At 39.7% G+C, this 557652-nt stretch overlaps 4 protein-coding genes, 1 long non-coding RNA gene and 2 other non-coding genes across 19 annotated transcripts; 5 read left to right on the forward strand and 2 right to left on the reverse strand.

Annotated features, from left to right (window-relative positions):
- Positions 1–32768: 32768 nt before the first annotated feature.
- On the forward strand, positions 32769–277435 carry GHR (growth hormone receptor). 6 transcript variants are annotated; one of them, XM_069492797.1, is made up of 11 exons: positions 32769–33169; positions 58693–58837; positions 144557–144637; positions 208332–208397; positions 255703–255832; positions 261903–262075; positions 267109–267287; positions 269822–269987; positions 272021–272111; positions 274020–274089; positions 274419–277435. In XM_069492797.1, the coding sequence occupies exons 2-11, from the start codon at positions 58705–58707 to the stop codon at positions 275388–275390; spliced, it is 2061 nt and encodes a 686-aa protein (XP_069348898.1). In that variant the 5' UTR covers positions 32769–33169; positions 58693–58704; the 3' UTR covers positions 275391–277435. The 6 variants fall into 6 exon arrangements, with proteins under 6 accessions (XP_069348898.1, XP_069348899.1, XP_069348903.1 ...); XM_069492798.1 differs by having other exon boundaries at positions 58696–58837; XM_069492802.1 differs by lacking the exon at positions 58693–58837 and adding an exon at positions 89458–89589.
- A 22911-nt stretch (positions 277436–300346) lies between these two features.
- CCDC152 (coiled-coil domain containing 152) lies at positions 300347–326841 on the forward strand. The gene is made up of 8 exons (XM_069492668.1): positions 300347–300433; positions 303068–303173; positions 310980–311048; positions 314066–314130; positions 316034–316136; positions 324113–324240; positions 326058–326141; positions 326441–326841. The coding sequence occupies exons 1-8, from the start codon at positions 300347–300349 to the stop codon at positions 326561–326563; spliced, it is 765 nt and encodes a 254-aa protein (XP_069348769.1). The 3' UTR covers positions 326564–326841.
- Positions 326842–327543: 702 nt separating this feature from the next.
- Positions 327544–337224, reverse strand: SELENOP (selenoprotein P). 2 transcript variants are annotated; one of them, XM_069492666.1, is made up of 5 exons: positions 337155–337224; positions 333956–334171; positions 332784–332996; positions 330490–330607; positions 327544–328139 (listed from the first exon to the last, which is right to left on the reverse strand). In XM_069492666.1, the coding sequence occupies exons 2-5, from the start codon at positions 334156–334158 to the stop codon at positions 327573–327575; spliced, it is 1101 nt and encodes a 366-aa protein (XP_069348767.1). In that variant the 5' UTR covers positions 334159–334171; positions 337155–337224; the 3' UTR covers positions 327544–327572. The 2 variants fall into 2 exon arrangements, with proteins under 2 accessions (XP_069348767.1, XP_069348768.1); XM_069492667.1 differs by having other exon boundaries at positions 337159–337177.
- A 79069-nt stretch (positions 337225–416293) lies between these two features.
- LOC138398477 (U6 spliceosomal RNA) lies at positions 416294–416400 on the reverse strand. The gene has a single exon (XR_011235968.1). It is a non-coding gene; the product is annotated as a U6 spliceosomal RNA (small nuclear RNA).
- A 10870-nt stretch (positions 416401–427270) lies between these two features.
- On the forward strand, positions 427271–427374 carry LOC138398554 (small nucleolar RNA U13). The gene has a single exon (XR_011236028.1). It is a non-coding gene; the product is annotated as a small nucleolar RNA U13 (small nucleolar RNA).
- A 32683-nt stretch (positions 427375–460057) lies between these two features.
- LOC138398261 (uncharacterized) lies at positions 460058–464533 on the forward strand. The gene is made up of 3 exons (XR_011235942.1): positions 460058–460649; positions 461233–461344; positions 464309–464533. It is a non-coding gene; the product is annotated as an uncharacterized lncRNA (long non-coding RNA).
- Positions 464534–486654: 22121 nt separating this feature from the next.
- Positions 486655–522028, forward strand: ZNF131 (zinc finger protein 131). Of its 7 annotated transcripts, none has more exons than XM_069492865.1 (8): positions 486655–487272; positions 488329–488430; positions 494747–494830; positions 499388–499532; positions 509778–510138; positions 510241–510463; positions 519360–519490; positions 520160–522028. In XM_069492865.1, exons 4-8 carry the CDS (start codon positions 499399–499401, stop codon positions 520844–520846), a joined length of 1536 nt encoding a protein of 511 aa, XP_069348966.1. In that variant the 5' UTR covers positions 486655–487272; positions 488329–488430; positions 494747–494830; positions 499388–499398; the 3' UTR covers positions 520847–522028. The 7 variants fall into 7 exon arrangements, with proteins under 7 accessions (XP_069348966.1, XP_069348965.1, XP_069348963.1 ...); XM_069492864.1 differs by lacking the exon at positions 494747–494830 and having other exon boundaries at positions 486655–486915; positions 487134–487272; XM_069492862.1 differs by lacking the exon at positions 494747–494830 and having other exon boundaries at positions 486655–486915; positions 487134–487272; positions 509778–510463.
- The last annotated feature ends 35624 nt before the right edge of the window (positions 522029–557652 follow it).

Raw genomic sequence — 557652 nt, forward strand, 5'->3', positions numbered from 1 at the left:
GAGACGGGGTCTCGCTCTTGCTCAGGCTGGTCTCGAACTCCTGAGCTCAAACAATCTGCCCACCTTGGCCTCCCAGAGTGCTAGGATTAGAGGCATGAGCCACCACACCTGGCCTATTCTTCTTTTTGTAGTTCCTTAAGATGTGACATTAGGTTGTTAATTTGTGATCTTTCTGTCTTTTTGCATTTAAGGCTATGAACTTTTCCCTTAGCACACCTTGATACCAAAGCTGGGAAATGACACAACAAAAAAAGAAAACTGCAGACCAATATCCCTTATGAACATAGATGCAAAAACCTTCAGAAAAATACTAGCAAACCAAATTCAACATCACACCAAAAAGATAATTCACCATGATCAAGTGGGTTTCATCCCAGGAATGCAAAGGTGGTTCAACATACAAAAATCAATAAATGTGATTCACCACAAAACAGAAGCAAAAACAGAGACCATATAGTCATCTCAATAAATGCAGAAAAAGCATTCAACAAAATCCAGCACCCTTTCATGACAAAACCCCTTAATAAACTAGGTACAGAGGAAACATACCTCAAAATTATAAAAGCCATATATGACAAACCCACAGCTTACATCATATGGAATGGGGAAAAGTTAAAAACATTCCCCTTTAGAACCAGAACAAGACAAGGATGCCCACTGTCCTCACTTCTATTCAAAATAGTACTAGAAGTCCTACCCAGAGCAATCATGCAAGAGAAAGAAATAAAGGGTATTCATAATGGGAACAAGGAGGTCAAACTATTCCTTTATGCTGACAATATGATCTTGTATTTAGAAAATCCTAAAGACTCTACCAAAAGACTCCTAGAATTGATAAATAAATTCAGCAAAATATCAGGTTACAAAATCAATGTACACAAATCAATAGCATTTCTATATACTAATAAAAGTCAAACTGAGAGTAAAATCAAGGACTCAGTACCATTTACAATACTACAAAGAAAATACGTACTTAGGAATACACATAAGCAAGGAGGTAAAATATCTCTAGAAGGAGAACTACAAAAGACTTATGAAAGAAATCACAGATGACACAAATAAATGGAAAGATATTCCCTGCTCATGGATTGGTAGAATCAACATTGTTAAAATGTCCATACTACCCAAAGTGATTTACAGATTCATTGCAATTCCCACCAAAATATCCATGTCTTATTTCACAGACCTGGAAAAAAAATAACCCTAAGCTTCATTTGGAACCAAAAGAGAGCCCAAATAGCCAAAGCAATCTTACTCAAAAAGAACAAATCTGGAGGCATCATATTACCTGATTTCAAATTTTACTACAAAGCTGTAGTGACCAAACAGCATGGTACTGGTATAAAAGTAGAGACATATACAAATGAAACAGAGTAGAGAATCCAGAAAAAAAAAAAAAAAAAATGGATAGCTACAACCAACTGATCTTTGACAAAGCAGACAAAAACATGCACTGGGAAAAGTACACGCTGATTTTTATGTGGTTTACAATTTATTTCCTGGCTCACACATGTTTCACTTAGATTTTGGTTATATGAACTACAACTAATTTTTGTAACAATATAAGCTGGGACCATGATGAGTTTTAATATGCTTACTTTCCACATTATGCTTTTGGGTAGAAGGCACTGTCCCCAAATTGGTTTAAGTCTCCCACAGTTCTTATGGGAAAACATATGCATTTGGGGATTACTGTCAAGCCTCCTAGAATTGGGACTCTTCTAGAATAAAATGAAGAACAAAATCCTTTAGAGAAGGCAACAGGCCCATCATGAACTGAGAGAACCAGGAATTGGTGCCTTGTCTTAGGGCAAAGCAGAAGAGGTAGGAGTTTTAGTTCCCCATTAAACCTGAAGTAGGTTTAAATGAGTTAGAAGAAACTATTGAGCATCAAGGGTGCCATGAGATAAAGAGAGTGACTGCTACATTTTACCATGTAGAGGCCTTGAAAGCATAACTCTGAGCTTTCCACTCACTCGCTCACTGATTTGGCACCAAGCTCATAACTAACTCTACAATCGGGCCTGTACTTTGAAGGGTATGAAAGAAATATAAGAGAAGGCCTTATTCTCCAAGGACCTTGGAAACTCACCATCTACTTTCTTCATGGCCTGCCACCATATAGTGATAAAGAACAGACTTGGTGAGAAGATGCAACCTCTCTAAAATAAAAGCCTAGTTAATGGTAAGTAGAGGCCATATCATTATACATTTTTAAACTGGAATATGCATGAAAAGTAAGATAAGTTCGTGCTACTTAGGATGGTGGATATGGCAGGGATAAAGGAAGTGAAGAAATACAGACAGAGCATTCAATTGCTGACAGTGTTTCTGAAGGTACATGAACCAAAAGGGCCCTCATGGTTTACTTTACAGGAGACTGAAAGTGAGGCAGGCAAAATTTTCTAACACTAAACAGGCAACGGGGGAATTCTTTGAGTGTTTCAAATGTATTTTCAGTTGCTTGAGTTGTAGATTGGAACAAAAGGTAACAGAGAGAAGGATCTTTCAGCTGCGAACAGCTAATGGGAAAGGAGAGAATCAGGGACATGCATCCTCAGAGTGTTATTTCAGAACTTCGAAATAGAACATGGGTCATCCAAGCCTGACGAAACCCGGGTAACCAAAATGGGCAGAGATTTAAAGAAGTAGTAAAAAAAATCGTGGATGAAAGCCAGCAGAAGCCAAGATCAAGAACTGAGTTCATGACAGAGCTTCATAAATGGGTAATTTCCCTGTTCTGAGTAACAATAATGGTTAAAACAGAAAAACTATTCTAAGAGTTTTGAAGTTTCTAAGAGAAGTAAACTTTCTCATATGCCTATAGTAATCTATGTTTTTCAAAGTGCATTCACAACCCTCTCCCTCATTTCATTCTTACAACTACAGTAAGGTGTGTATTACCCATGCTTTATAGTTAAGGAAGTTGAAGCTCATGGAGGCCAAGGAGCTTATACAGCATCACACAACTAGTTAGGAGCAGAACAGGGTGTCAAATCTCTTACCCTCTCTCCGGTACTCTTTCTAGTGTATTGTGCTACATCTACCAAACTGAATCATCATCTACAAGCCCATTTTTGCATTCTGAGAAAATGTCTAAAAATGTCCTGCAAGATGCATATGGTCGGTCAGGCTCCTTCTCACTCTGCATCAAATACCCCTGTACCACTGTCTCAGCCATAGTCACACAGGTCTCCTCTCAGTCGCATGTATTGGACTTGCCACAGTGCTTAGCACATGGTATTTCTTCTGCCTAGAAAATAGATCCCCTGCTTTTTCCTCCTAGTTCATGTGGATTCTTCTTTCAGCATAAGTGTAACTTTCCTCAAGGAAGGCTTCCCTGAACTCCAAGCTGCCTTACATCTCTCTATTATATTATAATCTCTTTATGTGCTGCTGCATAGCATAACGTAGTTTCATTTTCTTCATTTAGATCATGTCTTTCTTATTAGTCTGAAAGATCCATGAAGGCAGGGCAGTGTCTGCTTTGACCACTGTCATATCTCTCTAGCTAGTCCAATGCCCAGCTCATAGTAACTGTTCATGAAATAGTTGTTGATTAAGGGAATGACTGCTGGGATTTGTTTTTCATGTGGAAATCATTAACTTTCTGAAATAATTTATTCATGTTGAGTGTTATGTCCCCGTGCATGGCAATCACCTGGTATGCTCGTTAATCTGGATCACAATTCCCAGAGATTTGGCCTTGGTTTGTATCGAGTGGAGCCCAGAAATCTTCATTTTTACATTGAGCCTCTCAAGTGTTTCAGCTATAGGTAGTTCACAGACCATACTTGGAGAAACACCGCCAAGGTAAAGATGTTTTCAAAGAAAATGAGTAGAAAACTGTTCTATCCTCTGGCTATATCCAAATTAAAGACAATTTATAGTAGGCATAAAGCATGGGTATATGTAAAGAGATAGGTACAGAAACATATAGAGGATACATAGAGATAGAGAGAGAGAGATGGAGATAGATATATAGAGAGAGATAAAGATAAATGGTCAAGATCTAAAAGGATTCAGGACAGCTCTAAAAAAATGATGCAGGAAAATCATGAATTATAACGTAGTGTATCTTCATTATCTCCTCAGTTTAACTTGGTTTTAGTGGAACTGCATGTATATATCTGCTTGTATATGGTTTGAATATGTCTTCTTTCTCTTAGTGAAACACAAATAGCCAGGGAAATGTGGTGAAAATTGACAAAAGGTGAGTTTTTCTGGGAGCAGTTCCAATTTAAAGGCTATATAGTGTCTTCATAGGCCAGATGATCTTAAAAATAACACCAACTATATCAACAAAAATCCTATTTTTGTAGCTGAAATAACAGAAAAAACTTAACAATTGCCTGTGGAAAAAGCGGAGGTAGCATTCAAATGTAGTTAGCTCCTGGATATTTTTATAAAGATTGCTGAAATACCTTATTCCTGTTACCAGTAGCTTGACCTTGAGGTACTTATCCAACCTTTACATCCCTACCCAGCTGGTCAAGGCCCTGGTTTCTATTTCTCCCTGTAGGTTCTCTGAGTTAGTTTCTATGCAAACACTCTTTGATTCATGAATGCCAAAGATAAAGAGATTAGAATCCTATAAAACAATCATTCTCCACTTGTCTCCCACCTCCAAGAAATCTTTTTCTATGACACACATTTTCAACTGATGTTAATCCTCCTAGGGTCATTCACAAAAAGACTAAAGAGATTTTAATAACAAATTAATTAAATAAGTATGTAAGTTTTCTCATGCATTTTCAAAGTCTGACAGAAGACCTACTTAGGATTCACTCAGCAGAAACCCATAGGCTCTCTATTTCCAAGAGGTAATTTATTACCATTAACATTTTTAGCAAAGTTACCTTACGTGCTGTTTTGAGCGAGGCATCTTCTCCTAGAGAGTTTATGAAGGAGATCCCACTCGCTGTCACATACTTTTAGAACACTGGTGAGGCACAAAATGCCTCAAAGTGAAAAGATTCATATTTGATCAAGTTGGCATGATTACTTCATACAAATCCATCCCAGGTTTGTTTCTGAAGCTGTTTCAAGCTGATTTCCCAGTCACTGTTCTTTGTCAGCCCCACTATAATATCTCTACCCCTTTCCCATAGTCAACAGCCATAGAATAAGTTCCACGGCTGCACTTACAATTTTTAGAAAGTGGAAATTGCTGAGTGAATGTGTCCCTCAACAATCCTCACTTAAAGAATTTGTTAGTAAGAACGTGGTAGGACAGATACCTTCAGTACCAAAGTGTCTGTCAAGGTACGAGGAAACTCCTTCCACATAAATGTTGATCAATTAGTACCAATTTGATGGTGAGTACCTGTGGTGCTTGTTTTTCCATTCCTGTGATACTTCACTTAGTAGAATGGGCTCCAGCTCCATCCAGGATAACAGTAAAGTTTATATTCAATCTCATGTGTAAGAAGTTTGATTTTATAGGAAAATTTTCTCAAGAAAACAAAAGACACTTAAATATTTTATTTAAAATAAATGAATAAGTGAATGATAAAATTTGTACAAGAAAAAGACATTAAAGTTTGGCAACTTATTTTTATGTGATAAACTACATAAAATATTCAGTTTTTATAAGGTGACATTTATCTTAGATTCTTTCCAAAAGTGAAAATTATAGCAAGTGAAGAACAAAAAAAAATTGAAAATCATTAATAATTTCTGCTACCAGCATTCTCTTGTTCACTATTTCCCTAACTATCCAATGATTATACCATGGTGTGTATCCTTGTGAACATTTCTCCATCTTCATCAAAATGCATATATATGTAATATATACTATTCCCAACTTGGTCTTTTTTCACTTAAACATGTACCTATCCTGCCAGATCAATAGATGTAGATATGAACCCTTTTTAATAGCTGCATTGTGTTCCATAGTATTAATGTATCATAATTTACCACCCAGTTCAGTTTTTGATGAGGATTCAGGTGGCCTCCTGAATATATACAAAGAATTTTAATATAAATTCTTTGTATATATTCAGGAGGACATGCCTGGAGTTCTGACTTGGGGAGATAGGCGGTACATGGGCAACGTATGTAACCTGAATTTTTGTACCCCCATAATAAGCTGAAATAAAAAAAAAAAAAGATAGAATTTTGTTGAAGAACCAGTTGTATAAATAGGAAAACCATTCTTTTCATCTAATAAGATCCTGTTTGCTGGTGGCTCCATATCTAGAATCTTTATTTAGTCCCACTGATTAATTTGCTTTTGAGAGGCTGCACAATATATTGATCAAAGGCATGTTTGAACCCAGGCTCTACTATGTATTGGCTATGTGACCTTGGACAAGCTTCTCTGACTTCAGTTTATTCATTGTGAAATGGAAATAATAATAGTATCTCTCTCACAGAATTGTTTAAGAATTAAATGAGTTAATGTTAATAAAGTATTTAGAGCAGTGTCTATAACATACGAATTACATATGGTTTTGATAAACACATGAAAACAAATTCCAAAGATATGATGTCCTACTTCTGTTATATTAAATAGTAAATTTTTAATATCTGATAACACTAAATTCCTTTACCAACACTACATATTTTGAATTGTCTTGGCTATTCTTAAGCAATTATGCTTCTATATGTACTTTAAAATAATTTTTCTAATCTATTGGAATTCTGATTGGAATTGTCTTAAAATATCATATTAATTTTTAAAGGATTGCTATTTTATGATATTAAATCTTCTACCCAGGAACACAGGTTTTGCTTCCTTTACTCAAGTCTTATTTTATGTTTCAAAAGTCTATTTTATAATTTTCTTCACAAAAGTTCTATTGCTTTCTTGCTAATTTTATTCCTATGCATATTATAATTTGGGGGATATTTGTGAATAAGGCTACTTTTCATTTCTATGTGTTTTCAACATTTTATTTATTTTGAAGTAAACGATATATACCCATGGCTCGAAATTCAAAATGCACTCAGAGGTATACAGTTAAAGTCTTTCTCCAGTGCCTTTCCCTAGTTTTCTTTCTCTTACAGTTTTTAAAAGATTCTTTTGCAATTTTAAAACTGAATAGGTTTGATCTCCATATTATAGAAATAAATTGCATACATGGTGCTAATGATATATAGTTTCCAATCTACTTTCATTTAATTACATCTGGATTTCAACATAGCCATCATCTTTTGTGGTTCAATTTGTTTCTCTAAGTCACTGAAAACATTTGTTACTTAATGCAGGATGTTTTCATAAACTTATCTGATCTTGGTAAGTAAACAATATCTCTTTGAGGAGTAAACACCAGCCTTAAAATGTCATTATAAAATGTCATTCAATGGTGGGTACTAAGAACATAAGATAAATAAGCGATCTTTACATCAACATCTATAATGGCTTTAGTGAAATAACACTCCTGTTACACATTCTAAGTAAGCAGTGTCATGCCAGAAGAATGCTGTTTTGGGTTCCTACCTCTACAACTCTCTTCTATACATAGATGGGACTGGTTGACCCCAAATACACAGAAACAACGCTTCTGCATCTCGGGGCCATTCCTGGTCTGAGGTTGGAGGTTGTGTGCATTGCAGCCCCAAAGCTCCCTCTTCCCTCTAGCAAAAGTGTCCTTCCCTACCTTTCCTAGCTCAGTTAATGCCTGCACCATCCACCAGTCCCCCAGCTGGTAATCACTAGTAAGGGAAGTCCAGCTCACAGTGAGCCCAGAACCAATAGAGACCAACCAAGCACTGAGCTTCCTTCTTTGTGGTGAGGGAGGCAAGGTGCAGCAATTTGGCTTCTATTTTGTGTGGAATATCGCAGCATGCATTTAAGCATGGATGCCTAAGATCTTCACTGAATGGCAGGTACCTGGATCTTCGTAAAGTTTATATTCCACCCTCTGCAAGGTGTGTATCTTGTCAAGCCTTCCAGCATATTAGTCACCTCTTGCTGTCTTGCCCAATTAGCATGATGTCAGATAGAGCGGATTTGTGTGATGTTCTGTGGTATGTACAGCCCGTTCCAACCACTTCCGACCATATTACGACAGAGAGCAGAAGAGTTAACAGAGCCCTGAGGCACAACTGTGAATGAATATTGCTGTCCGTTCCACATGAATGCAACTGGTTTCTGATCCTCTCTCCTGATTCAGGTAGAAAAGAATGCATTTTCCACATGAATGATTGGATATTATGTACCTGAGGCCTTATTAATCTGTTCTAGTAGCAATAGCCTCATTGCCACACAAGCACCGTGCTGCACTGGGGCTATTCCTTGATTAAACTGCAGTAGTCTTCATCCAGCTTCCTCTGAGGCCAGACTGGCAAACCGACTGGAAATATAATAGGATAGGGATCCCATCCCTGGATCGTTTAAGTTTTTAATGAAAGCAACTCATCTCTGCTATCTCCCCCAAGTGTCATGTTGGTTTTGATTTACTTTTTCAACCAGTGACAGGAACAGTTTTACTTTCTACTCGGCCCTCTCCACTCTGTTGGCTCATGCTGTATAGGACAAGGACCAATCTGTGTGCATGGTGAGAGGCTGGGGCAGTGGAAGAGTGTAACTCCAATGCCAAGTATAACAACTACAATTATATGTCCAGGAACTGGGGAAATAATCATAGTGGGCTTTCTGGGAGTTGACTGTTAACCAGAATTCCAGAATTCCTTTTTTTATTGCTGTTTTTGCATATAGTAGGCAGTGCCATTGGTTGTCCCTCTGCTATGCCTCCGGAATGGCATGCTCTGTCTACCATCTCTGCAACTCCCTGCCTGTCAAGCCCTCTTAGCTGCCTCTACCACATTGCCAGTATTATGATAATTTTAGCTACCTGGCTCTTAATCAGTTTTGTGCTGCCATTTGTTCTCTTTGGACCCTGTTTAAAACACCCTTTATCACCCAAAACACATAAAGATTACAGCCATATTTTCTTCTAATTGCAGATTGAAAACTTGCTAGTTCTTATTTTCGATGTAAAACTCATTTGTGTTTATGTTGGGAGGTAGAAATACAATTTTGTTGTTTAATGTGTCCAAGGTTCTATTAATATATCTAATTTTTGTCAGTTTCCAGATTTTAAGTGGGTATTCTTTCTACTACCTGAGTTATTATCTTGAAATTAGTACACCACATGGGCACTCTGCAGGAGAGAATGGGTAGGAATATTTTAGATGCATTTTGCCTCATTTGGGGACTCCTTAAATATATGGCAAATTGTGGGTTTGCAGACAAAGAAATGGGTAAATGGGCTTTAGAATGTATTTATTGGCAAAACAACTTTTAAATGATCTGTTAAATGGATATTTGGCTAAAATTTTAATAGAACTAATAGTATTCAACTGTCATACTTCTTGAACTGATTTATAAATGTGAAATTCAAAATTACATTCATTTGATTTTAAATCAGTTCTTTTAGATTTGATTTCAGTGCATAATAATAAACTATGTCAAATAGAATATGTTCAAAATATTAAACCAGTTAGTGTAAACAAAATTAAAAGGCGGGTTTCCAGGTAAGATAATACCTTGAGCTTGGCAGCCTATCTTTGTTTATCAATTAGGAATTCGGCTGCAAATGAAAGGAAACCCCAGTGAAACTGCCTTGAGTCAACAGAGACCTTAACTGGCTCATATACCTGAAAAGTCTAGAGAGTAGAACTGCAGCATGTCAGGGCTGAGATGAAAGTGCCCAGCTTCCAGTTTGAGGTTTTGCCATTGACAATGCCAAGTCCACTCTGAGCCTCTCCCCTCAGCAATGCAAGCAGCATTGATGTAGCACCTCTAGCACCCTGTCCTGCCAGGTGCAGATCTCATGGGAGAAGGCAAGGACTTCTTCCCAGAAGGTACAGCAAAAATTTTGCTGCCTCACTTATTGGTCCTGAAGCAGATGAACTGAGATTTGCAAAAATTTTCTTCCCAGGGGGAGGATGGTTTATAGTTAAAACAAAAAGGTGATTGGATGCAAGTCCCCCGAAACAACAGATGTTCACTGTGCTCCCTCATGCTCAGATTCCGATTCAAATAACCGTCTCATATGACCATAGAGAAAAATACCACTTATCCCTGGAAACTGGAAAGCAGTCATAGTCCCAAGTCAGAATATTTGAGGGATATCTCTGTATACTGTGTAGATGTGAACAGACTGAAAGAAGAAACCACCCCATAGCTTGTTTGGGAATGGAATAACAGAAAGCCTGGCAGAAACCAGTGCTGTCTTTTCTTTTTCTAAATCAGAGTGAAGAATGGAGGAGAAGCAGGAAATTAGCCCATAAGAACCCCTCCATAGTCTTGGGAAGCATAATAGGTTCTAGAACCACAGAAAGTACGAGGCCCACAGCACTTACACCCTGATTTACTCTCTCTGTGGGCCACCATGACTGATGAGGAATGTAGACACCACTGAGCTGGGCTCTTAAGAAAGGAACCTTTTCAGGCAAAGAATGGAGATCCCGCTTTGGCTAACTCCCTGGACACCAAAACAATGACAGAAAACTAATTCCTTATGTAGGTAAAGTTTCCTATCACTACTTCATTTGGCTCTGTCTCTTCCTCCCCACTCCACACTTCTGGATTTCTCAACTAGTGATTAGTTACAATAGTCTCAATTTTTCCTCTTGTTTCTTTCTCTGGACCCTAAAAAAATGAACAGAGATTCACATGATTATCTGAAAGAATCCACTTTAACACCCAACTCTGACAATCATAGACCTCTTTTTACAAGAATGAGAAAAGAGTTTTGTTTTTTTAAAAACCTTTGGACGTGTTAAATAACAAATGTATTAAAAAGAAAAGTTTTTCTAAGGAATCAGCAGATGACCACCATTCCTCATAAAACAAATTTACTACAAGAAAGGAAAGCATAGCATATTCTCTATTATGTGGTATCAAGATTCAATAAAACATTGTCTTCATGGATTAAGAATAGGAAATCAAAATAATAATGTGGAGACTAGGAAAGATTTCATGGAAATGACTATATGACTCCTGAATTTAAAATTGCAAAGAAGGCAATGAAAAGCAGATTGGACAGATGCTATAGATTCCAAACGCCAAACTTGAGATCAATCTAATCATTTATTTTTTTTCCATATCGGCACCCAAACAACTATGGAAAATGAAATTGTATAAACAGTTACACTTTAAATTGATGATTTAAAAACTTCAATGGGCACTCAATATCCTCTAACAATCCAAGCACATGTTCCAAGTTAATGAGCTTTCTCACTAGTTGATCTATTTTATGCCTTTGCTTACAACATTCTACATTAGCAAGAATCATGCTAAAATCAATGCAGAACAGGAAATGAGGGTGGCAGTGTCTAATCTGATTCTGAAGTTTGAGAGTCAGGCACATCCTATTTGTAAGGAATTGTGATTATTTAAGAACAAAATAAAAATATTATTTTTATATTTTAAAAACATCCTCCATCTTTTCCTTAGTGAATAATCTCACCTCATGTTTACTAAGAATATTATGAGCATCAGTTTAGAAACTCCATCATACTCTCACCACCAAAATCTGTCTGCATTCTTATTCATCCTTTCTTTCTCTTTTCTTTTTATAGTGGAAGACATGTCCCTTCCCCTGTCAAAGATCAATCAATCCCTCAATCCTTCCACCTCTGTCCTGCCTTCTATCCCATCTAATCAAATCAAGGACTTGACTTCTACAAATTTCTCCTTTATCTCCTGCATAATTAACTTTGTTTTTCTTTTGTATTATTCCCATATGCCCAACCATGTACTTTATTTCCTTTGATTTTAAAAGAATAACTAAATGAGAGGCTTCATTTTACCAGTTTCCACACCATTTTTCTGATTTTCATAGCAAAACATTTCAAAAGAGTTGCTTACACTCATTTTCTCCAGTTCTTCACCAAATATTCATGTTTCGTCCTATCTTATCTGTCCTAACTTCTCCACTGCCACTGTTAAAAAGTCTACATATTGCAAAGCCCGGTGGATACTTTCTTTCTTCTTCTTCCTTGACCTCTCAACTGAACTTGATATAGTTGGTCATTTTTCTCCTTCATGAAATCTTTCCATTCTCAACTTTATTACATTATATTCTCCTGATTTTTTTCTTATCATGCTGACTATTCTTTATTCATCTCCTTAACTGTCAACTTCTCTACCTGACCTCTTCATGCTGAATTTCTTCAGGGATTGAACTTGTGCCATTTTTGCCTTCTTTATCTGCATTCTTTCTTTGGATTTTTTCTTGCTTTAAACATCATTTGTGGGCTAACAATGCTCAAATTATACTTCCAGAACTTCTCTGATGTTCTGCATCACACGCAAAAAAACTATCTCTTAACATCTCCAATGACTTATTGGCTTGTTTCATAGCTGTTTCACCCCGTCTTTTCTAACTCTGTAAATGGTTCCATTTGTTTAAGCAAGAGACTGTAAAGTCATTGTTTTTTCTTCACCCTCACATCCAATAAGTCAGCAAATCTGATCAAGAAAAATCTATTGCTACCATCCTAGTTCACACCATATCTTTTGCACTGATAGTTGCAATAGCCCACTAACTACACTGCTCATTTTCTCGTTTTGCCTTTCTACAACCATTCACCCTTTGTAAGGCATTCATAACAATCCTTTAAAATCATCTATCTCTCCCTGCTAACAACCTTTCAAATAGCTTCCCACTGCACTTTAAGTCCTTGTCTTCTTCATACTCATTTCATGCTATGACTGTCCTTTGTCACTGTACTCCAGTGGTGCTGGACTCTTTTTCAGTCCTAGAACACCCAAAGCTCTTTGCTTCGCAGTGCTCTCTGCCTGGAACACACCTTCTCCATATAGCTGGTTCTTGTTCATTGTTCAGCTTAAGTGTTACTTCCAGAGAGGAGGCTTCCTTGTCTATGCTCTCTACGTAGCCTCCTGAGGATATTCTGTATCACAACACACCATTAATTGACTCATATCAAATATCATAAATTGTAATTATTTATATATTGTTTATATTAGTTTTTTTTTTTTCTGTTAGCCATGGGAAAGGTGCCACCCAACAGAAACTGTGACATTTTGGTACAGAAATGCACCCCCCCCACCCCAAACAAGGCTTGGCAGGAAAGAACCAGGATGAGTAAACACCCCAACCTCACTCCTCATCACCTCTTATCTCTTTCTGCTTCCTTTTGACAAGAAGCAGAGGGTAAAAGAAGCTGGGTTATGTAGTCCATAGAGGTCAGCATCCTGGGAGACATTGCAGGACAGTAAGGGACTGAGAATGTATCTGAGAGGCAAAGGGAGACTGCACAGCATACAGACTGAAGATAGAACGAAATAAGTTTAATGGGAATTCAAGAAGAAAAGTATATTGAAGAAAGGCTGTGATCAAAGAAGCAAGATGAAAATGAAATCTTTCCTGAACTGTAGAAAGATTTGAGTCCACAAATCAAAGACACTCATCAAAGAACAGAAATACAAAGGCTTTGAATATATACTCTCTAGATGCCAGCCCTTGAAACATTACTCGAAGATTTACTAAAGCTATCCAAGAAATGAAACTAAATAAAGAACTAAAGAAAGAGGAAAATAAATGAACTGGAAGTAAGCAATAAAACTAATAAACCAGAGATTCTTAAAATTTTAGGTATTTTTAAATGTTTAGAAAATCCAATGCAAATATTAAAAATAAGCATAAGAATCTTATAAAACAGCTTCTCAATTTCAATCGTAGATGATGTTAATTAAACTGGGAAATAGAGAAAAGAATAGAAGACCAAAAATTTTTTTTACCTGGGTATCAAAAAAATGATTTTATTCCTGGCATTCATAATTACTGGAAAAGATATAATTGTTCTAATAAAACTGATAGTACCAAATAGCTGTATCTTAAAAAGTTAAGAAAACATAATCAAATATCAGAGTACATAAAAAATAAACACTAAGAAATATTTTTTTATATTTATTTTTATTTCATCTTATTATGGGGGATACAGAATTTCAGGTTACATACGTTGCCCATGTACTGCCTGTTCCCACAAGTCAAATCTCCAGGCGTGTCTGTTCCCCAGACAGTGCGCGTTGCACCCATCATGTAGGTATATATCCATCCCGTCCCCACCCCCCCTCCCCGAGTCACCACTTTCAAGCGTGACCATTCCCCAAACGGTGCGCAATGCACTCATTATGTAGGCATACACCCATCCCCTCCCCCCACCCCCACCTCAGTCTGATATCCGATTGGTATCGATCCCAGATGTGTATTTAGGTGATGATCAGGGAAACCAATTTTCTGGTGAGTACATGTGATGCTTGTTTTTCCATTCTTGGGATACTTCACTTAATATAATGGGTTCCAACTCTCACCAGGAGAACCATAGAGATGTCGTATCTTCGTTATTTCTTATAGCTGAGTAATATTCCATGGTATACATATACCACAGTTTACTAATCCAATCATGTATTGATGGGCATTTGGGTTGTTTCCACATCTTTGCAATTGTGAATTGTGCTGCTATAAACATTCGGGTACAGGTGTCTTTGTTATAGAATGACCTTTTTTCCTTTGGGTATATGCCCAATAATGGGATTGCTGGATCAAATGGTAGGTCTACTTGAATCTGTTTAAGATATCTCCATAATGCTTTCCACAGGGGTTGCACTAGTTTGCAGTCCCACCAGCAGTGTATGAGTGTTCCTGTCTCTTCACATCCACGCCAACATGTGTTGTTTTGGGATTTTTTGATAAAGGCCATCACAGCAACAACAAAAATAAATGAATGGGACATGATTAAATTAAAAAGCTTCTGCACAACCAAAGAAACAGTCACGAGAATAAACAGATCACCTACAGAATGGGAAAAAATTTTTGCATACTACACATCAGATAAAGGTCTGATAACAAGAATCTATTTAGAACTCGGGAAAATCAGCAAGAAAAAATCAAACAACCCTATCAAAAAGTGGGCAAATGACATGAATAGAAATTTCTCAAAAGAAGATATAAGAATGGCTAACAAACGTGAAAAAATGCTCAACATTCCTAATCATCAGGGAAATGCAAATCAAAACCACAATGAGATATCACTAAGAAATATTAATGCATAAAGATATAGTAAATGCACATTAATGCATAAAGACTTAATAAATATAACTGGATTGACATCCTTTATTGAAAAACAAAGACTAACATATTTATCAAATTTCATCTCCATCATCTTAATTTACAAAGATAGGTTAAATGTGTGACTTATAAAGGTATAAGTAAAAAATATATTTTCAGGTAAGTGTAAACAAGCAAACAAAAAACAAGATGACCATTTTATTTTTAGAAACAAATTAGGATACAAGCTCAAAAGCATTGGACTAAGTGGGGAAATGTCAGCACTTTACATAAATTCAAGATGTAATTCCTAAGAAGATATTATTATCATGAAACTTTGTAGAACAAATATCAGGACATTGACATATTTATAAATAAGTAATTGCCAAAAAGAAGTCCTTGAAAAAATACAATTTTAATGGAAGACTTTAACACATCACTCTTAAATAGAAAAATTACGTAAGGGCATAGTAGATTAGAATAATAAAATTACTAAAGATGTTCCATAAGTTAGACTAAATACTGTATCTTAAGAACCCGTATTAGAATAAAATTATCATTTACTAGTCCAAAAAATGAATTTACAACATTAATGCTAGCCAGCTTAAATGTGTTCAGTATCACTTCTGGTCAGCTGCTACACCAAGTGGCTTTTTTTTTTTTGGTTTTTTTTTTTGCATGTATCATCTCTTTTTTTTTTTTTTTTTGAGACAGAGTCTCTCTCTATTTCCCAGGCTAGAGTGAGTGCCGTGGCGTCAGCCTAGCTCACAGCAACCTCAAACTCCTGAGCTCAAGGGATCCTCCTGTCTCAGCCTCCCAAGTAGCTGGGACTACAGGCATGCACCACCATGCCTGGCTAATTTTTTCTATATATATTTTTAGCTGTCCATATATAATTTCTTTCTATTTTTAGTAGAGATGGGGTCTCGCTCTTGCTCAGGCTGGTCTCGAACTCCTGAGCTCAAACGATCCGCCCACCTTGGCCTCCCAGAGTGCTAGGATTACAGGCGTGAGCCATCGCGCCCGGCCTGTATCATCTCTTTTAATCCTTACAATAACACAATGAGATAGACATTACTGAACACACTTAAAGGTGCAAAACTAAAGCTTAAAGAAGTTATGTAACTTATCCAAGACAATCACTGGTGTAGTGAAGGAGACAGAATTCTAACTCTAGCTGTGTCACTTCAGATCTATGCTCTTAATCCCTTTAATATACTCTATCACAGAACAACTAATTGTAAATAGGAGAAGCTGAACATGATGCTGAGCACAATTCACTAAAATTAGAATGAATCAATAAGAGAAAATTTAAAAATGTTCTTAACTTGTATTTGGGTGAAAAAAGAAAACCCAAACAAATTATGTTGAAAATACTATATGCAAATAATATACAAGAAGCCCCCAAAGCACTTAAGGGTGCATTTATAGATTTAAATTATTATATTCTTAAAAGCAAGAGAATGAAAATAAATGGATTATGTATTGAATTCCAGAATTCAGGAGAAGGAAGAGGGGAAGCTGAAGGGGAATACAACAAGCACACCTACAGAAAGCAAGAACAAAAGTAAAAATAATAAATTGGAAAATAGGTTTTTTTAAGAGAGAATAGATATATAAATGTGATCTCTATAAACACACACACATACACACTGAAACAAAATTTTCATGAAACAAAGTGTAAATTTACTGTGTGATGCACTCTGATGTTTTCAGCTTCTTTAACAGCTTTGTCAGAGTATAAGTGATAAATAATAAATTTCACATATTTAAAATGTACAATTTGATATGTTTTGACATATGTAGACATCCATGGAGACATCAACACAATCAATATAATTAAAATACCCACACACTGAACAGTTTCCTCATACTCCTTTGTAATCCCTTCCTCTCCCCTCTTCTTCCTCCCCCATCCACAGAAAAATACTAATCTGCTTTCTGTCACTATAGATTAGTTTTCATTTTTAGATTTTTTTTAAATACATAATCATAAAGCATTCACTTTTTTGTTTGGCTTCTTTCACTAAGTGTAATCATTCTGAGATTTATCCATGTGGTTGCATGTGTCAATGGTTTATTCTTTTTTATTGCTGAGTAGTATTCCATTGCATGGATATACCAGATTTGTTCATTCACTCACATGTTGATGGGTATTTGGGTTGTTTCCAGTCTGAGAATATTATAAATAATGCTATTCTACTTGATTTTATATTTTTAATCTGGCCCTGATTGTTTTAAACTGATGACACAGACACTAATGAGATCTGGCCTGGAGATGGAACCCATAAGACTGGATGAAATCGTTGAAAGAGTGGCCACCATGGTAGGAGAAAAAACATTTGAGTGGGGAGTTCTTGGAGCCACTTGATAACAAAGGAGTTTCATGCATACAATACTTGTGAGCACCATGTGACACACAGAATAGGATCTATTAGGGAAAATCTTACAAACCAAGAAGTAACAAAGCACATGTGATGGCCTGAGCTCTCATTTCCACAGACAATACTTCAGGAGAAGACCACCACCCCTATAATGCTCTAGTATGTATAGAGATAGGGGGGAACAGCTAGATTACTAGGTGACAATGGAAGCTTTCTCCTTAAGGAAGTGACTGTCTTGGAAAGTCAGAGCTGAAGCACCGCAGCTGGCATCTGCTAGTTCTTTTGTTGAGCTAATTCAGTCTTGATTAACTACCAAAAGAGAAGAAATGAGGCCCCAGAACTATCTAAAGGTCTCTCCTTGCCTAATGAAAAAGCAATATCAAGGATTTGAGAATGATCAATTATTTCAAATGATGCTGATAGATCAAGTAACATGAGAACTGAGAATTGACATTGGATTTAGCAACAGGGGGATCATTGACCACGTAGACAAAGCCAGTTTTCCTGGGGTGCTGGAGGAAGTGCCTGAGTAAAATGAAATTAAGAGCAGATGGAGAGGAGGAATTGGAAATAGTGTAAGGAACTCTTGCAAAGATTTTTGCTGCCAAAGGCAGAGAAAAAAATGGGTGATATAGCTGGCAGGGGAAATGCGATCAAGAACAGTTTTTCTTCTTAATATAAAAAACATGACAATGCATCTGTCTGCTGATGGGAATGATTCAGAAGAGAGCAAAAAGGAGCAAGGGCAGAGAGCAGTGTCCGAGTGAGACAACACGGGATCTTGTGCACAAGAAGGGAGTACACAAAGTGTTCCTTTAATAGGAGCAGGAAAGTTGATCTATCAAAACAGGTTTGAAGATAAATTGCATGTGGACAGACACTGAAGGTGGAGTAGACATCATGGTGGTAGTAAACGGTGGGTCTATGGGAGCTCTCCTTTGATTACCTGAGTCCTCTTAGTGAGCTAAGAAGCAAGGTCAGCAGCTGAAAGTGAGGATGGAAAGGAGGTGTTAGACGTATGAAGGAAGATAAGAGGTATGGAATAATCATCTGAAATTATATGCTTTTTGTATATAATTTGCAAGTCATTCTCAATAGGCTCACACTGGGAGTACAGTAGCATTAGTCAGAAAATTAAACAGCTAAAAACTTAAGCATTATTCACTTAGAAAAAATACAGGCATGCCTGAACTCATTTCTCTTGCAAAGCCCAAATCATGACAGTTTTCTTCTATGACTTAACATTGAGATGTTGAGTTACAACATGTTTGCTGTATTTGCCTTTCATTACAGCATTTCACATTGACTATTGAGAACTATAAGCCAATTTCCTTTTAGACTCTTGACATTTTGCTATTAGTTACTATTTAATAAGAGCCATATCAGATGTGTTGACACCTCCAGGGAAGGGGTGGGGATCTGTGTCTCTATAAAGAGAAACTCCTCTTTAGCTTGTTTCTTCCATTTCCTTTTGTTAATTCTTTGTTTCAACTAGGAGGAAAAATTTAGGCCCCTCTGCTTCATTTTGGTGACAGTGTATCAAAGGAGACCATCTACCTTAACTGAGATACAGCTCAGTGTTCTCTTACATTTGCCAAGTTAAAATCTGGGTTACCTCCCTTCATGCAAAAAACAAAAGGAAACTATAGTTTCAGGTCTGTCTTGATGCATCCATAAAAGGAAGGAGCAATTTTTTCTCTGTTCCTGAAGGACATGAAAGTACCACAATCCCAGCTGCCATTGTGAAAAAAATTGGAATGACAGACTAAGCTTTAAAGAATTATTTCATTTTCAACATTCAATATGTTTTTAATAAGATGCTAGATTTGATTTTAAAAGAAATATTAAAAATTCAATACAGGTCCACTGGGCAATAGGTCTGGCCTGAACTTGCAGTGGATGATAAAATGGGAATAACAGATGGGGAGGGAATACAGGAGAAGAAGAGCAATTTTATAAACTAAATCCTGGGCTTAGTATTTTTTAGGATTCTCTGTGCTTTGACTAGTTAAATATTGTTTTCACTTTCTAGTACCCTAATTGTTTATCTAATAATAAGTAGAGGATGCACAGGTTATTCAACAGCCATCTGTTATAGCCAAAACTTCCAGAAAACCCACCTAAGTCTTCCTGTAGTCTACGTCTGTGGAAGTACATGTATAAAACTGAAGAGAATCCTGAGGAGGAAATGATACGATTGTGTCCAGTGCCCTCTGTCCCACACAATAATACTCTGCCCACGTGGCATCAGTTTGCTAATACCAACATGACATTGCCTACATTTTATATGGAAATTGTGTTTTTCCAGAGCAAGATAAATTTGAGATGCCAATCATTTAAAGAGGCAAAACAATTTATATCATACTACACATAGGAAACTTTCTATTTGGATTATTCATTGATTTTTGAACAATTTTGAAGTCGTCACTGAAAGATCCAAATGGACTTTCTCTCAGACATTATATAACTTGCTAGTGTTATCAGACTAGAAACTTTAGGATGAGTGCAAGTAAAGAAATGTATTAATACCTATCAAGGACCTATCACCCCAAATACTTTCACTTGAATTAGAATTTATAGTAAGGAACACTAATTAAAACTTTGTAGAATATATGGCTTTTTAAAATGTTTGGGTGAATTCAGTTACATATATATAAAACTTATAGTGACTCATTAATTTTAAATGATGATGTTTGTTTTGAGATTTATTCATGGTGTTAAACACACTCTCCAACAGGAGCACAAGACACCCATTCATCAAACTTATAAACAACATTTTTCTTTTCTTGACATGTACACTCTATTTTAAGGCAGAAGGAGAAATAGAAACTTAGGAGAGTTTCAGAAGACTTGGCACATCCAATCGGCATGTGCAGAGGCTTGCACCCTACATTGCATATAATTTTTTTTCAAGTTATGTTTTGGTAGTTTAACCAGATTGGCTACAGAGTAAAGGCATGTTAGAGTAGGAAGGAACCGTAGAGAGGATCTAGGGCTCTAGGCCAACCCACCTACTTCTTTTATGAATAAAGAAATTTTCCCGGAGAAGTTAAAGGACTTTACCAGAGTTACATTAATGTGTAGCATGACCTCTGTCTTCCATTGTATAGGACTTCGGGAAAGATATACCATGTGTGTATAAAGCACAGACTCGAGGGCAGAACACTCCACATGACAATCCCTACTAAATTGATAGGTATGCAAGTCACTCAACTTCTCTAAAACCTGGCTTCTATAGCCTAAATCAGAGATAAATAGCATACCACATGGGGTTGTAATAGGAATTATGCAAAGTAATCAATATAATAGGTCATGGTACATAGCAAATATAAAATAACACAGGAAAGGTATAAATCTACTATGCTAAAATGGTATGATAATATGGAGTGAAATAGTCTGCTATAGATAGCTTAAAATTAGATTTAAATGGAGTTTTATCAAGAAATTCTTCAGAGTGCTTAAATTATATTCATGACTCTCATTAGTTGCACAGGGTTTAATATTGAATACCGGGCACTTGTGCACACAAAGTGCTTATGCTAAACCAAACCATTTTGAAGGAGGTGAAAAAGTGGATGATTCCAGGCACCCATTTGCAAGGCAAATAAACATAATATAGATTCATACATACCTCACTGAAAAGTTGAAGTAAACTTGTCGTCTTGATTTATCTTTTTGCATTAATTGAATCTGAATCTGGTCACATTAAAAATCATATTTAAACATCCTTTTGAATAGATTATCATTTTAAACACAGATAAAATGTAAGAAAAATCCTATATTGTACTCTTTTCCTTTAAAATTTGATGGATTCAGTTTGATTTCTACATGTAAGGACGTGGAACCTGAACATCAAACATATTTTTGCAAAGTATAACCAATGAGATGCCAACCAAGAGTTACGGCCAACTGGCATCGAAGCAACTCTTTTTGGCTGCTAGGTGAATTGTACTTGGATCAGGAGAAAGCCGAGGCCCTGATTCTCTCAGAGGATTCTAAACAGCAAGTAGTTCCATTGTTCAGATAAGGGGCCCCTTACTCAAGGCCTCCTTGTAAATAAATAATCTGAAACACGTCCTGACAGCAATGACTCTTGTTGGAGCAAGTTTTTAAGCAGTGTTTAAAAGTTCTTCCAAAAATGGCTTTAATGTTAAAGGAATTGCAAGTTGGTGTCTACCTAATTCAAATGCTGTACCATTTCAAGTCCCCTGAGAAACAGATGCCAAGATGGAATGAGATGTTTGAAGGATTTATCAGAGAAGATACCTGTGAAGGATAAAGGGGAGAGGGAACAAGGGTAGCCAAGGAGAGCCTCACACAGGCCGCAGGTTTAGCACTTGTGTAAGGAGAGAAGGAAGGATGGTTGTGTAGGAAGAGCCTGAGACTGTACTGTGGCTCTATGTCTCAATGACATCAACAGAGAGCCCTAGAGCAATTGTCCTTTAGAAGAGTCCAATGTCAGATAGAAATGACCCAACTCCAGTAGCCAGTCACTTGCCGGGAGCAGCCTGCAGAAAGTGTGGCCTCGGCAAGAACGTTATGGCAGATCCAAAGGTGTGGCCACTGGAAACTGTGAGCCAACACCAGTGCTCACAGAAAGTTCTCTTGAAGGGAGATGGGAGCAATGAACCTTCATAGCTACCACAGATGCCGTCCTAAAATGATACCCACATAGGTTCTCTAATCAGGCTCCTTAGAAATACAAGAGGGTTAGGTAAGAATGATTGGAACAGTTATATGCAGCTTACTGTATGTAGTATTACATATAATGAATTATATGCAATAGCTGGGGCTCAGATATTAATTTCCAGCTCCTGTAAAATGAGTTGGTAAAACCACTGACCCTGCATGGCTTAAATACTGGGATTGCTCCTGCTGTGATAAGTACAGATTTCCTTCTTAGCTATTTGTGGCCCAGGTTCTTTTTGTTCACTTCATCTGAGTTTCATGCAGTTCTAGGGTGAAATGGATTTTCCATCAAATAATTGATCATATTAATAATAATTTTACAAAAATTCTCAGTTTCAACTGCCCACATCTTATTTCATGAATACCGTCTCCATACACTATTTCAGTAACTTGATGGCCCTTCTTTATTTCAAAGAATTTAAAGATGATTCTTCTTCCTTCCTTGACAATGATGATTCTATGAGAATGATGACTTCTCATAAAAGATCCTGTACAAATGACATGAATAGAAACTTCTTGAAAGAAGATATAAGAATGGCTAACAAACATATGAAAAAATGCTCAACATCCCTAATCATCAGAGAAATGCAAATCAAAACCACAATGAGATATCACTTAACCCCAGTGAGAATGGCCTTTATCAAAAAAACCCAAAACAACACATGTTGGCATGGGTGTGGAGAGACAGGAACACTAATACACTGCTGGTGGGACTGCAAACTAGTGCAACCCCTGTGGAAAGCATTATGGAGGTATTTTAAACAGATTCAAGTAGACCTGCCATTTGACACAGCAATCCCATTACTGGGCATATACCCAAAGGAAAAAAGGTCATTCTGTAACAAAGACACATGTACCCGAATGTTTATAGCAGCACAATTCACAATAGCAAAGATGTGGAAACAACCCAAATGCCCATCAATACATGATTGGATTAGTAAACTGTGGTATATGTATACCATGGAATATTACTCAGCTATAAGGAATGATGAAGATATGACATCTCTATGGTTCTCCTGGAGAGAGTTGGAACCCATTATATTAAGTGAAGTATCCCAAGAATGGAAAAACAAGCATCACATGTACTCACCAGAAAATTGGTTTCCCTGAACATCACCTAAATACAAATCTGGGAATGACACCAATTGGACATCAGACTGAGGTGGGGGGTGGGGGAGGGGATGGGGGTATGCCTACACAATGAGTGCATTGCGCACCGTTTGGGGAGTGGTAACACTTGGTGCTGACTCGGGAAAGGGGGGGTGGGGAAAAAAAATATGAAACTGTTGTTTTTAACTTGCATTGTTCACTTAATAATTTATCATGAATATTTCCCATATTATTTCATATCATTGTACAAGAAATAATAAAAAAAAAAAAAGAAAAAAAAACCCAAAACAACACATGTTGGCGTGGGTGTGGAGAGACAGGAACACTCATACACTGCTGGTGGGACTGCAAACTAGTGCAACCCCTGTGGGAAAGCATTATGGAGGTATCTTAAACAGATTCAAGTAGACCTGCCATTTGACCCAGCAATCCCATTACTGGGCATATACCCAAAGGAAAAAAGGTTATTCTGTAACAAAGACACATGTACCCGAATGTTTATAGCAGCACAATTCACAATAGCAAAGATGTGGAAACAACCCAAATGCCCATCAATACATGATTGGATTAGTAAGCTGTGGTATATGTATACCATGGAATATTACTCAGCTATAAGGAATGATGAAGATACGACATCTCTATGGTTCTCCTGGAGAGAATTGGAACCCATTATATTAAGTGAAGTATCTCAAGAATGGAAAAACAAGCATCACATGTACTCACCAGAAAATTGGTTTCCCTGATCATCACCTAAATACACATCTGGGAACGACACCAATTGGATGTCAGACTGAGGTGGGGGGCGGGGGAGGGGATGGGGTATGCCTACACAATGAGTGCATTGCGCACCGTTTGGGGAGTGGTAACACTTGAAGGTGCTGACTCGGGAAGGGGGGGGGTGGGGAAGGGAGGGATATATACCTACATGATGGGTGCAATGCGCACGACCTGGGGAACAGACATGCCTGGAGCTCTGGCTTGGGGGTAAAGGCAGTACAGGAGCAACGTATGTAACCTGAAATTCTGTATCCCCCATAACAAGATGAAATTAAAAAAAAAAAAAAAAAAGATCCTGTAGAGTTCTGCTGTTTCTGAGCTGCCCCTGTTCTTCTACACAGAGAAGATATGGTGGAGGGATAGCGGGGAAGGTTTTATGTCCCTAGATTTCAGGAGGAAAAGTACCTTTAAAGTTTGAGTCTGAGAAGGAACAAACTATAGTCCATTGCGCTTCTGTACAACACTGCTAAATCTCTCACTGCACCTGCCCAGGGGTGTTACTATCATTTCATAACTATTAATGTAAATGATACTACCACCATCCCCAGACTTGCTGACCAGCCAGCCTTCCGTCTGACATATCCAGAACTCACATTTTGAAAGGAATCATTTCAAGATTCCTTTGGAATAATGAAATACTTCATACTTAGAGAATTCAAGAAGAAAAGCTATTATATATTCTTTGAAATTCATTAAAGAGCAATAATTGTAGAGCTTTCCTTGGTAAATTTTGTACCTAGATGAATTTACAAAGTACAGGTTGCCTCTTGAGCTAAACTTTTTACCATGATGGCATAATCTAACCTTAAGCTAGAATGTGCCAAGAATTCTGACAACTCCTCCACAGGAAAAAATGCCTTTGGTTACAAGATTTCTCCTTGACTTATGCTGAGATAATACTCTGCCAAGCATAGAGATAGGGTACTAGCACTCATAAAAAAATGAAAGAAATTAATCTATAGTGGGAGTTGGAATAGTGACCAGCATTATTCTACTTCGCACCTTTCCTTTCCCCAAAGTACGTGAATCAGTTGGGTCTATATGAACCTTAGAAAAGCCTTGTGGGGATTTTTAACACAACTACCATTCTCTCTGACCCCTTTTTTATTTAATCATATTAGGACATCTCAAGAAAGTTGGATTAATAATGATGCCAAATTGTAATGCAAACAATTCTTATTGAAAGAAAAGCTCTTTCATTCTTTGCTTTGTGTGCTAACAAAGGTTATCTTTCGGCCTCAGATTGTCAAAGGTTTATCACAGCTCTTGGCCACACTTCCTTTTGCAAACAGGTGTAGAAAAATAACCTCTAAAGCAGGCAACCAATTACTTCTTTTATTTATTTATTTATTTATTTATTTTACAAGGCTCTCAACTATTTGTTTCTTTTTTTTTTTTTTTTGAGACAGAGTCTCACTCTGTTGCCCAGGCTAGAGTGAGTGCCGTGGCATCAGCCTAGCTCACAGCAACCTCAAACTCCTGAGCTCGAGCGATCCTCCTGTCTCAGCCTCCCGAGTAGCTGGGACTACAGGCATGCACCACCATGCCCAGCTAATTTTTTCTATATATATTTTTAGCTGTCCATACAATTTCTTTCTATTTTTAGTAGAGATGGGGTCTCGCTCTTGCTCAGGCTGGTCTCGAACTCCTGAGCTCAAACGATCTGCCCACCTCGGCCTCCCAGAGTGCTAGGATTACAGGCGTGAGCCACCGCGCCCGGCCAACTATTTGTTTCTTAAACCAAAACAGATGTATTACTTTCATCTTTATAAAATCATTGCTTTAAAAAAAATTATAGAAGTTGTCCTTGTCATTGAAAAAAATCTAATAAAGCTATATAAGGAGTGAACTTATACAGTTTTACATACTCATTGGAAAAAAATTCAAAGAGTACACCAAGCTACGTAAAATAAAGAGTGAACATTCACCTTTTTCCACTTCCTCCTTCCCCCATTTCCATTCCCTAGGTCTAACCTGATCCTTTGCCATGCATTTTTATAAAAGTTGGTTCATACTTTAGCTATTTTTCTGCAATTATTTTTTATTTTTATTAATATTTTATTTAATATTTTATTTAATAACACATCTCTGACAGCAGCCCATATCAGTGAATACTTATCTATCTAATTCTTCTAATAGTTGTATAACACTCTTTTCTATGAACTTTTTATTTCAGTTATTTATATTAAGGAGCTTTTAAGTTGTCATCAGTTTTTTTCTACCATTAAAGCTGGAAAAAAATATCTTTGTCCCTGTGTCTTGGAACTCAGATAAACGTTACTCTAGGATGATCCGAAAAGTGGAAATGATAAGTCAAAGGATATGCAGAATTGAAATTATGATATATACTGCCGAATTGCCTTTTACAAATGTTACTAACCATGCATTCCCCATCATCATGTGGGAATCTTCCTTTCACCATGTGGTTGTCATCACTGGATGTTATCCATCTTATTGACGTGTTAGTTTCCCATTTAGAAATCTCTGAAAACATTAATACCTTCAGAGATACATTGTCAAACATGGAAATGTGATTTCATTTATTTCAACATTCTAAAATTCAGCAAGATTTTGATGTATATTTTATATAACAAAAACTAAGAGGTGGAAAAGTGACTACACTAAGTCGACTATGCACCAGTAGCTTTCTAGCTGGTGGTCTCCAGATTGGTAGGAATTCAAGCAGTTATAAGTAGTGATTTCAAAGCTACTTTTAAGATTATGGTCTTTTCAACATTTCAACACTGGGTTTGCTGAGGTGCAAATAGCACAGACTTGGAAGCCGGTTAGAACTGGAATCAAATCTCTGCTGTCATTCTTAATGGGTGAACTCTCTGAGCCTCGTTTCCTCAAATGAAAGGTGATGGTGCTTTGCTCTCCCACAGTAGAGTTAAATATGTAAACAGCTGGGATAAGCAAACGGATAAATGTAACTCTATGAAAATTAAACATTTCTATATAAAAACAATATTCCATTTTAAATAGTCAAAAGACAATGAATGTGGGATCACTTTTAAATTGCCTTCCTTCATATAATTTAGCAAAATTTTGTGAGTTTAACTGTAGATACTCAACTATAAAAGTAGAATTTCTGAGTAAAAGATATATGCATTTAAAAGTTTATAAATATGCCAAACTGTCCTGAAAATAGATTTTACCTATTTATATTTTCAATTGACATGGAATAAGAGTGTCTTTGTCCCTATACACTGACTAATATTGTACATTATTAACATGTTTTTCCCTCAATCTGATAGATTAAAAAAGTTTTCTTATTGTTTTGATTTACATTTATTTAACAGTGAATGAATTTGAATATCTTTTCATATATTTATAATAATTTATTTTTATTTTTCTGTGGGTTTGCTGTTCTTAACTATCTTTGAAATGTCTACTTCTCTATTGGGCTGTCTTTTTTATAAATCAGTTTTTAAGATCTCCTTTTATGTTAATTAAATTTTTCCCTGTTTTCTCTGTTGCAAATTGGTCATTCTATATTCTTTTGTTTTTGATTTTTTTTACCATAGAGATATATTGTGTTTAATTTAAAAGAAAATTCTAAAATATATGTAAACATGGAATATATATAAACATATATGACAAATCTACATCTATATATGATATCTATATATGATATCTATACATGATCTAATGCAAAGTATAAGTTACCCATAATAAAGCCATGTAGGAAATCTAAAACACCAAATTCCTTCCCACTGAGTGAAACTAAGTTAATATTATCTCATGGTGATCATCAGCCTAATGTTGTAATAAATAGATGGATTAATAAAAATAGGAATGTAAATAAACTTAATATTTGCCATATAATCTCTTTTAAAACATGTAATTCTTGGAGGAAAACAAAAATGAAACAACTACTTTGTTCATAAAAATGTATATAACCACTTACTTCATCCCTGTGAATGTACAACGGCTGTAATAAATGAATTTGTCGCTCATCTCAAATATTTAAATTTCAACAAGACTATTCTACAAACCAAGCCTTGACCAGCAAAAGGGATTTTAAGATTTTTTAAAAAAATTCTCAGAAAGATAAATTTAGGGTGGAGCAACATGAGGGATAGTGGGAAATTTCATCAGGGAAACTTTGATGACCCTGATTCTCACCACAAGAAATTGAGCTCCTGATTCTACCTGTCCTATATGGCCACTTTCAATAATGTAAACTTATTAATTCTGCTTATTTCTACACATTTATTTTCAGAGACTGATATAAAGGGTTAAAAAAACAGACTCTAAATTGTGTTTTTATAGTTTTCAATTTGGAATCAACATTCATCATGCATAAAGCATGCAAGTACCGTTAAATCTGTTTATTAACTCTTTTGTGAGTCATAAAAGTAAGTGAAGCAGTTGATATATTTCTAGTTAACTTAATAAACCCCCAGATAAGGCAGGTCAACCTTAGGTCAACCTTTTACTTCATGTAATCCTAGGAAAACTGGGGATTGTAAATAAATCCAGACATCCTGCTCATTTTAGTTCTTGTTTATCTGGATGCATTTTGCTCAAACCCTGAAATTTGTAGTTCTACAGACTCCTTAAGATTTTCATGTACTATGAATCCCTTAAATATTTAAATACTAAATTCTCAAAGTTAGATATTATTAAGTGGAAAATCACACAAAAATAACTTTTGAACCAAAACTTTCTGTGGTTACCATGAAGAAAGTACTTTATGTTTCCTGAAATTAGACTTCACCAGTGGCTTTGAATTTAAAAAGAAGACAAAGGTGAGTGTGAGATTGAGATTGCCTCTCATTTCTGGCAGCATTTTTCCACTCAGGAATCTCCACAAGAATTTTTAGAGGGAGAGAGGGCCCCTCGATTTCATCATATACATCACTGCCTCATCGTCCATCCTGCCGTCTTCAGTTCCTGTAAGATGAACCTGAGGAACAATTTCTGGTATGTATTGGTTTCAGAAGAACGTGCACTTCTAAATAACTGCTTGGCTTCCACCTTATGAGCAATGTCCATCTTGCAAAGGATCATGTTTGCTTATTTGTTGTAGTCATCAAGAAGCTCAGAGCCACACTGGTAGCCCACTTGTAGCAAATGAACAAGACATTATGTTACACACCACAGGAGCTAACTCTCCCAGCAGGTTATCTTAGTTTCATATCCTACTTTCCTTTCATTTCCATTTTCTCATCTGTTTTATTTATTTTATCTTTTTGGCCAACATAAATTTCCAGAAGCCACTTCAACTCCTCAGAAAGAGGCTAGAGAAACATGAAATCGATAAAGTAAATAAGTAATAAAATAGATAATAGGGATATAAACAGATTAAAAACCTCTGACATCATATGTTGGTTTCAAAAAGTTACCAAAGCTGACAGAAGCAAAATGTTATGCATCAACCACTTTGTTTAGCTTTTGGGGCTAATGATCTGACCTAGATATCTGCACTTGGATATATATAATCTTAATTATGTTCTAATTGTTTCTATTGTTTTAAAATGCAGTTTATATTTTTAGCCAAGCTCTAGTGTAGATGTGTAAAAGAGTAAGGGAAGTGTAGGCTATAATAAGGTAAAATAGGTCAGTCAGGATAGGACTCACTAACAAGATAATATCTGAGCAAAGACTTCAATGAAATAGGGGAAGAAGCAAATGGGTATCTGGGAAGAGTATCTAAGACAGAGGGAAGAGAAAGTACAAAGGCTCTAAGTTAAGAGTCTGTCTGGCTTATTCAAGAAATAGCAAGGAGGCCAGTGTGCCTAGAGCAGAATGGGTGACCAAGTGATAGAGTCGTAGGAGACAAGGTGGGAAAACAGAGGTACACAACTCATGTAGGGTCTCATGGACCATTCTGAATTTTACTCTGATTTAAATGGGGAAATACAGGGTAGTTTTGAGCAGAGGAATGTCATGATATCACTTAGTTTAGAAAAAAATCCCTATGGCATTTAGACTAGACATTGGGTTGGTGGTGTTGGGGGTTGGGAGGTGGGGGGGTCGTTGAAACAAGGAGACCAGGTGAGTTGAAAGACTATTGTAGTGATCCAGTTGAGAAATTCTGGGGGTTCAGACCAGGTATTTCTTGACCCCTCCATAAAGTGGACAGATAGAGAAGAGGCAAGGATGACTTCAAAGGTTGGTGGCCTGAGTAACTAGCAGGAAGTAGTTGCCATCTACTGAGATGGAGATGTCGCCAATGGTAAGTGGTGCATGTTTGGGGAGAAAAAGCCAGACTTTAGACATGGACACGTTGGGTTTCAGAGGTCTGTTAGACATCCAAGTGGAGATGCTCAGTCTGGAGCTCTATGAAGAGATTTGGATTTGAGATACAAATTTGGGAGATATGAATTTTCATTCAATTTGATTAAACATTTATTCAGTATCCTACCATTTGCTGGACACTGACCTGGACATTGCAGGTACAAATATTAAGAATATATAATTCTCAGAATCTCATAGTAAAGAGGGAAAGCAGATATATAGACAAAAACTGCAATATTGAATAAAAGAACATGCAGGCCTGTAAAGTTACAAACATAAGGAAATTAATTAATTAATTCCACTCCTGGGAAGAGTCAGGAAGAGCTTCAGAGAAGAACTAAAGGATTGACTGGAACTTGAAGGTTAAGGAAGATTTCTCTGGGGGGACAAAATAGGATATTCCAGGCAGAGGGGAAGCCATGAGTAATGCAGTGTCGCCCTTCACGGAGTAAATGTGCTCTGACATGTCTTAACTTGCAATAAATTAGTCAGATCAATACCTGACACATTTTTCCCCAAAATTTGGAAAACATAAAGAGGCATCTACTACTGTTAATATATATGGTCATATATGAGATTGAGGGACCTTTATTCATGGGGTTTAAAAATAAAGGCTGCTCTGCATGTAAGCTTATATCTAGTTCCATAACATTAACCAGTGTCTCTTCCTGTGATTTCTCTGCACGATGACCTTTCCATCAAAGGTGGAGCGGCCAGCTGCCAGAGTGGTCTACTCTCACACCACACAGAATGGAAGCTACAGCTGAACTCAGAGAAAAAATAAGTCAGTTCTTCTTTTTCTAAGCATGGTCCTGAAATCATCTCAGAGCATAAAAAATTGAACTTAGAAGATCTTTTAAAAGTCCATCTGGCACCTCCTAGATCAAGATTTTCTGGGCTCCAGAGAAAGGGTAAAGATGAGAAGGCACAAAAAGGATATAAAGGGAGAGGGTGGTGGTGCCAGAATCTGAGGAGCCAACTTGGAAGGTCATCTCAGACAGGACTAGAGTCAGCATTTGAGGCCTGCCTGGTCTCCACTCCCGCCAGGACTGCCCTTTCAGCCAGCTTGGCATGTACGGCCTACTCAGCAGGAGTTTTGCCTGACTATGCCCTAACCTTTTACTTTCCCAAGTTTCTCTATGTGGGTATCTCCCCTTTTAAAACACCAGTAAGCATGCCTACTGCTCCAGCAAAGTGGGAATCCTAGAAATCAATGGGTTGGGGAAAAGTCTTAGGGAAAGAATGCCTCCTCATACTTAGGTTGGATAGAACAGACCAGTTCAAGATCAATTACCATCCCACCCCCTACTCCAGGGTGGGACTGTGATAAAACATACCCTTTCCAGAATCTTTCCTTCTTCATTCATTCTAGGTATCTTTGCTTGGAACAGTGAGGGTGTTAAGCCACAGCTGTGCCTCTGAAAGCATTCTAAAGAAGAGTTTTCCACTTATTTGATTCCTTTGAACGTAGGGGTGTCTAAGTTGGTATCTGCTTCCCCAAAATCTTTGGTCCTGTGTTTCTTCCCAAATCTTGGCCCCCACTTACTACTTCAATGCTCTGTGGATCTTTTATTCTAATGCTAGAAGCTTGGCTCCTTAAGGTTGCTGTTTTACCATTTGTCTCCGGATGTAAACTTGGCTTTGTGTCTACTAGCTCTATAAAAAAAAAAGTCTTTTAATAAACTGAAGCTGTTAGAATCTTATACATAAGTGATATTACAACTGCCTGACAGTAGAAAGTAAGTAGAGAAAATATCCGCATGAATGCCTGCTTCTTTAGATCTGAGACAACCTGGAGCTGGACTTTAGAACTCATTTGTTAGAAAAACAGGTGGTGACTAGAAGTTTGATGAGTTACAAAAAAGATATAATTATGCACAACTTTAACTTTCTACAGCACTACAGCACAGCTTGTCTCACTTTATTTTCCCAAGAGTGGAATGAGGAGGGCAGGACCCATATTTGACAGATGAACTGTGTCCAGTTAGAGGCAGTTAAAACCCTTCCTTTGCTCACACAAAAGTCTGCTCTCCCTGCAGCTCTGTCCTCTGGCTTCTATACATACTTCTCTGCTAACCTGCTGTGTGCCCTTAGTAAATTACTTATCTCTCTGTCTCTGTTTTCTAACCTCTGCAATAAGGTTCAGAAGGATAGTTTTAACTATCTTTTTACTGTGCCCCAGTGAGTAGGAATTTGGAAATTGGTTGCTGGTAGAGAGGTAATATGTAGTTGGCTAAACACGCTTTGCAAGTTATCTTGCTGGTTCTTCTTCCCATTCAACTTTTCTGTGAGTGTCCCCTGGAATGTGTTGAACGCAGCTACACTCTTGTAGGTCCTGCCTTCTTTTTAGGAACAGGAGCGGATGGAGAGGAAGTAAGTGTCCTGCAAGTACCAATATTTTCCTCTAGGAGGAGCCGCTCAGCCCAGATGAGAGTGACACGCACCAACTCCAACTGCTCACAAGGAAAGCTTCATCCCGGCTCCTCGGAATGCGTGGTCCGGGCGGCGCTCAGCCTCTCTGCAGCGGGTATCAAACTGGCCTCCCTGAACTCCCGCTTCTCCTCGCTTCGGCAGCCCGGATCTGGGGGGCTGCGGGCCAGGCCCGGCGTGACCCCTGGTGAACAGCGGCTGCCTTTTCCCACCCCTCCCCTCCTATCCTCCCTTCCCGTTTCACCCCGCCCCTTCCCTCCTCCCCAAGCCTGACAGCCCGCAAGCTGCCAAGCAGGGCGCAGCCATGGGAAGAGGAGGCGGTCTGGGGAGCCGCGGCGGTGGCGGCAGCGGCGGCTGCTACGGCGGAGGTGGCGGCGGTTGCTGCTGCTGAGTCCGGGCGGCGGCGGGGACCCCGGGCTGGGGCCACGCGGGCCGAAGGCCCCGCGCCATCGGCCCCAGCACGGACGCGAACCCGCGTTCTCTCTCCAGAGGCGAGGCTCGGAGGTACTGGAGCTGGCTTCGGGAATCGGGCTCTTACTTTCCCCCTGTTGGGCCAGGGGACCTGAGAGTGGACCCTGGGACGCCAGTTGTTTATGAAAATGGGGGGAGGGGGATCTGTCTTATGTATTTACATGGATAATTTTTTCCGGGTGACTTGGGGGTTGGCTGTGCTCCTCTCCTCCTAGCGAAGAAGTTGTTTTCTGTTGGTGGGTTGTTGTAACCCGATCTGCACTGTAGACGTGAGAGAGAGAGAGTGTGTGTACGTGTGTGTCTGTGTGTGTGTGTGTCGCGCGCGCGTGCGGCTGGAAGTTGGTGGGGGGCGGCAGGGAGTTGGGGGCGACAGGCGAACCATCCCACGCTGGCGCCTGCTCCAGCCCGTGTGTGCGGTGCGTGGAAGGGTTTACTCCGAAGACAATTTTGTTAAAGTCGTAAAAAGTTTTGCTAGTCTGTTTCTGTTTGACATCATCAGCCGGGCTGGGGCAGGAACTGCTGAGGCTGCCGCTGCTGAGCCAGGAGAGGTCCCAGGCAGAGTGTCTGGGAGAGACCCGCGAGGTCCGGCTGTGCGCGTCTACAGGGCGTTCTCCTCCCCAAAGCGCGGCCTTTTGCGTGTTTCTGCGGGCTGTAGCCGCGCATTGGCACCAGCGGATCTGGGATCAATAGGGTCACAACCACTAGTCCCTATGAACTGGAGTAGATGAAAACTGTGGCAAGCCGACCCCATCCAGCCTCAGACACACTTGAGATTATGAAATCAACCAGGCTCAAAGTTTTGACAGCACTGCCCGAGGCATGAGGGCTGCGCGTGAGTGGGGTAGCCGCATGTCTGGGGAGGGGGCGCTGGCAGCGCAGAGGGTGCGAGCAGGGTCACCCCCTTGTGGGTGCGTGGGGAAGCCTATTTGGGGCGAGTGCTGTATTTATAGCCCAAGGGGGACTGCTGCCGGGACCTGGATGCGGGGGTTCGTGGCCTGGCGCGGGCTGTGTGTAGTGCATGGGTGTACGTGTGAGCTGTGTGTGCGCGCGCGTGTGTGCGCCTGGGGAGGCGTGTCGGCGCCTGAGCCAGTAGGGTGTGCAGGGGGGGAAGGAAGAGGCCATAGAGGTGCCGCCCGCCTGTTTGTGCCGCCAGGAGACCTTGGAAGGGACAGAGAAAGGTAACCGGAGGCCAGAGGGTTGGGCAGTTACAGAAGTTCCTGCACAGGATTAAGTACTATGGGCTTTAAAATAACTAAACCCGTTATCTTGTAGAGCCTGAGAGCTGGAAGTGGAGGTTTCTAGAGCTCTCAGGAGAACTGCATTTGAGTGGTCTCTAGGAGATGTGTACATGTGTGGGTACAGAACCTCGGAACCGGCAGGTTGGAGCTGTGAATTGGAGATTTCCAGGGTGCTGCTGTCCACTGTAGTTTAGGGGCTGGCTGGTCTCAGAGGTGTTTACCTTTAGACTCCCTGGGGTGTGTGCCTGAGAAGACACTTTCTCACAGACATGGGATGTTGTGGCAGCCTTGGCAACTGGTATTCCAGGCTTGTTTCCACCTGGATCACCCTAGATGTCCCTTTTTCTGGGATGCCCCTGTAAGTTGGAGGTGACAGCTATTGAAACGTTTCCAGAAACTAAAATGCTGGATCCAAACAAAATAAAATGATACAGCAGACAGGGTTGTTGGTTCCATTTACTCTGATTGAGAGTTCTGTTTTCTTTTGAAAAAAGCAAAACTCATTGTTCCCAGATTAGATTTCAAGGGATCTCCAGTTATTTACAGTTTCCCTTCGGATGGACCTTTGGATAGAGCTGGAAGGATATGTTTTAGAGTAGAGACTCTTGGAAAACAGCATTTGTAGCTGCATTAAAAAGCTTGTCCCATCCCTCCTCTCCTTGCACCCTTGTAAATTTTTTTGTTTCACATTAGTCTAAGGAAAAGCGGTGAGTCAACATTCAGCTTTTTTTTTTGTGGAGTAAATATATCACAGTGAAATTATAGTTTTGGTCTCCTGAATGCCATGGGAAGCCAACACTTAATGGGCAAAGGTGTGAAATAAAAATCCATAAATGCAATGACAAAGTGATGACATGAGTGCATTTTTTTTTAAACTGAGCATAACTTTGTCTCACAAATATTTGTTCTAGCCAGAGTTTGGGGCTGTGTTTTTGATTATTCATTTTTTAAACAGCAGACTCCACATCATAAACCACTTTAAAATGGATACTAGAGACCTTCTCTATGCTGTCTCTGGCGCTTGTGTTAACAAGATGTTTACAGTGCTTGGTAACCTATGGGATTGTCATACTGAGTATCTTGTTAGCTCAGGACATAATGTTTATAGCATAATGTAATAAATGGAGCCACAGTTGCAGCCTGTTTCTGCCAAGGGCCTGAAGCACCCCAGCATGAAAACAAATCTTGAAGTTGATTCAACTTGGTGGGCCTTTTTGACTATCAGCTGATAAGCATTGTTAATGTATAGATAAACGTGAGGGATACAGTGAGAATATGGGACAGCAAATTGTTTAGCTTAGAAAAAAATTATGGCTTATGTTTTTTAATCTGCTAACCTGAAGATTAAGCTTCTTTGATTATTCCACCAGTTAGTTACACAATTATGGGGACTTGGTTTGCTTTTAAAGAACAAATATTTTTTAAATGTCAATAATGAAAATAATTTCTATTTCTTAGTGTACTCACATGTGTCCATATAAGCCAATGCCTTTTCTTCTTTAAAAAAGAACCCTGTAATTTCTGGTAATGATTTAAATAATGTCAGCATTCAAATCACCTAATTACCTTTTGAATCTGGAATTGATAAGAACCAAAGTTTGGTAAGACCAGAGTTATCCCTCAGGCAATTGTGTAAATAAGACAGTACAGGATGTCTCTTTGACAAGTGATTTTTTTTAAAACCTGGAACAGATATAACTTAAATAGCATGCCCAATAAAATGGCTGCTTAGGACGATAACCTTTGGGGTGGGGAACCTGCAGCCTCAAGGCCACATGTGTCCCTACAGACCCCCAAGTACGGCTCCTTGCCTGAATCTAAACTTCACAGAACAAATCCATTTATTAAAAGAATTTGTTCTGTAAAATTTGGATTCAGTCAAAAGGCCTCACTCAAGGATCCAGAAGGCCACACGTGGCCCCAAGACTTGGAACAAATATGTTGGGAATCTCACTTTCTTGCTGGCCAGTCCATTCTAGAAGGGATTCATTTCTATCTTGTACTGAATCAACATTTTCTTCCATTTATTTGCCTACACTTCAGTTGCTAGAGCTGAACACAATGAATCTAATCTCTCTTCCCTTTCAGTACTATACTTGAAAACAAATGTTATGCTCTTTCTTCCTGAATTCTTTTTTGCCTATACTTGGAGCTGTTCTTCACCCACTATGGGGTTCTACCCTCCTCTACCCTGAACAATATGCCCTAGATTCTACATTCTCTCCATTCTTCTTAATGTATGTCTAAAACAAAGATTTAGAATTCTGAGTACTGGACATTCTATATCTATTAAGACAGTTTAATATTCATGAGCTTCTTTAGCCATCTCATTACACTGTTGACTAATTTCAAACCTATAAACAAGAAAACAACTTGTTCTTTCCAGATTATTAATCATTTATAGTCAAAGCATTATGATAATAGCTTTAAAACATTTTCTCATGCCTGAACTTACTATAAATCTATGAAAAGTATAACACTGTGCAGGTAAATAATATTCTGTGTGCAATACAGATAGCTTCTTAATTTCTCCCTATCAAGAAACACCAACCAAAAAATACCAGGTGTAGAATATTCTGTTGAAGCTACATGTTATAGACAGCTAGGGACTATATTATATTTTTTACATAGACCTTATTGTGTCTACTTCCATGAGCATGAGTCAGTATTAGCAATCAGGCATTTATTGAAGGCTTGTTCTGCCCAAGACCCAGAGGGTATGCTATCTGACTCTAAGTGAAGTGAAAATTCATCAAACAGAAATGTTTCCTTGGACAACTGGGATATAAGATGAACATATAGGACATGACTAAGTCAATAATCTACTTTTTCTCAGGAGGTAAATGGCTTGCCAATGCCACAGAGAAGTATAAAGTGCTCATGCCCCATAAGTAGATATATTGTGGCATCAGTATGAACTGAGGACCCCATGTCCTGTTGTGTGTTTGGATAGGAGTTGGACAAAGGCTCGGTTACTCCTGACTTATAAAGTCCTAGCTGCCTCTGCCTCAGAGGAAGGCAGCCCAGCTGGCTTATACCAGGGAAAGGGTGTGGCTCAAAGGTAAGCACTTTGGGGCCCATTGACCTGCATTTTGAATCTGAGCTTTGCCACCTACATGCAAATTAGCTCCTCTGAGACTTACATTTTTCCTGTGTGAAAATTATAATGCCTACCTCCTAGAGCTGAGGCATTTCCACAGAAGCTCTGTAGCATTTACGGTCTGAACTGTGTATTGGGCACCTACCTGGTAAGATTGATTTCTCTTTTACGTATCTGTCTTGGGCTTCCCAGGCAAATTAGGAGTTCCCCCCTGACACCAGCTGAGAATCTGCTGCAGCCATATTTTCCTGCAAGAAGCATTAATGGTAGATGATGATGACAGTGTTGCTTTTTGAGCAAGTCTGATTGTGAAACAAATGATCAGTCTTCCTTGGTGGGGAGCAGAGGGGAGAAAACCAACTGGTGATATAAACTGACACCTGGGCCTATCAGAAGACCCTACTTGGTACAGATACCTTTGGTCAGACAAGGGGACAATGACAGTCTTGTGCTCTTAGATGAAATTGTCCATGCTATCCCCCTCTTGGGGGTGTGTGTGTGTGTGTGTGTGTGCCTATGTGCTTATGTGTGTGTTTGCAATGAAATAACTCACTTCATCCCTTTGCATTATGATGTTCATTCATATACATTTGCTTCTATGTTAGAATGATGTAATATGAAATAATACTAAACTAGGTATCAGGAAACCTGGGTGCCCTCCAAGCTCTGCCTCTAATGGGCTTTGTATTTTTTTGCAAACTAACCTTCCCAGATTCATATTTCTTACATGTTAAAAACAAACAAAAAAGAGAAGTAAACAAGTTGACCTCTTAGGATATTTTTCAGGGCTATGGTTTGAATCATTTAATTATCAAATTTCTCTCTTCTTTTGAATGTAAGTATCAAGAAAGTGCCTATTTTATTCCCTCACCCTTAATTTTTCAATTAAATAAAACAGATAAAAATTTTATCACGACTATGCTTCCAGCTTCCATTCTAAAACAATACAGCTCATCATGATCTGATGCAGAAATTCTTTCTGAAGCAGTTTTCTTTTCTTTTGTGTTGCTTTTGCTTTGTGGTAAAGAAAATTCAGTGATCAGTAGCAATTTCTTAAAAGAAGGATGACAGAATCATTGTTTAGTCTCAACTTTTCTTTAGTGCTTCTCCCTACTTTTTAATATAGGCAAATAAAGCCTTAGGTCAGGCACTAATTTTACTTAGTAATGATTCATAAGAAGGCTGTGATTTTGTCAGAAATTGCTGGGCTGTGTGTTTTTAATTAGCATCTAAACTTACCTTCAAATACTCCATTCCAAAATTAGCAGATAATTTCTTCTACAGAGCCCTTAAAACTTCCAGATGTGTTTACTGCTTTGATTAGGGCTTGCTTCGTTTGTTATTGACTAGACTTCAGCCAGTTTTCTTTAGACTAATATCATTATAATCCCAATGAATTAAATTTCTCAGATTGTGAATTTTGTTTAAACATAAACAAGTCTATCTCCACTGGCTAGATTTCTAAGTGAAACTGTATCCTACGGAAGAAGCTCTCTTCACAGAGATCCAGCACAGGTGGTGGAGAAGACCCTAGTAAAGCCCTCATTCAGCATTAGAACACATGAATTTTTGCAAATTGAACAGGTACCAATTTTATGTACTTCTCTGTGGTGGACAACCTGCTGTGCTAGGCATTTGCTATAGAAACTCCTTAATTGTTTCCTCAGTTGTTTATGAAATGAAGCATTTAAAGTAGCCTATTAAAAACTCTTAAAAGAAGCATCCCCTCTGTTTCTTTAGTATACAGTATGTTAGACATATGATAAAGTTATTGGTCCAAAGAAAACTCCTTCTTTTCTTGATTTAAAGAATGTACTTTATTTTATTAAGCGTGATACCTGTCTTTGCTACTTTTGAGTTGCCATATCAACAACAGTAAAGCATGACTATTGTAAAACAGAGTCATAGATAGTTCTTTCCCTGTGCTTATTGAAACAAAAGATGCATAATTGATGCAGTAAATGCTTATCTTGAATTTGATGATGGCTGGTGAGAAATATCAGTCAGACTTACAATTTTGTTTGCCATTGGTCAGGAAGGCAGGCCTTGTGCTTGATCAGTATGATGGCTAATCCTAATTCATCCTATCAGCTGCTTCTCTGAACATCTTCAAGCTATGTGATTGTTACCAGAACACCTCAGTTTGGCTGGGCAAAGTGAAGAATAATCTGGCCAAGCATATGTGAATGATATTTGAAAAGGGCCCCTAAGAGAGGGCTTCTTTAATGGCTTCTTGCCCTAGGGGTAGAAGAAGATACCAGAATCCCTGGGCAAGATATAATAGATAAAGATACCATTTTTTTAATTTTCAGTTTTTTAAATTTTTAATTATTATGGGTATATAGTAGTTGTATATATTTAGGGTACAATGATGTTTTGATACAGGAATACAATGTGAATTAAATCAGGGTAATTGGGGTATCCATCACCTCAAGCATTTATCATTTCTTTGTGTTAGGAACATTCCAATTCTACACTTTTAGTTATTTTAAAATATACCCTAACTTATTGTTGATTATAGTCACCTTGTTGTGCTATCAAATGTTGTTCATTCTATCAAACTATCTAACTATATTTTTGTACCCATTCACTATCCCCATTTTATACCCCCTGCCTCGGGTACCCTTCTCTGCCTCTGGTAACCATCATTCTACTCTCTGTCTCCATGAGATCAATTGTTTTTAATATTTAGCTCCCACACATGAGTGAGAAAATGCGAGATTTGTCTTTCTGTGCTTGGCTTATTTCACTTAACAATTGTTTCCAGTTCCATCCATGATGTTGCTAATAGCAGGATTTCATTCTTTTTTAAGGCTATATAGTATTCCATCAAAGACACCATTTTTATACCTAGCATGTTAGAAAGATTAAAGAAAGAGAGGCCAGAATGAAAGAGAATAACTTCTTTTATATAGCAATGTAGCATTTTACTTCCCTTGGAGACATTGGCAAAACAATGCTTGCTTGTCATAGAATAGGTGTTCAGTTTACAGAGGGTCTTAGTTTGTAGTAAAACATAGAGAGAAATTGTAGTGTTGACAAGAAATATGTGGAGAATTTGTAGGCAAAGGTACGTGGGTAGGATCAGGTGGTAACTAGGATCTAAGCTCACAATGCAAATTTGCTATTATTCTTAGATTAGTGATGGCACCCAGACTTGATGACCAACTTTCCTAGGTGGATCCTGTTCAGTGCCTTGGAAATATTTAGAACGTTTTAATATTTGAAGCAAGATGTATACATGTTTCAAATTTTAATCTAGGACTCAGTAGGACATGTCTACTTTGCCAGGTCTTAGTATACCCCTCAGCATGGAGCATGATGTCTATCACTTTAATTCTCTTTGCTGTTGTCCTATATAGTTTTTTAATTTATTTTTTCAGTGCATGTAGAGTATAGGGGAGTTAATTGTATCATCTGAAAAGTACTTTGAGAAGTACTTGGGAAAAGATGCTGAATAAAATAGTGTTTTTCATTAGCCTACAGGATGTAACTTTGGCCAAGCTAGTGGTGTTTTTGGTATTACTGTGAAAAATCAAAGGAAGATCATGTATTTATTGATCCATTAGTATGTTCCCAGGAATGTGCTAGGTACTGGGGAATATAAAAATAGTGTAAGACATGACCCTTGACTTTGGGACCCAGCATTCAAGCTAGAAAGGCAACACTATCAATGTATGTGGTGTGATTATGTAAAAGTTGATAACTACACAATTTAATGAAAAGTTCTATTACAGACTGTAAATGCTACATTTATTTAGAGAAAAGGGAAATCTGGACTGAAGGATTTGGGGAGAGGCCTTAATGGGTAAAGTGGCTCCTGACTCAGGCCTTAAGATATAGTAATTTTTTTTTTTTTTTTTTTTTTTTGATAGGTAGAAAGGGTTGGAGAGATGTCATGTGGGGAGGTTGGGAACCAGGGATCAGGAGGCGTATCTGGAGCTCACTGGGGTTACTGGTAACAAGAAGCAGGCAGGGCACATTGGGCTGTGGATTTGTTATCCATTGAAAGCGCTTCCCATTGCTTACTATGGATGCTGCATATAGGCCCATCCCTTGGTTAGGACTATTGAGTGGCCGCCCTGAACCCAGTGCTTGCTGGATGGTAGTGGCTGCTGCGTGGGACTTCTGCATACTTCTCTTTTCTGAACTACATTATGTAAATTCAATTTTAAAACTTCTTTCTTTAATAGTATTCCAAGAGGCCTGTTAAAGATGCCAACAATATGACTTCCTGTCAAGCATATGATCTTAAATGGGCCTTAGAACGGTAGAGTTGGCCTGAGATTCCTTCCTCCACTGTCACTTCCCTGCCACGTACTTACTAATACTCACAGTCCTGGCCCAACAGAGCCATAGGGCCTCATAGTACTTGAGATCATCCTCCAGTGACTCTCAGCTAAAGCACTGCGTGTCTGCTAGGTAGTGCACAGGGGGATTTGGAAATAGGGTTGTAAGGACTGAAGAGTTATAGGCTTTCAGTACTCAGAGTAGGGATGCTAAATTTCTGTAATGCCAGGGGCACTCCTATACAAGAAAGAATGATGCCTTCTCAAATGCCGGCAGATCTCTACTGACAACTTTTGAGTCTACTCACTTTATTTATAGGCGAGGAAATGAGAGTCCCTGAGAAGTGACAAGACTTCTGTCTAAGATTAAACTTCACAGTGTCAGTGACAGATTTATGATTCAGTTCTTTTAGCTTTCTTTCAAGGACTCTTTCTGCTATACCACAATCCCTCCTATTAACATGGAATAAAACCATAGAATAGCATGGAATAGCATGTTGTTTACCTATCATTGATATGGGAGGATGACAATTATCTGTGCCAACTATCTGAGTGGGTGGATTGTGAATTGAGACAACTGACACTTGACCAGCAGTTCTTTGCACTGGGAACATTGTTGCACAGATTTGCACATGAGTTAGGATTGGCCTGTTAAGGTGTCAAGCACTGTGAAAGCCTACAGGTAGACTGGCATTCTGGAAAGGGCATGGAATCGCACAAATCTGGCTTGTCCAACTGGATTTGAAACTAGCTCTGCCTGACTTTATTTACTATTTTATGATAGCAAGTTAAACTCTCTGAGCTTTATCTGCAAAACGGGGGTGGTGATTCTTATTTCACAACACTGTTGTAGTTTCAATGAGTTGAAGCAGTACCTGGCACATACTGGACACTGTAGAGACAGAGAATTCCCTGTGGCACTCTTTTGAGAGGCCCTGAGAGTAAAGACTTAAAACCTCCCCTCATAAAAGATACTAACCAATTGCTGGGTTTTTTCCCTCTGACTTTCCCCAATCAACCAAATTAGGACTTTAATGAGTCCCTGAAGTTTTGTTTGAACTCTTGAAATTGCCCTCCAGAAGAGTAGTGCTGGCCAGATATTAGTTTCTTGTGACTTCTCTGTCAATGTACCTAGATTGCTGTCATAGAGTAAAAATAGAAGGTATATCCAAATGGTTATTGGTGGTTCATGAAATTTGGATTTTAATGTCAATGCTATTAATAGAAACCATTCCTGGATGTAGATGTTTCTGAGAGAGATTTCCAACTGCAGTGATGGAAGATCCTCCTTAGGTGAGGTGATACTTTTGATATGTTAGGGGATAGCTGAAAGTTGGCCAGTGGAGGGATGGGGGCTGTGGTCAGAGACCTTTCTGGGTAAAGAACAGCCTATGATGATATACTGTAAGTATGAGAACCTACAGAAATGCACAAAGAAGCCTAACAGTGTTTTAGACCTTGACTTTGAAGACATACACAGACATCAACACACAGGTGCATGATTTCCCATTTTTGGAGCACTTCAACATTGCCTATCTTTGTTAAAGGATAACTCTCTAAAAAGGTAAAATTGTGACTCTCCTGAAGATATAAAATGAACAGATGTAAAATAATACATATATTGATTAATGAGGGGACCTGAAAAGATGTTGTTACTGTTTCTAAGGAGAACTCAAAGAACCACAAATGTATGTACAAGAAAGGAATGTTGAAATGAACTTGCCATATCTAATTTATACACAGGGTAATAATCAATTACATTCCAGTGGACACAAATGATTTGCATTTGTATGGACAAACATTATTTTCATGGCTCATTTCTACAAGTTAACTTCTAACTCCTCAGAGCTGTAAAATAACGCAAAAACAGAGACTCCAATCCCCTATAGGATCACCTAATTCCTGGTGGCCTCAGCACTCCATTGAAAGGATATTCAGTAATATCCTTTGCTCACTTCAGTCTTAAGGTGTTCCTTACACTCTCTTGATTTCACTGGCCACGATTCCTGTTTGAACTCCTAATTTGCTGATGAAAATTTGGTGAGATGGGATTCCTAAAACCTTGAGAATTGTATATATATTCTAGATATATGCTTAACTTTAAAAACTTTTTTTTTGAGACAGTCTCACTCTGTTACCCTGGCTAGAGTGCAGTGGCATCATCATAGCTCACTGCAACCTCAAACTCCTGGGCTCAAGCCATCCTCCTGCCTCTGCCTCCCAAGTAGCTGGGTGTGTTGCCATGCCTGGCTAATGTTTTCTATTTTTAGGACAGATGGGGTCGTGTTTATATTTTATTTATTTATTTATTTTTTTAGAGACAGGGTCTCGTTCTTGCTCAGGCTAGTCTCCAACTCCTGAGCTCAAGTGATCCTCCCACCTTAGCCTCCCAGAGTGCTAGGATTACAGGTGTGAGCCACCACTGCGCCAAGACTAAAAACTTTTGATTATGGGAAATTTTAAGCGTATACAAACCAAAGAAAATAGTATTTTGAGCCCCCAGGTACCTATCACTAAGCTTCAACAGTCATCAATATTTTGCTAATCTTTTTTCATCTCTCTACTCTGCCTCTGAGTATTTTATAGCAAATCCACAAACATTTTTTCATTTGTAAATGTAAATACTTTAGTAAGCATATATAACAAGCCCCCAACTTTTAAATAACCATGGTCTATAATTTATGGGCACAGAGATAATAATTTATGAGAGGATATTATACTCTTCAGGCCTAACTTTGTTTATAAAAAGTATGCATGTTATGATGGGGAGAGAGTTTCTACAAAGTAAAATCAATGTATACAGATCTTCACAAGATTGGCTCTTTCTCGTCATTCAGGCCTCAGCTCAAATGTCACTTTCTCAGAAAGGACTTCTCTGACCCCTGTCTAGAGTAAGCTTTCCCCAGCTAGCTCATGCTATCATGTGACCCTGTTTTATTTTCTTGACAGCAGTTATCACTATCTAATATTATCTTGTTTATTAATTTGTTTTTCTGGGGTTTTCTTTATCCAGCTTCACAACAGGGATATGTAGAGATCTCTTCTGTCTTGTTCACTCTATATTCTATAGAAAATGCTTAATAAGTTTTAGTGAATGAATGAAGGTATTTTAGTGGTCAACAGGGGGTTTTGTCAGCATTCTTTCAAACACGTATTTCCCTTCAACATATCCAAAAATGTTTGGCTTTCTTGTGTCAATTTCTAATGTATTCATAATTTGATTAGTTTCCCTCATGGTATGGAGTGAAGAGTTCTTTTTAGGGACCAAAGATAATCCCGGACAGGACAGCTATAAATATCTGCCTGTAGATGACCTTGAACTGGTAACATTCAGTAGCTACTTCAGTCCATTAGCCAATTTGGTGTGTGATAGGAGCAATGTCTTGGTTTGGATTTCTTCCAGAAGTGCAGACCAGGCCAGGGTTCAGGTAACAGGAGTTTATCTGGGAAATTGAAATAAGGAAAGTAAAAGAGCCAGTAAGGGCCACAATATGAAGGAAGTTACTGCTTTTGGTAACCAGAGTTTAATTTTTCTAGAGAGACTTGAGAAGCCTGGGCAAAACACAAATCTCAGAGTCATCTCACCCAAGGCTGAAAGACTTTGAATATTTACCCACAACTCCCATTAGCCATTAATTCCTAGGCACTGATGCTGAGCAGAGACAAGCAGTCTCCAGGTGCTAGAAAAACCATCAAAGAAATGCAGGTGCTGGCAGTTAGAAATTCGGCAGTGTGACGAAGTAGAGGGGAAGGGATATGGTTGGAAAGGGACAGGTAACTTGCATTGGATAATACAGAATGATTTTTTTAAATAAACTTTTTATTTGGAACTAATTTCAGATTTACAGAAAAGTTGCAAAGATTATACAGAATTCCTGTGTATCCCTCACCTAGTTTCTCCTGAAGTTCACATTGATAATCATGGTATATTTGTCAAAACTAAGAAATCAACATTAATATGATACTATTAACTAAACTTCAAACTTTACTCATTATTTCCCCAGTGTTTCCATTAATGTCCTTTTTTGTGTTTCGGGATTCAATCCAGACTACCACATTGCATTTAATTTTGCAATTTGAAATACTGTGTATATGCTTTTTTATTTGGGCCCGCCCACATGATAAACTAATTGGTCTTTGCAACTAGATAGTAAGTTCTTTAAGGGACAATATAGTATGTTGCATGCAACATCATTTTGGACACAGAGTGTGTTCTCAAAAATAATTAAATATATTAAAACAACAAGAAGAACAAAACCATATTCAGTGCACATATGTGTAACTGAGCCTCCATCAGTAAGCTACGAGGTACTCATAACAGTGGGATGACTTGGAAGAAATTTGACTTTGAACATGTGCCCTGACCGTCAATGAGAAGCAGGACTCCCTAAATTATACATGAACTGAGTCCCTACAATGTGCCTAGCATTGTATGTGTGTATTACGTTTATTCCTACTAGCTGCCAGGCACATAGCCTTGAGTAACGTAGACAGCTGAGGGAAGGAGACTCAGGGAAGTTGTTGCTTGCCCAGGGACTCACAGTTATTAAGTAAAAAAGCTGAGATGAAAACATTTATTTTTCTGGCTTCAGAGCCTACACTGTCAATACCACACTCAGTTATTCTCATACTTCTCCACTTGCCAAACCCCTATCCTTGGTGTCTTTTTGCTAGGGATGCAGTATTTGAAACTTCTATATTATCAAACTGCAGCAGACATGGATACATGGTCTGCTTCTTAGTGAGCTGGATTTAGTGTCAACCTTGTATTTGTGGATTATTTTTCAAACTTACCAAACATTTGTAAAACCTATTATCTTTTAAGTATGTAGGTATCCCACATAAGTTGACCACAAAGCTTTTCAGAAAGTCATCCACACTCCAATTATAAATAAAGTTTCGATACAGGCACGAAAAGCAAGCATCTCCAAAAGCAGGATATTGATGTTATATAATAATTCAAAGTATTTTATTATTTTTAATGTGTCTGAGTTTTGGATAGTTGACCTCCATTTCTCAGTCTTTCCATAGTTACTGTTTTCTTTTTTTTTTTTTTTTTAATGTTACATGAGAGATGTGGAATAGTCAATGAAATCTTTGACTAATCTTTATATTTTCAGTGGCCCAGCTGAAAATTACCCTTGGCTGCTTTGGAACTCTGGGCATGAATTTCAGAAGTAGAACTTCTTGTAAATTATTTGAGCTTTGACTCTGGGAAGATAAACAACATGACTATGTAGGCTGACCAATGCAGAAATTCCTCTAACTTGTAATTCTAAATTCAGAAAAGAATGGGCTTTAAGGTTTTTTGTTTATTTTTGCTTTGATTACAAGTTGTTAGAAGCCTAGAGTTAGTATCTAATAACACAGTCCATGAAGAACACAAATTATTGGCTCAGAATGAGATCTAATTTCTAAGATACAAGCGGACAATCATGTAAAAATGGGCTTTTCTTCTTATAAGGAATAAGCAGGCATTGACTAAAAGGTAATCCCTTTAGATTTGAATATTTAGAGCATTGCACATTTTAAAAAGAAAAAAATCATTACCTTTTAGGACATATATATGAAACCATTTCTTTTTGCTTATATGGCTAAATTAAGTTGGCATGGTTGTAAACCATGACCTTTGATCCTTTGTATGAGTAATTACAGGCGCAATCTGTGAATGAAGATTTGCAAACTGTGTTCCACCAAGCCCCCTCAGAGGCCCTGGGGTGCACAGAGGACAGAGCCAGGCTGGCTGTCCTGTAGGCCTCCAGCCCTGCAAAGCTGCACTGTCATCTGTTTTATACACAGTGCTTCTGAGAAAATTTAAGTTGAAGAAACAGCCTCTCCTTAAAAAAAAATAAAAAAGCAAACAAAAGTATCTATACCTGCTATATATCTTTTATATAGCCTGTTTTTCTGACTGCCTCTTTTTAGAAATTCTTCTGATTTCTAGAGGAAAGATCACATTAGTTTTTGTATGTCTAGATTCAGACTTATTTTTGTAACTGCTAGATTGTAAACTCTTATGCGACAAATAACTGTGTTTTCTCTACTTAATGGCTGCTCAATAAATAGTTTGCTTCAGCGATTACTACTGTGTTGGCAACATTAATTAAGTGCTTACTATGGTCAGGGCCTATACCAAATCCTTTTGGATATTATATTATTTAAAACCACACAAACCCCCATGATCCACCTAACTGTGCATTTGGTGAAACTATGATGTAGGGAGGTTAAATAATTTGTGCAAGGATCCACAGCTGGTAAATAGCACAGTCAAGATTCAAACCCAGATCTTCCTGATTCCAAATGTATCTAACTTCCATGCTTCTAACCACTGCCTATGTGATTGTTCTTTTATATTCTTCCCTTGAAGAAGTGTAGTGTGTGCTGAACTGGTGTGACTTATTTCTAGCGAATGGAATTCAGTGGAAGTGAAGCTGGGCAACTTTGGAGACTAGTTCTCATTCAAAGGCACTGTGGCTTCTGTCTTGGTTGCTCTGTCCTATTGGATCATTCACTCCAGGGGAAACCAGCTGCCATGTTTTGAGTTGCTCTATGGAGAGGCTCATGGAAAGAAACTAAGGAAGTCCCAATGAGCAGTGTTGGATGAAGAGCTGGGGCCCTCAGACCAATAGCCAGAGTGAAACTGAAGCCTCATGACTGTAGCCACCATGAGAGTAAGCTTGGAGGTGAAGCCTTCAGCCCCAGTGGAGCCTCGAGACGACTACAATCCTCTCCTAGCAGCTTGACTGCAACCTTATGAAAGATCATGAACCAGAACCACCCAGCTAAGCTGCTTCTAGGCCCCTCCGCTAGACTGTCAAATAGTAAATATTTGTTGTTTTAAACTGCCAAGTTTTGGGTTAATTTACTATATAGCAATAGATAAGTAAATGCAGCCTAACACTGCCTTGGTCATTTTTTAAAAAAGAAGTTATTTTAATTTTACTAAATCTTACATTTTAAAACATTGATATATAAAGGAGAAAGTTTCCAAAAAAAATTACTGCCAAATTTAAGTAGTAAAATATTAATGCCCAATTAACATAATAGTTATAATTACTTCTCTAGGATTTGTGATTTTTGTAAGTCAAAGGAAAACTGCTCAGAAAAAAATCCGTGATTTCCAAAAGAAGGGATATTAATAATAATGATATTACTGAAGATAGCATTTTGAACTTTTCAAAATACTCATGGGAAAACTCAGGAAGTAATGTTTGGTAAATTATCACTCATAATTTTAAATTGTCAGGGTCATGCTTGCACTTTCCATGATTTAAGGAGGTATATAAAGTGAAGTTGAATTTTAACCTCTTCCCTAGTGATTTTACTCAGCTTTTCAAAGGGGGTCCTGAAAGCTCAGAGGTCAAGTCATTTCTTGTTTTGCTCTGGCTGACAAATTGCATTAACTCTGCTTTATGGCCATTTGCTGTTTAATAAGTGACTTGGACTTTGATTAATATCTTTAGAGCTTAAACTCAAGAGTTTGTATAAAACTTTGGGATGTAGTACTATAACCTTACCTAAAGATGGACATTAAAACATGGAAGGAGATATGTTAGTATTATTTTGGGTATATGTCTAGATTCTGTAGCATCTTAAGTTCTTACAGTAGATTCTTGTTGATATGCCCTTTATGAATGTGATTTTTTTCTTATGTTTACGAATTGATTTAAGTTAGTTAAGGAATCCATTTATGAAGTGGTTATGGCTAGTTCTTGCTTAGTATTCAGAGTAACCGTAACCATGAAGTAGAAATGCTGGTTTTCCTTGCCCAAGTTGGAGAACACAGATCAAATCCTCCAAGTCATTCCCTGTCAACAATTTTTCCTCCATACAACTTACACCCAGAGTTCTCAAAACCACTTTTTATACTGAAGTGGACTTGAAGTATTTGTTTGACTTTGATTCATGGGATTGTGCTGCAAGGAAAGATAAAGATGGATACTGACAGCCTGAATATAAAAATCCATCGTTACCATCATTGTCATTTATTAATGCATTTCTTCATTAACTTGTACATACTCTCATTGATTCAATAAATATTTATTGAACATTTACACCTTGCCCAGCAGAGCAGTGAACTAGGTGCTGGAATACTCTAATAAGCAACCTAGCAATAGCCTCTGCTCTACTGGATTTCATGGTCTAGAATGGAGACAGAAATGAACCAGGTATAATTAAAAACTGTTTCAGGTAATGTGAAATAAAAGTATAAGGGAACCTGATACAGGCTGGAATTTGGTGGTTGGGGAAGGTTTTCAAAAAAAAGGAACATTTGAGATCTAAATGAGAGGGAGAAGGATACAGGAAGATACCCAGTATTGCTGAGAACTGAAAACAGTCAATGTGGCCAGAGCTCAGAAAGCGAGAAGGAGCATGATCTAATAAGAGGCCAGAGAAGTAAGCGGGGACTAGACTATATCTTATATGGTGTTACAGGCTCTGTTATAGCCTTTATTTCTCTTAAGAGCAGTAGGAAACCATTGAAAGATTTGAAACAGGGGAGTGACATGATTAGGTCTGCATTTTAAGGAAGTCATCTAGGTCTATTATGAAGAATGGATGAAGGAGGGTGGAAAGAGATATTCAGGTAGATGAATTGTCAGTCTGTTGTAGGCCAGAGGTATTGTAAGCTTGGACCAAGGAGGTGGTTAAAAATCAAGAGACGTTAATAGATTTACAATGTATTTTTGAAGAGAACTGGACTTAGTGCTGACTTGGATAGGACTGGATGAGGGATATCGTGGATAACTCGCAGGTATTGAGCTTCTTCCACTGATGGGAAACACTAGAGGGAGACCAGATACAGGTTGGGGGAAAGTAGGGGATTGTGGCTTAGTTTGGAGACATTTTGAATTGGAGGCCTTTTAAAGACATCCTTAAGGAGACATGGTACAATCTTGGGTCCTGAATCAGAAGAGATATCTGGAGATAAAAATTTGGAAGTGGGTGGTTTACACACAGTATTGAAGCCAACAAAGTTAAATGATGCCACATACAGAGTGCAAATGAAGTGAAGCATAGGTTTGAGCCATGAGGAACTCCAACATTTAAAAGGCAGGTGGAGAAGTTGACAAATAAGAGTAGGAAATGTGGACATGTGGTATTTCGGAAGCCAGGGAAAAAGTGGTATCTCAGAAACCAAGGAAAGAGAATAATTTAAGATGTTGGTGCAGGGTAAAGTAAGAAGTTTCTGTAAATGTCCCTTTGGATTAGTAAAATTGATGACTTGAAGGACTTTCAGGAGAGTGGTTTTGTGTAGTGATGAAGGCATAGGCCAGAGTGAAGTGTCACAGGGAATGAGTGAGAAGTGAAGAAAGAGAGAGAATGGGTAGAGATAACTCAAGACATGTCGTCATGGGAAACAAAAGGATAGAGATTTAACTAGAGGAAGAAACAGAGTTAAAGGAAGGGTTTTTAGAGGTGGGAGGCTTGAGCATTTAAAGGTTGATGGGAAAGACCAATGGGAAGGATGAGGGGTGGCTTGAAGAGAGACAGAGGATGGATAAATAATTGGGTAGGATTCCTGAGACGATAGAAGGGGTTTGATCCAGAGCACAGTGGGGGGCAGGGAATTAATTGGCCTTGAAGAGGAGAGAGAATCCCTACCTCTGTCCTAAGAGAGAGGCCAGAGGGGATGTGTGCAGATGGAGTGTGTTCCATATGGTAGAGGCAAGTTAAAGGAGTATCTATTTGATGTCTTCTATTTGCTTTGGAAAGTAGTTGAGTCACATACCGAGAGAGAAAGGGGCTGGCATACTGGGAAGGAAAGGGGATAATTTCAGATGTTTGAGAAGGACAGAAAAAGCTTGACTATGAAAGGGGGTGACTTAGTAAAACTTAGTAGGATTGCTGTCATTGCTAGAAGGCTCAGTTGAGGTTGATCATCACAAATTCATGGTGGTACTGCTGTTGAAAGTATTATAAAGCATATGATCCTTTTTGCAGGTGTTCGGCAGTTTACCAGGCACAGGGAAAGTGTTGTAATCTAGGCTTAAGATTTTGTCAGAGAGGTATGGTGAAGAGATGGCAAATGAGTTTAGGATCTTGGCATGGCCAAGAGAGCTATTGAAGTGATGAAACAGGATTCTAAGCTGGTTAAGGAGGAACAGGAGACAGGAAGGGGAGAGAGTGTAGGGATTTTTGTGAAGGTTAGACGATGTTTGTAGTTAGAGTAGTTGATTAAACAAGATAGAAGAATGGAAGTCAGTGATCAGCATAGGATGCTGTACTCTAGACCAATTAAATCTGAATCTCTGGATGTAGGGCTCATGTAAGCTTCTCAGGGGATTCCAGTGTTTTTTTTTTTTTTTAATAAAAAAACAGAATATGTTGATATGGTTGTTATTAAGAATGTGATGAAAAAAGGTACTGGCAGTGTGAAATCAAGATGAAGACCCAAATAGAGAAAGAGTCCTTTTAAAACAAAACAAAAACCAAAAAAGCAAAATAGAAACTACACATTTCTTCTTCACAAATCAAAGGCATAGGCTTTGCCCCTTGTTCATCCTCCTTGACATTAGAAGTCCAAAAGGAAGAAGTAAAGATTTTTTGGGGGAAATGGTACAATTAAGGACCAAATACCTAGGGACCAAGATGTTTTGGGATTTGGCTAATGAAAACAGGGATTAGAAGGATGGTGAGTTTGTTCACTACTATTTTTTGGAAAGACAATGCTCTTGGCTCACTTGGCTTGGTCAGGGGTTTTGTCAGCCTGGCTACAGAGACCTGAATGTAGTGCCTGGGTCTCCTAAAGGGGACTGATTGGCCCTCCTTTAGCCATAATCCTTGGACTTGGTGACTACCTCATGGCTCATTTGTCTTAGAATGGTGTTGGGCCTAGTTGAAATTTTATTCATTGAAATTACATATGAATATCCATTAATACATTACCTGGAATTCAGTGACAAGGATCATCACTGCCAGGTTTTCCAATTAAGAAAACTTACCTCAATTCTTTCCACATTAAATAAAAGACCATGCTACAGTTAATTTCTGGCTAAGTGGAATGTTTTTAAAATGTGTAGGGCTTTCTTTATCTGTAAAGAAAGCCTAGCAAAGTTAGGCATCTCCCCATTGCCCTTGTCTGTCATCCCCTAAACTTAATGGCAAGAGCATTTCCAGAGAAGATTCAGGTAGACATGGATCAGACTGTGAAAACACTGGCGTGTTCTACCAGTGTATTAGGGTTCCCAGAGTAAAAGAACCAATAGGATATGTGTGTGTATATCTATATGTGTATAAAGAGATTTACTTTAAGGAACTGGCTCACACAATTATGGGGACTGGCAAATTCAAAATTTGCAGAGTGGGCTGGCAGGTTGGAGACCCAGAGAAGAACCCATGCTGTAGGTCAAGTCCAAGGTTACTGCAGAATTCCCCTTACTGAGGGAGGTCAGTCTTTTGTTCTACTCAGGCCTTCAACTGATTGGAGGGCAATCTGCTTTACTTAGAGTCCACCATTTTTAATGTTAATCTCATTCAAAACACCCTCACAAAAATATCCAGAGTAATGGTTGACCACATATCTGGGTACCACGGCCCAGCCAAGTTGACATATAAAATTAACCATCACACCAAGGAAGGTATAGAACTATCTTTTCTAGATGAACACTATCTTCTCTGGATTAAATGACAACAGCAAAAATACTCAGTCCATTTCATCATTTTTTGAGTGCTTAATATATGTAAGGTGCTAAGCAGAATATAGAAATTATACTACAAGCTTTGTTTTCTTTGGGGATCATGAGCAGTTTTTCAGAATACATGTGTGTGTATATATAGGCATTCTCTTATAACACTTAGAATAGTTACGTATGCATAAAAGACACACAGAATGCCCAGTGCCAATGACAAGAGACTCCATAATGATGTGCTTGAAGCTAAAGCTTTGTCTAGCAAGAAGCCAAAAGCAGTTAATAGTTTTTCATTTGATAGCAGCTATAACCATTAACCAGAAGACTCACCACTGTTTTCAACTTGCACACCTGGGTTGGAGCAGAAGCAACACCTTCAGCAGCCTCTATTTATCTCCTTTTAATTTCATCTCACCACTGCCAAGTTAACCTTAAATAACTATCATTTTGACTATTCACTCAGAAATCATCTTAATGCCTATGGATTAATATTTAGATTCCTGAGCATGGTATTCATAGCCCTGTTATATCACCACAACCTATCTTTCCATCTGTATTTTCTGTTAAGCATCAAACAAGAGAAGCTACAGTCTGTCAAGTGGGGCACAGAAGAACAGGAGGACGACATTGTTAGGGCTCTATGACCCACACTGAACTGCTCCTTTGCTCTCAATATATTCCATTTGTTTCTGCCAAAAAACTTTTGTTTGTGTTGTTCCCTCCAGCTGACTTTTCTCTCTCTCATTTTTGCATTCTCTTGTTCTACTTATCTTTCAACGCTGAGCTCAAATGCCACAATGTCAAATTCCATAATATCTGATCCTTCCCTTTCCTGTGCTCCCTTTCTAGATGCAAGTTTCTCTTCATTTTCCATAGCACTTCATTGGCATGTTTATTAAGACTCTCATGCTTTCTCTCATGGAAGTTTCTTATATGCATTTTCTTACTGTATGTGGCCTGAATTCAGGATCTATGTCTAGCCTCCCCCGTAGCCTTACTTCAGTACCTTGCAGATGATGAGCCCACTATGAGCACTTGTTGAGAAAGTCAAAGTACATTTTTCAAATTAGAAAGGACCTAATATGCAAAGCCTCATTATGATTTTTTTAATTTCATCAAAGAGCTATAAATGAAATTTTTTGCACATTCTATATAATACTTAGCCATGTGCTGGACAATGGGCCTATAGTGGATATTCATTAATTAGTAATGATGGATTTATTTTGTATTTGGAAAAAATTTTTGATGCTTTTAGATTGAAGGAGAATTAGTTTGATGATACAAGTTTCAAAAGACAATGTTATTGCTAATGCACACTATAAGGGAATTAGGGTATCCTTTAAAGTCCAGGAAATAGAAAAATGAATCAATCATGAGTCAGATTCACTGATGGAATTGTGCTACTATCAAGCTCTAAAGTATTAATGGTGATGTTGTTAGAAAATATCCCACTCTGAGAGCATCCAAGCTAGCTTTATACACTAAAAGAACAGACCGAGATGTTCTTCTACTAGGAAAAGGACTTGGTCGTCCTGATTTGCGTCACAACTCATAAATATCAAGAGAGACTGTCCATAATACTGTCTTCTGATTTGAAAAATGTACTTTGATCAATATTTCCTTATATGTAATGTACTATGCTGAATAAGGACAGTTTCACCTAATAAGCTCAGTGTGCTTGGAGAAGCAAGCAAATTTTTGTTTGTTGGTTTGTTTTAATGTATTTTAAAGTCCTTACCTCTTGGTGATAGCTCTTTGCATACTGAAGCTCCCCAAAATATCACTGTCCGTCCCAGTAGCTGGACAAGAGAGACTCATAATAGGGCAGTCGAAGCCAAAGCATTGATAACAGCTACAAATACTTGTAGGCTTACTGTGGGTAGAAGCTGTAGTTGCCAGGGGAGGAAGAACTACCCAGGAAACCCATCTTTGTCTTCTTATCTACACAGGTGGGAGCAGCAGCAGCTGTTTGAACTCAGCAAACCTGTGTTCCCTATTGAGTGCCTGCATGAGTCAGACACCAGGGATAAGATGAAGACCAGATATGGGCTTTGGGAGCACACAGTTTAGAGGCATAAAATTGTGCTAATAATGTAACTCCCTGGGAGGCAGGAGAGACGGAGGCAGCAAAAACACTATACCTGGAGGAGTCATGAAGTTATCAGGCGGAAAGAAAGAGAAAGGGTGTTCTTAAAAGAGATAGCCCATAAACCTGGAGATATAACAGAGTATGGTGTGTTAGGGAAATGGTAATGGTTTGAAGTGGCTAGACGAGAAGAAGTTTGGGGGTACATAAAGGGAAATGAGGCTGGAAAAGTAGGCAGGATTCATGATTATGTTGTATCAGGGATCTTGAACATTTTCTGGGGACCAGTGGAGAAATGCCACCAGAATTTATGTCAATAAATCACCAAATCAGATTTGTTATTTTAGAAAGACAACTTATACTGTGAAGGAGAGAGATGCTTGGATTGCAGTGATTGACAGTTAGGGTGGAGGTGTATTTTTTAATAATAAATTTAATGAGCAATAACTTTTATACAATGAGTAGGATCTCTCAAACATCTTCATATAATGAAAGGAAGCCTACTGTTTATCACCAAATCTTTTGAGATGTAAGTATTACTATAACACAACACTATATTCCATTTTTGAGGATAGTCGTCACTATAGTGTATGAAGAGGAATACTTAAAGTGCAGACAGGCAAGTGAATACAGCAGTTCTCTGTCACATGCAGTCAAGAAACCAGACAGGATATTTAAGCTGTGGCTGTTGATATTGGCAAGGGTTCAGCTCTAGGGAAAATAAATACCCTGAGTTAGTGTTGGTGATGAGATTGACACGAATAGAGTTGTCTTTTTGTTTTTGTGCTGTTGCAAGGGAAGGAAGCTTTAAACCTACTGATAGGGGTTCTTGTGAACAGCAAGTCTGCTGTCTCTCCACTTACTATTTATGGCTTTGTCAACAGTAATCTAAGTAATCCTTCCCCACAGATGATATTATCATTTGTTTCTTCTGAATTGGTTCTATTCACTGACATTCCTCTGTATGAAGTTGATTTTTGAGCTTTCTTGGACCTGCATTCCTAATTTATATGGGAATAGAACTTTGAAAAGTTCATAAAGTCATTCATTAACCAAGTTAACTGATTGACTGAGGTGCTGGGGACGTACACTGGTGAGGGAAGGATGATGCATCCTTTGCCTTCCTGGGGTTTACAGTTCAGTGGAAATGGTGCATGGCAGTCACTAGATTTAGGGGGGAAACCCTATAGCATAAAAAACGGACACTTCTGCCAGGTAAATATTTTACAAACTATGTATAGTAAAGCCCAAACTCTAGTTTATTGGTAAAAAAGAGTAGCATTGATATTAGAGTTTTGCTATTGGCATGTTGGGATAAGAAGTCAGAAGACTTGCATCTGTGTTCTGCTTCTCCTGCCAGCTGTAGGTTGTCTTAATCTCTGGGCCACAGGTTCCTCATCTACGGTGTTAATAGGTTAGAGCAGATTAGTGATCTTCAACCCTGGCTGCATATTAGAATCATCTTACTTTTGACTAATTAAATGAGAATTTCCACTAGGGGAGGAGGCAGGCAAAGATTTTTTCAAAGCTCCCAGGTGATTTTATTTATTTTTATTTTTTGAAGGCAGGGCTTAAAATCACTGGACTAGATCAGAGGTTTCAACTGGAAATCTATAGGTGAGTCTTTTTCTGCACATGGGTACGGTGCTTAAATGTTTTTTAAATTCATTGCCAACATCAAAAAAATATTTCCAGCTTCTCTTGAAAAATGGAAAGCTTGGGCAACAGTTGAGCTTATCTTTCTTAGTGGTAAAAATTCAACAAGGTAAACCAGTCTCCGCCTGGCACACTTCATTCATTCCTGTTACCTTCCTGGCTCTTGAAGGCATTGTCATTTAGAAACTAAACTAGATGATCTTTAAAGTCTCATATTACTTGAATTTCTTATTTCCAAAGCCAGAAGAGTGATGGTAAACAAACTACATCTTTATCTGTAAGTTAGTTGTTATATGAAATCAAAGGGAACTTAATCTTTGAAGATGGAAAAATCCCAGGGCTCAGTGGAAGGGGAACCCCGTCTCATTAAGAGCAGAACCCCACTTGTGTAAAGGACACCTGCCTGGGGTTAAGAGGGAGGAGGAGGGAGGAAGAGGATTTAATTCATTTTCTGGGGATTTTTTAATGAAGCTTCCCTGCTTCAATCTTTCCTGTTTGGGAGCTGGATCATTAGTTGGGATGCGATTGGCTTTCCCTGGGGAGCAAAGAGGCAATTATTAGAGGTTTTGCTCACTTGTTCCTGTGATTTGCTGGGGGAAGGCTCTGAGGTTCTTGCCCTCCTTCAGCTTCCCTGTGGCGTCTATCTTTTGTGGCTTCTTGCTTGTCCACCCAAAAGCAAGCACCGGGTTAGGGAGGTCTGATGCGTGTGGTTTCTTGGGAGCTGCCTGGCATTGGATCTAAGTGGGTATGTTTAAATTAATAGGATTTTACTTGTTACAAGTTGAAAATATGTAGGACCTCTTACCCAAATGAATAATCCTTTGTGCCTTGCTCTATTAAAGATACTACACTATCAACATTGTGATACATGTTATATATGATGGCAATAATAAAAATAATATTGAGCACTTTATGTGCCAGCAGTGTTGCAGGTGATTTATATAATATCTAATTTATTCCTCACAACTAACCTATAAAGTAAGTGTTGTTGTTATTCCTGTTTTTTAGGTGAGGAACATAGAGGCTCAAAGCAGTTATTTGATTTCCCCTATTTCAAAGTTAAAGGATATGAGATCTATTAACCTGTATAACCAGACCTCTGTTAGCCATTTTTGGTAAATTCAAATGCATATTGATTTTGACAAAGACAAAGCACACTGTTGTATTAAATATTAATTTTTTCCTAGTCCTTCCAAGTACTTACTGGATATATTGCTGTTGTCTTTTGATGTTGTTTACACATGGTAGATTACTGAATTCCATGTAACATCCAAAATCTTGAATTTATCTGAGTTTATTGCCATTTTACCCCCACCCTTAAAATAAATAACAAAATGACGTTGATAAACCAGGAAAACTACTTAGTAGCCACATTGTGACACAGAATACAAAATGGACATTCTTTTGCTTAGAGACAACTATCCATGGAGATTTTTCCATTTTAGAGATTTAATCCCACCAAAGGTTTTTAGATTGATTGGATGATGAGATTTTTTTTTTTCTGTGTCTGAAACCTAGGCTGAGAGTTGATTTCATTCTTCTACTTGTTCCCAGCAGTCTCCCTCCATGCTGTCTTGCACTAACTGCTACCAAGCTCTTTTCAATGCTGATGGACAACATGATGGATTCATTTCTCTTGTGAAGCCATTTCTACTCTTCATTGCTGAGAAGGTGCTTATCTGTGTGCTCAGCCTGTTCAGTAAGTTCGCACATAAAATGAATCCCCCTTGTATTGCCCATGAAAACTTGTCAGTAAAAGATTTGTTGGGCACAGGAGGAAAGTGGGGGGGCAATATCTCATGTCTGCCAAGAAGTTTAAATTACGAGTTCATTCATTGTTTTGTGTGTGGTTTCAAGCTTGTCATAATTATCTACTGATTTTTTAAAAATAGCTGCGTTTAAATAAGTAAAAAACTGAAAACAGGGATCCACTCTCTTTTGAGGTTCCAGTTTCTGTGCAAATGTGTGTATACATGTGTGTATATTCATATACATATCTAGATATGTGTATATATAATATAAATTTATATATCGGTGGTGTGTATGCATACTTACCATAACACTGTGCATAATTCATGTGGCAAATTCAGAAATGGCAACAGTAACAAAAAGGCCAGGAATTTTAATCTTCTCCACTAAATACTTCCGCTGCCCAAGAAACTTATTTGCCCTTCACATTGTGTAATAAAATAAACATTTATTTTAAAGCAGCCTGCTCAGACCTCTTTGTCTGTCACATATAAAACCAATATTTTTTAACTCTTAGAGCAGTGGTTCCCAACCTTTTTGGCACCAGGGACCGGTTTCATGGAAGACAATTTTTTCATGGACGGGGGCTGGGACGGGGGCAGGGTGGAGCTCAGGCAGTGATGCAAGGCCCAGTTCCTAACAGGTGACGGACCTGCCCAGGGGTTGGGGACCACAGTCTTAGAGTTATCTCTGTTCATCCTTAGAGCAATCTTATGAAGATAGTGAAGAATAAACGTTGAGATCTATAATCTCCACTACTCTATTTAAAGATTTATTAAAAAAAGAAGTTTAAAGGTTTATATTTTTAAAATTAGTATTTTATGCAGTTATAGTATATATAGAATATGGTATTTTATAAATGTGTAAGCATATTTATATTTTTTAAATTTATTTTAGGGTTTTATGTTGACTTCAGGATAATTTTATGTCTTTTAATGGTTACTTATTAATACACATTTTAGCTCTTATTTGTTTAAACTCAGTTAATGAAAATTTCTGCTTAAAGAAGAGGGTTTTGCTTCCAACATCTTCGTGTTTAACTTGAAAGAAAATGATGCTAAACTCAAGAAGCTATACAAATCACACCCCAAATACCTGCTTTCTGGCACTAATAAATTAGTCTTTTGATTGTGTCCAACATAGTAATGAATTATCTGATTGTTTAAACTCCATTCCAAAGGCTGAATGCCAGTTGTTGTTACCTATGTTTCAGTCACAGGTTTTTACTAAACTTTGCTCCCTGATGTGAAACACAAAATGGGAATTCCCAGTGTAGTTGTGAAAAATTTCAGTCAGTTTCATATATTAAGAGTCTGCAAGCAACGTGAAGATAGTTAACTGAAAAAATTGAGAGATTAATGAGAATGACGCTAGCACAATGCAATGAATGGCTATTTTTTTGTGTTTGCTAGTTGGGCTAGAGATTTGAAAAATAAGTCCCATTGTCTTAACCCACTAATGACAGTGTTCTAGCTTTTGAAGTTCAAACTCCTATACCTCTCACTTTGAGGGAGACAGCATGAGAAGTAGATCCAGCTTGGATTTCTGAGACCATGGCTCAAATCTTGGCTCTTATCATTTTCTAGCCACATGTTATGGCCTGAATGTTTGTGTATCCACCAAATTCATAGCTGGAAGTCCTAACCCCCAATGTGACTGTATTTGGGATTAGGGCTTGTAAGAAGGTGATCAGGGTTAAATCAGGTCATAAGGGTGGTACCCTAGTCCTATGGGGCTGGTGCCCTTATAAGAAGAGGAAGAAACACCAGAGTTCCCTCTGTCTGCAAGATGAGATCATAGTGGGAAGTGTCCATTTGCAAGCCTAGAACAGAGACCTCACTAGGAACTGAAGTGGCCAACACCTTGATCTTGGACTTCCCAGCCTCCAGAACTGTGAGAAATAAATTTCTGTTGTTCAAGTCACCCAGCCTGTGATATTTTGTTATGGCAGCCCAAGGAGACTAATGTAAGCAGTTTATTTGAATTTATTAAATATGTAAGTAAGTTACTTAAAATTTCAAATCCTGGTTCTGCCTTTACTAGCTATTATTAATACTTTTACAAGCACAGTACTTTTTCTTCAACTTGTGAAATGCTTTTTTTGTGACTTTTAAAAGAAATTGCTGATGTACTTTGCTTATCATAGTGCTGACCCATAGTAGGCACTTAAAGTTAGTTTGTTTCCAGGAAGTTTGGACTGGATCTTAATTATGCAAATGGTTTGCCTTTGGCAGTGCTTATTCCTTCCTGCAAAGGGGTCACCTCACATGCAGTAATTTTTTTATTTTACATTTACATTTTTATCTGCAGGGTGTTAAATCTGCATTCACCATTGATCAACCCAAAAGCAATAAAGAGCATTTCCTAATAATGAATAGTTGATAGATTAATAGATTAATAGGGAATCTGCAAGACAGAAAATTTTAGTAATGAAGACTATGTTACTGATTTTCATTTGCGTGCCTGTTGGTAACGAAATAGTTATCTGTCATTGTTAATCAATGAAGACCAACTGACATAATTAGGGCTCTGGTGTGTTTTCTTCAAATGGCCTTCTAGAAATTTATCTGGTATCATTTGAGAGCCACAAAAAGGCTCCCGTGTTCCTACATGTATCTTTAGGTCCTCAGCAGCCCATCATCTCACCATTAATCATGCTTTGCTGCTGAGAAATTGTAGACTCCGTAAATCTCTGAATATCTGGGATATGCTTGCATTCCTAGGATGGACATTTTCCTCCTTTGCCAATAAGGAAAAAGAAGAGACAGAGAAGCCCTAGGGAGTGAAGGCAGGTCCTGACCAAGGAGGAAACACAGATGTCCTTTGTAACTGGAGAGGGAGGGAAGAGGAAGGCTGGCTATATTTTACACCACCCCACCCCTGTATGTTTACCACAGTAGATGAGAGTGACCTTTACCAAAACTGAAACTTCATTATTTCCTTCATTAATTCATTATCTGCATATAATTCTTCAGTTGCTCCTTAGTGCTCTTAGAATAAATCCTTATCATTTTCCCCCAAGAGCTCTAAGGTCCAGTACCAGTCTGTCTTTTTCCAGCTTTGTATTACAATTCTCCTTTTTGGCAGTGGCCACATTTATCCTCTTTCAGGACCCCAATTCACCATTTGCTCCCCATTGTGACCCCCTTACATCATGACCGTCAGCCCAATTGTCATTCTGTAGGGAGGGCTTCCCTGACCACCCCAGCCTGGGTTTTATTCCCCTATCCTGTGGTTTTATATAACACCATGAGTGTCTCCTTTGAGGCAGTCACTGCTGGGAGAATTCTATGTTTATCTACACATGTTGTATTCATGTTTGTCTTCCTCCCACTAGTCTGTCCACACCCTGAAGGTGGGACCATGTGTGTTTTGCTCCCTACTTTACTCCAGCATGGAAGGTCTCTTAATGTTTATGGACAGGGACGTTAAAAGGGGGAAAGAATTGCATGATCCAGGGAGACTGAGTCCTGAGCATCTAACCTTAGGGAAGCCAGCTGCTAGCAGGAGAGACTGTTGGGGACTAGTTGAGAAGAATGGAAAAACACAGGAAATGAGCATAACCTTCTTCAAGATTCTGCCTCTTGGAGACCGCTTCCGAGTCACACATTCCTGAGAGGTTACGGATGTGCTCCCTCTAGTGTGCGAGTCTCCTGTCCTGTCCTCTGGTACCCAGAGTACCCAGGGGCCAAACTGCCCCATAAGAAGCAAATTCTCATGAAACTGTTTAGGGCCAGATTTTGGAAATAGGGTCTTAAAAATGAGCATCAAATCTAATGCTCACATTTCCAAGCCAAATCAACAGTGCATGAGTTTAACAATGAAAGTGGAAATTACCCGTTTTAGGGCTTATTTGATTTGTTGTTTTTCTTTTGTCCACCTGATTCGAGTCATAGCTCTGTTTCTGTCATTAGATTGGTTTTCTTGTTTCTCAACTCAGTGTCTCTGTGAGTCACAGATAATTAATTTTTCATCATGGCCGCGGGAATCATGAAGTCACTCCTTATTAAAATGAAGCTAAGTGAAATTTAATAGTTCTTGTTTAGGATTTGTTTTTTTACTTTCCTACCCAGAAAAAGATGAAAGGGGGGGAAGGTTTAGCTTTTAATAATTTCCTTAATTCAGATATAGATTTAAACCACCTGTCATAATATATAAACAAACTATTTTTTCCCCCACAGAAGGTCTGTTTTCAAATAGATAATGAGATTATCCAAATAATTGACTTATGTAAGTATAAGGTTACAGCCCCTCATTATTGAAAGCAATTTTCTTCCTTAGTCTCTGGTTTATTGTGGTTCTGAGACTGAGTACTTTGCTTTAGGTATTTGACAACAAAATGTATGTGTGTGTGTGTGTTTGTACGGGGATGTATGTGTATGTGTGGGAGATCCTTGAGTTCAGAAATTATAATATTAAGTTGTAATGTCAGCAACTCCTATTGCATAGTTTTATATTGGGGATATAGATATGCATTAAAATGCATTACTGAAATGGAAAACCAGGATGTGTTAAAGACAAATGTGATACTTATATTAAGATCTGAATGGGAATTAGCATTCAACTAATTTAAACTTTTGAAAAACAAAAAAGTGCTAGAAAATAATTAATGATAACTTAGTTTCAGTATTACACTGATAAATATTTCAAGAACAAGTTACCAAAATGGGGGGAAATTTATGATTTTAAGGCTCATACTGTAATTCCTAAAAGATTATAATATTTATTTAACCTTTTCTTTATTTAATTTAGAATAAGATTACTGTCATCTCTCTAAAGCATTTAGGTAATAATGTTTCATTTGCTTTTCCATTAAAAATTACTAAGACAAATAAGGAGTCCTGGTGAATGAGATATAATTTAATAAACAGGTAATTTTTAGTAGAATACTAATCAAGCCTTGCTACAAATGTATATTGAGAGAGAAGCAGAATAGACAAACTTAATGATTTAGTCAATGATACAACTTCAGGGAAAATGTTTTTATGCCTTATTGGCCATATCTTTTAATACTTGCATTGGAAATAAAATTACATCCCAAGATTATGAGGATTGTGGAATTTTATAATTGGATATTTAAGTCCTAAATTGATTAGCAGCAATATAAACATAGAAACAGATTTTAGGTTAAAGCTGAGAATGATTTTTTTTTCTAAAATCTTCATGTAGATGACAATAGGAAAATCAGATGTGTTCCTGGAAAATTTTCAAATGGGATAGTCAGTCATCTTTTTGGAAATATGAAATAAAGGGGAGAGGTGGAGGCTGGACCACAAACCTCTTCAGAGACATTTCTGCCTTTAGCTATGATTCACATATTTTATCATCATAGAATTTTTAAGTTGATTTTACCAAAAAAAGAAAGAAAGTGTTTACAGCCACATAACTTGATTCATCCAGAGCTGGTACTAGATACTAGGTCTTCAGTTTGCTTTCATTGTCTGCTACCTGCTTCTGACTGGTCCTTGGAGCTCCTCAATAATTTTCATGGGGATGTGTTTTTTTTTCCTTTATTTTTTATTTGTATACATTCATGATATACAAGTGTAATTTTGCTACATTGATATTACTATATTGCATGGTGGTAAAGTCAGGGCCTTCAGTGCATCCATCTTTGGAGCAATGCACGTTGAACACCAAGCACCTCGCCTCATCCATCCCCTCCCACCCCCCTCGCCCCTCCACGTCTCCATTGTCCATCATTCCATACTGTGTTTTCAAGGGGATGTGTTTATTATCTATGACATGCAGTTACCGCTCTCAGTGCCAAGGATGTAATGGTGAATGGGAGCTTCCTTTTGACTCAAAAATTAGTTTTCTTTCTTTATGTTTTAATTGAAAGTGTCTTTTTGCTTTATCTGCAGTGTAGAGTTGTAAGTTTATTTCTTTTTACTTTTAAATTTTTAGAGAATTGGCAGTGGGGCCATGTCATCAGAAACACCCACATGCAAAGCTCAGAGGCACAGTGTGAATGAGATCTCTGGAAGGTGGTAGATGATAGGAAGGAAAGAGAGTGGACCTAGTCAAAAGAAAAGAGAGAAAAAAGAGGCACATGTGGAGCAGTAGGAGGGTCATGAATCCATCCTGCAGGTGTGAGCTGAGGGGGTCAAAGAAGGAAAAGAACTAGGGAAGTGTCAGCCATGTCAGTTCTGTTAAGTATATGAAGCAGTAGAAGAGGTTGAAGTAGGCAGAGCTTTATTCTAGAGTTTTGGGCCAAGCTAATATTCTAAATTATGGAAGGTTATGTGTGTGCATGCACTCATGCTTGTACACACACATAGAATGCACTTACGAATGTCTATCATTATGAGTGTCTTCTGTCTTCTCTACTCCAAATAAAGGAAGGGAATCTGACTTTCTTTCCAGATTAGAGGAAACTAGGCCATTGTAACCCAAATGAATGAACTAAACTGACAGACATGATACACTAGAATATATTTATTCAGGGGAAAATAATGAAGAAATGAAACAGGAAGAGATTCTCCTTCAAGGAAAAATTTGCCAACTGAGCAACTCTGTGAACATCCTGAAGACAGAGAATGATCACTCTGCAAAGTGCTGGGGGGGCTGGTGCTATGTGACACAGAGCCTGGCTCCTTGTCATCTACGTAATCTCTTATGAAAAGCAGTGGGATAGTTGGTTAGTAATAAGCCTCTGAATCAAGAGGAAAAGCAGCACAGCTGGGCCCAGAGGCTGCCGTCAAATTGGCAAAGCCAGAATGCTCAATTTGGACAGAAAGAGTTTGATTTTCTTACATGGAATGTGATGATTTTAAAGAACAGATTTTTTAAAAATATGTCTGTAAATGTCAGGCAAGGTAAATTTCAAAATGAATTTCTAAAGTCTCTAAACTGGAATTATATTTAATTATGACTTTATGACACATTGAAAGGTAGTTCCAGATAACATTATTCTATTAATAGAAAGAAGCTTCTCTTGTTCGGGGAAAGAGATACAGTTTGGGAACTTGAGACAAGACAGTTATTGTTTATTTTATTACTTACTGGTAGCAAACTGCATTCTCTCACTCTTCACTGGGAAAGGTAGGCCCTGGGAACTTATGATAGCCTTATGGGAAGTGAGAAAAGAAGGTAATCACTTCTTATATTTGTATAGGCTATAAACAGTTGATAAAGGAGGCAGTATAGTGGTGGGGTGGATCACACACATTGGGATAGAAGAGACAGGATAATTATTCCCACTTTACAGATAAGGAGATCCAGGCCTCATCCTTCTCACTTCTAGTATATTCCACTGTGATAGACCAATCCATTATTTGTTTCAGCCTGTACTGGAGGAGATGTCAGAAGACCCCTCCCCCCACCCCCAAAAAATGGTGGTAGGGGAAAAGCCTGCCTTCTCCTTGCTGTTGCTCCTGCCCACCTTTGCCTGTGCCAACCGTGTCCAAGCCCTTCGTCTTAGACCTTCATGAGACCTTCCCCTCTGGCCAGTACTCAGGCATCTTCCCAGAACTCTGATTCCCCTGACAATAGGACCAGCCAGTCTGGCAGACACTGGGCAGTGCCTAGAGGAGAGCAGACTCCTCAGACCCAGAGACCCAGGACATTCTTGGACTCAATTCCTGTGGTATCTGTATCACCCAGACAACTGGGAAATGGAGCTGCTTGTACCAGCGAGAAGCATAAGCTATGTTTGAGTTCTCAAGCTTGGACTTTACCTGGGCTGTTTCTTTATTTTCTAGCCGTTTACTGATATTTACAGTGTATGAGTTTTTTTTCTGGAAAGTTCCCAGGGGACAAATACTCATTTTTGTCTTTTCAGAAAACCATTCCAAGAGTTACCCAGTCACAATAACCTAACAGTCTGACCTCCTAAATGGGGATGATGGTGGGGAGGAGCGTGTGTGTGTGTGTGTGTGTGTGTGTGTGTGTGTGTGTATGTCTGTATCGCCATACAATTATTTGCTTAAAATCATGTCTTGCAATTATTAACTGCTCTCTCTTCCTTTCTTTCATCTATCAGAAGAATATTTCAATTAGCCAAAGGTGATAATCCAAATTCATATTTGTATTCCCAAAAGATTTCCTCCAAAATGTTGGTGGATTGTTCTATTTATAACATTAGGAGAATGCAGATGTTCTATTGCTATGTCCAGTGCTGCTTCATTCAAATGAATTTTGACTTTTGGTCATTCAGAAGGTCATCAGGGCCTTCTTGATGATTAACACTAATCACCATGAACTCCTTCCAGATATAAATTTTCCAGAGCAAAATTCTGAACTTGCAGACTAGTTTGCCACAGCCCCCAGCTCTAGGCTGAAAGATCTTGCTTTCTATGAGGTCCGTTGTGAAATAGAGATGTTCCCCTCGGGCATCTGGCTGTAGATAGTGCTCAGGTGTTTCTTACTCAGCTGAAGGAATACCGAATTCCACTCGAATCTAAATTTAGAGTAAAAGATACCGCTCAGAGAGCTGCTTCTGTGACTGCATTGCCTTCCTACTTGCTTTGCCTTCTTTCCCCATAACCCCGCATTCTTAAGGAGTTTGTTAATTTATAGCTTTTGTGACCTGGCTGTAATTATTTTGAAAAAAAATTCATTGCACTGACCCTTTGGAATAAGTGCAATGAGACAGTCTTGGGCATCAAAGAAATGCTGAACTCCAGCAGACCCTGCCTGGGAGTGTGTGTGTGTGTGTGTGTGTGTGTGTGTGGAGAAGCCGACAGCAAGGTAGCAGGTCCTCAGAATTTTCTTATTTGTGAGGGTACAAGTCACTATTTACACTATGGTAAACTGCCTGCAAACATCTGAGTGCCTTCTGTTCCTACCTTCAACTGGGCCAGTGCTGAGCTCTGGAACAGCCTGCACTTCGATGTTTTTCTGAGGAAGTGTGATTTTCCTTTTCCCTCAGATTCCTGGTGCCTGGTGTAGCACTTTTTTGATTTGCTGCTGTTCTCGCAATAGGTCAACTGGCTCTCATAGTCCTTAGCATTTCAGGTAAATATTTCCAACAGTTGTGACTGGAAAGAATCCAAATCAATTCAAGGCATTTGCATCCATTCTATGTTCAAGGTGCTATATTTTGAGTGATTTGTCCTTTGGTTAGTAACTTTTAAAAATATGTGAATCAGAAGGAGAGACTACTGTTTGAGGAACTAATGGAAAATCAAGCAGTTTTTGAAATACTAAGAGATCACTTATGATGTAAGGAGTGTGATCAAAGATCTTCCTTCCTACCCAAACATTATGCTGTCAGAACATGTAGAAAGAACATTTGAGAGCCTAGTGGTTAACACACATGCAAAAGTCAGACTGTCTAGTTCAAATTCCAGCTCCATCACTTGCTACTTGTAGGACCTTGGGCAAGTTAGTTAACCCTTCTGTGCCTCAGTCTGGTATGTATTTATGTATTTATTTATTTAATTTCAGAATATCATGGAGGTACAAATGCTTTGGTTACATATATTGCCTTTGCACTGCCCAGTCGGAGCTAAAAGTGTGCTCAACCCCCAGGCATTGCACACTGTACCCATTAGGTATGAATTTACCCATCCCCTCCTCCCTGCTCCCACCTGCCCGACACACTATGAATGTTACTTCCATATGTGCACATGAGTGTTGATCAATTAGTACCAATTTAATGGTGAGTACATGTGGTGCTTGTTTTTCCATTCTTGTGATACTTCACTTTGAAGAGTAGGCTCCAGCTCCATCCAGGATAATAAAAGAGGTGTTAATTTACCATTGTTTCTTGTGACTAAGTAGTACTCCATGGTATACATATACCACATTTTATTAATCCACTCATGTATTGATGGACACTGGAGTTGTTTCCACATCTTTGCAATTGTGAATTGTGCTGCTATGAACAACTGAGTGCAGATCTCTTTTTTATAGAATGTCTTTTTTCTCCTTTGGGTAAATACCCAGTAGTGAAATTGCTCAAAGAACTCAAAGTAGAACTACCATGTGATCCAGCAATTCCAGTCTGGTTTTCTTGAGGTTTAAATGAATTCATATTTGTTAAGTGCCTAGAATTGTGCCTGGTCCATAACAAGTACTACATGTCTTTGTTTAAATAATACACAAAATGTTCGCATTGTTGTTCAGGTGGAAAAATAAGGGTCTTGAGAAGCTTTGGAGGTTTTCTAAAGTTACAAAATTGTTTAATGGCAGAGACAAAAATATTATGACTGCCCAGAACCCTCATGGATAACTACAGTTCTTAAGGGTGATATAGGTAAAGAAATACTTTCATGAAAAACAGTCAACATTATTAAAGGGAGGATGGAAGAGGGGGAACCATTTATTTATCTAGTGGCCTAGTCAGTAAGTAACTATTTAATGCCTACTATTGGCCTTGGCCCTATACTAAAGTTGTGTAGACAATGATAAAAGAAATTTATAGAACATTTACTTAACCAGAGTTAGATGAGATGTCTTTTTTGAGGGCAGATGACCACTCCATTGAGGACCCTGTAGTCTTCAATTACAGGAGGACTTTGACATATAGTGTGGTACTTGTAGACGTTAGGCAGAATTTGAAGATGAGTTTGCTGACGTTAGGCTGACAAACTCTGCAACAGGTCAGTGGGGGATTATTATAGGATTCCATCCTTTAAACATCTACTAGAAGATGATCAGTTTAAGATGCTTTACTTGTGTAGATGATATTCTCTGCTTAGAGAATCTGGCTTAGAGAATGTTCTGGTTTTAAATGTAATTGGTCATGAGCTTAATTTAAGCCAAGCATTTGGCACAGTTGCCCCCAAAAGTTAACTCAGTTGTGCATTATTTAAATGCTATTGCCCCAAAAAGAAGTGTACCATACAAATATTCATAGTTAGACCACATATAAGTTAATGGCTTCAAGTCTAAAGATGAGATGTTTTAAGAGGGATGTTGACAAATTAGAGAACATTTATAAGCAGTTGCCAGAATAGTGAAAGGGCAAGAAATCATGCCAAACAGTAGAAAGAGAATCAGATGCCTAAGTGCAGCACAGTATTTAGCCCATAAGAATTTGAAGAGTTTTCACTGGTGGAGTAAAAAGAGTTATTCTTGGCTGCTTTCAGCTTAGGAGTGGTGCATGAGGGACTAAGGCCTGCAAGTGGGCAAATATATGGAAGAATTTCTAAATATTAGAATCAATGCCTAAAAAAACCACCTGCCCTGTAAGGGGAGGAGCTCCTTGCGAGTGGATGTGCTCAGGTGAGGACAGCTGAACCAGCTTCTGAGCTCTGGGGATTGGAGTCCTGCTGGATGGGAGGTGCAGCCAGATTGCCCCAGAGGTTCCTTGTTTTCTAAGATTGTTACTAAGTGATTTCATGACTTGGATGTCATCTCCAGTCTGCTTCTATGCTGGTTGCTCTAAAAAATGTTAAAAATCAGTGTATTACTTAAGCTTGGGTGAATTGCTATGACAGCATGATTTTTGCCACATTAGCAGTTGAGTCCAAGAATGAAACTGCTGTTTCTAAGTGGAAAAGGTATGAATGGCTCAAAGATAATATTTTTTCTCTATAGATAGAAAGAATTTGCATTCTGGGTCTGTGCTGGATATATAGTAGAACATCATCAAAATTTAGCCTAATTGGGTAAATTTGTGGTAGAGTGCAGTGCAAACAGGGCCCTTCTTCTGAATGTGGAGGTGAAGTGCCTGATTCAGGGTGGCGGTGTGCTCTATCTGCTGTCGAATGAGTGGTCAGAATTGGACTTTTATAAGACACCTTTGGTGAGAGACATTACAAATAGCCCCAGAAGCACGCTGAGGTCTTTGGCCAGTTATTTCTGAACGAAGCATATCTGTGTATCTTTCTGACCTGAGTCTGAAACCATGATGCAAGACACTGTTTGAACTTAAAAAAAAATTGAAAGGGAACTTAGAAGTGGATTTTGATCACTAAGAACATGAAGAGGAACATTTTGATAACGTGCACTCCACAAAAAAGGATGCCTAGACAAGACGATCAAAGAGGAATGGGTATTTTTTTCTGAGGAGTGAAATCTGTATTTTTAGGAACTATTTTATAATTTTCTACAGCATTTTTTCCTTTATTTACTCGTGATTTTTAACTAGTTAATAATTTTCTATAATATATTTTTCTTTCTTTGGCCTTAATTTTTAACTATGTCTCCTGTGAGAATTTAAGGCTTCCTGTGAGTGAAGGGGAACTAGTGAAGGGAGTTAGATTTATCTTTGGGCTGGAATTTCCCTCTGGGTTTGGCTGTGATGATGGCAGTGGAGATTTGGGGTGAGTGAAGAGGCAGGTTTGTTGTGAAGCTATAGAAGCTGAAGGCTCAGGACCCCTCATTTGCAGAGGCCCCTTCCAAAGTCCTGGGAGAGACCCTAGCAATGTATTGTCACGGTCATTTTCTTTTTGTGAAAACTTCAAAGCATAATGTGTTTCAACCATTGCAATTCAACTTTCCCTCCTTTCTGCTTCCCCTTCTGGTGGGCAGTATAAAAGTGGTCTTGGGCATTTTGTATTTGTCATCATGTATGTTTTTCTCTTAAAAAGGAGTCCCCTAAATTGCGTAAGTTTTAGCCCTTGAAAACATGGATTTTCCCCTGGCTATAGGAGTGGAATGTGTAACAAATCAGAGACTGCCTGTGTAGCAGAGTCAGCCAAATGTCAGAGTCAGAAATCCAAATGGTAGGATGGGGTGAATGAGAGTGAATTGTGATCCATATTTCTACCAGCCTTTTTTTTTTTTTTTTTTTTTTTTTGAGACAGAGTCTCGCTTTGTTGCCCAGGCTAGAGTGAGTGCTATGGCATTAGCCTAGCTCACAGCAACCTCAAACTCCTGGGCTTAAGTGATCCTCCTGCCTCAGCCACCCAAATAGCTGGGACTACAGGCATGAGCCACCATGCCCGGCTAATTTTTTTCTATATATGTTTTTAGTTGGCCAGATAATTTCTTTCTATTTTTAGTAGAGACAGGGTCTCGCCCTTGCTCAGGCTGGTCTCGAACTCCTGACCTCGAGCGATCCACGCGCCTGGGCCTCCCAGAGTGCTAGGATTACAGGCGTGAGCCACCACGCCCGGCCTCTACCAGCCTTTGACAGGGAGAAAATTGGGCTTTCTTTTTTCTCTTTAAGGTCTATTTTAAATAAGAATACCCTGCAAAGGGTTTCCTATACTGAGAAAATACATCACATGAAATAATTTTTAAAGTCATGAATTCTTAAAAATAATGCAAATTGATGGTGAATCAAATTGTGAAAATCATGATGAGAAACTGCTAACTGAAGAGAGAAATTATTTGAGAACTATTCTCCTTTTCCCCTGCTACTCTACATAATTATTGTGCCTTTTCCTAAAGTTCCCTTCTGGGAGAGAAATAGTGGCCAACAGAAATTCAACAGAAATTTGAGGCCTTTAAGGCAATTTACATGCTGTTTGACGGTGTTACTATCTCTAATAGTCTATCAGTAAAACCTTGGTAGGGATGGTCTGTCTGTTCTGTCTTCTACTCCATGTCTTCTCACACTTGTGGTTCTTACTGACATTCACACTTACTCTCTTTTTAGTTGTCAGCAGCTTGCAAATGAGAAATCTGCCCAAGGAGCCTGGACTTGGTGAATAAAGGTTCCTTTCAGCCCCATCTGTGAGTTTATGATTCTATGAGATCTTAAAGATATATTTTATTTGGACATGTAAAAACAACAAGAACTAATGTATTTCTTCACAGTGTCCAAAAATGAATGTTTTATTGATATTTATAATTATTATTGAGGAAAGGGGAAATCATACATGATATCAAGTATTTCCAGAATGATACCTAGTTAACATATTAGGGGAAGGAATCACATCTAAAAGTGATGTCCATTTAATGAGGCCAAGTTATGTAGCAAGAGCTGGGAAAAACTTATAAAGGGAACTCTTATTTCTAAAATAGTGTCATTAACATAAAAACAGGTTGCCAGGGGAAAGAGTAGCTATATGATCAATTTGCCCAGATCTGAATTCTCAAAAATCAAACACTGTCATTCTGTTAAAGTGATGTCAGAGAAAGGAACCTTCACAAGGTTTAAAAACCCACAATTGTAATGTGCTAAGCTGTGTTCCAGGGGTAGGATTGGACTCAGATTTTTATTTTGTGTTTAGAACCAGACAACTGTTGCCTCTGTGCACAGCACAAAGTAGGTGTTTAATAATGCTTGTTGGCCAGCACATGGATGGATCATGTTGATAAGTGTACATCCTAAACACTTTGCCTTGAGGAGATGGTTTCCTTTTCAGAGTTTTCATACATCCTTAAAAAGCCCAGAAAAGACATCTTTATGGATAAGCATGTGACTCATTACATGTGAACTTAGAACCCAGCAAAATGCTGTTCTTTGGACTAAATTTTCAAGGCTCTTGTGTGTGGCAAACAACTCATTAAAAATATGACTCATAATTTACCTTCAATAGGATCACAGGTGCTGTCCACCATTAGGATGCTCTTTAAATCTGTTAGTTGGGAAGGTTTCCAGACATTGTAAAAAGTGACTGATCAGAAATAAACATTTTCCAGAAGAGGGAAGTATGAAATTGTGATTGATCAGCCTGCTGCTTAGTCCTGGAAATGTGAAATCAGATCAAAATGAAAAAAGATGCTTTCTTTGCAATCTCTTCTGGAAATACAGAGCCTGCTGCTCTTTTGTCTTAAGTGTAACCAAGCTGCCCAGAGGAGAGCCCAGAACTGCTTTTAAATTCAAGAAGACAACTGCTTTCTGCTCACTCAGGTCCTCTGAGGCATGACCCAAGACAGGAAAAGGATTCTTAGCAGGGGCTGTTTGCCAGAGATTCACTATATGAATTTTACTATGAGAATAAAAAGTTGACCCCCTTTTAAAAGGTTAATTAAAAGTTGATAGCAGTGTGTTCTTCCTGTCCTGTGCTGGAATCAATTTAAATTCTGGCCTCTGAGCAGCCGTATTTTTCAAAGAGGCAAGCAACCCTCTGCCAAGTGGCCCCAGAAATACCCAAAATCCCCATGTCAGGAGCATGGACTGTGGAAGGGATGGACACTCCTTTTGGAAATTATACCCTTAATTCTTTTACTTTACAGCCAGCCAGGAAGAATTCTGAGAAAGGCTTTTACCTAAAGTTCAATACTTTCGAACTAGGTATTGAAAAATGAAAAAAACAGTTCTCACACTGGGTTGGTTCCGCTATCAAATTTGCCCATTATTTTCAGGGTGCTGAACATTGTTTGAAAAATCGATCTTCGAGTTAAATGAGACTTTGTCCCTTCTCCATGGTCTCGCCAGGCTATTTCCATTCCCTAAGCTTACTCTGCACTTTTTTACTCTCTAGTTTTATGGTCTTCCATCTGTTGAATTTTCTGTCACTCTTCCTGGTCTAGCTCTACTGTGCCTTCATTTATGAAGACTTCCTTGTTTTCCTTTTTTAGAATTAATTGCTAATTCCTTACTGTTCTCTAAGCATCAATACCCCCCTCAGAGCCTTCATCATAATATGCTTTGTGTTGTGGTTGTTTATGTACTTATTTGTTTTTACCCCCACCCTTGTTACTTGGATAAGTGAATGCTGGATCCAACTTTACTGATGAGAAAAATGAGCTCTGAAATTTAATAACTTGAACATGATGACTTTGTTCCAGGGTATTTTCTCCTCTAGTCTTCTTAAATCTTCTTTTCTTAAGTTGATTTATTCTATACATGAGCAGTCCCTAAGTTGTAATCAAACTGTCATTCTAGGATCATAATCAGCTATGTATGTAAATCAGAATGCAGTTTTAGGTGGACTCCTTATTACTGTGCACAGAAATTAGAAGCCAACTCACAAGAAGACTTTTAATTCAGAAAGATATGTTAACTAACTTCACATGAGTGCTAGCCTGTCCTCAGTTACCTCCATCCTACATTCCTCCTGTCAGCTGTTCTAAATGCCTACTCCTGAAGTCCAGACCCGCCCCTCTTGCTCTCAACAGATGATCTGGTTTACTGCTTTAACTGAGAAGATTCAGATTAGTAGTTCTCAAACTTTAACAAGTATAAAAGTCATATAGAGAGCTTGTTATAGTAGTTTCCTGGCCTTCCCCAGGAATTCTGATTCAGTGGGCTCATGAATTTGCTGTTCTAATGAGCTGCCACATGATGCTACTGCAGCTGGTCAGAGGACCACACTTGGAGAGCCACTGATTTAGGCCATCCTATGTGATAGGATGTCTTGTCCAATACAAAGCCTCTCTGGATGTTTATCCTTCCTCTCCTTCTGTGAGCCAGACTTCACAGAAGGGTTGTTCTCATCTCAGGCTGAACGCTTTCACCGCAAGTTTTTATCCCGTCTCATTTCATCTGTTTCGGGACCTTGCTTCAGTCCCTCTCTCTCTTTGTGTTTTTATATCACCCACTCTATTTCCTTTATTTCTTCCCTACTTGTCAATAAGACTGCTCCTTTCTCGACTGTACTGTTTGAGATACATCTAACGACTGTAAACAAAATTATTTTCTATGAAAATTCTTGACAATTTCAGATTCAACTCAGTTGGCTAGGAAGCTCCTGGAATTTGGGAACTGGCTTGTAGACAGCAAAATTAAGAAGCCAAGTTTAACTTTTTTTTATGGAGGTGGATGGAGGAGACCAATGAGACACCACATTACATTTCTGTAGTCTAATAAGAGATGGTTCCTCTAGGTATTTAAATAGCATACCTGGCTCATGGCCCTGAGTCGGTGGTTCCCCTGTGAGGCATTGCGGTATCATGGACATCTCAGGCAAAGGCACTCCAGCCTTTGTAGTCAAGCAGCTGGAGGTAGGAGTGGGGAGGACTAGTGTACTTTGAAACATTTCACAAAGAGCTACTTTGTATTCTAATGATTATTCTCCTTACTTAAACACTTTGCTGCCTAAGGATGCTTTGTCCTTCAATAATCACTTATACTTTTCATCTGTGTTCATATCACTTCATTAGTCTTGATTACTTATACTCAGTCATAATCTTACCTAGTCATACTTACGTGGCTTATTCCTACCTGTATTCTTGTTCCCTCCTTTCCCCTCCTCTCCCCTCCCCTCCCCTCCTTTCCTGACAGAGTCCTCACTCTGTTGCCAAGGTTGGAGTGTAGTGTGGCATCATAGCCCAATGCAGCCTCAAACTCCTAGGCTCAGGCAATCCTCCTGCCCCAGCCTGAGCAGCTAAGACTACAGGCACACGCCACCAAGCCCGGCTAAGTTTTTTAAAAAGTTTTTTGTGGAGATGGAGTCTTGCTATGTTTCTCAGGCTGGTCTTGAACTCCTTGCCTCAAGCGATCCTCCTGCCTTGGCCTGTCAAAGTGCTGAGATTACAGGCATAAGCCACTATACCTAGCTCCTACCTGTAGTCTTAATAGTATTTTCTATGTCTGACAACTTGTTAGCATTCCTGACTATGTTTTTTTTAACTTAAGCCTTGGCAAACAGGTTTTGGCAGAGAAAAGCCCTATCTTTTGTGATAATTTTGGACATTTAATTCCCTTCTGTCTCAATTTCCAAATTTGCTAATAAAGATTATGCCTAGCTGCCACTGTAGAATTAAAATGAATAGCAATCATGAAATACAATACCAGACAAAAACCATTACAATGGACTAAGTTGAGAAATTGCTACACATCAACCCAGGCGACCTACCATAATGTCAGATTCATAGATGCCATTTCTCTAGACAATGGGCCATATTTGTCCCTCATTCTTCCTTTCTTCCGTGATGTTTGCCAAAAGTACATTTTAACTAAGAGGCAAATACCATTTGTCCTCTGCTGTGGGAGAACCCTAGTGAGAGAGTTATTTATTTCATCCATCATCTTGTAGATAGAATTGTATTTAAAATACTAATAAAGTTTATTGCCTCTATATCTTTACAACCCTCCAAATAAAGCTTACACTGTTGATGGTATTTATCAGTGGCTGCGAACACTTGCAAATGATGAAACTCTTCTGTCAACATTTAACTTAAAACTCTTTCTGGCTTATCTTGGCCACAATGGGAACTGAGGACAGCTGCTTACCTTCTTTGATGCTACAGCCCTTAAGGTGATTTTACTCCTGTCTCCCAGTGCCCAACATCTGGTGGCACACCCGCCTATCCATGGTGCCTGCTTCTGGCTCTTTTTTCTTTTCTTCAAGCTTAGTTAGCCTGGTTTTATTTGCTTTCTTTAAAAAAGTATCTGAAACCTTTATGAACTCTAATTATAGTACTAAACTCTAAAGTAATAATATCACATTTATCAAAACACTGTGCTAAGTTTATATATTTTTTATTTAACCCACATGATGATTTTGTAAGTTAGAGATTTTCATTCCCATTTTATAGTTGGGAAAACTGAAGTTCAGGAAATAATAAAATTGTCCAAGTCACCTCATTAGTAAATGACTTATTGGAATTTGAAACCAGACCCCTGCAACTCTAAAGCCTACCTTTTTAACCACTATGCACACAATTACTATTAATATATTCTTATTTGCTCTCTAACATTCAACACCTTATTCACATTTCATCTGCTCTCTATTGTGATTTCTCAATTTTTTTTACATGACAAAGTTTCAGTGTATGGTGTTTTGAGCTCTCTAGCATATATATTAACATAGAAGACCCACCAAATATTTCTTATTTTGTATAATAGGAATTATTTTGTCTACATATTTTATCTTCCTTTCTAATGTAAGTTTGTGGAGGGCAGAAACTATGAGTTGCTCATTAGGGACTCCCCATTGAGCCAAGCACATATACACTTGATCCAGTGTCATCATCACCATCTGCATTGTCACAACTAACATTGGGTAGTGCTTGCCATGTGCCAAACATTTGCATGGATTATTTCATTTGCTCTTCACAATAATCGTATAAAGTAGATTATATTGTTATCCCCAAGATTAAGAAACTTGTGCAAGTTCATCAAGTTACTACATGATACAGTTTCATTCTACCCAGTACCAATCTATCCACACATCTAGCCACACATTTAACTACGCCACGTTTCTCAGTGGAATCTAGAGTTCCACCTGCTTCTTGCTCCTTCTGTTCTTCACCATCTGTCTTCTCTGCTTCCTCATCCTGTTTCTCTACTTCTCATTTCCTGCCCTGTACACACCTGCTCAATCTTCAGTCTTCTCTGCCTTCCCCTCCCTTTCTCAGCTTTGTTCTCTTTCTAGCCTATGCTGCCTCCCCGTTCTCCTCTTATCTCATTCCTACTAGTCTTTTTTTCTTTAATTTATTTTTTACTTCTTTCCTATTTCTTTTTAAAAAATAGCTTTTAGTTTGATAATGGACTCTCTAACTCTCTTGGCAACATCTGATCATAACCATAATAAAATGATAATTTGCTAGGTGAAAACAGAAGTAGAATATAGAATTGAAATAAAGAAGAATTCCTTTACTTTTTCTGCTAGAAACATAAATAAGGAGTGATAACATCTTGATCTTAATAATTTCTAAGTAACTAAGTAGAGAACTTATTTCTTCTCTCCTAACCTCTTTAAAACACACATGTACACACACACACAAACTTGTCTTATGCATTGATTGTCATTTCTGAGCATCATATTTTTGGCAATGCAATAACTGCAAAACAATTTTTTAAGTTATTCATACAGAGGAATTGATAGGCTCATCATTTTGCCTCCTTTTATTCTATTGTGTAGAGATTTGCTTTAGAATTCACTGCATATTGATATGAATTATCACTGGAGTTTCATCAGTCTGGATTCTGGACTTGGGCATTTTGCTAATTATTTTTTCTTTGCTCCATATCCAGGAATTATAGCCATTCGTCTTCATAAATAAGACTTGAAATAGGGCAAAGTCATAAAATAAATATTTGAAAGCAGTGTTGGATATATCCAGCTGAATAAACTGCCCTTTGTATTTAGCTTTGAACTCTAAACCTCATATAAATACCCTCCTTTTTTTTTCCTAAAGAAGACAAGAGAAAAAACCAATTACAGTAGATTCTAAAGGAAAATACAGCAAGAACATTTTGGTAAGAGATATTGCCACATCGAGGGCTATAAAAACGGGGCAAGTAATTGTACCTGACCAGTAGAACTTGGAAGAGGAAATGTGAAGTGAACATCTTAGCTTATGGAATGCTGTGGATAGGTTTTGATTACTGAGATGTTCACAGCTTCAGCATTTACTCACTGAAATACTGGAATGGCTCATACCCCTGTGGCTTCTACCTTATTTCTTTCAGACGGATCAGGTTGTGTGCTGCCTGAGACCCCATTGACCCTTAGTAATGGTATTACCACATTCTGGTACACATTATTGTGCATAGAAGGATTGCACTAATCTCTCAAAATTGTACAAACCATGATTATAGCCCTGGTGTAGAAATCTGAGCCATCCTGGCAGAGCCATGCTGTACAGTCGAGTCCACCTGATTATATTTGCATTTGTGACAGCTGGGCTGGCCTTTATTGGCATATGCCTCTTTGCTGTACCCAGGGCTTTGAATGCAAAATGAAAGATCAGCACGATATGATTAGGGCACCAATGCTCCATAGATGCAGCTGCCCAAGCAAACAGTGTCTGAGCCTTAACCTGGCCCCCACTATCCTGCCTGGTCTTTCTGGACTGAAGTTCCTATGACATACTTTTTCCAAAAAAAAAAAAAAAATTTACAAATTTTTTCTTTTTAAAAAAAAATAATAAAAGACTATCTCCCATCTCCTACCAAAAGTGATATGGTAGTATCCATTGTACCGTATCTTATGACTGCACAGTCACAAGCATGTTTGCTGAAACACACCTCTGGACTGTAAAACACAGATATATCGTAGCCTATAACCTAGAGGCCAGTTTGATGTTATAAATAGAAAGCCATTTTTTCTGTGTTTTTAGTTTTCAAAAAAGTCAGCTACTGAAGGGAAAGTGAAGATTTTAATTTTGAAGTAAGCCTGGCACTTAAAGAGAAACACATAAATCTTATTTGGAAAAAAAAAATGGAAGTTCCATTTTGGACTCTGCAAATGACAGTGTCAGCTGTTGTCATATTATTTCTAACATCCACTGAGGATTAATTCCAGGCCCAGCAAGTCCACTGGAAGAGCAGAAAGAGCTGGGGAAGCAAACACTGGTGCTTAGATTCTGACAGTGTGAAATTAGGCAGGAGACCTGCGGAATTGGATATCTAGTCAACACTGGATTATCATGCCTGAGGATCATTCACTTTGTGGATTATCTGCAGATATTTTAATCCTGAACTTTCTTTCTTCTGCCTCTTGGCCCTCTTCCTCTGTAGAGGTGTCCTCAGAAAATGCAATTGCATTTGAATGTAAACTTTGCCATTAATAATCAAATTCAAGTAGTCATAGTGTATGTACAAGCTGAAGACACAGAAGGGTGTAAGACACAGGCCTGATTTTAAAAGAGTTTACTTTCACTACAGAGGCAACGTAGCATAACAAACACATGGGTTTTCGAGGCAAATGAACCTGGATTCAAATCCTGGTTCTACTAAAGTATGGCCTTGGGCCCATCACTCAAATTTTCTGAGGCTCAGTTTTCTTTACTATGAAGTGTAGATACTAATACCATGCTATAGAGTTCTGCTGAGAATGAAAAATGTTTATAGGATACTTATACCGCCTACAAGGTAGCTATTTTTTCTAGAACAGACATACCTTATTGTATATGTTCTATGAGGTAGACTATGGAAAATACTAAGTGAAGGGTACAGTCAGTGAATTCCCCAGGCCCTCAGGGAGGAAGGCAGCATGGGTGAGGGGTCTGCTATCCAAGGGGTGTGCTGGAGCTCAGGCAAGACATGTGAGTGGGCCTTCACTAACCAGGCAGAGGAAGAGGACATTCCGGGAGCAGGTGTGGGGCCCTCCAAGGCATGAAGACAGGAATGCATGTGGCATATTCAAGATCGGGAAGTTTTAGATGAGCCTGAATATGGAGACCTTGAACAGCAAGCAGACTGAGGAATTCATGGAAGAATGACTATTAGCTGGAGTAAAAGAAAAATCCCAAGACCTCTTTTCTCTCTCACTTCGCTTCTTGTCCACATGATGTGCAGACAATTCTGGCTTTTCCTTATACTCTGTTTCTGTGAGCAATTTTAAGAAAGCAAAACTGCAAAAAGAGATTACTTTTGTGTCTGCATTTGTATAGCCACTGTGAAGCCTGTAGTTTTGTCCTTCATACTACTAGATCATGACCCTGTAATCATCTGGCAAAGGGCTGATTGCATTTATAAGACCAGCAAATTCATATAGTGGATGGAGGAGGGAAAACAGTTAGTAGCTAATATTGAGGAATGGGAAGATTAGAATAGAGAAAAGTAAAATACAGTGGCATAAATAAAAAGTAAAGCGAAATATGTAGAAAGGACTGCTTGTGATTCAACTTATAGCCGTATAGAAATTTTTATTAATGGAGCAATGTATCTGATGTATGTTGTTAAAAATTAACTGGGGTCTGTGTCCATTGCTGGTCCTTTCTGAGAATGCACATTCATGAAGATGCTGAAGGGTGTTTTTCTATAGGCAGCTGGTAGTTTTCTGCTGTAGGAAGAAGTAGTTGAAGTGAACCCAGGGAAATGCCACTGTGAATAGGGCTGTGGTTCTACTCAATCTAAGGTTATGTTTATACGTGGAGGAAAGAGTGATTTTTAAACATAATTAACTAATGGTAGATAATGAACTAATACTAACAAACATTGATTGTAATTCAGATTTCCTTTTTGTTGCTGATTTAGAAAAAAATCTTTGGAGAAATATATTTGGAATGGTTAAATATTATTTTAGGGAGCACATTTTGGTATCACAGCTTAATGAAACTCCTGAAAGAAAGCTTTAAAAATGGGGCAACCTGAAAAAACATTTTATGTGCATTCAAATTCAAGATAAGGGAAGCCAAAGCTCCGTTAAGAGTATTGAGAGGAATTTGGCAAACAATAGGCAAAAATTGACTTAAAATGCAGATAAAGGGTGGAGGCATCAAAGAATGTAAGAAATAGTTTAGATTACCACAAATAAAGTAATGGAATGTGTAACAGAAAATCAGAATTCATACTGTCAGGAAAAAAATCCTATTATTGTGTAAAAACTCCATTATTTGGTACATTTAAGATAAAATGAAAATGATGTTTTCAAAGGATTAGGCCTCCCAGTGGATGAGTGATTGGGGCGTTTCCTGGTTTCAGTGATTCTGTAGGCAGAAAACAGTTTTTGCTGCCAAGTGTGTCAGTGGAGGTTGGGAGATAGAGGGCTTACTGTGTTAAATGAAGTCTGTTGCTTAGAATAAAGCTAGCTTTCATGTAGAATAGAGAAAGAATTTGGTATATCGTATTACCAAGAAAACTGCTTTGTTAGGAGTAGATTTTTAAAAATGTAATTATCAAGTATTTCTTTAAAATTACATTTTCAGGCTCTGGTTTGAAAAAAAAAAGGAAACCTCATTCCAGAGAGAATTCTATGCCTAAAAATTATTTCCAGTAGTTATTAGGTAGATAAGATACATAGTTTCAGATGTATATACACGCACACATATACATATATACATATAAAATATATATATATATAAAAAACTTTCTAAAAGGACTATGGTATCCAATAATAAATGATTTTGTGCAGGTATCTAACACATAATTAGAAGGATCATGCATTATGTGTTTCTTGTTAATGAGATCCATATATAGTAATAGCAGAAAAGAAAGTATATTTTAATGCTTATAAATTTACAGCAAAAGGAATATTTCAAAAAGCACCACTTTTATATATTTATGTATATATATATATATATATATATATACCTAATTAGGAGTTTTACACGCAGTTTATACATGTAGTAGGCTTGAAATATTTCTTCCAGCTCTCATTTATCAAGACATAATGTAATAACAGTTAAATACAACAGGAGTAGATAAGCTTCTTTTATCTTGCCTGCACTACAGTCATGCTGCAAATCCTCCATCATGGTTATCCTGGTTTTTTGGCTGAAGTAGGTCTAACAGTCTAGAGGTCAACTAAAAGGCTTACATAATCAACATAGGGAAGCAATTTCAGAGATTGACATTGAGCTCTTGGAGGGCAAAAAATTAATCTTAAAAGTTTCTTGGGAATATCCCTCACTGTGGCAGAGAATATGTGCTCTAATGGATGCTCAGTAAATGCTTGAGAGAATGTAAGTCCCACAGGGCAGCATATGCTTAATTCTACCTGGCCAACCTCACCGTAAACCCTATAGCTGAGATATCTTAGGAGCTCAAAAGGAACAACAGGAATTGAAGGGAACACTAGCACCCAGATTTGATGTTAAGGTCCTCTGGCTGACATAATACTTCCCTTCCTGTTGCAACTGTTGGCAGCCATACCTTGGCTGACTGGAAGTTGTAGGGTGGTCATTTTCAGGGGGAAGGAACAGGTCATAAGTTCTGGCCTCCCCATTTTCCTTCTTGCTGGGTAGAAGTAACATACCTTAAGAAATAATGGAGTCTTATTCAAACTCCTAATATTCAGAAACCAACCCTCACTATTCAGAACACGGTAAAAAAAAAATTTCTCCTTGTGCCCTCTTTGGTCTAAAATTCCTCAAGTATGCTCAAGCAGGGATGGGTATATGAAAGTGGCAGTATCCAGGAGATACACCGTCTACGTAACTAATACTAGAAATAAAACATGATATACTCCTAAGCACTTAGCACACTCTCTTCTGGGAATTTGCTATGAAGCAGCCACAGACATCCCTGTGTACCTTCAAGCACAAGCTAGCAAAAATGGGAGGATAAGAAAGAAAGTATACTGCCTTAGATACAACTTCTATATAGCAAACTTATCATTAGCCAGATTAATAACATCCTCACCTGGAACTTAAAAGTTCAGTAGAAAGTCTTCTTGAAATATCAGATGTTTATTTCTGTTCTTGTCCTTTATGGATGAGTGAACTGCACTGAAAGTATTCACTGGCACTATAAAAATAGGTTAGTTCTTTTTGGTGAGGTGCTTGGCTATCAGAGCCAAAGATGTAAGTGGTTGGAATTAAATTTCTGATGTAGCATCCCCCTTAGATAAGTGATGGAAGCTCCTACATCTTAGTGTTTCTGTTTCTGAATATCTGCTATATCACTGAGGCAGCATGCCAGAATCTACATTTTATTATTTCACTAAGGGACACAGCTGCTAATTGCCCAACTCCTTTTTCCTTGAGGGGGGTAGATTACATTTATAAGATGTAGATATTGCTTGAGGGTACTAGTTGCTTTTATAGGCAAGCAAGAAAGAGAGCAGCAAATAATAGCTAGAAGGAAGGTGTGCCACACCCCTTTCATGTCACTGCATCTATATAATAAGTACTCATAGAGTATTCTAGGCACCATGCATATACTGGGAGATGTGTATACAGAAAAGAGATACAGCAATGGATTTCTTTGAGAGTGACATGGTATAGCTGAAGAACGAATATAAATTTTCTTCCCCATACCCTAGAGACTTATGAATTATTTATTAGCTATTTTTTTCCAATAGGATTATAATCATTTTACCTTTGCTTGCCAGCTTAGTGGATTATTAATATTGGTTGCTGTATTTATTTACACATTTTCCTTATGTATGTTATTCATCCTGTATTAGTGCATCTCCACCCTCAGTCACCATTCCTTTTTTTCCTTTTGTTTGGCCTTTCATCACTGCCCTATTATCATGTGATCAGAAAAAAATGCACTGGCCTCAGAATTAGCCCAACAGAGACATATGGGGTAGTAGGTTCATCTGGGTTGGATAGAGAGCTTTTTGTGCAGATAATTGAAGCTTGCATGCTTCCATTTTCAAGAAGAAACATTTGCAGTAGAGGAAGCATGAAAGCTGTGGCCGTAGTGGTCTAGTGGAGCTGAGCTCAGGAATCTCAGAGGTAGTCAGTTTTATATGTCTCCATTATGCAGGAGATTATGTTGAACGTTTCCTCCCTTGCTACAGATTAGTTTGGGGGCCATCATCAAAAGCTTGCCTGAAGATCAAGTCAAACTTATCTGTGCTTGCCTTCTCTGTATACATAGATCCATCTTTGATAGCAACTCTGTCTGCTAAGTCACCAGTAATTCTATTAATTCTGTCAAGTGGTACTGAGCTTTTGTGAACACCCCTCTTTTGTTTAAAAAAGAAAGGAGAAGAAGAAGAAAATCAAAGCTCTTTGCATCTGCCTGGCTGTGATTTAGCCCTTGGTGAAGAGTATTACAAATTGAGATGGTGCCAGGCTGTGCCTATGATTCATCTCTTCTCTTATCAAGACCAGTTTAAGGCAACACAGTTGAAAACCTCTCTACTTTGTGAACAGACACTTTGTGTCAGAAGGAAAGGCATAATCGCAATAATTATTAGTCTAAGTGGAGAGAATGTGTTCTTCTTGATTAGTGAACAATCGCTGCAATTCAAGGTCAAAAGTTTTGTCAACTAATTCAATATACCAGGCTTCTTCATTATTTCCAGTGAGTTCTTCTTTCTATGGAAGGTGAGTTAGCAAATTGGACCAATTATTTTCTTAAAATCTTTTTGCAGAGCTAATGATAAAACACGAGAAAGTTTAAGCCCTCTCTTATGTGCATCGATATAGAGGTGCAGATCTGGAGCTATGCTTGATCTTGGAATACCAAAGGGAAATCCAGGCATTGCATTGTGGCAGCCTGATTTCTGGAATTTGGACATTACTTGTCCTGTAAACTTTGTGTCAGGTATGCCTTGTGCAACAGAATACTTACTGCACCTGTTGAAGGACAGGTTGCCCTCAGGACAATTGGCTCCCATAGATGGTTGAATATCATGTCCTGACAAAAAAAAAACATTTACTCTCATCTATAATTTATCCTCTTAGTTGAAACATTGATCCCAGCGTGGGGCATATTACTTTTCATATCCATTTTATTCAGTATGGTCACTTCATGTTTTTACTAATTTTATTGCATTTCTTTGTCTTGTAAAACCCCAGGGCTCTGTGGCTCAATGACAAAGTTTCAAAGAAGCTTTCATTAGGCTAGAACTGAGCTATCTATTGGGCTTAATGTTGTCAGGACAGCTGTCAGGGGCATAGATCTTTAGTTTTATCACTTAGATTATGGATAATCCTAAGAATTTTAATCCAAATCCTTTGATTTACAGGCAAAACAGTTGAGGTCCACAGTGGTTAAGTGAGCATCTAAGGTTACTCAGCTGATCAACTGTGGGGCTGGGACTGAAAGCTAGGTCTCTTGGGACAGTGCTTTGAACATGACACTATAGGGTCTGTCACTCTGTCGTGTGTATAGATGTCCAATATTTCCCTCCAATCCTGAGACCTATGGGTGTGATATTGTTTTCCCTCAGACTTGCTACCCTGAGCAAACCCCCGTGGTTGTCAGTAGGACGGTGACATATTGGCCAGGGGATTGGGGACGGTTATGCTCCATTGCTGCGAGAGTACTTTGGTGCCATCCACCCCACAGGGGAAAGTAAGCTGCAGGTGATCCGAGCATTTCCAAGGCTTATCTTTTAGGAACAAGAACAATTTATTCCCACACTTACAGTGAAAGAGACTACGCATATGCATACAGACAAATTACTAAAAAAATCTAGAACCTCCTCCTTGCCTGAAATCTTATTTTTAAACCCTAGCATGTTTTTCCTTATAAACTTTAATAAGGCTCTCATTATATAAAAATTTCAGCATACACGAAAGTTGGCAGAATAGTGTAATGAACCCTCACATTCCTGTTACTCTACTTCAATGGTTATCAACTCCAGTCAATCTTGTATCATCTCTGCCCCAAACAGTTTTTCCCTTCCTATATTATTTTGAAGCAAATCCCAGACATCCTTTCATTTCATTCATTAGTATATCAGTATAAATCTCTGAAAGGTAAACATTTTAAAAGTATATTTATAATACCATGTACTATAGTGAAAAAAATTAACAATAATTCTTTAAATCGTTGAATATTCAGATACTATTCAAATTACAATTGTCTCATAAATGTCATAATTTGTTTAAATAATTTGAATCAGGCTCCCAATAATATCTACATATTACAATTTGTTATAAGTCTTATAATTCCCTTTTAATCTATATATTCAAAGTCTCTCTCTTTCTCTTCCTCCTTCCCTCCCTCTCTCTCTTTCCAATTTATTTGTCAAAAAAAACTGAGTTCGTTGTCCTAGAGAGTTTTCTGTAGTCTGGATTTTACAGATTGCTTCCCCATGGTATCCTTTAACATATGATTTTTTTCCCTATTTGTTGATGCATTCCCTATTTGTTTTTCTAGACTTGCCCCATGTCTGATCCTATGTAAGTTATTTGCAACAGATGAATACTTTGCATATGGGAAGGGAGGAAAGCAAAGCAGTGACACCAATGCCAAGTACCCTTGGGGGCCAGGAATGAGGGGCCTCTGATATTTGGAGGGTGTCTGTATTGGCCTTATGTTCTGCTGTGGCCCCAAGTTCTTACCTCTTATCTGCCTCTTGTCCTACTTTTGTGCTTAAAGAGTTAAAGGCTGAAATTCTTATCAATTTCCCATTCATTCCTAGCAGTTACCATGGCCTTTGCATGGAATCCCTATGCTGTGGTCCACAGAGTGTTTTATTCACTGGAACTTATTTATCTTAACCTTTTTATGAAGTCAGGTTGCTTTCTCTGCCCTTCCTTGCTTATCACAGTTTGCATTAATCTTGGAACATTTGAGTCTTTGGCTGTACATGATAAGTACGGTTTCTAATGTTGTAGGAATGCCTCTCTCATTTCATTCCTCTCTCTCTGTGGGTTTTAACTTCAAGCCCTTTGGTTCGTTTCATGATAGTGATTATTGGTGTGAGAGTATTGTCTATTACCAAATGTTTGGTTTCACATAGTTCCAAGGTCTTTTAAAGCAAGGATTGCCAGCCTGCAAACCACCTGTTTTTGTAAAAGTGACTGAATTGGAACACAGCCACACCCATTCCTTTACATGTCATCTGTGGCTCCTTTCTCACTACAAGAGAACTTGTGGACCACAAAACCTAGAATATTTACTATCTAGCCCTTTTCAGAAAAAGTTTGCTGATCTCTGCTTTAAAAAGAAGAAGGTTATCAGATTTATGCAATGCCAAAGAACTGCTGGCTAGAAAAGAGACATTGTGGAGTTCTATAATTTTATAAAAAAGTGGGAAACACTGGAAAATAGTCACCTGTTCACAGGTGATTTGCATGCATATAGATATCAAAATAATGTGTTTAATTGTAGGTTGGGGAAGGAATGGTGGGCCTTTTCTCTGTGTTAGTGTCTCTAGGCCCTGAAGTCATACAATGGATTACTTTCCTTCTTTGTTTTTCCATTTGCAAGTACTTCCTGATGGTTGCTTTATCTCAGATATTCTTAGGTTCCTTACTGAGCAAGGCCACACCTTCTCTCTGCCTTAGCCTGGCATGGCCCAACCTGCTACTTACCTTGGATTCCTGCTGCTCACCTTAAAGGGAATCTGTTTCATATGCCTAGGGCCTTGTTTGCTCAGTATAGGTCTGTGCCAGTTGACACCAAGTCAAAAAGCACTTTAGACAGAAGCCTGCTTTGAAAGTGCTAGCTATTATAGTAGCAAGTAAGTCTGGTTTAATTTCCCCTTGAGTTTGGAGAACTGATTGGAAGGATAAAAGGTACAAAAGTGTGATTTATTTGTTAATTGGATTGATATCAGTCATTATGAGGCAATTTCACACACATTATGTCATTTAGATCTCCATACAAACCTGGCAAGGGAAGTAATATCATACTTTAGGAAACTGAGACTCAAGAGAAATTAAATTTCAAAGTTTATAAGCATTTCAGTCTCATATGCATGTCATGAGCTTCTTCAAGCTTTCTGCTCCATAATCCTTATGGTGTTGGCCTCTTCCCCATGCTCACAAAATGGCTGCAAGACATCCTGGCATTGTTTCCACGCAAGAAGTTACAGGGTAAAGGGAAAAAGGTAAACAGAGAAGCCAGCCACGTTTGTTTTCTTTCCTAGATGTCCTATTTGGTGACTTCAACTTATATCTCATTAGTCAGCATGATAAGATCTTCCCTTTCTGCAAGGGAACCTGGAGAATATAGAATTTTATTTGTTTGTTTTAAGCTAGGCACATTGCCACCCCCATAAAAGTGTGTTCTATAGGTACAGAATCAGGGGAGAATTATTATTAAATGGTAAACTTACAGTATCTGTTTCAAGAGGTAATTCTGGTACATGGAAAGATTGACAGTCTCTGGTCTAAATTCTTACAGATTTCTCTTGCCATCATTTCAGATGAACTTTATAGAATAAAGGTCATTGTTCCTCTCTAATCTCCTGGGTATGAGACACAGAGCCAACAGATGGAATGATTTCCTTCTGGCTTCCATGGTTAAACAAAGCACATGCCAGTGAAGAGCGGCATCTGCCACAAGTCCTCAGCCAAACATGGGGAAGGGTGATGATGCTCTAAGTCTTTTAGTTATGTCTTGGCAGCAGGTGTCTGTGTAGCCTGGGGCAGCAATCCCTTTGGTAAGGGCATGAGGAGGCCACTTGAAACTACTGGATCTCATCAGCTTGGCAGAGACAAATGTAACATATACTGGAGCTCTAGCTGGGTAGGAAAGTGTCTGGCACCCACCAGTTGACTGTGGTTCTGTCAACAGTAACTTTTATTTTCCAGTTCACCATTCCCTGTGGCTCTTCATTGATGTCCAACAAGCTCCAGGCCTGGGTGATGCCTGCTGTGGTGTAAGGAGAAGGGAACAGTGATGCCTCCAAAATGTAAACACTCATGCCTGCAGTTTTCACATTGGTAAGGGAAGTGTTCTAAGGGGAACAGTTATCAAATGCCTGAGTCCTTGCCCATACCTGGCTACCCACAGAGCAAACTTGTTTTTTTGTTTTCTGCTCCCGGCATAGAGCCACAAGAGAACAGTGTGTCCTAAAAAGCAAGAATTTCAGCCTGCAAAGGAAAACAGAATCCACCCTGCTTGGTCACCTGAGGGAGTCAATTGGCTCAGGAGTGCTGGATTTGCTTTCTGTTGCTCTGCAAAAGTGGCTAAAACTTAGTTGAAGCACCATGACTGAACCCTTTCTTGAGTTGTATAAGGGAGGGGATTTTAAAAATGCAATGCCAGAAGTATAATCTAGTACAGAGGTCACAAACTCAGAAAGCCTATAGTGTCTTGGCAGCTCACATTAATGTGTGAAACAAGCCAGTTGTACACAGGCAAGCACATGTCCCTTCTAGAGAAATTGATGCCACACAGGAATGCTGGTTCTAATCTCCTCCCTTCCTTCCCTTCTCTTCCCTTCCCTTTCCATAGAAGCCAGAAGTTTGAAATTTTCTGTGAATAACCCAATTTGTTAGTGTTGACAACTAGGGATGGCAGTAACTAATCTGGCCGCTTTGCCCAAATTAGGTAATGGCACCCCTTCCTTCTTGCTAGCCCCATAGCTGTGAAAGTCAAGTGTGGACTGGATTTCAGCCTTTACTCCCCCTCAGCTGAGCTTCTGTGCCAGACATAAGCTCCCCAACTGTAGACAGTGGCCCCAGGAGTTATCAGTGTTATATGAGCCAAATAAAACATATCTGTGGGCCACTCTCGACCCACAGGCTATCAATTTGCAGCCTCTGTGGTTGTGGTTAAAACAAAGCTCTGGAGTCAGATCATTTGACTTCACATATGGGTTCTGCCCTTTAGGCAAATGACTCAGTATTTCTTTGCCTTAGCCTCCTCTGTCTGTAAAATGGACATAAATACTTGAACCTACCTCATAGAGTTGTTATGAGGAAATTAAAATTAAATAATGCCTGAAAAACACTTAGCCATATAGAGTGTGGTGCATAGTCAGCACTTAATAACTGTTAGATAATATCAAAATCATGCGAAGAACTGATTTTGTACACTCTTCAGCCCATCTCTGCAAGTCAAGTTTTGTTAGAGAATTCACGGCGTGCGAAATGGGTGAAAGAGTGCATGTCGGACCTTCATGATTACTTTGTACTTCTAGGGGAAAGGCTTATATCTCTGTCTCTGATGACTGTGAAGACACAGAGCTCAAAATAGTAAGCATTGCTTACCAGATGGCCTGCTAAGGCCGCAAGAACCTCGGTGAAGTAAACACTTTGCTTGAACCACTGTTTGTTTCCCTGCATAAAGCCCTTGCATAGGTTGACAGCTGACATCCATAACAATGACATGTTAAAACCATTAAGAAAATATTAAATTAAATTTAGTATCATCCGTTGCAAAAGACAAAGATGTATGCAGTACATTTGAGAATAATTTACAATTAAAACAATGAAAAGGTGTCAAAGTTTAAAGTGGCAAGTTTTCAGTTATTTGAGTTGATCCTCTACACTGGCTCATTCTCTGAGAGGTGGGCTGCAGAGAGCTGATGCTCCATCTTTAAAAACTGTCACAGTTGTTTGCATCCACAATGTATCAGGCTTTGTGTAAAAAATTCATTCCTAGCACTGAGACTACTAGGAAAAAGGTCAATGACTCAGTACTCACCATAATGAAATCTGTGGTTGGCTGCAAGGATTTCGGTTGAAATGAGACTAAATCTAGCAGTGTTGCTCTGATAGGTCCAATCATACTTAAGTGTTCAATAATGTTTTATAATGAAGTGGCAACCTACCAGACTTACTCTAAAACATTTCCTAGACGTCTAGAGAACAGTTTGTTTAGTTTCACCTGCATTTAAATTAGCTTTTTTCTTACTTCATTATGGTCTAAGTGTCCCATAAACACTCATTAAGCTCTAAAGGAATACGAAGGAGTGTTCATGAGACTGGAAAAGACAAAGATTGCCTCCAAAACTCTTGTTCTTGTTTGTTTAACATAGGCTTGGCCAGGGTACCATCAGTCTAAAGCTTCTTTCTCTATACCAAGTTTTCTCATTTGTGGCACTATTGGTATTTTGGGCCAGATAATTCTTTCTTCTGAGGGCTTCCCTATGCATTGTAAGGCATTTAGCAGCATCTCTGGTCTCTACCCACTAGATGCCAGTAAAATCCCTCCCCTTCCCCTCACAACCAAAAATGTCTCCAGACATTGCTATAATGCTGCCTGAGGAGAGAATCTTCCTGGTTGAGAATCACTGTTCTAGACTAAGAAGAGCAGATGGATTTGTAAAGACAGAAGTTTTTGTTTGTTTGTTTGTTTCCAGAGGCAGGAAGTGCCCTAGAGATAGAAAAGTTTTGAAAATAAGTTCATCCACAAAATATACTACCAAAATGCTTAGAGAAAGATCCTGTAATCGCTGTATTTGGCAAATAGGTGTTTTTGCTAAGCCTCACAGCAGCTGGTATATGTGTCACATTAATTGTGATCAAATAAACCAGCCTATCCATACCCTCTAAAGTATTTGTCCAGACTTCTTTCAAACAGAGTATTGCTTGTCCATGGCACGCGGATATAAAAACTCAGCTGGTAGGAGACAGGAATTTATAAAGCAGAGAGAGACCTCATTTTATGTTCACTTCTCTTGTTTTAAAGGATGAGATAGAGAGGTTCAGAGAATAAAGTGTGCAACACAAATTGCTATGGTAAACCTCAGTGATTCAGACCCTAGCCTGGGATTTTCAACCATATAGACACAGAACAAGTAATTATTATCGAGTAAAATGTTTAAAATTATGTTCTTATGACAATTTTCAAGGTTTTAGGAATAAGTAAGATAAAACAGACAAAATAAAAATTGTTTTTCTAAATGAAGGCTCAAAAAATTAAGTCCACAATCAATGTGCCTTCTCCTTTAGGATCCAGAAACTTACATTTGTTTGCTCTTCGTAAACATGATTGCATAATATCAACCAATTGCGAATGTTAGATTTCCATTAATTTGCCTAATTATACTTATAAATTATGCCTGCTAAATAAATTATAATTGGAACTTGGAAGGAATAATGATCTCTAATTGATTTGTCCTTAAATCAGATAAATATTCTCTCTCTCTTTCTACTTCCATGCAATATTATCGCCACTCAGTTAATAATCACAAATTAAGGTGATGTGACCAAATTTATCCCATTGGCATGGGATGCCCATCCCTGTATCCAAATTTCTTTTGTTAATTGGAAAACACCACTAATTGTACATTTTAAAATTGAGATGTCTTAAATGTATCTATATATATATATAGATATAGATATATAGTGTTCATATTTTTTTCCATGTGGTTAGTTCTTGATCTAAAGGAGAATGAGTAAAGCAGGAAAATTAATCAGGTTCAGACAGTATTCAGCTTGGAGATGAGAACATGACTGAAAGAAAGGAACAACATGTTCCACTGGTATGCATAAGTTTTGATTACAAGGTGTACTCTTGCTGCTTGGTATGGTGCCTCAGGCTGTCTAACTTTAGTTGGTGATTACCAAGGTCTCTGAGACACAACTCTCCAGGGTCACATATGGAGCTAACTTTTCTCCTGCTGTGTTCCACATCTCTCCCTGTGCTCAATCTTCTGAGCAATACAAGGAAAGCTTCCTACTGTGGCATGGTATAAAGATTGGTTAAAGATTTGAAGAAATGCCTTCTGTTTGGGATTTAGAGGATGATCTCATTCAGAAATGGGTATAGTGTCAAAATATGGAATGTGCTAGTAAAATAAGCACACAATTCATTTAAAAAAAAACTTATCAGGGGGTGGGGCTGCAATTCATTCTAGATTTTAAGGTGACAAATGGTTTAAAGAGATGTGATAGTTTTATCTAAAATCTGGTAGACTATACTGTCACCTTTTGGCAGTGATGTGAAATGAAGAATCTCATTGAAGACTGTTGGCACATTTAACAAATATTTATTGAGAGCCTGATATGAGCTAGTTACTATCATAAGTGGTAGAGAGTCCACAATGAACAAAACAGGCCTTTACAATACTTCAGGAAGGGAGACCATCAATAAACAAATATATGTTATGTCATATAGAGATAATGCTACGGGGAAAAACAAAATGGGGTGAAGGGATAGGTGGAATAGGATTGGACCAAGGAGTTAGTCAGGGAATGCCTCTCCAATAAGATGACATTTTATCATAGAACTGAAGGAAATAAAAGGGAGAGTCTTATGAATATCTGGGGAAGACCTCAGAAACTGTTATAAAAATTCCAATAGGAAATTGATTAGGACTCAGAACAGTGAGCCTGTGTGCGCTTAGAATGAAAGGGCGTGGGGTAAAAGACAAGGGGGAACTTTGGGAAAGCGTTAAGCATACATTACAGGGATACACTGAGCTAATGACTGCCATAGCACTGATTGGACAGACCATAACATTGGATTATGGGTCTGCAAATCTCTTACATGGTTAAATGTGAGACCCCTAGTCCTAGTTACACAGTCTTTTGTTCTGGCTGAGTTATAATGAACATGGTATTGTCTTTCAGAATTATTTTCCAGAGCTTAACTAACTCAGAAAGCAGTAGTTTTTATGCATTGCCCAGCTTGAATGATGTTGTTAACTTGGGTTGGGAAGTGATATAACCAGATTGTGACTCACTATAGGCCCTGGCCCAAGTCACCAAATCTTATGCACAATTTTTAATGGGAAGAGAGCTTGCTGTGCCAGGTAGGAGGGAAGAAATGGGGACAGTTTCAAGGAAGACATGCAGAAGAGTTGAGTATAGGTAAAAATCCCCTGTCTCCTGGCTTCACATCCCTCATAGAAGCCTTCTACTCTAGTCTTCAGTATGAGCAATATGTTCTTCTAAAGGAGTAAAATCTTTTCCAGGCTAAGGCAAGAGTGATGAAGACCTCAATCATAGCACCTTCCCAGGAGAGTCTTTTTGGAAATTCTTACTTTATATTCTGGATTTCTTCATTATCTCAAGAGAGGCTTCTTTCTCTTTAAATGTGAAAAGAAGAAAGGCATCCGCTAGCCCTACTATCCCAGGGCTAAGAGTTGCTCCAGATTTTTGAATGCATAACCTTAAACCTGGTCACATGTACCAGTTGGAAGTGGTTCCCTCGTTCTCAAGGACAGTCAGGTTTCACCTCCCTGCCTCTCAGGCTTGCCCTGCCTTGGGAGTTGTAAAGCATGCATGTTGGGAGCTGTTGACTATTAGAAAAAGCAGTACTGGCTGAGGACTAGCAGAGAATATGCTCGAATTCTACTTCTTAGAGTCCGAGCCCAGTCCTTGGACTGCTGAATCAAGAAGCATCGAAGTACTTCCTCAAAAGGGGTGGCATCCAGTAACAAGTCATTACTTGAGCAATTTTGTGCACAGTTTGCTTGCTTGAGTGTTTATGGTTTTTTGCTTTTCCAAGTCATTTTTTTTCTAACAAATGCTATCTATCATACATTCAGTAAACATTTTTGAGCATCTACACAATACCTAGCCATGTGTCATGCATGTTCAAAAGAAGTAGGTAACATTGTCCTTTCACTTGTGGAATTAATAGTTTTGTTAAAAAGATAAAACTTCCAGCAGTAAAACAATCCAAGAAAGAGCAAGTGCAAAGCCAAGCAGGATGCACTAACTCAATGGAAAAAGTGCAGGCTTTGGAATCAGGTAGCGCTGGATTTAAATCAGAGCTGTGACTCTAACCAAGAGTGTGCCTTTGTGAAATTCACTTAATCCTGTGTGGGCCTCAGCTTCCTTTTCTGTAAAATGGGATAATAATAGTTATTACAGTGTCATATTGGATTGCTGTGATGACTCAATAATTTTATATATGAAGCAATTAATATAATGCATGGCACATAGTAAGCACTAATTATTATTATTCATTTGACAAATAATTAGGATATCTGGATTTTAGTTTTGATTCTGTAATTATTTAGCTTTGATAAGTCACTTAACTTTGACACCATCCATGTAGATCACCTGTAAAGTAAAGGGAACAGATGCTTTACAATATATTTTGCCTCCCAAATTCCATGGTATTTTGAACCAAAGATTTATTGAGTAAAAGCCTCAGTGTATTCTTCTCCTTCTTAAGATTAATATTAATGCCAATAATAAAACAGCCACATTTATCAAGGATTTGCTCTGGAGCCAAGAGCCATGATGGACTCTTTTTTTTTTTTTTTTTTTTTTTTTTGAGACAGAATCTCACTCTGTTGCCCAGGCTAGAGTGAGTGCCGTGGCGTCAGCCTAGCTCACAGCAACCTCAAACTCCTGAGCTCAAGCGATCCTCCTGTCTCAGCCTCCCGAGTAGCCGGGACTACAGGCATGCGCCACCATGCCCGGCTAATTTTTTCTATATATATTTTTAGCTGTCCATATAATTTCTTTCTATTTTTAGTAGAGGTGGGGTCTCGCTCTTGCTCAGGCTGGTCTCGAACTCCTGAGCTCAAATGATCCGCCCACCTCGGCCTCCCAGAGTGCTAGGATTACAGGCGTGAGCCACCGCGCCCGGCCATGATGGACTCTTGATATTGTTTGTTATTTACTCCATAAGGCATACTCTATGAGATGGATAAACTTACCCTATTTCCTAGATTCTAAGCCATATTTTATCCAGTTTAACATTTCTGAAATCAGAATGTATTATATAATTAATAGGTATACTTAATGTGGTATATTTTTCTTTCTGAAAGCCATCTCTAAGTGAGAGGGGGGCATCTTTTAATTGATGATATCTTTGAAGCAAGGGAAATGAATATTTTTTCATATATTTCAGATGATAAAATTGAAGCATAGAGAGGTTAATTTACATGCTCAAGATAAATAAATTTACAAAGGCAAATCTAGGACTTGAACTGAGATTTTTCCCATTTCACAATTTCTCACTCTACCATACTTTTTGGGAGCAAAAAGTTTCTAACATGTAGTTCTTTGTTCCCTTCATTTTCCATAGCAAAATATTTTTGATTTATTGCTAGATTGAACTGTGGATTGCCTATTTATAGATTTTAACAGGAATATATTTTTAATCTCTCTACTCAGACATTATAGACTAGGTATGCTGTATATGAAGATATATAGTGGCCTCAATTTAATGTCAATATTTGTTTGATGTTGATATCACTGGTGACATTGGTCAATCTTATCCTTAAGATAAGAGCCCATTGGACTCATAGATCTCCTGTGGAAATCTCACTTTGATTTTACACTTGGGTAATAACAGATTTTTCCCTAGACTTTCAGGCAAGTCTGGGTCCTTACAAGAAAACAGGGATGTGGTGATTAACAGTTGATTATTAAGCAAATTCACTGAAAATTAACAGCAATATTCTTTGACCTCAGTCTTTATAGCCAAACTGCTAATCTTGGGTAAATATAAGATTATATTACTAATCTATTGACTTTTAGCACAAATGAGCTGTCAAATGGGCCAGTTGTTACTGTTGGAAACATATGAAAGTACATTAAAATTCTCATTTCCTGTGCGTTTCTTTCTGACATGGAATCTTAGGGCCTTTTGTTAGGCTGGGAGAAACTCCCAAACAATCTAATGACTAGAAAATTATTGTCTATGATATCAAATCAGCTCTGTTGTCAAAATGATTACAGTTTCAGGGTCACAGTTAATAGAAAAATATTTCAACAGAGGTGACCATTAGTCTTTGTAAGTGTCCTTTGATTCAGGAAGTGAAACTTTTATTGAAAAAAGGTATTTGCAGAACTGGTTCCTTGTTAAGTCTTTCTGAAGTTCTAAAGTTAAGGATCCTGTCTCTGCTTTTATCAAGACATATATGTTACCATATTCACCCAGACTGAATGAATGAATGCATGAGCATGTTATATATGCTTGGTATTTGCCTTTCCTTCCTCTGCTGTTCCTCTGGACTAACAGCTTCAGTATTGAAGACAGTTGTGAAATTACGTGTGGTGGAATTTGAAATGGTGTGCATCAGTCAGGATCCTGGCAAGAACCAGAATCTAACTCAGAATTTTCAAGAGACTTTAATAAAGGGAAATGTACAAACGTGTGGGTGGGATTAAAGTCACTAGCGAGGACTTGAGGCACTTGGACCCTACGCGCCCTGGGAAGCTGTTATCACCCCTGGTCCTAGAACTGTGGTGGGAGAAAATGGTGTTATTCTAGTCCTGGGAGAGCAGGAGCCAAGGAGGAGGGGCCACACGGCAGAAGCTTGAGTCCTGTAGTGAGTTAGGCTCTGCTAGAGCACAGGCACATGGAAAGATGTCCCTCTCTCTCAACCATCTAATCTCCATTGTTCAAACCCAGTAGGAAGCAGCTAGCAAGTGAGCCTGGAGGGTCAGCCCACAGCAGTCAGCCTCTCATGCCTCCACTCAAAGCCTTCCGGTTTCTTCTTATTTCACGGTGGCCTATGAGGCTCACTGTGATCTGGCTCTCTGTAATCCTTGACTTCACTTGGGCAGAACTTTCTGCTCTAACACTATATATGTGTACTGTGTATACAGTAAAATTTTTGCTCTGTAAGATGAACTTGAAAAATAATAAGGCTTATGGGAAAATTAGGATTGGAGCAGACTACTCATACCTTATAAAACTTAAAAAACTATGGCACTAACCAAAGCAATATTGGATACCTTGGAGATAATAGGGCAGACAGGCAGCTCAGACTGACTGGAAGCTAATCAAGAAATATTAAAAATGGACAAAAGCAGGAGCATGTAGAAGCTGGCTGGAGAGCTGAGAGCTGAGACAATGTAGGTGAATAGAGCTCTGAGCCAGTGGGGCTGCCACTAAGGTGGTCTTATGGGGAAGTGTAACCTGCCTTGAGTAGAGAGGTGTGTCATGTTCGGGGAGGCACATTTCTGGGGGAGACAGCTCTGAGTGCAGGTGCTCATTTAAATTCTCTTCAACAGAGTTGAAATCAGTCCAGCCTATGCAGCAGCCAACCTGAGGGGTTTTTCTTTTCCTGCTGAGGTTATTATTATTCTACTCCTGCTATTCTAGCTCCTCTTGCCTAAGAAAAATCATGTTTCCATGTTATTCCAACATCGTCCCACTATTTACTAATAGCAGATGAGCTAATTGCTGTTGCAGAAACACATGCTGTAATAGAACAGACTGTGCTCCTCACTTAACTGTCAGCTTTGCTATTTCCCATATGTCAGGCAAGCACCTACCTTGAGACTTTTGCCCTTGCTCTTTTCCCTACCTGGAGGGCTCTCTCTCTAGAATTCCTCATGTGTTTCTTCATCTCTTTCAGATCTTTATTCAAAAATTTCCTTTATAGTTTCAGCTTCTCTAACCAGCCCATTTAAAAAAAACAACATCCTCACTCCAAACCCCTGCACATTCCCTACTTCACGCCATCATTTATTTTTCTCTGTAGTATTAGGTTATTACGTATGAAATGACCCATTTTCTTAAGTAATAAGTTTGATAGTTGATATCTCTGACATTTCACTTTGACACTTCTTGTTTTATTTTTATTGTGAAGATACATCCTCAGTCTTTCAAACACACACGGCCTGGCTTGTGATTATGTTTCAAATATTTTTTTTTTAGAACAATTTTTGTGAAGCCATGGATAAGTTGAAAATTCGTGTTATTTTTGAATATGAGTTCCGTTGTGGAACCAATGCAGTGCAGAGAGCTCAAAATATCAACAAAGTGTTTGGGGAGGATGTGACTAATAAACACAAAGTACATTGATGGTTTGAGAGGTTCCATTCTTGTGATTTTAATCTTGAAAATGAGCCATGTGGGCGAACTGAGACCAAGATGGATAATGATGAGCTGAAAGCTGTACTGGAAGCAAATCTATCTCAACCTACACGTGAATTAGCAGCAAGGTTTGTCGTCACTATTTCAACAATATTGGACCATTCGAAACAAATTGGCATGTAAAGAAGTGGGATAGATGGGTACCTCATGAATTAAATGAGTGTCAGAAGAGGAATTGTCTCAAAGCTTGCCTTTCTTCACTGTCATGACATAAAGGCGAATCATTTCTACACTGTATTGTTTTGTGTGATGAAAAATGGATTCTTTTGACAATTGCAAGCATCCAGCACAATGGTAGGTTACAGCTGAAGTGCTGAAACACAGTCCAAAACCAAATATTCATCAAAAAAAGCTAATGGTGTCTGTTTGGTGGTCCAGCGCTGGTATTATCCACTACAGCTTCATGAAACCTGGTCAATCGCTTACTGTGGATGTCTACTGCAACCAGTTGCATGAAATGATGAGGATGCTCGCAATTAAGCAGCTGAGATTGGTCAATACAGACAGGCCAATCCTCTTGCAGGACAACACTTGACTACATGTTGCGCAAACAACGCTGCTCAAACTACTGAGGCTGGACTTCAAAACTCTCTGTCATCCACTGTCATTCACCAGATCTCGCACCAACTACCCCTTCTTCCAGGCTTTGGACCACTTATTGAAAGGAAAAATATTCAATTCTCAACAAACTGTGAAAAACACAATTTCATTGCCACTCACTCTCCAGGCTTCTTTGCTGCTAGCATAAAGAAGCTACTGTTAAGATGGAAAAAGTGTGTCAATAGTTTAGGTGCATACTTTGATTAATTGTACTGCTTCTTGTTTGAGATATAATAAACTACACTTTTGATTCAAAATCGAACATTTCACATTTAATGACCTAAAATACTTATCATCTGATATACCATATATTACTAATTTCTTGGCTGACCTACATCCATGAGTATGTAAGAAAAGGCTCGTGGGTTTTTTGATTTGTTTTGTTTCTTTGTTTTTCTCTGTTATATCTTCAGTGCCTGGAAAAAGGTCCAGCATGTACAGGGCATTACTAAACGTTGAATGAATGCATGAAACCTAAACTTCATTAGAATTTATCTGAATTTCCTTTTTATTGGAGGATAGTCCATCTTTCCTTCATTTCTTTTTTAATTTTGTTTATATGTTTGTGCATGTGTGAGAGAGAGACAGGAGAGGGTGCCTTTTATCAAATGTGCTTTCATATCTTCCTTGGTATGTATCAGACTTTCAGGGTGTTTAATACCTACCACACTGTCTCTGGGACATGTAAAGTCTTGATATCTCAGCAATATAATATAAAGGGCTGGCCTGGAAAAAAATTGTAATACAGGCTGAGCATATCTTTTTGTACTCTACTCTCATCATAATCATCCCGTGCTCCCATTCTAGGAATCCAAGCTCTCATACTGACAATTAAAACTTAAGTCCACAGGCTTTCCAGATAGATCCTGTGCTCTAGCTGCTAGTGGCTTGCCATAAAATCAATATTTGATGGGAATTTGAATACATAGCCTCTTCACCCACTACACATTGTCTGTGTATGGCCAAAAAATAAGTCATTCTAATACTACACAGTGATGGTCACAGTGTGGGTTTGTTCTGATGTTATAAAGGGACAGGGAGGTGGTAAAAAAAAACTCCCTCTGGTGCCAGGCAAGTCTTCACAAGGGCAGTGATGAGAGCAGCATAGGGCAGTGGGCCTCAGGGGTTCTTGAGACAGAGAATGGAGGGAGGGATCCAAGAATCCACATATTCAAAGGCACGGAAAAGTATAGATTCCTCATATGTTCAGGGAATGGTGACTCATTAAGCATGAAGCACGAGGTATGGTGTAGGGTAGGCTGAAGAGAAAGGTTGATGCAACTAAGGAGCTATCAGAGGTTTTTGGTGATATGGCCATACTGGTCTTCCCACTCCTCCCCTCTCCCAATCTCTGCCTTTTCAAAACTGTCCACTGTGACCCTATGTGACCAAGAGAGCATGCCCTGTCTCTAGTTCTTAGATAAGGACCTGACATATAGAAAAAGCTATTTATTTCATAAGCATGAACAAACTATTGATGCTTATTTCTGCATTTTCTTACAAAAGGAAATTCAGAACACAGCAAAACTTAAACACTGTATTTAAATTTTTTAGGGCCCTGCCCTTGACTAGCAGACTTCCCATTGGAAACCAGCTTTACATACTATTACTTGATGGCAGCAATGGCATGAGTAGACCCTCAGTAACATTTTTTGACTTGAATTAAAAGCTTTGACCCATTCTCTTTCTCCTTCTGAGGTCTCAGGTCCTTTCTACCAGGTTTGATTCATTGTGTAATTTTTGGTAGTATCATGTCCCACTTGCCCCTGGAAATAATTTTGAACACCCTGAGGTTTTTCCTTTGATATCCTGAGTGTATGGCTGTGGGAGAAAAATAAATTTTTTAACAGATCAGGGAAATAAGGTTGAATTAGAGAGATTCTTAGTGAAGTGTATGATGAAAACAATATCCTGCTGTAAGCTGAATCTCAGCTCTGCCACTGATAGGTTGTGTATTGTCAGCACTTTACTTCACATTTCTGGATCTCAGTTGACTAACACAGCAAAGTTTCTATAATCAAATGACTACCAGAGCTGTGGTGCTTTAACTCAAAGAAATGTACCTCTTTGGTGGAATTTAAGTTGTGTAGGGGCAGTTATTTGGGAGAAAAGTGCCCTCTTACCCTCTTCAATCATATTCCCTAGGGCCATAATAAGAAATTTGCAGCTTCTTGCTCAGAATCCAAATGACATGGTGGATTATCCAGCCTCTAGTGTTCCCCACCCCCCCATAGTGAGGCCAGTTATCTTTGGCCACTTCACAGCTCATTAACAGCCCAACTAGAGGCCGGGGAGAGGAAATAGATGAGATGAAGCTTAAATATGTCACATTGGTTATTTCTTAGCAGCTCTGATAAAAGGCTTAGCAGGATGAGGTTAGAACTAGATTAAAGAGGTTTGGGGATTATCTGCAACTTTAGCTCATGTATGTTACCTTCCTCCATTCCCCTCCTCTGTCCCTATTTCTAGGGATTAAGCATGAGTTGATGGCAACCACTAATGAGGTCAATATAAAAAATCTTTACTATCCTGAAGGTCTTTGAAGAAATGATTTTATTATTTACTGGAAAAGAAAAATATAACTTACTTCATCCAGAATTTATTTTTCTTAGTCAAAATTATCAACTTCTTCAACCAGAAATGGTCTTGACAAATGGCTAAATGAAAACATTTGCTGAAGCCACGGGGTACATCTTACACATATGTTTTAGGTTCTGCATGGGCTGCCTACAAGTGGCTTCTAGGTGCAAGTCCCCAGACCAGATTTGTCCTGTAAATCTCCCCATAAGCAAGGTCATCTCTTTGGATTGGCAGATGCAGGAAGTCCACCTTGGGAAGATAAATTCATACTCTATCCCTTGGTGGGATCTTTAGCCTTGCTACTCTCTTGCAACCAGGCTTCTCTTCTCTCTAATTAGAATTTATAACCCCCAAGAAGCAAGTTTTATCTGTATCTATTCAAATTCAGCTATCTATGACCATAGACATAAATGGTTGTAGATGTAAGGAAAAAGAGACTATTCCAAGATATTGGGATACCCTAAGACCAAGTGGAGAATTCACCAGAACTAGCTAGGTGCTGGGTTTGAGAAATGGAGATGGAAGATTAGGGCAGGGCCTAAGTAAGATGGGAGGCTAAGACAGTGACTAGCTGGGAATCTCTGATAAGGGAATGCCCAGGCCTGTCTCTGGAACTCTGCCATGGTGGGGACATGGGTACAGGTTTGTGGTCATTGCAGAATGTGAGGGGAGGATGGAAAGGAAAGATTGTGTAAGGGTCAGAGGAAGGTCCCTGGGTCCATTTGATAAAGGCACTATGCATGTAAGGTGTCCTGTGTTTAGTCTTTCACATCTAAAGACAATTGGACCTTTAAGGACTGATCAGACACTGCATTTCACTGGGAGTTTGTGACATCTCAGATGAGGGAGAACAATGGGAGACAGGTGACAGTGACATCTAAGATCTTAAAGCAAACAGTCTCATGAAAGGTGGCCAGGAGAGGGCAGTCACCTTTTATCAAGAGCACAGACTGAAACTGCCAAGAGTACTTAGACCACAAGATTACAAAGCATGATGCAGGCTTAGCTAAAATGCAGTATTCTAAGCACAGTAGGCTCTTAATATATGTTTGCTAAATATACCTTAGCTGCTGCTTTTTCCCAGATCTCATCAGAGTTCCATAGAGACCTTGAGCCTGGTCTCCTACAGAAAACCAAAGAATGACCCTAAAATACAATGATTACAAACCCAGAAAGCAGTTCTGCCTTACTGGTAACTGCAGAGTTTTCTTTTTCTTGTAGTTTATTTTGGCATGGGCTAGTGTCTCTTTCATGCAGACAGCTACTGTTTACAATTGCTGTTATCATGTTTTTCTTTCTTCATCTTCTGGTATACTCTGTTCCTGTTGTTAAATATGGTCACTTTACCAGTGGAATCAGCTTTTTAAGCTGCTACATTTTCTTTTTCCATGGGATGGGATTAATGTTATTAGCCTCTGAGTCATCTAAGTAGCATTGGCTTCTATGCACCAGGGAGTTGTTCAGAGGAAGGAAGAGTGATGGTGGACGCAGGCTGAGGGCTAACCTCATGATTCCATGCATTTGGTGGTAAGCCTTAATTGAGATCCCAGTTTCATTCTGTTGGATTTAGTCTGTGACCTGCTGGAACTCAGTCTTGAATTAACACAGGGTGGATATAAAAACAGTAAGCCAAGAAGTTTGCACTTCTCTCTACTATAGCTGTTTATTTAGCTGGAGAAAATTTAGTGGGTGGTCCAACCTTCATAACCAGAAAGAACAGAGTACAGTTGTAAAGGCTTCAGTGAAAAGAGGGCAGTAGCAACCATTTCATTTCTCTGGTTTTATCACAGCCTATAAATTCATTTATTAGGTATGTTGATCTTGTAGGAGCTAGTATTTTAGCTTTTGCTCCATAAAGTTGTTTAATTTAAATCTAAGAACTAAACCCACTGAAAGCTTTTCCTGATCCATGAAATGAATAACAGTAATAAATGTTAATAGAAACAAATATTTTATTTGGTTTATTTTTGGAGGAGGCACAGAGAATGACTGGGATATAATTGGTTGGATTTTTGTTGTTTACTTTTTCTTTACTCTTTTGGGTCATTATAATTTCTAATCAGTATTTGTTCCTGACTTTTGTCAGCGTGCTCTCACATGGAAGAGGTAAAAGTCCCAAAGCTGGTACAATCAACATATAAAACCTTAATAAATTGCCCCATTAATTAGCTACCTTGATAAACACCATTAAAGGAGTTTAGTGAAGTGAGAGTTTGTTAGATTGTTCTCAAGCATAACAGAGATCAACATTAACTTCTTAGGTGTCACTGCCACTTTCCTACTTAATGATGGTTCATCTTTATTATAAGCACTTAAGCCAAAAATCACACTGGAGGCAGCATGGCACAGTGACTGAGGAGTCAGATGGGCTGATTGGATCCTTGGCTCAGCTACTTCCCTGCTGCGTGACCTTGGGCTTCAGGGTTCCCTTTTGCAACATGACATGATTGCAGAGCTTCTTCATTGGGTTGTATATGGCTCAAATGAGGCAATACTTGAAAAGAGCTTAGAGCAATATCTGACCACAGAGGGAAAGTAGGGGAGAGACAATGGAGGAAAGAGAGGAAGGAAGGCAAGGGGGTGGGGGGTGGAGAGAAAGTTCAAGAAGGAAAGTGGAAGAATCCCAAATGTAAAATGGCAAATTTTTAGTTTTTCTTGAGAAGATATGTGCAGGCATGCTCACGTGGCTTTGGAAAGCCTTGGAGCTCATCAGCAAAAGGATTGGAACTTACAGAGTGTGTGACTTATGTCGGGCCAGTTGCCTGGTGTCCTTGTGGTCACATTGATCCCTGTTAGCACTATCAGAAGATTTTTATGGACAGCTGGTTGGGACAAACTTTGAAACCTGATTGTTTGCATTTGGTTGCCAGAATGTGTAATTATTTACTGGTGTTCCCTAAGGATATCAGTGTAGCTTTTGGGGGGGTGAAAAAGGATTAAGTTTAATATTTGGAGGCATCTTTCTCAGTCTGTCTACCCTGGTGTTTTTTATAGCACTTAGTTTGGCCTCTAGAAGCTGAACCTACTGGTTAACTCATTAGGCATTTATTATTTTTAAACCCATTTCTCAAAGCAAAAAAAAAAACAAAAAAAAAACACCCTTTATCATGTCAGAGATCTTTCCTCCAAGAATGACAATAACTGTGAGTTTAATGCCAACGGACTAATTGAAGGGTTGAAAAAATAAATTTTGGAAGGACAGTAATAATGTAAAAATTTTCTTTGGATGGAAGTTTCCTTTTTAAAACTTGAACTGAACTTTATCAAAATGGTAACTGAACTTTGAAATAAAACTAAACTACTAGGTTTGACACAGACAGGGTGAGCATTGTAGAGGGGAAGGGCATGCCTCTAAACCTCACTTGGGTCAGGCAAAGACATAAAATGTAACCAGAAGATATTTGCACTTCAGTGTTTATCGCAGTATTATTCACAATGGCTAAAACGTGGAATCAGCTTAAGTGTTTATCAAGGGAGGAATGAATAAAAAAGGTGTGGTGTATGTACACAATGAAATATTATTTAGCTATGAAAAAGAAGGAAATTTTGTCATTTGCAGAAACATGGATGGATCTGGAGGACATTATTTTAAGTGAAATAAACCAGGTACAGAAAGACAAAAAAAAAAACAAACAAACAAACAAAAAACAACTAAACTGCTGGGGTAGAAGCTCCAAGAGGGCAAGGATGTGTCTGTGTTGTTTATGAATATAACCTTTGGGCCTGAATCAGTACCCAGCCCATAGTAGGTGCTCAATAAATGCCACATAAATGAGTACATATTTAAGTTAGGGTGGCGGTCCCTTGGAATAATAAGTCAAAGGGGAATAAGCATGCACATGTAAACCAAAACATTAGTCCACATGCTTGAAATGTAATCACTTTCTTATGGTCAGGACCTATGTCTTCTGCTTCAATTAAAGAAGAAAATTGTGATGTAAAGGAAAACATAAAGTGAAATATTTTTTATTCATGTGCTTTGTCATCTGCAATAAGTTTAAAATAAAAATTTCCTAAATCCCATTTTATTGAAATCATCATGAGTTTCTTAAGTAGTATTGTTTGTTCAGACTTAAAGTGAAGTTAGGTGGCCTGTCACTCATAGTGGACATTTGTTTTGCATTATTAAAACAGCATGTCTTCTGGGCGCTGTCATGTACTATAAAAGCTTGCCTGTTTTCTCTTGAAGCCGTGCCCTGTCTATTGCCATTGTAGGGTTTAAGGACCAAATGAGGTCTTATTCCCTTGCTGATATTCTCTTGACCATGTTAGAGTATGTTATGTCCATTCATACAAGTATCTGGCTCAGTTCTCTCAGTTCTCTGGTCTTCTCATGTTAAATTGTTATCCACCAACTTGAAGTTTAGACATAAAAAAGAATGGCATAATCCTCTTCCTTCACTCCCCCTCTTCCCTTTCTTTCCTTAAAATTTTCCTCTTGAATTAATGATACTAATAATAAAATTATATATTATTATGTTATAGTATATATTAATAACAACAGTTATTAATAGCATTAATCATTGTGTGTAGACAGACACACATATACAGAGGAAGAGAAAGAGATTGGTTGGTGGGCAAGTTGGCTGGCTACTATATTAATGTCCAAACTTCTTATTAAAAGAGTTATTGTGTGTGTGTGTGTCTGTGGTGTTGCCACTTGTTTGTTCCTTTTGCAACTCAAATAACACGATCTTCTTGGAATGTAGGGGAAACATATGCTTAGGAAACAGAGCCTCCTTTTTTCTTTTTGGTATGGAAGACATATGCAAAAAGAATAAAGGAACTTATTTTCTCTAGCCAGGACTCTGTAAAAGAGAGCACTGCTAGAGAGAAAGGCTTAAAGAGAAGTAAAAGTTTATGGCACTTTCTCCTGGCAGAGTTGACCTCGTCTTCATCAGCTTTTCCCCTGCCTCAGACAGGCACTTCTGGAATGACCAAAGCAGAGTGCCCAGCTTCCCTGTTCAGAGTTAGCTAGCCTTTGGATCACCGTTTCCCTTTGCCTCCATATGAGTGGAATATTGCATGACCATTTCTGACTTCTCGTGCCATAAGCACACTCAGCCTAGATGAATAAATCCTAGTTGAAGAGGGCAGGGAGTTTGGGCAATCAACAAGGAACGAAGTTGATATCTGATCTGCCCCTTGGAGAAATGTGGCAAAGAGAAAAAGAATGACTCGTGGGGACTCTGAAAATATAAACACAAACAAAAATTAAAGCTGAAGAATCCACTTGAAGTAGGAAAAAACTGTTGAACTCTCTTTTGGTCATGTGACTTTTTCTTGGCATTCAAGGAGACAGGAGGCTCTTGTGGTCTAATCTGGAAAGAGTCACTAACTCGCTGTGTCACCTTGGCAAATTGGTTGATCTCCCTGTGCTGGGGTGTTCAGTCCAGCTGCTGGATGGGATGACAGCAAGACCTCACTGAAACCAGATGCTGCCTCTCTGAAAAGCTTTCAGCAATAAATAATATCGTATATACTTTGTTCCTGGCAGCAAATACTGAACTATTATAACCCCCTGTTTTCACTTGCTTCTAAATTTCTGGAAATTTCTCCTTTGGGCTTGAATTTTTCCATGCTTGTCTTCAGCCCAAAACTTTTTGGAAAGTTTGACCAAAATTTCACTTAGCTGTTTTTCCTGAGTTATGGGAGAATAAGGGGAATGCATTATTTTTCAGTTCATTAAGTAAATTCCAATTTTTTTCTGTTATACTTCAGAAAAATAGCTGAGCTGCCACATTTCAAGTGTTTAGGACTAGTAAAAGAATCATGGCACGGTAAAGGATATTGGCAGATGACAAATTTAGGTCTCTGAGTACATTTTTCTATCCATAAATATGACCACACATAAAAAATTCTAGTCTAGTTTTACAGATGGTCAAAGAGGAAGATTCTACGTATTCTCTCAGTAAGCCATCCCCTGTTAGCAAGAGGGAACTGCAGCTGCCATCAGTTGTTACCTTTCTTGACCACTTGCTCTGCGGCTATAGGTATCAGTCCTAAAAAAGATGTCATGGGTATGTGCTGGCACAGACCACATTTTGAGTAAAGCTGACCATTTCTTTCAGGCAGCCTTCGTGTGTGATGACTTCAGTCACATCTGTTGACCCACTGAAATGGAGCCTGCAAGCTCCATTAAGGGCAGGGTCCATGTCTGTTTACTCTTCCTTGTATCTACAGTGCTTAGCACAGCACCAAGCATATAGTGGGAACTCATTGTTGAATGAATGTAATGACTGTGGGCACAATTGTTCTTGGTGGAATTTGTTCATAGATTTGTTCACTCAGACATGCATGCATGCGTTCAATTAGCATCATTGAATATCTACTTTATGCTAGGTATTGGTAGAAATGCTAACAATCTGTCTTTGCTTTGGCAGGTAGTATAGAAGTTCTAGAGGATTTATTACTTTCACACATCAAAACAAAACAATTATACTATTTGAATACAATTAGTATATGCATAATTGGAATGTAAGGCTAATAAAGCCAACGTCAATCCCAGGGAATTTAACATTTTCTGAGCATCTGTTAGGTGTCAGGCCCTCACATATAAGTTAACAGTGGCGAGATGAATACTGAAAATATCTATTATAATTAAAGATGGAATATAATAGTCAGGTGAGAGTTAAAAGCAGGGGGATATTTTTGGACCACAAGATACCTTATGATCTTGTGCAAATCTCCTGAACAATCAGGAAAAGCTTTATGGTATTAGCTTTGTTGTCAGAGGTCCCATGAGGATAGGCAGTTATGATTTCTTTCAACGCCATACTCCTTAACCATGAACTCTCTTGCCATGCACTCTTTCTGTGCCTTCAACCTTGAGAAACTGGTCAAATCCCCTTGTACTGGAAAATAAACTGGAATGAAGCACAAGCTCTTGATATCAAGATTATTAGGGTCATTATTGTGTGCATAAGATCCCAAGACTTTTTGATGCTTTTTTGCAAACATGGGTGTTTTTTGTCCACAGATTTCCTTGTTTTACCCCAAATTTCAAGAATATGTTACAGTGGCATAAGTGTGTGCAATCAAAGATGATTGGATTGAGGATGATTGGCTCACTGAGCTCCAGCCACACTGACTCTCCTTCTGTTCTCTAACCCACAAAACTATCCCACTGTCTTGGAATTCTTTACCCTCAGAATTTGGCACAGCAAGTTCTTTCCTGTCATTCAGATCTTAGCTCAGCTGAAAGGACTTCTCTGACCCCCAGTTACATATGAATCACCCTTACCCAGTCTTGTTGGTCTCCATTATTCTCTATCACATCACCCTGCTGTGCTTGCTTTATAGCATTTATCCCATCTGATAGTTTCCTTTTCACTTTTTTTTAACTTTGTATTGTCCAAATGTCAATTCCATGATAGGAAAACCTTTACCACTGGTCTTGAATACTCTGGAAAGTGCATGGCATATGATAGAAGCTCAAAAATGGTTATCAAATGATGAGTTGAATGCATGAATGGTGAATGGCAAGAGGCTGAGGGAACCAGACAAGAGTCCTTGCCTGAAGAAAACCTCTTGCAAGAATCACCAGCTGTTCTTGAAAATGCCTTTGCTTTGGATTCAGCCCAAACCTTCTTCTACCTGTTTGTGTTGTGTGAAGATTTGCCTCCCGTGTACAGCAATGGGCACTAACAACACACATATTCAAACTTTTCAGATTAAATGATGGCGTCTGAGTTATAGGCTTCCTTTGGTCTGTACTACAAAGCTATAATCACTGAGGCCAGTGTCTTTTTCAGGATTTAATCTATATTTCTTATTCAAGGCCATTCAGGTACCCAGTGCACTGGTTTTCAGATATAATTTAGATGTTTTCTACAGGTTCGTAAAACTATTTATATTGTAGTTCTCCTCTGAAACGTTTCCAACACATATTAAAAGGCTTTACAGTTTCTCTTGCTAATGATTTTCATCTGCCAAAGAACTTGTCTACTTAAAAAGCAGATCACTGAAGACACTCTTGGCACTTATTTTTCATATTACGTTGGCTTATTTTGTTTTAATTTTTTTTTTTTTTTTTTTTTTTTTTTGCTTTGCCAGGAAAACTATTTATGAAGAGAGAAAATTGAGTTCTCGTTTTAGAAGCGAGGATGTTACTTGGGTTGAGAGTTGTAGTTATAAAAAGTGTGTTTATCTAGTCCTTAACTATATAAAAATGGATCAAATAGCCAATTTTTGGAAATAGTTTGGGGTGAAAGGTTTTAGCATGTTCATATATTCTCTTAACTATTTTAAAATAATTTTGAAAAGCTTATTTGCATTCCCCAAATTAAAGATTTTGGCCAGCAGGAATGGCTAAAGTCTTGGTTTTACTTAGCTTGACGTTTTGAGTATAATTAACTTATAAGCAGGATTTTATGATGAGGGAACATAGATGGGACCTTTGTACAAAGTTCTTGAGCCAAAATAAACACTCCATTGTTCCATAGTTTTTTATTACGCATAGGAAAACATCTCTATCTTTGTTCTATTAAAGGGACACAGATTATCAGACTTATAAGAAATGACCAGTGGTTGATTGAGCCACTTTGTGTGGAAAGGGTTCTTGTGTTGACTGCCAAATGTCTGTCAACACACGAAAAAAAACATTATCAAAAAAAATGTTCTCATCTATTATGTAAGAAATTTATGCCTGTTAGTACATACCAGAAAAAATGTTACAGGCAGTTTCCGTTTTTAGCAGTCTGTCAAAATATCTTGATCAAAGACATTTTTCTATTTAAGGGTTAAAAGTGACTGGATAAATACAGATCAACTCAGTTTTAATGGATTGGTCTTGTATCATTTCATCACTTTTTCTCGCTGGCAACAATATTAGCAATGATCAACATATATTTGGCAGTAAAACTGATATATTCTTTTTATCTTCATACAATATTTTTGCTAAAATATGGAGGTATATCTTATACCTCTAATCTTGATATGACAGATTAAAAATTCCACACCACCATTCCCAGCTAATCCTAAAAAAGAGTCTGATATCTAGTCATCACTGTTCTCTGCTATCAAGATATGTTGCTCTTGAGGTTGCTGGGTGGGCAACTTTTCTCACTCCCAAGGTTATTTCTCTAGTTTTAAGAAAGAGTCTGAAAACCAAAGATCATCCACCTTGTGGTGAGTTGGTTGGCTATGCTTCTATTCAAGTAAGGCCTCATACTCTGGAGGAAGGAAAGCAACATTTTTATGAGGGCCTATAATTTTCTAGGCATTATGCAAGATAATAGAGGAGACAAAAATGAAGTCTTGCCTCTGAAGTCTTAGATCTATTTCCCTTTGGGAGTTGAAGAATGAGAAGACAGAGCTTTTCAGATGGAAAACAGGAAGCCTGGTGAGGACTATGTGGCAATACTCCCTATAATGAACAAAGACATAAATCTACTCTTGTATATGATTACAACAAAACCTTTTCACAGATTAGTGTCTTTCAAAACAGTAGTATCTGTTTAGAAAGCAGATTATGTGGAACAACTCAATTGAGTTTCATTGCACTGAGATTCATTCTGGATGGCCCAGCTGTGGAATTAGGAGCAATATCTAATAATGCTGCAGATAACAGTCAGCTGATAAATACCCGTAAGCCATATAAAAGTACACCTCATTTTATTGCTCTCTGCTTTATTGTGCTTTTCAGATACTGCATTTTTTACACATTGAAGGTTTGTGTCAATCCTGCATCAAGTGAGGCTATTGGTGCCATTTTTTCAATAGCATGTGCTCATTTCCTATCTCTGTGTCACATTTGGTAATTCTTGCCATGTTTCAAACTTTTTCATTATTATTATATCTGTGATATTATATATGGTGATCTGCGATCAGTGATCTTTGGTGCTACAATTACAATTGTTTTGAAGCACTAAGAACCATGCCCACATAAGACGGCAAACTTAAGCGATAAATGTTGTGTGTTCTGAGTGCTCCACTGACCAGCCGTACTCCTCCTTCTCTCTCCCTCTTCTCAGGCCTCCCTATTCCCTGAGACACAACAATATCGAAACTAGGCCAGTTAATAATGCTACAATGGCCTCTATGGGTTCAAATGAAGGGAAGAGTTGCACGTCTCTCACTTTAAATGGAAAGATAGACATTATTAAGCTTAGTGAGGAAGGCATGGCAAAAGCTGAGATAGACTGAGAGCTAGGCCTCTTGTGACAAACAGCTAAGTTGTGAATGCAAACGAAAAGTTCTTGAAGAAAATTTAAAAGTACTACTCCAAGCTGGACGTGGTGGTTCACGCCTGCAATCCTAGCACTCTGGGAGGCTGAGGCAGGCAGATCGTTTGAGCTCAGGAGTTCGAGATCAGCCTGAGCAGGAGCGAGACCCCTGTCTCTACTAAAAAAAAAAAAAAAAATAGAAAGAAATTAGCTGGACAACTAAAAGTATGTAGAAAAAAATTAGCCAGGCGTGCCTGTAGTCCCAGCTATTCAGGAGGCTGAGGCAGGAAGATTGCTTGAGCCCAGGAGTTTGAGGTTGCTGTGAAGTAGGCTGACACCATGACACTCTAGCCCAGGCAACAGAGCGTGACTCTGTTTCAAAAAAAAAAAAAAACTACTACTCCAGTGAAAACATGAATAAGAAAGCAAAACAGCCTTATTACTTATATGGAGAAAGTTTGAGTGGTCTGAATAGAAGATCAAATCAGCCACAAAATTCCCTTAAGCAAAAGCCTAATCCAGAGCAAGGCCCTAACTCTCTTCCATTCTATGAATGTTGAGAGAGGTGAGGAAGTTGCAGAAGAAAAGTTTGAAGCTAGCAGAGGTTGGTTCACGAGGTTCAAAGAGAGAAGCCAGCTCCAGAACATAAAAGTACAAGGTAAAGTAGCGACTGATGATGTAGAAGCTACAGCAAGTTATCCAGAAGATCTAGCTAAGATAATTGGTAAAGGTGGCTACTCTAAACAACAGATACTCAGTGTAAGCAAAACAGCCTTATATTGATAGAAGATGTCATCTAGGTAGAGAGGAGAAGTCAATGCCTGACTTTAAAGCTTCAAAAGACAGGCTGATTTCTTATTAGGGGATAATGCAGCTGGTGACTTTAAGTTAAAGCCAATGTTCATTTACCATTCTGAAAATCCTAGGGCTGGCCCTTAAGAATTACATTAAATGCACTGTTTACCTGTGCTATAGAAATGGAACAACAAAGCCTAGATGACAGTACATCTGTTTACAGTATGGTTTACTAAATATTTTAAGCTTACTCTTTACCTACTGGTCAGGAGAAAAAAAGATTCCCTTCACAATATTACTACTCATTTACAATGCAACTGGTCACCAAAGAGCTGTGATGTAGGTATATAAGGGAGATTAATGTTTTCATGTGTGCTAACAAAACATCCATTCTGTAGCACATGAATCCAGGAGTAATTTTGATGTTCAAGTCATATTGCTTAAGAAACATTTTATAAAGCTATAATGGCCGTGGATTCCTTTGATTCCTTTGATGGATCTGGAAAAAGTAAATTGAAAACCTTATGGAAAGGATTCACCATTCTAGATGCCATTAAGAATGCCTGTGATTCGTGGGTGGTGGAGTGTCAAAATATCAACATTGACAGGATTTTGGAAGCAGTTGATTCCAACCCTCATGGGTGACTTTGAGAGGTTCAAGACTTCCGTGGAAAAAGTAACTGCAGATGTGGTAGAAATAGCAAGAGAACTACAATTAGAAGTAGAGCCTGAAGATGTGACTGAATTGTGCAATCTGACGATAAAATTGGAATCAATAAGGAATTGCTTCTTTCGGATGAGCAAAAAAAGTGATGTCTTGAGATGAAATCCACTCCCAGTGAAGTTGCTATGAACATTGTTGGAATGACAGTACAGGATTTAGAATATTACATAAACTTAGTTCATAAAGTAGCAGAAAGAGTAAAATGCTATCAGAAAACATCACATGCTATAGAGACGTCATTCATGAAAGGAAGAGTTAGTTGATGTGGCAAACTTCATTGTTGTCTTATTTTAAGAAATGGCCTCAGCCAACCCATCCTTTAGCAACCACCATGCTGATCAGTCAGCAGCCATCAACATTGAGGCAAGACTCTCCACCAATAAGAAGATGATTTACTGAAGGTTTAGATGATGATTAGTATTTCCTTAGCAACAAAATATTTTTAAATTAAGGTATGTACATTGTGTGGGTTTTTTGTCCCCTATCATGGATAGAGCTTAACTCTTCATCTCTGCTTGGTTGAGGCTTCATTGGTTTTCATATCTAAAATAGAAATATTCTGCTTGTCTAAGGCAGGTTCATGTAGTACCTTTACTCCTGTCATTCTTTCCAACTGTGAAATACAGGATCTATGATTTTTAGTATTCCATTATCACCTTTGAGAGACTCTTCATTCTTTCCTGACTTTATTATATTGGCCCGATCTTCTTCACTTGAAATAAGTTAAATGTAGAATTAGCACTAAAAAGAAATAGAGTGAATTTTTCCAGAATGGGAATAGGAGCTGAAAGGGAGTGGTTTAGAAATGAATCACTTTTCTTTTTTTCGCTTTTGCAAAATTTTTTTTCCAGCTTTATTGAGCTATAATTGGCAAATAAAAGTTGTATATATTCAAGGTGTACAACATGATGATTTGATATATGTAGACATTATAATGACCATCACAATCAAATTAACACATCCTTCACCAGATAGTTATTGTGTGTGTGTGTGTGTGTGTGTGTGTGTGTTGTAAGGAATTTGAATCATTTTTGAACACTGGCTAAAAGACGATTAAATTAATATTCTGAGGAAAAAGGAAAATTGTTGTGTGGCTATTTTGTTTCAGAAGCATTAACTGGCAAAATCCAAGCCTCATGAGGAAAACCCAGTCAAATATTCATGATTGAACGAGATCCCTTATCTCTGAAATTGTTGTCATTCAAAAAAAATGTCAACCCTCTCTTACAGAATAATTCATGTTACCAGTTAATTAAAGTAGCAGTTTGAGCCATGGTTGTATCTCAGAATGGCAATTATGGTGTTCTTACATAATCTGTCTAGTTTGCCTTTTTGTTCTGAAGTAGGGATCATGTTAGAACCCAAAGAATAGAAAGCCTTTATCCTTTTGGGGGAAAAAGCTACAGGAATTTGTATAATAAATTTTCTCGATACTGATGCAACTCATTTGAGGCTGTGGAAATTACTATTAGTGCTGAGTTTCTTATTAACATTCAAGGTATGCCAGTTTTGCACAAGTTTGTCTTATTCCGAGATAGATTATTGGCACAAACTAAGGCACCTATTCTCTTGGTTTTTCTTCTCTTTCAATGAGAATATCTGCTAAATAAAGTGTTTCTAGATAAGCAGTTGAAGCTGCTCTGCTGGACTCTTTGCAAAATGTTTGTGGAGGATATTACTATGTGACATGCAGAATAAATATACAAGGAAAATGTTCCTGCATACATTGAAATATAAATGGATGCCTATTTTAGAATAATATATTATCTCTTAAAAGCAAAATAATTTGTAAAGTCACTGATTCTGTTTCTAAGGATTTCTCAGCAGGGGTCTCTGAATTAATTCTCAGTGATTACCACATGTTATGGTTACCACATAGCAGAAAAAGAAAATTACTTATGGATTTTCTCATGATATTTTCTGCAACCATTTGAGACAGTGAGTGTGGCCTTCCTGGCACGTTGTACTTAGGAACTCAGTTGACCGCAGATGTGTGCAGTTCACCCTCAATTTCTATGTCCTTTACAGGGATTCTGCCTTGTGCTGCCTTTTGTGGTTATTTTATTGTTATTTTGATGTTTCTCAACCAGCTGAATCACATTGTATAAATAGTATATGAAATATGTTGTGTTTCTTGTTTTAACGGATATTTGCTAGCAGTTTTCACAATGGGCCATTTGAGTAAAATGAACTAAACTTTTCTTTTTTTTTTTCTTTCACGACACACAAGTATATTTATTACCCTCCACCCCATTGTAAAGCTGCTGTAGAACCATGTTTATAATGTATTTTGAACTGTGAGGTGCAGAGGTTTTGTCATCAGTTTAAGGCAAGCACAGCACATGCTCCCTCACTTTCGCTCTAAGATCTACCACAGTCACAGCTTTTAGGCTGTGGTGGAAGCACAGCTAATCAAATCTTGGTTGGACCTTACTATTACTTTTATTATAATCTCGCTACCTTGGTTATTACCTCACTTCTCTTGCTTTTATTTATTTATTTTTCGGAATATTACAGGGGTACAAACACTTTGGTTACCTATTAATGTATTGCCTGTGCCCCACCCAAGTCAGAGCTACAGCATGCCAATCCCCCAGACAGTGCGCACTGCACCCATTAGGTGTCAATATACCCATCCCCTCCTCCCACCTCCCACCTTCCCGACACCCGATGAATGTTACTACCATATGTGCACATACGTGTTGATCGATCACTACCAATTTAATAGTGAGTACATGTGGTGCTTGTTTTTCCATTCTTGTGATACTTCACTTAGGAAAATGGGCTCCAGTTGATCCAGGATAACACAAGAGATATTAGTTCACCACTGTTTTTTTGTGGCTGAATAGTACTCCATGGTATACATATGCCACATTTTATTAATCTACTCAAGTATTGATGGGCACTTGCATTGTTTCCACATCTTTACAATTGTGAATTGTGCTGCTATAAATATTTAAATGCAGATGTCTTTTTTATAGAATCTCTTTTTTTCCTTTGGGTAGATGCCCCGTAATGGGATTGCTGGATCAAATGGTATCTCCATTTTACTTTCCATAGAGGTTGTACTAGTTTGCAGTCCCACCGGCAGTGTATGAGTGTTCTTATCTCTCCGCATTCATGCCAGCATTTGTTGTTTTGGGACTTTTTGATAAAAGCCATTCTCACTGGAGTTAAGTGATATCTCATCGTGGTTTTGATTTGCATTTCCCTGATGATTAGCGATGTTGAGCATTTTTTTTATATGTTTGTTGGCTATTAGTCTGTCTTCTTTTGAAAAGATTCTGTTCATGCTCTTTAACTATTTTTTAATGGGGTTGTTTGACTTTTTCTTGCTGATTTTCCTGAGTTCTATATAGATTCTGGTTATCAGCCCTTTATTGGATGTGTAGCATGCGATATTTTCTCCCATTCTGTAGGTTGTCTGTTTGCTGTCGTGACAGTTTCCTTGGCTGTGCAGAAGCTTTTTAATTTGATCAGGTCCCATTTATTTATTTTTGTTGTTGCTGTGATTGCCTTTGGGGTCTTCCTCATAAATTCTTTACCGAGGCCAATCTCTGTAAGAGTTTTTCCAACATTTTCTTCTAGAATTCTTATAGTTTCATGCCTTAGGCTTAAATCTGTTATCCACCGTGAGTTGATTTTTGTGAGAGGTGAGAGGTGTGGATCCTGTTTCAGTCTTCTACATGTGGCTATCTAATTTTCTCACCACCATTTATTGAATAAGAATTCTTTTCCCCAGTGTATGATTTTGTCTGCTTTGTCAAAGATCAGATGGCTATATGAGGATGATTTTATATCTGGGTTCTCTGTTCTGTTCCATTGGTCTATGTCCTGTTCTTGTGCCAGTTTCATGCTGTTTTGGTTTACTATAGCCTTAGAGTATAACTTGAAGTCTGATAAATTGATGCCTCCCAATTTGTTCTTTTTGGTTAAGGTTGCTTTTGCTGTACAGGGTCTTCTCTGGTTCCATATGAAGCATAGAATTATTTTTTCTAGATCTGCAAAAAATAATATTGGTATTTTAATAGAGATTGCATTGAATTTGTAGATCACTTTGGGTAGAACTAAACTTTTCATAGCTATTTGTTGTGATTTGTGGTGACTAAACATGACTCCTTAGCCAAGCTTACCAAGGTCTTGGTCTATTTGTGACTGCCAGGGGGAGAGAGATTGTGAACTATTTGTTAATCTTTCATCCCTAAATCAGAATTTTTCACTGGAGTACTTGAGCACTTGAACTACTATGCTTCTTGTAGGCTAGTGAGAAAAACAGCTTTTTTTTTGCCCATTAATCAGACTCTGCTGACACCAGACCTCTGGGAAGCCTTATGACAAGATCCAGCCTGTGGAATATCACATATGATTTGCTTTTCTTCTTGGAAGGGACATTCTGTGGCTTTTCTCTGGAATCTATGAAGAAAATGTTCCTCAGCCTAGAAACTGGGATTGAGAAAGCTCCTTTTCCTGGTCATACAGTGATAAATCTTGTGAGGGTCAACTGTTGACCCATGAGGGTGGGCTGGGTGGATACAGGGTTGGTTGAGAGTCATGGATTCAGTGACTGGAACTCTCCTGAGTAACTGTTCTAGCCCAGCCCTCTTAGGATTGTCACAGGGATATATGTCCTATATATGGAAAGTCATCAGAACCTCTCTTTATCTTTCTGTGTAATTTTTTATGTACTTGCTATTTTTGACTCTGGGCCAGGGTATAGATTTAGAGCTCTTTTACTTACTTTGTTTTATATTGTTATTTTTTTAATGTACAAAGGGTGCTGCAATAAATATCTATGCACCTATACCCAAATGAATATATTGAATGTAAATAAACATTTTTCCTATATGTACTTCTTAGCTGTTCTTTGTGAAGAAACAAATTATACAGATAAATTTGAAGGCTCCTGTTTTACCTTCCCCAGTCTCACTCTGCCACCCAGAGTGTTGGTATTTGTGCAGTCCTGTTTTATACTTTTTAAATTTTTACTACATATATGAGACATGCTTATTTCATGCATAAAACATAAATTATTTCTAGATTTTAAAATGTACATAGTTTTTACTGTAAGTATGGAATGTATTCTGGAAATTGCTACTTTTATTACCAAATATTTTGGTTTCAGAATTTATACTTGTTGTTATACATCCCTAGTTCGGTTTTTAAAAAATTGCTGTATACTACTCCATTTTATAAAAATACCACAGTTTATTCGTCTGTTCCCATATGACTGGAATTTGAATTGATTCAATTTTTAATCATAATAAATGATGCTGAAATAAATATCTTTATACACTTCCCTTAGGACATGTGATAGAGTTCTTCTGGCATATATATCAGCGTTCGTGCTGTGTCTCAGGATGTGTGCAATTCCATGTCTGTTAGATATTGCCAAATTGCTCTCCAAAGCACCTATGCCAATTTCCACTCCTACCAGCAATGTATGAGAACCTTGTTTCCCAGGTCATTGCCAACACTTGATTATTATCAGATTTAAATATTTGCCAATTGATGGATGGTGAATCACTATCTCATTGTGTTAATTTTTGTTACCCTAATGATCTATAAAATTGGGCATAATTTTTATAGGGCCATTTGAATTTCCTCCTATCTGAATTATCTATTTCTACTCTGTCTATTCTTCTATAGTGTGTTCTCCTCTTTATTAATTTATAGAAATATGTGTATGATCCTAAAATATATATCCTAATGTGTATATTTATATTTCTCATGTATGTATAACTAATTCTTTGTTGAAAAATTTGTCTCCCCATCTGCTGATTCCATTTTAATTTTCTACATGACATCTTTTAATACAAATAGTTTTAAATGTTTTAATTTTTTTATTTTAAATTATGGCTACATAATGGTTGTACCTCCTTATGGGGTACATGTGATATTTTCATATAAGCACACAGTGTGTAATGATCAAATCAGGGTCATTGGGATACCATCACCTCAACCAGCTATCTTTTTTTGTGTTAGAAATATTCCAATCCCACTCTTTTCGTTATTTTAGAATATACAATAAATTAGCTAAAGTCACCCTATTGTGCTACCAAACACTAGATCTTATTTCTTTTATCTAACTGTATTTTTGTACCCATTAACCATCCATTCTTTATCCTCCCTCTCCTTTACCATTCCCAGCCTCTGGTAACCATCATTCTACTCCCTGTCTCCATGAGATCAATTGTTTTAATGTTTAGCTCCCACATATGAGTGAGAACATGAGAGATTTGTCTTTCTGTGCTCTAAATTATTTTAATATACACCTGAACATTTTATCTCGAATTTATAGAGCTCTAATTAATCTGGAGTTTATTTATATGTAGGGTGCAAAACATGGATCTAACTTTTTTTCTTTATATGATAAACTAGTTGTCTCAACACCATTTACTAAGTATCACAGTCTTTGTCTAATGCCTCCTCTGTTGTATACTAAGATCCCATATATGCTTTGGTCTTTGCTAGAATTTTTTATTTTTCTTCTGTTGATCTCAACTTTCCTATCCCTACAAGGTACCTACCATATTGTGCAAGCACTGTACCTTTATACTAAGCATTTTTATCTTGTACTGCATAATAGTGAGAATGCTTCAAAAGTTTCACTTTAAGTATGCTGTTAGATACTGTATAGGTATTGGTTGACATATTTTTGTCAGATTAAGAAAATTGCCCTGTATTTCTAGTTTATTAAGAGAGTTTATCGTAAGTAACTACAAAATTATAAATAATGGTTTTTTTTGCATGTTAGGATAACCATTTGATTGTCTCCTTTATATTAATGCCATAGATTATATTGATAGGTCTTTCTGATATCAATCTATCCTTATATTCTTAGTCTAAATCTTACTTGAATGGGATGTGTTACTATATTTTATTTCTCTCTTTTTTTAGAATGTCCTAAAGCATATTTTGGTAGATTTGCTTTTTATAGGTGTTGGTCTAAAGTAATTACTTTTTAGAAATGTTTCTTTGAGAAGCTAAAAATGCAAAGGTTTTTATTTCATCTTATATCAAATATTGTATTTATCTAGGAGTAAGGATTCTTCATTTTCTACCTGTTGAGAATGAAAACATTCACAGAACACAAGCCTAAATCATTTCTGTTCCTGTTTCTAAATTATGGGAGGCCTATCACCTTTCTAAGAGATATGATCAGCCTCAACTTCTCTCCCTCCCCCTTCCTAGGCTCTATGGTGGGGTATGTCCTCCCCAGTCCTCCCTATTATGGATGCCCCCACCAGCTGTTTTTTAAAGCAGCAGAAGGCTGCCTGTGTTTGCCCCAGGTTCTTATGCATGCCCCAGTCATGCTACTCACTCTCACATCAACCAACATCAGTGTTCCCACTTTACAGGCATTATCTATTCTTCTCTCAAACAAAGCAGAAAATCTAGCACATCTTAATTATCCTTTGAGACAGTCTGTACTATTTTCCTTGTTTTTATGACCTAGAACTTATTTTCATCTTTTTCTAATCAATAGGAAATGTGGTCCAGGTTGTTTTTTATGAGCAACGTTTAGTTGCATTAGCCATCATGTTTCACTTTTTTTAAATCACTATTTATTTACTTATCTAATAAATACTTATTGCATGCCTTCTCTTGGCCTTCTATTGGTTGTTGATGCTTGGAAATACAGCAGGGAACATAATAGACAAAGTCTCTGGACTCATAGTTGACAATCTAGTAAGAAGAGAGAGACAAAAAACATGTAAACAAGTAAATATATAATATATCAAATAAAGATAATTGCTTCAGAGAAAAAAATGAAGTAGTGTAAGGATTGTTATTTATCTAGGTCATCAGCAAAAAGCTCACAAATAAGGTGACATTTGAATTCATACTCGAAAGAAATCTGAGGGAAAAGTATCCTATGCAGAGGGGACAGCATGTACTGTTTAGGGTCTTCAAGGAACATCAAAGAGGCCAATGTTGGAGCAGAATGAGCAAGAAGACTGCAGTGGTAAATGGAGGCAGAGATGGTGGGGAGGGGAAATCAGATAAGACTTTCAGAGCACTGTAAGTACTTTGTCATTTACTATAAGTGAGATGGGATGCCATGCCAGAGTCCAGAACAAATAAGTGGCATGTTCTTGTTTTGGTGAGATCAATTTGGGACTTAGAAATAAGCAGATATGTTAATTCAGAAACTATTATAATTATCCAGATAAGAAATGTTGATGGCTTGGATGAGGGAAATAAAGATGGAGATGATAAGAAGTGATCACATTCTGGATATAATTTGAAGGTGTGTCTAAGAGGATTAGTTGATAGAGTATTAGTTACCAGATATGAGTGAAAGAATAGAGGAAAGGCCTGAGAGTCTGAAAAGGTGAAGATGATGTTTACTGAAATGGCCAACACTGTAGAATGAACAGGTTAGGAGGGTAAAATCAAAAGTTTATTTACAGATCTATACGTTTGAGATGCCTATCAAACATGCAAAGGAATTATTAAATAGTCAATTGGATATATGAGCCCGTAGTTCAAGGAAGAGGTCTGGATTGAAGTTGCAATTTGGACAACAGCATCATATATTTGGTATTGATGTCATGATTCTGAATGCGATCACCCAGGGAATAAGTATAGAAGATAAGAGAGGAGAATAATTCCTGGGGATATTTCAATGATAAGTGTTTGGGAAAATGAAGAGGACACAGTGAAGTAGACCAAGATGAAGTACCCAGTGAAGTGAGACAATCCATGGACAATGATGTCCAAGATAGAAAATTAAGATAGTGTGTCAGGCCGGGCGCGGTGGCTCACGCCTGTAATCCTAGCACTCTGGGAGGCCAAGGTGGGCGGATCGTTTGAGCTCAGGAGTTCGAGACCAGCCTGAGCAAGAGCGAGACCCCATCTCTACTAAAAATAGAAAGACATTATATGGACAGCTAAAAATATATATAGAAAAAATTAGCCAGGCATGGTGGTGCATGCCGGTAGTCCCAACTACTCGGGAGGCTGAGACAGGAGGATCGCTTGAGCCCAGGAGTTTGAGGTTGCTGTGAGCTAGGCTGACGCCACGGAACTCACTCTAGCCTGGGCAACAAAGTGAGACTCTGTCTCAAAAAAAAAAAAAAAAAAAAAAAAGATAGTGTGTCAAAGACGGGGAAGTGCTCCACTGTGGCAAATGTTATTGATAGGTCAAATAAAGTGATTAAGAATTCTCCAACAGATTTAGCAATGTGGAGGTCATTGGTTACCAAGGCAAAAGCTACTCCATTGGAATTAAAGCATGGTTTGGATGGGTTTAAGAAATTGGGCAAAGGGGAATTGGTGATAAGGGTATAAGACAATCTCTTCAAGAAGTTTTGACTTAGAGGGGAGCAGAAAAGTGGGTGAGTAACTTCAGGGGCAATAACTGAAATAGGAAATAGGTGAGGTTTTTTTTTTTCTTTTTCTAAAAGAGAAATTTTAGCACATATTTAAGATGATTCTTGTCTTCTTGCAAAAACAACTTCTTTAAGTATAATTTGAATGAAAGAATTTAGGTAGTGAACTGTCTTAGTTTCCGTGTATATGCAAGTGCTTGCTTGCATGCACACACACACATGCAGAGTCTTTAGCAATAATTTAGTTGGGTATCAAATTCTGAACTGATGGTTATTTCTTGAATACTTTAAAGGTTTCATTTGTCTTCTGGCATCTGTTTTTGCTAAAGAAAAATCTTCTACCAGTTCATTTGACTTTACTAGTAGGTAATCTGCCTCTTATTTAAAGTAATTTTTAAGATTTTTCTGTATCCTGATATCATATGATAGATCTTTTCATTATATTGCTCAGTGATTATTGTGGACTTTTAATCTGAAAATTCAACCTATTCTTTAATTTTGTAAAATTATCAGTAATCTTTTCCAAAACTAATTCTTTGCAGTTGAATTGAGTAGTCTCCTTTGGAACTCTCATCCTATGTATACTGGAGCTTCTCAATCTGCTATCCATGACTTATAACTACTTTCACATTTTTCAGTATTAGTGTCTTAATTTTAAAAAAAAAATAAGTAAATAAACCTGCCATTGCAGTGTTTGGCACAGAGGAAGAAGATCAAAGTATAAACTTGTAGTGCCACGTTGGCCCGCAATTCTGGCATTGGATATTTTTTAAAGTTACTCTTAAGGTTAATATACCTTATCTGGCAGTTGGTCTCAAAATCAAGTGAAGGATAAAAGCTTAAAGGTATTGTGATGTCAGCCTGGCAATATCAAGCTGATTAAAATGCTCTTTCCCATTTTCTCTTCCTGCTGAACCCTCATCCCTAGAGAATAATGAGGAAGCTTTCCTTTAAAAGGTATGTATAAAATAGAAGAAAGAAAAAAGACAGGAACTCTAAGAAGGGAATCTAGCCAAAGTAGAAGGACACATATAAGTAATTCACAGTAAATGTTTCAAAGAAAATTCAGCCTCACTGATTCTCAAATATAAATTAAAACAATGGCAGATTATTTTTATTAATTAAATTGGCAATGATAAGAGAAAAAGAAAAATTTCACTAACAATTTTAACAGTGAAATTGAAGTTCTCTGCTTGTCTGAGTCTAAATTAGGACAATTTGAAAGCAATTGGGTGATATCTATGAAAAAAATCTCATAAATGTTCCACCGTTTCATGCAGCAACATTGCTTCTGAGAATCAGCCATTAAGCAATAAATGGAAATACAGGCCAAATTCTCTCCCCGCTAAGAAATGTTTATGGTAACATTATTTATAGTAATGAAAAACTAGAGACAGTCTGTATCAATGAACTACAAACTTTTTTGACTGCCACCCATATTGAGAAAATATTGGGTCTGCATAATAGCCCAATAGACACACACACATCAAAAAGTTTCACATAAAGAAACCATCCAATCTATTCCGATTCATTTAAACAAGCCAATAAAACAAAGCGGGCTTTGATCCACTAAATTGATCCCACAACCTAAGCATAGATTGTGACTTATAGTTTGAAAAGCACTGACCTGAGTAGCCAGTAACAGGCATATGATAGCATATTAATTAATACAAACGTTAAATTTTATGCTTTTGATTTTGTTTTTATTTTGAGACGGTCAGAGGAATATGATGCTCCTCAAGCCAGCAAGGAAAAGAATGTTTCCAGCTAACTCCATACAACAGGGATTGACTGTAACAATCCCAGATCTCTGCTGTGGTGCCCAGCCATTCTCATGTATCTCTCAATTCTTTGTTGATTCATATGAAATCAGCCTGGCTCAACTAATATTATCTGGTTAGCAATTCTTTGTTGATTCAAATGAAATCAACCTGGCTCAGCTAATATTAACTGATTAGATTGAAAATGAAGTCCTGACACCAAAGGCTGATCAATAGGTAATGGTTGAAATCAGATGTCAGGTGATCCAGACAGATTCTATCTGCTTGGAGAAATTGCAAGGGAGAGGAAAGCAAGATCAAGGACATCACAAAAGAATCTATGAAGGACCAATAAGGCATTGAGAGAGAGATACTTGAGAAAAGCTACATTTCCTAGAAAAAGTAGCAATATAATTAGCAGGTACTTAAGAGACTCTAATGTTAAATGGGGAAAAATAAAAAACAATAAAAGAGACAACTTTTTATATGGAGTCTGTTTTCAATTTTCTTTAGAAATTTTGTTAGAAAGAGACAGAAAAGGAATCCAGGATTTATTTTATACTATATTAGGACCTACCAAATTTCTACATAAGCAAATATTATCTGTTTATAATCAAAAGAAAATAGTCAAAATTGACTCTGTGGAAATGATTTCTCACAAACAATCATCATCTACCCTTACTCTTGATTTAGCGCATCTTCTTGATATAAATATGAAGTGTCTGTGAATAAAATTTTGTTTGAAGCAGAAAGCCTTATGTTTGTCCTACACACATCATCTTAGAGTATATTGTTCAGCCTAAAATTGGTTTGTGGAGGGTACAGTTACAAAACCCTGGAAAGATATAGTTCATGCTCCTTTTCCCAAGGTCCTTCACTTTCCTACTCTCTTAGTATAACCATTATTTTTTTATTTAAAAAAGCTGCTGATAAGTTGATGTTTTGGAATTTGGTTTCAAGTAAGGTAGGGCAGATTATCACCTATTTTTGTTAGACCAAAATAATATTTCTATCTGATAAGGATATGCCTTTATATATTTCTTGATAATTCCCAAATAAAACTATTCACAATTTCGAACAGTTCCAAATCCTTCTGGTTTCAGCACACTAGTAGGATTCATAGCTCTCTTAGATAAGGAAGCCATATCTCGTAAAGCTCATGAACAAGCCATATCAAAATGTCATGTGTTTAGGTACATTTTTTTCTTTATAGGTATCAAGGGTAAAATCTCAGCTTATGTTTTTACACAAGTCTTGTGTGATTACTCTTTCCCATAACTCTTTCAACTGGGTGTGAAAAATTAGGAAGAAAAAAATTCTCTTTCAAGGATAAACCAGAAAGATTTAGGCTGGCTAGTCACAAAACCGCTGGCTACTTGGTCCTTAACCTGTGTATAAACCCTCATTGTTAGGGATCCAACTTCATCGTGAGTCCCAGAAATGTTTCACAGGTCTAGGTAGCCCTCATCCATGTGTTGGTGACCCAGTCCATTGACATCCAAGCCAGCAGGAATGAAGAAGGGGAGGTGGAGGGAATGCTCATTTCCTTGAAGGATGTGGATGCCACTTCCACTCAGGTCCTGCTCACCACAATGCAGTCATGTGACCACAGTTATCTGCAAGGTTGGCTGGGAAATGTTGTCTTTCTATTACTAACTGAAAGTGGAGAGAGTGAATATTGGAGGCAACTAATAAATATTAGTTAGGTTGGGGTTAGGGTTAGGGTTAACTAGTAGATTGTGATATCAGTAAACTAGTAAATATTAGTTAGCCCACATCATTGATTGTGGCATTAATCCTATGAACAAGGAAAGACATTTAAATGTTTTATTCAGAAGGATATCATGTTGGTAGTTGCGTTTCACAGCACGTGTGTGTGTGTGTGTGTGTGAGAGAGAGAGAGAGAGAAAAAGAGAGAGAATGGATTGGAGAGAGCCTGTCTGGGTGTTGGGAAGCCATTCCTCAAGTCCAACTGAGAAATGCTGGCTGAGACTTGGGTGATAGCAGTAGAAAGGATAGGGGATGATGAAGTGGACTCAAATGATACTGAAGATATAACATTGCCAGATGAAATAGAGGCAAGGAGGTAAAGAAAACGTCTAGTTAACTCCTAGATTTCTGATTGATGCTACAAACTCTAGAGATGAGGTATTTGTAGAACCCTGAGTTTAGTTTTGGAAATGTGCTTTAGAGGCATCTGTCAGGTAAGTGGTTTCTACACATTCAAAATATGATTTCAAAACAAATTAACCACCAATTTACAATCAGTGAAATTCTCCAATCCAGTCATTGTTAATTAAACCATTTAAATGAATTTTTCCCTCTGAGGGGTTTTTAACTTAAAGGGGTTTGGAAGTATTACATGTCACAGAATGGTTTATTGCATGTAAACACAGGAAAGCTAGCTAGGCAGAAGAATATTGAAACCAGCAAAAGGCCCAGCTAATTCTGGCAGCAGTCATAAATCATGAACAATCTTCTTGTGTTGATAGTGTGGAAAGGAATATTGGTCACACACAGGAATATGAGTCACAGCATCTTGCATGTATGGCAACTCAGACCACACTCAGTGTTGGGTATCATCATGATTGTTCTAACCATGTGAGCAGCTACAAGAACTATGACACAGCTCCTGAGCTAGAAAGCAGTCCTTTTGTTGTTGTTGTTGCTCATGTATGTACTTCACTAAATGTTTTGTATTTTGTACCTTTTGGTTGTGATCTTTTTTCCTAAGAGATACCTACTTCCCTCTATTAGAAGGTAATTAAAAAGCAATGAAAACTGCATTTTCTAAGTGCTGTGTCCTTCTGCCCAATTGACCAAAATATCCTTAGTTGGTTAGGACTTTGGTGGGTTGGGATGAGGGGACTAAGTAATTAATATGCAAGACATACTAAGGGTTTTCTAGTCAACTACTTTATACTACTGATTCTATGGTCAAATGTTTATGATAAAATTAAGGATGCCAGGACTTCCAGTGGGCACACTGTTCTGGAATTCATTCATTCATTTGTTCCTTCATTTAAAAGATATTTCATGTGCTGCACTCTGGGCACTTGGGATACATAAATATCCAGAGAACACAACAGATAATCGCTTCCGTTTTTGCTCTTGCCCCCCTTAGAGAAGGGGTAGGATTAGAGTCAGATACTCTATCACTCTCTTCAACCGCTCCAGACCTTAGCCTTTGTGCTCAGCCCTCTTCTCAGCTGATCTGGCTACCTTCATTGCAATAGGCCTCATGAGGCTCCAGCCCAGGCCTGGCCCTCACTTCCACAGGTAGAGCCCAGAGACGTCCTGGGCAAAGGTCGGGGGATTTGCATGTGAGGCAATGGTCTGGTGTGATTTAATTTATTCTTCTGGTACCAGATCTGTATGTGTGTGTGAGAGAAAGAGACAGAGAGATAAAGAGAAAGAAAGAGGGGTGGGGAGAGAGAGACAGAGAGAGAGAGAGAATGATTGATTTTTTGGGAAGCGGGGGAGATTTTGCAAAGGTTTATATATCAAAGCAGCAAGATCAAGAAGTTAGAGACTAAGACATGTCAAGCAGTAACCAAGAAGCTTCTTTGGGATTCTACTTTCGACCCCACTTTTTCTGCCAGATTTTAACCCAATCAGTATAATATGATCTTCTTGCATACATGACTAAATGAAAAAAGAAATTAAAAAGGTTCTTGTTATAAAGCCTGAAGGAAACAATACGAAAATTCAGCCTCTATTTCAGGAATACCTACCGGACTATAGGTTAGTATTCCATTATGGCTTTTTTTTTGTCTACTTGCTTTTACATTTTTTAGATGTAAATTTCCCACATGGCTTAGGCAAGATGTTTTTCTTTCTCCTCCTACCCCATTCTTCCCACTTCTGGTGTAATTTTTCTTTGCTCGCTCTTTCCTCTCCTTCTCGGCCTTCTTCCTTTCTATTCTAAGCAAAACTTCTTTTTCTTGTGCTGGACTTTTTAAAATACTCTTGTTAAGCAAAGAAAGCCTTTGATTGCCTTCCTCCTTGTCTGATCACCATTGAGGTATAATTTGGGTTTCCAAAGTTTGTTCTCTGAGGGAAGGGCCAGTCTTCTGAGCATTTGAGGAGCAGGTACGTTTTGAGAAAGTCGACGGAGATTATAATTTGCACTCAGGAAACACTTAAAGGTTTTAATTCTGTTGCATGTCTTATGTTTCAACAGTTAGTTTACATTTGGAAAAGTATTGTAAAGAAGAAGTGCCACCACAATTGCATGTTTGTTTTGCATCTTCTTCAGTCTGCAGGATGGTGAGCACTTTGAAGGAAAAGAAAATAAGGCTTTTGTCTTTTTATGCTTCTAGCCATACCTCTTTGCTGATTAACTTACTGATGTGGGTTTCTTACTTCATGCCTAATTAAAACCCATCCCATCATGCCTGACGTGATGGGAAACACCACTTATTCTATCTCACTATAAAACACTCAGGTGAAATTTCAACAGAAAGACATTCTCCCACCTCATCTAAACACCTGTTTTAAAACAGTGTCCAGGGATCCCTGTTCATTTCTTCAACAATTCATTTAAAACTGGAACTGCTAGGTAGTAGGGAGTACAAAGATGACCCCCCAGGAGAGAGAGGAAAAAAAATCATTGATTCCTTCTAGTACTGTTAATATAATAGAGGGTTGTCACGGCTATTATAGAAGCCGAGAGGAGAGGCATCTAACTTCACCTATGGCAAGTTGGGGGGTGTTGCTAAGATGCTTCTAAGTTGAAGTGTCCTCAAGGGAATGAGTAGCAAAAATAAACGAAATAGGAAGAGCACCAAAGGCAGAGGGCCCAGAGATGTGAAGAGCCTGGAATCCTCTGAGAAGATATCTCTGTGGACAAAGGAAAGGGGAGGTTTGGGGAAATGGTGGAAAATGGGAACGGAAAGGTAGAAAAAGGCTGAATCAGATCACACAGGGCTGATGTCCCTTTCTAAGAGTTTATCATTTGCTCTGGGCGGGGGGTTGTTGAAACAGAGACTGGAGATCTGCAGTTTTAAAAAAGCACTGTGGTGTCAGTGTGGAGAACAGAGTTTTGCAAGGTTCTTAACCAGGATTATTTTGGGGAAGGCCCATTCGGTTCAGATGTGAGGGCTGGTTGTGAGTAAACTCCTTTCCTGAATTACTCTAGGGCTCTTGTCCTGCATCAAAGAAGGTGGCAAGGGGAACTCAGCTCCTGTTTGGTGGGGTGGGTGAGCGGCCAGCCAGTGGGGGCAGGTCAGAAGAGCCGGGCCATGGTAACTCTGTGCCCGCACTTGTCATTTCTTTGTACTGACTGCCTAATGATAAATGATGTTACGTGTGACAGTACATACGAGCTTGGGGGTAAGTGCATATTTTTTTGCTCCTTGAAACGCTTCTTTAAAGTAGTCAGTAACAGGTTGAAGACAACATGGGGTACTGAAAAGGCCCGTTGGACTGGGGATGGGAGGCCTGGCGCTGCTCTCAGCTTGGCTGTCACCAGCTGCAGCAGCTTAGACGCATCCTTCTCCTGTCCGGGCTTCCCCTCATCTGTAAGCTAAGACCTTTAGACTAAAGTGTATTTAGGGAACCATCCAGCTCCCGGCTTCCGTAATTGTGACTCTGCCTCCCCATAGGTCCCCCAGGGCCCTGTCATCACTAACCTTGGGCTTCTCACCATTCTTATTAATGGAAATACTAGTGAAGCCATTTATCTCCAAACCAGTTGTATCTTAAGGAATCTAACCTAGTGAGCATGGGAAATGATTTTCAAAGAAAAAAATCGTGATTGATGTTCTGTCCTGATAGAAAAGGAAAACAGCCACTTCACACATCTTCTAAATTCCTCTGCTTCTTCCTTTTTTTCCTCTTGACCTTTTTTGCCTGTGTCTCCTGCAAAAGTAGAGAGGAGTTTGGATGGAGAGTTCAAGGGGACTTCGAGTCAGGCACCGATGGGGAGGCTGAACTGTGGGAAGCCAAGTCCTGCCGTTGAGGTGGAGCCAAGGCAGAATTTCGATGTATAACTTTGACCTTCCATACCTTTCTGGGATTCTCTTGTACTAGCAGGTTATGTTCTGGCTGCCCAAAGTTCAGCCCTAGGCCCAACCTCTGACCCCATCTTTTCTCTTTTACTGGAACACAATTATCTTAAAGATCCAGAAACTACAACTAGATGATATTGTTGAGGTGGGGAGAGCGGTTTAGTGGTTCTGGCCTACATTATACCACTGACACCTTCCCCCGCCACCAGCACACATACATGCAACACACATCTGTTCACTCATCACATACAGCAAGGCACTCTGGGAGTAAGGACAGAGTGGGGATGATAAGTTGATGGAATGGGTCTGTACCTTGTCCTGAGGAAATTTCTAGTCAGCAACACAGGCACTAAGAACTCATCTGTTCCACACACAGAGGTTCGTCACCTTGTGACTTACATGTTGTGGCATGTTTTATAGTAAAGGTTAAAAAGAAATCTGTGTAGACACAGAGGAGTGAACAATTAAGTCTCTGGGCAGTATAGAAGGCTTCATGGAGGTGGTGATGTTTGAAAGTGATTTCAAAGGGTAGGTAGATTTTTGATTTGTCTGGTAGCAGCCTTGAAAGCAGAGGAAGATAGACCACGAAGGAGTCAGGAGGCTGTTGGAAGTCTGGAGAGGAGGTGAGGCAGTGGGGCTGGGATGGGAGGAGAAGGTGCTGCATTCCAGAGAGAATGCTGAGGTAGAATTGCCTCCTTATGGTGATAAGTTAAATGTGAGAAGAGATGGTGTAACCAGGTATCTAGCTCAGGTAAGCGGGTGAACCCCGATCTCATTAAGCAAGATAGGAAATGAACATGCTTATTCATTAGGTTGGGATTAAAGGCGGGTAGGAAACGCTGACTTCGATTTGGATGGGAGTTATTTTAGATGCCTATCAGCATCCAGTTGTATTATTTCCCTGTGTCTGAGGCACCTACCCTTTGATTCTTTGGCATTTAGATGATGCTACATGTAAGCTTCCCCCTGGAGATTTTCTATAGGTTTCCTTCCTCATGTGAGTAAAGTTTTAACTGGTAACATGATCACGAGTGGTTGAAATAAAATTTTATTCAAATCAGTTTTCAGTGAGGGGAAGATGAATGTTTTCTTACTGTTTACAAGATGTGAAAACTGATTTCACTTAAGCAGATTGTAACAAAAAAGTGTTTGCCTGTTCCTTTGACTTCCTGGTGAGCAGACAGTCTCTGTGAATCAATAGTGGTTTAGGGTTTGGCTCAGCCTGCTGGTTTTAATCCTCCTCTGCCAGCTGACTGATTTAGGAGAAACATGCCAGGTCATTAAATTACAATTTCCTAAGTTATGCTGTGGTGGTCCCATAGGAGAGTAAACATAAGCCTCCTGGGAATTGAACTTTTAATTCAGGAGGACTGAAAACAAACTTTCCAGTGTAAGATTTGTGAGGACGTGTTACAAAGAATGGCCTTACCCTTCCATACCACCTTTCCCTCCATAAATACATGTGCCTTGTCCTCATCTTTCCCCTACCATAGTCTGTTTTAGATTTTGACCTTGGTTTTGATTTACTTTCCCATTGACATACTGCCTGCTTTTTAATTTCCTCGTTTGACCTTAGATTCAGATGAAAATCAAGGCTAGAAAACTGATGGAGACAGGATCTTCCAGCCTTTCTCACTTTCCCTGGGACCATCTCATGTTGATTTACATGTTCAAAAAATAAATTGCATCAGTTGACCCAGAGGTGATCAGACTCTAGGGGCCTGATTTATACTAGCCAAACTCAAGAGATGGGCCAATACACCAGCATGCCAATACATTTGTTTATTCTCCATTGCACTGTCAAGCAATTTCATTTCAGCTGTATTAGTTTTCCAGAAAGACAGTGAACCCAGAAAACAAGAATCAGATCATTTGACAACTGGAGATTTGGAATAGATGGGACTGAATGATCTTAAGGGAGCTCATCATCAACCCATGAGAGATTATTGCACCTGTCTCCGTATTGGGATATTCTTGTTAGCTGGTCAAAGCACCCTTGGCCCCAGGTAGTTGCAAGAGACAAAGACATAAATTATTTACTATCTAATTATTTTTAACATTCATCTGCATTAATTGATGGAACTAGATTATCTCTCAAGTCTCCCCTGGATCCAAATTGCTATGCACTGCTGAAAAGCTCCTCCTTATATGGACATGTTTCAGTGGTAATTGGGTTATTATCATCCTGATTAGGAAGTCAACCTTGGGCTCAATAATGGACTTTTAGAGACTGTATTAATTTTCTATTGCTTCCATAACACATTATCACAAATTCAGTGGCTTAAAACAACACCCATTTATTATCTCACAGTTCTGTATGTGAGAAGTCTGGGCAAACTGTGATTCAGCTGGGTTCTCTGCTTAGAGTTCACAAGGCTGAAATCAGTGTTGTTAGGACTACATTACCTTCTGGAGCCGCTGGGGATGAATTTGCTTCCAAGCTCATTCCAGTTGTTTCCATGAATTCAGTCCCTTGCCGTGGTTGGATTGTGTTCCCCGTTTGCTTGCTGGCTGTCAGCTCGGAGCCAGTTTTTGCTCTTAGAGGGTGTCTGCATTGTATCTCATACTTGCTCTATGGTCCCCTCCAGCAAGGGTGGATCAAGTTCCTCTCAAGTTTCTAAACTCTCTGACTTTCCTTTCTCATGGACTGACTTCCTCTTCTTAGCTTACAGGCTCTATCTGAATGACTACCTGAGCTCACCCGGATAATCCAAGATAATCTTCCTATTTTAAAGTCAGTTGATTAGTCACCTTGATTACATCTGCAAAGTCCCTTCACAGCAGTCCCTAGGTTAGTGTTTGATTCAATTACCAGGGAGATGGTAATCTTGGGGAAACCTCTTTAGCATCTTGCCTACCCAATTTAATCAGTGACACTTTGAAATAATGTCATTACTTATGTGATCATGTCTGTGGCTGACTAAATTTCATCTATACACACTTATTCTTTTAATTTTGCCATTTAATAGGATAATATTTTCTAATCTTATTTTCATATTTTAGTATTTCAACCATTTGACAGAGATTGTCATCTGTTGCAAAAAAGCACATTTATTGGTTGGTTGAATGGGGGAGACTGATATTTCTTTTCTCTCCCTCCACTCAGGTCAGGAAAACTCCTTGGGGCAGATGAGCTCTATTGTCACAGAAGTTACAGCACATTTGGTTTGCATTAGGCCAATGATTCTCAATTCTAGCTATACTTTAGAATCATATAAGAAAAATTTTAAAGTATCAATACTCACCCCACTCTAGAGATCCTGATTTATCTATGGTAAAGCCAGGACATTGTTTTTTAAATTCCCTGGTTGATTCTTGGCTGAGAACTATTGATAGGCTCCAAACATTCTATTTTGGAGATAAGGAGGCAGAGGTTGAGGATGATAAATGACTCACTGAAAGCCTCATAACCAGTGACAGATCTGGTGCTAGAGTTCCAAGTTCTGTGCCACAAACAAAAAGTTTATGGTTTAATTGTATGTAGAGTTCGGTGCTCAGTGATTATGTACAAAGGAAGTGTTGAGAAGATCTGGAACATCATGTCTTCTTGCTTTAGTATCAAGCCTGTTTCTTTCTAGGACTTTGAGAAACTATTAGACTTTGCAAAATAACTGTTTAAAGGTCTCTTCTCAGCAGCTTGGACCGCACTGTGAGTAATAATAAACACAGACATATCCGTAATAGCCAAGGAGCTGACCGCATGGACCTCCACAACCTTTCAGTGCGGTAGCCACTAGCCACATGTAGCTACTGAACATGTGAAATGGGGCTAGTCCCAATCGAGATGTGCTGTGAATGTAAAATACGCACCATATTCAGAGACTCAGTTTGAAAAAAAAGTGCAAGATATCTCATTAATACTTTTTACATTGATTACATTATGGAATGATATTAATAATATCTGGGATATATTGAGTTAGATAAAATATATTATTAAAATCAATTTTGTCCATTTCTTTACTTTTTTTAATGTGGTTCCTAGAAAATTTAAAATACAACATATATGGCTGGCATTTGTGGCTGACATTATATTTCTGTTAACACTGTTCTAGAGAGCACTTTTATTAAAGCTATTAACAATAAATGGTCCATGTCCAAGCTGTTACACCTCCTGTGATCTTGAAGAGTGAAGTGGTACATTGTAAACTTCCTGTAGATGAGACATGACATTGATCCGCCCTGTGTTTGCCATCTATCTGGCAGCCAGTCAGTCTGGCCAAATAGACTTCTTTCTATTTTTACGTATAGGCTTAAAGGAGGCAGGGTGATGCCCCCATGTCATGGAGAAAGCACACCGCATAACTCTTAAGTAATGTACCCGAAAGTAGAACAGGTGCTCTTGGAGTGTCTAAGGCACAGAGATGAATATTATATCCCTTGAGCAATAAAATAACAGTTCTTGAAGAAACTACTATGTCAGCATTTGTGAATTATCACAGTCCTTGACAGGCCCTGTGCACTGGAAATATTATGATATCTACCTGTGTTCATAATTTAAATCCAGATTTTACCCTTTCTCTTTTTCTTGCTCTCTGTAGCATTTCCTGATTCACTGCTATGCTGATCATGTGTTTAGTCTGCCTGCTTTACCGTTTAAGGAGCGTGGGAAAGCAAAGGCAGGCCTTGGAGACATCAAGTTCCAAACTCTACCCAGAAATATTCTGTCTTTGGGAACCTGGAACATTTGCTTAACCTCCCAAAGCTCCTCTAAACTTCCATGTTCTCATTTGTAACATGAGGCTCTCTCCTGCAGGGTCTGTGTGAAGGCTGAGTGAAATAACAAGATGCCCGGCACACTTATTCATTGGGCAGATTGGTGGACATCCACTCTGTGGCAAGCCCAAGGCTAATTGTTAGGAATACAGTACTGAGTGAGGCACAGCCACTACCTCCTTTTAGCTCACAGCTAAAAGAAGAGAAAGACAAGGAGCCTGGTAGCATTAGGACATGGGCAGCCCTCAATGAATGGCAGCTATTAATTATACCACACAACTCCAGATTCAGCTTATCACAAAATTATGGAAGAGTGTTCAAGTGAGGAAGTTGAGCCCGCGGTGATTAAGTGACTGCCACAGTCACCAAGTCAGGCAATGTTGGGCTGGCTCCAGGGCATGGGATTGCTGACTCCTCGTCTACTAATGCTTTTCCCAGGAGATCACATTGCCTCACTCTTGGTTTCCCAACTTGTTTACCTTAAAAGAACAACTTTACCATGTTGGACTTGATAAAAGGAAAGAAGAGTTTCTTTTAATTTTTGCTGTGTATGTTATCAGGGGATGCTAGTAACTGTCTTTAAAAACCTGCATTTCTATTACATTAACTCTGAAGGAGGCAGAAAGTACATTTCTTGAAGATATAAAAAGCAATGAGTACACTATGACTTATATTAATCATTTTTAGATTATCTCATCAAGATAATGAATTTTTTTGTTTGAAGAATTCATTCTATGAGAACTTGTCTCCCATAGCTTATTCATTTCCTCTTAGATTGGGTGAAACAAAGAAAATTTCCATCTTAGAGTCTGAAAAAAATTCTAACATCTTCAAATTTGTTTAAAGAATGGTCTCCAACTTCTGTATGATCTATCATAGTAATAAAAAATCAGACTTTAAGAGAGAAAGAAAGCAGAACGTCAGTAGAGGTTTTTCCAAATTCTGTTTTGGAAAAAAAAGGACTTGGTAGGAACAATGGTGTAAAGTAGGGTATAAGAAGGAACATACTGTTCAAATCTGTTCAAAGAAGCACTCATGCAGTTGATTTTCTCTTCCATGTAAGAATCACCCCTGCATGGTGAACCCACAAATGAACCCGGTGAATCAGGCTGGGTGAGTTGACAACCATCCACAGGGATAGCTACTGTAGAGAGGTATTGCAAAGTGCTGAATGCGTCCTAGTGAACTTACAAAGAATGCCCCATGCATCAAGGAAGTTCCACTCTGAGCAGAATAACCATGCATACCAAGGCAGGAGCAGCATCAAGCATTTGATTACTGAAATGTCCCTTCTTCTTTCACTCCTCCATAAAGGAAGAGATACAGAAACTCAGGTTCCTGGAACCTAGCTGCCTTGTCTGAGTTCTCTCAAAAAGGATTCTAGCTTCAAGCCAAGCCTCTTATAATTGGAATTCATGTACCCAATTTCCAGTTCTAGAAATCCATGATTCACAAAACAAATGATCTGGACCCAGTATCAATAGCATAGAATTTTTTACAGCACATGAGGTAGTGATTTGGGGGGACTCAGCCCCTAAAGTATTGTCCACACAATTGGGCCTTCATATAGATGGTGTGCAGTTGCATGTAAACTTCAGCATAAATGGGCAGCATTCCTGCCTTGTTCTGACATACACACTTTATGTCTTGATGGTCCTACCTCTTCCCTGGACCTTCATGTGATGTAAGTGCTTGATTTAGAAATGGGGTCTTACATATTGTGGCTGCCAAGAGCACATTTGCTGATTGCTTCACCACCTGCCTAGACTTCCATTTCATGATATATAAATCAGGGCTCCACTCCCAGTGTACCCCATGGGAACATTATAAAACACGGTCTATTTGTTCCCACTATTAGAAAGACTCTAATAATTGTAATTACTAGCCCTTATTGGGTACATGCAGAGGGAATGCCAAATGCTTTGAATAATTGTCTTATCTAATCCTAATCTTTCTGTAAAAAGGGGGAAAATATTATCGTATCCATATTAGAAAAGAGTAAACTGAGGTTTGGTAAAGCCAGGATTTGCTTTTTATTTCTTGTAGAGATAAGGTCTCACTATGTTGCCCAGGCTGGTCTTGAACTCCTGGACTCAAGTGATCCTCCTACCTTGGCCTCCCAAAGCACTGGGATTACAGGTGTGAGCCACCATGCCCACCCGAGGATTTGAACTGACCCCTCTCTGACTTCAAAGCACATTCTCTTAATCTCTAAGCTCTCCCCTCTCCGTAAATGAAGATCAGCGGTAGCATCTGTGGTAGAGGCTGATGTCAATGTCTGTAGACCTAGGAAAGTATCTATTAATGATTATTAACTAAATGTGATTAGGTGACAGTAGAACAGATGTCATCAAATGAAATCAAGTGTCCAGGGTTCATTTGGCAGCACTGTCTCTTACATTTTGTATCAATGTTAGCAGATTGCTTAATCTTTGTACCTGTTACCTCACATGGAACCTAGATAGCATCATTGGCTTCCCCAGCCAGCGGTGCGCTGAGTCCAGCTCATACTGGCTTGAATACACGTTCAGCGAGTTCACATTGGTAACTTAAAATCAGCCTTGGCAGAGGGACTACTTATACCACAGAAGCTGGCAAATGCTACAAATCATGGCCCTTTTTATTTTTCTTCCAGAGAGACAGGCTAAACATATGCCAGTGTGTCACTTTCTGTGTCTCAAAGAGAGATGTAATGTGAATAATCACATTTCTGAAGGTAAACAAATGCACACTGCACATTCTAAAAAAACCTTCTACAAATAAAATCATACCTAAGTCACCTAGGTCTTCAGTGACTCTTCTGTCCCCATCGTTCAGCATTTGGGAGGCCCTCTTAAAACATAACCATAATGATTTTATGTGTCATTAAAAATAAAAGACTTTATTTGTTTATTTTTGTTACAAAAGCAAATATGCCCACTGTAACAGTTGAATGTTTTTGAGTGCAAGTAAAAACATACAAACTGTCAAATGTCTATCTATACCAGTGCTGCAAACGGAAATATAGTGCAAGCACATATGTAATTTAAAATTTTCAACGACAGTCATGTACTGCACAACGCTGTTTTGGTCAATAGCAGACCGCATATATGACATTGGTCCCGTAAGATTATAATATCATATTTTACTGTACCTTTCCTATGTTTAGATACACAGATACTTACCATCATGTCATAGTTGCCTCCAGTACTCAGTACAGTAACATGCTGTACTGGTTTGTAGCCTACAAGCAATGGGCCATACCACATAGTGTAAGTGTATAACAGGCTATATCATCTAGGTTTGTGTAAGTACATGCTGTGATGTTCACACAATCATAAAATTGCCTATGACCAATCTTCAACCTGTGTATATTTTACACTTACCACACATCTCAATTTAGATGCTAAATTTTCATTAGAAATAACTTGATCTGTATTTAGGTTTCATAAAATATAAAGATGAAAAAGTGGATTACATATGTAACCTGTTTTGAATATATTTAAATACATAATTAAAATATTTAATGCTTACTTAATTCTTCAGTGCCATTAGCCACATTTCAAATACTTGATAGCCACAAGTAACTGACTGAATTGGTCAGCATGGATTCATACCATATATGCTTGTTTTTTCAGAAATGGAGACCTACTATGTCTACAACACCCAAAGATCTTTTTTCCTCCAGCACACCTTACACATTTAAAATTCCCATCCTGTATTTCCCACTGGATCCCTGAGAGGAGAGAAATCTCAGCAAAAGTACTTACGTCAAAAATGTCTGTGAGCTTTTCCTTCCTCACTAATAGCAAGGAAATAAATTGACCTAAGGCATTTGGGATCTGACCAATTTTTAAATGATCACCACCATAACAAGTAGATAATAACCTGAACTCTGAATGCAAGCTGTTCAAATAAATGCCTAGCGATAATTTGAATGGGTAATTTCAACTACCCTTTTGGATTAGCCTCTTCCTTTTTCTGTGCTGAGTTCTTAGAAAAGCTTTACCAGGGGATCAATGAGACTCAGTTTTGCAGTATTTCATTAGTAATTACCACTGGCATTTACTCCTCTCACATATTAATATGCTAACATCACACTTCTAAGGATGCTTTGACCAAAAGTATTTCCTTTTAAATACTTGATACAAATTAGAAAGTGTGGGTGATTTTAGGTGATGATTCATTTGATTCTGCCAAATTACAAACTAAATATGAGCATGTTTTCCCTATATGGCTTTATAAACTTTCAAATGATTTTTGATAAAGATAGTGATATTTTTGATAAAGATATCACAAAATAGTCTGGTCTTCTCATTAAATTCACCTGATATTCCTCATTTCTATATAGCTATCTCTCACATCCAGTAATAAACTCTCTTCTCTCTCAGTCTTTGATCTTTCACCTTCATCTTCCCACTAACATTTCTGATTTTTCCAGAAGTCTTATAATGGCCTTGGACATCAGTATCCAAAGCAGTCATGTGATCTTCTCCTCCCCCTAAACAACTCAGATCCCAAACTCCTGATTTCTGTTAATAGCACTATCTTTCATCCACACATGTACTCAGTTGTTTGTGACAGACATGTCTTTCTCTAATGTCTCCTGTATTTAGTCATCACCAAATCTTACTATTGCTCAATAAAATTAAGAAGGCATGAAGGGCAGCACTAAGGAAAATTCACATTTGCACAAAACCTCCAGTGACTTTCTGATTAATTAGTTGAAAATGCTGTTTCACTGTGGTCCTACCTTGCCAATCTAATTTTATCCCTCTTTATTCATAATTCGGAACCTCGTCTATTCACTGAATAGACATCAGAATATTACCCTAAGCAGACTCAGAATTCATGCCATACCCAGAACATTCACATTACACTTTTACCCATACGAGTTTGCCACAACCCTTCTCACTTTTCCTTACCCCTCACAATCTTATCTGTCATTTAGTTATAAATTTTAGGCCCCTCAATTAGGCAGTTGATATTCCTCTTATCTGACATTTCAGTTTTAGGTATGCCCCTTCTTTTCGCAGTTTCGTGTGCTTGTATTGCCTAAGTCTTGAAGCCGAGAACCATGATTTTGATTGCCTTTTTCATCAGTCCCCCTAGGGCCTTGCACAGTGCTAGCAGGAGCTAGTAGTTCAACAAATACTTGCTAATTTTCAATTAAAGAGAATTTGAACCAATTGCTTTCTTTGCCTAGAGTTGGTTGTAACATGTTGGAAAAAATATCATATCTAATCATCTCTTCTCCTGTGTTTATGGACTATTTTATAACCAAGGGATAAGTCAGTATATCACAGGCCTAATTATGTAATTTGGAGACTTCCTCTGCTGGACAGTCTACAGATTTAAAACTCATGCCAGTTGGATTACACTGGTTTTCACCTAGCTCTTTCTTAAGAAAGGGGGTGGGAAAAGACAAAATACCTCAGGCGTTGAGGATGGGAATGGTGTGAGTTCCATTATGCAAGAATAGAAGCCCATTTTTTTTTTTTTTTTTTTGCCCCCTGCTGAAAATCTTGCCATGAGGCTATAGGCAAAGAATGCTTTAATATCATAAGAAATTTAGAGAGGGACTTTCCCTAGGAAAATATTGCAAACTATAAAAACCCAATAAGCTAAGGTGAAATTTGATAGATTCCCCTGAACAACGCTGCCTCTTCTTAGTTAACTAGCAGGGTCTCTTATGACAGCACTTTGGATGGACTCCTGTAATTCTGGGTTAATGGATCTGTATGATGAGTTTAGGTACCTGGGAGTAAAGGGCTTGGGGAAGGGGAAAAAGGGGCTTTCTCTTCCTCACATCTGGCACGTGATTGATAGATTACATTAAAGTTCCAAACTGTGTGTGTCGGCACTCTGTCCTCTCTTAGGGACATTTTATCTCAGCTAGAACCTAATAAAAAAAAGGATCCTGTCAACTAGAAGCTGCCACATGAGCTCTGTAAGGCTGATGTGGGCAGCTTACAATCAGGTCAGATGGAATGTTTGTTGGCCTGGCTCATGTGATAGCACTAGAAAGAGTTCTCCAGGGGAATGCAGAGGGGCTACTTGTGGAGTCATTCCTACTGAGCCAGCATCAGTGGAAGGAAGAGGGAGAGTTAGATTCTAATAAAGCAATTAGCTCATAATGAATTCAACCACATTTCTCTGTCTTCCTCCTGGCTCCCAGTCAAGATGGTGGAGTCGGGTCCCTGTGCAGTGCTCGAGGCAGCAGTGAACTGTGTTCATCTCCTATTTGGGAGAATGGCTGCTTTAAACACCTCCTTTTCTGCTATAGGAGTGTGCAAATTTCTGTTTAATTATGCTTTGGGCATTCTGGTTTGTTTGTTTTGTTTTGTAAGATAAAACATGTTCTATGGAGATATGTTTGGCTTGTAAAGGAATTATAATAATTGCAGTTCCTTATTTGGGAGAAGTGAAGTTTATTTACCAGCCGGCAGCTTTCAAAAGTTTGGAGATTCGAGAGGGGGTCATCTACTATTCATCTGAAGCAAAGGTCACTTGTTTCTGGCATCTGCTAGGTCCCTTTAGATGTTTGAAGAGATGACTTCCAAACCAGAGAAAGCATGCTTCTGAGACATGCAAACTGTTCGTTTCCTTACTCAGTTGGGAAGCAAAAAAGGCTGCCTGGGAACTGGGGATTCACAGTTACAACCTGATATCAGGACAGAAGGTGCCAGTGGAGCCTCTTTCTCTGACACTAAGTGTCTTGGGGGATGGCTAGCAAAATTAACACTATATACAGCTCCAGTCTCTCAGTGCTTTCCCCATTAAAAAAAAAAAAATCAAAACAAAATGTGCAGTTACAAACAGGGTGGCACTTTCAGCCTATATTTGTTTTTAGCCTTTTAATATATTTCTGCCAGAGGCTTCCACCTGATTACATAGCCTGTTCACCTAGGAGTAAAGGACACAGGGAGAGATGCTCCATGGTTCACATTTGCAAAGTAGACGAGGATGATGCAAGGCCACCAGCCCAGGGCCTTCCAGGTTAGGAATGAAAAACATAGATGTCGTAATAACCATGACACCCATTTGTCTGAAATCTCACAGTTGACAAAGTGTGTTCATCTGCACTTTCACACTTGATCCTATCGAGGACTCTATGAGGCAACGTATGAGGGGGACGCCTCGTGCATGTGGGTGTGCACATGAGTATTTAGATGTAGGAAGACATTCAGTTCATGTAAAGATGTGTTTTCTTAAGAATTTTTTAAAAACATAAAGTTATATGGAACAACAACAATAAAAAAATAGGTCGTTCGCTGTCTAGAAGTGAAAGTATAGAACATCAGACATTTTATTTCTATTAGGAATTACACAGCCATGGCCAGAGGACCATGCCTGTAGGCCCATGAAAACAAACATTCTTGTTCATCATTTCAGCCTTATTAGAGATACCAAGTAGGGCTATTTCATTATGGTCATGTTTACACAGAAATAAAAATGAGGCCAATAGAGGCCCTAGTGGAGCTGCTGGTGTAAGGATCAGGTAGGCCTGAGTGACCTGTAAACAATTTTATGGAAATGTTGCAGCTAAGCTGTAAAGCAGTTGGCATGGGTTGTCAGATGCAGCCACTGTTCTACAAAAGGCACTGTGCTGAGTTCATTTTCAAGCAGCCCAAACTTGTCTCTAGAGATCCTGGGCATGGACACTCTGATATATTTTATCCAGAAAAGCTTATTTCCTTCCTCTAGATAACGGTGTGTGCTGACTGAGGCTTGTTTACCCACGCCCTTGTTTGTTAGACTGAAGGTCTCCAGATGTGGCCACACTTGGGCTTCCAAATGGCTAGCAAGGCCACGAACGGGTCCCTCTTGGTGTCTGAGGTGTTCACATTTGCTGGGTCTTTCAATACCCACATTTCTAATAAACCTAAAAACCCACAAGGACACAGCGTGTCTTAGGGAGGACACCTAAACACAGTTTTCTTTTGCTTCTCAACTTCTTCCTGCTTCTCTTCTAGATAAACTCTTCAGCATGGCTTATTAACACAGTGTTTTGAGTGTTAATTGATCTCTTTTATTCACTGGGAAACAGACTTAAGAAATGTCACTATTACAGTGGATTGCTCTGTTTTTCCTTTCATAGTCTGTCCAGTTCAAGGTCCCATGCTTGGTGATACTGCTGACAAGATTTTCTATTTCCAGATTAAATTAAAGTAAACCACATTGGCCCTGTTATTGAAGCAGTGTGTGGGGGTCACGGGCTGTGAGGTGGTTCCATGGCTGTGGGCCACGATGTGAAAATCTCTAGTGTTCATGTGATTTCCTGAGGCGAGCACCCGCAGAAAGTAAAATGTATTATAACCTGCTGTTTCTGTTCATGAAAGGTGTGACAATATGACTCTAGGGCAATGAAAGACTTACTAGGATTCCTTCTGAAATTGACACGTCAGCTCATTCGTGGTTTAAGCAGCCTTTAAACAGCATTTCATGATAATTGTCTGCTTTTAATTGCTTGGCTTCACCTTACTCTCTTTGTGATTGCAGGTCCTTCAGGTATGGATCTCTGGCAGCTGCTGTTGACCTTGGCACTGGCAGGCTCAAATGATGCTTTTTCTGGGAGTGAGGGTGAGTTCTGCTTTCCCATTCCCACCCCCAGTGTTTTGCAACAACACTGAACTTTGTTATATCCAAGTTTTTGGGATGAGCCATTTAAAAGATGTAAGTTTTAAGTGGCAGCAAATAAGTAGACAAGCAAAACTTGCCTTAGCTTTTAAAATCATAAACTAGGAGGGCTTTTCTGTGGATCTTTTAGGAGGAATACAGTAGTCTGCTTTGGCATCTGATGTTTTCATATCAAAAATTAATGTTACAAATCATGCTGAGGACATTTATGTTGACAACAAGCCAGGTCTCTGGCCCTCAGGCTCTGGGAGAGATATTGAAATTGCGCTGAAGGGTTATTAACCTACTGTTCGCTCAGCTCATCTGTGACTAAGGATATCATAGTCTATTTCCAGAGCTCAGAATTTAGGCTTGTTACTCATATTCTCTGAGGAGTAAATTGCAGGTTTCAAATGAATTTTACCTCTCGCTGGCTGGATGATTGATTACTTTCTGGCTAGTTTGAAGGAAGAGACACCTGGAATGGTTGAATGACGTACCCAGAAATCATGAGCTTCCTTGGCCATCTCTGTAATCCTCCCTCCTTTTTTAACACCCTTCTCCTGGTAGAGAAATCTCAGTATAAACTGTGTTTCATAGCAGACATCACTGAAACAAGGAAGAGTAATGAAAGGGAAAAGGAAGAAGGATTTTTCTGTCCAGAAAGAAAACTGTGCTCATTAAGGGGTAGGAGGCTTTTTAAAGATCTTCCTGAGTACTTGATATTTTTCCTTGCCTGGGCTTCAACAGAGGAGAGAAACAATATATTTCTTTCATGTTATGACATTGAATTCAGTTGTTGCTTTAAGAGTGGCCAACTCCCCTTCTCACCACCCTACTCATGTTGGAAAACAACAGTTTAACAGCCGACTTAGCGCCTTAAGATGTCCTCCCTGACCTTCTAGCCAAAAATAAATCTGTAGCAGTGAGCTGCTGAGGGTGACCACAGTAACTTAGAAAATGAGAAGGGTAAAATGCGTGATTTTATTTTTTAAAGCAATTTAAAAATATTTATAGAAAATAAATCATAATTGTTTGAAATATGTGTGGGTCTCTCTGGTGTTATAATGTCAACACTATGCAAGTCAAACACGGAGAGAATTGCAGGCTCCATTTCAGCAGCTTTTCCCATGGCTGGTTTTAGACCCTGGTTCTGAGCCAAAGAATTACAGCTGAGATCCTCTGCTGTTCCAAAGTCATGGTAGTTTAATCTCTTCTTTCTTCATTAAGGTGACTTTCACTCCACTGGGCAAGATGTGAGGAATTTAAAAATTCTGTGAAATGAAAAGTATGGCATAGGAAATCTTTAAAGAAAATTAAAAATGCATCTCCAGCTGAGAGAATAGATCTCAAATTACATTTTAGACCTAGAGAATCTGCAAGAGCATCTATTTCAGCTGCTTCAGCATTTTAATAAACCTTTGACTTCATAAGGAGCGTGGAGAAAAAACATCATTAGCTGGTTTTAATGTTTACTTTTTGTTTTACTTTTTAATAGTTTAGTTTGATTTTTTTGGTATGTTTGTTTGGGGAGAGCAGAACATAATAAAATGCAATGGTTCATAGTAAACACAAATCACATATCCTGCCAGTACTTACACATAGGAAGTAATTTAGCAAAGGAAAAACATTTTTTTCCTCCGTTTTTTTCTTGTTGAGCTGGCAAAAATTCCTCTTTCCAAATATGTACATACTCCAGAATACTTCCTTAAAATGGCCTTGGGATTAAGGACGGGGCATGATGTTTACATAAGAAGGTATAGGTGAGCATGTGTGTACGTGCTTGTCTCAGGGTGTGTGTGTATGTTTGTGTTTGTGTATTTGCTAGTTCTTGGCACTTATCTAAGGGGTTCAGCCAAAGTTAGCACATGATATGACATGGGTCCATCTCAGATGACATTTATGGGCTGTGTGTTTCTTTTTCTGCCAGGTCTAGATTGTAGCCAAATCATTTTATTTTTATTTTCTCTCCAATTGTATAAGGCAGACTAAATAACAGGTGAAGAATTTTTAAAAACAGATAACTACTGTAGTTTTACAAACCATTTACTTGAATTCAGTTTGATCAGTGAAAGATGTATGTATGTATACCAAGCACTGCTTGGTAAGTCATCACGGAAGCGTCACTTGGAGAAAAGTCACTCAAGAGCTGGTAGAAGATGACAGATCTGTATGCCTGGGGAAAGTTGTCATTTGAGCAGGGTTTTTCTTGCTTGGGCAAATGAGCAATTAGAAATATACTAGCCCTGAGAGGATTTTTTTAATTAAATCTAATTGCCCTGTGGGAAATTTAATGAGAACTAAATATTGAAAAGTGCCATCATGTTAGCTGAAGTGTTGTAAAAGATGTTCTCTCTCTATCTCTCATCCTTAATGTGAGGCTCTATATCTGCTCTTCAAAGCAGGTTACGTAGTCTCAGGGAGAATTTCTTACCAAAATCAGGAATGATCAACAATGCATCATTTTCAAATGGCTTCACATGTGTGTCCTATCAACTGGTTGCATCAAATTGCTGCTGCTGGAATGATATTGCTAATGAGAAATGGGCATGGAGATCTGATGGATCTAAGTATTCTTCCAAGCAGTTCCTACTATAAATTAGGTCATTTATCTCTACTATTTAAATGAGTCCACACCTGAGCATCCCCTTTGACCTCAGTACCCTAAGGTGGAAGTAGACTAGCTCCTGTCCTAAAGACATTCAGTTTAGCTGTGACATGAAGAACTTCCAGAAATTAATGAAAGACTATACAGCTGTAAGGTCTAGATTGTGTGATGAAGTCAAATGGTCAAGATGCTCTGAAAAAGAATAGATCAAAGTGGGCTAGAATAGTTAATTCAACAAAGTCAATGTACAGATTTTCCTTAAGAGCTTTCTGTTTTGAATGCTTGAACCTAGGGTTATGAGGAATACAATGATTCTTCCCTCAAGGAATTTGTCATGAGTTAAGAGATCAGGTATATACGCCAAGAATTACAAATCAGGCAGGGTATATTAACTGTCAAAATGGGAGGGTAGGGTAACCTTGGCTGTAGTGAATTAAAGAAGCTTCATGGAGGAGGCTGACATTACTTCAGTCGGTACTAGAATGCTGGGTTAAGATTTTCAAGGGCTGAGAAGAACAGAAAGGTATTACCACAACAGCCAATGTGATAGAGCAACAACATAAACAGAAGTGCACAGGTATAGATATGAAGTGTCCCTGGAGAATAGTTGATTCAGTTACTGAGTTTATACTATAGACAGGGCACGGTGCTAGGAAATGAATGGTTCTATTCCCTGCATTTAACATTCAACAAATATTTCTTGGGCACTTGATGGAATGCATAGGATTAATTTGGCCAGAGTGTGTGGTGCATGGAAACTATCTTTGTAATCATTCCCTTTGGAAATAAATTTAGGCCAATAGATTTGAGTCAAATTATAGAAGGCCTAGAGATGGACAAGGCTTCATGGAGAAAGCAAGACTTGGTGGGCCCTGAAGACTGGATAGTATTTGGAGAGGAAGAAAAGAGAGAGGAAGTGTATGCCATATCCAGCAAGTAATAGTCCTCCAAATTGTGGGCCAGTCAAAAGCACTAACTACATGATAGAATATTATTTGTGTATATGTGTAATATATATATATATTTATATATAATATTTATGTATATTAATTATAATTACATATGTATATTTTTATGTGTTGTACTTAATAGTATGTGTGTGTGTATAAATATATGTACACACACATACAGGCTTGCAGGCAAACACATAACTGGCATTTTATCACTCTAAAGATAAATTCTGCAAATTCTATACCCCTCAAGGTAAGAAACTTATATTGGAAATCAGATGTCATGTCATAAGGAAACCAGGATCCCCAAAATACTGTTTTCTGTATATCTTTGAATGTTTTTCATAAACCTATGCAAACTGACACAAGACTTATTTGAAAGAAAATACACTTCTGTTCTCATTGTTAACAGATAGGAAATAATGACACAGTGGAAGGAACATTTTAATTTTTGTGATAAACCCTATTCCACTATAATGGAAGTTCCACAAAGCCCTGAGAGGTTGCCAAGACATATCGGATATATTTCAAACAAGTTTTAGAGTCACGGTTGCAGTTGGTGAACAGAAAAGGGTGTACCTTGTTAAGTGTGTTCAAGAATGAACAATTCAGGGCCTTCCATTCACACTGGAAGTGAGGTGAAAAGGCACAGAGCTTTAGATTGCGGCTGTCTTGACCAACATCCAGAGGCAAGAAGAAAGTGTATGGTCTGGTCTAGTGCCGTGGCCTGAGTCCATGTACATCAGCAATCGTATGCCACCGTGTCCTCCTGGTATCATGAACAGGCTTTGACATTGGATTCAGCAAGTCACGGCAGGTCACAGTAGGCCAGGTTAATCTAGATTGTACTAGTGGAAGATGGGAGCATAGACCTTTGCAGAAATTGACACAAAACAGTCTTTCAGCAAGTTTTTATGGATTCAAAGAGGAGTTTTAAATTTATATTCCTGCCTTTAAGGAACTCATAGTCTATAGAAGAGAATAAGAGAAGTAAATCATAATTTCATTGTGATTCTCTTAGATGTTATTAAAGGGTTTTAAAGTAGGTAATAATCCTGTTAGATTTTAACTTTGGAAATAATACTAGTAAGAGGAAAAAGTGAATTTGAGAGAGATGAGGAAAGTGATGGTAATAGGTCAGGAGAGAGATAATGTGTGTTGGAGGTGATAAAAATAGATGGATCACAGAGAGAGAGATTGAGGAGATGGAATCACCAGTACTTGGAGTACAATTAACCTGTGGCTTTTTGGCTTTGGGAACTGTCAGTGCCTTCTTGCTCCATCCATTTCGAAGTCTCCACATTTTTAGTTAATATTATCAACATCGGCAATGACTCACTTTTAATGCAGTGCAGTCCTGGAACACAGCTCAGCCTATTAGCAGCAAAGTGGTGCTTGCACAGAGCAGCTCTGTGGGAGAGGAGACATGCTGAGGCTGGGTGACAGCAGTGTCTAGGCCACCTTACTTTTGTACAGTTTCCCCAAACTCCTCTTGCCTGTGCCTAGCCTGGGTCCCACGGCTATGTGCTCAGCTCTGCAGTATAGCTGTGGTAAGGCTCAGGCTGCTGTGTGGTGAGTTGCTGTGCTCTCAATTCCCTCTGCACTGGAGTCTCTAGACGTTTATGACTATATCCCCAGACCTTGAAAAACTCTCAAATATTTTATCATTGCTAGAGTATGTACTTACCTCAATAAAATTTACATAGGATGAGTTGAGAGCAGCAAAGCTATGTGCTGATCAGAATCTGGGAGGTTGGTTAAGCTTCCAAAGTAGCTGAGTGACTTAGCCCTACAGAGAAGCTGGCATTGTGAGTGATTAGGTTCACACCTCAGCTAATAAGTAAATTGAAGGACTGGAACCACCCAAGAATAGTCCAAACCTTGAATGTTAAATTCTCACATGCCAAAGGTAAACTGTGTTTCTAGTCTTCTACCTTAGATCCCAACTCTTACAGGACAAGAGCCAGTCCTGGTTTGCAGAATGTCTCCATACCACTTTGGTTTTCAGTAGTCTGAACGGGGGCTCCTGCTATGGGGTAGACAGGAATGAGGTTGACGTAATGTATTTTGGTGTGTGATGCTGGCAAAGAATACCTGTTAATGGACATACCTGGTTGTCTACCTCTGGCTAGAGTCTAACGCACGTTCAACCATGCAGAAGTCCATGTTGGCTTGGACTAGCCCATCCAGCCTCTGCCTGAGATCATTTTCCATAACAAGGGGTTCAGGGTTGCTCTGCCACCCAGCACATTTTCCCTAGGAAAGCCCTGTCAGAAGAACCTGCAATTAGTGGTTTTTGTCCTCACTGTGCATTGAAGTCACTGGGTTATTTTCCCAGAGCCAGTTCAGTTTAAACTTTAACCTTAAACTGTATATGAATTTTGGGCATCTCAGAGCCATCAACAAAGACACCTTTTGAGACTAGCCTCAGCTCCTTGCCACTGCTTGTGCACACTGCTGTGCACCTAGCTTATCATCAGGCATAGTCACCAGCAGCCACAACCCAAAGGACCACCCTCATCTTTCCTGATCATCAGGCATTGTGATCTCATTTTCGTTTTTCTAGCAATACTCACATGGGTTTTTAAATGCCATCAATAGTGTCATCTTCAAATCCAAAGCAAACTTCCTTCTCATCTGTAGTTAGCAGCATAACGTCAGGGATGATGTATAACATAAACACACTTTGAAATCTGATGCACTTGATCATGCAAAGCGAGTATTCCTTAGTGCCCTGACTGGTGACTGTGGGACAGACCAGGATGTCCTGGGGCATGGAGCACTTTTGCAGCCTCAGCTGCAAATCAGTTTTCTCTCATCTCTAGTTCACAAGATGAATCTACAATATTTCATCAGATACATCTATCAAGAATTTCTGTTTCTGTTTATATAACAACTCAACTGGCCTTAAGCCTCAAAATTAAGTGTCTTCATTACATTTCCACAGCAGGATTGCAGGTACTAGAGCATGGTGATCATGTCCCAACCATGGGGGAAATGGTTCAGGATGTTTTTATAGAAGCTCTCACCAAAAGGCAGGGCACAAGGGATAGGTGGAGAGGGGTGTTTGTGTGGTGGGGTGGTATTTGTTGTGTATCTCTCTTTTAAATGAAGTTGTAATGACATCTGTGTTTTGAGTGTATGACAAGTCTGGATTGAGCTTAAAATAAATGCAATTTAATTGGTTTTGAATGACTGACAAAATGGCCACTGCATGCCCTGTGTACTCAAGTATTATGGATTTAAAACTCCCTAGACATTAAAATCCATGAAGGGTGCTTTGCTTATCCCTGATCCCTATCCTTTAGCATGCTGATGAGGATCTTCCTGTATTTGTTGGGTGAATAAATGAATCAGTAGCTAAATCCTGAACTTGGGCTTCCCCAATCCTCTCCCACAATTGCCACTGATGCTCTCTGTCTTCAGTCCTGAGCAGGACAGGGGTTGAATTAATATGCACAACTGTAGAAGCTAGGATTTGTGGGCTTTCTCTGGGGATGGAATGATTTCATTTTCCTGCTTATATACTCCAGATGTCACTAGGACCTTCTGCCCTAAACACTAATGCCTAGGAGCCTGGTGCCCTTCCTTAGTCTTGCCAACTTTTTTCTCCGGGACTGAACTCTGTACTCCACGCCCCAGCCACTGGCCAACATTCTGCATTAAATGGACTAATCAGTCAGCACCATCCCCCGACACCACCTTTATCTCTACCCTACCTACCTGATTAAGTCTCCTCAAATATTGACAGACATAATGAGGACTGCAGATCCCAAATCCAAATTTTCATTGCCCCTTTGGACATTGAACTTTAGATTGCAAAAACCTTGATTAGGGATCCTATGAATAGCTGAGTCAATTTTTTTTAACTCCATCCCTTAAATATCAGAGTTTTCTAATTTTCCAATGAGAGTTCATCTTGAAATATGAAACTCTCAAGGTTAAAAGTCATTGTTATATTGATAAAATCCTTAACTTCTTAATCTCTGAATGTTTTTTTTTTTTTTTTTTTTGTTGTTGTTGAGACAGAGTCTCACTTTGTTGCCCAGGCTAGAGTGAGTGCCGTGGCGTCAGCTTAGCTCACAGCAACCTCAGACTCCTCGGCTTAAGCGATCCTACTGCCTCAGCCTCCCGAGTAGCTGGGACTACAGGCATGCGCCACCATGCCCGGCTAATTTTTTCTATATATATTTTTAGTTGTCCATATAATGTCTTTCTATTTTTAGTAGAGACGGGGTCTCGCTCAGGCTGGTCTCGAACTCCTGACCTTGAGCGATCCACCCGCCTCGGCCTCCCAGAGTGCTAGGATTACAGGCGTGAGCCACCGCGCCCGGCCTAAATGTTTTTAAAAATGGTATTTTGTATATCCTTTAATTTTTTAGCAAAACCTTGCAAATTTATGGAAGGAGAAATAATAATTGACTTCTCAATAGCCACGTGCTATGTGTAAGAATTAATAGATTCACCTTAGTGGAGACTTAATTGATGATGTTTACTGCACTATATTTTGGGGAGCCTTGGCTTCCCCAAAAATGAGAGGTTGTTTTTTAGGAAAGGACCATTTTGTGGCTGCCTAACATTTAGGACATATCATTCCTTCTTCTCTACCTGCCACTGACACACTGCTTCTTTGGTTGAAGCAAGAGGAGCCATACTTTTCTTAACAGTATCTATTGGGGAAAGGATGTGTTGTAAGAAGGCAGAGGAATCAGGTAACAGGGGAAAGGTAGTCAGTTGAAGAGCCCTGCCCTGTGTCCAGGCCCAGGGTGGCCAGATCAGCTTGCGAGGAGTAGAATGCAGCGAAGTACCTGAGGTACCATGCTCAGACCACCCTGGCTGCGTGGACAAACTGGTATACCAAGGTGCCCAACTTTCTTCATTAGCCAGGCCAGCACCATACTCTGAATGTTTGCTCTGAACTTCATGAGCGTGGTTGACTAGCCTTTCTCCCCCTGTACAGCTATCATTAAGCCTGAATGGCTTCTGGGAATGTCCTTACCGAGGAATTGAAGGAAGTAGATTAACTTATGTAGATTCTCTGGCTGTATTTGTTTGTCAAACTGATGTGTATACTAGAGCCATTATGGGTATGAAAGGCAAAAGCATAACTACTTTCCAGTATGACCTGGCTGTCTTGTCTTATTTCCAGTATACGGTTGCCAGAAGCCAGTATTCTTAGGTCTAAAAACTTACTTTAAGAGAAAAAAAATAGAAGAATATTAAGCACTTTAACATGAGATATATTTATAATGAAACTATCCCCTGTTAATTTTGGGGGGTGATTTCTACAACATGTTGGTTGGAAGTGGGTTCTATTAACCCAAAGGCCTTTGATGTTGGGGAAGGTCACTGATGCCTTACAGCAGAGGGGAAAGGGGAAAGACTGAAATTCCAGGCTGGAATGAGGAGACTGTGACACTGCTGAGCCCACAGCTGACATTCAGTAAGTACTGTGTAAATAACTGATTGATTTCTGAAGTTGGTTGATGGGAGCTCAGTTTGATTTGCCTAAGGTTATGCATCAAGTCCCTCTGGTGCTGTGATCCTGCCCTCCACTATCCCTTCCCTGGGGCGGCAGCAGTCAGTCAGAGGCTTATCCTGCCAGAGGATAACGGGAGCGGAGGGGGGGCTCCCTGGGAGAAGAGGCTGGTCCTCAGAGAACCTGCAGAGATCCTGGAGGAATCGGAGCAGTGAGAGGCAGGCTCCATGCCAGTCACATCTGATTCCTGTTTCCTTCTCTGCTGTGGTCAGGAGAAGTTTAGATGAGGGACTTCAGAGCAGTTATCTTGAACTTTGTCAGAACTGGTTTGGAATCCCATTTATGAACTGTGTGATAGGTTGAGTTCCCCAGAAGTCAAGATGCTGAGACAAGGATTCATATGAAAGTGAATTATTAGAAAATGTTCCTGGGAGAAACTGACAGGAGAGTAGGGCAATGAGACAGGAAGAGTGAAGAAACTAACCAAAGGTGTGATATCAAGTACTATCCAATGGTGGTGTGGGTGGGTGGAGGTGGGTATCCGACTCTGTCCCCTCCGGAAGCGGTGTTTGAGCTGACCACATCATCCACAGTTGGTGGTCAAGAGCTGACCCCAGGAGGATGTAATTTCCTGGACACTGTGAGCTCTCCAAGAACAGGTAAAGCTGGTTCCAGCAGCTGGAGGGCAGCTAACACACAGGCAGAGGTGCTTGGTGTTGGGGGTGAAAGCTCAGGGAAACCCTGTGTGCACAAAAATAGCAAAGGGGTCTGCATCAGCAAAACACAGCACCTGTTGTGATGACTCTGCTAGTTTCTTACATTCTCTGAGCCAAGTTTCCTCATCTGAAGTGGGAGGAAAGACCTAAGTAAAGCACCTGTTGAGATTACACAGGAAAAGCACAAAAGTATTCAATAACTGGTAACTATTATTCGCCTCAAGTTGAGTTTCTGCAAATTCCAGGCCTAAGTAAACATACAAACTAAACAGACATGTAGAATTTTATTTGTAACAACATATTCCTAAAAGAAGCAGTTTGTTTGAACAAGGAAATTTTGGAAGCTAAGGTTAATTTTAGTAATGACTACGGTAAACTGCCTTGGAGACATTTCTAATGTTTAAAATGTTGTCAGCGATAGAACTAAGACATGATAGCATAAACGTTTATAAAATGGGATACTGTTCTATATTTATAGTTTTAACAATGAATGTTTAGAGGATGGGTTTAATGCAACCTTGCTGCTCTAGTTCTTGTGCTTCTAATAAAATTAAATCTGATTAATACAGCAAGTGGGTCTGTGGCGAGTTGACTCTGATGCTGGATGTGATACTGGGCGAGTGGATTCAATTCAGTGTGCTTTCGTGGCATGGCAGACACAACGCCAAGAGCGAGGCATGGTTTCCCACTTGGTCACCAGGTGGGCTGGGGCTGTGGAGAGACAGAATTAAAACTAACTCATTGCAATGATAGCAACATTTGAGTTAAAAATTCCTGGTTAATATTATTCTGGATTCAGTTCTAAGTATTTTATATCATGTTACCTCAGTTCATCTGCACAGCAACACGATGGGGAAGATTCCATTATTAACCTGTTTTAGATAAGGACACCGAGAGTAATTTAGTAACTAGTCTGCATAGCTAGTGAATGCCAAAAGTGTGGGTTCAACCCAGGCCATCTGACCCCAGAGTGTGCACTAAACCGCCTCTCATGTACTGGGGTGTGACAGGTACCGTGGAACAGAATAAGTGTGTACCAGAAACAAAGTTGAGTGGGCCAGGCAGGAGGTGGGGCTGGGGAGGTAAATAGGGTCAGGCTTGGATGTACCTTATGTACCTTAACGACTGTGCTAGGGAGCTTGCTTAGGACGGAGGCCAGTCAGAGCTGTGGCTGTTCATTACTGGACTAACACGTGAACGTGGACAGGGGCAGGCACTTCCCAAGAGATAAAAGTCAGGAGAACTTGGATTTTGATATTTAGGGACTCTAGATTAAACTTTTGCCCAGAAATAATTGTGTTATAACAGATACCAATTAAAATATGTTTGGTTGCTTTAAAACAGGATTCTCATGATAGCTAACTAACTAGAGTATTCACTTCTATAGGAACTTAAAACTGATGTCTGGAAGTTGCATTTGGTTTACTTCATCAGCCTAGCTAAAGAATTATGTCCAAAGGACAGGCGGTGGTTCCATGAACTATAAATCCTCGAAGATCCAGATTCATTAAGTTTAATATAGTACTTAGACTTTCAGTGTTAACCCTCATTATTTTGTCTATAATATGAATATTATATGACATTACATTAATTATTGATATATTACTTATAATAATATTTATATTATATAAAATGTATATTTTTAAAGAGAAACTTAAAGAGGTGTGGCTAATTTTGTAAAAGCAAATAGGCATCTATTTCTGATGCTAAGTCAGGAGCCAACGTTCTGTTTAGATAGCATGTAAAATAATATCATAGATCAAGTGTAGCTTTGGGGAATCAAATATATGTAAGTATGAATTTTAGCTCTATCAGTTTTGACCCTTTGATTCTGAGAATATTATTTTGCTTCTCAGTAGTCCCATCTCTATCTTTTTAAAAAATTGACAAATAAAAATTTTATATATTTATGATACATGATGTGATGTTTTGATACATGTATACATTGTGGAATGATCAAATCAAACTAATTAACATATCCATCACTTTATATACTTCAATTTCTTTTTGTGGTGAGATTACTTAAAATCTACCTCAGTTAATCTGTCATGGGATTAAGAAAACAAATAAACAGAAAATAAAAATCTTGCAGCAATTTTCAAATATATAATTATACATTATTATTGACTGTACTCACTCTACTATATAATACATCTCAAGAATTTATTCCTCCTTCTAAATGAATTCTTGTACTCTTTGACTAACATCTCCCCATTGCCTCCCCACCCCAGCCCCTGGTAACCACCGTTCTACTCTCTGCTTCTGTGAGTTTGACATTTTTAGATTCCACATATGAGAGAGATCGTGCAGTGTTTGTCTTTCTGTGCCTGGATTATTTCACTCAGCATGATGTCTCCCAGGTTCATCCATGTTGTTGCAAATGACAGGATTTCTTTCTTTCTTAAGGGCAAATAGTATTCCATTGTGTGTATATACCACATTTTCTTTATCCATTCATCCTTGCTCAGAAAGCCATCCATGAGAATTAAATGAGATAGCATGTAAAGTAGCTGGCATAGTTACTGGTAAAAGGTTTTCAGGAAAGGCTAATCTATTCTTTATATGTCTTCTCATCAAGAGGGAAGGACAAGGATAATGAGGTTGCTGTGTTGAGGAACTACTATATGCCAGTTACAATTATCCCAGAGTAAAATGAGTTTCTCCGTCAGGCTGGGCTAGGATGAAGATTTGGGTGTGCAGAGCTGACCTGCCAGGGCACTCTAGTGTCCCATCCTTGCCCCAACACAGCTTCTACACAGTGTGTAATAATTTTTTTGACTTTACACAGTGGGTTTCCATGGAATGTTTCATTTAAACAAATAATTCAGCAATTTAAAAAGAGACAGAAAGCTGATGGACAAGATAATGCCTAAGGTTCCTTTCTTCTCCTTGGTCTGTGCATTCCTGTATTCTTGGAATTGATATTCACTGGGACACACAAGTTACTGCTGGAGATTGGGTCTTAAAAAGATCCAAATGTCTTTCTCTACTACAGCGAGTGAGGGAATCTTTTGTATAAGTAACAGAAAGATATTCATTTGTGACAAGCAAAAAGGATTTCTGGCAACTTCTTTATAGTTCTCTACATGACTGCAGTACCATCACTTCATGCTTCCTTCCTCACTCATGGATGGTTTTCTCAAAGGCAAAATATAGAATTAACTTGCTAGTATTTTGACTCTGCAGTTTCTTTTAAACAGCTGATATTTTAATCCACCTAGTCCTCTCTTGCTGCACTTACAAATTTTCTAACTCAGCTCAGACAGTGAATTCATTTTCCCTGAAATGCATGGAAGTACCCATCTGTTAGCTACACCCAAGTGCCTTTTCTAAAGGAACAGGGTTGGCAAACCAAGCATTCACCCTGGGTCAGCAATGAGGAGTCAAACCATGAACTTGCAATTTTCATGTTTTTTGGTTAGTTTGTACGTTTCTGAGGAAGATGACTCAACTGCAAGAAGTAGTGTTATATGGTACACTAAGTAATTTCTTATAGGATATACTTAATCAGAAGAATATTTTTGAACAGGAACTCATAGAACATACAATTACAAGAGTTTCCAAAGATCAAGGGCTCGATGAGAATTTCTTACCTTTGGCACTATTGACATTTTAGGCCAGATGATTTTTCTGTGGTGGGAGACATCTTGTACATTCAGCATGTCTAGCAGCATTTGTGACCTAGAGGTACCTACTAAATACCAGTAGCCCCCCCTCTTCCCTAGTTGTAACAACTAAAATGATTTCAGACATTGTTGTGTCCCCTGAGTGTCAAATGGTCTCTGTTTGAGAACCACTGGTCTCTATGCAGAAATGGTTGCCTAGTGAACTAACAGTCTCCAGGATTGTTGTGGGGATCAAATTAGATAAACATGGTTAAGTGCTTTTAAAGGTAAAACAAGTATTTATACATATAGTTAAAGTATACCTCTTTTCTTTTCACTGGTTAATTTGTTCATTCATTGATCTAACATTTTTGGAGCCAGGTACTGGATATCTATAAATAAATTAACTTTGAGGGACTCAAAGGTTTGCCAAGTAAACAAAGAGGTTAGAAGAAAAAGAAGAGATCATATTAGATGTGCTAACATGTATATAACATGTGTATATATATTGTATATAACATGCACAAAATGTTCTTTCTCAAGAAAGGAAAAGCTGCCTGTGAACCAAATCATACGAAACCAACTGGACCCTACAGCTAAAGCTCTGTGATAGGAATTACCAATTGACTAATTGTGACTAATGCCCTTTTACACAATGCCATATATTCATGCAGTTTTGTCAAAAGTACTTAAGGTGCATGCTGACAGTCAGTATTCAGCACAGATTAAGGTATTATTGTTTTTCAGGGCCACAGTTAAAGTGATGTCATATCTGAATGAGCAACTTAAGAATTGAAGTTGTCATAGACTGCTATTATTTTACCCTGTCGTTTTTCATACTTTAATGATAGCAAACAATCAAACAAATATAATAATAAAAAAAGCAAAAAGTCCAACCCAGATTTCCCTAAGTATCAGAGACATTAGGGAATAACACTAGGTCAAAGCAGAAGCTCAGTCCTGAGTATATTCTTCAAGTGGATTCAAAAAAAAAACATTCAGAGCATCATGAACACTGAACACCTGTTATAAACGCTATCTGATATTGTTTATATTGACATAAATAATTCTGCCTAAGTAATTACCTGCTAGTACCAAGGAGATTGGTTTGACCATCACTAAACTACCAGAATTTCCAAACTTTGTTCCAGGTTGTTCTACATTAAATATTCATTAGCAAGGAAATTTTACATAAAAGCTGGAGTGCTTAATGGAGCCACATTTAAATTAAAGGCTACAGCACTTTCCCCTTTAAATCTCCTCTACAGTTTGACCTATTCCACGTTCCAGGGATACTCATAGGTTGAATAGAACAAGAGTTATCAGCTTTAGCATGTGCTTCTCTAATGGTTATGAGTCACATTTGTTTTGGAAGATCACCCTTAAAGCCTGTCACTCATGCTTGTTTATGAGGAATGCAACAACTTAAACATCAGTTAACAAATCCCCATGAATGCACAGTCACATTTGAGTGCTTCCAACAAATGCTTCCTGTCATTTCTCCCTTGACAGCCTCGGGAATTACAGGCTGGTAAAGCAACTGGGAAGAGTTGCTTCAATACATGCCATGAGCATGTATTAAAGGGAGCACAGGAGAGTATGGTAACTGCAAAGCCAGTTGTTGAAATTAATGTAATTGGTGTGAGATTAAATTTCATCAGTCTTAAGACCTGCTTTTTACCACCAGAGAAATCAATCTGCCATATTTAAGATGACATTAATATGTAACATTCTACATCCTGAACTGTCACATGCCTTTAAAATAATGCCATGCTGGGTTTTTTTTTTAATCATTACAAGTGAAACAAACAGTTACAGATGGACCTATGGGTACATTGAGGCTTTTTGTGAAAATTTCCTGAACATTTTTTTAATCTCAATTTAATTATAATATGAAAAACAAACATAGCATATATGGACATAGACATGTATCAATAATGGCCTTTATTTGGCAGCTTACTATGAAATCTGTATTATGATTTTGTAAATGACCAACTCATTGGACATATTCATGTCTCATCACTGGATCGACCTGGTCATCTTTAGCTTTCCTTGCCTGAAATAAAGATTCTTTTTATAAAGTTACCAGGAATTAATTCCTACAACAAATGTTTATTAAGCACCTACTGTGTGCCAGGTACTACTCTAGTTGCTTCCAATGACTCAATGAACAAAGGAGGTAAAAATCCCTGCTGTCTTGGAGTGTTCATTAGCAGGATATGTGTGTTTGTGGGTTGGAGAGGGCAGACAGTGATATAGACAATGGGTTATAAAAACAACAAATAATTAAATTATCTAATGCTTGAAAGGGTGGAAAGAGCCATGAAAAAGTACCCCATTTATTCTTCATCTGAGTGTACCTAAAAGTTGATCTTGAATATATTATATGAATCTCCTTGGTTTTAAATGTTAGAAACTAATCAAAAATAATATGAAGCTATCTGCACAGCCAAAGAAACACTCACGAGAATAAACAGACCACCTACAGAATGGGAAAAAATATTTGCATACTACACATCAGATAAAGGACTGATAACAAGAATCTATTTAGAACTCAGGAAAATCAGCATGAAAAAATCAAACAACCCTATCAAAAAGTGGGCAAATGACATGAATAGAAACTTCTCAAAAAAAGATATAAGAATGGCTAACAAACATACGAAAAAATGCTCAACATCCCTAATCATCAGAGAAATGCAAATCAAAACCACAATGAGATATCACTTAACCCCAGTGAGAATGGCCTTTATCAAAAAAACCCAAAACAACACATGTTGGCATGGATGTGGAGAGACAGGAACACTCATACACTGCTGTTGGGACTGCAAACTAGTGCAAACCTTGTGGAAAGCATTATGGAGGTATCTTAAACAGATTCAAGTAGACCTGCCATTCAATCCAGCAATCCCATTATTGGGCATATACCCAAAGGAAAAAAGGTCATTCTGTAACAAAGACATACGTACCCGAATGTTTATAGCAGCACAATTCACAATAGCAAAGATGTGGAAACAACCCAAATGCCCATCAATACATGATTGGATTAGTAAGCTGTGGTATATGTATACCATGGAATATTACTCAGCTATAAGAAATAATGAAGATACGACATCTCTATGGTTCTCCTGGAGAGAGTTGGAACCCATTATATTAAGTGAAGTATCCCAAGAATGGAAAAACAAGCATCACATGTACTCACCAGAAAATTGGTTTCCCTGAACATCACCTAAATACACATCTGGGAACGACACCAATCGGATATCAGACTGAGGTGGGGGTGGGGGAGGGGATGGGTGTATGCCTACACAATGAGTGCATTGCGCACCGTTTGGGGAATGGTCACGCTTGAAGGTGCTGACTCGGGAAGGGGGGGTGGGGAAGGGAGGGATATATACCTACATGATGGGTGCAACGCGCCCTATCTGGGGATCAGACACGCCTGGAGCTCTGACTTGGGGGGAAAGGCGGTACATGGACAACGTAGGTAACCTGCAATTCTGTATCCCCCATAACAATAAGATGAAATAAAAAAAAATAATAATATGAAGCTAAACTAAATGTCTTTGTGGTCTCTCTGGCTAGAAGCATCAGAACCAAACCTCTGTTGAACGATGTGGACACCCAAGCCCAGAGGGCTATATGACTTACCCAAGATTTGAAGCAGTTATTGGCAGTAGCAGGAGCAAAGCCTCCTTCTCTGATGTGCTTTCCTCTGTAGGTTACCCTTTCACAGCAAGCGGCTTAGTTGTGGGATCTATTTGAGAGTCTGTTTTGAAACATTGCAAAATAGGAAATTTCTGCTCCTTCCCTCACTGCAGAGTGTTCATCAGCAGAAAGACTTTGAGGTATATAAATTAGGTTGACCCTTATGAAATCACTCAGCTTTCTCTTGTGGCAGAAGTGTGGTCCCTGACTCATGCATCCTCATTCTTCTTTCTCACTCGCAAAGTACCATCGAGTATTTTCCTACTGCTTCCTGGAGCACCAGAAGCAAGATCAGGATGGGTCTATTGCTCTTGCCAGCACAGCTTTCTCTGCATTATTCCTGTCCCCATTCCTGTTCTGCACATAACTTGGACTTGGCCATTGTTCTTAGAGCTCCACTAAATTGTTTGAACAGGGTAAGAACAGAATTGAAGCGGCACTGCATGCTGATATAGAGGAATAAAGTGCAGTCAAAAGTCATGACTTCTGTACTCACCAGGGTAAGGCAACCTTGCTGAAACTTGGTTTCCCCAGCTGTTAATGGAGGTTTAAAATCTTCCTGGTTACATGCTTGTGAGGATTAAAAGGTTGAAAAAGATGTGTCTGTCATAGCATTCTGAAAATTGTAAATTACAGCCCACACTGTAGAAATTTCAGTTACTTCTACCCCTTTTTTCTCTGAAGACAAGTTGATAGAGGAATAGACAAGTTTACCATTATTCTGAAGGTCACTTTAAGCATATATATGTTAGTAAGGTTAGTCTTCAGCTGGAAGGGACCTCATAGGTCCTGTATGGTACCTACCGTGACTATTCCTTAGACTAAGCTAGGAGGTTTTTTCTAAAAAATAGAAATTCTCAAGTCCCCTACTTAGAGATTCTGATGCAGAAGATATGGAGTAATTCCTTGGTGTTTGTCTCTGTGTTAGGTATGTTTGTTTGTTTGAGGAAAACTCTAAACATGAGTCTGATGATTAGCTGGTTTGGGAAACCTTGCTCCAGCTTCCTAGTGATGAACTCTTTCTCTCCTCCTATCCTTGGCTTCACTTAGAAATGGAACCCACTAATTACTCAAACTCTCACCTTTTCCACTCAGCCAACTTGCCCCTTGCACCCCCATCACTTTGCACTCTACCTTGACAACTGCTACAGCCAAGCATCCATAGGAATCCATTTTGACATCCTCTCCTTTCCACCTGCTGCCCTCTAGTGGAGGTGCTGACAAGCAGCAAAATATTTAACCTGGAACAACAGGGGAGTGAGCGCCCAGTCTGAGCGGGCTGCCTCACACAGGTCAGGGCAGGTCTCTGCTGAGATGTCCAGGGACCACAGCTATGCCAGGAATCATTAGGGTGGCCTCAAGCTGTTTGGACACTATTTGCACAAAGTTACATTTAGAGCAGAGCTTTATAAAGATCCTGGCATCTATTCATGGGCTTTTTCCAGATTTCAGAAATTTACCTGGAAAAAAAATCACCCTTCGGATATTTTTGCTTCTTTGTCCCTCCTTTCTTCTGTCATTGACCCAAATTCTACCTCTTGCAAAAGAAGGTAGTTCTTCCCTACCTCCAATATTTTGGATTTTACAAATCTTGCAAAAATAATGTGTGTGCATATATATTCCTTACAGTTTAATATATATAATATATATATAACATATATGCATATATATATATATATTCCTTACGGTTTACAGTAAGGATTTACAGAAGCTTCCAGGCACCAGGTGAAAGGTACTGACATGAACTGAGCCTGGACAGTGTAAAGGGTACTTAGTTGATATGTTCTCCTTGGATCCCTCCAAGGCTCTTTGAGGTCCTGTAGAAGTCCTCTTTTTCCCAGGAGGCACTGAAGTTTAACAGAGTTTAAGAAGATTGTGGTATGTCACAACAGTAGAAAAGCTAGCACTAGAACAGTTCCAGCTGATGGAAACCCTTGCGTCTTTCTTTAATGTGCTTTAGTGATTGCTTAGTTGTCTTCTTAGTAATAAGGAAATAATAACTTTGATGGTAAATGATAATAAGTCTCATGGCACTATATTAAAAGTAAAATCATTCATCTTTTCTTTTAATGAGCGTTCAAAAATAAGTATGTCTCTGCACAATCCCCAATTCCTCCTTTAATACTCTTGCATCCAGAATTGTTTAGCAGAGGAACTTGGTCAGGGGTAAGTTTGAGTAGGAGGTAAAGAGAGCAAAAGCCTCAACTGATGCAGAGTTGAGGCTGGATTTCACAGGATAGATGTCATATACTCCTGAAAGCTTGGAGAAACTAAATAGATACCTATATTAACCAAGAGAGCAGAACTCCTAGTTCAAACACTGACGCAAAGTATGTGTGTGTCCATCCTTCACAGGATCTTGCATGATTACTGACCAGCTTGAGTTTACCCTTTTTGTATGGTGGCTTTTCATAGTCTTCTTTATCCTTGATTAGTGATTTTTATTGGTATTTTTTTCGTTAAGAAGCATAAACAATGTGAGATTTTATTTGGTTGTTTTTTTGTTTTTTTACCATTGCATGCCATTATTATTACTGGCATACTCTCATACAACCTATGTAAGTTTTTAACTAGAATGTATATACACACACACACAGCCACATAACTGCCTTCTTTTTCTGTGAAGATACAAAATACAGTGCTTTGTGGATAGGAGAATTTTCTTTGAGTCTCAAACCAACCCTTTACTGTCTGCATGACTGGTAGAGTGTGGAAAGAGTAATACTTAGTATATGGATTTCAGCTCCCTGTCCTCCTGACATTTTTAAACTTTGTTGCTTTGGCCAGGTAAATAAACTCCTACAGGCCTCAGTTGGGCCTGTAAAACCAGGATTATATTACCTAAGTGCCTCAACTGAGCAGGCTCGTCCAAAGGATTTGTTAAGGACCTCTCCAACTCTGTAAGCTGTACCTTGATTTACACAAGCTGAAGCCTCTGAATGGTTAGATGAAATCATGTTAATTAAAATTAAATAGCTATTGGTTTAGTCTGTTTTTCCACTGCTTGCATGAATGATGCTTTACCTCCCTTTCCGATAGGTGCTCAGCTCAGCGGATTCCTTCAATTCAGTTTTCTCTCTTGTGGTTTTTCTGGTTCATAAATAGCCTATAAGCAAATATTGTCATAGTTAAAGGAATCCTAGAATAATCCCTTTATAAAACAAATATGCCTACGTAAATAATGACTTCTTGCTTTATTTTGTTTTTGTGTGTGTGCATTAGAGTTTAGGGTATATTTAGAGATTATGGTATAGGGCATATCTGACTGGGTAGCTGAAGGCTGAGCCCCGGGTAGTCAGTCATTATCCAATCCTCATGCCTGGAATATTCCATACAACCTCCTATGTTTCATTCCTACAGCTAAGCACTGATGAGCTTGCAGGGTATCAGAAGTATAGCTATACACCTTTTGCTGTATCCTTTTTTAGTTTGTTACTGTTATCCTAGCTTCCTTGTTTTAAGGAAAAAATTTTAAAAAAAAAAAAAAAAAAAAAGCTTTATCTTCCAAATTTTAACCCCTTGAAGTTTCAGGATGCCAAGGAATAGCTTTAATTTTTGGTGAATAAAATACTCAATAAATGTACAATGGTAATGCCTATAGCAAACTTGGGGGGCGGGGGCGGGAAGAGCTAGCAAAGTTGAGAGAGAAGGCGATCTAGGCTAGCATTGCTGACCTGACAAATAGCATGGGTGCTGGCTAGCACAGGGGCAATACAGTAGAGTATGGTAAAGAGAACAGACTGGATTGGAATCCTGCTCTACCAGGATTAGTTATGTTACCTCAAAGACATTATTTCACTTCTCTGTGCCTCAGTTGCCTCATCTGTAAAAAGAGATAATTATAGTGCCTAACGCACAGGGTTGTTGTAAGAATTAAATGAGTCAATAAATTTAAAGAACTTTTCATACATGCTCAATAAATGTAAGCTATGATTATTATAAAACTAAAGAAAGATAACTCAGACGGCATGCAGTTTGGTGGAATTCAGATATATTTTTCTTTCCTCCTCCTACTCTGCCTTCTCTGACCCCACTTTGCTTTCCTCCCAATCCACCCCGACTTCTCTTTTTCTCCTCCCAACTTAAGAATTGTCCATGAAAGTGTTTAGAAGAAAAGAAGAGGTGCATACTTTCAAGGGTGCCAAGCTTTTTGATAGTCAAGTACGCTTTTCCGCTAAAGTGACTGTATCCAACAGTAATGGGCTTTATGGCAAGAGAAAGCCTATTTCTGAAGTAATATGTTTTAACATTTTAATGACTCAATCTCTTTGTATGTGTAATTCTTTTGGAAGATGGAAATTGGCTCAGTGATAAGATAGGACAGTTGGACTCGGGGATCCATGCATGTTATGGGGGTGTCATGTATGCTTTCAGGAGAGAAGTGTACTCTGCCAAGTCCACTGTCTTACCTCATCAGTCTTTGGTCCTAGTTGCTGCGTTTTGTACAGGTGACACGTATGAAAGCAAAATGGAAGCCAAAATCCAAAAGCAGGGTGATCCCTCAGGCCTTCAGTGCTTTGAGGTGTCTTTCTAGGCTTTCTCCCTGGGCTTGTCCTCCCTACCAAGGCCCCACTAACCTCAAAGGGCTATTCTTGCCAGGCCATGAAGTACATCCAAGCCAGAGGGCTGGGACTACAGCCAAAGCTGAATGAAGGTGCAGAATGCAGGACTAAAAAAAGCCCGAGCACGTGGCGCTGGGTATAGCAGATAAATTTGTTGGAGAAATGGTTTATAAATAACATGGATAGGGTAAGGAGTAGAGGATCAAAATATTGAGTTGTTGCAAGTTGTCTGATACTTGAGATCAGTCTCACCATTTCTAATACAGAACCCCAAAGTAATACACACTGAAAAAAAATGTGCTCCCTGAATAAAATTAACTACAGGTGGCCTTATTTTTTCTTATCAAGACATTTGTAAATTTGGCAGTAAGCATTTTCAAACAGGATCTCTTTTATGTGGAATCAATTGAAAAACGTGCGTCTATATTTCAGGACAAACAAATGAACAAAAGCAAAACAAAGGCAAGAAAGAAACCCCATGAAGGCATTATGCTTTTCTGAGGATGGTCTAAGGCTAGGATGATGCAGAAACTGGAATATTTAGGAATCTTATTGAAATAGTTTACTGCTCCTCCAAACAACACATCCATTGCAGAGGGATGGATGAGCTAGAGACAGACAGAAGGAATAAAGAAAACAAGAGATTGGTAACTTGGGACATTTTCTTTTCCTTTTCCCTTTCCGTTGTTGCTTTTGTTTTGTTTTTCCCTTGTCAAAGCCAGAAGGGATGAATTTTGGTCCCGAACTCCCAAGACCAGAGCTTCAGGGAAAGGCACCAAGAGCCTGGAAGCTATGATCTTATCACTGGTCTAAACTCCTCCTCCTTCCTTCCTGGGAGCCCTGTACAAACACAACTGCCTGATCTTCCTATTTAGTGGCAAAGGTTTTGCTCCCTTCTTTTTCATATGGGAATATGAACTTTGGGGGACTTTTGCTGTTCTTTCTGTTAAAAAAACAGAAACTTAACTTGTTCCTCTCACAAACCCTTTCCTTGGCACAGGGAGACCACAAATGAGCTAAGGAAGAAGATGAGAAGCTTAGACAAAAGGGACCTGGAGACGAACCATGTTCCCTGACCATCATTGCCTCTTCACTACCCCACCCCAGCCTCCACACTTCCACCATGCCTTGTGGTCACATGCCTGCCCCCTACTCTGAGTTACCCTTCTCCCAGGCAGGGTGACCCATCCACTAAGGGCCACACTTCTGATAAGTGAATAAACTTGTCATTTCCCTTGCCAGACATCTGTCTTTGCCAGAGAGGGCTAATTCAGGGAGAGTAAAATTTCCAGTGTTAAATTGTGTGTTATCTAAAATTGTGATAATTTTCTTTCTGCTTCAAATCTCTTCTTCAGAATAAAATTGTCCTTAAGTCAGATCATACCGAGGCAGCTTCTGCAGGTGTCAGGAAACTTCTGTGATAGCATTGGCCAGCTGTAGGGAAGACAGTAGGGGTTGGTGATAAGAAGTGCCCTGTATTTTTGCAGAATTTCGAATTAAACTTGGGATTTTGTATTTTCTCTAAATTAAATTATATTTTGTTCATTCTAGCCTGTTGGTTGAATCTAATGAAATCTTTTAGACTGGAAATTCTGCTCTTTTTTCCTCCATAACAGAATTACCAGTTATCCTTCATCTGCTGATCTGTTAAACCCATAAGCATGTATTTTTTTTTTATCTTCTACCAAAGCCTTTATAATAAAACCAAATTCAAAACTTTACAACCTACCCTTGAAGGTTATGCACGAGGCTGTTCTTATTGGGTCATTTGTTTAACCATTAATAAATTCACATATCTTAATAATTATTCAGTCTAAAATAACATATTTTACTCACAACATATCGTGAGAAACTACATCATCTGCTTTACTGAAATTGAGAAACATTAAATGAACTACATTGCCCTAAACCACAGTCCAATAATCCTTTCATGAAAGGAAAGGAAGTATATCTCCTACAATGATTTGTTCTTAGTGAGGCCATGTTGTCCCTAAATGACCTGTTGTTTCCATTCTAAGTACACAGAAACAATCTAACAATTCATTCTAAAATACTTCTGAGGATTCAGGCCAAGGGTATAGTTTTAAGACTTCACCTTTATAACCTATTCAAACATTCGGATGCCTCCTATCTTCTGTCCTCTAAAAATCCTCAGAAATAACCAGTAGTTTATTGGTCCATTTATGCTTTCAGTATCTGGGACAAAACTCATCTGATCTTGAACATTTGAATTTTTGTTAGCTTTGAAAATATGCTCTATTGTCCTATTGGCTTTAGACTTCTGTTTTCTTACCTACATTCATTCTACATTCTCCAGTCTTCTTGTTATTGCTCCTCACTGAGAATAAGCAAATTCTTTAAGAGTTTCCCTTTGCTTTCCCTTCTTCTCTGAGTTGAATCTTTTTTATTGTTTTCATAGTATTTTAGAGTTTTGTGAGATGAGACAAAATTTATCTGAGCTTGTAGCTTTACCTTTTACATGGAAAAACTTGAAACTATTGATTATTGTGTAGTCTTTTTAAAAAGTAGTCTATAGAATATATGTATGTGATGTTGTGTCTCTTTTTTTTTTCAGTATTAACTTGATCTCTGTCTTTCAGTGCATCCCAAATATTTAAAAGGTCATTTGTGCAACATATAAGAGGACTGAGAGGCATACATGAAGTTTAATTTAAGGTGGAGGTGATTTTTTTGAGTCGAGTTATTATGCTTGGAATAAGTACCACATCTTAAAGTTACAATCTAGGTATAGCAAATCATCAGATGTGTTACCATCACTTGGAAAGACCCAGTGAAGCCAAGACCATTAAGTTCAGGTGGAGAGGGATGGTGGTGAGAAATTCATAGCCACAGAGGGCCAGATGGGGGTGAAAACACTTGTGAATGGCTCTGAGACCCTGGGAGTCAGCCAGAGGTCATGGGAAGCTGGAGAAGAGAAAAGTAACATTAATTATTTCATTCATTCATAAATGTTTATTGAAAGCATGCTGCCCACTGGCATCATCCCAGCTTCACTGAGAAGGAAGAGGGAGACACAAAATGGGAAGGTGAGAATCATTGAGAAACACTCACTCCCCCCTCAATTACGGCTGGTCCAGTCCATACATGAGGATATGCTTTTCTATCCTGAACACACTCCGAGCACTTGCTCAAAACCAGAAGCTATAGACAACTTCTACTTTCAAATATAAAGTTTCAAGATAATAATTACTAAAAAGAAAGATTCCAGAGCAGTGTGTCTGTAACCATTTAGAGTCTCAAAATTTAGAAAGGAAGGAGAGATGTTTCTGTGGGGGAAAGTTTTTAAAACTAGTTTTCGACTTGGCCACTAGCCATGATGTTTTTAGTTTTCTTCTTTCCATTGCTTATTGGCTTTTAGCGTGGGGAGGACTGCGGTGCTGGCAGCGTGATAGAGATGGGAATCAAGAAAATGGAAACACATTCAATATTCAAGAGCTACTGTTCCTCTGAAAGCAACCACAGATCATCCGGTTTTGCCACATACTCGGATGGCACACCAACTGCAGATGTTAAAGAGTCTTGCTGTATTGCAACCAATCATCCCTGAGTTTTTGCTACTTAAACTCTCCTGTGAGACATGTGACTGTAGACCAGCCTCAAAAAGAGATAATTTTGATATTAAGAAGCAGTGATACTCAGCACAATAAATACATGTTCATTGACATTCTGTCGGGCGACTTAGAATGGATCTGCGGCTCAGAAACGCGGTGTGTGTGCCTAGACCTGGCGAGGCTATTTGCAAAGCGTACAGAGGTGAAATGACTCCCTGCCTTCCCTATTGGATTTCTTTATAGAGCTGTGTGTGTGTGCATGTGTTTCAGGGAACACAGTTGATTTCCCTGATGTAAGCCTAGGAACTTGTTTTTTAGTTCAGCACAGTAAAAATCTGAGCAGAAGAGAACTCCCTGTCGGCCACCCACCTCACAGTCTGTGAAAGGAACTCTGTGTAGAAGCATTCCACATTAGGCAAACGTACACTTCTGCAATCAAAATGAAAAACACTTGGGCTGAATTGTTTACCGTTCTTCTAGCTTCCAGCCCTGATTGAAAAGAATGCAGGGAACCCTGCAAGTTTAAGCGGTTTTGGCAGTGCAGGAAACAGCTGTGACATTGTCAAGGTTTGTCTGTAGGAGCTGTGCAGGCCGCTGACAGCACTGACAATGCCCAGAAACAGGGCGGACGCTTTCCACATTCGGTCATCAAAGGGGTGGCAGTGGTGGTGAGGTTCCTGAAGTGAACTTTTGACCCCGTCTGAGGCAACTGGTTCTCAGGGATCTTGTTCTGTCATTCCCCAGACTGGTTTTCTCTTACAACCAGTGGGCAGGATCTTTGGTTTTAAAACTGTTTCACTTTTATTAAAAGTTAGCTGTTCGTACAGTTGCAACTACAAGGGATGGAAGGAGAGGAATGAGAGCTGGTATTTCCCACTGCCCCACAGGGGTGGGGAAATTGTGTCAAGGACTGTTCCGCTAAAGCTTCGATGTGCCATCCAGGGACATTCATGCAGTTGGCAAGGTTGTTCTCAGCATCTTCGGGCCTCCACAGCTCTCTCTCTCTGAGGTTTCTCCTTCTCTGTCTCCAGGCCCTCCCGTTCCTGCCCAGCTCAGCTCTCCCAGTGTCCAGCAGGGCACCCCCCTGCAGCTCCCTCACCAGGCCTGGCCCTCCCCAGACGGGCTCCAGACCTTGGCCTTTCGCTTCCACCTCAAAACCTATCTGTGCCTTAAACCCATGGTCCACACAGAAAGAACTGGGTGCACTAATTTATGCTGAGTTTTAACTAGTTGAGTATTCTGAATGTGACAACTCCCTCAGGGGCATGTGCATTGGAATAGAGGAGCATTATTCACCAAATGAATAAATCTCTAATGATAAAATGTCTATTCTCCTGTACCATCTGGGAGGTATGGAAAAGTGGGGGAACAGAGAGACTGTTTCCTGAGCCCCTCAGGTCATTCCCTATGGATGAACTTCTAATCTAGCTCCCTATGTTTTCTTTTTAAAAGTGTAAAAGTCAGTTACTATGTCTTAGAAAATACTGGTCTTCACACCTTTGCCTAAATTGCATTAAAATCAGTGAAAATAAAAAAAGAAGCATTTAATTGGCTGCCATTTTATTTCAAGTTGTTAAAGTGAGTCACTGGTTGAACTGAAGATACCCCTTGACATCCTTACCTATAGATTTATAAAATTCAGAAAACTCCTGTTAACCAAATAATATGAAATAATGCCAGGTGGATGAATTGAAAAAAAGAGATTGCTTAGTCTGGTTAATTAGAGAGGGTTAGTTGCCCTTTAGATGTCAACAATCAAAGGGAAATGATTTCTGAGATTCTCCATAAAGACCAAGCAGTTTCCCAATGGAAAACCTGGCCTCTACCCTCAAAGTTCTATTAATATTATAAGTTTGTACTTTAGAAGCAATAAACAATGGGGACATCATCCTTAAGAAAATTGTAGTTAATTATGCAAGTATATTTATTGTTACCAAATAATAGATAATCAATATTGGACTTAAATTTTCAGCTGTGTAATTTTATGTTACCATTTTCTTGGTTGCAAATCCTTTTGTCAGTTACCATATCTCATAGATCTACATAGCATCTAATTAAAGTGGAAAGTAGGCAATTAGTAAATACTTGTGTAATGAGTAGATATAATTTTGTTTTTGTTTCATTTTGCTTTCTATGTTTTCCTTAGGATGTGGGATACTAAGCCAAAGGAAGCTATTTCGTAGAAGTTCTTATGTATAAATACTGATGTCAGAGTCTCTATTTTTGCATAAATAAATAAACACATTTACCTGATTTGGTGAGCATTTACAGAATCCCGCCTATATATTCACCTCCCCCCACCTCCTGAGATGAGCACTGGGCAGCTGAAGTATGAGGCACTGTTCCTGCTGTCTTCCTTCCCTAGTTGGACCCGAGACCTTCCATTGGTGGAGCTGCCTCCTCGGGAAGCGCACCTGTGCTGCTGAGGGTGTCTGAAGGCAGTGCACTGGAATGTGAAGCCTGGAACTAGAATGAACAGTCAGGTCCTGAGGGATCATACACACTTTCCACTTGTGGGGCAATCCCCTTAGCTGGAAATAGGTGGTGATTTCCAAACCCAGCCTCTTCTTTTAAGTTGAGTAAGCTGGTAAGTATTCTTAAAGCTCTGGAATAGTGATGGATCTTCCTAATTGGGAATCCAGCTGCTGGTTTCTGAAGCAGAGTCTTAAAGTTAAAAGACAAAAAGGGAACAGGACAATAAATAGAAGCTTAGAACCAGGGGTCATTTATCTAGTCCAATTTCCCATCCAGCCACCACCCAAAGTTGTACCTGAATCATTCTTAGAATATTAAAAGAAATCCATTGCAGTCCCCAAACTACTTGTTTCTATTTGGAAACCTTTGCTATCAGAATTTTTCTGTATGTCTTATCTAAATAACTCTTCATGAATTTTGTCAATATTTTGTCAGCATTGTGCTCGTGAAAATATCTCATATCTATGTGTATTCTATCACTTTAGCTTGCTCGACTTCTAGAACAGAAATTCCCAAACTTTCCAAATGTGACCCCTGTTAGCATCAACTTCTGTAGCCCTCATAGTTCCTTGTACCTTTATTTAGTGTGCCTTCATTTACTGAGGTATCAGACAATGTGTACTTGATGATAACATAGATTCCTGGATCCAAATAATTCTGCTTCCCATGGTCACTGTCACGCTGATGCAGGTTGATGTAGTCCTTAGTTTGGGAAACAGTTTTGGCTTAAATAATCCCAAACCTTTCCATCACTTTTGAAGCTCTTGTCTTCATGCTTTTCTTTCATCTTCCTTAAAATGTGAAGATTACATTGGCTCTATTATTAAAATAATGTCATTATCAGTGCTATGTTTAAAGCTGACTTTTTTGTTTCCTAGCCACTGATATAGCAGTGCCAACTGTGGACTTTCTTTAGAATGATCACTTTAACAATAATAGGTCCTTAGAACACAAGTACTGTAACTTCTAAAACACTTTTCTATACTTACTTGGTAACCTACACAAAACAGCAATTCCCAGACTTTTTTGGGTCTCAGGGCCCCTTTATATATTTTTACAAATTACTAAAACATGAAGGAGGTTTTGTTGATGTGGGTTTTAATTATTGGTATGTATTGTCTTAGATATAAAAACAGAAATTTTTAAAACAACATATCCCATTAGCTGTCAGAGTGATGATATCATCACATGTCATGTAGCCTCTGGAAAACTCCATGATATGCTCATGAAATACAAGAAATAAAGAGACACATAGTAGTTTGATAGTATAATAATAGTTTGACTTTGTGAACCCATCAACATAAAACATATTCATGACATACTCCCTAATATCTAGAAACCTACAATCTATGGCCCAAAGTAAATACTAGTAAGTGATGCTAATTTCTGGCTCAACAGTGCTTCCTGCAATAATACTAAAAAGTGTGGATTTAGATAGAGGCTGGGATGTATTCATTAACCACCTGATTTTCCTTCATCTCTTACTACTTACCCTGGTGAATGCCTCTGCTCATTTGAATTTTATAAGAAGGAACCCTAAGAAATATTTTACCATAATCTTAGCAATGGTGTAGAGCACACTGCTCTGTTTTATAATGATCCGTGGGCAAAACGGTATAATGATATGTGGGAGAAATGCCTAAAGCCATAGTAAAAACCCTGTTTCTCCTCAGAATCTGGTATGTTTTTATCTTATGTCCACTATAAATCTTACAAGTGCATTCTGGTCTGCTTTGGCCAGCAGGAAGACAAAAGCTGAAAGTTCAACTTGAATTTATTTATTCTTCAAAGCCCAATGTCTTTATTTCTATATGAAATTTTCCCTGGCGTTATCTTATTTCTCGGATCTTATTTTTCCTTTGCTCTACTTTATTTTTCTTAATATGTTCTACTGTGTATTTAATTTCCAGTGAGAGTGAATGAATAAGTGAGAAAGACAGATACATGATCCAGTTGAGGACTGCTGGAGTACCCAGGGTGGAGCAGACCAGGCAGGGGAGCTGTATAAGGTTTCATTAATGAAATGGGACTTAAGTGGAGATTAGGAGGGAAAGGAAGTAAGTCTCTGGAGATGCGCGTGTTGTATGTGAGAGACTGGCTGTAACAAAGTTGCAGCTGTGGAGTGAGCGAGTGATGTCCCGAGTATAGTAAGGAGATCTGTCTGCCTGTGGTACTGGAGCCGATTGCCTCATTATGTTTTTATTTGATTGAAGAGGCAGCTAAGGATAGAAGCTCTAGAAAAGTGGAGTAACAGTTTCCTATTAAGGAAAGATTCTCGCTTCAATTTCTAAATTTCTAATTTCTAAAATAAATTAGAAAGGAGAAAATTTAAAGTCTGAGAGGCCAATTAGGAGAAAGTCCTGGTGGTATACATAGAAACAGGCCTATCAACACAAGCAGGTGAGAGTATAAAGAAGAATCAGTGAATTGCGGTCATTTTTTTCCTCTCTGTTTCAAATTAAAATTAATTCTGTATAACATCTATTTATTGGCTGCCCACCAGCTCTGCCTTATTTATTGTGTATAGAGCCTAGCACAGTATATAGCACAGAGTAGGTGCTTCATGTGTTGAATGAATGCAATGGGTCCCTACCTGCAAAGGAAATGAAGAGAGACAGGTAAGTAAAGAAAATGAAATATGTGTGTATATAAATTGCTTTGAGAATGTTTTCTAAACAAAGATAATAGCCGAGTAACACTCACAGCAGGATGGCTGAAGCAGTCACTGGGGAGACCCATGGAAACCGGGCAGAAGCCTGTGTGCACTGCTCAGCCGTTCATTCCCCAGGGCAGTGCATGAACAGTCTTATGGTCCCGGGGCCTTGGACTGTGGGATTTTTAAATTACCTGATAACGGAAGTATTGGCTCCTCCCCTGGTGTGATCAGGGGCCAGGATACAATAAAAATATGATATGTTGGAACTTTGGTGCCAACCTAATCCTGCCAGTTTAGTGTTTGTGGTTGCAGGTAGCACCAGCTCCTGTCCTATCATGATCAGGAGGCTGGGGTTCAAGGCTTCAGATCGAACAGAATTGATTGCCTTAAGGGTTGGGTTAGAACTCTTATATGGCAGGAAGCCAGTTCCTTTTTCGTAGACTCCAACTTGTAGGGAGATCAGTTTTGAGCAAAGTAGTCCTTCACTCAGCTGACAAGCCTAACTGAGAGGGTATGCTCTAAGCATCACACCCCACTCTGCTGGTAACCTGTTCTACTTCAACCTGTAAGCCCGGTGAGGCTGGCCAGTGACATCACTACAGGACACAGTGGAGGATGGGTAGGAGTGTCTGGGTGACCACCAGGGTGCACATTATGCTCACTCAAGGCTGACTGGCAAGGACCGTCTGCAGTGGTGTGCTTATAAAGATTTAACAAGGTCTGGGGAAATGGAAGGCACTGATTTGTAGCATTTTGCTGGTTTCTGTGGTGTAAATACTCCCACAATGACCAATTTCAAGTTACCAATGTGACAAAAAGTAGAGTTTGGAAGAGAGGCACAGAAGTCCACCATTATGTAGTATTTTCACCATACAAATACAGTAGAAATAAATAACTTCAAGAACATAAATAATAATTAAGTGTAGTAAAATGACTATGACGTGATAGATTTTGGGTATTTTATCACATTTGTTTTTAATATAATTTAATTTTAAGTTGTTATAATTTAATTTTTAATAAAGGCTATGTTTAATAACTGGCTTACAGAATTCCTGAGAATTCAACAACCAATTCCCCCAAGCTGGTAAGAGCTGGCTCCAACACACCACTAGGTAAGAACAGCCTAGAAAAAGTTCTTTGTTCTTCCAAGAAAGGTACCAAGACAGGCATCTATGGTTCCAGTGCCAGCGTTGAGGAAAGACTAGCTAGGTCCTGCAGCATTGCTTCTAAGTCTCTTTCAACGGCCAGGGAAATTGTCAGCCTGAAGGCAGAATGAGTTGTCTTGAATGGCTTGCTTAGCTTTAGGTCCCAGTATCCATGGTTGACAATCAGCTTCATTCATAGGTTCTGGATGGTGCAACTCCATGTGACCAGGAGGCTGGGAGGCACTGAGAGCAGAGTTATGGTGTCAAGAGACCCTGAAATGACTACCAGCTCTCTCCTGCCATATCCATTACTAAGACAGAAATCCAGACATACTACTGAGGATTCCACCACCTACCATGCTGTTTTGATTACCATACTATTTTGATAGCTGTGTGATATAATTTGAAATCAGGAGGTATGATACCTTCAACTTTGTTCTTTCTCAAGATTGCTTTGCCTATTCAGAATCTTTTGTGGTCCCATAAGGATTTTAGAATTTTTTTTCCCTATTTCTGTGAAAAAAATGCCATTGGAATTTGATAGGGGTTGCACTGAATCTGTGTATAAACATGGATAGTATGGACATATCAACAATATTAATTCCTCCAGTTCATAAACATGGAATGTCTTCCAATCTATTTTTTATATACATTCTTCAACTTCTTCATCAATGTTTTATAGTTTTCAGTGTACAGACCTTTCACCCCCTTGGTTAAATTTATTTCAGGAATAAATTTATTCTTAAATTTTATTCTTTTTGCTATCATAAGTGGGATTGTTTTCTTGATTTCTTTTTTTGGATAGACCATTATTGGTGTAAAGAAATATATCTGGTTTTTGTAAATTGATTTTGTATCCTTCAACTTTACTAAATTTATTTATTAGTTCTGATAGGTTTTTTGTGGCATCTTTGGTACTTCCTACATATAAGATCTTGCCATCTGCAAACAGTGATAATTTTATTTCCTTCTTTCCAATTAGGATGCCTTTTATTTCTTCTTCTTGTCTAATTGCCCTTGCTAGAACACCAGTACTACATTGAATAGAAGTGGTGAGAATGGGTATTCTCACCTTGTACCAGATATTAGGGAAAAGCCCATTGATTACGATGTTAGCCATACGCTTTTTATAAATAGCCTGTATTGTGTTGAAGAAGTTTACTTCTGTACCTATTTTTAAAAATTTTTTTAATCATGAATGGATGTTGAACTTTGTCAAATGCTTTTTTCTGCATGTATTGAGTGATCATGTTGTTTTTATCTTTCATAGTATTAATATGCTAGATTACATTGCTTTATTTACATATGTTAAACCAAACTTGCATCCCAGGGATAAACCTCACTGAGTCATAGTGTATATTCTTTTTGATGTGTTGTTGAATTTGATTTGCTAGTATTTTATTGAGGATTTTTGCATTTATGTTTATCATAATTATTGGCCTATAGTTTTCTTTTTTTATTGTATATTTGTCTGACTTTGATATCAGGATGATACCAGCCTCATATAATGAGTTTGGAAGTATTCTCCCTACTTCTGTTTGTGGAAGAATTTTAGAAGGATTGGTATTAATTCTTCTTTGAATATTTGTACAGTTTAGCATGAAGATATCTGGTATTAGGCTTTTCTTTTGGGGGAGGTTTTTGATTGCTGACAGAATATCCCTTATCTGAAATTCTTCGGACCAGAAGTGCTTCAAATTTGGGGTTTTTGGTGTTTGTTTTTTGTTTGTTTGTTTGTTTGTTTGTTTTTTGAACTTTGTAATATTTGCATTATACTTACAGGTTTCCCAAATCCAAAATTTTGAAATCCAAAATGTTTCAATGAACACTTATTTCCTTTAAGCATCATGCCATGCTTAAAAAGTTTCAAATTTTGGGCTTAAGATTTTTGCATTAGAGGTACTAAACCTGTACTTCAATCTTATTTGTTATTGGTCTGTGCAGGCTTTTTATTTCTTCATGATTCAGTCTTGTTAGGATGGATGTTTCTAGGAATATATCCATTTCTTCTAGGTTATCTACTTTGTTGGCCTATAGTAGTTCATAATAGTCTCTTATGATTCTTTTTATTTCTGAAGCATATATGTAATATCTACTCTTTAGTTTCTGATTTTGAGTCTTTTCTTATTTTTTTCTTAGCTTATCTAAGGGTTTGTTGACTTTATATTTTCTAAAAACCAATTCCTAGTTTTGTTGATTTTTTTCTATACTTCTTCTATTCAATATTTGGTTTATTTCTGCTCTAATCTTAATTATTCCCTTCCTTTAGCTAACTTTGGGTTTAGTTTGTTATTCTTTTTCTAGTGCCTTGAGGTATAAAGTTTTGTGATCTTTCTTCTTTTTTAATGTGGACATTTAAAGCTATAAATTTCACTCTTAGTATTGCCTTTTCTTCATCCCAAAGTTTTGATAATTGTGTTTTCTTTTTTCTTTACCTCAAGATACTTTGTAAATTCCCTTTTGATTTCTTCTTTCAGCCATGGTTGTTGAAGAGTCTGTTGTTTAGTTTCCATGTATTTGTGAATTTTCCCATTTTATTAGTGTTAATGCTTTCTAGTTTTATTTTTTTGTGGTCAGAAAAGATACTTCATATGTTTCTGATTTTCTTCAATTTGTTAAAATTTGTTTTGTAACCTAACATGTGATCTGTCCCAGAGAATGTTCCATGTGCACTTGAGAAGAATATGAATTCTTCTGCTATTGGGTAAAAAGTTCTGTATATGTCTGTTAGGTCCAGATTTGGATCATAACCGCAAAAGACACAATCCTGAATGCCATAATCCAAAATGTTGAAATTCCAAAAAATCAAAATCCCTAACATCTAAAAGTCTGAAAATCACAATCACAGGATAGTTGCATCACGTTAGATGGAGCTATTACCTTGTTATTGCCTTTATTTGGAAATTAAGTATGCTTTAAGGGGTGCATATGGGTACCAAATTGACAAGGGGTGGAATTGGGAACATAATTTTAGGTATAAAATTGACTGGATTAAGGAATGCCTACAAATCTGGTAAAGCATTATTTTGGATATGTCTGTGAGGATGTTACCAGAGGAGATTGATGCGTAAGTCCCAGTGGATTAGATGCAGATCTGCCCTCAGTGGTGGCAGGCACCATCAAATCAGCTGGGGGCTCAGAGGGAACAAATATAGAAGGCAAACTGGTCTCTGTCTGAGAGCTGGGACAGACTTCCTCTGCTGCTTTGGACATCAGAACTCCAGGATCTCCAGCCTTTGGAGTCCAGGACTTACACCAGTGGCCCTCTAGGTCCTGAGGCTTTTGACCTCAGACTGAGAGTGATACTATCAGCTTCCCTGATTGTGAGGTGTCCAGGCTTGGACAGCCATGCTACTAGCAACCAGAGTCTCCAGCTTGCAGATAGCCTGTTGTGAGACTTCTCAGCCACCATAATCACATGAGCCAATTCCCCTAATAAACCCCCCTCATATATCTATATGCATATCCTATGGGTTCTATCTCTCTGGAAAACCCTGACTGATATAGATTTCGTGTTGGGGAAGTCCAATATCATTCCTTCATACTGCATTCCTTTCTACACAAGGGGAGAGATGTGTGAAATTGTTCTGTCACAGAAAGGCTGTGATAAGCCAACTGTGCAAGGAGGCTTCGTGGCGAAAGATAAAGTTTAAAAGCTAATTATTATTGGTGCTGTGAAAGCAGAAAATTGCTTAATTGCAACAGCCAAGCAATAACCAGACTTTCAAATGGACAGCAGATACATGCAAAATTTGTAGACCACAACCACTCTCCAAATACAAGTACAGCGAGTGTTTGGAAGAGCATGGAAGAGAAAATTCAGGTGAAAAATGCAAGAAACCTCCCCTACCAAATTATTCAATCATGTATGATTTCTGCCTCTTCACACATAGTGCCACGCTTACCTTCCAAAACTGCCCTTCTTCAGAGAATGAAGAGTTTGAGCTCAGTAACTGTCTGAACCAGACACTGGCTGATATTGAGGTCCCTCGAGTGTTACAAAACATATTACATGGTGACCTATTCTGGATCAGGGATTTGACTGTCGGAAAAGATAGACTTCTTATATTTACTACTAAATCTAACATAGAAATACTAGCACATGCTTCACTTTAGCTAATGGATGAGACTTTCAAAATTATCCCCACTATTTTTTATCAGCTATATACAATTAATGCCCCTGTTGGATTAAAAAATTCTAGAACTTATTTCACTTATTTATGTATGAGTGACTGGAAAAAAATGAAACACTTTATAAGCACTTATTGGAAGATTTGGTGGACTTTGCAGAAGAAAATCAATTTCAATTGAATCCCCAAATCATAATGAAAGATTTGGAATTAGGTGCAATCAAGGCTTCTAAAAGTAAATTTCAAGGTCTTACCAATAAAGTTTGTCTTTTCCATTCAACCTGATGCATTTCGTGGAAAATTCAGATGAGTAGATTGGCCATGCCATACGGCAATAACAAAAACTTCAGTTTTAACATGCGTCATTGTCTGCATTGGCATCTCTTCCAGCCGATGAAATTCCAGGAGCTTTTAATGAATTAAAGCCACATTTGCATGAAGAAGCCAACAAAGTTACTGACTGGTTGGTTCAAAAACAATTATGTCTATGGTAGGATGAGAAAACGCTTATGCAACACTGTTGCTGTTCGATCAGTATTGTTTCTGCCCAATTTGTGGTCTGTATATGAGTGCAAGCAAAATGGATTTCTGCATGCCCGAAACAACATAGAAGCATGGCACAGAAGATGGGAAAATTTAATAGGGAATGCTTATGTTGGTGTGTAGCAAATCATAGAAAAATTTCAAGAAGATCAGTGCCACGTAGAAAATAAATGTGAATGTATTCTCTGAAGAGAGCCATACACTAAAAGAAAACAAAAAAACAGATACTCATTTGGATGCAAGACTTCAAAATATAGTTGAGTGAAAATTGTGAAAGTCTGCGAGCTCTTATGGACTAACTCCATGCAATTGCCTGTAATCTATTGCTGTAATACACTTTTTCATATGTTGAGGTTTTTTTAGTAATTATCTTTTTTTCTTTCTTTTTCTTGTCTTAGGTTTTTCCCTCACTATTTTAAATTGTCAGCATTATTTTTTACAATTTTCTATGCTTTGTATTTCTTCTTCACATTATTTCCAATATTGGAGGTATAAATTGTGTAAAGACTTAGCGAGTTCTAATTTGTTTCATGCATTTTTTTTTGCAAATTTGACTCCACAGAGGTACATTATCACAACATTGTCTTTGTCAGCATTGTGCGTGTACATAAAAGTGTTGAATCTTCCTCAATAAATGAAAAGATGTTCATTTTGTACATCTGCATTTCTGAAAGATAAAATTTCTTGAGGTCTTGGCTCTTTGGATGACTGCATATGCGTTGGTGACCCACGGTGGTTTTTGAAAGATCTTGTCAAAAGGCTTAGGTTGTCTTTCGTGGTATTTCAGATGACTGCAGTCATAAAACTGGGTGTACATAATTACCAATTATATTGATATGCACTTACACATTTTGCATTTTGACCTATTTCTTTATAAATACAATTAATTTGCTCATAACTGTTATACCTGTGCAGCTATCATTAGTATGCCTGAGTGTTTATGCTTGCAAAAATATGTATTGTCTATTTTATTGTGTAATGTGGTCTGTAAAGTGTTCTGTCATGTTTTTATGTTTTCTTCCTTTTGAAAATGTAAATAAATATGTTTAAAATATTTTTTAAATTTTTTTCACACTTGTATTTTCCAGATTTTGGTATTTCAGGATTTCAACATTTAGGATGATAGCATCCAGGATTGTCTCTTTCAGGATTATGATTGACTCCCATTAGGTCCATTTGATCTATGGTGGTGTTCAAATGTACTGTTTCTTTATTGATTTTCAGTCTGGATGTTCTATCCATTATTGGAAGTGGGGTATTCATGTCTCATACTATTATGTATTGCTGTCAATTTCTCCTTTTATATCTGTTAATATTTGTTTTATATACTTAGGTGCTCTGATGTTGTTGTGTGTGTATATACATATTTACAGTTGTTATATTAAATATTTACTGTTGAAGTGAGCCTTTTATCATTTTGTAATGACCTTTGTTTCTGGAGCCAGTAGTATACTTATACTACTTTGTCTGATATAAGTATAGCCACTCCTGCTTTCATTTGGTTACCACTTGCATGGAATATCTTTTTCCATTCCTTCATTCTTAGTTTATATATGTCCTGAAATCTAAAGTGAGTTTCTTGTAGAAAGCATACAGTTGGATCTGTGTTTTTCACCCACTCAGCCACTCTGTGTCTTTTTGGGTGGAGTTTAGTCTATTTACATTTTAAATAATTATTGATAGGGATAGATTTAATATTGCCATTTTCTTAACTGTTCTCTGTTTGTGTTAGAGTTTTTTCCTCTCTTCTTATCTTTTGTGTTCTATTGGTTTTTTGTATTGATAGGTTTTGATTCCTTTCTCTTTTTCTTTTGTGTAACTTCTGTAAGTATTTTCTTTATTGTTACCAAGGGGCTTACATAAAATATCTTGTAATTAGAACTGTCTGTTTCACACTGATAACAACTTCACCTGCTTATAAGCACTCACCGCTTTTATCTCTCCTCCATTATGTGCTGTGTCCCAATTGACGTCTCTTTATGTCATGTATCCATTAATATGAATTAGCTATAGCTGTTTTAATACTTTTGTCTTTTAATTTTATAGTGGAATTAGAATAGATTTACCCACCACTGTTATAGTAATACACTATTCTGTTTTTGTCTACGTATTTATTTTTACCAGTGAGTTCCCTACTATGATGCTGTCTTGTTGCTCTTTAGCATCTTTCTGTTTCAACTTGAACTCCCTTTGACATTTCTTGGAAGGCAGGACTAGAGGTGATAAACTCCCTCAGCTTTTTTTTTTTTTTTTTTTTTTTTTGTCTAGTCAATTCTTTATCTCCCCTTTATTTTTGAAATATAGATTTGCTGGGTATGGTATGCTTGGTTGACAACATCTATTTTTTTCTTTCAGCACTTTGAGTATATCATCCAATTCCTTTCAGGCCTGCAAGGTTTCTGCTGATAAATTCACTGATAATCTTATGGATTTTCCCTTATAAGTAACAAGTCACTTTTTTCTTGCTGCTTTCAAAATGTCTTTTTTTAATATAATTTCATTGTAATGTGTCTCAGTGTAGGTCTCTTTGGATTCATCTTATTTGATGTTTCTTTGGCTTCCTGGATCTGTTTCTTTCCTTCCCCAGATTTGGGAAATTTCTAGCCATCATTTCTTTCTTGCCTTTCTCTCTCTATTCTTGTTTTATAACTTCCAGTATATATTGGGTCACGGTCACTTGATGGTATTCTATAAATCCCTTAAGCTATCATAATTATTTTTCATTATGTTTTCTTTTTGCTCTGATTGAGTGATTTTCAAATAACTTGTTTTTGAGTTTGCTCATCCTTTCTTCTCTTTGATCTGGTCTTCTGTTGAATCCATCCTCTCCCATACTATAACAAAAAACAATACAGAAGACTTCTATGACCAAATGTGTATGAAGGGGGCTTCTGACACCCACCAAGGAAGTAATCCATTCTGCAGCAGATGCCAATTTGATGTCCTGTAATTCAATTCTGATACCATCTACCTGGAGATAGTGTCAGATTCTGCAGACTGAAGGTTCAGTCCCCAAGCCGTCCTTCTCTACCTTCTGATGTCAATCACAAGCCCCAGGTTATTTTGTGTGTGCTTGTGACCAGCCAGGTATAAATTGGGGTTCCCACAACCCCCCTCATGGGTTTGATTAATTTGTCAGAGTGGCTCACAGAACTCAGGGAAACATATTTACTGGTTTATTACAAGGATATTTTAAAGGATATAAATAAACAGCCAGATGAAGATATACAGAGGATGATATCTGGAAGGGTCTCCAGCACAGGAGCTTCTGTCTCTCTGGAGTTGGGGTACATCACCTTCCTGGCATGAGTATGTGTTCAGCTATGTCTGAAGCTCTCCAAACCCTACCCTCTTGGACCTTTTATAGAGACTTCATTGGAAAGTCATTATTGACAACCATGTAGAAATATGATTGGACAAAAAGGATACTTTTTTATATTTTCTTTCTCTTTGTGGAAATATCACTAGTAGACTGAATGGGGAAACCCAGCAGGGCCTGACTGTTTAGATTCTTCTTTGCCTCTCGGTGCAGGATTCCTTTCACCAGGGTTTTTCTTTTGAAATGAGTGCCTTAGGACCCATAATCAGACAAGGTAGGTCAGTGAGTTTCTTATGGCCAGAGATAGGGGAAGATTAGAGTATATTTTTAGTTTCTATAGCTTGCCTTGGGGAGAAAAAGGAGCAAGTGAAAGGAGGGCAAGAGAAAGTCAGAGAAAAAGAGAGTTTCTGTTTTCTGAGGCCTAAATCACCCCAACTTTATAAAAAAAAAAAAAAAAAAAAAAGACTGTAACAAAGGGCCAAAGGAGGTATGAGCCAGGATCTATGGATAAGTCAGAGAAAAAGAGAGTTTCTGTTTTCTGAGGCCTAAATCACCCCAACTTTATAAAAAAAAAAAAAAAAAAAAAAAAAAAGACTGTAACAAAGGGCCAAAGGAGGTATGAGCCAGGATCTATGGATAAAAACCAATATATCATAATATCACATCCCTCTATTAAACTTTTTTGTTCATTTATCATATCCTTTAGCTCTATGATTTGTTTGGTACTTTTTTGTATTTTCTTTCTCTTTGTTGAAATATCACTTCATTCATGTATTACAGTGAGGATCTTTATGACTGTTATTTTGAATTCTTTTTTGGATAAATCACTTACCTTCATTTCATCAGGGTCAGTGTCTTTACATTTATCTTGTTTTCTTTGGAATACATTTTTCTGTTTGTTTGGTTTTTTTTTTTTTTCATTTTTCTTTACTATTTGTATTATTTTCTGTGCATTAGATAAAACAGCCATCTCTCCCAGTCTTGTCAGACTGGTTTTGTGTACCAATCACAGGATATAACCCTGTCCCTCAAGAAGCAGCTAGGAAGTTGGGGTGCTAGGTGTGGGTCCATTTCCTTCTCTTCTCAAGGATAAACTGGGAGGTGGAGTTTATCCCTCCACTCACTCTGCAATAAGCCAGGGAGCATATCTGTGGCAAATGCTTGCACTCGCTTTCAGACTGTGCACTCTTTGAAACCATTACTTTGCTCTTTATTGCTCCCAAGGGTGCAAATGACAAGTCTCATCAGTTCTCAGAAATAAGTGAGTTAGCTAGAGGCTTTGTTCTGTTTCTGAAGTGAGCCAACAGGAGGATCTGCAGGAAGTGCCCACATCCTTCAGGCTCCCAGAGGACTACTAATTGTCTGCTCTGTCAGCTCCTAGATTTAGGCTAATTAAAAGCCTGACCCATGGGCAGCAACTGAGAAAGTCAGGATATGAGGTATACAGTCAAACTCTGTCCGGGGAGAAATGGGGAGCTGGGTGTTTTTGCCTCATCACTCTGTACAGAGCTAGGGGAATTAGCTGGTAGCAGTACTCTCATATCCGTTTAAAAGCATCTCTTTGTTCTCTGTGGTCCTGGGGGACTCATGAATGCCACGCCCCATCAGCTCTCAGAGCCAGGTGATTTAGGAGCCAGTCCCTTGGATGGGAGCTTAAAAGTTGGGATACTCAATGAGTGGACAAACTCCTTCAGGAGAGAGATTGAACACTTGGTTTAATCATTGGAGTGAGCCAGAGGGAAAGATGTACCTATAAAAAGACTCTGTTTATAATCTAATCAGGAAGAAAAAATTGATGCATTTAAAATAAGAGCAAAATAACAAGGCAACATAATCAGTAGCTCAATGTCGTGGTAGTATGTATTATAAATGATGATAGAAGACGGGCTAAACAGGACTAGTCGGGAAGACTGCATGGAAGAGAAGGAACTTAATTTGGGGGTAGAAGGGGCTGAGATTTGGAAAGACAAAAGGGAGAAGAGCCATTTCAGTGTGGTAACAATAATAGAGGTACAGGGCATGTATAAATGTGAGACTAGGAGAAGTTTAATGTTAGTTAGATCTTACTGATAGTTTTCTCCTAAGAATTCTGAGTGTTGAAAATATCTAATACCTCAATCCACTTTCAAAGATTTCCTGGCAAAGTGAGGGAGACAAATATCTTTATTGTTTTACAAATAAGGTTACTGACTTTCTCAATTACAATTTGGGCTGATTCTAATTACCGACTGGCAACCTAGAAGAGTCAAAACAGTTAGGAGTTAGGTCAGAAGGTGGAAATCCTGTATCGTCTGTCAGTGTGAGTATAAGAAAGTCACTTAATCTTCTTGAGCCTTGATTTTCTCAACCAGGAATGGAAAGTGGAGTCATATCTATCTTATACTGGGTTATTATGCTATTAAATTATATTAGTAAATGTGAAAATTCTTTCTAAACTATATAACAATACAAATTTTCATTGGTACTTTTGTTACCCTCTTCACTAGACCACACTTCTATAAGTAATTTAAAAATAAAAAAGAATGGAGAACCCATTCTGATGTCATGGATTTAGATTCTTTCCTAGTAAAAGGATAATTTTTTTCAGCCATGTTTTTTACATTTCAAGTAGCAACCATCAGATTGCCACGACATTTATTTAGTAATCCCTAACTAGTTTTTTTTTTTAATGAAATAGCATAGAAATGTAAGGTGTATATTGTACTTTTAGTATAGAAGATTATATCACTCATAGTAAATATAAGTGTTGTTCGGTGACACACAGAGACATAAGTGATATACATATTGATCAAAATGAAAAATGTGTTTCTTTTGTGGATTGTTGTCAAAAGATTGAAAGCCACTTGTTAATAGTATAGTATTTCAAATGCAAAACACTCATTCCTTATTTTTGAACCCTCAAATTAAACTAAGCACAAAAGATAAATTTCAGAGAAAAGTTACGTTATACAAAGAATGAAATTATGATGAAATAGGTTATGCTATCAATTGGTATTGTAGAATCAAAAAAAAAGGCAAATTTGTGAGGAAATCCATTTTATCAGTCTGGGTTCAGGGAAGAAAGAGATAGCATATGCAAAGGTTTTAGCTGGGAAGAGCATACTGATGTATCTATTTACACGGGGGTTCATAGCATTAATAAAACCAACCAAGGGTGGTGAAGAACCCAGACCTAGCAATAGATGAAAGCTTTATTGCCCCCAGGCCTGAAAGGGCGCAATGTTCTAGGTCCCAAATGGGACTCTGAGCAGTGAGAGAGAAGCCACATGACCAGAGCCATCATGGTAGAACACAGTCTCTTCAGGAAACAGGGAGAGGAACAGAGAGGGCAGGTGCCAGTGGCTCCCAGTGGCTGAACCCAGTAGAAGGCCAAGAGCCTGGAAGCCTGGGTGATGCTGTCTAAAGAGATCAACCTCCTAGAGCACGGAGCAGGGGAGAGGAGGGTGAAAAATGGATATGGGGCAGCAAATAGGGAGTAACCAGCAACCTATGACATGAATTATCATTTTCCATGTCAGACGATGGCATATATTAATAGCCCTTCCACAATTTTCTAACTGTTAAAGTGCTCTCCTTTGCTTAAGTCAGCTTATGAGCATATCCCCCACTGTGCTTAAAGCGAAAACATGAGTGAATTCTTTCTATAACTTGTCAAACGATTTAGTAAATACTTGGTTGAAGAAATAGCTTAAAATACAGATTAAATTATTTTTTAAGCGACATATAAATAGTTATGATACACCTGCTTTCGCAGTTTGGGTTTAACAGGAAGCAGATTCTTTTTTTTTTTTTTTTTTTTTAATTTATTTTTTTTTTTTATTTAATTTTACAGAATCAAAGAGTCTAACAGTATATCTTGTTAGATACAGTATGTCCTCATAATGTATACATTATTTCTTGTACAATGATATGAAATAATATGGGAAATATTCATGATAAATTATTAAGTGAACAGTGCAAGTTAAAAACAATAGTTTCATATTTTTTTCCCCACCCCCCCTTTCCCGAGTCAGCACCTTCAAGTCTTACCACTCCCTAAACGGTGCGCAATGCACTCATTGTGTAGGCATACCCCCATCCCCTCCCCCACCCCCCACCTCAGTCTGATGTCCAATTGGTGTCGTAGGAAGCAGATTCTAAGATGAAATTTTGTGGGCAGGGTGGTTATTAAGGATCAACACCTGTGGAGAGGAGCTCTGGAGCTAGAATGTTCCTTCAAGTTGCCACCATCACCCACCTTCTTGGCTCATATAGCTTTTGTATTCCACATCAGTCTGCCATTGGATATTAGATATAGCCTGCCCCAGGAAGGAGGGTGACCTTAGATAAGTGATACAATCCTTGAAGGGCTTGGATTTGGGCAGAGCCTCAGAGTCTATCATACTTTCCTTCCTTTGACATTCTTTTCTTTAAAATATAGGGATCTATATTAGTTAGAAATTCTTTTTGGTGTCAGTAACAAAGTATCCCATTCCTGTTTGTGTAAAAATAAATTTAAAAAGTTAAGTGGTCTCAGGTTTAGTTAGGCCACATAAGGATATTGTCAAGACCTTAGGGTCTTTCCAGATTTCTTTTCCACCCCTGGTCAGCTATGTGGCTTCATAGTTGTTACTACATCATGGCCAGATGGTAGCCGAAACTCCAGACAGCACATACATGTTCCAGGCATGAAGATGAGAGAGAGAGTGGCATTAGTGAGCAATTCTTTTGCACCTGTGCATCTTGTAAGCCATCTAAAGGTTGCCATAGTCCTCAGCGAACTTTCACTTAAGTCTATTTAGTCAAAACTCTGTCACGTGCTACCTCCAGTTGCAAAGAATGTTAGAAGGGTAAGCATCTGGAAAGGTGAATGAGTTACCTTAGCTGGCTTAGGCTAATCCCACTCTAGCCCTCGGTGGAGTACTTTGGTTCTCAGCTGTTGGGTAGCCAACCAATGATATCTGCCCATAGGAACTTCTTAGAAGATCCAGAGGTAAAGAACAGAATGTCCTGATTGTTTTCATGAGCACAACAGGTTCTAGATTACAGATTCAAAGAAGGAAATCAATTAGTAAGGTAAAAGAATACAAAACTAGATTCATTTTTGTTTTTTTATGAGTAAAGTCATCTTTTGCTTTCTCACAATTAATCTTGAAAAAGATATTTGAAATCTCAACTTCCTTTTTTATAATTAAAAACAAATTTACTCTGTCATTTCATACAGTGCTCAAGAGGGAAAAATAATGGTTCAGTGACTAAGAAAAACCTTGGAAGATGAAGTGGACTTAGTGACTGTCACTAAAATGCAAACAGCTTTAAGTAGCAAATCTGGAGGCATGAAGGGCTCTTGACAGCTGAGGCTCTCAGGAAGGCCCTTGAATGACAGGAAGCATGATTTCATAATAGTGTGATGGGAGTCACTCTTGTTTTTTTACTCATGTGTCATAGAAGGGGAAGGAAACGTCTAAAGGAAGACCAGCCAAACATCACAAAAGTATAAAGGAAATGTAAAGATAGCGTGTTCGAGGAGTGAGAGACAATGTCCTGGGTGCTGAGACTAGCCATGTTCTTCCAGCTGCTGCCTCCTCCTTGGTAAGCACACCATTGGCAATGAAGCTAACCTGAGTCTGAACCCCTCTAAGTCCTTGAGACTCTCTTTTTATTGCAAACTTGCCAGCCTCTTTACCCAGTACGTGTACTCTACTCTTAGAAGAAGAAACAAAGCTAAGTGGCTCCTTAGCTCATGATACAGTGTTTTCTGATCTCTCTAGCAGCCAGCTGGTGGCTGACTAGGTGAAATCATATTTCTCAAGATGCTGTGATTCTGGGGATGCATGGTTTAGCTGCTGTGTTACCCATGTTTTCTGAGATGCAGACCTGACCCCTCTGAGGGAGAAAAGAAAAAATGGAAGGAATGAGAAAAGGGAGGGAGAGCAGAAAGGAATAAAGGAAAGAGGCAGGGAGGAGGGAAAGTCTTAGACAGCAGTGCAGGGCCAAGAAAGTTTTGGAAAGGCTAATGGGGAGTCTTCAAACCAAAGTCGCTTGACAGAGTATCCCCAGTCTCCCAGGAATGGACCTGCCGTAGTGTCCTTGTCATGCTGTCACTGTCTGGGTGGATTTCAGAGCACAACAGCTAAGGGCATATGCCAGTTACACTCTCTACCATAGGAGATTGGAGAGATGCATTTTCATCTACCACCATTTGCCCCTAAACCCTTCCTGGAGTGACAGGTTGTGCTGGCAGAATTTGGAGGTATTGTCCTATATTCCAGATGAAGAAATGCATTGATGAAGTCCCTTCATTAACTATCAGAGTCATTTTTCTACATCTTGACTATGATGTAATTTAACCTCTCAAGGAACTTTCAAAGCTTTCTCCTTGCCTTTATATATGTGATCTTTTATACCTCAGGTTTTCTGTGACAGTCCTGTTACAGATAATCTCACTGGCCCATGAGTACAATGTGTCTAAATTTATGGTTGAAAAAAATATGGCTATTTCATCTAAATTTTAAAAGTCCAAATTTCCTTAACCTGGAGTCCAGAGTACCCCATAATCTAGTCCCAACCCCTCTCTCTATCCTTAATTACCACTTCCCTTTACTCTATATTTCAACTTATTTGAAATATTTGGTCTTTGCATATGACTCTTGCTTATCCACCGCTACCTCTTTGTTCATACTGTTCTCTTGAACTAAGATGCATTAGTCAACAGACATTTACTCTGCCCTCCCTATAGGCCAAGCCCTATACTTAGAACTGGATATATGTTAGGGAACAAAATAAACATGGTTTCTGTCCTTTTATAATTTTGAATCCAGTAGAGGAGCGATAGACAATAAACAGGTCAATGGACAAGGTCATGCTTATAAATCATGTGAGAGTCTCAAATGTAAAAGAACAAGGTTTCCTGACCAAGAATTAGAGATTAGAGGAAGGTTCTATTTTAGATAGAGTGGTGAAGGAAGAAATAGCATTTCAGCCTGGAACTTGAATGATGAAGGGAATGTATTAATGGTTACATAAGAGCTTAAGCTCTGCTGATACCAATTCCATCATCTTCAAGATATTGCCATGATCATCACAAAACCTTTCCTGACTGCTCCTTCATCAGATTCTCAACCATTTTTATTTTTAGCCTTTTGTTATCTCCATCTCGTATATCACATGAACTATTGTAGGTCACACTGTATTTATGTGTTTGTGTCCTGTCAGACTATAAGATTTTGGAAGGTTAGTTCCATGTCTGATTTATGTGTTTTTCTTTTATCAGACTGTAAGATTTTGGAAGGTTAGACCCATGTCTGATTTATGTGTTTTTCTTTTGTCAGACTATAAGATTTTGGAAGGTTAGATTCATGTCTGATTTATCTCTGTATCTGGCGTAATATTTAGGATAACACTGTCTGGGCACATCCAACAAATTCTTGTTGAATGAATGAACAGTGTTCTACTAGTTGCAAGTTTGCGCTTTCTGACATTTGTCTGAATTATAGAAGGCAATGAAGACCACAAAATAGTTGAAAAATACCATTTACATAGCTAGAGAGTTCTGAACTTCAACAAGAAGTCTATAGCAGACAAGATCATCTCTGTTGAGAGAATGAGCTGTAGATTTGTTCAGGATAGGATTTTGTAAATTTATCATTTACTTGAAAATCCATTATTGTATACAACAACAAGTTTTAGGAAGAAAACTGGGCCAAATAGTAAATCAGTTACTATTTTGAATTTGCTTTTCCGTAGGTAGTTACCTACTGACTTCTAGAATTGAACTGCTGTTTCAATATACCAAACTATTAATAGCATGCAACCTCACATGACAAATAGGTAGCCCCTTGGCTTACAGATTGACTTATAGCAATATAGACATTGATTTTTACAGTTTGTATAATTATTTGTCATTTCTTTCTCTTAGTATTATGTTCTCAGAAACAAAGAGTATAAACAAAGGGAAAGAACATGATGTATTTTTGATAGGCTAAAATCTTCATTTCAATGTTTATTTGGAGCAACATTTTTACTTAAAATGGGCCTTTCCCTTCTCTCCTGGAAGGTGCAGAGTAAGAACTCTGTACCTTCTAGGAGAGATTTCCATGTGACTCCAAGGCCTTCACCCTCACAAATGGTGGTGTCTTCTGCCCCTGGTCAGAAATTCTCAGCCTACCAGCATGCAAAGTACCCCTAAGTCTCTCCTACTATCTGCATAAATTTGAGATCTAGACCTCCTGCAAATCAAGCCTCACTTACAAACTGCAGGGAATAATTTCCAAATTGCTCTTCCAAAGGAAAAATTATCTTCTTTTTTAGGTATTTCAGATAGAGCTGTTTCAAATTTAAAATACATGCATAATATTATATCTGACTATGCCCCCTTGACATTTATCTTCCCCTAACACCTACCTAGCCACTCTAGCCAGTCTCCAGAGACCATTTCAAATTCCACTTTATCTGTGTAGCCTTCCCAGGCTGTTCCAACTTTTAGCAATCCCAACTACATCACTGACCTAGTTTGTAACTCAGTGGACAATGTTTTTGGAAGGCCCTCTAGTAAGACTTTGTTATTCTAAGTCATCCCTGCTATTGTTGCTTCACAGTTTATGTATTGCTATCTGGCCTCTCCAGTTAAGCTATAATCTACCTGGGGTTTTATACTTTTACTTTTAATTCTCACAACCCTTGCCTCTTATATTGCTTAATCTATGTTTGATGACTGATTGGACACATAATAGCCACTTGATGAATGTTCTTAAGAAATGGACAAACCAAGTACTTTCCTTGGTAGTGCTCTATACAAGGCATCCCTATATAGTGTAAAGAACATCATTTCAAAAACAGGAAAAATCACTTGTAGATTATGTTTCAGGGATTTGACTTTGACATTATCTTGAAGACATAAATGAGCCTTAAATCGGCTATTTGAAAATAGATAAAAGTGGGAATGAATGTATGAATGCATGAGTGAATGATATGCCTAAATGCCATGACATGTGAAAGTGATACAAAATGTTAACCTAATCTATTTTTTTTCTCTGATTAATCACCACTGAGGATGGGGAGTGAGGAAGAACTGGCGTGTTTGTAGTGGGCAAATATGCCTGATCCTTGGCCTGTTAGAGTTAGGAACGTTAGGAGAAAGGATTATCTGGTTGGAAAATAATCTAGAATCGCAAAGTGCAAATGAGTGAGTCAAGTGTAAATTTTAAAGACCAAATAGAATTTTTGCAAGTCTAATGACTTTTGAAAACTACTTGTACCCTGACTAAAGGGACATTTTCTTGCTGTCTGTAATAAGCAGTCTGTAAGCCATGTTTGGGATCTGGACCAAATGCTTGCCTTTTATTTCTCAAATTACGGTTTAGCAATCCTAGCTCAGAAGTTTGTCCACACACAATTTAGTAAAATTAGCAGCATAAATTTAGAATCAGAGTGTAACTAGGCTTCATTCCCTCCAGAAGTAAAATGTGAACTTTATTCCCATTGGAAGTCTATTTATTTCTTAATCCCAGATGTTGTGACAGTTTTCATCCAAATGTTACAGAACAGAAAGAAGCCCCCTTTTAAAGCCTAATGTTCATTATTCATCTGGAAAGTTTTTCAGGGTCCATAAGAAATGCTGGGATTATGCTTTTGTGTTTTAGAAGTAGAAAAGTAAAAAGGGAGGAAAACCACCTAGGGAAGTGCTTCTCAAACTTTAAGGTATACATTAATTAACTGGGAAACTCGCAGATTCTGATTCTGAAGGTCTGGGGTGAGGCCTGAGAATTTTGCATTTCTAACAAGCTTCCAGGTGATACTGATGCTGCTGGCCCACAGACCATATACTACTTTGAGTAGCAAGTTCTATAAGACCTAGAGAGCATTTTTTGCATGAAGCACAAATTACTGCTCCACTCTAAATTACAATTCCAAGGAAATAATCACTTTAAAAAAGTGCCTTTCCAACACATCTGAGTCATTTAGCATGAATGGAAGGTGAACATTAGTCATTTAGCATTTCAAATGGGCAGGAATATTTATTGATGCATGGATTTGTGTTTTGTTTCTGCCAAGTCTTTTCATTCTCTTGGCTCCATGGTGTTTGCAAATCTGGAAAAGGACTTTTCTTTCAAGCTTTGTTTACAAATAGTAGGAAAAAGGTGAGCATCTTTGGAGTTACGGAAAGTTGAGACCCAAGGAGAAGGAAAGAGAAAGTTTGACGATTTTTAAAATCTTTATCTCTGTGTAAGATCTCCAGAGACCCTCCCTTGACCCAAGATAGGAAATAGTGCCATAGTTATGGCTGAAATTGAGTATCCCACCAATCTGGTAAGAGTTAGGGAGGTTGAGAGTCAGACTGAAATCAAATTTATAGAAGTACAATAATGTAACATTTTTTTGCACCCTGGTGACATACAGAAAATCCATACTTGCTTCACAGGAAATTTAAATATGGGCACTTTACAAGGGTATGCCTTTAAATTTTTAAAGATTCACAGCCAAAAAAAAAAAAAAAGCTGAAGAGAAAATAATGATATTTTTGCCCACCTTTACCAGTAACTTTATACTTTCATGTTTTCTTCTTACTACTTACAGAAGCTCTGTTTTCATGTTAGTAATTACAGAAACTTTCAGAAGTGTGCCACTCTTGAGCACCAACTAATTTTAGCCCTTAGGAGCCTCTGGTGGCATCTGGTCTTTTAGTTTTGCTCCCTGACTACACTGTAACCTCTAAGCCCAAGGATCTTTTCAACTAATTTTCCTTAGTCCTAACCTAGCAAAGAGCTGGGCATTTGGAAATGCTCACTATAAATGTGTTGACTGAAATGATCATATAGAATCAGCTTGTCATCACAATATTTTTCATTATCAAGAAATGGATTTAAGACATTTTCAAACAGTGTGGATATATCATCTACTTACTTTTATACATGCCCAGTTTATGAATAGTAAGTAGATAGTGTGGTTACGCTTAAGACACAGAGAAGATTACCCTCAAAGACTGTATTCTAATAGTAGGAATTTGAAAAATAAACATATACTTAGTGGATTTTAATTAAAGAAAATTTTGTGACTATAAATTTTAATATTTCTAAAATATGTTTGCCAATCTATTTTAAGAAAATGTCTACAGAAGGAAAACAATGTAAATTTATCTCTGAGAAGTTTTAGATAGATTCTAATTATTGGAAATAAGTATTACACATAGTCTTCATTCTAATGTGACTTCTAGAACTTCTTTGGAAATGGCAGTGTCCTGTAACACTGTGTACTGCTTGTTTATAGCTCACGTTTTCCTGCTTGGAGAGTTCATATTAATGATAGTACCTGGGTATAAATAGTTTTCATGCCATCTTCCTCCTCACCAGTCTTTTTTTTTTTTTTTAAGAAAAATCACTGATGGGAAACTTTAGTGCCCAGTTCAAGGGAGGAGGGGTAAAATGTCAGCAACTGTCAGGAGGGAGCCAATTGCCAGGGAAGGATTTTTGTGAAGGGGGGCTGTTCTCCAAGGAGTCAGAGATTTTGCTTGGGGAGAGAGGGATGGAATCTTCAGGCAGAAGAGGATAAAGAGCAAAAGGTTAAGGACAGAAGAGAGGACACAGGTGGATGATGGCAAGGGTACTGTCTTGTCTGAGGCATGTATTTTTATTAGCAAGTGGTGGGAAAGAAGTCGGAGAGGTAAAACAGTGCCTTCTGAAGGAACACTTTGAAGGAAGAATTTGGACTTACTCCAGCAAGTGCAAGTCCATTTGCATCCATAAGCAGAAGTGTGGCAGAATGAAATGGTATTTCAGGAAGAGTAATCCAGCAGGAGTACAAAGCATGGACTGGAATCCCCTCACAGGGCAGAGATAACAGAAGGCTTTGGAGTAAGTTATGGGTGAGCACATGAAGCTCCATGAGGGAAGCATTAAGTAGGAAAGAGGAAGGGATGAGTCTAAGAAACACTGAAGGCAAAGAAAGAGCCAATTGTATGTTCTGACAACTAGTATGGAAAAGAGGAATCATAGACAGTTCAAAAAAGTTTGAGAGTCCAAGAAAACAGTGATGATGTTAATGCTGGGAACAGGGAAAAGACATTAACTATTTTTAGATTGGCATCTCTTTGTATTCAAAGATTCTGCTTGTTTTAACAGCCTTTTATGCCCAGATGAGCAAATTAGCAACCACTCATTGGTGCTAATTTTAAGGAATTATTACAGAGTCTCCAGAAAAGTGTTGAAAGGTGCGTCCTTAGAATGCATAGCCTACAGCTTTGAAGTCTATTGTAGATAAGCTAACAAGCAGAAAGTAGGGAAGGGCCCCATTATTACAGGGCCAAGGGCTTCATTCATGTATTTACCCATTCAACCAATATTTATGAATGCTTACCTTATACCAGATTCTTGCTTTTTCAGGCCTTACATTCTAGTGAGGAGAAGATAGGAAAATGACATAAATACAAATAAATGACAAAAGAGCTCAAAATAAGGATAAGTAACAACTGTGGAGAAAATAAAACACGGTGATATCCTGGAAGTGACTGAGTTGCTTCTTTCAGATTTTTTGGTCAGACAGAGTATCTCTGGGAAGCTACCATTTAAGCTGAGGCTTAAGCCAATCACACGAAGATCATTCAGGTATTAGGAGTAGCAAGAGCTGAGACTGCATGAGTTTGAGACGTTAAGGGCTGGGGCATAATGGTAAGAAGATATTGGCACAAGAGGTAAGAGAGGTAAGTAAGCAGGGACCACCCTTGGAGTGCATCAGTACAGGAACAAGTAACAAGAAGCATAATCAAACTGACTTAAATGATAAGAAAACTAAGTCATTCATGTAATGAGAAAACCAGAGATGGAACAGGCATTAGGACTGACTAAATCCAGTGGCTCCAAATTCACTTCCCAAAAGTTTTCTTGTCTTTGCCCTCTTAGGTATATCAGCTTCATTTTTAGGGTTGAGGTGAAATAGATGAAGCAGGGAGAATATTTCATCCTTTAGGGTTTTTGAAATTATTTTTAATTTTCTAGATGCCCCCAGCTAGATTTCCCATGGGCCACATCCTCTTTCTTGAACTAATCTCTTCGGGGTATTCTCCATCCAGTTATACCAGCTCTTAGAATTGGACATTGGGTCAGCTTCTCTTGGGGGAAGAATGGCTACTGAACAAAATGAAGATTCTCTTATGAAGGAGGAAGGGGAAAAGGCAATTTGGGTAGGCAGTCAGTCATGTTTACTACATGGGAGATCTTGTTGGCCATGGTAAGGAGTTTGGACTTTAGTCTGATTACGTGGGAAGCACTGGAGAATTTTAGACAGTAAAATTTTAGACATGATCTTGTTTATGCTTTAAAAAGGTTTAATGTTTTGGTAGTTAGTTTAAGGAAGACAAAAGTAGAAGTGAAAAGACCAGTTAGGGGGCTATTTAATAGTCCAGGCAAAAGGTGCTGGCAGTTTGGGCTATAATACTTGCAGAAGGGGATGGAGACAAGTGAATGGTCATTCCCTTAAAACGAAACTAAGCAATTCAAATATTCTAATATAGGACAAGGGGATAATAGTAGACAAGACTCATTTGGGATCTAAATGTTCAAACATATTATTTTGGTTGCTCTTCAATTGTACTAGCTACTGCTAGGAAGTTCATTTATATATTTATATACAAACACACACACATACACACACATATGTCCATATGTATATCTCATTGGCTATGTAGTCTAAACTTGATTTATATGCAGTCTCAGATCTTCTTTTGCCTCATCTACCCAAAGATGTCTTTGTCAGATTTTTTAACTTACATCCACCAGAAAGTAGAGCAAGGCAGAAGTTGTGTGGGAGTCCTGTCATCCCCATCCCCCGCTCACCTCCTGGCCTCAGCACAATAAAGACTCTGTTCAGAACTTGGCTAGCTGCTGCTTTTCCCACATTCGATCAGGGAATGCTTAAAGCCATACAGTGTCCATGTCCTGCCAAAAAGCCTATGGGCAGGGTTCCCCTGCGGGCTAACACAAAGACACACTGTGCAAAGCATCTATGGCCAGAGCAGTGGCCATGTATGGGTAATCAATAAGGCTTTTGACTTTTTTCTGTATATCGTCATTACATTAAACACAATGCAAGCAAGGAAACAAAATTTATATTCTAGACTTTAAGGCATTGCCTGCCCTATAGCTAAGATGAAATGTAGCTACTTTTCAATTTGAACATATTCCTTCCAGAAAAAATGTGATACGACGTTTTTTTTTCATGCCTGGCATAATTTTCCACTTTAAATGATGTTGTGTGATTTGACTGACCGTTGTGACTCAATTTTAATTATTCCTTTTGAAAACACCAACTAAAGTTAAGTTCAGATTTAAGGTTCGTCACCCATATAGGATGCTTCACATTGGAGCCAAGAACTACATAAAACACAACAAAAAGGGCAAATTTTAAAAAAGTAAACATCAGGTACCTTACTGCCAAGGGACATGTCTATGGTGAATAAATATGTCTTATCCATCTTCATTCAGTTTTTTGTAGAGCTTCCATTTTCTACTGCAAAATAGTTTTTGGAACTGGTTCCATGCTGGCCACAAAGCAGAGTTTCAACAATGCCTTTCCAAAATTGGCCTTCATAAAATGAATCTAAAATATTTGAGTCAAGCATTTGAGGGGAGATGCATCAAAATTTTCTGTTTTACCGCATACAGATGTGACAAATATATCTGTCAAATGTATGCACCTTTCCACTAAGACTCTTTGTGAACTAATGATAGGTAAATAATATCTGACAGATATTAATTAAAAAGTGAGGTCATTGGAACAAAAGATCAGATAGTCATCCTGTTACAGACATTTATTGAGGGCCTACTATGTGCACAGTTGGAAAGAATAAAATGTGGTTCCTACTTTCAGTGAACTTTTAATTTAATTGAGGGGGCATGAACATAAATGCCTAAAAAGTAAATAATGTAAGATACAGCATGAGATATAAGTAACTATCAGATGAGTGAGTGCCATTTTAATAAATACCATTAATTCATAAGTGATCATAATTAGAAGCACTTATTCTGTTCCAGGCATTCTGCTAAGCACTTTATATACATTATTTAATTTTTAAAATTACTATCTCCACTCTATAGAGGGGAATTTCCTCTGATCTTCTCCACATTCTGGAGAGAGCAAGGAAAATGATATAAGGTATGTAAAGACCTAACGTCAGAAACGTGCCAGATGGTGAGCAGACACATTGGTTTGGGGCTAAGGATTCATTTAGGGGAATAAAGAGAAATGAACCCAAGGGCCTGTGTTAGTCTGTTCACCACCATATCCCAGTGTCTAGCATAGTGCGTGTATGTAATAGGTGCTCAATAAATATTCCTTGAACAAGCAAATAGCCCTCTAGTCTGTGTCTATGACCCAGACCAAATACCTTGGGATAAAGGTAATTAATGAATTAAAACCACACACCACGTAGCCTCAAGACCCTGACCCAATACCTCCCAATTCCCAACTATTACAGTAAAGTATGGAAGTGGAATAGAGACACTGTAATGGGTCAGGTCTGGCAGCAATAGCAGCTCCAATTCATTGGCTCTATTTTACACAATCTGACATGGTGAGCAGCCCACAGTTCCTTCCTCTGGCTGCAAGGCCCTGCAAGTTTGGCTGTCTCTGGTACCTCTGCAACCTCAAATTCTTCTACTTTCCCTCACTCCCTCTGCTCCTGACACACAGTCCGCCTTGCTACTTCTTAAACCCATCTGAGCATCTGAGGGCCTGTATTCTGTTTACTTTTTTTTTTTTTTTTTTTTTGAGACAGAGTCTCCTCCCGGGCCCCAGGCAGAGTGCAGTGGTGTCATCACAGCTCACTACAACCTCAAACTCCTGGGCTCAAGCGATCCTCCTGTCTCAGCCTCCTGAGTAGCTGGGACTACAGTTTGTGCACTACAATGCCTGGATAATTTTTTTCCATTTTTGGTAGAGATGGTGTCTTGCTCTTGCTCAGACTGGTCTTGAACTCCTGACCTCAAGTGATCCTCCTGCTTCTCAGAGTGCTAGGATTACAGGCATGAGCCACCACACCTGGCCTAGGGCCTGTATTTTTTATTCCTTTTGTCTGGAATGTTATTCCACAAAGTATCTGTGTAGTTCATTGCCACACTACTTTCAGGTCTATACTAGCCACTTTCCCCACACCTTACTACTCTACCCTGCTACTTGGCATTATATTACAATATCTATTTATTTATCTGCTTACACAGACACACACCAGAACATGGGTCCAGGATGGCAGAATTCTAGGTACTATCTTCACCATTATATCCCCAGTAAGTGGCATGGTGCCTGGTACGTTATAGTGCTCACACACAAGAATTCTAACTCAGGGTTACTTTCTCTAGCTCTGAAATACCTACTTCCTAAGGCACCTGGAATTGGTTCAAGAAATGTTGGATGGAAATTGATGAGTGGAGCCTGGAAATAAGAGGCAGAGTGGCAGGAGCCCAGACCAACCTGTTTATGAAAGATACCTTTGCTCAGAGATGGAAAACACACATTCAAACCTCTGCCAAAGTATATTCTTTCTTAGGACTCCCTGACATGCTGTGCTGCTGAAATGCCACCCAGTCTGAACAAGAAGATCCATGAATTTGCCAAAATAACCAACTCCTGGGACTTAAGAGTCACTACTACCAGTCTCAGCCTAGTAAATAAGCAACAAATGCCACATATCTCAGTATCAAAAGACCAGCTTGCTGCTGTGTGCAAAGCCAGGCAAATGCATCCATCCAGGTGACAGAAAGGGAGTAGAGGAAATTAAACAACCTTATATTCATTATTTCTTTCCCTCACCAAACACTAGCAAGGGACTACATACCATGAAATATGCTGACTTTGCCTCAAATTCCAGTGTCCATGGTCCCAGGAGGATACTTATTGTAGGATCTGAAGATACACTTTAGAATCTTCTTTTTGCAAATGGAGACTTCAGAGACACCAATTAACTGGTAAATTTAAAATAACGGTATAAGTCATAATGCCTCACTACTTTTCTTGAAAGTGAGATATTCAGTAATTTTACAAATAGGTATTGAGCACTCACTATATTTAAGGAACTGTTTAATGCCATGGTGGATTGAAAGAAGAATGAGGCATAATCTTTGCCTTCAAACTTCAAGTTATCATTCTTTGGACAAGTTAGATAACTAAGGTACTAGACAGGGAATAATAAGTGCTATAGTCCAAATATTGTTTTAAAAAAGTGTTGTGGGCCGGGCGCGGTGGCTCACGCCTATAATCCTAGCACTCTGGGAGGCCGAGGCGGGTGGATCGCTCAAGGTCAGGAGTTGGAGACCAGCCTGAGCAAGAGCGAGACCCCGTCTCTACTAAAAATAGAAAGAAATTATCTGGCCAACTAAAAGATATATATATAGAAAAAGTTAGCCAGGCATGGTGGCACATGCCTGTAGTCCCAGCTACTCTGGAGGCTGAGGCAGAAGGATTGCTTAAGCCCAGGAGTTTGAGGTTGCTGTGAGCTAGGCTGACGCCACGGCACTCACTCTAACCAGGGCAACAAAGAGAGACTCTGTCACAAAAAAAAAAAAAAAAAAAAAAAAAAGTGTTGTGGAAGCCCAAGGAATGAAGAGGTGTATTCTAAATGGGAGAAATACAAATTGCTTCATGAAGGAGAAGACACCCAAACTGGCCTTGCAAGGTAGGTAGAATTTTCAAAGGATCAGATGCTAGACAGCCTTTATTTGTAGCATTTGCCAATGTTTATGGTGTAAATATTCCCACCATGGCTGATTTCAAGCTAGTGATGTGATGCCACTGAACACAGGCCTCCAGCACTTCATCTATGAGTCACCCTCTGAGCTTTAATTTGGTTTTAATTTTATTTAATTACATTAAATCCAGACTGATTTGTCTGTTGTTTTTAATGAGTGAATTCACAGGTCCCAAAAGCATCTAAGACAGCATTATAAAGGAAGAAACACTCTGTCCTTCTCCCCACACCTCAGTCTGACCTTCTAATATTCTCTCGTCTGTCCTTCCCATCTCAGTCAGATGCTCCTGACTGGCCTACCCAGGATTGATCTTGGCCTAGTGCCAACCTGTGATTCTCTTTGTTCCTTTTAGCATTGCTGTGATTAATCTGGGCTCCTTGTATCATGTGGGAGAGAGGACTGTCTCACTGCTCATGGCCTGGTGTTGATACTCCTGCTGTTCTCCATAATGAAAAGCAGCTCTGAGTGGCTAGCTGGGCAGGATGTTTCACAGCTGTCACAGCAGTAGGAAGGGAAAGCCGGAATTGCAGGGAAGTTTTGCAGAAGGAAGCTGCAGGCCAGCCGAGACCCAGCATTCATTTGAAACACTCCTCTGAGTACTCTTTGTAAAAACACCACCTCCTGGGTGCTCTCCAAAAGGCACTGCACCTCTACCTGGCCCTGTCATGCAAAGGGCTACATTTGAAAAGCCAGGCACTAGTATCCATCTGTAATTGCAAGCAGATGTCTGGGTACATGTGTAAGCTTGTGTCAGAAGGATGTCTGTAAAAAACTCAACCAAGCAGAGCACTGATGGACAAGAAAGGAATATGAGAAGCTTGACGTTATTAGGAAACTTCCACATTTGTCCCTGTAAGCCAGAAAAGGGACTTGTGAGAAAAGAAGGTCTTTATGATCTCTCATTCCACATTAATTCTTGTTACCTCAACTTCCAGCTACTCTCAAAATACATTTACAGCAAATTATGGCTCCCGCAGATTTATTTAAGCATGTGCTTCTTTTCACGACACTGGTTTCTCTTCCAAATTCATTATATTTTGACTGCAAAGCAGCCTTTTTAGCATTAAAAAGTGTTTGAAGCCACCAGCACCATTTCAGGGATCCTTTTTCTCTTTGTTTAAATTCTCTATCTCACGTAATATGCTGTATGATTTACTGTTCAAGTATAAAAGAAACTCACTCCCTTGTGGAGATGTGGGGAGGTAATATTGTTTATTGGAAAGGCTCAGAGATTTCCTGTTCAGATTATAGTCTTCTTTAGAGCTGCCAAGAGTTATATCATGTATAATATACAGCTCAGGAGAAACTATGGCTGGGAATATGATTAATTCAATGAGCCACAAAAGAAAGGAAATTCCAGCTTAGAACTGCCTCCGCACTTGGGCCCAGTGGACTTTGTGACCGAGAAGACAGATGTAGCCTGAGGACCTGCTGGGTGATACCACGGGCAGCACAGATCTTACCTGGTTCCTTGAGAATTGACCCCAGAAGGGTATTTCTGCCCAAAGCCTCAGCTTTGCAGAATATCTGCAACATTTCAAAAACTCAATCAGTATGTGCTTTATCAAGTGCCTCCTAATGAGAACCAGCTGTGAGCACATAGTGGGGAAGCCCTAGAAGTGGAGCCCTGCAGAAGATACACTGACTCTGACCAGAGCAAGGAAGTACAGTGAAGAGTTTCCCATCTTGTCTTCTTGCTGTGAGAATCACCTGGCAGGGAGGAAGATGGGAAGACAAGGTAAACATACAGATTCCCAGGACCTTGCCAACATGCACATTGACCAGGGCCCTAGAGTTTAAGACTCTGTAGATCTGGGTCAGGGTCTTGGACTCTGTACATTTAATTGGTGCTGCAGATATCTTAATGATCAGGCAAGTTTGGGAAACAGGTGGGGTGGGGTCAGAATCTGGCTCCAGTTCAATTTGGGCTTTACCATGTGATTGCTGGGTAGCCTCAGACAAGTTACTTACCTTCTCTGGGCCTCAGATCCCTCATGCATAAAATATAGTAATAACCCATTTCAGAGAGTTGTTGTGAAGGTAAAGTGGGAAAACCCATAAAATGTGCTTAGCCCATTCAGAGGCAGCAGGATGGTCTGGGGCGCAGCATCCATGCGGCCAGACCATGAGCTTGAGTTTGAGCCATATTGCAAGGGCAGATCGGAGAAAGATAAGGATTCAAACTAAATACTCTTTGGTGACGGAATGACAGAAAGGAAGGACAGGAAGACAAAGGGGGGTCTGGAAAGAGCTTCAGAGGTTGAGATCTGAGCAGGGAAAATTTCTGGAGTGTGGTCGAAGATAAATAGACTTCAAAAAGATAAGAAAAGCAAACTTGAGATTTCCAAGGGGAGACACCATTTTCTAAGAATAAACTATTTTATTTGATTTCCTTTTAATCCAAATGCCAAAGTTTAAAGCATTTTTAATTCATCTTCATCTGCCTCATTTATTTAGCAGACTTTATTATTCTATTATAGTATACCCGTGCTCATACTAGAGCTTACAGAGATGAAAGCAGCAATACCCTCCCCAGGGAACTTACTGTGTACCACTGGGCTCAGGCAAATAAACGATTACAGCAAGGAAGAGTATGAGCGGTACCCTGGGCTGCTAGGTGGAGAGCAATTGTGCAGCCTGAGGGAGAAAGGAAAACCTCTCAGAGGAAGTCTTGAAATAAAGATTCTATGACAGTTACAACACTGTCATTATCATTATCATAATCATAAGCTAACAGTAATAACAATGGCTAACATTACCCAATGGTTTGTGCAGATGCCGTGAGTGACCCTTTACACGCATTATCTCCTGTCTTTGGATAGAGTGGTTGCTGCGTGCAGTACTGTTTCACTTCCTTGTGTTTGCACTGTCTATTCAGGGTTGGTTTGTTTTTGTTTTGTTTGTTTGTTTTTTTGAGACAGCTCTGTTGCCCGGCCTAGAGTGCCGTGGCATCAGCCTACCTCACAGCAACCTCAAACTCCTGAGCTCTAAGTGATCCTCCTGCCTCAGCCTCCTGAGTAGGTGGGAATACCGGCGCCCGCCACTGCGCCCGGCTAATTTTTTTTTCTATTTTTAGTAGAGACGGGGTCTTGCTCTTGCTCAGACTGGTCTCGAACTCCTGATCTCGAGCAATCCTCCCGCCTCGGCCTCCCAGAGTGCTAGGATTACAGGCGTGAGCCACCACGCCCAGCCTCGGGGTTGGTTCTAATGCCATTGCTGCACAACTGGTGAATTACGACACTTGCCAGAACATCGATTCTCCCATTCTTGCTCCTTTAATAATACAGTAGAGACAGAAGTAAATTCCCATCCCTTACTCCACTGATACCACATCACCAGAGTCCCTTAGAGAAAGTACCCGCTGCCTACATACAGCCTGCACAGGGAAGACCTGAATAGTGCTGGTCTTGAAGTGGTTTATGACAACATCCTAGTCTTTCTACGTGAAAAGCCCTAAGCACACAAAGTCTAATGTAAAAGCGTTGTTAAATTCTCCATGGGAAAAGATGTGCCCCTGCTGTCAAGGTAGCGGCTAACAATAACAATGACAATAAAATAACAATGATATTTACTAATCACTATATCATAGACTAAATTATTCGCACATACTGATTTTAACCTTATATGTGTAGATGCTATTACCATTCCCATTTGCCAGACAGAGAAACCCAGGTCTAGATACATGCTTCAGTTGGGAAGTTGAGTACAAAGTTGGGGGTAAGTAGGGAGGATTAGGTTACAGTTCTAGTTTTGGCAAACCCACCATAAGAAGCTCCACCTCAGAGAATGACAAATCAGTAGTTCCCCAGTGTTTACAGAATCAAAATTAAGTTCTCTGGCAAGATTGTCCCCAATAGGTACCTACTTATCCCCCAACACGACACATCCCCCGCTCAGGTGTGCCCCACACACTCCCAGCAGATCACAGATCTTTCCGTACCCAGGCTGTGTCTTACCTCTGTGCTTTTCTGCAGTTGTTCCCTTGGCCTCAAATGCACTTTCCCTTCCTCTTCATTACCTGTTTGTCCCAAATTTAGCATCTGTCTTAAGGAGTCACCTTCCCCAGGAAGCTTGTCCAGACTTGTTAAGGGCCCCACCATTGTCCCTCCAGAGCTCAACGACTTCCTACCTAGAAGAGTGTGGGCTCACTGAGGCCAGGGGCTGCAGCTAGTTCATTTTCAACCCCAGCATTTAAAAGCCCTACAGAGGTATTTATTGATTTGTTGGGAATAGTTAACAAAAGGGATCCCTGCAGAGCCTGAGACCACAGTTTGTGATGGTTTCATTAATTTTTGTTGTGATTCAGCGTTGTGATTCATTGCTTATTGTCTTCCTTTGTTTTTCCCTTACTGCTTAGCACTGCTAGACACTAGGTACATGGCTCTGACAGGAATTAAGATTGATGACTGAGCGTGACACCTCCATTTGCTAAGACACCACAGTTTTGTTCCTCATGCTTTACTTTTGTAATCAGCACCCGCTCGGCACTGACATAAATCTGTTGTCTTTCCATGAGGCTGCCATTTGTTCCTTTTATGTTTTGATTCATCAGATATTATTGAGAGTGTTAGCTGACTAAGGCTTTTTGCTTTGTGAAAATGTCACCAAATGTACCATGAAGGGGAGGGCACCAGATGTCTGTTTGCAAAGAGAGCAACATCCTGGTTGTGAAGAGTTGAGGGTGGCCAGAGCTTCCCAAACATTTCCGGGCCTGAGGTTTGTCTGTACACTCTTCTTGGGGTCTCATAACTGACACCCACATTCCATTTCAGCCATGATTCTGGAAGAATTTGTCAACTTTACTGCTGATCTGAGGCCTGGAAACTGTTGTTTATTAGTTTTCTCAGATTCAAGCTGAAAATTGAGACAAACTTGCTGGATAATTTTGACCAAAATAACACGTTTGTGTGCTACCCCATGATTAACTTATTTTTTAAACAACTTTATATTGAGGTATGATTGACATATTAAAGAGCTGTACATAGTTAATCTATATAACTTCATGAGTTTGGAGATACATATACATCTGTAAAATCATCACCACAATCTTGCCATAAACCTCTTACCACCCCCAAGAGTTTCCTTCCACTCTCTTTATTTATTATTATTTTAAACTTAATTTTCCTCTTCCTTTGAGCTATCAGAACTTTCTCAAGTAGTGCATAGTTGTCAGTGGAACAAGTCATTCACAGTTGGAAGTTTTATAAACTTTCTGAACCTTGATCAAAAGTCATGTTTTAGTGCTCAACTTAGAGCAAGAGGTAATGAAGAGGTGGGTGTTCTCTGATTTGTAGCAAGGACCAGTGAAGGCGGTGGGATTGTTCAAGGTAAGAATGATAGGTACTAAGAGAGACTTAGGGTATCAAGGCAGCAAGTGTACTTGAGGGGAATGTTATAAAATGCAGTTTTGCTTTCTGGTAACCTTAAAATCAACGTGTAATACATTATAAATTCTAGGAAAATGTTTGCTTTTTGTCATAATTCTTCATTGCATATGAGAGTAAATGATCTACAGATGAAGATAATAATAAAAATTTAGAGACAGAATAAAAAGAAACAGATCATACAATTTAAAATATTGTATGACTGTTCAAAATATTGATTCACCAAAGCACCCAGCCAATAGACAACTCATTAGCATACAAAAAGACACTTACTGCTGTGGAGATATCAAGGGTTTTAGGAATTTATCAGGAAACAGGGACAAGACCAAATACATATTTCATAATATCACAAGTAGCTTCCCTGGCTTTGGTTTGTTGTGGGCCTGGACCACACTGACGCTCTAAGAAAAACCCAGTGGTAATATAATCTGATGTGGGGAATCCACCCTTCTCCACCAAGCCCAGATAATAGTTGCATACTTTTTGTAGCTGAGATGCTTGCAAAGCAACCCAGTGTAATAGTTCAAGGTGGACTGGCAACTACATTGATTATTTTCCATCCTTTCCTAGTTTTAATGCAACCTATTACTAATGTCAGTCGAATTACAGCTGCTTTTATAAGAGATGAATTTTTGCCCATCGTACATCGTAAAGTTCTGTGTCTCTGTTGTCCAACTTTCACTTCCCCTCATTCCTTCCCCACTCCCAGGATAGCTCACATGTTTGTTTCTAAAAATATGCTTTTTTAACTGAACTGTTTTTCATACTATTTTTAAAGAAGAATTTATAGTCCTCCTTGTTTTCACAAGTAAGATTCAAGTTTGTACTCAAAATGATAAAAGAGGGCATTTTCTTGTTTTTAAATTGTTTCCTACTGAGTCTAGGCTTGAGACCAGACATGACTAAGACCAGGTTTTCATTTGCTCTGATTTTTATGAGTTTTCTTTAGAACGTAGGTGCAATTTCAATTCAAAATAGGGGGATTATTGTGAGGAGGAAGGTCATACTTTATCATTTGAAAATGATGCCATAACAGTGTCACATCAGATGGTTTTTTTGACAGGGATGACTGATGGTTTCCTTTTCTTTCTGTTCCAGCCACAACAGCTCTCCTTGGCAGAGAATCCCAGAGTCTGCAAAGAGTTAATCCAGCCCTAGGGACAAGTAAGAATTTCAGTCCTTTTGCTTCCTTCATCGATATATTCCATGCATAATTAAGCTACTATTCTTTCTATATTTTATTTTAGATATTGGTAACTGGAAGAGTGACTGAATTAAAATTTTATAGGCAAGCAGAACATATTTTTTCAGGATTTATTTTTCAACTTCTCTGCAAGGCTGTTTCTTTTGCTTATGCTTGGAGATCAAGCAAGGCCAATTTAATGAAGGAGGTAAAAAAGAGTAAATGATTCATCATGGATCAACAATTATTTACTGAATTTAAGAAAATATCCTCTTTATACAAATTCTATTTTAAATTATTATTATTATTTTGAAATATTTATCTAGTGATTCCATTGGTAAAAGGTTAAACTTGTCTCTCCCACCAAATTGCCTTATGCTTCAAAATTCTGCCTTTGTGGAAGCTATCTCTTCTTTTTAAAATGACTTTATACATCCCCCTGTGGTCCTTTGACAATCTCCTCTTTACCCACAAGACTGAAATCAAACATGAGTTCTGTGGGGAAGCTTCTGCAAGTTCTCTAGGCCCGAATAGTTTTTCTGCCTTCCGTGTTTTCATGAAACATTGTCTGTCACTCCATGATAGGATCTACCTCCTGACATTTTAGTATGTGTTAGCGCTGAGCATAGAGCTCACTGGATTGTGTGGGTTGCATGAATTAATTAATTATATTGAACTTTAAGGCAAAGCCCACATTTTATTCTTCTTCTAAATCCCTCACATCACTTGAAAAATCCTTATCACATAGTAGGTGCCTGTTTAATTAAATTCTAGGTATACATTTTTTTTTCATCAGTAGAAGTATATGTTAGAGTCCACATTATGCAATAAAGGAAGGAAGACAGTGGACCTAATTGAGTTTAAATTATTGCTATTTTTATTGGTAATTTAGGTGTCATGAAACCATAATTTGGATCTTATGACTAAATTGCAGAGTAGACTTCTAATGTGAGATTTCCTCAGAGGTGGCCAAAAAGGAGAGTTGACACTGTTTTCAACAAATGTCGTCCACTTGTCAGTTGTGCCGGACCACTAACCCTGTACACCGCTCCTGTTTGGGAAGAATCTGACATGTTAATCTGCTCCCTGATTATCACAAGGGTTGTAAAAGAGGTGGCTGTTTAGTTATGTTTGGGTTGTCCCAGCCAGTGTATTCCAAAGCCTTCCTTCACTCAACAGACATGTGACCTATCCCGTTATTACTTTCTGTAAGATGAGAAAGAATCCATGAAGGATGTGTTACTAATGGTGCGTGCTTCATGTTGGAACCATCCTTCACAAGCAAACATAAAACGCTGCCCTCAGTTTTCCCCCAAAGTGGCACTATGATTTCTTCAAGCCATTTCCTTTGTTAAATCACAGGGTCTGAGGAGCCTACACATTATGCCTTGTTGAAATACAGCCTATAGGTATGGAGGAGGTGTTGAATGACTTCCTACCCGTCAATACCAGTCATTTGGCCTATGTTGCTTCCCTGTCTTTGCGATAAGTAAGAAGACTAGCTCCTTATCATTCATAGGTGGTAAATCACATTGACACTGACCTCCCCTATCCTTCCAGCTTCTCTGTATCAAAAGTCTCCTGCTCTCTGTCCCAGGCACAGTTGGCTGTAGTATCCCATGTCAGTGGATGTGTCTGTATCAGTGGGCACCTGCCACAGTGCATGTGCTTGAACACGTGGCTGCCTTTATCATCGCAAGTATCTCATCCAGCCGTGACAGACCCAAGTGCTCACATCACCTCACTGTGTCACTGTGTACATTGTGTCAACAGAAAAGAACCCAAACTCTGTAAAATAAAGAGGTTTATTCTGAGCTGAACATGTGTGACCGTGGCCCAGAGAGCCATGCCCAAGAAGCCTTGAGCAAGTGGTCCCGTTGTGGTTGGGTTACAGTTTGGTTTTACACACTTTAGAAAGACGGGAATTACATGTAAAGTCACAAATCAATACATGCAAAGAGTACATTGGTTTGGCCAGAAAAGGCAGGACATCTCAAAGTGGGGCGGGGTTATAGGTGGTTTTAAAAATTCTTTGATTTGCGATTGGTTAAAGAAATGAAGCTTTGTCTAAAGGCTTGGAATGTTTTAAGATAAGAAACTTAAAAGGCTTGTTAATCAGAGATATATACTGAGACTCAAGAGATCTGTGAAGTAAATTGATGACCTGCAGGTGTGGTTTAATCTGTGTTTTACATGGCCTTAGGCCTGTTAATGATTTTGTATCTTATTGTTACAGAGAATAATTCCAAAAAGCATAACTAGGTGTTTCTGACCTCCCTTCTCCTCATGGCTGTCACCTCAGCTTTAAGGTTTTTCTAGCGTCCCTTGGCTAAGAGGGGGTCTATTCACTTGGCTTGGGGGCTTAAGATTTTATTTCAGTTTACAATTGTCACTGTATCACAAATACACAACTCTCTGCTGAATACCCAACATTTGTCTCTGTACCTTAAGGGAGAAAAAGTATGATATTATCCTAACATCAAGGAGCTCACATTACAGAGATAATTGTACATGCAAAACTAGTGTTCAACGTGTCCTGAGAACACATAATTATAATTTACACATTTCCTATGGATACTTTACTGAATGGTCAGATTCAAAACAAAACCTCATGAAAGAGAAATAAAATAAAAACCCTCTCAGGACAAGTTCTAGCCAGAATTGACTAAACAGAAATGAAATAAATGCCACCACCCTGAAATAAATGCCACCACCCTCTCCAGGCCACTTTTACTTTATGCTTGGCCTATTGCAATAACCTTGTAGTAACTGCCTCCCTCCTCTCTCCTTCCACCCTGCCCCATCTCTTCTTCCTCAGATCCATCTTCCTGTGCCATTAATAATGTTCTCATGCTCTGAGTAACACTAAATATCCTTAGTTCTCTCTCCACTACCTAAACGTTAAACTGTAAACCTTTCCCAAGATGCTGAAAGCGCACCCCAGCTTGTAAGTCTGGACTAGGTACCATTTCCCAGGCACGCTGTGCTTTCCCTCCTCTGGGATGTTGCTCCTGTCATCAAATCTTCCAGAACTAGCCTCCTTCCACCCCACCCTGCATTCTATAAATGCAAATCCTGCTCATACATTAAGGTTCAGTCAGAACACTGATACCCTTGGCCTGAAGCAATTTCTCCCTTCTCCATGCTTGTCTATGGGAGAGGTCATGATATTTCGTGACTTGTATATTTGTCTGCTAGGACTGCTACCACAAAGTACCACAGACTGGGTGTCGTACACAACAGAAAGTTATTTGCTCAGGGTTCTAGAGACTGGAAGTCTGAGATCAAGGGACTGGCAGTGTTGGTTTCTTCCGAAGCTTCTCTCCTTCGCTTGTAGATGGCCATCTTCTCCCTGCATCCTCACATGGTCTTCCCTCTCTACCTGTCTGTATCCTAATCTCTTCTTCTTGTGAGGACCACGAGTCATATTGGATTAAGAATTACCCTAATGACTTCATTTTACTTAATGATGTCTTCCAAGACCCTTTCTCCAAATAAAGTCACCTTTTGAGGTACTGGGGATCAGGACTTCAGCATATAAATTTTGGGAAAGATACAATTCAGCCCATAACACCATTCTTTTTTTTTTTTTATTTCAGAGTATTGTGGGGGCGCCAACATTTTGGTTACATAAATTGCTTTTGTACTGTTTGAGTCAAAGTTATCAGTGTGCCCATCCTCCAGATAGTGTGCATTGTACCTGTCAGGTCATAACACCACTCTGAAGGAATATATGACATGCTGCTTTGGAGTCTAATTATTTGCCTATATCTCTCATCACTGCATCTGGATTATGAACAGCTGTGTCTTATTCACAGTTGCATATAATTCACAGTACCTAAAATGATACCTTGAGCATAGTAAATAATAAATTATATTGCAAATAAATGAATTAAATGAAAACATCCTTACTATCTCCCTGGTTACCTATCCTTCTCCATACTTAGCAATTCCCACCAGCACCCTTTGTTGTCGTGGGGCCTCTCGTCTGGCTGCGACCTTTCATAGAGGATCAGATTTCCCCACCTGTGTTGATTACACATTATCACCTTAAGTGTTCCACTGCTGAAAGGCCTCATAGGAATCAAATGATTTCTACTCACAGGACAGCTTTATCACAGGCAAAGAATACAGTATGGCAACAGAAGGCGGATGCATGTTGACCAGGGTCTCAATATCTCCAGTCCAGGCCTTTTTGTCTTCTCGTTGCTGGGTCACACAGGATGCACTTTGTCTCCAGATCTGAAACCACTACCCAGGTGCCTGCCAAGCACCTCGGTACCAGGAATCCTAAAGTCTTCCCATGGTGGGGTCTCCCATAGTGAGCTGGTCATGTGGACACAGTATAACTGTGTGGCCAGCCTTAACCATCAGACCTCCAGCCCCCAGGTTTTACCAAAATAAGTGCAAGTCATAAATCCAATTATATTACTAAACAATGTTGAGAGACTGATACATTCTGTTCTGAGACAACTCACAGATCCATGACAACAGAACATGATTTATCTTTAGTTAAATATCATTGGCCAAGCATCAGTAGCTCTGAGAGAAGTATGCAGTCAAACCAGACAAGCTAAAATTTACCCATGCTATGCACCACCTAAGGAATCACCCCTTGCTGTAATCTCTTCCTTCTCTTGTTTACCAAAAATTATCTGTCCCATTTTCTAAGCCTTCAGGGTTTTGCTGTGCTGGTGAAATGGCCTAATCCATGTGAATGGGGGTGTTGGTGTTAATGGGAGTGTGCTAACGCACCTTCCACAGAGTAGATTCTTAAGAAACATTTTCTGGAAAGGAAGAGCTGTTTTTGGTTAGTAACCCCATGAGGATCTTTCAGTTCACACACGTGATAGCAGCACACTCCACTGGTGCAGAGGCCAGCTCAGGGTAAACATGAGCAAAAACACATACTTAGGATAAGCAGGATGTTGAGAGAGTTTTCAGTTTAAAGAGATACACAGATATCTTTGTTATATTTTAAAGAAGTAATGCTATAAATTTACCACAAAGAAGACTGCTTTTTGTTTCTGAGGAGAGGAATAAAGGAGGGTTATAATCTTCTAGAGAAAAACAAAACATTTTTAGTACCCCCGAACAAGGCAGACACCGCAGCTACAGTGCTATGGTTCCATGTTCTTTGTTTTTCACAATAATTTTATTTCTCTGTCATGATTGGTTTTTGACAGAGGATTTGGTGAACATTTGGACCAAAAGCAACAGAAGGGGGGATACCTGTTGACCAGGGTCTCGATGTCTCAAGTACAAGCCTTTTTGTCTCCCCACTGCTGGGTCACACGGGATGCACTTTGTCTCCAGATCTGAAACCACTCCCCACGTGCCTGCCAAGCACTTGGTACCAGGGAGCCTAAAGGTTTTATGAAACATATTGAGAGAGAAGTTTTTAGATGATTGCGCATCTTTCCGAGGGGGGATTTTTTTCCTCTCATTTTTAAGTCATTATTTATTACCGAATTTTTCACATATTACTATAAAAGAATAAATTTTGTGATCAATAGCATTTCTACCTCAAAATAAAATGAATAGCCACCTGGAGCAAATTTCATTGACTGCCCTTTGGATCATAAATTAGTCTAATATTTTATGAAAACAGGCACCTGAACATAAACATGAATGACTGTGGTCAGAGTTAACTTGTGAAAGGATTACAAAACGTTACCATATTAGATGGGTACAACAAATGAATTGCTTAAATTTTAGAGGTTCACAAACAACTTCCTTCACAGTTGTGAATTCCTTTCACTTTTCAATAAAAGTACATTTTCGAGACAAAAAAAATTAATATAGTGAACTTCATCTTGCTTGTGCATGTCCTTATACATTCTTAGCTGGACTCCCATCCTAGCTTCCTAATTTTCTTCCTACCTCCTATTCTTTTCTATTCCAAACTACCCTATTTTTTCCTTCTAGGTTAAATCTTCCTGCCTACCTCCGATCCAGCAATTCCTCTTCCCAGTCATGTTCAGTAGCTCCCAAGCTGTTTTCTAAATTACAAATGAACTTATCTCGCAGGTATTCAAGAAATTCTACAACCTGGATCTTATACATTTTTCTAGCCTTATCTCAGTTATCTCCTATTTACTCTCATTATATCGTTCATATTGACCTCTTCACCAAAAATTCCATCCTCTTTCCTCTCAGTCTGAAACAGTCCTTCATGGATATTATCCTTTAAGACATGTTTCAAAGAGCACTTTATCCACAAAGCCTTTCCCAGTTCCAAGAGGATGAATGTTTCCTCGTTGGAATCTCTGTAGCCTTTTTATTCTCCCTCTCAAGGAGAGACAGTGTAGCACAGTGGTTTAAGAACTTAGCCTCTGGAGCAAGAGAGCTTTACTTTACGTCTCAATTCTACTGCTTACCTCCTGCGTGATCGTAACTAAGTGTCATAATTTCTTTATGTCTTGGAGTTTTTTGAATCTTTAAGATAGAGATGCTAATCATACCTACCTCATAAGGTTGTTGTAAGAATTACAAGTGTTGATATATTTAAAGTAGTTAGAATGGTATCTGGCCCCATGGTAAGTTTACACGGTGTTTATTGTATTCTCTCATGGCTCTTATTTTATTCCAACATTTATATTAGTTTGAACCCTGTGAAATTGCCCATACTCAACTCTGTTTTGGACCATAAAATCATTATGAGATTTGGTTCAACCTAATGTAGACTGTTGTGTGCATGCTGTCCCCTACCCCTTAGTAAACTGTACTATCTATAAGGATAGAGATTTTATCTTATACATCCTTGTATCCTTCAGTACTTGCTAAGTACCTGGCACATGCTGAGTGTTTAATGAATAGTTGTTGAATTTTTCACATGGACAAAAGAATGCAAGAAAATAGAAACCTGGCTCTCCCCAGTATCTTAAGTATTCTTTGGCTACCATGGAGTCTCCTCCAAGCCCCTTCATAAATGACAAGGGGAAGGATGAAAACATACAGGAGGAGAAATTTCTATTGTCTATATTGCTGATTATAAATACAGTCTTTCCTAAAAGCCTTCCACAGAACTTTAGCTTCAGGTTACAGAACTAATATCATGGTCTGATCTTGGGGTATGGCACAGGACACCTCTGCGATATCACTGGTATCCTGTTGGCCCTTCAGCTGCCAAGGGAACAGTGAGTAGTCCTGCTCCTGCCTGTGGCCCGTCACTGTCTCCATAAGAGCTTTATCACCCTCTCTGCTTTTAGCATTCTTTTTCATCAGATATTTGCAACCTCACAGGCTTATAAGCACGTCATAAGGGAAGTGCAGCCTTGCAGAGATGGTGTCTTAGAGTGAATGTGCAGCCTTTATTTGTTACAAAGAACTTGAGCTTTGGACATGCATTAGAGTGCAGCACTAACAGCGGGTTCTGACACTGAAGCTGACGCTGCATTCTTGACAGTCTACTCGTTTATAAACAATTCAGTAAATGATTCAGTAAGTAAACATAGATTCTTGTGATCCCTTTTAAGGAAACTGTTTGTGTTGCCTGTCTGTTGCACCCAAACTAGTGGTAAGCCTTTCCTGACTCACAACACTAATCTCTAGATAACACCAAGCGTCCTAGGGATACTTTGTATCCCCCTTCCTTGCTTCACTGAAATAGAAGGAAGGCAGGTAAAACTATGCACTTTATATAAGAAATAGAGATACAGAAAGAACAGCTTACTTAAGTCTCTTAACAGACCAAAAAGTAAAGAAGATTTTGTCAGAGAAATGTGTTATGTCTGTCAATAGGTAAACAAAATAAAGCATAGATGATGCATATATATTGATAATTCAAACAGCAATATTTAGTTATCTCAAAATATGGACTTTGCAATGACTTTTTTCCAGCCTGAAATACCCAGATAATGACTACCATTAGTTTCATGCATGTTAGTACTTTATTATACACTGCCTTGCTTTAACATCTAATTGTTGGAGGATTCTGTGTAAGGTAAATATGAGGACTTAACTTTTTTATCCTTCAACTCCAAGCAATTTGCTGAGCCATGACGATGACCAGTGGTAAGTAGATACTTACTGTTTAGTGGACAAGAGACCTGTTCCTCTCTATGATAGTATCAGGCCACTGGTAGTGAAACTTCTGGAGTGGAGGTTCTTTCTGGCTGTAAGCATATATCAAGGTCTTCTATTTCTTTTGGAACCCAAACAATAAGAAAATAGTTAGAAATCTGCTTGTGGGCATAGGCCTTTAAAAGCCTTGATCTTCAAAATGAGCAACAATTTGTTTAGAAGCCTGAGAAGGATAATAAAGTGTCTCCCTAAAAATTCCAGTGTGCTTGTGTGTACTGTATATTTCTCTACCAAAGCATAACACACATTTTTCAAGGATGAAATCTAAGACAAACAATCTTTCACCCTGGGTGACCCCAGTGGGTGGTGAATACTTTTTAGTGGCTCTAGCAAGTTAAAGCATCTGACAGTTGGTTGTGACCTTTGAGTTTTTCTAGCTTGCAGCCTGCTGATTTGCTGCTTAGTTCTACAGCTTCAAAACTAACTCTAATGGCTACAGGAGCCTCTCACCAGGAGAGGACACCTGAATCTGTCATTCCAAAAAGGCCCTTGGTTCACACCAGCTCCTACTTACGGTGAACAGTGTTTTCAGATAATGTACACTCATGTGCACTGAGGAAAAAATCTTGAATTTATTATGTAGGTGTGCCCTGATTATAATACAAATTAATCTATATACTGAGAAAACAGACTGTATATCACATTTATAAAGATTTATGGCCTTAACAAAGAGTTCAAGCATAGGTACCATTAAATCGTAGTTCAAGTAATAGTGTGCCTCATGGCAAATACATGCAATATGAGATAATATATATTTAAACTAAAAATAATGCAAGGAGTAATTATTTACTAAATAAATATTTATTTATATTTATATTTATATATATATTTATATTTATATTCTATCACTTAGAAAAGAGGTTATCCAACTTTCAAAGGGCTTTTAAAAATATGGTATGATTTATAGGAAATTTATTTGCATATAATTTATAATATATGGTATAAAATAAGCTACTTCTGTGTTTTTTTTAATTTAGGTCAACAAATATTTAAACTAGGGGTTGGCAAAGTGTCCCTGAGACCAAATGCTTGTTTTTGCAAGTAAAGTTTTATTGGAACACAGCCATGCCTATTTGTTTCAGATTGATGATGGCTGCTTTGTGGGTACAATGGCAAAGTTGAGTAGCTAGAACACAGACAACCAGTCCACAAGCCTAAAATATTTACTATCTGGCACTGTAAAAAAAAGTATGCTATACCCTGTTCTAAACCAAAAAATGATTATTTCTATGATATAGTATTTCAAGAAACTAATCATCAAGTTTGTACTGGTTGCCATCTTTTAGTCTCCTGTAGCAAATTATTTGAAATTTGGTAACTGGCATTAAAGAGAATTTAGGATCCACTTTAAAGTTTACTTCATAGTTAGCTCTTTTGAAATAAACTACAGTCGTACATCGCTTAACAACAGGGATACATTTTTTTTTTTTTTTTTTTGTTGAGACAGAGTCTCACTTTGTTGCCCAGGCTAGAGTGAGTGCCGTGGCGTCAGCCTAGCTCACAGCAACCTCAGACTCCTGGGCTTAAGCGATCCTACTGCCTCAGCCTCCCGAGTAGCTGGGACTACAGGCATGCGCCACCATGCCCGGCTAATTTTTTCTATATAGATTTTTAGTTGTCCATATAATGTCTTTCTATTTTTAGTAGAGACGAGGTCTCGCTCAGGCTGGTCTCGAACTCCTGACCTTGAGCGATCCACCCGCCTCGGCCTTCCAGAGTGCTAGGATTACAGGCGTGAGCCACCGCGCCCGGCCTGGGATACATTTTGAGAAACGTGTCATTAAGCAATTTTGTTATCCTGAAAACATGTGTACTTACAGAAACCTGTACGGTTCAGCCTACTACACACCTAGGTTATATGATATAGCTTATTGCTCCTGAGCTAACCTGTGTATCATATTACTGTACTGAATATGGTAGGCAATTGTAACAAAATGATACGTATTTGTACATATAAACATACAAAAGGTACAGTAAAAATATGGTATTATATTCTTATGGGATTACCATTACATATGGAGTCCATCATTGACCAAAGCATCATTATGTGACACATGACTGTAGTTGAAAAGTTTAAGTTACATATGTGGCTTGCACTATATTTCTACTTACAGCATTGGTATATATGTTTTATGGCTTGTATGTTTGTACTTGTATTCATAAACATTAAACTGTTACACTGAGCATATTTGCTTTTATAACAAAAATAAACAAAATAAAAATTTTTATTTCTAATGACAAAAAATCGTTATGGTTATGTTTTAAGAGGTAGTCTGTCATTAACCAAAACATCATTATGCAGCACATAACTGTGTATTATAAAGTAAGGATTAACTGAATGGATATATACATTCATTATTATTAAAGATACTCCATCAAATGAAGGTGGAACACCTTTAAATCCTCGGTGATGGATATAATGGGCAATTATTTGCAACTGGATTGTCTGAGACATGTCATCATAGTTGCGTATTTATTTCATGAAGGATCAGTGCAACATACAGCTCTAGTTTGAGGGCAGACTTGATTTTGAAGGTTTGTAGCTCTTTAATAAACTGACTAGTAACGCTGAATTCATGCTCAAGAATAGACCAAAGACTCTACCTTTAGGAAACTGTGCACTATAAAAGACTCATAGACCTGAAACCTCACAGCATAACAGATATAGTTTCAAAGGCCATTCATGAGTCCTTCAAGTATTCTCAAGTGTCATTCATGTCTTCACGGCTGCAGGTTATCTGTTAATTTTTCATATGTCATGGAAAAGCAGCCTCGAGCTTTTCTATTTTCTCTCGTAATGTTCCTTAATAAATAGAATTTTAAAACCCAGAATTTGAATTATTATGAAAGCAAATATTTACAGCCATCCCATCTGTGCTCTGCGTTGTCAGCACATATGGTTTTGTGCACCTGCCACCGTGAAGCTCTGCCAGGCATACCCCACACGAGTCCTCAGAGAAATGGAAAAATGCCTGATCCCATCTACGGTGACAGAAGATTTTCTTTCTGTGAGTTCCAAAAACTTTTAAAGTTGTGCATCTTTTGCACTGAACCAGCCACAAGTGGCTTGTGTACTCATGGTATCTTCCTTTCCAGAATGCAAGTTCTGTGAAGGCAGGGACTGAGTCTTCCTTATCTTTAGATGCTTTCCTCCTCTCCTCTTAATTTGGCCATGGCCTTACACAAAATGTAAGCTTAATAATATTGTTAAATAAGTATCATACTGAATTCCAGGAATAAACTGAGAGCAAAGGGAGAAGGGAAGTGGAGGGAGAGGTGTTAACATAGATTTCATGGTGTTTGAATTTGGCATTTTTTTCCCCAACACTAAGACTGACACAGATAGGTAATATAACTGTTTCCTCAAATTTGAGAGCAGTAGATGCATTTCCTATTCTGCCATTTTTCTATCTAATGTAGGAAAACCAAACAAGGTCCTACAAAAGTCTTGGAGGTGTTTGTTCTTATCAGGCAGTGGCGGTTGTGATAAACTCTGCTATTGGTTTCAGTCGGTCCTGCAGGCTGTGTGATTGAGTACTTTGGGGCTCAAGGAGTTGGGTACCATGAGTTATCTAGTATGTATGCACTGAGCATACTGCTAATATGCCACAAACTTCAATTTATCCATCTATAAATAGAGATACCAACATCTGTCTCAAAGGGTCATTGTGAGGAGCAGATGGGTATATAGAAAAGTTCCTGGCACAAAGTAGGTATGGAATAAATGTTAGAAATGTTATTATTTTTACTACTGCTGCTGCTACTATTTCTACTACTCCTACTGTTACTATTACTATCACTACTCCTGAAACAATAGTACAAACAATTGCCTGGGTCATGGAATGCACCCTGTCTACCCCTTCACCCCACTCACCAAAGTTTATCTCCTATTTAAGTTCATTTATATTTTCCTGAGGGGACAAGAAAGATCTTGCATCTAGTGTAGCATATTTCATATTTGAATACTATATTTTTCAAGTTAGTGAAATTCTCACAGACCCCATAGAATGCCTCTACAGACCAATTTGAAAAATTTGATTTAAAAAATAAATGTTTAATGTAATGTGTATGTCTATTAATTGCCATTTATCTTTTTAAAAAATAGAAAACGTATTTTTATAGCCCAAAGACCCTCGTTTGAGAAACCCTGCTTTCATGTCTGCTATTAGTACCTTAGTCTGGGTGACAGATGGACTAGCTTGTCCTTTTACAGGTGGAGAAGCAGGGAAGGGCTGAGAGGCTCACCAGACTCCAGAGAGCCAGAGCAAGAGCCAGGCCCGTGGTAGGAGGCCATGCAAGGCACCCAGACAGAGAGGTGGTGCAGAAAAAGAAGAGGTATCCTGGAACTTGGCTTAATGGCTTCCAAGACTTCCCTTGGGGCTGCCCTTGGACAAGATCAGGTAAAATGTTTAGAGTGCTTGGCACCCAGTGGATTTGTATTCCCTTCCCTTGCTCCTTCCTCTAGTAGCCTGTCCTTAGATGTAAAAAAAATGAGGCTGTAGAAATAGCTAAAAGCTATTCCATTAAAACAGACATTTTCAACTTTTCCAAAGGGCAGCTTCACCCCTTACTGGACTAAGCTCAGTCCAAAGCTACTTTCTCTGAGCCTTTAAAGCATTTACTGCCTGGATGAATCATTTGTCAATAATCACATACTGGTGTATTGGTAGGGTTCTTTTATACGTGTACATTTATAAGCCCCTAGAGTCTCTAACTTAAAATTTGTTTTTGCTTCAGAAGTTCAGGTATGAGGAGGCTTTGTGGATCGATTTTAACAACAGCAGTAAATAACATATTAGGTGGTGTTTAGGTGCCAGGCTGGCCCAGGGCAGCCTGCTTGGCTCATGCTGCAGGTGAACTGCGACTGGCTGGTAGAGTCAGATCCGGAGCTATCTGGTGCCTAAGGGGAAGGAATATTTCCCACACGGTCTCATCCCACCCTCACTATCCTTTCCCTCCGGCTCTCCCTACATTCTACCCTACATACCCTGCCTTTCCTGGGCGCAAGGCCAGCTGGGCAAAAATTTTAAATTAAGAGAAATTTGTCTCTGGTACCTCCTCAAAACATTAGTTTTTAACTGACTAAACTTTGTTAAACTATGCGTAAATAACTCCCTAGGGTATAGTCAGCCTCAGTGTGAGAAAATGTCAAACCAGAAAACCAGAGTAATATACACCAATTCCTTTCTGCCCTGCAAACCTCTGCTTGTTGAGGAATTTATAAGAGCAGATGCCTTACTTATTAGTCTTTAGTTATTGACAGGACTATGGAGACCTCCCGGGCTTCTCTCGGAGAAACCAAAAGACTGAGAGGGAAAAGTACATCAAAAAGAAACCCAGGGAGGCTAGGCTGCTGAAAAGAGAACAATTAGGAAAATAAATCAAATGTTTTCAGATTAATAGAATCCAGGGATGAACGAAGCAGCCTTTTCAGGCCCCTGATATAAAAAAAGGAAACTGAGTCCAGAAGGATTATAAATGGATTAGGAGGAGAAGTCGTAGAAGACTAAGATTCCCCAGATCATCAATGAAAGGAAACTTGGCCTTGTTCAGGCTGCAAAATGAGAATTCTTTTCAAGTAATATCTGTATGATTAATTTGACAAATGGTGATTTCTGTCTCTCCTCTTTGAGCCTACAATTATCTCCTTCTGCTGCATGACCTTAACCATCACCACTACTTATAGTAAGTAACTAGTTCTTATGTACCTTTTAACAGATAAACCCAAAAATATATTCTTCGAAACTTCTTCTTATTTAAAAAATAAAAAAGGAATCTATAGATAAAGGTCATGGGACTTTTTTGGTGAGTCCAGAGCCACAGCAAGAGCCTAAAATCCTAGCGTGTTGTCAATATAGACAAGTGGCCAACCCTTAAACCCCCAAGATCCGAAAGCGGTGGTTCTTGGTGGGTGCACCCATCAGAATCATCTGTGGGCCGGGCGCGGTGGCTCACGCCTGTAATCCTAGCACTCTGGGAGGCCGAGGTGGGCGGATCGTTTGAGCTCAGGAGTTCGAGACCAGCCTGAGCAAGAGCGAGACCCCATCTCTACTAAAAATAGAAAGAAATTATATGGACAGCTAAAAATATATATAGAAAAAAAATTAGCCGGGCATGGTGGTGCATGCCTGTAGTCCCAGCTACTCGGGAGGCTGAGACAGGAGGATCGCTTGAGCTCAGGAGTTTGAGGTTGCTGTGAGCTAGGCTGACGCCACGGCACTCACTCTAGCCCGGGCAACAGAGTGAGACTCTGTCTCAAAAAAAAAAAAAAAAAAAAAAAGAATCATCTGTGGATACAGTATTTTCATTAAATATTCATGCCAGACCTCTACCTCTGATGTACTGAATTGATCTTTACTGATGGAGCTCAGGCACATTGCGTTTGTTTCCCAGGGAAGCTATGCCAAATTACCACAAATTTGGTGGCTTAACAACAGAAATTTATTCTGTCACAGTTCTGGAGGCCAGAAATCTAAAATCAAGGTGTCATTAGGGTTGGTTCCTTCTGGAGGCTCTGAGGGAAAATCTGCTCCATGCCTCTCTCCTAGGTTCTGGTGACTGCCGGCAATCTTTATTGTTCTTTGGGTTGTAGACACATTGCACCCTCCGTCTTTAGCACAGCATTTCTCCAGTGCTCAGGAAATGCTGGGACATGCAAAGCTATTGCAGAACTTGTCAGAGGCGCTAATCTGTTTGTGTGCATTATGAATATCTAAGAGAACAGAAAAAACCACAACACTTCCTGGAAATAGTTGACCAGGGAACTTCTTTTTAAGGTATTACCTATTACTACCTCAGTGGACACTAGTGTCCAAAGGAGGACAAGCTACTGGTGGTTGTAGCACTGCCCCAGCTACATTCAGTGGTGTGGGCATGGCATGGGTCAGGCATGTGAGTCTACCACAGTGTCCAAGTATTTAGCATGTGAATGTCTATACTGATCTCTCCCTGGGTATGAGCCCACCCTTCGTTAAAAGTCCACAGTGGTTTCCCTAGGGGATTTGAATATGTGAATGGACTTTTAGATGTCATCTAGTCTCCAATCTTGCCTTCAGCTGTTCTTATAGAGAGATCCTGGTAAAATATTATCATGATAGAGTGGAGAAAATGGGAACAGAAGGGGAAATATGGCCAAGATAACACAATTTGTTTTTTTCTTGAAAACAGCCCAGAATGTTTGAAAAAGGAGAAACAACTTCACAATTCTATAATTCCACTCCCACAAAAATGACATCAGAACATGATTCACCCATAAGTTCACAATGATACTTAAAAAAAAAACAAGGTCACTTTTGGAGGTTACTAGGGCATCTCCCTATTCTAAACATTGATACATCAAGGGAAATAAGCAATTGCCTTGAATTTTTGCATGAATTGTATTTCAGCATAACTGAAGAGTTGGTGAAAATAAATTGAATTATTTGTGTTTTTTTTAAATAAACATATTCTAGTTAATAAATGCAGAAGAAATGGTAGGATTGGAAAAATCACCACTCTATAACTCCTGATGACATAATGGGTTTAGGCCAGATGATCAGTGAATGATAAAATATACTCTCTTCTGCATGAAACAGGCTGACAACACTTTTGTACCCAGATCAATCTTATCACATGATATTATGTGTCTCCTGATATAGGAGCTCACAGCACCACCCATCCTTGTTGTATTCTTTCCAGGAGAATTGAACTGAATCAAATTAAACCTGTATGTCTAACTTCCAGTTTAAAGGAGGAAATAACAGGTATAGAGAAACATTCTAAATGACCCTTTAAGAATGCAGTAAACTAAAAGAAATTATCTGGTTTCTTCAACAACAAAATTATGTAATAAAAAGAAGAAGGAAGGAGCATAATGGATTTAAACAGACTTAAAAGATATCATGTGGAACTTGGTTGCATCCTGATTCAAATGAATGAACTGTCAAGAGATGTTTTTTCAAATATTTTTGGAAATTTGAGCACAGACTGTGTCTTTGATGATATTCAGGAATTATTACTAATTTCTTAGATATGATATTAGAGTGATTTTTTAAAATGAGACAATTCTTAGCTTTTAGGGATATTTAATATACCTAGATAGTTATGGGTAAAATAATATGATTTTTTTAAAAAGATAGGGGAAGTCTCCAAAACAGGATTGGTAAAGTGTTGATAATTATTGAAGTTTAATGATGAGCATATAGGAGTTCATTAAACCATGCTCCCTATTTTTATGTTTATTTGCAAATTCATTAATAAAAATAGGGTTATCCCTCATAAACAAATGGTTTCAACTCCCAACCCCAAGTAAACACAATTCACCTTTTCAGCGGAACCCACAAAATTAGCCTTACCAGAGTTCTATCACAGAAGAGTTAAGAAAAGCCCTTGTCTGAAAACATTAGTTTAGAGAATTACTGTGGGAAAACCAGAAAATGTTTGCGTTCTAGCTAACTAGACGTTGAATGAATTGTATAAAAGTTTGTGGTCCTGAAGGATTGATGTTGGAAGACATACTTGTTTTCAAGTGGCAAGGAAAAATAAATGACTTAGCTAGAATTTACAAGTATGGCTCTAGGTCATACCTGAGCTCAACTTGAACTGAAGATCTCATTGCTGCTGATTTCTGGCACGCTGGTATCTGTTTGCAAACAAACTCTGTTGGTTTAAGCTATTTCTTAAACTGAAATCACATCATAGCAAACACTGCTGTGTCCAACAGAGATTCCAGGACTCTGTGGCCATGGAACATTTACATTCTTCCCCCTTGGATTAGCCTTTCATCACTCCTGAAACAAACAAAAATGGAAAGATAACCAATAGGCTTTGATTTAATCACAAACCAAAAAGAAAGAGAGGAGAGAACCAGTCAGTTGCAGTTCTCTAAATACAGGTTTTTGTTTGTTTCTGCCTTCTAACCACTTACCCCTGAAGCTATAACTTTCAAGCTTGTGTTTGCAGGCCCATGGAGAACCTTTGAAATGTGCCCACCTCACCCTTGTCCATGCCACTCTGTCTGCTTTCTCTCCACTCACAAATGCCCCACTGTCCCAGGTTGGAGGCTTAGAGGCTGAGAGCATTATGGGTAGCATAGTTGTTCAAGCTCACATAAGATGAAATCTAAATAATAGCCAAAAAGAATAGAATTTCATTTCAAAGACTATTCAGCTCCTTAGTGTTGCTGACTGATTTCTGAAAGCCCTAAGTTCAGCTCTTGTATATCTCAGAACCAAAGAAAGTAATCATTTGCACCATATGCATCCACTTGTTGGCCTAAGCTATGAGAAAATTGGTTCAATAACTTGGCCTACTGTGAAAAGAAAAAAGGAAAAACATGCACTCTTAAAAATAATTCCTAAAATATAGCCAGAAGGCATGTGCCTAGATATGGCTCATCTCCCACCAAATCATACTTTATGATTTCTCATAACATTATTTTCTGTTCCTCCTGCACCTAAGGTTCCATGGAGCAGGGAAAGTTGAAGAATGGTAAAGTTTTACTAAACATTTTAGACCAAAGGCTTTGCTTTGGGGAAGCAGGGCAGAGGTGCACTGGAAATGAAGTGTCTATCTTTGCTCCTCGTAATGTCATAAGGCTGACAGGTGATTTCATAGCTGATTGCAAATGAACCCAGTGAACTGAACCCCAACATGTTTCACTCATTCTCCACTGTTCTCCTTTCCAGGCACAGTTTATGCCTACATATCAAAAAAATGGTGGGTCTCAGTTGATGGGCTGACTAAGCGATGTTTTGGCACACAAGTTAATATGGGTGAGTGTACCTCACTCATAATAAAAGTAAAAGGTTTCTTTTTATTCACCCAGGTAAATAAGCAAAAGACAGGTCTAAAATACATTAGAATTAAGTTCCATGAGAACAGAAACTTCTGCTTTGTTCGTCGCCATGTACGAGGGACCTAAAATGGTGCCTGGCCCACAGGGAGTATGAATAAAATGTCTTAAGGGAATAGTTCTACAGAATAGACATTCTCTGTGCTTGAAAGAATAAAGATCCTAAAGCTTAGAGCTGAGACAGAAAATACTGCTATGCTGTCAACCCTGCAAACTGACTTGAGGTGCTTGGTGATGTCCTGCAACAAGGCAAAGCAAGTGAGGGCATCCCTGAGACCCAAAGTCACCACCACAGGCTAGCCTCCATTACCTCGCCCACTCTAGATTTTCAAATTAGGAGTCATTGTGGGACCAGACTGGGAATTGTGTCTTGCATACTTCCTCATATTAGGGTTTGGGGTTTTAGGGTTTTATTTTCTTTTTTAGCTTCTTGGTATCTGAAATTGTTGTTCACAGAAGCAGATTAAGACAATGACTCTTCCATTATCATGCATTTCTGTTACCAACAGAGGAGGTAAATGAATCACTTAAAATGAAACAATTTCATCCACTTTAGTACACTGTAAACATAGCCTTTGCTTTGACTATAATTATAGTATGTGGGTGATGCTGCTGAGAAAATGGTATAATTATAACATTATGGTTGAGAACTGTCTGAGTAGAAACACTGAGCTGTACTGTGCAAAGTTTAAGATGGGATTATGGGTTCCTTTTCAATATGAATAAGGCTGATTAGCCAATTGTAACTGAGAGATTTGTAGTATGATAATAATAATATAATAAAATCAATGCCAAAGTAAAAATGTAGGAAAAATCTGATGCCTTTATTTAATTTTCATATGCTCCTAGGAGTCTTATAGACAAGTCTAATGTAGAGTAGAAAAGCTTAGCAACTTAAAGGAAGCATGAATGAAATCACAACAAGATGGCTTAGAAAAATCAACACTGTATTTTGATTTTCCCCTCATCCCTCTTGGCAAAAGGACCTTACATAGGTATATCAAATGCCTATTTTAAAGGGTTTTTTCCCCCTGAAAATGACTTTCTTTCCTCTTTAACAGACTAGTCCGGTGGTTCTAGTTTTTACGCTACCATAAGTTATAGTGTTTTATATCTTCATTGGGGTGTTGGTGACACTGCACATTTGTCAAATCATCCAAATATAAATATAAATATAAATGTGCATTTTTTCGTGTGTCTAAGACTTATCTCAATTTTTTTTTTATTTTTTAAAGACTGGAGATTTTCAGCACCAAGAAATATAAAGTAAAAAGAGCATAGTCAGAAAACCTGGCCTAGAGTACTTTCTCTAGGTGCTTAAACATTATGTACTTCTTGAAGCCTGTATTTTTAAATTTTCAGAATGGGAATATTTATATTTACACCCTCACCTTTACGTGGATCAGGTGTGAAGATAATGTGCAATTTCCTTACAAGTGTTCCAGCAATCTGTAGATCATAGGGTTCTGAGGTTTACTCCTGGAGGAGAGGAAATTGTGAGTTGCTCCAAACAGGGTAGCAGGGAATTACTGTCACATACTCAGGCATTTGAGTTATTTTCTGGGGTGAGGGGGACATGGCCAGCAGTGCAAGGGGGTGTATGTATGTGTTTATGTACAGCATATGTTTTGGAGGATGAAAGGGAGGGCAAATAATTTGTCTTCCTGAATTCATCTCTAATCCTATATTTTCCTAGAGCCTTGGTCCTCTCTTTACCCCAAGCCTCAAAACAGAGACTCCTTACTCTCCTTTGTTAATATCAGAAATCTGGAATTCCACTTATCCTTGTCTTATGCTCCTCTCTTGTTCTGTTCTAAATATATAATAACAACCATAATAGTAGTAGTACTAGTATTAAGAGGACAACGAAGAGGAGGAGGAGAAATAGAAATAGAAATATTTAATAGAAATGGAAATAGAAACAATAGAAAGCGTCTTGTGTCTGACTGGCACTTATATGGCAACTGCCTGCAGATTTGGGTTGTTTCTGACTTTACTTATTTTACAGCAACCTCAGCAAACTGTGACAACCTGCAACACTTTTAGCCCTTAAGATCCTGTCTCTTAAACCTGATTGGTATTTCTTGTTTCTTGAACAGTAATGATAGTCTTTTCTATCTGAGAGGTTCAAAAAGCACAGCTGATTTTCCTAACATTTCCCTCAAGTGAAAGGGGTATGTGAAGAATGAAACTCAAAGGAGGAGCCATCTCAGAAGCCTAACTGGGGCACTCAGACTTTGCACCAGACACAGACTTGGCTTCGGTTCCAACACTGCTACCTGCTAGCTGTGGGATTTTGGACAAGACACTTAACCACGGAGGCTTTAGCTGCTCATCTGTAAATAAGTATAAACACTACCTTCTTTATAAGCTTGCATAAAAATTTCCCCCAAGCATGATGTTAGTTTCCTTCCTTTTTCTGTTCAGCTTTGAAAATATGTGGTGTAGTAAATCATTAACATCTCATTAACATAAGGGAAAGCTATATAAATATGCCAAACCCAAAATCTGAGATTCTTTAGAATATTTTTTAAAAGAGATACTAATTTGGAATTTTATAAATGGAATATGGAGAATTTATAAAATAATAATAATGATTAATTTAAAATTAATAAACAAAACAAATCTGGGAAAAAAATAAACTGAAGATAAATATTCAGCAAAAAAGAAATTATGAAAGTAATAAGGTACAAGACACTTGATATTGACAAAGCAATATAGAATACATAAAGCCATAACATCTGGTTCCTTTTGGATGGCCCTTGGCCACAGACATCTGGAAAATTGTCATCTAGTCCGTGGGCCTTATTTCCCATTCTGGATTGGCAGTGTCCTTGCACACAAAAATAAATAAACAAACAAAACAGCCAGAATAACTAAGCAGGAGATGAAAAGATTTATCAGAACTGTTCAAACAGGGCCAGGCACAGTGGCTCACTACTGTAATCCCAGTGCTTTGAGAGGCTGAGGCAGGAGAACTGCTTGAGGCCAGGAATTCAAGACCAGCCTGGGCAAAGTAGTCTCTAAAAATTTTTAAAAGTAAAAAAATTAACCAGGCATAGTGGCACATGCCTGTAGTCCCAGCTACCCAGGAGGCTGAGCCAGAAGGATTGCTTGAACCCAGGAGTTTGAAATTGCAGTGAGCTATGATGGTGTCATTGCACTCCAGTGAACCTGAGCAATGGAGCAACACTCTGTCTTTAAAAAACACAAAAACAAAAACAAAACACTAGTTAAAATCTTAAAAGCATGCTTTCCTGGACGTAGAGTGGGGTAATTTCTACAAACATTTTGAAAATAAAGTAGCCCGAAATAAGGATTTGGTTTGACTGCTTAAAAACATGGTGACAAATTAAGAAAACTGAAAATTCTGTTTACTTTGGTGGTAAGCCAGTCATCCAGAGGAGAAACCAGAGTTCCTTCCATTAAGAAATATAGATTTCAGCTGAAAGAAAAAACTACAAGTAGGTTATAACCTTCAACCTACCACTGAATTGGGAGTATTTATTGAACACCAGTATAAATATAAAATTATCTTAAGTGACCAAAGGAGTGGACAGGGAGGGGGCCAAGGGTTGGAAAGAAAGAAGATATGACCCCCTGATCTGAAGTTCTTACAATCATTGAGGGCTCTTTGTCCCCATTTTCCTTAGACCATGATGTTATTCAAAGTCATATAAGAGGGCACATAAATTTACTGAATCATATTACAGAAAGCAGCAGTGACACTGAAATGTTTGCATTATATTCATTATCCCAGTTATCTGCAGTTGCCTAGGGGATTTGCAAGCAAGGACAGCAAAAGGTAATGAATACCAGCCAGTTCTAGATAATGAATTTATTTGCGCCAAAAACTTTCACTATATTATTAAATTAGGTTGGTTAGGACTAAAAAGAATTAAAGATCATTTTCTTATGTGGGTCATGAATTAATTTAACTCTAACAACAACTACCAAATAAGAGTTCCAAAAATCTTTTGAGTAACGCAATATCATTGGAATTTATTTAAAACTTCCCAATGTACTCACTTTTACAGATAACATATTTAAATATATGAGTACTGGCATAATGATTAAAATTATCAGTTTTATTACTTTGTAGTCATATCAATTATTTCTACTGATAATTGAAATAAAATATATTAGTGAATGCAATGATAATATATAATATGTGGAAGTCTTTATGAAGCACATGGTTGCTGTAATTGTTGTTAACTCTTTTGGGATCCTGAAGCAGATTCCCGAAACAAGTGTGTAACGTAGCATTTGTCTTGAACACTTTCCCAAGCCTTGTAATTCACGTGGCCACTGTGAGCTTATAGCTATAAACTCCAAGCTGATAAAGTCTGAAGGGTTATAATCTTCATTAGGATAAGCTGGGCTTACCATCTGAATCTGCTTTATGAGGACTTTGCTGGGAAGGAAGTGGAGTTGTTCAATAGGGAAAAGAGATAATGGTAATGAGCTTTTTCTAATCTCTCCATCCTAGTAAAAAGAGTCCTGTTTGGGTTTTAAGAACCCCTATAATGATTCTGGGAAGCTTTCAGGAAAGTGTTGAGCTTCCTGTGATTAGATGCTAAAGAAGCCACACTGCACATATGTGCCACTAAAGTGAGCCTGGTTCTCATCTGAGAGGCAAAGGCTCTACTTATTTTGCAATTGTTTGGTCCTAAGTCACTTTCAAACACCACCCAACCACCTCTCTAATCTTTGCAATGCCTTTCTGGCATCTTGCAAATTCCAAGAGGGTGAGAGAAACTCCAGGTTCTCAAAGCTGGTTAAATTGTAAATATATGCTCTTTGCAGTGTTAGGAATGAAGCAGAAATTTCAGTACATGGTAGCCTGCTCTCGATTGGGATTGAGAGGAGGAGGCCAGGGCCCCCGAGTGAGTAGATACACATGGACCAAGAGATGGGCTTCTCTCCAGGCCAGACCACAGTGTATGCTGGCACAGAGAGAAATGAAGAGAGGACGTACTCCTTAGAGTGACACATTGAACTGTTTTCACTCTCTCCTCTCTCTGCTTCTCCATTTCTACCTATTCCCCCATCACACCTGTCAAGTAACTTTGTTTCTTCAACAGTATTTTTCCCAAACTGATATTATCAATCCAAAAGATGGATGGTAGTGTTTTTTTAATTATATATATTTTTTATTTCAGTATATTATGGAGGTACAAATGTTTAGGTTACATATATTGCCTTTTTTTATTAAAAGGGAAAGCTCATTTCATTTGGTGAAACTTCTGCTATCATCTCAACTTCAGTGTTATGTCCCAGTATGAGGATATTTTTAAAAGTGGTATTAAAGCTGATAGTATATTCACCTCATTCTTGAATTAAACTCCTGGTTTAAAAAAAAAAAATTAGCCAGAAAAGTAGAAAAGAAAAGACACTATTTTAAATTCTATAAATGAGCTATATCTTAAACTATTTGGGGGCATGATTCAGTTGTGTTTATTTTTATTTAGTTTCATTCAAAAAGGGAAACCTGTACGTCGGTGCTACTTTATTCTATAGCTATGCTGCTGCACAGCTTTCAAATTCTTAGAATAGCTTAGAATAGCACATGGTAAACACTGTGAAAATACTATTGTGATAATATATTCAGATGGTAAGTCTGATGATGGATGTCTCAACACTGGAGCTGAAAAAAAATCTGTGTTTTCTCCCTCCTTTCAGTGGTTACCAAGCTTCCTTACAATTCTGTATCAAATAATAACTTTGGTAGTGTTACATTGCTTGCTAGTTTACTACATCATAAACCAAGATTTGTGAGGCCAGAGGCAACTACAAAATTAGAACCTGATAAATTCCCTGCTGCAAGAATTAAGTAAAATATTGCACACGTCCCACTCCTTATACCAAATAGAGGAAATGAAAGTACTAGATTTTGTATTATAGGTAGTTGTAACAACTACAGGGAATTCTGAAGTTTCAAACTTTTATATCCTAACCTTGAGTTTTTTGGCCTTGAAAAATAAAACTGATAAAACTGCTACAGTGTGAAGTTTCAAAATTACAGCCTGCATGTGGTGGGGCTGACACTCTGGTGGTGTGGCTAGAAGTCAGATGCAGTCTCTGGTCTGATGGATGCCGAATTTTAAAGACCATATTTTTATTTCTTTTCTTTTTCTTACCCTGTGATTTCACTGACCTAAAGTGGGTTTTAGTGCTGTTCAAGTCACAGAGAGGCCAGAACTGGTTACTGTGTTAAGAAAAAACCAAGATGTCTCAGTTCATAAAACACTAGCAAAGTTATCATTTGGTACAGAATTGTAAGGAAGCCTGGTAACCATTGAAAGGAGCGAGAAAACACAGATTTTTTTTTCAGCTCCAGTGTCAAGACAGTCATCATCAGACTTATCACCTGAAAATATTATCACAATAGTATTTTCATAGTGTTTACCATGTGCTATTGTAAGCATTTTACATGTTTTAAATCATTAATATAGTCCTTCTAACAAGCCTGTGAGGTAGACACTGTATCCCTGTTTAACAGATAAGGAAACTGAGGCAGAAAGAAGAGAAGTGACTTGCTCCAAGCACACCCAGCTAAGTGTGGAGCCGAGATTCAAACCCAGGCATCCTGACACAAGCTCCTTTGCTCTGCACAACTATGCTACAGTGCCTCTTTACATCTTCTTGATGTAGAAATCTTCTAGAATAATGGGAAGCAGTGTGGGCTTAGGTCTTCCTGAGCATAACACTTCATGTCTCTGGGCCACAGTTTTCTAATCTTTACCATGGGATTATTATCAGCCCCCATCTCACACAATTGTTAAGAGGATTGAACAAGAGGATACATCAGACGGTATCATAACAGGACGTGACAGATGATAGTATTCAGTAAACTTTAGTTCTTGTTATCATAATAAATATGTTAAAATCAACTTTAGTATGTGGATTATGGTAGCATATTTCTTGGGTCAGAGATGATAAACATTTATTAAACAGGCACTTTTTAGAGTTTATCTCACAATAATTCATTAAGGTTACTCTTACCATCCCCATGTCTCTGAATTTGAGGAAACTCAGACTGTGAAAGAACGTAATAGTTTTCTAAAATCAAATAAGCAAGGATTCAAACTCAGGGTGCACTAGCCCCAAAGCTTCAGCTCCTTCTACCATCCTTGTCTTGCTCTGAAACCCCAGGTTTGTTCAGCCAGTCCCCATGCTTTGATCAAAAAAGCACCAGTATAAATCAGAGGAGAAAAAGTAATATTAAGCTTGTGAAATTGCATCATGGGCATGGTAACAAATGTAATACCTCTGTACTGGTGCAGTGAATAACAACCCATTTAACCTCTGTGCTAAGACCCGTCTGAGCCTGTAAATAAAGTTTCATTAATAATTATGGCATGATGAATACCACTCAGGAAATCTTGGTTGATATAGGAAGTGGCATCTCTGGCTCCTAATTGAGAGATATTGCCTCTTGAATCAGTGCTGGACCATTGCTTCAGGGGGATATTAAGCCTTCTCTGCCAATGGAAGATGTGAAATTCAGCAGCTGACCTAACCACTTGTCACTGCTGACAGTCCTATAAAATTTCTCCCGGGACAAGAACTCTGTGTTCTAGTCCAAATCAAATGAGTATTTCCTGTTTGTTGACCTATAATTTCAAGGGTGCTAAGTCATGAGTTTATAAAGATTCCTTTACTCCCCTCTGTTGTAGGAGTTATCGTAGTTCCATCAAATGGTCCGAAAGAATGTTTGCATATTTCCTTTCGGCCAGATACACTGGCCTTTCCCTCTTTTTTTGATGTTTATAATTTTACTTTTCTTTCATCTGTTTACCAATGGTACCCTGAATCTTAGAATCAGACGGGTAGTAGCATGAGGCAGGTGAAAATGCACTGATTGTGAGTTTCAGAGAACGGGTTCAAACCCCACCTCTGTTTTTTACTAGCTGCATGAATGTAGGTAACACAGTTTAACCTCTTGGAATATTACGTTCCTCATCTATAAAATGGGGCTAATACTAACTGCCTTCTGTGGTTTTCCTGAGAATTAAACGTCTGTGTTTCTGGAACATAGATGTGTGTAGTAATTGCTGACTCTATCCCAATGCCCTGCCCGCTCCCCTGTGTAGGAAAGGCACATCCCAAAAGACCCAAAACAAGTTGCCCTTCTTTCAAGATGAAGATTTGCAATCTCTCCTTCAATGTATCCTATTCTGGTGTTTAATTTCCTGTATGATCCTGAAGTTGTCTTATATCTTACCAAATCTCATAAAATGAATGTGATACTGTATTTCAAATGTGAGCCTCTAATGACCTTAGGCCAAGAGAGGAGCCTCTGATCTTTTCTCCTTTTCCAGTTACCAGACAGCACATTCTGCCTGAGAGTTGAGACTCCCCACAAAATACAAATCAACCAGAGTAATAAAAAATGGAGATTCTCAAGCCCCTCCCAGAGAGTTTGATTCAATAGGTCTGGGGTGGAGCCCAGAAACCTGAAGTTTAACAAGCTCCCCAGGTGGTTTTGGTGCTGCTGGACCAGGCTCCCAGGACCACTAACCTGTAGGAAGGCCATACACCTTCTCTAGCAGAGTTTGTGCAGGCTGCTAATTACAGCCTGTCAGCAGAGCTCAACAAAGAAAAGGGAGCCAACATGTAAGAAAAGCATCAGGGCTGTGAAACTCCTCATCTGAGAGGGTTTTCTCTCATCCCCTCATCCCCCTGTGTCTGCCCCAGAATGCCAGACTATTTTCTCCATACCCAAGTCAACCTCTTATTTTTAAGCCATTCATCGTTCTCCTATATATTCCAAAATAGTGAATACATTTTTAGGAATTCTCTCACTTTGTAGGCATTCATCTGAAAAGATTTAATTGTAATATAAGAATAAATCCCTAGCTTATCCTAGAGTGTGTCTTTCTGCTCTAATGTCTGAGTCCTTCCTTTCCACACAGTTGCATTTTATCTGATGGGCAGATGCCTCTTCTTTAAAATTTCCTGTACTTTTGTGCTTCCAAAAGAGCGATCCTTTAAGGATGAAGGCACTTGGAGAGTAGTAAAAGGATAAGGAGCCCAGGTCTCTGCCTTGGATCTGTGTACCCAAATGTTTACCTGATAAGGTAAACCTGAGCCAGGCGTGGAAACAGAGTAGAATAAAACAGAAAGTGTTTGAATGATACGAATTTGAAAATCTATGCCCTGTGGTGACATTGGCAGTCTCTGAGCCTCTTGCCTCATTTTACTCATTCGTGTATAATGGGGTTATGCTCAGTCAAAAGTCATTAAAATTGGGATTCTATATTCCATTAGTAAAATAATTTTTGAACATATACTTACAATATATCTGTTTACATATTTGTAAATTATATACATGCACAGTGTTGTAATGCATTGTGTTCATCATAAAACATACGTGAAAATATAAATTTTGAAGTCTTGATGAAATTGAACCAAACAGTATTTTTAAATATTTTACTTTTGATGTCCAATAGAACAAAATACTTCCTGCAATGTGTTTAAACAAGTTTACTTCTTTTGCAGGAGGTGGGGGAATCCTCATTTAACAGTTTATGAAACAGCAATTTGAAAGTTGAGTCTGTGTCTCATTTACAATATTTCAATATTGAGTTTTACTGACTGTCTCTGTCTTATTTCTGAAAAAAGCACAATACATATAAAGCTAAAGGTTTATCCTTAATAGTAGGAGTAGATCTTTATTTCAAATAATCTTTGGGATAATTTCCAAAGTCAACTTTATATCAGATTTGGTTAGAGCTAAAGAGAGCTTATTTTAGGAGTAAAAAAAGCATCAGCTCAGCCATTTTCTTATTGTTGACTTGGGTTTAGATCAGTAGTTTTACCTTCAATGTGAGATTTCTTTACATGAATCTTTCTAAGCGACTTGTTTGTTACATGATAATTAGTTAAACTAACATAGTATCAGCATAATCTGTTTATCCATCAGATCAGCCATGTCGAACCTGTAAAAACTGCTTTAACATGTTAGGAGGAGAGATAACTAAAGATACTAGAAACAGCCCCTCTGAGCTGTAACCCTCCCACTCCTTCAAAATTCCTCTCATAGCAAATGTGACATGTGACCCAGACACACAGGCTGAGTGAAGGCTCTATGCAATTCTTACACATTCAACATTAGGAAACCATCATTTCTTTCCTGTTTTAGATACACAACACATGTAAATAAAAGTATTAGTATTTTCTTCTCACTCTCAAATGGATCACTTTGTATGGTCCATTTTAAAGACAATTAACTATGTAACTTTGGATCTTATGGATGGTTATGTATCCTCTAATTTTACTTAATTTCAAATACTTCTGCTGCCAATATTCATACCCAGATCTTGTTAACGTTCTTTTCTGTGCTGAGAATCCTGATGTTATATCCTGCAACATCCACTCCTAAACCTGTCTTTTCACTCCTACCTATCCCCTATCCTCTGGTTATTATGCTGCCTCTGATGGCCAAGGGAAAAATTCTGGAAATACATACCATATTGCCCCCCCTGCCAGGAGTCAGCAATTACACAATTCAAAGTTGCAGAAGTTCACCACAAGCAATATTCAGCACCTTACTATGTGCAAGGAGTTACCTCGATTAAAAAATATACAAGAACCATGACTTCTTCAAAAATGTTTCAGAGCATGCAAGAGCTTAATGCTCCATGGAAACATGTACTATACTCAGGCAAATTTAGACTCAATCTGTGTGTAGTTTCATTTTCTTTTCAATTTCCTATTTAATTGACTATATACCTAGATACTTATTTGCTGCCATCTAATGTAAAAATATATTGATTATATGTGGAATTTTGAGCCCATGACATAGTTGAATATTAGTACTCAAAATGAGTCTTCTTTTTGGTTTCTTGTAAGCTTTCAAAGTGCCTAGTTAGGGACCGGTCCTTCTTTTTTTTTTTTTTTTTTGAGACAGAGTCTCATTCTGTTGCCCAGGCTAGAGTGAGTGCCGTGGCGTCAGCCTAGCTCACAGCAACCTCAAACTCCTGAGCTCAAGCGATCCTCCTGTCTCAGCCTCCCGAGTAGTTGGGACTACAGGCATGCACCACCATGCCTGGCTAATTTTTTCTATATATATTTTTAGCTGTCCATATAATTTCTTTCTATTTTTAGTAGAGGTGGGGTCTCGCTCTTGCTCAGGCTGGTCTCGAACTCCTGAGCTCAAACGATCCGCCCACCTCGGCCTCCCAGAGTGCTAGGATTATAGGCGTGAGCCACCGCGCCCGGCCCCGGTCCTTCTTATCACCATCACCCTGAACATCATCTTAATATTGTATCAAAGAGCCTGGGGTTCAGGATCAAGCTCGGTTTGCCCTCTGTAAATGTGACACTTGGAAATTTGGTAAGGGCTTAGCAGTTGGTAAGCATGAAGCAAATATACAATAGTAATAATCAAGAAGTCATCTCAGTTTTGTGACCATAACTTTCACTTCATGAAGGCAGTGAAACACACAGCCTGGTGTCTTACCTGCAGTGTAACTTTAGGCAATTTATTTCTCTTTTGGGAGGGGGTGTCATTTTCTTCCTACCTAAAATGACATGGTGGGTCCGGGTGATTGTCAGGGTCTCTTCCAACTCTAAGAGTCTGTGATTACATATAAATGATTTTCTCTGCCAAAAATCATGTTCCTAGAATCCTTTTTTACGTCTGAAATGAGTATGGCTTCTCTAGCTCTTCTGTGTGGCTGTCTATCCTTTGCCTTTGATTACGGTTAGAAGTAAGCAGAAATTCTGGCTAGGAAGAGAGAGAGGAAAATGTGCATCATGATTTTATTCCGCTTATTCTTGAGAGTTGTTCAATGGAATGTTGTCCACCAGTGGATGAGTAGATGCTTGCCAATATGCATCTAACCTCTTCTCTTCACTCACAATGGAAATTTAGAAGTATAATATCTGTTATAATCAATTTACTAAACTGTACCCCCACTTTGTCTCTGGTTTTTTTATGAGAACTTCTCTATGAAGCTTTCTAAGTCTGTTGCAACTTGTATTGGTCTTTCTTTATACAGTTCTAAATACCTACTCCAGTATACCCAAAAATGTTTTATTTTCAGATTACTTCATATGTGTAAATCTTATTTTCCCAACCAGACTGAAAACTTTCCAGAGGCAGGGACTGTCTTTAGTTTCTTATCTCCAAGGGGGGATCTGGCACTGTTGTTTAGGGAATATGTATGGTTCTGATAATATAGATGCTTTTCCTATTTGCTTCATATAAATGAGGGTAAAAGATGAAGTACAGGACCATCTCAAATGAAGTACAGGACAGTTAATCCGTAGGCTCTAGTCTCTACAAGCTATCTAACAGTTTATAGAGCTGATAAGCAGCCTAAACCCAAATAAAACTGAGAGAGGCAGTGCTGCATATGGGGAGAAAAGCTTCGAAGTGAGAAAACTCTGGCTTCACATCCCAGCTTTGCTACCTATTATCTTTGTGTTTTGGCTAAAAATTATCTAACTTTCCTCAAGTTAAGTTTCCTCATCTGTAAAATAAGGATTATAATACTATCATACAACATTCGACGCAGAAGAATTGCGAAGCTGAAATGAGAAAGCAGATGGCAAGACCTTAGCATACAGTGGGAGTTCAATCAATGGTAGTCAAAAAGAACTTTTATGCATTAGGTAAAATGCTTTTGCTTATATACAATAAAAACTATGAAATTTAAAATTAATTCTGCAATTTAAATATATCAGAGCATCTGTAATTGAGATATTATTAATGTAAAGTGAGTGATACATTACTACACACCAGTGGTTATTGCCAGGGGTAATTTTGTTCCCTGGGGACATTTAGCAATGTCTAGAGACATTTTGGTTGTCACACTTAGGGAAGGAGGAGTGCTACTGACATCTAGTAGGCAGAGACTGGGAATGATGATAAGCATCCTACAATGCACACAGCAGCGCCTAGCAACAAAGAATGATCTGGTCCAAAATATCAATAGTGTGGAGGTTGAGGAACCCTACCATAAAGCCTAGGGAGTCTATTACTTCTGACCTAAATTTGGTTTACATTTAAGACTGGATGCATGGATAAGAAAGAAGTTTCCACTTGGGTGGATTATGAAGAGATTTGCCTAATATGGTGCTTCAGATTCTCCTTGTGAGGCATGCCTTTAGGCTAAGGCATTGCAACATATAAGGCCCTATTATATTTCAAAAATTTCCTTGGAAATGAACAGATGAAGGCATTGGGACCTGCTAATCCACTAGAAGTGGCATAATAATGGTGGTTGTTCTTTACTGAAGACTAACCATGTGCCAAGCACTGTGTATAAATAATCTGATTTATTTTTCAGCAACTGTATAAGATAGGCATTTTGCTCTCATTTTACACATGGGAAAACTGGAGCTTAGAGAATTTACAAAATATTGCTAGTAAGTTGTACAGCTAGGACTCAAACTTAAATCCAGCTAGCTTCTAAGCCTGTGCTCTTTCTACTGCTCCATACTACCACTACCCAGCAAGGCTCTAAGACAGGAAAGGGGGATGGGTGTGTTTTAAAGGAAATAAGGTAGGAAAGTATTAGAGACTCTACTCAGGAAGGTTAGGCTGGGTCTCCTGCTGATGGGCCCTTGAGTGTCCATGAACTAGATGAAAACTCTGAGCTTTCTCAGGAAGGTGGACCAAAGGGAATGGATTCATCAAATTGGGTGTTAGCAATATACTGTGATATACGATTTGCCAATTCAGCAATGTTTTTTAGATCTTTTCTTTTTAAGCCTGATGCAACATATTTTATGAATTCTTTCTTGTTATATAAACATATTTTTCCTTTTAAATAATCTCTATCATCTAAACCATCACTGTCAAATAGAAATATAATGTAAGCTACATATATATTTTTAAATTTTCTAGTAGCCACAGAAAAATTTTCTAGTAGCCAGTAGAAAAATAAAAGAAACAGATGAAATTAATTTTAACCATATATCTTATTTAGCCTAGTTATCCAAAATAGTATAATTTTGAAATGTAATGAATCTAATAAAAGCAGTATTAATGAAACATATACATTATTTTGTATATTAAATCTTCAAAATCTGATGCATATTTTAACTTTATAGCACATCTCAATTGGGATGCTAAATTTCCAATAATTAAAGTGAAATGTAGTCATATCAAAGCCATAAAGTTGTATTTGCAGAAAAATATTTTGCACTGCTTTCATTTTTAAATTTGAATTTAAATTCATTAAAATTGAATAAAATTAAACATGCAATTCCTCAGTCACACTAGCCACATTTCAAGGCTCAGTAGCCACCCCAGGCTAGTGGCTTCCATACTGGACAGCACAGATCTAAACTTGCTACTCAGAATGTGGCATTCAGAGCAGCAGTAGCAGCATCTGGGAACTTGTCAAAAGTGCCAAATTGCAGGCCCCACCTACTGAATCTGCATTTTAACAGGATCCCCAGGTGATGTTTATACACATTAAAGTTGTATTTATCTAAACCACAGATCTCTCCTACAAAGAGCTCCAGAAAGAGCACATGCATCAATAACTGTGAGGCTTGAGGAAATTTGCCACAGGAGAATAGTGCCAGGGTTTGTATTAATGATGTGCTCTGTCTAAAAGTTGTAAGTTTCCCGCAAAGGCAGCCATGGCTATTTCTACTGTTTGGACTGACACAGGGCCATCCCGGAGCCTGGAGTTGGCTCTGTTCGCAGGATCTATGTCGAAGAAACTAACACTGACTTCCATGAGTACCACAATTAAGGCAGCTGCACTCCCTACCACCATATATATTTGAAACTGCAACTTTAGAACCCCTGAAACACAGCCGTGAGCATGTGTTTCTGCTCCACACAAGTGGAATTTAAGGCTAGACCTCCCTGGGAGACCCCAGGAAAGTTACCCACAGGAGAGGCCTGTGCTGTCTGCCACACTATCATCCCCTAAGAGGTGACACAGACACACTCAACATCCTCTTTTATGGGGGTCGGTCCTGTTCCCCATGGGGATTCAATGCATGCTGCTTCACCTCGCTAAGCCTTATTTAGTTTGTTTTTCACAGGACTCCATGTTGGATGGGCCTTTTAATATTTTTGCCTGAGGAATTCATTGTAATAATCTAACACAGAAGCTCATTGTTCTACTTCAGTGGTCCTCAACCCTGGTTGCAAGTTAGAGTCTCCTAGGGCATTTTGAAAAATACCAGTGCCCAGGCATCACCCCAATCTAAATAAATTAGACCTGTGGAAAGTATTTTATTAAAGATCCCCAGGTCATGATAATGTGCATCCAATTAGAAAAAGCCCTCAGCTGGCAATCGGGTCCCCAATTCAATGCTTCTCAATCTTTAATGTGCACACAGATAGCCTGGGATCTTGTTAGAATGCAGATTCTGATCCAGTAAGTATGAGAGTAAATAAACCTAAGTTTGTGTGCAGATGTATCTCTTCTGGTCTTGTGGCATTTTGCTGGTGATCATCAGTGTTTCCATCTCAGACAAACTGAGATGAGGGATAATGACCCTACCCTTCCTTACTCCTCTTTGAAACCTTCCTCCATCCATCTGACCCACTGACCCTCAGTTCTTACTAATCACTACTTTCTCCAATTGATTTCCTAAAACAATTACTATCTTTAACTACCTTTTATTGTTAGCTACTTCTGCATCTTGCATATATACATGTGTTATTTCCCCTATCAGATTGTAGCTTTTCAAGGCAGATCCATATATCATGTTATTTTTATAATTCTCACTGTGCCTAAAAGAGTGCCTTCCATACAAGCGCTGCATAAATGCTTGTTGATTAATTGAAACATAGACTATCTAATGTGATCATCTCAAAAAAATCCCAAGGACTTTAAAATGTTTTTCTTTGTTGAACAGAAAAAGAAAGTTTAGACAGGCAAAAGGATAGGGGAGATTGGGGCTTTAGATTTTTCTGTTAGCTTATTTATATAAAAATGTACATATTTACATTTTGAAGAACTTTATTATAATTTAATGGTTTTAATTGTCTAATGGAATAGGACAGCATTGACATTTTGGACCAGATCATTCTGTTGTGGCAACTGTCCTGTGCACTGGAAGATGTTTCCCAGCATCCCTGGCCTCTACTCACTAGATGCCAGTATCACCTCTCCTCCAGTCTTGACAACCGAAAATGTCTCCAGTCATTGCCAAATGTCTTCTGGGAAACTAACCCCTGGCTTAGAACCCTTGGTTTAGAAAAATGAAGTGTGGTACAGCCTCCTCAATGTACTAATAAGTACCAAAAAACTAAAAATTAAAATTAAAAACATACACATAAGACAATGACAAGTTCTCTTCTGAGTAATGTGTATATTTATAAATATTAATAGAAAAATGTTTTCTGTTCCTGCATTTTGGATGCCATGAGCATGTTCACCATATTTATCTTTGTATTTATCATATTGGTCATTCTTTTTATAAAAATAGAGGTATAATATGTACAGATGCTCCTCAACTTACAGTGGGGTTGTGTCCTGATAAACCTATCATAAGTCAAAAATATCATAAGTCAAAAATGCCCTGACAAACCCATCATAAAGTTGAAAAATCCTAAGTCAAACATCATGAGTTGGGGACCATTGGTACATGAAGCATTTTAAAAATCTGAATGTAGACGTAGGAATTCAAATATGTAGTGGTAGTAACTCCACCAAGCAAGAAAATATACACAGAGCAAAAGTTATTAAGAAACGATGACTGAGATGAATCTCGTTCTCAGGGAACTTGCCCAGCCTCTTTATTCAAAATATTCCGTTTGGTGTGCTGTGACCCTTGGACTGAATATACTCTTCCAGCAAGTGATAGTGTTAAGCCGAAGCCTGCACATAAACAGATGTTCAATGATTGTTTGTTAAGTAAGTTAACAAATGAATGAATGCATGTTGAATGTAGCTCTAAATCCTAAAACTAAAAAGCTTTAGTGTGTTCATTTAAAAAGACCCTGTTTTGTTGCATTTGAAACTTCAAACCTTAGAAATGAAATTACATAGAAGAGTATATTATCGTCAGTCAGAATTAAATGGCCTCAACAAAATTACAAGATGGGGAAAATAAAGTCTCATTTGTCAGTTGGTTTCTTCTGGCAATAGAAGGCTCCCTTTAAGACTTCATTAGGTTCAGAATTTTCAGTGACAGAGACTTGATGTTGGCAAAGCATTGCCATACTTTCAGGCTTGGATTGGAATGCTCCCACATTTACTTTTTCCTACCATTCCTGGCTAAGAATTTGACATGTGAGAACCAGACAAGAGGCTCCAGTGGTAGCAAGCAGGATGCCTTCTGAGCTCCAAAGGGAAAAGATGATATAAGTTAGTGGTTCTTAAATTAACCATCAAATGCTACACATTAAAATCACAGGGGAGCTTTTAAAACTCCAATGCCTAACTAACAACAAACCATCTGAAAAAGAAATTAAGAAAACAATCCCATTTACCAAAGCATCAAAAAAATATGTAGGAGTAAATTTAACCAAGGAAGTAAAAGATCTGTTTACTGAAAACTATAAAAAATGGTGAAAGAAATTGAAAATGACACAAATAAATGGATTGGAAGAATTAATATTGTTAAAAAGCCAGTAGTACCCAAAGCAATCTACAGATTCAGTGCAATCCTATCAAAATTCCGATGCCATTCTTCATAGAAATAGAAAAAGCGATCCTAAAATTCATATGGAATGACAAAAGAACCTGAATAGCCAAAGCAATCTTGACCAAAAAGAACAAAGCTAAAGCATCATGCAACCATATAATAAAATATAATACAAAGCTAAAGTAATCAGAACAGCATGGTACTGACATAAAAACTAACCCACTGGCCAATGAAATGGGGTAGAGAGCCCAGAAATAAACCCACATATCTATGGTCAATTTATTTTCAACACAGTTACTGAGAACACACAATGGGGAAGGACAGTCTCTTCAATAAATGGTGTTGGGAAAACTGGACATCCACATGCAGAAGAATGAAATTAGACCCTTATCTCACCCCTTCTACATGAATCAGCTCAAAATGGATTAAACACTGAAACATAAGACCTGAAACTGTAAAACTATTAGAAGAAAACATAGTGGATATGCACCATGACATTGGTCTGGGCAGAGGTTTCTTAGATATGACCCCAAAAGCACAGGCAATGAAAGCAAAAATAGGCAAATGGGATTTCATCAAACTAAAAAGCTTCTTCACAACAAATGAAACAACTAATAAAGTGAAGAGATGATCCACAGATTAGAAGAAGATATTTGTAAATCATACATCAGATAAGGGGCAAACATGCAAAAAGTAGGAGAAACTCAAACTGCTCAATAACAAGAAAACAAATAACCTTATTTAAAAATGGACAAAAGAACTTGAATGGACATTTCTCGAAAGAAGACATACAAATGGCCAGCAGATATATGAAAAAAAAATGTTCAATATCTCTAATCATCAGAGAAATAGAAATTAAAACCACAGTGGGATATCACTGGCAATAGAGGGCTCCCCTTAGACTTCTAATACCTGTTAGATTGACTGTTATCAAAAAGATGAAAGATAACAAGTGTTGACGAGGATGTGGAGAAAAGGTAACCCTCATACACTGTTGGTGGTATTGCAAATTAGTACAGCCATTTTATAAAACAGTATGGGGGTTCTTCAAAGAACTAAAAATAAAGTTACCATATGATCCAGCAATTCCACTACTGTGTATATACCTGAAGGAACTGAAATCAGTACACAAAAGAGGTGTGTGTGCTCCCATGTTCATTCCAGCCTTATTCACAATAGCCAAGATATGGAAACAACCTAAGTGTCCATCAACAGATGAATAGATTTCTAAAATGTGGTATAGATACATAATCAAATACTATTCAGCCAAAAAAACAAAACAAAAAAAAAAAAAAAAAACCAGGAAACTATCATTTGCTATAGCCTGGATTAACCTAGAGGACAGTATGTTAAGTGAAATAAGCCAGAGAGACAAATACTGTGTGAGTGTGATCTCACTTATACTATATTTGGAATCTAAAGAAGTCGAACTCATGTAGCAAAACATTTTCAAGTTTATCCATGTCATAGCATGTATCAGTACTTTATTCCTTTTTATGGATGAATAATATTTTATTATGTGATTATACCACATATTGTTTATTCACTTATCAGTTTGTGGATATTTGGATTGTTTCTACTTTTAGGCTATTTTACATAATGCTGCTATGAACATTCTTGTACATGTTTTTGTGTGAACATATGTTTTCAATTCTCTTGGGTATATCAGGAGCAGAATTGCTGGATCATACGTTAATTCTGTGTTTAAATTTCTGAGGAACTTCCAAACTGTTCTCCACAATGGCTGTACCATATTACACTCCTACCAGGGATGTATGAGCGTTCTAATTACTCCATATCCTCTTCCTTTATATTTTAACTATTTAATTATATTATCTAGGATTCCCCTTACCCTAACCAACCAGAAAATAAATTTGACTGAATTTAGTGCTAATTGTTTTTGTGTAATTGTTCAGTGTAATTGTCTTTGACATCTCAAAACCATGCTATGTGGAATATATTTGTTACAAATAATGAAACTGTATGAGAGAATTAGTAGAATTCTATTTCCTAAGTCAGTTCTTCTTCAGGGAAGTAAGTATGTGTCTTTGAGGTCATGTTCCTGTTTCCAAAAGGCTACATTATTGGAACTTTGGGCTGCTGGACTTTGGCAGATCTGCCTCTCTAGCCAGAGAAAAGAGCACCGAAGAAAGAGTGCCCCTACCTTTCTGACAATCCCGATTAGCAGTCACTGTGCTTTTAAGAGAATCAATGGATAAAAATCCTGAAATCAGGAAGAAGAGAGAAAATTTAAAATCCGATGGAGAAGTGTATGATCACTCTGTCCAAGATGATTAAATGAAATAATTTGAAAGCCATAAGTAAACTAAACGTACCAGGTAAATACCATAGAGGAGAAAGGAAAGGGGAGAAGGAAGGTGGTTGAGTATGTTGAAAATTATGTTCAACCAAAGTATTGAGGGAATTAATAAATTTTATGAAGAAAGCATACCATGAAAACTAAATAAAACAACAATAAGCAAGTTTTGGTGACAAGTTAAATGATAAATGCCAGTAGTAGTACGTGCGCAACTCTGTCTCATGATTCTGCCATACAAATGAGCTATCTGCATAGGCTGTGTCTGGTTAACTTCACCTGCTGGATCACAAGTGCTGTAAATACTTTTCCAAGATGCTACAAAGTTCAGTTGACTTGAAATTCATCTTAAAGCAACTGGAAATGCAGACTATGCCTTTATTTAGGTCAATCCTATAATTTTTTAAATGCACCAGGAATTCATTTTTAAAAGTTTACTAGAAGGTAATTAAAAATAATAGAAAAGGAAGGAGTAAACAGTTCAGGGGAGAACTTGTGAACTCTTGTTCTCAGCTCTAAGCCAGTAAGTGCCTATGCAGAAGACTTCACAGCTGTACCTTCCTCAGTTCTACAAAGAACCATGAGGGAAATCAAGTATGAATATGAATTCCTTATATTCAGTATTGTCCAATAGAAAATATTTTATTAAATTTTTTGCCAGTTTCCCCCATTAGTTGAAAACCTTGTTTGCCAGTAGCCTATACTACTTTTGGAACTGAGTGTTTGTAGTTTCATAACCATTTCACAATTCCATAGGTTAAAAAAAAGTGTACCAGTCTTTTTCAAATGCGTTCTTTGACACTAAATTATTTATAGGGCAATTCAGTTACTTTTCATAATAATGATAAGCCAAGAAATTTACAGATCTCTTTTTACCATATTTTGATAGACAAGCATCCATCCAGGATGTGATCTTTATTGAAAAGGGGTTTAAGATGCTCTTAAGTAGAGGAATTACTGAATTCCTGAAGCTCTTCAAACAAAAAACCACTTTGGAAATGACAAGAGTACTTTGGGGAAGAATACTTGCCTCAAAGCAGAGCTTCAAGAGGGAGAACTCCAGCAAGCTGGGTGAGGGGTTCATTGCTCTCAGCCTAAGTATTTACTGCAGGCCAGCTGAGGGCCAGGCACTCTGCAAAGCTCAGTAAACTCAGCACCCCTCAGCACAGAATCTGGTCCCCAGGGAGCCCCCAGCACAAATTTAGGATGAAGAAGGAAAGAAGGAAGGAAGGGAGGGAGGGAGGGAGGAAGGGAGGAAAGAATGGGAGGGAGGGAGAGAGACAAATTTAAAAAATACAGTTCAACCACCGAGCCCATTTCATTCAGGGTGACTTTAGCTCAGAGAGGTGGAATAGTTGGATGGACTATTAATGAAAGAAATTGAACTCCCCAAATTCCAACTCAGCACTCTTTCTAGATAATACATTTTTTCTGAAAAGAGCATTGCCAACAAACCAATAGAGCTTCTGCTGTGATTTCAGAGTGCCCAGGACACCAGGGAAAAGTATCAGGTAGCATTCTGTATGTTCCGGAGATCCTTAGAGAGCCAGCCCCATAGTATCTGCATGAGTCTCTTGTAATTCTGCTTTCCTTATGAGTGGCTTCATAGACTTGCAGCATTCTCTTTTAATTGTTTCTCAGGAAAATGCAGAGAAAGCCTTTGGAATTTTTTTAATTTTAACACTAATATGTAACAATATAGCAACATTCTCCTGTTTTCTAGAACTCAGGCTTTGATAGCTATGACTGTCTAGAACACAACCACAGAAAATCACCTCTGAATAGGTGATGGAAATAGCTGTCACCAGTCACCACCGACAGTTGGATATTTCATCTAGTACCAATGGACTTATAATTACATGTTTCAGCGAGTACTAATGAACTTATAATTACAGAAAGAATTTCAGATTTAACATTGTTCATCATTTGCTCTTCTTGGGTAATGGCAATTAACAAATCATAAGCTGGCAAGCACAACTGACTGTGAGGATGGAAATAATAATAGAGAACTATTATATAGTGTTGACTCTGTACTAGGTATTGTTCTAAAAGCTTTACATATATTAGTTCACTTAATCTTCACAATAACCCTATGACCTACTGTCATTATCCCCATTTTACAGATGAGGAAACTGAAGAGGTTAAGTAATTTGCCCAAGATTACACAGATTGTAAGTGATGGAGGTAGGATTGTAACCCAGGGAGTCTGGCTCCAGAATTGATGCTCTCCAGCCTCTACCTAGTATTATCAAAAGTAATTTCCTGGTAGCTTCCATCAGTTGTCATGGCAACTCTCAAGATAAAAAAATTTTATTGTTTTTAATAAATTATGTCATGCCTGGGAAGGAATTTCATGGGAATCATACAAAGCTGCAGTCAAAGCAAAGAGTGAAGCTACTTAGTGTGGGGCAAGAGGCCTGTCTCTCCCAGCAGCCCTATACATATAGTTACTTATGTAACAGTTACACTGTAAGTCAGTAGGATAGTCCCTGATCCCCATGCAAAATCATACAAATTGTTAAATGATGTTTGCCAGGTTTTGTCAATGATTCAGAGAACTTAAAATATATTTTAGGAAAAAAGAATTTCAAAAATGGTTACCTGGAAAATACAGTTCTGTTGATCATCTCATAATCCATGCTGGATAAAGGAAACATTCTTGCCTTGCTTTGAGGGAATTACAGACTAACATTTCTATTAATTTTCAGCTTTCATAGAGGCACGATTAGCTTCATGTGCAATTCTCAAACTGAAAGTGGTGACGCATTAGAAAATCAATTTACGGGATTGCAAGCAGCATCATTCATAAATTGAAATCAGAATTCATTGCAGGCAGTAAGAGTAATTTGAAGATATTTCATATACATATGTATGTTTATATATCACATAAATGGGTACATATTTATTTTAAAATTCAAGTATAAAAATATATATATAAAATATTTCTTGCTGGGGGTCACTTTCAAACACTTTGAAAGCCACGAGTGTAGTGGTTTAGAATACAGACTCTGAAGCACAACTGCAGGGTTGGAATCGGGTCTGTACCGCTTAGGAACCAAGTGATCTTGGGCCAGTTATTTTACTTCTCTTTGCCTCAGTTTCCTCATCTATACAATAGTGAGAATATCAGTACCTACCTCATTCCATAGTTGTAAGAGTTAAAGGAATTAATATATATCATGTGTAGGCCAGTGTCTGGCACATGGTGACCTCTGAGAAGTCATAGTTGTTATCATATTGTCATTTCCCCCTCCATTCTGCAGCTAAGAAGGGAACTTGGAAAAGCAATGATGTGGAATGCAGTTAACTTTCCCTCGTGGCAGAGTTAGATCTTCACATCTTTGCACTTGAAGCCTTTGAGCATCATGCATGTTCTATTCTGTAAAATTGCCTTACCTGAATATAAAGGCTAAATACAAAGATGTTTTTAAATCACTGATACATTTAGGCTCATCAGTCACTCAAAGATTTTACCCAAAGCCTGTGCAGGCATGGTCTAGGAAGTGGACAAATTCTGCTGGAATCACCATCTTCTGTTTATTATTTGTTAGAAGGAATATTACAGTTTCACCACAGTTGGCCTTGACCAGTGTGCTTATGCAATCCTCAGAACATATGAAAGCTATTTCAGTTGACAGTATTTCCTCACTTTTGGCTTGTGTTCAGCAATAACCATTTTTTATCCAGATCAGGGTGAATGAGCATGCTGTGACTCTTCTACTCTTCTAAAACTTATCTTTGATTGACTGCATATGCATATTTCATAGCAGAATCCAAATCTACCACCATGGGCCAAAAGTCATTCAGTTCAATATGCTTTTCTTTAATTACCGTATGCTCCTTATCATTTGTCATGCACATATAACCACATATTATGGTTTGGTCTTAATCATTTCTGTCATCATTGACAATTAAAAATCACGCATGAAGGTCATCTACCTACCCTATAAAGTTGTTTTCTTTAGTATGTCATTGTACAAGTTTAATTCAGTGGGTCTTCCTAATTATATTAAGGACTGTTGTTTTATTTTCTTTCTTTCCTTAGTGTTTGTCTACTGCTCCTGCAACTCAAAAAGAAATTGTCAACTGTATATTTAGTTACATTTTGGTCAAAGGGCAAGGTTTCCCCTTCAATCCCCTACCTCACACAACTTATCTAAGTCCCCTACCCTCTGTTCAGGGGTAATAACAACTGTCTAGGACTGTCACCAGTGGATGGTCCACAGGACATGGTGCGGTGGAGGTGCTCCGTTTAAGGGAGATGACCACTGAGTGCCTTCTGCTCCACAGTTGGAGCTCTTGGCAGAAGATTGTCCTTTCCCTTCAAAGACTCCTATTCCTCCTACCTTCCCCTGCCTCTTCAGTTGCTCCTCTTTCTCCTTCACTCCTAGCCCTAAACCCCAAGCAGACTTTAGGAAATTGTATGTGCTTGCATTTGGTTTTTGTTTCTGCTTTGTTATGATTTGAGAATAGAAAAGCATCTCTGGTGAGAGAACAGAGGGTAAAAACACAAATGAACACTTCAACATATAACTTCAATGTATAACAGCTGCTTGATATGCTCCCTCTTTGTACTCTCCGAGAAGATTGTCTTCTTCCAAGGGGGGAAAGTGACTAGGCAGTGAAGAAGGAAGCCAACTTCAGCTTGCCCAGCCAATCTGACCAGCAAAACAGTCATGGTCACTGTCAAGGTTATATGTTGCAGCCAGCAATTTCCCCCAGTTCCCTTTGACACTGTCTCTGTGTTAGTGTAGATTTGGACATAATATCAAGTTTGATTATCTTTCAATACTGGAATTTAGTAACCTCTTCAATTTTTTTAAACAAAAATTTCAATAGGAATACCAGTTTAACATCTTCTTAATTAGTTCTTATTGCCATTTATAAACTATAGTCTATCAGAAATTTAGGCAGAACTACCATTTAGATGTATCATTTTGCACATGTATTTAAAATAGCTCTGAGTTCTGCAAGTGTTCATCATGAAGCATTGTTATACACTTCTGGGGTGATAATATTCATATCCTCCCTACACCTTCCTGAACTAGGCTTTCAGGAGTTTACACCAAGTGTCCACTCTTGATACATAGCTCTGCTACAACTGATCAGGAAATCTAACAACGTGGAAAGCCACCTTTTCAGTCTTTCATATAACTTTATTTCTCTACAGAAGTGGTTCTCAACCTGGGCTACACATTGTAATCACTGGGGGAACTTTAAAAAAATCTTGAAACCCAGGCTGCATCCCAGACAGATTGATTCAAATCTCTGGGAGTAGGCCAAGGCATCAGTATTTTTTATAGCTCCCCCTTGGATTCCAATGTGCATTCACAGTTTGGAATTGCTGTTCATAGGGCTTGCCAGTTTACTGAGAGTTGAATTAAGAGAACATCTGAGCTTATCATTTCCCTTCTGAGAATTTTCTGAAAAGCAAGAAAGATTGTTGAACAAAAAAGCTACAATATTTTGCTAGTGTGAATAGCTTAGATTAAAATCATATAGACCTGTGTTTTAGTCCCATTTCTGCTACCTATAAGAGTATAAATGTAGGAAACTCCCTTAACCTCCAGTTTCACCCATTTCTAACTGGAAATAACACCCAGCTTCTGGAGTTTTTGTTAGTGTTAAATGAGATAATATGTATTCAACATGATGTAATAAGCTTAAAATAATCATAAGAGAGCAGGAAATATTATTGGTTCAGAAATGACTATCTGTTCATGGGTGATCAGAGAGGACCTAAGAGTCTGTACTTGCCATTTGTTGTTTTATAGTGACATGAAAAAATAACATTCTAATAGGATTTTTAGACATAGTCAGAAAGGTGCTCATTTTAAGATTGTGCCAGTACCTCTCAGACTTGGCAAACCTCAGGGTGATACTAAGGATTTGGATTTTATGAATGATGGATATCTTCAGCCACAGGGGTACTAGTTGAAGCAGGAGGTCCCTGAGGAGGAGCTAAGCAGTCAGCCACAATACAGTTCTTGCCTCCAAAAGAGGAGTTATGCACTTTCCCACATTCACTGTGATACATTACATTTGCTAAGAAAAGTGGCTTGTGTCATTCTTGAATACTGCTTTCAAGATCTGATATATTAGATTCATATTATCTGTATAAATAGCATTCATACATTAAATATTTAGTAGAGTTAATAATATTTCCTACCCTTACTCCAGATTATGCATCAGCTGGGTCCTCTGCTTCAGGCTCTCTCACAGGCATGCAATCAAAGTGTCAGCCAGGGCTGTGGTCTCATCTGAAGGCTAAACTGGGGAAAGATCGGCTTTTATGCTCACTTACACAGTTGTTGGGAGGATTCATTTACTCAGATGAACTGAGGACCTCCACTTTTTGCTGGTTGTTGTCCAGAGATCACTCTCAGTTCTTTGCCATGTGGTTCTCACCCACACAGCAATTTACTTCATCAAAACTGGCAACAGGGTGAGTCTGCTAGTGAGACAGAAGTCCCAGTCTCTTGTGACCTAATCATGAAAGTGACATCGCTCAATGCTGCCATATTCTGTTGGTTAGAAGCAAGTTACTTAAGGGAAGGAAATACATAAGGCTATGAATAACAGAAGGCAGGAATCACTGCGGCAACGTTAGGAGCTGCACGTAACAGCACACACCCAGCCATAAAAGAAAGGGGGAAGGAAAGAGGAAGAAAGGAGGAATTTGGAAGGGAAGAAAAGAAGGGACAAAAAGATAGACATAAAAAAGAAAAAGAAAAAATAGCTTTCGTGTAGTACATCTAAATCCGGGTTCCATGTGTAGGCACACACTTCATCACATTAGCACCACAACCATAAATTTCCTATTTCTTATTTAGAATAAAAGGACCATAAGGACTTTCTATACATCTGGAGTTAAAAGGAAAACAGAATAAACATAAGAATACTAAGTTAAAGTAAGCAAAATGTGTTTCAAATTAGTTCCTTTTTAAGTTTTTTTTTTACAGCTGACAAAGACTTTTTTTTAATTTGTTTCAAGTTTTGAGTTGGGTTTATTATTCTTGCCATGATGTGACACGCATATTATACAAGGGATATAGAAAACTGGATGTCCTTTGCATTTGTTATTCTCTGGTTGTTTCAGCTCAAATACCAAAATTATGTTTTTGTTTTGTACATTATTGTTAATGGTTGTATATGTCTCTTAATTGTAAAAGTGAAGTTGTATAGTACCTTGTATCTCATCTAGTCCAGGCTCTCTATTGAAGAAAATGAAGCCCAAATGGCTTGGGAAAGTCAAGGTTAAATAGTGTCAGAGCCAAGACTAGAATACCAAATCTCTTAATTTCTAATCTAGTTCATTTCTTTTTACCTTCTGTGCAAATGGTCAGAATGTGAAATATTCTTCTCAAACCTGCAGGCATAGTTGTGGTTTAAATATGTTTTAATGATCACTAATTTTCTAAAAAAGACCTAAAATAGCATTTTCAATGCTTGAGCTAATAGAAAAGTACCTTTATCCATGTACTTTACTATATGATAGGTGTTCAACTAACAAAACACTCACGTTTCTCACTGTTCTCACTTGTAACAATCACACAGGCTCCTACACTTCCTTGGGAGTGCTTTGGGAAGTGTTAGTCAATGCTGACCACATCAAGAGGGCTGTCCCTCTGCCCTTGGTACCAAGGCACATCCTATCCATGTGCAAAACTCATGTAAATTTCTCAGTTCATACAGGAAAAGGAGTATTTCTTACAACAGTATGACCATGGGATTTTATTACAAAAAAAAAAGTCCTCCTATCACCAATATGTCCTCCCAGAGATAAAGACATATCTGCAACTCAGGGTTTTCTGAAGCTTCACTTGCTTATAGCCAGACTATTCAGGGCAAGGGGTACTCTTAAACAAGGACACATTTCCCAAGCCTGAGCTTCTTCACTACATTAATATGGGTACTAGTGAAGGGGGGCGGGGGTGAGCTCTCCATTTCCTAGCCTTATCATCTCTTCTTACTCTGCTTATTTTTCTACATAGGATCCCCACCTCCCCCAACCCCCACTAGAATGGAAACTCGAGACCAAGATTTTTATCAGTTTTTCACTGCTCTATCCCTACATCAGGGCCTGGCCCAAATTTGATGTTTAATAGTATTTGTTGAATGAATGTCTGAATGATGGATTTGTTTAGGTTTGTAGTATCACATCCCTTAAGAGTTTGTTGCTAGAGGAAAAAAGAGGCTTGTTTTTGGTTCAGAATACAGGGTATCTACCTGGAATTTAGAATCGGGAATTTTTATGTGTTTTTTGTGTATTATTTATTTTTTAATTATCTTTTAAAATATTCAGAAAGATGATTTAAGATTGAGAGCTGCCCTAATGCCCAAGAATGAGAGTTTTAGATTAGAGAACAAATACATTAAGTTCACAATCAAATTGATAACTAATCATATAAGAAGCAAAAAAAGAAGAAGAAGTGAAGAAACCTGACCATCTCCAAAGTGGTCATGGACATCAGAGAAATGATTTACAAAATCAGGTTTCGCTTCAGAATTGTCTGTTGCACATGTATAGCTGCAGATTTCGTAGATGCAGAGGAATTTTGGTTAATATCCTTGGTACCAAGGCACATCCTCATAGAAGGCATTCTCTACTTCCTAAATCAAAATTAACAAATATGTACACATAGTTGTTTAGAGTTGGCATCTTTTTAAGGAGTTTACTGGCTGATCTTGTGAAAGAATGCAAACATAAGTGACTTTTTGTCAAAATCTATAAAAAGAAAAATGGTCCTGTAGTGGATGGATGCTGTAGTCCCCACGCCAGATCCCCTCTGTCCACCTGATGTCAGCACAGCCATATATGGTGCCCAGTTGCCACCGTGCACATTGCTGTGCACACTCAAGTGCCTGCTGGCTAGGCAAAGGCCCTCAGCCCTTGTGCAGGTGCAGCCTAGAAGTGCATGGATGCTCATGTCTCAAAGGAATCCCTCCACAAGTGGGTCCTGACAGTCAGTGGATGAATGTCCCAGCCTCCTCCCATCTTGTAGGACAATGATGAGGCTCATTGTACACAGCTTCTCAGAGGGGCCTCATTGGGGTTGGACCCCATTTGGCCACTGTGATAACCAGTTCAATCACACACACATTATTAGCTGTTCTCTTTTCCCGTCCCAATCTCCCCATTCCCTCACGTCTAGTTCCTGGGGTCACCTTCCAGATGAACTACCTGTACCCAAAACCTCATCTCTAGCTCTGATTTCTTATAAAGGCCCTAAGAAATAATGCTTGAGATAAAGACAGAATGATTTGTCTCTGGAATCAAGGGCTGACACTAGCAAACAATAGGTTCTGAAACTATGACCTGTGAGAAAAGCTTTTGTAGAAGACATTGGCATCCCCTCCTAGATACAGAATATGCTGGCTTCGTCCTAGTACTTTCTTCTTTCTACTTGAAATATGTGTTTTGTTAGGACGAGATATGATCCTCCTGATTTCATGCCTTGCCTTTTTTTTATTCTAGATTCTTCTGGGAAGCCTAAGTTCACCAAGTGCCGTTCACCTGAACTAGAGACTTTCTCATGCCACTGGACAGATGGGGTTCATCACGGTTTAAAGCACCCAGGATCTGTACAGCTGTTCTATATTAGAAGGTGCAGCCTTCATGCCTTTCTGATTTTTCTTTCCATGGATGTGCTGACTAAAATATACTGAGTCCCATGCAGTGTAGGAACAGAAGTGATTTATTTTAATAACCTGCAAGTGTCATTCATTCATTTATTGAAAAAAATTAAGCCCTTACTACGTGCTGGGTACTATTTTAGACACTGGAGTTAGAGCAGGGATTCCAAAAAGATAAAAACCCTGGTCTCATGGATATTTCTTTCCAATGGGAGGAGATAGGCAATAAAAAAATAAATAACATGTCAACTGGTAATATAGGTTAATAAGGAAAATAAAGCTAGAAAGAGGATAAAGAGCATTAGCACTGTGTGTGTGTGCATGTGCGTGACAGCATGTGAGAGTGAGTGTATCAAAGTGTGAGTGAGAGTGTGTGTGGACACGCATGGGTATGTGCATGTGAGTGAGAGAGTGTGTGTAAGGGGCTTGAGTTCTATTTGAAATGGGAGTTCACAGGAGCCCTCTTTAATGTGGTATGTTAGAGCAGAGACATAAATGAAGGGGAGAGGCCATGTGAATGTCTGGGGGAAAATTTGTCCAGGCAGAGGAAATTGCAAGTGCAAAGGCCCTGGGGCAGCATTAGCATATTTGAGGAAAGCAAAGGACATCACAGATGGCACAAGATTGAAAATGGGGAGAGTGACATGGGAAGGAGACACAGAGTTACTTAGGGACAGACTATGTCAAACAAGACTTTGAATTTTACTTTATTTGTGGTAAAAAGCCTTAGATGTTTTTTGAAAAGATATATTGTCTAAAAGATACATCTTGGTTTGTATGTATAGCATAGACTACATTCTTCCTTAATTAGATATATTCAACAAAGTATTTTATGTTTTTATTTATTTATTTATTTATTTTTGAGACAGAGTCTCACTCGCTCTGTTGCCCGGGCTAGAGTGAGTGCTATAGTGTCAGCCTAGCTCACAGCAACCTCTAACTCCTGGGCTTAAGCAATCCTCCTGCCTCAGCCTCCCGAGTAGCTGGGACTACAGGCATGTGCCAACCATGCCCGGCTAATTTTTTCTATATGTATATTTTAGTTGGCCAGATAATTTCTTTCTATTTTTAGTAGAGACGGGGGGTCTCGCTCTTGCTCAGGCTGGTCTCGAACTCCTGACCTCGAGCGATCCACCCGCCTCGGCCTCCCAGAGTGCTACGATTACAGGCGTGAGCCACCATGCCCGGCCTAACAAAGTACTTTAATACTTTTCCATTTTTACCAATGATCCTGTGAAGTGACAGGGGAAGAGTGAGTGAAACAAAGATTTCTTAACATAGTTACCACCCAAATAGTTTCTTTCTTTCACCTCACCTGCCGTTATTTCCTTTTCTGTTTACTCTTACATTGTACCTTTTTACATTTTTTTAATTTTAGGCTTAAACACTACGTTATTTCTTCTTTTCCACCCAACCCCCAGGGAAGGCCTAAGCCAAGATTCAGAGGCCCCTTCCCTTAGGCCCTTATTGTTCATTATTCTGAGGATGATGCTTTCTACCCCATAGAGGAGCTTGGAAAAGGAAGAAAGATGCGGTGAGCAGTTGACGACATGAGCTCAGGGGGCCACCAAACCTGCCCTTCAGCCTGGCTCTGGCACTGTCTTACCAAGTAATTCTCAGCATTGTCTCCGCACAACTCGGCCTCCTCATTTGCACCATAGAGATAGTAGACTTTCCTCATGGATTCTTGTGAGGATTTTATTAGACAATACATGAAACACCCTTGGCACAGTGTGTCACACATAATAAGTACTAAGTAAATGGTAGCTATTATTCTTATTGGTGGTACAATAATAAGAATTTAAAATAATAATGATATAGGATGCTAATTCCTGGGCTGTAAAGATTTTTGATTCTTTATCATTTGTAATTATTCATGTGCTATAAGACCATTTTTAATGCAAAGCTGGGTTTTTAATTTGCAGATAACAAATACTTCAAGTTAGCAACCAAGGCTGGCCTTCGCCACCTTCTAGGTTTGAGAGAAGTCTCTTGGACATACCCCAAAGGGCACACACAGATGAGGTGATTGGGCACTCCAGTGCACTATTTTTTTCCTTGCAGTTGACACTGCAGAGAGATAGGGGCCAGTCAGCAAAGATGATTTGTATAAATACATTGAGACATGAAGTTAGTATGTTTGGTAACACTTTGTAATATGTTTGGAATTGATTATGTTATTCGTAAATGAAGAGAGAGACTTAGTAAGTGTAGTTTTCATGCTTTACTTCAACAACTCAGAGACCCAGCTCAATCAAAACAAATAAAATAAGCTATTTGTACAGGTACAATGAACCAAATTGAAGAGAGAAATAGCAGAATAACATTTTGAGCTGGACTCACTTTATGAAAATGGTTTTTTCGCCACATGAATAATCACCAAATCCGAATGTGAGCAAAAAGAGATATCCAAAGGTATTAAGGTGTCACAAATATATATTTGTCTCTTACTGTCATCTGTCATAGCCACATGACTCTGTCTGCAAGTCTCTTTTGCGGTCCCCAGTCCTTTCAGCATCCCTGGTCCAAACCCAGGCTCTGTACTAATAAGGGTGCTGCTGAAAACGTGACCAGATGCTGGGAAAATTTCAGGCATATTCAGAAGGATGTCTTAGGTTTTGCCCTAGTGGAGTTTGGAATCCCAGGGGTAAAAATTATCACATCCTTAAACACCCCAAGTGCAACCTCATGATTAAGGGCCAACCAAAACTTGCAAAATCAATATTTTGTGTTTTCTACAAAACTATAGCTATTTTGAATATTATAGCAGAAGCCCACAGCCCAATTTATCTGAGAAGGGCTGAATTGAGGCCTTAGGAGTATCGGGACTGGGCTGCACTGATCAGGGGACATAGTTATTAGACTTCCCATTGCCCACTTACACAAAGAGGACAATTAAATGCATTTTCTAACTCTCGTCATGGTTTCTGAGAATTCAGTGAAAACTCCTGAAACTATAGAATCATGCTTCCCATCCCTGATGCAAAAATAAAACTGTAACATGATTTTATCCAAAACCAGAATCAGTGAAGGCAGAAAGGAGCAGAGAAGGGGTGGTGCAGTGGGCATTCAGTTCTCTGGCCTGGCCTTGGCATCTAAAGCATAACGGGATCTAAACACGTCGGGCTGTCAACAGGACAGTTCAGGCACAGCCCCACGGGCAGTCACATGTTTTCCTTAGCTCTGCTCCTTGCCAGGTGAGCTGGCAGAGGAAGCAGCCTCAACGTGTCAGGGCAGCTGATTCAAAACAGTCTCAGCCTCCCTGTGATGGAGATGGTGCCAAATTCAGCCTTGGAGCTTGGAGGGGACACAGCATGAATGCAAATCACAAGCATGTCAAGGGGAGGCCCTGGGAAACATGTCTGAGCTGCTCTGCTCTCAGCTCCTTGCATGTAAATGCCTTGTTTCCAAAGGAAATGGGCATATGGATGGGCATATGGGTGTATCCCCCACTTCTGCCATCCCCACCCAAGCCCTCCTACCAAAATTACCCTGGCCTTATGAAAGAAATTTCATTTTTCATGCAAGGTTGTGGGGGAAATTAGAAGGGAGAAAGGGCATTGTTATTATACTTTTTTCCCCTAAGGAAAGTGTTAAATATTAAGCCAAAATGACATGAAAACAGTTGCCCTTAAAACATAAATGTTTTATTTTTATGATTTCTTTTCCAATTGATTACCTTTAGATGGAAAATATTTCTTTTGCTTTTTATTCTGATTTTTAATGATAGTCTCTTCCTACAGTTCCCACTCCTTCTATTTCATGAGATAGTCTGGGAGTAAACCTAAAGCACTTAATTTGGGGGAGTAAGAGCAGGAGAGAGTAGCTGCCATAAATTGGCTTTGGTCATCTGTATAGAAATTCAACCCAGTGAAGAGAGATGGCAGAATATCTGTTTTATAAGTCCATTTGTTTAGATTTAATAGTTTAAAAAAGTAAGTTTTGAATATTTATTTAAAGTAAAATTCAACTTTGGTTAAGGAAGAATGAATTGAGAGTTATGTTTTGAATTAGCTGTTCCTGATCCATCTATGCTTAAGATAAGTGCTTTAAGTTGTTTGTCCTGTGGAGTTAATGGATTTGGGATAATCTAAACAAGGGTTTTTCACACAGCCCTCATGGGGACCAGGGTACTGACGTGCCAAAGTTGAGAAATTGTGTGAAACACAACAGTGATAATCTCCATGTTACAAATCCAGACCTGCTAAGCACCATTCGGCATCTTTAGAACATCTTAATGCTTTGAGTTTTCTAGCTTTTACACTATTGATTATGCCAAATGTATTTGATATCTCCTCTACTGGTATATGAAAGACTCATTCCCTGGGCAATCTTGTTAAGACAGTCTCTTCAGTGCACTTTTATTTAGTTTGAATGTCAATCAAATTAACCATAGTATAGTTCAATGACCCACTTATCCCTAATTTTTTAAATCTTTTTCCTGCTACTCTAAATATATGTATGTGCATTCACACACATACACACAAACACACTTTATCCTGTCTTCTATCATTTACCCACTTACTTTTCCCATCAGGGATGAATATCCCTCTCGTCCAAGGGTATGCAACTTCTAAGAATCTCAACCAGAATTTAAGTAACAATTCACTGTCTTAGACCCGAGAGTCTCTGCCATTTTAATCCCAAGTTCTTTCCAACAGCTGATGAGCAGCTGTCTCAAGGACCCCCTGATACTGCACAAGTTCCTCCTAGTGCCAAACAGACCAGCCTGAGAAACAGCTGTAAAGAAGACAACATGTGTCTTCTCCTCCCTCCCTTCCAGGCCTACAGTGTCTTCCTCGCCCATTGCCACCCAGCACCTGTCCCAGAGAGGGATGGTTCCAAACCTGCACAGTCTGGCCTGCCGGCCACAGGCACCTCTGCCTGCACAGGGTCATTCCTACCTCCCTCTTCCACCATGGAAGATTACATGATTTTATGTCCCCTTGAGTTATAAATCTTCTCAACTGATAAGCTAGTGAATAATAAGGGGAGAAGGAATGACCCCACCCACCCAAGTAGCAACTCTAATTTAAGAAAATTCTTTCCTGTCATTCCATTGCCTCTTGCTCCCTTCACCACACCCATGCCCATACTTCCTTCCTTCGCTGTCTTTAACCCATTTGTTCCCTCCCTTTGTTTCCCTGTTGCCATCTATTAAACTTGTACCCATCCTTTAAGGTTGCTAAAAACCCCACCTCCACCTTGAAACCTTCCATCATGAGCCAGAAAAATCATTCCATCTTCTGAACTCTTAGGGACCCTGATGGACACTGCTAATGAGCACTCACTCACACTCCTTTGTAATATGGTTTTTTAGGTTTTTTTCCCCCTGAGGCAGGAGTAATTCTTTAGATATCTCTCAGTCGCCCAGAGTATATAGCACAGTGTTCTGTACATGATCAATTCCCATTGAATATCAATGGAATGAGTGCAAGAGACCAAAAAGAGCACTCACATGGGAATTTCTCAGTCTTCTTGCATCCTGAAGTTAGGGACTTAATCTTATTTATCATTATATCTGCATAGTGCTGGTGCCAAACGTAATATATCCCTCAGCCTGGAGCACACATCAGCTGCCTCCTCACTCTCCCCCACCATGAATTGGAGAAACATCCAGGTCCAAAGCTTCACTGTTTCTGGGATCCTGTGGGAATCTGTATAATTTGGAGATTGACTCTCTGCACTATTTTAATAAAGTAACATTTTTAAAAACCTCCCTAAGCTCCAGAAACCCTAGAACCATCACGTAGAATGGGCATAATATAATACCTACCATAGGAATCACTTAATTTAGGAGCTGGCATAGCATATGCATTCAATAAATGATGCTTTTATTATAGGCAGAAGTACCTAATGGCCTCCTAGTAGCCTTTAGACACTGATGACACTGTCCACAGACATGGAAATGGTGTTGCTAAAATATTTCCTCACAAAGTATTTGTGTTCCAGTTTATTGAATCTGACTGTCAAGCACCTCACTTTGACTTAAGCTGTGGCATGATTTTTGGAATGATTATCCTTTTTTATTCTCCATTTCAGGAGCACTCAAGAATGGACCCAAGAATGGAAAGAATGCCCCGATTATGTCTCCGCTGGAGAAAACAGCTGTTACTTTAATTCGTCATATACCTCCATCTGGATACCTTACTGTATCAAGCTAACTAGCAATGGCGGTACAGTGGATCAAAAGTGCTTCTCTGTTGAGGAAATAGGTAAATCACAGGTTTGTGTTTCGTTTGACATAGGTTCAGACTAAGTAAGTGGGAAAGCCCTCAATGTCCAAATGTAACCAAGTAGGAAGACTATAATAGTGCTCTATCAGTACGTGGAGATCTGTTTTGCTGGAGATGGGATCAGCTGGTGAAAAAGAGGAAAAGGGCAGGAATAATTTAAGTTGACTCTAACATAAAGCAGCCTGGCAGTAAATGTTGTGCAGAAAAGAATGGGAGCCTTGTGGAGTCTTTTCCTTTAGATCTTTAAAGCTGGATTACATTCTTGTGTGCCACTGCAAGGGGTGAACTTAATATACTCTTAAGATTCCTTCTCTCCTAATTGTCTAATATGATGATTATATTCAGATCTACTGGGTTTTGACCTCTATCATTGCTATAATCAAAGCCTAGATTTTCTTTATCACAAAGTATAATAATTCTGGAATTTTACATTTACAAAACAGCCATGAACCATTTAAAGACATGTTTATAAGATCTCAAAACAAACATTGGAGATCATCAGCTCAATGGATTAAATGAAAGTTGCAAACAGAGGACCCTTCACCCATCATATGGACACAAGGGGAAAACAAAACAAAGCAAAACAAACAACTATCCATGCTTAGTATATTTGTATTTATACTACAATGGTATAAACAGCAAAATAGAATCAAAGAAGGACTTTGCGTAGCTGATCTTGGCGCCTCAAAATCTATCCACATAAGCTCATTTGTTGCGTATAGGAATTCCTTGGTCATTTGTCTCAGATGTGCTCCTCTCATATGTGGTTCCCTGGGCATCAGCACACTGGAAGAGACAGGAGAATGCAGCTTGAAGCTGCAGAAAGAAACAAATAAAATCCTATAGTTTGGGTTTGAGGGAAAATATTGAGAAAACTGTAACAAGCAAAAACGATAACTCAATTGCATAGTTGGAGAGACAATTTCATATATGTCCTAACATCCGTGGGTGTAGCTATTGAGCTGTAGCTAATGGGATAGTAGAAGGGGGTAGTATAAAGACTACTGGGTTAAGATCTGTGTTCTAACCCCATCTCTGCCAATAACCAGCCCCCCTCATTTACCTGGCTGACTTGCTCTGTGTCAGGCACCGTGCTGGGGGGTGGTGGCTATAGAATGAGTAAGATACAGTCCAAGAGGGGAATCAGGCATGTACACAAATAATTTTAGTACAACGTAGTAGGTGCTGGACTCAGGGTGTGTGGAATGCAGAATGACCAAAGTGGTGACCAAAGGCAAGAATTATTGACTGGGCCTGAGGGATGAGGAAGGGCTACATAGAGAGAGGGTGGCAGTTCAGTTATCTCTTAAAGCATGAGAGTTGCCAGCTGTCACAGTGGACTGTGCCTTCTAGCAGCTACTAGGTTCTAAAAGTGACAAACAGCACAGAGTGTTCAAGGACCCAGGAGCAGTTAGGCAGGCCTACTGGCCAGCTGGAGAAATGATCAGTGGTCTTGTGAGCTCCGCAAAGGAAGGTGGACTTTATCTTATTGCCACAAGGTAATTTTGTAGATGTTTAAATAGGGAAATGACCTGAAGATAATAAGAGCTAATGCTTACAAAGGACTTACTGTGTGTCAGGTATTATAATCATGTGAGATAGATTCTATTATAATTCTCATTTTATAGATGATGAAACTAGGGCTCAGAGCAGTTAAATGACTAGTTTAAGTCAAACAGCTGGTAAGTAGGTAGCGCTGGGATTTGGACCTAGATAGTGTAGCTCCAGAACCCATGCGCTCTCTCTTGAGGCCACACAATAACCACCTGTCATGTTATTTATGCCTCAGTTTCTGAGATTTCTTCTAGCCTGAAGTTAGGGACTTAATCTTATTTATCATTATATCTGCACAGTGCTGCTGACGCCAAACATAATGCCTCCCTCAGCCTCGAGCACACATCAGCTTCCTCTTCACTTTCTCCAACCATGAGTTGGAGAAACCCAGGTCCAAAACTTGACTATTCTCTGGGATTCTCTGGGAATCTCTATAGTTTAAGGGTTGACTGTCTGCACTGTTTTAATAAAAGAATGTTTCTAAAACTTCCCTAAGCTCCAGAACCATCATCTGTAGAATGGGAATAATAAATTACCTACCACAGGAATCGCTTAATTTAGGAGCTGGCATAGCATATACATTCAATAAATGATGCTTTTATTATAGGTGAAAGTACCAAATGGCCTAACAGATGTGGAAATAGTGTTGCTAAAATACTTCCTCAAAAAATATTTATGTTCCAGTTTAAAAGAAATCTTGCTGCAATGTGGAGGCTGGATTGGAGTGGGGCAGCCTAGAGGTAGAGAGATTAGAAGAGTGAGATGATCAAGGCAAAAAATGATGACAGGCAGGATTACAACACAATGGCATGGGGCAAGGGGCCTGAGAGTAAGAGAACGAAAAACTGAGGTAACCCTAGTAGATCTTGAGAAAGGTGTCAATCACTACAAGCCTCAGTTTTCTCGTGTATTATGTATGGATTCCACTGCCTCACAGGGCTATTCTTTGGATTTAAAGTGATATATTAGTTAGACATTTTGTCATTCATTCAGCAAATATTTATTGTGTCCTTTCCACGGGCCAGGCAGTGTTGTATGGGCTCGAGATAGAAAATATCTTCCCTAGTGGGATTCAATCCCACTGAGGGTGGAAAGCGACAATGCTATGGAGAAATATGGGGAAAGAGAGTCAGCGTGTTGCAGAGATTGCAATGTTAAGTGGGGTTATCAGGATTGGCTTTCCTGAATCGGTGATACTGGAGTAAAGAAGGAAATGAGAGGATAATCATGTGTGTATCTGAGGCAAGGGCATCTTAGCACAGGGCACAGCAACAGTACAGACGCTGAGGTGGAAACGTGCCTCTCCTCACTCAAGGAACAGCACAGACTGAGCGAGGACACTGGTGAGAGGCCAGATCTGACAGAGAGTCTATCTATAGAACTTTATATGCCATGGTAATGACTTTGGCTTTCACTTGGCGTGCGGTAGGAAGCCTGTGGAGGATTTCAGATGACGAGTGATATGATCTAACTTACATGTTAAAATCATCACTGTGTCAGCTTTACTGAGGACTGTGTGGAGAACAGAGTGGAGGGAGAACAGTGAGGAGGAGAAAGCAGCAAGAGGGGTGGAAGCAACAATGGCCAGGACAGGTTATAGAGGTGCAGGTGGTGAGAAGGGGTTGGATTCTGGGTACATCTTGAAAGTGCAGCTGATGGAATGTGAGGTGGTGAGGGAAAGATGAGTCAAGGAAGAGTTTCATGGTTTTTATACTGAGCGACTAGAGAGGGATAGGCTCCCCATTAACAGAGATGAGGAATAGGGAAGAAGAGCAGTTTTGGAAAAGAAAGACCAGGAGCTTGTTTGGGGCTTATTAACTTTCAGATACTTTTTAAATGTCTCAAAGGAATTTTCAAATACGGCATGTGGATGTATGTATGGAAGTCAAGGAGAGATTATTATTGTGCCATATATTATATACATGGTGGTACCAAGTCTTCTCCAAATCCTCTATCTAAAGTGGAAAAGGAAATTTTTAAGATGCAAGATGAGTAATAAGTTTTAGAAAATCTTCCATCAAAAACATTTTTATAGTTTGGTCACTTAGAGGGTTAAGCTTTGATTATCAGGATTCCTCAATCCCCAACAAATCCAAAAGGGTGAGTTATTACTGCCGTTATGTGGGCCTGTGTAGTCTGGCCATTTGGCATATCCTTCCAATTCTGTTTTCAAAATGTAGTAATGATTAGTAAAATTTGGACTCTCCCTGTTTTAAAAAAAGTAGTGTCTACCTCACAGTGACAAATAGCATGTTCCTCCACCATAAGGTCTGTTTTCACTCTGGGTGAATTCAAGAGTTTTCTTCTTTGGCCACCAGATTCGACAGCCAATAAGAGATCTTCATGGTGTATATCTGTAGGCCTATCTTTGATCAACCCTAGTGCCCCAGACTTTGCAACACCCCAGGTGATCTTCTATATAAGGCATGGCAAAAAAAGAAAGTAAAGTTTAATCTGTATCTGCAAGTGATTTTCAAAACCCTCACTAATGAAACCTAACTAGCAATAATTTACTGGGGACTATCTAGAATATAAACTTAGTATAATTCCAAGCTTTGTAATCCACATCTTTCTTCATCAGCCTGGTCTTTGAGCTCTTGATAAGCAGAATGCAAGAGATTTACCTTAGAATGTAGAGGATATCAGTGAAAACTGAGCAAAATGCCATTTTAAATTATTTCATGTGGCAATGACGTAAAAGATAGAAAACACTGAATCCTCGTCATTTAAGAGAGTAGTATAATATCTTCCTTCTTATGTCTGAAGAAATGATCACATGTAGCTAGGAAGACCATGGTGCTAAGGAACATTAGCAGAGTGTGCAGAAAAATTGCACTAATAACAACACAGAAATGAGTAAGACAATGTCCCTGTCCCAGGCCACACACAGTTTGGAAAAAAAATGTGTCTCTACCCCTAGTTCAAAGCAGCCCCTTGTCTAAGTACTGTAGGTCATTTTGACTCTCTGCTCCTTCAGATTTTAGTGAAAATGAATTCCTTTGCCAAAATCCTAAAGCATTAATGCTGTCAGAGCTAAAATAAATGCTATCAGAGCTAAAAGAAATAAAAGACGGTCTACAGCCATACCACCCTGAATGCGCATAATCTCGTCTAATCTCAGAAGCTAAGCAGGGTCAGGCCTGGTGAATCAGGGTTGGGCCTGATTATAATTGGATGGGAGAAATGTAAAATATACCAGATCTTCAAAAAAAGTTAGTGATCAGATTTTTTTAAAATAAGAATTTTTGTAGGGGCTTTTTAAAAATTAAAAACAGATCATTCTTAAGTAAAAGATGGTACTCTCTTATAAAGCGAGTATTATACGGATGGGAATATTGGAAGAATTAAGAGTATGAACAATCAAAATGTTTAAAGTAATTTGGTCCTCTCAGAAGAAAGCACTCCGTTAATATCAAGTTGTGTCTCTCTGTGTATTACTTCTCTGCTGAATTGTGCAGTGCAACCAGATCCACCCATCAGCCTCAACTGGACTTTACTGAACATCAGTTTGACCGGGATTCATGCAGATATCCAAGTGAGATGGGAACCACCACCCAATGCGGATGTTCAGAAAGGATGGATAGTTCTGGAGTATGAACTTCAATACAAAGAAGTAAATGAAACTCAGTGGAAAATGGTAAGATGTCACTACATCTTACACTTTGATTTTTCTTTCTACCGTCTCTCATTTGTAATTAGATTTCCTTTTGACCTAATACCACATGCCCATGCTGCCTAATTTTTTATTTGATGGAAAACTGATCTAATCATTAAAATATCATCTTGAAATTCTGTAAGACAGGAGATGCTTATAGAAGCCTGTGGAAAGGAAAGGAAAATTATTTCCCCAGTCATCTTAGTGTCTAGTTTAACTTTAGAGCCAAATTATAGACTAGCCACTTAGCTGTCTTCGGGGACGTGACTAAACATGGGAAGGGTTATGATCAAGGTCAGCAGTGGACCATGGCCAAATATTTTCCCATGATTTTAATTGCTGCTACTCACAAGACTTCTCCATTAAAATAAGTTCTTAAGTGTCTACAGATGGGAGACAGAGGGAGGGAACTTATCCATGAGAGGTTTCAGAGAGATATTTTGTTACATACCTCAGAGAAGAATCAAGCTAAGGGGTTCTTATATGGAGGCAAATAGAGAGCATGGTACTGGTTGACCTCTGAACCTCTTACTTCTCTTACAAAGTATATGGGAACTCGGCACTTAGATAAATTCCACTTGGCACACAAGAAGAAGAAAAACAGGATTATCATGCTGCTCCCAATTTAACTAATTCTAAATCTGTCTAACCAGAGCCACAGCCCTGGCCAAGCCTAGTGGTTTCTGGCCAGTTGTCAGGTGGTGCCTAGCAGCCTGGCACTGCTTACTCCCAGAATTTTAAGACACCAGGCCCTGTCCATTCAGTGAACCACTGAAAAAGAAGCCAATTTTGTCATCAGAGAAAAGTTCAGTTTGGAGCAGCTTTGAACAGTTACAGTGCTGGGCTTTGAGGTTCTGTTTTCCGAATCATTTTAATTTAGATATCTAAACTAAATATCTAAATCTAATATCTAAATCTGTTCTGCACCTTGGTGCAAAAAAAGCCTGGTTGAATGCTAAATCGAACAAGACTTTCTAAATCCAAACTACAATCAAACATTTATTCCGCAACCAGGTATTGAAATAAGTAACTACTGTGCACAAGGCCCTGTGCTTGGTACCTGGAGCAGCAGTTCTCAAAGTATGAACCATGAACCTTAGCACTTGCACAGAATTGGATGAGGAATAGGCAGGTGGGAACGTTGGGTACAGTGGGAGCCATGTGAGCAAATTTGAGTTTGGTGTGGCTGGAGTGGAGGACTGAGGGAAGATGGAGTGGGGGACACAGGTTGAATCACTGACAGCCCTTTTTTGGTTCTGTTAGTAGTGAAATCTTTAAATAGATAGTATTGGTGACAATAACAGAGTAGTAAGGGCTTCAAAAATGGAGATATAGGCTTTTAAAATATTTTAAGAAAAATTATCATATTGATAATCCTGCCTTATAAAAGGCATTTTAGGCCTTAATATATTCCATATATTCAGAGACTCCTATAAAAGATGCAAATAAAACATCTCACGTACACATGGGTGAAAAAAGTTACTTTGTGGGTAGAAACTAACTGAGGGAGAAAGAAAAATTTGTTTTAGAAGCTGAAGGCCCAGCTGCTGACTTAATAAAACAAATTATGAGAATTTTATTTATGTGAAAATTCATGCTGTTGGAAAAAAATGAGTGTTCCTAGTTTTCTATAAATGGGAACAAGATGTTTTACCTAAAAATATATGAAAAGCACATTGAATACCTGCTTTGAGTATCTGATTTAGAGGAAAACATCCTCACTAGTTGGGTCTACCTCTTTGATAGCAATATGTCTTAAAAGTCTAATCGTCTCACTCTACCCTTCCCTGGGAAGGTAAGGGAATATCCCGCCCTGAAGGGTTGTGAGACCCTGATGTTCATTACCAAAGGACTCCAGTGACTTTTCTTTGCAGATTTTAAATAGCAAACTATTTTGAGGTTGTTTTAAGCCTTCTAGAACAAGCAGATTAGGTCTGTAGTTGCTTTTAATAAAATTATTTGAAAGTTCAATAAAGACAGCTATGATTTTTCCAGGACCCTTTATAATTCTGTTATTATATGAATGATTACCCTGAATTTCCACAGAACACAGATATATTGATAGAAATTGCTATGGCTATAATTTGTTTTGGTGTGGAAATATGTTAGTTTTTTCTACTCTTATGTCTCCTTTTATACAAAACTGTGATATCCCAGATATGTAGGCAACATATCTGTAGCCATCTTCACAGTTCTGACATTCCCAATAATTCTATTATGCTTTAATCTTGGTATATCTGGCAACTAATGCAAAGAGATAGCTGTATTTCTTTAAGCAAGTCTGTCATATCTTTGGGTTCTAACAAAGTAAATTTGAGGACTGTTACCCATTTAACAAAATATTTATATAATTATTTGCCTCAGTCTTCCTATAAATAGCAAACTCTCACAATGCATTTTAAAATATTACCCACTTTATAGAAATCCATTCTGAATACAAGTGGGGAAACACCCATAGATTTTATTTCATTGAGTTGAGTCTCTAGCCAATAAGCTTTTATATTTTGTCTTGAAAGATGGATCCTGTCTTGTCAACATCAGTTCCAGTGTACTCGTTGAGACTGGATAAAGAATATGAAGTGCGTGTGAGATCCAGACAACGAAACTCTGAAAAATATGGCGAATTCAGTGAGGTGCTCTATGTAACACTTCCTCAAACGAGCCTATTTGCATGTGAAGAAGGTAAAAAAATAAAAGATAAAAATGGCATCTAACATGGCTTTTGTTAATCTAAAAGTTGATACATCCCCACACTGTCAGCATGTTATCCAGATCAAGATATATTAACATCAAATAGCAGGGTGTGAGACCACAAGCTCACTATCTGTAACAGATATTATCCATTGCAAAAGCAGAAGGAGGATTTAGTTTCCAAATTATTTAGTTCAGGAAAAGTCCTAGAGTAGGAAGTTTAGAGATGGGAAAATGGTGGTTATCTATGGATAGTGGCATTTCAGGTGATTCTTTTCTTTTTATATTTCTGTATTTCTAAAATGTTCTACAATGAGTCTGTTTTGAATTTATAATAAGAAATAAATGTTTTTCTAATGGCTAGGGAAGAAAGTCTGTATGTATATGGATGGATGTGTATGTGGTATGTAAGAAAAGCCTAATAATGAGTCAGCATAGGTAGTCAATGCCAAGTGCTTATTGATTTTAGAAAATAGAGGTGTGGCTTTTACCTAGAGAAAGGCCTAATGAATAGTGTTGGGCTCAAAGGAGATGTGGAATATTTGAAGACCCCATGTAGGAGAACCACAAAGATAATTAAAGCTTGTAAAATTGAGACCTATGAATTCAGAATAAAAGAATCGAAACTTTTAGATACAGAAATAAAGAAGGGTGATTCATAATGAGTAGTAAATGTGTAGTATTATCACTCATCACTCTCAAGTGGGAATTGGCTATAGCCCATCTTCAAGGAAAACAGAAAGTTTACAGGGCCATATGAGGAGCTAAGTTTTGTTAATAAAACAGACACAAGCTACTGAGAAATTAAATTTATATTTCTGCATTTACTATACAGATAGAATTTCATGATACTAAATAGTACTTTGGTGAAAATTTCTATAGCACCATCTTTTCTAAACTCAAGATAACTGGCTTTTTGTTTCCAAACTATTTGATATAATGCAATCCTGGTTTAAAAAGTACAATTGATTCATGTAACATAGATTCTTTTTAAACTGGCTTTTCCTTCCATGTTAAAAAAATAAAGAAGCAGCAGCTCTAGCTTTATGTTATGATCCTGAATATTCATAGATGTAAAATTATAGATACCACAAGATACAAAATGGTATTGTTTCCCCTACTAATCCTTTAAAATGTCCATAATATCTCCCTTGGTGATTTTAATAATTATTAAATAAGAAAAGACTATTACAGCACAAAAGCCTACTTTTAAACAAGCAATGTAAAGGTAAATCCCAACTGTCTTTTTTATTAAAAAATGGTTAGCCTCTGCCACTGTGGTAAGAATATTGGCAACAAACTGCAAGGTAGTTGGGAGGCACTTATTCTTAAGGAATGAAGTAGAAGTTTTACAAACAGATTCCCCAAGTCTGATACAGAATATACTAAAACCTGAAGATGGGACCTCAGTGATGATCTTTCTGTCAAAGGATATATACGAGTATATAAAAAATGTTATTAGGTTAGTAATTTAATTTATAAATATATATTTAAAGCTGAAAATATATGTTCCACATTTATAAGAAGTTTCTACCATGATTCATAAATAAAACGTCTGCCCCTATCTTTTGAAGAGATCCTCAATCTGGAGGCTAAAAAATATCACTACACTTAAAAAAAAAAAAAAAAAAAAAAAAGAACCAAGTTCTTTAGGTAGCATGTTAATGAGTAACACCTTTTTACTAGAGCTGAAGCCTTTAATGATACTCTCTGGGTATGTAAGATGCTTAAAGCAGGTTATTTTTTTAACATGCATTGTGTTTGAACTATATACTGTTTCTTTATTAATAGTTTGAAGTTTTTTTAACATATATGAAAGGTTTTGAAAATTGGAAAGAGATGTTCTTAGAACAGAAAAGCACCTAATTCATTGCCTTCTGTTTCAGTGGCTATGAAGTGAAATCACTGACTTTACTAAGTGAATACAAATTAGGAAATATTTTTATGTGAAAAACAAAAGTGAAATGTAAACTTTGCTTCACCTATTCATAATTCTGTGAGTGAAATATTCTTCTGTGTTTCAGACTTCCAGCTTCCATGGTTCTTAATTATTATCTTTGGACTATTTGGGCTAATGGTCATGCTATTTGTATTTGTATTTTCTAAACAACAAAGGTAGGTATGAAATAGTCTTCCTTGTATGTTTTTGCCAGTTGTCTAGATTTCCATGTGTGTTTCCATTTGTTATTTGATATTTTCTTTTGTAAATTATGAGTGGAAATTTTAATCAACCCAGTAAATTTTATCTCCAGTTATATATTTACCATGTATATAAAATTCAATTTGTTGTGTTCATCACAGAGAACTTACATGTTTAGATTCTGTCTGGGAAGTTGTACAGGACATTAAGAGGCTTAGGCTGGTGACCAAGCACACCTTGTGATATGCAGCTCTTTATACAAGTCCTCAACAAGTCAACACATTCATTCCAGGACCCTAGGCTTTCACTGAGCCTTTGGCTGAGTCAAGTTCTGTGGGTTTGAGCCCCAGCTGTGCCAAGTATCAGTGCATGAATTGAACATGTTTCTTAATTCTCCAAATCTTTGCGTAGATAATATCATCTGCCTCCCTGGTAGTTACAAGGATTAAATGAAATATTTAGTGTAGGTGTTAACAAACTTATTTTATAAGCAGTCAGTAAATTTGGAGGCTTTTTGACCCATGCAGTCTCTGTCACAACTACTCAACTTTTCCACCATTGCATGAAAGCAGCCATAGACAATATATAAATGAATGAAGATGCTTGTGTTCCCATAAAACTTTATCTACAAAAACAGGTGGCTGGCCAGATTTGGCCCACAAGCCATAATTTGCTGATCCATAGTTTAGTGCAAAGTATATCCCACAATGTCTGATTTATCAGAAGCATTCAAAAATGACAGCAGTTATTATTGTTTGCAATATTTACTTCTCTATCTGCTATTCATCAGTAATAATTTGTTTTAACATTGAGTAAGCATAGTAGAGGCTACTCAAAATTGGCTGATTTCTTGGATTAGGTACAATGGCAGGTGGAAATATTCAGAGAATGTGTTCCTTGTTGAATAGACTAGACTGTCCATTCACGCTGAGTGGAATATCAACTGATATCCAAAAATCAGATTACCATCTCTGCCCAACGGTGGCATCTCTAAACACTTAGGAGTTTTTTATTTTAACAATAAAATGAGTTGGTTGAAATGTATAATCTCAGAGCTTTTTTCCAGTGCTACAATGTTGTTCTTAAAACGTAAATTTCAGCAACACTAATGAACAAAATAAATGATTCGTTCAGATTGATTCATGAAATGTTTATTGAGCACCTTCCATGTGCCAGGAATTATGCCAGTGCTGGGTATACAACAAGGTACCAGACAGGCAGGGTAGACATTGAAATGAATTACAACCAAAAATAAATATTTGGAACAGAAAATGTAAATGCATCGTAGAATTCTGTATATAAATCCATACTGATTAGAGATAGTTCAAATTTAGTCTATCTCATCTGAAATGAATCCTGCAGTAACACTGTGGTTGATGAGTCATCTTGGATAATGTTATAATTCATGTGAACCATGTAGTGCTAATTCATCCCAGTCTACTCTTTTTCAAGAGTGTGAATAATTTTGGCTCCGTGTGAATTGGCTCTTTCTTCTTTCTTTTGTCTGCAAAATACTGATGAGATGTACATTAAAATTGCCTTCTTTATAACTGCCATGGAAATTGGCTTCAGATGGAATTAAATTTCCGACTCCCAAATACTAAAGTTGGTTGTCAATAAGAAGCATTAAGAAAAAAAAAAGATTATGGGAAAACCACATTTTATTCAAGTGCACTTCAGATGAGGGCTTTTTTGTTATTCTTTTTCTTTCTTCTACAGTTTTTCTTTATTGTTTACTACTTAATATTTTCCTTCTCCAATTCCAATTATGTAAAGTACCATAGTATCTGGATTAAGTAATAGTATTGCCAATATTTTATTTCTTTTTAAATAAGAGAGTAAATTTTAAGATATGTCAAACCAAAATTTTATTTGTTTTCAAGGATTAAGATGCTGATTCTACCCCCAGTTCCAGTTCCAAAGATTAAAGGAATAGATCCAGATCTCCTCAAGGTAATTAATAAATCTATCTAAATTTTAGATAGCACTAAGTGACACCTGAAGAATACTGTCATATGTCGAATGTTTTTTATAAGCTATATGGATATCACATTTGATTTTTTTGTACCTCATCTCCTGGAGAAATTTTTTTTAATATTACACCTCTTAAAACTATGAAAATGTATGTATTTAAGAGTTTTGCACTAATTTACTTTTTGTTATTATAGGTTGTTACTGTTGTTCTTATTGTAACCATAATTAATCTCTGACTATTATTTGCTCAATCACTTAATCATTATGAGTTTCTTTTCATAAATCTTCATTTTCTTTCTGTTTCCTAGGAAGGAAAATTAGAGGAGGTGAACACAATTTTAGCCATTCATGATAACTATAAACCCGAATTCTACAATGATGACTCCTGGGTTGAATTTATCGAGCTAGACATTGATGACCCCGATGAAAAGGCTGAAGGATCAGACACAGACAGACTTCTAAGCAATGACCATCAGAAATCACTTAATATCCTAGGGGCAAAGGATGATGACTCTGGACGTACCAGCTGTTATGAACCTGACATTCTAGAGACTGATTTCAATGCCAGTGACGTGTGTGATGGCACCTCAGAGGTTGCTCAGCCACAGAGATTAAAAGGGGAAGCAGATCTTGTGTGCCTTGACCAGAAGAATCAAAATAATTCACCTTACCCTGACGCTTCCCCTGCTACTCAGCAGCCTAGTGTTGTCCTAGCAGAGGAGAGCAAACCACGACCGTGTCTTGTTGTTGGAACTGAGTCAACTCATCAAGCTGCCCATACTCAGCTAAGCAATCCGAGTTCACTGGCAAACATTGACTTTTATGCCCAGGTGAGCGACATTACACCAGCAGGGAGTGTGGTCCTTTCTCCAGGCCAAAAGAATAAGGCAGGGATATCCCAGTGCGACGTGCATCCAGAATTGGCCTCACTCTGCCAAGCAAACTTCATCATGGACAACGCCTACTTCTGTGAGGCAGATGCCAAAAAGTGCATCGCAGTGGCCCCTCACGTTGACATCGAATCACACGTAGAGCCAAGCTTTAACCAGGAGGACATTTACATCACCGCAGAAAGCCTTACCACTACTGCTGGGAGGTCTGGGACAGCAGAACGCGCTCCAGATGCTGAGATGCCTGTCCCAGACTATACCTCCATTCATATAGTACAGTGTCCACAGGGCCTCATACTCAATGCGACTGCCTTGCCCTTGCCTGACAAAGAGTTTCTCTCATCATGTGGCTATGTGAGCACAGACCAACTGAACAAACTCATGCCATAGCCTTTCTTTGATTTCCTAAGAGCTACATATTTAATGGCAAAGAATTGGCTAGGGTATGAATGCTTAAACCAAATCAATGTTTAAACTTTTTGGGGGTTGTGGGGTGGGAGGGTCAGGTGTGGATTCTAAATGCCTTTTCCTGAAATGTTGAAACATGATATTAAAAGGAAAAAATAAGAAGAATGCTTAATTGGATAGATATTACTATTGTGAATTGTAAATATTTTAAATAATTGTCTCAGAGACTGTTTAGTGGCAGTGATTGTCTTGTTATTGTGGGTGTTAATTTTGTGATACTAAGCATTGAATGGCTGTGTTTTTAATGTATAGTAAATCATGCTTTTTGAAAAAGCGAAAAATCAGGTGGCTTTTGCAATTCAGGAAAATTGAATGCAATCATAGCACAGGCTAATTTTTTTCTTTTTTAAATAATTGGGAACTAAAACTATAGGTAAGAAGGCAAAAATAGTTTGGATATTTAAAACATTTATTTTGACATAAAATTGATAAAGATATTTTTAATAATTTAGATTTCAAGCATGGCTATTTTATATTACACTAAACACTGTGTACTGTAGTTATGATTACCCATCTAAGGAATGTAGCAACTACAGTCTAAAGCTGGTTTAATGCTTTTGTCAATGCACCAAAAAAAAAATAATAATAAGTTAGTTTTTTACAAGGCCTTTTATACCTCTCCAAACTCCTTAAGCAATTCTAAAATGCTTGTAGTAACCTGCATTATTGGAACATACTTATTTTATCTGAATTTTTAAACAAATATTTGTTAATTTAGAAAACTTTAAAATGTTTGCACAGATCAACTGACCATGAACCAAAACAATCAAAAGCAAAAAAAAAAAAAAAAACTTTCTTCAACAAATTTTCATTCATGCCAGAGAGCTACATGCTAAGAGAAGTAGAAGTTATAGCTGGTTCATATGGTTCATATTGACCAGGATGCTAAAGTGTTGTAGTTGCTCAGTGGAGCAAGTTTTTTAGCGTGCACAGATGAGAGATAAACTCTACAACCTATACAGTGGAATTTCTACAAACCCAACTGGGTTTTATTTCATAGTTACCTAAGAAGGGAATAAGGTACAAGAAGCATTTTGTAAGTTGAAGCAGGTTGAATGAAGTTAACCAGGTAATGGAAGGAAGAGCTCAAGAAATAGGATTTTGTTTTACAGCCTATACCCAGACATTTTCATGATAATGAGGGACGAAAGAAATAAGGTTTTCAATCCCCACAGATAACTCAGAATTACTTAAACCAATAACAGAAATTTTCTTTCTCACCAAACCTTTATACAATTTATTTAAAATAATAAAAGAAGGAGTTTCATCATTTTTTATTTCCTCTCCAAAGCAGGCAATTAGAAGAAAAAGAAGGTGCCTGAGTAATATATAAATTATTTTCTAATCTCTTAATATCCTAACCATCATTCTTAGGAACATTGGGATAGCTCCCAAAAGATTTATGATAGAGAGAGGAATCTCACCTCACTGAAAAATACTTCTCATTTTTTTAAAAAGCTTAATACTTTGAAGTTATCTTTAACTTAAATAATATTTGCCATTTAGCTCAGACCTTTTCAGGGAGCAAGCTTAATGGTTGGTAATTTTAAATTCCCCCTTTCTTGCAGGAAGGACAAAGAAAGGCTAGAATTGGATCTTTAAAGTTCAATATGTTACTTTGTATAATAATAGATGTTCAATAGATTTTCTGCTACCTTGCTGCTATGGTTTTCTCCAAGAGCTACATAATTTAGTTTCATATAAAATATCATCAGTGTAGAACCTAATTCAACTTAAAGCTGTGTGTTTGGAAGAACTATCTTACTATTTCACAATAGGCTGACAACATTTCTATAGCCAAAAATAGCTAAATACCTCAATCAGTCTCAGAATGTCGTTTTGGTACTTTGCTGGCCACACAAGCCATTATTCACTAGTATGACTAGTTGTGTCCTGCAGTTTATATTTAACTTTCTTTATGTCTGTGGATTTTTTCCTTCAAAGTTTAATAAATTTATTTTCTTGGATTTCTGATGGTGTGCTTCTGTTGGGTTTCAGTCTGAAATGTCGGTTCTTGGTGCACTCATGCCGAAGAGTGACTAGACGCACCAAAGTAAAGCAAGCACAAAAATGAGGTTTATGGGCCGGGCGCGGTGGCTGACGCCTGTAATCCTAGCACTCTGGGAGGCCAAGGCGGGTGGATCGCTCGAGGTCAGGAGTTCGAGACCAGCCTGAGCAAGAGCGAGACCCCGTCTCTCCTAAAAAAAAAAAAAAAAAAAAAAAAAATAGAAATTAACCAGACAACTAAAAATATATAGAAAAAATACAGCCGGGCATGGTGGCACATGCCTGTAGTCCCAGCTACTTGGGAGGCTGAGGCAGGAGGATCGCTTAAGCCCAGGAGTTTGAGGTTGCTGTGAGGTAGGCTGAAGCCAGGCACTCTAGCCCGGGCAACAGAGCGAGACTCTGTCTCAAAAAAAAAAAAAAAAAAAAATTAGGTTTATTGGGGAAAGATAGGATTATAGAGCAAGAGCAAGATACAGGCTTACAGAGTCAGATACATACACCACCAACAACAAGCAGACCCATTGACACAGCAAAAGGGAGAGACCAAAAAAGGGACTTAGTTATGGTCTCGACCTTGATTTATAGTGCCTGGATTGGGACCTCCCTCATGGCTCAGGTGTCACCATGGAACCACTTTGATTGGACAGTTGGGAGTTATGTGAGCTGAGTCTTACTAAGCATGCGGATCTCCCATGAGCCTCTCTGAAAGCCCATGGGCGAGGGGGCGGTGGTAAACCACAGCGGCACCCACTTTCCTCCCTAGGAGACCCGAAATCCCTCGCTATCTACCTAACACTTCTATTGTCAAACACCAACATGAAAAGCCTCCTAAACCAGACTGTATACTATGAATTCTTCCCATTATAGGGGGAGCTCAGCACAATTGGTTTAAACATATTTGCATTGAGTATGAAGATTTTTTTTTTTTTAATGTGCTGAAATACAGAAAGACAAAGGAGGCAGCTCCCTCCCTCTCTTTTTTGAGGAGACAAGAGCCCAGCTAAAAAATATCCTGCTGCCTTATCTGGACTGTGCCTTAGGCTGTGACTCCCCATGCGCAGAGGCTCACAGAGCCATGTATTGGATGTATCACAGGAGTTGAATGACATGGGTGTGGGGTATGGGAGAGGGGTGCGGTGGGTATTGTCTTTAAGCTACATTTCTAGCTTGAGCATATTGTCTGGAAGGAGGAAAAGCAGCTCTCCCTCTACCGTTCACCCATTGGCACAAGTCAGTTTGTCAGACTAGCTACTTGTCATCATGGGAAGCAGGTATGTCAGGCCCCAAAGGGAGGCTGGCTAGGTAGGTAGTGTAGGAGTTTCAGAGAGCAATAAAGCCATGAAGCATAGATTCCTGCTACAGGAAGCAGGCACCAGGTGGGGTGGCTACTGAACCATCGGTTCTTGTGCAGACACTGGGTCTTGAGATGCAGGAGTCTGGTGATGGCATTGATAAACCCACTGAATAACTGTTTATTTATTGCTTCAGCAAGTTGAATGCAAAGTGCCACAACTTTTTATAATACATGAGGGTTACAATCAGTATAGAAAACTTTCTCCACCTGCTGCCTTTGCCCTTTGAGCAGCCATTACCCAAAAGAACCATGAGGTGAAGCCTCAGGAGTTCCTGATTTGGAAATATTCCTTGGCAAGTTGTGTCCCTTCTTTTACTAAAATATTGGAACATATACTGCCTTAACATTTACAGGACAAAACAAATAAAATGTCACCATTATAAACACCAGCTATTTATTTCTCATGCACACCATGTGAGACTTAGCCTTATAATATTACAGGCTTACCATTCATATGAGGTGCTTTAAGATATGAGGACTAAAGCAAAAGGAAGGCCTACCTACTTCTGTGGATTGAAAGAGCAGTCTTTTCTATTTCACAAAATAGAAAACGGCATGCTGAAGATGGCTACACATGTGTTTCTGTATTTAAACTTCTCAATGGTTCTAGTAAGACATGCTAACACTGAAATCTATTCTAGTGCCATAATATTTACATATTTTTACACCAAAATATGTCTTTTCATGTGCTTTGTTTAAGGTAGGAAATAGTGAACAAAAACAACAACAAAAAAAAAAAACCTGGAAATTATTTAAATCCAAGCCCTTTATTTGGAATCCAAGATCCCACATAATTTGTCCCAGTCTCCTTTGCTAGTTTAATATTTCAGAGCTGTATGTAAAGGGCACTGCTTCTGAATAAGATTTTTGACCTTTGGTTAACACTCAAGCTCTGTGTGAAATCTAATAAGTGTATTATGTCAACTATGTTACAAAGGCAACATTGCTAATGGTTAAAATGATCTCTGACTGGTAAATTACATCTGGATGGGGAGAAACTATAAATAGCTGGAGATAAACCATACTTTGGACTCGAGTATGATGACTTTTGTAATTAAGCATGTCCCCCAGAGGGACACTGGAAGCTTTGCCTGTGGAGCTGTAACAAGAGCTGTTGGCTCCAGTGGGGCATAGAGCTTCTAAGCCTGGGCGACTCCTTCACCTACTCAGTACCTTCCCTTCGATCTGAGCTGTCACTGGGGATGAAGGGGAAAGAAAACAGCTGCTGGACAGCTGTATAAACAGCTGTGTACACTGCTTCATAGACTGCTGCCATGACTATGACTCTAAAGCAGAAAGCCTGCTGCTACATCCTTCCTGTCCTACTTCCTTCTGAGCAGCTTGGGACCAAGTGTGGTCTGTAGTCATTTGGTGAATGTTCAGTTGACCCTAAGAAGATCTCCTTACAGATGTAGCAAGAGACATTTGCCGTTGCTTGAACAAAATTTGAGCTTTCCCATATTCTTGCCCATGCCTCTTATTCTTCTTTTTTTTTTTTTCTTTTTTATTTATTTTCCTCCTATCTGAAGAAAACCCATGCCTCTTATTCTAACTGAAAAGCTCCCACTTACCAATCCTGCCTGTCAAAATTACCCTCAGCCTTCATGGCCCAGCTCAAATGATACTTTATGAAGCCTCCTCTGATTCCCTCCATCCTTAAGTGATCATTCCCTTCTCTGAACTACTTTATAATGGCCTTTGCCACATTCTGCTTGCTAGCTCACTTAACAACCACCTAGAATGGGTTTACCAGCATGTATTCTGGGGAATACATGCATGACCTCTAAAATGTTCATTAATGGATGATTTTGTAGTCAAATAAGTTTGGAAAGCACCTCATACTACACTCTCCTCTGGGGGAGTCATAGTACATTTTGGCATTTTAAAGTTTCTGCAGTTAAAAAAAATCTGTTTAAATTTAACACATCATTTCCTAATTTATTTAACAATGAGACATAAAGCGGTGAAAGAATACCCAGTATTATATTGTATCTATTAACACTTGGGAAAAGCTGTTTAAAAAGAGTAGTATACTTGGCACAAAATAAAGTTGTAATAAATTTCAGATGAATGTGAATCTGAACAAAGTGTCTTTATATATGATGACATTAAATTCTTACTCTCTCAATAAAACTTCCTAAAAAATAAAAGACAAAGCATCTGTGTGATCGAAATAATCGCAGATTCCTCTCATCTTAACTCAGCTACATTACTTTTTTATGTGTGTGATGACATTTTTATAAGGGCTTAGAGGTCTTAGAGCATTCATTATCTTCTCAGTGACAGTGACCCTATCTACCTGCTGAAACAGACTTTGACTTTCCCCCCTTTTCAGCCCACAGACTAGGAGATAATGATTAACACATGAGATTTATCAGTATTAACAAATTCTCATCCTTATTTGAGACATCTGGTTTTCTCTGAAATCTGAGGCTTAAAAAACCAAGAAATGCTTATATCACTCTTCATGAGGAGGAGCACATTTTGTGTGAAATTACAGAATAATATTTACCTGTTATTACCTGGACAAAAATAATTCACTCCTTACTGCTGCTTGCTGGGTTAAAAAAAAAATTCACCCAGACAGAACTTCGAATAGAACTTTTTGCACAGTAGTCCCAGGAAGCCAGTCTTTGTAGGAATACATGGAAAGCAATTTTCTATTGATTTTTTTTAAAACAAAATAAAGAATCTCTACATGATTTCTCTGTGGGCATTAAGAGATTTTAGCAGCTTTTTCTGTAAGGATGAAATGATTTTTCAGGAAATTGTATTCACTTTGACTTCCCCAAAAGTACTATAGTCAAAAATCCAAAGTAGAAAGATTTTCATTGTTATTTTTCCTTTAAATGGTACCATATGATAAAAATAACTTGCATAGTGTTCTGATTTTATAAAGTACTGTCAAATGTGTTATTTTATTCAAAAATAAAAAATATGTGTTGTAAGCAAGTCATACATATTTTTAACATTTTATAAGAGAGAAAACAAAGGCTCAGAAAACCTAAGAGATTTTTCCCAAAGTTAATAAACTAGTAAATGGTGGGAAAACCCAGAGTCTCTGACTAGTCCAAAGTTCTAGAAACAATTCAGGCTATAACATTACTGGATGGGGAAAAGGCTTCTGTGATCCTATTCACAGTGTGAAAATATGATGGAAAAATAATTGTATAATATCCATGGACCCAAAGAATCACCTGCCAAAGATAAAAAGGCTCTTTTCTGATAAACAGAACCAGTGGTGCGCTAGTAAATGTTTAACAGCCAGTTCTTTAGGGGGGTCGGTGGCGGGGAGGAACAAGTTCAGATTTGTACCATTTTCCAATTTCCATGGTGTAAATACTACCAATATGGTAATTCTAAGCTGTCAATGTTTCATCGCTGCACATAAAGTTGGGAAGAGGTGACACAACCAGCTCTCATGAGACTCAGAACCAGCTCCAGCATACCACTGAGTCTACACAACCTTACAATGTCATCTAATGCATGACATTTTTGAAGGTTATAGAATATTTTTAGCTAACACTTATTCAGCACTTAACCATATGCCAGACACTGTTCTAAGCGCATTACACTCATGAACATATTTATCCTTACAATAATCCCATGGGGTAAATTTCTATTATCCCCAGTTTACTGATGTGGAAATTGAGGCACAGATCAGATTGTTTAACTAATTTGACCAAAGTCATAAAATTAATACATATTAGAACCAGAACACTAACACAAACACAACAGTTTCATAGCCCATGCTCTATGCTCAGTGCTCTCCTACCTTCAAATAATAACATGCCTAGATTGGATGTATATAATGTTAACAAAAGGCAGCCAATTACTGAGCACTTACTAATCCAGGCAGACAGTTCATATTCAGTGTTGCTAATCTTTATAGAACACAAGCATCATCTTCCTGTATCTTCAAGACAACTATCTAGATTCATATCTGGGAAAAACAGAGACTGCCAAATGTCTGCTTCTGAGTCCAGACTGCCGTGGTGAGTTCATTCTGTGCCTCTCCCCTTTGCTCCAAGTGAACAGAACCGGACCATAGACCTCTCTTAATTGGTGATGCAGTGAATCTGGGTAGATCAAACTTCTTGATACACCCTGTTCCCCATTATTCATCAAAACACCTCCAAACAAGGCTATGCAGAAAGGTTGTGATTAGCTAAAGAAAATTACATTACCAGGGAAATATCATTTTTATCCATAGGAGCAAGTGAACCACCATGAAAAAGTAAAACCTTAACAGGGGTTCCTCTCATGGACATGCCCCAAGTCTGTACCTTCCCCATCTCCTATCCTCAGATCCACCTTTCTCTCTGAGAACCCCTCCTTCTCCAAACCATCAAAGTGTGATTATCTCACTTCTTTAGAAAAACCCTATCCCACTTCCACAAAGGTGTCTCATCCTCCTCCCCACACCACCCCCCCAGACAATTGGTGAGTTGGTATGAAGTAAATGTTATCCTCCTTCACAGATGAAATGTAGAGACTTTGAGCTTCAGAATGTTACCTGATGTGTAAAGGGTACTAGAGGGAGGCGGAGGCAGGATTCTCCCTTTGTTTCCAAAGCCAGTCTTGTTACTAAACCACATGGCTCTCTGATCTCAGCTAATACCATAAGGAGGTTTTAAGAACAGTTAGCAAGCATTTACTGTGTACCAAGGATTTTCTAGATGAGGGGGACATGGGCACAACCTAGGCTCTGCCTTCAAGATCACACCTGAGACAAGATCAAAGAAAGTTGTGATATAGTGATAAGTCAGCATTAGCACTATACACAGGACATTTGTTTTATTTAAGCATATTATGGGGGTACAAAAGTTTAGGTTACATATAGTGCCCTTGCTCCCCCCTTCCCCTGAATCAGAGCTTGAAGTGTGTCCACTCCCTAGACGGTGAGCATTGCACTTATTATGTATGTATACACCCATCTCCTCCCCCCACCATATCTGCCCAACATCCGATTAATATCATTCCTAAATGTGCTCTTAGGTGATGATCAGTGAAACCAATTTGATGGTGAGTACATGTGGTGCTTATTTTTCCATTCTTGGGATACTTCACTTAGTAGAATGAGTTCCGGCTCTATCCAGGAAAATACAGGAGGTGCTATATCATCATTACACAGGACATTATGAGAGTATGAAGAGGGAAATAATCTGCCTGGAGAAATTGAGGAAGGTTTGGTAGGAAGTGAAAAGAAGAGGCAAACAAATATACTGCTCACCTTAGTGCCCATTGGAAGGATTTTTCTTCACCATTGTCTTTCTGGGACACCCCTAAGTGTGACTGTAAATGTGGCTGGTGCCACTGTATCATGAAAAACCATTTGTACCAGAACTGAATTTTTCTCGCCTTAGTCAACTGGTTATAAAAGAAAAAAAAAATGAATGTAGATTGAGGAACAGGAAGCAATGTAGGAAGAGACGCTATTATAGGAGTCAGAGCTAACTCTTCACACAAATTACTGGTGCATTCCATGCCTCTTCAAACCTAATCTCTTTTATGCCATTTCCATTTGATGATGGATTCCTGCTGTATGTTCCCAACCTTGTGGCATGATGGACTAGTTAACACATAGTTCATGACTGGCAACCTAATTGTGTGGTCACTTGATGTCCCACGGTCGGGCATTCAGACTCTGCAAGGGGCCAGTACCAAACCAGGAACTGTTTCTCAAAGAATAGTTTATCTGAAGAGGACATGGTTTTTTCCAAAACTGTAGGGGTCTTCATTGTGATTCTCTTATTTTCTTAAGTTAATCTTTGAGGCTATCCAGAAGCCCTATTTACCACAGAAATTTTGAGTATTGTTGAACCTGCTGAGTCATACTCCCAATGGACAGAGCAGCTTGTATTGCCTTCTAGACTTGCTGAAGTGCCTTTCCTTACCCTGGGCCCACTTAAATACACCATTCTTATGATTTACTAAATATTTTACAGCAGCATATTCAAATGTAATATATGCTGTGTCCAAAATCCAAAGATTAACATCAAGTATTTTTAGTGCTCATGGTTCAAGGTGATATAACTAGTTTAATACTTTAGAAGGGATATTCTGACATATTGCAGATTTCTGGACCCCCAAAATCTGCATCTCTTATGTTCTCACTCAGTCCATCCAGGCTAAAGAATAATGCAAAGTGATGTGGAGGAAGGAGTTGATAAAGAGCATTTTCCTAAATAAGCACCACATGTACTCACCATCAAGTTGGATTCACTGATCATCACCTAAGAGCACATTTAGGAATAACATTGATTGGGTGTCGAATAGATGTGGGTGGGGGAGGGGATGGGTGTATACATACATAATGAGTGCAATGCGCACCGTCCAGGGGATGGACACGTTTGAAGCTCTGATGCAGGGGGTGGGGGGGCAAGGGCAATATACATAACCTAAACTTTTGTACCCCTACAATATGCTGAAAAAAGAATAAAAACGAAAAAAGAAAAAAAAAAAGGAGTGTTTTCCTAAGACACATTTTAGTCCTGAGACTGCTTTGTGGATTCCTGACACCATGAATTATTATTTGATTTCTTTATATATCTTTCACTTCTTTCCCTCTTATCTAACTTCATTGGTCATTCATTTTAGTTAAAACCTTGGTTTCATGTAACAGAAACCAAAGACTGGCTTAAGAAAAAAGGAGAATTTATCTATAAAGTATGGTGATTCCTCACAAAATCCTAGAACAGAAATGAAAAACCTCATAATGAATTGAAATGAGAAACTGGAAAGTTCTCAAAACCCTGGAAGAAATTTCACTCTGTCATTTGGCTTCATTGGCTTCAGCCTCCATGTCTCTCTCTCTCTTTTCCTCTCCTCTCCTCTCTTCTTCTCTCCTGTCCTCTCGCCCTTTCCCAAACCCCCTGAAAAGTTGATTTTTCTGTTCCCAGTGCATTGGAAGAAAGAGAAGAAAGAAAGCAGCCTCTATACAGCTCTCCAATTGGTATCACTTCATTTTCAGCCTCTCTAAAAGAATAATTGATGATGTCTGAATATCCATTTTAAATATTTAGGAGGAGAAACAAATTAGCCCAGTTTGGGTCAGGTTTCCATGTTCATCCAATCAAACATGTTGACGTAGAGAAGGGAGGGTCACACACTACAAACAGGAAAGCAGAGACCAGCCCCTGTGAATAAGAAAGGAAATTTTCAAAGAAATTGAGTTAGGTTGACATCATACAAAACTATCTACAAAAATCTTTCTCCTCAGTGAAGAAGTTTTCTTTCTTTCATTTTAGACTTCCTTTTCTTTTTTTTTTTTTTCTTCACTTTCTCCATTGCCTTTGGATATTAAACAGACATCTATACCCAGCTTATTTTAAGCTTACTACATTCTGAATTGACCCTTTGGAGATTTACAGAAGGAATTCATGTTGGAGGAGCAAATGATGATGAGGTCAACATGTGGAAAGCAGTAGCCATTTGCCAGGTGTAGGCTGTTAATACTGGCTAACCAGCCTAGAAAATGGAATCCAGCTGGTTTTCTCTGGCAGTGCAGCCAAGGGTATTGATCAAGACATGTTTCTGTTACTTACATCTGCTCAATTTTGGCCTACTGAAGTACACAATAAAATGTACTTTTTTTCTTGATTAACTTTCAAAAGTTAAATTCTTTAGTTAAAAATAATGTTAATTTGTAAGGTGAGAAAAGATAAAGCAGAAAGAAAACATAAGCAATTTAATAGCAAGAGAATCCTAGAAAACAATCAGAGAATAGTAAGGAACAATACTTTATTGTAAATATTTTAAACAAGGCACACAGACAAAGTATCCAATAGTAAAAATAAGTGACACCGCACTTAAAAGCAGGAAAAAAATTCGTAAATTTTTGTGTCTTATAGATAACTTTATATTTTGGAATTTAAAAAGGATTCCAAGGAATTGTTATTCTAGTTTTAATTCTGACAAAGAATGAATGACCAGTGATATGGAAATGGTAGGAAACATTGAAGAAAACAACGATAGCATCTAAGAAAGTGTGATAGTAAATTGAAGGAATCCTGGGCAAACATGTATTCCCCAGGAAAGTAAATTCCAGCTGTTTTTGAGAAAAGATTAAAAAAAAATGATGCTATGACAACTGAAGATCCTAAAAATGTGATTCTGTCTTCAAAATTACAAATAATTCCTATTCTTTTATTTGATTGAAAATTCTATCCAGGGCCTTTTTGACTCCCCCTCACACCATTTCCCTGTCCTCATAAAGAACAAACCTGTTTAACTTAATGTCTATTCACTCCTCAGCATTTTTGATGCTTACTGCCACCATGGCTGCTGCATTTGCGTTTCTACTTTTTATCTCCACTATATTCCTGAAGCCACCATCATTTACATAACCTTCCACTTTCTTCCCTCTGCTTCATATTTATTTTTTACTTTTTCTTCTGTTTCCTGCAAGTGCTACAGCAGCCAGCCTTGGCTGTCATGCAAAAGTCTGAACTTTTAAAGACAGAGCCAGACCACTAGGGGGTTCCTTTTAACCAAGAAATAACTGTTCACAGTGTATGAGATGTGATGGCCAAGGAAGCTAGCTCTGGTTCTTCTTGGCTATGTTCATAATTGTTCATTATTATTTTCTTTCACCATCAGAGATATTTTTTTTTCTTTTGTCTATGTTCAGATGATTCCAGATGATTATAGTTTCTGGAACTCTTCAAAGAAGAAAAGCCAGAATTACCTGTTTACATGATTTTTTAAAAATTATCTAGCATGAACAACTCTTATCCATCCTTCTAGAATAGACTCAAACTTACAAGAATTACCTCCTCTGTAAAGCCTTCTCCAGCATTCATAGGCAGAATTAGTGGCTTCCTCCTTTGGTCTTATGTTATCTTACCTTTTGGACAAGTTGCATTTTATAGTGACAGGGTGGACAGACACCAGGAAGGGTAGGCAAGGTTATAGAAACATTTCTGGTAGGCAAAATGGGCTCAGATTGAAATTTCCTGGAACACTGCCTTTTATGGTGTTTATCTCTAAAGGCCTTTAAGTAATTACAGTTATTGACTAAGTCCCATAGATCTCATAATGATGGCAAAAGACAAGTTATATAACAAGTATATAACCCCAGAAGTTAAATGACTGCCTAAAGTGTCACACACAAAGTCTCACACACACAGGAGCAAAGATCTATATCACAATAAGATTATATTTCTGAGTGGTTCTCAGATGGGCTCAATTGAAAGATGACTTATTTAATAGTCTTTAGTTTCATTATGTTACTATTCTCTGACTAGCATTCCTATTGAATCTAAAATAATGGGCTATTTCCTTCTAGATTAGTATCAGAAATATAATTTATAGGCTTGTAGATGACTCATTACAAACAATGAATTTCAGTTTTAATAAATATGGTACATTTCCTACAGTCAGAAAATGGCTTTTTTAGCCTGTTAATATTTTACTTCCATTTATAAATCTGCAGGGAAGAAACTAATTTTTCAAAAATAGAAAAAGCAGAACAGAATGAAGAACAGACTGTATTTTCCTAAAAACAAGCATTTTATAACTCAAAATTAGGTAGGCTTCTCATCAGAGTATTGTGTCCATTTATTGAGATTGCACATTCAAATTATTTAACATAATTTAATTATATAAGATTACTTGTATTTTAAAGTTTAAAAATATCATGAAGCACACTCTGAGAGAAATTCAGCATGCGAAATATTTATTAGGGTGTGCCCTTAGGATCAACATCTGTGGCTGGAAGGAGAAAGAAATAGGATTGGGAGAAGTCAGAAACAGGCTCAATAAAGGCTTGGCTGACCCCACAAGGAGTTATGGATCCAGAGTGGACTTCAGAATAATCCAGAATTATCCTAAAATGTCCAGGCCTTCATACCCCTGCCTCAACTAGGTGGTAGTATAATTGCTACAGCCATTCTGGGGAGCAATTTAGCAGTATTTAGTGGAACCAAGTTAGCACATACTCTGTGACTTGCCAGTACTAATTGTTTGTGTGTGCTCCAGGGAAATTCTCGCACAAATTTGTAAGTAGAAATGATGGGAAAGGGAATTGGAGTACTTTGCAGACTGAATTATTTTTCCTTCAATATTTGTATGTTACAGTCCTAATCCCCAATATGACTGTATTTAGAGATAGTACCTTTAAGGGATTAAATAAGGTTAAATGAGGTCATATGGGTGAAGTCTTAATCCAATAGAACTGGTGTCCTTATAAGAGGAGGAAGAGACACCAAAAATCTCTCTCTCCATGCACATTCACAGAGGGCCATGTGAGGACACAGCAAGAAAATGACCATCTACAAACCAAGAAGAGAGGATTCCCCAGAAACCAACCCTGCTGGCATCTTGGTCTTAAGACGTCCAGCCTCCAAATTGTGAGAAAATAAATTTCTGTTGTTTAAGCTACCCAGTCTCTGGTATCTTGTTAAGGCAGCACAAGCTGACTAACACAGAATCTATATGTTGTACAACATTGGGGAATTGAATAAACAGAATGAGTGGATGCATATGAAAGTCCTATTCAGTGGTCAGAAACAATGAACTAGATGATGATGATAGCAATAATAGCAAACATTTAATGCACTTCTAAGTGTTAGGTAGATAGTGAGAGATACCAGGTCTCCTAGGTACGAAAGTGAGTGCTCTTGCCCCCATCTTGGTCCTGCCCAACTCTAATTCTCCATACCTGGGGGAGGAGGGAATACCCTATGAATCTGCTAATCAGAACTTGGCACACCAGCTGCAAACGAATGCAGAGGACTCTCTAGCCCACAGGCCAAGCAGCATGGGTACCATAAAGTCCAGAAAGTGACCTAGAACCCACATGCTAGTTAAGGCTCAGGTCACATGACTCCCAATTGTCCAATCAAAGTGTTTCCATGGTGACCTCTGAACCCTGAGGGAAGTTCCTTTCCAGGCACCATAAAATAAGATGCAGACCATAGCCAACCTCTCTCTTTGTGCCCTTCCTTTGGCTCTCACTTTGCTGCATCAAGGGGTCCAGTCGTCACCTGTGGCGTATGTACCATGTTCTTTAAATCTATATCTTACTCTTGCCCTATAATCCTATCTTTCTCTCCTCAACAAACCTCATTTTCTTGCTTGTCTAACTTTGGTGTGTCTGGTCATTCTTTGGCCATGAGCATGCAAAGAACTGACGTTTCAGACTAAAACCTGACATAAGTAATGATAACAATAATACTAATATTTATTAAATACTTACTGTTTGTCAAGTCCTGTTTTTACTTGTATTATTTTCATTTAGGCCAATGTTATCTCCATTATGATATCTCTAAATGAGGAAACTTAGATATTGAGAGGTGAAATAATTTGCTGTAATCACGTGACTAAAAAATGGCAGAGGCAGAGTTTGAATGTAGGAATTCTAGTCTAGAAAGATCATGTTTTAACCACTACCCCAAAATAATAAATAGATCTTTGGGATATAATGTTGAGTAGTGAAAAAACAAAATAAGAAACAAAACAAGATCTGTCATCTAATACTCTTTATGTAAATATAAAGCATAACTAATATATAAACTAACATCATATATCTTTGATACCATGATGGTTAATTTTATATGTCAACCTAACTGGGCTAAAGGATACCCATATAGTTGGTAGACATTATTTCTGAGTGTGACTATGAGAGAATTTCCCAAAAGGATTAGCATTTGAATCAGTAGACTAAGCAAAGAAAATCTGCCTCTCTGATGTGGGCAGGCTTCGTCCAATCCCCTGAGGGGCCACCCAAATAGAACAAAAAAGTAAAATAAAAAGGCTGAAGAAGGGCAAATTTTCTCTCTTTCTTCTGGAGCTGGGACATCCATCTTCTCCTGTCCTCAGACATCAGAGCTCCTGGTTCTCCAACCTGGGACTTACACCAGCATTTTCCTCACCCCATTACCAGTTCTAGACTGAGAGTTACACCATCGGCTGCCCTGGTTATCAGGCTTTTGGACTTGGACTGAATTACACTACCAGTTGCCACACGCACACACACACACACACACACACACAGTACTCCAGCTAACCCTATTTTTGTTGGTTTAGTCCTAAATTCACAGATTAATCTAGAAGAGTTGACAATTTGCAACCACTTTCTTTTTGCTTTGCAATTTCCTTTTAGTTTTTGTTATTTTTTTAAGATTCCCTATGTTGTTTAAATATTTCTAAATTTTATGCAGCAAAACTAACATTTTCACTTAAAAAATTAATCCAATTTACTTACTTTATGTAGCAGGTAAAATGAATTTGTTCCAGAATTTCATTTTTAATTCTGTTGTTATGTATTCTGAATGTATTTTTCTATATGAACACTGTCAGATTCTATGGTTAGGTGTACCTATGGAGGTCTATTTAAACTTCAGTGTAACTGCAATGCTATATATTCAAGAAGAAATTGTAGCTTCTTTGCACTACTTGATTAAGAAACAGTTTTAAAAGTATCCTTTATTCTGTGTTTGAGAAGGGCATTTAACTATTAGAGAAGAGACTGAAAAGCAGATGGAGGCTTCTGTAATCATGGTAAGGACTCACAGACCCTTCCAAGGTCTTCAGAATTGGTGGTACTGCTCTCCTATTTTATATTTTCTTTAATGAGGGTCACACTGAGTTTATTAGCCATAATTAATTTCATTTTCATAACATAAGAATTGGTCCGAGAGAGAAATAAAGATTCCTAACGGTTACTGAGCACAAACTGATCATTGTAGAAAGATACGGGTGTACCTATGAGAAAGCAGTTGTCTGAGGGAGTTAACTGAACAGTGACAAATAAAATGGCAAAGAAAAGAGTAGGACTCTCACTGAGGGTCTGGGCTCATAAAGCAAGATCTTGATTTTTTTTTTTTTCTGACCTATTTAAGCTTCAAGAAGAATATGATATCCTTGATGTTTATAGTCACCCTGCTGTATCTCATACTGCCTATTCGTATATCTAGCTTCAGTTTGTTAGTCTTTTGCTTGATTGTTTTGTTTTGATTGTTACTGGAATCATTTCTGGAGACACTAATGGCAGGGCAGCTAATGAAGGCGGGGAACATCCGAATTAGCTCTGTCCACTGTATTTTAAGAGTTGCCTACCTCTACATTTTCCCCATTTCTTTTTAATATTGCTTAAATATTTATAGCTACATAGGAGAATATGTACACTCATATATGGATGATTAAAAACTAGGAGTTGTCCCAAAAGTTATTTCATTTTTCTAACTACTATTAGCATGAATGATCAAATTTCAATTTTTCTTACACAGAAATCATTAGGCAGATGTCCTCCAAATTTTAGTTGGTTTATACTTAACAATTATATATAACAGGCTATTTTTTCCCTTTACTTGGGCATGTGTTCTGCAACTATTTTAATTTGAAAGGTTTATGTAAGGGTAATTATTGGTAAATTTTTTTTCAAAATGGCTATAATTATTACCTCCTTATATCCATCCCCTTTGCAGCTCTTGCCATCAATTGGTGGAGTCTGTTTCTTAACAGCTTTAACATGGGTGGCCTTGTACCCTTCTCTGACCAATAGAATATGTGGAAATGGCTGTAGACCATTGCTGAGCCTCACCCTCTAGAGTGCCTTGCATGCCTCTGATCCTCTCTTGCAACCTTGACACTCCCTGCTGGAGAATGAGAGACCACGTGGCAGAGCGAAGAGTCATCCCAACCAAGACTCCAGAGACCAACAGCCCAGCCAGGTTCAGCAAAACCGCTTAAGCCACTTACCTGACACACAGCTGACCGCAGATGCATTAGGAACCCAGCCAAGACTAGAAAAATTGCCTACCTGAGCCCAGCGTAAATTGCTGACCTCAAGTATCATGAGCGAAATAAATGGTTGTTTCAAACCACTGAATTTTAGAGTGGTTTATTATATCACAATAGTGTGGCTAATATAGGAATTAACATTATACGTTGGTTCATTCTTTCATTCATTCAACAAATACTTATTTCTGACCTACACTGAGCCAGCCCATGTTAAATATAATACATACATTATTTTATCCATAGCATAATGTTCACAAGTTTGTTCTTATTTTATAATGATGAAACAGAGGGGCAAAGAGATAAATGGACTTGCCTAGGACCACACACAGCTAGTAGAGACAGAGCCAGCATTCTGAAGCTAGAAATGTCTAACAGCCCATTCACCCTGTCACCCCCAATAATGTTATCACTAAGAAAATAGGTTATGAAAAAGTTGATGCTCTCTGGGAGCAATGGAATATTTTGGGCCCAAATCATCAAACTTATGACATTGAATCCATCCTGAATCATTTGTTTATATACTTGAACAGACTTAAGATTGTATCTTGAGAAAAAGTCTGACTTCTCCTGAGAGTACTCCCACAGCCACCTTCAAGTAGCTATGGTATACCAGGCCATTGAGAGTTAGTTAGACTTCCTAATTATCACAAAAATGTCACCCTTACCACATACTAAATTAAGTAGAATGTCTACACTTCCTGTCTTCAACCAGAAATACAGACTCTGCTCAGATAGAAACATGATTCTACTTTTAATAGAGGGCTGCTAAGAGATGAAATGTTTACATACCTATGTAGGATTGTTTTAAGAAAAGTAATCCAAGTTCTGCATGATTTAAGCCTTATTCTAGAATCATGTTCACATTTCTCTCTGTTTGGAAAAGGATGGTGGTAAGTATAGTCAAAAGAGTTTCACAGGGTCACAGACTTGGTGTATGGGGTGTCTTTTACCTAATTACTACAAGTAATGCTGAGGTCCAGGAGGCTGCAGAACTGGACTTGAAGTTGCAGTAGAAGCCAAACAATATGGTTCAGAAGCAGATATTGAAATAGGAGAATCAGATAGAGAGACCAGAGTGGGGAGAAGTATATCAAGAGAGCAAGCAAGGTAAAAAGAGTAAATCTGGCATTTGTCTGTTGCCCACAGCTAACTTTTTGATGTACTCTTCAGGTCTCACTGTCACCTTACCCACTCAGAGACTTTCCCCAACCACTATGTCTAAATGAATTCCCACTCACTTTTTAAATCAAGATCATAGATTTGTTCCTTTTTTTTCCTTTGCATTTACTACAATTTTTATTTATAGGTAATTTACTTGTTTATTATCTAGTTCTCTGTTAAACTATAAGCACTCTGGGGCCAAGGAAACCATGTTTGTTTTGTTTATTGCTAGTGTTCTCACAGATCCCAGAACACGATTGGTACTCAGTAAGTATCTCTTAAATAAATAAATGGGTAAGTACTGATAGTCTTAAAAAGACAAAGAAAGGAAATAAAAAGCCCTAAAATCTTTGTACATAGAAAGTCAATGCTTTTTAAACATTAATGTGCACGTGAGTCACCTGGGAATATTGTTAAAATCCAGATTCTAATTTAGCAGTTATGAGGTAGATGCTGAGATTCTGCATTTTTATAAGCAGATGCCTGTCAACGGAAAAGAACCAAAACTCTGTAAAATAATTTAAATAGGTTTATTATGAGCCAAATAGGTGTGAACATGGCCCAGAGAGCCACACCCAAGAATCCTTGAGCAAGTGGTCTTGCCATGGTTGGGTTACAGGTTGCTTTTATACATTTTAGGGAGAAAGGGATTACACATACAGTCATAAATCAATACATGGAAGGTATACCTTGGTTTGGCCCAAAACGGCAGGATATCTCAAAGCAGGGGATTATAGGTTATAGATAGATTTAAAGATTCTTTGATTTGCACTAATAATTGGTTAGAGAAATGAAGTTTTGTCTAAAGGCTCGGAATGTTTTAAGTTAAGATAAGGAAGTCTGTTAATTAGAGACAAGCAACTGGACATATACTGGACATATATATACCGAGACCTGAGTAATCTGTTAAGTAAATTGATGACCTGCAGGTGTGGTTTAACCTTTGTTTTACATGGCTTTAGGCTTGTTAATGACTTTGTATCTTCTTGTTACAAAAAATAACTCCGAAGGGACAGGGCATAAGCTAGGTGTGTCTGACCTCCCTTCTCCTCATGGCTGGCAACTCAACTTTAGAGGGTTTTGGGGGGAGGGTATCCCTTTGGCCAAGAGGGTATCCCTTTGGCCAAGAGGGTACCCTTTGGCCATTCAGTCGGCTTGGTGGGGTGCAGAGGCTTAAGATTTGATTTTAGTTCACATGCTAATGTTGCTAGTCCAGAGACCACGCTTTGAAAAGCAGAGGCTTAGACCATGAGTCATGATGATTGCCATTGCTATTCCACTTTAGCCTTTTAAACAGAGATACTTTTAGGAAACTGTCTTACAAAGTTCATTTCTGCCTTTGCTCTCAGGTTAATATTGAGGAAATTGCTTATTAAATTATCCAGTGCCTCCTATATGAATCTTGATGTGATAAATTAAAAGGTTAGAACAGTCTGTTCCTCCTGAGAAACTTGTACATTTTTTACTCTTTCACAAGAAAAACTAAGTAAGTGAGCCTGTATCCCTTTTTATTCTGGCCAGTAGGAAATTCAAAGCCAAACCTGTGGCAGAAATATAACAACTTTTTAGACCTATGGACCAGCGTATTTGTGTTTTATATTCTCTCCTGGTCTTTACTTCCACTTCTAATTTATATTTCACCTTGTGCAGATTTTTCCGCTATTTATAACATTATATAATTAAATATTTATGGAAATGAGATTGAACTGGAATTTCAACAATTGGCAAATTTGATTGAGCAGACCAAAAAAGCATACCCTGAAGAAAGGTAAGGATATTGAGAGAGTTAACTAATAAGGCTGGACCAGAGGACTCAATAGATTAGCTAAATCAAACATTTGCAGTGATATGGGGGCAACACCATCATATTTAGTTATTACAACAGACTGATGATGGCAACTAAAGTAATGAGGTGAGATTCTAATGCCAAAGCATTATTGCCAATAACATATACTAGATTGCCATCCCCTGCTAGCTTCTCCTTTAAGACACTAAACACCAAAGCAGAAGGAAAGTATCTATCTTATTTGTCTTGCTCTCCTTAGTGTCTAATCTTCAGTACCTGGTATTTTGCAAGTACGTAAATATTTTAGAATGAATTAATAAATCAAGTTGTTTGTAACCTAAAAAAAAATCAGTGCATTGCTTAAGATCCTTATATATTAATACATAAATCTGTAGCTTCTGATTTTTTACATATGTGCTTTTCTTCCAAATCAGGGTATTTTTAATGGATTCCTATATTACTTTCTTAGTTATTATGGCATAATCATGTGATTTGTTTCTCTCTTATGGCTTTCCAGGCAGTTTCTGAATACATATTCAATGAATCCTTGATCAATCAGAAAATGGATATTTTCTGAGCAAATATTTGATGAATTCTGTTTCTTAATTGGATAGTATTTGAAGAATAAAATTGAATACAACTGTGAAAGACATTCCCTTTTTAAAGATGTAATCATGGGAAACTCATATAGTTTCTCATTGACAGACATATTATGAACCCACTAGGATTCTTTGAAAAAAAATGCTAACATCTGTGAACTGGAAGAGAAACTTGTAACTCATTTCAAACTAGAAAAGTCAAGCTAAACTTTCCTAATTTGTTTCTGGTGTGTTGGTTCATTTCTATTTTCTCTATATATGGTAGGCTCTATGGAGATATATATATATATAGAGAGAGAGAGAGAGAGAGAGAGAAAATAGAGTTTCTTCTACCATGGAGGCAATAATAAATACAGCAGGAGAGATAATACCTCAATTAAAACAATCCTAACAAATGCCACAAGAAGGCCAGCATGTTCCACAGAGTAAGGGAAGGTAGGTCACTACTGATTGATACGATCAGTGAATGATTTATTAAAAAGGTAACATTTTAGATGGATCTTAAAATGGGCTAATTTCAAAAACTATTATGACATGAGTCACATGGAACATTTTATATATGCTAATTGGATAGAACCAGCAATTCAGCAGGCCATTTACAATATCCCTATTTGTTACTAATGTCAAGGAAAGCTTATTTGAGCAGCAGAGTGAGGACTACACCCCATGTTTCAATTGTATTCTCTTCCACTATGCCATATCACTTTTCAGTTAATAAAATATGGATTATCATATTACTGTTTACATTTTTCTGCTTGCCAAATTTTGGCTTCCATAGAAAAATCAATTTGATAAAAATAAGCCTCCCATCTCCTACTACAAAAAAAAAAATAGATGAGGCAAAGTTGGCAGTGGATACACCTTCAAACTGTTATTGAACTACATTTAAAAATTAGAATAATTAACATTTTTGAACACTTACTTTAAGCAAGGAGCTCCATTAAGCCCTTCTAAATGCATCATTTCATTCAATCACAACAGCCCTATGAGGTAGGCATTATTGTTAACGTCTGTTACACAGATAGAGAAGTTGAGGCACATATAATAAGTAAGAACTTGCCCAAGATCATCCATTGATAAATAGAAGAGCTGGGGCTTGAATCTGATACACAAGAGTCTATGCCCTTAATCACCAAGCTACCTAGACAAAATTCTGTAGACGGGAAACCATATCTATTAACTGACTCTGGCATTTTAAAAGCCTACTGTATAAATTATAAGTTACAAGAATAAATATGGATTATTATTTATTCAATTGTGCTGACTCACAAATCAAAACTTAATCAACGTGATTTATTCTTTGGTTGGGGAAACAATTATTGATCTGGTGCTGATTCGTGTTCTAGAAACCACACGAAAATACCTAAGAAGCAGTGGATCCTGAGGGAAGCTGGGGCAAGTTGGTAAGGACGGCTGGTGGTGGGAGCGCCAGGACAGGGCGCAGGCGGTGCGGGAGAAGAGCGAGCCCTTTGTTGGAGGAACCTACTTCCCAGGGGCCGGACGGTACTCAGGGGCGGACCAGGCACACGGAGGCGCCAGCGAGGGAGACCGAGGACGTGGGAGGAACAGCAGGTACACTTCAAACTCTATCGGCGGTTCGAAATTCCCACGTTTTCCGTGGAGATTCTTTTCTTCGTACTTGTTTACAGCGTCCTAGGTAGGTGCAGAGTTTTGTCTCAGCCGCTTCCCTCGCCTGCGGGTCCTCGGCCCACACCCTGCATTTCAGTTTGGCCCTTAAGGTGTAGGGAGCAGGGAGCCATGAGCCCCAGGCTTTAGGACTGAGAGTGAATTCATGAAGGGCAGTGAGGAGGGAAGAAGAGAAGGTGACCAGGGACTGGGGCGCGCGAGCAGAGAGGGAAAGGGCGAGCCCTGGGACTCAATCCAGCAGGCAGGAGGACAAAGAAGGCAATGAAATTGTCATTGGCCTGTGGGGATGGCTGAAGCTGGGCCTCGAAGATCACAAGTCAGTCTCTGCTGCTCACTAAAGAATTTGACAGCCGAGCATGGTGGCGCATGCCTGTAGTCCCAGCTACTCGGGAGGCTGAGGCAGGAGGATCGCTTGAGCCCAGGAGTTTGAGGTTGCTGTGAGCTAGGCTGACGCCACGGCACTCTAGGCCGGGCAACAGAGTGAGACTCTGTCTCAAAAAAAAAAAAAAAAGAATTTGACTAGTGTTGAATTACCTTAGAATTACCAGCTTGCCACCTACTTTCAACTAGCAGGAAGACCATATCCACTGAAAGGGTTTTGACCTAGGAAATTGGAAGAGAAGGCAATGAAGACATCTAGAAATGAATTGCCTGGCTTGGCCAGTATGACAAAAGGGATAGCACACATTGACAGCAGGTGGAATATTAGTGATGGTTTTACAAGAAAAAACAGCCCAAGGATCTTATTAGGGGGTAAGGAGTTTAGAGATAACAAAGCACAGATTAAAATGCATTTAGTTCAAGAGCCAGATTCTGAGACAAAACCCTAGTAAAAACGTTTTTATTTAAAGTGTTAGGTACTAAAAAGAAAAAATGTTGGAGGTGGAGGGATTTTGCATTAACTACTTAAGGTTACCCTACAGTTCTATTAAAGAATAACAGTAATATCAAGTAGCAATGATTTTTAATTTTACCCCAAAGGAATTTTACTATATTTATCATGGGAGGTTATTGCAATTATTTTTTTGTAGCCCGGCACAGTGGCTCACACGTGTAATCCTAGCACTCTGGGAGGCTGAGGCAGGAGGATTGCTTGAGCTCAGGAGTTGGAGACCAGCCTGAGCAAGAGCGAGACTCCATCTCTACTAAAAATAGAAAAATTAGCTGGGCAGGCATCGTGGCCTTCGCCTGTAGTTCCAGCTACTTGGGAGGCTGAGGCAGGAGGATCCCTTGAGCCCTGGAGTTTGAGGTTGCTGTGAGCTAGGCTGATGCTACTGCACTCCACCCAGGGTGGCAGAGTATCAAAAAAAAAAAAAAAAACTTTTTTTTTTTTTTTTTTGCTCTAAGGATCAAGTTTTAACTATTTAAGCGATTTATTTATATATATATAGTTTTACTTACATATGTGATATGGAAGATAAAATCCAATAAACTGAAAATATATAGCTAAAATTCTTAGATTTAAAAGCTGTTAATAGTTGCTAATGCAAAAATAATATTAAAAAGAAAAAGAAAATGCTATTTCTTGATGCAGTAACATATTGTCAGACAATGTCTATTTTGGTGTACTTCTTTTTAAATAATAACATGCCCCCAAATTGCTTTGAGCAGTTACTTCAGGAATTTTATTTACGTTTTACTTTGGAATAGTTGCCACTTTCCTACACCATGCATTGGCTCATTCTCTTTCCTCAATCTAAAATGCCTTAATTTCAAACTTGTATTTTTCCCTTCCCCTTTGCTAGAGAAAAATCTAAAGACGACTGTCTCATACTTTCAGATTGTAATAATCCTAATTCATTCTAGATAATCCCTCACCCCCAAATATAAATACTGGCTACTTGGCAAAATTCAAATTATCCATCTTGACTGGATGAGTTTACGTCTGGGATTCTGAAGAATTTCTTATGATTAGTTTCATAGGACTAAAACTGAAACTCTTCTTCTTCACTTCAACAGTTAGCTGGCTATTCCCAAAGGTCAATCTTATGCAAAATTACAAGAGACCAGAAATACAGAGAGACTGCTTTAAGAACATTAATTTCCACATGTCCTCTATTTGCCAACCAAAATATAAAAGATATGCACACTACCAGAAAATATTTGTGGCACAATAGTTAAACAAATATTTTTAACAACTTAAATTAGGAATATATACATGTAAAAATCATGCCTCAGATTTAATAATGCATCAGATTTTAGGTCTAGCCATACTGATGGCAAGGGGATGAAATGTTGGCAGTGGCATTATTCATTTTATTGTATGATAAGAACAAATAATTTAATATATGTACATATCATTGCACTAATTTTAGATTTGTTTAGGGAAAAAATCTAAACAAATTGGTTGGGTGGGAGCGGTAAAGAGTAGAAAAGACTTGATGCATTTGACCATTTTTAATACTGGATATAACAGAAATTCTCTGAATGCAACGGACTTCAAGTAGGTGCTCTATGAGTAGAATACAGAAACTTTAGTGTTTGAATTATGACTACTGTGATGCTTTAGATTTTATTTATTTATTTGTTTACTTATTCATTTATTTATTTTTAACTCTGTTCTTCACTAGTTTCAGGAATGGATCAAAGCAGTGAGGGATATATGAAAAAGATTAGCAGTGTGAATCTTGACAAACTTATAAATGACTTCTTACAAATAGAAAAGGTATGTAAAGATAGCAACTGATTCTAGTAAGTAAGGGAAAAATTAACAGATTTTGCCAGTGGAAGAAGTTGGGAAGAAAGAAAATTCTACCAAAAAATGAGCAAGGTAAAGATAATGACAGTATGTTTTGCTAAGCCTTTTCTCTATCAGCTTATAAATATATATTTAAAATATATCTGGCTTTGACTCATGTGTACTAACACATCAAAATGCTTCTAGGGTAAGGGAACAAATAACTGATGTACTTGTGCCAAAGTTAAAGAGAAAATACATATAGTAGTCCCCCTCCCTTATCCAAGGTTTTGCTTTCTGCAGTTTTACTTACCCAAGGTCAACAGCAGTCCAAAAATATTAAATGAAAAATTCCAGAAATAAGCAATTCATAAGTTTTAAATTGTGCATCATTCTGAGTAGCATGATGAAATCTTGCACCATCCCACTCTGTCCTGCTTAGGATGTGAATCTTCCCTGTGTCCAGCGTATTCAGGCTGTATATGCTACTCGCTTGTTAGTCACTTAGTAGCTGTCTTGGTTATCAGAAGAGCTAGTACAGTAGAGTAACATATTTTGCAAGACAGAGAGAAAGAAACACCACATTCATGTAACTTTATTACAGTAGAGCATTATAATTGTTCTATTTTATTACTATTTATTTTTGTTAGTCTCTTACTGTGCCTAGTTTATTAATTAAGCTTCATCATAGTTTGAATGTATAGGAAAAAACATAATATGTATCAGGCATCCACAGGGGGTCTTGGGACATATCCCCTGAGGATAAAGGAAACTACTGTACTTAAATGCCCAGGATGTCCGTCAACTCAGGAATAGTTTTAGTAAGAATTGATCTAGACACATCCATCAATCTCTTATCATTATGACTGACTAATTTTTTTTTTCGTCTTTCCTATTCCATCTGTTCTCTTTCCCTTCTCTTTTGCCTAAAAGCGAACCCATTTAAAGTCCCTCTCCCCTACTCTGAACAAATGGTAGACCAAACCCACAAGTGTGTATTGGGTTTTCCCCCTCCTCTGCCATGGAAAGGAGTAGAAATGGCTGCTGAAACAATGTAGGAAGATAAATTAAAGATTTGGAGAGTGAGTTTGTGAAGCAGGTGTGGGAGGGAAGTAATACTTACCCCTGTTTTCTCTCCTTCTCTCATCATTCTCTTCATTCCTTCTTTTCCTAAGCACACACACCAAAAAATGCCATAATGAAAAAATTTTCATGGTGATGGGTATTTTGAAGTAAATCTATGAACTTTTTTTTAAACAATGAATTTGAGTTTTCTTAAACAAGTGATTCTTAATAAGAGATAAAAAACACTGTTGGTGGGAAAGGAATTAGTGCAATGTTTTTAGAGATTAATTTGGAAATATTTATCATATTTTTAAACATTCTAAATAAGAAATAATTGTTCATTTTTTGATGTGTTAATGGCATTGTGATCATATTTCAAAAGAGTCTTACCTCTTAGAGATACACAGAGATGGTAATATTTACAGATGAAATAATATAATGTCAAGGAGTTGCTCTGAGATAAATTCAGAAGTGGCCAGACTAGGGAGGTGGGTAAAGACATAGATGACGTAAGATTGTTCATGAATTGATGATTTTTGAAGCTGTTTGAAGAGTACACGGAGGCTTATCATACTATTCACAAAGATACCAAAGAGATATGTTTAAGAATGTTTATTTATTGTCTGTAACAGCAAAAAAAAAAAAGTAGAAACAACACAAATTCTCCTCAGTAGGAGACTAATTAAATAAAGTACAGTATATTCAAAAATGAAACTCAATGCAGCTAGTAAAAAGAATGAAGTAGATCTATGTATGTATACTTACATGACATCATCTCCCACATAATAATGCTAATTGGAACAGCCAAGATACAGAACAGAATATAATGATTCTTTTCTATAGTTGTATACTTATAAAATATTTTAGAAACATAAAAAAGGAATTGTTAATCAGGAGACTGAAGATTGAAAAGCTGGAAAGAAAGGCGTTCAAGTTAGGTCATAGTTTTACTTTTCATCAATAACTATTAGTCTATTTTAATATTTTACCATATTACTTTTAAAACCAAAAATAAATTCAGAAATGGGATTATTTAAAACTACAGTCATGCATCACTCAACAATGGGGATGTATTCTGAGAAATGTGTCTTTAGGGAATTTTATTGTTGTGCAGACATCATAGAGAGTACACAAACCTAGATGGTTTAGCTTACTACATGCCTGGGCAATATGGTATGGCCTAATGCTCCTAGGCTACAAACCTGTACAGTATGTTACTGTGCTGAATACTGTAGGCAACTGTAACACAATGGTAAGTATTTGTGTATCTAGACATGCCTAAACATAAAAAAGGTACAGTAAAAATACAGTATAAAAGATGGTAAATGGTACACCAGATTGGGCAGCTACATTATAATCTTATGGGACCATTGTAGTATATCAGTCTGTCCTTGACTGAAATGTCATTATGTGTTACATAACTATATATGCCAGATTTGATTATTAGATTTTCAAGTATTAAGTGGTTTGTATTTTCATTAGTCTTCATATCCTTAGTAAAAGAATCAAAATAGCAGCATTTATTTTGTAATCATTTATATTCTATTTCTTCTACAGAAAATGATAGAAACCAGTGGAAAGAACAATATACTAGATATTCAGTTGGAAAAGACTAACAATTTATTAAAAGTAATGCAAATAAAGGAGGTCTCAATGAAAGAAGGTTAGTTCTTTGCTGCCTGAAGAAATACTAATTCTAATGAGAGTATTTTTGAGTGTAAGAGTGATTAATATTACACCATACATTTGTAATGTGTTTTAAATCCACGTAGAACTCTCCAGACAATCATCTCATTTTATCCTTATTATGACAGATAGGACAGGTATTATACTCTACTTCACTAATGAAGAAACATGGATTAAAAGAAGTTAAATAATCTGTCTGACTCTACTCAACTAAGAAATGGCAAATCAGAGGCTCAATACAATACAATATAAAACCTTGGAAAGAAAGAAAGTTGAATTCCTACTTCACAATTACATCAAAATAAATGTCAGATAGTTCAGAAATTTTCGTGTTAAAAATGAAACCATACATGTATATTTTCTTGCTCTGTCAACTGAGAGAGCTTAGAAGCAACAATGCCCAGTAGCAATGAGCATATCTAATGTCTAGAATAGATCTTGGTTTCTAATACCATTCTCTAATAAAAGGAACCAGGATTCTTTGGAGAAATGGCTGATTCTAGAACTGGGATAAGAAATATATAAGATAAGCATGAAGCATCTTGTAGTGCCAGAAAGTAAGAAAGTGCTCAAAAAGAAAATAAAAAGTATCCCACAATGATGGGAGTATGTGAAAAGGGACACAGGAGCCGACTGAAAGAGCTCTGAAGAGCCAAAGCTGGAACAATTTGAGCAAGAAAATAAGTGTTGGATTATAACTCAAAGTATAAAATAAATGTACTGATATAAAGAAATGATATAATAAATAAATAATTGGGGAAGAAGGGACAAATCTTCTGTACAGAAGAATTCCATATAACTTATGTAGGTAATTTGCCCTGAAGGAGAAAGAGCGTGTCTTCACATTCATTGAGTATGGGCTCAGTTTGGTGACTTTCTTCACTGTAGTGAAGAATACAGTGTGGAAAGGGTGGGGCTGGAGGAAAAGTAACTACAAAGTGGAGAAACCTGACAAATACTACCCCGGCCACATGATCAAAGTGAACATCAAAAGTGATATCATGTTGACAGTATATACCCTTGATATGATATGATAAAAATAGCACTTTACTTCTGTGATCTTCCTTCCAAAAACCCATAATCCGAGTCTAATAATGTGATAAACATCAGAAAAATTCTCATATAGGACATTACAAAATACCTGATCAGTACTTGTCAAAACTATCAAAGTCATCAAAAATAAAGAAACTCTGAGAAACTGTCACAGCCAAGAGGAGCCTATGAAGACATGACAAATAAACATAATGTGTATGGCAGATGGGATCCTAGAACAGAAAAGGACATTGGGTAAAAACTAAAGAAATCCGAACAAAGTGTAGATTTTAATTAATACTAATGAATCAACATTAGTTTATTAATTGCAACAAATGTGCTACACTGATGTAAGATATCAATAATAGAGGTAACTAGATACAAGATATATGGCAAAGTCTGTAATGTCTTCCCAATTTTTCTGTACCTCTAAAACTACCCTTAAAAATAGTTTATTAAAGGTCAAAGATGAAACTACAAAAAAAAAATAGAAGAGAATATAGCTTTTTATTTTTATAACAGAGAAGAACTTTTTAAGTATATGACACAACATGTAGAAGTGATAAAAGAAAGAATTTGTATGTTTGACTTTTTACAAATTTTGGAGCAGATTTATGTTTACAGAAAAAACTGAAAGTATGGAGAGTTTTCATATACTTTCTTAATCCCCTCCAATTTGCCTATTTTTAATATCTTGTATTATTGTTACAATTGATGGGATAATTGATACATTATTATTAACTAAAGTCTATATTTATATTAGTGTTCATTTTTTGTGTTGTATATTCTATGGGTTTTGACAAATGTATAATAACATGTGTCCACCTTTGCAATATCATACTGAATGACAGTGTCACTGCCCTAAATAATCCTCAGTGCTTTACTTACTCATCTTTCCTTCCCTTTCTTCTTCTGGACCCTGGTAACCACTGATCTTTTTACTGTCTCTATAGTTTTGCCTTTCTGGATTATCATATGGTTGGAATCATACAATATATAGCCTTTTCAGATTTACTTCTTTCACTTAGCAATATGCATTTAAGTTTCTTTCACGTCTTTTTGTGGCTTAATAGCACATTCTTTTTATTGTATTCTGTTTTCCTATTTATTTTTTATTTGTATATATTCATAGGGTACAAGTACACTTTTCCAACACTGATATATTGAATTGTGGTGAAGTCAGGGCTTTCAGTGCATACATCACTGAAGCAATGCATATTATACCTATACAAAGCAACCTCCCTTCATCCATCCAGTTTTTTTTTCCATTGTATTTTTGTGTGGATATACTATAGTTTGTTTATCCATTCACCTATTAAAGGATACCTTGGTTAAATCTAAATTTGGGCTATTATGAACAAAACTGCTATGAACATTCGTGTATAGGTTTTTATGTGGACATAAGTTTCAACTCGTTTGGGTAAATTCCAAGAAGCACAATTGTTCAATCATATGGTAAGAGTGAGTTTAGCTTTGTAAGAAACTGCCAAACTGTCTTCCAAAGTGGCTGTACCATTTTGCATTTCCACCAACTATGAATGAGATTTCTGTTGCTCCACATCCTCACCAATACTTGGTGGTGTCAACGTTTTGGATTTTGGCCATTCTAATTGGCGTGTCACAGTATCACACTGTTGTTTTAATTTGCAATTCCCTAATGACATATGACGTTGAACATCTTGTCATATGCTTATTTGCTATCTGTATATCTTCTTTAGTGAGATGTCAGTTCACATATTTTGCCCATTTTTTAATTGGATTGTTTGTTTTCTTATGATTGACTTTTAAGATTTCTTGTATATTTTGGATACCAGTCCATTATCTGATATGTTTTGCAAAGATTTACTTCTAGTCTATGGCGTGTCTTTTCATTCTCTTAAGCATATTTAACTTTTTTCTGATGATATGATCTTATATCTAGAAAATCCCAAAGATTCTGCCATGAGACTACTGGAATTGGTAAACAAATTCAGCAAAGTCTCAGGTTACAAAATCAATGTACAGAAATCAGTAGCATTCCTATACACCAACAACAGTCAAACTGAGAACCAAATCAAAGACTCAGTACCCTTCACAATAGCAACAAAGAAAACAAAATACCTGGGAATATATTTAACTAAGGAGGTGAAAGACCTCTACAGGGAGAATTGTGAAACACTGAGGAAGGAAATAGCAGAGCATGTAAACAGCAGGAAGACCATACCATGCCCATGGGTCAGCAGAATCAAAGTTGTTAAAATGTCTATACTACCCAAAGTAATCTACAGATTCAATGTAATCCCTATTAAAATACCAACATCATGTTTTGCAGATCTAGAAAAAATAATTTTATGTTTGGCATGGAACCAGAGAAGACCCTGTATAGCAATAGCTATCTTAAGCAAAAAGAACAAATTGAAAGGCATCAATTTACCAGACTTCAAGCTATACTACAAGACTACAGTAATTAAAACAGCATGGTACTGGCACAAGAACAGAGACATAGACCAATGGAACAGAACAGAGAACCCAGATATAAAACCATCCTCATAGCCATCTGATCTTTGACAAAGCAGACAAAAACATACACTGGGGGAAATGTATTCAATAAATGATGCTTGGAAAATTGGATAGCCACAAGTAGAAGACTGAAACAGGATCAACACCTCTCACAAAAATCAACTCACGGTGGATAACAGACTTAAACCTAAGGCATGAAACTATAAGAATTCTAGAAGAAAATGTTTGAAAAATTCTTATAGACATTGGCCTAGGGAAAGAATTTATGAAGAAGACCCCAAAGGCAATCACACAACAAAAATAAATAAATGGGACCTGATCAAATTAGAAAGCTTTTGCACAGCAAAGGAAGCTATCATGAGAGAAAACAGATAACCTACAGAATGGGAGAAAATAATCTCATGCTACACATCCAATAAAGGGCTGATAACTAGAATCTATATAGAACTCAGGAAAATCAGCAAGGAAAAACTCAAACAACCCCAAAAAAATGGGCAAAGGGCATGAACAGAAACTTTTCAAAAGAAGACAGAATAATGGCCAATAAATATATGAAAAAATGCTCCACATCTGTAATCATCAAGGAAATGCAAATCAAAACCACAATGAGATATCACTTAACTCCAGTGAGAATGCCTTTTATCAAAAAGTCCCAAAACAACAAATGTTGGCATGGATGCAGAAAGATAGGAAAACTCATACACTGCTGGTAGGACTACAAACTAGTACAACCTCTGTGGAAAGCAATATGGAGATACCTCAAAAAGCTAAAAATAGAACTACCATTTGACCCAGCATCCCATTACTGGGCATCAACCCAAAAGAAAAAAGGACATTCTATAAAAAAGACATCCGCACTAAAATGTTTATAGCAGCACAATTCACAGTTGCAAAGATGTGGAAACAACCCGTGTCCATCAATATATGAGTGGATTAATAAACTGTGGTATATATGGAGTTCTACTCAGCCACAAAAAACAATGGTGATCTAGCACCTCTTGTATTATCCTGGATAGAGCTGGAGCCCATTCTACTAAGTGAAGTATCACAAGAATGGAAAAACAAGCTCCACATGTACTCACCATCAAATTGGTATTAAATAATCAACACTATGTGCACATATAGTAGTAACACTCACCGGGTGTTGGGAAGATGGGAGCAGGAGGAGAGGAGGGGTATATTCACACCTAATGGGTGTGGTGCACACCATTTGGGGGATGGACATGCTTATAACTCTGACTCGGGCAGGGCAAAGGCAAAATATGTAACCTAAACATTTGTACCCCCGTAATATTCTGAAAATAATTAAGAAAAGATTCTTTGTGGCAAAAAAATAGATATAAACTAAGTGAAACAGCAAAATAGCAAAGGGCATAATCCGGTAGGTCACAGAAAATAAAAATCAAATAACTTGTAAACATAACACTGTCTAGGGAATGGACACGCTTGAAGCTCAGACTCGGGGGGATGGGGGGGCATGGGCAATATATAGAACCTGAACTTTTGTACCCCCATAATGAGCTGAAATTTAAAAAAAAGGAAAAGAAAAGAGGTTTGAACTCTTATAATTTAAAAATTCTATATGAAATACCATTTTTATATCAGGTGGAAAATGATCAAGATCTTTAATATTTTATTAGCAAGCAAGTAAAGAAACAATCATTCTCATATATTGCTAATTAGAGGGTAAAACTTCTGTGGAAAATAGATTAGCAATATCTATCAGAACCAAAAATTCACATGTCCTTTGACCTAGCCCTTACACTTCTAGGAATATGTCCTAAAGATACACTTTTATATATGCAAAATGATGGATATATGTATTGCTACATTGTTTATAAAAGATACAAAGAATATAAACTGTCAATAGAGATCTAGTTAGATAAATTATGGTATATTCATCTAATAAAATGCTGTGCAGCTGATAATAAGAATGAAGTAGTCTTATATGACATAGAATAATATCCAAGATGCAGTAAATGAAAATAGCAATGTGCAGAGTAGTGTACTATCATTTTTACAAAATTATATTTTTACACAAACAAAAATACCTTCTCTCCTATATATTTGTATATCTCTGGCAATATATACATAGTCTCCTGGTAGGAGTGCCTGCCTAGGGGAGATGGAAACTAAGTTTGGGAACAGAGACTGGAGCAATATCAGCTTTTCACTACACTTATGTATCATTTTTATTATTTTAAAAAATAATTAAATACCTTTAAAAAATCCAATTCTACTTATTCTAAATCTAATGTCCTTTTTGCTGGATAATACTTAGCAGAAGTAAAAGAACAAGTGAAGATGACAACTTATAGAGCCAAGTATATACTAATTCACTTATGGAGGAAGGGCAAACTACACGTGATTAAATTTATTAAAAAATAAAATATGATATCTGGACATTTTATTTTTTATATTTGATGGTAGATAAAGAATTTCCTTGCCAGTTCAAAATGGTAATAATATTAGTATTGAGGATCAAGTACTGTAGAAAATCCTTTACATGCATAATTGCATTAAATATTTCCAACTATTCTATGAAATAAATTTTAATATTCATATTTGTTAGTTAACATTAGAGCCTAAATTTGAGCTCAAATGATTGGTTTACTAAATTACATAGTATATAAGAAATAGCTTAATATTCTGAACTCTGGGTTTTAGAAAGAACTTAATAGGACAGTATTCTTTAAATTACATAGTATAAAGTACAGTAGAAAAAATAACGTGGGTTATGGTTTGAAAAGAGAATTAAAAGCTGTCATTCTCAATAAGTGAATGCTACCATACCTTATGAAGAATTTTTTAATCAAACCAGGGTGCATTGTAGGAAAAAATGTGGTGAGAGAGCCACCTTGTGTTCACATTTTTTAAATATACATTTTTGAAACATCTAATGTACTTTCAGTTGCAGGGCTCTGTTTTCAATTTGCTGATTGCTAAGGTAACTTCAGCAAACCTATTTTATGAATTGCTGGATTCATTACTTTAAAAGACATAAATATAAGTGATGGCAGAGTATATGCTTCTTTAATTTTTGAATTGTAGCAGCTAGCACAATAATATACATGAAGCAGGTTCTCAGCTAATGTCTATTAAATGTACTTTAATCATAGTTTTATTACTGGGAAATAATAAGATAGAGAAAGTGGAGGATGATGGGAAGTTGCCTGAGTGGGTGGTGAGGATGTTAGGGAAGGCAGGAAGGAGTTAAAAGCCATATGGTAGAACCTATCATCTTCGTAAAGGTTTTAACTTCTGCAAAATACTCTCATTTCTGTCAGCATAGTTGAAGAAAGTACATAAGACTGAGTGCAGAACCTCTACTTGAAAGGTGAAAAGTTTTGCATTCTTCCTTCACAGTACTGATTCTTTCATTCAGTCAATAAAATATATGTTATTCTTAGGCCAGCACTTCTCCACTTACCCCTTCCCTGCTTCAGTTTACTGTGATATTATCTATCCATCAGTCACTCAACAAATATTCGTGGATTGCCTACTATGGACCACAACTGTTCTAAATACTAGGGAGAAATGGTAAGCAAAACAAAAATAGTCCCTGCTGTTGTAGAGCCTATAAACAAGTGGACTGCCAAAGTCACAGAAGATTCCACCACTGTTGCTGGTGGTAACCAATAGCATAAGCCTTGGTTGCACGTCAGGGCTCTAACATTTGCAGTGAAATTTTTATCTCTTATTATAATATATTGTTAGAAGCCATTTGCACAAAAGTTGCTGATGCCTTGGAACACTAATCATTGAGTTTTTATTCCTTTTGTTGCTAATCTCTTGCCCTAAGACTCAGGCACGAGTACTAAGAGGTCAGGTTGGAGAACAGTGAGAAAAGCATTGTATTATACCTTCTCGCCAGCTCTGTCCCTCTATCTTTAAACAAAACTAAATATAATTTGCCTCTCTTTCATGGAATATTTGCATGGACACAGTCCTCACAGTTCCCCAGACATGTCCACGTATGCCTCACTTCTGAGGCAGATGTTGCTAACGCAAATGGGAGGATCCTTACCATACTGTGCCTTAGAAAACTCATTACTAAGTTTTGAAATTCATTTAACTTAAAGGGTAATTAAAAAGTATTTATTATATAATTTACTTTGAGATGCCTGGTTGCTTTGTTAAGATCTCATAATTGTCAATTAAATATTTATTTTATTTTAATTATTTCAACCAAGAGAATAATTCCAAAATGAAATCAAGGGATTTTCAAATAAATTTATCTCTTATGTTTTAGAATGTGCTACTCTTCATAGTATGATAAAAGGGCTACAACAGACCATTGAATATCAACACAATTTGAAAGGTAAGTTAGGAAAAAAAAGTAAAATCTAAAAAAGCATGATTTATTTGAGCACCTTTAAAAATGGAGTTTTTACATTGTTGACAATAAGTTCCTTTTAATTTGGTCTTACTCAATTCATTAGCTAAGGGCAAGACTCCTTACTAATTAAAAGTACTTTCCTAGATGATTATGAAATAAGAAATGCTATGTTGAACAGAATAATTCAGTCATATTCCATCTAACAGGGACATCAGGGGATGTTTTATAATAGGTCATAATAGTTCTTTTTATTACTTTCAAATGTTTAGAAACATTTATTCTTAGTAGCACTCTTGGCCTTTCATTACCCTGTGTTCAGTTTTGAAGGGTGGGTATTTAGTAGTTAAATGATTATTTTATTGAAACCACAGTAATAGTTTACCATTTAATTTTTTTTCGTTGACTAAGATTATCTTTGTGTAAGTGAAGCCAACACATGTAGCCTATCTTAGTTTTAATAATCATGTTAACCTGATAAGCCTACCATTTACAAAACAGAGTGACCAAGTGTTTTGTACTGTTTTGATTCAGTTATGTAATAGCTGTGAGATTTTCCTCTACTATATCAGAGATTAGGATTGCCTTAAGGCCCCTTCCAACATAAAACTCACATCAAATAAGCATTTCACATCTGAGGCCTCTGCTTTTATCATGAAGAAAGCACCTAACATATGTAAAAGAGATAGAATATTGATCTTCTATGTCATTTCTTCAATTTGGCATGTTCTTTCTTACTGTCTTTTTAATTTTCTAATTGAGCTGTATTTTAAGAAATACTATTAATGCTTAATTTTTCCTCATTTCTGTTCCCCAAAATGAGAGCTTTCATGCCCCCATCTGAAGCCTACCTAAGTCCTCAGAGCAACTTTTCCCTTCTTTATGACCAAAATACAACACCCAGCTAGATTAAAAAATATGTGAAGACTCATAATCCTTTCCAGCCCTCTTATTCTGGGATTCAAGTGGTATTTAATTTAATTTGGAAGATTTTGTTTTAAACAATACATCTGTTAGGAAATTAAAGTCAAATACTTTGAAATTCTAAGAAATCAATTATGAATATATTAAACATTATTTGTTTGTACAAGAATATCAAACACTGATCAACAGTCAAGCATACCATTTTTTCACAGATATGGTAGAACATAAGTTTTTCCCCAAGTTTATTGAGATATGGTTGACAAATTGTAGATATTTAAGATATACAACTTGATGATTTGATATATGTATACATTGTGAAATATTCACCACAATCAAGTTAATTAACATATCCATCACCTCACATAGTTGCCTTTAAGATCTACCCGTCTTAGCAAATTTCAAGTCTACAATACAATATTGTTAACTATAGTCACATTGTTGAACTTTAGATCTCCAGAACTTATTTCTCTTATATAAGCAAAACTTTGTACCCCTTGAACAACATCTTGTCATAGCTCCATCCCCTAGTAACCATCATTTTACTCTCTGTTTCTCTGAGTTCAACATTTTTAGATTCCACATATAAGTGAGATCATGCTGTATTTGTCTTTCTACATCTACTTATTTCACTTAGCGTAATGCCCTCCAGGTTCATCCATGTTGTCACAAATGACAGGATTTCCTTTGGTTTTAAGGCTGAATAATATTCCATTGCATGTATATACGTGCCACATTTTTTTTTATCCATTCATCCATTGATGGACATTTAGTTTGTTTTCATATCTTGGCTATCATAAATAATGCTAAGATGAACATGGGAGTACAGATATCTCTTTGAGGTACTAATTTCATTTCCTTTGGATATATACCTATATGAGGGATCATATGGTGGCTCTATTTTTAATTTGAGGGGGAACCTCTGTACTGTCTTCTATAATGGCTATACCAATTTATATTTTCAGTAACAGTATATAAAGTTTCCCTTCTCTTCACATCCTTGCCAACACTTACTATCTTTGGTCTTTTTGATAACTGTTCTAATAAGCGTGAAGTAGTATCTCCCACGCTAGCCTCAGATCTAGCCAGTGATAAGGGTCATGAAAACTTTCAATTAAATAGGAAATTGGGGTTTTAAATTGACCAGGATGTTTAGTAATCAAAATTAACTACAGGGTTTTAAAATTTGCCCAAAAGGTCATTAAGGCATTCTTTTTAGTTAGCCAAACCAGACACCTAAAAGGCAAAGGTTCCCCCCATTTCTCTTTTGCCTCCTCTATCCAACCAGTCACTAAATCCCCTGGTAATTCTACCATCTAAATAGTTCTCAGTGCCCACTTTTTTCTATACTGTCACTGACTTAATTTAGGTTCTTTATCTCCTACTTGATCTATCCTTACTGATCTCCATGCCTCTAGGGTCAAAACTCTCCTTCTTCATCTACATTGCCACATAACATTTTTAGCATGTAACTCTAATCATTTCACTTATTCATTGTTCAAAATTCTTTGATGATTCCCTATAACCTTTAAAGCAAATTCCAAAGTCATTTATATAGAATATGTCCACCTTGGTGGTGTGGCTCCAATCTATATAGCACCTCTTCCTCACACTGTATGCTCCAACAATACTGTACTTGATTGGTAGTTTTTCCAGACATGCTGTATTTACTCAAGCCCATGGTCTTCTGTGCAATTATTTTGTGTTTAGAATGCCCTCCTTTATCACTTAAATCTCAGCCCAAGTGGTCCCTTTTCTCTAAATCCTTTCCTGACTTCAAGCTGACTTACGCTTCCCTTTCACAGGTTTCTACAGTATTTCCGATACATTTTCACTACAGAGCAATTATTATATCATAGCATGTTATAACTACTAACATCTGACTCATTACTGCATGAGTTCTGTGAAGAGCAATTGCTCTCTTTTTGTTTCTCCATGCCCAGTATCTAGCACAGTGCCTGATGTATAGTAGGTGCTGGATGTATGTTTATTGAATGCATACATGAATGGAAGCAAAAACATTAAACATATTCCCATATTAATCAAAAAATGGATTTTGTTTTTTGATTATTCTTACACAGATGAAAACGAACAACTAAAAAGAAATGCTGATCTTATAAAAGAGAAGTTAAAATCTCATGAACAGGTGAGTTTATTATTATATTCAATCAAGTCCCTGTAGAGCATTTGTCTTTTCAAATTAGAAAACAAGAGATTGTTTTCATTAATAACCACAGCCAAAAATTTGTGTGTATGCAGATATATATAAGCACCAAAATCTTTAATACATGAAAATTTATTTTAAATGTAATACAAGTTTTGATAACCCTAATCTTTTTACAAAATATAGTGTACTAATATATCCAAGTTTGTCTTGGGAGTTTTCTTTTCCATCACCACTCTCAAGGCCCCTCTCCCTGTCTTAGCATGATAAATCTCCCCTATGCTTCAACAATTTAAGAAGCTAATATCAGGCAGCTATGGAGGACTTTTCAAGTCCCAAATCTATCTTCTCTTGATGCCACCTCCTAAAGCTAACCCTCATTATGAGTAGTGCTTAATCTCCTTCTGGGAATTAGGAATATTTACATAACTTTCAGAAACAGAAGTTCACCCCACATTCAAAGAGACTCATCCTATATTGCAGTAAGCTTGCTAGCTATAAAACAGTGCCTCCCGTTAGCTCTGAAGTGTAGTTTTGGCCCATGTTGAACATATTTTAATGTTGTAGTGGCATTTATTTATATAATTAAACTAAATATTTTGAGCATCCATAAGATGCTAAACACTGGTGGTAAGTATTTGGGAAACAAAGGTAAAAATACATTGTTTCTATATTATCTTTATCTCCTTGGATCAGAGATCAGTCTTTCTCATGAAATTCATGAAGCAGAGAGTAGAGTAGTAGTTAGCAGGGACTGTTGGGGTGGGAAGGCAATTGAGGAGATGTTGGTCAAAGGATATAAAATTTCAATTAGACAGGAGGAATAAATTGTATTAATACAATGTGGTTATTGTGGTTAGTAACAATGTGTCATATACCTGAAAATTGCTAAGAGAGTAAATTTTAAATGTTCTTTCCACAAAAATATGAGAAGTATGTAAGGTAATGGATATATTAATTAGCTTGATTTAGTCATTTCACTGTATAGAGAGAGAGAGAGAGATAGTGAGATAGATATATATACATATAGTGAGATATATATATATATCTCAAAACATCAGCCAGGCACAGTGACTTGCACCTATAGTCTCGGCTGCTTGGGAAGCTGAGGTAGAAGGATCCTTTGAGGTCAGGAGTATGAGACCAGCCTGGGCAATATAGCATCTCTAAAAAAGGGATTTTGTTTTTGGGTAGAGGGGTCCACCAGCCCCTCAGTCCCGGCAGTGGGGAACAAGCATTGCTCTTTGCCTTTAAATATATATATATGTCATGTTACATATCATAAATATGTACAATTTTTATTTGTCGATTAAAAATTTAAATTTAAATAAAAAATAAATAAATATTGTACTACATACATACAAAAAAAGAAATTGGGCCGGGCGCGGTGGCTCACGCCTGTAATCCTAGCACTCTGGGAGGCCGAGGCGGGCGGATCGCTCAAGGTCAGGAGTTCGAGACCAGCCTGAGCAAGAGCGAGACCCCGTCTCTACTAAAAAAATAGAAAAAAATTATATGGACAACTAAAAATATATATATAGAAAAATTAGCCGGGCATAGTGACGCATGCCTGTAGTCCCAGCTACTCGGGAGGCTGAGGCAGGAGGATCGCTTGAGCCCAGGAGTTTGAGGTTGCTGTGAGCTAGGCTGACGCCACGGCACTCACTCTAGCCTGGGCAACAAAGTGAGACTCTGTCTCAAAAAAAAAAAAAAAAGAAAAGAAATTGGTCTTTCTCAAAGCTGATTATTCAAACAACAAACAATATTTTCCCTTCCAGATATGATTATATCAAATATTAATATAAACAGATTTCACTTTTCTAATTAATCAAAAGTTATATACACATATTTATATTTTTTAATTAATATATATTTTAATCTCTAGGAATATAAGAATAATATTGCCAAACTTGTAAGTGAAATGAAAATCAAAGAGGAGGGATATAAGGTAGAAATAAGCAAACTTTATCAGGACATGGAGAAAAAAGGTAAGTTTTTAATTTTTTTTCATTTTCTTTTCTTTCTGGAAGGAAAAGTGATGCTGAAGTTTTTAACTTTTAATTTAATGAATTCTAAGATATCATAAAACAATTTAAATATGTGTATAATTTTTTTAGTAAGAGCCAGTATTCTTGAAAGAATGTTGCCTTAATGCATTTTAATTAGATTTTGTGCCTTTCTATATATTTTTGTATACAAATACATTTCTAAATTTGATTCTAGTATTTGTACTTAGCATTAGCTAATGTGAAACAGTTAGTGTACTTATAAAATTAGTATAAATATATAATTAATAACTTTTGTATGTATATGCTTAACATATTGAATATAATTTCACTAATGAAATTTTCCTCCTTCAGGGTGGGGGGGCAAAAAAAAAAAAAAGAAAAAGAAAAGAAATTTTCCTCCTTCAGTAAAGCAGATCTCATGAGCCTATGTTGATGGGTAATTGGTTTCATACAGTTATTTAAAATCCTTTTTTAATGAGTCTATCTTTATGTACACCATGTGCAAAAATTAATTTGAAATGGATGATAGGTCTAAATGTAAAACCTACACCTACAAAAATGCTAGATGAATGCATAAGAAATTATCTTTGTGACCCTGAGTTAGGCATAGCTTCTTGGAAAGAAACAAAAAAGCACAAACAATAAAGGTGAAAGTTCTAAATTGAACTTCATCAAAATTATTAATTTCTATCCTTCAACACTGTTAAGAAAATGAATAGAAAGGCCATAAAATGGGAGAAAATACTTGCAAATGCATATCTGATAAGAACTTACATCCAAAATATACAGAACTCTAACAACTCAATGAGAAGAAATTAAACAACTTAACAAAGAAATGGGCAAAATATTTGAACAGTTACTACCCCAGAGATATACAGATGGAAAATAAGCACATGAAATGATTTTCAACATAATTAGTTAGGAGGAAATGCAAATTAAAACCACAGTGAGATACTACCATGTACCTTTTAGAATAGCTAAAATCTTAAAAACTTTCAATGAATGCCACATTTTGATAAGGATGCATAATAATTGGAACTCTCATACCTTATTGGTGGGACTATAAAATGATAGAGTCACTTTAAAAATAGCTTGGCAATTTCTTTTAAAGTTAAAGATGCAGTGAGATAATTTGAGTTCTTTGAGAAGTAAATGCAAAGACAAGATTAGACATTCAAGAGATTTGCTGGGGAAAACATCTGTGAGGGTAGATGGGGAGGGAACAAACAGAGACTGGATGAGCTGTCAGTCTATGATACAAGTTTAACCCCTGTGAAAAAGGGAAGAAAGGAAGGAATCTTGGGTATGGAAAGTCTTAGACTGTGACACATTCCTAAGAAAGTTTCAGCAAAGTTGAGCCAAAGTTGCCCATCAAATAAGTTCTACAACTCTCAGGAATAAGCTCACCTTAGTATCCCTATCAAGCTCAGTCATTGGCTAGGAGCAGCTCTTAAGAAGCATGGCCTCAACATAAACATGGTCATGAAAACAGTCAATTATACTCTCTGAAGCTGGAGATCTTAAAGGGGCATTTTCATAGTCACAGTAGCCATCCCCTGGACTACACAGGTTCACTTGTCCACATGGCTTCAGGTAACAACTCTTCCATGGTTCTTGTGGGCCTCTCTTCTTGAGGTGACACCTAGAAGAAGAGTTGTTTAAGTGTTCTTCCTCCTAGGAACCTAAGCATATCTTTAGACAGTGGGCTCCAGATCCAAAAATTGATTCAGTTCTGAAAACTGAGCAAAGGATGATGATTTTTTAATTGGGGCATGTGCCCTAAGCCTCATGTTCTTCTATTTCTGAGTTGTTGTTGTTGTTTTTGTTGTTGATATTAAGTACAGTTGGCTGCCCATCTATTAACTATCTCTGCAACTCTGCAGATCAAGTCCCTTTGGCTGTTCTCTGACCTTCTTGGTCATTTGGTAATTGTTGCCTCTTGGCTTTTGGCAGTTAAGTGCCATCATCTGGCTTCTATTACTTTATGTTGGAGGGGGAACTATTTCACGGATATTAATGAGCATAGCTCCATGACAGCCTCTTCTACTGTCAAGCCTGGCTTGCAGAGGAGAGTGACTGCTGAACTTTTGGTGGTACTGGTTTACCTCTCACCAGCATATTTCTAATGGCCTAGTTTAATAATGTATCTTCTGGGCCCTCCTGAAGAACATAGTCCTTTGATGAGTTTTCTTGCCTCACATAATATATCCATTCCAACATGCCAACTTTCTACAGCCTCCTTATTCCTTTTTCTACTATCTGTCAGAGCAGCTCAGGCATTTCCATTTCACTCAGCTTAGGTCATTGCTTTTTCTAGAGCGCTAAGGCCACTCTAGCAGAGAATTTGCCCCATTTCCTGGGGTCCTTGCTAGGGTGTTATTTTCCTCATCCACAAAAAAGTAGCCTCAAGTCAATGAATTCCTACTTACCCAGTCTAACTTTCTGTCTCCTTTGATCAGCAGCAAAGTCTATTCTCAGGGGTACTCACATGGCTCTTACCAATACAACCCAGCTAATTCTTTCAAATCCTTTGAGGTATAATCACCTTCCTCCCTTATCAGCCCCAGCACTCCCCCAGCCAGGTTATACTGGACCTTATTCCTAGTTATTCACCTAGCAGCCAAAATAGGAGGTAAGGGTAGCTTCTAAGATGAGCCTCGTAGCATCTTTCAGCACAGGGAAAGTGCTAGCTCTTACTAGAAAGGAATAGGCCATCTTTCTAAACTATGAGGGTTTAAGGAGATCTTTAGAGCCAGCATCCTCGGAGGCATCCATCCAGATGTCCTATCCTATTTTTTCAGGATCTCAGGTTTTCCCAGCCAGGGTCCCAGTTTTATCATAGTAAACCTGTTTTGGCTAAGCATTTAAACATCTCTGGAGTTCTTCAACTCTATTATATTTTCTGTTGCTCAGCTGTGTCTGCTATTCTACTATGAAAGGAAAGAGCAAGTTTTTCAGCCACCATAGAGTCTCTCTGGGTCTCATACTTGTTCTTTAAATCTTTAACTACTTGTGAACAGCCCTATTTCTCATTATCCTTCAGTAGGATGTCAATTTAATTTAGCAGTAACCAGACGGCTTTACTGCCTTTGTGGGCATTGTTTTCATCCATCTTTCAAATGTCTGAGTTATCACACCCACAAGGTGGTCCCCACTACCAAGACATTTCCCCAGATTACTTCTGGTTAAATCCGTAGTAATCAGAAACCCATTGTATACTAGGAACTACAAGTATTCTACATACCACTAAGGATGTCTTCTCCAGTGCCCACAAAGTGGTAAGTGAGCTGATCTCAGAACCCCATTATACCTGTTTTCTTGGGCTAGTTCAGGTTCATCAAGAAGGAAACACTAGGATGGGATTGGACATTCAAGAAATTTATTGGGGAAAATGCTTATGAGAGGAAATAAGGAGGGGGTTAGAGAAGGCCGGGTGAGCTGTTAGTCCACAATGCAGGTCTATGCCCTGTGAAGGAGAGAGAAAGAAAGAAGGGTGGGAAAAAAAAAAAAAAAAAAAAGTCAGACTACAGTGCAGTTCTAAGAAAGTTTAGGCAAAACCAATGGAGAGTGCTTGATCCAAATTTGTTTTTTTAGTTACTTTAAAATAACTAAAAGAGTGGAATTAAAATGTTCCTCACACAAAGAAATAATAAATGTCTGAGGTGATGGATATCCCAATTATCCTGATTTGATTAATTCATATTGTATGCCTGTATCAAAACATCACATGTACCCTATAAAGATATACAACTATTGCATACCCATAATAATTAAAAAAATAAACAAATTTGCTTGTGAAAGAGTTCCATGTCTCCCAAGAATTGACCCACCTGGGTATCCCATCCACACCCTGTCACTGACTAGTTGCAACCTATGGAAGCATGACCTCAGCTCAAATGCAATAATGGATTTCATAGTGCAAGAACTGGTGCAAATGATAAATTAGGCTTCCTGAGATCTGAGAGGCTCGTTTTCTTGACCACCGTGTAACACATGCTATATGACCCAGCAATCCCACTAGTAAGTATTTACCCAAGAGTAATGAAAGCATCTGTCCACACAAAGACCTGTTTGCAAATGTTTATAGCAACTTTATTTATAAGGGCCCCAAAACTAGAATCAGGCAAATCCATTAACTGGTAAATAAACAAATTGTGGTACATCCATCCATACAATGGAAATTATTCAGTAATGAAAAGGAACAAACTACTGATACATTTAGCAATATGATCAATTCAAAAGCATTATGGTAAATGGAAGAAGCCAGTCCCAACAGGCTACATACTTTATGATTCTGTTTATATGACATTCTGGGAAAAAAGGGGAAATTATGATGACAAAAGTCAGATCAATGTTTTCCAGTGTGTGATAAAAGGATGGACTGCAAGTGTCACAAGGATTCTTTTTAAAATGATGGAAAATTCACTTTCTTGATTGCAGTGGTGGTTAGATTATGCATATGTTTATCAAAACTCATCAAACTGTATATCTCAAAAGGGATTTTGCTATACATATGAGTTATGCCTCAGTAAATCTGACTTTTTAAAAATAAGCAAGCTCGGCTGGGTGCGGTGGCTCACGCCTGTAATCCTAGCACTCTGGGAGGCCGAGGCGGGAGGATAGCTCGAGATCAGGAGTTCAAGACCAGCCTGAGCAAGAATGAGACCCCGTCTCTACTAAAAATAGAAAGAAATTAGCCAGACAACTAAAAATCTATATAGAAAAAATACAGCCGGGCATGGTGGCGCATGCCTGTAGTCCCAGCTACTCAGGAGGCTGAGGCAGAAGGATTGCTTGAGCCCAGGAGTTTGAGGTTGCTGTGAGCTAGGCTGATGCCACGGCACTCTAGCCCAGGCAACAGAGCAAGACTCTGTCTCAAAAGAAAAAAAAATAATAATAAGCAAGCTCAATTATAAAAATTTTAAAAAGGAAATAAATATAGATTCAGCTATGATTCAGATAATGTCATCATCAGATATGGAATTTACAATTATTCAGATTAACATAATCAAGGAATAAAAGGACTTAATGGGGAATTCTGATGGCAAACTGAAAACCATAGGAAAGAAATATATGGAGCCAGGTCTGGTGGCACATATTATAATCCCACCCACTTGGAAAGTTGAGGTGAGAGGATCACTTGAGGCCAGGAGTTTGAGACCAGCCTGGGCAACATAGACCTCATCTCTAAAAAACAAGAAAAATTAGCTGGGCATGGTGGTGCATGCCTGTAGTCCCAGCTACTCAGGAGGCTGGGACAAGAGGATCACCTGAGCCCAGGAGTTCAAGGTTGCAGTGAGCTATCGTTGCACCACTACAGTCCAACCTAGGCAACAGAGTGAGACCCCATCTTGAAAACAAAACAAAACAAAGCAAAGCAAAACAAAACAAATATATGGAAATATGAGTGCTAAAAACACAATAACTGAAAACGGAGTTGCAGTGTATTGGTTTAATAGCCAATTAGACACAACTGGAGATAGAATTAGTAAGCTGGAAGATAAGTCAGAAAAAAATATCCAACCTGAGGCAGGGAAAGGCAAGAAGTTGACATATAAAGAAAAGAGCATGTATAGAAGGCTGCTGTCTCTGTATTTAGTGTTAGGCCTAAAGTTGCTGCAGTCAGAAAAGACCTGCAGTCAGAAGGAAAAGCTGGATTGTGAAGTAAGAAAGAGTGAGGACAGACTGGAGCCTACATCTTTCTTGTACCTCCTCTAAACTTATGACATGGTCACCTACAAGAAAAAATGGTGCCCTTGGCTTGGCCATGGAGCTGCAAGGACACCTGGTGCAGGACTCATATCAGCTAAAGGAAGAAATCTGGTTGGAGCTTAAGAAGCTATGGAACCTGATTCACCATAACAGTAAGGTGATCCAGTGCTCAGTGACAACTTGTATGAATGGCAGCATTATCTGGTGCCCAGAAAATAATAGCTGCTGATTTGGTGAGCCAGAAGATCAGCGATACCATGTGTGAACTGCAACATTACCTAGCATCCTATGCTGACCTTCAAAGCTAATTAGTTCTTGCTATACTTCCATGTCTCAAATCTTGTGCATATTTCTCTTTTGGACAACCCTAAATTAGAACCATATAGGGAAGGGAATTCTGAAAAAGCATAGTTCTAATTTAGCTAAGTTAACATAGTACAAAACCACCAAAGGTAGAAGAAGGAGTAAATGAAGTTAAAGTATTGTAAGATTTTTATAATGTCTGTAAATTGGTAAAAGTACTAATTTTATTAGAGTCTCATAAATCAAGTATACATATTACATGCATCAAGTAAACACTAAGATAACTACTAAACGAAGAATAAAAGAATATTTATCAAGCTAATGACTATCAAGCTAATAGAGGGTTTTTCCCCTCTATTAGCAAAAATAGGGGAAGCAAAAATAGGTTTCAGTCCAAATGAAAACAAGAAAAAAGAAAGGAACACAGAATGTAAAAACTAGCAAATAATAAGCTGATAGATTTAAGCCCAAATATATTAGTAAATGCATTAAATGAAATTTGACTAAATGTTCCAATTAAAAGACAAAGATTGTTAGATTGAATAAAAATTAAAATCTGCTAATATGCTTCTTTAAAGATATACACCCAAAATATAAGATATAGAAATATGTAAAGTAAAAGATGGAAAAGGATATACCAGCCAAATGGTAAGCAACACAAAGCTGGCATAACTATACTAATATTGCACAAAGTATACTTTAAGGCAAAAAGCAATATCAGAGATAAACATGGCTATTTCATAATGATAAAATTAATCCACCAGGAAAATATAACAATTCAAATTTATATGTACCAAATGATAGAGCATTAAATATACAAATCAAAAATTGGCAAACCTAGTAAGAGAAGCAGACAAATCCACAATCATAGTGAGAGATTTAAATTCACCTCTTTTAGTAGTAGAAAAAGTACATTCAAGCATACAAAATCAGGATGATATAGAAAATTTAAACAATAAAATTGACAAATGGATACTAATTGACTATATAAAAAACTAGACCCAATAAATGCAGAATATGCATTATTTTCAAGTATGCATAGAACATTTAAGAAAGTTGACCATATCATGGATCAAAAAGCAAATTTCAACACGTTTTAAAGGTCTGAGTTGGTACTTTGCATTGCAATTAAGGTAAAGTTGTTAAAATACAGGTAACTAGAAACTCCCTATATGTTTGGAAATTATTTCTGAATAACCTGTGGATCAAGGGGGAAATCCTAAAGGAAGTTAGAAAATATTTTGAACTGAATTATATAGAAAACATTACATATCAAAACTTGTGGGGCACAGCTAAAGCTATGTTGTATAGCCTTAAATATAAATCTTGAAAAAGACTAAAAATCAGTTATCTAAATATAGATATATATCAGGAATTTAAGAAGCCCCTTATTTGTGGGGCTTGTGGACTAATTGACTCTTTATTTTCTTTTTAAAATCAAAGATTTCCTTGAGGCTCCCATCCCAGATGGCATGGTGTCATTAACAAGAACAAGAAAATTGGGAGAAGAGGAAATTTGTTGAAGCCTAGAGACATATGTGAACATGACAGAGGCCTGATCATAGGGAGTAGTATAGCAGGGGCTTGATGTAGCTCTAGAGTCATCCAGTAGTTTGGGCCCTTTACACATGGGAACCCAGGCTTTGTGCCCTCTTTAACCACTGAATCACCTATTTATTTTCTAGATTATTGATGTTTAAGATTACAAATTAGTTTACTTATTCAAAAGCATTTGATGAGTGACGTTTCTGTTTCAAACCTTATGCCACAGTCTTCTTGTCAAAAATATATAAAAGGTCTACCCTACACATAATTTCTAAAATATTTTTATTAATAAAATTTACTTTCTTGTGAATTGTTTAAAATATTAAAGAAATATAGGCTTATAATATTTTTGAAATGTTAAATTAATTAATTTTATTTATTTTTATTTTATTCAGTTGAATCAAATGAAGAAAAGCACAAAGAAGTAATAGAGAAAAAGGAAATGGAAATTTCGGAGTTAAATGCAAAGTTAAGAACTCAAGAAATGGAACAACAAAATGAAATAATCAGGCTACAACTAGAGGTAGGTTTAAGAATCTGCTAAACTTGAGGACACATCCCTCAGTCTAAACCGTTTCTTGATTATTTTTCATGACAGTGAGATAAATTTCAGGACTAGAATCAGTCCTGTGAGAGGGCTTCACACACTCATTCTCTGTCAAATGCAGTGCTCAACCGCCACATAACTGTCAGCTACACTGCCGTTCAGCACTTGGCCTGAAGGTGGAACTCTTCAGTTGTTCAAAAAGTCCTAGTTTCCAGAGACGATGTTGTTTACTCTGAGAATGGGGACAGATAACTCAGGGATTACCTGCATTTTACAGTCAAGTCTATGCAGACTTCATAAGACTACCATTCCAGCATAGGAAGAGTGTTTCTAATCTTTAACATTACTCTCTCTGCAGCAGAAATTGTGGAACCCTGGTAAATGAACCAGAAATTCCTTTTGCTTTATTTGGGATAAAAAGAGACAAATTTCCCCATAATAAATTTCTGGAAAAATATATATTCCAGGGGCAAACAAACCAAATTCCTTAAAAAAATAAATAAATAAAAATAAAAGGAACTTGAAACCGGGCATCTCAAAGGCAAAGAGCTAGAGCTCTTTGCTCTAAAGCCTTTCAAGTAGGTTATTTAACCAGATGTCAGAAGCCCAAAGATAAGGATATTTTAACAAAATATTCATTCTTTAAATTTTTTTCTAGATTCTACCAATCTCCCTTTGATTCATGCTTCCATTGCCCCCCACCCCCCAACTCTCATTTTACTTTATGGTAGAAGAATTCACAGGTCTTAGTTAAGAAAACTTACTATTCATTTTCCTGAAACTTTGGTATCCTGGGGTGCTTGGTGAAGTACCATGTATAATCATTGGGCAGAAAGGGGACTGATGTTGCTTTAAAGGCTGTTTGTTGCTGCTGCTGCCATCTGACCAAGTGTACCCGCAAACCACAGAGGGCTAAATGGCCAACTGAAATTAATAGTTCATGTTTCAAGATCTACCACCAACTTCTAATCCACTATTTGGGAATTTGCATTTTGTTTGCCATCTGGGCTCTGTCACTGGTCTAGCCAGACTCTATTACTTGACTGGTATACAGAATTCCTTATTATTTGTCTTCATTGTACCTACCCATTTCTCTCCTCAAACCAGAACACAATCTCACAGAGTTTATTCTTAGTCCTCAGAGAGGCTACACTAAACTAAATCTGAACAGAAGAATTACAATGGAATATTGTGCAAAAAAATAAATAAATAGATAGATAATTGGCCTGTAAGAATGACTTATGAGAAATTTTTTAACCTAATCAGTTTAATTCAAACCAGTAAGAGTTCAAACTAAGACAAAATCTTGGTAAAATTTTGTGTACCTTCAGAAATCTCTACAGAAGGATATGTAAGTTTTTCTCCCATAACTGTTGAGTACACTAAATATTCTTTACAATACATTCATGGTAATGTGAAAATATTTTTATCTGTCTTTAAGTTAAACTACATTCTCAACACTGGCTGCATGATAAATCACCTGATGTTTTGAGAAAAAGATGATGCTAGACATACCCTAGAATCTCTAAGATAGTACCCAGGCATTTGGTACTTTTAAAAACCTTGCCAGGTAATTTTAACATGCAATCAGGGTTAGTCATGTGTGTTCTTGCTCTTTCTTAAAAAATTGTTTCCTAAAGATTTTTCTGTCATCTATTGTATAGGGAATACACTTCAATTACAGATATGTCAAAGGATTTCATGGATTATACTTTATTTTATTTATATTTATGAAACAATTGTTTCTAATTGTTTAACTAGTCTCAATAACTTTCTTTTTAAACTTGGTTCAGTTTGATGCCAAACTAGCAAAAGTTCAGATTAAATCAAAATCATATCTGGATTCTACAGCTTTGCCACAAAGTATCTACAGAAGGGTATGTGAGTTTTTCTCCCTTGACTATTGCTTAAGAAAATATATTTTCTTAGTGTATTTCTATAAAAATTATCTAATATTTTATTAACAATATGTTTAACAGAGGGTTTTTTTTCATTCTTATACCAGTTTTACCCGTTAAGTCCCACAAAACTGAAATTATAGACCTTTCAAAATAAGGTCTCTCTTTAAATACCAACTTATACCAGAAATGTATTTTTTGTTGCTATTTTGTTGTTTCTTGTACAAAATCTTATTATTTCTTCATTGCAATAACAAAGTTTTTTCTGCTTCATTTAGAAGCTTCAACATTTTCAAGAAGAAAAAAACAAGGAGATTGCAATTCTTCGTAATACCATTCGTGATTTAGAGCAGCGCCTTTCTACTGGCAAAGATTCTCACTTTAAGCGAAGACGGTTTTGAGCATAGCAGTAAATTCATTAGTTGCTATTTAATTTCTTTAAAAGCAATTGAAAAATTCACTTCCATTTTCAATATAAGCATACCGCCTAATTAATAACACGCAAAAACTACAGCTTTAAACTTTTTAAAATTGAGTTTATTTAGACAAATCCATACCTTAGTCACTTGTGTGCTACATTCTTAATAGTATTAGCCATAAAGGAGTTCAGGTTTATAGGGTTTAGTTTACCTATTAAACCATCATTGACTATGGAAATACTTTCTTAGCAGTCTAGAGACAAACAACATTCTTTTAACCTTTCCTTTATATCTTTTAAGAGAGCCACTCAAATTTTAGAAGAGTGAGATATAATGTTAGAGAAAGAAAACAAGATACAAAGGCTTTATTCATATATGATAGTAAAAATCAAGATATGAGTCAGATATAAAAAAAGATAAATGGGTATTTAAAATGTAATCATATGTGCTTTTTAGCAAAATAGTCATGTGTTAAATATTTCTGGATTTTAAAATACCTTTCTTTAAAGGTTTAATCAGTTAAAAATGTGAGATTAAAAAGACAAAGATAATATTGTTTTGAAAGATAAGTAAAGAAAAAAATGGAAAGCATGTCTTTGTTGTTCTTCCTCCATTCTAAATTGCTAACTCTCCAACAAAAACCCCTAGGTCATAGTTTATGTTTTTGCTCTCATTAATGCAAGTAGAATGCTGGAAAAAGAAAAAAAAAGACATACTAACCAAACGCTGCAATCACCTTTCAGTTGCCCCAGAATAAATATATGACTTGGGTTAAAATTTCTATGATATAAAATTTAAAATTTGGAAGCTACTTCAGTAGATTTCTCCATGTTTGTACAAATCCAGTTTCTATTTTTGGTTCACTAATTAATTTGATAGTTTGTAAAACTGCTAGAAATGAAATTGTGTCTAGACTGACTTGGGGAATATATCGTATTTTAAATATTTAGTTTGAAGGTCACTTTCACTTTTTTCCCTTAATAGTTCAGCTTCAATTGGCACTGGCTTCTGGGGGCGTGAGCTGCTGACCTGCTTGTCAGGCAGCTGGAGGCAAACGTCACTGACAAGATTCAATGACTTTCTCCGCTGCCAAAAGTCCCTGTCAGCTACATAAAGATGGGAGGTTTTCTTTACACTGTCAGGTGATTGCGGACCCTGCTTTTTCAAAGATCAGATGTCGACAATGTCAGCATCAGCTATTAGGAGCCAACTCTGAATCTTTGGGAAACTTGCAGAGTAATTGATTTTTACATCCCTTTTGTCAGAGCTTATTTTGTGAAAGTTGTAAACCTTCACTGCCTGGCATATCTCAGCTCTCCTGGTGACCCTGCCTATGTTGACCCTTGTGCTTACGGTGGTGATGAAGGTCTAGAGGAGGGGCATGAGTAGGAGCATCTGGTGCTCCCGGTTGCTGATTCTCTGAAAGCTCACGGCTCCCAAGATGCTGATGCCCATGATTGTGATGATGCCTGTGGTGGTGATGGGGCTGTGGAGCTTCAGTTGTTTTTTCCACCGTAGCCAAAGATACATTTTTACAGAAGTCTTCATCTTCGAGAGTCTGGAACAAATTTACAAATCATTTATCAACAAATTTATAGATTTAGCAGGAATGCATGAAAAAGGATTTATGCAGCTAACATTTATGAAATTTCAACTACTTAATTAGGATAGAGCTGGCTATATTTTTTAGCATCCTATTAATGAGTTAAGAGTCTGACATTGGTCACAACACCTAGACTTTTTATTAAAGGCTTAAAGAGAAAGTCAAACCACTGTATTTATACCTGCAGAAACAAAATGAAATAAATTGGCTAAAACAACTTAGATTGCAGTAAAGTCAATCAAATTCTAAAATCAATTGACCTCTAAGGAATCTTTCATACCTGTGTCAACAATGCATCTAAACTAATACTAATTTCCCTCTGATAATTCAAAAGTACCGATAAACTCTGCTCGAATTTGGTAATTTTTCATACTTCAATCCATGCCAGGATATGTTGTGAACTTCAATCAAAGTTTTGCTAATGTGTCGCAACTATAGTGCTGTCAGGTGAAAGTTGCAAATTACTGCCCATTTCCATCAACCTGAACATTCCACGCCACATGATCCTAGTTCTTTAATTTACTGAAAGTCTTTTATTGTTCTGTGGTACCCATAAATCACAGACTCAGAGCCTACAGATATAGCAACATAATGTTAAACCTCAACTTAAAGTTGAGTTGTAAATAAAATTACAAAATCAACTTAGAATCCAAAGACTTACTGAGTGATATGGTTTGATGTTTTGAAGGTTTTAAAAGGTTATAAATTCCATTGGATTTTAGCATACAACTACTGAGCGGTTCATTTTTTGGTTATTTCTGAATTACTTCTAAAGTAGAAATTATTATTATAAACTTATAAATAATTTGATAAATGTTTAAAATATACTGTGTAATATTTGAAGTATTCAATTATTAAACAAACACAAGTAGCTGTAGCAGTTTAATTAATTTCAAAAACTACTATATTTTGTTGATGCTATGATGCATATTTTCTTATATTTTAGTATCTCTAAAATTAGAATGTATCCTACTATTGATGGTGTTTTAGCACTGTATCCTATTTTAATTGGCAATATTTTTCTTAATAGTACATAAATAATGTGTCATATAATTGATGGCATCTATGAGACAAGAAATAGAAAAACTAATTTGATTGGCATATCAGATACCTATCAGCTCAGTATCTGATCTGTAATTCTTATTTACAGGTGGTTCATAAATTTTAAGCATATTATGGGAATTTGTTCTGTCTTTCTTCAATATAACTAGGTACATTTATAACTATTGAGCATTTGCACAAATGAAAAATAATAATCCCAAAATATGAGGAATCAATATAGTTAGCATTTATTAAGTGCTTAGTATAGGTTAAACATTGAGTTAATACTTTACTTGCATTACCTCAGTTTTCACATCTTTAAAAGCAGTAAAATAACCCTCATAGATTTTGAAGATTAAATTGTGAAAAATTATGTAAGTAATGTAATTAACCTGATGTGCTCTTTAACAACTAAATAAATTAATGAAATGATTTGTTAAAATTTGAGGTGACTTTCTTTAGAGCTAGAAAATATCTGGAGGAAGTATAGCTCACAAATAAAATTTAGAATTGTTTTTAAACCTGAATTCAAATTTTGCCAGTCTACCCTATCAGGGAAACATTGTTGCAAATTCTTTTCCTTTTCAATATGAAGGAAAACAAGCCTAGTTAATACAAATCAAAATCAATTCTTTGAGTATCTTTTTTGTTAAAAAAAAAAAAAGATTTAAATATAGTGCTTCTTATAACAAGGAATAAATATTTTCATGGTTGTCAGGAAAGAAATATCAGTAATAAGTAGAAAACTTACTTCATTTTGAAGTGAATACAGTAATTCAGACTACCGAATGGGGAGACGGTACAAGGGCTTCTGTGAAAATCTAATAGTCTTGCACCCTTGATAAATTAAGTAGTTTTCTAGCCCCAATTCCATTTCAGCTAATGCCATGGATAAGCTTTGTTATCACTATGTTCTTGTGTGAACATGTTCAGGTAACTACAATAATATTGTTTTATGTGTTGACTAAATTCTTTGAGCACGTATACTCATGCAACATCATTTGGTGGTAATTGAAATATGTAATCTATGCTGATTTTTTATTTTCTAAAACCCTTCTAGATAAAGGCAGTAATATGGATCTCAAAAATATATTTTAAGTATAGATTACATAACAGGAAATGCATGTGTGTAATTATAAAAATTATTGTTTTTAGCATACCAACAAGAACATTGATTATTAATTTATCATGAAACACTAACTTATTTAGATAGCTCTTAAAAGATTTCCTCTTTTCTCCCAGGAAAAATAATTGAGAAAAATACCGTGAGAGAGCAGCTTCCACATTTCTTTTCACAGTAAGCAATCTTAATGGCTTCTTCTACATATGGGAAAGTTAGGAAGGAATAAGGCAAACCAATATGATATACAAGACGGCCACATCTAAAAAACAAGAGAAAAAATACAATGTCATTACAATATTGTCTGTATTATGATCCTTACTTAAGCGCAGTCCGAGGTAGGTATTGTAGGTTTAGGGTGTTATAACTAAGATCCTCTCATACTTTCAGTAAATTTCCTTCGATGGGATCTACAAATGAGTTCCCAAGCCTCTGCATACCAGCTCATGTCATAGGAAGACTACAGTGAGCCTTAATACTAGCATTTTGAAGTGTTATAGATTATGTCACTACATAATATAAAAAATGCATAGTATAGTCATTGTGATGTGGTCAAATTCGATTTTGTAATTGACTTATAAATTCTACCAGAGCCCAAACCGCTGACTTATAAATTAGATTCTACAAATCACATGAGATTTTCATAACTGCTAAGGCAGCACAAATTCAACACATCAAGAAATTACAGCATAATGAAAAGATCTCAAAGCCTTGACCAAAGCCCATTTATTTAAATACATATCTAAGGCAACAGAAATTTCAGCACAATAAAGGAATTATAACACTTGGCATTCTCAGAGCTAGTGGGTTTAAAATATTCCTCTTGCCCACATTTTACCCAGTATATGTGGTTTTATATGAAACTGTAAGGATTATAATTTGCAACCGAAAAAATTAGAAGTTTAGAGGCCTAAAAGAATGAAATGTGATATTAAAAAAATATTAATGTAAGACCAAGTAGGGCTTGGGCCTAGGCAGGGTCTGGCTCACCCGACTCTGAAGGGCCAAAAGAAAATAAAGCAACAAGAATGTTTATAGAAGCAGATAATGCATGCATTGAGGTTCCCTCAAAATATGAATGTTTTATTTGTTCATGGAATCAAAAGCAGATTCATGCAGATCATGCTTAAATGATTAGCACACTTTACAGATCAGAAATTCAGGTAGCCTTAAAATCATTAATTAGATTAGACATAAGCAAATGTGGTCTGCAAAATGTGACTACTCAGCTGCAAACTACTTAGGTTAGAATTGTGTGTGATGTACAAATTGATTTTTCTTTTAATTTAACCAGTATACCAATTTACAGGGGAAAAAAATATATAGTCAATTTTCTTCATTTCCCTACTGGAATGATGAACTCTTTTGCATACCTTACTTTTAAGAAAGTCATTTCAAAAATTATAAAACCAAGCCCTTTAATGGGTTTATTTTGAAATTGAGTATTTGCTAATAAAACAAAAGCAAATGTCTTATTTTAAATCACCTACTATTAAATATAAAGCAGGAAGGAATCAAGTGAGGAGATTGGTGCAAATCTCTAGAGAAGAGGAAATGGTGAAGTAAACTGAGATAATGATTATGGAAATGAGATAAATATACCAAGGATTTCGAATCCTTAAAATTAGGTGATTGACCCATGATGGAAAGTGTGATGGAAGGAGTCGGTAATACATGCCTGTCACACAGTTTTCTAAATGGTAGATGGTGGCAAGGCCACCACCACGTGATGATTTTTGTGATGTCTTGCAACATAGTAGATGATGAGGTGGGGAGCACTAAGGATTATAAGGATTATGTGCCCTATTGCTTGGCTGCATCTGCCCCTGAGAGGGCTGTTTTATATAACTTACACAAAGGTTAAAGTATAAGCAGGTTTTAGGAGAAGATAATCAGTCCGGATTTGATTAACTGAATTTAAGATGTTTGTGAATATATATGACATATATATATTGGTCTGGAGTTTAGCTTTGTATATGTATTTGTGTTTGAGCTTTGTATATGTATTGGGGATCATCAGAATATATATTGTAATTGTAATCAAGGGATAGATGAGATTGCTCAGGTAGAATATGCAGGAAATCTAAATAGACCTGAATAACACAAACAGGTACAAAATAAAGAGAGAAAGAATGTAGGAAGAAGAAGAATAAGAAAGAGGAGGAGGAGGGAGGGTAGGGGGAGGAAAAGAAGAAAGAGGAGGGATGTGGGGAAAACCCGCAGAATATAAGTGTCATAGGAATCAAAAGATGAGAATGTTTTCCAAAAACTAAAGAGTGGTTTTTACTTCTAAAAGTTAAAGAGAGACTATATGAGATGAGGACTGAAATATGGCATTGTATTTAACAATAAAGAAGACGGCTATGTGTGGTAGAAAAAAATAAATAAATAAATACAAAGCAGATATCTTTTAATTTGGGCAGAATATGTGTACACACCTGTCATATATGAGGAAGTCATCTTTGTCTCCATTTAAAAAAGTCCAGACATCTGTTTGGTGTTCTTCTTGTTGATAAACAGAAATATGCTCTGACACTTTATTCTTAAGATGTATATATTTTAATCGAGAAGAGATTCCTTGATGATTAACCACTACATAGGAAATATTAGAATATCCTTCTTCCTCCAATTTTACTCGCAGGTCTTCCAATCTGAAATATTTGGGAAAAAATACATAAAGTGAATAATCTCATTTAATTTGATTAGTACTTTCTTCCCTCTTCCTTCTCACTGTATATTTTTTCTATATGAAACTTTTCCTTCTTACTATTTTTGACTGATCCATACCTGTTCTTTATATTGTTGTAAAAGACTCTGAAACTTTTGAAGATTCCATCTCACAGATAGAGTAGATTCAATGAAGCATAGATAAACAATATTCAGAAAAAAATGTATGATTGTGTCGGTACTGAACAGGTAGACATTTTTCTTGTCATTGTTCCCTAAACAATACAGTATAACAACTACTTACATAGCATTTACATTGTATTAGGTATTATAAGTAATCTAGAGATGATTTAAAATATATGGGAGGATGTGCATAGATTATTTGCAAATACAATGCCTTTTTATATAAGGAACTTGAGCATCCATGGATTTTTGTATATGAGGGGCATCCTAAAACCAAATCCTTCATAGTCACTGAGTAACAACTGTACAGAGAATTCTACCCAATGGATATTTGGTGAATAACCCAACAAATATTTTTAATATATATTTTTTAAATGACCCAAGACCTTTGATAGCAAGTCTAGTGTTCTTTCTACATTGGCAAAACAGTCTTCTCTGCTTCTTAGATTGAAATAACTGATCTATTTGCAGAATTACATTTTAGAACATTTTCATTACACAAGTAATACATCTTTAGTAGGAAGTTATAATGTATAGGTCCACAAAAAGAAAAAATTCCATAACCCTAGGAAAACTACCGTGAACATTTTGGTGTATATCCTCCCAGTTTCTCTCTTCTGATGTTTTATGCAAACACTTACAGTTTTTCCAAAAATGTGATTTAATATATTGTTTCCATTTTTATTTTATGTACATACATGTGTTTGTATTTAATAGCTTCTCTCTTAAGATATCCTAAACCACAGAAAAACAATCTTACCTAGATGCCTGCAGAATGCACAGGTATCAGCTAGCTTGAAGAAGAGCAACCACAGTCACCGAACCAGAGGAGTTCAGCATTGGATCTTGATCTCCTATGTTCCAGGCTGGGGGTTGTTTACATAAGGAGCTTTGGCCCTGGCTCTCTGTTCCTCCCATGGGGAGGAGACAGAGAGCCAGGGCAAGCCCCAGGCTTCTCCACATTTCTGGGGTTGTCCTGTAAAAGAGAAAATCTGTCAGTCTTCTTTGTAGATAACCTCACAGCCATAACTATGAATTTCTATAAATTCAGCAAGTGTAATTCTACTTCCTATATAAATACCTAGCCCATGGATTCTGTCTCCATGCTGTTGGGTTCATTACCATGGGCCTCCCTGCACTAAATCTTCCCATAAAGGGGAAGGTATTAGCCAGAGGTAGAGGAGTTGTCAAAGCATTTCTTAACTATCTGGTTTAGCAAGATACTCAGTAAGCATGCTATGGAGATTTGATCATCTAGGCAGCCAAGCACTTCTCTAGGAGAAAATACATGTTTAGAAAAATATTCAGACTGTAGCTCATATAACCAAAGTAACATTCTGCAAACACAGCCTGACTGTTATTTGAGAAACACCAAATTCAAACTGTTCTTTCTGTCCTTCACTAATCTTAAAAAGAAAAGGCTAAGTAGGGGATTCTGCATAGAAATGAAAAGAGCGCGCATAGAAAGAGAACCCAGGAAGAAAGAAGGTGGCAGTGAGGACAGTATAGCACTATGAACATGGCTCGTGTTGGGGCGTTAGCTCTTCAGGTTCAAACCTTTTATATTTATAAATTTCTTGGATATGGATCCCTTTTGTTTCTCTTATGCATTAAAATTTAGCTCTACATTAATATTAAAGGATTTGAATCTCTTCAGATATCAAATGGCCCGCTATAATGTTACTATCACACCCAAGATAAATATGACCAAAGGGAAAAAAATCTGACCAAGGAGAAATATCACAAATCACTGCCCCCCTGTACCATTTAAGACTCACTGAAATCTACACTCAACTAGTCTAATTATCTGCTACCAGTACTTTCAGGAATTTCCTATGACTAGACAGCACATTCTTGGGTAAAAAGATGCTTCCTCTGAGCAGGGAAGTTAAATGTTAAATACCTGACCAGAAATATTCCCAAAACTAAGGCTAACTCTCTCAGCAAAGAAAAATCCACACAGGTAATTCAGGCTCATTTTGATGTAAGAGTCGGTGGAGAGAGATCAGAACAAAATTCCAAAATTAGGAAGTCATTGCATTTTCAGGCACTGATTTGAGGCTAAGAAAAAGGCAAAAGGCTTTTGTGGGAGTGGGGGGAGTGTGGAGGGGGGTGGGGTAAGTCATCTCGAGTGAGCCCAGAATTAAGAGGGGAATAGAAAAGCTAAAAAATCAAATTGGTCTAGGCTCTAAGGCACTGGTAGATGTAGCTAGAGTTCTTTAAAACTTGATTACCTTTCACATTATATAACATTTCAAAATTTTTATCATATAGGATATCTTGATAAGAGCCTAACAAAAGGAAGAGAGAATAATAGAAGAGGGAATAGGAGGGAAAGAGGCTAAATTCAATCAAATGATTTATTAATACCAACCCACCTACTTATTTGAATATTTTAAAAATTCTAATATTTAAACAAAGAAGAGAAACTGGACTAAATCTAAGAACTTTCTTTAGGATGGCATGTATAATGATAATACAATTATCCTTATTACAACTACCATTTATTGAACATTTATAGAACAATATGCAGGTGGCACTAAGCACTTTTAGTTACCATTTCAATTAATCCTTAAAATAACTAGATGACCATTATCCCATTTTGCAGTTGAGAATACCATGGTTATGAGCTTAGGTATCTTGTCTGCGATCACACAGAGAGTAATTCAGTCACAAAGAGACTAATTCAAACCAGTTCTGTCAAATGCAAAATATGTTCTCTTAGTTATTATAATATATTGATAGTTTTTAGACAGGTCACCTTGTAATAGCAGCCAGTTTTTTTGTTTATGCCCTAGGATGACCAAGAGAATATCAAAATAATTCAAGTTGTTTTATTTCTTAGTGGAATGGTTAGATTTTCCCTATTTTCTAGCACACAAATTTAATAGTTATAGAACCTTCACATAAATTCAGCACTTGGTACCCTCACTTTGCCATAGAGCACATAGTTCCAAGTAGCTAAATGGTGAATATAAATGAAAAGACTATTTCACTTATTTCCTCATTTAGATTTTTGATGAAAAAAATAAGCCATTGGCAGAGGGTAATGGATTACAGAGTTCACGTTCAGATTTTCCTCTGTCATTAAATTCAGTAGACTGTTCAATTCTGTTTTTTCAAATCATTTGTACATAATAAACCTATGGTTATAATTATAGCTGTCAGACAGTTATATAAAAATTAAGGATAAATAACAAAAGTGGATTTACTGGAAGCTGATCCAGTAACAATTGGAAAGTAGTTGTTTTCAATTACAAAACCTAGATTTTTTGGCCACATACATTTATTTTAAATTCCCCATTAAAAAGCAGGATATGTAGAAACTTTCTCTATTCTCTACCTCTGAACTTCAGTTCGACCTCATTCACCTGAAATCTCTCATTCTCCACTTAAACTGAAAAAGTTTGCATTTAATCACAGATCACCTGATTGTGACATGGGTCTTAACTCTTTCTGGGTGACCATTTCTGCACTGTGAACTGAACCTGCTCTCTCCCACCCCCAACTTTTTTTTCTGAAGCTGCTCACAATATCCCTGGACATTTCTAAAGCACTATAGAATGAGTATACTCCAGTCTCTGCTCTTCAAGTCCATGCAACTGTTTTTTTCAGTTTGTTCTCACTCTGCATTTCAGTGGGAAATATTTTAATTTGAACATATAATATTACCTATGTAACATCACAACTTTTTACAGAGTGAAAGTTTTGGATTTTTCAGCTTCCTCTGCTTTCAGCTGGGCAGAAATCAACAAGAACTGTCAGATATGCCCACTGGGAACTTCACCACCACACCCAAGTTGAGACTCTTGTTCTTTTCCTTTTTTATTGTTTTTATTTCTTTAATCCACCTTTTTTAAAATCTATTCTAAGGAAGAAACATTTATCAGACTCAAAAACAAAATATTTACCCAACTTTAAGAGAATCAAGTATCAGAAAACACAAAGTTCCTACTTACACACCCCTTCCCACCGTCCTGCTTCCCTTCCGTTCTCTTTGCTTCTCTGTGGCAGCTCCACAAAGCCACAGCCAGAAACTCTGATATTTATAGGCCTGTTGTTTACCTCACCCCTCAGCTATAGTCCAAAGTTCAATGCTCACTCTTGCAGTAACCTTGGAAACAGCAAATCCCTGAACTGATTATTGTCATTCACTTAAAAGAAAACAGCAAATATTTCCATGCATAAAGTGGGGAAAAGTTTATGACAATTACTAATTTGTTCCCTATCTTTCTTAGTCACCCCGTTATCTGAGACTTAATGGTACAGTCGGGGGCGGGAAGAAGGGCCAAGGGTAAGAGAGCCTCCAAGCCAGTTCTTTTCCAAACTAGAATAGGGGAAAAACATTTGCCGAGCCAGCAAGTTATGCTGCTGCTTTAGAAAAAGGAAAACCTTTTTTTTTCTTTTTGCTTTGCTGTGATAAGGTGCTAGCCTAATCCACACCATTTGAGCTTTGTTGCAAAAGTCACCTGCTATTTCAAATTATTCTAGTGTGCTGCTGTTACAGAACTATGTGGATTGTTTCTTTGTTTAAAATTTGAATTGGTATGGGATCTCACAAGACCATTGTTCTTTTCTTTGTCGTTTAAGGAAAAGAAATAAGAAAATAGGCCTCCTATCTGAGGGAAACCAGGCCTCATTTTTGTCACAGAAGTCCTATGCCCTGGAAGACCTAAAAAATATTTTAAAATCTAATGTAAAATCTTTACAAATATATGTACCATGCAAATAAAATTTAGTGGTAGTAGTCAGACATGGGGAATAGAAATTTCAAAATGTACAAATAAGATAGAAAGTTCCTATTATTCCAGAAAGAACTAAATTTTTTTAGTAACCCTTGCAAGTTGGCATATTCATGGTGGGTAAAGTAAGCGTAAGGTTTTCGGAGTGGCCAGCGCCAGAGAAAGAAAGACGAGCAGAATTGAAAGGGATAAGTAAAGAGGCTTTATTGGGGCGCTCCCGGGTGGGGGTAACGGGTCCCAAGAGAGGGGCCTGGGCAAGCCTCATGGTCCCACGAGTGGAACCAGAGAAGCCGCCCCACCCAGAAGTCTGGGTGGGCTTATATACGTTTTTAGGAGTGGAGGATGGGAGTTTCTCTGGAGGGAAGGTTTCGGCGGGAAGAGTGAGGAATTTCTTTGTTTCAGCTTTAGGCAGGTATGGAGGAGCAGGAGGGGCTTCTTTTTCCATTAGGGAGGGGAGGGGTGCCCGCCACCAGCCTTACAGTAAGGAGCAATGTTAAGTGCTCTCATCCCTGAATAGTGATGGTTTTCCAGGAAGCCTTGATTTTACCATCAAGGCATTTAGTCCAAACAAGCTTCTGTTGATTGCTATGTACTGGATACTTTTGTGTAGGGTGCAGGAAATGCAAAAAGGCTCAGTGTTGTCCTTCCCATGAAGAAACTTCATATCAAAATAGAAGGTTGCCATTTGAAAGTCAAATTCTGTTTACTTGCACTAAGTGATAGGGTTTAGCCTTTTTGGGTCCCAGATCCCTTTGAGAATCCAGTTAAAATAATTTCTCCCCAGAAAAAATACACATATACATACTTACTTTTTAAAAGAATCTCGTAAAGGCCGGGCGTGGTGGCTCACGCCTGTAATCCCAGCACTCTGGGAGGCCGAGGCGGGCGGATTGTTTGAGCTCAGGAGTTCGAGACCAGCCTGAGCAAGAGTGAGACCCCGTCTCTACTAAAATTAGAAAGAAATTATATGGACAGCTAAAAATATATATAGAAAAAATTAGCCGGGCATGGTGGCGCATGCCTGTAGTCCCAGCTACTCGGGAGGCTGAGGCAAGAGGATTGCTTGAGCCCAGGAGTTTGAGGTTGCTGTGAGCTAGGCTGACGCCACGGCACTCTAGCCTGGGCAACAGAGTGAGACTCTGTCAAAAAAAAAAAAAAAAAAGAATCTCATAAAAAAAAAATCTTTGTACAAAGCAGATAGTCCCCCCTGTAGTTCATTTATTTGACAAATTTAAATAGTCGTATTGGTCTATCTGTAGCAGGAAAGCAATTATTTCATTATCTCCTCCTTTCTTTACATGTGGCTTAGCAGGTGCCTCCCGAGCCAAAAGGATTCCCTCCAAATGTGCAACTGGCTCCAAAGGAAAATACCAAGGATTTTGTGTGTTCAGGCCAGTGCATTTCTAAAGTTTCCTGGTGGCAAAAGAAGAAGATGGGGGTGGGGGCCTTGTAATGTTCAAAATGAATTCATTCTTGATAGCCTCTTCTGTGCTGGGCAACCTGGGACCAGTCAGCATTTTCAAGAAAGCAGAATTTTCAAGCAAACATTGATTGGGTATTACATCAAATTACGTTAAATCAAACAAATGTTTGTTGGGTGCTTATGCTAGGCACAATGCTAAATTTTGCGACTACAGAGATTAAAAAATAAAAGCAAAAAATCTGTATCCCTTGTTCTTAAGGGCCTCAAAATCTAATAGGGTAGACAAACAAGTAAGCTGAGAAAACAGACTGTATCGTGACTTCATATCATATCAACTGTGGTCATGTCTAGGATGTCTGTAAGCACAAAGTTCTTTTGGAAATGAAAAAGGAGCATTGAACCCAGCATGGAGATAGGGTCATTGTGATAAGGTTAGCACACTTTCAAGCAAATTCAACAGGCACTATCTTGGTTTCTAAGTTCCACCTACTGAGCACCCAGCAAACCTGAGCACAACACTGTCTAGACAATTAGTTTGATAGTTTCAATCTTTGTGAATGATTAAAATCTTCTTACAGATTGTTCCAGCCACCACCACACAATCAAACATTAGAATTACTGAGAGTAAATAATTCACTATCAAATTTAACTTTATCCTAATGATCTCATCTCCTACAACTTCTAACTCTGGAGCCAGGACTTAGAGCCTTCAAACTGTCTGATTCTTTCAAGCCCTTATCATTTGTCCCCAGAATGTTTATGCATGTATATAATCGATGTTTTTAATAAGCATTCTCACCTTTTTATGAGTAGTAGGTGATTTCTTTGGAGAATAGGAACCTGAGAATCTGTGAGTCCATGATACATTTAAAAGAGAGAAGGGCTATGAACTGTGATTTTATAAATCAGTTTATTAGCTAAGGCAGATATTAATAGTATGACATTGATTCATGAATTAACATTTGTAAAACACTGATGTCTCAAAACATTAGAAAGTGAAAGAGTGTTATTACTATATGAAGCTCCTAGTAAATATTAACACTTTTGGTTTCTTAGGTGGTGTTTTACATACAAAGGGAAAAGAAGACTTTCCCAAAATTTTTGGGAAATAGTGCCTTTTGACCTAAATTATCTTTTCTTCCTCTTGCATGTAGAAAAAGATGCCCTAGAGGTCATCATATGAATGGTCTCAAATACAATATTGTTTGAGCATCCGTATTGAAAGATTAGTAAGTCACTAAATATGTAAGGAACGCTTAGGAAAGAGCAAGATGTTTTTAAGGTGAACAAAATAAACAAAAGCAATAGTCAAAGGAAGGCATGGGAACAGCAGCTTGGATTGGATAAGGCCTAATTTAATTGATCCTTTGAGATTCATATCAGACTGAAATATGCTTTGAAGGGAGCTTCTCTTTAAGCTCACAGATTTACAGATCTGAGAACTGTTTGATATATCAAACATAAAAGCAATTAAGGGAGTGACTACAAACAGTGCCAATTTTCACATGGGACTGAGCACATTCAGAGAATAACAAACATTGGAAGAATTTTTTGCTTGAAAAAAAAACTTGTCAAAATCAGAGCTACTGCCTGCTACTCCTCCTAGGCCAGTGTCAACATGAACATGTGAGAAACATGTAGGGGTATCAAACGCCCCCAAAACAGCACTAGTTCCTTGAATTAGTGAAACATCCACATTTATGGAGTATGCCATTTTGTGTTTTGACCTACAGCAAAACGAGGTATAAATATTTTAACACATTTGTTAATTGGTGAAAGTATTCTGACAGTTTTAAAAAAGCATAGTTGTTAGTTTTTTTTAAACAATGGGGTTAACATTAATTGTTATTTTAATCAGGTTCTCATGGCCTGCATGCTAACTTCTACCAGCCAGAAGATTTCACAATGACTCAGTGGCCAATTAGCAATGTTCAATTACCGGGTTTTTTGCAAGAGATTCACAGGCACACAATCAAGCAAGTGAACATTCATAATACAATTATTGATGGCAGTAATTAGGGGGTAATGAACCACAGCATCAGAGAAACTTCCAGACAACTCCAGTGGGTTTGGAAGTTTCTCCGAGGCCTCAAAGTTCTCATGAGCAGCAATTCTAAAGGAGCCTCAGACATTGTCAGCTCCTTGCTGTTTTTGTGATTCTCCACAGATGCTTCCATTATCGTTATCTGAGCCACCTTCTGGCTCCATTTTCTATTGGTTCATTCCAGGCTCAGGTGGTACTAGGCCACAGTAGGTGTTATCTCATCACCTTAGTCTATTATACATATGTTTATCACTTTGAAGAAAAACAACTTTACTGTGAGCTCAATGCTCAGTCTCTTACACATATGTTTATCACTTTGAAGAAAACAATTTTACTATGATCTCGATGCTCAGTCTAATATATATAAGCTTATCAAATGAGGAGTAAACTTCACTATGGCCTTAATGCCACTCAACATGAGTGACTCCATTTTGAGACATTAAGATCACAACTCATTATTATGTATCAATGTTAATGGTTTTTAAGACATAGCTTGAAAAAACAATGTTTCAGCTAATTTTGAAAGTATTCTAATTAACATTGAGTATTTAACATGATGACATTTTAAGAATCATATACTCTAAAAAAAATGATGTTCTATTAACTTATTTTTAGCTTGTCTTTTAAAATATCAGTATAAGAGTTTCTTGGTTTTTTTAAGCCTTGAAGACTTTTCTTATGTATTAAAGCAAGTGTCCACCTGACAGTTTGTAGCTGACATTTGGGGAATAATACACACAGCCGTTACGTTTTGACAGGGGTTAAGGAAATTTTTGAGTTAACTGTAGCCCACATTAGACAGACATAGTGTGAGAAAGTATATCTTCAATCATACCGTCTGCCCTGTACTGCAGGTAGGTTAGGTCTGTCACCAAACCCAAAAGGTGTCCAGCCTAGGTCCAACTGGTCTCCACACAGAAAGCCAATTACTGAGACAACAAGTATTGCCAGGGAAGAAAGGATGTTTATTGCAATTGACATCAGCTGCAAGAAGGCAGCTTTTTCTCAATTCCATCTCCCTGACCCAGTAAGGGTAAGGGCTTTTATATCGGGTTGTGGAATGCAGGTTAGGTTGCCTGGGGTTTGATGTCAAGGGGCCTGCAGGTGGTCTGATTCAAGAGTTAGCTGTTGGTGATGGATGGTGAGTGGTCAGGAAGTCCTGTGGAGAAGTTAGTTAAGCAAGAAAACCACAATGTTCTGCTCGTTAGGCTTGACTGGTCTGAAAGTCTGATGTATTAAGGTCAGAACAAAAAAATTACCTAGGGAAGAGGTCATTTTGCAAGGCTGATTATAGGTCCCTGACCTCGTGGAAGAAGCACACTGATGGCATAGTTAACCAGGACTCCAAATAAATGTCTGACTTAGATCTAGGACTTTTCCTGTAGGCCCAGTGATGTTTGGAAAACTGTTTGCATAAAAAGAATATTTCTGGCAAGTCTGGCAGTTATTTTTTATTATAACAATATTGATTAAACCTTATTCCATTGTTCAAATTGATATTTAGAGGGAATTTTATGGAATTTCTTTCCAAGTGTCCCATCTAGTTTTCCCAAAATCTATAGTGAAGTGCAAGAGTGGTTCCTATTCTTGTTTTTTCTAATAAATGACCCTCACCCATTATATTTTTTCTATACAAGTGAATTGGCAAGCCAAGCAGGTGCGGATTCCTGAAGGTAGGTCTAACTGTGGATTGTCTCTGACTCAAAGTTTTGGGAGATAATTTAGTCAAAGCGTATAGAGCTAAAATTTGAATCAGAAGCCGAAGTTTGTAAAAGCCCAAATAGGTCAACAAACCAAGGGACACCAGTGTCAGAGTTCAAAATGCCAAGTATGGAACTGGTCAAAAAGGAACAGAGAGATAAGATCAGGGGTTTGGCATCAAAAGAGTAATATGGAAGCCATGCCTGGTCAAACACCTGGACAAGCATTGTTAACAGCGATTGGGTCGTACATGTTCAGTGGGGCAGGGTGAGACGGGCCAGTCAGGTTCTGCTGGACAAGCACTGGGAACATGTAACAGCTGTTCTCAAGGCAGGTGCTGGTCTAATCACAATAGTGAAGATTCATGAGTAGTTTGATACAAAATATTGATTCTTAGTAAATATTTGGTGATGAAGTAGGTAAATGGATGATGAATTTTTCCATGAGACTTAAGAAGTGAGAAGTCTGAATTCTGGAGTTATAAAATTCCATTGAAATTCCTCTGAAACTCCTTGTAACACAAAGAGTGAGCACAACCTAATAAAATAAATCATTTGCTAGTTTCTATCTTAAAATTATTTTTATCTTGGACAATTGCCGTGGTCAGAACTGCTATATTGCCAATGAAGCTCAAGTGAGTATATATTTCTTTCCATATACATGGAAAACACAGATCTCTCTGATGAATTGCTTCTCAAAATAAATAATGCCTTAAACCAACGCTAAAAATCATTTATGCCGATTTTTCTTAAAACTTAGAAATCTTTTTGTTGTGCATCTAACATGCTATCTAGTTTGAAAAGAGGCCAGGTTTAAATAGTTGAAACATTTTTTTTTCCGTAACCACTCCTCTCATCTTTGATAAATGGATATTTCAAACTAATCTACATTAATTTTCTGGTAGTCTTAATTTGCCTCTTCATTTTACATGTGTGTGTATTACCGAAGAGTCTTCCAGGACTTATGCTGATGATTTCTCAAATCTTAAGAATTTTTTGGTAGAATCTTAAGGCAAATCTTAGGAGCTTTCTGACAGAATTACAAATTAGATGTAATACATGATTTTAGACTAAGTGGCTTTACATAATGGTCATTAAAAATAATTCAACTTTTCAAAAAAGGAAATATGGTCTTAACTTGTACTACCAACTGGTAGAAAAGGATATACTGGATATAAATAAATATGATCATTCTCTACATACTGTTCCACAACTGCTTTTAATTTAACATCTTTCTAAGTCACAGACATCTTTCTATGTCAATGTGTACAGAGTTATCTCATTCTTTTTGAAAAATGCACATTATTTAATTCCATGAATGTCCCATAATATGTAGTCCCTTTTTAAGGTACACATAAGTTGTTTTTAGTTTTCAAAATTTAAATGGCCATAATTATACCTATGTCTTTGTGAATAATAGACCGTTTCTGCTTGAAGTAAAATTGTTTGGTCAAAGGGAATGTGAATTTCAAATTTTAATTGTTATTACCAAATTGCCCTTCAAAGTGCACCAAATTATATTTCCACCTGCAAATACATGACAATACTTGTTTCCTGCTCAAATTGTTTAATTTGAGTTTATTTCATTATTTGTAAGTTTATTATCCATATCACTTTGCTAAGGCTTCTGTAACAAAGTACCATAGATTTAGTCACTTACCCAACAGAAATTTCTTTTCTCATAATTCTGGAGGCTAGCAGTCTAAGATCAAGGTGTCAGCACCATTAGTTTTCTCTGAGGCCTTTCTTCTTGGCTTATAGATGGTGGTCCTCTCCCTGAATCTTCACAAAGTCTTTTTCTATGTGTGTTTGTATTCTAATCTCCTATTCTTATAAAGATACCAGTCATATTGAATTAGGCCTACCCAAATGACCTCATTTTACTTAATTGCTTCTTTAAAGACCGTCTCCAAATATTGTCTGAGGCATGGGGTTAAGACTTCAACATACGAATTTGGGGGACACAATTCAGGCCATAACATTAACCATTTGTATTACCTCTTCTATGATATGCCAGTTCATGTCCTTTGGCCATTTTCCTCTTAATTGCTCACCTTTTCTAATGATTGCAAGCATTATTTGTATGTAAAGAAAATTATGCTTTCTCAGTATGTTCTTCTTTGCTGTTTTATGTATCAGCTTACAAAAAGTGCATCTTTTAAATTCTTGTTTGTTAGCAATATAAGCCTAAGTGTAGAAAGGGTTTTACTTTTTTTATGCCCTCAAAATGCCAGAAAGAAAGAAACCCCCAATTTTTCTTGGGGGTTTTTAGACTAGTTTTGCTACAACTTAGTTTCAATGTAATGGTGGTAGCATTGAGATATCCTGCTATTAAATATGTAAAACCAGCACTCATATTTAGGCCTAGATTTTTCTCTTTTATTAGCCCATTATAATAGTACTGGTGCAAACAGTTATTAAAATGGCCACTCTAAAAAGAAATAAAGGAAAATATAGCAGTTGTTCATGGAACCAGCTGTCTTTTTAGGTAAGCAAATAATCATCTATGTGGTTCAGTTTGAGAGGCACAAAAATAACTTCCCCTGTGTGCCTATGTCCTTCCAGTAAAATCTTTCTTGTCTCCCAAAAGCCTGGAATAAAACAAATGGTTATCTGAGAGAGAAGAGGTGCCATTAGCACAGGTACTCAGTGTTGGAACAAGGTCAGGGGCCTAAGGAAATGAGGCCTGGGAGGATCAAATGATGAAACTTAGGGCTTAAAGCTATGGATGATTATGCAGTCTCATTGGCATCATCAGGTATTACTTACTATGTGTGCAACTGTGTGATATTGTTCACCAATAAGACACATGGCCCCTGGGCCGGGCGTGGTGGCTCACACCTGTAATCCTAGCTCTCTGGGAGGCTGAGGCAGATGGATCATTTGCGCTCAGGAGTTCGAGACCAGCCTGAGCAAGAGCGAGACCCCATCTCTACTAAAAAATAGAAAGAAATTAGCTGGACAACTAAAAATATATATAGCAAAAAATTAGCCGGGCATGGTGGCACATGCCTGTAGTCCCAGCTATTCGGGAGGCTGAGGCAGAAGGATCGCTTGAGCCCAGGAGTTTGAGGTTGCTGTGAGCTGGGCTGATGCCACGGGCACTCTAGCCCAGGCAACAGAGTGAGACTCTATCTCAAAAAAAAAAAAAAAAATAGACACATGGCCCCTGGACCTGCAGGAATCACCTCTTGAGGAAGGGAACAAATTAGGTGGAGAATGTTTCCAGGCTGGAGTACTGGACCTTCTGGAGGACAGAGAGTAAATAGGAGATAAATGACTCAACAGTTCTCCCTGGAAAGAAAACCGTATTACCCTCTCTTCCAGTTTCAAAACTGTATGACAGAGTGTCTATGGTTTCTTATACCTCAGAAAGCTAGAATCACAAACTGTCAGAGAAAAGGGAGATCACCCCTGTTGGTGACAAATAAGTGAGCAGAGGCCCATGTTAGATAAAATGACTTCTCTGCATGGGGAAGATGGGAGACGAAGGAAGGAGCAGATCAACGTGGGAAAAGGAGCATGTTAGCTACTTGAAATTCCATTAGTAATCCATCAGTAATTTATAATTAAAGCTAGCGATATACTCATTTTCCCTTTTTAACTAAAACACAGGTTGTTTAAATAAGACATCTGTTTTGGTTTTAAGGTCTTCCATGTTTATGAAACTTAAAAACATATATACTCAAACAAAGCAACTAAAATTAAAATCCTTTCCTTGATTAGGGAATTAATGGAAAAAATGAAAAAATATTTGTTCTCTTTGAAAAATGACTCCATAGTCATTTAATAGTTACCTATTAAAACAAATGTTGACCTTTTAGTCCACAGCTTAATCCTGAATACATATTTGTGCAGGATTACCTAATCACTAGGGCATATATTCTAACCTTTCCAAGAAGCATAAACACGTGTGTGTGTTTGTGTATATGCATGTGTGTGGGTGTGCACATGTACTAGAACCCTGGACACTGGCGCTTGACTCCAGAGTGAGAGTAAACAGAAGATAAGCACCGAAAAAAAGACTGGGAAGATATACTCAGAATTGATAGTGGTTCTACTTCAGTATAAAGATGATTTTTAGTTCTTCTTTGTGCTTTTAGGTTTGTTTTTTTTTTTTAAGAAAGTCTAGAATAATAATGGCTATCATTTACTGAATGTTTACTATATGCCAGTCACTATTCTTTCATAGACAATAGCACATGTAATCCTCACAACAGCCATTACACATGTTTCATAAATGAGAAAATGAGTGCAGAGATGTTAAGTAACTTTCCTGATATTCAATAGAGTTAGAAAGTAGAGGAGCTGGTGTTCAAACTCGGCAGTTCCGGGGTTCAAGAGTTTAGCTGCTATAATAAACACAAATTTATTTTTCTTCTTAAATATGGATATGCATGTATACATAATATATACATATATATTTTCTTAAGGCCAGGCACATGCATGCTGAGGCTTGGTACATTTGAATAAGCGCATAGCACCTAAAGTTCAATTCCATTTTTTGCTTGCTGGAGAATCATCATTATAACAATTTTTCAGTAGATTTCATTTACTAGGCTTTTTCAACTGGACAAAAAAAAATCTTGTGCAAGTAAGAAAGCAGCTCTGCAAAGCCTCTCCTACTATTTGGCTGGCAGCAGATTCAGGACAGGAATGCATTCAGATTCCTACTTGGAACCTAAAATTGAGATTGATTTCAGATGATCATACTGTACAATTATGGAAATGCAGATCTGAAGTCCTTTTAGTCGAACTTTATCCAGGAAACAATTTCAAAACCACCTCAACCATCTTATAAATTCCAATGGAAAAATCTTTCTATGGTTCTTTGGTGCACTGATAGTTAGGGTCATCACATCCTCTTAAATATTATAGTCTTTCACTATTGGGGCTGAAAACTAGTGATAAGTAATGTGCCAATAATATTCCAAAGGTACTGAGATATACAAATACTGCTGTAGAACTTTAAGTTTTCCCACAATGCTTAGCCTAGTTCTATGCATGTAAGTTGGCTCAATAAATAAAGAGTTATTTGTTTAGGAATTTTGGAACTGCTGAAGGCTTTGAAAGGTTGTTTTCTCACATTTCTTGTTTTACTTTGCGGTCAGAGCAACAACTTAGGTGGGAGGGAACATGCAGATTGAAGGAATTGAGCAAAGCCTGTGCAGCTGGAACGCAGGGTAAGCGATGCATAGGGCACATGCACAGAGGCCACAGCATGCCAGGCCATGTAGACCCTGCAGGAGTTTGTGTATAACATGATCAGATTTGTATTTTAAAAGATTCCTTTGGTGCATTTTAAGGAATGGACTGGAAGGCAGCAAGAGCAGCTGTGTGTATTATAGTCCAGAAAACCTTCTCAGACGGCCAATTTCTGCCTTTTCAACCATCAGCTCCCTTCTTCAAGGTGCCTAAGGGCTCTTTGTAAAAGGGACCTTGAGGGGCCATTTAGACACTTAGAATAGTTTGGGGTCAAACTCAATTTAAAAATATTGCTCTAAAGTTTTTGCCAGATTCATATTTACCCTCCTAACTTTCAAGGGAAACTCAAAACTCATGCTTTGCCATCTTGGTGAACATAATTATATACTCCACTTGGTTTGTTGTCCTGAGAAAAGGAAGCCATTTTTTTCTAAAGCAATGAAATTTTAGGATTACTATGAAAAGTAAGAGATTGGTATAAGGAAGAGTCAAGAGTCTTAAGATTGTGTTTGTCTTAGAGAAGGGTGCTTATATTAAGGAATTTGTAAGCGTTGTGACAGCCTGGGGGAAAACAGATGCACGACTGGCTTTCTGGAGAAACAGTTCTCAGCAGGCTCCCACCTTCCTGGGCTCCCACTGGCAGCGCCCAGACACAGCCCTCAGGCCTGGTGCCAGGTAATCACGGGTTTTGGTGAAAGTAAACACAGTGATCCTCAGAGCTGAACACTTCATTCAAAATCATATTTGCATTTTCTCTGAGAAAAGCTTGGAGTTTTCTTTTCTCGATCTTAGTCCAAGGGTGAGGTTTTATGGAAATTCTTGAGAAGAAATTTACACCTAGCAATTAGAGGCTTATAGAGAAAGAAAAAAATATGACCCCCATGCCCTAGCCCCCACCCTTTTTTTTCTTTTTTTTTTTTTTTTTTTTTTGGCTGGAGAAAGCTCTGGGTAGTGGCCTTGCAATCAGTTTCTCTGGCATACTTGAGCCCTTGGAGGATGCATATTGGCCATTTTGTACTCACACAAAGAATATCATTTAGTCCAATCCCGACACCAGGTAAACTGAATCTATGTAAGATGATAAGAGTTGCCTAGCAGCAAAACTGGATGTATCCTTTCACTTATTTATTTATTTGTTTGTTTATAAATAAGTGAGCATTGATTAAGCAGCCACACTGTGCTAAATGTTGGGGACTACAGTGTCTTTGAGTTCACTAAAGTGCCACCAGGGTAAATGTCTCATGAGCTCTGAGCTCTAGGTCCCCAGAAATGGAGGCTCTGCCCCAGACCTTGTCTAAGCAATCAGGTTAGACTTGGCGTAGACCAAGTTCTCACAGCACTTTGGAGAGGTAGGTCTTCCCTGGGTCCAGGCAATCTTCCCTTCTGAGGAACTCCTAGGGTGTGGGGACCTCTGACTTTCAGTGCCACTCTCCCTTTTGCTATGAAAGCACTTGGAGTCAGCCCTCAGGATGCAGACTGCATTTGTCCCAGAGTATTACTGTGCCTTTACATGCCTAGAGAGTCCCATTAATGGGCATAGTGCCAACTACCCAGTACCAGCGGCTCTGGCCCCTCTTGAAAATGTATCTGTGTTTGTGTCTACCTACCTACTTATCTGTCTATCACCTTCACGTAATATCCCTGTGACAATAGGAAAGACTATTGTTGAAAAGCTGTTGTTGTTTCTAGACAAGAGAATTGGATGTGATAGGTTGGAGGGAAACCTCGCTCTGTGTGCCTTTGTTCTTGTTTGTATTTCTTAGTGGTACATCTTTTTCCAGCTTTAGCCCATTTCTCTGCTCTCTTCACAGTGAAGTATCTGAAGTTTCTGTCCTTATGACTCCTTTCTCTGTCTGCTTCTCTCTAGGTTACTAATGGCTTTCATGTTGTTAAATCCAATGGATCACTTTTCTGTCTTCTTGTGATCACTCATGGATATCTGACACAGTAAACTCTTCACACTTTCTCGAATGGTGTCTTCATTTGGCTTCAAAACACTATGGTGTTATTCCTTTACCTCCCACTGCTCCTTCTCAGTCTCCCTTGTTAGCTCCTCTTCTTTTGTTTGACACCTATGTTTTGGATTGTCCCAGGGATCTGTCTTGATTTCTCTTCTGTATCTACACATGCTGTCTACATGGCTTTAATTCATATTCATGGTTTAACACCATCAATTTATTAGTGATTGCAAATTTATATCTCTACCACTGCCTCACTTATGCTGATTTACTATTAATATCTCCGAAAGGATGTCTGCAGGCATCACACATATAACATATCCAGGTCAGGACTTATGGCTTCCCTTTGGCCGCTCAAAACCTGATTTTATCCAGTGCTCCCCATCTTGGTACCACATCCACCCAATAGCTCATGTCTCAAGCCTACGAGTTATTTCTGATTTCTCTTTTTGTCTTACTTCATAATCACTCTATCAGCAAGTTCTGTAGATTCTATCTCCAAAACAAATCACAAAGCCATTTATTTCTTCCCATGTCTGCTACCCAAGTCCAAACACCAATTCTCTCTCTTCTAGGAACTACTATAGCCTCTGATCTGGCTTCTTTTTCGATCTTGCCCCACTATAATCTATTCTCCATATAAGAGTCAATTGAATTTTTTTTAAAAAATCTGTGGTTCTCAATTGGGATGATTTTGCCCACAAGGGGACATTTGGCAAGGTCTAGACACATTTTTGGTTATTATAACTCCACAAAGGGGGTGCTACCAGCATGTAGCGGGTAAAGACCCAGTATGCTGCACAGGCCAGCGTCCCACAGCAAAGAATTATCTGGCCCAAAATGTCAATAGTGCCAAGGTGGAGAAACATTGTAAATATCATTCCCTGGTTTCTCCTTGCACTTGAAGCAACTCTTCATACTTACAAAGTACTAATAATCTGTCCTGCCCCTGCCTATGTTTCTAACCTCATCTTTTACTATCTTCCTTTTCACACTATGTTCTAGCCACATTGACCTTCCTTCTTTTGAACGTTCCCAGCTAATTCTTGTCCTATGATCTTTGTGCCAGTTGCATCCTTTGTCTAGAATGCTTTTTTTCTCCCTACTTCTCAAATGGTTATTCCTACTTATAATAGTTGACATTTTTAGAATATTTACAAAATGCCAAGGATTCGAATTTTCTAAGTACTCTACACATATTATCTTGTACATGCAGCCCTATGAGTAGTTATACTACCAAAAACTGAGGAACAGGGTTTAAATAATGTACCTGAAGTCACATGGCTAGTAAGTGGGAGAGGTGGCTCCAAAGTCCTGGCTCTTAACCACTACACAGTATTATAATTCGGACTTTAGCTTACACATCATCTCCTTAAAGAGGCTTTTCTTTACTCGCTTCTCAAATAGTCATCCAGTTATCCTATCACCTCATCTTACTTCAATCCATGGCACAGCTCATACCACAATTGGACTTTCTGGGTGCTTACTTATGTATTTAATTATTATGTCTCCCCACTAAAATCAGGGATCATAGCTGTATTATTTACTCTATACTCTCAGTATATAAGACAGTGCCTGGCACATAGCAGATATTCAATAAATATTTTTGAATTAATGTTACTAAATTGTGTTGTTGTAGAAAGCAATATCACAAATTTATCAAAAGCACATATTTTGAGGCAAATCTATGTCACATCTTATTATGTGATCTTTGGCAAAATCACCTCTTTATGTCTCCATTTCTACTTCACTTCTTCTCCATTCCATTATCTTCTTACTCAGAAGGTAAGCATAAGAATTAGATAATGTTTATAATGCTCTCAGATTTACATAGAAGTATTTAGTATGTGTTAGCTATATTACAGAAAATAAAAAAGACCTAATAACATTTAGCCTTAACTATACCCCTCCAAATTTACTTCTATTTTTTGCCCAGAGGCTTACACTCATTTCTGTATTATTGTAATTCATGTGTAAGTAATAAGAAAACTGTTATTGAGCACTTACTATATGCCAGTTACCATTCAAGCACTTTTACATTTATTGACTTATTTTCTCTATCGGTCACATGAGAAAGGTATATTACTATACCCATTTTTATAGATGAGAAAAATTGAAGCATAAGGGATTGAGTAATTTACCCATAGTCATACAACTAGTAAGTTGGCTCAAACATCGCAGTTTTGCTGTATAGTCTTTGTTATTAATCACTACTTTAATGGGCTTCCCCAAATTTTAGTTAACTTTTATAAAAAAAACTTAGCATTTACTGATGACATTATCTTCATATTTCAACAAATTTCAAATGATTATCACTTTCAAGAAATATATTATCTAACCATGAAGACAGAATGAATTTCTAATCCATTCCTCTGTCAATGAATATACACTATTTTATTTGATTTTCAAAGCAATGCCCTGAGGTCAGTATTTTTAGCCCCACTTTAGAGCTGTAGACACCCCAGAGTAGAAGTTTCAGTGATTCTCACAATGTCACATGGTAGGTGTCAGAACCAGGTCTTCAAAATCCAGTCCTAGTACTTTTCTAATCCTTGGGCAAGAGTTGCTAACTGCCTGCATTCACAGACAATTACATGTTTAATTAGGCATATCATTGTCAGTTTTGAATTAACAACTAGTGGTAGGAATTTGATATTTCAAGTGTAAGCATTTCTTATATTAACCCTAAAAATTTCCTCAGCCTAAATCAAGTTCATGCAGTAGTACTCTACAAAATCAAAGTTTTCTCCTTTTGTTTTTGGATAGACTTAAAAGAGTTTAGCCAAATTGAAACCAGAATGGTCTTCACAGTGACACAGTGGGAGGAATCCTATTTGAGGTTAATGGGTCAATAAGAAACCTAGAATTATAGTTTGGTCTACAGAGTAAAGGAAGCTAAAAATCTGGGGTGATCACTCAAAATAAAAGTGGAAGCCCAATCAATGGAAAGAAAATGAAAGAGCAGCAGGAGCAAATATTCGAATCTTTCTGAGAGCTTTTTAAATTAAAACAATAGTTATTCATTCAGATTTTGGGTTTACATGTAGCCCAGTATTGAGGCCCCAGGAACTGTGTTGCATGGGGTTATAACTTACTTCCCAGAGGAAAAAGTACCAAGTGCAGCAAGAAAAAAGGCAGATTGAGAGTGGGACTGTGGAAGGGAGAATCTAAGAAGGCCCCCAGTGATCCCTTCCTCCTGGTATCCATGTCCATATATAATCACTCCTCTTTGAGTGTGAGACAGAATGACTCACTTCTAAGGCATAAAATATGGCAACATAATGAGATGTCACTTCTGAAGCTCTGATTTCCATCTTTCTTCCCTCTTCCACTTGCTCACTGGCTCTGAGGAAAGCCAGTACTGTGAGCTTCCCTATGAAGAAGTCCATATGACAAAGAACTGAGAAAGGGCTTCAGAAGGCCAGCAAAAAAATTCTGTCAACAGCCACATGAGCCAGTATAGAACTAGATCCTGCCTGCACCCAACCTTCAGGTGAGACTATAGCCCTGCTGCCATTTTGACTGAAGCCTTACTAGAGACCTTGAGGCAGACGCACTTCATCTAAGCTGCTTCCAGATTTCTGACCCCAGAAACTGTTAAGATAATAAACGTTTATTGTTTTAAGCAGCCAAGTTCTGGGGTTGCTAGGCAGCAATAGATAATTAATACAGAAACTGTACCAAAATGGAGTCCCCATTATCTGAAATTCATTTATTTATTCATTCACTTAACACTTACTTACTGAGCATTACTACGATAAAAGAAAAGTTCCCTGTCTTCTAGGAATTTCATTCTAGACAAGTCTACAAACATCTATTATAGAAAAGGCAGTAGTATTGAAGGTCCAGTCAAGGAAAGAATTCTAGAGGAGGTAAACTGAGTTCTTGGCCAGTTCTTGTTGGATAGACAGTATTCAACAGGTAAGCAGAGAAGTGGGGAGGAAGAGTAGAAGAGTGAAAGGATGGTGGCAGGCAGGAAACAGGGCTAGACCTCTGAGAGTCTACAACTTGTGAAAAAAAGTGTGAGTAAAAACCACAGGTGAGAAAGAGCGAGGCTCATTCAAAGTTTCCTTTCTGGCCAGTCATCACCAGCATCAGGGACTCTGTGGAGAAAGAGGCCATCCTCTGCCTGGCCCTAATACTGTGCATATAACTTATTAATCTTATCAGAGATAATGGGACAGAAGATGGAATTTCTTCCATTTGGTTTATTGTACCATCTCTCTGAGGCCATTGTTATACTACTCCATTGTTCCTAAGCCTGAGTGAACCATTCATCACTAACAATAAGAGGGAAAACAAAACAAAAAGGCATTTTTAGATGCAACAGCTTAGGGATTTATATCTCGTCAATTGGGCTCTAGAAATTTAGCTAAAATGCTGCATGCATCTCATGAAATATGAGAAGAGAGAAATTTTTGAGTCGCAAATGCAAAACATCACTGGAAAATATGATGACAGAATGATGTTGTTACACATCATACATCTATGTAACTAGCATCAGACCTTTCCATGGCTCTTTTTGGAGTATTTGGAAAAGTCTTACAGGGTTTGCTCTGAAAATATTCTCTATTCCAGAAATGAAGCATTTAAACAGAAGACATAAGATACTCTAAAACTTCTATTAATGTTTTTACCACTGGTATCAATTTTTAATGTCTTGTGTTATTTAAGTTAGGTATTTCTATGATGGAGGTTGTTATGGACTGAATTGTGTCCCTTCTAAAATTCATATGTTGAAATTCTAACCCCTAGTACCTCAGAATGTGACTGTATTTGGAAATAAGGACTTTAAAGAAGTAATTGAGGTAAAATGAGGTCATAGGGGTGGGCCCTTATCCAATGTGACTGATGTCCTTATAAGAAGAAGAGATTAGGATGTAGACACATACAATGAAATCATGTGAAGACGCAGAGAGAAGATGATCATCTATTGGCCAAGGAGAGAGGCCTTCAGAAGAAACTAACCTTTACAGACACCTTGATCTTGGACTTCTAGCTTCCAGACCTGTGAGAAAATAAATTGCTATTGTTTAAACTACCCAATCTGTGGTGCTTTGTTATGGCAGTTCTAGCAAACTAATACAGAGGTCTTTATAGTTTCACAAACATAATAAAAAGAATAAACAGAATAAAAAGAACCACACCTCTCACCACTCACAAAAACCAACTCACAATGAATAACAAACTTAAACCAAAGGCATGAAAGCATAAGGATTCCAGAAAAAAATGTTGGAAAAACTCATAGACATCAGCCTATGTAAAGAACTTATGAAGAAGCCCCCAAAAGCAATCATAGCAACAACAAAAATAAATAAATGGAACCTGATCAAATTAAAAACTTCTACATTGCCAAGGAAACAATCATTAGAGCAAATAGACAACCCACAGAATGAGAGAAAATATTTGCATGCTATACATCCAATAAAGGGCTTATAACTATTAATAGAATCTATTTAAAGCTCAAGCACATCAACAAGCAAAAAATCAAATAACCCCATGAAAAAGTGGGCAAAAGACATCAACAGAAACTTTTCAAAAGGCAATAGACTCACGCCTGTAATCCTAGCACTCTGGGAGGCCGAGGTGGGCGGATCGTTTGAGCTCAGGAGTTCGAGACCAGCCTGAGCAAGAGTGAGACCCCATCTCTACTAAAAATAGAAAGAAATTATATGGACAGCTAAAAATATATACAGAAAAAATTAGCCGGGCATGGTGGTGCATGCCTGTAGTCCCAGCTACTCGGGAGGCTGAGACAGGAGGATCGCTTGAGCTCAGGAGTTTGAGGTTGCTGTGAGCTCGGCTGACACCACGGCACTCACTCTAGCCTGGGCAACAGAGTGAGACTCTGTCTCAAAAAAAAAAAAAAAAAAAAAGGCAATAGAATAGGCTGGGCGAGGTGGCTCACGCCTGCAATCCTAGCACTCTGGGAGGCTGAGGCAGGAGGATCGCTCGAGATCAGGAGTTCGAGACCAGCCTGAGCAAGAGCGAGACCCCGTCTCTACTAAAAATAGAAAGAAATTATATGGACAGCTAAAAATATATATATAGAAAAATTAGCCGGGCATGGCGACACATGCCGGTAGTCCCAGCTACTCGAGAGGCTGAGGCAGAAGGATTGTTTAAGCCCAGAAGTTTGAGGTTGCTGTGAGCTAGGCTGATGCCACAGCACTCTAGCCCGGGCAACAGAGTGAGACTCTGTCTCAAAAAAAAAACAAAAAAACAATAGAATAATGGCCAACAAACATACAAAAAAATATTCAACATCTCTAATCATCAGGGAAATGAAGATTAAAACCACAATGAGATATGGATTAACTTCAGTGAGAATGGTTTTTATCAAAAATTCCCAAAACAACAAATGTTAGTGTGGATGTGGAGAGATAGAAACACTTATACACTGTTGGTGGGACTGCAAACTAGTACAACCTCTATGGAAAGGAGTATGGAGATACTGCAAAGAACTAAAAGCAGAACTACCATTTGATCCAGCAGTCTCACTACTGGATATTTACCCAAAGGAAAAAAAGACATTCTATTAAAAAGACATCTGCACTCAAATGTTTATAGCAGCACAATTCACAATTGCAAAGATGTAGCAACAACCCAAGTGCCTATCAATACATGAGTGGATTAATAAAATTTGGTATATGTATACCATGGAGTGCTATTCAGCCATTAAAAAAATGGTGAACCAATACCTCTTATATTAACCTGGATGAAACTAGAGACCATTTTTCTAAGTGAAGTATCACAAGAATGGAGAAACGAACACCACATGTACTTGCCATTAAATTGGAACTAATCAATCAACACTACATGCACATATGGAAATAACAGTCATTGGAAATCAAGCAGGTGGGAGTGGGGAGGAGGGGATCGGTAAATTCACACCTAATGGGTGCAATGCATGCTACCTGGGGGATGGGCACACTTGTGACTTTGACTCAAATGGTACAAGGGCACTTTATGTAAGCAAAATGTTTGTTTGTACCCCCATAATATTCTGAAATAAAAAAAAAAAAAAAGAATTGCAGTCAACCTGTAAAAAAAGAAAAAGAATTCACTCAAAATTGTTATATCATCTAATAGTTAATATATTTAATTCATCTATAAACTGATATCATTTTCTCACTTAAAAAAGAACTTTCTGTTAACAAAAGACATTCATTAGAGATAAATTTTTAAATGTACATAATCAAAATGAAAAAATTAAAATGATCCATTATCCTTAACCAACTAATATTTCAGCTTATTGCCAATGGCTAATTTTTATAGATATATACTAATGGTCCAAAATATTCTAATGGATCAAGCCTCTTGGTGTAGAATTTCATGCAGTTTTAAGACTCTTATATTTTTAGCAGCCTCCTTTTGTTTGGGAAAACTTCCAAAGGCACAGATGGGGTTGAGAACTCATTTGAATTTGAGACATTGCCAGGCAGTCAAAGGAAAACAGAACGTTTCTGCTGACTCTGCATCACAGCTGCCAGACGCCTTAGTTAACTTGTGGAAAGAGAAACAAAATGGAATTGCGAAATGAAATGCTTTGGAGACCACAAAATGGTGGTGGCAGAATTGAGATTTGCTCCTTTGGTACTTTTAGTAACAGTTCTAAAGGTCATCTATACTCCAAGCCTGTATGTCTGAGCTGGAGGGAGGCTGCCACCAGGTGAGATAAGCTGGTAGGAGGAAACGCCAATCAGAGCACCAAGGGTACCTGGAAGTCATACCCTCAAGGCCCACTACACTACCACTCCCACAAAAAACAACTTCCTTCACCTGAAGCTTTGTTCATTGAGCTTTCCTAAAAGACTCACAGGAAAATTTAGGCCAAGTGCGGTGGCTCACGCCTGTAATCCTAGCATTCTGGGAGGCCGAGGTGGGAAGATAGCTCGAGATCAGGAGTTCGAGACCAGCCCAAGCAAGGGCGAGACTCCCATCTCTACTAAAAATAGAAAGAAATTATCTGGACAGATAAAAATATATATAGAAAAAAAATTAGCCGGGCATGGTGGCACATGCCTGTAGTCCCAGCTACTCGAGAGGCTGAGGCAGAAGGATTGCTTAAGCCCAGGAGTTTGAGGTTGCTGTGAGCTAGGCTGATGCCACGGCACTCTAGCCTGGGCAACAGAGTGAGACTCTGTCTCACAAAAAAAAAAAAAAAAAAAAAATAGAAAGAAAGAAAATTTAAACCTGAAGTACTAAGAATGAATGAGTTTTAAGTCTTTTCCCAAATCAGGTTTTTGGTTTTGTTTTTTTGACACAAGATCTCACTCTATAGCCCAGGTTGGAGTATAGTGGCTCAATCATAGCTCACTGCAGCCTCAAACTCCTAGGCTCAAGTGATCCTCCTGCCTCAGCCTCCTGAATAGCTAGGACTACAGGCATGTGCCACCACACCCAGCTAAGTTTTAAATTTTTTTGTAGAGACGAGGTTTCACTATGTTGCCCAGACTGGTCTAAGTCTCAAACACCTGGCCTCAAGTGATCCTCCTGCCTTGGCCTCCCAAAGTGCTAGAATAACAGGCATGAGCCACCATGCCCAGCCCCAAAGCAGGTTTTGTTGAGGAAAGGGGAACAACTTGAGAGAATACATGGCACATGTAGATAAGAGAAACACCAGCTCCAAAGGGCAAGGCAAATAAAGGGGAGGCTGGAGGGTGAAGTTAAGCCAGCTCAGTTTAGTCTTGTTTACCTCCAACTGTGCAAGGGCCAGTCAAAGTGAAAGCTGTGCAGGGGGATGGGATGGTGTGATAGGTAGTCAAGGTCGCTTACAAATACCTTGTACCTATCATGAGTAAAAACTACATCCGAACAGGGCTTCAGGATATCTCCCAAGTACAAGCAGGGTAAGGCTATGTCCATATAGAAAACAACTGCTTTTATCCAGTGGCGGTTATGGAACAGCCTTGGACTCTATAGAAAAACACGGAGGAGGAGGATGCGTTCCCTCCTGTCAGCAGCAATTCTTTCTTCCAGTATTTCCACTATCTCAGCAAATATTTGCCAGGCATCCAGTGTGAGCAGGATAAGGCAGTAATATAGATCTGCCAAATAGAAGCTGTTACAGGAAACTGGGAGCTCTTTTGTGCAGCAGCTACAGGAGAGGGCTTTGGCACTGGGAGCTGTGAGAAAACCAGTGACAGGAAGACTTGGGGAGGAACCTGCATCCCCCATACCCAAAGGACCAATTACTGTGCACGTCTACACCGAAAAACGAGCACATGATACCACAGGCTGGCCTCATGGGGCTTTTCTGCCAGCTGGAATTTTTAAAAAGACAAAGTTAAGAGTTTCTCTGATCAGGATAAACAATTTAGCATGGATCTTTGAATAACCCTGATAAACAGATGTGACTGTTTATTTCTTAAGAGAGAGATTTTGTGGAACAGCATGTTCAAGAAAGCTTTAGCTGATTATACATATTTCAATTTTTTTTTTTTTCTGCTTGTTTTTCTACCAAGGTTTGGAAACACAGAATGCTGTCAGCATAGACTTTATGATATGAAAATGGCCCCACTAGAACCCCTAAAATGACATAATTCCCAGAGTATTGCCTACAAGTATAGCTAGGCAATCCTACTCACTTTTTTCAGTATGCCTGAAGACATGGTTTTTGTTTTGTTTTGTTTTGTTTCTTCATCTGAAAAATGTGCATTGTACTGGCCAGATGGATCATAATACCTCCCAAGCCTATAGTCTGCTTCTAAAGCAAACTACCAGCTAGAGCCCTGTGGAGGAAAATCGATCCAGACCTTTGGTCCCAACTACAGCTGTACATTAGAATCACTAAAGAACTTTTAAAACATGTCACTAAAACATGTCACTCGCCAGGGCCCACCCCTAGAGATTCTAATTCCAACATTCTAATTAATCCTGGCTGGCGGCCAATTTTTAAAGCAACATGGAAGATTCTGTATTGCAACCAGAGTTGACAACCATTGCTCTAGACCATTCTGTAAACTGTGGTGGTCAGGTTAAGTATGACTCCATCCTCCCTCTCCCCATATACAATTAATTGGATTAATTAATTGAAGTGGCCTGTATCAGGATCACTAAGACCATCCCCGTATTCAGATATTTACTAGTAGAATTCATGGGACTCTGCATATAGGTGGACTCATGGCTAAGATTTATTACAGTGATGCAATAGCAAGGATACACAGATCATAATGGAAAAAGACACAGGCAGCACCTAGAGAAATTCATGCACAGACTTCCTGTGCTCTCTCCTGTGAGAAGATACACGTGAGTATGCTACTTTTTTCACTAATGAAAAATGCAATAACACATGTGCAATGATTCTGCCCAGGAAATCCCACTTAGAGACTTAGCATTCAATATTTTTATTGGGAGCTGATCACATCCACTATCTGTCTAGTACGTGCCAAAATTCCAGACTCCCAGAAAGAAAGCATGCTGACATAAATCACATTGTCTGCACAAATAGCCTAGGTACAGTGAACCATCTTTATCAGTTTGGGAAATGGGGAGGACACCATGATGCCAGCCAAGGGCCAACCTTGCAAGCAGGCCATTCTTTAGATAGCAGCTGTCTGCTATATTGACATTCTGCCCATCCAAAACAGAGAGGATGATTATCAGCTAGACTGATAAATTCTCTGGCAGGAATTTGACTTGAAAAATATGAAGAGCCTCAGGTAGTTGATTTTGATCAAACACAAAGAGAAGCACAAATTAAGAGAATGGTTGAGCCACATAGATGGCAATGCTCTAGTGAAGAGAACAAACTCCAGTAGTGAGGATTCAACAAAACAACTCGGCTTTTAGAGTTCTGTTGTTATGCTTCCCAGATATTGTTCCTCTTCTTCCCCTGAAACCCATCACCCAAGTTGGTCCTAGTTTTCCATAAATTTTCCGTGTTCCTTAGAGCCACTTTTATCCTCTCTATAAATCGCAATCATTTCTCCTTTCTGTAAACCTCAATCACTCAGCCAGGGTGAAATTTTATCCCTTTGAACTGAAGGAGCTATCAAGCCCGCTCATCACATGATATTGATCCAGAACCACCCCAGACATAGGCAGGGAAAGAAAAACCGCTGACAACCTCAAAGAAGAGAAAAAGAGGTGTGTGAACCAGTTACCCAGAGTAGACCTCACAGAAGAGCCACATCATCATTTTTACCAACATGCTGCCTTCCACACCAATTGGATTTTGGCTGAATTGGGTAATAATGGGTACTTATAATAATTACCAAATAATTGAGTAATGAACTTTGCAGAAATGATTGAAAAGTTTTGGTCATGGAGATCATATAGGTTTGGTCCCTGTGGTTCCATAATACAAAGCAAATAATTGAGAATTGTGCAAGAGTTCTTAGCTCTATGCAACTCATCTGATATCTTGGTCTCACTTAATATTTAGATTGACACAGCTATGGACTTCAAAGTCTTTTTAAAGAGTGAAATAATCACATAATATTCAGTTCAGATGCTATGAAATGGCAAGATTTTAGGTTAAAGGATTAAGTCCTTCCTCTATCAAAAGATCATTAGTTTATTCCTCTCCATTCTACAGCCCATTTTCCCAATGCTAACACTTGCTATCACCATTACATATTCTTTCTACCATAGTTGTTGATTTAAATAAATAGTAGAATCTTAAAGTAGGAAGAGACATTACCAATCATCAAAAATTCAGATTTCTGCCTTTAAATATGAGGAGCCAGAGCCCCAGCAAGATTTTAGACTCAGTCAGGGCCTCACAGCTGGCTAGAGCCAGGGTCAGAACTAGAACTCTAATTTTCTGACTCCCAGGCTAATTTATTACCACTCTAGACTCTTCATCTTGGTTTTTATCTGTGCAATTGAATTCTGGCTCCAAAACTGTGGATAACTAATGACCATGTTTGACACATTTATCTTTTCCAAAATCCGTTGTCATTCCCAGAAAATATTAACATTCACAAGGCTGTGGATTTCTGATTGTGCAATAAATAAATAATACAGCATTCTCAAATATGCTAGTGTTTGCAGACAAAGATTGCATGTTTCTGAATAACAGCAAGCTAAACTTTTCAGTCTCTAAGAACAAGTCAGCATAATGTCATGTTTATTGTAGTCATACCTAAAAGAAAATTTAACTTCACTCGCTCGTTTACTTTTAAGACTATATCACATGACAGTATTCAACTCAAAGAAGGTAAATATTACCTATACAACAACTGCTTTACTCAGAAGTTAGGCATCAGTTAATATATCAGTAATTAATGGAGAAGAACTTAGTTAACCATTATTAGAACCACAACACTGTTCTAGGGTTGGATGTGTTTAAGGGAGGCAAGGCAATACAAAGCAAGATTCTCTCACAGCATTTAATGTGCAGAAAATGAAATGCAGAAATATATTAATAATGTACAGGAAAATATTTCAAACAATAAATACTAGAGCATACAATAAGTCTTACAATGCCATAAAAACTCCAGGATGAGAGATATAAGCAGAGATAGGACTGGTCCAATTAATATTTTCTGACTAAGCATTTGTGCTTGGAAGTAATTAGACTAGAACATTTTTGTCCCTCAGACATATTAGAAAGGCAAGCCAACCTTGGGTCCAGCTGATTCTTATCTCTATTTCTTCCATTTATACAATGAATATTGTACTATTGAACAGATCCTTATGTACCTAACACTGTGCTAGCCATTACAAAGGATCCAACCATGGGCACATTACTTAAATTCTCAAGGCGCAGTTTCCTTATCAGTGAAATATGAAAAATGAATCAGATAATATTAGGTCCTTCTAGTTCTCATATTCTATGAGTTGAATATATCCCAAGAAGAACAAACGATTCCTGCTAAGTTCGTAATCTATTTGAAGCAACAAAATTCTTGGGCATGGAATATTTAAATGAGATACACAATATCTGATTTTCCCGGGTTGTGGACGTTTTTGCCCTCCTAACACGCAGGTGGGTTGTAGCCCGTTTCCTTCAGTAATGGTGGTTCAGTCAGGACGCCTGAAGAGGTGGAAGCACCCCCCTTTGTGGGGAGTATCGAAATGGTAGCGGTGGTAGTGGGGGTATACAGGTTTGAAATGGCCTCCCAGGTGACTCAGATGTGAAAGACATGAACCCCTCCTACTCTGCCACCTCTTTGTCCAATTGAGAATCATTGGATTAAATGCTCAAATGAGTGAACTAGTTTAAGAAGGGAATAGTAAGCAGAAATGGAAAAAAAGAAAGACTTTCTTCTTTCACTCAAGATAAATTTAAATATCTACTATATTCCAGTCATTGTGCTAGGCTACATGTCAAAAACAAACAAACCAGAGTCCCAATCCTAAGGAGCTTACAGCATCGTAGCCCAGATGACTACAGCAGCGGTCCCCAATCTTTTTGGCACCAGGGACCAGTTTCATGGAAGACAACTTTTCCATGGACCAGAGGCTGGACTGGGGATGGTTTGGGGATGATTCAAGCACATTACATTTATTGTACAGTCAAACCTCTCTGCTAATGATAATCTGTATTTGCAGCTGCTCCCCAGCCTTAGCATCACTGCCTCAGCTCCACCTCAGATCATCAGACACTGGATTTTCACAAAGAGCACGCATGTGCAGTTTACAGTAGGCTTTGCACTCCTATGAGTATCTAATGCTGCCACTGATCTGACAGGAGGCAGAGCTCAGACAGGAGAATGGCTGTAAATACAGATGAAGCTTTGATAATTCACCCTGCCACTCACCTCCTGCTGTGTGGCCCAGTTCCAAACAGGCCACAAACCAGTACCTCTCCATGGCACAGGGGTTGGGGACCACAGAACTATAGAACACTATAGGATACGAATATCAGAAAAGCTGACTCAAGGACTTTTATTAGATGATGTAACTAGAAACCTAAAAGTAGGGCAGGTATCGTAGTTGGCTTAATGTAGCAGTTACAACTTGTTGGTTTCAAAGAAATTTGGCTTCACGTCCTAACACCCCTACTTACTAGCAATATGATTTGAGCAAGTTATTCAACTTCTCCAAGTCTTAAGTTTAACATCTATAAAATAGAAATAAGAAAAGTTCCTATTTCATAGTGATGTTATGAAGATTAACTGGGGCAATGGTAATAAAGCACTTAGCCTAGTGCCTAGCATATAGTTAGGGTTCAAAACAGTAATTATTGTCATTAGTACCATAATTAAACTGGCCAACTATGTTCAAATGTAAGGTATTTTTTAAAATACATAATTTTACCATCCACAGCTGAGTTTGTGAAAGAAGATAAAAAGTTGGTTGAAAAGTGACTTGAGAACAACAATTTGCAGAATGTAGTAGAAAGCTTACCTTTCTTCTTTAAAAAACAAGAGTTCATTTAGACATACTTCTAAATGACCTATGGATCAAAGAAGAAATCAAAAGAAAGATTAGCATTTTGAACTAATTGAAAATGAAAATAAAACAGAACAAAAGTTTCAGGATGCAGATAAGGTAGCACCTTGGGGAAAATTAATGGTGCTAAACTCCATTAGAAAAAACAAAAGATCTCAAATCAATAGCCTCCATTTCTACCTTAAAACACTATTAAAAAGAAAAACAATTCAACCCAAGGTAAAGAGAAGATAGAAAAAAGTAAATATTAGAACAGAAATTGATGAAATAATAAACATAAAAACAAGGAAAACTGATGAAACCAAAAGCTACTTCTTTGAGAAAATCAATAAAATCCTTTGTGTGACTTGAACTCTTTTAAATTTATGGAACAGGATAGACTCCCAAAATAGGCTCACACATATATAGTAAATTTATTTCAGACAAATGTGCCATGATAATTCAATGGAGAAAAGATATTTTTTCAACAAACGGTGCTAGAAAAATTGGACATATATTTGCAAAAAAACAAACAAACAAACAAAAAAAACTACTTAACCTTCTCTCATACCATATATATTATAAAAATCAACTCAAAATGGATCATAAACCAAAAGGCAAAACCTAAAACTATTAGATTTCTGGAATAAAACATAGGAGAAAATCTTTGTGACCATGGCATAGGCAAAGACTTTTTAGATAGACACAAAATGCACAAACATTTTAGCTCTTCAAAAGTCACTGTAAAGAAAATGAAAAGACAAAGCCACAGACTGGCAAAAAACAAAAAAATGCAAAAAGATATCTGACAAAGAACTTGTATCTAAATATACAAAGAATCAAATAAATAATAAAACAATCCAATTTTAAAAATAGCAAAAGATTTGAACACTTTATTGGAGAAGAGATACAAATGGCATATAAGCACATGAAAAGAAGTTCAACATCGTCATTAGTCATTAGGAAAATGGAAATTAAAACCACAATGAGATATTACTACATACCTATTAGAATGGCTAGAGTTAATCGGGACAATATTAATTGCTAATGAGGCTACAAAGCAACTAAAATTCTCAATATTGCTAGGGGGCCTATAAAATGGTACATCCACTTTGGAAAACAGTTCAGCAATTTAACACATTAACTGCCATGTGAATTATGTTTAATTCATGCTAGTTTTGAGCCCAGGGCCTCATGAAGCATATAAAGACTCGATTCTGGCCGGGCATGGTGGCTCATGCCTTGTAATCCTAGCACTCTGGGAGGCCGAGACGGGAGGATCACTTGAGCTCAGGAGTTCGAGACCAGCCTGAGCAAGAGCGAGACTCCGTCTCTACTAAAAAATAGAAAGAAATTAGCTGGGCAACTAAAAATATATATAGAAAAAAATTAGCTGGGCATGGTGGCACGTGCCTGTAGTCCCAGCTACTTGGGAGGCTGAAGCAGAAGGATTGCTTGATCCCAGGAGTTTGAGGTTGCTGTGAGCTAGGCTGATGCCATGGCACTCTAGCCCAGGCAACAGAGCGAGACTCTATCTCAAAAAAAAAAAAAAAGAAAGAAAGAAATTGTTATACCATAATCACTAAATAAAGAAGCTGAACTAGCAAAGCTCAGTTTTGTCAGAAGCAGAAGTAGATGTTATGTTGTTTCCTGTTTCTCTAAGAGAAATGACCCTGTAAGACATTTGAACTTGGAGCACATGAGTCAGACTCAAAGCAGCTGTTTCCAATCATAAGCTGGCTCAGCAAGTCCCAGGATCTCTATCTTTTAGTGTATAGTTATCACTTAAATTCTCCTAGAAGATTATTCTTAGCAATCTTTCAAAGTCTTTTCCCAGTCCCTGTCAATTTATGTTTATTATTTTTATGGTCCAGTTGGGCCATTTTCATAAAATGGTACACAGTGTCCATGGACTATGCTTTATAGCTGTTGTACAAATAGGTTATCACTCTAACCCTGCCTGGCCACAGGCGAGTTTGTCTGTTTTAATGAGTTATAACAGGAATTCTTACATACAGTCTAATCTCTTCAATTTACAGAAAATGAGGCCTAGAGAAATCAGATTTTTTGCACTTATAACTAGTAAGTGACAAAGCTGAAAATCAAATTTGAACCCACCATTATCATCATTCTATGAGGTAATACCTACAATCCTGAGAGGCTACAGAATAAAATGTGTTCTTTGTGAAGATCCTAAAAGTATCAATTATGAAGACATCGTGATTTATAGCCACCTCACTTAATCCCTGTGGAGAGCATGCCATAATGCATCTGGCACTAGAAGCCACACCCCTGGGTGGTATTCATGTCCTGCCTGTGCATGTCTAATGCAGTCATGCCCCTGGGATCTTCAGAGACAAATACCTTAACATGACTACATGATGTGAAGAGTTTAAGGTATATGTTGTTTATTGACATCATCAACAACAGCCATAACATTACTGATGTGGTTAGGCACACCCTACTAGAATTATCAAAATTGCCCAGGTCATCTATTGGTGGCTAAAGAACCACTAGACTGGAGAGAACTTCGAGAAGTCACAAAGGACACCTGGATCTAATACAGTGCTTCTTAAATTTTAATGCGTCTATGAATCATGCAGGGATCTTGTTAAAATGCAGAATCTGATTAAGTAGGTTTGGGTTGTGGCCTGAAATTCTTCATTTCTAACAAACTTTTAGGTGATACCAACACTTCCAGTCCAAGGACCACCCTTCAAATAGCAAAACTTTTTCCTGTGCTTAAACATTACCCAGGGTCTAGGACAAAGAAGCCGTGCTTCTCTAAGGCAGGACTTTGGTGGCCATAGAGGATTGGAAGCTGGTGCTTTGTGTGAGCAGCACTCACAGAGTTCTTCATGTGCTAATTTTTATCTGCTTTAGTCAGAAACAATGACTATTTGGCAGTGCCAAAGCGCTTGACCCTGAAGTATGCATCAGGGCTTCTAGAGACTGAGAACATTGCTAGCAACTAGGCAAACAGCAAATCACCCCATTCTTTAATTTAGAAAGAATTTATCATGGTCTATGAACCTAAAGAAGTAGATCAAAGAAGGGAAAATGAAACTTAGAATGAGCGGGTTTAGATCTGATATCAAACTCCCAGCTCTTTCGTTTACCTCCAGGGTGACCTCAGGTAAGTTGCTTAAAGTCTTTGAGATTCAGTTTCCACATCTCTAAAGGGGAAATAATAATAACCAAGTCACAAGGATTTTGCACATTAAACAAGATAATTCTTTGAAAAGTGCTTTTGTAAACTAAATGCTCTACATATAATAGTTTTATTTAAAAGATAAAAGTTTAAAAGAAGTAGTAGATAAATCCTAATGATATCTCCATTGACTTTTAAAAGTTTCAGCAATTATACTCTAGAAAACAGCCAACATTTCATTCTTTATCACCACCATCCTCCTTCAGTGAATCTAATATTAATATCAGAGAGAGGACAGGTGAGCAAGCTGCCCACGGCCTCAGGAAAAATGGATCACAGCTCATTTTATCACAGTGTTCCTGCCAGGTACCTATACTTATACCTGGGAGAACACCCCGATGCTGTTTAAACACAGGTGGCGCTTATTACAAAATAATGACGTGCTCCCAGATTTGTCATGTGCTCTGCTTACTGCCATCTACTGTAGTCACAGCAGGAAACAAACTGAATCCAGTTGCCGATGTTACTCAATACTAAACTTAAAAATCTTGCAAGAAAAAACAAAATGCTGTATGTACAGATTTGATCTAATGGTGTACAAATAATAGTAGGTACATACAATGTGCTGTAGGGGTTTATACTTTACATTGTGCCTAATTTTTGATTCCCTTATCTATAACTTGCTTGTTATTAGTAACTAAGGATCATATGTTACCCCAAATATATATCCTAATAATTTGTTTATAAATCTCTTTTGTTATAAAATACAATGCTGTATATCACAATGGACACTATAGTTGCCTTCCCTTCTCTTGGTAACTACTCCATATTCTTTGGGTATACACACCTTTTCATGGAGTCTAAGTACTTAGAGTAGGGGCTCGTACCTGGGAGCTATTTTTCCCCACCCTGGGACATTTGGCAATGTCTGAAGACATTTTCAGTTGTCACAATCCAAATAGGGATGTTTCTGGCAATTCATGAGTAGAGGACAAAAATGCTGCTAAATATTCTACAATGCACAGGACAGTCCCAAACAAAAAAGAATTATCCTGTCCACAACATCACTATTGCTGAGGTTGAGAAATTCACTTACAGAGAAGCTAACTCCCTGTAGCTCTAGCAGTGGAGCATGTGGTTCAAGCCTGCTTAAAAATAGCATTCCCATCTCCTCACGAGAATTATAGATTTAGGGCAAAAACATGACCATTAATGATCAATGAATCTGCAGAAGACATTTCTGGAGGGTTTTGGGGAGCGGGAGCAAGAAGCTGCCTCACTCTTTCGATAGAGGTTTCAGAAGTGGCTCCTAATGATTCTGCTTCTAATTAGAATGGATTAACAAGGACTAGTTCTACCTTCTTGTTGGAAATAACTAGAAAAAATGAAAAAATATAAGAAACAATGGTTTGAAGACATTGAACATCAGGCTGCACAGGACAGTGATCCCCGAGAAAGGGAAAAAATTAAAAAAAAGAAAACAAAAGCAACCCAGAGTAGTGTTGGGCTGCAGAGCAACTTTAAGCAACCTAACTATGTGTGTTATTGAATTAACTGGAGATGGGACAGAAAAAATATTTGAAGAAATAATGGCTAAAATTTTTCCAAATTTGAATAAAAACATAGAAACTCGAGATTCAAGAATTTCAGTGAACCCCAGGTACAAGCAAAAAGAAGAAAAGAGAGAAGAGAAAGAGAAACACAATTATTATATTACAGTAAAAGTAATTTAAGTCACTGGTGGAAATCTGTAAAGTATTTCCATTAAAAGAGATCTGTTTATTAAACAGTTTTGGAGAAGCTGTTTTAAATAAATTTGCTTTTCATCTCTAAATCAGTATTACAATGGGAATAGTTTTATTTCTGTTTTTAGCAGAGCTCAAAACTAGCTTGGATATGTGAATTGATCTCATTGTTCTGCTAATGTATTATTCATCCCAGTCGCTTGGTCAGGCCAGACCAAGCTTAAAAGGAAGCCAAAATCTGTGTCCGATTCAGTGATACGTTTTACCACAGCTACAAATCATGTATTTCCTTAATGTATGTGTTTAGGGCTTGACTCCCATCCCATGCCTCATTTAGAGCCACTCAAAACCAATGTCTATGACCTCCTGCAAGCTCCCGGACCTGCCGGTGCCCAGAGCCAGGGGCTCCCTGCCTTCCTCTCTTTCTGGCAGACCCAAGCAAATTCCACTGGCTCTTTTTGAATTCTCAATAGCTCAATGGGTCAAAGCAATTCATAGGAGAAAAGAGAAGGAAGCTGTGTTTTAGCATTTAGTCCAAATGGCATTCCTACATCCAGATTTTCCATTAATAAAACTGGTATCCTAAATCTACAATTTAGAAAAAAAACTACCATTTACACAGTCATGAAAAAAAAATTAGAAAGCCTTAAACTTTCAAGGCCAACTCTCTACTTTTTTGCTGAGAAACCCCAGGAGACAAACTACAGGCGGGTTCTTGAAATATTTCCTCCCCACCTTGCTACCAGGGGGAGCTACATCCCAGTCCCCAAGTAGAGCTGCCAGGAATGGGAGCTGAGAAGCCCCATTGTTTGCCTTTGGAGCTCTGCAGTCACCGCTCGTCTTCTTGGGTCCCCGGGCACAGGCTCTGCTTCCTTGTTTAACTATGTGTGTATCAATGTGCTGTTTGCCAACTCTTAGGGCCTTTCCGTTACACCCTAGCCTGAGCATTTGTTTGTAGTACGCAGTTAGAAAGCACAATCTGTTAAAGGGAAACACGGCAGCTTCTAAAAACAAAGTCAGACTGGAACAGTCTGTGTTCAAAACAGAGCTTTCTGATCTTTTTGTCTTAATTGCCTTTTTGAAAGGAATTTGTAAATGTCACCCCTCTCGGGTTTTGCTTTGTACAGGGAGCCAACACCGTTCCTTAACATTCCTTCACACCCAGCCACTCTCCCAGGGACTCACAGGTATGCGTGGGATGTGGCCAAAACAGTGCTGGCACTTCCTTTAGACCAACCAGTAACTTTACGAAATGATTCTCAGAGAGGATCAATGAACCATTTCCTTTCTTCCTCAATGAAATGATTTTGTTTTGAATTCTTAGAAAAATTGAGTCAGAATCACGGACTCCTGCAGACTTTTTACCACGTATTTGCTGACATTGAAAAAAATCAACACATCTTTTCTGTCCAAAAACAATTCTTTTAACACTTCTATTTGATTAAGAATTTATTTCCATACTTCTATACTTCCCAAGTGGAGTTTTAAGTTGAGATTGAGCTGCAGCTCTCAGGACGGCATTTCTTGTCTGCTCTCACTGGGCAGCCACCCTTCCAGGGAGTCACAGGGAGTCAGAGAACGGGCAAGTCAGACAAAAGCCCCCCACCCCCTGCTTTTCGGGAGATGGGGGCCCCACCACCCCCATCTTAGGTTGGAATGTGAACCAGCCCCCCAAGCCCCATCTACTGACAGAGATGAGAAGGGAATAATCTAGCCAGGAGTGGATCCATACAACCCTCATCGTTTATCTTTGTTTTCAGTGCTTAAATCACACCACACACACACACACACACACACACACACACACATAGTGTTTACTCTGTTGCCAGACACATGGAGCTGTGATGCAGGTTCCACAATTTAAGTAGCTGATGTCATGTCCTGTGGTGTCTCGTGACTTATCATGTTTTGTACAGTTGCCAATTGTTTTGCCCCCTCTGAAATGACAGGACAGTATGATTTAGTGTGGCTGTGCAGTATGGGAGGACGCCTCTCCTCCTTGCTGCTGTGTTACGATGAGCACCTTTTTGCTATTAATAAAATGGTTTATACAGACAAGCAGACCAGGTGGTTGAACAGCTTAGAGGACAAGGTCTGCATTTCCCTGCAGAATCCTGTCAGAGAAAGTGATAAGAATGATACTGCCCATCAATATTAGGTTTTTGGTGTGGAGGCCACTGTTACACAAAAGCCATGTTATGTATAACATTTCTATTTCTAGGCTGTTTTTAAACTGTCATTTGATCTTCATCATAAAAGACAATAACTAGCTGTGTTAGGGACAGAAAAACAAGAGATAGTGAAATGATAGGGACAGAAAAACAAGAAGGAGGAAACAGTTAAAGAAAAACAATAAGAAGGAAATAGTTACAGAAAAATAACCAGGGAAAACAGTTAGCTCAGTCTTAAAGAATAGGGTAATTAGACCGTGGAACAGGGACCACCAATCAGAAAATAGAAAAACACCATAAACGATGACTTTCCCCATCACAGTATAGGAGAAGGAATGTCTGGAAAGGAACCTTTAAGTTATGTCCATACCTGGAAAAATCCAGACCCCAAAACCTGTGACACGTAGTCATAAGTAATTATCCCTGACCTTTACATCAACATACACTACTAGCATATAAAAGGAGAAACATAGAAGAAGACAATGTTTTCTCCACTCGAGGAGACAGACCCATTTCCCCTTAGGAAATGTACTTTCGCTTTGCACCCTTAAACTTTCTTTCCAAGGAATTCTTCACACATACTTGCTGAGTGTCTGTCATCTCTCTCTGTGGCTTGGGCTAAGGCTTGTGATTCTTCCAAGCCAGGAGCCCAAGAACTGAGGAAACAATTTAAAGTTCAGCTGTGGACAGGACCGTGACAGCGGGGCCATGACTATAAGCTAAGCTGTAGTCTTCACCACGCTCTGCCAGTTACTGACTGGTGTTCTTCCAGAAAGGGACTGTGGCTGGCTCCGTTTGAATGTGCAGCACCCTGCCTAGTGCCTTGCATGACTCAGGGTACTGGAATGTTCTCCATTTGCCCTCCTGATCCACTCTCCACCCCTTTTCTACCTTTCCACACCCTGCTCTGTGCCTGCATCATGAGAGTTGCCCTTGCCTTTGGCTTCTGCTTGGATTTTGCCAGTGGGAAGCACAGGCAGGAGACTGAAGGGAGGGAGGAGAGAGAGATCAGGGCCCTTCCTGCCAGGCTTTGGTTCAGCAGGGGCCACATTCCCCTGCTGAATCCACAATGGCCTCATTGATTAGGGTCCCGTCATAGAACACACAAAGAGAATGTGTCAAAAGGGTTGAGTGAATAGAGTTTAATGGAGAGTATTTATAAAGGTGGTGCATGATGGAAGGACACTAACAGGGTGACGAGGCTCCCAGAGGGGAGAGCAGAGGGAGTCTTTATACCCTAGGCCTGGAGGGGAAGGCAGGGAGCAACGCCCAGGGAGTCTGAGTGAGAGCTGCAGCCAAAGGAGAGGCCACTTGCTGGCTGTACATGTACACATACACATGTATACAGTCTAATACATACACTCACACACATACACATTCACATACACATGTACACACTCACACCCAACATACACACATACTTTTTTCTCTCAGGATGTTTCAGGAAGTTGAGTCAAGAGGGATTTTTCCAGCCTCAGCTAAGTGTGCTCAGCCCACCCCTGCTTACGCTCACAATCTTCCCCAGCCATGAGTTGAGAGAGTGCAAGTAAGACGAGGCACCCACACATTTTCTGCTTCAATACAAATAATTTTTTTTTTTTTTTTTTGGAAACAGAGTCTCGCTCTGTTGCCTGGGCTAGAGTGAGTGCCGTGGCATCCTCCTAGCTCACAGCAACCTCAAACTCCTGGGCTCAAGCAATCCTTCTGCCTCAGCCTCCCTAGTAGCTGGGACTACAGGCATGTGCCACCATGCCCGGCTAATTTTTTCTATATATTTTTAGTTGTCCATATAATTTCTTTCTATTTTTAGTAGAGACGGGGTCTCGCTCTCTCTCAGGCTGGTCTTGAACTCCTGAGCTCAAAGGATCCACCCGCCTCGGCCTCCCAAGTGCTAGGATTACAGGCGTGAGCCACCGCGCCCAGCCAATACAAATAATTTTTATTTCAGCAAAATCCCCACCCAGATACAGTCTTCACTGAAAGTATTTCAAAATAAATAATTTATGACAGATTAAATGATTTTTTACAAGTTTTTGCCTTGTCCCATTGAATGAAAATATAACTATACCACACAATTTAAAGTAGTAGAATGAATATTTTAAACAACATGAATGATAAATCTTTCTAATGCTTTGCAACTCATCCCCTGTGCAGTCCCATAAGAATCCTACTCTGTCCCTTGACAGGTGGATAAAGTGATGCAGTCTCTTTGTCACTGCACACATGCTCAGGCCAGTTCAGAGAGCATCCTGAAATGAGTTCCTCTGCCCATCGAGTTACTTGAACTCTAGTGAAAAGAGGGGAAGAGCAATCAGTGCCCCAAGGTATAATACTTACTTAAATCCTGATCCTGTTTCTGCTGGCCACAAAAACAGGGTTCACCTTTGCCTGGCTCTTTACAGTTTACAGAATGCTAACATATACGGAGGAATCCTGGTACTGGGATTTAACAATGGGTATTGATTTATTGGAACAGCATCCTGGAAACTGGTAACATGTCCTCATTTGCACTCTTCCTTCAGTTTTCCAACAGTCTTGTGATTCTTTAGCTTTGTGCCATATATAAACTATACGGAACACATGATAAGATACATGTGTCCTAGGTTGTGCTCCCCAGAAGCGTAGTCTGCGACAGGATTTGTTGAGGGAGTGTTCTTGGGGGAAACCACCTGCGTGGAGTAGAGGAGGCAGCAGAGGTGGGCAGGATGCCAGGCAAAGGCGAGGGTGAAGCTGAAGTCCAGTCTCAGCCTGAGCCCACAGAGAGCTCGGAAGCACAAAAGGCTCCATAGCATTTTTCCACCTTGAGGCGAGGGAAAGAGGTGGCCTATGGCTTCTCTGGACAAAGAGATTCCCAAAAACCAAGGACAAAGCTCTGGATGAGGTGACAGCTGTGAGCCGCCAGTGGCCAACACTCACAGTAGTGGGGTGTGGGAGGGGGTGCGCTGAGAGCTGCAGCCAGCAAAAGTGATCTGGGTGGGCACCAACAGCATCGACCACGCAGCATATTTACAAATTTAGGAGTCACCAAGTTCTCAGTTTGTATCTCTTGCATGTGTGATGAAATTTCTTGATGTAATTTCCCAATAGTGCCTCTAGGAAGCTGAGGCTGAGATAAGCAAGCAGGACTTTAGCCCCTGCTCTGACCTCCTTTTTTATTTATTTTACTTATTGGATTTCCAGGTAAGATTATAACTGTACAAAGTGTTACCTGATTTTTAAAAAATTTAAAATCACTGATGTACTGTGGAACATAAGCACATTGATGGCAGGGTCCTCATCTATCTTGTCCACTGAGAACCCCAAAGCTGTAGGATGGTGGGCACGGAGCAGCCCCTTGCTAAATAACTCTTGAAAAAAAATGAATGAAAATATATTAACCCACTTAATCTTCACAACAGCCTTATAAGAAAGACAAGGCAGGTATTTTCTCCCACACTTGCCCTGGAGGAAACTCAGTTTCAGAGACCTGACCAAGCTCACTCAGGTCCCTGTACTAACCCGAGTTAGTGGCAGTGGTGTACTGAGAGTAAGTGTGGCTGGCAGGAGGCTGGGATATGTTCACGCCCCTTCTCCCTACTTTTGTTAAGAGGTGCCCATAAATAAATAAATAGCAGAAATGACTTAGAAAATCTGAGTACTTCATGTATTAGACAATTAACAAATCCAAAGTTAGTAACTTGGTGTAAACTTATTAATAATATAAAAGCCTCCCATCAGACTTGAGAGCACTCTCATAGGCCAGTGTCACCCTCTTCACTGGGTCTGGAACACAGGTTTTCCAACCCTAATTGTGATGCTATGGCTCTTTTTACCAGATCTTTGGTCTGATAGATTTCCTTCCTCCCATTCCCTTCCTTCTGCCGCCAGGTTCCAAAATATTTAAGATTCAGAATCTACCCTCAGGATGTCCTGTCCCTGTCCCAGTGAGAAGAGCTGAGCCCTGGACTTGGCACAGTTTCTGTTTCCTCTGGGGATTCACCCTTCCTCTTCCTTAGGCCACAGAGGAGAAGGACAAAGCAGAGCCCTTCGGTCAGAGCCTGGTCTCAAGCTGAAAACAGGAAATAGATAAGCATAGGTCTCAGTCTGCGGAGGGGTCGGTCCAGGGACAACAACCTTGGTGAACAGATTAGTAAGCTCAAAGGCCACGTTAAAATCCCTGTGGAGGCCTGAGCTACCTGCCTCGTGTATAACACAGAAGGTAACAGAGTGAGGGTGTTGCTCATTCCTGGACCAGACAGATGGATGCCCACCTGGTATGTGATTTCAGAGGTATCAGAAAAAACCCTACCGGCCTAAAACCTCACCAATTATAGGTTCCTTTGGAGTTAATTACCTTCCTTTAAAAAAACCATTATTTATTAAAAGGGAGAAAGAAGTTAACAGGCAATCACATGACACTACATTTTTGAAGCCATGGTGTGAGGCAAATGGAAAAATTGGGACTTTTTTGCCTTGCTCAAGAAGAAAAAAGAAAGGAAAAGAAACAGTGCTTGTCGCATTAACAATCTCATGTGCTAAAATTCCACATGAAAACAATGGTAGGGAGAACAGGAAAATTCTCAAGGCACTGTATAATTTGAGGCCTTTCACTGCTTGTACCATAGAGGAAAAGAAAACACAATAAACTCAAAATCAGGCAGTCAGAGAAAGCAGCCTGATAGGTATGACTTCATTTGTCATATTGATTCCTTGTCAGCAGCTCACAGACCTATCAAACAGGGGTGGGTATGAGATGAGAAAAGAGGCCATTGTAAAATAGGTGTTCAGTAAACGTGTCTCCCAGTTCATCCAGGATGATCACTACTTCAAGTATTCTGTTAGAGGGCCCCATATGTGCACTGAATCTAATCAATACACCTGCTTTCATTTTTAGCTAAGAAAGCAAGTTCATGATAAATAGCCTTGGAAAAGCAATGCTTTTCAATCAGAAAAACTGTGTTTGAATGTTGTCTCTGCTTGTTACTAGCTGGGTAACTTTGGGCAGCTCATTTAAACTGAGAAATAATTTTCTCATAAGCAAATGGGGTAATGATAGCTGACTAATAGGATAGTAAAGAAGAAAAAAAAAAGTTAGATAACCTATCTAAGGCTTCTATTAAAATGCCTGGGACCTTAACAGACTTTCAACAAATGGTAGCTTTTACTGTTATTTGGGCATTCAGAGAGCAGCCCAGCCTACGGCCATATCACCCTGAACATGCCCGATCTTGTCTAATCTCGGATGCTAAACAGGGTCGGGCCTGGTTAGTACTTGGATGGGAGGCAGAGAGCAGCCCATAGGCACAGGACACTGGCTTTAGGAAAATGTTCTACTGAGGGAGCTGTACCGATGGATGCAGAAAGGCTTCATGTAGGTAACCCCCCTGCACTCCCCTGGAGAAGTTCAGGTGACAAGGCATCAGGACCCTGGTACAGTGTGAGGTCCTCGATAAAACCCCATCTCACCTTGTAGGGCAGACACTGGTACTCTATAAGTTTAGGAGACTTGCTCCATTACACACCCAGTGATATCACAGTCCGGACTTGAACCTGCTATTTTATTCTACTTCATTATGCTGCGTGTGGATACTTGTTCTTGGTGATCATTCTTTCAGTAGCCTATAGTGAACTAACTTCCAAGACTATAATCAAGCACTCCTGGGCCCAGATCCGGGCTCTAATAGCTGGAGATCTTGGACAAGCAACCGAACTTCATAGAACCTCAGCTTCATCATCCACAAATTAAAATAATAATCTGGATGGATTACCTTGAGGATCAAATGAGATAGTATGTAATATAGCTAGTGTGTGTCCCCAATACCATGGGCACTCAATGCTGCTTGCTATTGTCATTGATTAAGCTGTGATCAGTCAAGGAACTTCAGATTGCTGCAGAGAGCTTAAGGGTCCAGGGAGACTTAAGAAAGAAGACCCTTCTGGGGAGGAGAAAGTGAAGGCCGGTTAGCTTCGTGTCTTTGGTAATCTTATCCCACGCCTGCTAACCTCAAGATCACATGGGGAGCTGGGTCAAAGGCCAGAGGGGAACAGAGAGCTCAAACCTTTGAGTACCTCTTAGCTACTTTATCAAGTTCTCTCTCAAGCAAATGACCTTTTAACCATAGAAGACTCAGGGCCAGTAGGAAAAGCACAGAAAATGACAAGCATCATGCAACAGAGCTGTCTTTGGGATGAAAGCAGAATCCCTGTGATGGCGGTATCCTTGCTAGGATACTAATATCAGTAATATCCCTAATAATCCTCACACACTGACAGCAATCTAAAAAAAAAAAAAGGAGGCAGGAAGGAAGGGAAGAGGAAGAAAGCTAACCTTGAAAGTTATTCACTATCATATTACAGCAACTGACCCTTTGTCGGCCACCATAGAGTTAAGAAAACTAAACAAAACTACGGTTACACAGAAACCAGATGTCTCTGCACCACAGGTTTTATGCTGGAATTCCAGCTACTGCTTTTTGACCAAGCTACATATTCACGTTTTTTGAATTATTATAATTCCAAGGTTAACTACCCAAAATGCAAAAAGAACTCTCTTTGGGTGTTTTTTATACAGAAGGGGGACTGGAAGCAAAAAAAAAAAAAAAAAAAAAAAAGTCATCAATTTTATTTTAAGAACTAAAGCCAGCTGTGTAAAAATCTGAGTATTAGATCTAGAAAAGATAATCTGGCTTCACTATAAAAATTGTGAATTCAACATTTAGCCCTTTCAATGAGAAAGAAGAGAAGATTAGTTAAGAGAAGAGAACATGCTTGTCTTGATATTTAGTTCTTCTCTAGGCATAACCCACATCTGAAATCATTAGATGTGAAAAATGAAAAAGCGAATGTGGTATATGTATACCACGGAATACTACTCAGCAATAGAAAAGGATGAATTAACGTCTTTTGCAACAATATGGATGGAACTGGAGACTGTTCTCCTAACTGAAGTATCTCAAGAATGAAAAAACAGGCCGGGCGAGGTGGCTCATGCCTGTAATCCTAGCACTCTGGGAGGCCCAGGCGGACAGATTGTTTGAGCTCAGGAGTTCGAGACCAGCCTGAGCAAGAGCAAGACCCCGTCTCTACCAAAAAAAAAAAATAGAAAGAAATTAGCCGGACAACTAAAAATATATATAGAAAAAATTAGCTGGGCATGGTGGCACATGCCTGTAGTCCCAGCTACTCGGGAGGCTGAGGCAGGAGGATTGCTTGACCAGGAGTTTGAGGTTGCTGTGAGCTAGGCTGATGCCACAGCACTCTAGCCTGGGCAACAGAATGAGACTCTATCTCAAAAAAAAAAAAAAAAAAGAATGGAAAAACAAACACCACATGTACTCAGTATTAAATTGGAACTAACTGATGAGCACATATGCGCACAGAGGGAAGTAAAACTCAGTGGAAATCAAGCAGAGGGGAGGGAGGAGGCGGGGAGGGGTAAAAACCTACCTAATGAGTACAATGAACACTATTTGGGGGATGGGCACACCTATAACCACAACTCAAGCATTACAAAAGCGATCCATGTAACCAAAAACGTGTACCCCCTTAATATTTTGAAATGAAAGAAAAGGAAAAAAATTAAAAAGCACTTTATAGACCTGGGCTTAGTGAAATGTGTCCTTGGGTGGGTCTATTTTTCTTCTCATAAGGACAAAGTGTGTGTACACTTGTGTGTGTATGTGTGCAAGTGTGTGCGTGTGCGTGTATGTTGAGAGAGAGAGAAAGCTGAGAGTTACTGTATTCTGGGCTTTCATGTTGTTTTACTTCCCTATACTGGAGAGAGACATGCAGGTGAGTGTGTGGGAGGTGAGGGGTGGGATGGGGTGGGTTGAGCGGTAGTGTGAAAAACAGAAAGACTAAAATTTCTCTGTCTTAGAGTTTAAAGTAAAACTTCCCGATGATCTACTGCCCTGCATGTAATCATGCCCCAGCACAGGCCGGAGCAGCAGACAGGCTGACTTCAACCTCACAAAGGAAAACTTTGTGCTGATCAGACACATTTCTCTGCAGAATCCATTTGTAAATAGTTATCTTCAGAGTGGACTTTGCTGTGAACTCATCTCTGAGGCTGTTTTCTGATCTTTAGATTACCAGTCGGGCATTAGAAGGGTGATAATTTTAGATTATCGGGGCGTAGGACTGAGTTACACCCAATGACCCAGACAGACTTCCAAGAAATACAAACTATGATCCAAACCAGTGGCTCTTAATCTAGAGTCTTCATACTCAAAGGTCCCTGAAGGTAGCAATGAAAGTCTGAGAAGTTTATAAGATAGTGTTTTGAAATAACCATATTGGCTGGGTGTGGTGGCCCACACCTATAATCCTAGTATTTTGGAAGGCCAAGGCAGGAGGATCATTTAAGGGCAGGAGGTTGAGATCAGCCTGAGCAACATAGAGAGACCCTCTCTCTACAAAAAATACCCACATGTGGTGGGTATGCACCTGTAGTCCCAACTACTTGGGAGGCTGAGGCAGGAGGATCAGTTGAGTCCAGGGGTTTGAGGTTGCAGTGAGCTGTGGGGAAAATATATATATATATATATATATATATATATATGTATGTGTATCTTCATTTGCCTACTCTACTGCTGCAAGTACTTGCTAGTTTCCCAAGTATTTTTGCTTTTAGCTAAAATTATGTTGATTTGTTTTAGAAACACAGGTAATTTGTGATTTATCACAAAATCCAATATGTGAAAAATCCAAACATAAATTAGAGTGGTTCTTTACATGATAGAAGTATTTTCTACTTCAAAATATTTTCAGTGTTTACGTATTAGTGTTTTCTTATATATTTCACCATAACCTTTTATTATATATTGAGTCACAGTAAGTTTATAGTTGTAATTCCACCAATTTTGTTGAAGATTATGTTTTCAGTTAAGTTCTGACCCAAATGTTTCAATAGATAGCTGGACTGGGAGATTGGCTAGTATTCTTTTTGTAAACTGCAAATTTTAATAAGGATAAAATCTAAATCTAAAATTATTATATCTCTGCATGAGTAAATGGACGTCCTCTTTCTTCATTTTTATAGTGATTCTAAACAATGATAATGTTGATTTACTCAGCATTTTTCATGTATATTTTTATTGCATAAAGTGAGGTATACCCATAATTTGTAAAAATAAGAACAAAAAGGATACAGGGGACTGATAGAGTAGATGTCTTCCTTCCCCTCTTCCAGGGTAATATGCCCAGAGTAATTTAGAGTTGATTTGAAGCCACTTTTTCAGCAATTGGATTCTGCATGGAATGGTGGGGGTTGGTACATGGGCAGCCCAGGTGACTTCTTGCTGCCCTCTGTTACTTTATTAGAATTGACATATCAGCAAGTTGGAAATTGTCCTGAGTAGTAGTTTGGGCATGTTCCATGTCTGGGACAAGGATGACTGCAGTCAGTGTATAACCCTTCCTATTCAAACGGCTGCATAGATTTCCTTGAGGGCCTGACCTGCCAAAAAGCTGGAGGCTTGGCCGGGTGCGGTGGCTCAAGCCCGTAATCCTAGCACCCTGGGAGGCCGAGGTGGGAGGATCGCTCGAGGTCAGGAGTTCAAGACCAGCCTGAGCAAGAGTGAGACCTTGTCTCTACTAAAAAATAGAAAGAAATTATCTGGACAACTAAAAAAATATATATAGAAAAACTTAGCCGGGCATGGTGGCGCATGCCTGTAGTCTCAGCTACTCGGGAGGTTGAGGCAATAGGATTGCTTGAGCCCAGGAGTTTGAGGTTGCTGTGAGGTAGGCTGACGCCACGCACTCTAGCCCAGGCAACAAAGCAAGACTCTGTCTCAAAAAAAAAAAAAAAATTAAAAAAAAAAAAATTTTTTTTTGTTTTAATTAAAAAAAAAAAAATTAAAAAAGCTGGAGGCTTTAGTTTGCCCAGGAGAAAAGATGCCAAATTGGAAAATCTTAATTACCCTTATCTTCTTGGAGGGAAAACTCTTGTGATATTTTGAAATATGTAACTTAGAAAACTCCATCTCTTGGAAGCAATGTTTTCTTTTAGTATCTGTTGTACAGTTTGCTAGCGTGTTTAGTAAAGGAAATAAGGAGATGGTGGTTCTTAACTAATCCAAAAGCACAATAAGACAAGGTATGTATACAATGTCACCTTTACTTCATATGATAGTAAAGAATCCTTGTTCTTTTCTTGGGCTTCATAGTTTAATTCAACAGGATGATTGCTATATAATTTTTTAAAACATGGTGATTTGTTTTATATTCCCTTGAATCAGACCCTGAGACAAGTACTAGTGCAAGCAGTTTATTTAAGAGGTTCTGCCAGGGAGCAGGATCGAGTGAGCTTGGAGAGGGACACAGGGAAGGAGGGAGAGCTAACGTAAGGATGCAGCATTGCGGTCCCTACCATCTGCAATGAATTTTCCATTCCGCTGGGACTTCCAAGCAGAATTTTTCCCTGAATAGTTCAACTGAAAGATGGAAGGCAGAGTAGATACTTTAATGCTATTTCCCCAAGGGCTGCCCCCAGGGGCTTTAACTCCCTGACATTTCTGAGCTGCACTTGCACAAGCCAAAGATGCTCCCAGGGCCTAGGAGATGGCCCAGGCCAGAATGTCGAAAGACACAAGGCAGGAGCCCTCTTTTTAATTTTTTTTGTAATAAAAACACTCAACATAAGATCTATGCTCTCAAAAAATTAAGTATTCCATACAGTATCTTTAACTGTAGGCACTATGCTGTATAGTAGATCTCTAAGACTTATTCATCTTACATAACTGAAATTTCGTGACCTTTGGCCCACATCCCCCTCTAGGTGACAGCTTAACTGCAACCTCGTGACAGACCCTGGGCCAGAACTATCCAGCTAAATCACTCCGAAATTCCTGACACTAAGAAACTGTGGGAGATAATAAACTTTTTGTTGTTTTAAGTTTTGGGACAATTTATTTTGCAGCAATAGCTAACCAATAGAGTGTCCATATAAAGTGGAATTTTATTTTATATAGCAATAAAATATCGGATTTTCAAAGAGTACTAGAGGACATGAAAAAGTGATGAGTACACAATACTCAACAGGAAGCAGAACTATGTAGTGCGTGTTACATATCTGTTGTTTTCTTCTGATTAGCACATGTCCTTCCTGTCCTTATTCTGTTAACAGAACTTCCTTTTCTTGCAGGGAAACTATCCCATGCCTTTCAAATGGTGCTGACTCCAACTCACAGAGGTCAAAGAAATGAATCAGATTAAATTATGGTAACTCATTTCCTTGGCACATCATGAAAGACAGGCTAATGAAAACAATTTGGGAACCTTTTCTTCATAGAGTTGTTAAGGGAGAGAAGAACTTTAACTCTCAAATAAAGTTAAACGTGGTGAAAGTATTAGACTCCCTGGATTGAGTATTAAAGTTCACAGACAACCTTAGACATCTCAGTTATAAGCCAATAAACTCTCTTTTTGCTTAAGGTACTTGGGGTAGGGGTTCTGTGGCAATACACAATATAATATCATCCCAAATTTGTATAATAATGAATAAATAAAATTATTCATAAGCAGAAAATAGTAGAATCTACCAAATGTTAACAGTGATTCTCTCTGGTTTTGTGGTTTCAAATTAGTGAACTTCCTGTGTCAGAAATTTTTAAAACACAGATTCTCAGGCCTCACATTTGGAAGCTTTGACTTAGTGGTTCTGGATTGCAGGCTAGATCTTTTATTGAGTGCCTGCAGCTTTAAATAATATATTAAAACTATTTCTTATTAAGTCAACTATCTAGAGTATTTTCAGAATCCCCAGTGTGAAAAATTAGACTATTAGAATTGGTAGCTACCTTCTTTTCCCCTCTTCTACCTCTTAAACTTTTGTAAGAAGTATCTTCATTTTTATATTGTCAAGCTTAATGTTTACTGCTTTTTCTGAAACTTCTTTATGAAATCAAATGCCCCATGATTAATAGATTAGCAGACTAAAACATTCAGACATGTGGTCATGGTGGTAATAGCACTGTCTTTTGTTTTTTTAACCAATATTGATATGTTCATGTGTTTTAACACATGTGAATAGAAGTAAGCTTACTTTTAAAAAGACAGTACCTTGGCACCTGTCCTTGGGGACAGCAGAGATGGGTTATTGCCCGCAGCTGCAACGACTGGCCAGCACTAGCCCAGGTCACAGGTGGACATAAGATCAGAAAGGACATAAGATCAGGAGAACGAGATTGGAGCCTGGGCCCCCCCCCCCCCCAGACCTCATGCCACCCCATGCCTCCTCACCCAAGTTCCTTCAAGGGTACCGCTGGGACTGGGCTGGTCCCTAGAGGTCCTCTTCAGGCAGTAGCCTCCAGGATTTTAGCCAGAGACTCTAAGAAAATAATAAGGAGATACCAGGTTCTAAGGGCAGAGGGTGGAGCAGCACCAGAAATGTGAAACCAATGGGCACAGACATTCCATAGGCAAACTTCTAATAAATACCCTGACTTCAGCACTTTGTTTTTGACCTACCAACAAGTCCCAAGCTCCTTAGGGTTTGGCATGGCAGAAAACTTCCTTCAGCACTGCATTTTCTCATCCTGAGAAAAAACCTCTTTTATTTTTCCTCCCTTACAAGATTTATTGAAATCTCTCATCTTTTGCTGCCTCCTTCCCATTATCTTTCACTTATTTGGTCTTTTAAAAAATTCCTTCACTGGCCGGGAGAGGTGGCTCATGCCTGTAATCCTAGCACTCTGGGAGGCCGAGGCGAGCAGATCGTTTGAGTTCAGGAGTTCGAAACCAGCCTGAGCAAGAGTGAGACCCCCGTCTCTACTAAAAAAATAAATAAATAAAAAGAAATTAGCTGGACAACTAAAAATATATAGAAAAGATTAGCCGGGCACGGTGGTGCATGCCTGTAGTCCCAGCTACTTGGGAGGCTGAGGCAGAAGGATTGCTTGAGCCCAGGAGTTTGAGGTTGCTGTGAGCTAGGCTGACACCACGGCACTCTAGCCAGGGTGACAGAGCGGGACTCTGCCTCAAAAAAAAAAAAAGTCGGCCGGGCGCGGTGGCTCACGCCTGTAATCCTAGCACTCTGGGAGGCCGAGGCGGGTGGATTGCTCAAGGTCAGGAGTTCGAGACCAGCCTGAGCGAGACCCCGTCTCTACTAAAAATAGAAAGACATTATATGGACAACTAAAAATCTATATAGAAAAAATTAGCCGGGCATGGTGGCGCATGCCTATAGTCCCAGCTACTCGGGAGGCTGAGGCAGTAGGATCGCTTAAGCCGAGGAGTCTGAGGTTGCTGTGAGCTAAGCTGACGCCATGGCACTCACTCTAGCCTGGGCAACAAAGTGAGACTCTGTCTCAACAAAAAAAAAAAAAAAAAAAAAGTCCATCTACTATTACCTACTTCCATGAGCATGACCAGATTTTAATAATTCTTAACTTGGCATTTTATTTGGTTAAGTCACTCCAGACCTTGCTTTAGAAAGAAAAACATAATTCCATAAACCCCTTTGGGAATAATTCTAGAACTCTAAATAGAAAGTATTTAGTATAATTTGTACTCGTGAGATTAGCAAATATTAGAGTTGCATTTCCCTCTCATTTGGATGCGGAAGTTTAACCTTTTTGGCTACCATATTGAGTGGTAAACATTAAAGACTATTTAAGCACTTAATATTTTTATATCACATATACTCAGTAAATAAAACCTCTGATTTTATGCATATTTAATTTATACAGTATTCACAAATTAGAGAAAGCTACTTTATGCTTCTATTACTAGGCAAATTAGTACAAAATTAGAACACTGACTTTTTCTTAAATTTTCTTTAAATAACATTTTAATTTGACTTTTACCATTGAGTTTTAAATAAATAATAAATAATATTTTAATTTGAAAGTAAAATTTAAAATTATAGTTGGAAACCAAGACAAAATGTAAAGTAATATGGTGTATTGAACCTGAACTAAAAATAGATACTGCAGCTTTTATAGAAAATAGGGATTATAACACATCATAGGGTTATTGTGAGCTTTAAAATAATTATAGACATGAATGGGCTTCAGCAATTTTTTTTTTTTTTTTTTTTTTTTGAGACAGAATCTCACTCTGTTGGCCAGGCTAGAGTGCCATGGCATCAGCCTAGCTCACAGCAACCTCAAATTCCTGGGCTCAAGCGATCCTCCTGCCTCAGCCTCCCAGAGTGCTAGGATCACAGGCCTGAGCCACCAAGCCCAGCCTAAGGGCTTCACCAATTGTAAAGTGCTACACGGATGCTGGATGTTATCGTTATAGTGCACGGTGATTGGGCTTGTGTGGAAGGAAGATTTGTGTAACTGACTGTGGTGTAACCAAGGATCTCTGGGTTCAGATGGAAGTAGGAGAGCCAGTGAGAGGCTGGGCAGAGAAGCAGGCACCCCACTTCTGGAGGTAAAACCCATCTACCCCTCACTTGTCCCTGACCTACTCATCTTTGCAGGTAAAATTCACCAAACTCAATTAAAGGCAATGGGATGGGAAACAACAGCGAGATGTCAGAAGGGCCTCCAGCGGTTTAATCAAATTTTGGGAGGGGCCAGGCACAGCCTGCCCGTTAATAAACAATAAGAGCCTTTGACAGATAATTCTCATTTTCATTCTCACAAAGTCCTGTGATAAAGCTTGGGCAATGTAAGGACAAATGAAAATGAAAAATAAAAGACTTAATTTTCTCTGTTAAAAATAAGAGAAGAGACATCCTCCCCACTTCCCTTTTCTTAGAGCATTTACTTTAGAAAACTTGTCATTGTAAGTTCTTTCTGTTTCTTTGAAATGTATGTTAATCTTTTAAAAGTTAAACAAGCCTCTTGCCAGCTTTATGACCCAGGAATGTCTTTTTCAAGGACCTGAGAGCCATCTCCTTGAAATGTAAACATCAAAGAAGATAGCACCCTGTCTCCTGGGGTCTGTGCGAGGGTAGGAGCCTAACTTTGGTGAATGCCTCAGCTCCAAGTAAACTATCTGCTTCACAAAGATATGAGAAGTTTATTTTTCCTTTGGATAAAGCCAATTAGCTAACACAAATGGTCACCCTACGGCCAGCTGAATCTAGAATGAACTAGGTGTGACAAGTGTTGCTATAAAGCTCTCTTACTGGAAGACTGACTATTTATCTTGAAAGCATATACATAATGGATTGCATCTGCTTGGTTGTACAAAGAATGAAAATTTTTTTTTTCTTTGTAATGTCTTAGCAGATTGCCTGTGATGCCTATCACATTCTGGTTCAGTGCTTATTTAACAATAAGACTGTTTTCTTTCTCCACTACCTTTGTGGAAAGGTTTTCTGGGTTGGGAGAAGATTTTGTTTTAATTTTATTCCCCCAACAGCAACTGTGCCTGTACACATGAACAGGAATTACTGACCTTATCTCAGGGAGAACCACATAACACATATATAAACCCCTGAAGCAGAATCTGATCTAAAGAGAGGTAAACAGTAGCACAGCCTCATAAAGCCACATAAACTGTAAATGTTATCATGTAGCCATCATGTTTTGTGATTGTGTTTCCCTTTATCAGATGTCTGGGAAACTTGAGGCTAGTAGCAGGAGATTAAAATGTTTCAAATGTTTTAAAATGTGGACCTTTGTGAAGATCAGGAGGACAGTATATTAAAAAAAAAAAAAGTAAGAATTCTCAGGCCGGGCGCGGTGGCTCACGCCTGTAATCCTAGCACTCTGGGAGGCCAAGGTGGGCGGATCGTTTGAGCTCAGGAGTTCCAGACCAGCCTGAGCAAGAGCGAGACCCCATCTCTACTAAAAATAGAAAGAAATTATATGGACAGCTAAAAATATATATATATAGAAAAAAATTAGCCGGGCATGGTGGTGCATGCCTGTAGTCCCAACTACTCGGGAGGCTGAGACAGGAGGATCGCCTGAGCTCAGGAGTTTGAGGTTGCTGTGAGCTAGGCAGACGCCACGGCACTCACTCTAGCCTGGGCAACAAAGTGAGACTCTGTCTCAAAAAAAAAAAAAAAGAATTCTCGGTTGTTTTGGGGGGCTCAGTTAAATTTATAAAAGAATCATATGTTTATAATGTAAATATTTAGAAAATAAAAGTGTCCACTAGTGCATAACAGTTATTGATATTTAAATACATACTCTTTCATCTTTTCTCCTTTTATCGTTTTGGATTTGCGGTTGGTTTTGTTTGTTTATATTACAGTTGTCATCGGACTGTGTGCCTTGCTTTTTTTTAAACTAAATACCATTAGATCAGCATTGAGATTTTAAAAAATAAATATTGACATGAGTCTCTTTCATGCATCCAAAACCTCACTGTATCTGCATGAAAATTGATTGAGTGAATGTAGTATAATTTATTTGACCATTCCTCTATTAGAGAGCACTTGAATTGTTTATAATTCTGGTGTTTTCTTAATACCAAAAATTAAACTAGGAAGAAAATCCATGTGCAGAAAGTTAAACCTTAGGATATATTAGCAGAAGTCAAACACTTTCACGAGTAATTTTCATTCTTTTCTAGTAAAGGATATAGATTCCCTATGCTTGTTATTTACTCTTTTGTGAAATGAATGATCGTTCCCTCAGACATTGTTCTCAGAGTCCACAAAACTGTTTCTTCACAAATTTGTTTTTCTACAGTGACACTTGGTGTTGCAATTGGATTGAACAACACATTCCACGGAACTCTTAAAATTCACGGGCCACGGACAACAGCCTGCAAAGCTCTAAAGCAGCCTCTCAAACGTCCACATGCATATGAATCACCTGGGAACCTTAAAATGCAAATTGTGATTCAATAAGTCTGCATTTCCAACCAGCTGTCAGGTGATGCGTATGTTGGTGGTCTACAAAGCACACTGGGAAGCACAGCTTTAAAGCAGTGCTTCTCAACTTCGGGAAGCTTTATGAGCAAATGATACCTGGGTCCTAGTCTCAAGGATTTTTAAAGCTCCCCTGGATGATGCTGACAGACAGCCAGGGTTGAGAACCACAGCTCTACTTACACCACCAACTCCAACATTCACACATCATAGGGCCACTGCCTATTAAACAATAGGGACTTTAGATATCGTCTTGTCCTCCCCTACATTTTATTTTGCATGTAAACTTAGGTTCAGAGATAACATACTTAATCAAGGTCATACCGGTTTTTGTTCAGAGTGATTTCCACTACAACATAAATAACTGTGATATTCTATTCTCATCTGTGTGCTTCAATCACACCTGCTAATGGGATCCTTGTGGCTGGTACTACTTCTCAGGTGAGGTCAGCACCATGATAACTCATTTTGCTTGTGGGAAGGAATAAAGAGGGCCTGAGCACGTCTCAAAAACAGGGTAGAAACCATAAAGAGAAGGTAAAGTAACAAAAGTGCAACAGTATGTCCTCCCTTGTTATCCTCATCTTGAGAAAGGGGCACACAGATTTGCCCTTTGACCTTGCACTCTCACCCAGAACACAGCCCCACTGGCTAACATAGTCCATACACCTCAACCCACGCCATCTGCTGCTTAGATTCAGTTTCACCATTGACTGAGGGAAACAACACCTGTGGGGTTACTAAAAGCTACGTGATTGGGCTACCCAGTTAAAAGTAGTCAACGGAAAAGACACCGAACTCTGTAAAATAATTTTTAAAGAGATGTGTTCTGAACCAAATTTGAGGACCAGGACCCGGAGCCACACCCAAGAAGCCTTGAGTAAGTGGACTCACTGTGGTTGGGTTACAGTTTGGTTTTATAATTTTCAGGGAGACGGGTTACTGGTAAAGTCATAAATCAATACGTGGAAGGCATTCATCGGTTTGGCCCGAAAAGGTGGGCCATCCCAAAACGGGGGTGGTGGTTACAGGTTATATGTGGGTTTAAAGATTCTTTGACTTGTAATTGGTTAAAGACTTGAAGCCATCCAAAAGCTTGGAATGTTTTAAGATAAGGAGATCTGTTAATCAGAGACAAGCCACAGGACATATGTTTGTTGGGTAAATTGGGTAAATTGAGGACCGGCAGGTTTGTCTTGCATAGCCTTAGGCCTGTTAATGGGTTACAAAGGATATCTCCAAGAAGGGAGAGGGCATGATGAGGCATGTCTGACCTCCCTCCTAGTGGCAGGCAATCTAGTTTTAGGCTATCCCCTTGGCCAGAAGGGGGGTCCATTAAGTCAGCCATTGGGGGTGGGGGAGCCACAAGATTTTATTTTAGTTCACACTAGATTGGGAAAGAATAGACCCAGATGTTTTAATGCAGATTCTCTACAGATGCAAATTTCCCCCCACAAAAGACAGCTGTGCAGTGTTATTTCTATCTGTGAGGCTTATGGCAGCCATCTCAAAATTTGTCAAATATATTTTGGGGTAAAATATTTCTAATTTTCTTCATTTATCACAACCTGCCTGGACTGTATGAGGCACTGATGTGGCTCCTGATGCTGGGCAGACATTGTATCCCAGCCCGGTGACCTCTCCTCCTTATCACCCCCCTGCTTCTCTCTGCAGGAACCTCAGCCTCTTACGTAGTATCTAGCCAGTATCTTCCTTCTGATTATGACTTCTTCAGTGCCCTGATTCCCCACACAAAAAGCAAAAAAGGCTGTTTTTTTATAATATAATATCTGTGCCATAAAGTGATGAATAGCTCCTGGTCTAGATTTGGGATACCTAATACAGTTGCCACTAGCCCTATGTGGCTATTTAAATTTAAATTAATTAACATTAAACAAAATTTAAAATTTAATTCTTCACTCACATTACCATATTTCAAGTGCTCACTATTCTGTTGGCAAGTGGCTACTGTATTGCCCAACTCAGATACAGAATATTTCCATCACCTCAGAAAGTTCTAGTAGACAGTGCTGTCCTCCGTTAAATGGTAGTAAATGTATGGGGTAAAAAGGACAAAAATATAATTTAATAAAATGCAATGTTATTCTGCTAACAGTGAGGGATAAAAAGAACTGACGATATTATAGTGAACAATGCCGCATTATAAGGACTAGACACAGAAACTGAGACTAGTAAATGACAAGAACTAGCTGGTAGAGTAGAAAGAAAAGCATGAGAATGTGATGTTGCAGAAGCTGAGAAAGAAGATATTTCAAGAAAGAGCGAGTGGGGGATAGTTTCCATGCTGTTGAGAAGTCAAGTGAGATAGTGATTGAAAAGTCTGCATGGGATACAGGGATTAGGAAGTGATGTTGGGGATTTGGGGAAGAGAACCTTCTGCAGTATTGTGGGGTCATAAGCCAGGCTGCAATGGGTAGAAATGTGACTGGGAAAGGGAAAAAGAAGAGGGAAAATATAGAAAATTCTGCAAATAGTTGGTTTTGAAACATAGGAGGAATGGGAAAGTCGGAGGGTGATGCTGTCCAGGATAATGTTTTTGATGAGAAAATTTGACTATGTTACAAGTTAATATGAGAATCCTAAGTAGAACAAAGTAAGTCTTGCAGGCTAATGTTTCACTGTAAGAACTGGAAATCTAGAAATTTAAAACTATCATATTTTTAGGGGTTTTAGAGACCTTTAGAAGCAAAGAGAACTGGATGAACCAGGGGGAGGCCAAGACAGGAGGATTCCTTAAGGTCAAGAGTTCAAGACCAGCCTGAGCAAGAGCAAGAGCAAGACCTCCATCTCAACTAAAAATAGAAAAAATTAGCGAGGCATCTTGGCAGGCACCTATAGTCCCAACTACTTGGGAGGCTGAGGCAGGAGGATCACTTGAGCCCAGAGTTTGAGGTTGCTGTGAGCTAGGCTGACGCCAAGGCACTCTAGCCCGGGTAACAGAATGAGACTCTATTTAAAAAAAAAAATCCAGGGAAAAGACAATTGTTCTGAAATGAGCTAAAAATGGTCAGCCATCCCCCTCTCCCACCCCATAAACACACATACAGGGGAATTTATCAATTCTGGTTGCAGACAAGAGAATCAATCATGGCCCAGGTCAAGGACCTCAGCTAGCAAAATGGAAGGCCTGGAATAACACGTTGAAAAGTTGATATGCCTCCAACACATAGCCTTTTCTCACTAGGTGACATTTGCTAAGTTCTAGAGCCATATGAGAAGCTGGGAAACTAAGCAGAAAGCGTCTAAAGGGTAAAGTGATTTGCCCCATTCAGGAAACAAGACCCACGATCAGGAAAGACCAGCCTTAAGCACATGGCCAACCTCTCCCTGCAGACATTTGATAGGAACTGCACAAGGCAGGAAGCTCTAAAAAAAAACCCCACGTACAAGCCTGTGTTTTCTTCAGTCTTAGGGATGAAGATGGGGATAAGCATAGCTCTCAAAGTGAGGTAAATCAAAGGCAGATTGCAACCCAGCTTCAATTTTTATCAACCCCCATAAGCGCTCATTTTTATCTGCCTAATGAGAGGGGGGAACCCACTCTGGTGGAAGATCACATCGTTGTCTTTACACTTAGCACTCTATAATTGCGGTTTTTGTGTGTTTCTTTCCTGCTGGCCTATGAATGCCTTGATATCTTATTGTCTTTGTAGCTCCAATGCCTAGAACAGGGAATGACACATAATAATCCTCCAATAAATGATGCTGAAATGAAATACTTTATACTCAATAAAATATATTTTTTCTGTCTCTTTCACCCTACCTCAAAACCTAAAGATTCAGAAAGTACATACTTTTATTAACACTGTATTAATTACTGTACCTTTAAGCGCATTGAAAAGCTTTTCCGAAGCTTGCTTCTACAAGCAAGCTTCTATCTCCTAGCTTACACATACCTTCCTTAGGCTATGCATACACGGCCTTCACAGGAGAAAAGGAATCCGACCTGGGCCGATGGCTCCACCTGGTGGCAGGATGGGGGAGCTGTTTAATTTCCTTGAAACCAGCCACAGGGGAAGAGAGTGATGTTTGTTTTACAAACTATTTATATCTTGCTTTGGTCTTCTAGAAGATCATAATTAGCAGCCTTGAAGAAGAATCTGCGATTGGTTGGACATGAACCTTTCCTCATAGGCAGAAAATGGCAACATTTTGTTTGTAAGGAATAAAAAGGAAGCCACATACTTGAGAGCTAGATGTACTAGTAGTGGATGAGTGGATCTGTGTGGGAAAAAAGGTAAACAGTTTTGAGACACAAACTTAAGCATCTTCTCAATTGCCCCTCCTTCTTTCTCCCTCTTATTTTGGTTTAGTTTGGTTTTATTTTGTTGTTTTTTGTTTTGTTTTTAGAGATGAGGTCTCATTCTCTTATCCAGGCTGGAGTGCAGTGGTACATCCATAGCTCGCTGCAGCCTTGAACTCCTGGGGTCAAGTGAGCCTCCTGTGTCTCTGGGATCATAGGCATGAGCCACCACACTATGGCCCTCTTTCTTTTGGTTTAATGCCACTTTTAGTTTGAGTGAAACATTTCCCCACCAAGTATGAGATCTGATGTCTTGAAAGAACTGGAAGCCTGAATATAACAACCAAGAAATGCAAGAGTTAGCTCCTGGAAGGGTTAAATATGAGCAGTGAAAACTTGAGAACAAACAAGTGAGTTACTTCTCCTTTCTTTCTTCAGTGGCCTGTCCAAGGTCTGGTTTCTCCTTACTATCGAGCTGGAGAAGCCCTGCACCAAGTAACCACCCTGCTGACTTCCTGGCTTGTGAGGGCAGAGGGAGCAGGATAACTTCCCATCACACCACTCAGCATCTTCCCTTTCCTCCCTCTCCATGCTTGCTTTCTTCCTTCCCTGTCACTGACCTGAGTGGACACAACCCCATGAGCTGTTGGCATCTTCATTCTTGCTTCATCCTCTAATTTCTAGAGAACCTGCTTAAAATATTATAGTATGTCTCTTATGTCTCTCTTTTAAAAATCTCTAGTTGTCACCCCTCCACTTTCCCCTTAACATGTATTTGCTGATGAAATTCTGTTGTAATTTTTTGTAAAATATTCTACATTCTAGATTTGACTGATTATATCCCCAGGGTGTAATTCTCTCAGCTGGCAGTTACAACTGAAGCTAATCAAATTGAAGTTTGAGCTTTTTTGGCAAGAATACTTTTTATACTGAGCTACAGACTCCTATTGTATCATTCCAAGAGGCACGTATTGTCTGGTTGTCTCCACTTGGTAGAGTTAAAATTGATTAGTGGTTTCAGGTGTTGTTCCCCCAATGCATTTATTACAAAGTTCCCCATCAGACTTTCACCTAATGATTTCAGGAACCATTCATGGGCATTATCTAGCTCCATTGCTTCATTATGGATTACAAAATGGTGATATTGTGATTTTCTCATTCCTCCCTTATTAGTTGGACTTCTTATAAAAGGAAGAACATTTTATTATCAACTATTTGTTTATCCTGAAATATAGTTTTGCAAAAAAGTCTGAATAAATGCTTAATGGTTTTTTTATTTACCAGTTTTCTAATAATTCTTTGGTGTGCTAAAATCTTCCAATGTGTACAATGAGTTCTATTGTAGTGTCATTGTGAATTGTCACATAGTTGATATATTTACAGTCTATTTTCAGGTAGATGGAGGAACCAGCAGAGAAGGGTGAGCTTAAAAGCCATCAGAAAGTTCAGGAGCTGCCCTGGGAGGGGGTTACGCAGGATTTCCCTGCCTCCTGGTATGAAGCGACTGAAGGACTGCAGACCATTCCCAATGCGGGGCAGGGGCTGGGGGGAGTTCTGGAGTGCTGAGGGATTCATAAATGATACTGTATGGTCTGGAGCAAACAGATTAACTGACCAAGGAGAAACCACCCAGACTGCATGCCACTTATGCCCACTATTATACCACTGCGTGTTGGTTGGGGGGAACGCCTCACGGCATGGGTGGAGAAAGATTTCTCATGCAAGTTTATTTTATCCTTCTTAGAAGAGGAGAAAAAGAGAGAGAGAGGAAAGAGAGGGGGAGAAGGAGAAAGAGAGAGAATGAGAGAGAGAGAGAAAGAAAAAGGGGGGAAGAGCAGGGAGACAGCATGGCATCCCAAAGAAAGAGAAGGGAGATGCCAGCAGCTAGGCCAAGTGGCTTGCTGCTTTTATGGAGACAAAGAAAAAAATATTAATTGTTGTGGAGAAATTAGCAGATAGCTGCAAGGCATCAGGTTGTCACTCTTTCTTGTTTCTTCTGTTCCTGGACACTTGGCTATCTCTGAAACTTTCCACAGGGGATGTGATTTTGCCCCTGAGATATGGCTTTGGGCAGGAAACTAAGACCTGGAGTCTGCCCCCCTGCTGTCTGTCCAGAAGCTTCTCAAGCTGGGCTTGCCTTCTGGGCAGGGTAGTGGTTTGGGGGTCAAAGCCAGGAGCTGGAACCCACACTTACGAGTGGGAATCCTGGTGCCAGGAGAATCTCTGAGTCCGTGGAACTGACCTGCTCTTTCTATACTGGATCCCGGACTTGGTTTCTGGAGGTCCAGGACAGGGGGCACCTAGGTACTGTATAGGTCCTTGTCAGCCATGTTGACCGATTCAGGAAGAGAAAGCCAGGAAGGCTCAACAGACGCCCCAGGAGGCCAATTCCAGAAGAGCAGATTTGGGTAAATGGAAAAGGTCTCTCCTTCCCCAGGCTGCACAGACAGTTGTTTCCCTGGGTGGCAACTCTCTGCCCTGAAGCTCCCACATCATTGAGACTTCTCCAAAAGCCTTCTTTCCAGGTGTTTTTCTTTTCTTTTCTGCTTAAGTTCACTTCTCTAGAGTCTCTTTACTTTCCCATATTCCAAAGATAGTGTTTGAAATGTTTTCATACAATGTACTGAATTTACCTTCCCTCACCTCCCCAAAGGAAGATACAAATGATGTACATTCTTTTTAAGATACCAAGAAAATAATAGAGCTTCCAAACAATTCCCTCTAGTGTCCAATCCAGAGAAACGAGCCTCCACACCGCAGCACCATGTCAAACAAGATGCAAATAATATTTATGTTAGGAAATACAAAGCCTTTAAAAACCAATATCAGGAATTCCTGTAAGTGCCTGGAGAATGGATCCTGAGAGCAGGAGAAGGCCCGATTGGCAGGTGATTGTTGGGGTACTCCAGTGGTGACCCAGGAAGCTGGTTTCAGCATTTTTGCAGTAAGTATCAGGGGCGTGTCTCTTCAGCTGTGAACAGTTGGGGAGCCCCATTGAGCAGCTTCTCTTGCAGACTGGCCTCTCCCTGCAAACAATGCAAAGATGGCACCCTTTCCTTTTCAGATCCTCTAGATAGAGGAACTGCTTTATATTTACTTTTTCCTCAGATTTCAAGAGTAATACTTCATCATGGGGTGTGGATGCAGAATGTCAAATATTCCGAGAATTATTAAAAATTAAAGACATCATAAAATAGAGTTCTACATTTCCTTATTAGCAAGTTGGAAATCCCTAAACTTACGGAAGTCTATGTTTTTGTTTTCATTCTCTAGAAGTGTATAAATTTTGTATCTACCCTCATTTGTAAGGAAAGCCTGGCTTGAAGCATGATGAGGATATTTGTATTAGTTATTTATTAATTTCTTATTGTTAGACATTCCACACTTTCATTTTTGTCTGTCACCATTCTCAACATGAGGAAATTCAAGGTTTGATTTATAAGATTATATATGATAAATGTTCCAATATTGTTCTTCAAAATATTATACTTAATAAAGACATGTTTATCACATATGAAGTGTCTTTTCCCCCATACCGTCTATAACATTGGGTATAATCAATTCAAATGATGTTTGTAATTTCAGATGCTTTAAATCAAGTTTGTCTGATATCAGAAGCACCACATTCCTACTTCAATGCAGGCCCTCATTTGATTTTAGCAATATTATGCTTCTGACAAACATTTTTAAATTATCTTGTTGTCTCCTCTGGGCCAAGGAGGCCACTCTGTTCCCCAGCTCTGCCATCATCCTCTCAGCTCTCCCAATATCCAGGCTTCCTGTCGACCTAATTCACTTTGGTAAAAATGGTTTATTAAATTTTGTAAAATGTCATTGAGGAAGAGTTCCACAATTCCCTCACCACCAACTAATTATAAAGATAAATCTTATGAAGATTATTACAGATCAAACTATGGTAATTTCAAATTGAAACCTTTAAAAAAATCTAGGGGAAATAGGGTCCTGGAAGGCAGCCCTGGCTTGGGCTCCCGCAGTGTTCCTTCATGGTAGGAGAGCGCTTCACGATCCCTGGCTGACTGTGCACAGAAGCCACCCCCAGCCTCTTGACCAGCAAATGGAGGGACTCAGGGATCAGTGTCGATGCTGGCACCGTTACCCAGACTGCCCCTTCATAAAGCACCATGAAGGGAAAACGGTTTTCTTCGTGTGGGAACAAACACAAAAGCTGTTAATGTAACAGCATATGTTAGCCAAGGATCATCCAGTGAAAGGCCTCCACCTGAGGGACAATGAAGGGAAATCTAAGAGCTCCTTAGCACCAAGGTGGGCAGTGGAGGCAGCCTTAGGGCTTCCAGCCCAAAGGGCATGGAATCCTCCCCCATTAGCCTTGGAACTTCAGAAGGTGGCTCCAGGCAGAGTAGTAGGCTGATGGTCTCTCCTCTCCATCGTATGTCTGGGGCTCCAGCGGTTCGGCGATGAAGGCTGCGGTACAGGCATTAGTCCAGCTCTTCTGTGGCTCTGCCTCTCCTGGGAATGCCTGTGGCCCCTCCTGAGTGGTGGGTTTGGTTGGTGGGGACAGGGATGGGGTAGGTGACTCTGTGCCTTGGGAACCCAACCTTTTAGATAGTAGCCCCAGCAAAGAAGACACCTAGGGGTGGAAAGCAGATCCCAGTTAAACTCTTGGTTGTCCCAGGAGAGCTTGCTTAGGTTGGGACCAAAAGGGAGCAGCCAGGAGCCAGAATCTGTAGAGCTAAGGGTTGGTGGCACGGAGGACTCAGTTTTCAGAATCTGAGCCCTGTCCACATAGCCAGGAAAGTGCTGCTTCATCATGCTCATCTCACAATGGGTGGTAGAATATCTGGGATTCGGAAATCACCAGCCTTTGTGTTTCTGTATTTCTATGCTTTTGTCTTGGTGCTTCTAACCAGATCACAGGAAACAGTGTTGATATTAATCCTAGGGTCAAATTGCATCAGGTGATGAAACTAATGATATTAACATAAAACTCTATGATCCCAGATGAAATTATCTGCAGTCAAACTCAATGACAGATTGATTTAGGGATGAAAACAAAAATAAAAACAAAAGTTACTAATGGGCCCCTGGTGGGAAAATTGTTTTTGAGGACCCTACTTAATAGAAAGTTTATTATTGCCCCCGTTCACATTGTTAGTCCTGGAGCAAAGAGTGGAATCTTGTTCTGCCAGCAGAGAAAAACTTGAGTGGGATTGGGATTGGGGGGAGGGGGAGGGGGAGGGGAAGAGGGAGGGGAAATGCCTAAACATTTGGGACTGCAGTGAAGAGCAGGGCAGGAGTAGTTGCCCAATTCTTTTTGCTTAATTTTATTTTCTATTTACTTTTTATTGGGGTAAAATACCTATAAAAATTTACCATCTTAATCATTTTTAAGTATGCCATTCATAATTTTGTGTAACTTTCACCACCATCTACTTCCACATGTATTTTCATCTTTTAAAAGTGAAACTCTGAGGCCGGGCCCAGTGGCTCACGCCTGTAATCCTAGCACTCTGGGAAGCCGAGGGTGGTGGATCGCTCGAGGTAAGGAGTTTGAGACCAGCCTGAGTAAGAGCCAGACCTCGTCGCTACTAAAAAATAGAAAGAAATTATCTGGCCAACTAAAATATATATAGAAAAAATTAGCCGGGCATGGTGGCACATGCCTGTAGTCCCAGCTACTCGGGAGGCTGAAGCAGAAGGATCGCTTAAGCCCAGGAGTTTGAGGTTGCTGTGAGCTAGGCTGACTCCATGGCACTCACTCTAGGCCGGGCAACAAAGTGAGACTCTGTCTCAAAAAAAAAAAAAAAGTGAAACTCTGTACCCTTTAAAAAATAACTGCCCATTCTTCTTCCATCCTCTGATAAACCACCATTCCACATTGTGTCTCTATCATTTGACTAGCCTAAGTACCTAACATAACTGGGATTATACTATACTTGTCTTTTTGTGACCGGCTTATGTCACTAAGCATGATGTCCTCAAGGTTCATCCATGATATAGCATATGTCAGAATTTTCTTCCTTGTAAGGCTGAATAATATTTCATTGTATATGTAGACCATATCTTGCTTATTCATTTAAGTGTTGGTGGATGGACACTGAGTTCCTTCCTTGCTTTAGCTATTGTGAAAATGGTGTTATGAATATTTGTATATCAATATCCTTTTGAGACCCTGCTTTAAATTCTTTTGAGTGCATACCAAGAAGCAGAATTGGTGGATCATGTAGTAATTTTATTTTTAATTTTTTGAGGCTCCCCCATACTCTTTTCCATTTCTTTATTTTGGAGGCTAACTCAACAGTTTTCTTATGGTTAAATCCTTTTATGCTTAAACAGAGTGTGTTCTATTGCTCTTCCTAAAAATCATGAAATAAACACAACAGTAATATCATATTCAACATAGTGATTTGGAATCCTTAGATTGGAATGTACATCAGTCTCTGTAGGAATTAAGCTCAGTCTCAAGTTTAAACAATAAAGTGATATATCCACAGTCATGAATAACCTCTAGATGTTTTTTAAAAGTACTTTCAGAATGAGCTGAGAAATCAGGAGATGTACAGGAAACAGTTACAGGTATAACCATGTTTTCTATTGAGGAGATAAAAGTTATCCTTTTTTCCCCTCTTCTGCTCGTGTATGTAAATCTGTTAACGCGAACTCAATACTATTGTTCTCGGCCTCTCTTCCATTCAGTACACAGGGTCTTTTTGTTGTCAGGGTTATTTCTCAAACAGTGGATATATTATTCTCTACCTTTCCTTCCTCCTAAAGGGATTATCCTGAGACAGTCATTAGGAAGACCTGTTAGAAGATGGTTCCATGAGATCAAGCAATCAATTGTGTTCATGATAGGTTCAGGTTTGTGGAGCCCAGTGTTCATACAAATAGTGGGGGACTCTCTTTAAGAAAATCATAAAACTTTTTAGTGCAAATTATAGACCCCTTGGAAAATATCCTAAAAATTAAATGTATATAGCTCCCACATCAGATGAACGGGAAAACAAAGGCGTGTTGGATAAATTGTGCTCTTTTTCTTTTCCCCCAGGAGCTAAGCTAATCTTCTCTGTATCATCAGACCATATGCGCCCATACATCAGCCGAGCTCTTTAATTCCTAAGTTAGGACATTATGTTTCTAAAATAGAATAAAAGATAATGTATAAAAGCAAAATGTTTTTTTTTATTTCATCTTATTATTATGGGGGATACAGAATTTCAGGTTACATACGTTGCCCATGTACCGCCTTTCTCCCCAAGTCAAAGCTCCAGGCGTGTCTGTTCCCCAGACAGTGCGCGTTGCACCCATCATGTAGGTATATATCCCTCCCTTTCCCACCCCCCTTCCCGAGTCAGCACCTTCAAGCGTGACCATTCCCCAAACGGTACGCAATGCACTCATTATGTAGGCATACACCCATCCCCTCCCCCCACCTCAGTCTGATATCCGATTGGTATCGTTCCCAGATGTGTATTTAGGTGATGATCAGGGAAACCAATTTTCTGGTGAGTACATGTGATGCTTGTTTTTCCATTCTTGGGATACTTCACTTAATATAATGGGCTCCAACTCTCTCCAGGAGAACCATAGAAATGTCATATCTTCATTATTTCTTATAGCTGAGTAATATTCCATGGTATACATATACCACAGCTTACTAATCCAATCATGTATTGATGGGCATTTGGGTTGTTTCCACATCTTTGCTATTGTGAATTGTGCTGCTATAAACATTCGGGTACATGTGTCTTTGTTACAGAATGACCTTTTTTCCTTTGGGTATATGCCCAATAATGGGATTGCTGGATCAAATGGCAGGTCTACTTGAATCTGTTTAAGATACCTCCATAATGCTTTCCACAGGGGTTGCACTAGTTTGCAGTCCCACCAGCAGTTATTGAATGTTCCTGTCTCTCCACATCCACGCCAACATGTGTTGTTTTGGGATTTTTTGATAAAGGCCATTCTCACTGGGGTTAAGTGATATCTCATTGTGGTTTTGATTTGCATTTCTCTGATGATTAGGGATGTTGAACATTTTTTCATATGTTTGTTAGCCATTCTTATATCTTCTTTTGAGAAATTTCTATTCATGTCATTTGCCCACTTTTTGATAGGGTTGTTTGATTTTTTCTTGCTTATTTTCCTGAGTTCTAAATAGATTCTTGTTATCAGTCCTTTATCTGATGTGTAGTATGCAAAAATTTTTTCCCATTCTGTAGGTGGTCTGTTTATTCTCGTGACTGTTTCTTTGGCTGTGCAGAAGCTTTTTAATTTAATCATGTCCCATTCATTTATTTTTGTTGCTGCTGTGATTGCCTTAGGGGTCTTCTTCATAAATTCTTTGCCTAGGCCAATGTCTGTAAGAGTCTTTCCTACATTTTCTTCTAGAATTCTAATTGTATCACGCCTAAGGTTTAAGTCTGTTATCCACCGTGATTTGATTTTTTGTGAGAGGTGAAAGCTGTGGGTTCTGTTTCAGTCTTCTACATGTGGCTAACCAATTCTCCCAGCACGATTTATTGAATAGGGATTCTTGTCCCCGGTGTATATTCTTTCCTGAAAAGCAAAATGTTATAAATGATTCTCTAGGAACCTTTCACAGACACTTTTGATTTAAGAATGACTGTAGTTTTAGATTGTGTAAATCCAGATTCTGTAATAAACCATCTCTCAGCACTTCCTGTCTAGAGGAGCTGAATGGAACTGGTGCCATACTGTTTTGCAAGGATAAGCATGCCTGCAAGAGAAGCTACTCAGCAAGACTTTGCCTGGGTACTGAGGATCCCCAGGGAGATCCTACTCCCATCTCTGTTATAGCCACCAATAATCACGTGCCAGTTGGGCCTTCTCCTGCTCTTATAGGAATTTTTCACATATCTGATCTCAATAGAGTCCCTGATATTGTTTTGTAAACAAGGCTTTAGTTTATCAGTGTAAACAATATTTGCCTCTTCATTCTCTAGATTTGATGTTGCTGTGTAGCATGGAGGCTCAATTTCTCTGGGTTTGGCACTGGAGGGGACCTGTGGAAAACACATTATTTTCCTGATATCTTACAAAGAACACACAATTATATCTTCCTTTACAAAAAAAAAGGGGGGGGAGAAAGTAAATTGGATACAGTGTGTAGGTGCACTAGCTGTGTGACTTTGGGTATGTGTGAACGGTGAGTGTAGACACTTGTGTTGTAGAGATTGGGCAGGGCCCAGGTGACTATAACACACGGAGGTGTTTGAGTTTCCCAGGAGGAGTCATATTACCCAGCTAAAGACTTGCTGACAATTTAAGCCCTCAAATTACTGAAATTCTAGAAACCTACGTTTCCTTATCCATAGACTGGACAAAATAATGGCATCTAACTAAATCAGATAATAAAGATGAAACTGCAAGTGCAGTTCATGTAATAAAGTCTTCATAAATATTACCTATCATATCATAATGTCTCAAAGTAAAATGAATAATTAGAATTCTTTTATTACACCTTTTAATTATTCCTAAACATTCTTCTAGATCAAAATAATGCATATTAAGTGTTTTAAAATAAGGTAGCTTAAAGTAAACAGCAAAACAAAAACTATTCCCTTTTTTTTTTTTTTTTTTTTTTACCAACCTCCCAACCAGTTTTGGAGTATGTGTAATTTTCTGCAAATGCAAACATAGAAATTTTACTACTCTTCAAACAAATCTTGTTATATGCAGGGACTAATAAACTGGACTTCTCTAGAAATGTATGCTACAGTAGTCTCTAAATTGGGTTAACCATGTTGATTTAAAAAGAAGGCAAAATCATCCCATAAAGAGGGAAAGATGTTCAAAATAGTAATGTTGACTAAAACAAAAATATCAAAATCAACCTTTTAAAGAATTAAATTAGTTTTATTTAGAAGTCTTACTGAGGAATATCGAGCGAGGTTCATAGCCTAGGGAACAGCCCTTTCGGAGAGGTTCTGTCAGACTGCTGCAATGTAGTATTTTGGTTCACAGGTCATATACAGGTGGTGAAAATTCAGTACATACATAATCATAGCAAAGTTTGAGTGTAAGAGTACGTCTGCTTATAGATTAAAGAGGCCTAATCACTAACTCTGTCAAGATGTTATTTTATACACAATGAAAGGCAAGGATTGGGGTCACTTATCTTTTAAAGAATATAGTGACTCAGGCAGGGGATGTGAAGGGCCATGTCTTCAAAGTATATTTCTATAGAGCTGCACATCATCACAGAGTTAGGGGCTTTGTGAAATTACGCTGGCAAGTAGAAATGAAAAAACGTGACTTCTTATATTTGCTACTTTGTCTCACAGTACTGACAAGTCAAGTTATCATATCCAGCAAATAATTCTTGGTCATTTCATAGTGAATTAAAAAAGCATTAATAGTGTCTGTTTGGCCACAGGGTGATATTTCTACGATTTTAGACTCAATTCTGATTCCTGCAGGTATTTTTACCCTGTGAAACATACATCCATCACCCACAGAACTGACGATTTTGCTGTATGTCAAGACACTGTTATGTCTTCATTTAAACACGTTTATCTAAACACGTCATTTTTTTGGTTTGATTTTTTTTCTGAAGGAGGTGCATGTAAAGAAAGAGGCAATCATTGAAGATAAAAAAAAATTGTCAGAAATTCCAATGTTTGTTTCTTTTTTCCATCTTTTATTTTCTGAGTTCCAAAGTAACTAAGTCAATATAGGGAAAGAGAAGAAACAGACCCTGAATAGGCTGTTAAAGGAAAGTGCTCCACCATCCTGCTTGCCAATAACCACTTACAGCTTTCAGCATGCTTCTACAATGGCTTGCTCGAATTTCTAAGTCCAATTCTTACTATAAGCCTACACATTCCCCCCTCCCTACAGTTTGGCACCCAACCAGAACTGGAATGAGAAGAGGGTATATGTTACGCTATTTCCTTAACCAATTAGCATGAAAAGTCTTACTTTTCACATGGGAAAATAAATGACATGTCACCCAATACTACCCCATATGCCAAGAATGATGAGCATTATACTATATGAGGAAATCTACATACTTGCCTGGCTACAACTTCTATCTTCCAAATTCTAAAGCACTGCAACTCCCAGTATTTCTTAAAAATTATTATGCTCTTGTATTTTTTCTGGTCACATATAAACATGGAATTAGGGCATAGATAGGCCTTGTATAACTGTCTTTTTCCTCTTGCTATCCTTGCCAACATTTACTACATCATGAAATCCCTCTTTCTCTTACAAAGTGTTTATATTCTTTTACTGGGGTAAAAGAAATTTCTATTGCCTATTTTTACACATTGTCTAGTTTTTACTTTTTGGCTCAAATTTTCTTCATCCAATGGAATGTTTTTGATGGAATGCACTGCTGGAAATGAAACTTCTGGGTTAAAATAAAGTTCTGTGCATTATAAATTTGATTTATTTAGTTTTTGGTCCTGGAAAATGTAGCAATAAACTCAGGGGTCACTGGCCCCCTCAAAATTCTATTTCCTTCCCACCCTTCTAACCACACCACCCAGGCATCCTGAGAATCTCTATCCCAGTCTTCCACTCAGCTAGGAAGGCCCTAGGGTGCACCAATAAACCTTCACCTGGCTAGAACTTCTAATCTTATGCCTCCTAATTCTTTCATTCTTTTTCTGTTTTTCTCACTCATTTTTTTTCTACAGTTATGTAATTTTCCTCAGTTAAAGAAAAAACACATGCTTTGAAGGAAAGCATCACATCACAATTCAGAACCTTTCTTTCTCGTTTTCAAATCAGCTCCTGCAACAAACATGCAATGGGCTGTGTTCTGACAGTACAATTGCTCTCTCACTAGGAAGTGAGGTCTGCAAAAGCTGAAGCCAGTTTTCCTTCTTTGTGTGAGTAGCTCCCCCTTCACAGCACCTGGAACATGATAGGAAACCAACACATGGTTGTGAAATGTGGGATCAGTTGGACCTATATGACACTAAAGAATATCTGATCAAGAAATTCTGCATTTTTGTGTTCATTAATGCTTTTGTAAATAGAAAGTTTGACTCAGATGAAGATGTATTACAATTCCACCATAGATATGAGAAGTAAAAAACACTACATACAAGAAAGAATACCACAGAAGGCATCATTTCATATTTGTTTCTATTGTCTTTCAAACCATGTCAAAAAAATTATAAACTTTAGCGTCAAACGTGTTCATGATAGCTACTTTGAAAAATAAGAGCAAACTTAACCTCCATTTCAGAGATGACTGAAACTTGCTGAGGGTCACTTGTGTAGAAAGACACATAATTGCTGTGTAAAGCTCAGTGATTGGCACCTGAGGCCTTATGCATACATGATACACACGTAACCAAATTCTGAAATACTTTTATAATTAATGCTACAGGACAAAATAAAATTGGAAGAGTGAAGAACCACATTAAGAATTGAGCTACTACCCTAGCCTACTCCTCCGCACTAACATCCTACATCAGCTTTTAAGGCATCGTGACAAGCATTGCTCTGCTGTCAAAAAAGGATTCAAGTCTCTGCTCCAGTACTAGCAACGTGTTTTGGGGCAATAATAAACTCTATAAACCAAGGTCCCCCAAAACAGGTTTTGCTCCACAGGCACAATAGTACTTTTTCTTTTCAAACTCTAAGGCAAACTATTTGACTTTAGAGTAAAATAAGTTCATCTCAGATGATAGGACCTTATGTTAATTTCATAAATTGTGGATCCTGATGTAATTTGCTCCTGGGTTTAAAGTCCCCACCCACCTTCCTGCCACTTCATTGGGACCGCCCAACTAGGCCAGAAGACCATAAAAACGCAAAAGGTAGATTAGAAAGTCTGTTACCTGGTGTGAGGTGGTCACGGTGGAGCACCACTCTTCCTGCGGTGTTTGGCAGCCTCGTGATTGTGCAGAGGAGGTGTCAGGGCCACATGCCACCACCCCCAACTCAGTAGATTCCTTGTTGTGGATGCTCCCTTCCTGTCCTTGCCACTAATAGCTCTCCTGGGAAAGCAGAGTTACACTGCCGGCTTGTACATTGAAATTGCTGTAAAAACTATCACTTTTTCCCACAGCACAGAGCACCTTGAGGCAGCGGCGCAGTCTCCGAGCTCTGGACCTGATGCCAGAGATCCAGGAAGAACCACAGCCGCCTCAAGGAGAGGGAGGACACTGCAAGGGGCCCCGGCGACACTGGTCCCTGAAGTCTCCCTTGGCCCAGGTCTCCCCGCTCTGGGGACGACTAGGACCTGAGACCTCTGATGGCCTAGATGCTCGTGAGCACCACCGTCCTCCTCCCCTGGGGCAGCCACCAACTGAAGTCCTGAGGTTCCTGGAGGCGGATTCCACGTGCTTGGGGCCAGACGCCCTGCTGTTGCTTGCACCTGGCACCTCATGATGTCACACTAACACCTCTGCTCAAACGAGATGGGTGAAGTTTTGCGTTCACATCACTTGGTGCATTTTTCTTTCGCCTATAAGTAAATAAAACTGTCCACAAGTGAGAGAAATTTTTTAACTGTGTACCTGCTGTTGCTGTTGGGTAAGGACAAGGCATATGGTGAGGGTGGCTGGTTGCTGGTGAGAGGCTCCGCCCTGGACCCTGGGTCGCTTGGCTTTGCTGGTCACACGGCCAAAGTAGTGTCTTGTGCACAGGTGTTGGGAGCGTTGTCTCTCAGGGTCACTCATAGGCGTTGGGCCTGCAAGAGATCCAGGAAACAGGAAGCAGTCCTCAGAACTCAATGCAAGAAATTCTCCTGTTGGGTGGAAGTCCCCTGGCACTTTTCTCAGAGAGCCTCCTCTTAACCTTCAAGGTGGCTCCACTGCTTCCCTCAATCTCTCTCCCTCTCCAAACACTCCTACAATATTGGGCTTCCTAGGACACAAAACCCCTGGTCTTCAGAGAGGCAGACAAAAATTCCAGGAAGTGTCCCTTCCAAATTAACATTCTTCAGATCTGGGATTTCTGGTGAGCACAGTTGGGGAAGAGTGCTAGGATGCAGGGCAAAGGCAGTGGTGGCCTGGGTATGGAAAACCAGCCCTTCAGCATTGAGAGTGTAGCTTTAATGCACTTCAGGCCAGGTGCGGTGGCTCACACCTATAATCCTAGCACTCTGGGAGGCTGAGGCAGGTGGATCACTCGAGGTCAAGATTTCAAAGACCAGCCTGAGCAAGAGCGAGACACCGTTTCTACTTAAAAAAATAGAAATCTGGACAGCTAAAAATATATATAGAAGAAAAATAACACCAGGCATGGTGATGCATGTCTGTAGTCCCAGCTACTCGTGAGGCTGAGGCAGAAGGATCGCTTGAGCCCAGGAGTTTGAGGTTGCTGTGAGCTAGGCTGACACCACAGCACTCTAGCCTCGGGGCAACAGAGAGTGTCTCAAATTTTTTTAAAGGAATACAATGAATGTAAATATTTAAAATAGAAGGAAACTACAAGGCCACATAGGCAACCTGAAGACGAACGGAGAAAAGTCAGGAAAAAGAGACTAAGAAACCGACAAGGAGCACTGAAGACACATCTGGTAACAGTTTTTATTTTCTAGGTGGAGACTGAAAGCGAGAATCTTTTCAGGGATGAGGATCTCAAAAAGCTCCTGCTGCTAAGACTGCTTAGTCCCACAGATGCACAGGCAACACGGCCAGGACACGAAGAACAGGGTATAACCAATGCGACGAATCCACTCTAGGCGGCTCCAAGAGTTGGCGTCAGAAGGTTGACAGCACACGCAGTCGCAAAGAGGCCCGCCATCAGAGGTCTCGGTGTTCTCCACATCCCAGGTCTCTCTATCAGAAGTGTCGGGGTCCTGCTGTGTGTCACAGCGGAGGGGCCAACCGGTCAAGGGAAGCTGCTGCAGCGTGAGTATGTCAGGTTCCTCCGCCCGGTCCACCTCTCCTCCGGGGGCGTCTGGCTTCTCGGACCTCAGTAACTCAGTGGGCTGCGCTACACCTGGTCCCAACGTGCTCTGGACTCCAGGAAAACGTCCATTGGGCAGGTGGTCCCAGAGCTGCCGCCAACTAGGACTGGAATCCCAGCCGTCCAATGAGGGCTCTCCTAGAACGGGATACCAAAGGAGAGGCCCCGGTCCATCATCTTCTGGCTTCAGGATAGGCGCGGGCTGCGGCTCTCGCGCCAACGCTGGGGAAGCCGAAACATCCCTCACACGACCCAGAAAACGTGGCTCCATCACGTATTCCTCTCAGGTCGGGACGACACGGGAGTTTGCAGGCTGGCAGATCCAGGAGGCAAAGCTTGCTGCAGTAGCAGCAGCTTTGGTATTTATGCTCTCCGGGGCTAGTGGGCGGAGATAACCCAGAGATCATCCTGCTCAATGGTAAACGAGTTAAACAAAGGAATAGACAAATGAAAAAACGTTATCGGGGCACTTCTGCAACGCGTTACTGCAGCAAGGGTTGAAATGGCAGGCAGCGCGGAAAGAAGGGGCTAGGGGCTAAGCATAAGAAATCGCAGGACTGCTTAAAGGGGGCGCTGCTCTGAAGAGAAACCGGAGGCCACATGAATCCTGTTTGGCCGTGAAGCGACTGCACGGCTGGAAAACCGGACTGGCTCCAGCTAAATCGTGACTTCCTGCCGAACAGAAACCGCAGGCAGGGCTAAACCGGCGTTTTCCCTGAGAGGGAAGACCTAGTCCGCTGAGAAATAACACCTGGGCGCTGGCCCTATGAGGAAGGAAAAGGGGAGGAAACAGCTCAGAAAATCGCAGGCACCAGGGAATTGAAAGGGGCTACGTTTAAGAAATGGCAGATCTGTTTAAAGGAGGAGCTGTTATGAAGGGAAAACAGAGTCCTGCTTCCCAGAGAAGCCACTGCACGAGTTAAACCGGACTGGCTGCTGCTAAAGAGTGACTTCCTACGAAAAAGTGTCCGCAGCATGGGCTCCACCAGCATTTTTCCTTGGGTGGGGAACTCGTGCTGAGGAATGAGTGGGCTCTTCCCCTACGCGAAAGGAGAAGGGCAGGAAATAAATCGGAGGCGCCTCGATATTGAAACAGGCTACATGTAAGAAATCACAGGCACCGCGTCAAGGAAAGCGGCTACGGTGTCGCATGTCTACCTAAAGGGGGCGCCGTTCTGAAGAGAAAGCGGAGGCCACGTGAGTCGTGCTTGTCTGAGGAGCCACTGCAAGGGCGAAACCCCGACTGCCTGCACCTGAAGAGTAACCTCCTCCCGAAAAGAAAACGCAGACGGACGCCAAGCAGCGTTTTTTCCAGATGAGGGGAGCTATTCCGCTAGAAATAACATCTGCGTTGTTCCGGTAAGCGGAAGGAAAAGGCTTGGTACTTAATCGCAGGCCCGGAGAAATTGAATTGGGCTTCGGCTTAGAAATCGAAGGCACCCCGAAACGGAAATGGGCTACGGTCAAGAAATGCCAAGTCCGCTTAAACGCGGCGCTGTCCTGAAGAGAAACCCGAGGCTACGTGATTGCTGATTGAGGACTGCACGGGTTCAAACCGGACTGGCTCCAGCTAAACAGCTACTTCCTCCCCAAAAAGAAACCGCATGCGGGGCTCAACCCCGCGATTTTCCTAGGTGGAGACCTAGTCTGCTGAGAAACACCGTCTGGGCTCTTCCTACCCCATGCGTGAGGAGGAGGGGTGGAAGTCAAACGCAGGCACCGCGAAATTCAAGCCTGCAAAGTGAGCTCAAGCTTCGCAGGCACGCTTACCACTTCTGAATGTAAAACCATGAAATACAGGCATGCCTTAAAATAAAACACGTGGTGGTAACCCTAAGGAATGTGCAATGCAATGAAAAAACACTACGTACACAATAACGTAAAAACAGGAAATTAGCGAGTAGGAAAAGCGCTAATTTGAATAAAGATGAACAGGACGAAGGTGAAATTAAAAAAAACCACCTTTCTCGACATGGCAAAAGGCACAAATGTTAGAAGGAACATACAATGAAATGAATGTAAATGTTTAAGATATGTCAAGAAAGTACAGGTCCATAAGGCAACCTGAAAACGAACGGCGAAACCGTCAGCAAGAGACGAAGAAACTGACAAGGAGCACTGAAGACGTATCTCAAAGGATGTTTATTTTCTAGGCGGAGACTAATTGAAACGGAGAATCTCTTCAGGGAGGGGGATCCCAAATGGCTCCTGCTGTTCTCTAAGGCTTAGTCCCACAGATGTACAGGCAACACCGCCAGGGCATGAAGAACAGGGCATGACCAATGCGACGAATCCACTCTAAGCAGCTCCAAGAATTGGTGTCAGAAGATTGACAGCACTCGCAAAGATGCTGGCTATCAGAGGTCTTGGTGGTCTCTCCATCACAGGTCTGGGTGTCCTGCTGTGTGTCACTACGTCGAGGCAAACCGGCCAAGGGAAGCTGCTGCAGCGTAAGTATGTCAGGCTCCTCTGCGAGGTCCAACTCTCCTCCGGGTGCGTCTGGCTTCCCGGGCCTCAGGAACTCAATGGGCTGCGCTACACGTGGTTCCCACGTGCTCAGCACTCTGGGAAAAAGTTCCTTGTACAGGTTCTGCTCCCAGCGCAGCCGCCAAGGAGGACTGGAAAGCAGTCCTGAATCACAGCCATCCAATGAGGGCTCTCCTCGAACGTCATACGAAGGAAGAGGCCCCGTTCCATCATCTGCCTTCAGGATAGGCTCAGGACGCGGCTCTGGCCCAACCACTGGAGAAGACAAAACGTCGCTCATAAGGCCCAGAAAAGGTGGCTCCATCACGTAATGCTCAGGTCAGGAGGACACAAGAGTTTGCGCTGGCAGATCCAAGAGGCAAAGCATGAAGCACTAGCATCAGCTTGGGTATTTATGCTCTCGAGGGCCAGTGGGCGGAGGTAGCCCAGAGACCAAAGCTCAGTAAAAGTAACCAATTTAAGAAAAGTAATACACAAATAAAAAACGTTACCTCCCGGCGTTTCCTCAACGTTAAATACAGTGGAAACGGCGTTTCCTCAACGTTAAATAGAGTGGAAACGGCAGGCACCCCGAAATTAAAACGAGATAGGAATAAGAAATACCATGTCTGCCTAAAGAGGGCGCTGATGAGGAGAGAGACCAGAAGCGCTACATGAATCCCGACTGAGAAGCCAGCGAACGCTAAACCGTGACAGCCGCCAGCCACACCGTGATTTCCAGGGAAACTGTGTAGGCAGAACTCACGCTACTCACGTCTTAAAAAGAAGTCCGTGCACTCACAGTGCAAAACCCAGCCTGTTTTCTCTGGGGGCATGTAACGCTCACAAGTAACGTTTGCAAGCTATCCCTACACTGAGGAAGAAGCGGTGGAAAGGGCACGCACAGAGGAATGAATGTCGGATGCCACTAAGAAATCCCAAAACAATTAGAAAGTACAAGCCACGTAACTCTGATTGCCGCCTGGCTGAGAAGCCAACGAGGGGTTAAACCCTCCATGCCCGTCCGGCGAGGGCTACACCGTGATTTCCAGAGGAAACGAACAGGCCAAAGCTCACAAAATCCTCGTGCTAGATTGAAAACGGTGTAACTGGCGCTCAGCCTGCGTTCGTCTTAGCCAGGGACGTATCCCTCTGGGAAGTAACGTTTGGGCTCTTCCCCTACGCTGAGGAAAACGCCGTGGAAAGGGCAGGCATGGCGAAACCGAAAGTGCACTGTGAGGGCGACTAGAAGGCGGAGGTGAGGGAATTCTGACTGCCCCTGCACAGAGCAGCCCTGCACAGGTTAAACCCTGACCGGCGCGGGCTACACCGTAATTTCCAGAGGAAACGGAGCAGGCAAAGCTCAGGGAATCCATGTCAGGACGAAAACTGTGTAACTGTGTAGGGACTTATCCCGGTTGGGATCTTCCCTTCCCTGCTAAAAAAAAAAAAAAAAAAAAAAAAGTGGTGGAAAGGGCAGGCACGGGGAAATGGAAACCATGCTGCCACTACAAAAAAAAGAACGCAACCGGAAAGCACAGGGGCTACCAAAAAGTCTGAGTTGTCCCCTTTGGCAGAGTAGCCCACACCACGCACGTGGTTAAACCCTGACAAGGCTCCAGTTACAGGGTGATTACCGAGAGAAAAACGCATATGCAAAACTCATGCTATTTACGTATTACAGAGAGGCCCGCGTACACACGCAGCAGGACTCTGCAGTGGCGACCAAAGGGAGACGCAGAGAACGAGGACGAAAACCACCGCCCGATTTCATGCACTGCGGTGAACAATCCGGTGTGCACCAGGGGCACCGCAAAGGGCCACGCAGATCCAGGAACTACGCAGCCCCGAGGGAGCGTGCGACCGGCTACCCCGACGCGGGGAGGAGTAGACCGCAAGGCAACACACAAGGGGCGCGGCGAGGGCTACCAGCTGCGTCAAGAGGACCAACGATCCACGCCGACGCCAGGAGGAAGAGGGTGGGGCGAGCGAGGTCGGGCCGGATAGTCTTGCACCTACGACTCCCACCCACAGCCCCCGGGCGGGGGCGAGGAAAGGCGAGACGCCCCCCGAGCAGAACGAAAAGAGCGGTCCCATTCATCAGGAATGGCCCGTCCTTCGCCTGGCACGCGGATTAAGGCCCGAGAGAGCGCGACGTCATCACATGATCAGGGCCCGAGGAGAGGGACGGTGGCGTGGCCAGTCAGGCCAGCGCAGACAACGATCAGAGAAGCACGGTTCAGCTTCGCCAGACACGCCTCGGAGGAGGGCGGCAGACAGCCCAAGAACGAGGACCCCCGACACACGGGACGGAGCCAGAGAGATGGCAGAGTAGCCGCAGACGCCCCAGTGTCCCTCAAGAGGGCGGACACCAACCAAAAGCGGAACTACCGTCAGGACACTCCGACACTTTCTAAAGCTGGTGTGCGAGCCCCGGGCGGTCACCTCAAAGAAAAGGCGCAAGACGCTGGATCACCAATAAACAAGGAGCCCTGTCGGCGTGCAGAGGCCCAATTCCTCCGCCGACAGTCATCGAAAGAAGGTCACCAACCAACCTCAAGACGGAAGATTACGTGAGCTGACCAAAACTACTGCGCCAGGCGAAGAGCCACTTGACCACGGGTGCCCCCACAACATTCACAGGAGGGCCATCTGTCCCCAAGTCCCCAGAGCCAACAGTCAAGACACTTAGGGACATCTGGTTACCCCACAAAACCGATAGCGTAGAGAAACAGGGTCACTTCTCGCCGGCCACCTATGCCACCTGGAAGCAGGTACCTGCCCCTGCACGGGGACCTGGGGGAAGGAAAAAACATCGGAGCAGGACAACCGGGGCCCACCGAGCACACGCGGGCCGGCCTCGCCGTCCAGGGCCCGGTCCTGGTTCCTGGCTCCAGCGCGGGGACTTGGGAAGGCAAAATCATCGGGGCACGACAACCAGGGCCCACCGAGCGCACGCAGGCCGGCATCGGCCTCAGCGGCCACCCGTGCCGCCCAGGGCCCGGTCCCTGGCCCCAGCACGGGGACCTGGGAAGGCAGGAACATCGGAGCACAACCGGGGCCCACCAAGCACACGCGGGCCGGCCGTGGTCGTCCTCGCCGTCCAAGGCCCGGTCCTGGTCCTTGGCCCAGCGCGAAAACCTGGAAGGCAAAACCATCGGGGCACGACGACCGGGGCCCACTGAACGCACGCGAGCCGGCGGGGATCGGCCTCGCCAGCCACCCATGCCGCCCAGACCATGGCCCCTGGCTCCAATATGCGGAGAACCTGTGAAGGAAAAATCACAAGGCAGCACGACCGGGACCCACTGAACAGACGCAGACCGGCGTGGGTCGGCCTCGCCGTCCACCCGTGCCGCCCAGGGAACGCTCCCTGGCCCCAGCACGGAAACCTATGAAGAAAAGTCGTGGCAGGACGACCGGGGCCCACTGAACAAACGCAGGCCGGCCGAGGTCGGCCTCGCCGGGCACCAGTGCCGCCTAAGGGACGGTCCCTAGCCCCCAGCTCAGGATTTTAGACCTCCATAGGATAGATCAAGTCGGTAAAGCTAACACAGCGTGTTGATTAACCTGTTTCTGCAGACCTAGATACAGCTAGACTAAACTTGAAAGCACGGTAACAACCTCCCTCCCCAATAGACCTACAGGCACAAGCTCTGGCTCACAGATGTAACAGCCGGCGTCCTCAAAGAACCAGACGGCCGGGCGAAGGCTGCTTGCTTCCTGGAACTCTGCATCGCTCACATCGGAGACTGTCCCCTGCTTTGCTTGCTGCACCGGAGCTTCAGAAGACAAGAGATTTGTAGAAAAGTGGCCACCAGATGGCGCCGGACCACAACCGGCTCCAGCCACCCAAGGTCTCCTCGAAAACACGGAGCAACTCTTTGAGCCCACCATTTCAGAGTCCAGAGGGTCCCTCGAAGGCATCAAACACAGTCCCCCTACTCCCCACGGAAACCATCCAGAAATGACGGGTCAGTCTAGGGCCAACCTGAACGCGCCCAAACTCGTCTGATCTTGGAAGCTAAGCAGGCTCCAGCCTGGGTAGTACTTGGATCAAAGAAAGGATGGGGTCGACCCGACCACAGAAATTGTCCACCAAACTCATCACTGCATAGACCATAACATAGCTGAGAAACAGACAGACAGAAAAAGAAAGAAACAAAAAAAGAAAGAAATCAAGAGAGAAAAACAAAGACAGAAAGTCAAAAAGAAGAAAACAAATAAGAAAAGATAAGAAGAAAGAGAGAGAGAGAAAGAAAGAAAGGAAGAAAAAAAGGGAAAGAAAGAAAGAAGGAAGATAGGAAAGAGAGAAGATAGGAAAGGTAGAAATACAAAAGCAAAGAAAAAAGAACAGACAAGCAGAGAGAAAGAAAATGAGAAGAAAGGAAGGAAGGAAAAAAAAGAAGGAAGGAAGGAAGATAGGAAAGACAAAAAGAGAGAAGATAGGAAAGACAGAAAGAGAGAAGATAGGAAAGACAGAAATACAAAAGCAAAGAAAAAAGAAAAGACAGCAGAGAGAGAATGAGAAGAAAGGAAGGAAAGAAAAAAGGAAGGAAATGAGAAAAAGACAGAAAAATAAAGAAAGATGGAAAGAGAAAAGGAAGGAGAGAGAGAGAAACTATACAAAGAGATAGAAAGAAAGAAAGAAAGAATGGAAAGGCAGAAAGAAGGAAGGAGAGAGAAAGAAGAGAATGAGAAAGAAAGAAAGTAGGAAGGGGGAAGAAAGAAAGATGGCAAAAAGAGAAATAGAAAGACAGGATAACAGACAAGAAGGAAGGAGAGAAAGAAAGAAAAATGGAAAGAAATGAGGATGTAAGGAGAGAAACGAGAAAGAAAAAAGAAATAAAGAAAAGACAGAAGGAAGAAGAGAAAGAAAGAAGGGGGAGAGAGATGATAGATGAGAAAAACCTTTCTATCATAGAATCATAAAACCCCTTCCTATCTTAGAATCATAAAACCCAGGATGGAACTATGATACACTCCACATTTTTAGAATATGCTGGCTGGTGAAACGAAGAAAGAAGTAAAGGACAAAGAGAACACATTCATAAGGCCTGGCCAGGGGCCAGGGTGGAGCAGCCCGAAGCTGTTTGCCAGAGCCATCTCTGTGGCAGGAGGTCTCAACAGCCGACCGGATTTTTCCGTAACATCTACCCGCCGCTAAGGAACCCCCATCATCCACCGATCCAAGTGTCAGCCTGGAAAGAATGGGCTCCCTGGTGGGGGAGGGAGCATGGGGGGCAGTGGGTGCACTCTGGGTCCTGGGCCTCCTCCTGGCCCCTCTTGGACCACGTCTCTCAGCCCCTGGGCACCCTCCTCACAACTAGTCAAACAGAGAGCCCCAGGGGGCCGGGCATGGCAGGGCCTAGGCCCCCCACCGAGAGAGGAGAGGGCACCATCAGCCCGTGCTAGAGGCCACAGGTGGAGGCAGGACCTGCTGAAGACACATAAACAGTACAGAGAGGTTCAAAGTGGAGCCCAGGCACAACCATTCACGATGATCTCACAGTTGGAATATCTGTCACAGTGGTCCAAAACTCATGAAGTGAGCACTCCTGGTAACAGCATGTGTGTGTGTGTATGTGTGTGTGTGTGTGAGAGAGAGAGAGAGAGAGAGAGAGAGAGAGATGGGAGAAGACAGTTGGTACATTCACTCACTCCTGTTCCCTGGGGCCAGTTGTTTCTCCCAAAGGACAGAAGTCCATAAAACACCCACATCTAAACAGTGTTTACACAGAGCTAACCCTATGTCGAATTAGTCAGGAGTCTAGTGCAGTGAATCCTACAGTCCCAAACTGGGACTCTAGTCCCAGCCTGGTAGCAAAAGGGGTCATTTGTCAGAAAACACACGCACACAGAAATGGGTAACATTTATGCAATTTTATACCACAGCAGTGACTTCTTTCTTCCCCAGTGTTCTTATGATTGGTCTCACTAAATAGTACTTTTTTTCTGAGCTTCATTTTATGTTATTTTATTTTATTGTAATTTTGTTAGAGGTGGGGGGCATAGTTCACTCACTGGAAGCCTCAAACTCCTGGGCTCAAGTGATCCTCCTGACTCAGCCTCCCAAGTAGCTAGGACTACAGGCATGTGCCACCATGCCCAGCTAATTTTTTCTATTTTTGGTAGAGACGGGGATCTTGCTTTTGCAGAGGCTGGTCTTGAACTCCTGACCTCAAGTGATCGATCCTCCCGCCTTGGCCTAGGATTACAGGCATGAGTCACCAAGCCCAGCCTGGACCAGTTTTTTTTTGTTTTTTTTTTTATGGAATGCTTCACAAATTTGCGTGTCATCCTTGCACAGGGGCCATGCTAATCTTCTCTGTATCATTCCAATTTTAGTATATGTGCTGCCGAAGCAAGCACTGGATCAGTTTTTTTTTTTTTTTTTTTTTTTTTGAGACAGAGTCTCACTCTGTTGCCCGGGCTAGAGTGAGTGCCGTGGCGTCAGTCTAGCTCACAGCAACCTCAAACTCCTGGGCTTAAGCGATCCTACTGCCTCAGCCTCCCGAGTAGCTGGGACTACAGGCATGCGCCACCATGCCCGGCTAATTTTTTGTATATATATATTTTAGTTGTCCATATAATTTCTTTCTATTTTTAGTAGAGACGGGGTCTCACTCTTGCTCAGGCTGGTCTTGAACTCCTGACCTCGAGCGATCCACCCGCCTTGGCCTCCCAGAGTGCTAGGATTACAGGCGTGAGCCACCACGCCCGGCCTTGGATCAGTTTTTAATACGTAAGGTCTACAAGACGTCCCAGTCCGATTCAGCGGGTCTCTACAGGATTCTGGGTGGATATCCAATCTGGGGTTTACAAAGTGGAGAATTAAGGCCTGGCTAGCAAAGAGTCCAGTGACTGAAGAGGAACAATGCTCTTCAGTCATACAGAGCCCGGAAAGATGCAACACAAGGAAACGTTTCCAGGTTCCTCTCAGAAGAGGACCTCAGATGAGATGCTGAAATGAAAAGAATGGATTCAAGCCAAAAGGAAAAATAAATAAATAAGTCAATACATAAAACTACGGGAGACAGCCAGAAGACAACACGAGAAAGAAGGTGATCTTCCAAGAGCCGCTTTGTCAAAAGCACCCTTTTTCTCGAAAACACACACCTACTCAGTCGTCTGTCCTCCCATCCCGTCTAAGTTTACAAGAAATTCACCATCTCATCTCTCCTTCAGGAGACACAAACATTTCTCTTGAAAAGAAATAAGTGCCACTTGCATGAAATCCTTGAATTCAAAGTACTTCACGTGGAAGTCTCTGGGCCCAGACAGATGTATGTCCCATGAAAGCCATACGTTTCCTTCAGGAGCTTCCCCTATATTTCACTGACACTCGAGACAGTGGCAGGAAGGAAGGGGGACAGTTTTTCTTCCAGCAGAGCTTCAGATCTGTGCATCTCTAGTGAATTTGAGTGCATCTTACGTTTTCTGTTGCCTCTCACATAACCACTACCATGATATACATTCCTATGAAAACTTTTCTCCCTCACGAATACATACCACATCCAAAAAAATCAGGGTCCTCCCACTTCTCACTTCTCAACCATTCTGAATAGCCAGTTCTGTTTCATCACAGGTATGTTCCCATGATGAATCATATGGGTGGATCACATCCAAAAGGGTGAGTCCTCAGAAATGGCAAAGGAAGCCTTCCAAGATAACCTGGATAGCATACGTTCCTCCTCGGGCTCCCTCTCTTCTGTTTGTGTTTGTTTTCTGTAAACGCAAAGATGGGGCGGGGGTGGCAGTGGGGGACACCACCCTGGGTGGGCGAGAGCAGATCACCCTGCCCACCACGGAGGGCACACATGGGGTCATAACTCAGTAGTCTGCGTGAGTGAGGCCGGGATCATGCTAGTAGCTCTCCAAGTGGTCAAAGAAGGCACAATAACGGGACTGCAGCCTGTCTGGACACCATACCGGTTCAACTCAGCTCTGAAGGAAAGCAATGCTGAGCGCTCCACTAGCTGGAGGAAGGCAAAATGCACCTCTGCCTTCCTTGTGCGGTTTTCATGCGTTGTCCCTTCCTGGAACATTGGAACAATGCAAGACAAAGTCGGTCGGTAACGTTTGAGTCAGTCAGGTGACGGTAATGATCACAGGAATTGGTTTGATCTCACCACGGCAAACATTAATGAGAAAGCCACAACGGACTCTGCCCAACGGATCATTTGTCAAACCTCTCTTTGGAGGCCAGAGATCCAGGCAAGCCACATCTGACCAAATGCCACATCTGGGCTCATAAATTCATATTTAACCTAGAAAAAAATAATTAAGGCCTTAGAAATGGATTAGGCCTCCATGAGATTATTTTCTTACATAGAAGGAAAAACAAAGAAAGAGAGACAGAGAGAAAAGGAGAGAGGGAGGGAAGGAGGCGGGGAGGAAGGAAGGAAGGAAGGAAGGAAATACAAGAAGCCAGCCCACCGATGAAATGACACATGATTTATAGTGCATTTGCTACCATGAAAAGTGGGCAGGGTATGCTTTTTAAAAAGAACAAAACACACACACACACACACACACCCCACTCACGTATGTGTTTCTAGAAAATGCAATGTAACTAAATGTCATTTACATCCACTTGCTTTTACTCTACTTGGAGAGATTCAGGAGAGCTCTCGTTAACAATAGAAGAGAAGAGGAACATCTTCTGGGAGCCACCTATATCTTCTTAAAATGAAGCAAACAAATATATTATTTTTTAGGAAATGCTTCCATTGTGCACAAGGGTGGATTGGTATCACTACAGATTCTACAAAACACCTGGATGGAACAAGGCATGACACTTTTTTCGGGTGTCTCCTCAGTGCATGGGACGATGCCACCAGGCCCGAAGCTTTTCCTGAGATCCGCTCTTCTTTCACCATCCCTCCAACCACAGTGATCCACTGTGACCAGACACTCAGAGCGATACTAGCTGAGAACTTGAGGCCACGCCGAAAACTCACCTGCAGTCACGCTGCTCCAAGTACCCACCTTTCCAGAGGAAAGATGTCTACGACTCGTGCCAGGCTAGTATCCTCTTTTCTGCCCTAAGACTTGAGACTTCCTAGGATTATCAGCGCATTTCCCGTCTCATCCTTTGCAAGGAAGGACATGACACCACCTCAGTGAAGGAACACACGGGTGGTTTATGTCACCTGGCTCAATGCCCGGCAAATAGTAGCCTCTGTGTACATCTTCAGATTGAGGGCACGTCTGAGTGAAGATGTCATTCCCTCTGCCTATCACTCCAACCCCCTCGTCCCGGAGCATACCACACCCAGCCTGGACCTCCTCCACTGGGAGGGTCATGGCCTCTGGAGCCTAGGCCCTCCTGGAACTGCCCCCTGCCACTCCAGGACCTGAGACCCAGGGCCTCAGTCTCCCAGGCCTCCCAGCTGTCTTGACTTCTGGACTCAGCACCTGCTCTGCCAGAGAGACCTCTTGCTGCAGGGCTTCTTGGGCTGACCCTCCACCCAGGTGGCCTCAGTGGCTGCATCTCAGGCCGGACCATCCCAGCCTCGGCCACCCGTTTAATGTGCCCTCCGATCCTCGTGGCCACTGGCAGCAGGCTTCTGTGCCGTAGTGCCACCCTGTCTCCCTTCCGGGGGAATCTCATGCTGCCACGGGCCCACTGTGGCCAGACCTGTGGGTCTGCCCCATTCCCCCTCCACACACAAGCACATCACCACCCAGTCTCCCCACAGTGGTTAGGAAGAAGACAACACTTCCTGGTACAGGGTGTTTTGTTTTTTTTTTTTTTTTGAGACAGAGTCTCACTCTGTTGCCCAGGCTAGAGTGAGTGCCGTGGCGTCAGCCTAGCTCACAGCAACCTCAAACTCCTGAGCTCAAGTGATCCTCCTGTCTCAGCCTCCCGAGTAGCTGGGACTACAGGCATGCGCCACCATGCCCGGCTAATTTTTTTTCTATATATATTTTTTTAGCTGTCCATATAATTTCTTTCTATTTTTAGTAGAGATGGGGTCTCGCTCTTGCTCAGGCTGGTCTCGAACTCCTGAGCTCAAACGATCCGCCCACCTCGGCCTCCCAGAGTGCTAGGATTACAGGCGTGAGCCACCGCGCCCGGCCCCTGGTACAGGGTTGAACTGAGGGGTGAGTGAGTGGCCACCTGGCAGGGGCATCCCATCAGATGGCTAAAGAAGTCAGCTGAGTCCAGATATATCATGGAACTTGGGGTGCCACTGCCCTGAGACAGGGCCAGGGCAGGCTTTGAAAGGCTAAAATTCTCTCTGCCTTTGGTAGGTTAATACAAAACCCGTGTTCCTTTCTAATTTTTGATTCCTGGAGAGGCAGGAAGTATTCCGAATGGCCACACTATGGCTTTTCTAAATTGCACAGGACCCTCTGCGACCAAGTGGGACAAGGGTTTGCTTTGGTGTTACATCGTGGTAAAAGAGACATCCCACAGCAGTGAACACTTCCATCGACGTTGGCACTCTCAGGCTCACAGTCCCACTTTTCAGAGAAGCCTGGATGGCTACACCTTGTCACCATTTGCCAAATGCCAGCCACTCCCCTTCCCCCCACCCCCCATTTGGCCACCACAATTCTTCATCCCCAGGCGCCCTTCGTGGGGTGTGCTCCTGTCTGTACACCTACCCCATTTGGGGTGGGGGACGGGAAGTGGCACAGGAGGTGGCTGGTGGCTGGAGTAGGCCCACCAACTTGAGTGTGTGAAACAGGGCTGAGGATTTCCCAAAGGAAGAAAGAGGGTGGGAGAGCCAGAGAGCACCTCCTCCTCATGAAACTTGCAGGAAGATTTTCTGTCTTTTTAAAACTTCCCCCAAGCCTTTGGGAACTTGCAGCCAGGCCTGCATCCCCGAGGCACTGTTAAGTCTTTTGTTAAAACTCCCAGGTGGCCCCCAGCCCTGCCTCACCTCCCTATGGTAGGCGCCCAGAGTTCACAGGCTTTCTTCAGAGCAGAAATGGGACGATTAGTTAACCACAGTAATTGTCTGAAGCTGAGAACCCGCCCTTCAAAAGCTCTGTATTTCTGCCTAGGCCTATGTTCAGGAAATTTGGGGGTTTGAGACTAGAAGGTCTACCCCTATTTCCTCCTTTGCCGACAAAGTAGACTCTCTCTTTCCTTCCTCCTCAAACCGCTTGTCCTCGTTATTCCGCCTCGTGGACAAGTGGCTGAGCTTTCGGTAACAAGTCCACACCCCAGGGTGGATGGGTTCAATCCACCCCCGGCCAGGCCTGGGCCCTTTCTGCCCCTCCTCCCAAGAGGATGTTTGGCAGCCCAGCCCCCTTGGACTGGGACCACAAGGAGGACACAAAGTAAGATCCCAGCCCCCACGGTAGCGGGCGGTGGCAGTTCTCCAAGGGTTTGGGGGTTTTCCTGAGGTAGGAGACGGAGGGGACTGATTTTTTTTAGCGCCCCCCCCCCCACACACACACACATACCCCGAGTGACCGACTTACACTCCCTCCCCTCCCCCATGCGCTGTGCCACGGCCGCGACACAGGCTTAAAAGCCTCAACCCGCGGGGCGAGTCACGGCTGAAAGCGGCTCCGCGGGACAGAAATCCCAGGCGAGTACATGAGAGCGCGCATGCGCAATCAGCGCGGCCGAGGCGGGGCCCTGTGCGGGTGCAGGAAGCCAGGGGAAGGAGGGGCAGCGGAATGGCTCCACCCGGGCGGGGCGCGTCCACATGGGCGGCCAGGCTAGGGGTTTCCTCTTGGACCGGGAGCTCATATCCCGCCCCCATCCCGCAGGCAATCCCGAGGAGCAGAAACACGACTTGCTGGGCACCTCCTCAGGCGAAGTGGTCGCGGTGGCAGGGTTACGTGGGGCCGAGATGAGCCTTGTTCTGGGAGCGGCACTTCCCCCACGCGCCTCTCCTCTTGGGCCTTTCCGTCCGGGCTCTGGCTCCAGGGGAGGGCAGGGGAGGAGTGGGGGCAGGGAGACGATCTCAGGGGCCAGACTAACTGAATGAAAGCTTTTCAGGAACTGGTATATCTTTCCCAGGGAAACACCATTTCTGGAGTCTATGAACTAAAATAAAATCCTAAGCCGCCCCCTGCCCCCCACCGCCAGCTGCCTGAATGGACCCCTGTCCCCTGGTTGGCCCAGGGGACCCCAGAAAACCTTTAAACCTGAGCTGCTGGCCACAAGGACAGGGGAAGTCAGACACCCCTCCCTGATGGAGTCAGTTTTTGTAACGAGATACCGAATGGCTGACGGGCCTAAGGCCAGGCGAGACAAAGCTTAACCCATATCTTGCAGGCCAACCGTTTACAAAACTACGCAGCACTTAGTTTTGGGTAAACGCCCAGTGACTTGTCTGTAGTTTTGGGTAAACGCCCAGTGACTTGTCCGTGATTAGCAGACGTCCTTATCTTAACTGAAAACATTCCAAGCCTTTAGGCAGAGATTGATTTCTTCCATCAATTGCAAATCAAAGAATCTTTAAAACCAGCTGTAAACCTGTACACCACGCCCCCCCACCCCCAACTTCCAAATGTCCTGCCTTTTTGGGCCAGACCAATGTACCCCTTCCATGTATTGATTTGTGATTTTACATGTAATTCCTGTCTCTCTAAAATGTATGAAGCCAAACTGTAACCACTTGCTCAAGGGTTCTTGGGTGTAGCTCTCTGGACCATGGTCACGGACGTTCGGCTCAGAATAAACTCCTTAAATTATTTTGCAGTGTTTTGGGGTCCTTTTCTATTGACAAGTCAATCATGTTCACATTCTTTTATCCGTGGGAGCTTTTTCTTTTATATTATGTCTGATCCGGATCGCTAGCTAGGTATTCACATTTTTGGATGGTCGTGGTGCTCAAGATTATCTTTGTGCATTCCAAATTGGCATAAGCCACAGTATGTTTTTTTTACACCTTCCAAGAGCTAGCGCTTATTGCCATATCATAACCAGGGCTCACAGCAATTTTTTTTTTTTTAAAGCTGCTTCCACTTTCCACCTAGGTATACAAATATACCCTTTAAATTAATGCTTGTATTGAGGAACCAGGAAGTGGTTGTTTTTGTTTTTCAGTCATTTATCTGATCCTCAACCCTCATTATTTATCATCCCCCGCCCCTTGGTTCATCTCTGTAGAAAAGCTCATGGAGATTGTTTATCCACTGAAATGCTTTCTGTTGACAGTATCTAAGATGATAAGGAGCACCATGCATTCTGTTCTAAGATTAAAATTGCACATATCAGTATGATTATATTTACTTCTTGTGTGAATTTAGTGGATTTCATAAAAGCTGATTTTGATTTCCACAACAGAGACAAGTGGGTTTCTGTTTTGTTTTTGTTTTTGTTTTTTTTGGAGGGCTGGTGTCTTCACATAAGTGATCGTCTTTATAAGTATGATATACCCTAGAAATTCCGGAAAGTTGCAAAGAGTGACTTGTTGACAATGCTTACATTGAATGATGTATCTGAATCTGTGAATGGAAGGGATCAGCATCTGACCTGAAAGCACTGTAAGAGGAAGAGAGGTTTCAGTTCTTTTCCTAAATTTTATCTGTCTATAGCAGATAATATTTGTTTCCCTAGTGTTATAGCCTAAGATGCGAGAAATGACCACCTAAACACCGAATTGAGCCAAATTAGGAGTCTTTATTAGCTGGCCAGCGACCATCCCCTGTTCTGGGAAAGTCCAGAGACAGGGAATGGCCCCGATCTTAAAGTGGGCAGAGGTTATATACCTTTACCACTAACAATACTAACCATACACATACAGCTCATAACATGTTGATTACAATAATTCATAAGCAAGCAAACTTACAGAAGCAAATAGCAACCGTTAAATCAAGGAACATTTCTTTGAGGAACATCCAAGAACATTTTTCCAAGGAACTGCCAAGCGTAGTACAATGTAACTATACACACCTAATGATTTTAAACAATCACTTACAAGTTAATCACTGTATAAATTTTTTTCTGTTATTCATGTTTTCTTTTTTTAACTTCACACAACAGTGAGTCCGTACACAAGATGGCTGCACTAGCCTGCATACAAGATGGCTTCACTGTGGCTCACAGAGCTATAGTGATTACTGTGCCTCATCACACCTATGACATGGTATTTTCCTCACGAGCAGTTTTAATGGCTCCATATTCCTGTAGACTGACTGCAAAGCAGAGATTGCATGATCTGCACTAGTTAACTCTGTCTGTCCAAGAATGGCCTCCACAGCTCTCCTCTGTTGGATATATACTCTCAGAGGTGACACAGTATGGTGGGTAGGGGGACACACTAGATTTAGAAAACTCAGAGTTTAAACCCCAGTGTTTTATTTGTTAGCAAAATGAACTTTGTCAAATCACATCACCCTGCTGAAGCTCAGTCCCCTGAAGAGTAGAAAATGCAATGGATAGATTGACTTTTCTTCTTTCTTTCTTTCTTTCTTTTTTTTTTTTTTTTTTTTTGACAGACTCTCACTCTTGTTTCCCAGGCTAAACTGCAGTAGCATCATCATAGCTCACTGCAACCTCAAACTCCTGGCCTCAAGCAATCCTCTCACCTATGCTTCCCAAAGTGCTAGGATGGAGTTTTATTTTTATCTGTGACACCATGGGAAGAAATATCTTTTAGGGTCAGAAATTTAGATCTATCTTTGAATTCATCATAGGGGCTAATTGGTATTTTCAGTGTGTAAACATAGGCTACCTGGAATTTCAGCAGTACTCCCATTCCTTGTCATCTATTCATGTGATAGTCTTCTTTCCCTGTCATTTACTATGCAAATGTTTTGGCCACAAGGATAATTTGAATATCAGATTCAGGGCATGAATAATTAAGGTCTTGTAACATTAATAAATAAAAGGAAACCAGGCGCGGTGGCTCACACCTGTAATCCTAGCACTCTGGGAGGCTGAGACACGAGGATGGCTCAAGGTCAGGAGTCCAAGACCAGCTTGAGCAAGAGTGAGACCCCGTCTCTACTAAAAAGAGAAAGAAATTATCTGGACAGCTAAAAATACATATAGAAAAAAACTTTAGCCGGGCATGGTGGCACATGCCTGTAGTCCCAGCTACTTGGGAGGCTGAAGCAGAAGGATTGCTTAAGCCCAGGAGTTTGAGGTTGCTGTGAGCTAGGCTGATCCCGTGGCACTCTAGCCTGGGCAACAGAGCGAGAATCTGACTCAAAAAATAAATAAATAAATAGGGCCACATATAAACCTTTTGGAAGCTTGTGTCCATTCTTTAATGTTGTGTGTTTCTTAGTTATGAAAAGGCAAGGGAACATAAAATCCAAGTTTTAGGGATAGCTTCTAAGCTCAGTATTTTTTTGGCCTCCTCTAAGCATGTATGAATATCAAGGATAAAAAATTCACTGTTCTCAGTTCAGTGCCCAACATCTGTTTCCAGAGTAAAAATTGAGCATACTATCACACATTTATTTCCCTTTTGTATGCTAAGGCCAAACCCGGCAAAGAGGTCACCATTTATTCTCTTTACTAAAATCACATGTGCCATAGTCTGTCTGCTTTGTATAGTTTAATGGTAACCATCCCATCATACCCGGACCCCTCACATCCTCATGACAATAGGCCTTCTTGGTTTACTGAAATAGGGAATACTAGTTCATCAGCAATGTCTGATCTGTTTCTTCAGAATCAAATGTTGCTCTGCTTTCTTTAGTATGTTTTTTTTTTTTTTTCCCACAAGACCCAATCCGATATAGGTGAGAGAGAAGGTAACCAGAGACTCTTTTTTTTTTTTTGAGACAGAGTCTTGCTCTGTTGCCCGGGCTAGAGTGAGTGCCATGGCATCAGCCTAGCTCACAGCAGCCTCAAACTCCTGGGCTTAAGCAATCCTTCTGCTTCAGCCTCCTGAGTACCTGGGACTACAGGCATGCACCACTATGCCTGGCTAATTTTTTCAACATATATATATATATATTTTTTTTTTTTTTAGTTGGCCAGATAATTTCTTTCTATTTTTAGTAGAGACGGGGGTCTCACTCTTGCTCAGGCTGGTCTTTTTTTTTTTTTTTTTTTTAGAAAACATTGGATTTATTTCCAAAAATCCATCTGTCTACTAAATCTACTGACAAAGTATCACTTCACATGATTCTTACTGATTTAGTGATTTGTTTTTTGGCCCTTATTCCTACACACTGCATGATAGTTTGGTAATCTTTTGGCTAATCAGTTGGGAGAGGAAAATGGTAGATACAGCTTTTTATCACATAATTGCCCAGGCTAACAGATTGAATTTCTCAGTTTATTCTGACATGAACATCTTCAGCAACCTAAGTCAGAAAGTTATGAATGGATGAGGAATACTGCAGACCCATTTTCTATATTGCAGTCATTTCAGTATTGCCTTCTGGTGGGAACTCATTAGAGATTGAAATACTCAACATAAATGCTGCAGGCAATTTACTTAATGAAGAAATATGAACATAATCCTCAAAAGGTAATTTTGCTGAATGAACAATTCCGTTAAGAGAATTAAGTAACAGTTAAATCCTGCCACAACGTTTGCTTTCCAAACATGGCAACAGATAAATTATAATAAACTTCACAGGTTATTATCAAGAGATGAAAAAAAAGAGTATGAGTTATAGACACTGAGTCTCTAAATCTGTCAGCAGATATTCAGACCTTCGGTTTGCTGTGCTCCATACCGAGAATGCAATATGCCTGCTCAATCTCTATGGAAACACTATTGGATTAGAAGTCCAAGACCCCAGATTTTAATTCCAACTCAATTTGTCAGGCTGGTCTTGAACTCCTGACCTCGAGTGATCCACCCGCCTCGGCCTCCCAGAGTGCTAGGGTTACAGGCGTGAGCCACCGTGCCGACCGTGAAAAATGACGGTGGTGGTGGTGGTGGTGGTGGTGGTGGCGGCGGTGCAGCAGCAGTCGTCATCATCCTGCTACTAACAGGGAGAGCAGAATAAAGTTCTGGGACATAAAGATCTTAGTTGGCTGAGAGAATCACTGGTGGAACGAGGGAGTGTTTTTACGGGAGCAGTATTTCCTTTGCCCCCATCCCATAACTAATATGTCGACGAGGACGTACATATCATTGTCCCTGGTTGTCGCGTGGTTGTGGGGCGGGGGTTGGGGGTGGGGAGCGCGGGGTTAGTCAAGTAATATTTTTGTAATAAAGAGACGTACCCCCCCCCCCTCCAGGCTACATGCTGGGGACTTCACCCGTCAGCTCTACGGAGTAACACAGGCATTCTCAGTCTTACTAATTAAAACAAAGAAAATAGAAAAAAGAAAACAATTAAAAAGTCGTACCAGATCCATTTGTAGCTCAAAAGCGTGATGATCGGGTCTTCATGCGCACGTGTGAGACCTGTCTTTTCCCTCACACTGCGTTTCGTCCACACATCACCCATCTGACCTGAAAAAAGAAAAAGAAAGAGATTTAAAAAAAAAAGAGGAAGAAAGAAGTTTTTAAAAAGAAACACAAGTCACACCGAGAAGGAAGAATGCTGACCGGAGAGCGACACCTAGTGACCATGAAGCTACCATTCTACGGCTCAATTCGCCAGAGACATCTGGTCGACCCCAAGGCACTGGCAATGGAGACCGAGGGCAACATGTAGCCGACCTGGGGGCCCATGGCGTATGCAGCCGATTCCTAGGCTGGCACGCGAGCTCGGGAGCTCATTCTCAGCGCGGTGAAAGGGAGGGGGAGAGAGGGAGGGAGAAAGAGGGGGGGTTGGAGGGAGCGAGGACAGAGAAAAGAAAATAATTACGAAGCCATCCCAGATCCCTTTATAGTTCATAACCATGGTCCTAGTGTGTCGGCACATCACCCGTATGACGTGAAGCAACGAATACAGAGGAAAAAAGGGGGCAGGAAAAGGAAAAAAGAAAATAAATAAAATAAAAGGGAAAAAAAGAAAGTCACACCGTTGGTCATGTGGTAAGGGAGTAAGAGCAAATCAACAAGCTGCAGACACAAACTACTAGAGGAACACTCCCCCGCGTCCCTCGTCCCAAGCCGTAAGAATAACTGATCAGAGGGCGACCTCTAGGAGCAATGGGGCCACAGAAACCAAATCCGTCCCAGAGCCTGTCTACCACGATAGCTGCCACAGACCAGACATCTGGTCAACCAGCGAACAGTGGCCATGTGCACCACAGATATCTGGTCGACCAGTGAGTTCAGAGGCACACCAGCCCGGATGATCATTGCCAGCGCGGGAGGGGAGAGGAGGGAGCGGGAAATTAAAGTCACGCCAGGTCCCATTATAGTTCATGAGAGTGATGATTGCGTGTGTTTGGGGGAAAAAAAAAGGAAGGAAAAAGGGGGAGGGGGAGTAAAGAAAGGAAGAGCAAGAGAGAGAAAGAAAGAAAAAAAAAAGTCACACCTTTGGCCACATAGTAAGGAAGTCAGAGGGAGTCAAGAAGGTGCAGCTGCAGACCTCTCTCCCTGGGAGGAAGAGCGCTGTTCTCCCGGAGACCCCTAGGGTCGATGAGGCCGCATGGGCCGATTCCAGCCTCGCAAAGATTGCGTGACCGGTGACGGGGACATCTGATCGACCCCGTGGACCGCGGCGTCCGCGCACGGCCCGGGCGGAAACTTGAGCCCGACACCGCGAGACCTTTCCTCTCTACCCTGACGGGGATCGGGGCTGGGACCCTTCGCCTCGCGCCCCGCCGACAGCCAGCCTTCTGATTGCCCTCGACTCTCGGGAAAGCAGGAAGGCAATGAAAGCAGGCAGGGCCCGGACCGAACGGCCGCCTGCACTCCTGCGGCGGGGTAGAGGTCCGCGGCGGCCGGACAGCCGCCCCCACAGGGCCCAGCGGCCCCCCACCCCCGGGACAGGGGGCGCCACGCGGGCCCCTCACCGCCCACGGCCGCCGCAGCGTGGGTTGCCCACCCCCAACCGCGCTCCCCGGTACCCGGTCCCAGCCGGCAGGACAAGCCCCTGCGGGGTATGCGGGAAAGAAGCGGCGGGGGTACGGGCCACCCCGAAGCGGGACGCCGGGCGGCGGGGAGGGTGTCCCCTGCCCCTACTTCCCCCTCGACCGAGGGCCCAATCCCCGCCCCCCGCCCCCCCACCGAAGCCCAGGGCTTAGGGTGGGAGTGCGGAGGGACGGAGCGATGAGAGGACAAGGCAGGACTCCCGGAGACCCACCCAGTGCGCGCCGCCGGCGGGATGCGCGTGCACCCGACACGACAAACCCTTGTGTGGAGGGCTGACTTTCAATAGATCGCAGGGAGGGAGCTGCTCTGCTAGGTAAGAAACCCCCACCCAGGAGCACGTGGTCTAGAATGGTTTAGCATCAGGTTCCCCACGAACGTGCGTTTCCTGAAGGCCGAAGGGGCGGCCGCCCTTCCGGCCTCACCCGTTTCCTAGGACGAGGGGCGCTCCGCACTGCACCCGGTCCCAGCACCCGGCGTGAGCCTGCGGGCCGCGCCCCCCCCTTACGCCCCGGGCACTCCTCCATGGCCCTCCCCCGCCGGGCTTCCCGGACTTCCCTCCGCCAGCAGTCGGTCGCGGCCCCTCCCGCTCGCTTGCTCTCTCTCTCCTTCTCCCTGTCTCCCTCGCCTCCCCGCCACCTCCCCAGGGGGTAGTCGGGCGCGGCTGGGGGAGGGAGGGAGCCGGGGGGAGGAGATGACGGCCACCGGTCACGGGGGACAGGTCGCGTGCCGGCCGCGGCGGGGACGGGGGCGGCGGGCGTCCTGGTCTACCGCGGGGGTCGGGGGGAGCCGGCGGCGGCGGCGACTCTGGACGCTAGCCGGGCCCTTTCCGTGGATCGCCCCAGCTGCGGCGGGCGTCCTGGCCGCCCCCAGGGAGCCCGGAGGGCCGGCGCTGTCCCTCCCAGCGTTGCGCGCGGCGGGGGCGGTGGAGGTTCTCTCCGCTCCCGGTTCCCCACCTCAAGGCGCGTGCTGGTCCACCCTCTCCCCCTCCGCTGCCGCCGTTTCCGTTCCCAGGGCAGCGGTTCCGCCCGGCGCCTCGCTTCCACCGGCTCCTAGCAGCCGACTTAGAACTGGTGGGGACCAGGGGAATCCTACTGTTTAATTAAAACAAAGCATTGCCAAGGCCCCCCAGCAGGTGTTGACGCGATGTGACTTCTGCCCAGTGCTCCGAATGTCAAAGTGAAGAAATTCAATGAAGGGCGGGTAAACGGCTGGGAGTAACTATGACTCTCTTAAGGTAGCCAAATGCCTCCTCATCTAATTAGTGACGCGCATGAATGGATGAACGAGATTCCCACTGTCCCTACCTACTATCCAGCGAAACCACAGCCAAGGGAAGGAGCTTGGCGGAATCAGTGGGGAAAGAAGACCCTGGTTGCGCTTGACTCTAGTCTGGCACGGTGAAGAGACATGAGAGGTGTAGAATAAGTGGGAGGCCCCCAGTAGCCCCCACCCCGTTTCCCGTGTGGGGCGCGGTGGGGTCCGCTGGCCTTGTGAGCCCCTGGTGAAATACCACTACTCTTACCGTTTGTTTCACTGACCCGGTGAGTGGGAAAGCCGAGGGACTCTCGCTTCTGGCGCCAAGGGGACAGTGTCAGGTGGGGAGTTTGGGGCGGTACACCTGTCAAAAGGTAAGGCAGGTGTCCTAACGCGAGCTCAGGGAGGACAGAAACCTCCCCTGGAGCAGAAGGGCAAAAGCTCGCTTGATCTTGACTTTGAATACAAATACAGATCGTGAAAGCGGGGCCTCAGGATCCTTCTGACCTTTTGGGTTTTAAGCAGGAGGTGTCAGAAAAGTTACCACAGGGACAACTGGCTTGTGGTGGCCAATCATTCATAGCAACGTCGCTTTTTGATCCTTGGATGTTGGCTCTTCGTATCCTTGTGAAGCAGAATTCACCAAGCGTTGAATTGTTCACCCACTGATACAGGGGAACGTGGCCTGGGTTTAGACCGTGGTGAGACAAGTTAGTTTTTACCCTACTGATGATGTGTTGTTGCCATGGCAATCCTGCTCAGTACCAGAGGACCCCTAGGTTCAGACATTGGGTGTATGTGCTTGGCTGAAGAGCCAATGGGGCGAACCTACCATCTGCGGGATTAGGAATGAACGCCTCTAAATCAGAATCCCGCCCAGGCGGAAGGATATGGCAGCCCCACTAAGCCTCAGTTGGCCTCGGATACCCGATCCCCGCCCGGGCACCCGATCCCCGCCCGGGCCGCGCTGGCTCCCTGACGCCCCCCCCCCCCAGGGGGAGGGTCCGGGGAGAGCGTGGAGGGGGTGGGGGAGCGGTCGCGCCGTGGGAGGGGCGGCCCGGACCTCCCCCCAGAGTCACGGGCATGGCCCCGCGGAGGGGAGCCCCCTCGCGCGGGAAATGCCGCAGGGGTGGGCGCCAGCAGGGGGGAGAGTGCGGCGACAGGTCTCGCTTCCTGGGCCCGGGGATTCGGCGAGCGCTGCTGCAGGGGTGGGGGGGCAAGGGAGGGCTGTAACACTCGAGGGGTGGGCCCAGCCACCCCCCCTCTCGGAGAGGAAGGGCGGCGGAGAGGACCGGGGCCACCGAGCCACCTTCCCCGCCCGCCTTCCCAGCCGTACAGGAGCGGGTCGAGGGTTGCAGCGCACCGCCAGCGGTGGAAATGCGCCCCACCGCGGCCGGTCACCAGGGGAGGGCGGTCCCCCGCCGACCTCATCCCCGAGCCCGCCCGCCGAAGTCCCCTAACCCCGGGAGGAGGGAGAAGGGGCGGCGGAGGGGGGGGTAGGGCGGGTGGAGGGATCGGGAGGAAGGAGGGGGGCAGAAAAGATCCGCCGGACCACCGGCACGGCCAGACTACGCTGTCTGGTTGAATCCTCCAGGCGGACTGCGCAGACCCCACCCGTTTACCTCTTAACGATTTCACGCCCTCTTGAACTCTCTCTTCAAAGTTCTTTTCAACTTTCCCTTACCGTGCTTGCTGACTTATCCGCCTCCTGCCGGTACTTAGCCTTAGATGGAGTTTACCACCCGCTTTGGGCTGCATTCCCAAACAACCCGACTCTGGGAAGACCCAGCCGGCGCGCCGGAGGCCGCTACCGGCCTCACACCGTCAAAGGGCTGGGCCTCGATCAGAACCACTTGGTCCACCCCCCCCCACGAGCGGCGCCAGGGAGTGGGTCTTCCCTACGCCACATTTCCCGCGCCCCATCGCAGGGCCGGGATTCGGCGCTGGGCTCTTCCCTGTTCACTCGCCGTTACTGAGGGAATCCTGGTTAGTTTCTTTTCCTCCGCTGACTAATCTGCTTAAATTCAGCTGGTGGCCACCTCTGATCTGAGGTCGCCTCTCGGAGGGGAGGCAATGGTGCGCGGTGGCACTACTGCGCGTCTCAACGCGCGCCCAGAGGCTCCGCGAGGTCTAGAGGAGAGGAGGGAGCGGCCGCGCAAGCTCGATGAGTTGGGGGCGCCAAGGTCGACCGCCGCCCCCGGCCCTCCGACACAACGCCTCCCGGCTCCGCCCCCGACGACCCGGCGGCAGTTAAGGCGTCATAAAGGTGGGCGGGGAAAGAAGAGCGCGTCAGAGGCCGCTGGGACAACAGGACCCAGCACGAGCCGGCGGGCGCGGACCGGGGCCGGTGGGGAGAAAACCACGCCTCGACCGCCCCCGACCCTGAGGGGCGCGCCGCGACGCGCGAGGGAGGGAAGGGGTCGTGGGGAGGGGCCCGCGGGCCGTGGACTGGGCCGGGGGCTGGCGGGCGGCACCTTTTCCCCCTCCGCCTCCCCACGGGACCAGACCCCCGCCCCCAACGACTACCCTTCTCTCCCAGGCACCTCGGCGGCCCCTTGGCCTGGCGGGGCCCGGCCAAGACGCGGCGTCACCCCAACCTAGTCCCGCGCCCGGGCTGACGGCACGCAGCGCGGCGGTGGGCAGTGCTGACCCCAGGGCAACACGGCGGGGGCGCGACCTGGCCCCCGTACGCGTGGCGCGCGATGGGCTATGCCGCGGAAGAGGGGAAGAAGAGGAGCGGGTGGTGGGGAGCCGGGCGGGACCGCCCGGCCGCCGCCAGGGGCGGGCGGCGAACAACTGCGACCCGGACGCGACACCCAAACATCGCCCCCAACCCCCAGCGCCGACAAGCTGAGACTTGCCTACGAGCTACGGATGCGGGAACCCCGTCGGGCCCTCCCGGGAGAACTCCTGCGTGTATGCCATGCACATCTAGCCTTTGTTCTGTCTAGGTACATATCATACTGACAAGTAACATTTTGGTTCTATCCCTACACTAAGGGAGAAGGGGTGAAAGGGCACACACAGGGAAATGGATGGCTGTCTGCCACTAAGAAATCTCAAACAACTACAAAGCGGAGACCAGGAAAGTCTGATCCCCGCCTGGGTGAGAAGCCAACCAGGGCTTCAACCCTGACTGGCAGCAGCTACTCAGTGGTTTCCAGAGGAAATGGAGCAGGCAGGGCTAAGAGAATCCACGTCCCAGCATGAAAACTGTAACCAGCGCTCAACCTGCTTTTGTCCTGGCTAGGGACATATCCCCATTGGGCTCTACACCTATGCTGAGGAAGAAGGGGTGGAAAGGGCAGGAATGGCCAAATGGAAAGTGTCCTGGCTGGGGCCCTATCCCTGTGGGAACTAAGGTTCGGGGGTCTTCCCCTGTGCTGTGGCAGAAGGTGTGGAAAGGGCAAGAATGGGAAAATGGAGAGCTTGCTGCAAACTAAGAAATTGAAGGCGACTAAAAAGCGGTGGCCAGGTAAGTCTGAGTGCTGCCTGGCTGAGGAGCCAACCACGGGTGAAACTCAGACTGGTGCCACCTACGTGGTGATTTCCAGAGGAAACCGGGAAAGCGGGGCTTAGGGAATCCATGTCCTAGAATGAAAACTGTGTAATCAGGGCTCAACAAGCATCCGTCCTAACTTGGAACATATCCCTCCGGAAGTAACGTTTGGACTGTTCCCCTACGCTGTGGAAGAAGGGATGGAATTCAATCACAGGACCTTGAGATCGAAACAGGCTAGATATAAAAAAACAATGGCAGATCTGCTTAGACAAGGCGCTGTCCTGAAGAGAAAGTAGAGGCTACGTGAATGCTGATTGTCTGAGAAGCAATGGCACGGGTCAAAACCAGACTGGCTCAGGCTAAACCATGACTTCTTTCGAAAGGGAGACTGCATGCTGGGCTCAGTCAGCGTTTTTTCTAGATGGGGGGACCTGATCCTCTGGAACAAACCTCTGGGCTCTTGACTTGGGAGGAAGGAGGAGGGAGGGCAGTGAGGGAAATCGCACGCAAGACCTGGGCATTAAAACGGGCTACGGTTCATAAATCGCTGCTCTGTTTAATCGCGGGGGGGGGGGGGGGGAGGGAGTTGTGGGTAGGCTGTCCTGTTCTGAAGAAAGAGCGGAGGCTACGTGAGACCCGTGTCTGAGGAGCCACTGCACGGGTGGAAACCGGACTGGCTGCACCTAAAAAGTGACCTACTCCGGAAAAGAAACCGCGTGCCGGCCTCAACCCGCTACTTTCCTGGGCGGGGACCTATTCTGCTGAGAAATGTGGTCTGGGCTCTTCCCCCATGCGGAAGGAGAAGGAGTGGAAGTCAAACGCAGGCACCGCGAAATTCAAGCCTGCAGAAGCTCAGGCTTCGCAGGCACGCTTACCACTTCTGCACGCAGAACACCATGACGTGCTATACTCATAAAATATAGACATGCCTTAAAATAAAATTAAAGTTAAGGAAATTAAAATAAACACGTAGTGAAACCCTAAGGAATGCGCAATGCAATGAAAAAACAGCACGTATACATATCAATAACGTAATGAATAACAGGAAATTAGCGATTCGGGAAAACGATACTTTGAAAAATAAGATGAACAGGATGAAGGTAAAATTGAAAAACCAAATAAATTTTAAAATACGTTTGCCAAAACTCTAAGAGTGATTCCAAAATTATGAAATACCCTTCTCGACGTGGCAAAAGGCAAAAATCATAGTATTAAAAGGAAGATGCAATGAAATGAATGTAAATGTTTAAAATATGTTAGGAAAGTGCAGGTCATAAGTAACCTGAAAATGAACGGCGAAACGTCAGCCACAAGAGCCTTAAGAAACCGACAAGGGGCACTGAAGACATATCTCAAAGGATTTTTATTTTCCAGGCGTAGACTAATTAATTGAAAGGGAGAATCTCTTCAGGGAGGAGGATCCAAAAAGGCTCCTGCTGCTCTCTAAGGCTGCTTAGCCCCAAAGATGCACAGGCAACACCGCCAAGTCAAGAAGAACAGGGCATGACCGATGCGAAGAAGGCACTCTAGGCTCCAAGAATTGAAGTCAGAAGGTTGGCAGCACTCGCAGTCGCAAAGGAGCCCGCCACCAGAGGTCTCGCCATCAGAGGTCTCAGTGCCCTCATAGGCATGGCAAAATGGGACGTGTGCTTCGTCTAAAAAAAATCGATGGCGACTAGAAACCGGAGTTGACCGACGTCTGAGTGCCCCTTGCTGAGTATATCTGCGTGGGTTAAACTCTGACAGGTGCCATCTACACTGTGATTTCCAGGGAGGAAACTGCGTAGGCAGCACTCAGGCTATTTAAATTTTAGAAATAAATCCAGTCCGTGTACCCAGTGCATATCTAGCCTTTGTTCTGTGTGGGGACTTTTCATGCTGTAAAGTGACATTCGGTCTCTAACCGTGCACTGTGGAGCAGGGTGGGAAAGGGCAGGCACAGCGAAATGGAAGACCGGCTGCCACTAAGAAATCGAAGGCAACTGGAAAGCATAGGCCATGTAAGTGTTAGTGCTGCCTGGCTGAGATGCCCACCACGGGTTAATCCCTGACTGGCGCAAGCTATAAGGTGATTTCCAGAGGAAACTGGGTAGGCGCTGCTCAGGAAATCCAGGTCCTAGAATGAAAACTGTGTAACCAGGGCTCAATCCGCGTTTATCCTTGCTTCGAACATATCCCCCTGGCAGGTAACGTTTGGGCTCTTCCCCTACGCTTAGGGAGAAGGAGTGGAAATCAATTGCAAGACCCTGAGATTAAAACCCCCGATCTGCTTATAGGAGGCACAGTCCTGAAGAGAAAGTAGAGGCTACATAAATCCTGATTGAGAATCACCGCACTGGTTAAAACCGGACTGGTTCCAGCTAAACAGTGGCTTCCTCTGATAAACTACTGGCAGGGCTAAACCTGGAGTTGTTTTAACCAGAAATCAGAGATTACATAAAATCCCTATTTCCTGACCAATGAGTCACGGCTTAAGCCCTATCTTACTATGGCTAAACTCTATTTTCTTATAATCAAAAAAATCACAGGACAAAACCAGTGTTTGTCTTAGGTCTGAACTTAATAGGCTGAGAAGTCACATTTCTGCTATTGCCTTACATATATGGACAAGAGATAGAAATCTCAGGCACCGCTAAATGGAAACTTGCTAGGACCAAGAAAACAATTAGGCCGCAAAACCGCGGGGTCCTGAGACAGACAGGCGGTTGGCACTAGCAACAATCTGTTCTGGAGACCCAGAACGATCCGATCCGGTCCTGTTGGTGCTGAGAGAGAGAAAGCGCCTGCCAAACTACCGCAAACCGACTCCTGAGAAGCGGCAGGCTCAAGCCTCCCAGAGGTGCTGCCACCAGGGAACACCAGGCTCCGCGCAACTAGGGAACTGCAACTTAGAATGCGTCAGGGCTGGGTAAGCAGTGGTGCTGCTGCCCAGAAAACCATCAGCTATGCTGTGACCAAGAGAAATTGGCTCCAGGAAATGGAGCCTGCAAATGATGGCAACTAGCGACGCTGCTAAGGGCAAACATCCGTTATGGCGCAATTAAGGTGATTTTCCGGAGAAACTGTCCACCCTGAGTTACCAGAGGTTGTGGAACCAATAGATTCGGCGCAAATACATACTGTGACAGAAAAATCGCCGGCTCAGTGTTGTTGGCCAAAGATCTAACAGCATGAAAAGTCCCCACACAGAACAAAGGCTAGATATGCACTGGGTACACGGACTGGATTTATTTCTAAAATTTAAATAGCCTGAGTGCTGCCTACGCAGTTTCCTCCTTGGAAATCACAGTGTAGATGGCACCTGTCAGAGTTTAACCCACGCAGATATACTCAGCAAGGGGCACTCAGACGTCGGTCAACTCCGGTTTCTAGTCGCCATCGATTTTTTTAGACGAAGCACACGTCCCATTTTGCCATGCCTACAAGGGCACTGAGACCTCTGATGGCGAGACCTCTGGTGGCGGGCTCCTTCGCGACTGCGAGTGCTGTCAACCTTCGGACCCCAATTCTTGGAGCCTAGAGTGCCTTCTTCACATCGGTCATGCTCTGTTCAGCAGACATTCAATCTTACTTTGCCTTGCTGTATCCTCTTTCTATATCCAAATTCTGAAAGGCCCTAGGATTAAATACGTTGCTTTATGAAATATTTTGGAGTGATTTTATACCTGTAACTGGAACCTATATCCTTAATATTGCTGCCCAAAACAGATGCACACTCTAAAGGGGTAGTTGAAAAGAGTTTGATGAAGTGACTATTTCCAATGGGCCAGTGGAGAGACATTAAAGAAAACCAACAAAGGGTGGGGAAATGTTCCATTATGTCTCCATATCCTTAAACAGGTGGTGTCTTTCAGTGCCTAAACCCAATCGGAAGCCTGGGGGCCAAGGTACCTCTCCAGTGCAGTTCATATAGGTGACTTCCTGCAACACAGAGCAGGGGAACAGTGGTAAATGGGTGTGGAAGAACAAACTGACAATAGCTAGCAATGTCTTTATGTTGATCAACTTTCCAACAATGAAACCTTGAAAAGTGGTCTAAGGACAGTTCTACACTAATATTAATAAGTTCAACAACTTTGGTAAAATGGACCAATCCTTCAAAATCCACAATCTCCCCAACTTCCTCAAAATAAAATAATTTGTATATTCCTGTCACTATTAAAGAAATTAAATTCATAGTCAAAAATATTCCAAAACAACAAATATATAGGCTCTTAAAATTTCACTGGTTCATTTTAATACCAAACATTTAAAGAAGAAATAAGATGAATTCTACACAAGTTCTCCTAGGAAATAAAAGAGAACTGGACACTTCCCAATTCACTTTATGAAGTCAGTATTTTCCCTGAAAAAACTACTGAACAATATCCCAACTAAACATAGATGAAGAAATTCTCACCAAAATACTAGCAAATAGAACTCAGAAATATATATTAAGGAATAATACACCATGCCCAAGTAAGATTTATGACAAATGCAAGGCTAGTTTAGTACTCAAAAAATAATCAATATAATTCACCCTATTAATAACCTAGATGAGAGACAGCGCATGATCCTATCAAATGATGCACAAAATGTATTTAACAAAATTTAACACCCATTCATGTCCAAAAAACCCCCCTCAACTATCAGCAAAATGGTAATAGAAGAGAATTTCTTCAACCATACAAAGAACATGTACAATAACATAATGTTAACATCATTTGTAATAGGGACAGACTCAATGTTTTTCCCATGAAATCAGGAACAGGGCAAAATGTCCATGCTCATCATTTCTACTCAACATAGTCCTGGTACTGTTTGCCAGTACAATAAGGTGAGAAAAGGAGCTAAAGAGAATATCAATTGGAAATGAAAATGTAAAACTCCATATTTGCAGAACACAATTATGTGTAGAAAATCCCAAGTCCAGAAGAAAACTTCCAGAACTTACGAGTGTGTTTAACAAGGTCACAAGATACAAGGTCCATACATGAAGTTCAATCCTGTTTTTATATATTGGTAATAAGCAACAGTAATCTGACACTAAAAACACAGTACCTCCAAAATACTTAGATATGTATTTAACAAAACATGTACAAGATTGGCATGCCAAAAAACTACAAAATCCTGGTATTTTTTTGACAAATTAAGGAAACCCTGAATTGATTGAGAGACATAGTGTATTCATGGACTCAAAGGTTCAACACAGTATATTTGACAAATCTTTCTGTCTTTACCCACAGATTTAACACAATTTCTATCAAAATCCTAGGAAGATTTTTTTGGTTGATATAAATATGCTGATTAAGTCAGTTTTGAGGAAAGGGAAAGGAACTAGAATTGCTAAAATAATTTTGTGTTTTTTTCATTTTTTTAAAGTAATGAATACAAGTGTAGTTTTGCTATATGGATATATTGAATAGTAGTGAAGTCTGGGTTTTTAGTGTACTCATCACCCAAATAGTGTACATTGGACTCAGTAGGTAGTTTTTAATTCCTCAACCCCCTGCTACCCTCTCACCTTTTGGAGTTTCCAATGTCTAATATTCCACTCTGTATGTTCATGAGCATCTAATTTTTAGGTCCCATTTATAAGTGAGAATTTGCAGTATTTGACTTTCTGTTTCTACTAAAATTTTGAAAAAGAATAAAGTTGGAGGAATCATACTACTTAATTGAAAGACATTATAGGTTATAGGAATCTAGGCAGTGTGGTACTGATGAAGAGATAGACAACATAGAAGAATGGAATGGAATAGAGAGAGGATCCAGAAATAGACCACACAGGTATGGAAAATTGATTTCTGAGACACCTGTAACAGAAATTCAATAAAGTAAGAATGTCTTTTAGCATTGGCTGTTGGAACAACTGGATGTCCATAGCCCCCCCACAAAGCAAAAGAAAAAAATCTCAACCTGAACCTCCACACCTTGTACAAAAATGAACTCAAATTGATTATAAATCTATATGTAGAACATAAAAGAATAAACCTTTTGGAAGGACACACAGGGAAAAATCCTCAAGACTGGGGATTAAGCAAAGAATTCCTAGACATGACAACAAAAGCAATATTCCAAAAGAAAACTGATAAATTAGACGTCATCAAAACTAAAACTTTTATTTTGCAAAAATCCTGGTAAGATGACAAAAAGACAAGCCATAGATTGGGATAACATATTAGCAAATAGACATCTGCCAAAAGGCTTACCACCATATTATATAAATAACTCTCTAAACTCAACAGTAAGGAAACAAACACTTCAAGTAGAAAATGGAAAAAGATGTGAACAGACACTTCACCATAAAAAAAAAAAAATACACATATGGCAATGACCACTTGAAAAGAGGGTCACCATTAGCCATGAGGGAAACGGAAATGAAAGCTGTAATGAGATACCTTCACATCGTTGCTAGAATGGCTAGAATAAAAACAGCGGCAATACCAAGTGCTGGCAAGAATATGGAACAACTGGATCTCTCACACTGTGCTGGTGTGAGCATAACATGACATGTAGCCACTGTGACCATCTGTTTGACAATTTGGAATAGGTTAAACATACACTGAACATATGGATTATCTTTCTATTTCTGCATAACTAATTACCCTAAACCTAAACAATAATTTATTTCCCATGCTTATGCATTTTCCTTCTTATATAAACTTCTTGAGAAATAAAAACTAAATAAGAAAAAGAAGGCTTTAAATAATGGCATATCAGCATCTCCAAAACATACTTTTTCGTATGCCATCATTTACTGGAAAACTGCAATAGGTCCTTTTGACAGTGAAAACCCAAAAATGTCATCCTCTGGTCCAAGACATGAATTAGAATAGTAGTTTTTAAATCACTATAGACATGAGTATATAGTGATTCAGTAACAGCCTCCACATTAGCAGAATGAGCACAGAGAACCCTGACCAGTGAAGTCTGGGTTTTTAGTGTACTCACCCAAATAGTGTACACTGGACTCAGTAGGTAGTTTTTAATTCCTCAACCCCCTCCTACCCTCTCACCTTTTGGAGTTTCCAATGTCTAATATTCCACTCTGTATGTTCATGAGCAAATCAGGCCACAAGACGAGACTATCTTAGGAGATGGTTTTTTGCAATACAATTGTGTTTCCCACACCCTAACCATGAAGTAGGGTAGAAGGTGCTTCCTCTTCATTTGAAGTCTTGTGATTCAAATTCATAGGAACTGGGCCAGGCCCCGTGGCTCATGCCTGTAATCCTAGCACTCTGGGAGGCCAAGGTGGGAGGATCCCTTGAGGTCAGGAGTTGGAGACCAACCTGAGCAAGAGTGAGATGCTGTCTCTACTAAAAATAGAAAAAAAAAATTAGCCAGTCAACTAAAAATAGAAACAAAAAATTAGCTGGGCGTGGTGGCTCCTGCCTATAGTCCCAGCTACTCAGGAGGCTGAGGCAGGAGGATCACTTGAGCCCAGGAATTTGAGGTTGCTGTGAGCTGGCTGATGCCACGGCAGTCACTCTAGCCTGGGCAACAAAGCGAGACTCTGTCTCAAAAAGGAAAAAAAAAAAAAAAAGAATTCATAGGAACCCTCAAAGAACTCAGGCTGTATTTCCTAGAATCTGTGAAGGCAAAGTTAGTGTAGAACCTAGGGAGGAAAACAGTCCTGGGCAAGAAGCTGGCTGAAGCAGATGATCAGAATGTCTCTTAAGCAAATGCATTTCCTAGTAGCAATTTCAAGATCCTGTGAATATTTAACTTGAACCAAGGATAGAGAAGGGGCAAGCTGGAGGAGGAAATTGCCCTCACTGAAGAAACCATGGTCTTTTGCTTTCCATCTTTTAATTTCTGCAAGGCAATGCCTCTCAGATATGAGAAGAGATTAGACATATTATAGTAATGTAATAGGTCTAGGCTTCTCTGAAATGGAGACTTTCCATGGTGAATGGAAACCGTTAACAACTGGGCCCTTCCACTCACCCTCCACACTTCACTGCAAGATTCCATCAAAACACAAAGAGTTTCATAGTGTCTTCCAGAATGATATAATTTTCACCTTAATCCTATCAGCCTCTGAAACACTCAATGTGCAAGGAAATTGAATGTTAATCCCCACATAATTAGATTTTGGTATCTGACTTCCTACACATGACAGAACGCTATAAAAACTCACAGTCAGTAATCGATTGAGTCATTGGCCCTTTTTCAGACCAGCTACTCAACATGGCCTGGTCAAGCCTTAGGAGGCTGACGCTATGGAACTCCGTCCCTCCACCTTGGAAGAGCCGTCTTAGAGTGGGGCCTGTCCAGCACCCCACATGCCTCTGGGCTTGAACTAAGAACAAGCCTGGGCCTGGGAACTTGATAACTTCGAGGCACTGAGCTGTCACTCCTGCCAATGCCCTCAGCTTGGTGGGAATGTGAATGCCTATGCATGCTAGCTACTGCACTGGGCTGACACTGGGCTCAGAACTGTTCCCATAGTTGAGGGCCAGAAATGCTGTTGAGACCCACATGACCCAGAGCCAATGGCTGAAACCACAAGGGAGCTACATTCACCTCAGGAAGCTGATGGTACCAACAGCGGGATCCCATGGGGCCTGACCTAGCCAGGAGATGCCAGAGCTTGCAGAACTGGGCGAACACACGCAGTTCTCCTCCTGGAGCCCAGGCCGTCCCCAGAAGCTACTAAAAACCAAGGTTTGAAATACGGAGGAACCTGGAAAGAAGAGCCCCAGCCTTGCTTTGCCACCCGTAGCATGACTCACTTCACCTGATGCCCTGGTAGGTGTCCCAGGAACCGCAGTAAGGGCCGTCTTATTGTTCCTGTGGACTTTTACACATAAACTGTGCCCTGCATGCGTAGAGCCTTGAGGTCTCTACTGTGGATAGCATTCCTTATTTTGTTCTTCCTTTCCTGCATGACTTAAAGGCTTTCCGATTAGAAAATCTCTCCATGTAATTAATATGTTAAGCAACTTTTCTTTTAGCTGTGCTTAGAATTGTCATGGCTCTTATTGAAATTGTACATGATGAATAAAGCCTTTCTATTATTTCTCCACCTTTGGAATTGATTTGGGGTCGGTAAATCAGAATTGGAATCTGCATAGATGGGCCTGGGAAGGAAATGGGACAGGGATCTAGCTCAGAGTGCTGGGTTGAACTCCAGGGGCCTTGAGGAGCTGTGTATGCCAATGGGGTGGGAAGGAACACTTAATGAAGTTGCTTTGAAACTGACTATGGCCCTCCAGATGAGGGCGGAGAACAGGCATCAAACTGTTTCTTAAATGGTTTAAAGGTTACATTAACAAGGAGTGGAGGCAGGATTGAGGGATGCCTACCTAGACAACTGGTGAAGCACTGCTTCTGGGTGTGTCTGTGAGGGTGTTTCCAGAAGAGATTGAGGTGTGAGTTAGTGGACTGAGAGAGGAAGACTTGCCCTCAATATGGGTGGGCACCATCCAATAGCCTGAGAGCACAGCTAGAAAAAAGCAGGCAGAAGAAGAGGGACATTCAGCTTGCTTGGCTCTTTCATTCTTTCTTCTCTTCTCTCCAGAGCAGATGTCTTTGGGTCTTCCTGCCCTTGGATTTCAGACGCCAACAGTCTTTGGACTCTGGGTCTTGCACCAGTGGCCTACTGGGGGCCCTTAGGTCTTTGGCTTCAGACTGGGTCTGCACTGTTGGCTTCCTTGATTTTGAGGCTTTTGGACTTGGACTAAGCTACACTACTGGCTTCTCTCATTCTTCAGCTTACAGACAGCCTATTGTGGGACTTTGCATTTGTAATTGTGTGAGCTATTTCTCCCTAATAAATTCCCATATATATAAATGATATGTCCTTTTGTCCTGCTCCTCTGAAGCACCCTATTACACTGGTCACCCTTGTAAAGATAGATGAGGCAACTCTCTGAGTCATAGTTTCCTCTTGAGGATTTCCTCACAGACAAAGCTCCTGCCTGAAGCAGCCACTAAATACAAAATAATTTATTTTTTCTTATTCTTACAGTATTTTACCACATGTTGGCCTTGCCCTAGGCTTCTGTCCCCAGCTCAACAAACGCAAAATTGAATGTGAACTCAGAACCTATCAAGAAAAAGGTCAACACATTTGAATATGTAAATGCTAAATCTTCTTTATTCTCTCTCCTCCTAAGAAAAAAATAGACCCATAATTCAAGTTGAAACACAAGGAAAAACTGGAGGAAATATTTTAATTTGTTGTCAAAAGTTAATCTTCATATGCAGAAAAGTATCCATCAGACCAATAGGAATGCTAAGTTTAGGCTCACTAAAACTAAACAAATGCAAAATAAAACAATAAGATTTAATTTTGAATAGATATTAGCATGTATTAAATATTTTTATTATACAAAATGTTACTAAACATTTGAAAACTAGTTATTCCCAAACACTGCTGCTAGGAATACATTTTGTAGGCTCTTTGGAAAAGCAAGATGGCAATATTAAGCATTTTAATGTGAATACTCTTTTAACTCAGAAAGCCATCTCTTTCATAGGCAAGAAAACTTAGATAAAAAGAGGAATCAACGAACCTGATTCTCAGCAAAAGTTTTGGTGCATCTGAACAATGCAAAACTATGCAACCTTTAAAAACAATATGGGGGGAAATATCCCAGGGTCATCCTTACAGTATGGGAACCCCAGGGCTGGGAAAACTGGTTGCTGTAAAACCAAGTCTGGGAAGAATGGTTCTACCCAAGCTGGAAAGGCTAGAGCTGTGACTCAGCCACCCAGCTACGGTTAGAGAAGCGAGTTCTGGGATCCCTTCCTATGTGGGTACCTACCCTGTTGCTGTTTGAGTTCTTGTTATTCTCAGTCTGACTCAGCCTTCTGGTTGGCACGGTCGCCTCCCCTAGGTTTAACATGGCCTAGCCGGTATCTGAGCATCAGCTTCCAGACAGGGCTATCTGGGCAGCTTTCCAACCTACTTGTAGCACAGTGAGAATGTCCAAGTCTTCATCATTCCCAGCAGAACTGGGGCATTTCCCTGAGCCTCGGCCCACCACATGGAGATCATCCAGACCCAAGAGTCTGTCCTGTGCATGGTGGCCAGTAAGCTGGGCTCCAGCCTCTTCCCCACCAACTAAGTGAAACAAATGAAGCTCCAGATCTGAAGATTACCAGATGCTCCTGAAATGACATCACTGGGCCAAGACATTGAAGGATGCAGTGCTCTAGCCTTGGACTTTTATACCATGCCGTCAGCAGAGAGCAAGTTGCTAAAAACTGGATGTTGGTGTTAACCACTGGAGCAAGTTGCTTCAGAAAACCTGAATTGGAAAGAGGAATCGTGTAAACATTCAGGTTCTGAATGAAATTGGTTAAAACTGGATTCTGACAGGCCAGATCGATTGGATCTCTGGAGCCTGTGTTGTGAGGCACAGGACACGGGGGTAAGCTGGACGACCATTCACCCTGGTCCCACGGCGACCCCTATGCACAGAAGTTAACTCCCTCCGTATGCTCAGGCCCAGTGAAGCAACAAAAGGGTCCCCCAGGCACTGGCCCAATAGCCACCCCGCCCCTACCCCTGTGCGTCCCCCGCAGCCAGACCCGAAGCACTCAGGAGTTCAACTTTCACCTTTGCAAACACCATTTTATTGGGAGGGCCGACCAAAGAGGAAAATGCCCACGATGCTCTCTGCAGCCACAGCCACTTAGGTCACAACTGAACAAAGGCAGAGGCATCAGGGGAACAATAACCTGGGGCCGAGCGTCAGGGAATGAAGGGGCTAGGCGGAAACTTCATGCCTTCCCGGGAGCGAAGGGAGGCAGGGGGTACACGGGCCGTGGTGTTCATGGCCATGAAATCCCACATGTTCGACCGGTAGCATTTGGGATATAGGATGGCGCTTGGCGGGCGCAGAAGCCCCATCAGATCCTGAAACTCGTCGGGATCCTGGGGTCTTTTCGCGAGGCGAGGCGATGGCAGCGGCCGGCGAGGCGGCGGAGTAGGGAGTTGGCGGGGCTTCTTCGAGGCGGCGGCTGCGGCGGCGGCGGCGGCTGCGGCGGCGGCGGCGGCGGCGGCAATAGCGTCGTACGCCTCGCTCCTGGTGGATCCTGTGGTTCTCTGGACCGGGCGGGGCGTCGGGTCCGGGTCCGTGTCGGCGTCGGGGTCCGTGTCGGCGTCGGGGTCGGGGTCGGGGTCGGGGTCCGCAGGCTGTGAGCCCAGGGGCCCGTAGGCATACACAATGCGCCCACGTTGCTGCGGGGCCGAACAGCAACTCCTCCAGAAGCGAAGGGGAGGTATTTCCCGGTCGACGCCAGAGTGGCTCCCAATGCGGAGGCCCAGGTTTGGACCCCAAGGGTCCGGCCAGGGATCGACTGGGACTGGGCTCGGGGCTGGCAGCATCTGGGGCTCTGGCTCCCTCTCCGCGGAAGCAAGGAGCCGGCTCACAAGTGGTGGAAGGGGCATCTGGTCGTCTGGCTCCAGGTCACCAGGAGAATGAAGGGAAGATGTCAGCCTGCCTGTTTTTATGCTCCTCTGGCTAAGCAGGTGGACCTACGGGCGAAAAGGCGATCTGGGTGGGACCTGGAAGCCTGGAAGCTAATTGGTGGAAAGAAGACCCGCCCTGTACCTCCCCAGTCTCCACCCTGTCACACCTTGGAGTAAATTGTTCTAAATCCAACCTTCAGGGGAGATAGGTTGGATTAGCCAAAATCTCTCTGGACTTGGGTAGAGAAGCTCTTGTGGTGTGGAAGATACCACCGCATTGTAGAGACCTGAATTTTGACCCCCCAATATGCCGGTAGTACAGCAGTAGACACTAACCACCGACACCCCCCACCCCCCACCCCCATCTGGGGGAAAGAAGTATGTTTGTATGTGGGCACCAGTGGTGAGGGAGTGGTGCTTGGGATGGAGGGAAGCTGGAGGGAAGTTCACAGGATGATTAGGGAGGGAGCCTGGGGCTGGACAAGGAAAACGGCCCACTTCCACAACCCAACCCCAAGCAAGAACATATTAGCTGCACAATATCCGTAGAGACCAAACAGCGGTAATGGGGCCTGCATTTACGATTATTTTATTCAAGTCACACGTGACGTTCATACTCCTCAAATAAAAGCCACGAAGTTTGAAACAATGACGTACATGTTTGGCCAAGACAAGCCAACATATCAGTGTTCCTCCTAATGGGGCGGAAGGCACATTTTTCCTGTGGAACGTGTGGGAGCTCGATTGGAATGAAATACTCACAGTACATTAATGAAAGCTATTAGAAGATACGAAATGAATTCACAGTGCTTGTAAGCTTGAAACCCTGGACTTTCAATTCTGGTAATGAATGTCGGGCTCATGCTCACATTCACTCACATGCCAGTGCTCTGGCGCACGTGTCGCACATGCACACACGAACTCAGATTCAGGGGTGCATGGGGAGTAAAACACATACCCCCACAATGATTAAAAAGCTGTGGGTGATGGTACATAAAGCCTAGAAGCTAGAAAATGCCAAACAATAAGATATGACAAAGAAATCATTTTGAATCCCTGAATAGTACCTGTCCAGTTGGGAAATACCGTGCAAAGTTTAGGTATTATAGCTAGCAGTGGGTGTTGAGAGACCATGAGGAAATGCCAGCAGGGAATGCATATCTAGACCCCCTTGATGTTATAACTATTCCCACAGCACTCCAGAGGTTGCTGCTCAAAGTATGTGGCTTCTGTGATGCAACTGGAGGGGTAATTGGTGGCTCATTGGAATCCAGCCTACAGGTAATGGTAATGATAAAGAATAATGGATGCTCCTCTTTGACCAGGGAAACCCTGCCTGGTTGCTCCAGGACAGCTTCCAGTACCCCATCTTTCCAGTGAATGCTCCTGCTGCATGGGACCAAGAAAGAGTTCACTAGAACTTCCCTCCGGTTCAGACGGGCAGTTGGACACTCCCGGAAGCATGTTTGCTGAACATTTTGGAGTGGACTATTGATAAGAGACAGCTGGGAAACTGTCTTCCAAATTCTGCCAGGGAATAGTGGGCCAAAGGGTTTCAGAAGGACCATGGCTGTCTCTGGGACTTCCAGGGATATTTCTAAGTGGATCTAAAAGAGAAGTTCCTTGGCATATTGTTGATACTTAAAAAGAATTTTTATAATTGAAAAACATTTAAGGCATTCTGGAGAGGAAGAACAAAATACGGAATGATCTCCACCACAGAGATTTCTTGCTCCTATGAAGGGCACAGTTTTAGGGAAGTCCACAAGAACAGCATGAGGGCCCACACTGGGATGTCAAGAGCTCCCGCCAGGGAATTTGTTGAAGAAGTGGTACTATGAACCATAAGCAAGGCTTGGGTTCCTCTTCATTCTGGGTTCCTCTGTATTTCAAGCCTCAGTTTTTCAGCTTCTGGAGGTGGCCTAAGATTCAGGAGATATCTGTCCACCTCTGTAAGTGCTGGCATCTCCTGACTGGTTCAGGCCCCATTGGACCTTGCTGTTGGTAGCATCCTCCTCTCCTTGGGATGAATGTAGCTCTTTTGTGGTTTCAGCCGTTGGCTTCATGTCATGTGGGTCTCAACAGTGTTTTTACCCCTTCTGATGTGCAGGATGCCCTCCATGCCCATCGTAAGCCCAGCTCCACAGTCTACACACAACAGAGTTCACATTTCTGCAGTATTGAGGGCATTTGCAGGACTGGTAGCTTGGCTCCATGAAGTTACCCAGTGTTGGTGCCCAGTTGTGTGCCTGGCTGAGGCCTGGTGGCATGTGGGGCTCTGGATACGCCAACCTCCAAGACAACTCTTCCAAAGTTGATGGACAGAGCTCCATAGCTGCAGCCTCAGGTCCAGGCCAAGCTGTGTTGCTGTTCTACGAAAAGGGCCAAAGGATTCAGTCCAGTATTGATTGTTTTTATAGTGTGTTCTCTCTTTTATAAGCCAGCAGAAAACACCCTCCAAATATGCAGGGATTAGCACTGGTGTGCCGTGCAAATTGCTTCAGAGCCTGATTGGATTAAGGTGAAAATTGTATTATCCTAGAAGACACTGAAAATTCCTATGAGTTGCTATGATTGAATTAGGCAAGAAGAGAGGGGATAGGGAATGTACCATTGAGTGTATGGTTCAGTAACTGACAGTGTCCATTCACCATAGACACTCTCTCCTTTTTGCAGGACATCCAGGACAATTATACTTACTATGTCTCATTCTATTGGCATATTTTAGAGTCATTGAGTGGTTGTAGATATGACATTCAATGAAGTTACATCAAAGTCCAAAGATCACACAGCTATGGGGCAGCTCAAAGCAGCTCAAAGCAGCTGGGAACCTCAGGAGAATTTCTTAACACCATAATCTTACTTACTGACTTGGAATACCCCCTGCACAACTGATTTTCCTGTAAATAAAAGTAAGTCTGTACATACAGTATTTCAGCCCATTTTCCTTCCTTTACAAAAAAGATTCAATTGTAAGATGGTGGGGTGATTTAGAGTCCCATGTGGTGGCCACTGTTCTCTGATATCCAGCTTGTACTGTGGCCAGGTAGTCGTGCAGAGGAGGATTAAACATTTTTTCTTCAAAGTGTATGGATCAAACCTGTCCCAGTTTGAAAGAATGCACCCCAAAGGGGTATTAAGAGGGATTTGATCCCTGTTTACCCATCTAGAAAGTAAGGAGAAAAGCGGGGGAGAAGGGAAAGACTTTGCCAGCTGGAGTCCATTAGAGCTGGGCATCCCCAGGTAACAAAGCAGGAGATTTGGCCAAAATATCTGTCTGGATGTCTCCTTTACAATTTGTAGGAAGAGGGGCTGTGCATGACCCCTCAAACCTAAAAGCCTCTCACTCTCAGTTTTCCTTTTGAGTGCCAGGACAATGTTATCTGTTGTTATAAAGATCTCGTCATTTGTAGTAGCACTGGTGATTGGGAGGCCAGCCACAATAAGGAAGGCACCTCCTAAACAGTTATCCAAGTCAGAACTTTTTCATGGAAAAAGACGAGCTAATTTACATAGACAGAGAAATCTGAGTCACAGCACCTAATTGTCAGGGTGGCAGTTTGCTCTCGGTTCTTGGCATGCTCTTGGCCACAGAATGACCAGACATACCAAAGTGTCAGGTCCAGCCTCTTGGCAGACTGTTATCCTCATTCTTTGGCTCCTTGCTTAGAAAAAAAAGACAACCAGGGCTGGTGTGAGAGAGTGACCACAAGCAGGAAAGTTTCACAGAGGTGCTTTTTGTTATAAAATGAAACAGCTTTGTCTCCACAAGTGGAGAGAGACAGATTGACTCCCTGACTTACTTATTAACTGACTCTCTCTCTCTGGGAATTATCCAGTTGTTTCCTTTCATTGACCTATTCTGCGGAAGAGCTTTCTGGAGGTGAGGGAAGTTACCAAATGATTAACACGTGTTCTCAAGGTTGTATCTGCATATGCAAGCTCCTTCTCTAGGGGGTGGGGAGGGGTGTGTGTGGAAATGAACCACAATATAGATTTAAGCTAATGACGTAATAATTACCCTTAAGTTACTATAGGTCACTTTCCAAATCCTATTATTCCTAGGATGGAGAATTCCCAGATTGGTAAAGTGTTCCCTTTTTCCTCAGGTGTAGCAGTTGCTCAGGATAGGATTAAGGGTGGGGTAACACCAAAACCGAGCACCACCCTTATTCTTCTTCCCAGGTGGGGCAATTGCTCAAGGCAGCACCAAAGCAGGTCACCCTTGTCCCTATAAGAGCCACAGATCCTAGCTATCTACCTAACACATTGGTTTATTAAAGTAACATAAGGTATTGTTTGGCTATATATTTTTCTCTGTATCTCAATTTCTCACAACATGAAGGTAATGGGTAAGTGTCACATGGTACAACTTGTAACATTTAGGTAATTTATCATAGTCTGGAAACTATAGGGAAGGAAAGAAAAAACAAAATGTCTTTTAAAAATTAACCCTGGGCATGGGACAGTGCCTGAAGCCTCATGTGCATGTCTCCCTGGGCCTGATAAATTTTTCATAGCTCACATTCCTCAGACTGCTCTGAGCCTCATCCTATGCTTGCTATTTCTAATTTCTCAATTGCTCAAAATAATCCTTATGCTAAAGTGGCATATATTGAGGTGGCATATTCTGATCCCCTTCATATCTCACATTCACTTTGATGTAGATGCTGGTCGTCCTTATGTGGGGTTCCTTTCTGCCAAATGATCAAACTCCAAATGGAGGAGTTCATTCATCTGGCAGGTATCATGCCAATAGACACAGCCAAGTCAGTAACAGCACAGGGGTTTTATTACTTGGCACAAATAAGGAGGACACTAGGGATAGTTGCCAAAGCAGTGTGCCCCTAAACAAGGGCATTGGGCTGGTTTTATAGTCAGAGGGTAGTGAGACATGGATCTTGTAATGAGGTGATGTCAGGAGGCACGATCTGACTGGCTCCTGCCATGGGGTGATGTCAGGAGTCAACGTGATTGGATCCTGCCATAGGGTATCCACTTCTTAATACAGTCTCCACTCCTTGGTCCAAGCACTTAGGTTCCACCCATGGTTGCACGCTTGATTCATCTGGGCATGCGCAGGTTACATGACCTTCAAACTAGGGGTCCCTGGCAACTGAAAAACAGCTCAGAAGTTTGTTATCTAAAAGTTGAGACAGATTTGTCTGGTGAGGTTACACCTGGTCTCACTCTATAAGTACACAAAAGTTCTAGACACATCAAAAACATCTCAGCTATTTTAAATTCCCCAGCCTAGGAAGGTTCAAGTAAAGCCTTCAAAACAATTTGAGTTCACTGGGGCCCCGCATATGCACCCTATTCATCTGACACACTCACTTTTGATGGGCATATCCAGTCTTGTCTTAAAATACAAGGCAGTACTGAAGACAGACACAGAACCTATATCTCCAACTCAGACTCTGATGCTCTAGGACTAGATTCCTTTTTTATTCACTGGACAGCTCTTTTGGAAGTCCTCAGACAACTCTAAATCAAGCCTCCCTTCCTGAGGGATTTATTATATTGTATAATCATGTCCAGAAAAATACTTAGTTTAATATAATTCAGAAATCTAAATGAAATTTTATCTTTCCTTGCTTCGTTTCTTACTTTTCTTCCTTGCTGGCTCCCTTCCTCCTTAACCACAACCCTAATTCTAATTGTATTCAGATGAGTGAATACTTCATGTCACATTACTTAACACCCTCTAAATAAGCATTCCTCCTTCCAGGAGAAATTGTATCTTTACCTTCACTTTCCTCAGCAGATGTTTCTTGGGTAAGTCAATCCAAAAATATTCACTCTGTGTTCCCCACATTTTAGGGGAAAGAATAGACTCTCAGGAGGCCTATTAGTGTTTCAAATTAGCACCATAACATTCATGGATTCAGAATACACTGTGTCATGTGAACTCTCCTTTCACAAGCCCACGTTCATACTGTCTCCATACACCACTGCTTTCCTCCCACAGGAGAGAGAAACGTAGTTTATAGCCACCATTGTATGAGGAGCCAAAATTGGGTGAGCTTTTGAAACCAGTTGAGTTAATATAACCCCAGCTTACTAGAAGCAAATGTACCAGAAATAAAAATACCAGGAAAAAGAAACTAAGTGGGGGAACCAGGAAAAAGAAAGTGTTTAGAGGTGCTTTGGGAACGGCTGTCATAGAGCTACTCCGCTGCCTGCAGAAACTGCTGAAACCTGGGGTTTGTAATCTATCAAGCTTTTTTTGGAGTGTCTGAAAGAAAACACTTTGAGCTGGAGCAAGGATGGAAAACTAAGGTTAAATGTGAAGCTGGTAGGGTGCATTTTCAATCCAGGAGACCAACAGCAAATGCTTCATTTTTTTACAGATGAACCTGTAGACGTGGTATAGTTCTCTACAAAAGACAAAAGGCAGAATTCTTCACTTTCTCATTCAAGGCTATGTACCCTGGGGCATTTTCTCTTTTGCTTTCTTCCTATTCTTCTCCATCGTCTTTGTTTTTTCACCTGATCTAATAGGCAGAGGCTGTAACTGTTACCATAATTTCTAAGCCTCAAATCAAGAGGCAATATCTGACAAAGGAGCAGAAGATTGTTAAAACTGGGAGTTGCCCTGGTGAAGCGGATTAGTAAAAAGGAATCAGAGGCCCAGCGCAGTGGCTCACGCCTGTAATCCTAGCACTCTGGGAGGCTGAGGTGGGAGGATCGTTTGAGCTCAGGAGTTCTAGACCAGCCTGAGCAAGAGCGAGACACCCCCCCCCCCACCCCGTCTCTACTGAAAAATAGAAAGAAACTATCTGGACAACTAAAAATATATAGAAAAAATTAGCTTGGAATGGTGGCGCATGCCTGTAGTCCCAGCTACTGGGAGGCTGAAGCAGAAGGATTGCTTGAGCCCAGAAGTTTGAGGTTGCTGTGAGCTAGGCTGACACCATGGCACTCTAGCCCAGGCAACAGAGTTAGACTCTGTCTCAAAAAAAAAAAAAAAAGGAATCAGGATATGCCACACCAAAATATGCTACTTTGGCATAAGAATGATTTTGAGCGTAATAGTATTATGCCCAAATATCAAAGACATCTGACAGAGTCAACGGTTCCCACAGAGTCCCATCCCACAGGGGAGGTACCAGATAGGCATAAGAGGCCTGAAGCCGCGGTCAGAAGACGCTGTGCCTTTCATTCTTCCGGGAGATCTTGGACCGAGAGTCTCAAGATCCGGAGTGATATGGGTGTCACCCCCGACGGTAGGAGCCCTAAGGGCTCTGGACAGGAAGACGGGCTGGGACAGAGGAGTGGCGATGAAGGGTCCAGCCATGGCCATTGCAAGGGATATTTCCTGCAGTGGGAAGCCGCTCGCGACCGAGGCAGGTTTTACTTTCTTCCTGGACCAGCCCAATCCGCCCCGTCCTCGCCCCGCTCCGCCTGCTTTCCTTATGCGCAACGCAATGGGTAGGTTGCTGGGGTCTTTAGTAACTAGGGATCCTGACTTTGCTACGAAAAATAAAGATTTTCTAAGCCGGAGGGGACTGATTTGGGGATGGGGGGAGCAGTGCCCGCAGCACTTTTTCACTAGCAGCACATCTGTCGCGGCACCGCTCCTTTCTCGGTGCCGAGGGTTCCTCACTGACTGCGGCCCGTTTCTCAGAGCCGGCAGATATTCACCAGCAGCACCCTTTGTTGAACCAGAAGCGATATTTGCCTCGGTAAGCCATTTTCCGCGCGCGGTCTCTCGCTGGGTCCCAGTCCCGCTACTTTCTCGAATCTGCCGGCCACTTGAAGCACCGCTAGGTAAACCGAGTAGGCGGTTTCTCGTTAGCACTTTCGCCTGCTGAGCCCAGCGGAAAGTTTTCTGACGGTTCCCTGTGGTCGCTTTCTCGTCCTGGGACCGCTAGTGCCGTCGTTTCACGGTCGCAGTACCCGGAGTTCGCCTTAGCTCTTTGGCCGGAAGCGCCCAAACGGTGTTTTTTCTGTCAGCGCACGAATTTGTACCGTTTCTCTCAGCCCCAGAACCTCTGGTTTCTCACGGTCAAAGGTTTCTCGGTGACGGCGCCATTGATTGCGCCAGAACGGATGTTCGTTCCTAGCAGCGCCGCTAGTTGCCATCGCTTGGAGGCTCCCAGTACCATTTCTCGGAGCCGATTCCTCTGGGTCTGCGCACAGCTGGTAGTTCGGTGCCTGAATTTCCTGGGTGGCAGCCCCGCTGCTTACCCCGCCCGGACGGGGCAGTTCCCTAACTGCCCCGAGCCTGGTGCTTCCTGGTGGCAGCGCCGCGGGGAGGGTCGAGCCCGCCGCTTCCCAGGAGCCCCACTGGGGTAGAGCTTTGCCGGCGCTTTCTCTCTCCCAGCACCGACAGCGACGTCGGGTCGGATCTTTCTGGGTCTCCAGAATCGGGTCTTGTTGCGTGTACCAGCTGCGTGTCTGTCGCTGGACCCCGCGGTTTGGCCGCCTCATTAATTTCTTGGTCATAGCAAGTTTCGATTTAGCGCTGCCTGGGATTTCTCTCTCTTGTCCACCCGCGTAGGGGAATAATAGTGCGTTGATTTCTCTGCCACAGTCCCGACTTAGGCAAGCGCCTAAGTTTAACCCTGCCTGTGATTTCTTAGTGGTAGGAAGTCAGGGGCCATAGCAAGTCACGGTTTAACCGTGCGATGACGATTTCTTACTCGGAGCGAAATGTGGCTTTAGTGATTTCTTAGTGTAGCAAGCTCCGGTTTCGCAATAGTAACCCCCATTTTAGCTATACGTGTGATTTTTAACTCTCGTTAGAAACCTGGGTACTGACAAATGCGATTTTTTAAAACACCAGGTTAGCAGTGCCTGGAATTTTTTAGTCACACCAAGTTTGCTTTCGCAATAGCGAATCTCTCCCTGGCTGTTTGTGATTTATACTCAAGTAGAAGTGGGGGTATACAGGCTACTGGAATTTTCTACGTGTGGCAAATACCAGTTTAGTCATGACTCTTCTTAATCCTAGGAAATTTTGAATTAGGCACAAGAAGCACCGGTGTAGTTCTGACAGAAATATAATCGTAGGATCACGCCATTCAACAATGTTTGCAATTTCTTCTTTGTAGGGTTCTCTGTGTGTTTCTTTTATTAATTTTTTTAAAAAAATATTTTTGGTAAGTCTTGTTTTGGGAGCGGGGTTGTCAGTGTATTTTGCTTCCATTTCTGTTTGCTTTTTCGAGTTTCATTGCTTATATCATTTCTTCGTTTAAATGTTTTTGCCGCCTCTACTGATTTTCGGGTGTCACCACTCATCTTGGCGCTAACGTGCCTTCTCAACTACGCCTGGGTCTCAGTGCGGCGGCCCCGCTCCTGCGCCGAGCCAGCGCTTTCGTATCCGCACTTTCGCCAGCAGCGCCGGCCCGCAGTTTCTCAGTTGTTCCGCCCTTCGGAGCACTAACAGAACGTTTGCCGTTCACAACACTCACAGGTTCTTTGTGGATCACTTTCCCTGCTCTAGCACCGCTACTTTCCCCGGGGTGGCTGTTGCACGATCGCAGCATCGTGATTCGCACCGAGGCGGCCCTCAGCACAGACCGCTGGTAGGGCGTGGCCGCCATTTCTCCGTCACGGCGAGTATTTCACTGAGTAGGCCCTTTCTCCGTAGAAGCACCAATCATTCTTCCAAGTCCCGATGTTTCTTTCTCATCGACAGTAGTTTCCTAGTGGCAATACCTTAATTGTGCCAAAAGGCAGGTTGCCGCTGGGTACGCCGCTGGTTGTTCAGTGTTGGCACTGGGTGTGTCTCAGTACCTCGCTTCCTCAGACCGCCAGGTTCGGAGTCGCAGCACCGCTCGCTAGTCCAAACAGATTTGATCTCAGTGGCAGCACAGCTGGTGGTTCGCACCCGCAGCTTCTCCTTAGCCATTTCGCTCTTTTTGGGGTCCTAGCACTGCTGGTGGCACCCCCAGAAGCTCTTTGCGTGTCGCGGAGTTGCAAGAGATATGCCAAGTCTACGCAACGCTGCCTCGCTTAAGCTAGGCTGCGGGGCGAAAAGAGCAGACTGGTGCAAGGAAAGACCCCTCTTGGATATTTGGGAGCCATACCTTTTGCAGTCCCACGTGCAAAAATGTTGCCCCCCCAGCTTTCTCCTCCCACCTGGAGAAGAATTTTTGCTTGGTTCTCCCCACTCTTCAGGCTGCATCGTCGGTGGATTTCAGAGTCTAGGACACCTGAGATTTCTGCACAGTTTCCATTGGATCTTGGGATCTTTCTTCTTGGAAAGATTATCAGTTACAATAGCGTCTGTTCATGTTCTTAAAGTTTGTCTTTACAATCCTTTCTCAAGTTTTGTTCTCTTTCTAAATAAAATTACACAGAAACATCAAATGCCTTTTTTGTTTGTTCTGGTTTGCTTGAAAGTTGTTTTAGTATTAAGACCAAGTAAGAGGTATGTGACTGGGTTAGCAGTGCATGTAGGAACAAAGTAAGGGCTCCTCCCACCCTAATTTCTTGGTTCCTCAAACCAAGCACATATTTGGTAGGGCTGTCTTTGGCCAAAAACTCTTGGCCTTAAGAATGTCAGGGTGGTCAAATCAAACTCTCTCCCTCACCACCAACTCTACTGCACTGTGTATCCACACCATTCCTGTGCTGAGCACCATAGGGCAAAGGATACAATAATTGCTATACTTTGTTTTCTATCTACACTCTCCCAATTACATGTAAACTGCAAAGCTGCTACATTTTTGTGTATTTCTTCTGAATGAAACAGAAGGACAACATCCAGTAATCAGTCATCCCTTTGCATATTCATGTAAGCTGGTATAAAAAAGAGTAAACTATAGCCTCAATTTAATACAAGTTAGATTTTGCTGTCAAATGAACTTTGCAGTCTAAATTAAACTCCAAACATTAAGATTACAAGACATTTTGTATTTTACAATTGCTAATAAAGATTTGTGGGACTATACTTTAAATTCTATCAGCTATTTGCAAGAGGGTATATGGAGGATTGCCATTCTCTAAGTGAATTCAAGAAATATTTTATTAATCCCCCACGTTAAGGGGTACTATTGATGTCAACAGCAGAAAAGGTTGAGGATGAAATAAATAAATAAATTCTGGATAAATAATTTATTTTCTTTGATTACTTATTTCCTTTATTACATATACTTCCTGAGAAATAAAGGCCAAGGATTTCAGTTTTTATACTCTTCTTGTCTGTTGGGCAGTCCCAATTAGATATCAAGAAACTGGGTGGAGACTTTAATCTTAGGAGCAAATTGCTTCAGAAGAGGGAGTTAATAATATTAACATTAAATCTTATCATCTGGGATAAAATTATCTAGATTGGCTAAAACAGATTGGTTTAGGGGTTGAAAAGAAAAAGTACTACTGCACCTATGGAAGAAAAGCTGTGTTTTAGGGTCCCTGGCTTATAGAAAGTTCATTATTGCCCCAAATCATATTGCTAGTTCTGTAGCAAAAACTGGAAACTTGTCTGGCAGCAGAGAAATTTTGAAGGGCATATGCAAAAGATGATTTGGTATGTTATTGAAGAGCAGGGAGGGGTAGTTGCCCAATTGGGGGCTTGGGGGGAGTTCAGAGAGTGGTCAGAAAGTGGAATTTGAAATTTGATATCTGTGAAGTTTGTCAAATATTAAGGGCTTAAAACACTTGATATTAAAATAATAACTGTTTCAAACACTTGATCACAGGTCACCATAAAGTAATAATTATTCAGTTAGCCAAAGTGATACCTTTTAACAAAGGAGACTCAGTTTTCTAAACAATCTAAAGGCAACATGAGGTAAACTGTCCTTTTTTTTATAATTTTACCTTTGTATCAGCGTATTATTAATGTTATAGCTAAGTTTTATAAAATATTATAAACAGAACTATCAAATCTCAATTACTATTGACCAAAATTTTTATAAACCTTTTATGTTTTTATAATTTTTTATATTTATTTAGTTTGTTCTATCTGTTTCAAACATTTTTAATTTAAAACAACTTTTAAAAACCTCTAAACTAGGAAAAATTAATTTTTAACAAAAACTATATTTTTATGTCTTTTTTAATAACACTTTATTAGACCATATGTTTTTTTGTATACTTTGCATGTAAAAGTGCTTATGTATTTTGTATATGGGTTTTTTTATGTCTTGCAGTTTTAATTATGTATGTTAATTATAATGTTAATGCTTAGTAGACCTTATTTTTAGTGAAAAGTCTCTGATGTAAGCTATTTTACTTGTTATGTTTCAGTTGTAGAGTCCAGGACTAAAGACAAAGATCTGAAGACAGTATCTGGAGGACCGGACCCCTCCCAGCATGTCCAGGAGGCACACCCGGGCCAAGAATGATGGGGCCCAGGCCATGTCTCTGGGTCTTGCCATGGCCACTGGTCTAGACCGCAGGCCTACTGCACATGCCACTGAAAATTCATCATGTCTGTCCAGCTCCAACTGACAAATAGTGAATGGGATTCAGAAGACCCCAGCCTGCATGTTTTTCTGCTCCTCTGGCTAATTCGAAGGTCCTATGGAGATAGGAGCAAGCTGGGTGGTGACAGGAAGCCCAGGAGATAATTGCATCAAAAGAATGGCTTGATTATATTAACATCAAATCCAATCACCTTTGATGAAATTGTCCAGAATCAAACGTTTTTGGTGATAGACCTGATTAGGAATTGAAAAGAACAAGTATTGACTTCCTAGTAGGAAGGTCTTTTGGGGGACATTGGTTTGTAGAAAGATGATTTTTTTTTTTTTTTTAGACAGAGTCTCACTCTGTTGCCCTGAATAGAGTGCCATGGCGTCAGCCTAGCTCACAGCAACCTCAAACTCCTGGGCTCAAGCAATCCTCCTGCTTCAGCCTCCCGAGTAGTTGGGACTGCAGGCCTGAGCCACCGCACCCAACCCCTAGAAAGCTGATTATTGGTCCAAATAATACAGGTAGTTCTGGAGCAGAGACTGAAACCCAGGTCTCTGAGCAGAGCAATTCTTGGGGAGATGCCTAATAAATGGTTTGGGCTGTGGGTGAGAGGTGGGGCAGTGGTAGTTGCCCATTCTTTTTTTGTTGTTGTTGAGACAGAGTCTCACTTTGTTGCCCAGGCTAGAGTGAGTGCCGTGGCGTCAGCTTAGCTCACAGCAACCTCAGACTCCTCGGCTTAAGCGATCCTATGCCTCAGCCTCCCGAGTAGCTGGGACTACAGACATGCGCCACTATGCCCGGCTAATTTTTTCTATATAGATTTTTAGTTGTCCATATAATGTCTTTCTATTTTTAGTAGAGACGGGGTCTCGCTCTTGCTCAGGCTGGTCTCGAACTCCTGACCTCGAGCGATCCACCCGCCTCGGCCTCCCAGAGTGCTAGGATTACAGGCGTGAGCCACCGCGCCCGGCCGTGCCCATTCTTAACTTGGGCTTTCCCAAGCCCAGTTTTATCTTTGACTGGTGAATTGCTACATTAGAAGGACTTGAGAGTGTGTGTGTATTCGTATAATAGTAATAGGCAAAGTTCTCAGGCACCCGTGGCTAGATGACTACATTAGCCAGCAGAGGTGTGTCTTTCTACATGATGGACCTCAGCAAATTGTTTAATTTCTCCGAGCCTTAGTTTATCATCTCTGAAGTTGGAGCCACACTTGCTCTCAATTTACAAGGTAGCTTTCATGAAGACATACCATATAAAAGTGAATGTTTGACAGTGTGTGGCAGAAAATAACTTGCTCAGTTGTCACTAATGTCATTATTATTGATTTTATCACAGATTCAAAGATAATCTTAATGGGAGCAAATGTAAAATGGTGCCCTTTTTGGCTTATTCTTTCTGTAAGTGGACTGTGTTTCCTTTTCATATCATATCCATAGTGACATTGTATTGTAATATATCTTGATCTGATCAAGCATTCTGTTTACAAAAACATGAAGGAATACAAATGAGGCTTTTCTTGGTCATAGTTAATATTATTACTTACTATAAAAGTCTGATTAATCTCAACATTTCACAAGCATGTGTTGATATTCTTCTATGTGCCAGGTGCTGTGATGGGAGACACACACACAAGAAGATTGAAGAACCAGCTGTAGCTTTCACAGACCTAACATCCTAGTGAGAGAGCAAAGACACAGTCAAGACACCACTCAGAAGACTGCCAAACTCCAAGATCACTGGGAGAGCTGATCTGAGACCAGAAAGAAATATTACTGAATGTGATGACTATCTTCAAAGCCAATTTTTTCCCTTGAATTTAAGGGGAAAAACAACAGTATAAAAATAAATTAGAAATAGTGACCCAAAAAAGAGAATGACAGAATGGGCAGAGAAAATATAACATTGAAAGTCCACCTAGTTGAAAGATTTATGAGGACTGGCATAAAAACACTAAGGACAGAAGAGCTCTGCTTGCCTGGTGGGGAGGGTGGGCAGACATGATTTATCTGAGATTAGCAACACCTGAAGTCCACTGGCGAGGTGGGGAGTGGCTAGCCTGTGTTATGGGTGTCACAGAAAGAAGTCACTAGAGTGGGCGCAACTGGGGATGATGAACATCAAACCACAACAAGGTACAAGGACTACAGTGAGTGGTCATCCCTGCAGGACAGGACAAAAGAAGCACTGGGGCTCTCAAGTTCAGGTATAAAACATTGACAGAATCTCCCTTTGGATTATCCAGGGCTCTGAATTACCAGGAGAATCGTGATGCCTAGTAACCTCGGCACACTCATGTTAGATATTTGCTGAATCTGACGCTGACAGGTCAAACAGATTTTTAAACACATTTTGAATATATATCCATTTCTACACACTTATATATTAAAAACAAGCTGCATCTTCAAGTTTGACTGAGCTTATCTTGATATATCTCAGACACCTTTTGACATGCTTTTATTTTTATTTTAACTTTTATTATGGAAAAATTGAAGCACACATAGACATGGAGAAAATAGTATAAGGCACATTTATGTATCCATCACCTAATCTTTAGTAATTATCAACATTTGGGAATATTGTTCCATCTATCCTTCTCAATTTTTAAGTAGGATGATTTAAAGTGTTTAGGAGTTACTATCAAAATACTTTCCAAATGTTTACCAACCTTGGATATAATGAAAAAGTTTAGTATGTGCCATTATGCAAGACAAATACAACTCATTGATTTAATCTGTATTTGTTTTAAATGAGATTTGACATGAGTCTCTGTTCTCTCTCTATCCCAGGCCCACCTATGCCACTTCCAACCTGACTCTACCCATCCAAAAGCACCTCTCCAGGGGGATAACAAGGGAAAAGGCTTTAAAGCATTTCAATAAGAGAAGAACCATGACAATTGTAAGTAGATGTAAAAGAAAAGTTCCTTGGCATATCAGTAATTACATGAAGAGAGTTTTTCTAATTGAAAACCCTTTAAGCCATTTAGAACAACAAAATTAAGAGTGTTCCCCATAGCTGAGGCCTCAAGGCTCTTAGGTCTTAAGGGCCCAGTCCCAGCAAAGTTCACAAAAACAATATGAGAACCCACCCTGGGTGTCTCTGCATCAGTTGAAGGGGAGAGTATTGTGGGCCAGGAGCAAGTCTGGGTTCCTTTCCTTTCCTGGCTCCACCATGCTTTTGGGCTTGGTGCCTTGGTGTTCACAGCTTCAGTGGTGGCCTGGGCTCCCGGGGGACACTCTGGATGTGTGTCTGTCTATCTCCCCAGGTGCTGGTATCTAGCTAGCTAATTAAGTCCCTGTTGGGTTGTATTCACTGTTTGTATCATGTGCCTCTTCATGAGATGGCTGTAGCATCTTGGCAGTTTCTGCCATTGATTCTTGGACACGGGAGTCTCAATAGTGCTTTGATCCCTTTCAGCTCTGGGAGTGTTTCCATGCCCCAACACAGCAGCCAGAATGCACCTGAGTACAAAGAGGGCAGCTGGGGTAGGCCTCCTCTGCTTCAGTTTTTTCAAATTTCTTACATTTTCACCCTTATGGAGCCTTGTGGTATGGTACTGAGAGTCATTCGTAAAGTTCAGTCAAAAATCTGCCTTCACCTATTCATCAAACTTTAAATTATCTTTACCCCCTAATAAATCTCTTTGTGCTTAACTATTTCAGTATTCTCTTTCTTTTACTAAAAAGCATAAAAGGAAACACAACAATGATATCCCATTCAATTTTATGCCTACTAACTTATTACATCCTTTTTTCTTTTTAAAAATCTTAAAAAAAATGAATGTAGATTCTGTAATAAAACATGTAAATATTTAAGGAATATTTTATGTTTTCAGGATATTTTAAGAATGTTTATTTTATTATGATCACAATTTTTAGACAAGAAAAAAACAAACTTGAAGAAGAAAAATTCCTTTCAACATTTCATCCCTAAAGTTTACAGTTTTCCTTTCTTAATGCCCTTCCATCAGAAGTAAATAAAATATTTATTTATTTTTTAGTTTTTTTTTGAGACAGAGTCTCGCTTTCTTGCCCGGGCTACAGTGAGTGCTGTGGCATCAGCCTAGCTCACAGCAACCTCAAACTCCTGGGCTTAAGCAATCCTTCTGCCTCAGCCTCCCGAGTAGCTGGGACCACAGGCATGCACCACCATGCCCGGCTAATTTTTTCTATATATATTTTAGTTGGCCAGATAATTTCTTTCTATTTTTAGTAGAGACGGGGTCTCGTTCTTGCTCAGGCTGGTCTCGAACTCCTGACCTTGAGCAATCCACCCGCCTTGGCCTCTCAGAGTGCTAGAATTATAGGTGTAAGCCACCGCGCCCAGCCCAGAAGTAAATAAAATATTTAAATAAGGACATTTTGATCCTCTGTGTGTGCGCGTGTGTGTGTGTGTGTGTGTGTGTGTGTGTGTGAGATTAACACAGGGATTCCAGGACAGGAGCCAGGAGCTCCTCCAGTCCCTACTGAGCACCAAACTAGTCTAGAGGTTGGGGCATCATGAGTCTGACGTGGTTAGGAGCTGGGAGTGGTGGTGGTAGGTGGGGTGCCCAGAGGACCATGAAACTGAAGATGAAAGTACAGCTCCTTAGCTAGACCCAGAAGGAAAATTGTACAAGGAAAGATTTTCCTCCTCACCAGATTCCCGGTGTCAATGGAAAAAAAGCCAAACTCTGTAAAATAATTTAAAGAGTTTTATTCTGAGCCAAATTTGAGGACCATGACCCAGAACCATTGCCAAGAAGCCTTGAACAAGTGGGCTCACTGTGGTTGGGTTACAGTTTTGTTTTTTTTAAGAGGTTGTCTAGGGATACAGTTTGGTTTTATACATTTCAGGGTGACAGGGGTTACAGGTAAAGTTGTAAATCAATACATGGAAGGCATACATTGGTTTGGCCCAAAAACGTAAACCATCTCCAAGCAGGGACTTACAGGTTATAGGTGGGTTTAAAGATTCTTTGACCTGTAATTGGTTAAAGATGTGAAGCTTTGTGTAAAGGCTTGGGATGGTTTAAGATACGGAGGGCTTAATTAGAGACAGGCTGCCAGACATATTTGTCGTGTAAATTGAGGACCTGTGAGTTTGTCTTGTATAGGCTTAGGCCTATCAATGAGTTACAAAGGATATTTACAAGAAGGGTGGGGGGCATATTGAGGCATGTCTGACCTCCCTTCTCATGGCAGGCAATTGAGTTTTAGGATATCCCCTTGGCCAAGAGAGGGTCCACTGAGTCAACCGGTTGGGGGGAAGCCTAAAGATTTTATTTTAGTTCACACTGTTAGGTCTGGAGCTGAGAGGGAAACACACGAAGCCTCAGGTGTAGCAAAATGCTGTTTATTTGGAGCATCTGGGTGCAGATGGGTGGAGGCCAGAAAAGGCGTTCACTAGAGAAAAGGGAAGAGTCTTGGGTTTTATAGAGGGTTTTTTCTGGGAGAAATAAACAAATTCTTTTCAAACAGCTGGGAGGGATAAGGAAGGTTAAGTTCCCGTTTTGCATTTCATTCCTTTATCTCCCTAAGGGTCTGGCAAAGTTTATGTGCCTAATACACCCCTAGAAAGGGAAGAAGGGTGGGTTTTATAGGAGGTTTGGATGGAAGTTTGGGGAGGGTGAATTCTTTAAGCCTAACAACTGACCTACCCTAATCCCAGTCCCACATTTACCAAGATTTTAAGACTGAATTTGAGACCAACAATTAAGGCTCCGTTGCCACTGGCCACCCTGGAACCACCTCCACACAGGATCTAGACTACAGGGCTCCCCTGCCAACAAACAAAAGAATGTCATTGTCTAAATCCATGCAGGTATGACCACAGCATAGGTCAGAATCAGAGGTCTGACCCCTACCACTTTCTGTTCTCCAGAACAATTATTTGATCCAAAGCACTAAGAAGCAGGAGAACTGCAGTAGAGGCAGCAGGCAGAGCAACAGGAAGAAGACTTCAGAAAGGTGCCACAAGAGACTTGGGACTAAGAATGCCAGGATGACCCAGTAGGAACATTTCAGGGTGAGTTCTTGCGGTTGCTGTGTGCAAGAGTTATTATGATATGAAAATGAGAAATACTTGTATTCATTGGAGGACACACGAGAGAAGCTGATAGCTGACACACTGGCAGAGAGAATACCCTAGGTATAGGCAAGCCTTGGCAAAGGCCCCTCAAGTTCTCCTCTGGCTCTGACTGAGGCCCTTGTGGCCTTCCTGCCTCAGACCCACATAGACTATTTTCTTTCCTGACTTCAACCACCCAAAAACAATTCCACAGCTAGAGAATAAGGCAAAGGGCTTTAATCATGTGTACAATTTGCACAGAAGAACCATCACAATTTGGAGTGAATCTAAAAGAAAAGTTCCTTCAGGCCGGGCGAGGTGGCTCACGCCTGTAATCCTAGCACTCTGGGAGGCCGAGGTGGGCGGATCATTTGAGCTCAGGAGTTCGAGACCAGCCTGAGCAAGAGCGAGACCCCATCTCTACTAAAAATAGAAAGAAATTATATGGACAGCTAAAAATATATATAGAAAAAATTAGCCAGGCATGGTGGTGCATGCCTGTAGTCCCAGCTACTCAGGAGGCTGAGACAGGAGGATCCCTTGAGCTCAGGAGTTTGAGGTTGCTGTGAGCTAGGCTGACGCCACGGCACTCACTCTATCCTGGGCAACAGAGTGAGACTCTGTCTCAAAAAAAAAAAAAAAAAGAAAGAAAGAAAGAAAAGTTCCCTCAAATACTCATTACATGAAGAGAGTTTTTCTAACTGAAAACCTTAGGTTGTTGAGACCAGGAAGAACAAAATAAGGAATGATCTCCACTGCACAGATCTGGTGGCTCCCAGGTGTGCAGGGTACCAGTTCCAGGAAGTCCATCTGGGTGTCCCGGACCCCTTAGAGGTCATCCATTGAAGGGGGTCGTGCTGTGGGTGGCAAGCAAGGCTGGAGTTTCTCTCTAATCCGGGTTCCTCCGTATTTCAAGCCGTGGTCTTTAGCAGCTTCCGGGGCCGGCCTGGGCTGCCGGGGGGACCCTGGGCGTGCGTCTGTCCAACCTCGAAAGCGCTGGCATCTCCTGGCTGGTTCATACCCCATTGGACCCCGCTGTCGGAAGCATCTGCCTCTTCTTGAGGTGACTGTAGCTCCTTCGTGGGTTCAGCCGTTGGCTCCCGGACATGTGGGTCTCGCCGGCGTTTTTGACCCCTCTCATAGGCGGGAACGGCTCCGTGCCGGTTGTAAGCCCAGCACGGCAGCCTGGATGCACCCCAGTCCTCATTTCCGCAGAGCTGAGGGCGTTGGCAGGACTGGCGGCTTGGCTCAGTAAAGTTATCCAGTGCTTGTGCCCAGTTATGTGCCTGGCTGAGGCCTGGTAGCATGTGGAGGTCGGGATATGTCTGCCTCCAAGGCAGCTTTTCCAAGGTTGATGGACGAAGTGCCATAGCTGCAGCCTCAGGTCCAGGCCTAGCTGTGTAGCTGGTGTGGGAAAGAGAGCAAATGATCTAGTCTAGTCCTGAGGGTGGGATTTTATAGCATTCTGCCTGGGTTAGGATATCAGCAATCAAGTTCAAATGCCTGGGGGCACTAACACTCCTTTGTTTGGCAAATTGATTCAGAGCCTCTCTGATTGGATTAAGATAAAAATTGCATCATTCTTGTTGGCACTGGTAAAACTTAATCAAGATTTCCTTGACTGAAGGCTGGAGGGTGGGGGAAAGAAGTTCCTTTGGGGGAGGAACCCAATTCCTGGCCCTTTCCATTCACTCCAGAAACCTTCTCCATGTGTCAGGGACGCCTAGACAAATTACACTTATCGTGTCTATTCTTTTACCATAGCACAGAGGGATGATCTAGTTTTAAGTATGAGACTCTACATACCTCATAGTGCAAGATCACAAAGCTAATTCATGATGGCACTGGCTAGAGATCCCAGGTCCTCAAGCTTAAATCTCAGGTAGGAAAATGAGCAAAGGAGTAATTAGGTTGGGCTGGGAAAGGGAGAGTCCCAGTCCTTCCTTGAAACTGGAATTTTTTTAGTTGTGTGTACATTGGATTATCTGAATAAAAGGGATACTAAAATTTGCTATGATTTTCATGCCCAATGGTCAAATGGGTTGAGGTAATGTTACCATTTCAAGTGTTTTTTAAAGGACCACTATCCTATCTTCAGTGATTATGCACATTCAATTAGGAGATATTCCCTTTCTTCTGCTTTTTCTATTTCTAATGCCATTCCTCCAGTTAGAAACTTTTTAGTTTTTACTTTACTTTTGTAGAGACCGGGTCTCGTTATGTTGCCCAAGCTAGTCTCGAACTCCTGGCCTCAAGCAATCCTCTCGCTTCAGCCTCCGAAAACACTAGAATTACAGGCATGAGCCACTGAGCCCAGCGGAAACTATTTTATTTTTAATGTGCATTTTTGTATCAATCAGTCTTTGCTATGTTACTCATTCTTTTGTGTGTATATGTCTTCAATTTGTGTAAAGAGTATTGAGTTATAAAGCTAACTCATTTATTATTTTCTATTCATTGGCATGTTTCTATGATCCTTATATGTACATTTCATCTGCTGCTTCCAACTCTGATATTTGCCTCTGATGAGCCTCTGCCTTGTTTTACATATGCCCTATCCCTTAGTGCATGCTCTGATTGGCATTCAGTCATCATCTCCACATATAAGGCTTCCTTTCTCTTCCTAAAAACCATACAAGGAAATATATTAATAACAGTGACATCACTGAGGACCCTGAAACTGAAGACCTAAGAGCAGCTTAGACCCAGAAGGAAAATAGTTGAAGAGGAAGATTTCTTACTCAACAGATGCCAGACCTACCCTACTTCCACTCACAGATTTGCCCAGAATTTATGTCTGACTTGTTTGAGGCTAACAAACGGAGCTCCTTTGCTGTTGGCCTCTTGGACACACCCTGCAACATGCCCAGGACCAGGGATATCCCCTGCACACCATAGAGATGGGAGACACTTTCTATGCCCATGCCAGTATGACTAAAACACAGGTAAGGATGAGAGGTCTCTTCTACCACTTGCCCTTCTACAGCAAATGTTTTGACCCAAAGCATTAAAAAGCCAAGGAAATGTGGGACAGTTGGCAGATGTTACCATAGTCTTTAAGGAACCCCATGGTGAATGACTGTGTCAGTTTTAGAATGAGTTTTAAAAACCTCCATTCTGTCTTTCACCTACTGCTTCTCTCTGATTCTTCTCTCTTGCTTGCTTTGAGGAATCAAGTGACCATGTCACTACCTGCCATGTAGAGGCCCACCTGGCAAGAAACTGAGGGCAGCCTGAGGCCAACATCAGGGAGTAACTTAAACATCATTCCAAACAAGAAAAATTTAGCTGCACAGTTTTGTGGAAAGGCAAATGGCACTCTTTGTGCGAACATTTTTAAAAAGTTTATTAAACAATGTTCAAGCTTCTGAAAATAAAAAACAGAAATTAAAACACCTGAATTATTTATAATGTGCCTAGTAAATTCAAAAGATATTTTGGATTGATTATACCAATGACCTTCACATTGCAGAGAAATAGATATTTCATATACTACAAGTGGTACTGTATTTGGCACAGTAACACAATACGAGCCAGACGTCATTAAATTGACAATGCACATATCCTTGAAAACTGAAATTTAACTACTGGAAACGTATTGGATGCAACACATACACAAACCCACACACCCTTGTACGCGTAGATGCACACACACACAATTCCCACTACTATTCCCACTAGTTCAGCATGATTGTAGCCAAAACTAAGAACTAGAAAATGTGTAATAGGAGGAAATTCAAAATAAATGATTTTAAATTCCTGTTGAGATGTTTGCTGTTGTTAAATGAAATTATGGTGTGTCGTTATGTGACTTTAAGTTGTGGAGTGAAAAAAAGCTTGTCAGGTAATGGTGTGTATATTAAAATTTTATACCATTGTTTCATATTTATATATAACTAGAAAATTTACATATGTGTCATTGGCCATAGCTGACTATTGGCTGAAGGCAACTCAGAATCTCTGGGGCAAGATGTGTATTAGAATCGGAAAGTGCAGAATTATGAAGTGTTTTGAGGTGTTTTATCCTACACAGTGATTAACATCTTGCTGGACATTTTAAGTTAGAGCTCCCTTTCGACAGTCTGATGAGGTTGTCATTCTATTCAAATTCCTTTGGTATTGAGAGGAAAGGCGCGGGATGGGCACGTACTGCGCACCCACTATCCCGCCAGCCAGGCGAGTGGCTTGTTTCCTGGTGTGTCCCGGCCTCGGATGCCTCCGCCTTCCATGCTGGGACGCAGGAGATGGACAAAGGAATTGTGCAGAGTCGGAGGAGCTGGAAGGGACACTCGATGGGATTTGTTCAGGCTCCTGGGAGACGAAGAGTCTGGGCTGGGAGGTGTATTTGAGCGGGGTGCGGGGAGAGGTGAAAGGGGGAAATGCTGGGAGGCGGAAACAGGGGAACTAGAGAGAGGCTCGCAGAGCAGACCGCCTAGCGCGACGGGGCAGACGGGCTAAGTGGAGTTCGCAGGGCTGCTCGGCTGGCGGTGTGTCCTAGATGTCTTTTTTGGAGGTCGAGGGGGTGTGGGCAGGATTGAAGATCCGCCAGGCTTTCCATGGGGCTGTCCCTGTGCACAAAAGCCGCCACTGCCCACCCTTCCCCTTGCCAAGGGAAGCCACTGGGGGTCCAGCGGCTTTTGGCCCCCACGCCGCTCGGGTCACCAGCTCCTAGCCGTTCGCGCACTCTCTCTCTCTCTCTCTCTCAGGCCCCTTCGCCTCACTGCTTCCTCAAAGCCAAACTAGAAACACGCGAGAAAAAAGAATTTCTCTTCGGTGGACAATTTTATTGCGAGCGCAAACCAAAGAGAAAAATGCCTACAAAGCTCTCTGAAGGCTCCTCCCATCGCGTTCGCGAGAACGCAGATGAGTTACTGCAACAGCGACTGTTCACAAACCATCAGCCAAAGAAGGGTCTCTGCGAAAGAAATCTCAAAGCTCCAGGGCGCCACACGCCGGCGGCGGAGGCGATCGGGATTAATTGGCCACTGCTTGTCAGATTCGCTGCCAGCAAGATTTGGGACTTCAGGTGGTGGCTGCCGGGGGTAGAAGGAGGGCGACGCTTGGGATGGGGGTCGGGGGTGGGGGGCTCCGCCATCAGAGGTCTCGGGCTCTGTCTTCTGTCCCGGTAGCGAAGCGACCTGATCCAGGGAGGTTGTGGGCCGTTTGGGGTGTGACGGTCGGGCTTCTGGTGCAGGTAGGCGGCTTCTGCCTTTCCTGGGGGCCCCAGTGCACCGGGTCCAGGGCTGAGGGCTCTGCGCCCTGCCTCAAGATGCTTCGCGCTATGGGAATGTGGCCATTTCCAGAGTAGTTCCACAGCCGGGTGGAAAATAAGTCCCAGTTAAACTGTGGCTGTCCCAGGAGAGCTCGCACAGTTCAGGTTGGAAAGGGAGCCGCCGGGGGCTAAGGGTTGGTGGCATCTGGGGTCTTGGCTCCTGCTGGTCTGAGGAATCCCAGGCCTCCTCCTGCACACAGCAGGGAAAGTGCTGCCCCATCAGATCTGTCCTATACCAGGTGACACAGGGTGTCTAGCATTCAGAAGTCTCCAGCCCGCGCGTTTTTGTGATCCTCTGGCTGATTGGGTGGTCTTCAGTGGATAGGAGTAAGCTGGGTGTTGAAGGGAAGTCTAGGAGAATTGTATCAGGAGACCTGCCTATGCGAGGTCATGTTAAAAATTTAATCATCTTGGTTGAAATTGACCAAAGTAGAACTGTTCTAGGGATAGATTGGATTAATGGTGGAAAATCCAAATTACTACTGGGCTTGCACGTGGCAAGCTCCTTTGGGGAACATTGGTTTGTATAAAGGTGACTATTGTCCTAAATCATACCAGTAGTGCTTGAATAGAGAGTAACCTAGGTCTCTAGGTTTCTAGGACAGAAGAATGTTGCAGGTTGGGGGTGGGATGCCTAAAAGATGATTTGGGATGTGGGGGACAGGAGGTTTAAGGGTCACCACCCAATTCTTTTTCTACTCTTTCGGTCTCATGTTTTGCCATCTGCTGGTAACTTCAACTCAAAGAACTCTAGACTGTGTGGGGACCCAGGTCATGGCAAGATGCCCTAGAAGCAGGCTGCTTAGGTTATGGGACAGTTCCATCTCCTTCTAGATGCAAGTTATCTCATTTCTCTAGGACTCCTTTTATTTTTGTCAAGTGGAAAGTATATAAACTCTCATATTATTTATACAAGGTAGCTTTCAAGAAAGCATTCAATAATAAAAGTGAATATTTGGGAAGTACCTGAAAGAAATTAATTTGCTCAATTATTGTGATTATCATTATTGCTGATATTATCATGGATAGAATTATCTTAATGAGAATAAATATTAAGTACTTCTATTGTTAGGTGTGGTCTTTCTCGAAGTAGGTAATTTTCTTCTTTGGCATATTGTATCAATGGTCAAATTTCATTATAATACTTTTTCATCCATCAAGCAAACTGTTGACAAAAGTGTGAAAGAATACAATATAAATTTCCTTGATTGTATTTGTAAAGATCTGATTAATTCCTACATTTAGGAAGTACATTTTTGTATCCTCCCTGGTTCCAGGTGCTGTGTTGGAAGCCACACACAAAAGTGCAGACTTGTCTGCAATTTCCACAGACATTACAGAGAGGGAGCAGAGACACAACCCATCGGCCACTCAGAATGCAGCCAACTCTATGATCATTGTGAGAGCTGATTTGAAAACCACAAACGTTACTGAGTCTGGTGATTCCCTTCAAAACCAGATTTTTTTACTTAACTGTGGGGAAAAAAGCACTACAGTAGGAATAAATAAATGAGAAATATAATAAGACACAAAATTGGAACAACAGAATGGGCAGTAATAATGGCAGAAGACTGAAAGCTCGGGCTAGCTGAAAGGTTTATGGGAATCACTTGGGAGTGCTTTGCTCCAAGGGAGAGGAGAGGCAAGTCTAGCCTGTGATGTAGGTGCCTCAGAAAGAAGTCACCAGAGTGAGCACAAGCAGTAGGTCTGTCTGCAGAGGTTGAGCATCAATGAGGTGTAATGACAAATCCATGATAGCAATAGCAGGGCAAGAATAAAGAAGCAGGAGGGCTCCTATGCTTGGGTGTAAATATTGACATAATCTCCCTGTGGATTATGTGAGGGCCTGAATTCAGAGAGAATTGTAACTTATAGTAAATCCAACACATCCCTGTTAGCTATTTCCTGATTACGACATTGAGAATTCAACAGATTTTTAAATATATTTATGTATGTATCTATTTTATATGTATGAACATAAACTCACCCTATATTGCACCAAATTCATGATAGAAGCTGTATGTATGGAAATATTGATCTTAAAATCATAGTGATGCTTGAATAATGACAACAGCACGAGACATTGTATATACCTGAGCCCCACTGATATACATCAAAAACACATTTACCCATCGAAGCCCTACAAATTTACATGGATGCATACATAATTTTTTAAAATATTGAACAATTGTGATGGTTCAGTGGTAGAAGTGGTGATTGAGGACAAGAGAAAATAGTAAAATAAATAAAATAGTAGTACGTTTTTACAAGACAGCTATAGTAAATGAAATAACTCAGTTGAGGATGGTATGTACTGTATTAGTTTCCTGTGACTGTTGTGACAAATTATCCCTAACTGCTGTGAAGCTTAAAACAACAGAAATTTATTCTCTCATAGTTCAGGAGGCCAAGTTATCAGAAGGACTACACTCCCTCTGAAGGCTCTAGAGAGAAATCCCTTGTTACCCCGTTCAGCTTCTGGTGGCTGTTGCCATTTTTTGACTTGTGCCTACATCACTTTCATCTCCGTTTTCAAGGTTGCATTGTCTGTATCAAATCTTCCTCTGCTTCACTCTCATAAGGACACTTGTCATTGGATCTTGAGCCCACCCAGATATTCTAAGACAATCTCTTCATCTCAAGATCCATAATGATATTTTTTTTCCAAATAAAGTCCCTTCACAGGTTCTGGAGATTAGAACATGGACACTTCTTTTGGGGGGCCACCATTCAACCCACTACAAACATCCTGCCATCTCTTCATGTATACAATTCCTTGTGTGTATTTTCTTTAAAAAGAAAAGAAAATATCAAATAACTTTAGGCAAAAAAATTTAAATAAAGAAGTAGGACAAGTATAGCTGTTTATTCCTGTAATAGAATCCAGTCAGGTAACAGAAACTGTACGAGTTAATTGAAGAGATAGAATTGAAAATATAGAATTGGAAACTAGATGGAAAGTTTTCAAATATTAATATATAACTGAAAGGGTAAAAAGGGAAGTCTGGGATGACACAGAGATACCAACTGCAGGAAGCAGTTGGGGAAACAGGGAAGAGGCTGGATTTATTAAACTGTGAAACTTAAAGGGAAGGTGTTGCTGAGCTGACCGAGGGTAGGGAGGCAGGTGCAGTGCTGAGCTGGTGCTGGCTCTGAGCCCTCTGAGGAACTGTGGGGCTGGGACACGTATCTTTGAGAAAGGAGCACCCACTGGCTGATGCTGGTGTTTATGGAATGACAAGAGGAAGCTGGTTCTACATGTGTTAGGAAACTTCAGCAAACTGGATTCAGCTGCTGCTATGAAAAGATGAACTACCCCACCAAAGGTAAAAATGCTGCTTCAGGGCATACCAACAGGAAACTCATGGGAAGTGACCAGAAAGGAGCAATTCCTTGCTCTCTCCTCTGCCTGTAAGTTTCCCTCTAGTGTCTGCCAAGGACAGACTGCCAGCCAGCAAAGAAGAAATGAAGCCAGTCAGCAAAGAAGAAATGTGGTTTGCAGAGTCTTTGCTTCATCATCACAGAGTACAGAAGAGTGTGTTTAGAGTCAAGAGAAAAATACCTTCATAACTGAGACAATTCCACATCAATTTCATTCATTCCTCAGAAGAATACTTCATATTTTCCCAGGAATTGATGTCATCAGGAAAAATGTAGTTGAGGAATTTTGTAAAAGTAAAAAGATTTCCTTATTTTCCAACCTATGATTTTTTTAAAACACCATTTTTATAAAAGTCTACAAAATTAATCTAATCTATATAGATAGAAAGCAGGCTGCCTGGGGCGGGTGGTGGGGGAGTCAGGGAGGCACAACATGGAGGGAGTACAACAGAGCCCAAGAAAACTTGACTGTGGTGATAACTTCACAAATTGTATACTTTAAATGATATGCTGTAAATTATACACTTTAAATATGTACATTTTATTATATATCAACTATGTATTAACACAGTTTAAACAAATTCATCTGGTTTTCTATTTCAAGTCAGGACTTCAAAAGCAGGAGGCAAGGGGGAGTGAGGACAGGGGAGCTCCTAAAACTGGAAGAGCCAAGCAGAAAAGGGAACAGGAGATGGTGTGAAGAAAGAAAGGCAAAATCATTGCCCAGCTCCCAGAAGACATTAGACACCTTAGAACATGAAAGTTTCCCCAAAGTTTCAAGACAACCTTCTCCTCCCCCCTCAGCCCCCCCCTCCCCCACATACACAAACACCCTTTCTCCTTCTGCCCAGGGGCTTTTGCAGGCACTTCACATAAAACAGGCGCCCTAGCACATTAGACCCCTCAGCTGCAGTCCTTGGAAAGAGGAACCCCAACCCCCTGCTCAGCAACAGGGCAGAGAATCAAGAAAGACTTCTTTACTGTTCTATATCTGGAAGTGAATGACTAGGTCCAGCTCACACTCGAGGGGTACTTGGATACTAGGAGGTGGGGCTCCTCAGAGGCCATCTTAAAGGCTAACGTAGGGGAGAAATGTGATATCTTTCCTTACCCATTGCTAGGTTCATGGCTAATGCCCCTATAACAACAGACAGATAAAGAAGATAAAAGCATACAAATTTATTTACTATAAGTTTTACATGACACAGCAGTGTTCAGAAATGAAGACCCAAAGAAACAGAGAAAACTGTGCAACAGTCATGTAAAAGTGTGATTGGATGACAAAAGGGTACAACATAATGGTAATAAACTGGGGGAACTTAGCAAGGTCTGTTTCATTCGGATTCTTTGTGGCATCTCTGTGTCTTGAGCTCCTTTCCTCCAGGCATAGTGAGAGTACCTGCTTTGGGGGAAGGTCAGAGAATTGTTCGTGGCCTGCCTCAGGGGAAAAGGGGAGAAGGGCAGGGATACCTTCCCGCTGCTGCTATTTTCTCAAATGCCAAAGTGCCACATGTCGGGGTAGCATGTCCTGAGCCCCATCACTACCTACCACAGTGGGCAGGGCTCTGAGGCCAGGTGATGTGAAAAGAGCATCCATATGCAGGAAGGCGGTCCAGAAATAGGGTGTCCAAACCAGGGGAACTGGGGGGAGCAGGAGTGGCACAGGAGATTGCTTACATACAGAGAAAGTCTAAGATTTTTTTCTTATTTCACATCAGGATATGTCTTACATGGTGGTGTTTATATTCTGTGAGGATTCTGTAGCTTCCATACTGTGCAGAGTGGTTTCTAGGCTCAATGTTGTATTGCACTGGTTTGTTGGTCTATGCCTCACAAGGCATTTAATCATTGGATCCATCTTCTTGCAAGACAATGGATTCATTCCAGTGTATCTGTGAGCAAAAGAGAGCCAAGGTAGAGGAGAACAGCAGAAAATTAGGTCTCCTTTTAAATACCATCTACATTTATGGAACACCACTTAAATGCCGCATGAGTCCAGGTTATGGGCTTGGAAACGGTAATCCAAGGAGAAATCCAAGGTGAATCCAAGGAGAAAAATAAGGTGGCAGAAAGAAAACAGTGAGAGAGAAGGCCGTCTTGATTGTAAAAGAAAAACAAACAAAGCCAGGAGAACTGAAGGGGGAACCAAACTGCTATAGTCAAGTTACCTCTGTCCACCATAGACACCGCCACCACCGCCACCACCACCACCACCGCCATCCCCAACGGTCACTTGGATTCATTTGCAAAAAAAGAAAAAGACATTTTGGCTTTGAGTACCGGCCAGGAGATCCACTCTGTCCTCTGTCCACGTCGCCTTCAATTTGCATCCCGGCAAGCAGGGGGACGGCACTGAGGAGGACAAACTGTCCGATGCTGTATCTCAGTTGAAAGACCACAACCTCAGCCCTCCCGGTGCTGGTCCTGAGCATTCCTCCTGCCCGACTCTTATGATTTCTTCCTTGAAGGGAGGGCGATGGACTTGGCTGGTTTCAATAGCCCAATTTCGTCATTTGATAACCTCCTTCCTGGAAGTTTTGCGGTCCCCTCACGTTGTAGGAAAAGCGATGTCCTGCATCGGCCTAGAGGGCCGAGGAACCACTAGAGGGCAGCAGCGCGCCGGGCTCCCGAGCAACATCGTGGCTCTGGGAGGCCCAGGCTCACAATCCTAAGAAAACGGATCAACGTTGTCGTTCTAAATTAAGCCACAAGGAGACGGTGCTGCTTTCCACAAAAAATAGATGTGAAAATTCATTTTAAACTGATGTACCTAGTAATGTCAGTTTGGGAAGGTGAAAGAAAGGAAAGGATAGAGAGCAAATCGTTGCGAGCTTGGGCATAAAAAGATCAAGAGTCAGGGATGACTTCAGCAGGTATTGCCACCTCTGACTTATTGTAAGCCACAGGCGGTCCAAAGGAAGGGTGAAGATTATATTAAAATAAGATACAATTTGGAAAGACGAAGAGGAAGAAATGGAACTTTAATACATTGTTTTTTTTCATATTATTTTTAGATTATAAAGATTCATTCATTTAGCAAATATTTACTGAGTACCTAGTATACATAAGGTCCTGTTCTGGACACTTGAAGTACATAAGTGAACAAAACAAAAAAATCTGTCTTCGTGGAGCTTACATTTCATGGTAACACATGCTTTGTGTAGAACATTAGGAAAAATATAGAACCTTGTAAGGAAGAAAATGCTATCAGTCTACCACCAAAAGATAGCCAGTGTTGACATTCTGGTGTATTTTTTGTTCATTTTTTGTTATACCTGTACTCACACATCTCTATAGTTTACAAATTTGAGATTTTATTGTACCCTTGTTTTACATAATGTTATGGGATTTGTGAGAAGATATCCAACTGTCAAATCATTTTCATAAAAATTGCCAAGTGGCTTTACAGTAAGATTGTTATTTAATGATTTGAGAGTTATTAAGGGTTTAAAATCAACAGGACTTGGTAATTTATTGATTAGATGTACACGCGTAAGAAAGAGAAAAATAGGAAAGAAAAGAAAAAGAATACTTTTCAGATTTATGAATTGTTCTATTAATGAGCAGATGTGGGTATCAATAACCAAGAATATGATTTCACTAAGAGGAGTAAATTTGATATGCAGAAGATGTGGTTTTGAGGTGCTCAAGAGAGCAACTAGTCTGGAGCTGAACAGCAATGTCTGAGCTGGAGCTATGGCTCTGGACTGCACTTTAAACAAGAACAAGGATGAGATCATGTAGCTAGAGTGAGTACAAGCAGAGGATAGAGACTGAGTTCCAGGGAATTCCCACTGTCCCAAAGAGTTAGAGTTGGTCTTCCTGGTCTCAGGGGGCCTGGGATGTTTCTAGGACTTCCTAGAGCTTTCATCTACTTCAGCATTCACCTGAGGTGACTCTAGAGGTCGCTCAGTAAGTCAGCCCTTGGGATTATCTCTAATGAAATGGGTTCATGGGATCACATATTGAGGTATAGATGTTTTGTGTTTACTTCTGCCCCATTGACACATATACACTTCCCTTGTATTTAGCTTAGATTTTTCCATATAAGAAATTTGAATCATTCTAGGAGAGCATGAAAGAAAATCACCCACTGGATGATTTTTAGTAACAGCAGTGCATGAAAGAAAATCACCCACTGGATGATTTTTAGTAACAGCAGTGCAAAGTCTGAAGATTATGTGCAAATAATATTTGTACTAATAATTAATATATTCTTTTTTTAAATTCTGAAGCTTAGCTTTTGCAAAGCATAATTATATTTTGATTTGTGAAAAAGCAGAAATTTGTTAACTGTAAATATTTAAAATAGGATATAATTTTGGAAACTTGTTTTGGGAGTTCTTAATTTTTTAAAATACCAGGAAGCTCCAAAAATGAAAGTTGCCCTGTTGACCTCTGAGTGACCACATAGAAGACATAGTCTCAGTCCTCAAGAAACTTCCAATCTAGGGGAGAGAGACACATTAACAGGCCACTTCAGTACTGTGTGAACTTGAAGCTTTCTTAAGAAAAGCTATGCATGAATCTTTCAAGACAAGCCAGTAACAACAACAATAATTATTATTTGGCCAAAAACAGGTCTAAACTGTAGTGCTTAATGCTGGGAAAAAGAGTATTGAATTTTATCATTCTGTTTACTCTTTACTTTTCGATTAATACCATGTCCTGGCTGGTCTGAGAGCAGTGGTGTTTACAACTAATTGATCACAACCAGTTAAGATTCCTTTATTCCTTCTCCACTCCCACTGCTTCACTTGACTAACCTTAAAAAATAAAAATAGGCCGGGCGCGGTGGCTCACGCCTGTAATCCTAGCACTCTGGGAAGCCGAAGTGGGCAGATTGTTTGAGCTCAGGAGTTCGAGACCCGCCTGAGCAAGAGCGAGACCCCATCTCTACTAAAAAAAAAAAAATAGAAAGAAATGATATGGACAGCTAAAAATATATATATAGAAAAAATTAGCCGGGCATGGTGGTGCATGCCTGTAGTCCCAGCTACTCGGGAGGCTGAGACAGGAGGATCGCTTGAGCTCAGGAGTTTGAGGTTGCTGTGAGCTAGGCTGACGCCACGGCACTCATTCTAGCCTGGGCAACAGAGTGAGACTCTGTCTCAAAAAAAAAAAAAAAAAGGGAAAAAAAAATAAAAATAAAAAAAAAAGAAAAAAGATACCATGTCTTATTCTGTTGTTCCTGTCATTTTCTTCAATAGTTTCAAAAGCTATTGAAATCGTTACCTTGCCTCTACATAACTAAAGTCATCTTATTAAGTGAGATTATGAATCATCTCTACTTCAGAGAAAGACAAATTATTTAGTTGGAAGTACATTCAGATTAAGGGTATGCACTAAGACCCTCCCAGATCTCCACCCTACCACAAGTTAGAGACACGCTGCTAGCACAACACAATCCCCAATGTCTCTGTCTATACCACTATAATGTTAGTTTTTGGCTAGGATATGTTTGCCTGGTCCTCAGAGAAAACAGTAGGAGCTTAAAAGACTCAGAAGAACCCAATAAATAGATAAGAAAGTGCTACCTTCATCACTAAAAATAAGGCTCTGGACTCCAAAGTTTATATAAAAGGGGTGGTGCGAGAGGGAGCCTTAGACTAACCTCATGTGACCTCACTATCTTGCACTGGTTTTTCTCTGGCCTCGAGAAACTCTTATGGGTCACCATTACCGTCAAGGTAGCTTGAGCATGGGAGCACTGCTTCTCCTTTAACCCTGTCTGAGCCAGCTAAGTGCAAAATATTGATTACTTACTTAGACAATGATGGAATATATAAAGGAATATTTGGTGATAACATCCCATAAATGAACAGTGAGAATAAGTTCAAACAATTGAAATAAAGAAGAGGCCTTGGATATTAGTTAAGATCCAAAGATGCTACATCCTAGGAATAAAAGAGAATTAGAAGTAGAATAATGCTCAAAAGGAATTTTAATCTCTGAATCATCTCTATTTTGGAAATTGGATTAAAGTTATTTCAATTGCCAGTGCTCCTGGCTGCCAGCCAAAAGCAAAAATAAATCCCCTATGGAGGAAGATAAGATTGTCCAAAGCCTCGGCGGGGCACGGTGGCTCATGCCTGTAATCCTAGCACTCTGGGAGGCCAAGGCAGGAGAATCACTCGAGGTCAGGAGTTTGAGATCAGCCTGAGCAAGAGCAAGACCCCATCTCTACTAAAAATAGAAAGAAATTAGCTGGACAACTAAAAATATAGAGACAAAATTATCTGGGCATGGTGGTGCATGCCTGTAGTCCCAGCTACTTGGGAGGCTAAGGCAGGAGTATAGCTTGAGCCCAGGAGTTTGAGGTTGCTGTGAGCTAGGCTGATGCCATGGCACTCTAGCCTGGGCAACAGAGTGAGACTCTGTCTAAAAAAAAAAAAAAAGAAAGAAAGAAAGAAAATAAAAGAAAAGAAAAAGAAAAAGATTGTCCAAGGCCTCAAATTATATCTAAAATTTTTCACACATATCCAGTACTCAACAAAAAAATATTAAGCAAACAAGAAAATAAAACAACATGAAGAAAAACCAAGAGAAGCAACAAAGAAACAAAGTCTCTAGCTAATGAGACATAGACTGTAAAGTAACCACTCAATATGTGGAAGAAAATGAAAGACAAGATTGAGAAACTCAGCAGAGAATTAGAAATGATAGTAAAGAAGAAAAAGTAACTGAAATACATAGCAGCCAAATTAAGAATTTATAACAGGGACAATGGCCTGAAAAAGGGTAAAAATGTTTTCTGTCTCTCTAAAACCTCCCCCACTCCTTTTGGGAATTAAAACCTCCATCCCTTCCTCAGGCCAGTGGTTGGGAGGGGCAGGAAAGTGTTCTTTGTTTTTTGTGCCACAGGAGATAGCTCAGGGGAATTGCTCTTGCAAGGAGGTCATGAGATTATTTTAGCCAAAGATGGGACTGTGGGATTAATCAGAATCTTTAAAAGCTCTGTACTTCTGCTCAGAAGTAGGACGTTGGTACTTTGGGGCATGAGTCTGCCAAATTTCTCATTCACCAGCAAATTAATAAACTCCTCTTGGCCGGGCGCGGTGGCTCACGCCTGTAATCCTAGCACTCTGGGAGGCCGAGGCGGGTGGATCGCTCAAGGTCAGGAGTTGGAGACCAGCCTGAGCAAGAGCGAGACCCCGTCTCTACTAAAAATAGAAAGAAATTATATGGACAACTAAAATATATATAGAAAAAATTAGCCGGGCATGGTGGCGCGTGCCTGTAGTCCCAGCTACTCGGGAGGCTGAGGCAGTACGATCGCTTGAGCCCAGGAGTTTGAGGTTGCTGTGAGCTAAGGCTGACGCCATGGCACTCACTCTAGCCTGGGCAACAAAGTGAGACTCTGTCTCAAAAAAAAAAAAAATAAATAAATAAACTCCTCTTTTCTTCTCCTCAAACTACTTGTCCTCAATCATAGGATGTGGCCTCAGGCACAAGTGCCTAACTTTCTGTAACAGGCTGGCTTGTAACCAGTACTTAGAGCAAATCAAGAGTGAGCCAGACCAAAGGGAAGCCTCCAAGTTGATTTAAACAGATTTTGTGTGTACCTTTCCACAGACAGTAAAGATGATGGAAGCAACTGCACCAACAACTAGAATTAAGAGACCAAAACCAAAATACCTTTATAAACCTTTGACCAAAAGTTTCTGGTTTTGTGCTATCATTTGCTTAGTTTTATTTATTCTAACACTGACACTTATTTTTGTTTAGGCATGCCTACTTTTTACCTAAGCAAGAAACTTAAACACATGGGTAACTTTGCCATTAACTCAGGAGATTTAGCTGTTTTCATTATTCCAACATATTAAAAATCACAAAAAATCCAGATCATTTTGTTTTGGGTGGGTTTGTAGTTTTATAACTTCTGGGCCTGATGTGTCACCCCTGCTTAGCATGCTATCGTCTGTGATTCTTGCTGTCTGGCTCCTGTCCTGCCTTCCTCCCCAGCTTCACAAGAATGATGAGGTACTCCCCTAATGTGGAGTTTCCAAGCTAGTATTGGAGTTTGACTACTATAAAAGTAAAGGCCAGTATTCACAAGCTGGGAAACAACTAAGTAACCGTCTTTAAGTGCAAATGACCTTCCTGAGTCCAGCAGGTTGCCTAAAGGAGGAAAAGAAGGAAATAGCCCGAACGATTTCCAGTTTCTTATTTGTGATATAGGTAAAATATCATGTGCCCCTCCAAAAAATCTGGACTTGTCATGTTGCTTTCTTCAGCTTGCTGCATCTGTGGATTCACAGGGGACACCCTAAATTTTCAGTTTCTTTGGGCAGTCACAGAGACGAGCTCATTTTTTGTTCCATAAATAACTTTTTAAAAAGTCTAGCAGGTAGTATATAAACCTCATACTGGGACATAACAATAATGAACATTTACTGAAAGCTAATACATACCAGGTACTAATCTAAGTGCTTTCCTTCTACGACACTATTTTAAGGTGAAGAAATGGAAGCTTAACAAAGTTAAACAACTTCTCCAAAGTCACCCAGCTATTAGGTGGAAGTAAGTTTCAACTCAGGCTGCCTTTGAAACCAATGTTCTTAACCACCATGTTATCTCCTTCCTAAAGTTGTCTTGAAACAAAGTCTGAATACCTCTAAGGTAGCCAGAACTATTTTTCAATTCTCATTAAGTTTGAACAATCTATTTTAATTCCAGAGAAAATATGTAAACCTGCTTGTTATTATCTGGCACAACATCTGCACCACAGAGAATATGTTTTTACATTAACTTCATTCTACGCACCTATCTTTGTATGTATCTGACTACTGAAATCATAGCATTCAACAGACTGTTATCATTTAAAATTCCTGGTCACCAACTTCTACTGGATCTTGTGTTTCTTGTTGATGCTACTGTGATAACAGAGTCCAAGATCTATTTCTTTTCGTGAGACAGAGTCTTGCTTTTGTTGCCCGGGCTAGAGTGAGTGCCGTGGCGTCAGCCTAGCTCACAGCAACCTCAAACTCCTGGGCTTAAGCGATCCTACTGCCTCAGCCTCCCGAGTAGCTGGGACTACAGGCATGCCCCACCATGCCCGGCTAATTTTTGTATATATATTTTTAGTTGGCCAGATAATTTCTTTGTATTTTTAGTAGAGACGGGGTCTTGCTCTTGCTCAGGCTGGTCTCCAACTCCTGACCTCGAGCGATCCACCCACCTCGGCCTCCCAGAGCAAGATCTATTTCTAATCTTTTCCATCCTGTTTTGTGGTAGGCAGCTTCTGTGATTGCTGCCAATGATCATGTCTTCCACCATTGTGCCATTGTGTTATGAATTTCCCTTGAGTGTGGGCTGGACCTGGTGGCTTGCTTCTAAAGTACAGAATATAGCAAACGTGATACAATGTCACTTCTGAGGTTAATACACAAAAAGACTTTGCCTTCTGTGTTGCCTACTCTTTCTTGCTCTCTCACTTGCTGTCTCTGATGGAATCTAGCTGCCATACCCTATGGAGAGCCTAACATGGAGGAAGGCCTTGTAAAGAACTAAATTCTTCAGTTTAAGAGCCCAGGAGGAACTGAATTCTGTCAAGAACCACTTTAGTGGCCTTGACAATAGAAGCAGATCCTTCCCCAGGGGAGCCTTGAGATGCTGGCTGTCCTAAGGGACACCCCCATTGCAGCCTTGTGAAAGACCCTGAAAACCCAGCTATGTGACACTCAGACTTCTAACCCACAGAAACTATGAAATAATAATATTGTTTTAAGCCACTACCCTTTCAGGTAATTTGTTACACAGCCTTTGATAACTAATACATCTTCCAATCTCAAACTTCTCCATCCCCAACACACACAAACCCTTCCATTCCTAATCTTGATTTTTAATACATGACCTAGCCACTTATTTCATGGAAAAAACAGAGGTCTTCGGTTTGATAGGAATTTCCTCAACTTCTTGAAAGCATAACTACATCCCTAAGAACATCTGATCCATTAATCCCTCTCTTGTACAATTAGCCCCTTTTCCTCTTGTATTCTTGTCACCTCCTCTGCGGGATCCTTCCCTACCAGAATTTAAATTGCCTAATTCTCTCCCATCCAAAAAAAAAAAAAAAAAACCACACACCACACACTTAAAATGGGCTCGACCCATCACCCTCTACAGGTACTCCTTTCTTTTCTCCTTTATTTTTATTTATTTTTTATTTTATTAACTCTCCACCTCCTCCCTTATTTTTAAATGAGTTCTACAACTGCCATTTCAATTTCTTTTCCTAACTATTCCTCAATCTACTTGAATGTAGACTTCTTACCTCCCCTCTCTACTCGTCAGAACTCCACTAAATCTATTCTTGCTAAGGTGTTCTACCAAAGAAGCTACCATGATGCTAAATATACCAGACCATTCCCAATCTTTTTTTTTGAGACACAGTCTCTCTCTGTTGCCTGGGCTAGAGTGCCGTGGCATCAGCCTAGCTCACAGCAACCTCAAACTCCTGGGCTTAAGCAATCCTCCTCCCAGTAGCTGGGACTACAGGCATGTGCCACCATGCCCAGATAATTTTGTCTCTATATTTTTAGTTGTCCAGCTAATTTCTTTCTATTTTTAGTAGAGATGGGGTCTCGCTCTTGCTCAGGCTGGTCTTGAACTCCTGAGCTCAGGTGATCCTCCCGCCTCAGCCTCCCAGAGTGCTAGGATTACAGGAGTGAGCCACCTCGCCCAGCCCCCAGTCTTTATTTAGCTTTATTACATGACAGCATCTGGCACTGCTGACCACATCATCTCTTTTGAAACACTCTATTTTCATGGGCTTCTTGATGTCACACTCTTCTGGTTTTCCATCCTTCTCCAGCTGCTCTACTCAGTCCTTTTAGGTTCTTCTTCTTTTACTCAGTCCATAAACATTGATAGAGGGATAGAAGTCCTACATCCTCCTCCATCCTAATCCTATAGACCAGGAGTTCCAAATCCAAAGCCTTAGGGACTAGGCAAGTAAAAATAAATGATGTGAGGTTAGTTTAAGACATTAGAAAGTGGTAGGGACTGTGGTGAATTGGATAGCTCAAATCCCATATAGAGAGGTGTTCTCCATTTGGTTCAATTCAATTTTTGTACAGGAAAAAGGCCCCATAGAATTTCCAAAAAGCCTATTTTTATGTACAATTTCATCTTTAAAAATACTGTGAATAATGATGACAATGCTGACAGTATTTTACCAATCTACAAGCTGCTAGTCTATCACCCCTGCAGATTCTATCTATCCATTTATTTATAGAGATAGAATCTCGCTCTGTCAATAAGGCTGGAATGCAGTGGTGCGATCATAGCTCACTGTAACCTGGAACCCCAGGGCTCAAGTGATCCTCCCACTTGGACTTCCAAAGTGCTGGAGATTACAGGCCTGAGCCACAGTGCCTGGCCTAGAATTATCTCTTTAGAAAGTGAATGTTACCACTGCAGTCCCCAATCCCGAGTCTGTGGACCCGTACCAGGCTGTGGCCTGTTAGGAACCAGGCTGCACAGCAGGAGGTGAGTGGCAGGTGAGCAAGCAAAGCATCATGTGTATTTACAACTGCTCCTTATCTCTGGCATCACCACCTGAGCTCCGCCTCCTAGATGGGCGACAGCGTTAGATTCTCACAGGAGCCCGAACCCTACAGTAAACTGTGCATGCAAGGGATCTAGATTGCTTGCTCCTTATGATAATTTAATGTCTGATGATCTGAGGTGGAACTGAGGTGTTGATGCTAGTGCTGGGGAGCAGCTGCAAATGTAATAAACGTAATGTGCTTGAATCATCTCCAAACCATCCCTCCCCCCCCCTGGAAAAATTGTCTTCCGTGAAACTGGCCCCTGGTGCCAAAAAGGTTGGGATCACTGTCTTATATCACCACCCTGCTAGACCTTCAAGGCTTCTTCCTCTTGCAATTATAAGAAAATCTAACATCTTTAACACTGTTTACAAGCCCCGTGGGTCTATCCCAGCAACATTCTTTCAGTTCCTGGAATGCTATAACCTTGGCACCTCTGCATGTGCCGCCCCCTTAGTTAAGAACACTTTTTTTTTTTTTTTTTTTGGTGAGACAGTCTCACTTTGTTGCCCAGGCTAGAGTGAGTGCCGTGGCGTCAGCTTAGCTCACAGCAACCTCAGACTCCTCAGCTTAAGCGATCCTACTGCCTCAGCCTCCAGAGTAGCTAGGACTACAGGCATGCGCCACCATGCCCGGCTAATTTTTTCTATATAGATTTTTAGTTGTCCATATAATGTCTTTCTATTTTTAGTAGAGACGGGGGTCTCGCTCTTGCTCAGGCTGGTCTCGAACTCCTGACCTCGAGCAATCCACCCGCCTCGGCCTCCCAGAGTGCTAGGATTACAGGCGTGAGCCACCCCGCCCGGCCTAGTTAAGAACACTTTGACTTCATACCCCTTCTTATAGGTCACTGGCTTTCCTTGACCCCCAGATTACTTTGTTCTTCACATGTCATAACGCAGCAGTCAGCATCTGGGCAATTACTGTTAAAAATATCTATCTACTCTACCATGCTAAGATTCGGAAGGCAGAAACCGTAAGTACCTTGTTCACCTATAGATTCCCCGGTCCCCTGAACAGTGTGCCTAGCACAGCGTTGACTCTAAATACATGTCTGTTGAAATGATTACATTCACCCTTGCATATAGCTTTTCTAAATTCCCACTCTCATGCTCTTTGAAAGAATAAATCATGACTACTGACTGAATTATCCTCAAAAAGCCTTTCTCTGGATGAATGAAGCAATGAACCAGTCACGTGCAGGTGAGTATGGGTCACTTGCCTCTTTAAAGAAGGGGGGGCAGTAGTAAGGGCATCCTGTGTAAATAATTCCGAGCAGACGCAGGTCCCAGGCACGGCAAACACGTGCTGCGGGCCGGCTGCGGCGAAGGCGGGCTTTGGGGAGGAAGATCCCAGGCGGCCCGAACGAGCTCGTGCCCGCGGCGGCCGCAGGGGTGTCCGAGCCAGCGCTCGTGCGCCAGCTGGACCCGAGCTGAGGGAGCGCTCTGCTCTCGCGGGGAAAATGGAGGGCGAGCCGTGGCTTAGGGATAGAGAAAGGCATGGGCCGAATTGTGCCCAGGAAAGGAGAGCACTAGACGGACGGAGAGCAAAGAGGGCTGACCCAGGTCGAGAAAGCAAAGTGGGCGGGGTGGGGCGTGGCTGGAGGAGCCGCAGCGCACCAGCACGGTTCTGAGCTCGGAGTCGGAAGCGCCCGCACCTGAAGTCAAACGCAGGTGGGAGGTGGAAAGGCCACGATTTAGGTTCCCAGTTCCTGGCAAAGCCAGGCTCTGTAGAGTCCCAACCCCACCACATCCCAATTTTCCCTCAGAGCGCGCGGCCTCGCACTCAACCAACGCCAAATCGGTTGGCTCCGCCCATCCCCTGAGTTGGGGGCGTGGACCGTCTTCTCCTGGTCAGCGCTCGGAAGGCGTTCGCGTCATCCAGAGCCCGACGTGGTGACGCAGTACGTCGACGTAGGTGACGCGCAGGCCCGGGCTGCTCCTCCTTCCCAGAGTGAGTGCCGGCCTGGTCGGGGAGGGGGAGAAGAGGGAGGGCGGGGGAGGGAGAGGCGATCCGGGAGTCGTTGTGGGCCGCGGGCCGGACCGGGTCCGGGGGCGGCGGGAGCCCGGGCCGGGCGGAAGGGCTTGGCGGGCCGTTAGAGAGCCGCCGCGGCTATCGGGTCCCCTCCCTTGCCGGACTCGCGCGCCCCGGCGCCCGGAGCCTCCGGCGCTGTGCCCACCCCGCTCCAGCTCGCGTCTCCCGACTCCAATTAGGTCAGGCTCGGAGTCCCGCGGCCGCGGCTCCGGCCCCCAACGCGCGGCGGCCACTCGGCTCGCCTTTCTTTCTTCCCTCGCCTTCCTCTCCTCTTGCCTCACCCTCCCCCCTTCTTTTCACGTTGCTGGGGTTTTGGTTTTTTGTTGTTTTGTGCTTTAGAGGTTTTGTTCCTCAGCCCGAGCTCATGGGTGTACATTATCATGCTCCTCTTTTGTAGAGCAACCCGACGGCCATGGAGGCCGAAGAGACGATGGAATGCCTTCAGGAGTTCCCTGAACATCATAAAATGATCCTAGACCGATTGAATGAGCAGCGAGAGCAGGACCGGTTTACTGACATCACCCTGATTGTCGACGGTGGGTAGGGCAGTGGACAGAGGAGCGAATTTGTGGCTTCAGTTCTCTCCCCTTCCGCCACCCGCCTTTTTGTTTTTTTACCCACCCTCTGTAGTCTCCCTACCAAAAGTCTGCAGAGCGTTTGCATTGGGACCGGAGGGCACTTGTCAGTGTCCGCTCACACAGACCATGCTGCAAAAGGCTGGTTGGCCAGTCACGCTTTCAACGTAGTCTGGTGTTCATCGCATTTTAACTTTTTGCAGCCTGTTAAAGTTTTCTGAATGCACACTTGAGTGCAGGATGATGGTGTTGGGGGTAGGGAGGATGTTTCAAAATGTTTGGTTAATAGCCTTCTGTTGGTAAGCTGCTCTGAGGAGTCCCTCACAGGAGTCATTTGGGAAGTGTTGATTCCTTGCTAGTTCCCAAATGGTTTAGGAGGGAAAATGTGAGTTTCCTTTGCAGCACTCATAACCCCTTCGAGGATCCCCAAAATAAAATGGGGACTTTACTTGTCTTACCAGATGCCATTATAGTGGAAGCAAACCCAGCCTGGGTATGTTTTCTAATTAGTGAAAATAGGCTTCTCAGGGCAAGCTTTTTTAAATTATAGGCTTACCATAGGTTGAGCTTCCAGATCTTAGGCATATTAAAATGTTTTCCATAGCAGACACATCCAGCTTTGTGCTTATTCTGTAGCTTTTTCTTCTCTTTCCAAATGATGTATGACCTTTTAGGTTGTCTTTAGCAGTTTCAACTGAGTAGGATATGGCTCTCACTCCTTAATTGAAGGTAATGGAAAGTGGTAAGAGAGGCTCCTTTTACCTACTGTTGTAACCTGACTTTTATAAAACTGACTTAAGGTGTGTTAAGTAAAGATTTGGCGTCATGTCTAATTGAGATTAAAATTTGCCAAGATAACTGCCAAGACTATTTTGACTTTAGTTCAGTAATTTATAGTTATGAAGAAAGATGTTTTACTTTATATAATTTTTTAATCTGCTTTATAGTCTTACATTTGATTTTTGTGTGTATGATTTTTTTGTTTTTTTTTTTTTGTTTGTTTGTTTTTTAAACTAGGACACCATTTTAAGGCCCACAAGGCTGTTTTGGCTGCTTGCAGTAAGTTCTTCTACAAATTCTTTCAGGAGTTTACTCAGGAACCTTTGGTGGAGATAGAAGGTAAATATTGTTTTTAAATACAATATTTAGCAAAGATAATTGGTGAAGTTTTAGTCAGTTAATTTATCAAGACACTATGGGAAGCAGTCATCAACAGTTCCTGTTAGGTAACTAGATAAATTGTTCTTTTGACACCTGAGAATTCTTACTTGCAGTAAAGTGCTTGTTAGAATGATCTGCCGGGAAAAACTCTTTGATGATAGATGTTGGTCTCTAAAGGAGTCTTCCATTGCTGAAACCAGTGGTCACTGTTTTTTAAAAACATGTATTGAATTACCATCTTTGTTCGGTGGGCTTATTTCAGACTGGTGGGGGTGCTACAGATCTTGGTAGAGGCCTTTATACTAGCAGAAGTAGTGATGTACTAACACAGGTACAGATTATATGCACCATGTAAAGTGGGCTGCCATAATAGGGAAAAGGCTAGGAAAGATGAACTAAAGTAGAATTCAGAGGAAATTCTAGTGGCTATAAAATGTCTGGGATAGAAAGAACATTCACTAGGTATTACCTTGAAACAAAAAGTGGTTTTTATATTTGCTTGACTTTTTTCTAATAATAGCCCACCAAGTGCCAGACATTGTGCTGTGTAGTTTACATGCATTATTTGAGGCTCATGGCAGTCCTTTGATGCTGGGCACAGTGGCATGTGCCTGTAGTCCCAGCTACTCAGGAGGCTAAGGCAGGAGAATTGTTTGAGCCTATGAGTTCGAAGCCAGCCTGGGCAATTTAGTGAAACCACATCTTTTAAAAAGAAAAGGAAAGTAAGTGATGTTATTTCTAATTTACATATGGGGAAAGAGGTTCCAAAAGGTTACTTGCCAGGGGTTGCCCAACTAGCAAGAGATTCAATTTGTGCTATTAATTACCATGCTTTTATCTTTTACAATAGTACCCTACCATCACCATCATCAAAATCTAAAACACTGGGAAATAAATCCATTTGCCTACATAAAAACAAAATTTTAGCTTCTGTCAGGGTTCTTGAGTTTTGGTTTTATATCTCTTTCACTGTGTACATGTTTTTTGTTATCAATGGGTTGCCTAGAAACACTATTTTTCCCTTTGATGCCTAGGGGAGTAAAGAAAACATAATTTTGGTACATTCTACTTTAGCATTTCAGCTGATGTATGTGCAGCTAGCTTATTTTCGATTATATATGATGGGCAGAGCATAGGCATAATGGAAATCCACAAAGCTTACTGAAGTGAGACTCTAACTGCCTAGATGGTATTGGTTTCTACAACAAGGCCAGGCTCCATCAATTAACTCACCTGAGGCTAACTAAATGTAACACTAGTCAGGTTACTTTACCTTGATCACACACCTGTCTCATCTGGAAAGTGGGTTAATAGGTATATAATGATTAATTGAAATAACGTATGCAGAATACGGACGTAGTGTTCGGTGTATTGTCAAAGCTTAATAAATAGGAGCTATTTATCATATTGAATACCTATTATGTGTTATATACTGTGCTAGACCCAGGAGATGAAGAATTGATGAATAAAATGTTAATAGTGGGTGAGCAATGGATAAGGAAGTGCAAAAAGTGTTACAAAGACTATTACTGTGGAGTGGTATTGCTGAGAATGGAGAATGAGCAGTTTAGGAAAAATTTCAAAGAGGAGTTCACTTCTGACAGAATCTTAAAAAATCAGTGCAAGCTGTAATATTTGTTGCTAGTGGAATAGGCAGTACTAACTACCTGCAAAAGTAGGGTCTTCTGAAGACTAATCACCTTGAGATTGTCTTTTACCTCTCAGTACCTCTGACTTGCTATGTTCTATAGTATAGCACACACAAGTCTTCAGTATTTTTACTACAGCCAGATAAGAAAGTACTATGGAAAAGCACACTTTTTGTTTTTGTTATTTGGTCAGATTACGGTTTAAAAGAATCCGTTTGGCTCAGTCTTCTTAAGCCCTTAACTTTGGGATTACTGTAATCTAGCAAGGTCACTTGGCTGTAGAGAAAGCCCTGGGCATGTAATTAGAAAACCTGAGTTTTATTCCTGGCTTTATTCTTTGTAAGTTGTGTAACCTTAGACATCTTGGCTTCCATATTTTTCATCTGTAAAATATGTCAAATAATTTTCTGTTATGTTTTGGACATTTTGAATGTTATGAGACTGGGTGCTATTAAAATCCTCTGGAGAATGCCTTTGTTTTGATTTGATTTTGGTTTTATTTGTTTAGCAGGCAGTCAACCCGGTTAGGTTCATACTGCCCTCTGTAGGCTGTGTATCCAATTCAGATTTAGTTTTTAAAACCTCTGTAGCACTATCCTGGTCCCAGGTGTACCGCCTTGGGATCTGGGTGGTAGTCCATGCCATCAGTTTGCAAGCTTTTGCTATGCTGCCTTGGGTCAGTTCATGTACAGCTCAGTGGTGAACTCTAGATCACATACACAGATTTAGAGGACCTTTCTCCAGCTTCCTCCTCCCCATGATTTCCTTTGTACTCAAACTCCTAGGAGCTCTTTTTTCATGGTTCTCTGGCTAGAAACTCTTAGCCTCTCTGTGCTTTTGTACACTTCTGCAGAGAGATCCATTTTCTGGACAAAGTGGTTAAGAGAAGAGCTAGAGGAAAAAAAAAACAAAACGTGAATTCTCACCGATTATTGTCTCTTTACCAGTTCTTTTGTCAGAAGAACTTTCTCTAGGGAGTTTAGGTGATGACCACCAGCCCCAGGTGTGCAGCTTCAGAACTGGGGCTTGCCTTGAGGCAGAGCTGAGAGAGGAAAAATTACCAGGTATCCCTCCTCCCCCACCCCCACCTTCATTCCCTTTCCTGATTCTCTATCCAGAAAGTGTTTCTCTTGGAACTTTTTTCTGTCTCCACCCACTACTTAGTTATGGGATTTGGGCTATTCTCAAGTCTAAGCCAGAATATATAGGAGGAAAAATAAAAACTAAGACGTTTACTGCTGTTCAAGTCTTGATTTCTGATCCCAATCTGCTTCCTTTTATTTACTTTTCAGAGTCCTTGTATATTTGCTTTATGTATTCTCTTCAGGATTTTTAGTTGTAATCAATGGACAAGATAGGGTGAAGGTTTTTTTCCATCTTAGCTAGAACCAGAACCCCATCTGTAAAATATGAATAATGACTTAGATGCTGCACATTAGAAACACCAGGGGAGCTTTTAAAACTACGGGTGCCCAGGCCGTGTCTCCAGATATTTAATATTTTAGGTGTGGGATCAGGTATCTGTGTTTAAATTTTCTCGAGGTTCTTCTACTCCAGGTGTGGTCTGAGGACCAGTAATGCATAGGTATCACCTGGTAGCTTATTAGAAATGTAGACTCAGGATCCACTCCAGACCTACTGATTCAGAACAAGATTCCTAAATGATTCCTGTGCACAGTAAAGTTTGAGCAGCACTGCCCTGGGATGATTGCAATGTGCAGTGCTAAGGATGACTGCCTTATAGGATTATGTAAAAGCAGATGCTGTGTATGTAAAAGAAACTTAGATCGTAATGTGCTCTGTGAGTATAAACTCATTAGATGCAAGTTGAGCTAGCGCTCTCTGGGTCCCTGGTGAGGTAAATTACCTTTGATTAGAACCACAGTTTCACCTTTGGCTTCAAATCAGAATTATTGTTCTGGAAGCCAGTTGCATCCCAGCTCAGCTTTGTAACTCGGAGTCACACCACATAAAATCTTCAAACATTCATTCCCTTGTTCTGAACATACAGCCTTCTAACCTGAGCCTTCAGTTTCCTTAATTCAGTTTTTCTACTTCCCCTGAAATCACAGATCTGTAAGCACCTAGTTTCTCCATAATAGCAACTCTGCCATCATGTCCAGAAACTTCAGCGCCTCTGTTGAGGACAGAACATCCTTGTTCATGCATGTTTTTGAGTAGTTTTCCACCAGTTAGAGGAAATCCATAAGACTAGAGAAAGGCCAGAATGCTGCCCCTTTTTGCTTTCTCTACAGATTGCTGTCAGGGAGAAGACTCAGGTTGTGTTTATTTTAACATTTTCCTTAGATACTCTTTTAGAGAAATTGTATTCTCCTGCACATTTCTAATAATATGAAAGCTGTAAGAAATTGATGAGAAAATCCCTTCTGAGATTTGTAAATTACCAAACTAATCCTTATAGAGCAGTGACAGCCAACCTTTTTGGCACCAGGGACTGGTTTCATGGAAGACAATTTTTCCACAGACTGAGGGTTCAGGGTGGGGTGTCATGGGTTGGAGGGAGGTGATGCAGGGCTCAGGAGGTGATATGTGGCCCATTTCCTAACAGGCCACGGACCAGTACTAGGCCATGACCCAGGGGTTGAGGACCACAGTGATAGAGAATAAAATATTTTCACAGCTATACATTTGCTGCCACTTCACTTATCTGGGCAGGTGTTACCAGTTTGGTTCATATTAGCTCATTAGGTTAGTGGGTTGTTCTTAGGACAGTGTTGGACTGCTCATAAAAAATAGATCTTTCCAGTTTTGATTTCAAAGATCAGGGACCAATACATATACAGGTGATCAATCAGTCAAGACTAGGAACTAAGTCCACAATTCTTAATTCAAATCCTTGGAGGCTAGATGTGTTTCTCTAAAGGTAATGTAGTACGTATGTTATGTAATACTCCCAGTGGGGTTTAGGGTAACATCCTGTAACCAAATATTAATATTTCAGCAGCATAGCATGTTAATATTCATTCTAAGTTGGATAAAGACTATACATGGCCTCATACCGTTCAGATCAAATTTTGCTGTCAAATTTGTGGAAAAACTTCTGGCTTTAAGAGATTTGGGGAAATAGAGGCAATATGGATACTATCTGAGGGATAATAAAGAGGCAGAATAAAAAAAGATTTGTCATTTTGTATGGTGATGAGGGAGAGGAAGAAATAATGTATACATTTTGTGAGATGGAGAATACAAGAGTAAGGGAAGATTGAAGATGATTGGTGCCATTATTGATTTACTGAGTTTTAGGTCTTTGTGAAATAAGTTGAAATGATCAGCAAGGCTCTGGAGCTTCAGGAGATAAGACCTGAGATAGGCATGAGCATATGGATCTATCCTCCTCCTTTCTGTGAAATATTGAGCTAATAGCTCTTTAGGTATAAAATGTATTGAGGCTGTATGAAATTTGTTGTTAAATGTCAGGTAATGTCTTTCACTAAGTCTGTTGTCCAGATAAATAGATTAAAAAGCATTAGTGATAAATGACAAAAATACTGATGAATCACTGGAAACAGTAAACATTTATTCCACTTTCCTTAAAAGAAATTTCTGTATCTTTTCTTTGATAACTTCTAACTGCAACCAAATTTTGTTTTCCTAAGTGTTAATAGTGCTGGTTATTAAATGAGAAAAATGTCTGTAAGCCACTTTTAAAGGGGCTGATGTTCTAATTCTCCAAGTTATAGATCACATTTGACAGGCTCTATGCTAATAATATATAGCAAATGGAGTTTTCTCTAAATAGAAGATCTCTTCAAAGATTATCAACAGGCATTCGGACCTGTCCAGGAAAACAGGAAGGATAATGTAATCTTAATATATTTGAGATTTTTAGTGGTATTAAACTTCTGTAGCTAAAACAGTGCAAACCCCTAATGTATGAGTTCCCCCAAGGGTTCAGCAAAGCCTTTCTGATAAAAATATTAATAAAAATCCAGATGTAAATTGGGAGAATAAGCAGTAAGCAGTAATTCCCCCATCCTACCACCGGAGAATACCTGGAGGGGTGGATAGATGAATGTATGAAAAAAAAAGATTTGGGGGACTTTATAATTACAAATAAGAGATTATGAACCTATAAGCGAAATTTAAACATTTCTAAGCAGGAAGGAAAAATTAAAAATCTTCATCCCATCAGCATCCTATTTAAAAATCTTCATTAATAGACTTAGGAGTTAGACCATCTGGGTTTGATCCTAGTTTCATCGTTTGATAACTATACTTTATAGAGTCATTATGGGGATCAAATGAGTTGATACTTGTAAAGTATTTAGAGAGTGCCCTGTGTATAGTAAGTGTTCTATATGTATGTTTGATTAAAAATCAAAATCTCATTCCACTTTGGGAAAAATTTACACATTGTTTTAAAAAAAGACTTTTGTTGTACTTTTAAACTTTTGGTCAAAACTCCTAAAAGACAACAGGATCTAATTGTCTTTCCCTCAGGCCACTCTCATGTGTTAAAGAATAATAACATGGTCAAAAGACAGCAACAAGGAGAAAAATGTTTAGAGAACCAAATAAAATCATCTTCAGTGAATCGTGTTATTTTTAGTTTGTTTATTTGGTAGCATGTAAATCAGTCATATTTTATGTTTCTCAATATTCAGATTATTTTCAGACATTTTGAAGATGAGTCTACTGAGGCTCAGAGTTTCTGTCTTGCCCAAAATCACATAGTTCATGGAAGAACTGTGACTGAAACTTGAAAGTTCTGGCTCCTTGAATAGCATCCTTTCTTTACACAAATAGAGGATGCTACGTGGAACACATAAGTGAATTTTCTACCAGTATGCTTACTGTTGTCCTAAAGGTCACATTCAGATATATAAAATAGTTGGAAAGAATATTGAAGTATTGTTATGCTTTATAGTTGTACATATTGTGTGCAGTTTGGACTTGGTCATTTCTTAGTCTAACAATCTATGTTAAACATAGTTTTCTCTTTGTTTCTGTTAATACCTCATAGCCTTGCATTAGCAGACTGAAACAATAATACATAGTATTGAGGGGTACAAAGAAATAGAGTATCACTTTGGAACTAAATTTTAAACATAAAACTTGAAAAGTTAGAATCATAAAAGCTTAACTTTGAAAGTGACTTTAGAATTCATTCCCGTTATGTGTGCCTGCATTTTAGGAAGCCATCTTAGGTACTTTGAGATGAGTGTACAGATCAAGGATGATTTCCCTCAAGTAGCTCACAGTCAAGAGATATCACTGAATTACAGTTATCAGAACAGGTAGTGTTGAGCCTGAGGGAAGCATTAAAGAATGTTTTACTATTAAATCATGAAGGAATAGAAAGTCTAACCAGAACTATAACTGCTGTGGAAATTGAATGAGTTGTGAAAACCTCGCAACAAAGAAAAGCCCAGGAGACTAGATGGTTTCACTGATTAATCCAGCCATACATTTTTTTTTTTTTTTTTTTTTTTGAGACAGAGTCTCACTCTGTTGCCCGGGCTAGAGTGAGTGCCGTGGCATCAGTCTAGCTCACAGGAACCTCAAACTCCTGGGCTTAAGCGATCCTACTGCCTCAGCCTCCCGAGTAGCTGGGACTACAGGCATGCGCCACCATGCCTGGCTAATTTTTTGTATATTTTAGTTGTCCATATAATTTCTTTCTATTTTTAGTAGAGACGGGGTCTCGCTCTTGCTCAGGCTGGTCTCGAACTCCTGACCTTGAGCAATCCACCCGCCTCGGCCTCCCAGAGTGCTAGGATTATAGGCGTGAGCCACCGCTCCCGGCCCAGCCATACATTTAAAGAAGAATTAATGCCAATCCTTTGCAAAGTCTTCCAAAAAACTGAAAGGGAAGGAATACTTCTATACTCATTTTATGAGGCCAGCATTGCTCTGATACCAAAGCAAGCCAAAGACACCAGAAAAAAAGGAAAACTGTAGAGCAGTATCCCTGCTGAATGTAGATGCAAACATCCTCAAAAAAATACTAGCAAACTGAATCTGACAGCACATTAAAAGGATCATATGCCATGACCAAGTAAGATTTATCCCTGGGATGCAAGGATAGTTCAACATACAAAAGTCAATTAATATGACTGTTAATATGATACACCACATAAACAGAATAAAGGATAAAATTCACATAATCATCTCAGTTAATGAAGAAAAAGCCTTGGGCAAAATTCACCTTTTCATAATAAGAGCTCTGAACAAACTAGGAATAGAAGGAAATTATCTCAACATAATAAAGGCCATCTGCTAAAAGCCCACATCATACTCAACAGTAAAAAGCTGAAACCTTTTTTCCTCTAAGGTTAGGAACAAGACAAGAGTGCCCACTATCACCACGTGTATTCATTATAGTACTAGAAGTTTTTGCCAGAGCAATTAGGCAAGAAAAAGAATTAAAAGGCATCCAAATCAGAAAGGAAGAAATCTCTTTGCAGGTGACATGATTTTATACGTAGAAAATTCTAAAGACTCCATAAACTATTAAAACTAATAAATGAATTCAGGAAGTTGTAGCATACAAAATCAAACAAATATCAGATGTGTTTCTTTTTCTGTACACTTACAGTGAACTATCTAAAAGAGTGGGAAAACAATCTCATTTATGTTAGCACCAAAAAGAATAAAATACCTAGGAATAAACTTAACTAAGGAGGTGAAAGACTTTTGTACTGCAAACTATGAAACATTAATAAAAGAAATTAAAGAAGACACAAACAAGTGGAAAGACATCTCATGTTCATGGATTGGAAGACTTAATATTGTTAAAATGTCCATACAGGTTTAGCATCCCAAATTTGAAAATCTGAAATGCTCTAAAATTTGAAACTATTTGAGCACCAACATGACTTAAAGAAATGATTGTTGGAGAGAGCATTTTGGATTTCAGGTTTTCAGATTTGGGATGCTCACCCGGTAATGATAATGCAAATATTCTGAAATCTAAAATTCTCTAGTCCCAAGCATTTTGGGTAAGGGGTACCCAACCTGTATTATTCAAAGCAATCTATAGGTTAAGTAGAATCCCTGCCAAAATCCCAATGACATTTTTTACAAAAATAGAAAAAGCAATTCTAAAATTTATATGGAACCACAAGAGATCATGAATAGCCAAATCAATCTGATGAAAGAACAAAGCTGGAGGCATCCCACTTCCTGATTTCAAAATATATTGCAGAGCTACAGTAATCCAAACAGTATGAGATTGCCATAAAGACAGATATAAAACCAATGAGAGCAGAATAGATGGCCCAGATATAAATCCATGCATAATATGGTCAACTGGTCTTCAAGAGTGCCGAGAATACATAATAGGGGAAGGATAGCCTGTGTAACAAATGATGCTGGGAAAACTGGATATTCACATGTGAAAGAATAAAATTGGACTCTTACACCATACACAAAAATCAACTCAAAATGAATTAGAGACTTAAACATAAGACCCAAATCTCTGTATCTCCTGGAAAAATACGTTCGGAGTGGTGGAAGCTTTGTGACATTGTTTTTGGCGGTGATTTCATAGATGTGACATCAAAAGCACAGGCAACAAAACAATGGACAAAGGGGACTACAGCAAACTGAAAAGCTGCTTTATAGCAAACAAAAGAAGAGTGAAAAGGCAACCTAAGGATGGGAGAAAATATTTGCAAACCAAATATCTAATAAGGGGTTAGTCCCCCCCAAAATATAAGAAACTCCCACAACTCATAATAAAAACAAACACAAAACTACCAAATTAAATGTGCTAAGAACTTGAATAGACATTTCTCCAAAGAAGAAATACAAATGGCCAACAAGTATATGAAAAAAATGTTCATCGTCACTAGTCATCAGGGAAATGCAAATCAAAACCACAGTGAGGTATCATCTGACACCTGTCAGGATGGGTAATATCAAAAAAAAGACAAGTGTTGGTGAGGATGTAGAGAAATTGGAATCCTTGTGCACTGTTCACAGGAATGGGCACAGCCATTATGGAAAACAGTACGGAGGTTCCTCAAAAAAATGAAAAGAAAGTGCCATATGATTCAGCAATCTCACTTCTGGACATGTATCCAAAAGAACTGAAATCAGGAGCTCAAAGGTTTAGCACTCCAATGTTCGTTGCAGCACTGTGCTTAGTAGCCAAGATGTGGGAACAACCTAAATGCCCATTGACAGATGACTAAAGAAAATACAGTATACAGTGGAATACTGTTCAGCCTTTAAAAAGAAGGAAATTCTGCCATATATGTGTGACAACATGTATGAACCTTGAGGACATTATACTAATTGAAGTGAGCTGGTCACAGACAAATACTTCATATTTCCACTTATCTGAGGAATCTAAAATAGTCACTTCCACTTATGTGAGCTATCTAAAATAGTCAAATTAATGGAAACAGTGTACTAGGGGTTACCAGGGGGTGGGTAGGAAGAAATGGGAAGTTACTAGTCAATGGGTACAAAGTTTCAGTCAAGCAAGATGAATAAACTCCAGAGGTCTGCTATACAACATTGTAGCTGTAGTCAATAATGCCCACTTAAAAATTTAAGAGGGGAGATGTCATTAATTGTTCTTACTACAATAAAAAAAAATGGTTTCATTGAAGACATGACATTAAAGTAGGACCTTTAAGGATGGCAGGATATGTATAACAAGAGATAAAAATGATTATGTATTCAAAAAAGAGTGTCAATAAAGGTAAGGAAGCTATTAGTGCAGGGTTTGTTTGAGAAATAATATATAAGCAGGATAGTGGCCATGAAAGTCGAAATCTGCTAAGGAATGTGTAGCAGCTCACCTGCCAAATTAAAAACTTTTTTAGTTTTATAAAAGGGAAATAATACAAAATGTGTGTTTGATGTGGCTTAAAATTTGGAAAGGTAAATAGAAAAATAATGTGAAGGACTTTGAAATCAAAGGGGTACAAAATTTTATTTGCTAAGCTGTGGAAAGCCATTGAAGATTTTGGAGCTGAGTTGAGACAGCTGTAATATCCGTTGCAAGAAATGTAGGATGTCTGACACGTAGTAGTCAATTCATATATTTGAGTGATAGATCTTACTGTTCTGTAAGGGCCTCTGGAAATCTTTGGGAAAAATCTTAGTTTGCTAGGTAGTGTTGGAATTTGGCTACAGTATTACTATGCTGTTAATGAAAATTCTTCCGGGAAATAATTTTTTAGAAATGACAAATATTAATCAAGTGCCAAACACTGGACTTTACTTTCTTTACTAAATGTTAATAAGATTTGAATCAATGTGAATTATGCTAATGTGTGTCTTCTTTACAGGTGTTAGTAAAATGGCCTTTCGTCATTTAATTGAGTTCACATATACAGCAAAATTAATGATACAAGGAGAAGAAGAAGCCAATGATGTATGGAAAGCAGCAGAGTTCCTACAAATGCTAGAAGCTATCAAAGCCCTTGAAGTCCGGTAATTACTTATTTTTTTAATGAGGTGCAATTAGTCATATTCAGTCATGTTCACTATGTTAGTCAAGAATTTATAGTATGTGTTATGCTGTACAGAACTTCCATTTTGAAATGAATATTTAAGGATCTAGAAAAATTCTTTTGGATACTAATTTTTCTTTCATTTGCATTTGATTTCTTGTATAAAAACTGCTAAGATTAAATTAGCATCTTCAGTATCTAATAAAATAAGGAAGCCAGGGCAGCTCTTTAAGGAGTTCTTTTGGATCCCTGTAAACTGTTTTGTTGGGTTCAAGTTGTTAATGATTTGTACCGAGCCTTATTCTTCAAAGGGTTTGGCTTACAAAGATTAACATAGTACTGTTTAAAAATGAGTAAGGAAATTGGGAAGATAAATAGGCCAAGTGGGGATAAGGAGATAATCAGTCAAATTAGAAATATGATAGCCAAAATGCATGCCATTTATGTCTATATACCTGCTAGATGGACTAAATCTAGCCCTAGTTTTGAAGCACCTAGTGCAAAGAAAAAAAAAACTAGTTAACATTATTCATTGTTAAAAGATGAGAACAAATCAATTGCCAAAGAGCCATTCCTGGCATGAAAACACAAAATTTCTCCTAGAATGTAATAAGAAAACATTAAAGAATATAATGAACAAAGACCTCAACATCCTTACTTTAATGAATAATGGCACTGTAATATAGTAACTGAGAACAAGAGCTCTGGAGTCAGCCTCCCTGGGTTGGTATCCTATCTCTGTGTTAATGAAGTTAACTCTCCTCTCAGCTTAGTGTCCTTATCTGTCAGATGGGGGTAATCATGGTACTTTGTAAATAGGACTGTTTGTGAGGGTTAAATAATGCACGTTAAGTATTTAGTATGGTGTCTGGCCCATAATACTCTAAATGTGAGCTATTGTTACCTCCTGTTACTGTTTTTTATGTTGTCTGTCAATATAGATCATTGGCATGACACCAAAGCACAGTTTGGTAAAATCATTTTCACATGGGGGCAAAATTATTTAGTCCAACTCACTGGTATGTTTTAGTCAAAAGATAAAATTTAGAATAAGAAATAATTGAACTGTAATAGTCCATAAATACCATTAGTTTGATGACAGTTTAAACTTTTCTGACAAGAGCATGGTGTGTATGTATTCTTTGATGCTTAGCACCTGGCATGTAACAGGTATTTAGGAAGCATTTGTAAATGGATAGGTGAATGCCAGTCAAAACCAGATCAGTACTCTCCTGCAAAGAGACCTGAACATGGATAGCAACATAGAGGTGCGCTGAGGATATATACGTGATTAGGCCATCTCTTTTCAAAAAGACTAAGAGGAATATATATGGATGGGGCAATATCAGATTTGTGGTTAAATCTTAGAAGAGAAGCTTCTGAAAAAATGTTCTGTGTGGCTCCTTTGGTAGTGAGTGGTATCTCACTATGGAGAAAGTTCTTGGTAACAGAATACTGGAACATAATTCTGTAACAGTGGCCTAGGTCAGATTTGGGAGACATTTGAGTTCACATCTGTAGTCTTTGGGAGATGAAGGTAAGAGCAAATGAGTACAATTGTTTTCCTAGGCCTATTTAGAATCTTTTAAAGCGTTTATTATAAGACTGAGATCCCTACAGCAATTACAACCATCATGACTTTTCAGTATAAATACGGTAGCATGTTGAAGTATGCTCTGAAGAGTTCCTTTGAAAACAGGAAGACAACAGTACTGCATATTGGCTGTTTATAATACAGTGTCTGAGCTTCTACAGGGATAGTTGACTTTTTTTTTTTTTTTCCCTGTATATGAGCTATACTTTACTGTTTCTTGGCATTTCTTACAATTTTTTGTTGGAAATCAAATATTTTAAATAATGTGTCAACTACTGGTGTTTAGATTTGCCTTCTCTTCCTCCTAGCCTCAGTCTCTCATACATGGTTTGTTGTTGGTTAGTGACTTTTCCAGGACTAAAAAGTCTATATTCTCTGTGGCCATTGAAGTTACTGCTCTCTTAGCTTACTGGACAGCTGATGATTGGACAGAGGTTTCCTTAAATGTCTTCAACCAGTAAATCTCCACACCTTTGTTGGAGAACTCTTTGTATTGGGGCCTTAGCCACCTTGTATGCACAGAACCTCAAGGTCAGACAGATGAGAGCTTTGCTAAGGTCTTTCCTGGGCATGCACATAGCCCTGCACACAGTTCCCTGGAATATGTCAGAGCTTTTCAGAGCCCCTTATGAACATCTCATTTCCCCAGTTTTTTTCCTTTAAGCTTTTGTTTAGTTTCTTGGTAGTCCCAACTGGTAATGCCACTGCAATAGCTGTGATGATAAAACAGTCTCTGTTGATTGTTTGTATGATTGCCCTATTGCCCCGTGGTTAGGGCTATTTGAAAAGTGAGTTCTGAGTCAGATCAAATATTTTTATCCTATTTTAAATCTTATCTTTTAATGAGGCAGTATGTGTAAAGTGCTTATAACAGTGCCTGCCATATAATAATAATAATATTATGCATATGTTTTATTCATTGCTTGGAATGCCATCTCTCTGCTTATTCATTGGCAAAATCTTACTCATCTTTCTGGTCTCCATCAAGAGCCAGCCACCTGTTCTCTGAATCCTTGCTTGACTGCTCCAAGCAGATTGATTTTAGGTACTTATGTAATTCCATATTTTTGTTTTATCTTTTATATTCTCCATTAAAGCAATAATCATATCATTATTATTCTTACATTTTCTCTGTAGACTCCATCCTCTTTGAGGTAGGGTTTATGGGCTTTTCCTCTTTAGGAGGCATAGGTATTTGGGTGGGTTTGAAAAGCTACCTCTCAATAATATGTCTCTTGGACTACCCAGTTGCCAGGTTTGTCTCTTTTTCTTCTCTCACCAGCCTCTAAAATCTCTTGCCTTGCCATTCAGCTCTGAATACAAGCTGACTTATCCCACTTTGCAAATCAAAGGCCTGGTAGCAGCACTTTTTGTTGTTCTTTAATTATTCCTGTTTGGGGCAGGGATCTGGGTTCACCAGGTCATACCCATAATTAAAACAAGCATAAGAAGGCTGATTAAGAAGTAATTTACAATTTACCTCTATCCTCCAAAAGAACAAAAAGGAACCATACTTTTTCATTGTAAGTTGTTGTTTTTTTTGATCACTTTAACATCTTTCAAATTGGGATTGGTCTTTAAAGTGAGTGGCCAGGCAATAGTCATGACAGTTTCAATTAGATTGTTGTTGTTTGTGTTACTGATACCAGACAAATTGAGTTTGTCATTTAAAAGTCTTCCAAATGATTAAACTGTGAGATGATAGTAAAGCAAAAAGTTATTGGTGGAATTGGAATTAGAGCATTCCAAAGTGGAGCGTTAATTTCATATCAATGGAGCAAAAATTTGTCATCAGATGAATGAACACTATAGCAACAACCAAGGGCTTTATAGGACCTTAGAAAGGATTTAGGAATTAGTTGTGCTTAAATTGACTGCTTAAGGCAACTCGATATTGAGAAGATTATTGTATAACTTAGAAGTACAGAAAGTGCATAAGGTGCTCATCTCACATTTGCAGTATGGAATTATTTTTGGAATATAATATAAACTTTTTGAATGACACTAGAAAAAATACTAGAGCATCATTTTGCTCTGCTGGAATTACATCATGTTTATTTAAAACTGTGTATGAGAAGGTTTCTGTTATTTGTTAGGGAATGGTACTTGCCTTATAGATTTTTCCTCCCCAGCCCATTCAGCTGTAATTTACATATAATACCATTCACCCATTTTAAATGTAGAGTTTGGGTTTTGATAATTGTATACAGTGGTGTAACCACCCCCACAAGGAAGGAATAATACCATTTTCATCACCTTAGATGGTTTTCTCATGACTCTTTGCAGTTGATCCTGATCCCCAGCCCTAGGCAACCACTGATCTGATTTTTATCACTATAGTTTTACCTTCTTTATAATGTCATATAAATGGACTTCTACAGTGTGTAGCCTTTCATATTTGATTTTTTTTTTCACTTAGCATTGTGTTTTAGAGATTTGTCCACGTAGTTGTAGGTGTTATTTTGTTTCTTTTCATTGCCGAGTAGTATACCATAGTATGGGTATGCCACAATTAATTTCTCTGTCTGATAGACATTTGGGTTGTTTTTCAGATTTTTGAGTATAGCAGTAATGCTGCTGTTTACAAGCCTTTGAGTGGACATATACTTTTATATTTCTCTTAGTAAACATATAGAAGTGGGATAGAGCTGAGTTATATTCTGGGTATACATTTAACTTTGAAAAACAGTTTGGTAGTTTTTTTATATTATTATTATTATTATTTTGCTTTGTGCTATATATATATTTTTTTTATTTCAGGAAATTATAGGGATACAAACATTCTGGTTACATGTTACGACTTTGCCACATCCAAACCATGATTTGAGGCATGCTTTTTACATTTAAATAGAGACAGTGTCTCACTTTTGCTCAGGCTGGTCTGAAACTCCTGAGCTCAAACGATCCACCCGCCTCTGCCTCCCAGAGTGCTAGGATTACAGGCGTGAAGCCACTGCTCCCGGCCTCTCCAAAGTTTCTTAATGCCATTTTGTAATTCATTCCTGTCTCCCTATCTCAGTCTTCATCCCTACATGACCTACTGTCACTGTAGATTACTTTGCATTTTCTAGAATTTGACATACATATATATTTAATTATATGGCATATACTTGTGTAATTTCTTTCACTTACCATAATTATTTTGAAATTCATATAGTATGTATTAATAGTTAATTCCTTTTTATTGGTGAGTAATATTCTATCATATGTATATATCACAATTTGTTTATTCACTTTTTTTAATTTCCCTGCCTCACAAGGCTAAAATGTTTATTCACTTGTTAATGGACACTTAGGTTGTTTCCAGGTTTTGCCTGTTACAAATTAAGTGACTACAAACATTTGTGTACAAGTTTTTGGACATAATGCTTTCATTTCTCTCAGTAAATACCTAGGAGTAAAATAGCTGGCTTTTATGGTGGATGTAGGTTTAATGCTTTGAGAAACTGCTAAACTTTTTTCAAAGTGGTTGTGCCATTTTACATTTTTCATTTTAGCCATGTTGGTGGGAATGTAATGGTTTTAATTTGCATTTTCTTATTGACTGATGGTGTTGAGCATTTTTTTATGTGGTTTTTTTTTTTGGCCATCCATTTAAGTTCTTTGGCAAGATGTCTATTCAAACATTTTACCCATTTCTTAAATGGGGTTATTGTCAAGAACTGTGAGGGATCTGAGATTTTATCCTGTTTGCAAGCTAGTAAGTTAGCCAGAGTAATGGATGCTGGCAGAGGATCTGAGACTTAAGAGTCAGAGACAGGACTTGATTACTTATGGCATAGGAAGCAGCATGATAATACCATGTTTCTGTCAGTTTTCCCTGCCTTCCCACCCTCCCCCAAGTCCCACACACAGTGGCCTAGGTGTGTGCTGTGCTCACAGTGGTTTGCATCACAGTTGAGGAACCCTAAGCTTGAGGAAACCCAGATCTTTTATAATGAACTGCAAGCAAACCTGCAGCTCATTATAATGAGCTGTCCCTAGAAGGGACATTATCTTTATTATACTTTGGTTGATAAATATACCTACCCACCACTCTGGAAGAAGACAAGTTCTGTCTTCCAAAATTCTTTGCTATATAAACAACCTTGAAAAGATGGTCCAAAATAAAAAGCTGTCAGTGTCTTTGTAAGACATGCAGAAGCATGTAGAATCCATGGAGAGTTGTCTCCCAGCAATATCCTTGTTTCTATATTATCTTGGATTCTGGTGAATTTTTCCGTAAGTACACTATTTCATTGGCCACTCTGATTAATCTGACCAGTAGGGCAGGAACTAATCCACTCGATTTTTCTCGTACTGGATTTATTTAAGGCTACTGTCAACAGGATGTGGCCACCCTGCAGTACGGACCTTAATCATGCACCCACCCTGCCAAGGTTCATCCTAGACTCAAGCAATTGAACAAACCCCTAGAAAAACAGGTGGCTTTCTCCTTTAGTTTCTGTATTGACTTTTCTACTTAGCCCTAGGCATTCACCTAATTATAGCAAAATGTTTTAGCAATTGAACAAACTCTGCACTGGCCCACAGGGAGGAAGTCTAGGGCAAGTCTATCATCCATAATAAACCTGGCCGGTGATTTGAGGCTGACATGAATGCCTCCCAGAGCCCAAGTGGTGTCATTGATCACATCGACTTAAGTCAGGCATAAATTTCGTACCACTTTTTTAATTGGATGACTCGCATTTGTAGAGAAAGCTGCCTACAGGGTGTGCATAAGTGAGTTATTCCTCCAGGAAGCTCCCCTTGAGAGTTTCTAACCAAGAGTAGCCTTAGTTTAGATAGCTCTCCGCAGTCATTGGAGCCTCCCTTTCTGCTGTGAACCCAAACCATCAGTTGAATGCAAGTGCTGCTTCTCCCCATGGAACCAGGTAGGGTGGTGAGTTGGACACTGAATTCGACAGAGCCATGGAACTTTTAGTCCCTCCCCTTCCTGAGTTTTCCCCAGGATAATTGGATAAATATGTATTGCCTTCAGTCCTCCTTGGGAACAGGGAGAATTTGGCTCCCCTCATAATTATCTTTCTCCTTAAAGCAACTGAAGTCAAGGTAGAAGGCAAAGTGGAGAGTAGAGGAGGAGGAGACGTGGAGGGAGAAAAGTGACTCTGTGCCGGTAAGCAGGATACATTTACTGCTGGTTTCAAGCAGCACAGAAGGAAGCTGCATGTGGCTCAACTAAACCTCCAGTGTTTTCAGCCCACCCAGAGACCTCAGCATAAGGTCATCACTACTGACACCATCTATTGCAGCTTTGGCGAATCCTTGATTCAACAGCCCCCTCCTTATTGCTTTCCAGTTGGGGCTGTGAGGTTTATGCTTTTGACTTGACTCAGGCTTGACTTGTACAGTGTAACTAAGAGCACATCTTAATTCTGGATACTTACTTAATTTTGGGTATTGTCATGCTTTTGCCTGGTTTTAACATAAGGGTTAGGGGGCTTTTCAGCAGGCTTACCACAAGAATTTATATTACTTTGGGTCCTTTTCTCATTCCCCAGTGACTTATCTTCATCAGCATTGTAAACCCAATTAGACAGGAAGACTCTTACTAGTCAGTGCCTCACCTGTGATTTCCCATAGGAGTTTATCTCAAGGACATCTCCCCAAGAGAGCCAAAGCATCCTTATAGCAGCCAGGACCCACTGCAAAAAATTCTTGAGAACTTTTACTGTCATCTCTAAATGGATCAAGGGTGGGCATGATAGAATGCAGGAGGGACTGGGCCCTAAGGTGGCACAGGTATTGCCATTCTTCCTTGACAAGCATTATGTTGCCCCTTCATCTCCCATGTGGACCAGCCAAAGTTCTTTTGTTGTTGTTAGAAAGATAGGGTCTTGCTCTGTTGCCCAGCCTGGAGTACAGTGGTGTGATTATAGCTCACTGTAACCTTGAACTCCTGGGCTTAAGAGATCTTTCCCACCTCAGCCTCTCAGGTAGTATGACTACAGGCCTACAGGAATGCACCACCACACCCAGTTTATTTTTTTGTTTGTTTGTAGAGACAGGGTCTGTTGCCCAGGCTGGTCTGGAGCTCCTGGCCTCAAGCAATCCTCCCACCTTGGCCTCCCAGAGCGCTAGGATTACAGTCTGCTCCATGGTGCAGGCCCAAAGTTCTAATGACTCACCTGGTTTTTGTCTATAGCAATTGCAAATTTCCCTCCTTTCACACTCAATGTAGGTGTATGTCATTGTAACTTGTCTGTAAAGGTATGGAACCGTCTATTCTCTGCCCCCTTCCCATCCCCAGTGAATCTTACCATGGGGCAGATTTATGGCTACCTGTCGGATTAGCAGGGACATCTCCCCTCCCCAACAGCAGAGTTCACAGTACCCAGGGCACGTTTCTAGTAGCTGTCCTTGAGCTTGCTACCCCAGTACTCATCCTGTAACTACCTTCCCAGTTTTTCTCCACTGATAGATGTTTTTGTTTCCTAAGGCTACCATACATAACAAAGTGTCACCAACTGAGTGGCTTAAAATGACAGAAATATATTGTCTCTCAATTTCAGGGGCTAGAAGTCTGAAATCAAAATGTTTTTAGGGCCATGATCACTCCATAGACTCTAGGGGGGGATTATTCTTGCCACTTGTAGCTTCTGGCAGGTCCAGACGTCTCTTGCCTTACAGTAGCAGAATTTCAATCTCTACCTCCATCTTCACATTGCCATCTTCCCTCTGTCTTTATATGGCATTCTTCTATCTGAATTTCCTCCTCATGGAAATACCAGTTGCATTGCATTAAAGCCCGCCTTAATGACCTTATCTTAAGTCAGTTGTGTCTGCAAAGACTTATTTCCAAATAAGGTCACATTCACAGTTATTAGGGGCCAAGACTTCAGCATATTTTTTCTTGGGGTGGGGGCGGGGGGAGTTTGGGAGGAGACACAATAAAACCCATAACAATAGACAAGAAAGTAATGGACCATTTATTGCCCCGTTGACCATACAATTTGTTAAACACATCCACCACCAGTTCCAATGGGACTTCCCTGAAATCCTGTTAATTGCTCGGTGATGCCTTATCCTCTTCCAGACAGCCTTATCTGTTTTCAGCATCCTATTCTCAGTGCTAAAAATTGGCAAAAACTATGAAAGATCTGAGTTTTACACTACCTACAAGCCAACAAAGTTATCCTGCTACAGAGTCATGGATGCTGGTGGAATATATAAGACTTCTGAGTCACAAGGAAGGGCCTTTATTACTCTCTGCATAACAAACAATACAAATTTTATATTTGTGCCAGTTTTCCCTTCCTTTCAAGTCCCACGGGGCTGACATAGAGTGGCCCAAGTGACTGCTGTATACATGATTGATATATATCATAGCTGAAGTATCTCCAGCTTAGGAAACCCAAATCTTTCATAATGGGCTACAAGCAAACCTGCCTACCTTTGCCTCATAGAGAGACATTATCTTTATTATATTGGACAGTAAATAAGCCTGACCTAAACAAATCTACCCTCTACTATACTATACTGCAAACATCCTTCAAAAGTTTGAAATAAAAATTTTCAGTTTACAAGATGTGCAGAAACTCAAGAGACTCATGGAAAACTGACTCCTAATAGTTGTCATCTTTATATTTATTTAATTGTGAGACTCCTTCCTTTATTTTGAATGTAAGAGCTTTGACAGATACATGTTTGCAGATATTTTCTCCTGGGTGTGGCTTGCTTTTTTATTAACTGTATTTCAAAAGACAAGTTTTTTGTTTTGATGAAGTCAGTTTTATTATTTTTTGCTGTTATGGTTTCTGCTTTTTGTATGCTATTTAAGAAATTTTTAAGCAGCGTGGGGAAAAATTAAAAAAGAAAAAAACAAAAAATAAAAAAAAATAAAAAAAAAAAAAGAAATTTTTAACCAGTGTCACTAAGATCTTCTTTTTCTACAAATTTAATTTTTTTTAGTTCTTACATTTACATCCATGCTTCATTTTGAGTTAATTTTTTGTGTATGATGTAACGTAAGGGTTGAGGCTTATTTTTTCCATACAGGTACCAGTTGTTCTAGCACCACTGTTAAAAGATTATCTTTTCTTCATTGAATTACTTGGAAACTCTATTTTCAAAAATCACTTGAGTCCTAGTGCAGTGGCTCATGCCTGTAATCCCAGCACTTTGGAAAGCCAAGGCAGGAGGATTGCTTGAGGCCAGGAGTTCAAAACCAGCCTGGGCAACATAGTGATACCCTGTCTCTACAAAAAAATACAAAATTACCTGGCTGTGGTGATGCGTGCCTATTGTCCCAGCTACTCAGGAGGCTGAGGCAGGAGGATCACCTGAGTCCAGGAGTTTGAGGCTGCAGTGAGCTATGGTCACACTGCTGTGTTCCAGCCTGGATGACAAAGTGAGACCCTGTCTCTAGAAAAAATTAAGTAAAAAATTAGTTGATTGTGTAAGTATAGGTCTATTTCTGGACTTTGTTCCATTAATCTTCATGTCTGTGCTTTCACCAATATGATTGTCTTAATTATTGTGGCTTTATAGTAAGTCTTGAAATCAGGTAGTATAAGACCTCTAATCTTGTTTTCTGCCTGTTTATATAAATTTTATCATCAGTTTCTTCAAAAAAGCCTGCTAGGATATGATCTTACAGATTTTTTAAAATCCGTACATTATGTATTTCAGGAACAAAGAGAACTCAGCTCCATTAGAGGAAAATACCACAGGAAAAAGTGAGGCCAAAAAAAGGAAGATTGCAGAAACTTCAAATGTGATAACTGAGTCGTTGCCGTCTGCAGAATCGGAACCTGTTGAAATTGAGGTAGAGATTGCTGAAGGCACAATCGAAGTGGAAGATGAAGGCATTGAAACGTTAGAGGAAGTGGCTACTGCCAAGCAGTCCATTAAGTACATACAGAGCACAGGTTCCTCTGATGATTCCGCTCTAGCACTGTTGGCAGATATTACCAGCAAGTACCGTCAAGGTGACAGAAAAGGGCAGATTAAAGAAGAAGATGGCTGTGCAGCTGACCCCACAAGCAAACAGGTAGAAGGTATTGAAATTGTGGAACTTCAGCTGTCACATGTGAAGGACTTGTTCCATTGTGAGAAATGTAACCGTTCATTTAAATTGTTTTACCATTTTAAGGAACACATGAAATCACACTCCACTGAGAGTTTCAAGTGTGAAATATGCAATAAAAGGTATCTTCGGGAGAGCGCATGGAAACAGCACCTAAATTGTTACCACCTTGAAGAAGGTGGAGTCAGTAAGAAGCAAAGAACTGGGAAAAAAATTCACATATGTCAGTACTGTGAGAAACAGTTTGACCATTTTGGACATTTTAAAGAGCATCTTCGAAAACATACAGGTAATTCACAAATACTTTATGTTAATCAAAAGTATATTTTTTCCACATTCACTTCAAGTTTAAATATCTAAATCTTTTTTTTTAATAGTACCTGAGAAGGCGACATCTTCTGTATTTTCTAAGGCTAAATGCGCATTGTTTTTATGGTGTTACTTTGTTGAAATATTAATGCTTCAAATGCAAATTAGTGTCAGCTTTGAATGTAATTGTCATTCTTGTGCCTTACCAATTTTTATATTTTTCCAAGAAATACATAAAACAATCTGTGATCTATTTACTAAAGATCATAAATTATTAAATCCTAATTATAGTGAAAGTGAGACTTTACTGTTCCTATTTTTACATTTCTCGTGTTAACACATTGCATAGATTAAGTACATTTATAAACAATTCCTGACATGTTTATACTTTTTTTTTACACACAGTTATCTGCTTTGGCTCAGTAGATATGTAGGCATTGTATGTCCATTTTTTTCCACATCTTCAACAGCAAGTGTGTCAGAACTGGTGGACAGCCAGAAAGCTGAGGAGGGTAACATCTTTATATTTCCCCTGGGAGCCATCTAGGCATGAGGAAGCTGTCCCAGGAAGTCTACCTAAGGGCCTCTGGCCCTCATAATTCTGTATCCCCTATGCCTGGTTTTATCCATGTCAGAGTGTCCCTGACTTTGCTCCTGCTCTCTGAGCATTCTTTGCTATGTCTCCTGCACTGGAGCCAGGAGCTACCACCAATGACTTGAATCTTGGGTAGTCCCTAAATCCACTATAACAAGGGTATAGACAGAGCAGTTACTATAGTTACACTATAGTGTGCTGAGTGTCAGGCTTCTGGGCACTTGTTCCCAAGTCCTTGTTACATGGGGTGGTGAAGGCTGTTTAGACTGTTAATACAGTAAATACAACATAGATATCCTGCAATGTTCAGAATCTTTCTTTTTGATGCTGGAGTTTGGAGCCTTTCTGGTGAATTTTTTTAAATAGATTCCTCACTTGTCCAGAGTCATTTGCTATATACTACTTAAAATTGAGGAACCAGATAAATTCAGATAATGTTATCCCTCACTATCCAGACTTTTGCTGTCAATACTCTGGGACAGAATAAATATAAACAGTAGGGAATCTTGTACTTAGGCTCAGTATGGATTTAAAAGGCTTTATCAGGTACTAGTTTGGGTAACTAATGCACATTTATGAAATCTTCTGGGAAAATGTTTTCTGATTTCAAACGTGTATATACACTTGACCCTTAAACAACACAGGTTTGAACTGCATGGATCCACTTACACATGGATTTTTTTTTTTTCCCAACCAAACACAGAACAAAAATACAATTATTCTCAGGATGTGAAACCTGCATATACAGAGGGTCGACTTTGTGTGTGTGCAGTTTTGCAGGGCCAGCTTTGAGTGTGTGGATTTTAGTATATTCAGAGGGTCCTAGAACCAGTACCCCATGAATACCAAGGGATGACTGTACCTGTTTTATATTTGGAAACTGCCTATAGTTACAATTTTGGTTCTTAGAAAATGAATATTTATTTTAATGGTCTTTTGGTGAATGTTTTTTTGGGAACTGGATTAATTTTGCAAAAGGATTTCTATCCCAGCAGCACAGTAAATAAACATTCATGGGTAACTAGCAAACTTTGATAGTGGTTTCCAGTACTCCAACAGATTATCGGTAGCTTTTATATTATTTCCTAGGAATGTGAAAGTAGCAGCAGTTGTCTCTTTTATCCAAGACGTTACCTACTAACTCTTACCCATTTGAAAATAAGACAACACAGACCACTTTGGAAATTTTAAAATGTGCTTTTCAGGTCCTGTGTTTTTTATTTTGGACTGGACAACAGAATGTAGGGTTAAAGTACACTGTGTTGTACATCTCTGTCCTTCCCATCAAAATGATGTGAGATTAAGGAACTTAAGTAGTTGTCATAAATTGTAGAATCATATGCCCGTTAGAGGAACAGTTTAGCACATAAAGCAAACTGATCTTTCATGGTCTTTTAACTTACGTCAATTACTGTGCTAGTAATTAGTGGCAAGATAATTGTAGATGTGATCAATGACTTAGTGAATTCAGGAAGAGCATAAGTACAGGCATACTTTGGAAATACTGCAGATCTGTTTCAGATCACTGCAGTAAAGCTAATACTGCAATAAAACCAGTCATTCAAATTTTTTCGTTTCCCAATGTATATAAAAGTTATGTTTATGCTACACTGTGGTCTCTTTAGTGTGCAATAACATATCTAAAAAAAAAAGTACATACCTTAATTTAAAAATATATTATTGCTAAAAATGCTAATGGTCATCTGATCCTTCAGCAAGTCGTAATCTTTTTGCTGGTTGAGGGTCTTACCCTGACGTTGGTGGCTGCTGACTGATCAGGGTGGTGGTTTCTGAAGATAGTAGAAATTTCTGGGTAGCTGTGGCAATTTCTTAAAATAAGACAACAGTGAAGTTTGCGGCATCAATTGACCCTTCCTTTCACGAAAGATTTCTCTGTTGTATGTGATGCTGTGATAGCATTTTACTTACAGAGCCTCTTTTAAAATTAAAGTCAGTCCTCTCAAATTCTGTTGCTACTTTATCAATGTAGTTTATGTAATATATTCTAAATTCTTTGTTGTCATTTCAACAATGTTCGCAGCATCTTCACTAGGAGTAGAGTCCATCTCAGGAAACTACTTTCTTTGCTCATCCATAACAAGCAACTTCTCATCTGTTCAAGTTTTGTCAGGAGATGCAGCAATTCAGTCATTTGTTCAGGCTCAACTTCTAATTATAGATCTCTGACTATTTCTACTATATCTGCAGTTACTGCCTCCACTGAAGTCTGAAGTCTTGAACTTCTCAAAGTCATCCTTGAGGGTTGGAATCAGCTTCTTCCAGATTCCTGTTAAGGTTGAAATTTTGACCATCTCCTATGAGTCACAAATGTTAATGGTATCTTGAACGGTGAATCCTTTCCAGAAGGCTTTCAATTTACTTTGCCCAGATCATCAGAGGAATCACTATCTACGGCAACTATAACCCTACAAAATATATTTCTTAAATAAGATTGAAAGTCACAATTACTCCTTGATCTGTGAGCTGCGTAATGGATATTGTATTAGCAGGCACAAAAACAATATTAATCTTTTTGTAAATCTCCATCAGAGCTCTTGGGTGACCAGGTACATTGTAATATTTACTGAGCAGTAATAATATTACTGAGCCAGTAATATTTTGAAAAGAATCTGAGCGGTAGGTATCAACATGGGCTTAAAATATTGAGTAAACCATGCTGTAAAATAGATGTGCTTGTCATCTAGGCTTTGTTGTTCCATTTCTAGAATACAGGCAGCGTACATTTAACATAATTCTTAAGGACCCTAGGATTTTCAGAATGGTAAGTGAGTATTGGCTTCAACTTAAAGTTACCAGCTGCATTAGCCCCCAACAAGAGGAATCAGCCTGTCCTTTGAAGCTTTGAAGCCAGTCATTGACTTCTCTTTAGTTAAAAGTCCTAGATGGCATCTTCTTCCAATAGAGTGCTGTTTTCTCTACATTGAAAATCAGTTGTTTAGTGTAGCCAACTTGAACAATCATCTTAGCTAGATCATGTGGATAACTTGCTGCAGCTTCTACATCAGCACTTGCTGCTTCACCTTGTACTTTTATATTCTGGAGACAGCTTCTTTCCTTGAACCTCATGAACCAACCTCAGCTGTCTTTATACTTTCTTTCTGCAGCTTCCTCACCTCTCTCAACCTTCATAGAATTGAAGAGAGTTAGGGTCTTACTCTGGATTAGGCTCTGGCTTGAGGAAGTGTTGTGGTTGGTTTGATCTTCTCTGCACACCACTAGCACTTTCTCCATATCAGCGATAAGGCTATTTTGCTTTCTTATCATTTGTGTGTTCACTGGAGTAGCACCTTTAATTCGAGAACTTTTCCTTTGCATTCACAACTTGGCTAACTGGCTCAAGAGGCCTAGCTTTCAGTCTGTCTTGGCATTCAACGTGCCTTTCTCATGGGCTTAATTAATCATTTCTAACTTTTGATGTAAAGTGAGAGATGTGCGATTTTTCCTTTCACTTGAACACTTAGAAGCCATGGTAGTGTTACTAATTGGCCTAATTTCAATATCATGGTGTCTTAGGGAATGAGGAGGTTGGAGAAGGAGAGAGAAGGTGGGGAGTGGCTGGTCAGTGGAGCAGTCAGAGCGCACATAGCATTTATTGGTTAAGTTCACTGTCTTTATGGATGTGGTTCATAGGGCCCCAAAACAATTACAGGAGTAACATCAAAGATCACTGATCACAGATCATCATAACAGATACAACAATAATTAAATAGTTTGAAATATTGTAAGAATTATGGGGACACAGACATGAAGTGAGCACGTATTGTTGGAAAAATGGCATTGATAGACTTGCTTGACTCAGGGTTGTCACAAACCTTCAATTTGTGTTAAAAAAAAAAAATGCAGTAAAGCTAAGCACAATAAAATGAGACATGCCTGTAAGCAGTTTTGTTTGTTTTTGAGACAGGTTCATGCTTTGTCGTCCAGGATAGAATGCAATGGCTTAATCATACCTCACTGCAAGCTCAAACTCCTGGGCTCTAGCAATCTTCCTGCCTCAGCCTTCCAAGTAGCTGGGACTACAGTTGCACGCCACGATGCCCAGCTAATTTTTCTGTTTTTTGTAGAGACAGGTCTCACTCTTGCTTAGGCTGGTCTCGAACTCCTAACCGTAAGCAGTCGTCTCACTTTGGCCTGCCAAAGTGCTAGGATTACAGGTGTGAGCCACTGCACCAGGCCTATAAGCAATTTTAAATTATGTTTAAGTTAATAAAAGATGGATCATTTTTCCCTCATAGCAAACTAAGTGTGAAGATGGGAGACAAACCTTTCCCATTTCCTACCTTCAAAACACATAATAACACCTTAGTTTCATATTTTGATTAGTTTAATGGTTTGGTTTCTTGTGTATTCTTAAAGCATGCTCTATAATCTGTGGCACGATTTGCAGAATTTTAACTGTTTTTTGTGCTTTGGATTTATTTTCTTTTCATTTGGAAAATAATAATGATAACGCTATCCTGGTAGGCCATGAACATAAAGCAGTTTAAGAGTCCCTGCCCTCAAGTAGCGCACAGTTGAGGGAGAGAGGCGGGCACAATCACAATGTGACATCCTCAGTGCTGATAGAGAAAAGCAGAATGCTGTGGGAATGCCTGCCTGGGCCGCTTGCTTATGATGGAAGAGACCAGGATGATTCCCTAGTCTGTTTTCTGTTGCTTATAACAATACCTGAAACTAGATAATTTATAAGGAATTTATTTCTTATGGAGGCTGAGAAATCCAGTGTCAGGGGGCCACATCTGGTGAGAGCCTTCTTGCTGGGGTGTCCCAAGGCAGCAGAGGCCTCATGATCCAGTCACTTTTAAAGGCCCACCTCTCAATGTTGCCCCATGGGGGATTAAGCTTAAACATGAGTTTTCGAGGGGAAAAATGTTCAAACCATAGCAGATGGCTGGCTAGGGGGTTTTACCTTATGATGACCCTCAAAGGAAAACGAATTAGCCTGCAAGTGGGCATTCCAGGCAAAGGAAATCAAACATACACAGGCGTAGAGGAATGAGAGGAAGTGAATTGTTCGGAGCACTGCTAGTAGTGCAGTATGAGCAAAGGGTTGGGTCCAGGTAGAAGAATGCCAGGAGATGTAGCCTAAGGAGTTGGAAGGGCTGATGCACCTAGGCATCATATGGAGAATCTACAAGTGGATTAAGGGGGGGAGAGAGGAAATAATGAGAGAATGAAGCTGAGATTATGTAGTTACTTTCATAAGTGCTGTAAATGAGTTTGGATTTTATCTTTGAAGACTCTGGGTCATTTTGAAGGAGTTTTAATAAGAGATCTGATCAGATTCATTTTCTAGAGAGATGACTGGCAGGATGGATTGCAGTGGGGTGAAACCTGCCAACTCAGTGAGTTATCTGTTGATGTCATCTAAACCAGAATGGGAGGTCAGGTAAAGGCAGTGATAATGGAAAAGGGCTAGAGATTTGAGTAACATTAAATAGGCAGAAACAATAGGATTTGGTGATCAACGAGGTGTGGGGGTAAAAGAGAAGGTGACTCCCAGCTTTCTGATTTAGGTGGCTTACATGATTGGAGGTTTTTAACTTAGAACAATATAGAAGGATAAGCAATTTGGGCGGGAGGGAAGATACTAGATACATTGACATACACCTGTGGGACACCTAGTGTGAAAGAAAACCTAGAGCTAAACTTTAAGCATGTTTTCAAATAGGTGCTCCCTAGTTTCCAAGAGAGGTGGTGTGGAATCAGAAAGAATGGAGGTCCAGAAATCAGAATTCAATTCCAACTCCAGTTCCGACATTTGAATTTGACTGGTCACTTAATCTTTGGGCTTCTTTCCTTGTCTGTAAATAAGAGTAATGATGCCTAATTTACAGGGTTATAACAAATAAGAAAATGGTGAAAGCACTTTGATAACTAAACTGTCCACACATCTAAAATAGAATTAATACATTGGTATTTCTAAGTAGAAAAGGCTCAAGTGGCATATCATGAAAAACAACTCTTTCCTACTTAAGTAGATCTCTTCAGAAGCAACTGTTGCTATTGTTTTTTGATTTATTGTTGCAGGCATATTCCTTGCATTTTCAGGTAGCCATAGATACATGTGCATGAGTGCTTTTGAAAAACAGAAACATGTGGTAGCATGGCATTATGTCAATTATTTTATCTTGGAGTCTTTTTAAAAATATGAAACATTTATGAATATTTAAATTTTTTTTCTGTAGCTGCACGGTATTTCAGTGTATGGGTATACCATAATTACTCCTATGAACAGACATTTAGGTTGTTGCTAGGCTTTTGCTATTACAAACCATGCTGCAGTAAGCATCCTTATACGTGTATCTTTGTTCACATGTTCAGGTAATTTTATTTTTAAGAGCAGAATTGTGAGGTCAAAGAATGTACACATTTTAAATCTTGACAAACATTATCAAATTACTCTTTAAAGCAGCAGTGCCAATTTGTTTGTAGGATAAAACAACAGAACTTAACCATTTTATTTAGCAATATTGCCCAACATTTTTGGAGTAGAAAAGGAGTTTCTGTAGCACATTAATTCCAGGTAATTAGTTCTTCTTTCTCAAATTAATTTGTTCATAACATGAAAATTATACAAAATAGGCTCTAATCGTTTTGTTGGGGAAAAAAATTCCACCTAATATGTTGCCCCATTTCTGACTTCTGTCTTATCTGGACCTCTTTCTATACAACTTGAATCACCTTTTCTTATACTCTAAGCACATTTCCACTTGCTCTAAAAAATCTTCCCTCCTGGAATCATTGCATTCATTTCCTCCTGCTCCCTGGTTGCTGAGCACTGCTAGAGAAAATTCGTATCTCAGACCTTATGTTAGGCCCTTTGGTGTCTGATTTATCACTTTCTTTTATTCTAGATAGAGGAAGAGATTTTTCTTTTCTTCAAGGCCAATTCTGGATCCCATGTCTTGATGTCTCCTCTAAGAGCATGTCCCTTCTATCATTCCCACTCTTCTTTCTCTACTGTCTCTTTCCCTCAGCAATTAAATAATAAATGTCTCTCCTGGCTTAAAGAACCCTCTTGTTTACTTGCTCCTCTCTAGCCACTTCTACTCTTTACTTCCAGGTCTTCTTGAGGGAATTTCTGTACTGCCTGTTTCATTGACTTGCCTCTCACTCTCCCTCTTCTCACAGCAGTCTGGCTTCTGACCCCACCACACACCACTGACCACCGTAATTTCCCTTAGTTTTCACATTTTCTACTTCTGGCTGTTCTGTTTCTCTTTCCTTTGCTAGCTCATCTAACTGCTGTTTTAACTTGGTTTTCACTGGATTCTGCCCTTGATTCTGTTATCACACAGCGTACTCTGAGAATTTTTCTCCAGAATGAAGGTTTGTTTTTTTGTTTTATTTATCCTAACCACTAGACAGCCAGGGACAAAATGAAGGTTTTTATTTTCACTTAAAATAACTCCTAATCTGTCATCAGTCCACCCTCTATTTTGCTTCAGAATTGTCTGTACAATTGTCTACAGAAATCTCTCTGCTCTGAACTCAACAGACACAAAACTGAATTTATACTCTTTCCTACACACCTCACCCCAAACCTGCTTGGACTCGTGTGTCTTGTGTTCTTTACCCTGGTTGGTATTCTAAGCCAGAGATCTGGGAGTCATGATTGATTCCTCCCTCCTTTCTCTTCACCCACCATGCTGTTTTAGCACTGCCCAGAATAAACGTCCTTCTTTCCTTTTCTTCTCTCATTTCATTCCAGGCAGAATTGCCCTCCTCCTTTGTGCTGCCGCAGTACGTATTCTTAGTACTCTTCCACGGTGCATTGTATTTGTTTATTTTCATATATTTCATCTTTATACCCTATCCTTTGATAATGAAATTTTTTTTTTAAAAAAGGACATTTTATCTTTTTATCTTCATTACCTAGCACATAGTCTGGCACATAGTAAGTGTGCAGAAAATGCTTGTGGAAAGGATAGTGATGCATTTCCCCCAAACAGATAATGATTGATTTTTTTTTTATCTAAGGGAAAATATGCAATTTTTTAAGAAACAAAAAAACATAGAACAGAACTCAGATCTAAATTTTGTCAGAGCATAGATACAATTATAGTAATCACTAAATCTTATTTTTATTGCCACTTCTAGAAAAGTCTTAGATGTGGTGAAAATATCTGCATCATAAATTGTGATTCTGCCTCTTAAGAATGTACTATTAACCTAAAAGAAAAAAGTAACCTCTTAAAAAGTATTTGCTCTTACTGTTTTTCTTAATTTGTCAATATATTTTTTTCTCTTCTAATAGGTGAGAAACCTTTTGAATGTCCAAATTGTCATGAACGATTTGCTAGAAATAGCACCCTTAAATGTCACCTCACTGCATGCCAAACTGGAGTAGGGGCAAAAAAGGGAAGAAAGAAGCTTTATGAATGCCAGGTATGTGCAGGTGCATTCAGTCAGTCCTCAGCGAAGGAATGTGTATGTGCAGTCATTAAAAATGAAGGGTAACAGAGCCTGAAGCAAAGCTTGATGGTTTGGAAAGAAAGGAGAGTAAAGAATATTATTGTCTCGATTTTGTAAGGGGAATTGGTATAGTTTTTACCTAACCCTAGAAGATACCAATGTCAATAAAAATTATGTCCTAAATAACAGATACTCTGAAACTACAGTTAATCTTTGGCATGAAGCAATGTTTAGAATTTGGCGGGGGGTGGGAGGGGGGACTGGAGGAGGCAGACTAGCTGTAATTGAATCATCTTCCATGATTAATGTATTAGTATCTGAAATAATGTAATGGTTAGAAATGTTGGTATTATGGGAGAAATTACGATGTTACTTTATATTCCTAGAATTTATATGATGCTTAAATAATGAAGGCAATATTGAAATGTTTCCTAAAATCTATTTAAGTAAGTTATATAAGCTAAAAGACCAAATGGACCAAGGAATTATGAAATAGCTTGGACTGGATTATATTGCAAATACTATGTTCATAACATTTTCAGAATAGAGTTTTTAATATTATCCTCACAAAGAATAAATGCATCTATATTTCCTTCAGTTTGAATATAATAATTATTTACATCATATGTTTGGTTATTTCAGGTCTGTAACAGTGTATTTAACAGCTGGGACCAGTTCAAGGATCACTTGGTAATACACACTGGAGATAAACCCAACCATTGTACTTTATGTGACTTGTGGTTCATGCAAGGAAATGAATTAAGGAGGCATCTCAGTGATACTCACAATATTTCAGAGCGTCTAGTAACCGAAGAAGTTCTTTCAGTAGAAACACGTGTGCAGACTGAACCTGTGACGTCAATGACTATTATAGAACAAGTTGGGAAGGTGCATGTGTTACCATTGCTTCAGGTCCAGGTGGACTCAGCACAAGTAACTGTGGAACAAGTTCATCCAGATCTGCTCCAGGACAGCCAAGTGCACGATTCACATATAAGCGAACTTCCAGAGCAAGTCCAAGTGAGTTATCTAGAAGTGGGTCGAATTCAGACTGAAGAAGGTACTGAGGTACATGTGGAGGAGCTGCATGTTGAACGGGTAAATCAGATGCCAATGGAAGTACAAACTGAGCTTCTAGACACAGACTTGGATCATGTGACCCCAGAAATCATGAACCAAGAGGAGAGAGAGCCTAGCCAAGCAGAGGCTGCTGAGGCTGCCGGGGAAGATCAGGAAAATGCTGAGGATTTAGAGACCAAGCCAACGGCGGATTCCCAAGTTGAAAAGGCAGGGAATGAAGACAGAACAGCTATGCCCGTTTTAGAATGACACAACAAATGAATATATTTTTAAATTTACATGTTGGGTTTTTGAACTGATTATGGGCAGTGTGACTGTCCTTAAAGCTAACAGACAAGTGGACCAAAGTTAAACTTTATTTCCTGTTGTGCTGAACTGTTTATCAAAACAAACTGATTCTCCTCCCCGTACTTAATGCCACAGAGGAGGGATCTTTCCCATAAATGAAGGGGAGCTTTGAGGAGTATATTTCGGGAAACTTAAATGGATTATATTCTTATTACATAGTTGGGTACGAATGTATCTATTTTCATTGTGGTAAAGGTTCTCTCTTTTTTCTTTCCCAGGTCATGTCCTTCCTCAAATTTTTTCCATATTGTAAAATCAAACAAAATCATTAGAATACAAGCTCATGTATTCTAATGCATGTTAGAAAATTGAATATATAGGAAACACAAGGCTGCATGAAGAAAAGTGCATTGTTACTGTGCAGTTGAATTTTGGCTTCTGGCTTTCTTTAGTTTGAACAGACATTCTTGTTTACCCCAATAGTCACGGATGCCATCTCTGCAATAGAAAGAGTGGTGGTGGCAAAACTTTTAGAATGTTTAAAAAAAAAAATCCACACCCATGTGCCTTTTCAAAACCAACTAAACTTCTATAAAGCATCTCTGGTTCTTTCAAGGTTTGTATTGTAAGGAGCAATGTAGACAATGCTATATTACTTTATATTTTTGCTTATAATGACAGCCACCGATTTTTTTTTCACTTAAGTTAGGTTGAGAAATTTCATTTAATGGCAGCTGAAGGGCCATTTTCAATTGGGAAAATTTATTTACATCTGTGGTAAACTTTATTTTGATGAAAAGTTGCACTAGTATTTTACCACCAGATGAAAAAAAGATAAGTATCATTTAAAATTAATGTATTTAAAATAAAGTACAGAGGAAAACATGTATATAATTATCAGGCTTTGTTTTGAATGGAATCTCCCCCTCCATCCTTAATGTAAAGATCTTGTGCTATAACTTTTAAAGCCATACAAATAAGAGTGCTAAACTGTGGACTTAAAAGTAGGTGTGTAAATATTTTTAATCAGTATTACTTGGAAAATAAAATATAACAACAACATAAAATAAACCAATATGCTATTTTCTTTACCTGTTAAATATTGGGAGATATTTACATTTTTAAAGTAAACTTTAAAATTATATGTTCATGACTCTTTTTTTTTTTAAATTACCAGTGTGAAAGTTGGTATCTGGTCAGAGATATTCTCTTGGGTCTTTATGTACCTGTATTAACACGACTAATTCATGAATTGAGATATAAGATTCCCAATACACACCTCCAACCCTCAAACATCAGCTCAAAAGAAAGGAAGAGGAGGAACAAGTTAGTATTCTTTGTAGTTCTTACATGATGGGCACAACAGCAAATCGAATTTATTTTTAGTAGAGCCTGTTTAAACAAATACTTTGTCTACTTATTAGTGTGCTAAATTTAAAAGATCCATTTGATTAACCCCCTTTGGCAATCCTGATGTTAAATGGCATTATGTTTATGAAATATACTGAAGAGGATGGCTTCCCAGAGTTGGAGAAGTGACAGATCTAAATATAACAGGAATAAAAGGGTTGTGTTTTTAAGATCAAAATAAGTGTATGAACACTTCCAAGTCTGTTCTTTTTGGCAGTTGGATACCTACTGCAAAGCTTATTTATACAGTGTATTTTTTCTTTGAAGTTATAAAATACTGATAATAGAATTAAATTATATCACATTGAATTTTCAGCTTGCCTTAGTATCCCTGTGTTCCTAAGTTGTAGAGTTTTTTTTTAAAGCCCTAACAGATAGTAGTCTCAAATATGTAAATTGCTAGTTAATGGCTGGAGAATTTTAAAATGCTGAAAATAACTCATGCTGTGCCCTTAAGCCAAAGCATGAAACAAGGTTTATTTTTAAACATATTCTTTGAAGAACTCTGACCACAAGGTAGAGATCAGAGGCAAAGGCACATCAAAGTGTTAAAATTATCATTTGAGTTTTTATATGTGGCAAGTCCTTTCAAGACAGATTTGAAGAACAGATAGAGTTCATTTTCCTTTTCTCAAAAGATAGAAATATTAGTGTGCTCAGAATGCTAAAAAATTTGATTGCAAAAGGAGAGGGAAACTATGCACTGGGATAAACCTTTTTTAAGCACCACTTTGCAGTTTCCAAAGCACTTTACATGTAACATAAAACCGCTATCAACAACTGATGTATATTTGTTCTTACAGTGTTCTCCCACTTTATTTCTACTGGGGTTTTAACCTAGGTCTGCAGTATAATAGTTGGACAGTAGAGTGTGCAGCATTAATGATCACACAGAAATAAGTTCCATGTGCACCGGAGAATGGTAGGAGAGCCTCTTCTATCTCCTCTACTCCACTCTTCCCACAGTGATTCTCTGACACCAATGTGACACTATTCAGAGTTAGAGCAAGTTAAATGCTCAGTACCACAAGATTGCCTCCACTTCAGACACCAGCCACAAATGAGGTCAATGGTCTACCCTCACTTCTGCCCAGCCAACTATTATACAAGTTCAGGGTTCCCACAGTCTCCCACCCTCCAAGTTTGATAATGCACTAGAACAGCTCACAGAACTCATGAAAGCAGTGTATTTACAGTTTTATTATAAAGCATACAATTCAGGAACAGCCAAATGGAAGAAATGCGTCAGATAAGGTGGAGGGGTGCTGAGGAGGACAGCAGTTTCCATGCCTTCTGGCATGCCACCCTCCTAGCATGTTGATGCATTCACCAACTCAGAAGCTCTCACTGAAATTTCTTAACTTAGGCTGATTAAATCCTTGACCATTGGTAACTGATCTAAATCCCCAACCCCTCTCCTCTCCCTGAAGGTCTCAGATGGGCTGATAGTTGTAGCCCTCTAGTCATGGTTGGCTCCTCTGGTGACCCAACTCCCAGTAAGTCACCTCATTAGTATAAACTGGTAAGGTCAAACAGGACTTGTTAGGAATAACAAAAGACAGTCCTATCAAGAGATTGCAAGGGTTTTAGGATCTCTGTGCTAGGAGCCCAGAACAAAGACCAAACGCTTTGATTATACTATACCTACCATCTGAGATTGAAAAGAAAACTGAACCCTAATGTCAATGCATTTAAAAGCCAGAAATCTTTTGGCTATGTACCAAACCACAAGGCTTTTATAGTCTTACTAGTTTAAAAACGCTGCCATCTTCATGTACTACTTAAGGAGTATTTTCACAGAAATTTTGTTTCTCCCACTACTTTCAACTTGGAATTAAACATTCGGGATTAGAAGGGTCCATGAAAGTTCTTGCTCTGGACTGACCACCTGTTTTATACTTTGAGTAAGCCAACTGGCTTAATAAGTCAAAAAGTGAGACCTAATGTAAATAACCTTCGATCAAGTGGATTTTAATTCACATTTTGAATTTAATGTGAGTTGATTGTTTCAAGCAAGTGATCATATGTTCATTAAGGGTTCACATGAAAATAGTGTTCTATAATTCTGACACTCAAAACACCTTAATAGCTTTGAGTTCATTAGGTTAATATTGACTTTTTTATTAATTACATCAAGAGAGGGGGCCTAGGCTAAGTGTTTTTTTATGTAGAATGTGCTGAGCTGTGCTATAGCTCTTACAGAATTTGTCATAAAGGATTCAAATGAGAAGTAGCAGGAATTAAAACTATCAAACCCTCATCACCACCAGTTAATGAGATCCATTCTAGTTAGAGGCCTAGACGTGTATTGCTTTAAAACCATAAATTCAGAGGCTATCATTATAAGAATATAATCTGAATTTACATCTTAAAGCTGTACTCTGTGCCCTATAAATGTTACTGCATTAATTATATTGACATAGTAAGTTGGGAAGGCAGCATGTGAGTTCAGTATCCTTTTCTCCTTGTCTTTTTCCTATAATCCAGTATGATGCTGTAAATATGACCCTAAGAATTAGTCAACTGAAGCAATCCTCACCTTGATATTTGTACCAAAGTGCAGCCTTAGGAAAGAAAAAATTTTATTGTAACATAATAGCAGTCATTTATGAATCACTAACATACTGAGCACTTTATAGTTAGTTATCTTAGCGACCTCTTGAGGCTACTATATTATTGGCTATCATTTATAAGTAAAAGAAACAGAAGAAGCTGAGAAACAACTAGTAAGGAACAGCTAGTAGTTGAATTGGAGCTGGACTCCACAGATTACCTTTGATCACTAAAATACAGTTACCTTTCTATGAAATCTTTGTATTGTAGTTGACAACATTGGATTGCAAAAAGCATAGGATAAACACCTATTTTCTTTTTGAATCTGCACCAGCTCTTGATGGGTTAGAAATGGAGCGCACAAAAGATCAGAAAAAGTGGAAAGGTTGCCTTTTAATATCTTCTAGCTCTGAGACTCTAGGCAACTTTAGCATGCCTCAGAATGGTTTGCCAACTTTAGCACACATCAGAATCTTGTTAAAACTAGTTGGGTATGATGGCCCACACCTGTAGTCCCGGCCACTCAAGAGGCTGAGACAAGAGGATGGCTTGAGCCCAGGAGTTCAAGGTTACAGTGAACTATGATCATACCACTGCACTCTAGCCTAGGTGACAAAGCAAGACCCCTGTCTCTAAAAATAAAAATGAATAAAGATAAATTTAAAAATTTTTTAAAAACCACACATTGCTGGCCCCACACTCAGTTGCCGATTCAGTTGGTCTGGGTTAAAGCCTGGGAATTTGCATTTCTAGTAGTTTGTCAGGTAACACTGATGCTGTTAGTTGAGGGTCCACATTTGGAGAACAAATGACATGGGGCACTTCAAGGAAGCACAGACAAGTAGCCAGTGGAATGAATCTTTTTGACGGCCTCTTCTTTTTTATAGTTTAGCCAGATGCTTACTCCAGATGTATCTTATTTGTTACCTGTTGTTGATGTTAACCTTTCATTGTGATGAACTAGACTAAGACAACAGTTTTGGGGAATTTTGTATTAAGCAAGAACATTCTAGTTGTTCCCAGTAGCTAACTGCTTTTATGTTTTTGAAATGAAAATGTCACAAAGACATGAAATGTTAGAGAATAATAAGAAATTAAAAACCTGAAAATCAGAATAATTGACTAGGAATACTTTTGCTTCCTCTGGGTAACTCAAATATACTTCAGACACAGAATGTTAGCTAATATCTGCTGAGAAGCAAATGCCAATGTATGAATTCACTCAAGACAATAGCTGATCATTAACTTTGGTTTGGGGACCTGGTAGATTTAGCTATATGAGAACAGTAACTGTCTTGGGAAATAATAGTTATCTAAGGGATATATAAATTTAGACACAGGAAATACTATGAGGGAATATAATATGGGCTCAGAACCCTAGTCCAAACGAAATAGTGCTTACTAAAGACTAAAATCAAAGAAAGGCAATTTGATTCAAATTTGATTTTTAATACTTTTCATAATAGGTAATTTTGCTAACGTGTCAGTGGGCCCAGAGCCTTCAGCTGTTCTTCTTTGTCCAATTATAAATAATACCCAAATGCCAATCATAAGAATGTATCACATTAATTGCTATACTTAGCTTCATATTCAAGAAAACTTTAGAGTACGGTTGCTACTACAGTGAGAATCTCAGGAACTCAAACTTCATAATGAAAATTATTGCAGCTTTTCTCAAGATCATATTTTTTTTGTTTTTTCATACTTTTTCCATTTTTCTTTTTTTCTCCTTTATTTGTTGCATTTAAACTTTAGGAAGAAAGTTTAGTGCTAAACATTAACAACTAAATGATGCAGGAAAATGAAAATAAAGGACCCCAAATATCAACAGAATTTAAGCTGACTGGCAAAAGGAAAGGCAGTGGCCCCTCAGCCACTGAAATTTGCAAACTTCTTCTTTTTTAATTCTGTTATTGTTGTTAAATTACACCTGCTAAAGTAAAAGAGTCACATAGTTTAGAATAATAAGTAAAAAACTATGAATAACTCAGTAATCAGAAATAACTATTGTTAACGTTAGATGAATGTCATTCCAGATATCTCTACATACACAACCCCCAGAGAGAGAGAGAGAGAGAGAGAGGGAACTTTTTTAACTCTTTCAGTTTAAATTTGCTTGAATTTAACAGAAATAAGAAGGGAAGCAGAATAAATCACCAAACCTCAGGGAGAAAAAGCTTCTTCACCACAAGAAATATTAGTTCTTAAGAGGTTCCTATAAAGTTAAGGAAAAAGAGATTTTGATAAATACTAATTGTTGTAAATAAGGAATGCAATTTTAAACTATTAATTGGCCTTCTGCAGTCAATGATGCTGAAATTGGCACTTCATACTTCTACCTCTTGATTAGTTCATTATATTTGCATTCTTTGTTTGTTTGTTTTTGAGACAGACTCTCACTCTCACCCGGCTAGAGTGCAGTGGAATCCTCATAGCTTATTGCAACCTCAGACTCCTGGGTTCAAGCAATCTTCCTGCCTCAGCTTCCCAGATAGCTGGGACTATGGGCGTGCACCACCACACCCAGCTCATTTTTCTATTTTTAGTAGAGACAGGGTCTTGCCCTTTCTCCGGCTGGTCTGGAACTCCTGAGTTCAAGCAATCTTCCTGCTGTGGCCCCCCAGAGTGCTAGGATTATAGGCAGGAGCCACCTCGCCCAGCCTATATTTACATTCTTAAGGTTTATAAAGTCAATGTTCAGGTTAAACAGCTGATCAGATACAGTGCAAGAGAGGAGTGGTGAAATAGAAGATACCTGTGAAGAAATTACCCAGAATGTAGCACAGATGGTAAAAATCTAGAGAACATGAGAAAAGATATTAGAATGGTCTGACATACATAATATCCAATAACAGTTCCTGAAAGAAAGATAAAACTGGGAAGGGGTCATTTATGGACTAAATATTTGTGTCCCACCCCCCCCCTCCAAATTCATGTTGAAATCCTAATTCCTAATGTGATGATATTAGGAATTGGGGCCTTTGTGAGATAATTAGGTCATGAAGGTGGAACTAATTTCATGAATGAGATTAATGCCCCTATAAAAGAGACTCCAGCAAACTCTCTCAATCTCCTCTCTGCTATGTGAGAATACAATGAGAAGTAGACAGTCTGCAACCCAGAAGAGGGCCTTTACCAGTACCCAATCAGGTTGGTACCTTGATCTCAGACTTTCAGCCTCCAGCACTGTGAGAAATAAATGGTGTTTAAGCCATCCAGGCTGTGGTAATTTGCTATAGCAGCCCAAACTGACCAAGACAGGGTCACATTCAAAGATATTATCTGAAACTATTTCTGCATCACTGAAAGACATGGATTCTCAGATTTAGGTAGCACACACATCCTAAATAAGATAAACAAAAGAAATTTTGTAGAACAGGTTATGTCCTTTTGAGATATATATTTAATTCTACAGCACTGTGCAGCCCTAGAAAACATTTGCTCTGCATCCTCTTCTAAAATTTGTCAAATATCCCTATCAGAAAGAAGGAAAAGGAGTAGTGGAGGTGGAGACACCTCATGAATGGCACAGGTTCACATTCAGTAGGGATGCAGGGTACCAGGTGACTTAATGACCAGAAAATGAGAGTATAATGTAGTAGTATATGCCCTTGAATAGCACCAAATGTGCAAGAACTTATCAGAGAGGGTTTCGGCCATCTTTGGGCCCCAACTACTTAGGGACTGTGATGAAAGGAATACTTTAACACATTTTCAGTAAGGAATACTTCTTCCAACCATCCCAAGCTCATTGACTCCAGGCTAAGAAACTCTAGTTTACTATTTGCTAGAAACTTTATCTCACTAATTCTCACAATTCTCTCAGATTACAGATGAGGAAGCTAAGGCTAAAAGATGCTTAAAACCAAAGAATGTCATAGGACTAGTAAGTAGCAGAGCTCTACGACTCAAAAGTCTGAAATTTTAGCCACCATCAATGTTTCCCAAAGCACAGACCAAATAACCAAATATCTCCTGCATTAGAATCATCTGGTATTGTTTCTGAGACTGTATTTGACTCCCTCCTTACCAACATGGGGGAGCAGGGTTTAGAAAATGAAATTGTAATGAGCTTCCCAGTAACCATGGAACTACCTACACTATCTTTATAGGTCTTATAGTTTCATCAATTCTTTGGAAAATAATATTTTTCTGACACATATGCCCATTTTGAGAATGCGAAAAAAGAAAGCACCACTGGAAAGTATTAAGAAGATCATTTAAATCACCTGTGATTCTACCAAGTAACAAAAAACATTTATAATATTTGGTGTATTTTCCTTCCTTCTAGTCATACATATCACAAATTTGTATTATTCTATTTTGTAATTTTTGCTTTCACTTAGTATGTTGAAAATATTTCCTCATGCCATTCAAAATAAGGATTCTAAACCTCTGTATTCTGTTACATGATAATCAACCTAATGTTGAATACCCCTTTCTAGGAGAAAAACAACACTATTTTGAAGTGAAAGGGACTGAATGTGAAGACAGTCTTATATGGCTGGAGAGGGGTGGGCAGGACTCCAAGGGAAGGAAACGCATAAAGGGTGGGTTCTGATTTGAAGGAATCAGTTCCTACCATCATAGCTAAAAGAGAAAGAAAAGTGCAGGGGGAGCTCCGAGAATGGAGTCTGCCAGCAAACTCTAGGAGAAGTGATTTCTAATGCTCAGTTTTAAGTTTTCCTTTTTTGTGACAGCCTTTTGAGCCACTAGAATCTAGCATTAACATTGCTCTGTGGGTGCTCTCTGGGGCATGACTGTGAGGACCTCTGCCCCAGGTGGTCTGCGTCAGGTTGGGAGTTTGAGGATCTTGGTTTCTAAGCAATTTGTCAATGAACTTTTATCCTGTCACATTGCTGGATTCAAGGAGTCTTTTATGTCTTTTATTAAAAAAATGTAGTTTCACCCTGTATTTTATTGCTTTAGAAAGAAAATACAGACTGATGGCATGTACCATTTTAAAGATTACTCTTTAAAAAAAAAACAAACCAACTTCTCTCTCCTTTTGAGGAGAGGACCTCCTTTTAAAAACAAACCTTTCTCACAGAGAACCCTTATCCTACACAAATAGATAACCACTCTTCTAAGCCAGGGAAGTGATCCTTTCAGATTCTTTTGGTTTTCTTGACGATATCAATGGCCAGTGCGTGGAGCTGTCCAAGGTTTCGTTTCCAGCCCTTCCTATTCCTGACCCCTTTAATCATCACACAAGGAGGCAGCACAGAGTAAGTAGTAAAGAACAGCACGGACTGGCGTCAAACTGCCTGAGTTAGAGCCCCAGCACCAGCATTCGACAGCTGCGTGATGTTGAGCAAGTCATATAACTGCTCTGGGCCTCAGTTTCCTTATCTGTCAAAACAGGGATGATAATAACAGTATCTAACTCATAGCTGATTGTGAGGATTTACTCAGTTACTCTTTGTAAAAGTATTTATTACAGTGCCTGGCAAATAGCAAAAAAGGAATTTTGGGGTTCTCTAATTTCTCCATAAAAGGATTTTAGACAAGGATTATTGTACTCCTCAGCACTTTTGCTTTTGTAAATATTGCCCTGGCAATCATGAATACAGGATGGGGAGCATGATAAGGTAAAAAGAATGCTCACAGAACTACGACTTAGGGCATCTAGTCCTGGCTCTGTCATTAACCAGCTGTGTGACACTTGCTAAGTTAACTGACCTCTCTGAACTCAGTTTTTTGCTCCGTAAAAGAAAGGGCTTAAACGTCAATAAATAACCTCTATGCCTTAGTGTTCTGTGAATCACATTCCTGAAATGTAAACTGGAAAAATAATATTTGGCACCTACCATTAATCGGAGGGTGACAGCTGGGAGTAGGCAGGAGATTGGGAAGCCACTAAGTGGCACCGGGAGAACCAGGCCTGATGTATGTCAGGAATCTGGGCAGAGGGTGACATTGGCACTTCTTTTTGCAGAGCCTAAGCCCTGCCAGACTCACCCCGAGGAGTTGTCACGATGGTTTGCTGGAAACCCCCTTTCTGTTGGGAGGATTACTGGGTCATGGTCTCCCAAGGACACGGAAAACCTTGCTCAAGAGCTGGAGCGGCTCGGCACCAGGCGTAAGTTGATGGGAGCTGCGTGAGCCCGCTTTCGGCTGTGTCGCCGCTCCGGAGCCGTGTTTTACGAGGGGGTCCTCTCTGCAGCAGGCCCAAACCCCCTCCCGGAGTGTCCGCAATGGGAGTCCCCGCGCCGCGCCTCCTCCCTTCTGTCTCTCTCTCCTGGCTGCCATAGAAACCGGCCCACGAGGTCCAGGCCGGCGTCCCTGAGCCGGACCAGCCTCCTGTCCCCTCCTCCCCCGGGCCGGCCCCCAGCTCTGGATTGGTCCTTCAGGAAACGCTGCGGGGCGTCTCAGTCCCCTCGGCAGAGCCCGGGCCGAGGCTGGTGGGCGGGACTTGCCCGGCCGCTGTCTGTCAGGTCGGCGGTCCCTGACAGCTCCGGGAGTCGCAGGCGCGATCGCGGCACCCTCACACCCGGACACCCACGCGCCGCCCGCGCCTGCTCCAGAGTCAACGTCCCCGAGCGCCTGGAGCGGCGCCGCCCCCAGAGCCCGCGAGCCGGCCTTGCCACGAAGGTAAGCGAGGGGCCGTGGGGCTCGCCGCCAGCACCCCGACCCCGCCGGCCTCTTCCTCTACCAGGCTGCAGAGCTGGGTGGCTTTGAGAGGGGGCGCGTCTCTCCCCCGCCACCCAAGGGAGAAAAGCAAACAGAGTTCTGGCGGAGGGTGCGCGAGGAGAGGGGTCAGGAGAAGGTTAGGCGCTCCCTGGGGCGTCCCACCCACCAGCCCAGGCCCAGCGGCTCGTTAGAGGAGCGACGTTAGCGCCAGGGCGAGGGCGTGCCCGCGCGTGTGCCCCTGTCGTGTGCAGCGCCCTGTGTATGTGCGCGTGTGCACCCGCGTTCCTGTGCGGTGTGGGCACCCGTGTCTGAGCGCGCACCCACGCGTGAGCCGAGAAGGGCAGCTTAGCGCCTCGCCGTGCGCACGCTGGGTGCGCGGGACCCAAAGCACGAGTCCAAATCTCGATAGTTTGTAACAAGGGCTGAGGATCTGCGTGACCTCCCCACGGGCCGGAGCTGGCGGTGGAGGGAACTGACTTCTAACAGCTGTGACCCTGAGGAATGAAACCAGCCATCACACCCCATACCACAACGCCCCCAAGGAAAGGTACTTCTCTTGAAAGACCCCACGAAGTAAGGGAGAGCCTCTTTTCCTCTTCTGGGTATCCCTCCAGGAATGTAAGCTCGAGGACTCCATGATATGACCAGGAAAGGATCACACCTGGGTCTTTAAAATGCTATTTCTGATCGATTTCTGCGTGCCTGACAATCTGGGCGCATGGAGGTCAAGGCAATAGATAAAGGTGCTCTTAGCTCTAATACGGGTAGCAAAGATTCAGCTATCTGCACTTTTTTCCTTTTCCTTTCCTTTTTTCCTTTCCTCCCTTCCTCCTCTTCTTCCTTCCCCCTCTTCCCTCGTCCCTCCTCCTTCCTCTTCTTCCTCCGTCCTCCTCCTCTTCTCTCTCACTTTCTCCCTCTCTCTCCCCCTTCTCTCCCCTTTTTTCGTCCTTATGAGTATAGTAGACAAGAGGGCTCTCTGTCTGCCCACTCTCCCCCACCCCATTCCTCATCCCTTTTCAAAATAAGAGCGAATGAATCACATTCTAAGCTCTCACCCGTGCAATTCAGACAAGTTTGGAAATTAAACAAATCTCGTTTGCACACGAGGCCACGGGAATCCAAAAGGGAAACAAACAAAACCAGATGAAAAAATTTATTCCAAGTTAAGATTTCAAATGAGAATCTAAAATGAGTATTTGCTTATGGTAATATGATTTTTTAAATGATTGAAAAATATGTATCACACAAGCTTGTATCATCAGTATTCAATGTGCTTCACAGAAGCACTTCAAAAGATGGTTTCTGTTAGTGTTGCAAAAGCACTTCTAATTTTGGTTGCCATGGTAACTGAAGAAGTTGCCCTGCTATTGAGAGGTTGCCTGGCTGGAACTAGGAACTGTTCTTGAGAAGACTCCTCATGTCCCCTTGTGTCAACATGGTAATAACTGAGCTTATAAAAAGGTACTTGGGTTTTTTCCATAAAGTACTAAAATCCCAAGGCATGCTGTTTTTTAATTTTATCTTTTCAGAGTTTGCAATTTGTGCCATGGATCTTCCCTTTCAGACAAATGAGAGTAAACATTGCCCTCTGGCAAGTCAAATAGCCCCAAACAGTCATTACCCAGCTCTCTTCCCACAGCTCACTGCACTAACAGAGGACAGAGGAGAGTATTAGATGTTCCAGGAATCCTGGCCCTGGCCCAGATTTCTGTCTCCGTTTAGCATTTAAATTTGGAATCCTAATTAGCTTTCTAATTAGGAGATGGGGGGGACGTAGGTCGGGGTCCTGGGAGAGAATATTGGGGGAAAAGCTGAGTCCAGCTCTCCATGGGCTGGTGTTTGGTATGTTATTGAATTTGCTAGTAAGCCCTCATGGGTTTATTTTTGGCTTGACCACTGTTAAGTGGTTAAGCCTGGAAAAACCTTCAGAGAGGCCTCCTTCTGTGTTAGGAAAAAATGTGGATTGGATATTCGGTTTGAGGTGTGTACTTTTTTCTAATAACTAAACTGCTTTTAAAATAAAGGCAAGTTTGTATGAAATCTAACTTCCCCAGTAATAACTGCAGATAGTCCATAGAGCCCTTTATGTTTTCAGTTGAGCCTTAAGTTTTTAGTTAAGAAGGTTTAATTAGGGGCAAGCAGTGGTACCATTTAAAATACTTTTATCAGCAAATGTTGGCGTCTTTGAAGAACTATAATTCTTTACATATCTACAATTCCTGAACCTGGAATCCTATAAATCAATTTTACACATTGATGGCGTATGATTGGAAAATTTGAAAGCCTCCAGACTTATAGTTTTTTTTGTTTTTGTTTTTGTCTTTTAGAAAGGGGGGTCTCACTATGCTGCCCAGGCTGGTCTCCAACTCCTGGGCTCAAGCGATCTTCCTGCCTCAGCCTCGCTAGTAGCTGGGACTACAGGTGCATGCCAGACTTACAGTTTTAAAAAGAGAAAAGCAAATTTTTTTGTCTTAGTAAGTTAATGTTTTTAAACACAGATACAGTTCCATCTTGAGAAACTTAAAAATTGAAATAAATATTAAATCCAACTTCATTTTTTGAACATGATCATTGTATTAGGGATCAAACAGCATTAATTCATTGGCTGGTTTTCTTTCAGTTATTGAAAAGACAAACTTCATAAAACATGTTTTATTCCATATCTTGTCATTCTAGAAGAAATTCTCCAGAATTTAAGTTATAAATTTCAGGAGAAGAAGAAAACAAGCACATCATAGTTCTTAAATTGCTTTCTCTCAAGAACTTCAAAATTAGCTCAGCCATTATTATACAGCATCCTGAGGAATGTTAACCAGTTTTACAGATGGGCAAGTTGCATTCAAAAGACAAATGATTTCAGCTAACCACTTGGACAATTAAGAGATAAAAATCTAAATAATTTGGCAGGTTTACGAACAGGAGCATCAGCCAAGACTGATAAACTAAAGGTGGGAAGAGAGATAAGGTGCAGATTGTGGGAAGAATTTAAGCTTAGAGAGAAAAATAAAACTTTAATGAAAAAGAGCCTCAAGCGAAGAGAAAAAAATTTAGAAAAAGAGTATAAAAGAGGCTGGGCTTGGTGGCTCACACTGTAATCCTAGCACTCTGGGAGGCTGAGGTGGGATGATCGCTTCAGCTCAGGAGTTCGAGACCAGCCTGAGCAAGAGCAAGACCCTGTCTCTTTACTAAAAATAGAAAAATTAGTCAGGCATGGTGGTGTACGCCTGTAGTCCCAGCTACTCCAGAGGCTGAGGCACAGGATCTCTAGAGCTCAGGAGTCTGAGGTTGCTGTGAGCTAGGCTGACGCCACTGCACTCTACTCAGGGCAACAGAGTGAGACTCTGTCTCAAAAAAATAAATTAATTAATTAATTAAAAATAAAGGTTAGTTTCTAATCTGAACTTTGCTCAAAAAAAAAAAAGAGTGTAAAAGAGAAAGCATCAAGTATAAAGAATTACACAGAAGAAAAATCAAGTTGCAGAACAAGAAACTAAAAAGAACTTTACCCTTCATCTTCCACAGAGAACATTGACGCTTATCCAGAAAGCCCTAGGTACCCTATTTAGCAAAATTGTGTAACTTAGAGAATCCCTGGGAGGTCTGAGCAGACCTTAGTGCATTCTGGCTCCCTGCCACCTGTCCCAGTGGTGTTGGCTAAGGCAGCTTTCCCATCTCCAGGTCTGCCAAATTAGCTGCTCACTAGACCTTTTCTGTCCAATCCTTTTGCCAACCAAGAAGTTTTCTACATCTCTATTTGTCAGGATCATTTGCTTGGGATAATATAGAGACACATTTGATTATGTAATTGTATCTTAATTTTTTTTTACTTTTAAAAAAGTGTTAAATTATTATCAAAATATTATATTCATCTAGTTTTATGAATCAGAGCATAATTAAAAAATTATAACTAAAATATAGTCCCATGCCCCAGGTACAATTACTTGGCTGTTTGATCTCTTACCTCCCTATGTGCAAATAATTAGCTTATGTTACCAGTTCTTGATTTATCAACTTTAGACAGAATCTATTGATTTATTACAGAGGAGGATATAGCTCTCTTACCCCACCCCCACCCATTTCCTCCATTTTTGCAATATAAAGTTTGGAAGGAAATCAGCCAGAGCACCATTAGCAAAGCGCTATTCATTCACAAATGCCAGGCATGAGAAAACTCCTATGAGCATCTACTTTGGAGAGAGTGGGCTAAATGTTTCATAGGACTTTAGCCAGAGCAGCCAGAGTTCAGCTGGTTTCAGATATAGTTGTTCAAGCATGGCTCTTAGAAGAGGGAGGGATTGTTTTTGGAGATTAGCAGTCATTGTTTGGGTAATTTGGATTTTATGGTGGTGGGGAGGAAGAGTTGGGGGTAAGATCATGTGCTAGGATAGTGAGGAAGAATAGCTGCAGGGGACAAGGACTTGCATAGACTTATCGTGGAACATATTCAGTCCTTCTGTGTTTCTCATAGATTATATCATATTTTAAAATAAATCAATATTGAGTTTACATTGCCATCACTGTGTAATTGTTCACTGCAGATCCAAGTTGTGAATTATGATTATTTTTGTGCAACTTTTTTGGAGAAAATAATTATTTTTTCATTTGCTTAATTTTTAGGAGCCTAATGCTACTTCTTCTCACATACAGTATTGTAATGGCTCTGTAAAACACTCTTCATTAGTATTTTCTTCAAAATACATGAGGCAATCATTAGTTCCTTCCCTACCTCAGCCTTCCAAAATGGAGTTTTCAGTTCTCCAATCTAAACTGTTATTTTCTAGCCCTGGTGCACATTGGCATTCTGAGATTTCCGTTCTCTTCCCCTCTGTGTAGACTCCCTGTTCTCTTGTTTTCATCTTTCTTGATTTACTCCCTCATTTTATGGAGCACATGCTCTAGTAGCTTCTCAAGAAAGGGCTATGGGAAGTAAATTTTTGAGACCTTATGTTATCTGAAAATGTTTTTATTTTACTTTCCCACTTAATTGATACTTTGCCTGGGTATAGGATTCTAGGTTGGAAATTAATTCCTGCAAATTTATGAAGGAATTGATTCATTGTTTTCTAGCTTCTAGTGTTACTGAAAAGTTCAGTGCCATTCTCATTTTAACTCTTTGCATGAAATTATTTTTTTCTCTCTGGAACTTTGTAGGATTCTCTTTTTATGAAATTTCACTAAAGTATGGATTCACTTTGTATGAATTATGTTCATCTACCTAGTGGACCTTTTCAACCTGGAAACTCATGCCCTTCACTTCTGGGGATTTACAGATAAGCATACTTGGAAAGTTGTTCCATTTTATTGGTTACTTTTCCTTGTAGCATGTTGATTATTGTTGATTGCATCAACTGAGGACTTTTAAGTTTGAATGACTTGGTTGCTGCTCTTTGGAATCACATATACTTGCCAGAACATTTTGCATCCCCATTCTGTTTTCTCATTAGATTCTCTCTTTAAAAAAATCATTTCTACTCTCATTTGTATAGGAATCATACCCTTAGCCTTACTAATAGTTTTAATACTCTTAGTGGAGTTGCTTTATGGTACATGTTAGTTGTAAAACATAACTCAAAGCACAAAGACAGCAAATTTGCTATAGACTAATCAATAATGTAATGACCAAGTCTAAAATGATGATGCACATTTCATGACCTTTCATGCTAACTATTGGTATTCTAAAGAGTAAATATTTCTCTGGAACATTGGTGTGTTCACCCTCTCATTTTACAGTTGAGGAAATAAATCCAGAGATGTTAAGTTTAGGGTCACTCAGCTACTCAGTGAGAACATAATCATCTCTCCTGACTCCTTTTTAAACACTCATTCTTTCTCCCTGCCTTTTCTCCTTCCTTGGCTATCTTGTCTTATGTTTCTTTTGTTTTTTTAAACATCAATTTTTCTTTATTATAAAGAAATATTATGTTTTATTATAAAATATATTATAAAATATGTATACTACAGAGGCAGAAAGTAGTAGTGGTTAAGCCGTAATTCTGGAATTAGCTTGCTGGATTTAAATCCTGGCTGTAGGACTCACCTACTGGGTGGTCTTGGGCAAGGTATTTGACCTCTTTGTGTCTCAACTTTCTTGGGTATAATAATAGGACCTACCTTCTTGGATTGTTGTGAGAATTCAGTTAATTCATGCAAAGCTCTTAGAATCCAATAAATGTCATTATTGCTGGTATTATTGTTAAAAATACAGAAATAAATATTAAAATGAAAAACTAAATAAAAGAAAAGAATAATCTACAATTCTATCTCTAATACCATCTATAATCCCAGCTAGAGAGGTTAATGTGGTTAACATTTCAGGGGGTTGTGTTTTAGTAGTTAAAAACAAAGGAAAAACTGGGGATATTGTACGTATAGGTTTATTTGTTGCGTTTTCCATTTATCTTTATATTTTGAGCTTTTCTCTATGCTATTGAACATTTAGTATTCTTCTGTATGGTATACATTTTCTGTATCAATCATAACACAGAGGTTAAAAATTAGGTTCTCAATAAGTACTGATTAACTGGAAAGCCAATTGTTTTTTCTGGACCCTTTGGGCTTGGAACAGGTATAAAGAATGTGAGAAGCCCCCCTACAACTAAGACAGGTCCTAACTTTCTCTATACAATAGAAGCATTCCGGAGATGGCACCTGAAAACTGTGGACTATGACAGAATGAGGGAATGCTCATGTGAGCAGGTGATGGAGGAGCATAGGGGAGGTGTAGGCAAGTACCAGAATGGGGCATGACTCACTGGAACCAGCAAGTCTGGAGGTGTGAGTGTCCCCACTCACACAGCAGAGGCCAAAAGGAATGCAGGTCTGATATTTTGGTTTTTCCTTGGAACCTCGGGGATTGGATAAGGCTGGGCAGCCACTGAGAAGGCTGCTGTGTGCAGACATCTCCTAGAATATTGGGCTGCTTCCATCTTTCCAGTCTCTTCCTGGGAGATCAGACCTGATCTGACTCTTCTACAATAGGTGATAGTTACCACCTGCTAAACACAGGACATATGTGGCCAGAAACAGCTGCTTGGTGACGTTTTCAGGGTTTTAAAATTAAGCCTTGAGCAGCCCCAGTGCAGATGCATGCTTCTTGAAAGCACTGCATGAAATATTGGGACAAATTTCTATTAGGGGGTTTGTGTTCTGTCGTACTGCACATGCTACAGAACTACCATCTCCCCAGGAGCCAGAGCCACTCTCAGAGGAGTGTGGGCTAGGCAGCTGGCTTTGGACTGAGAGATTCAGAAGGTGAAGAGAAGTACTTCTGTCTGGCCTGAACTCAGACTTCCTTAAGAGCCAGCCTCTCTGTGCAGCAGACCACAGCTGTGTGAGAACTGCTCTGTGTGGTTTGGTGACTACTGTCTGCCAAGTAAAGATTTACCAGAGCTCCAAAACAATTGAGTTGGTTAACATATATAGAAAACAGGATGCAAAAATTTTAAAGGTTGCAATATAACAGTTGATTCTTGGCTTCACCTGTTTGTCTCAGTACTAGATTATTCAGTGAGAGTTGCAAATCAGTTGCTTAAACCTTTTTGTTCAATGCTAGATTATTCGGTGAAAGTTGCCGGAACAGAGACTAAGATTCAAATATAGAAGATTAGTTCTATTCTTGGCTAATAAAATACATTCCACGCGCCTGTAGTCCCAGCTACTAGGGAGGCCGAGGCAAGGGGGATCACTTAAGCCCAGGTGTTTGAGGTTGCAGTGAGCTATGATGACACCATTGCACTCTGGCCCGGGGAAAAGAGCGAGACCCTGTTTCAAATAAAAGAAAGAAAAAAAGAAAAAGAATGAATGAATGAAAAACAAAAGATTTTTAAAAAGCCTTTAAAACTTTTCTGAACTTCTTATTTAGTCAAATACTCCTTCAGATAATAATTAACAGCACCAGCTCTCGAGCTCCTGTAGAACACAGAGATACAGAACAGAATTTTCTACCCTGTATATTGCCCCAAACTCAATGGTTCCTAACCCCTGCCCTGCCCCCACTTTACTTTCTATTTCCCTGACCTATGTTTCCTCATCTTTCAGAACTTGTTTAATCACATTTACAAATTCCTTCAGGCCTCTTCTCCAAAAGTGTTCTCTTTTGGGCCCTACACTTTCTGTACCTACCTCTAGCTTAGCCTTTGTCCATCATATTTAAATTATCTGTTTATGTATCTACCTGGCCCCACTAGCCGTACATTTAGTCATCTCTACATTGTTCATGGGGAGTACTTGTACAATTAAGCATGAAGTAGGCAGGATCTTGAAAAAAATGTTTGCTGAACTGAACGTTTCATCTTGACACTGGAGGAGTTTTGCATTGTAGAGTGAGAGGGTAGCAACCTCACATCACTTAGGGTAGGAGTGAGGGCAAGGAAGTAGGGGAGAAATTGATTTATGTTTTATCCTCCTACTTTCTCAATAGCAGCAGCTATTGAGTGAGGATTGCTGGTGATAAGCATGGCTCCTGCTCATGAGATCACGTGAAGCCGCGTCTTCTGTTCTGTGCAAAGCAAAGACTCTGAGGTCAGACAGGCCTGAGCTTGAAATTAAATATTTATCACCTGTATGACTTTGGACAAGTTACCAAGTCCTTCTGAAATTTATTTCTTCATCTGAAAAATGAGGACAATAGCAGGTATTTTTTAGGGCTACTGTAAAGATTAAAGAAAATATGTATAAGCTAATTGGAATAAAATAATAATGGCTATTTTTCTAAGTTAAGAATGCTTCTGGCTGTAAGTAACAAAAGAAATTTGCTACTTAGCTAAAAGTTTATTTTTCTTGCAGAAGAGGTCTAAATAGGCAATTGATAGCTTTGTTTTACCTGCAATCAGAGCCCTCATTTATTCCTGTCTTTCTGTTCTGCTATCCTTCCTTTTGCCCTCATATTTACCACTTCATGGTCTTTAGGTGGTTGCTACAGCTCCAGACAAGGTCCACATGGGAAGGAAGAAAATTAAAGGAGCTATGCTAGATACAGCCATTCCCTTTTAACAGGAAAGCACAAATGACTGTAAACTCTTCACTAGTGTCTCACTGGGCAAAACTGTTTCTCATGGCCATCCCTATCTGGGCGGGAGGAAGAGAAATTAGGCTTGGCAGCCTCTATAGAAGGAGGCAAGACAAGAATAAGAGAGATAGTAAAGGTGTTGAGTGAGCCAGTGTACAGTAATGTTTACTGCCCTATCATTAATCAATAGGGTGTTCTTCAACTCCGGTTTGTCAGGATAGCCCTGGTTTGCACCTGTTTTCCCAGTGTGACTATTAATAACCCCCTATTCTACTCTCAAAAGTGTCTTGGTTTGAATGATAGATTCTATGTGTACCCCACTTATTGAGCACTTGCTATTTCTTGTAGGTTCTCACTAAGTAGTAGTTATTAATAAGACAGAACACAACCAGAAGATAAGCAACAAGCCAAATTTACAAGTGGTGAATGCCTATGTGGTACAGGCAGGAGGTGTGCGGAGTTTACAAGGAAGAGAAGTGAGTGTGGGTTGACAAATGAGTTGGAGTGAGCTGGTCTGGATGGAGAGGGAGTGTGCGGGGAAGGTGTAACACCAAAGCATGAGAAGTAACTGGGTCAGCACAGTTTCAAAAATGAAAAAGTACACAGTTTATATGCCAGGGACTTTTCTTTGAGAAGACTAACAACAAACAAGTTTTAAGGCCCCCTTTGTTTGAGTGATGAACACTGTAATATGAGGTATAATGCTAAAATGTGATTTGGACTAAGGGCATCCTCATGACTGATGACACAAAATAAAATAGCCATTTATATTTGTTAAGCCAAATATACTTTTTTTTGCCATCACAAAACTTATCACAAAAATTTCACACGTGAGAAGAAAAGTGTTTTTCTAATTATTCTCTTGATGAGCATATAGTAGAGTGTGACCTTGAGCTATCTGGTAATGAATCCTCATTGATCAAGAGGAAATATTTACATCTTCCAGATTTTCTTTTGAGTTCATTTCAAACTCACTGGGATTACAGGCATGAGCCACTGCACCCCACCCCTATAGCTTTTATTTTTGAAATGAAAGATATAGAATCTAGATAATTTACATGTTCATTCTGAACCAGTTTTTGTTTAGATTTTCCCCTTTGAAATAATTCTATTAAATCGCTGAAAATATAAGCATTCCAATGTCATATTACACTTTAAGGAACATCCACATCATGGATGTTGATACTTAAATTGTCTATTGAAATGGTAATGCTGGACTGGAGTCTTCAAGGTGCCAAGGGATCTATTCCTGTCCCATTCTAGGATCCTATCCCTGACCACTTTTAATGTGGTTTGGAATTTGGAAAGAATGTTTTCTTCCCTGAAGGTTTTCATCTCCTCTGATCACTTATCTTCCTTCTTCCTAAAATCTCATTTATTTTTATAAAGTCTTCCTCCGGTAGATTTTGATTTCCTCAAATTTTCACTTACCAGAAGATAGAATCATCTGCTGAGCACTTCCTGCTTCAGCTAACTGATGGAAATGTCGGATAAGATTGCTCCCAGTTTCAAGCCCAGGACAACCCATTGCCTTTTGGAAAGTTGCTTAAAAACTCTAGCCTTCTGTGGCTGTTCTGAATGACTCATATGTGACAATTTTGCTCATACTTCTTGTAGAAAATATGAAAATATTTGCAATTCCGAAGTTTGGAGATGAGAGCAGGTGTGTACCAATCTACAGCTTGAAGTTGAAGCAGGTCTATGTGTACGTATGTGTTATAGAACACAAGACTAAATATACCATTTTATGCATGTACACACACAAAAACAAATAAACAGTTGAGATTTCTACTGATATTCACAAAGTTTATTTGGGGGAGAGTTTATGTCTTTATGATATTGAGTATTCCCTTATGAAACATGCCATGTTTTTCCCTCCGTTAGATCTCGTTTATGTTCTTCAATAAGCTTTCATAATTATCTCTACTTCTCTCTCACCTCCTTTGTAAGATTTATTCTTAGATACCTTATGAATTCTATTGCTACTTGTGTGAATGGGACACGTTTTATTACTACATTCCCTTATTTACCATATTATCATTGGTGAAGACATGTTACAGAATTTGCACATTAATCTTGTCTGCAGCAGCACTTGTTGAACTTACTTTATGAATCTCCAGGGTTTCCAATATTCAAAACCTTTGAAGATAAGAACAATATTATTTCTTCCTTTTCAACATCTAGTTCTTGTCTTCTTTCATTGGCTGGCAACTCCAATAAATATTGAATAGAAGCAGTGGTAGCAGGCGTTCTGGTTTTCTTCCTGACTTTACAGAAAATGCATTTAATGTTTCACCACTTAAAAAGATGTTTGCTGTAGGTTTTTCGCAGACAGCCTTAACTATGGTGAGCAAGTTTCTTTCTATACCTAGTTTGCTAATATTTTTATTAATAAAGAGTGTACAGTTTTTTCCGATGTTTTTTTCTGCATCTGCTCAGATGACCTTTTGTTTTTTCCTTTAAATAATTCATGTTGAGGCCAGGCGTGGTGGTACATGAGAGCCTGTAATCCTAACACTCTGGGAGGCCGAGGTAGGAGGATCGCTTGAGGTCAGAAGTTCAAGACCAGCCTCAGCAAGAGCAAGACTGTCTCTACTAAAAAGAGAAAAAAATTAGCTGGATGTGGTGTGCGCCTGTAGTCCCAGCTACTTGGGAGGCTGAGGCAGGAGGATTGCTTGAGCCCAGAAGTTTGAGGTTGCTGTGAGTTATGCTGATGCCATGGCACTCTAGCCAGGGCAACAGAGTGAGACTGTCTCAAAAAAATCATGTGTTGAATTAAATTCACACACCTTCTATTGTTAAGCCATGCTTACATTCTTGGGAGAAATTCTATTTGGTTATACTTTTATAAATAGACCGCTAGATTTGATTTAGTAGCATTTTATTTTATACTTTTGGTATCTATATTAGTGAGTGAAGCCAGCTTTTATTTTTATTTTGCTGTACAGTTTTTTAAAGTTTCAAGAAGTATTTTATTCCAAGATGGCCTGAGTTGTGGTTCTAGCTTAAGGTAAAGCTTGTTTCTTCAAAGGTGTGTACATATATACTAAGCATTGTTATGTGTTTTATTTATTTGTAACTTCTATTGAGACATTTGGACTCATTTAGCAATGATGATATTAAATTAGGAATCATTTTGGACTTTAGCTGGACTTTAGGTTGCCATACAATCACATAAGGTTACATAGAGTTTCATCAAGTCAGTTTGGATACTTGCAATGGGGCTAACAAGTTCATTACAAAGTTGGAAATAAAAGGTAATTTGTGTATTTACTATCACCGATAGTCCCAATGGTTTATTAAAAGCAAAGACCGGCAGGCACAGTGTTTCACGCCTCTAGTCCTAAAACTTTGGAAGGTTGAGGAGGAGGATCGCTTGAACCCAATAGTTCTAGACCAGCCTGAGGAATGTGGCAAGACTCCTTCTCTACAAAATACAGAAAAATTAGCAGGGCGTGGTCGCATGCACGTGTAGTCCCAGCTACTCAGGAGGCTGAGGCAGGAGGATCACTTGAGCCGTGGAGTTTGAGGTTGCAGTGAGCTATGTTGATGCCAATGCACTGTAGCCCAGGCAACAGAGGCGAGACCCTGTCTCAAAACAAAACAAACAAGCCCTTTAAATCGGTCCTCAACCTTTCTGGCACCGAGAGCCGGTTTCCTGGAAGACAATTTTTCCCTGGTTGGGGGTGGGAGGGAGGCGGAACTCAGGTGGTGATGAGCGTGATGGGGAGCAGAGCAGCTGTAAACATAAACACAGGTGAAGTTTTGCTTGCTCAAAAGCAGCTCACCTCCTGCTGTGCGCCCTGCCCCACTTCCTAAGTTTCATGAAAGACAATTTTTCCATCGGGGGTGAGAGTGGCGGGTAGGCTGAGCTCAGGCAGTGTTGTGCGGCGCAAGGGAGGTGCGTGGCGGTTGGGGACCACAGCTTTAAAGAATCTTCCTGATTCTCCTGCCTGCCCTTGCTACTCTTGCCGATTCATGCCATGCCCAAGCTGAAGCCAAACTTCATGGCAGAGGCCTACGTCGTAGAGCGTTACGTTCCACTGCATACCAGATGGAGGCAGCAAGTGGAATCAGACGGACTGGGGCCCCACGCCAGCCTTGGCTCATTGGCTCTCTGAATTCGGACAAATGCCTCAACCTCTCTAAATTTTAGTACATCATCACACAGTGGGAATTTTAACATCTGTCTTACAGAGTTTGTTATAACGATTAAATCAACAGCATAAGAGTATTTAGCACAATGTTTGGTGTATAGGAAGTGCTTAATAAAAGTAGCTTTCAGTATACTTTTCCTGTTATGTAGAATAAAATGCTAGCAATATTACTCTAACACCAACTAAAAGAATAGATACCCCAAATGCCCTTCAAAAGTTGCTATTAATTTGTGGTTTATGTTATAGCACCTTTCATATATTATGTTTTGTTTTTGTTTGTTTGTTTTTAGTAACATTTATTTGGTGCCTGCCATATCCTAGGTTGCACTAGATGCTGGGGAATATTGAAGATGTGCAGATCAATATGCAGCAGATCAATCTTAGAGAGGCTAAACACAATTGGAATATGAGCTTCTATTCTATCAGTTCCTATCATCGAAGAGTGAGCAGAGTTCAATGGGAATACTGAGGATGAAGCAGTTAACTCTGGGTGAGTAGAGAGGAGAAAATACAAAGAAGGTGATACTCCAGGATGGTCTTGAAGGCTGAATAAGAAAAAGCAAGTGTGGTCCAGTCAGGGAAAACTGGTTTTGGAAAGCCACCCAGGCATGATAGAGGAGGTAAACCTTTAGGAATAAATTGCATAATTGAAGCAGATCTCAGAACTTTTCTTCAGGGCCCGATATTTAACTGTATGTCTTTCATCTTTGGGGGAAAGGGACTAGGATGCCTTGGGAATCCTGGGCAAACACTGACCCGTTAGTGTCCTAGAGGTAGGATTTAATTCACTGCTCATTAGTGTTGGCTTTGGCTCCCCTGGGGATGTGTAAACATAAAGAAGGCAAGCCGTAGGGAGAAGGGCAAAGACAAGTGCATGGGTGTGTATATTTGCAGAACTGTTTGGAGGTTTGAAAATAGAGCAGGGATTATGTCTCATGTTTTAAAATAAAGCAAATTCTGCTGGAAACTACTAACACATCACACCCTAAAAATAAAAACAGAGGGAAATGGAGCCTCTTTTACTCTTGGTGTGATCATTTTAACCTCGGCTGCCTTCCAAGGAGAAACCATAATCAGGTTGTTTTTATTGTCAGTGAGCTGGAACAAATGCTGGTCAGTAAACATTCTGATGCCTCCAACTCATATAGCCATCTTAGGAATGTCCGTCTACCCACATTTGGAGTGTGCTTCACGGGGAACCTTAAGAGTGTTGTACAAAAGCAATGGGGCATCTCACCAAACCCACAATGTTTCAGAAATTTTCCAGCCAGAGAGGTGCTATGGTTTAGGGGCACTTACAACAAGCCTGCCCTTGTTTCAGCAGAAAACACTTGAAAAGGTTTTGGGTTTTTTGTTTAAATTTTTGCCTTTTCTTTTTCATCATAGAACAGTTGTTTGTAGTGAACATTTTTCTTTTTTGGGGCAAAAAAGGATGTTTATGAGAGAAGAGCCTATTTCTGTATCTTCTGGGATCCATGCTACCTTTTTAAGTATCTGTACAGTTCAAGTCAATTCAACCAGCATTTACAGACTCTTCCTGGGTACTGGGTGCCCAGAATCCTGAAATGAATGAGATCGAGGGCCTGCCTGACAGAAACCCACATAGGGAAGGCAAGCATGTATGCAAATATCTGAAACACCAGACAGGATTTGATGACGTTGGAGGAAAACACAAAATGTCATGGGGAAATACCAAAGGGAGAGCTGAATTCTGCTTGGGGTGTCAGAAAGAAAGGAGAAGAGAAAAGAAGAGGAGGGGAGGGCAGGTGAGAGGAAGGAGAATTTAAGCTGAATTTTTGAACACTAGGTAGAATTTCAAGCATTAGATGGTTGAGATTTTAAAAAGGAATGAAATGTAAAACAAGAATTTAAAATAAATGTTGTACTTAGCAACAAAGAAAACCTGTTTTAATTCATTTATGTTTTCATCTATTCCGTAAACATGTATTGAGTACCTATGATGTACCAGGCACTGAGTAGAGATGGAGATGAATAAAGCATCATTCCTCCCCTCACTATCCCCTTCATCTAGACAAGTGGACAGAGGTGTGTATACAAAAAATTATGGCATAAAGAGACAATTATCGGCCGGGCGCGGTGGCTCACGCCTGTAATCCTAGCACTCTGGGAGGCCGAGGCGGGTGGATCGCTCAAGGTCAGGAGTTCGAGACCAGCCTGAGTGAGACCCCGTCTCTACTAAAAATAGAAAGACATTATATGGACAACTAAAAATCTATATAGAAAAAATTAGCCGGGCATGGTGGCGCATGCCTGTAGTCCCAGCTACTTGGGAGGCTGAGGCAGTAGGATCGCTTAAGCCCAGGAGTCTGAGGTTGCTGTGAGCTAAGCTGACGCCACGGCACTCACTCTAGCCTGGGCAACAAAGTGAGACTCTGTCTCAACAAAAAAAAAAAAAAAAAAAAGAGACAATTATCAACAGAGGGGCATAAAAGACTCTGGGAGCACCATGAACTTAAGGGAGTCAAAGAAGACTTCACAGAGGGCTAGAGATTTGGAGGTTCAGTGAGTAATGGTTTGAGAAAAATAGTCATGCAGAGGGAATGTCATGTACAAAGGCATAGAAGCATGAAACTGCACGGAATGTTTATGGGACCTCAAGTATCTTCATATGTCTCAAATATAAGGTATATGGAGGAGGGTAGGTGGGATCAGGGGGGATGAGAATTGAGGCTAGAAACAAAACCAATAACTAGATCTTGAAGAGCTTCTTAGACCATGCAATGGAAATTGAATTTTAGCCTATAGGCTTCTTAATGAAGGGTTTTAAGCAGGGCAGTAATATGGCAAAATCTGCATTTTGGACCAGTCACACAGATGGTTTCCTGGAGAATAAAGTTGAGCTGGGCAAGACTGGAAGTAGGAAGGCCTGTTAGAAGGCTCTTCTAGCCACCTAGGTACAAGGTGGGATTAAGACCGTAAGAGGCCATCACCCCTCATCATGACCACATGCAACTCAATTCAAGGAAAGCATAAAATCAGTCTAATAAAACCCAAGCTCTGATTTTTCTCAGGATGATTATCTAGGTGCATTGAAAAACATATTTCAAATGTCAAAATGTTTTCAGACTTTCTTTTCCCACCCCTTGGATGCCCTGGTCTGCTGGTGCCCTAAAGCATGTGCATCTCTAGCTATTGTGGGATCCAGTCCTGCCCAGGGGAGAGTAGCTGCGGGAGAGGGAAGGCTGTGAATAGGTAAAAGAACTGGGGTATATTGAAATGGGAGGATCCACAGGATCAGGACTAGGTAAGGGGAAGAGAGGCAGTGGGAGGGCACCTGGGTTTCCCACTTGGCGGGCAGGTTGGTGCACCGCTTCTGGATTTCCACTACTCGTCATTCCTGACCCCTGGCAGAGTCTCCTCCAGGGCAGGCATGGACCCAACATGCTCCTGCTGCAGAGTCCCTCCATCCTTGGCGCTTAGTCCAGGCTCTGGTAGGTATTTTAAAATGCCCTCTTCTGAGGGCCCAAAATAAATCCCTCTGCAGACTTTAAAATCCTCAGGACCAGATTCAGCCTGTGACATAACCATGGTTTCAGCACTGCTGTGTTGTGAGGCTCCTAACTCAGCCTGACTCAGGCTCAAGATAGCCGGGCCCAGCCCCCACCACCATTCCTCTCTCCCATCTCTCGGCCTCCCCCTTTTAGTGGCTCCTCCATACAAATGTACCCTGGTCCCCTCACTCACTCTGGGACTGTGGCTCAGTGACAAAAAGAGAGGATGCAGCCTGACAGAGACACGAGATCTACCAGTCTGGGAACAGGTCCCAGGCAGCAGCTAAATATATCTCTGGGATTGCTCCTGAAGGTTCTGGAGCGTGAAGGACCCTGTTGGGAACTGCATTTTCATCATGATCCTGGATCTAGTGTTCGTTACACTGTTTCCTTTCATGATTCTCAAAGCCCTGACTTCAAGAGAAACAAACAAAAACAAATTTAGAGTGCATACCAGATATATTCTCAATTATAGCTTTGGCTTTCTCTCCATGTTAGCCTAGGCCCACATAGGGCACAGGCTGCTGTAAGTGCCATTTATTGTTTTTCATCATCAATATTTGAGCCTCCACCTCTGCCTGGGGGTGTATTCTATAGTCAAGTGCTACCTGTGTCACCATTTCAACTACTTGACTTATATGCTATCTGATTCCATTTCTTCCTAAGTCATCCTATTTCTGGATTCAAAACTTGGAAAATCTCAGTTTTGGAGTGCTGAACTCAGCCATCCCAGGCAGCTGGGCCAGTTGATTGTATCAGGGACAAATCATTTTGCATACATGGTCATCAGAGACAGGCCACATTCCCTGATAACAGTAGAGATAAACGTATATTTTTACTCCTTAAGCCAAGGAAGTCTCTGTTGTAATTATAAATAGTCAAAACAACAACAGGAACAGCAACAAAAGCACACACAGAAGTATACATCCTAAAATGTAAAGAGCTTGAATTCTCTACCTCCACCCCAATTTCATTTCCCTCCGCCCTGGCAACAGTTGGGCACTCATGCATGCAGAACTTTTCCTGCACTTTGCAGATATCTTTCCCTATATATGAATATATGTCCACTTACATGAATACTGATTCCTATTGTGAAGTTCTCAGAAATGTGCCCACTTCATGGACCTCAGGGTTGTTTTCCCTACACACCCTTTATCTTCACAATTATAAATAATTCTTAAATTTCAAGCTAAAGTTGTACGGAGGTGGCGTGGGCTGAGAATCCACAGCAGAATCCTCTCCAGGCGTACTTCCGCATCTTTTCATGTTCAGTCGGTGATCTTTTTGTAGTCTTTCTGCATTTAAATAACGTCTAGTCTCTAGAGCTCAAGCTTTGCTCACGAGCTGCTCTGTGAGATGACAGATCCTCATTATCTACTTTCACTTGCCTCCTTGGGGAAATTTTTTCAGTCAGAAATACCGGGTCAATTAGCAAGCACCATGGAACAGTGTGTAATTCTCAGAACTGGCTCCGAAAGCCCTCTGGCTCCCTGGTGGGCAGCACTTAAACTGCCTCTCCAACATTGTGTAATCACTTCTTCTTCAATGAGCTGCACTTCGGTTCCCGCTCTGGGGAAGAAAGCGTCTCTAATTACATTTGCCTTTCTCTTCCTCACGCACACAGCTCCTCTGTGCAGATGCCTGTGCCCAGCCGTTTGTGGAGTAGTAAAGTCGCAGCCAGTGGAAGGCCTTTCCTCTTTTTAGAGAGCAGTTCATTTGTTTTTTCCAAGTCAGGTAGGCCTGTGTGATCTTTGACTTCATGATTCATGTTCTTTAGTGGGTTTACGTTATTATTTACTAAGTTCCCCTTCAGAGGTAAGGCCAGTTTGGTTTTGGCATATTTTCTCTTCATGAAAAGTCCAGAGTGACTGCCATTACCTATATGATTTATGAATTTCCTGCCTCTCTAGAGGTTTTTCTGTTTCCCATCAAGATCAATATTTGATTAAAAAAAAGCAACTTTGCTTTGGTACACCTATTAGGTATAAACCTATAAAGAAATATAAATACCCTCTGTTACCATTTTCTTTCCTGAGTAGCAGTTAAAAATGTAGAGATACTGTGTTTCATATGGACTAAGTAGCTCTTTTCTGAAGACCTCAGGAATGGTTGTCTATGAGGCAAATTAAGGGAATGTTGTCTATGGAAACCAGTGAGTTTGTTTCTGTGTTAGCTCACGGCTGGTCCTAAGTGAGCCCCTATGAATTTTGTACCGTTGTTCATGACAATAGAGGAAAGAAAAGCTACAGCAGCAGAGAAATCAGATGCAATGGCCATGAAGACAAAAGGGCTGCTTTTTCCCGCTGGGATGCAGGATTTGAGCTCACATGTGAATCCTTTGAGATCAATGCATTTGATACCTTTCAATAATGCAATAAAGAAAGGCATCAGAGATTGGGTAGAAAGATAAAGAAAGACTGGCACTTGATGCATGAAGCCTTTTTGGAAGAGGTGAGCCAAGACAAAGTGTTCTGGTAACCATTGACAAGTCATGTAATCTCTCTGGCCTTTGTCTCCTAATTCATAAAGGGAGGAGGTAGGAGAGGAATGCTGAGGTGTCTTCCATTTCTAACACTCCATGATTGTGTAAGTCTTTGTTCTAGCCATTTTGGACAGTTTGGGCAAAGACCAGTAGGCAGGATCTAAATAAAAGTCAGACCATCCTTAGCAAGAGCGAGACCCCATCTCTACTAAAAATAGAAAGAAATTATATGGACAGCTAAAAATATATATGGAAAAATTAGCCGGGCATAGTGGCGCATGCCAGTAGTCCCAGCTACTTGGGAGGCTGAGGCAGGAGGATCGCTTGAGCCCAGGAGTTTGAGGTTGTTGTGAGCGAGGCTGATTCCACGGCACTCCAGCTCAGGCAACAGAGCAAGACTCTGTCTCAAAAAAATAAATAAATAAATAAATAAATAAAAGTCAGAAAGTGATCACAGCTTTTAAGAATGCCAGTTGGATGGAAGATGAGGGCAGAGGTATGAATGGCAGAATGGGAATATGGATAGTCTGCGATCAGAAGGTTATATTTAATCCCAAAACATGGTCAAGGCAGTAGGGAAAGGATTTTGGGGACAGCTGGCTGGGTGGTTTACATTAAGCGAGTATTCTCTAGTATAAAATTTTAATTCCTTTAGTTATTTTAAATGTATTTTAATGGCTTTATTGAGCTATCATTCAAATACTACATGATTCACTGGTTTAAAGTATAACATTCAATAGCTTTTAATATATTCACAGATTTTTTTTTCCCTCAGATTAAAATGAAATGTATTTTGTCACTTAAAGGGATAGCCAGTAGAATGGTAAAGCTGGTTAAGTAGGATTTGGGGAACAGGGGTTTATATATTCCCATCAAGAAAGGCATTTTTAAAAATCCTAGAATAAGATTACTGGGTTACCAGCCTGAGCAAGAGCGAGACCCCATCTCTACTAAAAATAGAAAGAAATTATATGGACAGCTAAAAATATATATAGAAAAAATTAGCCGGGCATGGTGGTGCATGCCTGTAGTCCCAGCTACTCGGGAGGCTGAGGCAGGAGGATCGCTTGAGCTCAGGAGTTTGAGGTTGCTGTGAGCTAGGCTGACGCCACGGCACTCACTCTAGCCTGGGTAACAGAGTGAGACTCTGTCTCAAAAAAAAAAAAAAAAAAAAAAAAAGATTACTGGGTTAGATACAAAACTGGTTAATGTTTTACAGGCTAATAAACAGTAAATTTGGGGTTATCTTTTCTGTAGAACAGAAATAATTTTACTTATATTGGTAATGAACAAGAATCATTTGCATTGTTATCAGTTTTTTTTTAATTTTAAAAAAATTTTTTGTTTCAGAGTATTACAAGGGTACAAATGCTTTCTTTACATAAATTGCCTTTGCATTGCCCAACAAGCATGCTCATCCCTAGACAGCATGCACCGCTTCCATTAGGTGTGGATTTACCCATCCCCTCCCCACCCACCTGCCGGACACCCTATGAATGTTACATCCCATATGTGCACACTAGTGTTGATCAATTAGTAGCAATTTAATGGTGCCAAGGTCATGTAGATTTATGCCTATGTTTTCTTCTAAGAGTTTTATAACTTTAGCTCTTACATTTGGGTTTTTGATGCATTTTGAATTAATTTTCGTTTATGGTGTGAGGTGGGGATCTAACTTTATTCTTTTGCATATGAATAGCTCTTTATTTTTTAATTATGTATATTTTTAATTTTCTTAACAGTTGCTCTAAGGTTTACAACATACATTTTAATTTACCAGAACCTAGTTTAGATTTATACTAATTTCATTCCAGTGAGATCTAGAAACTTTACTCATTTGTAGCTCCATTTCCTCCTCCTCTTTGTTGTGCTATTATTATTATATATATTACATCTGTATGTGTTAAAATACAAAAACACATTGTTATAATTACTTTATATGATTTTATATCTTTTAAATAAGCTGATAAAAGAAAGGACAGCGAGCATAAGCAGACCTGGGGGTCACTGTAGGCCCAGAGAGTGCACAAATGCTCTCTACTTTGCCCCTCATCAGATCTCCTCACTTGGGACAGAGTCTGTCCCATAGTGGGTGTTCACTTGGCATACAAATAGGTGAATGATGATCTCCATACAGACATTAATAAATGAACTCCCAGTGAGTGCCAGTAAGATGTGGAGATGTGGAGATAAATGAGGAAGAGATTAAGAGAATAAGTTGTTGTGATGTTGGAGAGAGGCGATATTCAGAGTGAAAAGTAAAAAGAGAGTGTCTTTCCAATTTAAGTAGCCCCTTGAGGACAGGGCCTATGTCTTATACATCTTATGCCTAGAACAGTGCCTGGCATTTAGTAGATGCTTGATAAATGCTAAATGAAAGAATGAAGCATACTATGGTTGGTGCAGGTCTTGGAGGATAAAGCAAGAAAGTTTCAGTCTTAGAAGTACCTCTGCTTCCCAAATGGATACTGCCTACCTCTGCCTCTTCTCAGTGCCTATGGCTCTACAGTGGTGCTTCTTCTGGGGTCCTGAAGGCCATCTATTTTGTTTGTGAAAAAGTTCTTCTGTCTTCACTTTGTGCTTCACATCCCCCACTGGATTGTCTGCTCCCTTTGTGAGTTCTGAGCAGGATGTCCAATCACTGAAGGATAAGAAGTACCCTCCTGTTGGTTAGGACAGAGCACAGGGAAGACAGGATGAATTTATCATTAACCAAATTGGTGGGGTGGGGAATGGTCAGTGAGAAGAAGGAGAAGAAAACTATTGGTGATAGACTAAGGCAACTGAGTGAAAACCTGTGATATCCCACATTTATGTACTCATTCATTCACCCCCACAAACATTTATTGAAAGCCTGCTTTGTATCAGGCTAGAGATGGCATATAACAAAGTGTTCAACTTTCCTTATACTAAATATTAAACCCTGGACGTTAAAAAAAATGTCGTTTTGTTGTAAAAACATTCTAGAAGTACGTATATAGCATACTGTGGTGCTTAAGAATCCTGAGGCTGGCACCTCCTCGCCTGGGCTTGAATTAAAGCTGGGTGGAGTCACCTGACACAGCATCTCCCTGTGCTGACTGAAGCTCCCTCTTCTGTAAAATTGAGATATTTGTACCTACCTGAAGACTAAATGTTTAATACACATAAAGCATCTAGAATAGTGCCTACCACATAAAATATGTTATATGATGAGTAGCTAGTATTAATATAATAAGTATTATTAACACATTGACTGCCACACACACACACACACACACACACACATAAAAACTTTTCCCTGGGGCCAACGTGTTTTATTACAAAAATAGAATAAAAACTTCAAAAACAAAATGATCCTTTCTAATTTAATGAAAAATTTGTTATTTCTTATTGTTTTCTGTGCATGAGTTATATGCAATTAAATTGTCAACATTACTTGTAACAATAAGAACTTCAACAAGTAAGACTTTCATGAACCAACTGCAGGGTTTTGCCCAGGGGGCCACTCATCACATAACATGAATGCCACAGCACAACAGTATGAGTTGCCTGCACACCTTGCAATTCCCAAGGTAAAGAGATGTGTGAGTTACATACGCTTCATGAAGCCCAAGGCTCAAAACTAGTGTGAGTTAAATACAACTCACATGGCAGTTAATGTGTTAAACAAAGACCAGAATAGCTAGTTAATTGAGATTACCCAGTAGATTTCAATAAAACTTTAGATTTTCTGTTTTCCACACAGCCTAGCTACCTAGACATCTTCTAGCCTTTTGTGTATACATGTATTAGACAGCTTAGCCATTAAGAACCAACAATTCCCCTCTTATGTATGTTTGTTTTCTTTTGCTAAATGATTACTTTGGCAAAGAGCTGTTTTCTGCCTTAAAAAAAACTAGCTCTACTTCAGAGGTTACCAGAACAGAGAGAAAATTTTAAAGGTGGAAAACTGAACCCCCGGATGGATAATTCAGAGGGGAGGAAAGCAGTTGCTTTTGTTTCAAATTAGGTTGATATGAATGAATTCCTGCCTGAAATGTCAGAGCGCTGGCATATCAATGGGCTCAGGATTCAAAGGCACCAGTTAGAAAGATACAATAGAAAGGTTGAATATATTACTTTATTTTTGTCACTGCATGCAAGAACCTACACCCTGTCCCCTGGTTCCCACCCCAATGAAAGTGTCCCATAACCCACTTGCATTGCTTGGACCTCTGAGGTACAATTTGCTTGCACAACTAAGATTTGTCTTACTGTAGAACTACAGGTCTCTTTCAGTAAATTTCTTTAGTAGAAACATAGAATATACAGTTATTTCTTGCAATCCATGGGGGATTGGTTGCAGGACCCCCCTTGGATACCAAAATCCATAGATGCTGATGTCCGTCATATAAAATAGTGTAGTATTTTCATATAACCTGCACGCACCCTCCTGTATAATTTAAATCATCTTTAGATTACCTACAATACTTAATACAATGCCTATGCATCACTTCATTTGCATGAATTCAACATAGTACTCAAAGGGCGGCAAATTCGTTTTGTGTTTTGGAACTCTGTGGAATTTTTTTCCCCAAAATATTTTCAGTCCGTAGCTGAATGAATCCATGGATGCAGAACCCACAGATATGGAGGTGTTGGACCTAAAAGGAAGAGGATGAGGCACAAAATATGATTTAGAGTTTACTTGAGCCAAAGTAAAGACAGCTGCCTGGAAAACTCAGACCCAAGTAACCCCAGATATGAGCTCCCTTTAGCCCTTGTTACAAGTAGGTTTTTATTTTTATTGTATTTATTTTTAGAGATGAGGTCTCTCTCTGTAGCCCAGACTGGAGTGCAGTAGCCCAATCATAGCTCAGCTCACTGCAACCTTGAACTCCTGGGCTTAAGCAATCCTCCTACCTCAGCCTTCTGAGTAGCTGGGACTACAGGTGCATGCCACCACACCCAGCTAATGTTTTAAATTTTTTTGTAGAGATAAGATCTGGCTATGTTGCCCAAGCTGGTCTAGAACTCCTGGCCTCAAGCTATTCTCCTAAAGTGCTGGAATTACAGCCACCACACCCAGCCTCAAGTAGGTTTTTAAAGGCAAAAATAAGAGACAGGGAGTGGGCAAAGTTGTTTGTTAGGAATTCTTACTGGTTTACAGAAATAACATTGATTAATGATTGGCTATACATTGTTAAGCTAGGTTGTGGGTTATAGTGTCTGGTGAGGCATTGCTAGGTTACTTTACAGCTACTTGTGGCAATAGCAAGCAGTTTCAAGAAATGTGTACATGGTTCAAGGCAGAGAGTAGGATGTGATTGCTGTCTCATTTTAATGCCTCTCTGGGCCTGATAATTTAAAAGGATTTTCATTCCTCAGATAAAAGTTCTTTTCTTTTCTCAGATAGCCAACCATATGTGTGGGTCAATTTCTAGACTCCAGTCTGAGCTATTGATCTATTTGCCTATCTTTACATCCTGTCTTGATTATTGTAGCTACTGAGAATATAGTCTTAATAAGTCAAATGTGATCACCACCCTTAAGAAAGCTGACCATCTGATGAGAGAGACAGCCTGATATGTAAGTCATAACTGTCCAAAGTGGTGGAGAAAATCATGATGCCAGCACAGATGTTGGAAGTACAAAAGAGAACTCCACCTGGTTTATGGTGAGTGGGGGAAGCTTCCTGAAAGAGATATCATGAAGTGAATCATAAAGGAGCAGCAGGGGTTTGCAGAAGGTAGGAGCATGTCTGGTGTCTTCAAGTAAGAGTGAGAAGACCAGTGTGGCCGGAGTGTAGTGTCTAAGGGGGCGATTGAGAAAATAACCTTAGGGAGGAAGGGGATCGCATTGGGCAGAGCCTTGAAGGCGCTTTTAAGGGTTTTAGCTTTTACTCTCATTGAAATAGGAAGCCATCAAGGGGTTTTGAGTAGAGAGGAGACATGATCTGACATCTTTGAGAAAGATCTTCCAGGATGCTCTGTTTGAAACAGACCCTGTTAGGGTGGGCAGAGGGCAGGTAAGGACAGAAGCTCTGCGACCAGCTACAGAGGCTGTAACTGTAATCCGATCAAAGCTGGTGGTGAGGGGTTATGTAGCTCAGTGGTAGAGCATTTCACTGCAAAGCTGATGGTGGCTTAAACTTGATGGTAAGTGCTTGAGTTCTGGATATATTTTGAAGGTAGAGCCAATAGGATTTGCCGACAGATTGAAAATGGGGTATAAGATAAAACAAGGAGTGAAAGTTTTTGGTTTGAGCTAAAGGATGTGTTGCCATTTACCAATATGGGAAAAACCGTGAAAAGTACAAGTCTGGAGAAGGAAATCAGAAGTTTGGTTCTCTTACTTTAAATATGAGAGATTACTCCCCAAAGAAAAAGTAAATTCCCCTAAAGAGGAGCTAGTTGCAGGACGTTCGTGAAGATAAAGTCATGTTCTGAGTGGCCAGTACAATGTACTCGGCATGATGCTAGTCAAGGGGACTGCAGGGGTTGCACGGACTCCTCAGTGCATCAGACCTGCTCTCCAGGGCAGCTTGTGAGGAGGCTTGACTCTCACAAATGAAATAGACAAAAATATGAAGTCAAGGACCAGATTATGGGATACAGATCTCAAGTGCCACAGGATAGTGGCAGAGGGAAACGTGTGTGGTGGTCTGGAGTAGTCAAAGGTTTCTAGAAGGAAACAGGACAGGCCCATCTTCATAGGATGGGGAAGACTTGGCCAGAGAGGAAAAGGGGTAAAATTATAGGGATGAGCAGGCACCATGCAGGACACAGATAGTCCATGCCTGACTGGAAGAATTGTTGGGAGGACTTAAAAAGAATTGGTTAAAAACAAAAAAAGAATTGGTTCCTGGCACATGGTAGGCACTTGATAAAAGACAGCTAATAATATTTCTTATATTGGAGGCATAGATAAAACTGTGTAAAACTCTCCTGACTCTAGCCCCACCTTGCATGTCAACATGTCTCCTACTCCTGCGATGCCCTTTGCCCTTTCTCCTTTCCTGGGTTGTCTTCTAACAATTCTATGAGAACACT

The sequence above is a fragment of the Eulemur rufifrons genome, chromosome 17, assembly GCF_041146395.1.
Source record: "Eulemur rufifrons isolate Redbay chromosome 17, OSU_ERuf_1, whole genome shotgun sequence".
NCBI classification, from domain to species: Eukaryota; Metazoa; Chordata; class Mammalia; order Primates; family Lemuridae; genus Eulemur; species Eulemur rufifrons.

Bases quoted from the DNA above. Each gene is read 5' to 3' on its own strand.
- GHR (XM_069492797.1), top strand. From the start codon at position 58,705: ATGCTGTCTTGCACTAACTGCTACCAAGCTCTTTTCAATGCTGATGGA. The intron at 255,833-261,902 runs GTGCAGCCTTCA...TCTCCATTTCAG, and splicing joins CAGCTGTTCTATATTAGAAG to GAGCACTCAAGAATGGACCC. The intron at 269,988-272,020 runs GTAAAAAAATAA...TCTGTGTTTCAG, and splicing joins CCTATTTGCATGTGAAGAAG to ACTTCCAGCTTCCATGGTTC.
- CCDC152 (XM_069492668.1), top strand. From the start codon at position 300,347: ATGGATCAAAGCAGTGAGGGATATATGAAAAAGATTAGCAGTGTGAAT. The intron at 324,241-326,057 runs GTAGGTTTAAGA...AACTTGGTTCAG, and splicing joins TAATCAGGCTACAACTAGAG to TTTGATGCCAAACTAGCAAA. The intron at 326,142-326,440 runs GTATGTGAGTTT...TGCTTCATTTAG, and splicing joins CACAAAGTATCTACAGAAGG to AAGCTTCAACATTTTCAAGA.
- ZNF131 (XM_069492862.1), top strand. From the start codon at position 487,149: ATGGAGGCCGAAGAGACGATGGAATGCCTTCAGGAGTTCCCTGAACAT. The intron at 487,273-488,328 runs GTGGGTAGGGCA...TTTTTAAACTAG, and splicing joins CATCACCCTGATTGTCGACG to GACACCATTTTAAGGCCCAC. The intron at 499,533-509,777 runs GTAATTACTTAT...TATGTATTTCAG, and splicing joins ATCAAAGCCCTTGAAGTCCG to GAACAAAGAGAACTCAGCTC.